The sequence below is a fragment of the Schistocerca serialis genome, unplaced genomic scaffold (assembly GCF_023864345.2).
Source record: "Schistocerca serialis cubense isolate TAMUIC-IGC-003099 unplaced genomic scaffold, iqSchSeri2.2 HiC_scaffold_863, whole genome shotgun sequence".
Taxonomy (NCBI): domain Eukaryota; kingdom Metazoa; phylum Arthropoda; class Insecta; order Orthoptera; family Acrididae; genus Schistocerca; species Schistocerca serialis.
In genome coordinates, this window is record NW_026048478.1 from 198,034 (window position 1) to 725,239 (window position 527,206).

Consider the following 527,206-nt stretch of genomic DNA (forward strand, 5'->3'; position numbering starts at 1 on the left):
GTTTATGGGGTGCGCGGGCAGGATTTGCCGCGTCTCGTCCCGCAGGAAGATAGTGTTTGTGAAGTGATGGAAAGTTCTGGCCCAAACCGGCAGACTTTACCAGAAATAGTTGATGTTAATGGGGAGCACGAGCAAGATTCGTTGTGTTTCGCCCCGCGGGAGTTAGAAGTTGAAGTAGTAACGGAAAGTTCTCGCCCTGAGCGGCAGACTTTACCGAAAGTTATAGTGGTAGAAGTGGCCGACCCATCCGACGCAAAACTCCAGTTTAAACATTGCGAAAGTATTAAGGAGAAAGATTACGAAAATTTTAGTGATAGCCGGACACGAAAGGCAGAAAAGCACGTAGATTACAGCGTGTATGAGGTCAGAGCTGACGTTATACGGTCGGACGGTAGCAGTGTGGGTTGCGCAGATCCAGAGGAAGTAATTGCAGATACTACTGGGCACATTCCTCCAGGTAGATTGGCAGATGAGATCAGTATGGCCAAAGAGGAATCAACGAAGGTGACAATTAGTGAACTGATAGCAAAGCAACACTCACTAGTTGACGAGTTACAGGAAAAGGTTTCGGTATTTGAGGCGAAGCCACAGACTAAGCCTTAGGACAAACGTGTTGAAATTAAAACTGTATGTGAACAGAGGCTGAAAAAGCCGCCAGATAAGTCGGATTTAGGATCAAAGCCGGATGGTTTTTTCTGGAATGACCTGGATATAGACGAGGATTTATTGTGGGAAAATAAAGAAACAGTCGGGGACGAGTGTAGACAGATAGTAGTGTCTGTTAATATGCACGGCCTACAACTAAACGTGTTGATTGACACCGGTTCAGAATTGAGTGCTGTATCTCGAAAAATATTTCAGTTACTGAAAGACAGACCTGGTGTCGTAGTTATGCCAGTAACAGGAATGAAAATTATCGGTGCTACTGGGAAGGCCAGTAAACCGGTCACAAAACAGATTTTTGTCGACTTTGAGATATGTGGGGCACGATTTGAACAAGAGTTTGTCGTCGTGCCAGACTTAACTACGGAAGTAATTATCGGGTTAGATTGGCTATTAAAGTACAATGCAGTGATTAAATGCGAAAGCAAAACTTTGACATGTACGTCACAAGATAAAACAATAGTAGTTAGTTTTGACGAGGCAGGAGATGGTGTGCATAGGCAATACCAGCCTATGCACATTGTTAACGGGCCGGATGCAACTGACGTAGGTATGAATTTGAACTGCTGTAACGTGAGGAATCTCGGCATTGACAATAGTGTAGAAAGTGTATTGGAAAGTATTGTAGACGGTGCGTCAAACGTAACACACGAACAAAGACGAGGCCTGTATGAAGTAATAATGAGGAATAAGAGTGTGTTTTCAGACAAACCGGGAGTTGTGGAAGGATATAAATGCAAGTTGCATGTAATTCCGCACGAACCATTCTTCGTGAGACCGTATGCTATACCGCTGTCCAAAAAGGAAGCAGTGCAACGGGAGATAGATAAGATGATCGAACGGGGAGTGATTGAAAGAAGTACGAGTCCATACAATAACGGTTTGGTCATTGTAGCATAACGGGATGGTAGTGTGCGTATTGTGATTGACGCACGCACGTTGAATAGAGTCGTTCAATGCGAGACAGACAGATCAGAGAGTATGGAGGAGATTTTGTAACGTTTTCATGACGTTAAGTTCATGACTAGCCTCGATCTGACGGCTAGTTACTGGCAAATAGAACTTGAAGAAGAATCTAGGCCATACACCGCCTTCTTGTTTGCGGGCAGGTGTTATCAGTATAGAGTACTGCCGTTTGGATTTAATATATCTGTGTCCGTATTCATCAGGGCCCTAGATAAAGTGCTAGGCCCAATTTTGAGTTTAAGATCGACCGTATATGTTGACGACCTATTGTTGGCCAATGCCACTTGGCATGACCATTGTGACCTGTTAGATGAAGTTTTTAGAGCATTGCGCCGTGGCGGAATGACTCTAAAGCTAAAGAAATGCGAATTTGTGAAGCAGGAACTGAAATTTTTAGGGGATGTAATTACCACTGCTGGTATTACGAAAGACCCAGAGAAACTAGAGGCAATAAGGAATTGTCCTCTACCCAAGTGTAGGAAACAGTTAAAAAGTTTTCCAGGACTCACAGGATTTTACCGTAAATTTGTAAAAGGACAGGTGTTTAATGATGAAAATTTGAATAACCTCTTACCCAAAAATGTTCTGTTTGTGTGGACTGACGGGTGTCAGGCCGCTTTCGAGAGATTAAAAGACGAGTTGTTAAGATCTAACATACTATTTCATCCTGATTTATCGCTACCCTTCCATCTGGGAACGGATTCGTCGAATTACGGGTGGGGGTAGAACTGTTCCAAGAAGTTGGTAAAGGAGAGGATAAGGAACACCGGACGATAGCGTTCGCGAGTCGAATTTTTGTCAAAAAGTGAGCGAAACTACATGATTTCTGAGAAGGAGTGTCTCGCTATCGTGTGGGGATTCAAGACGTTCAAGGGTTACCTATGGGACCGTAAGGTGATTGTTCATACGGACCATAAGGCGCTCACTTATCTGAAGGATTGTAAACTACTTCACGAAAGACTGACTAGGTGGTCGCTGTATTTACAGCAATTTAACTATGACATCTGTTACGTAAAAGGGACCGACAATTGCGTAGTGGATGCGCTGTCGCAGTTGCCCGAGTCTAATCAAGATGTATTGAAAGATGAGTCATATGGAGTGGTAAAATTATACAATTTTAAAGAAGTTGAGGGACGCAAATTAATAGTGAACATCTGTAAGAATCTACGTCGTCATCAGAACGAGGACGGTTGTTTAAATATGGTGAAAACCCAATATGACGAAAGGAGTGCAGAAGGAGAGAAGTTAAGGAAGTATTACAAGATATACGATCATATCTTGTACATACGTAAGGGTGAAGATAGTAATGTTTGGCGGGTATGCTGGCTCACCAAATACGTCACGGAAATAATAGACTACTACCATTTGGCGTATGGTCACTGTGGACCAAAGAAATGTACGGAAAAGCTGAGTGAAGTAGTGCATTTTAACAACATGTTCAAAGGCGTTACTGACAGAGTGAAAACTTGCGATTTATGTCAGAAGGTGAAGGTCACCAACTGCACGAGTCGTGGTCCTATGCAAAGTATAAGGCCTAACGACACCTTTGAATTACTGTGCGTGAACTTGTACAGACCTTTGCCCAAGTCATCAGGAAACTTTGCCTACATTTTAGTAGTGCTAGAAGCTTTTTCCAAGTTCATCAAACTATACCCGATTAGGAAAGCTACAGCCAAAGCGGTCTATAGCAAGCTTGTGAACGATTATTTTGTTCATATTGGTAAGCCCAGGGCGATTCTATCAGACAATGGGGCACAATTTACTTCTAAGTTGTGGAATGGAGGCATGGCAAGTAGTGGGGTCGAAGTGATCCATATTTCAGCTTACTGTCCGGCTGGAAATCCCGCTGAGAGGTATATGCGCGAGCTAGGCCGACTTTGCCGTACCTATTGCCACCACAACCAAAGGGCATGGGGCAAATATGTAGCAGAATTTGAGAGACTTATGAACACTGTTGTGGACTGGCAAGACAGCCAACCCGGGTTTGAGAGGAAGCCGAAAGGCACGCGTTTTAGCTCACGCAGGCTGGCGTGAGGTCTGGAACAGGACAAGGAAATTAGACTGTCGTAAAAAAGGACGTAGCTGTGGAATACTTAACTTTAATCCATAAATGGTGAACATCGCTCTTGACGGTACATGTTTTACAGCATCAATAGTAACTGGTAATGGCGCCTTGCTAGGTCGTAGCAAATGACGTAGCTGAAGGCTATGCCAACTATCGTCTCGGCAAATGAGAGCGTATATTGTCAGTGAACCATCGCTAGCAAAGTCGGCTGTACAACTGGGGCGACTGCTAGGAAGTCTCTCTAGACCTGCCGTGTGGCGGCGCTCGGTCTGCAGTCACTGATAGTGGCGACACGCGGGTCCGACGTATACTAACGGACCGCGGCCGATTTAAAGGCTACAACCTAGCAAGTGTGGTGTCTGGCGGTGACACCACATTCCTCCCCCGCAAATCGGCGGACGGTTGTGGCATAAGGCTTCCGCCTGCCGTGGGGAGGACCCCATGTTGACGTATGCGACGAGGTGGGGAGCCTAACAACAGGCGAGGCTGTGCCACCCGCACCCTCCCATTCGGACCGAGGGGAGCTAGGAAACGCCTGAAAACCTGCTCCAGGGTGCACGCCAACATGCGGTGTATGCGCCCGTAGATAGACAGGAGGGGCCGAAGGGTCGACCTCCATCGGGCCGGGGCACCCGACGGGAGAAGACGACATATGGTCCGGAGCGGGCAAGAGTTCCATGGCGGAGGACAACTGGTCACGGGAAGCGATTGGCGGCGCGTGACCCAGGGAGGCGACCGGCGGTTGCAGCGACGTGTCCACTGCGGGCTTCGCCGGCGGGAGAACAGGCGGCGGCGGCGGCGGTGGCGGCGGCGGCGGCACCATGGGGCAAAATGGAAGGCAGCGTCGGCAACACCTGGGGCTGAGGCGAGCCGGTAGATGGGTCCCCAGGGCGCTGACCGGATGGCACCGTCGCTGAAAGCAGACGGGGAGCGGCAGATCCCGTGCGACGACAGAGGCGCAGCTGATTGAGATGCCGACGCACCTCACCAGAGGCCCCCAAAACCAGATACATAGCGCGGCCGAGGCAGCGAAGAATGCGCCCTTCGAGCCAACGCCGTGAACCTCGATAGTTGCGGTAGTAGACAACGTCGCTTGGGGCAAAAGCAGGTGTCTGCCGCTGCACAGGAACCTGATGCGGCGGATGTAGCAAAGACATCAAGGTGCAATGAGGGCGGCCGTGGAGCAACTCAGCCGGCGAGCTACCATCTCGGGGCCGAGAGCGATACGAGGACAAAAAGAGCAGTAACGCGTCCTCCCGAGAATGCGACTCTTTCAACTTCAACATCTGACTTGAAAGTCCTGACCAATCGTTCAGCGGCACCGTTTGACTGTGGCGAAAACGGCGCGGACGTCAGATGTTGAATACCATTGGCCTTGCAGAATGACTGAATTTCTGCGGACATGAATTGTGGGCCATTGTCGGAAACAATAGTCTGTGGAAGACCTTCAATGCAAAAGATAGCAGATAACGCTTGGATGGTGGCAGATGACGTCGTGGAAGACATTCGGACAACAAAAGGAAAATTACTGAATGAATCTATCACAACCAACCATCGAGCATTCCAGAATGGAAAAGCAAAATCGATGTGTAAGCGTTACCCTGGGGAAGTGGCTTTTGGCCATGCAAAGAATTTCCGCGGTGGTGCTGATTGTTGTTCGGCACATACCATGCAAAAAGAGCACATATTCGTAATCGCGGCATCGATTCCGAACCAAGCACAGTGCTGACGAGCAAGTTGTTTCGTTCTCACTATACCCCAATGTCCTTGGTGGAGGAGCCGTAAGACAGAGGACTGTAACGAACGTGGGACCACGACCCTGGACTGATCATTATCAGAACGCAACAGCAAAACACCATGTCGTACAAAAAGTCTCTCCTTGTGAGCAAAAAATCGGCGAACCAACAGATCCCCGATCCGTGACTTTGACAAGGGCCATTGCGTAGCAACAAAACGCAGAACAGTATCAACGACAGGGTCGGCAGCTGTGGCTGTAGCTACACGACGAAAATCAATCGGAAACGATTCGACCACGTCATAGAAAAGCAACTGGAATCACTCAATAGAGGAAAGTCCACTGGACCTGACGGGATACCAATTCGATTCTACACAGAGTACGCGAAAGAACTTGCCCCCCTTCTAACAGCCGTGTACCGCAAGTCTCTAGAGGAACGGAGGGTTCCAAATGATTGGAAAAGAGCACAGATAGTCCCAGTCTTCAAGAAGGGTCGTCGAGCAGATGCGCAAAACTATAGACCTATATCTCTTACGTCGATCTCTTGTAGAATTTTAGAACATGTTTTTTGCTCGCGTATCATGTCATTTCTGGAAACCCAGAATCTACTATGTAGGAATCAACATGGATTCCGGAAACAGCGATCGTGTGAGACCCAACTCGCCTTATTTGTTCATGAGACCCAGAAAATATTAGATACAGGCTCCCAGGTAGATGCTATTTTTCTTGACTTCCGGAAGGCGTTCGATACAGTTCCGCACTGTCGCCTGATAAACAAAGTAAGAGCCTACGGAATATCAGACCAGCTGTGTGGCTGGATTGAAGAGTTTTTAGCAAACAGAACACAGCATGTTGTTATCAATGGAGAGACGTCTACAGACGTTAAAGTAACCTCTGGCGTCCCACAGGGGAGTGTTATGGGACCATTGCTTTTCACAATATATATAAATGACTTAGTAGATAGTGTCGGAAGTTCCATGCGGCTTTTCGCGGATGATGCTGTAGTATACAGAGAAGTTGCTGCATTAGAAAATTGTAGCGAAATACAGGAAGATCTGCAGCGGATAGGCACTTGGTGCAGGGAGTGGCAACTGACCCTTAACATAGACAAATGTAATGTATTGCGAATACATAGAAAGAAGGATCCTTTATTGTATGATTATATGATAGCGGAACAAACACTGGTAGCAGTTACTTCTGTAAAATATCTGGGAGTATGCGTACGGAACGATTTGAAGTGGAATGATCATATAAAACTAATTGTTGGTAAGGCGGGTACCAGGTTGAGATTCATTGGGAGAGTGCTTAGAAAATGTAGTCCATCAACAAAGGAGGTGGCTTACAAAACACTCGTTCGACCTATACTTGAGTATTGCTCATCAGTGTGGGATCCGTACCAGGTCGGGTTGACGGAGGAGATAGAGAAGATCCAAAGAAGAGCGGCGCGTTTCGTCACTGGGTTATTTGGTAACCGTGATAGCGTTACGGAGATGTTTAATAAACTCAAGTGGCAGACTCTGCAAGAGAGGCGCTCTGCATCGCGGTGTAGCTTGCTCGCCAGGTTTCGAGAGGGTGCGTTTCTGGATGAGGTATCGAATATATTGCTTCCCCCTACTTATACTTCCCGAGGAGATCACGAATGTAAAATTAGAGAGATTAGAGCGCGCACGGAGGCTTTCAGACAGTCGTTCTTCCCGCGAACCATACGCGACTGGAACAGGAAAGGGAGGTAATGACAGTGGCACGTAAAGTGCCCTCCGCCACACACCGTTGGGTGGCTTGCGGAGTATCAATGTAGATGTAGATGTAGATCGGTTTCCGAATCATTGAACATGCAAGCAAGTTCGGAGGAATCGAATGCTCTATCCTCAGCAACAGGCAAACGGGACAACGCATCGGCGTTTCCGTGCTTAGCAGTGGACCGATACAAGATATCGTAGCGGTACTGCGAGAGGAAAATAGACCAGCGAATGAATTTCTGCACTGTACGTGGAGGTACAGGCTTGGTCGGATGAAAAAGCGATGTCAAAGGTTTGTGGTCTGTGATGATGGTAAAGTGACAACCATACAAGAAATCATGAAACTTGGTAACACCAAATACGAGAGCCAATGCTTCTTTCTTGATCTGTGAAGAATTTCTTCGCGCAGACGAGAGCAATTCGGACGCAAAGGCAATAGGGCGATCGTGCGAACCATCTTTGTGCGCAAGCACAGCACCGATCCCGAAATCCGATGCATCCACCATCAACAAAAGGGGCTTCCGGGGATCGAATGGCGTTAGGCAAGTGTTGGAAATCAACGCCGATTTCAAGTGGCGAAAGCCGCGATCGCATTCCGTCGTCCAGACGAACGGAACACCGTTACGGCGTAAGCGATGAAGCGGAGCTGAAGTGGAAGAGGCGTGTGGGATATAACGGTTATAATAATTAATTTTTCCAAGCACACTCTGTAGATGCTTCAAATTCTGCGGCGAAGGCAAGTCTTGAATGGCACGGAGGTGCTCTGGACTGGGATGTATGCCTTGGGCACTGAGTACATGTCCCAGATAGGGTAAGTCACGAGCAAAAAACACACATTTGTCCTTCCACAAGCGAAGACCATTTTCTCGCAAGACTTGAAATAATGTTCTGAGATTGGCTAAATGTTCTTCTTCCGACTGTCCAGAGATCACAATATCGTCCAGATAGTTTGCTGCAGTAGGGACCGATGCACGAACAGTTTGTAGATATTGCTGAAACAATGCAGGGGCGGATGCACACCCCAATGGCAGTCGTTTGAATCGATACAAACCAAGATGCGTGTTAACCACCAAAACGCGCTGGGATTCTTCGTCCACCGGTATTTGCAAGTACGCATCTGCGAGCTCCAACTTCGAAAAATATTTACCTGGGCACAGTTTGTCAAAAAGATCTTCCGGGCGGGGTAAAGGAAAAGTTGCAGTCACTAGTTGTGGATTCACTGTTGCCTTGAAGTCCACACAAAGTCTCAATTTTCCGGAAGGTTTTTGCAAAATTACTAAAGGTGATGCCCAGAGAGAATCCTGCACACGTTCAATTACACCTTGTGATTCCAAAACGTGTAACGTTTTTCGACCTCATCATGCAGTTGCGTACTCTGAAAAATTTCGGTTGCGCGTTTACTTTCAGTTGCAAATGTGCTTTATAGTTCTTAGCACAACCGAGGCCCGGTGCAAAAATGTCTGCAAATTCTTCACATAGATGAGAAACACTGTCTGAAGGCACAGTCTGGTTCACTGATAGGACCTGATTTACTATAGACAAGTTAAACAGCTGAAATAAATAGAAACCAAACAAGTTCACTGCAGCAGAAGAACGAAGGACGTAAAATGATACAAGTTTTATTTGTCCCTTGTATGTTGCAAGAAGGCTGCACTGTCCTAACACAGGGATATGCTGACCGGAATAGCTAGTAAGCTTAACATTTGCGGCACGCAACGGAGGTGTGCCCAGCTGTTTGTACGTGACTTGATTGATCAGTGAAACTACAGCTCCGGTATCGAGCTGGAATGGTATCACTGTGCCGTTAATGTCCAAGTCCACAAAAAGTTTATTGTCCTGCTGACGACAAGAGCGACTGTCTCGTCAACGTGAACTGACACTGGTACAAAATCACTTGCGACTTGACTAGAGTTCCGGCGATGTCGACGCACACTATTTGTGGGACGAACACAGTCACTGTTAGAGAGAGTGGCACTGGGCGGAGTGGCATGAACTATATGAATTTCCATGGGCGAAGTGTCGCGGGCCTGAGTATCTTTGGTTCGATTCCGATTCCGGCGTGAAGCAAAGGGCCTGGAATGGTTTTGAGCTTCCGATCTGTTGCTTTTTCTGACAAACACTTTGAACATGTTCTTTTTTATTACAGAAAAAGCAAAGAGCTTGGCGTGATGGGCAATTCTCACGCGAATGTCTAGTAGCACACCTCAGGCATGATTTTAGCACTGCATTTGCTTGCCGGCGCAGTACACGTGGCTGAGAGCCAGGCAGCTTTGGCGCGGCTGGGCGCGAGGACTGTTCACTGTTCCGTGCAGCTCGCTCGGCGGGCCGGTTAACTTGACACACGGGTGGTGAAGTTTCAAATGATTCCTGAGCAAAGTCAAGTGTGTCCTGCTGATCCAATATGTCCATCACTTGTTGAAGGGAGGGATTGACTTGTTTCAAAATCTGTTCCCTTATACGAACATCAGAAACGTTCTGTGCAATTGCATCACGTACCATAGTATCTGAATAAGGGAGTCCACATTGACACTCAAAAGCACAATCCCTAGTAAGGCCTTGCAAAGTTGCAACCCACTCTCGATTAGTCTGACGGGCCGTACGTTTTGTACGAAAGAAGGTATACCGTTTGGCAACTACATTGACTGATTCTTTGAAATATGCATCTAATGCAGACAAAATTTCGTCGTAGGACAGAGTTGCGACGTCGCGTCAGGGAAATAATTTGACTATCACACGGTACGTTTGTATCCCGATGGAGGAAAGGAGAAAAGGCTGCCGCTCATTACCTTGAATTCTGTAGGCGGCGAGATGGAATCCAAACTCGGGTGACCACTCCGTCCAGCTTTCCAGTGCAGCATCAAAAGGACGAAAAGGTGGTGCAACTGCGTTTTGTGGCTGCTTTAGCGGTGGAGCGGCAGCTGCCGCATCGTTTTGCATTGCACGTTGACCCTGGACGAGCTGTCCAAGGGCATCCAGTAAGGCATGCGTCTGCTGATTCTGTAAGCAATAAAATTCGGACAGTACATCTGGAGATGGTGGCGAAGCCATTTCACAAGTAAATCAGGGCAGTATAGTTACGAACGCGGTGTGGCCTCGTCGCCAAATGTTGTGGATTGGCAAGAGAGCCAACCCGGGATTGAGAGGAAGCCGAAAGGCACGCGTTTTAGCTCACGTAGGCTGGCGTGAGGTCTGGAACAGGACAAGGAAATTAGACTGTCGCAAAAAAGGACGTAGCTGTGGAATACTTAACTTTAATCCATAAATGGTGAACATCGCTCTCGACGGTACATGTTTTACAGCATCAATAGTAACTGGTAATGGCGCCTTGCTAGGTCGTAGCAAATGACGTAGCTGAAGGCTATGCTAACTATCGGCTGGGCAAATGAGAGCGTATTTTGTCAGTTAACCATCTCTAGCAAAGTCGGCTGTACAACTGGGGCGAGTGCTAGGAAGTCTCTCTAGACCTGCCGTGTGGCGGCGGTCGGTCTGCAATCACTGATAGTGGCGACACGCGGGTCCGACGTATACTAACGGACCGCGGACGATTTAAAGGCTACCACCTAGCAAGTGTGGTGTCTGGCGGTGACACCACAAACACCTTGAGACATGAGTCTACGGGATTTTCTCCAGAGGAAATCCTGTTAGATGACAGAAGTATACATTTAGTGGAAGAGATAAACAAATTTCCTCCATGGATTGACATTAGTATTGGTGTGAAAAGAGATCGTTTGCGAGAAGTAATGAAGGTAAAAGCTTACGTCGTCATGACGCTTCCTCTACAATTTTTGCCCTCGACAGCTCCCTCTAGTACCATAGAAGTCGTTCCCTCATGTCTTAGCAGATGTCCTATCATCCTGTCCCTTCTCCTTATCAGTGTTTTCCACATATTCCTTTCCTCTCCGATTCTGCGTAGAACCTCCTCATTCCTTACCTTATCGGTCCACCTAATTTTCAACATTCGTCTATAGCACCACATCTCAAATGCTTCGATTCTCTTCTGTTCCGATTTTCCCACAGTCCATGTTTCTCTACCATACAATGCTGTACTCCAGACGTACATCCTCAGAAATTTCTCCCTCAAATTAAGGCCGATATTTGATATTAGTAGGCTTCTCTTGGCCAGAAATGCCTTTTTTGCCATAGCGAGTCTACTTTTGATGTCCTCCTTGCTCCGTCCGTCATTGGTTATTTTACTGTCTAGGTAGCAGAATTCCTTAACTTCATTGACTTCGTGACCATCAATCCTGATGTTAAGTTTCTCGCTGTGCTCATTACTACTACTTCTCATTACCTTCGTCTTTCTCCGATTTACTCTCAAACCATACTGTGTACTCGTTAAACTGTTCATTCCGTTCAGCAGATCATTTAATTCTTCTTCACTTTCACTCAGGATAGCAATGTCATCAGCCAATCGTATGATTGATATCCTTTCACCTTGTATTTTAATTCCACTCCTGAACCTTTCTTTTATTTCCATCATTGCTTCCTCGATGTACAGATTGAAGAGTAGGGGCGAAAGGCTACAGCCTTGTCTTACACCCTTCTTAATACGAGCCCTTCGTTCTTGATCGTCCACTCTTATTATTCCCTCTTGGTTGTTGTACATATTGTATATGACCCGTCTCTCCCTATAGCTTACCCCTACTTTTTTCAGAATCTCGAACAGCTTGCACCATTTTATATTATCGAACGCTTTTTCCAGGTCGACAAATCCTGTGAAAGTGTCTTGATTTTTCTTTAGCCTTGCTTCCATCATTAGCCGTAACGTCAGAATTGCCTCTCTCGTTCCTTTTCTTTTCCTAAAGCCAAACTGATCGTCACCTAGCGCATTGTCAATTTTCTTTTCCATTCTTCTGTATATTATTCTTGTAAGCAGCTTCGATGCATGAGCTGTTAAGCTGATTGTGCGATAATTCTCGCACATGTCAGCTCTTGCCGTCTTCGGAATTGTGTGGATGATGCTTTTCAGGAAGTCAGATGGTATATCGCCAGACTCATATATTCTACACACCAACGTGAATAGTCGTTTTGTTGCCACTTCCCCCAATGATTTTAGAAATTCTGATGGAATGTTATCTATCCCTTCTCCCTTATTTGACCGTAAGTCCTCCAAAACTCTTTTAAATTCCGATTCTAATGCTGGATCCCCTATCTCTTCTAAATCGACTCCTGTTTCTTCTTCTATCACATCAGGCAAATTTTCACCCTCATAGAGGCTTTCAATGTATTCTTTCCACCTATCTGCTCTCTCCTCTGCATTTAACAGTGGAATTCCCGTTGCTCTCCTAATGTTACCACCGTTGCTTTTAATGTCACCAAAGGTTGTTTTGACTTTCCTGTGTGCTGAGTCTGTCCTTCCGACAATCATATCCTTTTCGATGTCTTCACATTTTTCCTGCAGCCATTTCGTCTTAGCTTCCCTGCACTTCCTATTTATTTCATTCCTCAGCGACTTGTATTTCTGTATTCCTGATTTTCCCGGAACATGTTTGTACTTCCTCCTTTCATCAATCAACTGAAGTATTTCTTCTGTTACCCATGGTTTCTTCGCAGCTACCTTCTTTGTACCTATGTTTTCCTTCCCAACTTCTGTGATGGCCCTTTTTAGAGATGTCCATTCCTCTTCAACTGTACTGCCTACTGCGCTATTCCTTATTGCTGTATCTATAGCGTTAGAGAACTTCAAACGTATCTCTTCATTCCTTAGTACTTCCGTATCCCACTTATTTGCGTATTGATTCTTCCTGACTAATGTCTTGAACTTCAGCCTACTCTTCATCACTACTATATTGTGATCTGAGTCTATATCTGCTCCTGGGTACGCCTTACAATCCAGTATCTGATTTCGTAATCTCTGTCTGACCATGATGTAATCTAATTGAAATCTTCCCGTATCTCCCGGCCTTTTCCAAGTATACCTCCTCCTCTTGTGGTTCTTGAACAGGGTATTCGCTATTACTAGCTAAAACTTGTTAAAGAACTCAATTAGTCTTTCTCCTCTTTCATTCCTTATCCCAAGCTCATATTCTCCTGTAACCTTTTCTTCTAGTCCTTCCCCTACAACTGCATTCCAGTCGCCCATGACTATTAGATTTTACATACTGCATTACCCTTTCAATATCCTCATACACTTTCTCTATCTGTTCATCTTCAGCTTGCGACGTCGGTATGTGTACCTGAACTGTCGTTGTCGGTGTTGGTCTGCTGTCGATTCTGATTAGAACAACCCGGTCACTGAACTGTTCACAGTAACACACCCTCTGCCACACCTTCCTATTCATAACGGATCCTACATCTGTTATACCATTTTCTTCTGCTGTTGATATTACTCGATACTCATCTGACCAGAAATCCTTGTCTTCCTTCCACTTCACTTCACTGACCCCTACTATATCTAGACTGAGCCTTTGCATTTCCCTTTTCATATTTTCTAGTTTCCCTACCACGTTCAAGCTTCTGACATTCCACGTCCCGACTCGTAGAACGTTATCCTTTCGTAGATTATTCAATCTTTTTCTCATGGTAACCTCCCCCTTGGCTGTCCCCTCCCGGAGATCCGAATGTGGGACTATTCCGGAATCTTTTGCCAATGGAGAGATCATCATGACACTTCTTCAATTACAGGCCACATGTCATCAGTAGACTGATGACAAAAAAAAACTCTGATTAATTTTGTAAATAGTATTCCATTTCTTGATACTGTTAGGAATATTGACGATTTTAGAATAGCTAAACCATTTTCTATGTTTTCTATGAATTTTAATATGTTGTCAGCCTGTTTTCTTTTGTGTAAGATGACAGAGTGGAATGAGATTAGGAGTGTCTCCACTCAATTGTTATGGCCTAAAAATTGGTTTATGGTTAATCAGCCTAATGCTTGATGTTTTGAGCATATGCATTTCCACTGTTTTTTTTTTTTTTTTTTTTGGGACATTTTCTGAGTCTGTTTATGTTACACGAACATCCTCAGACAATGTGGGGCACGTGTAACGCTGAAAATGCGTATCCTCCTATTTCCATCTATTGCACTATAAATTTTTTTCCTTATTTTGTTACCTGAAGATATGACGTTTCTGTGTCTTTGTATATTGTAATTGTTTTACTATTTGTATACATATGCATTTATGTCATGTATAATTGGTTTGTTTTGTAAATATTATTTGTATTTTTACGCTGGGTCTGGTCTAGGGAAAACTATGCTATCGAACGACTGCATCGATAGGTTGTGTGGAGAACTAAAGTGTTTAGGATCTTTGGTAGTGTTAACTCTGCCGCGTGGAGCGCGGGCAGAGCGTGAGTGTGGCTGGAGTAGGGCGGTGGAGAAAGTGTGTTGTGTGACGCTCCCGCGAGTTGCCGCGCTTTCGGGGTTTGGCAGCATGTAATTGCGCTCGGCTTGCTATGATAGTTTCTGACACGGTGTCGTGGACGGGAAGCATTAGCTGGCGCACATCAAGAGCCCGTTTCGCCTGGTGACCGTGTCGAGAAGAAGGCGCGCCAACATCCAGCTTCTGCAACAGCGACGGCCGACAATGAGTGACTGTCGCCACCTCCCCGATCGACGACTGCAAACCTTCAATCAACCAACAAGGAAGAGCAAAAGCACGTAAAGTTTTAGAACTGTATGGCAGACCTCAGCTTTTCAAACTATTCCATTAGCAAAATACAGCAACTTAGCATGAACCTTTGTTGCTCATTGTCCCAATTGCATTACCAAGCAGGGTCCCTTTCTTTTCCGAAATGAACTCGAGTGTCGTTGAAATTCAAACACCAGCGTTAAAGAAATATCATTCGATTTCGCTGTTTAAGTTTCAAAGTTCAGTTAAGGTATTCATAGCTGGATACAATATTTAGATTACTCAAGCACAAATTAAGAATGCGAGTTTTGTTACCATATTTTACCTTACCTGTGACTGCAGCTCAGCTTGGTACGTACTAAATTTTACTATTATTAATTGTTCAGAATCATTTAATTCAAGTTCTAAGTTAAATCTCTTATTTCTAAATTGCGTAGATTCAAGTAGCTTTTGAAATGATTGTTGAGGTAGCCCAAGACTAATCTTATTTTATTGAAATTCGTAGTGCTTCAGAAACAAAGTTCACTATTAATTTCAGCCACTAAATTAACTTTCAATTTTGCGGTTTTATTAATTCTTTTGCTAAATTAAGTCAGAGTGCAGCGAAATTTATTACTTCTGACAAACATTCAGCATTCACACAGCACATGTCATCCTTCAGTTGCCACGCTTTTAGTGCTAATTATATGTGCATTAATCTTTCATTTTCAGTTATTATAGTACTTGTCCATAGGACTGGTGACCGTAATTTTCCCCAAATCTCAAATATCTAATTAACGCCAATTAATTGTTAATGTAACGACCGTTAATTTTTTCTTTATTAATTTTACCTTTTTCTCAAAATTAATTTTCACCAATTTCATTTGCATTTTTCCTTTCAATGAGATGTAACCCTTTCCTCCCTCTTTACCGACAAATTAACTTTGGTGACGATTGCTTTTCCCAAATTTCCATTAGGTGCACGCGGTTTAATTTTTCACTGTCATTAAGGTCGATAAGTTAGGGGGAGGTTACATCCTTTCAACATAATTTTTTTCACATTCTATAACCTTCCTTTTATCTCTGTAATTGCTTCTTCGATATATGGGGGGAACAATAGTAGCAAAAGACCACATCCCTCTCTTACACCCTTTTTAATCCAAGCACTTCCTTCTTGTTCTTGCAGTCTTATTGTTCCCGTTTGGATCTTATACTTATTGTGCATTACGCGTCATTCCCTACAAAAAAATGGCTCTGAGCACTATGGAACTCAACTGCTGAGGTCATTAGTCCCCTAGAACATAGAACTAGTTAAACCTAACTAACCTAAGGACATCACAAACATCCATGCCCGAGGCAGGATTCGAACCTGCGACCGTAGCGGTCTTGCGGTTCCAGACTGCAGCGCCTTTAACCGCACGGCCACTTCGGCCAGCCATTCCCTACAGCTTAACTGCTATTTTCCTCAGAATTTCAAAGATCTTGCACCATTTTACATTGTCGAACGCTTTTTGCAGGTCAACAAGTCTCATGAAGGTCTCTTGGTTTTTCTTCAGTCTTGCTTAAGTTTTCAACCGCAATGTCAGAACTGCCTCCCTGGTGTCTCTACCTTTCCTAAAGCCAAACTGATCGTCATCTGACAGGTCCTCAATTTTCTTTTCCATTTTTCTGTGTATTATTCTTGTCAGCAACTTATGTGCAAGAGCTGCTAAACCGATTGTGCTATAATTCTTGCACTTTTCGGCCCTTGCAGTCTTCGGAATTGTGTGGATGATGTTTTTTCGAAGGTCTGATAATGTATCGTTAAACTCGTATATTCTACACACCATAGTGAATCATCGTTTTCTTGCCACTTCCCCCATTGCTTTTGGAAATTCTGATAGAATGGTATATATCCCTTTTGCCTCATTTGATCTTAAGTCCTCCATAGCTCTTTTAAATTTTGATTCTAATAATGGGTCCCCTATCTCTTCCTTATCGACTTTTGTTTCTTCGCCTATCGCATCATCAGTCGAGTTCCCTCTCTCATAGAGGTCTTCAGTGTACTTATTCCACCTATCTGCTCCCTCTCCTGCATTTAACAGTGGAATTCCCGTCGTATTCTTAATGTTACCGCCCTTGCTTTTATTTCATTGAGAGCTATTTTTTTGTTTTCTTATGCTGAGTCACTCCTTCCGACAGTCATTCCTTTTCGATTTCTTCACATTTCTCATGCAGCCATTTCGCCTTAGCGTCCCTGCAGTTCCTGTTCATTTCGTTTCTTACTGACTCCTGTATTCCTGAATTTCACTGCACGGTTATGTATTTCTTCCTTTCGTCGTTCAACTGAAGTATTTCTTCCGTTGCCTATGGTTTCTACAGTGTTACCCTCTTTGTACCAATGTTTTCCTTCCAGCTTCTCTGACTGGCCCTTTTAGCGATGTCTATTCCTCTTCAGCTGAACTGCCCACTGGGCCATTCATTATCACAGTACATATAGCCTCAGAGAACTTCAAGTGTATCTCTTCATTGCTTAGTACTTGTGTATCAGACTAGAATACTTGCACTAATAAGACAAATGGCGGTTTGGTGAGACTATGTTTATCTCAACACACCAGAGCCATTGTAGTAGACCCTGATGGACACTCACGACTGTGATAATTTCCAAGTACCCTGATATATCTATGGACCCAAACTGCATCAGAGAGGAGGGAGGGAAGTATGGAATTTTAAGAACTTTGTTATCTACCCAAAGCCATCACAATGCTTTATTAGGCATGGTCCTGTTGGAGGTGGTATGCCCTTGCCTTCCCTCGCCCTTTAACTGACTTACCCAGCCAGTTATACATAAAAACTGCAGAATTCTGACCCTCGTTCCAACTCGATAGGTTTCAAATTAAAAATACCGTCTAAGGTAGAAACAGTGACAAATGACAGATAGAAATCCTGGGACCTATCAGGATTTGAATCCCAGACATTTACGTAGGTCAGGAAGATGTCCTCACAAGATGTTGGTAACTTCTCGATCCTTACAGAGTGCAACACAGTTACAGAACTAAAAATTCTGCAGTTTAGTTGACACGCCTTTTCATGAAGGCACTGCTGGAAAACAATTATTACAACCTTGCAGAGGTTTCCGATTCCCTCATAATTTATTGCTGCAGCAGTGCTTATAGAAAATATGAAACTAATACATCTACAGATCAATAGGACAAGCGGTTATGACGTATCAGTATCGACCAATGATGAAGCACCCATGTTAGGTCGATGTGTAGCCTCCACAGGTGGCAATGCGACGCTGGCTCTGGCATACAGTCGATCGTAGAGATGGCAACTAATGTCCTGGTACACGTTATACCACTCCTGCTCAACCTGTTCACTTAGTTCTGTAGGAATCGTTGGTTGACGAGCCGCATAAATCACTTCTCGTCCCATGGTAGCTCACTTATGCTCGACTGAGGACAAGCCTGGTAATCGTGGTGGACACGTAATTTGGTGCACCTCTTATAGAGAACTTCGAGTTTCACAGGCCGTGTGTGGACTAGCATTATCCGGTGGGGCTAACATATCACCTTCCTGCTGCAAGAATGGCAAAAGAACGGGGTAACAACTTTCTGCAGATACCGAGCGCTGTTTAACGTTCCCTCTAGAAATACCAAAAATGAACAAGAGTTGTGGCTTATCTCATCCCAGATCCTAAGGCCTGGGGTAGCGTCGGCGTATCTTGAACGTATGTACTCGAAGAGACAGTGCTCAGCAGGTCTATGTTGTACGCTCAAACGACCATCATTTGCGCGAAGGTAAAATCTGATTGCCGCGTGGGATTAGCCGAGCAGTCTAAGGCGCTGCAGTCGTGGACTGTGCGGCTGATCCCGGTGGAGGTTCGAGTCCGCCCTCGGGCATAGGTTAAGTAGTGTGTAAGCTTAGGGACTGATGACCTTAGCAGTTAAATCCCAAAAGATTTCACACACACACATAACATCTGATTTCAACGCTAAAGACCACAGCGTGTCATTCCATCTTCCAAGTGATCCTTTCACAGCACCAGTTGAACTGTGCATGTTGATACTATGGCGTGGGTGGAGGATGGGCTAGAGTTGTGCGTGCCCGTAGTCCCGCTGGTAATAACCGGTTCGCAATAGTTTGTGTTGACACACCTGGACTCACAACCACTCTTATCTGTGCTGCGGTAGCTGTACGATCTGTAATTGTTGCCCTTACAATTCAGAGGCGTTTGTGCTCCATGGACGTCTAGGACCTCATATACAACTGTGAGAGTGTTCACGTGACCACTGATACCACCATCGTTGCACAACTGACGCAGCACGTCCAACTTATTTGACATTTCCATGAAAGAACCATAATAAGACGCCTTTCAAACTCGCTCAGTTCCCCTTATGAGGCACGAGGGCTCTTTGTGGCACAGTCGCCTGCTTGCTTCACACGTTTGCACCACACTGAGCCTTCTGCTACGGCTGCGGCTACGGCTGGAACATAACGAGTAACTAAAGCTCATGTTGAGCAGGATAAGCGAAACTGAGTCGCTGTGCCTGCAGATCTTGAGGTAGATGGGAAAACGTGGGACTCATTGGTTGGATGAATCTGGTGGATGCCAGGCGTCGAGGAAGGGTTGAGAATTCCTAATAAATTCTAAGATCGACCCAGAAGCCTGGGGACTGACTGGGTCTGGTGGTAAGTCAAGTGGCAGAGATCGCCGTGGACAGGAATTGGACTCCCCTGCCGACACGCACCTGGCTGAGACCACAAAAATGTGTTCCCAGTCAGAGGGCGTGGAGACAGGGTGGCGATTTATCAGATTTAGGTCCTTTCTCGGCACTAGTGAGCACAGAATCGGGTTGTGTCTAACGGGATCGTATAACTCGTGAGGAGGAAGGGGTTTATCTGTGAGCAGTCCCTCTTATCGGGTAGACACAGATGGCGCTCTGGTAACTATGCCGCTATGCTATCTGTTGGAGGACGGCGTTGAAACTATTATCAGTACATCTGTTATCTCTCAGGTTGCATATGCTGCCATCAGATCAGAACCGACGTCTTCTTTCCAGGTGTACACTTTTTTTTCCGGCGCTGTAACTTGCAGCAACTGGTGAAAGATATTTATGTTCGTTTCTGAACAACACTACTTCTGCACTCCCCTAGCAACTTAAAGATGAAATATGTGATTATGTTATTAATTAACGTAGTCTGCACCAAAGTATCTAAATAGCTCACAGGTGAATGGCTGGATGTAGTGGCCAACAGTCACAATATTTCAGCAAGCAACCACTTTGCCATCATCAGGTGGAGGTGAAGTACGTGCTGTGCTCTGGGCCGAGCCACTCTGCATACATTCTTCCACTGATGCTCGTCCTACATCTTGCATGTACTCCACTGTCAAGTTTTTTGACGGCTGCGGCTTTACACTATGATCAGCATGGGGTCAGAGGGCAGCTGTGTTTTATTGAAGGACGGCTTACATATCTAAAAAAAGGTCAATTTTTTGGTACCTGAACATGTGACTTTATAGTCACGGTACTAGTTGTGAATCAGTAGGAAGTCAATAAATCTTTTTACGACAGCTGTTACGGTTATTTATTTATTCAAATGTATCTCTACAGCTGCGGCTACCCCACTCGCCAACTGATCATGAGATGCGCTGATGAACAGACTGCTTAGGCGACAGCTTGGTGCTTCTGTCTTTTACCGCCTTCCTCCGCCTTTCTGCGCTCCGTCCGTGCCCTACATCTCCTCCCTCACTTTGCCACATACAGGTTGCTCCGTCGTCGGTTCGTGCACAGATATAAGAACTGAGGTACCTCTCCTGTTCCTCCACTTACGCTAAAGTAAGTTTGTTGTGGGATGTAGCCTTCCTCCTTTCAATCACATCAATGGTCGGTTCCCGTGCATTACTTAGACAGTAGCCACTACCATTATTTATCATCAGTTCCCTTATTCGAATCTCTGTAAATTCTATAATTACAGAGTCTCAGAAGTTATACATCTGTGTCAGAACCTTGGTCTGGTCGTAATCATTCCATGTAATTACTATAGGCCATTTTCTGCGACTGCCGGTTTGTTAGGCTGCTTCAATCTGGCATGCCGTTAGTGTGCTCGGCAATGATCTTCGACTGTATGCCCCGTCTGCCTTATGCCATTTTTTTTTGGGGGGGGGGGGGTGTCATCAGTCTTCTGACTAATCTGATGCGACCCGACACGAATTCCTCTCTTATGGCGACATGTTCATCTCAGAGCAGCACTTGTAATCTCAGTGCGCAGTTATTTGCTGGATGCTTCAATATCTCTGTCTTCCTCTACAATTTTCACCTTCTACAGCTCTTTCTAGTACCATGGAGGTTAATCCCCGTTGTCGTAACAGACGTCCCTTCTTCTTATAAGTGTTTCTGATACAGTCCTTTCCTCGCCGATTCTCCGGATAACGTCCTCAGTCCTTACTTTATCAGTCCACCTAATTTTCAACGTTATTCTGTAGCACCTCATCTCGAATGCTTCTAGTCTCTTTTGTTCGAGTTCTCCCATAGTCCATGTCTCACTACCATCCAATGCTGTGCTCTAAACGTACTTTCTTAGAAATTTAGTCCTCAAATTAAGGCCTGTGTTTGACACTAGTAGATTTCTCTTGTACAGTAATGTCCTTTTTGCCAGAGCTATTCTCCTTTTCATGTCCTCCTTGCTCCGACCGTCACCGGCTATTTTGCTGCCCAGCCAGCACAATTCCTTAACTTCCTCTACTTCGTGATCATCAACCCTGACGTTAACTTTCTCGCTATTTGCATTTCTGCTACTTCCCACTACTTTCGTCTTTCTTCGATTTACTCTCAATACATATTCTGTACTCGTCAGGCAGATCCTGTAATTCTTCTTCTCTTTCACAGAAGGTGGTAATGTCATCAGCAAATCTTATCACTGATATCCTTTCAACATAAACTTTATCCCATTCTAGAAACTTCCTTTTATTTCTGTAATTGTCTCTTCAATGTATGGCTTGAACAACAGCAGCGAAAGACTACGTCCCTGTCTTACACCCTTTTTAATCAGAGCACTTCCTTCTTGTTATTGCAGTCTTATTGTTCCACTTTGGTTGTTATGTATATTGTGTATTACCCGTCTTTCCCTACAGCTTACCCCTATTTTCCTCAGAATTTCGATCATCTTGAACCACTTTACATTGTCGAACGCTTTTTCCAGGTCGACAAATCCTATGAACGTTTCTTGGTTTTCCTTCAGTCTTGCTTCCGTTTTCAACCGCCACGTCATACCTGCCCCTCTGGTGCCTTTACCCTCCATACTGATCGTCATCTGACAGTTCCTCAATTTTCGTTTCCGTTATTCTGTACATTATTCTTGTCAGGAACTTGTATACAACTAATTATGCGAGAATATGCTGAACGTCGATGGTGGACAGAGCGACTCGCCGGTTGGCGGGTGAGGTACGAGAGAAAAACGCCACGCCAGCTTCTGTCAGTCAGTTCGTCAGTGTACCTCATGATGGCAGCACTGTCGCTATCCGAACTATTCTAGCTTCTGGACACTGACTTTCGATGTGCTCGAAATATGTATATAACCTCTTTGCATAGGTATAGGACGCTGTCTGGTATACTTTGGTGTATATGGTCGTATGGACGTACTGCACAGTTATCTAGTTGCATCCGCAATCTAGCGTATGGGACTTGCAAAGTAGTGGAGGGGTGATTTAGCAGTGATGCAGAAACTGGGAATTGTTCTACCGTGTCATTGACTGACATTGAAATTACGGAACAACATGTAAAATTGCTAAAATTAATCAAGCTATCAACTATGGTCTGTATTACAGAACATCGTCTCATATCAACGATGTCTTTCTCACCCCGTTCGTCCTCTGGGTACCGCATAATGATTGACTAACAACACTCGGTTGAGATGGAGGGAGCCTTAGCAGAACCCTGAATGTCTGCTACGTGTCGCTGTGCAGCATACAATTGTTTGGAAGCGTTTCTCGACGCTGCAGACTCGTCCTGTTTTCATAAGGTGCGATGCCTTCCACATGTCTTTACTTTTATTTTTTTCGCCAACATGATAACAGTACTACTTCTTATTTGTACCACCTCACACGTGTTGTGAACAGCACCTTCCGGCGATGGTCAACACTGAAACAGTAATCATGTACATTATTGCAGAATAAGGGAGCAATGCTCTTCCAAATGGAACACTGAGACATTCGCTACCCTGTCGCTGGAGAAGATGAGATTCACTGTACAGCTGTTGGAAGCTCTCTACAATACGACAAGCTCTTCCAGTTTCCATATGTTGCAATGTCTTCCACATTTTTGTCAATGAGAAACATCGCCACTGTGTTTTATTTCTACCAGCCCATGTCTGTGGTAGCGGTATAGTTTACGGCATGTGATGTTCAGCTTCCTGTGAGAGCCAAAGGATCGAAACGCATTAATGTCAGTTTATTAGCAGGTAACACAGACCTCCAAGTCATTCTAGAAAAAAGCAAAGTGTATGGCGGTGTACACAGACTGGATGTGTGACAAACGAATGTATTACAGTGCTTATGAAGGAACAATAGACGAATCCTCTCGTGTGATTGATAGTCTGTCGGATAAGGTCCTCCTACAGTACAGATGACGAACGTTTACAAAAAATTGTCAAATGTGTGTGAAATCTTATGGGACTTAACTACTAATGTCATCAGTCCCTAACCTTACACACTACTGAACCTAAATTATCCTAAGGACAAACATACACACCCATGCCCGAGGGAGGACTCGAACCTCCGCCGGGACCAGCCGCACAGTCCATGACTGTAGCGCTCGGCTAATCCTGCGCGGCACGAACGTTTACATTGGTCTTTAGAAGCCACTTAGATCACGAGCAACCTTCCCCAATGAACCGATAAGTATATATTTAATAGGGTCGCCACATATGGTCAACGGCGGAAAGTACACTGTATTTGTTTCGGATTTATCAGAAGACGAAGTTAGAGGAGATATTATATTTCGTAAGTTTTCTTTGTTGGATGGTAAAAAATACTGAGGTGGGACAGCATATTTGTGTTGTAATTTTTACAACACAACGTTTATTTACGTGAGTCTACATGGAAATGACTGAATAGCAACGAAAAGTCACAATCACAAAGCCAGTAAGAATTTCCTACTAGAGGCAACAAAAGATAACTTCTAAGTTTCCCGCAAGAGTCAGAGGTAACACACATACACTTAATTCCAAGTCCTATTTCGATGGCGAAGACGTACTCTTCCGTGGAGACGTCCTTGAGGTCGGTATTCGGCGTGAACTGACGTCCGGTGCTGGTTCTAGCCTTTAAATAGTATTGGTCAGCCAATCAGATGTTGCTGTAGCATTACTTCCTGCAGGCCATCTCGAACTCCCTCTGAATAAAGTAGTAAGCGGAATGTCTGTTTCCAAAACAGCCGATCTTTGTCATTGCTTATCCCTTTGGGCATAGGCAAACTCAATCCTGTGTCGTGTTAGATGTGTTGCCGGTCCGTAGGGGCTACCTTGGCGACGGCGTAACAATTTGGATGACGGATATGAATGCACCCTGAGAGACGCAGATCTCCTTTGGATGCAGTACCTGTATGTAGTTTGAGATGTAGCGCAGTGCAGCAGCAAAATCCCTATCCTTCTTCCATGCCCTGAATGATGTGGAGTCTTCCTAATTTTCCCAACAAGAAACACCAACAAAACTGCTCTTACCATATTTTCTACCAATTCGTGTTGCAAGGGAAAGCTTCGCTTGGCGCTGGCCTTACACACTGTACACACTGACGGAGCTATATGTTCTCATTTCCACCGAGGGGTCAAAGCGCCGTCCTGTTGCGTTAACTCAGCTCATCTTGTTTCTCCAAGAATACAGAAGGTCTTAGAATAGCGCTCTCTGACTTACACTCAGGTCCGACTGAAATTGGGACGATCACATGGACGTAACTGCAGGGAGGGCAGGGCAGAAACTGAGGAACTGTTACAAGATGCAGAGGGCCTGTCTAAGAAAACAGCGCTTGAGATTTTACTAAATGGGATATTTACCATACAGGTTCGAAAAAGGTGACTTGTGCAGTGTTACGTGGCTTTATGCTTAATTACAGACTTACTATTATATCAGTTGATTTGTTTTCACCACGTAACGCCTGCTGTTTACGTCCTTCTTCGCTGCTGAGCGATGTATCACTTTTCGTTCTGACGCCGCAACTCTTCCTTTCCTATATCTTTACTACTTTTTATCTATATAAATGTGAACTATTGGTTTTGCCGTTTAACATCTTTTTAATAAGTGTGGAAGTGTTACAGGCATCGGGTCCCACCTAATGTGTCACCCGCCTATAAGTTTTGCATGAACCTTTCAAGACTCGATCGATCTGTTTACAAAGAGAAAGCAGAATATCTCTTCTTTTGACGTTGTCCAACAACGACCTTGGAAGCTCGACGCCGTCGCGGCCCAGGCTCTTCCATGGCTCGCGGTAGTTTGCAGCATTCGTTTTATTCCTTGTCCACTTGCCGCTACGTCGAACTTTCGTGGTGATCGTTGGGCAACGTCTTCCACGTTATCTGCAACATAAGTAAACTTTCTTCCCACAGTATTTCTGAAAACCCAAAAACAAACTTAAAGAACATAATAATAAGAACTGTTCTTACAATTATTCGTATAAGTCTTGGTCGATTTAATGAGGGTGGGACAGGCCTAAGCTTTGTGACACCACACTTGATTGGAGATATGAGAGTGGCATGAATATGATTCGCCATTGGTTGTAATCATTAACAGACGTCTCTACAGGATCCAACACGAGTACGTGGTTGAATGGATAGACTTGATACCAAATCCCAGACAAAATTTCTACCAGAAAGCAGAAAGCTATCAGCGACCTGTGTGTTCCTGTAGACTCAAGACTGCATTTTATTTTATAGTCGTTACGATCGTTTTTTAATAGCGCGGTCATTACTCGACGTGTATGTTGTGGGCTGTAGAATCCCTCTGTGGTCAGCTTTAAATGTCGTTTCTTAACAGTGTTCCTCAAAAAGAACATCGTGGTCCCTTCACAGATTCCCATATGGCCTACCTGGTGAGTGTAATCCGACTGCAAAAAAAATTACGCACCATGCAAAGTGACACTTCGATCAATTTAATTAATTGTTTTAGCAATTTGGTAACTATAATGTGCCACCTAGTGGGTGGAAGAGATGGTTAGGGCACCACAGAATGATTCTTGACAGGCGTATCTCTTTTCTTTCGTTGCGGCGGTATCTTCTAACGAAATATCAAACTCCCACCTACACAGGGCGAGACAGTCTCTCACGGTTTCTTTCGTAAATGCTAGTATGGTGTAGCATTGCGTTGGTAAAGCGAGACATGCTATAGTGTACAAAATACACATGTGCTTGTCACTTTATTTACAGACACTGATCTGAAGGCAAGAGATGGTCTCAGATCGTGTAATTTGTCCATAAAACTGAAAGAAATTGCTTAACATAGATGTTTTTTCTTTAGAGTTTAAATTCTCACTTTTTCTTCACCCTGATGAAGGTTTTGAAATAACAAGGACATTCTGCGGTGATTGGTAATTTTGGCACCAAAATAGTGGAATTCATGTGTGGTCAGCGGCGGTGCACCTCTCTGGCTGTCGCAAAGTAGTGTGTTGCGAAAAGGGGTGTGTTTATTTTCGTGGGAAGAGGACATTTATTATCGTCGTGATAGTGTTTTCGTTTTTTAATAGGTGCTTTATTATAGGAGACGTTTTGTTGCTAAATGCAAATGTTACAGTCCAATGCTCAGAACGGCTTGGTGGCCGAGTTCCGTAAGAGGTCGAGCTGTCCCTTTACACAAATAACCCACAGTCAGCATAGCCCTCATTTAGCAGGTTTTGTTCTGAGGAATGAAGGAATCGTACATTATTGTATGTGTAGCTTTTGTCGGTGGCGATAATGCTCATCACCCAGCAACGTGCTTGCGGGGGCGCATTGTACTGAAGACATTGCGATGTGAGGCTGAGGTAGCTTTAGGCGGAAGGCTTACTGTTTCCCAAGCAGATGATTTTTGAAAAAGCCATCAGGAGCATTCTCCAGAATTTCGTTGTTGTTCTAGAGGGGTCCAGTCTTTCTGAGAAATACGTTTAACAGATTGCAAGAAAGAGTTGTGTTGACGTTAAAGAAAATTATTCTCCATTGTAGAACGCCGGGCTGATGGAGACACAGGCGAACATGTCTACTGTGGGTGGTCGCTGCCCACAGCCACACCCTGACCAACGGATGGCATGTGGGGGCTGTGTCGCTATACTTTACACGAACAACTTGCCCATGGGCCGGCTGTCGTTTTACCTGATATTGTTTAGTTAACCATAGCTGCTTTTGCGTTGGTGAATGACCATCGCCTCCAGGCGGACAGCGTCCACAGGGTTGTGGTGAAAGGCACAGTGCGGGCAGCGCCGGTGAGGCGCTCTGCTGTAGCAGTTGACTGTTTGAAAAAGCTTGTCTTGTCCCCATAGGTGGATGGATGGATGGGTGGAGGGAGGGAGAGGAGGGATGAGGGGGTGTAAGACGGCCTTGATTTCGGCTGTTTGTGAGCTGAACACACGTAAAACTACCACCCCCTGTGCATTATGTCCCATTCATTACAAGTTAGGTTTTTTCACTACAATTTCCTAGTGTAATTAGAACACTGATGCATTTTGTCCATCAGGTGCGGTAGCGTGTATTGGCTTCTATTACGTGTGTTGCGGGCGTCTGTAGCGAACTCTGACATCAAACAATGACAGACATTGTCCTCAGCTGTATGTTAACAGGTAACATATTTATTGAACTCTTCTTTGTCCAACACCAGAATCTCCTCAGTTGAACATGTTTCTCGCCAAAACGAATAGAGGTAGTACCTGACACCTCAGCCTTTATTTTCCCGCCAGCTTGCAGGTGAAGGGTAGAGTTTGAGTATGTCTGTCACTAGTTTCGAGTGGTATTGTGAAGGTTTTTCCCAGCGGGGAAACACCAGTTGTACGGTAGCGTCAATTTTTGAGCTGTATTGCGATTTCAGGCAGTGCTTGTGTAGCGCGATGCACATAGTTGTGTAATTAGGCCCGATCTTTGTGATTAATTATGTAATTAGGACCGATCCTTACTTCGAGTTTCCCATCCAAAATAAATAAAGTTCACTAACATAACCTTCCTCTCCTTCATCTGGACAGTTTCCATGAGTTGGAGGGGGGGGGGGAGGAGGACTTGGGCTTGCCACCCAGTAGGACTAGGGTTCGAGTCCCGAAAAGGACACGGCTGTTTGTTATTCCCCGCCTATTCCAAGTGCCTCTGGTAGTATAATTGTGTTAGGGGATTGCAATTGGGTTTTCCATCCAGGATGACCAGCGTTCATGTCCTGGAAAGAGTACCGCCATTTTTAATTTCCCACCAATTCCCAGATTGGGGGTGGGGTGGGATGTCAGCACAGTCTTTGGAAGAAGTAATTCCCACCAAAATTCGAAATTCTCGCCAATAGGGTAGGTGGGAGGGGGGGGGGGGGGGGGAGGCGGCTGGGGCTCACGTGCAGGCTGAGAAACACACGACGTCACCCGGGGATGAGGGTGGGCGTGGTCTGGGTGGAGGTGGGCATGGTTGGGGGGGGGGGGTATTAATTGATAAATGTAATTAAATTGCGTATCAATTTGATATCAAAATTGTACCTGTTCCCCCATCTTCCTACCACTGTCGTTGCTTAGTTTCTGGGTCATATTCATTACACTACGTCGGGTCATTTGTAATTTTATTGGTAAAAAGCCCTCTTGGGATGTTGTTCCGTCATATTAGCAGCTGCAAAATCCGCGAACACGTGAAACATCATTTACGTGGAAAAGCACTCGGACTTAACTGACCCTTCTGCACAAAATACAACTTTCATTGGATTAGATTGCGTTTTCAGTGTTGCAAATCTCATTTTTGAAACGATTACTTCTTTAGATACATTGGTATTTACGATATTTCAAAACTGACCCTAAATTTAAGTGCTGACAACTTCAGTGCTTCAAACGACAATTTCTGCTGAAGTAATTTAAACCTCAATACCTCAACTAAAAAGGACACGGCGCTTTCATTATGTTCTCAGCTTAAAAATGATCTATGAAAAGTTTCTACCAGCCACGCTCCTACATTAATGGCAATCGGATGTCAACAACTGAGTGCAAAGTGGACCCTCGATGTTCGACTCTGTGAGTTCGCTATAAATAGGATCATATTGCCAGACGCAACGCCGTATAAGCGTGGCGTAGCGGTTAGTGTCCCTTCTTGGCGTGTTGAACGTAATAGGTCAAAGCCACCAAGCAGGGGTTAGATGTTACGAAGTATTTATAATTTTCTGAAAGGTTCTGGAAATTTTTTATCTTTGCAATAGTCATGTATTATCGAATACTCGATGTTTTTCTGAGTAACACCACTCACTCTCCAGTAATGAAATATTTTTATGTTCTGGCTGTATGTTAATTTCCGTAATAAACGTGTTTTCAGTAATAAGAGTCATACTTAAACTACGTCACTGCTTTCGAATTTGCAGTTGATTCAGTTTGCAACGTGACAGTATCACAGATAGCAATTTCTTAATTATTTATTTGGCGTTCATGTAGATATCAATTATCCAATGCGAATGGTCCAAGTTCTATGGTGAAAACGATTGTTTTCGTTACAACTTATCCGGTGCTCCAAGTACGTATCACAAAAAGATATGAAGCTCAAAATTTGAAAAAGTTTGAAAATGACCCTACTTTCCTCCAAGTTCGCGAGATATTTGGAAAAAGTACAACCAGAATTCCAAATATCATACACGAATATATAGTGCACAAAATTCCAAAGGGAATTACTTCAAAAAACGGTACGCTACACCACAAAACCAACACGCTGCTTTACGACAAATATAGACAACTCGTAGACAGGCGGTGGTATCCTAAATTACGTATCAAAACGTCTTCGGTCACAGGTTCGAACCCCGGCACCGTTTAAATTTTGAATAAAAATCAACAGCAATGGCGGCCGAAGACGTTCGGGACAAGAAGTCACCCTCATTCTGCCAACGGCCTTGTCACAGAGCATGGAGCATCGGACAGGAGAGGTTCAGGGCACTCTCTTCCTTTTGAGGTGGAAAACAGTCCCTTTTAAGACGGAAGAATCAGGAATGATCAACGACGTGAGGATGCAGAAGGCTATGGAACCTTCTGCATTAAAGACACACAATGTGTATCTACAGGACATGTGGCCTGTAATTGAAAAACTGTCATTGTGATTAATCTCTCCGTTGGCAAAAGAATCTGGGATAGTTCTCCAATTCGGATCTCCGGGAGGGGCTGCATAGGAAGAGACGAACGTGAGAAAGAGATTGAATAACCAAGGAAAGGATGATGTTCTACGTGGTGGGGCGTAGAATGTCAGAAGTTTGAATGTGCTAGGAAAACTAGAAAATTAGAGAAGGGATATGCTAAGGCTCAGTTTAGATACAGCGGGAATCAGTGAAGTGAAATGGGAAGAAGACAAGGATTTTTGGTCGAATGACTACAGGGTAATATCAAATGCAGCAGAAGACAGTATAACGGAGATAAGATTCGTTATGAATAGAGATGTAGGACAGAGAGTATGCTACTGTGAACAGTTCAGTGATAGGGTTGTTCTCATCAGAAACGACAGCAAACCAACATCGACAGCGATAGTTCAGGTATATTTGCTGACGTTGCAAACTGAAGATGAAGAGATAGAGGAAGTATGTAAAGCTATTGAACGCGTAATTCAGTACGTATAGGGAGATAAAAATCTAATAGCCATGGGTGATTGGAATGTGGTTGTAGGGCAAGTAGGGCTTGGTACTAGAAATGAGAGAGGAGAAAGTCTAGTTGAGTTCTGTATTAAATTTCGACTTGTAATAGCAAATACTCTATTCAAGGATCACACGTGGAAAAGGCCGGGAGATGCTGGAAGATTTCAGTTAGATTACGTCATGGTCAGGCACAGATTCCGAAATCAGTACTCGGTTGTAAGGCGTACCCAGGAGGAGATGTAGACTCAAATCACAATTAGTAGTGATGAAAGGTTGGCTGAAGTTTACAAGATTAGTAAGGGAAAAAAACGCGCAAAGAAGTGGGCTACGGAAACACTAAGGAATGAGGAGATACTCTTGAAGTTCTCTGAGGCTATAGATACTGCCACAAGCAATAGCTCAAAACACAGTTAAGTTGAAGAGGAATGGACGTCTCAAAAAAGGGCAATTACAGAAGTTGGAAAGGAAAACATAGGTACAAAGAAGATAACTGCGAAGAAACCATTGGTAACACAAGAAATACTTCAGTTGATCGATGAAAGAAGGCAGTAGAAATATGTTAAGGAACTTCAGTAATAGAGAAACAAAAGTGTCACATAAGAATGAAATATATAGAACGTGCAGGGGAACAAATGCGGAAGTCAAAAAAACCTTTGGTGAAATTAAAAGCAAGGGTGGCAGCATTAAGAGTGCAATGGGAAATCCACTGTTAAATGCAAAGGAGAGAGTAGATAGGTGGAAAGAGTACATTGAAGGTCTCTATGAGGGAGAAGGCTTGTTTGATGGCGTTGTAGAAGAAGAAACAGGAGTCGATACAGAAGGGATAGTGAATCCACTATTAGAAACAGAATTTAAAAGGGCTTTGGAAGACTTACGGTCGATTAAGGCAGGAGTGATAGACAACATTCCATCAGAATTTCTAAAATAATTGGGGGAAGTGGCAACAAAACGATTATTACGCTGGTGTGTAGAATGTATGAGTAAGTCGATATATCAGCAGACTTTCGGAGAAACATCAGCCACACATTTCCGACTGTTGCAAAAGCCCACAAGTGCGAGAATTATCGGACAATCAGTTTAACAACTTATGCATACGAGCTGCTGACCAGGAGAATACACAGTAGAATGTAAAAGAAAACTGAGGATATGTTAGACGACAATCAGTGTGGCTTTAGAAAAATAGAGGCATTAGAGAGGCAACTCTGACGCGGTTGATAATGGAAGCAAGACTAAAGAAAAGTTAAGAGAAGTTTATAGGATTTGTCGACTTGGAAAAATAAGGGTAAGCATAGGGAAAGACGAGTAATATACAATGTGTACAAGAATCACGAAGGAATAATAAGAGTGGAAGACGAGGACCGAAGTGCTCGGATTACAAAGGACGTAAGACAGGGATGTGGTCTTTCGCTCCGACAGTTCAATCGACACATCGAAGAAGCAATTACAGGAATAAAAGAAAGTTACAAGAGCTGAATTAAAATTCAAGATGAAAGGATATGACTGATAATATTCGCTGATGACATTACTATCCTTATTGGAAGTGAAGAAGAATTACATGATCTGCTGAATGGAATTTATATGCCAATGGGTACAGAATATGGACTGACAGTAAATCGAGGACAGACGAAACTAATTAGAAGTAGCTGGAATGAGAAAAGTGAGAGACTTAACATCACGACTGGTGGTGACGAAGTAGATGAAGTTAAGGAATTCTGACACCTAGGCAGCAAAATAATCCGCGACGGTCGGAGCAAGGAGGACATCAAACGCAGACTAGCAAAGTCAAAAAGGGCATTTCTGGACAAGAGAAATCTACTAGTATCAAACATAGGTCTTTATTTGAGGACGAAATTTCTGAGTATGTACGTTTCGAGAACAGCATTTTATGGTAGTTAAACATGGGCTGTTGGATAACCAGAATAGAAAAGAATCGAAGCAGATGAGATGTGGCGTTACAGGAGAATATTGAAAATTAGGTGGACTGATAAGGTAAGAAATAAGGAGGTTCTGCGAAGTTTCAGCAAGGAAAGGAATACGTGGAAAACACTGGCAAGAAGGGCGGATAGGATGGTAGGACATCTATTAAGCAATCATGGATTAACTTCCACGATACTAGAGGGAGCTGTAGAGGATAAAAACTGCAGACGAAGACTGAGATTGGAATACACAAGGCGTATATTTGAGGACGTAGGATGCAAGCGCTTCCCTGAAATGAAGAGGCTAGCACAAAAGAGGAATTCATGGATCGCTTCAAACCAGTCAGTAGATTGATAGATTGATGACTCAAAAAGAAAAAGAAAAAAAGAAAAGAAAAGGCAACGTAATCCCGCATTGGAAATCCGGTTGACATTTCAAACAAACGGAACCCTCATCGCATTTCCAATATGGCAGCGGGGAATTTAACATTGCACTTAACTGGATATAAGTAAGATTTCTAATACGGTATACTGTGTACAGTGGGCGTTTTCACGTGAATAGCTGCGGCAGAGTTAAAATTGAGTACATTTTGTACTCTAAATACACTACTTGTACACTTAACATGACCACTCATGTGAGTTGATACAAACTGGACTCCCTCTGGAGATCCAGTGCCCAAATATCTCACTGTTTCTCTAAAATATTTCAGGTGAATTCTAGGACGATACCTTCGGACAGGTACCGCCAGTTACTTCGCACATGCTTAGCCGGTCGACGCTTGTGCTCCGTATCTAATGACATGAAAGGAGCGTTCAACTTCAGTTGACCTTTCTTTAATGTAATTACAGAGCACGTTTCTCCTTTGGGCAGCTTACATATTGTTTCCTGTCAAAACTAGCTCACTTGCTACTCGACACTGCAGTGGAACTTAACCTATAGCTGTACTATAGACCAAAAACCTTGGAAACAATTTTGGATGTACCCTGAGCGATGTCACGTTAGATACACAATTAGACAGCATGATCCACTACTTTCCCATCACAAAATTTCAAGAATGGAAGTTGGTTGAGTGATCGAAAGTGACATGATTAGAGACGTACACAAGGTCAGGAATGTTTTGAGCACCAAGGTCAGGCATGTTGTCAGAGGTGACCAGATCCATGTTATTATGAAGTAGATTCCTCCGAAGAGCGTTGAACAAAATCATCTCTTTGAGAAGCATAAGAAATTGTCAGTGACAGCTTAACTCAAAAAATTAAGAAAATTATACGAACCAGACGTCATTAACCCGTGTCAGCTACTGCAAAAATCTTTCGCTCCAGCTCATGTGCAATGATCAGCGACAGAACAGTCCCTCTGAACCAGTTAAAATCTCCATTGCTTCATTACAGGATCCCTCTGCAGGATGCCCGCCACCTAGGACAGCTAGGCTTGAGCAACCATCTACGGCTATACAGAACAGCCATCGAAATACTGTATATTAATATTGGTGTAATTTAACAGAAAAGAAACAGGCATGAGACTCATCTTGAGCGATATTTGGCCAAAGGCTCTAAGGAGCCGATGGGTAAATTTATCTTTGACAGACGACAGTCGTTAATTGAATTTTATCCATGGAAGTAAAAAGAGAAGGGACGTCTCATTAAAAAAAATGGTTCAAATGGCTCTGAGCACTATGGGACTCAACTGCTGTGGTCATTAGTCCCCTAGAACTTAGAACTACTTAAACCTAACTAACCTAAGGACATCACACACACCTATGCCCGAGGCAGGATTCGAACCTGCGACCGTAGCAGCAGCGCGGCTCCGGGCTGAAGCGCCTAGAACCGCACGGCCACCGCGGCCAGCGACGTCTCATTACGTCACACACTTGAAGTCGATGTCTGCCATCTTAACTAGCTCAAAACCTTAGGAAAGACGCGACTACTGAAGTCACACGTAGGACCATAGATCTTCTCACCAACTCGGAACGAGACAGGAACACGATCAGAAGGCTTTACCGCTGGGAACCGGCGTCTCCGCGACTATATGGCCCCCGAAGATCCATAGGAGAGGGTTCCACTAAGTCCGATACTAAATATTATAAACTCACCAACATGTGGGATAGCCAAACATCTAGCACAACTACTAAAACCACATGTGGGTCACTGCCCACACCACGTCAAGAACTCGACAGAATTTGTGAAGGTACTCCAAGAGCTGTGCAAAGATGAGAAGAACCTACTAGTCAGCTTTGATGTTACGTCGCTTTTCTCCCGCGTGCCACTGGACGATTCCTTAGCGCTTCTCGATGGATACTTCGGTGAAGATACAATCAAATTCTTCCGACATGTGCTAACAACCACCTATTTCAGATGTGTTGGGAAATTCTATGAACAAATATACGGGGTTGCCATTGGCTCACCCATAGCTCCGAGTATTGCCAACCTCTACATGGAGCACTTTGAAGATGTAGCACTGGATACCGCCCGCCTTAAGCCAAATGCATTCTATAGATACGCTGACGACACATTTATGGTGCGGCCACATGGCAAGAAAAACGTACAGGAGTTTCTACGTCATCTCAGTGGCATACATGAAAATATCAAGTTCACCATGGAAGTAGAAGAGAACGGATGCTTACCATTTCTGGACATTTTAATCAACAGAAATCCGGACGGTACGTTGGGGTACTCGATCTACAGGGAAAAAGACGCATACTTACCTTTATCTTAATGCTCGGAGTTGCCACCATCCGGCACAACGCTACTCGTTACGAAAGACGTTGGCACAAAGAGCCAGTTTCATCTACGACAGAGGGAGTTTGCCACTGGAATTGCAGTACCCGCGGGAAACTTTCCGAAAAAACGGCTACAGCGAGACGCGCGTTACGGACAGGCAAGAGGCGGGAGGACAAGCCAGAAGAAAGCGAAGCAAATCGTGTAACGTTCCTGCTCTATGCTGGCTCCCCAACAGCCAAAATGGCCAGAATACTGAAAAAGTACGGCATAAAAGCCATTTTCCACACAACGCGAAAAGTAAAGGACATACTAGGTCAGACTAAAGACCCTTTAGGATTACAGACGCCGGGCAGCTGCAGTATCGAGTGCGAATTTCGAAGGCAGTACGTCGGACAAACACAACGGTGTATATCACAGAGCTGTATGGAGCACAACAGAAACGTGCGATTAGGACAAGTAGGCAAGTCCTCAGTAGCAGACCATAGCGTTAACCAGGGGCACACCTTCAACTTTGAAGAAACGAAGAAGATGTGCAGTGCCAACGCATTCTGGGACTCCGTCTTCAAGGAGGCAATGAAAACGTCTCCACAGCAATCTGGTCAAACGCGATAGAGGATTTCATCTTAGCGCAACGTGGGACTCCGCAATTGAGAAGATACGTCAGGAACGCTCCGTTCTGGAGGTGGCGGCGTCCGCGGACAGAATGGACAGCGACCAGGACTCGTCGGCCGCACCAGAGCCGCACCGTGAACTCACACCACGGGCCGCGCCGCTCGGTACCCGTTTCCGAAGGCTCCTGAAGTCCCGCCTGCAGAAGAGGACAGCGGTCAAGTCACTGAATAGATACGTGCAGTACAGCATCCCGACACCTTGCTCGAGGATGATGGGTTTGAAATTAATCGAAATGTTGCGACAAGACGACGCCACCACACGGCTGATCACCCGATGAGAGTTCATAAACGTTTCTTTTTGATAACTCCTATTCCGCAGAAGATTATCTATTACCGTAACGTGTAAACGATGATGGTTAGGAATTACTGACTAACATCTGTCTGTCTTTAATTGAAAAACGTAAAAACTAAGAAATGATCAGCATGGGCGCAGATTTACAAAAAAAAAAAAAAACTGGTTCAATATACAATGGTTCGTTCCATATCATTAAATTTTATCATGCAAATGATAAATGGGACACGAAACTAAGTAACTATCTACTACTGCATCACAAAGCGTGGCACAGAGTTATATACTTAGAAAATCTCAAAATGAAATTCAAAAGGAAAATCCAGCAGATGATCAAAGTAGACATATAGGGTGATAAAAAAGTCAGTATAAATTTGAAAACTTAATAAACCACGGAATAATGTAGAAAGAGAGGTAAAAATTGACACACATGCTTGGAATGACATGAGGTTTTATTAGAACAAAAAAAAAAAAAAAAAGAAAAGTTCACAAAATGTCCGACAGATGGCGCGTGAAAGATCTCTTGCGCGCGTCGTTTGGTGATGACCGTGTGCTCAGCTGCCACTTTCGTCATGCTTGGCCTCCCAGGTCCCCTGACCTCAGTCCGTGCGATTATTGGCTTTGGGGTTACCTGAAGTCGCAAGTATATCGTGATCGACCGACATCTCTAGGGATGCTGAAAGACAACATCCGACGCCAATGCCTCACCATAACTCCGGACATGCTTTACAGTGCTGTTTACAGCATTATTCCTTGACTACAGCTATTGTTGAGGAATGACGGTGGACATCTTGAGCATTTCCTGTAAAGAACATCATCTTTGCTTTGTCCTACTTTCTTATGCTAATAATTGCTATTCAAATCAGATGAAGCGCCATGTGTCGGACATTTTTTGAACTTTTGTATTTTTTTTGGTTCTAATAAAACCCCATGCCATTCCAAACATGAGTGTCAATTTCTACCCCTCTACATTATTCCGTGATTTATTGTTTTCAAATTTATACTGACTTTTTCACCACCCGGTACATTCCAATTGTCCTACGTTTGGTTGCTCCTGAAAAACTGACAGAGTTACTGGCGAGAAATATTCTGGGAAAAGAAACAAATAGGGTACTGTTGGAAAGGTAGGCCTCCATCTTACACAGGTTAAGCAATCATTAATAAAAAAAATACTTATAAACATATTAAAGCAGATGTCCATTTTATGAGGTCTTAAGCGTTTGAGAGCATTCCCTTAATCACATTTATAACATTCCGCAACGGCGGAAGTTGTTTAAAAATTATACCTTTTTTGCCGGCCACTGTGGCCGAGCGGTTCTAGGCGCTTTAGTCTGGAACCGCGCGACGGATACGATCGCACTTTCGAATCCTGCCACGGGCATGGACGTGTGTGATGTCCTTAGGTCAGCTAGGTTTCAGTAGTTTTAAGTTCAAGGAGACTGATGACCTCAGATGTTAAGTCCCACAGTGGTCAGAGCCATTTTGAATTTTATATGATTTTTTCTTACCCTGTAATTGCTATTATTGGCCACACACTGAATGACACGTCATAGCTAAGATTTCAAAGCGAGAATGTGTGTAAACTACAATAGGACTAATGCTCTGACAATCTAATGAGACAAGAAATCTTAGAGGTACTTAGAGGTATACCTCTATGCAGTTCTGTTTCTTTGACATTTCGATAGTCGTTCGCTTTGTTCAAATGCACAATATGCAACAGCATGCTTTGCGTCTTTCCTTATTGCACACGTTTATGAGCTAACAAAAGAACACTTAGGTAAGGTTCTTGCACAAGTGAACAATAAAAATGTTGTGTTTATGAGTTGAAAGTTGAAAATGAAACAAAGAAGAAGAAGTACCAGTAAGAAAACAAACATTAGTTTCGGAGTTTGTAATCTCCCCACGGAAAATTACCCTCTACCACGCAATAATTAATAATTATCAATCAAATCATCCACATTTATTCACTTTTGGAAAGTATCTGATCGGATTTTCTAGTAATATATGCGCCGATAGCTCGTCGACGCCAAGGTATTTTTCTAGTACGTTTATTCTTTGGAAGAACAGAGATACATATATGTATTCTCCATGGTTGTTAGGGACGGATAACTAGGACAGCTTCGGAAGTATCTGTTGGAAGATTGTCGGGTTGCTAAAAGAGACATATTTGCTCTTCTTCTCGCTAAAGCGAGCTATTAACGTTTGTGCCACTAGCGGGTTATTTGAACAGAGAGAAAAACTGTAAACGCAAATTAAGTAAGACTTGGAATCAACAGAAAACGGAACACGTAATGGAGATGGACTGAATATACAATTTTCCTCAGAAATAAGGTTTGTGACCCTTTTATTCTAGAGTGAGTGACGAATGAGTTCTCTGTCTGAATCATTGATGATTGTCTTGGCCCTGTAATTAGTGGGGAAGTTTCAGTTGTGACGAAGAGAGCCTGCAATCACCGAGATTTTATAAAATCGTCCAAAAAGGCTTCGGAGACATCTGAAATTCTAAATCTGTCGTAAAATGAACGAATTGTTCAAACGATCGATTTTCCCAACTGAATGCAGCGCTTAACAATAATAATAGATATAAAGATCTTTTACAGCAAGCCAGCCGCTGAATATTGAGACGAAGGGCTCCACCAGAGATTCTATTGGGCTGAGTTCACGTAATCAAATATTATATTTAAAACTGTATATAGAGAAAGGACAGAGAGAGAGAGAGAGCGAATGAAATTAGAGAAAATACGCAGAATCCTCCATTAGTATAATTGTTTCCCTGTCTTATCACGGATCAGCCTAAAGATAAAACAGGAGGCCCTTACTTTACTGTACAGGTTTATGTGTGAGAGACATTACACCAAGTTAGCGGCAAGCTGCATTCACATACTTTCATCATTTACAGTATAATCCATTATAAGTTCCAGCTTCATTTGCTATAGGAAAAAATACAGTAAAACTGGAATAAAATGCATTACGAAAGCATCCTTTTCACATGAAATACTTTTCTCGATTATTAGAATCATATCCACAAAAACAAGTTATATTAACGAGGCCAGCAAAAACTCATTCAAGATCAGAAAAAGGAGTGAAATTCCTTCCTGGCACTATGCTGTTAGTGTAAGAACTATAATTTTTTGTATTTAAAGCAGCTGTTGCATGCAGATAGGCCCCACCCACTCTTGCTACAAAACAAAGCATAACGCCTATATCGCCATGACCCTTTTTTTTACCTCCATGGTCACGACAATTCTGCTTCATTTTCGTTACAATCTGTGACAGCAGCTCTCCAAGTGAACAGTAAGCTACACTTCTCAATACGATATCGGATGAGTGCGAATAGTATTGTTGATATTGGCATATAACACAGTTTTTACAATATCAGTTGTACGTAGTAGCATGAAAATAGGCATTAGCTAAAGAATGACATCCATTTGTCTTTCTGTAGTTTCCAAAGGACTCTGGTAGGTTTGCAAGGCAGTTTATTTACGATTTTCATATAACCTGCATATATTTACTGAAGAAAGTCATTTTCTCTTAAGACAAAAATGGCAAGTGAACAGCAAAAGCCTTGACCTTATCGAGAAAGATGCTGTGTATCTACTCAAAAATGTGAAGTTTTGTTCACTAACATTCCAGTCAAGTTAGCGAATGTGGAAGGTAGGAAAACTGTATAGAATGTATTGAATACTTTATTTAACGTATCAAGTAAGCCACAACAACTGTAGCTGAAGGGAGAATCAAACAGACATGATAATATGAGGGTTATTCGGAAAGTAAGGAACGATCGGTCGTGAAATGGAAAATGAAGTGAAAATCTAATGAAGCTATGCTCAGATGCGTTGGGCACTGTGTCTATCACGCCCGCCGATTGCATCATGTCGCTCTTGCCAGTTCTGAGCTCACAGTGAGAACGTATACATAGCTAGAAATTAGCGTATCCCACCAAGTATGAGGGCCTGGCGAAAGATTTCGCCTGAAGCTATGTTCTCCATATAACATAACTGTCATGCGGTTGGTTCTACACGACAATTCTTGGCCACAATCTGCAGGGGCAATGAAGATGCTCCTAAAGCGTTTTCAATATCGCCCGCAATATACACTCCTGGAAATTGAAATAAGAACACCGTGAATTCATTGTCCCAGGAAGGGGAAACTTTATTGACACATTCCTGGGGTCAGATACATCACATGATCACACTGACAGAACCACAGGCACATAGACACAGGCAACAGAGCATGCACAATGTCGGCACTAGTACAGTGTATATCCACCTTTCGCAGCAATGCGGGCTGCTATTCTCCCATGGAGACGATCGTAGAGATGCTGGATGTAGTCCTGTGGAACGGCTTGCCATGCCATTTCCACCTGGCGCCTCAGTTGGACCAGGGTTCGTGCTGGACGTGCAGACCGCGTGAGACGACGCTTCGTCCAGTCCCAAACATGCTCAATGGGGGACAGATCCGGAGATCTTGCTGGCCAGGGTAGTTGACTTACACCTTCTAGAGCACGTTGGGTGGCACGGGATACATGCGGACGTGCATTGTCCTGTTGGAACAGCAAGTTCCCTTGGCGGTCTAGGAATGGTAGAACCATGGGTTCGATGACGGTTTGGATGTACCGTGCACTATTCAGTGTCCCCTCGACGATCACCAGTGGTGTACGGCCAGTGTAGGAGATCGCTCCCCACACCATGATGCCGGGTGTTGGCCCTGTGTGCCTCGGTCGTATGCAGTCCTGATTGTGGCGCTCACCTGCACGGCGCCAAACACGCATACGACCATCATTGGCACCAAGGCAGAAGCGACTCTCATCGCTGAAGACGACACGACTCCATTCGTCCCTCCATTCACGCCTGTCGCGACACCACTGGAGGCGGGCTGCACGATGTTGGGGCGTGAGCGGAAGACGGCCTAACTGTGTGCGGGACCGTAGCCTAGCTTCATGGAGACGGTTGCGAATGGTCCTCGCCGATACCCCAGGAGCAACAGTGTCCCTAATTTGCTGGGAAGTGGCGGTGCGGTCCCCTACGGCACTGCGTAGGATCCTACGGTCTTGGAGTGCATCCGTGCGTCGCTGCGGTCCGGTCCCAGGTCGACGGGCACGTGCACCTTCCGCCGACCACTGGCGACAACATCGATGTACTGTGGAGACCTCACGCCCCACGTGTTGAGCAATTCGGCAGTACGTCCACCCGGCCTCCCGCATGCCCACTATACGCCCTCGCTCAAAGTCCGTCAACTGCACATACGGTTCACGTCCACGCTGTCGCGGCGTGCTACCAGTGTTAAAGACTGCGATGGAGCTCCGTATGCCACGGCAAACTGGCTGACACTGACGACGGCGGTGCACAAATGCTGCGCAGCTAGAGCCATTCGACGGCCAACACCGCGGTTCCTGGTGTGTCCGCTGTGCCGTGCGTGTGATCATTGCTTGTACAGCCCTCTCGCAGTGTCCGGAGCAAGTATGGTGGGTCTGACACACCGGTGTCAATGTGTTCTTTTTTCCATTTCCAGGAGTGTAGTTGGTAATTAGCTACCCCTGAGGTTCATCTCTGCTCAAATGAACCGCTGGCTATGAAGACAATATTTTGACACAGACAACGAGCTACAGTCCAGAGTAGAAAGTTGTCGAAAAGCACTTGCCGCTGTCATCTATAACGAGGGAATTGAAAAGTTGGTACAACGCTACGACAGATGTCTAAGTCTGAGCGGCGACTGTGTGCAGAAGTAGCTGGAAGGTGTAGCCAACCGCTGCAAATAAAACAGTTTTGATTTTCACTGTGGTTTCAATTTTGCGACCTATCGTTCCTTTCTTTCCGAATAGCCCTCGTAATATGTTAAAACTAATAAAACTGTTTCCCAGCACAGAAGAAACCAGTTTCATAAATGGCAAGATTCTTCAACACAGTCGCTTTTTAAGAAAAAGTAATTACATTTACAAAAAAAATCGTGTATTAGAAAGTCAACTGAAGTATAAGAATATGGGAATCATTAGACGCCGTACAAAATCGGCACGTGTCAAGGGAAGTGCCTGCGACAATTTGAACAGACAACAACAAAAATATATGTTTCTCACGCGTGAAAAACGTGTTTATGTTCTCTTGCTTTTTTCGTCTGAGTAAGATGCCGTTATACACATACTCGAAAATATTTCATTAATCTCACGGCTGGCTTTCTCGCCGTAAGGGGTGCTGACGTGGTTCTATCAGACGGTAACAACTATTACATTAGCGAGTGTCGCGACAGTAATGTGTTAGACTGCGACGCTACTGCATGTAATCCTCGACTACGAACTTTCCCACAGTATTTATGTCGCTCTTCTATATCTGATTCGTCTATTGGAAAGACACAGCAGAACGAGGAGCACCTCAGGAGATGTGCAGTGCATCTCTGGACTTCTATAAAAGCCGTATGATTCAGCAGCAGCTAAGACCCTAGCCGTGATAGCCTTTATTGAATGACAGCGGGAACATCTCGAACAGTGATGAATTCAAGAGGTGGTACAAGGAGGGAAAATACCCCTAGAAGATAAAAATTCCCCTTGAGAAACTCGTATCTATTTGTGTATAACATTAAAAGTCAAAATAACGTATGAACTTAAGCTATCGTCTGGGCTGGAGTAATGTAACAAGTAATGAGCTAGCATTGTTTTGACAAAATTCAACTGCGCCGGCAGGGTGTTAAATCTGCATGTGCTGACACGCGCAAAAAGGCTCCATTTAAATGCAAAAGCTGCTGCCTGCTACAGACTCGGCGCTACTCAGCTTCCATTGTTGTAATGAATTTCAACTTCTTGTATGCAGCTATTTTAACAGTAACTCAGTGAACAGCCTACTATGGGAAAGTGACATGATTATTCAATGTGTATGCGGTCTTCGTCAATTTCTCGTATAAAAAAAGCGTGAGTGGCGAAAAGCGATTTGGAAAAAACAGACTTTATTTGCTTTCTTTTCTAATAAAAGACAGTGCACTGCAGAAGACATAGATGAGTGTGTGCCTATTGAAAGAATTGCTAGTGAATGTGAAGGTGAACTGCATACTGAATCTTCACTTATTCTTCCTCAGTTTTCGAACGAAAATTATACTATTTCTGACTCATCCTCAGTTATAAACCTAAAAAGAGTGTTGAACGCCAGATTAAGTACCGGCAAAAAATGGGAATGTATGTACAGTCGGCTGTACTTTGACCACTATCGGGGCGCAAATTGTGTTATGTGGATTTGAAAACGGTGTCGAAACTCTGCAAAAAGCACGGTGAGTAGTAAGTACCTTTTACTAAAATTAGAAAAGCTACTGGAAGCACCGAAAAGCTGTAAAAGAACGCCACTTCAGAGATCCGCGCTAAAGCCTGTGCACTTTAATACTGAAAATTACAGTGATTAAACGCTCCAAAAGTTAATCGCGAAGTAATGTCTTCTTCATTTCGAGGTTGTGTTTCCTTAGTATTGAAGAACACCCCCACACAACAAAATAGGAATCTCTAATTCGTAAGGTAGTATTAAGAAGCTACATTAATCTTGAAAACTGGGTTAATTTCAGAGTGAAAGGTCCATATACACTGATGAGCAAAACATTATGAATACTGCCCATTACGAGGTCGTGTGCTGCCTGGTCGCGCAGAAGGCACTTGACACGGTAAGACAAATATGTGAGTGGGGCAGAGAAAAATGGGGAATCACTCAAGCGACGATAAGTCGCGCAAATGTGCAAACTAGCCGACTTAAGCGACTGACAAAAGCCAGATGTTGCGGCCCAGTGCCTGGAAACGGCGAAGCTGTTCGCGTGCTGTTGGGGTGAGCGACTATGGAAAGAGATTGAAGAATGCTGAAACCACGAGTAGGCGACGATAAGTTGGACGTCCAAACTTCATCATCCATACCTCATCACAGAATATAGGGATCGTGGGCTTGCCCACTCTCTAAAGCAGGATATGCGGTGGTCTGTGGCAGCTCTGATGACAGAGGACAGCGCTGGCGCAGGCACGAGTGGTTTGGAGCACACCGTTCAGTGAACAGCCCTGAGCATGGTGTTCCGCAGCAGAGGACCCATACGTGTTCCCACGTTGGCCTAACAACATTGTCAGACATGATTACAGTATGCACAGGATCATCAAGTAGGACCGGGGATAAATGGAATCGTGTCACCTGATCGGATGAGTCCCATTTATTTTTAAACCAGGTCGATGTTCGAGCTCAGATACGCTGTCATCCAGGGGAATGGCTGCTCGAAACATACAGTGCGCCACGGACGCAGGCCTTTGAAAGCAGTATTATGTTATGAGAACGTTCATCTGGGATTCCGTGGAAGCTGCGGTAGTAATCGAAGGCACCATGTTACCTGTGAACTAAGGGAACATTATTAGGGACCACCTTAACCCGTTATCCTTGACGTCTTCTCTAACAGCTATGGGATCTTCCAGCAGGATAACTATCCGTGTCACAAATCCATAATCGTGCTGCTGTGGTTTCAAGAACATGATAGTGAATTCACGTTGATGTCTGGGTCATCAAATTCGACTTATCTGAATCCGATGAAACCCAAATGGAACGCTATCGGGCGTCAGCTCCACGCCCTCGAACCAACGGCATGTAAATTACGGCAAGTGTGTGGCCTGTGAGTAATATCTGCTGCTGTAAACTTCTAGAAACCTGTCAAGTATAGAAACCTATCAAGTGCTTCTATAACGCAAGGGACGCAGAATCAGTGCTGAATTTCGTTACAGAAGTGGACCAACGTGCTTTAAAGTAGGTGGACATAACGTGTTGGTTCATCAGTGTATCTTATCAGATATACTGGGGATGAGAAACCTACAGAAATTTTCATTGATAACGACAGATATACTGTAAAGAACACTCGACTTTTTGGTAAACGTAGGCCTACGTTATTCCGTACAATAATATTGTTTTACTGATTCTCATAATTTTATACTTTAAGATAAATAATTAATTTTGCTACACCTACCTAGTGTTTACACTATATAATTATCACAGATGAAGGGAAATTTTTACATATTAGTAACATTGCTATTTATTTAGTATGTTATCAATAAAATCTGAAGCCTGTAAGCTTTTCCCCCTCCCTCCCCCGTGAACTTAATATCCCCTCCCCTCCAGCCCCTCCCTTGAGGAAAACGGCTGTATTCATCAATGGTCTCGAGAGGTTGGTTGATAACGTACCAAAATAGATCAGAGCATATTGCAATACATTGTATGAAGCAGTACGGTAGCCTACTGAGTGTTACCCAGAAGTAGATTTTGATTTCGCAGATTTGCAAAGAAGATGATCACTTTCAACCAGTCTAACTTTCCTTTGTTTTTGTGACTGTTCTGATTTTATTAAGCGGTAAAGTTATTTGGGTTATTTTCATGTGTTGTTGCTTCACTCCCTGCTTCCCTTGAATCAATCCAACACATATTAATGAGTATGCAGGAAGCGAAAAACCTATTTGAGTAGTGCTTTCTTTGTTTCCAGAAAGCCAGCTCCTCATGCTGTTTTACGACATGTTTACTGCTGGTGCAGAAATGACAAGCAACTCTCTTCGATTTGCTTTCCTTGTGATGTTACGGCATCCTGACGTCCAGGAACGAGTGCACAAAGAGACAAAAGAAGCAGTTGGTACTGACAGACTTCCAACTCACGAGGACAAAGACAGGTACTTAGATCAACTTTATACTGATGAACTTATGGGAGAAAATTGTTAAAACTTGACAGCTAGATGATGTTTGTAATTTAGTGATACATCTAACCAACTAATCTTAATATTCATAAACAGTTTACGAGACACTGATATTAAAACTCATTCCAAGACAAAAGAAAGGAACAATGACCCACGAAGGATTTACCCAAATGTGACAGGAATTGGTACATGTGATGTACTTATGCGGATCAACAGATGACAACAATTTCAGAAGGAAATGGGTCATAAATTGAGCAAGGCAATATCCCGTTGGTCCACCCCTGACCCTTATATCCTCCTGATGCATATTATGGCAAATTATGTCCAATTGGCGAGTTAGATCGCCAAAAACACGAGATGGTTAGAAAAACCTGCCAAAAAAGCTCCAACCATTCTCAATTGGAGAGATATCCAGAGACCTTGCTGGCCACGGCAGAGTTTGTCAAGCACGAAGACAAGTAGTAGAAACTCTCGCCGTGTGTGGGCAGGCATTGTCTTGCTGAAATGTAAGCCAGGATGGCTTTCCATGAAGGGCAACAAAATGGGTGGGTAATATAGTCGATGCACCGCCATACTTTGAAGGTGCAGCAGATGACAACCAAAGGGGTCGTCCTATGAGAAGAAACGGTACTTCCAGACCATCACTCCTCCTTGTCGGACATTGGTGGATGACAGTCAGGTTGGTATCTCATCGTTGTCTGGGTTGTCCCCAGACACTTCTTTGCTGGTCATCGGGGCTCAGATCGAAGCGGGACTCGCCACTGAAGACAATTCTAGTCCAGCCAATGAGACTGTCTGCAGACGTGTTGCCAGCCAAATGGCCCTACAACTGGGAGTGATAGTCTGGGGTACCATTTCATTTCATAGCAGGACTTCTTCGGTAATCACCCATGGCACCATTACTGCACAGCGGTATGTCCAAAATATTCTATACCCCATTTTTTTCACTTGCTGCTATGTTTTCTGACCCACCCTCTGGTTGCTTATGGTGGATCGTTATATGCCACTTGGCCGCTGTGACTGGGTTCAGGGCCCAGAGTGGCTATTAAGACACCACCCCGTTTCCCGACCTCACTCACATCGTTGCCCGTGTCCCGCAACGTAGAGGCGGACTCTATATTCTTCGTGTATGTACAATTATTATTTCTTGTGGTGCATCATTTTAAAACCATTACAAATAATATAATGGAATAGGGAAGCGAAGTACAAATGAATTTTGTGTTTAAGAATAATTAAAAAGAAGATTCGTGGCAAATCATCCTGGTCTTACATTTCAGCAAAATAATGCCCGCTCGCACATGACGAGAGTTTCTACTGCTTGTCTTGTGCTTGCCAAATCTTACCTTGACCAGCGCGGTCACCGGATCCCTCCCTAACTGAGTAAGTTTGGAGCATTTTTGGCAGGGCCCTCCAACCAGCTCGGAATTTTGAGTATCTAAAGCACCAATTGGATAGAATTCGGCACAATAACCCTTAGGATGATATCCAGCAACTTTATCATTCACTGCCAAGCCGAATAACTGCTTACATGATGGCCAGAGGTGGACCAGCGCGTTACTGACTTGCTCAATTTGTGAATTTTTATGTCTTGAATAAATCAACCAATTTTTCTGACACTGTAATCATTTGTTTGTCTTTACAAGTACATCACAGCTACCTATCTCCGTCCCATTTGAATAATTCGTACGTGGTGCGTCGTTTGTTTTTTTTTTTTTCGTTAGAATGTTTTGTTTTAACTATACAGGTAACTAGCCAGCAACAGTTGTTTACAAAATTAATTTTTTAAAGGCGTCTCGCTGCTCGGTTTTCTGTTTCCATGTCCACAATATCACTTTTGCACAGTTATCTACGAAATTTATTTCCATGCATACTCTCAATTTTCTGTTTTCTGTTACCAATAGCGTGATCCTCCATTTTTTCATTATAATCTGTTTATCTTTACCTCTCTTCTTGCAAATCTTACAATGCTATGATTCCTCTATTGAACTTATTCTGTATAAGAAATTACTTGAATTCTTATTTGGGTTGTCATTAGTCCATTCTTTCTTGATCGTTCATCTTAGGCACTTGGGGAGCATAAAAATAGTTGCGACTTATTAATATTTGTTTCTTATTGTTGAGTGGTACTTAAGATAGGTAAATAAATTAGTGAAATCAATGTGAAGTGAAGTAGAAAATAAATGAATTTAGTTTAGTTTTGAAGAATTACTCACTGGCAAACAGCGGGCAGAGCAGCAGTGACAGATGAGCCAATGACCATGAAGTCAGCACGTTCAGGAGAAGCCATCAGCCTCCCCACATAAGCGGAAGCTGTCGATTCAGCTGTCAGGGCGTCGCCCAACCGGCTCACGGGTTTCTCAATTGCCACATGTGATCAATGGCCCTCGCCTACATTCCAAGAGCCAATGACCGCCGCTAAGAAGATTCTTCGAGAAGCTTTTCAACGTGACAGAAGAGGCAATGACCGTGAATCGTTCACCTCCAGTGAACTGAAGTGAATAAATACGCGAGACACAGTGGGCCCGAGAGGAGCAGTAGTTTTCAGTTCAGTTTCGGTGCTGAAGACCGCCATGCACGAAGAGACTACATTGTACACGGAAGCACCAAGTCCGCCGCTGTAATGGAATAGCAAGCAGCAGCCTCGCCGCCAGAAGACAGAAGTTAGAAGGTATTCGAAGACTGATTTTTACGTACCCAGGTGACTTGTGAGGACGGGAAGGAGACGGCCTCACATCAGCAGTCACCTGTGAGCTGGGATGAAGACCTGACAGCCGAAGACTGGCAAGCGGGAGTCCGTTGTTCGAGTCCGGGACACTGGCCTTCCCCCGCCGCGCCGCTCCGCTGGCCGACCCACAACACGGACAGACGCGGCCGCTTAGAGAAGAGAAACACTGGGAAGCCACATCCAAGGTATCACCATCCGTTTCACGACTTCGTTGTCAATAATTAAACGGGCCATATCACAATGCGCGTCTCCAGTCAACTGGGCATAAAATTTAAGTAATAGTAATAATTTTCCAGAATTTCAGGAGCTGAGACCTATGGTGTCACAAAAGGCGAAGTCACTCGGCTTCAAAATCACTTTGATTATTTAACCCAATATTTGTCAGTAAGAAATGGCACAACACGTCTTAACACTAGGACAGGATAACAGCGAAAGGTAACTTATTCTAAAACTAATAAACAAAGAGCGTAAAGCTTCTTTTTTTCAGCAAATGCTTTACGCATTAATCTCTGGTAGTTGAACTAGTGTCTATATATTCATAAAAAAATTATATTATTGCTTTACATTGCCCCCTTGGGCGAATTGCCCGAGGAAATGTCAAATTCCGGGCAATGAGCCCAACCACTTTACACACTGGTAGTTCCTGACTCCTCTACACACGTACTTAAATGGCATTGTTCATTTCTTTAATGGAGTTCTCTTCATCACTTAGTTTATATAGTTCTGGTGCTGACACTGGTACTTTGCAAGGAAAACAAAACGTACACGTTAGGGCACACAAAATACTTACATACTAGATACAAAAGTTACTACATCGTCCATTACATTAAATACATGGATATTGCATTACATCGTCTTTTAGATCAAATTTATAGTTCAGTTCTTTACGACGATTCACAGTGTCATTGTTCCTATTTACAAAAACATCTTCAATCGCACGTTGACAATAACATTACATTTCACAAGTCTTTTCTATGATTCTGCAGTTACATTTTTGCTGAAAACAAGAAAGTTTTACAAGAACGTCGTATATTTTAGTGTATCGATCCAGGCTGTATGGCTGCAAGGGCATTTGGAGTAGTAAGTGGGAGAAATTCTTCCTTATAGTTGCGTATGCTCTCCACTTCCTCCCTCTTTTATACTACGGTCTATTTGATAATGTCCTTTCTGGGTTTCATAGTTGTCTCATCATGGGCAAGATAAACATGGAACAAATGAAATTCACATAGATTAGTACTTGTTCTAGCTTAACACTAACATATACACAAACATGGGTACTGTTAAATGAACATGGCTGTCGTTTTTTATGTTTTGTCTTGTAACGTGGGACGTAAATCATGAGCTGTAGTGGTAAGACTTTATTTAGTAGGTCAGGACACTGAGTCACTACGCCTCTTTGCAATATGGTGAGCGTCCATTTGAACGCAGATTTTTGCTTCCTATTCAAATTGTCCTCCAGCTTCACGCTGTCAGTCAATAATGTGTCAGTTACAAGCAACCGCACGCACAACAATGAGTTTGGCGACACGCTACGCGCCGTTTGGAGTCCAGATGTCGTGCAGACACCGCCGGATAGCGATGTAGCGCGCGCCGATCAATACATTTCCGTGAAGTGTTTTGTGCAGCGTTCGTAGTGTTTACGAAACTACTGCATCTGCTTCCACTATTCGTACACTTTGGTTGTGAGAAGGGACCACAGGGCACCTCCTACGGTCACTGCACGAAGGTAAGTACTGCACTTTATTATTTAGCTTGCCAACGGCACACTGTCCTATACTTTGTACAAACACCCGTGCCGTAACAGGCTTTCTCGATTTACGAAGTCTTTTTTATTTCGAAGGAGAAAGCTTGTGGTATAATAGTATTCTCCCTGGTTCCTATGAGTGTATTTCACATGTCACTGACACTGAATTACTCACTGTCATTGGGTAACTATGCACCGTCCCGTTGATTTTCTTTGCCCCCCCCCCTCCCCCCCAAAAAAAAGAAATTGTAGCTCATGAGACCGCTGGCTGGTTTTTAGTAGTTTATGCCCATGTTCATTATTTGCTCCTGTATTCTCTCTCCTAACTTTATCGGGATACATATTGCTCAAAATATTTCATTATAGATGTTGTTAGGTGAATGTGTTCACAGAACATACGTGCCTCTAGTACTACAGTTCGCAATCGCGATACTATCTGACTTCCCACAGGGCATAAGAGAACACGTTTTCGTGAACAACAGCACTTCCCTAACTTTGGATCGTACTATAGACGAACTTACACATCGAAATGGCACTACAAAAAATGAATGCACAAAACGTGCATATAGAAATTGTCTCCAAATGAGGCAAATCTGTTCATTTACTACCCGCGAGTTACTGTGGGGAGAAGAATTTCATCTTTATGTCACCCAAGATTGTATCAACGCATGGTACACATCAAGAACAAGTAGAAAGAAATAGAGAGCACATATAAATAAATAAATCACTATACTAAAATTCATACATAAATAGAAAAATTAAAATGTTAGGCAGTACGAACAACAGATTGATAATGAAGATTGGCCGCTATACGCTATACTGCTTTCTGAGTCTGTGTTCGTTCATGTTTACTTGTGTGCGTCATTGTATCACTATTTATTTATCGAACGTGACCTAAGTCCTTTCTTACTCTAATTCTTCACAAAACGTTTCCAACTCTGATTGGACAAAATATTGTAAACAAGAGAAAATCAGTGCATATATTGCTCTAAAGTCAGCATAGATTCTTGGTACTCTCATGTCGAAGATAAGAGCAATTATTAAAACTTTCTGGTGTTACTGAGTGTCAAGTAGTGTACTTCTAAGTGATGTTGGTAATAGGCCTATTCTGTAACGTAGATCGTAAGTTGTAGTGACGTAAGAGTAATATAGTTGCTTCTCTTCGCCGATTGAAGTCTCGTAGCATCTCGATGAACGCCGCTTGTAAAGAATTAAGGTTGTTTCGGCATTGTCCAATTTCTCTGCCCATCAGTTTCCTGTAACTTACCTCGTACATATTTCTTTTACTTTATTCTAGAAGAGACGGTATTAAGTATGCCTCATATCAGGTTGACAAATCGTACCAAAGCAGTGTACTTGCACTCAAACGTGTGTATAAAGTTGAAAAATTATTTTTATTTGAGCAAGATGACACTACTTTTCTTTCTTTTTTGTGCTTGGATCAGGTTGTCGTGCGTATGGTGTATAACACGCTAAACTTTCATTAGCAGCCAGAAATCATATCATCATCACAGCATAAAAAAATTTAAGATCGTTTTGCTCGATATATTCATAACTAAAGCCTAGTGATGTGGACACGTCAAAAAAAAAAAAAGTATATATATATATTCTCTCTGTAACATGGGGTGTGCTTGCGTGACCGTATACTTATGTACCTTACCCTGTACCTTATAATCTGGAAACACAAGTGGAAAAAAAAAAAAACTTATGTCTACTTTGTTCCGAGGTCTCTGCTAATTGTTCGCTCCAGAATCCTTTGTACACAAACTTAAAACCAAAATACCACTGTGATCAGAAGCTATTCAGTCAACCTTCCAAGTACATTCTATGTTATCATTGCTAGTCATCAACTGACGTTTGTGTCCTAGCTTGTTTGTGTATTGATTCCACAATCACTGACAAATGTAAACAGAAGTAGTGAAATGCTCTGATTCACGTAGCTGCATAGGAAGATATACCTGCTTTAACCTAATCGTATTTCTTCTTTTTACCATAGTTTACTTATTTCATTCGTGTGCATAGATAGATATAAAGTGTGATACTTAAACATGGTGGAATTTCCTCAAGTCTCTGTGTGAATAGTCCTTTGATTTTACCATTGTGAGGATACGCAAGTAAATAACATCCGTCATGCGGGATATATGCAATAATATACGGACCAGTATATCCTATTTGCCACTTTGCGTTTTTCTTGGCTGACAGAGATGATTTCACATGGGTCTTAAGTAATACTTTTACTCTAATCACAAATCTGGTAACACTATGTAGCTGTTTGTCAAAATGTTTCTTACGGCGTTGAACTTGTTCTGCAATAGAGATCAATAACTGTCTCAACATTGGGGAGCATAATGAGGCCACGTTTAGTTTAACGTCCCATTATTACTGTTTGTATGTGTTTCGTTCGTCACTTCTATAATATTCACCCCCGAAGTGTTGTTACTCTATTGCACATTGCGATCATGATTTCGCCCTGAGGTTTCAGGCGTAATGTTACTTTGAGCTTGGGACTGATAGTGTTGATTGCTAATCGGGTACTGCCACTGCACATTTCGTGGGTTAGTCGTGTTGTTGCTAAATTGAGGCTGAAAATTACTGTGAGCGTTACCCCACTGATTTCCGTTATCGTTCCTATTCCAGTTTCGCTTCCGCTTACTGGAATAGCCAGAGCAGTTTCTGTCCCCATTTTTTCTTTTAAATCCCGGATTAAAATTTTGATTATAGTTGTTATTTAAATTGCCTCCCGAATTCGGGCCTGGCATATGCCCTGCCTCGGCGGAATCGACAAAAGCCGGTCGTGACTCAGCCGCGCCCAGTTTATTGTTGACGCCGTAATGCGGCTGGCGCTGCGGAGGCTGGTTGCCACCGCTGCTACGGAAATTATTTTGACTGGTATGGCTTTGTCTTGCGTCTTCATTAATTAAGTCAATAGAGTCCAAGACAGACAGAAAATACTCCAAATTGCTTTCGGGTACTTGTACTAGCTTTTCCCGACTATTTAGCGGTAGTTAAGCTATCAGAATGCGTAGGACGTCCGTGTGTGTCACTGGTTCATCCCAGAATCTTGTGTTATTTAAATATTTCTCGAAGTACTTCCTGAGTGATCCAAATTTTGGATTATACTGTTCTGGGTTGAATAAGGCTTTTCTTAATCTCCCTTGCAAGCCATGTGACCAATAATTTGAAAGAAACGCGTTTTCAAACTGTTCTAATGTCTGACAAGCTTCTGACATTTCCATCGCCCATAACATTCCATCGCCTTGGATATAGCCCGTAACGTATTGTATCTTTCGCTGTTCCGACTACGTTTTAGGCAATACATTTTTGAATGACTTTACAAAAATTACCGGATGCACGATTTTTTTTCCGGGATAAACACTTGAATTTGTTATAAGACTCTTCTACCAAATCTGATGACAAAGGGGTTCAGCTATCTGCTGTTCCCTTCTTTCGTCACGGTGTCGTTGGTTACCGTACACCTCATAGTTTGGTGAATACACATGTACATTCGGGTCAGGATATTCTCTGACCACACTATCGCTCTTACTTGTGGGTATGTTGTCAAGTTCTCCTGCTGCATGTTGGCTTCGTTCTTTCATTGTACCAAGTTTCCTGTTTAGTTGCTCGACTGTTTGATTCTGCCAACCTGGTAAGTCCTGTGTCAAAGTTTTCTGTATGTGGCCTATGTCAGTTTCCAGTTTAACTACAGATGTGTTTTGTGTAGTGTATACTTGCTCCATTGTGTTACTTATTGCTTTTTGTAGCTCTGTTTCTAGAGTAGGGTTTATGTGTGTGTGTGTGTGTCTTTTTCTTCTAAAAAGACTGTTTTGTCAAGTCCTCAACTTGATTTACAGCTTCCTGCATTTTTGTATTGAACTCGGTTTGCTGTACGCTCACGGCATTGAAATTTTGAGTTAACTTACTTATCTGATTTGACACATCCTCAACTGTGGTTTTCAAATTATCAATATCCCGATTCATACAGTTTAGATATTCAAGCACCACTTCTATTACCTGATACGCTACCTCTCTTTTTAGTTGTGTTGTCAGTTGTGTCGTCAGGTTATTGTGCATTTCAGTAAGGGTTTTTAAATCACTGTCTAGCTTGTTTATTTGGTCTGTTACATTCCCTATCTGTGCTCTGACATTTTCTATCTGTGTATTCATTTGGAGTGTTACATTTCCTATCTGTGTTGTTATTATTCTTAACATTTGCATAATGCCTGGCTCTGCTGGACCTGGTACATCTGCGGAATCCGGAACAGTTTCTAGAGTTGACACATTTTCGACTGTCGCTTGCGACTGAGTACCACTAGTCGCTGCGACTGCGGTATCTGTATCTGCAATGTTTTCTATCTCTGTGTCAAGTATAGGTTGAGCAACTGAGGAGCTCTTGATACGATTTAGAAAAGGAGCAATGATTAGAAATTTCTTTAGACGTTCATCGATGTAAAATTTTGTTCTTCACTGAACGTAGAAACGTAGTATCTACTAACTACACCATCAATGAGTCACAATTGCAGCCACCTCATACCTGGGTATAAAAATTTGTCAGGACATTACATGAATTGCCCACATACTCTCAGTTGCATGTAATGCAGGTGGCGTGCTTCGATTTATTGGTAATATACTGGAATATTCAGTCACATTATGTAAATTGAAGGTGGAAACGGAAGGGGGGGGGGGTGGCGCAAGGAATGGTACTGATGATATGAGCTGCCTGAGGACTTAATGCCGAATCAGTGACGACGAGGTAAAACGTTTGCCAGACTGGAACTCGAACCCAGGATCTCCAGCTAACTAAGAAATAGCGTTAACCACAGTGCTACCGAGACACACTGCTTATTCGCCAACCAGCGAAGTGTCTCGCCAACCTCCTCGTCCGACCTACACTCCCACTTAGCGCCACTACTTATCCGCAGTCACCGTGCATGTCCTCCGTGCTCCGTAATTTCAGATTCCTGCTGGAAATCTAACGTACCGGGTGTAGAAGTATGAAAACTGAATTTGGTCGCAATAATCACAGGTGTGTTGTTTGAAACTGATAAACAATATTTTATTCAAAATAATCTCCATTTCTATTTATACATTTCTCCCACTTCTCCGGCAGAGTATGAATACCAAGTAAAAAAAGAACTTGTTCTTTTGAAGCGAACCAGTCAGCGGGCAATTTTCGTACATTTTCATACGAATTGAAGCGTTGTTCAGCGAGAGCGTGCTCCAGTGATGCAAATACATTATAATCGGACGGAGCCAAGTCTAGAGAATAAGCCGCATGCCCTAGTATTTCCCAACTGATCGCCTCTATCGTTTCCCTGACCCGTTTTGCTGTGTGTGTGATGGGACGCTTTCAGGGAGAATACGACTTTGTGTTGCCTTTTTCCATATTGCGGTCGTTTTTCACGTAATGCTCGATTTCAACCTGTCATTTTCTCCCTGTAGCGATCAGTGTTAACTGTTTCACCAGGTTTTAGCAGCTTATAATATAATATATGACACCCTTCTGATCCCACCAAACACGGAGCATTGTCTTCTTTCCAAAGCGATTCGATCTTGCAGTAGATGTCGATGATTTGCCTGGAATCACCCATGATTTATGAGCTTAGGATTCTCAAAATACATCCATTTTTTATCACCTGTCACTATTCGATGGAGAAACGACTTTGTTTTGTATCTGGCGAGCAGCATTTCGCAAGCGGTCTTTCGATTTGCTTGCTGTCTTTCATTCAGTTCGTGCGGAACCCATTTTCCTATTTTCTGCACCTTTGCCGTAGCAGTCAACCGAAGAGAGACTGCTTTCTGCGTCACATTCAATTGTTCCGCGAGTTCCTCTTGAGTTTGAGTATAATCTTCATCCAATAAGGCCTGCAATTCGTTGTCTTCGAACCTTTTCTGTGGTTTCCCGCACTCGTTGTTTCTCACGTCAAAATCACCGCTTTTGAATTTTTTAAACCTCTCGAAACACTGTTTTTTCCCAAGAGCATTTCCACCGAAAGCTTCGACAAGAATTCGATGCGATTCTGCAGCTGTTTTCTTCGAACGATAATTAAAAACCAATGCTGTTAGCAAAAATCGTAGTTCGTAGGCACAAAACTCGACACAGATACAAACAGTAGCTTGAGTTACTGTGTGTTGATATTCGTCGTCAGCCGTTACAGGAAGCAGATGGCGCAGCAGACACGGTGTCACGGGGCCCTACTCTGAATACTAGCACCATCTGTAGGGAAATTCCGGTTTCATACTTCTACACTTGGTAAATGTGCATCTGAACTGACGGTTGTGTACTCGTAGCCCATTGAAGCGTATCAGTTACATACATGCGTTGTGTCCTTTCTTTCGGACATGTCCCTTACAAAATATTTTTGCGACATATCCCAGAATATTTCTCAGGTGTGGGGGATCTATACGAATTATGACTTTCGAACTTTATTCAAAGAGGGGCAGCAAATACCGTCACAGGCTTGAATGGTCCGTGACAGAGTTTCACTGAGATGCTAAAGAGACATGAACTGATAAAAGATATACGTCAGCTAGTTCGCGAACATCTACTTAAAAAGTTTCAAGGACCAGTTTTGAGTGAATAAGCCAGGAATACATTACAAACCTCTACGTATTGCTCCCGTAGCGACTACAAAGGCAAGATTAGACTAACCACAGTATGCACAGACGCATTCATTTTCCTCGCGCTCCGTAGGCGAAAGGTATGAGAAGAAGCTGTAATAAGTTATAAAATGGCAATAACCTTCGCCTCGCACTACATTTATGTCCCTGATCCTAAAATTAGTGAGCCTGTCTATTTCTGAGAGCGGGAAATGCACCACAGGATGAACACAAGGGCGAACTGCTGTGAGCTTGTGATGATCAGTTGGTCGAGAAATTACAGCTCATGAGACAACTGTGAACCTTGCAGGCATTTGTATTGCTTACATTCCAGGTTTTTATCGTGCATTTAAGGCCAGATACCAGGCCTCTTCTGAAGTGCGCATTTCCGGTCGATCTGGTACTGGCCGAAGATGATCATTGCCAAACTGCTGACCTGAGTCTCTGAGGCGCTTCCAGTGCTGCTGAGATGTCGTCTGTCTCCAGAAATGTTCGAATGTTGTATTCTGCAAAATAATGTCCATATGGCATCGTTTAGGCGTTATGTTGTAGACGTTATCAAGAGACTACACACTGTTCACAACGCAAGCGCAAACGTGAGTGAGACTTTGTCACTCTAACATAGTGCCCTTAGTTATCTTTGAATCGTACGCCTACTGGAAGTAAGGAGTAGGCCTACTGCTTTGCTATAGATGTAGCTTAATTTTGCTTTGTGCGGAAATCTTGACGGTCATTTACTGCAGTTCCTGTTTCTTTCATCTCATTTCATGCTTAGCTTCCAAATATCATTGAAGATAATTTTCTACAGCGGTCTGAAATTAGTAGGGCATTAAAAGGTGTAAAGACAGTTCAGACAGCTATAGTCGCTGAAAAACCTCTCGCCATATCGTGATCCGTGAAAGAAGTGTTATTGCTGAAGTTCGTGCTATCAGAAACACGTAAGCAATATTGCTAGTTACGTTCGGCATTCCACGCTTCCAGAATCCGTTAATATACGTGGCAACAGAAAGAGAGACTTGAAATACATTGAAGCGCCAAAGAAACTGGCATAGTCCTGCTCATTCAAATTAAAATTTATGTAAATAGCATACGGCGCTGCAGTCGGCAACGCCTACATAAGACAACAAATGGCTGGCGCACTTGTTAGATCGGTTACTGCTGCTATGAACGTGGTATTATACTCGGCGCATGAGTGATGGGACACAGCATCTCCGAGGTAGCGATCAATTGGAGATTTCACGAGTGTACCATGATTATCAGGAATGCGGTAAAACATCAAATCTCCAACATCGCTGCAGCAGGAAAAACATGCAAGAACGGGGCAAACGACGAATAAAGAGAATCGTTCAACGTGACAGAAGTGCAACCCTTCCTCAGATTGCTGTATATTTCAAGGCTGCGCCGTGAACAAGCGTCAGCATGAGAACCATTCAACGAAACATCATCGATATGGGCTTTCGGAGCCCTTAATGGCTGGACGACACAAAGCTTTACGCCTCACAAATGGTTCAAATGCCTCTGAGCACTATGCGACTTAACTTCTGAGGTCATCAGTCGCCTAGAACTTAGAACTAATTAAACCTAACTAACCTAAGGACATCACACACATCCATGCCCGACGCAGGTTTCGAACCTGCGACCGTAGCGGTCGCTCGGCTACAAACTGTAGCGCCTAGAACCGCACGGCCACTCCGGCCGGCTTTACGCCTCACCTGCGCCCGTCAACACTGACATTGGACTGTTGATGACTGGAAACACGTCCCCTGGTCGTACGAGTCTCGTTTCAAATTGTATCGAGCGGATGGACGTGTACGTGTATGGAGACAGCCTCATGAACCTACAGGCCCTGCATGTGATCAGAGTCTGTTAAAGCTGGTCGAGGCTCTGTAATTTTGTGGGGCGTGTGCACTTCGTGTGATATGGGAGGCCTGATATGTCTAGTTACGATTCTGACAGGTGACAGATACGTAAGCATGCTGTCTGATCACCTGCATCCATTCACGTCCATTGTGCATTCCGACGGACTTGCGGAATTCCAGCAGGACAATGCGACATCCCACACATCCAGAATTGGGACAGGGTGGCTGCAGGAACACTCTCCTGACCACTAGACTCCCCATTATTGAGCATATCTGGTTGCCTTGCAACGTGCTTTTCGGAAGAGATTTCCACCCCATCGTACTATAATAGGTTATGGACAGACCTGCAGGACTCATGATGTCAATTCCCTCCAGCATTAATTCAGGCAATAGTCGAGTCCATGCCACGTCGTGTTGTGGCACTTCTGTGTGCTCGTAAGCGCCCTACACGATATTAGGCAAGGATACCAGTTTTTTTGACTCTTCAGTGTATATCATTACGCATTATAAAAAGAGTTATGTACACGAAAAATGCGAGGTGCGTTCAATAAATAACGCAACAATTTTCTGTTCTCCACCGATTTCGGTTGAACGTAGCCTTCAAAATAGCATCTGTACCCCTTTCCACCCCGAACATCTTTTTTTTTTTTTTTTTTTTTTTTTTTTAAATGGTGAATAAAGTTGAATTCTCTGTATACTTGGGCATAATAGACACTGGGAAAAATAATAAAAAACTCTTCCACAAAAAATGTAGCGGGGAAACAACTAGCACAATCGTGAGGGTCAGGTTTTATTTCACCAAAATTATTCTCTGACTTCCTGCTATTTGTTCGATATTATAAGTTACCTGAGAAACAGCTATGAATAAAATATTATTCTTTCATTACTTTTATTTATTAGTTATTATAAAAAATGTTACATAGATTGCAAATCATATTCTGTGGCAAAAAAATTAATAATAATTTTTTATTTATTTATTTTGTATTAGAAAGTCATGGTTCAGACTGCTTCACTTTTCGTGAAATAATTTGAAACAATCCTTTCCTTTTGCAAGACATAAGTACTGATTGCATTTTATGCACTTTGTCTTTGCACTGGAACTGCAGCGCTCATACTGACTTGTTCGTGGTGACAAAATATCATCCACTGTCGGCCATATCGCTTGTCCAAACCTGGTTTCGGATGGGGTTTGTAAACTTTTGCCTTTGTGGAGGTACTTAACGTGTCATCTAACGGTGTTTCAAACTCTTCAGCTCTCCTCTTTCTGTCTGGAAATGACAGAAGAGCCTCAGCTAGAGACATTCTAAATTTCAACAGATCCATAATGTTCTTTTTGGTTGTCTGGTTTTCACGACAGTGCTGTCGGTAGAGAAACCAGCAGTTGACCACTGAAAGGTCTATGAAATGCAGCAAGCACTTGAGTTTCCATTTTCTGGTTCTGAACCACGTTCGGTAACACTCATCCTGCTGGTCATGAATGTCTACGCCACCCATATTGGCATTGTACTGCTGAATTACAAAAGGGCAATCTACATCGAGATAGTGACCCTCCTGCTTACACCATCTTTGAACTTTACATTTTGGCTCAATGCCAGCACAGGTGGATGCTATCACGACCCTCTGACTGTCCTGCCACTCAGTAATTACTGCAGCTTCATCTGATCCAACATATGAATGTCACTCTCCTCTTTTCATTCTTCCCTCTTTCAAATTAACATTCGTAATTCTGTTTACCATTATTGTGCCGGTAGCCTCAATTCCTTTCGCCTTAAGCTTTGCTAAGAGAGGAATTGTGGTAAAGTACCTATCAAAATAAACAAAACTTCCTTGTGGGAGAGTCTGTGTTCGTCGTAAAATAACAGAAGATCCTAATCCTAATGACTTATCACCCAGAGGTGTAGTAGCCCCCTGATAAATTTTGAAATCCAACACTATACCTGATGCTGAGGTCATGATAAAGTTTTTAAGACCTACAGGCCTTGGTTTTCCTTTAACATATTGCTTCAGTTTGCAACGCCCAGTAAAAGGGATCATTTGCTCATCAATACTGTAGTAGTTAAAGCTATGAGGCAAACTGTGACATCTTCATCTTACTGTGTCAATCACTGGCTGAACTTTCCACAGTCTATTAGTTTTAGCTCCTTCATGTGGTTTTATAGTATCAACAAAGTGCACATTACTCCTGAGTGCAAGGAACCGGTCTCTAGACATAGTGTCACTAATAGCTGATAAAGAAATAGATTTCTTCCAGTACATGTGTAGCCTAGGATACCTTATGCACCCTATCATTAAATTTATCCCAAAAAACACCTTCAGTTCATGGCCTGTAGTCCCTAGGGATTACCCTGTCTTTGCAACACTATACATATTTGTATATTTCGCTGCCTCTTCAAAAAACGTTTCAGTGAAATAGGCACAGAAATATTCAGCAGGAGTTCCAATTGGTGAAGGATTCTAGAATTAAAAAGAAGATATTTTAGTAAGGAAATGGGAATGATACACGAAACAGGTAACTCAGATCGCTCCTCTTTGTCACTGACCCTAACAGCACTGTAATTAATGCTTGGTGGATGAAACTTCGGAACAAAATTTTATCTCCGAGAAAGCAGTGGTCTGACACCTTCTGTGACACTGTGTGAACTCCTGCGCTCTTCAGGAACTTCAGGAACTTCTTCGGCACTCAAATCATCATCAGACGAGTCGTCTGCCTGCTGAATATTTGAAGGAGAAGGAACAAACTCGTCGTCTTCATCTGACGAAATGCCACTCAAATCCGAATCCTCTAATAGAGAACGGATTTGACTGTCTGATAAACCTGCATACAACAACGGGAATGTGCATAAAAACTTTCCTATTCAAAACTGCCTGAAAAGCAGTAATATAAGGAGGCTAATGGCACAATCAACAACACACACTCGAGGATGAAGTTACACAGTCAACACCTAACCCGCAAAATCGTGCCAGTACAAATTTAGCGTACAATTACTGTGCAGAGATATGAAGTTAATAATAATAATCAATATCACAACGTTGTACACACTATTACAAATAACCAGATCCAGCAAATCGCCGAAACAATTCAATTTAACTTAATTACGGCTACTAACCAGGCGCCTGCATAATGCTCACTTCTCGATCAACTTAAACAACATGGGCTGCAATCTGTTGGCGCCGAATGGCAACATAAGCATGAGAAACGCGTAGCTCACAACCTGCAGATCGTTGCAGGTCGGTTGGAAGCAAGGCAAGAAAATTCAGTTTGTCGTAAAAAAATGAAAACCGAACCCGCATGATCGTGTGGGTTCGGGTGGAAACGGGTAACAGAGGTGTGTTGGGAAACCAGAGTAAGCAGATTGTGTGTATTGACCTAGAAACAACGAAGAAGCTTCGTCCCCGCCGTAGCCCTCAGTGGTTCACAACCCCACAAGAGGCTACAGCAGTCCACTCACCTCGCCGCCGCCCCACACCGAACCCAGGGTTACTGTGCGGTTCGGCTTCCGCCCCCCCCCCCCCCTCGGGAACGTCACACACCAGACCAGTGTAGCCCCAAATGTTTGCGTGGTAGAGTAACTATGGTTCTTGCTGGACTGCCCATGGCCTTAGAAACTATATTCCACGACCAGCTAATAAGCTGTCTAACTACAAACAACTTATTAGACGAATACCAATCAGGTTCATGAGCTCACTCAAAGCGTAAGTGTTTGCGAAAGTATACTTGACCTCTTAGCAACAAATAATCCTGTACAAATAGGGAGTATGATGACAAATACAGGATTAGCGACCACAGTGCTGTTGCTGCTAGGCTGAATACCGTAACACCCACAACCATCAAAACGAAACGCAAGGTACATCTGTTTAAAAAAGCTAATAAAATGCTCTTACTGTTTTTTTAAAAGACAGTCTTCACTCCTTCCGATCTGATCACGTAAGCGAAGAAATGATGTGGAATGATTTCAAAGAGATAGTATCGACGGCAGTTGACAGATATATACCACATAAATTAATAAGTGATGGTACTGATTTCCCACGGTACACAAAACGGGTCAGATCGCTGATGCAGAAGCAACGAAAAGAGCATGCCAAATTTAAAAAAAAACTCAAAATCCCCATGATTGGAAAAGTTTTGCAGAAGTTCGAAAGATAGAGCGTAATTCAATGAAAGATGCTCTTGATAATTTTCACAACGAATTCTGTGTCTAAGAATCTCGCAGAAAACCCAATCAGATTCTGGTCATATATAAAGCACACCAGTGGCAGGAGGCAATCAATACCTTCACTGCGCGGTAACAGCGGTGAAGTCACTAATGACAGTGCCACTAAAGCAGAGTTATTAAACACGGTTTTCCAAAATTCCTTCACCAAAGACGCCGACGTAAATATTTCTGAATTCCAATTAAGAACAACTGCCATGATGAGAAACATTGAAGTAGATATCCTCGGTGTAGCAAAGCAGCTTAAATCACTTAATAAAGGCAAGGCCTCCGGTTCAGACTGTATACCAGTCAAGTTCATTTCAGAGTATGCTGATATAATAGCCCAATATTTAGCAACTATATACAACCGCTAGCTAATAGAACGATCCGTACCTAATGACTGAAAAATTGCTCATGTCACACCAATACCCAAAAAGGAAAATAGAAGTAATCCGCCCGTATCACTAACGTCGATTTGCAGTAGGGTTTTGGAACAAATATTGTGTTCGGACATTATGAATTACCTCGAAGAATATGATTTATTGACACATAGCGCAGATTGAGAAAATATCGTTCTTGTGAAACACAACTAGCTCCGTAAACTCATGAAATAATGAGTGCTATCGACAGGGGATGTCAAATTGATTCCATATTTTGAAATTTCCAGAAGGCTTTAGACACCGTCCCTCACAAGCGTCTTCTAACCAAACTGCATGCCTATGAAATATCGCCTCAGTTGTGCGACTGGATTCATTATTTCCTGTCAGAAAGATCACAGCTAGTAGTAACAGACGGAAAGTCATCGAGTAAAACACAAGTAATATCCGGCGTTCCACAAGAAAGTGTTATAGTAGCCCTCTTAGATTGCTTTCGGATGATGCTGTCTTTTACTGTCTTGTCATCAGATGACCAAAACTAATTGCAAAATGATTTAGATAAGATATCTGCATGGTGCGAAAAGTGGCAATTGACCCTGAACAAAGAAAAGTGTGAAGTTATTCACATGAGTACTAAGAAAAACGGCAAATTCCTATTACGCGATAAGTCACACAAATCTGAAGGCTGTAAATTCAACTAAATACTTAGGGATTACAATAACAAATAATCTAAATTTGAACGATCACATAGATAATGTTGCGGGTAGAGCAAACCAAAGACTGCGATTCATTGGCAGAACACTTGGAAGATGCAACAGGTCTACTAAAGAGACGGCTTACACCACACTTGTCCGCCCAATTCTGGAGTATTGCTGTACAGTGTGGGTTCCGGATCAGGTGGGACTGACGGATGACATCGAAAAAGTTAAAAGTAGGGCAGCTAGTTTCGTATTATCGTGAAGAAGGGGAGATAGTACCACAGATATGGTACGTGAGTTGGCGTGGTGACCATTAAAACAATGGCGTTTTTCGTTGCGACGGGATCTTCTCATGAAATTTCAATCACCAGTTTTCTCCTCCGATTGCGAAAACATTCGATTGGCACCCACCTACATAGGTAGAAATGATCATCACGATAAAATAAGAGAAATCAGGGCTCGCACAGAAAAATTTAAGTGATAGTTTTTCCCGCGCGCCGTTCGAGAGTGGAACGGTTGAGTGTCAGAATGAAGATGGTTCATTGAAACCTCTGCCAGGCACTGTATTGTGGATAGCAGAGTAATCACACAGATGTAGAGGTTTCTGTAAACATCACAGCACACACCCGCCTTAATAAAAGTAACAGATGACCTGAAGCTTGCCATGGATTCATAAGAGGCAGCTATCATGTGCTTCTCAGTCTTCACCAAAGCCTTTGACACCATCGACTGTGACATCTTAATTTCCAAACTTTGCAGCCTAAATTACTCGCCAAGTGCAGTGAAATGATTTCGCTCATACCCGAGGTCTCACCAGCTATGCTTCATGTCCGGCACCATAAAGTCACGATGGACACTCTCGCGTCCGTCGGCCGTCGTAATTTAATATATACATTATTGTTATTATTATTTTTTGATTGTTGCCGACTTACGTGGTGGGCCTTAATAAAAATGATATTTAAGTTGAACAATGTAATAAACTTTTCATATAAATTTCCTCGGCTAGTCAGTTCACTTTAAAGCAAAAGATCTTTAGTTATTAATTACAACTGCGGCCCACACACGCGCGAGAGTATTTTCTTACCTCCGTTAACCATTGTATTGTTTGTGCCTTGATTCTGTTGCCGGTGCTCTTGCCTATTCCCGTTACCATTTGGTACTAAGTTACTACCGTTACTGTGGCTGCTATTGTAATCGGCTTTTTGTTGATTATAGCCTGCATGGTTCCACTTGTTTTCTGTTTTCATCTCTTCGATCAATAAGTCAACAGAATCCACTATTTCCATGAATTGTTCTATATCGTATTCCGGCACATTGATGAAATGTCTTTTAATTTCACTGGGCAACTTCATTTTTATTAATCTGATTATGTCACGTTCGGACATTGGCTCGTCCCAGTACCTGGTTTTGTTTATATACTTTTCGAAATATTTGCGTAACGTTCCCATCTTAGGATTGTACATTTCTGGACTGTACAACTCCTTTCGTAGTCTTTCTTGGACGCTATCGGACCAGAATTTTTGCAAGAATGCACCTTCAAACTGTTGCATCGTTAGACATTTTTCGGACACGTCGGTGGCCCACAATGCCGCGTCACCTTGAATAAAGGAGACCACGAACTGTATTCTTTGTCTTTCCGTCCATGTCCTGGGAAACACATTCCTAAAGCTCTTAATAAATACAACAGGGTGGACATTTCGTTTTTCGCTATTGAAGGGTTGGAATGTCCTGTGTTTTATTACATTGTCCTCCTTTTTGCACGTCTGATTGCTACATTCTGGGACATTCATCACTTCGTGATGTGCGCTGCACGGTATCGCATGTTGTTCGTGCTCATAATTCGCATTAGGTTGCGGTTGCGCACTCGCACCCTGCCTACCGTCAGCGTTATTATAGTAATCAGTACGCGGAGTCGGATTCATGATCTGTCCGCCACTGTTTACATTGCTTTCCAACGCAGACAGTCTCCGCGCGACCTCCTGTTGCCAATTTGGCAACTCCGCTGTCACACGGGATTTGATCTCTGTTAATTCGGCATGTAGTGCAGCAGCGCTAGCGTCAATATTTACACTCGCGGCCGCAGTCGCTTGTTCTACAGCTGTTTTTACGTCGCTTTCAATCTTTGCAGATATCTCGCGATCCTTTACTTCTAGCCATTCATTTAATTCTTTTTCTACTTTTTGAGCTTGCACTTCCGAATATGCGTCAATACTTTTCCGTGCACCTATCTCCACATTATCCACGCGGTTGGTTAAAGTCTGGACATTGTCTTCAAGCCTAGCCTGCGATATCTGTAATTTTTGCATTTCGCCGGCTAAGCTTTGCACGAGATCGGGATTTTCTTTGCAAGCGTCCCGCATCTCGGCAAGTTCGCTTTGGATCCTATCTAGTTTCGCTTCATTGCGCTGCTCTTGCTCACGTAGCATCTGAGCCAGTTTCTGATCTCTTTCCCTATCTCTTTCTTCTAACCTGCGCAGAAATTCTGCAAATGGGTCTGCAATCGGTGAGCATACTGGTGCCCCGCTTAATCTAGCACTCGATTGGCCCCCCTGCCCAGGCAGTGGAGTTGTTACTCTATTCCCATTCTGCCGTGGAGCGTCATTCACCGTCCACAGATCCTCGCCCCCCGCTCCGGAAATTATGTTATCCGAGGCGGTGGCTTGGGATTCGTTTACGTTTTGCAAATTATCCTCACTTTCCATATTAACCGAATTTTGTTCTTCTGGTACGGATGCTTTAGGTTGTCCTATCTTACCCATACTAAATTCACTTTAAGCCACTGACAAATCTTTAACACTGATACACACACGAATAATTATCCCCTCCAAAAATAAACATATAAATAAACAAAACGAATAATTATCCCCTCCAAAAATAAACATATAAATACACAAAACACCGAAGGTATCTCATGTGCACATGGGTTCGATATTCCGCACAGAGCTACACAGGATGCTTGCACAATAGGCCTTACCTTACTTATTTTTCTTTCTCGCAATCCTCTTTCTTTTCTACACTTTTTCCTCTCCAGATCTCCTCAGGGTGTGGTTTTGTTGTTGAACATGTAAAAGAATTCATACAAGCATTAATATTTTACAACAATTAGACACATACATAATTACATTCAGTACAGTAGAATCATATTAATCGGGCCCCAAAGTTGCGGCGCCAATCTCGCGTCCGTCGGCCGTCGTAATTTAATATATATATTATTATTGTTATTATTATTTTTTGGTTGTTGCCGACTTATGTGGTGGGCCTTAATAAAAATGATATTTAAGTTGAACAATGTAATAAACTTTTCATATTACTTTCCTCGGCTAGTCAGTTCACTTTAAAGCAAGAAATCTTTAGTTATTAATTAAAATTGCGGCCCACACACGCGCGAGAGTATTTTTCTTACCTCCGTTGACCATTGTATTGTAGTCGGAGTCCTGGCTCTGGCTCTCAGCTATGGTACTGAAAATAAAAATCTTAAAGCTAAGTATTTCTGCAACTTCGTGCGGCTGTGGAGAAAAATTGATATTATGCTAATAGCGGGCGAGTTTTCAGCTTCCGTTAAATTTTCATAAGTTAATATCGCCACGTAATGGCGTCGTTGGCTGCATCGGCCGCTGCGATTGTTGAGCTGTAAATTACTTGAATGCAGGTTAATTCAAGGAAGGCAGACATGAAATCGGGATCACCTCTTACAAATTAAAAGTGCACAATAATATTAAATCAGTATGTTATATGCTTAACTCATACAAATATGCTTACATTCGTCAGCACACGCAAGATGTCCCTCTAGACACATTCAAGACAAAAGAGGAAGTGAAGTCGACTAAAAAAATTAACAAAAGAGTGTAACTTGTCGTCTCTTTAGATCATTCTGTCATAAATTATTTCTTTGCAATCTAAACCTACACAGAGAAATTATTATTTTACGGCTACATGATAAAAATTTGGCACTGGGGACGCTATAACACAGGTACCATCAGGCACCCCCAGGGTTCTGTATTAGGTTGTATCTCTTGATGTGTTACCAGTCTTGTCCTATTTCAAATACCTCAGGTATGCTGATGACCTCCATCTGTATCTAAGTGCAAAACCTATAAATCTGAAGACACCTATCGAGAATCTCAGTACCGACCTGTGTGTACTATCAAAATTGGCACAGGATATAGGATTACACTTGAACCAATCCAAAATCCAAGCAGTACTGATTTGTCATTTTACGCTCGTTAGTCCAAAATATCGGGAATCCTACCACCTTTAACCCAAAATGGGACAAATAATAACTTCTCTTCTTCAGCAAATAGTCTAGGAGTAATAATAGATGAAACTCTAAATTGGACTGAAGATGGAACTGTAATGCGGAAGAACGCATTAGCGTCTTTCCGTGACCCGCACGAGCTATGGGACACAGCATCTCTGACGTAGCGAGGAAGTGGAGATTTTCTCCTTGACCATTTCACGTGTACACCGTAAATATCAGAATCCGGTAAAGCATTAAATCTCCTACATCGCAGCTGCCGGAAAAAAATCATGCAAGAACGGGACCAACGACGATTGAAGAGAATCATTCAACGTGACAGAAGAGTAACGCTCCAGCAAATTACTGCAGATTTCAATGCTGGGCCACCAACAAGTGTCAGAGTGAGAACCATTCAAGGAAGCATCATCGATATGAGCTTTCGGAGCCGAAGGCCCACTCGTGTACCCTTGATGACAGCACGATACAAAGCTTTATGCCTCGCTTGCTCCCATCAATACCGATGTTGGACTGTTGATGACTGGAAAAATGTTGCCATGTCGGACGAGTCTCGTTTCAAATTGTATCGAGCGGATGGACGCACACATGTGTGGACACAACCTCATGAATCGATGGACCCAGCATGTCAGCAGGGGACTGTTCGAGCTGGTGGAGGCTCTGTAATGGTATGGGCGTGTGCAGTTGGAGTGATATGAGACCCCTGATAATTCTACATACGACTCTGACAGGTGACACGTACGTAAGCATCCTGTCTGATCGCCTGCACCAATTCATGTTAATTTTGCATTCCGACGGACTTTGGCAATTCCAGCAGGACAATGAGACACTCCTCACGTCCCGAATTGCTGCAGCATGGCTCCAGGAACACTCTTTCGAGTTCAAACACCTTCTCTGGCCACCACACTCCCCAGACATGAACATTATTGAGCATATTTGGGATGCCTTGCAACATGCTGTTCAGAAGATATCTCCATCCCCTCGTACTCTTATGGATTTTTGGCAGGCCCGTACGATTCATGGTGTCAGTTCGCTCCAGCACTACATCAGATATTGTAGAGTCCATGCCATGTCGTGTTGCGGCACTTCTGCGTGCTCTGCACGATATTAAACAGGTGTACCAGTTTCTTTGGATCTTCGGTGTATCCCTCCTCGATCTTAACACTCTTGTCTGAACTACACGGCGGAAACACTCGTTCGAATTTGAGAAAATCCTTTCTGTCTCACCATCATTCAGACACGTTCTAGAAGTCATTCTCAGCAACAGGAATCGAACTCTGAAACAACCTCCCCCCCCCCATTATTACTGGGAACTAAATAACATCTCCAGCTTCAAAAGACAGGTAATGACATATCTATTAAAGCAACAAGAAGACTTCCATTGCACCTGTATACACTTGTAACCCTTGTTCATCCCTTTTTTCAGCCTGATCTTCCTCATTTCCCAGTATTCTTACCCGAAGTAGTCACCCTAAATTTCCTTTCTGCAGAACTCACTACGTCAGAAAACATGTATTTTGTAGACCTATAAATTCTTCTTATATCTGCCATTATCATTATTGTTATTAATGTCACAATTATTGTTATGACTATTATTATTATTATTATTATTATTATTATTATTATTATTATCACTATTAGTGGCTGCAGCAGCAGTAATACAGGTAATGCCAGTATCTACATCTACATCTACATCCGTACTCCGCAAGCCACCTGACGGTGTGTGGCGGAGGGTACCTTTAGTACCTCTACCGGTTCTCCCTTCTATTCCAGTCCCGTATTGTTCGTGGAAAGAAGGATTGTCGGTATGCTTCTGTGTGGGCTCTAATCTCTCTTATTTTATCCTCATGGTCTCTTCGCGAGATATTCGTAGGAGGGAGCAATATACTGCTTGACTCTTCGGTGAAGGTATCTTCTCGAAACTTCAACAAAAGCCCATACCGATCTACTGAGCGTCTCTCCTGCAGAGTTTTCCACTCGAGTTTATCTATCATCTCCGTAACGCTTTCGCGATTACTAAATGATCCTGTAAGGAAGCGCGCTGCTCTCCGTTGGATCTTCTCTATCTCTTCTACCAACCCTATCTGGTACGGATCCCACACTGCTCAGCAGTATTCAAGCAGTGGGCGAATAAGCGTACTGTAACCTACTTCCTTTGTTTTCCGATTGCATTTCCTTAGGATTCTTCCAGTGAATCTCAGTCTGGCATCTCCTTTACCAACGATCAACTTTGTATGATCATTCCATTTTAAATCACTTCTAATGCGTACTCCCAGATTACTTATGGAATAACTGCTTCCAGTTGCTTACCTGCTATTTTGTAGCTAAATGATAAGGGATCTATCTTTCTATGTATTCGCAGCGCATTACACTTGTCTACATTGAGATTCAATTGCCATTCCCTGCACCACGCATCAATTCGCAGCAGATCCTCCTGCATTTCAGTACAATTTTCCATTGTTACAACCTTTCGATATACCACAGCATCATCCGCAAAGAGCCTCAGTGAACTTCCGGTGTCATCCACAAGGTCATTTATGTATATTGTGAATAGCAACGGTCCTACGACACTACCCTTCGACACTCTTACTTCGGAAGACTTCTCTCCATTGAGAATGACATGCTGCGTTCTGTTATCTAGGAATTCTTCAATCCAATCACACAACTGGTCTGATAGTCCATATGCTCGTACTTTGTTCATTAAGCGACTGTGGGGAACTGTATCGAACGCCTTGCGGAAGTCAAGAAACACGGGCATCTACCTGGGAACCCGTGTCTATGGCCCTCTGAGTCTCGTGGACGAATAGCGCGAGCTGGGTTTTACACGACCGTCTTTTTCGAAACCCATGCTGATACCTACAGAGTAGATTTCAAGTCTCCAGAAAAGTCATTATACTCGAACATAATACGTATTCCAAAATTCTACAACTGATGGACGTTAGAGATATACGTCAATAGTTCTGCACATCTGTTCGACGTCCCTTCTTGAAAACGGGGATGACCTGTGCCCTTTTCCAATCCCTTGTAACGCTACGCTCTTCTAGAGACCTACGGTACACCGCTGTAAGAAGGAGGGCAAGTTCTTTCGCGTACTCTGTGTGAAAACGAACTGGTATCCCGTGAGGTCCAGTGGCCTTTCGTCTTTTGAGCGATTTTAATTGTTTCTCTATCCGTCTGTCGTCTATTTCGATATCTACCATTTTGTCATCTGTGCAACAATCTAGAGAAGTGCAGTTTTCCTGTGTGAAACAGCTTTGGAAAAAGACATTTAGTATTTCGGCCTTTAGTCTGTCATCCTCTGTTTCAGTACCATTTTGGTCACAGAGTGTCTGGACATTTTGTTTTGATCCACCTACTGGTTTGACATAAGACCAAAATTTCTTAGGATTTTCTGCCAAGTCAGTACATAGAACTTTACTTTCGAATTCATTGAACGCCTCCCGCATAGCCCTCCTTACACTACATTTCGCTTCGCGCAATTTTTGTTTGTCTGCAAGGCTTTGGCTATGTTTGTGTTTGCTGTGAAGTTCCCTTTACTTCCGCAGCAGTTTTCTAACTCGGTTGTTGTACCACGGTGGCTCTTTTCCATCTCTTACGATCTTGCTTGGCACATACTCATCTAACGCATATTGTACGATGGTTTTGAACTTTGTCAACTGATCCTCAACACTATCTGTAGTTGAGACAAAACTTTTGTGTTGAGCCGTCAGGTACTCTGTAATCTGCTTTTTGTCACTTTTGCTAAACAGAAAAAGCTTCCTACCTTTTTTAATATTTCTATTTACGGCTGAAACCATCGATGCAGTAATCGGTTTATGATCGCTGATTCCCTGTTCTGCGTTAACTGTTTCAAAGAGTTCGGGTCTGTTTGTCACCAGAAGGTCTAATATGTTATCACCACGAGTCGGTTCTCTGTTTAACAGCTCAAGGTAGTTTTCAGATATAGTACTTATAAAAATTTCACTGGCTTCTTTGTCCCTGCCACCCGTTATGAACGTTCGAGTCTCCCAGTCTATATCCGGCAAATTAAAATCTCCACCCAGAACTATAACATGGTGACGAAATCTACTCGAAATATTTTCCAAATTATCCTTCAGGTGCTCAGCCACAACAGCTGCTGAGCCAGGGGGCCTATAGAGACATCCTATTACCATGTCTGAGCCTGCTTTAACCGTGACCTTCACCCAAATTATTTCACATTTCGGATTTCCGTCAATTTCCTTCGATACTATTGCACTTCTTATCGCTATAAACACGCCTCCCCCTTAACTTTGTTAGTTCCTAGTCAGTATAATTTACTCACACTGTCACTTCAAACACTCAAATCATTTTAAAACTAATTTTCACATTTAAAATTGTTAATTCTTAGGTAACTATGATTTAATAGATACTGAATGTGTGCAAACGTAGTCTGATGTAAGGGAAGCCGTGACGGCCCTAATCAGATCAGGTTAAATAACTGAAAATAAACACATACCTTTCATTACACAACCAGGTATCGGAAATGATTATTAAGTTATTACGGAATAACCATCAGGTCTTTGGTGTGACTGACAATAAACCAATGTTAAATGTGTTTTAGTCCCTTATCGGTCTGATCACTGTAACAACAAATGTTAAAAGTGAGCAGGATTAACTTCAGCGCATTGCCGGTATCGACGTAGCAGGGCATCCCTTGTTCAATGGAAAATGTGTAGCGTTTTCTGCATGTGTGTGGCAGCTGAAAAAATTGCAACTAATTCCTTCTGAGCCCATAGTGGTGGAACATACGTCGCTTTTCATGAAGCCCCAGAGAAAGAAGTGAAATGACATGATGTCCAGGAATCTTGTAAGCCAATGTACAGGTCTTCACCGTCCAATAAACCGATTGCCGAAAGTACGAGTTAATCGTGCACCTGCCGGTTTGGCACACAGATCCTCTTGCATGAACAGTCTGTACATTGGCCACTTGTGTCGAGGAAGCAACATGTAGGGCCCAAGAAAGTAATCGCCTGCCATACTGTCCCAAAGTTCACTGCAAACAGTCTCTGATGACCTCGCGTAACTGTACGTGCGTTATCAGAGGCCCTTACATGCGAGCTATGACAGCTGCACATACCTTTCCGAGTAAACTGAGTTTTATTCGTAAACAGAACATCATGTCACTGTGAGTCTTCGTTAGCCTGTTACAGAGCCAGCGTACAAACTCAATATGAGATAGATCCTTGTCTGGTTCTAGGGCCGTTCATCCGATAGTACGAAATGGGTGATAAAGCTGTCCACGCAACTGCTTCCATACTTTACTGTAGTGAACACCAAACTCAGCGTTAGTTGCTCGGGTACTTGCATGTTCTAAAAGCGTAACGGCAGATCTTCCACAAAATCAGGTATGCACCCCTTCTGTGGCCTGCATGCATTGGGCCTGCGCTCCGTCAGTATTTTGGTAGTACCCGGTAAATATGCGATAATGCTGACATCTTCTCGAAAAAAAAAAAAAGAAAAAAAGCGTTGGCGTTATATTCTCTGCGCTCTTCCATCAATGATTTCAGCTGCACCGTAAACAAAATGCATGTCACGCAGTTCTATCCGTGTTTAACGCTCCATGTTATGTACTGCGAGCGTCCTCCAAACACCACCGAGCTGTGTTATGTTTATTGGTTCGATGCGAACGTCAGGACGTCACTGCACTAAATGAAAATTTGGTGTAACAATATTTGAAGAAGGTACACCATGTACGAATGAGTAGTGTGTGTCTTTTGGACATGTCCGAATGAACAGACACTACGCATTCATATAACTGATTCGTATATTAAAATACTAAAAACCCGCCTCGATTGCGAAACAAGGACGTAGTGTTAACCTAGGTTTCGGCGTAGATAACTACACCTTCTTCAGAACAATAAAACCCACAAGTGCCCAAGAAGACCCTTCTCAATGATTAAAAGAACACCATAGCTATACATTTATAAACGAAAAACAGGGAAAACACAAACAGTACATATGTACAAAGTCTAAACCGTTACTTAACTTAATGGTGTAACCTCCACCTCACACCTGCTTATGTTCGATGGGCCATGACCCGCCATAAACTGCAGCTACAAATGGTCGCTCACTTACACGCCCGACCCGCTACCTATGTACATGCGCAAGACAAGGGAAGTTACTTGAATGCGCATGCGCATACGAATACGTGAAAGCTTATACATGGGTCGTGGCTAAATAGCCCTTATATTCCCAACCGTGGGTCAACGTATATCAAAAAATAGAATGGATAGAATAAGTGACGAGCTAAATAGGAGATGAAGCTTAAAAATAACCGCACACGGTTGCTTATGCTAGGAAAGAAACATATATGAAGCTATCTATGACAACAGGAGGAACTCTTAAAAACTATTCCTAAAGCCAATAGTTAGCCGGGGGGGGGGGGGGGAGTGGCTGAGGGGACATAATCTAAAGACGTGGTAATAAAAATATATATGGATAAAACATGAGGTGTTCAACGGGCTAAAATCACCTTCATCCTAAAGGAAATGAGGAAAAAAGAAAAATGAACAGCTTGACCAACCGCGCTCGCCAATCAGCGCACGCATGTGAAAATCCCCAGATCATGAGATTTACAAGTATGAAGAACAAATTAAAGGTGCGAAACCTTCAAAAAAATTTCTGTTTATTAGTAGGAGTTGGTCGTTAAGGATATTGTCTTTATCATGTTGCAGATGCTTAAAGATCTGCATTTCTTCCAAACATCCAGTTTTAAGCCCTTAACCTCGGCATGAAGTAACTCGATATTAACTGGAGGGCTCGGCGCATGAGCCGTTTGCACAAGGTGTTCCGCATAAGTAGAGCCCTTAGCACCGTCACCACTTCTAGTAGGAATATGCTCTTTATACCTGAGACCCAGAGCTCGTCCAGTTTGCTCGATGTAAAATATTGGACAATCCCCGCATGTAATTTTATATACTCCTGATTGGGAAAGTTTATCGCTCTTATTGTGCAAGGAGTGGATTAAATTCCTATGTAAACTATTATTAGTAGAATAGGCGACTCTGAAATTATGGGCTCTGAGTAAACGCCCCAATTTGTAACTTATATTGCCTATGTAACGGATAGATTTCGTTACCACTTGTTTGTCATCTAACGCATCCCCTAGGGTGGAAGACGTAATATTATTTTTATTTATTTTCTTGTTATACATCTCCTTGCACAATAAGAGCGATAAACTTTCCCAATCAGGAGTAAATAAAATTACATGCGGGGAGTGTCCAAAATTTTACATCGGGCAAACGGGACGAGCTCTGGGTCTCAGGTATAAAGAGCATATTCCTACTAGAAGTGGTGACGGTGCTAAGGGCTCTACTTATGCGGAACACCTTGTGCAAACGGCTCATGCGCCGAGCCCTCCAGTTAATATCGAGTTACTTCATGCCGAGGTTAAGGGCTTAAAACTGGATGTTTTGGAAGAAATGCAGATCTTTAAGCATCTGCAACATGATAAAGACAATATCCTTAATGACCAACTCCTACTAACAAGGGAACCTCCCCATCGCACCCCCCTCAGATTTAGATATAAGTTGGCAGACTGGATAGGCCTTGAAAAACTGAACACAGATCAATCGAGAAAACAGGAAGAAGTTGTTTGGAACTATGAAAAAATAAGCAAAATACACAAACTGGGTAGTCCATGCGTAAGATAGGCAACATCAAGGATAGTATGAGCTCAGGAGCCCCGTGGTCCCGTGGTTAGCGTGAGCACCTGCGGAGTGAGAGGTCCTTGGTTCAAGTCTTCCCTCCAGTGAACAGTTTAATTTCTTTATTTTCGCAAAGTTATGATGTGTCCGTTCGTTCATTGACGTCTCTGTTCACTGTAATAAGTTTAGTGTCTGTGTTTTGCGACCGCACCGGTAAACCGTGCGATTAGTAGACGAAAGGACGTGCCTCTCCAATGGGAACCGAAAACATTTGATCGGAAGGTCATAGGTCAACCGATTCCTCCACAGGAAAACGCGTCTGATATATTCTATACAACACTGGTGACGGCATGTGCGTCACATGACAGGAATATGTTGTCGACCCACCTAATTTGTACGCTTGGCGAATGGGTAAAAAGATTCTTCTACCTTACCCGATTTCGGTTTTCTTGTGGATGTGATAATCACTCCCAAAAAAGTGATGAAAACATAAGAGTTTGTCACATAAACTGAAAATAAAAAATTAAACTTTTCACTGGAGGGAAGACTTGAACCAAGGACCTCTCGTTCCACACTTGTCCACGCTAACCACGGGATCACAACGCTCGTGAGCTCACAGCAGCCTTGATGTTGCCTATCTTGCGCATGGACTAGTCAGTTTGTATATTTTGCTTATTTTTTCGTAGTTCCACACAACTTCTTCCTGTTTTTTCGATTGATCTGTGTTCAGTTTTTCATGGCCTATCCAGTGTGCCAACTTATAACTAAATCTGAGGGGGGTGCGATGGGGAGGTTCCCTTGTAAGAAGCAGAAATTTTTTTGAAGGTTTCGCACCTTCAATTCGTTCTTCATACTTGTAAATCTGATGATCTGGGGATTTTCACATCTGTGCGCTGATTGGCGAGCGCGGTTGGTCAAGCTGTTCATTTTTTTTTCCCTTATTTCCTTTGGGATGAAGGTGATTTTAGCCCGTTGAACACCCCATGTTTTATCCCTATATATTTATTACCACGACGACGACGTCTTTAGATTACGTCCCCTCAGCCACCCCCCCCCCCCCCCCCCCAGGCTAACTATTGGCTTTAGGAATAGTTTTTAAGAGTTTCTCCTGTTGTCATAGGTAGCTTCATATACGTTTCTTTCCTAGCATAAGCAACCGTGTGCGGTTATTTTTAAGCTTCATCTCCTATTTAGCTCGTCACTTATTCTATCCATTCTATTTTTTGATATACGTTGATCCACGGTTGGGAATATAAGGGCTATTTAGCCACGACCCATGTATAAACTTTCACGTATCCGTATGCGCATGCGCATTCAAGTAACTTCCCTTGTCTTGCGCATGTGCATAGGTAGCGGGTCGGGCGTGTAAGTGAGCGACCATTTGTAGCTGCAGTTTATAGCGGGTCATGGCCCATCGAACATAAGCCGGTGTGAGGTGGAGGTTACACCATTAAGTTAAATAACGGTTTAGATGTTGTACGTATGTACTGTTCGTGTTTTCCCTGTTTTTCGTTTATAAATGTACAGCTATGGTGTTCTTTTAATCATTGAGAAGGGTCTTCTTGGGCACTTGTGGGTTTTATTGTTCTGAAGAAGGTCCTTGTTTCGCAATCGAGGCGGGTTTCTAGTTTTTTAATATATTAACCAATGACTGCTGACGCGCTGCGATGTTGAATGTTCATAACTGATTCGTCTAGACGGGCAACGAATCCACCCTCTTCAGTTCGGATGCACAAGTACTCCGACCTCCTGCGAGAATGTAGTAGCGAGAATGGCGGAAATGGACAGGGACAGCGGACAGGTGGCGCTCGATGGGAATGTGGGTCGGCCGTGAGGCGTGCTGAGGCGGTCCAAATGGTTCAAATGGCTCTGGGCACTATGGGACTTAACATCTGAGGTCATCAGTCCCCTAGAACCTAGAACTACTTAAACCTAAATAACCTAAGGACATCACACACATCCATGCCCGAGGCAGGACTCGAACCTGCGACCGTAGCGGTCGCGCGCTTCGAGACTGAAGCGCCTAGAACAGTTCCACCACACTGGCCGGCTCGAGATAGTCCGCGCAGTTGCAATAACACTGTGTCTTGGATGATGCAGTGGTTAACGCACCTGCCTCGTGTAACATCATAGATTAAGGGTCGACCTGCGACAGCAATCGCACAACTTGCGTACGGGTCGGTAGACGCTGCCGCGAGCTCTAAGAGTGCATTGCGATCGCAGGCGCGCGTGTTGCGTACGGGCCGCGAGGTGCTGCCACGAGCGCAACCGTATGTAAGTGCCGACGGAGTTCGGCCAGCTCTCATTTTGTTGGCATCTCATTTTTGCCTATTCTCTTATTTGCTTAGTTGCTTAGCTGTTATTCGTTTATGGCTCATGTGATTGTTCTCTCTTTCAGCCATTCTGATTGTTTTGATTTACTCCCAATTGAGAAGTGCTCATTTTGGCATTTCACTTTTGCATATTTCTCATTTTGCTAATAATATGCTCCGTGGCTTTTTACAGTTGAATTAATTAACATAGTCTCATATACTGTTTGTTCATTTCAGCCTGTTCATATTTTGATGTTCTTTAAATACTGTAATAATTATCGGAAGCATTTCTTCCCTTAAACTTGCGTAAAGTATTCTCGATGTAGAATTTGTTCTGTGACACAGGTGTAAGGTTTTGAATATAAACTACACTCCTGGAAATGGAAAAAAGAACACATTGACACCGGTGTGTCAGACCCACCATACTTGCTCCGGACACTGCGAGAGGGCTGTACAAGCAATGATCACACGCACGGCACAGCGGACACACCAGGAACCGCGGTGTTGGCCGTCGAATGGCGCTAGCTGCGCAGCATTTGTGCACCGCCGCCGTCAGTGTCAGCCAGTTTGCCGTGGCATACGGAGCTCCATCGCAGTCTTTAACACTGGTAGCATGCCGCGACAGCGTGGACGTGAACCGTATGTGCAGTTGACGGACTTTGAGCGAGGGCGTATAGTGGGCATGCGGGAGGCAGGGTGGACGTACCGCCGAATTGCTCAACACGTGGGGCGTGAGGTCTCCACAGTACACCGATGTTGTCGCCAGTGGTCGGCGGAAGGTGCACGTGCCCGTCGACCTGGGACCGGACCGCAGCGACGCACGGATGCACGCCAAGACCGTAGGATCCTACGCAGTGCCGTAGGGGACCGCACCGCCACTTCCCAGCAAATTAGGGACACTGTTGCTCCTGGGGTATCGGCGAGGACCATTCGCAACCGTCTCCATGAAGCTGGGCTACGGTCCCGCACACCGTTAGGCCGCCTTCCGCTCACGCCCCAACATCGTGCAGCAGGCCTCCAGTGGTGTCGCGACAGGCGTGAATGGAGGGACGAATGGAGACGTGTCGTCTTCAGCGATGAGAGTCGCTTCTGCCTTGGTGCCAATGATGGTCGTATGCGTGTTTGGCGCCGTGCAGGTGAGCGCCACAATCAGGACTGCATACGACCGAGGCACACAGGGCCAACACCCGGCATCATGGTGTGGGGAGCGATCTCCTACACTGGCCGTACACCACTGGTGATCGTCGAGGGGACACTGAATAGTGCACGGTACATCCAAACCGTCATCGAACCCATCGTTCTACCATTCCTAGACCGGCAAGGGCACTTGCTGTTCCAACAGGACAATGCACGTCCGCATGTATCCCGTGCCACCCAGTGTGCTCTAGAAGGTGTAAGTCAACTACCCTGGCCAGCAAGATCTCCGGATCTGTCCCCCATTGAGCATGTTTGGGACTGGATGAAGCGTCGTCTGACGCGGTCTGCACGTCCAGCACGAACGCTGGTCCAACTGAGGCGCCAGGTGGAAATGGCATGGCAAGCCGTTCCACAGGACTACATCCAGCATCTCTACGATCGTCTCCATGGGAGAATAGCAGCCTGCATTGCTGCGAAAGGTGGATATACACTGTACTAGTGCCGACATTGTGCATGCTCTGTTGCCTGTGTCTATGTGCCTGTGGTTCTGTCAGTGTGATCATGTGATGTATCTGACCCCAGGAATGTGTCAATAAAGTTTCCCCTTTCTGGGACAATGAATTCACGGTGTTCTTATTTCAATCTCCAGGAGTGTATATACGAAACTGTGATTTAAAAGGAATTTATTTTTTCATTTTTTACTACATCAGACGACAATTTTGTGATATGAGGGAGAAATTTAAGGGGCGAACCCACGGAAATAGTCTTAAGTGATCCGCTTTAAAAATAAAAATTTGTGTGAAACTGAAAGACGTGACACTGTAGGCACATATATATATATACACTCCTGGAAATGGAAAAAAGAACACATTGACACCGGTGTGTCAGACCCACCATACTTGCTCCGGACACTGCGAGAGGGCTGTACAAGCAATGATCACACGCACGGCACAGCGGACACACCAGGAACCGCGGTGTTGGCCGTCGAATGGCGCTAGCTGCGCAGCATTTGTGCACCGTCGCCGTCAGTGTCAGCCAGTTTGCCGTGGCATACGGAGCTCCATCGCAGTCTTTAACACTGGTAGCATGCCGCGACAGCGTGGACGTGAACCGTATGTGCAGTTGACGGACTTTGAGCGAGGGCGTATAGTGGGCATGCGGGAGGCCGGGTGGACGTACCGCCGAATTGCTCAACACGTGGGGCGTGAGGTCTCCACAGTACATCGATGTTGTCGCCAGTGGTCGGCGGAAGGTGCACGTGCCTGTCGACCTGGGACCGGACCGCAGCGACGCACGGATGCACGCCAAGACCGTAGGATCCTACGCAGTGCCGTAGGGGACCGCACCGCCACTTCCCAGGAAATTAGGGACACTGTTGCTCCTGGGGTATCGGCGAGGACCATTCGCAACCGTCTCCATGAAGCTGGGCTACGGTCCCGCACACCGTTAGGCCGTCTTCCGCTCACGCCCCAACATCGTGCAGCCCGCCTCCAGTGGTGTCGCGACAGGCGTGAATGGAGGGACGAATGGAGACGTGTCGTCTTCAGCGATGAGAGTCGCTTCTGCCTTGGTGCCAATGATGGTCGTATGCGTGTTTGGCGCCGTGCAGGTGAGCGCCACAATCAGGACTGCATACGACCGAGGCACACAGGGCCAACACCCGGCATTATGGTGTGGGGAGCGATCTCCTACACTGGCCGTACACCACTGGTGATCGTCGAGGGGACACTGAATAGTGCACGGTACATCCAAACCGTCATCGAACCCATCGTTCTACCATTCCTAGACCGGCAAGGGAACTTGCTGTTCCAACAGGACAATGCACGTTCACATGTATCCCGTGCCACCCAACGTGCTCTAGAAGGTGTACGTCAACTACCCTGGCCAGCAAGATCTCCGGATCTGTCCCCCATTGAGCATGTTTGGGACTGGATGAAGCGTCGTCTCACGCGGTCTGCACGTCCAGCACGAACGCTGGTCCAACTGAGGCGCCAGGTGGAAATGGCATGGCAAGCCGTTCCACAGGACTACATCCAGCATCTCTACGATCGTCTCCATGGGAGAATAGCAGCCTGCATTGCTACGAAAGGTGGATATACACTGTACTAGTGCCGACATTGTGCATGCTCTGTTGCCTGTGTCTATGTGCCTGTGGTTCTGTCAGTGTGATCATGTGATATATCTGACCCCAGGAATGTGTCAATAAAGTTTCCCCTTCCTGGGACAATGAATTCACGGTGTTCTTATTTCAATTTCCAGGAGTGTATATATATATATATATATATATATATATATATATATATATATATATATATAATAAAAGTATACATCACACTCGTAAGCAGAGATCCCAGGTTCGAATCCTGGTCCGGTGCATATTTTCACTATTCGCCTCTGATTCTGCGTAATGTCCCGATGCAGCTGACGTCAGTAACCCCTTCCATTTCCTTTCTCCTCCCCTTCAACTTCAATTTACATGTAAGGTACACTTTGTTCATCTAGTTCCAGTGGGCGTACTTACGGATACACGGTGCTCACTTGATATGCATTTCCGACACCTCACTGCTGAAGTAATACACTCACTGATCAGAACTGTGTGGACACCTATTAATGGACATTAATATGGGGTGTGTGCATCTTTTCCCTTTATGATACCATTAACTATGTTGAAGACACTTTCAGTGTCTGAAGTGTCTGAATGTCTGTGGAGGAATGGCAGCCGATTCTTCTTGAAGCAGCCGAAACCAGAGAACTTAGAGATGTTGGAAGCTGAGGTCTGGAGTGAAGTTGACGTTGTAGCTCATTCCAAAGAAATTCTGTTTGGTTCAGGTGGGAACTCTGGGCAGGCCAGTACATCTCAGGAACTCTATTGTCCACAAACGGTTGTTGCTTCACAGATGCTGCTTTATGAGAGAGATGCCGATGCAGTCAGTCGTAGACTCTGAAATGCTCCTCTACTCTACGCAATGAATAATAGTGTAAAATGTGTTCATATCCTTGCGCATTTGTCGTTTTCTTAAGCTCTATAAGAGGACCACAATGTAACCACAAAAAAAAACCTCTCCTACCGCTACACCACCTCCTCCGTACTTCACTGTTGGCAGGTAACGTCCTCCAGTCGTGAGCCAAACCTAAGCTCTTCCGTCGGATTGCCACAGGGCCGAGATTTATCACTGCAAATAACATGTTTCCACTCATCAACTGTCCTGTGACGCCGCTCTTTACACCATCACAAGCATAATTTAACATTGGTTACAGAGATGTGTGGAGTGTGAACAGTGCTCGACGATTCTACCCAATTTCTTTCAACTCCATACGCGCACAGTCATTGTACTAGCTAGACTTCTGGTAGCACTCTGGAACTCACTAGCAGCTGCTCCTGTTGATTTCATGCGATTTTTTCACCATCACCTTCCGCATTTCTCCGTGGATCCTGTCCATCACTACATAATGTCTGCCTGGTCCTCGTCTAGCTAGTGATTGTTCCTTCACGTTTCGACATCACTATCACGTCACTGATAATCGACTTGGGCAGCTGTAGGAGGGTTTAAATGTTTCTAATGGATTTGTTACTCAGTTGACATCCAGTGACTAGTCCACGTTCGAATTTCGGAGCCGCGAATTGAGGAGTCTTATCGACATTGACAAGATAATCCGGTCGTGTTTGAATTAATTCGTAGCTAATTGCAGAGGTGACTGGGAAGTACTCATAAAATGCGAGTTCAACTCGCATAAAGGTCCAGATCGTCCGCTCATATTAACATCTCAAAACTCTGTGATTTCTCTCCCCACATCCATCACTCCTGGCGGCTCACCTACAACTGCCCAACGCTACGGGCTGTTCACATCCAACTGCCCAACACTACACTGGTGAATAACTTCCAACAACGTGTCCTACCAGCCATAGACTGCACACAGCGCAGTCAGCGGTTTTAATACAGAGCGCTACGTGGTGTTGGCAACATAAAAACCTAAACAGCCTACTTACAGTATTGCTTTTCTTGTTAAGCCAGGACATGGGTGAAACTTGAGCCCAATCAGACGGGGACTTAATCGCAAAGTTTACGTTTCAAATACATTTCGACTAAACTAAACTCCACCCGAAGAGACCTCAGAAGACCCAGCGGTATAGACCGACCGCCGCGTCGTAGTGAGCCGACACATGTACTGGATATGGATATGGAGGGAAATGAGGTCAGCATACCGCTCTCCCGGCCGTTATCAGTTTTCGTGACTGGTCATTTCTACTAACTAGGGCAATATTTCATACCGAAAACGGTGGCGGCTCGTAACACATATTTGCATATACAGGGTGACAATTAATGGACTACATGAATTAAAATCGTCATAACTTCTGAACGGTTTGCGTTAGAACTATCACACTGCACTGTTGGCCGCAGGACAGGATGGGAATTAGTATGCGGATGGTTTAGCAACAAAGCCCACTTTCATTTGGATGGGTTCGTCAGTAAGCAAAATTGGCACATTTGGGGGACTCAGAATCCGTATTTCGCGATCGAGAAGTCTCTTCAACCTCAGAGCATGACTGTGTGGTGAGCAATGTCCAGTCACGGAATAATCGGTGTGATATTCCTTGATGGCACGGTGACTACCGAACGGTTCGTGAAGGTTTTGGAGGATGGTTTCATTCCCATTTTCCAAAGTGACCCTGATTTCGGCAAGATGAGGTTCATGAAAGACGGAGCTCGACCCCATCGAAGCTGGAGAGTGTTTGATGTTCTGGAGGAGCACTTTGGGGACCGCATTCACGCTCTGGGATACCCAGAGGCCACTGGCATGAGCCTCGATTGGCTGCCGTATTTTCCGGATCTCAAAAAATGCGACTCCTTTTTATGGGGCTATATTAAAGACAAGGCATACAGCAATAGCCCCAAAACCATTGCTGAGCTGAAAACAGCCACTCACGAGGTGATCGGCAGCATCGATGGTTCTACAATTCAGCGGGCCACGCAGAAATCCACTTTCCGTCTGCGCCACATCATCGCCAATGATGGTAGGCACATCGAACATGTCATAACCTAAATCCGAGCATGTGTACTGACGTTTACATGTTGAGTAAAGTGTGTGCACGCCGTAGTTTTCAATTAATTTACGTTTTTTCGATACAGTTCAATAATTGTCACCCTGTATCTCGCAGTCGGTTCGTATACAGTCGCATGTTTACTTGTCCTCCTTTTTTGCCTGTATTATCACATACTTTTTTTCTTTAGTTTTCGTTATTAATTGCGATGTTCCGTCTGCTCCGATGTAGAGTGAATTAACGCCTTCTTCTCAAAGGCTGTTAGTACAGGTTTTTTCTAACTGAGACAAAAGCTTTGTTGAACTTAGAGTATTAACTAACATTTATTAATCCGTTACATCCCATATATCTCGTAATTCGCCACGGCAAGAACAGTGTCGCTTCAGCACTGTTACTGGTAGGTGTACCTGGGTCATCCAAGAAGAGCGGCACATTCTGAGTTGCGACACTTTTCATTCATAAGGTAAGATGAACGAAATTTTTAAGGTGAGTGATTATCATAACGTCCGTATTTACACACTGTCTGTACCTTACATTACAATGTCCTTCAGACATGTATGCATGTCCGAAGAAACAGACACTGTTTTGCTGTTTTGACTATTACAGTTGTTGTAAATATTACTAAATTTCGTGCGTTGCAGCTTACAAAAAAAAAAAAAAAAAAAAAAAAAAAAAAAAAGGCATAGAATTCCTTTTCTCGGCGAAAAGTGTTCTTATAATATATAAGCCCATTTATGATTCTATGTTTTCGTAAATTATGTTCCTTAAATTGTACCTAATCGATGTCCCTTATTAAACCGCATTAATTTTTATAAATTATAATTTTATATTTTCCTATCAAAATATTTTAAATTGTTTTCATTTTTTATTCTAACTTAAGTACTAATTAATTTGGCCTGATATAAGTTCGAATATTGTAGTATATTACGTATACTGCCGTAAAAGGGGCAAATGTGTTACGTGGGCGGTCATAACAAAAACAAAAGAGTTTTTAGAAAACAAGAAAAGCAAACATAAGTTCATAGTGTTTGTGGATTGAGGGGTAACTTTTCAAAATGTTCAGTGGTATATACTCTTTGATATCCTGAAGGTAGCTGGTGTAAAATGCAGGAGGCGAAAGGTTATTTACAATCAGTACAAAAAGCAGACGTCAGTTATAAGAGTCACAGAACGTGAGAGATAGGCTGTAATATCGGCAGGGTTGTGACCTGCCTACGACGCTCCACAATCTGTACATTGAGCAAACAGTAAAGGAAACCAGGAAGAAATTTAGAGAGAAATTTAAAGTTCACATTGAAGAAATTAAAGTGACGTTTGCCATTGTCATTGCCATTTTGCCACAGATGACAAAGGCTATGGAAGATCAGTTAGACAAAATTTTGGAAATAGATTATGAGATAAAATCAACAAAAGATAAAAAAAGTGGAATGGCATATGGTCGAATTAAATGAGGCGATGCTGAGTAAATTAGATTAGGAGACTTGATGCTAGAAGCAATAGATGTATGAGTTTTACTAGTTAGATAACAAAATAACTAGTGATGACCGAAATAGAGAGAATGTAAAATACATACTGGCAGTCGGAACATAATTTGATACATCTAATATAAATTGAAGTGTCTGAAAGTCATTTTTGAAGATATTTTTCTAGGCTGTATGGAGATGGAAAATGGAAGATGAACAGTTCAGACTAGAAAGGAATAGAAACTTTTGAAATGTGGTGAAACAGATGAAAGGCGAAGATTAGGTAGGTAGATTATGTTAGTAATGAGGAGCTACCTGAATCGAAATGGGAAAAAAGAGATTTGTGGCACAATATGACTAAGATATCTTCCAAACAGAAACAAAATAAAGCTGATGCTACATTTGAAGTACAACTACTTCAAGAAGAGATTACCCAGTTACTATATTAAAAAGGCTTGAAGAATATGTAAGTTTAAATATAAAGGCCAATAAAATTAACCAGGAATGAAACAATGTAAAGGAAGCAGTAATAAAAGCAGAAAGAGAAGCACTTGGCACAAGAAGGGAAAGTTTTTTCAAAAGGGCCTGCTGTATTGGGATGAGGAAATACATAGTGTAATTGAAAATAGGAAACGTGCCTATTTAAAAGTGTTTAATTCCCTATACGATCAAGATCTGAGTCTAGATTATAAAACTAAATCAGCTGAAGTCAAAAGGAAAGTCACAAAAGTTAAAAACATTAACTGGGAAAAATGAAGTCGGAGGAGAACAAAACAAAGCATACACAATAATGAAACATTTAAACAAAGGGAATAAGGGCAATCTACAAACAAACACAGCATCTGATCCTAATTTGTTACAATATTATAAATCAGTGTGGACAGATGTGCTAGATATACAGGTCATTCTGTCTGATTCTGAACCACATAAGAATGTAGAGTTATTAACTCTGGAGGAGCTACAGGATGCAGTAACGCCTAGCAAGAAGAGGGAGACTCCAGGATGTGAAAAAAATCAACACAGAACTGATAAAATGCGCGCAAAATATTGCAGAAATAAGAACATACGATTTTATGAATATTTTCTGGCGAAGTGGTTATATACCTTTGGGGTGTTATATATAGCCCAGATATGCCCAATTGATAAGAAAGGAAACAGACATGAATGTCAGAAATGCAGAGGTATTAGCCTTCTGAATTTAAGTTATAAATTATATGCTAGAATTTTCCGAAAGCAAAATAGCCAATCGCTGACTGTGCTACATGATGCCCAACGTGGTTTTCGAAAATGCAGAGCATGTTTGGGCTGAATCTTCACCTCGATATAACTAACAGAAGAACATGTGAATTCAATTAACCAACGTTTCTTGCCTTCATTGACTACGAAAAGGCGTTTGATAAAGTAAATTGAAACAAATTGCGGGAAATTTTAAGAAACAGAGAGATTGGATATCATATGAGCTGCATATGAAAAACAAAATACAAATGAAAATGGCAAGCAGCAGACATAATATGACTGAAATAAAACAAGGAGGTAGACAAAAGTGTCCATTCGCACCCACTCAATTAGTACTCTATTTTTTGCTGATGGCCAAGAAAATATTAGGCAAAATGAAAATGACTTACAAGAAGGTGCATTTGATCTAATTAAAATAGCCAGAGAATACAATCTGAAAGTCTCCATCAGAAAGATAAAATCAGTGGCATTTTTAGGACATCTTCCCATCCGAGTTAAGATTGAAATTGATAAGTAGCTCATAGAGATAATTAATAAATTTCAACATTTAGGGCGCTGTATTACATACAGTGCGAACAATGAAATACAAAAAAGTTATACCTGTTTAACTATTTGTATGGAATTTTTCGCAGAATATTGGGAAAGAAAGTTCACATAGATACTCTACTGAAGTCCAGTAAGGTTCTGGCTACCAGCACTGCTCAATTGATGCGATAACTGGACTCTTTGAAGAGAGATGAAAAGAGAACAGAAGGATATGAAATGAATTACCTTAGACACGTGGCTGGGTATACCTTGATGAATAAAAAGAGAAATGATGACATCCGAGCTGAATCTGAACATGCAAAACATAAATAACATAATTAAAAAATATCAGTTCAGATGGGAAGAATATATAGACAGTATTCCAGATGGAAGTATCACTAAAACAATAAAACAATACAAAATAAGAAGCAAAAGATCTTTAGGAAGACCAATAAAGAGATGTCACGAACAATTTTGAGGGTGACAGAACAGACCAAAACGTCCAACCCTTAATGTAGATGTACATGTATGACTAAAAGAAGGAATGGTTAATAGGAGACATTCTGAGGCATTAAGGAATCCTCAGTTTGGCAGTAGAAGGAAATGGGAAGGGAGGGGTGGGGGTGGGGGAGGGTTATAGAGGGAGAGTAAGGTTTGATAACAGTAAGCAGATTCGACTGAAACACGCTCGCGTCTTGTACTTGCGGTGTATAAACGTAGATGTAGAAATGGAAGTAGAAACTGTAAGGCAGAAAGTGCGTAAATGGAAGTTTTCCACCTGTATTGGAAGTGGTCAGAGTGACATGCAAACTAGGCGTTGTTTTGGAGCTGACAGATATGGATAACACGAGGGAAAGAGCCATCTGTCCTCGCTAGCGTGGAAGAGTGCGCCCGGAAGTGTCGGCAAGCCGTGCAGCAGCGGGATTGGGTGAGCTGAGCTCCACTCCCCTCCCTGCCGCGCCCGCCACGGCGGCTCTGGGCTTACTGGCTGTCGGTCGCTGGACGCGGCGTCAGTCCAGTGCTCGTCGGGCGATGGGAAGAGACGACATGCTTTCTCTGGTGCTGCCCCTGCTGCTCGCCTCAGTCGCCCTGGTCGTGTGGCTGTGGTGGCAGCTGAGGCGCCCTCCGCGATTCCCGCCAGGTAAGGCGCCACCTGCTGATGTGGAGCGTGATTCTTATTGAAGACCCCTACACACATACGAACCCTTCGTCCGATAGACCTCCCGACCAATTTCATGCCAGCCTACACACGTCCCGACCGCTGCACTCAGCGATTACAGTGCCGCAGCCGCTATTGTTGTGACTTGTTAATCTTAAATTCATTGTTTATATTTTATGAAATCCCGCTTGGTTTTACACAGAAACAAAAACGGGTGGTTTCCCCTGGCTATATTAGAGGTAACAAGGTCAAACAAAAAACAGGCTGAGAGAAAGCTGTGGGCACGTAAGTGGCTAATGCAATGAATGAAATTTATCTATGTTATATTATTAACCCTTTCAGTGCCTCTGGCTACAATTGTGTATCTTAACTTTTACTGTGACATAATTTCAACAGAAGTATTTTTCCCCATAGAAACCTCAGGTATACATTTGTGAATGTTTAACCTTTTCATCATGTGCAAGTGCTGCCAACTGTTGAGCATCACTATGAAAATATCAGCAAGTCAATATAGCAATGCACAGCAACTCATAACCACCAGAGAACATGAAAGCGGTTGGTTCACTATATTCCACTGTATAATTTAATATTGTTATTATTATTTTGCAGGATAACTATTGAATGATCGATTTATTATTTATCACAATAGACAATATTTCGTCATCATTTTCTTGGGCCCTTGTCCCACTTCAACGCGGGGTCGGCCATGTTACTATGTATGTGGCAATGTTCGTGTCAGAGGAGGGTCGGATGTCCTTCCTGTCGCCACCCTGTACCCCCTGGGATGGAGGTAGTGTATCCCCAGCTGTCTGCGTCTAGTGTAAGCCATCAAATAGGGCGAACGTTTTGAAATGTCTGAGAGTCGTGTACCTGAGGGGGGACATGGGGACCAGCTCAGTATTTACCCAGTGGGATGTGGAAAACCTCCTAAAAACTAAACCGAGGCTGGCCGGCACACCGGCCCTCGTCGTTAATGTGCTAAGCGGATTCGATTCGGGGCCGGCGCGCTTACCTGAATCCAGGAAGCAGCGCATTAGCGATCTCGGCTAACCTGGCGGGTCACAATAGAGAATATTTCTTAATTAGTTATTTCACTCCATAAAATTAAGCCAAACACACAAAGTATGTTTTGAAAACGGGTATGTATTTTTGTTTAATCTTGCACAAAAATCATTAAAAAATCACCTAAGAGCATAGCTAAATAAAGAAAAATTTTCCTTCCTCCAGAAAAAATTCAGGTCTTGAAGGGTTAAGGAGCTGGAAGCCAATGATTTTCGTAATTATCTAACAATGGATGAAACATCCATTTCGGCGCTGCTGAGCATCATCAAACCATTCTTAACGATAAACAGTACAGTCGTGAGAGAGGCTGTAAGCTGCAAGGAGAGGTTGCTAGCTACATTACGATTTCTGTTTAATAGCAGAAGATAAGAGGATTCAGTGATGTTACATTCCCACAATTATCTACTAAAATGATTCCTGAAACCTGCAGTGTGGTTTTTCATTGACTGAAGAAACACATCGTGGTAAAGGAAGATAGATAAAACAAAAGATGTTCACGTAAACGTTATTAATTTATTTATATACGTAGCCTAAAGGATAACCCTTAAGTTAGAGAAATTCATTTCACATTCGAACAAGAAAAAGTAAACATGGTGCCAGCGCACATCGTCTTGTGGCATTTGGCAACAGTTAGAAATGGAAAATTAGCGCATTTTGCTCTTCGTAGCACTGGGATTGGATATAGACTTTGCCTGCTGTAACACACGAATGAAGCAAGGGTGTTTATTGAATTAACGTCCATTAAATGTCGATACGTCGGGTTTTAGATTTTGTTTCCGACAAGCATCGGCAATAAAACCTAAAACAGAAATGCAAAAGGTGGACTGACATTTATTCTCGCTATATGCCACACGAAACCATTATGAATTCATTAAAAGAGAAAAAAATTGCTTCATTTCTTGTATCTATATTGCTACAGTTTTCGCATGACGTTTGCCACAAACGTCTCCAGTCATTAAATTTCTTCAGAAACTCTGTCACAGTTTAGTCTGCTTCGCACTCGGTAGCAGCATTGAACACCGCGCACTGTGACAAAAGATGAAGTTTATTCGGGTGGTTGGCACGACAGCACTACACAAGGCATAATTCGTTAGGTGAAGTGGTGGGAGGCTTCGGCTGTCGTGTGGTCCGACTTGCGTGACATCCCGACAAAGTTAGTTCGTAGGTCGGTCTGTCAAAACACGCACACACGGCTGTTGATGTAGATGACGCTCAGGAAAGAAATTTAATATAAGACATACGGGGCTGCAAATGTCGCGAAATACCCCAAAACTGGATGACAAATCTTGAATATGTGACATCACAACCAAAATACGGAGGGTATTCTCAAGCGCATGTGCGAAGGGGTGATTGAGCTACTCAATAATTCCATTCAAGCAGAAGGTGCAAATTTCGAACATCTGCTGTAAATGTGATCTGTTGTAACGTAGATATTACATAATTTTCCTTGCTGTACCAAGCAAAAGCTGTTCTTATCTTGTGTTCCTTTACTTCCTCCCTTCTTTTCTTGTTCACAGACATTATGTAGTAAAGAAAACGCAGTTCAGTTAGTGGTAATGAAGCAGTCCGGACGCTAATACTCATTTACTTGCGACACAACACGGTAGCTTTTTGTTGTGCTGTATTTTTCGATAAACCAGCGGAGACCGCGAGACCGGTAAATAAATTAATACCTCAATGTAAAAACGCAATTGTCTCAGGCAATGAAAAGAATACTTTCTGCAAGTCTTGGGTTGGGATGACCAGGTGCGGCAGACCGATATGCTCAACCGCTGCAAGTGCGGCGAGTTACGTCATCTTTTGACGTCACATGTTCAACATTTGTCACGCACTTTTGTGATATTTCCTGTCATTTGCGACCCCATGTATCTTATCTTACATTACATGTCTGAGCGTCGACTAAGTCGCTTCGGAGGCTTTTAAACGCTAATTATACTCATGCTCATAAATTAAGGATAATTGCAGAATGTGGTGCCACTCCATTCGCTGATATCTTCTGTTTCAAGGTACTCCTCCACGATGGCAGCTCGGTGGCGCCGTGCGTTATCATCCATCAGGAGGAAGGTGTGACCCAGTGCACCCCTGAAAAGGCGGACATACTGGTGCAAAATGACGTCCCGATATACTTGACCTGTTACAGTTTCTCTGTCAAAGACATGCAGGGGTGCACGTGCACCAATCATAATCCCACCCCACAGCATCAAACCACGACCTCCGTACAGGTCCCTTTCAAGGACATTAAGGGGTTGGTATCTGGTTCCTCGTTCACGCCAAATGAAAACCCGGCGAACATAACCTGGGACCACTGTTCCAATGCCCATGTACTGTGTTCTTGACACCAGGCTTTGCGGGCTCTCCTGTGACGAGGGGTCAGTGGAATGCACCTTGCGGGTCTCCGAGCGAATAAACCATGTCTGTTCAGTCGTCTATAGACTGTGTGTCTGGAGACAACTGCTCCTGGCTGCAGTAAGGTCCCGAGCAAGGCTACCTGCAGTACTCCTTGGCCGTCTGCGGGCATTGATAGTCAGATATCGGTCTTCTTGCGGTGTTGTGCACTGTGGACGTCCCTTACTGTAGCGCCTAAACACGTTTCCTATCTGCTGGAATCGTTGCCATAATCTTGAGATCACACTTTGTGGCACACGAAGGGCCTGTGCTACGACCTGCTGTGTTTGACCAGCCTCTAGTCACCCTGGTATTCTACCCCTCATAACGTCATCAGTGTGTGTTCTTTGGGCCATTTTCAACACAGTCGCCATTAGCACGTCTGAAGAAGTCTGCACACCTACTCGCTGCACCGTACTCTGACATGCACCAACATACCTCTGCCACCGTGCGACGACCGCAGGTCAAATGCACCACATGGTCATACCCCGAGGTGATTTAAATCCGCAGACCGCCCACAAGAGCGTTGTTTCCCCATATATCAGCATTATCCTTAATTTATGAGCATGAGTGTAGAATTACCCTATATAGTGGCGCCGGGAGGTACGCCCTACACATCTTCTGTGTATCAGTTGCTGACGGCGGATAACACTTGTTGCTGCGCTAACTCCTGCTGTATAACGTGTGCAGTTGCAAATCGGGAGCAAGAGTCTAGAAATTGCATATTTCGGTACGACTGATTCGCTGAGTCTGAAGATGTGTCGGGCTGCAGGTTTACAATTAATAGTATCTCAAGAGACTGACAACAAAATACGTCACTGATGTTTGAAAGCAAAATTTTCCGTTTTTATAATCAAATAGAAGATAGGAAATGATTCTATGAACACTTAAAAGTGAAACATAGTACCACCGACGACGAACAAGTGCTCGACACTGGTTTGGTACATTAAAAGACATATAAAAACCACGCACCATTGTCATTATAAGGGGGTGTTTCACATTAACGTTTAAAAACCCCCGAAACGACGCATATGACGCGGAGAAAAGTAAATTAATATGAGACACATGGAGCCTAGCACGTGTGAGAGGTACGTCATCTGCTGACGTCACATGTTCTACATTTGTCATCCACTTTTGGGGTATTTCCTGACATCTGCGGCCCCATGCGTCTTGTCTCAGCGTTATCTATGTCACTTAAGAGGTTTTTAAACGTTCATAGGAATCACCCTGTATATACAATAAAAAGTTTTTCATCAATGATCGTCATCAATCTGAAGATTGTTTTGGACATCACAGTGTTTTACGAGGCATGGTCCTGTTGGAGGGTGTATGTCGTTGCCTGCCTCCGACCTACAGTTTAAAGTGAATTCCAAACCACGGCATTTTTCACAGCAATAAACACAGCCAAAGATGAAAGAAGCGGTAAGTGGCAGACAAAAATCTTAGGTTTGACCAGGACCGAACCCAAGATTTGTGGACTTGTAATCTGGCATTTTTAACACTTAGACTCTTTCTTTTCCTTTTTTTTCTCCCATATTCCCGTATACCCCCTCGTTTCTCTCTCCAAAAATACCTTCTTCTCACGCTATATTCTGTAAAGTGCTTTTTTGCCGTTTTCTCCTCTCCTTTCTCGTCATTTAATCCTTAAGTCTACCACCAATTCAATTCAAAAAATGGTAATACACCCAATATACTTCTGCAGGTAAATTGCTTTGATATTTAAAAGCTAACAACATCGAATTAGTATACACAAAATGTCCCACCGATGTTGCGTGGCGTATGGTGCTCAGTGAAATGTTGCTGGTAGAGGATGCTTCCTACCAGTGTTAGGTGGGAGGGGGTGCTTCGTATGAATGTCCCGTAGCGGAGAGTGCTTGGTACCAATGTTATCAAGATTATTATGGAGGTCACTTTCTTAGTTAATCTTCTGGAACTCATGTGAGTAAATCTAGTGTTTCCAACAAGTTAAGAAATATTTCTTAAGATTAGAAAATTTTCATTAAAATATTTTTACTTTACGTCAATAACTTTATCTTACGCAAAAATTTAAAACTCTAAAAATAAGTTTCTGAGTAGGAGCGAAAATCATGTTGCATATCAACGATAATAACAAGAATAGAATTTAATTTCTTCAAAGGCGGTGGAGCGGGATATAAACTTAGGAAAAAAAACCACTTTTACACCTTTGATATCTACAAGAAATCGTTTGGTACTTAAACTTCATTTTCTAAGTGCTTTGTATGATTTTCAGATTTTCTTTCTTTGCTATTTTGACTGGATTAATTTAAGCTATATGAATGTGTTTACGAAGATGGATATTATAAGCTTTTCGTGATAAATGTAACCAATGCTCAGCACTAGACTACATGCGCGTGGGCGAAGGCCTAAACTTCACTCAACCTGGCCTGTAGAAGTGACGTAACAGCGTCGGAATGGACCAAGATGTTTCTTGTGTCCCCAGTTTCACATTTTTCTATACAGCCATGTTAACTGAACTGCAGAATTTGTAACTGTACTGCTCGATATTGCGCTGTATAGTCCCGTTGAAACAGAGAGGGTATCAACTTCTGGGAAAAGACCTGTTGTCGATCTTGAAATCTCAGTTTTCTGCCTCACCTGTATCACAGAAAATAATATTTTCTTTACCAAATAGTAGATGGACACATGTGCATAATAACATGTCCATATTCTTCAGAGACTATTTCAGCGGCTCTACCGTCTGAAACTGAATATACCTTCAGAAAGCCGCCTAAGGTTTTGTATGTGCGTGAACAAAATGTAATATCTGCTCTAAGGTATCTTTCTGGGATCGTGGAAGATACTGGACGAGTGTACTATAGTTTTGATTGTACAGGGTGTTTCAAAAAGTACTTTACAACTTTCAAAATTCATGTAAATTAATTCATAGTACCTATAGAGGTAATTTTAGTGTCGGTTTGAAGAGAAATACATCAAGTTTTGTTTCGCTTAATTCGATAGAGCCGAATAGCACCCTAAGCAGCGGTAGTGGCAATTGGGTTAAAGATGGCACCCTTCACTGGACCTGAGCGTGCTAGCTGTTTGTTTTGTTTTGAATAATCGAAGTCAACGACAACAGTTCAGCGTAATTTCCGTACCAAGTACGCTAAAGATCCTCCTAGTCGGCCTACATTTTATGAGTGGCATAATTGTTTTGTAGAAACGGGATGCTCCGTGAGAGAATCATCAACTTGATAGTGTACCTGGATATGTTACAACAATTTTTGATACCACAGATTGATGAGGATGACCAAGAACGAAATGTTTACTTCATGCAAGATGGTGCACCACCCCACTACCTGGCTGATGTACGAGATTTTCTCAGTGACCGCTTCCCAGGTCAATGGATAGGCCGTGATGCTCCAATTGAATCGCCGCCCCGTTCGCCAGACCTGTCACCACTCATTTTTTTTTATGGGGTTCATAAAGGATACCGTGTTTGTACCTTCTGTGCCCCGACTTCTCTACCTGAATTTAGAGCAAGAATTTACGCCGCCACTGAGCAAGTTACATCTGCAATGCTACAGCGAGATTGGGAAGAATTGACTTCCGATGGGATGTGTGCAGGGTAACCAACGGAAACCACATACATCTTTAGTCGAAGGTCAAAAAACTTGATAACACTACACCTAGCTATATATCGTCTTCTAACAAAATTATGTGAATTTTTAAAGTTGTGAAGTACTTTTTGAAACACCCCATATAGTGCTGGTGAGGAAGGAAAGTGGTGTCCAGGAACACGGCGTTGACCTTCGCACGACACAGTGTGGGACTGGTCCTATTTCTGCAACGCGGCAAGGGTAGGTACGAGGAAGCGAGGAGAAAATGTTGGGGAATCCAGTTCGATGCTGTACTCTAAAGCTTCGCATCCGTCTTAGCTGCAAAAGGGCGCAGAAACCGCAGCCACGCCAACAAAACGTGGAAAGCGTGGCACTACACAAACGAAAGATGCAATAGTTCCCGTCGCACTCGGCAACGTGTAATATGTTTTTTAGTAGAATCGCAGATCATTGATTTCTAGAAATGGGTGATAATCCTGTACTGAATGAAAACTCTATAGCACAGAAGTCTATAGCCTGATAACGGCAATGAAAGTGTCTTGCACTTTGTATCACATGTCAAAAAAGGAATAGTCCAGAACGGTAACATACAGATACACAACATAACAAACCAATGTTGTTAGAGTATAGCTGTTGAAGAATTCTTGAACATACTCGACGCTCGAACATTGTTACACACGTAGAGGAAACAAAGTTTCTCACAATGAAGCAATATCGGTTCAAGAAATACCAGTCTAGAGAAAAACAACTATTTTTTTTCACACATTATTTTCCGAGTAGAAGACGCAGGTCAAGAGGTTGATTGCCTCTCCCTTAACTCCAAAACCCACGTTCTACACTGTGGCACATTGCCATCGAACGAAATGATGAGGTGTAGACAAAATCGGGGCGGTATTGTCTTGTTTCTGCTCGGTGTCAACATTAATCAGCAACAGTTCTAACTAGCAGTGTTTTATAATTTGTGGGAAGAATATTTCAGTTTCGACTATATAAAGACACTTAGGCAACTGATATCTCTGTGCATTACCTCTGCTTTCGCAGTGTGGTAAGCGCCTGTTTGTTTTGTATGCTGTCTGGCTTCTGCCAATGGCCATTATGCCAAAACGGGGTCTTTTACATCCGCTCCTAGAACGCCTCAGTGGCAATGACAAGTTACATTACACATAAAGTACAGTATTGTACTGGACAAAAGCTATGCATGCCAATCATGTTTTCGAGGAATTTTGGGTTTGATACCATGTACGTGACACAACATCTTAAGAAAATCACGGAAAACTCAGACGATTAGAACCACCGTCCTGCAGAATGCGTGTCTAGTGTGCCAGTCTAAAAAGATCTCCACAGCCCAGTAAAGAGCAATTCTAATCATGAGCGGACGTCGTCCTTGAACTTTTCAATTCATTGTCAAATATTATCAAATATACAAGAAATAATATATCTTTACTATCTAATACCTGCGGCTGTGCACCCTTGTCAATAGTTTTGTTATGGTGAGTGACTGTGAGTAAGTAAGGTATTGCTTAGGCAATAACGTCAGCTCTCCTCATGAGACCGCCTGAAGTAGCTGTACGTTATCCAACGTGTGCATTATGCAACAAATTTTAGAATTTCTTAACATGGCTTATCTTTAATGAAGCAAAAAAATATGTTGCATTCCCTACTTCACCCTCTTAGGAGACAATTTTCTTTTATTTTCTAATGTAGCCTATGTTCTTCCTCGGGGATCAAGCTATCTCCATTCCAAACTTCATCGAAATCGGTTCAGCGGTTTAGTATTGGAAACTTCTCGTACAGAAGTACTTTCGCATTTTGTCAGCATGGATAAAACTTTAAATTGCAATATCTTTCTTTTCGTTATCAGATTTTGATGAAGTAAAGCTTAAGTCTTACCCCAAGCCACTCTCAAGTTACCTGTGTGAAACCCATAAAAATATGCCTAGTAGTTTTGGAGACTAGCGTGTTCGAAGAGACTGACTGAGAGACGCTACCATTTTACTGTTTTATTATTAGTAATGATTTAAAACTAATGTAAAAAGTATCTGCTTGAACCCTATTTTAAACAATGAAATAATTCTTTTGTAGTAAGAAACAGAAGCTTTTGTTTGAAACTATCATGTAACACATACAATTGCAAATTCCTGTTAACTGTAGGTGACAATATGTATTTTGATGTAAGGTGGCAAAGAAAAAATACTCTGCGCTACGAGACTATTTGTAATGGTCAGTTCTACAAATACGTTGTATGCACTGATATTCATATTCGATAAATTGGTACATTCTACATCCATGCGACTTTCTCGCACATACTGCCCTACGTAACACATATATCAAAAACAGAATTAAAAGATAAAAAGAAAGACACCTCATCATTTCGTTCGATGGCAATGTGCCACAGTGTAGAACGTGGGTTTTGGAGTTAAGGGAGAGGCAATCAACCTCTTGACCTGCGTCTTCTACTCGGAAAATAATGTGTGAAAAAAAATAGTTGTTTTTCTCTAGACTGGTATTTCTTGAACCGATATTGCTTCATTGTGAGAAACTTTGTTTCCTCTACGTGTGTAACAATGTTCGAGCGTCGAGTATGTTCAAGAATTCTTCAACAGCTATACTCTAACAACATTGGTTTGTTATGTTGTGTATCTGTATGTTACCGTTCTGGACTATTCCTTTTTTGACATGTGATACAAAGTGCAAGACACTTTCATTGCCGTTATCAGGCTATAGACTTCTGTGCTATAGAGTTTTCATTCAGTACAGGATTATCACCCATTTCTAGAAATCAATGATCTGCGATTCTACTAAAAAACATATTACACGTTGCCGAGTGCGACGGGAACTATTGCATCTTTCGTTTGTGTAGTGCCACGCTTTCCACGTTTTGTTGGCGTGGCTGCGGTTTCTGCGCCCTTTTGCAGCTAAGACGGATGCGAAGCTTTAGAGTACAGCATCGAACTGGATTCCCCAACATTTTCTCCTCGCTTCCTCGTACCTACCCTTGCCGCGTTGCAGAAATAGGACCAGTCCCACACTGTGTCGTGCGAAGGTCAACGCCGTGTTCCTGGACACCACTTTCCTTCCTCACCAGCACTATATGGGGTGTTTCAAAAAGTACTTCACAACTTTAAAAATTCACATAATTTTGTTAGAAGACGATATATAGCTAGGTGTAGTGTTATCAAGTTTTTTGACCTTCGACTAAAGATGTATGTGGTTTCCGTTGGTTACCCTGCACACATCCCATCGGAAGTCAATTCTTCCCAATCTCGCTGTAGCATTGCAGATGTAACTTGCTCAGTGGCGGCGTAAATTCTTGCTCTAAATTCAGGTAGAGAAGTCGGGGCACAGAAGGTACAAACACGGTATCCTTTATGAACCCCATAAAAAAAATGAGTGGTGACAGGTCTGGCGAACGGGGCGGCGATTCAATTGGAGCATCACGGCCTATCCATTGACCTGGGAAGCGGTCACTGAGAAAATCTCGTACATCAGCCAGGTAGTGGGGTGGTGCACCATCTTGCATGAAGTAAACATTTCGTTCTTGGTCATCCTCATCAATCTGTGGTATCAAAAATTGTTGTAACATATCCAGGTACACTATCAAGTTGATGATTCTCTCACGGAGCATCCCGTTTCTACAAAACAATTATGCCACTCATAAAATGTAGGCCGACTAGGAGGATCTTTAGCGTACTTGGTACGGAAATTACGCTGAACTGTTGTCGTTGACTTCGATTATTCAAAACAAAACAAACAGCTAGCACGCTCAGGTCCAGTGAAGGGTGCCATCTTTAACCCAATTGCCACTACCGCTGCTTAGGGTGCTATTCGGCTCTATCGAATTAAGCGAAACAAAACTTGATGTATTTCTCTTCAAACCGACACTAAAATTACCTCTATAGGTACTATGAATTAATTTATATGAATTTTGAAAGTTGTAAAGTACTTTTTGAAACACCCTGTACAATCAAAACTATAGTACACTCGTCCAGTATCTTCCACGATCCCAGAAAGATACCTTAGAGCAGATATTACATTTTGTTCACGCACATACAAAACCTTAGGCGGCTTTCTGAAGGTATATTCAGTTTCAGACGGTAGAGCCGCTGAAATAGTCTCTGAAGAATATGGACATGTTATTATGCAGATGTGTCCATCTACTATTTGGTAAAGAAAATATTATTTTCTGTGATACAGGTGAGGCAGAAAACTGAGATTTCAAGATCGACAACAGGTCTTTTCCCAGAAGTTGATACCCTCTCTGTTTCAACGGGACTATACAGCGCAATATCGAGCAGTACAGTTACAAATTCTGCAGTTCAGTTAACATGGCTGTATAGAAAAATGTGAAACTGGGGACACAAGAAACATCTTGGTCCATTCCGACGCTGTTACGTCACTTCTACAGGCCAGGTTGAGTGAAGTTTAGGCCTTCGCCCACGCGCATGTAGTCTAGTGCTGAGCATTGGTTACATTTATCACGAAAAGCTTATAATATCCATCTTCGTAAACACATTCATATAGCTTAAATTAATCCAGTCAAAATAGCAAAGAAAGAAAATCTGAAAATCATACAAAGCACTTAGAAAATGAAGTTTAAGTACCAAACGATTTCTTGTAGATATCAAAGGTGTAAAAGTGGTTTTTTTTCCTAAGTTTATATCCTGCTCCACCGCCTTTGAAGAAATTAAATTCTATTCTTGTTATTATCGTTGATATGCAACATGATTTTCGCTCCTACTCAGAAACTTATTTTTAGAGTTTTAAATTTTTGCGTAAGATAAAGTTATTGACGTAAAGTAAAAATATTTTAATGAAAATTTTCTAATCTTAAGAAATATTTCTTAACTTGTTGGAAACACTAGATTTACTCACATGAGTTCCAGAAGATTAACTAAGAAAGTGACCTCCATAATAATCTTGATAACATTGGTACCAAGCACTCTCCGCTACGGGACATTCATACGAAGCACCCCCTCCCACCTAACACTGGTAGGAAGCATCCTCTACCAGCAACATTTCACTGAGCACCATACGCCACGCAACATCGGTGGGACATTTTGTGTATACTAATTCGATGTTGTTAGCTTTTAAATATCAAAGCAATTTACCTGCAGAAGTATATTGGGTGTATTACCATTTTTTGAATTGAATTGGTGGTAGACTTAAGGATTAAATGACGAGAAAGGAGAGGAGAAAACGGCAAAAAAGCACTTTACAGAATATAGCGTGAGAAGAAGGTATTTTTGGAGAGAGAAACGAGGGGGTATACGGGAATATGGGAGAAAAAAAAGGAAAAGAAAGAGTCTAAGTGTTAAAAATGCCAGATTACAAGTCCACAAATCTTGGGTTCGGTCCTGGTCAAACCTAAGATTTTTGTCTGCCACTTACCGCTTCTTTCATCTTTGGCTGTGTTTATTGCTGTGAAAAATGCCGTGGTTTGGAATTCACTTTAAACTGTAGGTCGGAGGCAGGCAACGACATACACCCTCCAACAGGACCATGCCTCGTAAAACACTGTGATGTCCAAAACAATCTTCAGATTGATGACGATCATTGATGAAAAACTTTTTATTGTATATACAGGGTGATTCCTATGAACGTTTAAAAACCTCTTAAGTGACATAGATAACGCTGAGACAAGACGCATGGGGCCGCAGATGTCAGGAAATACCCCAAAAGTGGATGACAAATGTAGAACATGTGACGTCAGCAGATGACGTACCTCTCACACGTGCTAGGCTCCATGTGTCTCATATTAATTTACTTTTCTCCGCGTCATATGCGTCGTTTCGGGGGTTTTTAAACGTTAATGTGAAACACCCCCTTATAATGACAATGGTGCGTGGTTTTTATATGTCTTTTAATGTACCAAACCAGTGTCGAGCACTTGTTCGTCGTCGGTGGTACTATGTTTCACTTTTAAGTGTTCATAGAATCATTTCCTATCTTCTATTTGATTATAAAAACGGAAAATTTTGCTTTCAAACATCAGTGACGTATTTTGTTGTCAGTCTCTTGAGATACTATTAATTGTAAACCTGCAGCCCGACACATCTTCAGACTCAGCGAATCAGTCGTACCGAAATATGCAATTTCTAGACTCTTGCTCCCGATTTGCAACTGCACACGTTATACAGCAGGAGTTAGCGCAGCAACAAGTGTTATCCGCCGTCAGCAACTGATACACAGAAGATGTGTAGGGCGTACCTCCCGGCGCCACTATATAGGGTAATTCTACACTCATGCTCATAAATTAAGGATAATGCTGATATATGGGGAAACAACGCTCTTGTGGGCGGTCTGCGGATTTAAATCACCTCGGGGTATGACCATGTGGTGCATTTGACCTGCGGTCGTCGCACGGTGGCAGAGGTATGTTGGTGCATGTCAGAGTACGGTGCAGCGAGTAGGTGTGCAGACTTCTTCAGACGTGCTAATGGCGACTGTGTTGAAAATGGCCCAAAGAACACACACTGATGACGTTATGAGGGGTAGAATACCAGGGTGACTAGAGGCTGGTCAAACACAGCAGGTCGTAGCACAGGCCCTTCGTGTGCCACAAAGTGTGATCTCAAGATTATGGCAACGATTCCAGCAGATAGGAAACGTGTTTAGGCGCTACAGTAAGGGACGTCCACAGTGCACAACACCGCAAGAAGACCGATATCTGACCATCAATGCCCGCAGACGGCCAAGGAGTACTGCAGGTAGCCTTGCTCGGGACCTTACTGCAGCCAGGAGCAGTTGTCTCCAGACACACAGTCTATAGACGACTGAACAGACATGGTTTATTCGCTCGGAGACCCGCAAGGTGCATTCCACTGACCCCTCGTCACAGGAGAGCCCGCAAAGCCTGGTGTCAAGAACACAGTACATGGGCATTGGAACAGTGGTCCCAGGTTATGTTCGCCGGGTTTTCATTTGGCGTGAACGAGGAACCAGATACCAACCCCTTAATGTCCTTGAAAGGGACCTGTACGGAGGTCGTGGTTTGATGCTGTGGGGTGGGATTATGATTGGTGCACGTGCACCCCTGCATGTCTTTGACAGAGAAACTGTAACAGGTCAAGTATATCGGGACGTCATTTTGCACCAGTATGTCCGCCTTTTCAGGGGTGCACTGGGTCACACCTTCCTCCTGATGGATGATAACGCACGGCGCCACCGAGCTGCCATCGTGGAGGAGTACCTTGAAACAGAAGATATCAGCGAATGGAGTGGCACCACATTCTGCAATTATCCTTAATTTATGAGCATGAGTATAATTAGCGTTTAAAAGCCTCCGAAGCGACTTAGTCGACGCTCAGACATGTAATGTAAGATAAGATACATGGGGTCGCAAATGACAGGAAATATCACAAAAGTGCGTGACAAATGTTGAACATGTGACGTCAAAAGATGACGTAACTCGCCGCACTTGCAGCGGTTGAGCATATCGGTCTGCCGCACCTGGTCATCCCAACCCAAGACTTGCAGAAAGTATTCTTTTCATTGCCTGAGACAATTGCGTTTTTACATTGAGGTATTAATTTATTTACCGGTCTCGCGGTCTCCGCTGGTTTATCGAAAAATACAGCACAACAAAAAGCTACCGTGTTGTGTCGCAAGTAAATGAGTATTAGCGTCCGGACTGCTTCATTACCACTAACTGAACTGCGTTTTCTTTACTACATAATGTCTGTGAACAAGAAAAGAAGGGAGGAAGTAAAGGAACACAAGATAAGAACAGCTTTTGCTTGGTACAGCAAGGAAAATTATGTAATATCTACGTTACAACAGATCACATTCACAGCAGATGTTCGAAATTTGCACCTTCTGCTTGAATGGAATTATTGAGTAGCTCAATCACCCCTTCGCACATGCGCTTGAGAATACCCTCCGTATTTTGGTTGTGATGTCACATATTCAAGATTTGTCATCCAGTTTTGGGGTATTTCGCGACATTTGCAGCCCCGTATGTCTTATATTAAATTTCTTTCCTGAGCGTCATCTACATCAACAGCCGTGTGTGCGTGTTTTGACAGACCGACCTACGAACTAACTTTGTCGGGATGTCACGCAAGTCGGACCACACGACAGCCGAAGCCTCCCACCACTTCACCTAACGAATTATGCCTTGTGTAGTGCTGTCGTGCCAACCACCCGAATAAACTTCATCTTTTGTCACAGTGCGCGGTGTTCAATGCTGCTACCGAGTGCGAAGCAGACTAAACTGTGACAGAGTTTCTGAAGAAATTTAATGACTGGAGACGTTTGTGGCAAACGTCATGCGAAAACTGTAGCAATATAGATACAAGAAATGAAGCAATTTTTTTCTCTTTTAATGAATTCATAATGGTTTCGTGTGGCATATAGCGAGAATAAATGTCAGTCCACCTTTTGCATTTCTGTTTTAGGTTTTATTGCCGATGCTTGTCGGAAACAAAATCTAAAACCCGACGTATCGACATTTAATGGACGTTAATTCAATAAACACCCTTGCTTCATTCGTGTGTTACAGCAGGCAAAGTCTATATCCAATCCCAGTGCTACGAAGAGCAAAATGCGCTAATTTTCCATTTCTAACTGTTGCCAAATGCCACAAGACGATGTGCGCTGGCACCATGTTTACTTTTTCTTGTTCGAATGTGAAATGAATTTCTCTAACTTAAGGGTTATCCTTTAGGCTACGTATATAAATAAATTAATAACGTTTACGTGAACATCTTTTGTTTTATCTATCTTCCTTTACCACGATGTGTTTCTTCAGTCAATGAAAAACCACACTGCAGGTTTCAGGAATCATTTTAGTAGATAATTGTGGGAATGCAACATCACTGAATCCTCTTATCTTCTGCTATTAAACAGAAATCGTAATGTAGCTAGCAACCTCTCCTTGCAGCTTACAGCCTCTCTCACGACTGTACTGTTTATCGTTAAGAATGGTTTGATGATGCTCAGCAGCGCCGAAATGGATGTTTCATCCATTGTTAGATAATTACGAAAATCATTGGCTTCCAGCTCCTTAACCCTTCAAGACCTGAATTTTTTCTGGAGGAAGGAAAATTTTTCTTTATTTAGCTATGCTCTTAGGTGATTTTTTAATGATTTTTGTGCAAGATTAAACAAAAATACATACCCGTTTTCAAAACATACTTTGTGTGTTTGGCTTAATTTTATGGAGTGTAATAACTAATTAAGAAATATTCTCTATTGTGACCCGCCAGGTTAGCCGAGATCGCTAATGCGCTGCTTCCTGGATTCAGGTAAGCGCGCCGGCCCCGAATCGAATCCGCTTAGCACATTAACGACGAGGGCCGGTGTGCCGGCCAGCCTCGGTTTAGTTTTTAGGAGGTTTTCCACATCCCACTGGGTAAATACTGAGCTGGTCCCCATGTCCCCCCTCAGTTACACGACTCTCAGACATTTCAAAACGTTCGCCCTATTTGATGGCTTACACTAGACGCAGACAGCTGGGGATACACTACCTCCATCCCAGGGGGTACAGGGTGGCGACAGGAAGGACATCCGACCCTCCTCTGACACGAACATTGCCACATACATAGTAACATGGCCGACCCCGCGTTGAAGTGGGACAAGGGCCCAAGAAAATGATGACGAAATATTGTCTATTGTGATAAATAATAAATCGATCATTCAATAGTTATCCTGCAAAATAATAATAACAATATTAAATTATACAGTGGAATATAGTGAACCAACCGCTTTCATGTTCTCTGGTGGTTATGAGTTGCTGTGCATTGCTATATTGACTTGCTGATATTTTCATAGTGATGCTCAACAGTTGGCAGCACTTGCACATGATGAAAAGGTTAAACATTCACAAATGTATACCTGAGGTTTCTATGGGGAAAAATACTTCTGTTGAAATTATGTCACAGTAAAAGTTAAGATACACAATTGTAGCCAGAGGCACTGAAAGGGTTAATAATATAACATAGATAAATTTCATTCATTGCATTAGCCACTTACGTGCCCACAGCTTTCTCTCAGCCTGTTTTTTGTTTGACCTTGTTACCTCTAATATAGCCAGGGGAAACCACCCGTTTTTGTTTCTGTGTAAAACCAAGCGGGATTTCATAAAATATAAACAATGAATTTAAGATTAACAAGTCACAACAATAGCGGCTGCGGCACTGTAATCGCTGAGTGCAGCGGTCGGGACGTGTGTAGGCTGGCCCATTGTATTAACGGCCAAGTTACATAGTGGTTATAGCACATTTTACTGAACTAAACGAATAGAGTGTACCCCAAGGACGGGTAGATTAGATTAGATTAGTACTTGTTCCATAGATCATGAATACGACACTTCGTAATGATGCTGAACGTGTCAGGTTAATAAAAGGTGTCTATACATGATATTGCACTATACAAAATACTACATGACACTTAATATTTTTAATTTTTTGTGGGGGGTTGGGGAAATTACCCATTTACTATATCCAAAAATTCATCTAATGAGTAGAAGGAGTTGCCATTAAGAAATTCTATTAATATCCTTATAAGTGCTATATGGCTATCTGTCAGACTTTTGATGCTATTAGATAAGTGACCAAAGACTTTTGTGGCAGCATAATTTACCCCATTCTGAGCCAAAGTTAGATTTAACCTTGAGTAGTGAAGATCATCCTTTCTCCTATAGTTGTAGCCATGTACACTGCTATTACTTTTGAATTCGTTCGGATTGTTAATAACAAATTTCATAAATCAATATATATATTGTGAGGTACAGTGAAGATCCCTAGCTCTTTAAATAAGTGTCTGCAGGATGATCTTGGATGAGCTCCAGCAATTATTCTGATTACACGCTTTTGTGCAATGAACACTCTTTTACTCAATGATGAGTTACCCCAGAATATGATGCCATACGAAAGCAGAGAATGAAAATAGGCGTGGTAAGCTAATTTACTGAGATGTATATCACCAAAATTTTCAATGACCCTGATAGCATAAGTAGCTGAACTCTAACGTTTCAGCAGATCCTCAGTGTGTTTTTTTCCTGTTCAACCCCTCATCAATGCATACACCTAGAAATTTTTGAATATTCTACCTTATCTACCGATTTCTGATCGAAGTCTATATTTCTTAGTGGTGTCATTCCATTTACTGGTGGAACTGTATATACTGTGTTTTGTCAAAGTTTAATGAGAGCCCATTTGCAGAGATCCACTTAATGATTTTCTGAAAAACATCGTTTACAATTTCACCAGTTAATTCTTGTCTGTTGGGTGTGATAGCTATACTCGTATCATCGGCAAAAAGTACCAGCTTTGCATCTTCGTGAATATAGAATGGCAAGTCATTAATATACCGGGTGATCAAAAAGTCAGTATAAATTTGAAAACTTAATAAACCACGGAATAATGTAGATAGAGAGGTGAAAATTGACACACTTGCTTGGAACGACATGGGGTTTTATTAGAACCGAAAACAAAACAAAGTTCACAAAATATCCGACAGATGGCGCTGGACAGCAAAATGTCAGTGACTGCGAATGACAATCGTGTATAAAAGGAGATGTAATGAGAGAGAGAATCAGATGCGCCAGCAGTCGCAGCATGATGACGTTACCTGAAAAGGGGCTTTGAGTGAAGCTGTATTATCAGAATGGGGAATGTGCTAGTTCAGAGTTACGATCTTATCGCCATAGGAAGGGGATTCGAATGGGTAAACGTGCGTTGACAAATGCAGCTGTGGCGAGAATGATTTCGAAGTTAGAACCCGTAGTGGCCAACCGAGTAAAAGGCGTAATGCTGCTGAGACAGTTCAGGAAGAAATGGAGACTGTTGCGGGTTCGTCTATGCAAGGGAAGTCAGCGCTCGTACAGTCGCACGGCGCACCGGCATTCCATACATTACTATTGGGTTGGCACTTAGACGTACCCTCCGATGCTACCCGTACAAAATCCATCAGCATCATGAACTGTTACCTGGCTATTTAGTGAAGCGGAGGGCATTTGCGGTGTGGGCGTTTCAAAAGATGGCGGAAGATGGCGATTTGTTGAGTAACGTGTTGTGGACCGACGAAACTCATTTCATGCTCCGAGGGTCTGTCAACTGCAGAATTTTGGCTACCGAAAATCCTAGAACTGTCGTGGAAACTCCATTGCACTTCGAGAAAGTCACAGTATGGGTTTGATTTACCACATCTACCGTTATCGGGCCTTTTTTCTTCGAGGAAATGCGTGATTCTTGTTTTGTAACTGCTACCATGACAGGTGGGAGTGTGGGGCAGCGGGTGGTATAATTGTTATATGTTCCTATTATTTATTTAATGCTGTTTGCCGTTCTCAACACTGGCTATCTAACTACAATATTGGCAACCAGAAAGTGATTAGCAAAACGTGAAGCCTGTAATTAGAATTCCTAGTGCCCACTTCATCTGAGAAATACATTTATAGCTACAGCTTATAGCTCTGAGGAATTAGGAGATTGTTTGGGATTCATAATCAAAAACCATTCTCTCTAAAATGTTCACTATATTCTGAAAGTCACAGACCAAAAAGAATCCACACAGTTCAACTACCAGAGCAGTTCAGAGTCTAATGCGCTGATGCAACTATAACTGTTCAAATTAAATGTTCAAGTGAATGCTCGCCATAATTTGATGATAATGTTCATCAAACACCACGCTAATAATGGTAGAATGTCTGTCCTGTGGCGGCACGTGAAATACGACATACGCAAACTAAAGATAGGTCATTAACGTCATACCAAAATTAACACTTCACTCGAAAACAATTTCATGGTTACGCGTATCCTGAGTAACTTATTACTGCATCCGAGGCTGTTTATATCAACGATACCGATGCGACGCGACTTCCGGCACAGGTGGTGCGCTAATCAGCGTCTGGAGAGAACTGGGGCCTTCCGCCTTCTTCACGCAGCTTTCTTACATTTAAGCCACGGTGCGGACGGCTAAGGGAACGACTGATCAAATCTGCTCTCCCGACTAGCTGCTGGGCTAGTAATGCAACACTTTAAGTTATCGAATAAATCATAGCTTCCTTTGATGATGGCCGATGAAGCTCTCAATTTAAATGCGCAATCAGCACACAGGTAAGTAATCATAATAAAAGTCTCACGTCGCTAAGTCAAATATTTTGGGCGAGATAATTAATTTAATTACAGTACACGCAGTAGACAAGCTCTGAACTTGCTCTTTGGAGATACGCTATCGCTATAGTTTTATAGGTATTCAGTTGAAACTTCTCACATCTTTATGATTATAGCGGATCTCCCTTCTACTTAAATTTAAGAATCCTAGCTTTATTTACTCGCCTACGTAATCTATCTTGCTTCCTTAATTTTTAAGATAAAAACCAGAAAATCGTGAATTTTAACTAAAATTTTAATTTGTGAGATCCAGAATACTGTTTCTACTAAATTATTATGCAAAAGGAATCTAAATATAAATTTTTAAGTTTCTAGCTCTTTTCTGTTGCGCCAATGATTTTTACAGAAAAACGTCCAAATTTCGAAAATGGTTAAAGTTATTGAACTGATATTCAACACATATTGATTTAGTATTACTCCTGACATGCTAGAAACGTTTCAGGTTATTTACTTGATTTTTAAAGTATTGCGCAACATTTATGACGTCAGAGCTAGTTACAGCAGACTGGCTGGCACAAAATGGAAAGACTGATGTGAATTTTATAAGGCGTGAGTAGGCTGTTTCCCTACATTACCCTCTACTTAATTTTTTTGAATGTAAATGAATAAAAGTTAATTACAAAAAGGGAAGCAAGAGTACAGCTTAACTCCCTATGAAAAATTAAAATTGAAATGCAAACATATAGAAATATTAAAAGAAAACTTATTACCTACTTCAATTATTTAAATTGCTGGGATGTTCACTGCCTCTTAAGCAACATTATCACTCAAAATTTAAGCAAAAATCAATGAAACAGTTTGGTGTACATATTGCCTTAGACAGAGAAACACATAAAATATGTAAAATTATGAAAATCTTAAATTCATTAAATTTGTCTGTAAATATTTTTTTAACATACATAATTCAAAGAAAATACGAGGGTCAGTCAAAAAGTAATGCCTCCTATTTTTTTTTCTACGTTTAATTGTCAGGAAATTTAAATGCAATTACATAGGTTGAAAACCACAACATTGAGGATCATTTTGTCATTTTTCAATGTAATCTCCGCCCATCTCTACAGTTTTGGTCCATCTTTGAACAAGGGCATGTATCCCAGCACGGTAAAAATCACAGCTCTGCTTCCTAAGCCATTGACGCACGGATGTTTTGACGGCCTCCTCATCTTCAAAATGAATCCCACGATGAGCTTCTTTTAGTGGCCCGAACAGATGGAAGTCTGATGGTGCCAGGTCAGGGCTGTATGGGGGATGAGGCAAAACTTCCCATCCAATTTTGACAATCTCGTCAGAGGTGTGACGACTGGTGTGTGGTCTTGCATTGTCATGCAAAAGAAGAACATCTGCCATTGATTTTGTTGGGCGAACTCGCTGAAGACGTGCTTTAAGTTTGTTGAGGGTTGTGACGTATTGAACAGAATTTATTGTGCATCCCTGCTCCAAAAAATCAACCGGAATCACACCCTCTGTATCCCAGAAAACTGTTGCCATAACTTTCCCTGCCGATCGCACAGTTTTGAATTTTTTCTTCCTCGGCGAGCTTGTGTGACGCCACTCCATTGACTGCCTCTTTGATTCGGGTTCAAAAAAATGCACCCATGTTTCGTCCCTGGTCACAATTTTTTTCAGAAACTCATCTCCCTCCAAACGGAAGCGCTGCAAGTGTTGGGAGGCTATTGTTTTCCTTGCCTCTTTATTCTGATCGGTTAACATTCTTGGAACCCACCGTGCACAAACTTTTGAGTACCCCAATTGTTTAATAATCGTGATCACACTGCCTTTACTAAGAGAAATAATGCGACACACTTCATCTGCAGTCACCCGACGGTCACCACGAATGATGTCATCAACTTGCTGAATGTTGTGTGGAGTCACTGCACTCACCGGCCTGCCGCTCCGCTTTTCGTCAGTCAACGGTGTTTGCCCTTCAGCTTCCTTACAACGACGAACCCATCGTCTAACAGTGCTGACATCCACTGTCACAACACCATACACCTTCTTCAGTCTTTCATGAATGCGTATGGGCGTTTCACCTTCTGCATTCAAGAATTCAATCACACAACGCTGTCTCAAACGAACATCGATGTCGGTCATCTTACAAACTTCTGCTGTGCTGCCACCTGTTGACACAGAAAGTTACTACTGCAGTGGATTGCAGAAGAAGGTTTGAGGAATGGCGCCAAATTCAAATTTTTCACGTAACTTAATTTCTTTAAGTAGAAAAAAAATGGGAGGCATTACTTTTTGACTGACCCTCGTAACATGGTTATTCAAGATATATAAACAGATAATTATATCTTAGCAGTCTTTTCTAAACCTAAAAGGAAATTTCACAAATCATGACAATTTCATTTTTCCACACGTGGCTGTAGCCGCTTTGGCTGGCGTTCTACACTTCCATTCACAAGGGTAGAGGGGGGGGGGGGTAAGTTGCTATGGTGTGCGTCCTTCACGTCCACTCTAACTTACATGGGGAAAGGGGAGGGGTCACTATGAGTGGTGTCCAAGTCACTCCACACTTTCACACAACTACCAGGCTGCCATTATCTGATTTGTCCTGTAGAACAAACAAAAAGAGTGCCTCAGACTCTGTTCATTTAAAATCTAAGGGTGGGTCACAATGAAATGGGGATATATATACATTTTATCTTTCAATATGTTGCTGGAACAAAGTTAACAGAACTTTTTCAATTTTACTCTCACAGTTACTTAACTGTAATAAAATCGGTAAACAAATGGCTCAAAACGCCGTTAGTCATGTACTAGAGAAAATGTATGCTCAAGGCATACAATCATGAATCCTATTTAAACTCAAGTTATTATTTCTGGGCCAGAACACTGAACCAATGCTCGGTACATTCTTGATACATTTGTATTTTATTTACTTAGCTGACTCATCTTCGATTACCTTATTCTTAGAGATAGTATGAGTATATTTAATTAGTAGTTGTCTTCTCAGCTTCTTTGTACATGTGAGTAACTTGTGGTAGTAGTACAGTTCTGAGTGTTCAAAACACACTACGTTTAGTTGACTACTAAATCCACTTAGTGGTCTTCTGCTGCTGTGTCAGTTCCACATCTGCAATTATGTACTTACTTACTTTGCTAGTGTATAAACTTAAGTAATACTCACTCCATTAAAATTTAAAGCATAGGATAGCACATTGTCCGCAGCTCATGGTCGTGCGGTAGCGTTCTCACTTCCCGTGCCCGGGTTCGATTCCTGGCGGGGTCAGGGATTTTCTCTGCCTCGTGATGACTGGGTGTTGTGTGATGTCCTTATGTTAGTTAGGTTTAAGTAGTTCTAAGTTCTAGGGGACTGATGACCATAGATGTTAATTCCCATAGTGCTCAGAGCCATTTGAACCATTTGATAGCACATTTATTTCATATCTATAGTGTATTGCAGCTGATCAGTTTGCTCACGTGGCAATCCATATCCACTAGATCGGACGCTGGAACCACAGGTAGTCTCTCTCGACCTTCCATTAATGTGCATTAAGTAATTAAGGACGAGCGTAATGTTAAATTCCTTAAACCTATAGGACACCATGAGCTGCTCTGTCTCATCTAACATAAGGGTATCTATGGTCGCATTCACGCCTCCAACTCATAACCTCAATACATGTAGGTGTGTCACTGCACACCCAACACCAAAATAATGGCCAGCTCCAACCTTATAAATACTTCAGGGACGTGTCCTTCACGTCTCAACCACAAACACTACTCATTTCTATTACACTGTCATTCCTTGCTACACAAGGTGAGTTCATTTTTGCAACGTATCTGTCTATTTTTCATAACACTAAGCACTCTCTTTTACTATTTATTAGTTAGTTCTAATGCTTACACTGGGTCTCATTGCCACTTCAGATCCTGCTTATAAACGAACTTGTATATCTTTTTTAAATATTATTGTGGGACCATTTCCAATAAAACAACACTTTGTACTTGCAATATTACCAGGGTTCTATACATACTTGTTACTCAAATACATTTGTATCTTAATTACGTCTTACTTCTCTATTGTTTATGTCACTGTTAGGTTTGTCACATTAGGTATTTTTTTCACTAATCGGTCGATAGAATGGTTACAGAACTCATGGCTTGATAGCCGTGACAGAAAATTTTATTATTGCAAAGAAAGAGTCGAAACTTTGGTTGATAGGAAAGATGAAGAATGAGTGAGACCTGAAAAGGAAAGAAGATCTCACACAGCTGGGACTGCACAGCTGCCACACTGTGTAAAGGTTACAGAACAACCTCCTCCCTACAGAATTCATTAGCTTAATGCTGGCTTGATAGTCATACCGGAAGATTTCAGTATTTGAGAGTAAGAGCCGAAACTTTGGTGGATAGGAAAGATGAAGATAGAGTGAGGTCCGAAGTGGGAAAGAAGATCTCACACAGCTGGGACAGCACAACTGCCACACTGTGTAGTGGTTACAGAACAACCTCCTCACTACATCTACATCGACATCTACATCTATACTCCGCGAGCCACCTTACGGTGTGTGGCGGAGGGTACTTATTGTACCACTATCTGATCCCCCCTTCCCTGTTCCATTCACGAATTGTGCGTGGGAAGAACGACTGCTTGTAAGTCTCCGTATTTGCTCTAATTTCTCGGATCTTTTCGTTGTGATCATTACGCGAGATATATGTGGGCGGTAGTAATATGTTGCCCATCTCTTCCCGGAATGTGCTCTCTCGTAATTTCGATAATAAACCTCTCCGTATTGCGTAACGCCTTTCTTGAAGTGTCCGCCACTGGAGCTTGTTCAGCATCTCCGTAACGCTCTCGCGCTGACTAATTAATTCACTACCTATGAACTTCTTTAGGTCGATCACGTTCCTGAGACCTAATAGCTTTTTACTCTTAGGGTACTCTAGCCTATATGCATTGGCATGTGGTTTTCCTATGATCCTGAAAGGTCCTTGGTATACGAACATGAATTTCTTTCTTTCTGCATTTATTTTCTTTAATTTTCCTTGGTTTTGACAAGGACTAACTGACCTATTTCAAAACTGGTGGATACAGCTTTTGCGTCATGACGCTTCTACCTTTCCAATGCTCTTTTTCTTATATTTGCCCTAGCCTTTAACTTCTTCACGTCTGTGGATATTTGCGTTAGAATAGGGAATTCTACCATATTTGCAATCACATTGTGCGGTTCTTGGCCAAACGTCAATTCGCAAGGCGCAAAACCAGTTGCATCATGCCTTAAGTTGTTAATTACATTCTCAAAATACTTCATGTGCTCTGCCCAACTTGAGTGTTTCTGAGCGCAATAAGTCCTGCAAAGCCAATTCAGTTCTCTCATAATACGTTCACTCATATTTCCTTGGGGGAAACACGCAGATATTTTCAGATGTTTCACTCCGGCCTTATCCAGACATTCTTTAAATCTATCAGAAGTAAATTGAGGCCCATTGTCTGACAGCAAACTCTTCGGAACGCCAACGTTCATGAAGAAATCTTGTTCCAACTTTTCTACCAACGTTTTTGCATTTGCTCTTTTAATTGGGTATAGCTTAACATATTTACTAAATCCATCCACAACAACAAAAACATGGGTGCACCCACCTCTCGAAGCAGGAAGAGGGCCAAACAAATCACAAGCCAGTAATTCTAGGGTTTCAGTTGGCTCTACTGAATGCATATCCCCTTGTATTCTGGTGTTAGCAGCACGGGCTTTCTGGCACACTACACGAGATGCTAGACGCTTGGCAACACGGCGGTACATGTTGTCAAACACAACTTTCTCTTTTAATTTTGCAATGCACTTCTTTGCACCATAGTGCCCATACCTCAGGTGTACATAGTCGATAAGTAAGTCTACATGTTGTGAGGGAAAGCACAGCTTCCACTCAGAAACACCTACCTTTTTCCTCCTAAACATAATACCTTTATGCAGACAGTAGTATTGCGAAACCTGATAGTTCGCATTTCCTAAATAGCTCTTTACTAACTTCAGCTGGTCATCTGCATTCTGCTCACGTCTCAAGTTCTTAATCACCCTCTTTAATGCACTTTCTTCCTTTACTTCGTGCAACGCAAACATTCGTACTTTACTTAGGTCTGTTGCTGTAATTCCCGCGTCATCACAGAGCTCCGCACTTCTAGAAAACCCATCAGCTACCAAATTATCTTTCCCCTGAATACATCTAACCTCAAGGTCAAACTGCTGGAGATACAATGACCATATTACCAAACGAGCATTCCTGAACTTACAGGTCTTTAAAAAGGTCAACGCCTTATGGTCACTGTAAACAATTATCTTCGTGACCTAATAGATGCTGCTCAAATTTCTGTACCCCAAATACAATTGCCAATGCTTCCAGTTCTGAGATGCCATAATTTCTCTCTGCTGCCTGTAAAGGTCGACTTGCGAAAGCTATAGTCTTGTGCACTTCTTGTTCGTTCTCTATTTCTACTTGGAATATCTCCACAGCTATACCATAGCCACTAGCAGCAACAGACATACAGAATGGTTTTTCAAAATCAGGATAATGTAAAATATGACTAATAATTAAAGATTGTTTAAGCACCTCGAACGCCTGTTGGCATTCTGCTGTGCAAACCCAAGGGGTATTCTTTTTCTGCAGGAGGTGAAGACAGGGCGCATTAAAAGCCTGATCACTAACAAAACGCCTATAGATGCCGAAAAGACCGCACATCGATCTCAACTGCTTCTTGTTTCTGGGAGCCTCAAATTTTTTAATGACTGCTAGCTTGCCTTGGTCAGGCAGAATACCTTTTCCACTTATCGTATATCCCAAGAAACCTATTTACTCTTTAACGCACCCTGTCTTTTCAATCTTTAGTTTCATGCCACCTCTCTCAATAGCCTCTAACGATTCCTCTAATAAAACTGTGTGTTCTTCCCAGATAGGAGTTGCTATTAACAGATCATCTACGTAGGCTGTGATTTTATTAATTAAGGCTGGTCCTATAGCATGGCACATCACACGTACGAAGGCACAAACAGAGATATTAAGTCCGAAAGGTACCACACGGTATTGGTAACGAACCCCTTCGTACAAGAAAGCTGTGTACTTCCTTGAACTTTCCGCCAGTGGCAAATTCCAATATCCACACGTGATGTCCATAGAAGTTAAGAATTTTACTCCCCGGAACTTTTGCAATAACTCGTCCATGTTCTGCAGGTCTATCACTTTCCCTAATCACTATTTCATTCAACCAACGTGCGTCCAAGACCAATCTGACACTCCCGTATCTTTTTGGTACAACAAGAGGATTATTGTACTCACTGACCGCTTTTTCAATCACACCCCACTCTAGCATTCTCTGTAACTCCTTTCGAACCGCCTCCTTCCTAGCTACATGTATTTGGTATGACTTCCTGAAAAACACTTGGCCAGGTTTCATCTTTAATTGACATTCATAACCTTTGACCACGCCAGGTCGATTTGAAAATACCTTATGATGCCTTTTTAAAACCTGTTTCAGTTCTTCCTTCTGATAAGCTGAAATTTTATCGATTTCCTGTAATTTAGCTTCTATCTTGTCCAAAATAATTGTTTCTTCTTCTTCTGTGTTTAGCTTACTTTTACTAAGATTAACACCTTCGTCCCAATATCTCCTATTTTTCAGAACTCGTATAGGCAGCTCCCAAGTTTCATCATTAGTTACTACATGTTTATCAATAAAAGGTACCGTAATTACTCCGGTTATTGGCAAGACCATTTTCAACTGGCTTCTTTCAAAGTCAACAACACTCTGATATTTTGACAAGAAATCTATGCCAATTGAAACCTCAATACTGAGATTATTTAGAATTAAGCATGGATGATCAATTAAATTACCATTAATGTTAAAGGGCAGCAAAGCTTCTTGTTTTACCGTTTTTGACACCTTGCCAGTAGCACCAATTATTCTTAGTCCTGATACCCTCATTACGGTAAGCTTGTCTTTACTAGGTAATGCATCAAAGAAGGACTGAGATATCGCACTCACCTCACTTCCACTGTCTAAGAGGCAACGTACATTGATACCCAACATTTTCACTATTATTATAGGGTAGCTTATTCTTGGTTGTACAAGTGGTTCCTCAAACTCATCCAATAGTTCCTATTGGATTTGTCTCCAACTAAAGTGATCGACATCTGTCTTCATTACATTTAGGTCAAAGTGTGTAGGGGTTTCCTGAATTACATTTTCAGCTGCCTTTTCCAGTCGGTCTATTAATTTTAAATCTAAACACCGCACGACTTCATTACATGTAGTTTGCTTAACATGACCCAAATTACTGTAGTCTGAGCGATTCTGCGCCTCCAGACCGGGCATAACACTAGTTACAGCTAAACCACTTTCACTAGTATCGTCGGGTTCCTTCTCAAGTGACAACTAGTCACAGCTACTGGGTTCATCAACCCACAACAGGCTATCCTCTACATTCTCACTTACCTCCTGTCCTAAAGCTATTAGTACAGTATCAACATCCTGCACAGGCACTTTAGATAAAAGCACATCATCCTTATCGTAAATATAAGCACGAATTTCTTCTGCTTCTTCACCTGACAATTTAGTATTTTGTAGCTCTTCCCTACCATTACACTGCTGCGCCTTCTCTTTCTCTTCCCACTTAGAAAGCGTCTCTAACATGGTATCTATTAAATACTGTGAGTGATCTAATATTTCTGCTGTATCCTTAGAAGCTACCGACCCCCCATCCACATGTTCAGTCTGAGTATTCTGATCTGTCTTACCAGTTACTGTAATTACTGGCTTAGGAAAAGTAACTGCCTGGTGAGTGCCAGTGTCCTCATAGAGGGGAAGTAGTTTTCCTGCCTCGGCCTTCTACTGTTTCCTTTATTTCCATTATAGTTAACTGGCACAGCATTGCTTTCCACACTGTTGTTTACCTGCATAATTTTGTTCGGAACAAAATTACTATCATTTGGATGCCATTGTTGGTTCTGATAATTATTTCTCCCATTCCTACCTCTCTTAGGATGGCGAACACCTACTGTTCTGATGTTTACATTGCCATTCTGCTCGTTCTTAAAATTACTACTAGTGTTATTACCATTTCTGTTATTACGTGCTTGCTCCTCATTGGCAGCAACACGCTTTACACGTTCCAAATACTAAATGAAACGATCAAGATTGTCTCTAGGGGCAGATGTAATTCTAGTTTGCCAATACCATGGCAGTTTGGCTTCAAGACCTAGTATTATCATTTCAGGTTTCAGCTTTTCCGCCAAATGTGACAATCGTGAAATCCTTGACCTTGCAAACTCTTTAATAGATTCCTTGCCTGCATTGAAGCGTTTTCCACTCCAAAATTCTCTCAACACTTCATTTTGCTTATTGCTAGACCAATACTCATTAATGAAAGCTGTTTTAAATTCCGCTAATGTTTTACACTTCAACATAACATCAACTGACCAACGCATGGCGTCACATGCTAAATAGCTTCTAATAAATGAGATTTTCTCTCGTTCAGACCAAGTTGGTGGAATCACATCTTCAAAATCGTTCCAGAAATCTAGCAGGTGGATATTTTTATCTGGATCGAACCGCAAGAACTGCCGACATCCGATAAATGCGGCGTTTGCAGCTACAACTTGTTGTGTACTACCATTACCAGAAGTTACTGACGCTACTTTACTCTCAATGTTAGCAATGTTAGTACTGATATTTTCTACTCTCATTTCAACATTATCTACTCTTTGCACAATATGAGTAGTATCAGTTTTGATTGCATCTACTTCTGCTTGACATATGTTTACTTTTATATTAACATCTTTAAACCCATCTGAGTACAGTTCAGATTCTGCCTCGATCTTTTCTGATTGTAATCAATTTTATAATTCAAACTTTCCAGATCCTCTTTCAACTTATTACAACCAGCCTTGAAGGTACAGTCCATTACCTCCAATCTTTTATTAAAATTAGTTTGGCTGCCCACAATCTCATACTTTAATTCAGCATTACTGCTTTTGACCTCAGTTATTTCAGACTTTAATTCAGCTGTCATTTTAGCATTACTGGTAGCTATTGCTTGTAATATAACATTTAAATCAATAGCCCCAGTATCTTTGGGTTGCTCACTAGCTGCTTTTTTATCACACTCAGGTGACGAAAAGCTAGCTCCAATACCAGAATCATCAAAACGAAATGAAACATCTGATTGATCAGTCATATCTAACGTATCCTTTTTAAACTCTACCACCTCTGATGACTGTTCCGTTTTTAACTCATCAGATAAACTATCATCCAATAAATTAACAATTTGTGATTTCTGCTTTACTACAGGGGTCTCTATTATTGAATCATTGCCCCTTTTCACACTACTGTCAGGAGCAATACTTCATATTTCACTTTAACATTACTATTTCCATGTATATTTACACTTGAACCGTTGTCTGGATTTACAGTTCCCTGAACAGACATAGGTTCTGATTTAAGTTTAACCTCAGTTTCTTCTGGCGGTTCCATCGCCGACAGTCTTTTAGTGCAGGTTAGTAAAAATTTTAACAGCTTTTCACTTAGTTCCTTCTGCATGACGTATGGCGTTGCCGGCGCAGCGTACCAGGATTACTGATGTGACGGGGTGCATTGAACTGCAGAGGGCACTTCGACGGCTGCTGTGTGTTTGCGTGGCCTGCAACTGCAGGCGCAGCTCCGGTTGCTCCGGCGGATGACTGCGGTGAGGCGAAACTGGCTTCTCGCGATGCCGGCAGCGCCGCTAGACTCAGTGCCAGCTCCATCAATCCAGATGCGTTGTTAATCCAATTGCGTCGTCCGCATGCACCCGTAACACTATCACTGTTCTATTACTCAGTTGCGTGTCGCGTTTCACTCCCGAATCCGAATATAAAAAATCACTTTCACTTTTACTCGGTTTCTTTCCCGGCAGATGCACCATATGTGGGGCGGCGGGTGGTATAATGGTTATATGTTCCTATTATTTATTTAATGCTGTTGTTTGCCGTTCTCAACACTGGCTCCCTAACTACAATATTGGCAACCAGAAAGTGATTAGCAAAATGTGAAGCCTGTAATTAGAATTCCTAGTGCACACTTCATCTGAGAAATACATTTATAGCTACAGCTTATAGCTCTGAGGAATTAGGAGATTGTCTGGGATTCATAATCAAAAACCATTCTCTCTAAAATGTTCACTATATTCTGAAAGTCACAGACCAAAAAGAATCCACACAATTCAACTACCAGAGCAGTTCAGAGTCTAATGCGCTGATGCAACTATAACTGTTCAAATTAAATGATTAAGTGAATGCTCGCCATATTTGATGATAATGTTCATCAAACGCCACGCTAATAATGGTAGAATGTCTGCCCTACGGCGGCACGTGAAAATACGACATACGCAAACTAAAGATAGATCATTAACGTCATCCCAAAATTAACTCTTCACTCGAAAACAATTTCATGGTTCCGCGTATCCCGAGTAACTTATTACTGCATCCGAGGCTGTTTATATCAACGATACCGATGCGATGTGACTCCCGGCACAGGTGGTGCGCTAATCAGCGTCTGGAGAGAACTGGGGCCTTCCGGCTTCTTCACGCAGCTTTCTTACATTTAAGCCACGGTGCGGACGGCTACGGGAACGACTGATCAAATCTGCTCTCCCGACTATCCGTTGGGCTAGTAATGCAACACTTTAAGTTATCTAATAAATCATTGCTTCCTTTGCTGATGGCCGATGAAGCTCTCAATTTAAATGTGGAATCAACACACAGGTAAGTAATCATAATAAAAGCCTGATGTGGCTAAGTCAAATATTTTGGGCGAGATAATTAATTTAATTACACTACACGCATTAGACGAGCTCTGAACTTGCCCTTTGGAGATACGCTATCGCTATAGTTTTATAGGTATTCAGTTGAAACTTCTCACATCTTTATGATTATAGCGGATCTCCCTTCTACTTAAATTTAAACATCCTAGCATTATTTACTCGCCTACGTAATCTATCTTGCTTCCTTAATTTTTAAGATAAAACTAGAAAATCATGAATTTCAACTAAAATTTTAATTTGTGATATCCAGAATACTATTTCTACTAAATTATTATGCAAAAGGAATCTAAACATAAATTTTTAAGTTTCTAGCTCTTTTCTGTTGCGCCAATGATTTTTACAGAAAAACGTCCAAATTTCGAAAATGGTTAAAGTTATTGAACTAATATTCAACACATATTGATTTAGTATTACTCCTGACATGCTAGAAACGTTTCAGGTTATTTACTTGAATCTTAAAGCATTGCGCAACATTTATGATGTCAGAGCTAGTTACAGCGGACTGACTGGCACACAATGGAAAGACTGATGTGAATTTTATAAGGCGTGAGTAGGCTGCTTCCCTACAAGAGTTACGCCGATATGTTACAGAGTCGCATCATCCCCACCCTGGCTGATAAACACCTGCTGAAACGTATGATGTTTATGCAGGATGGCGCTCCACCCCATATTGCTAGACGCGTGAAAGTCTCATGTGTTTGTCATTTGGTGATGATCGTGTGCTCAGCCGCCACTTTCGTCACACTTAGCCTCCCAGGTCCCCAGTCCTCAGTCTGTGCGATTATTGGTTTAGGGGTTACCTGAAGTCGCAAGTTTATCGTGATCAACCGACATCTCTAGGGATGCTGAAAGACAACATCCGACGCCAATGCGTCACCATAACTCCGGACATGCTTTACAGTGCTGTTCACAACATTATTCCTCGACTACAGATATTGTTGAGGATTGATGGTGGACATATTGAGCATTTTCTGTAAAGAACATCATCTTTGCTTTGTCTTACTTTGTTATGCTAGTTATTGCTATTCTGATCAGATGAAGCGCCGTCTGTCAGACATTTTTTGAATCTTTGTAATTTTTTTGGTTCTAATAAAACCCCATGTTATTCCAAGCATGTGTGTCAATTTCTACCTCTCTATCTACATTATTGCGTGAATTATTCAGTTTTCAAATTTATACTGACTTTTTGATCACTCAGTATATTAAGAACAGCAAAGGACCGAAGATCGAACCTTGCGGCACCCCATTCTTGATTGTTCCCCAGTTTGAGAAATCACCAATTTTTTTGCATGTTATGTGAACTGCTTATTTCAACTTTCTGCACTCTTCCAGGTAGGTATGATTTAAACAATTTGAGCACTGTCCCATTCATACCACAGTACTTGAGCTTATCTAGAAGTATTTCATGATTTACACAATCAAATGCCTTTGATAGATCACAAAAAATCCCAATGGGTGACTTCCGGTTACTCAGAGCACTTAATATTTCATTAGTGAATGTATATATAGCATTTTCCGTCGAAAAACACTTCTGGAAACCAAACTGACATTTTGTTAAAACTTTATTTTTACAAAGGTGTGAAGCTACTGTACAATACATTACTTTTTCAAGAATTTTGGATAAGGCAGTCAGCAGAGAGATTGGGCGACAGTTGTTGACATCAGACGAATACCCTGTTTTATGCAGTAGTTTAACAATGACATACTTTAGTCTATCTGGGAAAATACCCTGCTCCAGAGAGATATTACGTATGTGGCTAAGAATCCCACTTATTTCTTGGGAACAAGCTTTTATTATCCTGCTGAAAATGCATGAATTCCACGTGAGCTTTTATTCTTGAGAGAGTTTGTTATCTTCCAAATTTCAGAAGGAGAGGTGGGTGGAATTTCAGTTGTATCAAATGGTGTGTGTAATGCCTCTTTCATTAACTGTCTTGCTTCTTCTAATGAACATATAGATCCTATTTTCTCTACAACGTATAAAAAATGATTATTCAAAATGTTTTCGACTTCCGACTTGTTGTTTATCAAGTTTCCGTTCACTTTGATGGTGATGCTGTCATCCTGTATTCTTGGTTGCCTTGTCTCCCTTGTAATAATATTCTAAATTCTTTTGATTTTGTTATCAGAGGTATTAATCTTAGACATGATGCACATGTTTCTGGATTTTTTAATAACCTTTCTTAATGTAGCACAGTAGTTTTTATAATATTTGGCTGTTTCTGGGTCATTACACTTTCTTGTTGTTAGATACAGTTCCCTTTTGTGGTTACAAGATATTTTTATTCCTTTAGTAAGCCACGGTTTTTTGCATGGTTTCCTATAATCAGATTTAACTGCTTTATTGGGAGAAACAGTTTTCAAATTCTGTTACAAGTGTATCATTAAACAAGTTATATTTTAATTTAGCATCAGATTCCTTGTACACCTCATCCCAGTCTAACTGCTGAAGATTTTCCCCGAAATTTCTAATTGTCATTAATTGAACACACAACTTTGGAGGGTGGTTTTGAATTACTGAATGGAGATATGTAATATACTGTATTTAGTTGAGCATCATGATCAGAAAGGCCATTCTCAACAGGACAAGAAATTGTGTTTTTAAACCTATCTTGGTCTGTAAAAGTGTTATTTATCAATGTGCTGCTGTCGTTTACTACCCGAGTAGGAAAATTGATGACAAATGTCAAATTGAAAGAACCAGGCAAGACTTCCAGGTCGTTCTTCCTATTACACTCTTTCAGTGAATCAACATTGAAGTCCCCACAAATAATAATTTGCTTTCCTCTATCTGACAGATAGCACAACAAGGCATCCAAGTTTTCTAGGAATAAATGAAAGTTTCCTGAATGGGACCGATATACTGTTACAATTATAAAAGAGCCCTCCTTCAGTTTAAGTTGACAGGCACATGCTCTAGACAAAACTTTTTGTATCTAAGTTTTTTACACAGTGATAACTTTTGACATATGTGGCAACTCCTCCTCTCACCTTATTCTCTCTACTCATATGTGCAGCTAGTTTATAACCACTGATATTTACCTTTTCCAATGTGATGCCGAGAAAGGCATAGTACATCCACTACATTGTAAGATTCAATGTTATCTAAACAAACCAGGAACTCATATATTTTATTCTTCAGCCCCCAGGATATTTTGGTGAAAAATGGTGACATTATTTTTTACTTTACTTTTGTGAGAATCTACTTTTTTCTTTAATCCACCAATATTTTGGTTCAGTGTGGCAACATTACTATTTACTTTCCGGTTGTGAGAATTTGATGTGTTTTGGACCACTTTAGCAGCTGCCTGCCTGAACTTCTCATTGGACACTGATATTAGTGTAAAAAAGAGGTACATCCATGAGTACTAGTGTCCATCCTTATGGATTTCGCTAACCATCCTACCAGTTTACCCTTTCCTATTGAGGTGTAGGCCATGCCTTGTGAAATGCCCTCTATCAATAGCCTCGACAGGAACCAATCCAATGTCTGACATAGTGGCCGCCCTATGCAACTGATCCAACTCCAGACAGAGTGGTTCAACTGGGGTTGATCGTGCCACACGAAAGGAGGCACCAGACCAACATTGGTATGAGTCATTGTCGAGGCTATGAGGGTTAATGTTCTCACTGACGAAAATGGAAAGTGGAAATGGGACGCTTTGTGGAGATTTTCATCATATAAGAAGCGTTAATGATTAAACTTCTATTCGAAACTAATGTCAGTCATCAACAAGAGATGTGATCTCCATAGGCACAGTTACGCTCTTGTATACGAAGTGGCATGGAACCAAACAGGCTCTGATTGTTGTCTTGAGAAATTTGTTAACGTGCCTGAGACACAGGCTGTATCAGTTCATGAATATTGTTGGCGAGGCGCTGGTATGAAAGTTTAGGTCTCCCTGTCGCATCCCAGACAAGGACTATGAGCGAAAAATCAGGAGACCAAGATAGCCGACAAACGATTCTTACGTTACTCAGACATTTGTGGTGTGCGGTCCATTGTGTGATCTAGCATTGTTCTGCTGGAATATGCCATTTGGTATTCTGATCACAAAGGATATGACAACAGGGTTTGGCATTCTTTCCATATACAGGTGAGCATTCATCCACCCTTCAACAACTACCAAATTAGTCCTCTTATCAAGACCATTAGCTTCCAACACAATGATTCTAGGACTTGGAGGGTATAAGTCTGGAGAGTCGCTGCTTCCTGTGACCTTTCAGCAGGTCGTCTGTAGACACACTGGCCTCGATCTGGGCACCACAAACAGAAGTGAGACTCGCTGATCACCACAGGTTACCAATCAGTGTCCTAGTCGACTCTAACTCTACATCATCTACGTCTTTCTTATTTGTGATATGATGTCACCTCGAAACGACGCATGGCAACTCAAGATTTCAACCCATCTGTCCGACAGCTCGTAGTGGCACTCAGGCCAGCAAAATCTGCCCGGATTTCAGCTGTTATCATAAGTCTACTGGTGAGAGCCTGTCGAACAATCCAATGACATTCTAGTAATCCTTGTGGAAGGACGTATGCCTAATCACCTCTCTGTACTGTTGTCGTGTGTCCATCTTGTCACGAATCGTTCTGCAATACTTGTACCACAGCTGTCTGTGCGATATGTTGGTATGATGATCCATGGCAATGATTCAATCTTTCCCAAAGTCGGAAAGATGACAATAATCTGCTCGTGTACGTCATCTAGGCAAGCTGTATATCGATCTCCATCTGAAAAGTTCCACTACCGTTAGACTCACCCAACAGCCGATAGACCTACTCACACCGTTCTTTATACGTGGAAACGGCTTTTCTCTATACTGCTGATAATATCGCGCAACAGTGAAATTTTAATCAGCATATCACACAGGCAAAGAAATACTCTTGAAGGTTTTCATGGTATATCACGTTCCGTAACCGTATGCCATTGCATCGGAATAGCCGGGGAGAGCAGCCGTAACGAAACTATGAGACAGGTGAAATACCCTCAGACTTAAAGAAAACTGTAATAATTCCAGTTCCAAAAAAAGGCAGGTGCTGACAGGCGTTAATATTGTCGAACTATCAGTTTAATAATAGCCTAGTAAACTTTCATCTGACAAAGGGGTTGGGTTGCGAAAGGTGGAATACTTTTGATTTTAGGTATGCTGTATGTACTGTCCCTCTTGTGAAAAATCTACGTTTTAAATCTTCCCCCTTATGCGTTATCCACCATCTTGAAAAAAACGCTAAAGAATGGCACTTTTTTCAGGTTCTCTTCAGTAATTCGCTTTCAGTGCATTTAAGGCAAAAATTTGAAGTTATCAGTTTTAAAGAGCGTTGAACTTCATGCAAGTTTCATACATAATATATTGGAAAATTCGGAACAACTACTGAGATAAGGCGCTGTAAAAACCTGCAAAAAGTCAAGAAATCGCAATAAGTTAGATATTTCGGTGGTTTCTCCTTAATAATTTACTTTAGTGCAAATTTTTGCATTAACAATTTGAGTGAAAGTGAAAAAAACTAAGAAAAGTACTATTTCACAGCAATTTGTTCAAGGTGGTGGGTAGGGCACCAGGGGGAGGACATCTAAAAATTGGATTTTTCACGAGAGGGATAATACATACAACACATCATAAAATCAAAATTTGTTCACGTTTTGCAATCCAAAATGCTGTCTCTACTGGGTTGTAAGTAATGGTTGCAAAATACTAACACAAATCATATACAGAAGAGTGGAAAACCTGATAGAAACCGACCACGGGGAATATCAGTTTGGATTCGGAACTAGAGTGTAGAGCTCATCAAACCAAGCCTCTGACTGAATACCTCAACAAAAACATGTACATGATTTGTCATATAAGATCAGAAGCAACTTCAAATGGTTCACAAACATTGCTGTTATCTACAGAAAAGCTTCGTCGCTGAAAGGTGACAGTGAAGTACAGAACAATTTATTCAACTTGATGTTCTGCATGCCAATTCTCTTTAAACATCGATAAAAGCAAGATGTTGCGTTCAACAGAGAGAAGGATCCCGACAGCATCCAATAACAAGTTGTGGTAAACCTCTGGAGCGTGTCGCATCGTTTAAAGAACGTAATGAATCGAGAAGATGGACGTTTGGGCACATATTACGACATGAATGTCGCGAACTTGCAACGATCATGGAGGCAATTATGACAGGGACAGGTGTAGCTATGGCTGTTATAAAGCAGGGTGTAGCTATGGCTGTTGTAAAGCAGATGGTTAATGACGCAAGATTCAGCACTTATACTGAAATGAAGACGGCAACTGTCAAGCGGCAGGTCTGGAGAACTGCATGAAACCAAACTTCGCACGGATGTGCGAAAGAACAATAATCACTGGATAATGCTAATATCGGTGGTCTGTTATTTTTGTCTCCATTACTCAAGACTTGAAATGGTAAGTAAGTGTGAAATTCGTTTTCCTTGGCAGCATTTACAATCACTGGGTAATGCAGTATTACTGTTTCTGCCTACAGTGATCTTTCAATTGAGGAATCGAAACTACAGTCAAGGACCAATTCAATGCATTAACTGGTCACTGGCTCCACAAACTTGCTTCCAGTGGCAGGCTGAAACATTCAATCGTCCCAGAAGATTCAGTCGGCCCCGAGGTTGTTACTGAATCGGAAGATCACTCTTTGTCTATAGATTAGAATCCTGAGCCAGCACACGGCCTTGACCTCTGAAAAAAAAACAGAAAGCAAAAAGAGAATACTAATATCGATCACCCAATATTTTCGTCTATGTTACTGCAGACCTGACATTCGTGTTCCCATGGCAGTATTTATAAACATTGGATTAGAGAAGTATTACTACACTCCTGGAAATTGAAATAAGAACACCGTGAATTCATTGTCCCAGGAAGGGGAAACTTTATTGACACATTCCTGGGGTCAGATACATCACATGATCACACTGACAGAACCACAGGCACATAGACACAGGCAACAGAGCATGCACAATGTCGGCACTAGTACAGTGTATATCCATCTTTCGCAGCAATGCAGGCTGCTATTCTCCCATGGAGACGATCGTAGAGATGCTGCATGTAGTCCTGTGGAACGGCTTGCCATGCCATTTCCACCTGGCGGCTTAGTTGGACCAGCGTTCGTGCTGGACGTGCAGACCGCGTGAGACGACGCTTCATCCAGTCCCAAACATGCTCAATGGAGGACAGATCCGGAGATCTTGCTGGCCAGGGTAGTTGACTTACACCTTCTAGAGCACGTTGGGTGGCACGGGATACATGCGGACGTGCATTGTCCTGTTGGAACAGCAAGTTCCCTTGCCGGTCTAGGAATGGTAGAACGATGGGTTCGATGACGGTTTGGATGTACCGTACACTATTCAGTGTCCCCTGGACGATCACCAGTGGTGTACGGCCAGTGTAGGAGATCGCTCCCCACACCATGATGCCGGGTGTTGGCCCTGTGTGCCTCGGTCGTATGCAGTCCTGATTGTGGCGCTCACCTGCACGGCGCCAAACACGCATACGACCATCATTGGCACCAAGGCAGAAGCGACTCTCATCGCTGAAGACGACACGTCTCCATTCGTCCCTCCATTCACGCCTGTCGCGACACCACTGGAGGCGGGCTGCACGATGTTGGGGCGTGAGCGGAAGACGGCCTAACAGTGTGCGGGACCGTAGCCCAGCTTCATGGAGACGGTTGCGAATGGTCCTCGTCGATACCCCAGGAGCAACAGTGTCCCTAATTTGCTGGGAAGTGGCGGTGCGGTCCCCTACGGCACTGCGTAGGATCCTACGGTCTTGGCGTGCATCCGTGCGTCGCTGCGGTCCGGTCCCAGGTCGACGGGCACGTGCACCTTCCGCCGACCACTAGCGACAACATCGATGTACTGTGGAGACCTCACGCCCCACGTGTTGAGCAATTCGGCGGTTCGTCCACCCGGCCTCCCGCATGCCCACTATACGCCCTCGCTCAAAGTCCGTCAACTGCACATACGGTTCACGTCCACGCTGTCGCGGCATGCTACCAGTGTTAAAGACTGCGATGGAGCTCCGTATGCCACGGCAAACTGGCTGACACTGACGGCGGCGGTGCACAAATGCTGCGCAGCTAGCGCCATTCGACGGCCAACACCGCGGTTCCTGGTGTGTCCGCTGTGCCGTGCGTGTGATCATTGCTTGTACAGCCCTCTCGCAGTGTCCGGAGCAAGTATGGTGGGTCTCACACACCGGTGTCAATGTGTTCTTTTTTCCATTTCCAGGAGTGTACATTTGCCTATGGTAATCTTTGAATTACGTAATAGAAACAGTTGTCCCGTTACGATTCAGTGCTTCAGCTTGCAACAGCTCCTCTCCCTTGAATGCAGTAGAAGGTTGAATTCAGTCCTTCTCGGAGTTGGGCTTTGTTGATGGATCGGAAAAGCACTGTCTTTCTGTAGATTTGAGCACTGCGATGACTTTAAAAAAATGATAATAGAAGGAGAATCTATGTGGAACTTCTCAGAAACATACGAAGCAACTCTCACTGCTGTCGCCTAACAGCAGATTTGACAGCTGGGAACCACAAATTCTGCTTATTAACCGCGTGTGATGGATCCAGAATGATTATTGGCGGCCGGCCGCGGTGGTCTCGCGGTTCTAGGCGCGCAGTCCGGAACCGCGCGACTGCTACGGTCGCAGGTTCGAATCCTGCCTCGGGCATGGATGTGTGTGATGTCCTTAGGTTAGTTAGGTTTAACTAGTTCTAAGTTCTAGGGGACTGATGACCTAAGATGTTAAGTCCCATAGTGCTCAGAGCCATTTTGATTATTGGCGAAATACCGAGAAAAATTTCGCCCATCTTGAATGGGGGTGTTTCTAGTCACGGAACCACCATGTACTGTTCTGAACAATCTCAATACACCTCCCACGCTAATCTTAGATATTCCGTTAGGATCCATGTCCTGCCCACAGCATTCGCATAATGGGCTCTCTCTATCTCTACTGAAAGTTCTAGTGGTTTCTCTTCTTTTTATGAGGTTGTTTCTGTCTTCGTGACTCTTTTTTTTTTTGTTGCCTCCTGTCTTATTTGCAGATCACTATCCCATTGCTCGGTCCAACATGTCTGTGTTTCTTTCGTCTTTTTTTTTTATGATGCCGTTTTGACTGCTGCTTTGATCAGGCCATTTTTGTGATTGTCTCACGTTTGAAAGTCTTGGTTTTGAAATTATGCTTTTAATTTTTCCAGCTAAAGCTTAGCATTCTCATATTTCGGGATCTTTGTTTGTCTACACACTTGGCAAATTCGATATTTGCGGTTCAAATGGCTCTGATATTTACGGACTTTATGGCAAAACATTCGTTATTTCTTTTGCTGACTGTTTGCTTGTTGCTCATGGTCTGGTTGTTTTCTCTTAAATTACGTAAGTATCGCAATACCAGTGGCACACACAACTTAAGTATTAACGTAGAACCAGTTTCAATAGTCTGTGCATCCGTCCGTCCTGTGAACAAGAGGTGACGATTATCTCTGGTTACAATTAGTGGGGAACGAAACGATTTGTGTCACCTAAAACTGTGGACGGGTTCATGATTTTTCGAAGGCTTTATGTTTCGCAAACAATTCTCTTTCAGTTAAGTAATCCCATAGCAAGTAACACAAACGACAACAAGTGCACCGGTGAAAGCAGGAAACCAGTTGGGTTGTCCTCTCACTTGTTAGGATGAATGTACTATCGGGAATAGTTTGTAATACAACTACTCAGTGTAGTGAAATGATGAAAAGATAGTTTTCATCACTTCAGCTTAGTTTATGTGTGGTACTAGACTTCGCCGCTAAAAATTCATTTGTATTCTGTGGCAATTCGATGTATTTAAAGGTTTTGCAATGTTCCAGCAGTGTGACTTACCTGAATCTGTGTGCAGGCGTACTGCTGGCTAGACGGATTAATGAAGTAGATCGTCTCTTCGAATATATCTCGTTGTTTGTATGCGAGTCCTCATTCGCTAAATGGCCTTTCTTGGGCACGCTAACGGCATTTGCTATGCCACGCTATCCCAGTCCTGCTCATGCATACGTTTCGTCAAGTGCAAGAATGATCGTAAAGGAAAGATAATCGCAAAGATGTCTGAAAGCTCGGTCAAATACTTATAGACAGGCTATGAACGACATAGCAGAACTGAATTAATTCACACGATTTTAAATAAAATAGAAGTAGAATAAAGTGCAAAATAATAGTTTGCGGCATTTTGCAACTGCACTATACTTGCAACAAACCATAGACATCGATGTCAGATGAAAACATATTTTGCGCCAATTTGAAAAAGAAAACAACATACGAAATTGTTTCTTGGATTATCATATCGAAGTCTACTTAATATGCCGTCTAGATTGCTTACCCATGGCGACCTTACACAGACTTACATATTGGTGTTTCTAAAGTTACCGAGTCATTATAACTGACCCAAATCAGAAAGCTTGAATTTAATACACATATGATAATGTCACTACGTACGTTGAGATCTGTAAGTTGACGCTCAATGATTTCTCGCAGACCAAACTATAAGAGACACGTGAAACTTACCGATAAAAACTTTTCTAAGAACCGTAGAAACCTAATACTTGTCTCAGAACGTATGTTTCTTTATAGTTAAATCGCTAGGAAAACAAGAGAAATGTACACGTAAGTGGCTTATATGCAGCTATTTAGTTCTCTCTCACTATTGCATGCGTAAATGAAAAGAAGGTGGAGCAGATGTTGATATGCAGAGATTTCGATCATTTATGGTCACTGTAGGAGCACAGCTGTATATGCCGCGTTTCGTTCGTTAGAACATGCTGTTTCGTACACGGCCTGTGATAGGAGTGGTTATTCTTGTCACACAGAATTGGCAGCAGAGGTCATTGCCAACTGTCCGACATTTCGCGTAACTACCACTAACCTACTTATCTGAGCGATAAAAACCAAGCTCTCGATGTCATGTATTGGCAACGTTTCTTATAGCACACAATGTCACTTCTGTATTGTTTTCTCTTCCCTCAAATGACCTTGCCTATATTCACCTCAATCTTGAACCCAAATTGTACGCGGTAATTGATTATTGTCGAACACAATGCCTATGTGAACTACGAAAATACTGTTTCGGCAGTGGATAATCGACTTACAGGTCATCGTATCTAACGGCTTCTTAAAGACTCACCTCTCTGCTTCCTTCACACAGTAAGAGAGCAGAGATTCGTACTGATTGTGGCATACAATATTGAATGGTAGCGTTAACCAATCAAAATTCGTGTAAGATCTTAGTTGTAAATGTTCAGCGTCTTTTTCTCTTCTTATAATTACATCAATGAGCAGCTGAATTGTTAAATGCAGCACTGCCCTTTAGCCATGAAGACGATGGCTTTTCGTCGTACCGCGGATTCCTGAAGACACCCATAGGAATGAAAACAGATGGTCTTGGGGAACAGTACAGTGGACTCTTTGTTCGAACTATCCTGAGAAAGTTCGGAAGCAGCGGGGCGGTTTTCTGTCTTTCTAGTTGGATATGTATCCAGCAGAGCTCTGTGAGCAAGCTGAAAAGATGTCCACATAACATGTCCCCTTCGGCCATTCGCCCGTGAGGGACAATTGTAGTGATGCTAAGGTTGTTATTTCTCGCACTGAAGCAGTCCTTAATTGAAGAAGCTACCACTAGCACGAACTGTTCCCAACTGTCGAAGGAACTTGATTTTCTTATGTATGCCTCATCGACGTGTACTTAAACGTAAAACAACAAATCAGTTAAACCTATCTTCTTTTCAAACACTGAACGTCTGATGAATATATTTCAACGACCATGCTGACGGCTGTACTTTGCAACGAGTAGCTATATCACTTGCTATTAGGGAAAAACAGCTTTCATACCCCAAAATAACGGGACATTCCTATATTTTTGACAGTTCAATTCGCCCGATGTCGGTTTGAAGAACGATTTTCGACACTTCGACACTATAATCCGATATCCACACTGCAACCCGACGTAATCAACGACAGTTGTGTCATCTTGTTGTACGTGGATATTTACCATAGTGTTGGCACATAAAACATTCCCAGCAAGAATGGTGTGCCGTGAGAGAGCATAAACACCCCTGCCTCCATCCCCCTCCCCCGCCACAGCCAAGAGTACTCGGAAGCTAGTACTCCCTATCAAGCTTCCCTTAGAGACAGAAACTCTCCAGTGCTAATGAACGCTTTTATAATTGTAAAACGATGAGAGGTTCATTCCATAAAGTATTTCCATTCTATACTAGAAATGTTTGAGAGGAGATGGCTGGGGCACTGAAGTCTCTTAAGAGAAAAGAAAGGTGGCCTAATTTTTCGAAACGACAACCGTTTATCATATAGTTAATGAATACTAAAAGTCTTGGAGTATAATGAATTAAAGTTTCGGCATGCTAGAATGTAACGCATATTGGATCACGAACCTTGTCATGGTGAGATGTTAACGTGCTTCGAAGATATAGACAGCTGTACCCTAGGTGCAACCACAACAGAGAAGCATCTGTTGGTAGGCCAGATAAAACTAGAGGTTACTACAGAGGGCCAGCAGCCTTTTCAGTAACTGCACGCGCAACAGTCTGGGTGATTGACTGATCTGGCCTTGTAACACTAAACGCCTGAATGGAAGGAGAATCTACAGGTGTTATATTTCCCAAGAACCTGTAACTCTACTGTATGGCTTAATAATTATGGCATCCTCCTGGGTAAAATATTCCGAAGGTAAAATGGTCTTCCATTTGGATCTCTGGTCGGAAAATACTCAGGAGAAAGTCGTCATCAGAAAAAAAAAAACTATTCAGGTGCTCTACGTGTCGCAGTGTGAAATGTTAACTCTCTTAAACGGACAGAAACATTAGAAAACTGAAAAATAAAAATAGTTAGGTTGAAGTTATGGTGGGAATTAGTGAGGTGCATGCAAGGAATAACAGAATCTTTGGCCAAATAAGTGCAGAGTACAGGGAATAAAGGCATGAATACTGTAAGCGGGTTCATTTGGATTTGGGTCGCAGTAATTATGTAGAGAAGATGGACCGAGTAGCAGTCTTCGGACTGAAGATCACTACCACCACCGTCACTACAACAGCAACAGCGACAACAACAACAACAACAACAACCGATTTGCAGAAAGAGTAAGAATTAGAATGTGTCACAGAAGCATGTGATATACATGAAAGAATACAGGTTGTATGGTGGAAAAAACTGCTACGTTTGCTATAATATTAATACTCCTGTGTTACCTGGTTCTCTTAAGACAAACTACATTAGACTCAAAGTGAGACGATTATTCGAAATCCCCTATAATGTTACAGTGGCCACAGGCTTCCCATACTATATTGTGATAAAAAGACCTCGCAAGCAGCGGAAGATCATGTCAAATAGTCCTTAAAACCAGACACCATATACTTGCCCCACCACATTGCGTGAACAGCACACAGCCATGGTGGAATCGGATATTCCCAAAGTTCAATGAAGGACAAAAATGCATAGGAAATTCAAGCAGCAAGACCCAGATCGCATTTTTAGTTAGAAAGGTATTCAAGGTGGATCTACGCCACTATAGGGCGTCTTCTGCGCCTACACTCTTGAATTCAACAATGAATGCCCACGCGTCATAACTAACAGGAACTATAAACGCTGAAACTAATATCTGCACGTGCAGATGCACATGTCAATTTGTATCCGTTGGGAAATGGGGCTCCTTTATGGGTTCAAAGCTCATTCAGGCAACTAAACATGGCCATAAATCAATAATCGCCAAACAAGGAAGGACTCCAGTTATCTACATCACCATATCTTAGAAAGGCGAAGGCTTGACTTTGCTGGCATTACAACCTGCCCTATCGTACGTTAAATACGTGCCTGCAAGTTCTTGTAGTGAACCATTTTCGACAATCACTCAAGAACAAATAAAAACCGTTAACTCCACAGTGGGCACGTCACCGATAAATGAATCTTATTTTTCTTGGTACCGCGGCCAAAGTCAGTATGGCAGGCAGCTGCTTGTTATTAAACATAGGTATTACACTGTAATCTTTCAAGATATCGTATTGCATGAAATATTCCATTCGGACGGTTGATTCCGAGTGTAAAAATACTGTGTATTATCCTCTACCTTTTATATACTTTTAATCCTAAATTTTTGGGTCACCCTGTAGATGACGTATCTGTAGAAGTAGAAATATTAGTAACGGAATCATCTTCTCCAGGTCCTCCTCCCTTTTCGTTGAGCTACAGTGACGAAGAAGAGAATATGGGAAGATTTCTGAAAGATGACACCCTTATTTTAGTGAAATTTTAACATAAGAGGACTCACGCAGAGGAGCTCTAGATCCAACCAGAAGACAAAACTCTCTGTATTGTTCTGCAAGAAATATACGTCAAACCGTCTGATTTGCATGTGGAAAAGGCTGTAAACTCTAAAGGGAGGAAGACATCGGTGGTGAAAGGCAAAGGTTGGAATCGTAGTGTATGTCACTGTCTCTTCTCACTCTTCACCTGTTTCGCTAATCACGCAGACACAACCAATAGTGTCAGTGTGTGTCCCACTAACAATGACAGTGTGTTGTGTCTGTTTGGCTCTCTGAAAACATGTCGACAGACAATTCTTACACATCTCATTCAAGAAGTCCCTCCCAGTCAAACATGCTCCTTCCAACCATCTTTACACTTCTGATCCCTGACTTATAATGATTTGTTTCACATTAGATTAGGAAATGAGACACTTAAAGTAGTAAAGGAATTTTGCTATTTGGGGAGAAAAATAACTGATGATGGTCGAAGTAGAGAGGATATAAAATGTAGACTGGCAATGGCAAGGAAAGCCTTTCTGAAGAAGAGAAATTTGTTAACATCGAGTATAGCTTTAAGTGTCAGGAAGCCGTTTCTGAAAGTGTTTCCATTTAGACAAGAAGAGAATAGAAGCTTTCGAAATGTGATGCTACAGAAGAATGCTGAAGATTAGATGGGTAGATCATATAACTAATGAGGAGGTATTGAATAGGATTGGGGAGATGAGAAGTTTGTGGCATAACTTGACTAGAAGAAGGGATCGGCTGGTAGGACATGTTCTGAGGCATCAAGGGATTACCAAGTTAGTATTGAAGGGCAGCGTGGAGGGTAAAAATCGTAGCGGGAGACCAAGAGATGAATACACTAAACAGATTCAGAAGGATGTAGGTTGCAGTAGGTACTTCGAGATGAAGAAGCTTGCACAGGATAGAGTAGCATGGAGAGGCGCATCAAACCAGTCTCTGGACTGAAGACGACAACAGCAACAACATCAGAGAGTAAACTTTCCCTTCTGCAACAAAGCGTCATAACACACAACATTCACATACAATTACACTTACAGAGTAATATAACTGACTCATACAACATGTCTGACAATAACAAGTATACGATGTGTCACGACCCTTTTGTGGCAGATGTGTGTTCTTATAGTCTATTTAGGTGCTAGTAGTTACGGTTCCTACAGAGAGGTATCACTGTTGAACAGGTAATGAAACCTTAAGCTGTCCAAACAACGTATTTTTCGCAAAAACGTTTATCTTCTGCTAATATTTCTTATGTTAATTATTGCGAATTTCACGTGTTTGATTATTAGAGTGAAAGAAGAATGTGAAATATGCGATATGTGCATGTTCGCATTTCTGTTAACTGAGTATATGATAACTTGAGGATTCGTAACTGCATAATGTGAGTTAGTTATATACACCAACGGAAATTGGTAATGTGAAATTCGCCAGCTTTATGGTATTGGGGAACGATAAACATACTCCGATAATTCAGTTATGTAATGAATGTAAAGAACGAATTATTCAGCTGTTTGTGGGTTTATTGAAATTCTTTGTTTATAAATCGATTTTAAAATGTACATGGGATAGCAAGGTCAAGAACTGCAACCTGATTGGCTATGGTAACTCACAGCCCGTCAGAAGTGAGAGCATTCACGTGCATTTTGTGGGAAAGAGAACTGCTTTGTGGAGTCTAGATTAAATTCACGACACAGACATCGTGACGATCGGCTAAGTTTACATTGAACGCTGGAAAGATGTTTTAATTTTAAGGAATTAAAGTCTTAAAAAGATCGTGGAGTGACGAAAAGCAAAAGCCGAATTTGCAAATTATGGGTTTTCTGTATGAACTGTGACCTTTTGAATAACTTAAATCCGCATGGCTTATTATTTCTTTTCACGCCCTCTGGTGTGCATCTCTAGAATGTTAATCACTCCACATCAAATTTTCCTACCCATTTAGCATTACAGTGAGCCTGTGTCATGCTACACATCTTCGTCTGTATGATTACTCTGCAATTCACAATGAAGTGCCTGGCAGAGGGTTCATCGTACATCTATAAACTACTTCTCTACCGCTCCCCTTCGAACAGCGCGCGAGAGAAACGAACGCTTAAATCTTTCATCGCGAGCTCTGATTTCTCTTATTTTATTATGATGATTATTTCTCCCTTTGTTGGTTGGCGCCAACAAAATATTGTCATACTCTGAGGAGAAAGTCTGTGGTCGAAATTTCATGAGAAGCCTCTGTCGCAGCGGAAAACGCCTTTGTATTCGTGGCTGCAACCCGAATTTGTTTATCTATCCCTGGACACTCTCTTTATTTCGTGATAACAGAAAACGAGCTACCCTCCTTTGAACTTTCTCGATGTTCTCCTTCAATCCTTTCTTATGAGGATCCCACAAAGCAAAGCAGTACTCCAGATTATGGCGGACAAGCGTAGCGTAAGCAATCTCTTTAGTAGACATGTTATATTTTTAAGTTTTATGCCAATAAATCGCAATCTCCGATTTGCTTTCCTCACAACATTATCTACGTGATCGTTGCAGCTTAAGGTACTCGTAATTGTAATCCCTAAGTATTTAGTTGGATTTCAGTTCTTAGATTTTTTTGATTCATCGAGTAACTGAAATTTAACAGATTCTTTTTTAGTGCTCATCTGGATTTCACGTTTCTCATCATTTAGAGTCAATTGTCTCTTTTAGTACCATACATATATCTTGTGTAAATTATTTTGCAATTCGTTTTGATCATCTGCTGCCTTTACATGACGGTAAATAATAGCATCATCTGCAAACAGTCTAAGGGGGCTGCTCAGGTTGTCTTTTAAACCGCTTATGTAGATCAGGAGCAACAGAGGGCCTATAACACTTCCTTGGAAAACGCCAGATATTACTTCTGTTTTATTCGATAATTTTCCGTCAATTATTACCTTTCTGTCAGGAAATCACGAATACAGGCAGACAACTGAGACGATATTCATTAGGTACCCAATTTAATTAGAAATTCCTTGTGAGGAACAGTGTCAAACAAAGAGCTTCTGGAAGTCTAAAAATATGGAAAAAATTTTACGTCCACTATAGATAGAACTCAGTATTTTGTGACAATAAAGTACTAGTTGTGTTTCACAAGAACAATATTTCCTGAATCTGTGTTCGCTACTTGTCAATAAATCCACATTCATAATTTTCGAGCCAAGTATATGTTCCAATATCCTACTGTTAATAAACGTTACTGATATGGGTCTGTAATTAAGCGGATTACTCCTATTTTCTTTTTTGGGTGTTTTGTGCAATTTTCTAGTTTTTGAGTACGGATCTTTATTCGATTGAGCGGCTGTATATGATTGCTAAATATGGAGCTATTTTATCAACATACTCTGAAAAGAATCTGACTGGTATACAATCTGGACCAGAAACTTGCCTTTCGTAATTGTTTCAAACTGCTTCGCTACACCGAGGATATCTACTTCTAAATTACTCATCTTGGCAGTTGTTCTTGATTTCAATGCTGCAATATTTACTTCTATCGAAAAACTGTGTTTAATAACTCTGCTTTAGTTACCATCGGCATTTTTACCATTGGTATCGCGCGTTGTAGGTAATGATTGCGTCTTGCTGCTGGTGTACTTTACATACGACCAAAATCTCTTTGGGTTTTCTGCCAGATTTCGAGACAGAGTTTCGTTATTGAAACTGTTAAAAGCATCTTGCATTGAAGTTCGTGCTAAATTTCGAGCTTCTATAAAACTACGCCAATCTTGGGGATTTTGTGTTACTTTAAATCCGGCATGCTGATTTCGTTTCTTCTGCAATAATGCTCTGAACTGTATTGTGAACCATGTTGGGCCAGTACCATTATATTAATTTTTTTGTTATATACCTCTCAACTTCCGTCGACACTATTTCTTTGAATTTAAACTATATCTGCTCTACTCTTACATAGCCAGATTTGAAGGAGTGGAGACTTAGGAAAACGAATTTTTATCCGCTTTTTTAAATAGATGTATTTTGCGTTTATTTTTGTTGGGTTTGGATGTTACAGTATTCAGTCTAGCTACAACCACGTTGTAGTCACTAATCGCTCTCTCTGTCATGATTCTTCCTATTTAATCAGGATTATTTGTTATTAACCACCAACTATAATTGTATGAGTCGTGTACTCACTTGCGATGAAACTCTAGTTTTCTTTGAACTCTTCAGATACTGCAACATATGAGTTGGAGGGTCGGTAAATGGAACTATTTATTAATTTTTTCCGGTTGTCAAGTATAACAGCTACCCACAGGAGCTCATAGAAACTACCTACTTCAATTTCACTACAAAGTAAACTATTTCTGACGGCAATAAATACTTCGGTACATATTGTAGATAACCTGTCCCTTCTGAACACTGTTAGATCCTCTCTAAAAAGTTGGGCTGAATTTATTTTCGGCCTTAGCCAGCTTTCCGTACCTGTAACGATTTGAGATTCAATGATTTCTATTATTGGAAATCTGGTTCTTTTCCAACAATGCTACGACAGTTTACAACTATATAATTGATTATTCCTGAGTCTACTCTCTTCCTGTGTTCGTCACGCACCCTTTGAAACTATAGCTCTTTCTGCATAAATGAATTCATGTTTTACCTTTTTTAGCATCTTCTTATACTTGGACTCTTTTTCTTGTTTTTCACATCAGTATGTCACCTTAGTTTTCCAAAACACTCCACCTTCATATTAAATACAGTCCATGATTCAGTTACATGTCGACTTTTCCTTTAATCATAGTTTCGTCTGAGACTTTAATTTACATAGTACCTTCGTGAAAGATAAATATTAGTACATATTCTTTCTCTTTATCTTTACCCTGAGAGTATTCATTACAATTTTAAACATTTTAGTCACTCTCCTCAATGAATACAAATTAATAGAGGATTTTCTGTAACTAGTTCTCTGAAACCCCCCATGAACCATGGAACTTGCCGTTGGAGGGGAGGCTTGCGTGCCTCAGCGATACAGATGGCCATACCGTAGGTGCAACCACAACGGAGGGGTATCTGTTGAGAGGCCAGACAAACGTGTGGTTCCTGACGAGGGGCAGCAGCCTTTTCAGTAGTTGTAGGGGCAACAGTCTGGATGATTGACTGATCTGGCCTTGTAACACTAACCAAAACAGGCTTGCTGTCCTGGTACTGCGAACGGCTGAAAGCAAGGGGATACTACAGCCATAGTTTTTCCCGAGAGCATTCAGCTTTACTGTATGGTTAAATGATGATGGCGTCCTCTTCGGTAAAATATTCCGGAGGTAAAATAGTCCCCCATTCGGATCTCCTGGCGGGGACTACTCAAGAGGTCGCCGTTATCAGGAGAAAGAAAACTGGCGTTCTACGGATCGGAGAGTGGAATGTCAGATCCCTTAATCGGGCAGGTAGGTTAGAAAATTTAAAAAGGGAAATGGATAGGTTAAAGTTGTATATAGTTGGAATTAGTGAAGTTCGGTGGCAGGAGGAACAAGGCTTTTGATCAGGTGAATACAGAGTTACAAATACAACATCCAATAGGGGTAATCCAGGATAGGTTTAATAATGAATAAAAAAATAGGATTACATGTAAGCTACTACAAACAGCATGGTGAACGCATTATTGTGGCCAAGATAGACTCGAAGCCCATACCTACTACAGAAGTACAAGTATATATGCCAACTAGCTCTGCAGATGGTGATGAAATTGATTAAATGTATGATGAGGTAAAACAAATTATTCAGATAGCGAGGGAGACGAAAATTTAATAGTCATGAATGACTGGAATTCGAGAATAGGAAAAGGGAGAGAAGGAAACATAGTAGGTGAATATGGATTGGGGGTAAGAAATGAAACAGGAAGCCGTCTGGTAGAATTTTGCACAGAGCATAACTTAATCATAGCTAACACTTGGTTCGAGAATCATAAAAAAAAGGTTGTACACATGGAAGAATCCTGCATATACTAGAAGGTATCAGATAGAATGTGTAATGGTAAGACAGAGATTTAGGAACCAGGTACTAAATTGTAAGACATTTCCAGGGGCAGATGTGGACTCTAACCACAATCTATTATTTATGAACTGTAGATTAAAACTCAAGAAACTGAAGAAAAGTGGGAATTTGAGATGGGACCTGAATAAACTGAAAGTATCAGAGGTTGTACAGAGTTTCAGGGAGAGCATAAAGGAACGATTGACAGGAATGGGGGAAAGAAATACAGTAGAAGAAGAATGGGTAGCTCTGAGGGATGAAGTAGTGAAGGCAGCAGAGGATCAAGTAGGTAAAAAGACGAGGGGTAGTAGAAATCCTTGGGTAACAGAAGAAATATTAAATTTAATTGATGAAAGGCTAAAACATAAAAATGCAGTAAATAAAGTGGGCAAAAAGGAATACAAACGTCTCAAAAATGAGATCGACAGGAAGTGCAAAATGGCTAAGCACGAATGGCTAGAGGACAAATGTAAGGATGTAGAGGCTTATCTCACTAGGGGCAAGATAGATACTGCCTACAGGAAAATTAAAGAGACCTTTGGAGAAAAGTGAGGCACTTGTATATATATCAAGTGCTGAGATGGAAACCCAGTTCTAAGCAAAGAAGGGAAAGCAGAAAGATGGAAGGAGTATATAGAGGGTCTACAAAAGGGCGATGTGCTCGAGAACAATATTATAGAAATGGAAGAGGATGCAGATGAAAATGAAATGTGAGATACGATAATGTGTGAAGAGTTTGACAGAACACTGAAAGATCCGAGTCGCAACAAGGCCCCGGGAGTAGACAATATTCCATTAGAACTACTGACGGCCTTCGGAGAGCCAGTCCTCACAAAACTCTACCATCTGGTGAGCAAGATGTATGAGACAGGCGAAGTTCCCTCAGACTTCAAGAAGAATATAATACTCCAATCCCAAAGAAAGCAGGTGTTGACAGATGTGAGAATTACCGAACTATCAGTTTAATAAGTCACAGCTGCAAAATACTAACGCCAATTCTTTACAGACGAATGGAAAAACTAGTAGAAGCCGACCTCGGGGAAGATCAGTTTGGATTCCGTAGAAACGTCAGAACACGTGAGGCAATACTGACCTTATCTTAGACGAAAGATTAAGGAAAGGCAAACCTACGTTTCTAGCATTTGTAGACTTAGAGAAAGCTTTTGACAGTGTTGACTGGAATACTCTCTTTCAAATTCTAAAGGTGGCAGGGGTAAAATACAGGGAACGAAAGGCTATTTACAATTTGTACAGAAACCGGATGGCAGTTATAAGAGTCGAGGGGCACGAAAGGGAAGCAGTGGTTGGGAAGGGAGTGAGACAGGGTTGTAGCCTCTCCCCAATGTTATTCAATCTGTATATTGAGCAAGCAGTAAAGGAAACAAAAGAAAAATTCGGAGAAGGTATTATAATTTATGGAGAAGAAATTAAAACTTTGAGGTTCGCCAATGACATTGTAATTCTGTCAGAGACAGCAAAGGACTTGGAAGAGCAGTTGAACGGAATGGACAGTGTCTTGAAAGGAGGATATAAGATGAACATCAACAAAAGCAAAACGAGGATAATGGAATGTAGTCGAATTAAGTCGGGTGATGCTGAGGGAATTATATTAGGAAATGAGACACTTACAGTAATCAAGGAGTTTTGCTATTTGGGGAGCAAAATAGCTGATGATGGTCGAAGTAGAGAGGATATAAAATGTAGAATGGCAATGGCAACAGAAACGTTTCTGAAGAAGAGAAATTTGTTAACATCGAGTATAGATTTAAGTTTAACGAAGTCGTTTCTGAAAGTATTTGTATGGAGCGTAGCCATGTATGGAAGTGAAACGTGGACGTTAAATAGTTTACACAAATGAGAACAGAAACTTTCGAAATGTGGCGCTACAGAAGAACGTTGAAGGTTAGATGGGTATATCACGTAACTAATGAGGAGGTATTGAATAGAATTGGAGAGAAGAAGAGTTTGTGGCACAGCTTGACAAAAAGTATGGACCGGTTAGTAGGACATGTTCTGAGACATCAGGGGATCACAAATTTAGCATTGGAGGGCAGCATGGAGGGTAAAAATCGTAGAGGGAGACCAAGAGATGAATACTCTAAGCAGATTCAGAAGGATGTTGGTTGCAGTAGGTACTGGGAGATGAAGAAGCTTGCACAGGATAGAGTAGCATGGAGAGCTGCATCAAACCAGTCTCTGGACTGAAGACCACAACAACAACAACAGTTCTCTGAAATGGCACAAAACAGAAGTTACTTATAAATGCTATTTCTCTCAAAGTGAGGAATAAAATCAATAACCTAAGGAATAATTGGGTTGTTGAAGCCAGCATTTTCTATACGTACTAAAGTAATTCAGAATATTATTTATACTAGTTTTTCAACATTATCGAAGGAACTTAAATCTAGCACAAATCACTGTTTTGCAAAATTTACAACATGTCATGGTTACCATTATTTTTAACAGTTTCTTCTTCATATTTTGTACACAGCTATGTATATTGTAGGTAAGCCACAGTGCTTCTCAGAGGCTTTATAGTAATAGTTTTACTTAATACAAGAATGGATTACATACTAAATCGTGAAATTATCCTATAAAAATGTTCTTATCACATTCTTTTGTTCTTACTCTCTCGCACATCTAGGTTGAACATATCATCATTAAAATGTCTATTCCACTTTCCCACTAAAACCCTTAAATTACCATGTGCTTTTATAAATGCAGTCTTCCCTAACTATGAAGCAAATTACTGTCTTCCTGCACCACTACATTTTTTCCTCAAATTCTGGTTGCTATCTCTTATCTGGTCACGTTCTATTCCTGCAACACATCTTATCTCAGTTCTCAGAGTCACTGTCAGTTTCCACATATTAATAAGATTCTTTACAGGTCACATATGGTATTCTTTATGTCACATCTTCAAAATTCAGTACCTACTTTTCCATTCGACAACACACCTCTCATGAAAAGTTACTTTATTTCATCATTAATTTCTTGTTTCACAGACTACTTCCTTTATTTACATACTTCGAAGTTCATTAACACTTTCTTCATTCCTCTGTTCATTGCCATCAACAGTTAGCTTTCAATATGACAGTGCAATCTGACATATTTACTAATTTCCGACAGCAAAGGAGGCTAAAAATGATGGATACAGTTCAGAATAACAAAAGAGGAAGATTGACTTTATGAAAGGAATTTAAGTAATATTGCCAATAACTTGCGTGCCAAGTGATGCCTGTCACCTAGCACTGCAAAGACTGCAATGCTCTCTGAAGTCTTTATCGCAAGCTCCTACCTAATTCAAAAAGTTGTTTCGATTTTCAATCTATTTTATTTTGCACTGCCAGAAATTTCTTTGGATCCATTCCCACTTCATCACCGTACTCAGCATACACTTCCAACTTTTCCTTTATCCTACAGTACCTAGCAGGAATGTTTTCCCTTTCCCCTGTGTCAGTTTTCTTTTCCTAGAAAATAGTACACTCACATTTCTCCCATTTATTTCCAACATTACAATCCAACTGGGTTTTTTATTTGCTGAGAAAGTCCGTACCAGTTAATATGTCAACACTCAAGCCAGAAATCATGAGGAAGTTCTGATACAACTACATACAATTTATTTTAATAGACAACATCATTTCACGTTCCCGGACTTCTTTACCTTTGTTGTGACAGCAATTACTTGAATACCCATAACAGACATTATTACTACTGCTTCCTTATCAGGTAAAGCATCCACCTATGTCTGACAAACAGCACGAAGATCGCATGTTACGCTTGTTTCTCTCAAACGGATAAGACAAACGCCCCCACCTGCTGTGGCACTGTAGCTGCTACTGGCATCGTGGCTTGACAATATTTTAGAAGACAGAGAACAAGAGGAGCTGCCGACAGTGACAATTTGCATAAAACATTTGATGGAGGGTTAAGATAAATGACATTGTTTTCAATTCTGAGATTCAATTGTGTTCCGTTTGAAGACTCTCTTCAGAGATGTTGATGTGAGTAATAAAAGATGTGTTCACCCAACGTCGTAACTGTTACATAAGAGCTACAGAATAGAGAAGACATATTTAAAAAATAGTTACGTAACTTAAATACTACAAAGTTTCCTTCTTCCAGTTTCCGAGCCTGTGCAAGAGGTGACGAAGTAACGTGGCAATAATTGGTGGCACTGCATAGCAGGTCCACTACATCAAGAAACTTCAAGTAAGGTGACCGTATAAGAAAATAATTAAGGTAAAACGTTGCATCCGTGAATGGTGGAACAACAAACAACGGAAGGTGTAAGTGATCAACAACGTTTATCAGTGAAGACAGAAAACACAATAAACAACACGTTAGTGACGAGGCTAGTGCTGCCACCGGAATGGCGATAAGAAAGGTCCGTGAATGAATCTGATGTGTGGAGTGCCAAGCAGTAAAAATCCAAGCGTAGTCGATCTCCTTATTAGCGCGAATCGAATGGTGTAGCGTCAAGGTATCAGCAGTAGTGAAGTCCGGGAAAGACGAGGCTGCCAGCGTGAGGTGCCACGTGTGCTTATAAAGCCCTGGCGGCATAGGAATATGTTCGCCATCGACAAGTTTACGACAGTATAGCACAACGTGATTGGTGCGGTATCATCATGCAGGTACATGACGTGGGTTGCTACATTAACACGGAGGTGGCTATGTGGATGGGGCGTGGCTGCGCTGTCCAGCTAAGCGGAGCTGTGCATGAGCCGGGAACGTGTGACGTGTGAAGTACGGCTGCGTGGTGCAAGCGCCATGGTTTAAGCATTGATGATGGCACAGTACCACCGAGAGCATCACGGTGACAGATCGTTTGGGCGGCAACACGTCTTCTTGGCTCAGTCCAGCAACTAGCACTAAGCAGTCATAGTCCATCTGATACTGCCAGCAAAACACTGCCCTTCTTCATACTTTACCATCGAATTAATAACTAGATGTCCTGGTTTTTTCTTCACTCTTATCGAATTCAGATTCTTCTAGAAAATCTCGCACAATTTCCCTTCTCTGTGTCTACAGATTACACACATATTTTTAGGATTGCTCTTTCTGTTCACTTTCTTAACATCAGTTAATCTGTCCACTAACAACAGATCAAAACATTTCAACAAATCACGCTTATCTCTTTTGAAAGTAATCAGTGTGTCCACTAACTCCTACAATTCACTTTCAACTTCATCCTCCTTCTCATTTCCATTAACTGATTGTCCTCCATTATGATCATCCTCCCTTTTGCTACCAATAAATCCCTCTTAACTGTCTCCAATAGATTTTCCTTCTTTTCTTCGTCTACATCTTGTAATCTCCTTCATTACATTTATTCTCTTTTTCTTCAAGCAAGTTTTCTCAGGTGGTCCATTGTACACATTTCCTGTTTATGAGATTCTTCATCATTTCCAATTAAACTATCTAACAAAGTATCTATACTAAAGTACTTACTTAGCCCACTTCTTTTCAAAACCTCTCCCAAGCCATCGTTAATCATGCATATCCTAACTTTATTAATTTCATTTGCCTGAGTTGCATTCCTCCGTCATTATTTCTAGATTCCGACATTTGGTTGTTATTAAACCGAAAGTTCAAATTATGCGTTCTGCAAATGCTATCCACTTCACAGACGGGATCTACAAGCGTTGAACAAATATATGGAAACAATACGAGAAATACACATATGAAGATGGTACCTGTTCTTTCGGACATGTACTCTGTGTCCTCGGTGGCTGAGATGGATAGAGCGTGAGCTATGTAAGCAAGAAATCCCGTGTTCGAGTCTTGGTCGGGGCACATGTTTTCAGTTGTCCCCGTTGACTTATATCAACGCCTGTATACAACTAGGGGTATTTATTTCATTGTAATTTCATTCTAACGAGCTGCATGGTCACCGATACCATCTTCATATATAAATATATAAGTTACTGCTCACCGGCCATTTGATCATCTTCCTCTGTGCGGATGCACAAACACTGACGGAACTCTTACGGGAATCGGCAAAAAGCCGCGGTTAATGAGTATAATGGGCAGGGGCACTATGAATATAGTGCGGGACCATAAGTTTAGAATATGGGTCTCACGGAAGGCGTGCCAGAGACAAGTCCCTGCTGTTGCACTATCCTCTGTGTCCTCGGTGGCGCAGATGGATAGTGCGCCTGCCATGTAAGTAGGCGATCCCGGGTACGAGTCCCGGGTGGTGCACACATTTTCAGCTGTCCCTGTCAAGTCCTGTATGAAGCTAGGGGTATTCATTTTATTGCAGTACGAGAAATGCCTACTTGAACAAGAATGCAGATGATAGTCGATCCTGCAAGTTCCATTGTTGTAGACGATGAATGACCCTATGCATTGTTGTCATAACCTTGCAAGTGTCAATCGCCGTCAGGACAGTGTTCCATGTAGCTGTGAGTGCATCATTTCGAAGCTAATTGGATTCGAACGTGGGCAAATTGTTGGTGCTCATATAGTGGGTGCTTCCATAACCAAGGAACCCAAAGTCTTTGGTGTTTCAAGAGGCACCATATCCAAGATGTGTATCACGTACAGAGAAAGCAGAAAAACTTCACCAGCTAAGACACAACGCGGACGAGAGTGTATGTTGAGTCATCGTGAGAGACGGCCATTGATGTGGATTGCGACGAAAAACAGGTGGACACCATCTGCAAAAGTCACTGCAGAACTGAATTTCGCATTGATGAACACTGTCACCACCAAAACAGCAGGAAGGGAGCTCCCTAAGCAGGGAATTTCACGGCGAGATGGAATTCCAAAGTCACTCATCACTGATGCAACTGCCTGAAAAGATAGCGTAGTGTTGAAGCCATAAAAACTGGACTACAGGGCAATGGAAGACACACATTGTTTCAAGCTGTTTTCAACTTCTGGACGAGGTTTCGTCCCAAGTGTGAAACATGGTGGGGGTTCGGTGATGATTTGGGCAGCCATATCGTGGTTACTTTGCAAGGTCGCATCACTGCCAAGGATCATGTTACCATTTTGTACCCATGGTACAACGTTTGTTCTCAATGGTGATGCTGCGTTCCAAAACGACATGACTTCCGTTCACACAGCTCACATCATCCAGGACTGTTTTTGTGACCACTAGGACATTTTCCTTGGCCACTACAGTCACCAGATCTCAATATTTTTGTAGTACGCTGAGGAGAGAAGGGTGCATGATCGCTATTCACCTTAATCGTTTCCTAAACTTGCCACTACTTTGCAGGAAAAATGGTATAATATTCCCTTGAAAACCAAACAGGACCTGTATTTATCCATGCGGAGATGACTGGAATCCGTTTTGAATGCCAACGAGTTTCCTACATCTTATTAGGCGTGGTAACGTCTTCTGATTCTGTTGTTTCATTATTTTTGTCCAGCATCTGCAGTTTCCCGTATTCTGTGATTCTACATCATTCCCTACTCGCTTCCCACCTGCCGTCTATTTTGAAAGTCATCATCGCCACGCATTAGAGAACGTGATCTATAAACAGGCCCTTGCTCTATATTAGTTGGCCTATTTGCCGCAGCATGGTGCCATCAGCTTGCTTCTCTACCGCTATGTTTCGAGAATCCACGCATTCTGTTTTCATAAACCGTTTGATGAGTTTCTACAGTTCCCCCCTGTGGCCTTAAATTTCTGTTAGCTTGCTCCTCTTCCTGCACAACTTATCTATCCTTTCCAGATAATTGATAAATGCGAATGTCATCTCCGAGCAAAAAAACTTTTTCAAAATCTTTCAAAAATTCCTTCCGATGTACATTTCCTGGCGGATCAAAACGTTAGAATTATCTGCAGTATACGAAAATCCAGTTGATTCAATAATAAGATTACATTCCACGCTGTTAGTGCCTATTCTAATGTTATTAGTGCCTATTCTAATGTTGTGCTCTTCCACAGACAGTCTGTTGTCATGCTTATGCAGTTTATTTTCTACAGTCTCAGCTCGGTTACTTACCTGATCTACATTAGACTCTACCACTTCCTTACGATCAGATACAACGTGTACACAGATTTTAAACAATTTTCGGGTGCAGAATTAATTTTATTATCCAAAGCTTTCTGGCTATTTTCACAAATTCCGCAGCAGCTTCTGACTTCAGTGACAGTGTGCTCCACCGGTAACTAACTGAAAAATTTGCCGCTACCTCTTCCACACTTCTATGATGTGTCTCCCATCGTATGGGTGATGGTTGGGTTGCCTTCGCAAAGATCCAAATCTGGTTCCATCTATCTTGGTTTTCACTTTCTCATACACTGCAATATGCTGTCTCTCACCCACTGTGCTGCACTGTCCCCTTTCAGTATCACTCTCGATCGAGCTTTCGAGCTACTACAGCTTTTGTATTGCCCGGACGAAAATGCTGAGCGTGCATCGTCTCGCCTACAGAAATGGTCCACTCCTCTGTCAGCGATTTCTTCTTCTGCAGCCTACGCCTGTTAGAAAATATGTAGTGTTCCCTTGGCTAGAGTAGCTGTGGCCGAAACTAGCTGCACTAAATGTATCTAAAGGATATGATATATGTACTAGCAGTACATTGATGAGGAAATACTATATGAAAACAACCTTGTTGCGCATATTTTAATTTATTATGGAGGTGAAAGTTTATATTTGACTGACACATTTTGACTATATTTTAACCAACCTCTACCGCAACATGTAATCCAGTTGTCAGTATCTCCTTCTGAATAAGACGTTTTTATAAACGCTGAGATCATGGTAAAGGGGTTTTAACAAATCTTCCATTTTGCAACAGCTTGGCTGTTTATTATTTATACACGATGTTTTCAGAGCTAAGATCGACATTTCTTTTAAGGTGTTGTACCTAATATATTGTTCCTCTTCGTAATATGTAAAGTGTAGCTCTGTAGCTGTGTATAAGTTTAATAGTTTTTGGAGTTTACTAGTCACGCTGGCTTCTCCATTACTGGAGATTTTATGCACCATTATTATGTAGGTTACCGTACATGTGGTGCTGCACTATCTGCATTCATAGCCTTGCACTATTAATATGAAGTATTCTGCAGATTCACATAGCTTCCACTATTATGTTTAATTTGTGGTTTGTCAGTTTGGGCATTTTAATATTATTCTGCAGTTTTATTAATTTTATATTTCGTACCATGGTTTTATTTCTTGACAATTTCATTATATATTTTATTACTTTCTTTCTTGAGTGCTGCATTATACATTTCATGTTTTACTTTTATTGTTTGCTCTGTCACAGGCATTTCTTAGTAATGCCATGCATACATAAGCTGGTTTTAGCGCTGTTATTAGTGGATGGCGTTCAGGAGAAAACGTGGGAATGTGGACATGTTGTCAGCTAAGATTTCTTCGGTGGTCCCTCCCGCCCTCGGCATTAGCTCCGGAGGTGGCATATATAACCACTGAGGTTCACAAATTGGCGTTTCACAGCTCTTATACGTCCCATTTAATTTCTTAAGCCCATGTCACGTGTCTGATCGTTCACAGTCGGTTTATTGGTTACGTTAGGTTGGCAATGTGTGCTTGTTTGTTGTTACCTTCATGGTTTTTCTTGATTAGGCCTCGTTTACCCGGTGTGGTAGTGGTTGACTCAGACAACCTTTTCATACCTTTCTGCGTGGTATCTCATAAACTACTTGACTAATACGATTTTCTCGTACGCAACGATGGTATGACATGATGTTCACATTTCTATGGGCCCTTTCACTGATAGTTAATTTGTATAGACTCCCTCTTAGTTCTCCTTGCTTTTTGAAGAGCCTGAAGATGGGATTTACTCCGTGAAACCAGGTCTTGTGTACGATTTTATTCAAATAAAGGATTTGTCACGTACAACTCGAACGGCTTTATTCATCATGAGAAATTTTAGCAACAGTTCTGAAAATCCTACAGAGTGTATTAATTGTACACGGGTCCAGTCCCAGACTCCTACAGCTGTCAGGAGAGAGCCGGGCCGGATGTTGTGGTGAGATCCTAGTTATGCTACAGAGCGCCAAGAAAACTTCATTGACAATAATATATTTATTTTGAAGTAATAAAGGGTAGTCTTTCCAAGTGCAGCACTGCAGCCGGGCTGGCGGAGCAGGGCCTTGTCAGTGACAGAAGGCCGTCTTGCTCTTGTCTTGCAGTACTGAACAACACACTGATGTGTCACGTGGCAGCTGCTACATCACAGGCGGCCATCGACCACGGGATCCGCCGGCCTCCAGTTCTGTGTGCACTCATGGACGTCGAAGATTTGCACCCGGGAGTTACGACCCAGGTCCACCAGAAGTACTTGCTGGCACAAAGGGGTCAACTCTCTGCCGCCATTTAGGAAATAAGAGCCGGCAGCGTTGGTGTCTGCCACAGGAACGGGATGAGCTGCAGCAGCACACACGCACTCGAAGGCGGATGACGGACAGCATCCAGTACACGCAGGTCAAGCCTCTTGAGCAGGCCTGCAGCGTTACGGCGGCGTCTGTGCCCCATTAGTGTGGTCTTGGAAGTTGGCAGTGCAATGGATAGCAGCAGCGTCCTTCTAGCCGGACTCGTTGTTCCATAGAAGACTGCTAGGCATACTGAAGGTGGACCTCCATAGCTTCCCCTCACACTGAGTAGCTGCAGCTGACGCAAGGGCAATCGGCAGTCGTCTCTCAGCAATCAGGAATGACATTTGTTAAGAAGGATGAGGTATTTATGTTGGTGTTTCCAGTGCGTTCTGCGGTGGTGGGGATTCATGTGGCATCATATGCCCTGGCAGAATGAGATTTTCACTCTGCAGCGGAGTGTGCGCTGATATGAAACTTCGTGGCAGATTAAAACTGTGTGCCGGACCGAGACTCGAACTCGGGACTTTTGCCTTTCGCGGTCAAGTGCTCTTCAAACAGTTCTGTAGCGTCTGGAGCTTATAGAAACGATAATGTATTACTGCCCTCCATCCTTTTACTTTTACTGCTGTTCTCCTCTTCAATCTTCCTTCCTTCCACATCACAAACATCACAAATAGTGTGGATGTTAAATATTGTGTGGAAAGTCTCCTAGCCATTCAGCAGCTTCAATTTAGCAGTTCTTTTCCATTTCCACACATTTAAGCATTGGAATTTGCAGAAATTTTCTCAAGAGGGGGCAAAATTTTTAATTTGAATATGGATACCCCTTTTTTTGATTCAACAGCGTGAAATTACACGCTCCCATGATTAAATCCAGGATGTCCTACGAGTTATGAAATAAAACTTCCGAGCGAGGTTGCACAGTGGTTGCCACACTGGACTCGTAGTCGGTAGTTAACTCTTCATGTTAATGGATTTATTCTATTCCACCTCTTCTTGATCCTGGCCTGCATCGCTTATCGTCACGGGGTCGCCATATTAACTACTGCATTTGGCAATGTCAGTGGTAGAGAGTTGCAGGATGCCCCTCCTGTCACCATCTCTCCCCTTCCCCCGCCCCTCCCTCCCCTTCCAAGTCAACCCCCGCGATGGAATTTGTGTACCCCAGCTGACCGCGCCTTGTGTCATCCCACGTGAAATTTCGTGAACGTTAACTAAATGTTTTTGCGAATCGCGTAAATCAGGTAGGGTACGAGCGGGGTACCAGCCGAGTATTCACCTAGTCAGATGTAAGAAACCGCCTAAAACCATGTGCAGACTGGCCGTGTCAATGGATTTATTGCATTACGTTCGAGATTTCTAGTGTCGGCTGACGTAACTGCAGTTGAATAAAACAATGTGTCCGGAAAGCTATATTTCTTAGGTTGAGTAGGCAAAGAGTAGCTCAGAATCAATTTCCGACTACATCAATGTAGGAAACCTCCAAAATCACCCTCAGACTGGCCTGCAGAATGAGCTTTTAACAACCTACAATAGGCTCATCTTTGAAGTTCATCACAATAGCGTCCAACATGCTGACTGGAATGCGAAATTCGTAGCTCTGGGACTGCAGGAGGCGTTCCGTCCCAATCCTGGAGTCCACGTTTTCCGACCTTTAAATGTCACACTTTTTCCTCTTTGATCTAACACACAAAATGGTATTCGCCTTTTTCGACTATTGTGTTCAGATTTGTATCTGCCTGGCCCACTGGTGTACACTTGATGACTCCACGACACAAAGCTTTACGCCTCGCTCGCCTCGGCCCATCAACACCAAATTTGGACTGTTGATGACTGGAAATATGTTGCCTGATCGGACGAGTCTCGTTTCAAATTGTTTCGAGCGGATGGACGTGTACGGGTATGGATACAACCTCATGAATCCACGGACTCTGCATGTCAGTGGGTGACTGTTCAAGCTGATGGGGGCTCTGTAACGGTGTGAGACGTGTCCAGTTGGACTGATATTGAACCAATGATACGTCTAGATACGACCCTGACAGGTGACACGGATATAAGTATCTTGTCTGATCACCTACGTTCATTCATGTCCATTGTGCATTCACCTGGGCAATTCCAGCAGGACAATACGACACCCCACATTTGCAGAATACCTACACAGTGGCTCTGGGAACATTCTCCTGAGTTTAAACACTTCCGCTGGTCACCAGAGTTCCCAGACATGAACATTACTGAGCATATCTGGGATGCCCTGCAACGTGCTGTTCAAAAGTGGTCTCCACCCCCTCGTCTTCTTACTGATTTACGGACAGCCCTGCAGAAGTCATGGTGTCGGTTCCCTGCAGCACTACTTCAGACTTCAGTCGGTTCCATGCCACGTCGCGTTGCAGCACTTCTACGTGCCCGCGGGAGCTGTCCACGATATTAGGCAGATGTACCAGTTTCTTTGGCTCTTCAGTGTATAATTAAGTACAGATGTACACATCTACACCATAGCATGGTTGTGTTGTTGCAGCTGTGCCACAATAAGTAGCTGTGTCGTGTAAAACTGGATACAGAATCAGCAAAATAACATGTGTTTTCCTTGTCCACAAAGAAACGGTACTGTGGTGACTCGACTGCGAAGCAAGCGTGGCCTTACGGGAATCGGGGATGGATGACTTGCACATAAGCGGGTCTCACGTTTATGATGTGTCGGAAACGTACGACGGAATCCATGCGCCTGTGTATTGGACTGGTTTCTTTCGTCAAGTCCGTAACGACTGAACCAGAAAGCGACAGAAAAAGACAAAAGACGTTTTTTCAAGACTTGACGAGGGACGGGAGACTGCGGGATGAAGGTGTTCAGGACTGGATAATCTGAGGGAATGTTAAAGTAGAACAAATGAATGAGTTTCAAAATCTGGCTGGTGTACCAGATTCATTCCAGAGGGCGTACTGCCCGAAAGAAGAATGCGGAAGGCATGTCTGGATGGACCAAAAGGTGACTACGAAAAGAGCGTCAGGTCGATCCAGGATGACTCTCGTCAGCCAGCTCTGTGGCCTCTACGTGGCCATTCACTGCCCTCTGACTGGCTGGTAGAGGGTATGTTGGAAGCGTACAGTCGTCAGCAACGCTTCACCTAAACATCACGTCGTCAGCGATACTCGCTTTGAGAATGGTATGCACGTGAAGAAGGTGTGTGCCGGCGACGATATCCAGCGGTACCCGGTACCGAACCAGGCCATGTACACCAATAGCTCTGCAGTGAAACGCAGATCCCCGTCATAACTACAAATTTTGATTAAAAAGAAAGCTTTTACCACTCAGTCTGCCAATCAACCGTGCAGACGCTATTACCGACACTGATCTGTAAAGGTTTTCATCCATTTTCACAGTAATAAAACGCCGAAATGGCAGCCGCATCAACGAATCGGCCAGGAGGTGAAAAGTGCCCCCTCTTGCCTCTCCGCCGCGGACATCTATGCCCCTGAGTGGAAAGTGGATGTTACATGTGCTGTTATCTGTTAAGTGTACATGCACCTGTAGAGTACCGTGTTTTGCGCTTGGGATAGTAGTGACGCTGAACGAAGGGAAACAGTGAGCCCAGTGTCAACGTAAGGCCTACAGCAACATAGTTGACATTGGACATAAAATTCTGTTCGATGAACGAACCAACATAAATAATTTCACACGCTCTCTTTCACTCCATGAAACTTTGCAGAATGGTTTGGCATTTAACCTAACGCAAAGGCACAAAGTTTGGTGATCAAAAAATAATTTCAGTGATGAAACTTTCTTCCAAAACCAATCTCTAGCAAAGTATTTCTAGACTGATCACTATATCTAGCGATCTAGATTTTGAAGACTAGTAGCTTCAAATTCATAGTCTGATTACACATTTTAATAACTCAGCATACAGTGTTTTTAGCCCTAACGTCAAAGACTGATGTAGCCGACATGGGAGACGATCCGGGTGCTTTTTATTACACTGTTTCTAGTTTTAGCTATAGACACACACTGCCCAGTAACATTAGTGTACCACCTGCCAAAAGTCTAAATAACAACCTTCTTGCAGGCAGGGAGTCAGGGAGATTCTGAAAGGTATCGACAATGATGTGGAACCAAAAAGTGTCGTGGCCAACTGCACGGTGTTTTTCAGTTGAGGAGCCAGGACTAGAGCAGCCCAATCGAGATGGTCCCATAAATTCTCGATTGGGTTTGAATCCGGAGAGCCTGGTGGCCACGAGAGTACGGTAAACTCACCTTGGCGCTCTTCAAACCACACACATACACTGCGAGTGGTGTGAGATGTTGCATTGTCCTGCTGGTAGATACTATCGAGACGAAAGCATGAACATAGTTCCCAAGGGTAGGGGAATACTTGTGTTGATGCATTGTACCTTCCAGAATGACGATATCGCACAGGGAATGCCACCAAGATATTCCCCAGACCACAATGCTCCCTCCTCTGGCCCAGATCCCTCCGATGACTGTAGGGTAGGGGAATACTTGTGTTGATGCAGTGTGCCTTCCAGAATGACGATATCGTACAGGGAATGCCACCAAGATATTTCCCAGACCACAACGCTCCCTCCTCTGGCCCGGATCCCTCCGATGACTGTAGGGTGGGGGAATACTTGTGTTGATGCATTGTGCCTTCCAGAATGACGATTTCGCACGGGGAATGCCACCAAGATAGCCCCAGACCACAACGCTCCCTTCTCCAGCCCAGATCCCTCAAATGACTGTAGGGTAGGGGAATACTTGTGTTGATGCAGTGTGCCTTCCAGAATGACGATATCGTACAGGGAATGCCACCGAGATATTCCCCAGACCACAACGCTCCCTCCTCCGTCCAGGATCCCTCCGATGACTGTTGCAGGGCGTCTGCTTTCAGACTTTCACACCGATGGAGCACAGAACATGATTAATCTGAAAATGCCTGTTGATTCATACGAACCTGCTCAAGAAAACTGCGATATTACATGCTCTTTTACTGTTTGTAATTGCAGAGTCTGCTTCTTTGAAACGAACTCCTGCTCGTCTTTTGCTAGACACACAATATAGATTTAATGAGCAATATGTTTTACTTTTAATGCACTTATAGCGTCTCAGTTTGCCATAGAAACCATTGTAAACTTCTTCTATGGAAATAAAAATGATTTGCTGTATGTATGAAAGGTCATCACCTGACAACTGCTTGACCACTTTCGTTGATTTTGTTTTTGTGTTCGTTTCTGTGAAGGGAGATTTTTGTAAAATCCCACGGAAAAGTCGAAAATTAAAATCAATTATGAAAAGCCATTATTTGGCAACGGTTTGAACCATGTGATTCGTTTTTTATGTGTGTTCTTAATTCTGGATTGTAATGGTATTTTTGGTATGAAAAAGCAAACAAAAAAAATTCTCTCAGTTTGACAGTTATACTGTTACGTATTTACATAACAAAAAATCTTTGACAGTTATGTGTATAATATATAAATACATATGTAATGTATAAAGAGGAAACGTTGTTACCGAAAATGTCTAAAAGTTCTTAACCGATTTACTACGAACTTTTACACGACATTCTAATGAACGTTTGGACGGACATAGGATATATATTTTTGTAAGATGTTGTAAAAGTCTATCAAAGAGTTCATTAGAGTATCCTGTAAAAATATAAAAGTTTGAAGTAAATCGGCTAATAACTGGCACTAGCACCAGCTCTTTGCGTTTGTGGTGCTTTTGCCCTGGATCAAAAGTTTTGCATTACCCCGGTTCCCAGAAATCGTGAAGCAAAACGTTGATTGTGGATATTGTATCACAGACACAGTCCCTTTGACTGTTCAGAAATGTTATTAAACCCGCATGCATGAGCAGCGTCTGTAGTTTAACCATGCCTAGACTGTCACTACCGCAGTTCGATCGCGTCCGCGTTACTTTGTTCCAGGAAGGGCTCTCAACAAGGGAAGTGTCCAGGCGTCTCGGAGTGAACCAAAGCGATGTTGTTCGGACATGGAGGAGATACACAGAGACAGGAACTGTCGACGACATCCTCGCTCAGGCAACCCAAGGCCTACTATTGCAGTGGCTGACAGCTACCTACGGGTTATGGCTCGGAGTAACCCTGACAACAACGACACCATGTTGAATAATACTTTCGTGCAGCCACAGGACGTCATGTTACGACTCAAACTGTGCACTCCCGACGTCCATGGCGAGGTCCATCTTTGCAACCACGACGCTATGCAGCGCAGTACAGATGGGCCCAACAGCCTGCCAAAGGACCGCTCAGGATTGGCATCACGTTCTCTTCACCGATGAGCGTCGTATATGCCTTCAACCAGACAATCGTCCGAGACATCTTTGGAGGCAATCTGATCAGGCTGAACGCCTTAGACAAACTGTCCAGCGAGTGCAGCAAGGTGGAGGGAGGTTCCCTGCTGTTTTGGCGTGGCATTATATGGGACCAGCGTACGCCGCTGGCGGTCATGTATGGCGCCGTAACGGCTGTATGATACGTGAATGACGACCGATGGTGAAATCTTTTTTCTTTTCATCAGTCTTCTGACTGGTTTGATGCGACCGGCCACGAATTCCATGTCGCAGCATATTGGCGGGGCATTCGTCTTCACGGACGACAATTCGCGTCCTCATCGTGCACGTCTTGTGAATGACCTTCTTCAAGATAACAACATGGCTCGACTAGAGTGGCGAGCATGTTCTCCAGACGTGGACCCTATGTAACATGCCTGGAATAGACTGAAAAGGGCTGTTAATGGATGACATGACCCACCAACCACTCGGAAGTATCTACGCCGAATCGCCGTTGGGGAGTGGGGCAATCTGGACCATCAGTACCTTGATGAAATTGCAAATAGTATGCCACGACGAATACAGGCATGCATAAATGCAAGAGGGCGTGCTGCTGGGTATAAGAGGTACCGGTGTGTACAGCAGTTTGGACCACCACCTCTGAAAGTCTCGCTGTATTGTGGTACAACATGAAATGTGTGATTTTCATGAGCAACAAAAAGGGCGGAAATGATGTTAATTTTGATCTCTATTGCAATTTTCTGTACAGGTTCCGGAACTCTCGTAACCGAGGTGATGCAAAACTTTTATATATGAGTTACTGACCAATTTACTTTATTTGCTTTTACGCGATACTCTGATGAACAATGGGATAGACATAGGCTATATATTTTTGTAATATATTAATTATGTAATATATAAAGGGAAAAGACTATTACCAAAAAACTAGAAATGATCTTGACGTATTTACTTCAAATTTTTACGAGATACCCTATTGAACATTCACACGGAAATGGACATAGAGAGGACGGAGGAGGAAATGGACAGAGAGAGAGGGGAGGAGGTTATGCATAGAGAGAAGGCGGGACAAGGACATCCACGGAGCTACTGAACATGCACACGGAAATGGGCATAGACAGGGAAGAAATGAAGTGGCTAGAGTGAAGGGGTTGGGACAAGGAATTTAGGATGTACATGCAATTCCCATACATATTTAGCAGTTGCAATGCATTGCCGGAATAGCTAGTAGTCTTTATAAATGTTACGAAGTACGCTGTCATCAGTATCTTCTGGCATTCAACTTTTCTGGTGGAGATAATTCCTACTCACTTTGACTGAGCTGGTCTTGTTGCTCTGGAGATGAACGTCGTGTACTGCTTGGACAGCCGCCTTTAGGTTCAGATTCTTCCTATTCTTCAAAATCAGTGTATCTCTTCAACGTAACATCGTGTATTTCTGTGTCTTCCCCATTGTATTACTGAGATATTATGTTGTATAACATATCAGCGAACTCGCTATCCTCTACACCGATTTTAATTCAATATTCAGTACGTCGCATCTTTGTCACCAATATTTGGACCGCATTCGTACGATTAATTCTCTTCATATCGCAGTACACAGTTTACATAGTAGCCCACATGGGAATACTCTAAAAGATACATTCGTGCTGCAGCTATACCATTCACGCAACCTCTAGCACATGCTCGTGCTGGTTCAACATGTCGCCGTCTGGTGGCTTCGCAGAAAAGTGCTGGGTTTTGCATGGCAATGACATAGGTCAATGTTGTTTTTATGATCGAATGTTATTCTAAGCATGGTTTCGTGCGGTGCCGAGTGTTAGAGATAAAAATGGTCCCTTGAGAGTGAGTTCAGCCTGCACTGTAGCACATAAGTAGTTGTTAGCCCAGCAGGCCGATGGGCCAGCCCGGTAAATGTCAGCCGACGTAGAGCGCGATCTGGTGCACCAGGCTGGACTGAGCCTGCCCGCGCTATAGTCTGATTAAATTACTTGATAGCTGACACTTCACATGTTGGAGGTGTCTTCCTCCAATTAGAGTATTCAACGCTGTTGCCAAACTGCCCCAACAAATCATCAGTTCACTTTCGTTTCCTTGTCTGGCTTTCTTACTTGTTGTGTTTTGATTCCGAATCCTGTGCCCAGCCTTTTTATTTCGCATTTCATCACACATAATGAAAGCCCCCAAAACAAAACACACACGCTAAACGTTGGTAACGAAATACGCACATTTCGTACGTACCGCTAACCACAGACTACTGGATTCTTTTGCACAAGACACCATTCGGCTTCACATATTCGACCATCGCAGGGATCAGCCTACATTAGGTAAAGTTCATATGACATACTGTAAAACTGAACTTTTTGAAAGCAGAAAATTATGTTGTTAGCAGTTTTACAGATAAATTAATATGACGCTATAATCTTAGGTCTTCCACTGCGCAGTGGTAACGTCACAGTCTGTGGTGCAAAAGATAAGTGTTCTGATGTCATCAGGTGGTAACACTTCTTTTCTTTTTAAATCTGGTTATTTTTACTCTCAATTAATCAGTTTTAATCTATTTATTATTTTTAATATTTGGTTGTATCATTTTCATCGTCGTACTAACTTTTTTTTTTTTTGCTTTTATTTTCTTCCTATCATTCTCCTTTTATTCGAAATCTGCCAGTGTCCCTATAATCTGCAAATGGCTTTCAACCAGGATCGAGAAATTACAGTTTGCTTTGGTCTCTGAAGCTTAATTTTTTCTGTCTTGGATTTGCCTCTACAGGTCAGCTTTAATAACCATGAGCAAAGCGAGCGTGATTAAGAGTTCTGCTGCAGGTTGCTGACCGTCGTTTTCTCAGATAGATTGCACATCAAGAGGTTGTGAAACGATAATTAAACCAAGACCCTAAGCTGCCGACAGGCGTTGATGTACATCAACGGGGACAGTTGAAAATGTGTGCACTGGCCGGGACTCCAACCCGGAATCTCCTGCTTACATGGCAGACGCTCTATCCATCTGAGTCACCGAGGGCACAGAAGGTAGTGCGACTGCAGTAACTTATGCCTTGCACGCTCCCCATTTTAATCTAATAATTATCGTTTCATTCAAGAGAGCTACACTGTCACCGATGGTATCTGTTCTTTCGGACACGTCCGAAAGAACAGATACCATCTTCATATAGTTAAGGCTGACCGGCGATTGACCTTCTTCTGTGCGGATGCACACGCATTGCCCTAACTCTTACGGGACTCGGTCAAATTGTCTGCCGCGAGTAATGAGTATAATGGGCAGGGGCACTACGAATATAGTGTGTGGACATACAAGGTGAGAATGTGGATCTCGCGAGAGGCGTGCGCGAGATAGTCCCTGCAGTCACACTATCCTCTGTGCCCTCGGTGGTTCAGATGGATAGAGCGTCTGCCATGTAAGCAGGAGATCCCGGTCGGGGCACACATTTTCAGCTGTCCCCGTTGATGTATATCAACGCCTTTTCGAAGCTTAGGGTCTTGATTTAATTATCGTTATATTCTAAAGAGCTGCACGGTCACCGATGGTATCTGTTCAGTCGGACATGTCCGAATGGACAGATATCTTCATATCAAGAGGTTGTGGTTAAGTTAGGATATGAGTGTAAACTGAAGGCTACAAAATGCTTTGTCTGCCGCAGTTCAGTCACTGGCCATTTAAAATCACCTGTGGACAGAGCATCTCGCGTTCCCGACGTTCATGAGGGCAGCAGCTTCCAACACCAGTCTGCGTTACTTGAACAGCATTTTGGCACCTGCTAAGTGACCGGCAGTGTTTGCATGTCGCCTTTAACCGAGCGACATGTGACAACACTGTAGCGCCAAGCGACAGACGTCAGCTATCAAGTAACTTTAAACAGATTATAAGTAATCCAGCCCACCTTCAGTAAGCTACCACAGGCTGACAGTGTACGATACACGTAGAACTATTCTGTGTTCCTTGGTGTGATGCGCATCTCTGGTCGCATTTCAGTTATCATATTAGTTTGTTCAGAGCTTATGCAGCGATACAGTTTTCTTAAGGCAAGATGAGAAATGGTCGACGACACTTCACTTCTTCATTTATGTTTAATTTGCACACAAATATCATTACTTTCATGATTCACAGATTCTAAAAGTCTGCTATAAATTAAACATTGCTTACCATTTCACCTTACAAATACAACTTGCTATTACCCCAGTTTTAACATGCCACAAATGTGCAGGATCTCCATGATAATAATAATAATAATAATAATAATACATAAAATCTATACTAATAATAAATCTGTAAAACTGCTGTGTCCATTTGTTTGTCTCTTTGAACACACTAATCTCTTTCATGGGAATTTCACAGGTGACTTGAGCACAGCTTGGGGCACTGTATTGGCTTTATTTCATCAAAATCGGGTCACAAAAAGAAAGAAGTCGTAACTGAAAGTTTTATCACACTAATAGTAGAAAAGCCAAAGTAGCTCTGTCTTTACGTTTCCACAACCAACCCGATGAGCCGAATTCAATAAATTTGGTATGGGGAAGCTTGAACCCTGGAGAAGAACAAAGGCTACTTTAGAAAGGGTGTAGTACAGACACCTATTTATTTGAAGAATATTACACGAACTAGGGGAAAATATTTACTTATGTGAAAGGTGTATATTCCTCGACTTTTGAACTTTGTCATATTTCTGAAAGTGCTTTCATTTGTCGATGTGGGCTACGTGATACGATACAAACTAATGAATACAATGCTTTTACAGTCTTTATTATGTTTAATCAGTACTTCCGCACTATTTGTCGTATAACGGTCACATTGTATAATGTATATTAATAGCGTGATACATAGATGCGTGCTCCTGCCTATATCCCTCTCTACGCACTGCTCTGCAGCGACGCTGCACATGCCAGCGCATTGTGCGTTGGGACAGCCTGGGAGGGGGAGAGCGGATGCTTACCTGAACACGCAGACACGTGAGGGCAGGTAATGTTACTGCACAATCAGTAGCTTGCTTACCCGCCATCACTCATCATAAAAAAGCTACTGACATGTGAGCACAGCTTCGGATAACCGATAACGTTGTAATGTAATAATATTATTTTGTTTGAATCAATGCTTAATGCATTGATGTAGCGTGACATCATAGAAATTGCGTTTAAGAGTACCCGAATTGAAAATATCCCTCCGCAAAACTTAGTAACAAACACGCAGTTGATGTAAGAATAACACTGAAGCGCCAAATAACTGGTATGCGCATGCGTATTCAAATACATAGATACGTAAACAGTCAGAATGGGTTGCTGCGATCGGTAACGCCTGTATGAGACAACCAGTCTCTGGCGCAGTTGTTAGATGGGTTGCTGCTGCTACAGTGGCAGGTTATCAAGATTTAAGTGGTTTTGAACGTGGTGTTATAGTGGGCGTACTAGCGGTGGGACAAAGCATCTCTGAGGTAGCACTGAAGTGAGGATTTTCCGGTATGACCATTTCACGAATGTACCGTGAATATCAGGAGTCCGGTAAAACATAAAATCTCCGAGATCGCTGCGACCGGGAAAAGATCCAGCAAGAACGGGACCAACGATGGCTGAAGAGAATCGTTCGATATGACAGAAGCGCAACCGTTCCGCAAATCGCTGCAGATTTCAATGCTTGGCCATCAACAAGTCTCAGCGTGCGAACCATTCAACGAAACATCATCGATATGGTCTTTCGGAGCCGACGCAAAACTACGCCTCTCCTCGGCCCGTCAACACCGACACTGGACTGTTGATGACTGGATACATTTTGCCTGGTCGGACGAGTATCGTTTCAAATTGTATCGAGCGGATGGACGTGTACGGGTATGGAGACAACCTCATGAATCCATGGACCCAGCATGTCAGCAGGCGACTGTTCAAGCTGGTGGTGGGTCTGTAATGGTGTGGGGCGTGTCGAGTTGGAGTGATACAGGACCCCTGATACAGCTAGATACGACTCTGACAGGTGACACGTACGTAAGCATCCTGTCTGATCATCTGCATCCATTCATGTTCATTGTGCATTCAGACGAACATCGGGAATTCAAGCAGGACAATGCGACACCCTGCATGACCAGAATTGTTACAGAGTGGCTCCAGAACATTCTTCTGAGTTTAAACACTTCCGATGCCCACCATACTCCCCAGACATTAACATTACTGAGCATATCTGGGATGCCTTGCAATATGCTGTTCAGAAGAGATCTCCACCCCCCTTACTATTATAGATTTATGAACAGTCCTACAGGATTCATGGTGTCAGTTCCCTCCAGCACTGCTTCAGTCATTATTCAAGTCCACGCTAAATCGTGTTGCGGCACTTCTGCATGCTCATAGGAGAGCTAATGTTCTGTCATCGTCTTTCACGGGCGAACGATACAAGAACCTACTTTACGATCACGTGAAATTACCGTTAAAAATTATTCTTTCCCATTAACGCTCTATTCAATTAGTCCGAGACACGCTTTCCAGTGTGACGGGCTAACTATCATACACTCCTGGAAATGGAAAAAAGAACACATTGACACCGGTGTGTCAGACCCACCATACTTGCTCCGGACACTGCGAGAGGGCTGTACAAGCAATGATCACACGCACGGCACAGCGGACACACCAGGAACCGCGGTGTTGGCCGTCGAATGGCGCTAGCTGCGCAGCATTTGTGCACCGCCGCCGTCAGTGTCAGCCAGTTTGCCGTGGCATACGGAGCTCCATCGCAGTCTTTAACACTGGTAGCATGCCGCGACAGCGTGGACGTGAACCGTATGTGCAGTTGACGGACTTTGAGCGAGGGCGTATAGTGGGCATGCGGGAGGCCGGGTGGGCGTACCGCCGAATTGCTCAACACGTGGGGCGTGAGGTCTCCACAGTATATCGATGTTGTCGCCAGTGGTCGGCGGAAGGTGCACGTGCCCGTCGACCAGGGACCGGACCGCAGCGACGCACGGATGCACGCCAAGACCGTAGGATCCTACGCAGTGCCGTAGGAGACCGCACCGCCACTTCCCAGCAAATTAGGGACACTGTTGCTCCTGGGGTATCGGCGAGGACCATTCGCAACCGTCTCCATGAAGCTGGGCTACGGTCCCGCACACCGTTAGGCCGTCTTCCGCTCACGCCCCAACATCGTGCAGCCCGCCTCCAGTGGCGTCGCGACAGGCGTGAATGGAGGGACGAATGGAGACGTGTCGTCTTCAGCGATGAGAGTCGCTTCTGCCTTGGTGCCAATGATGGTCGTATGCGTGTTTGGCGCCGTGCAGGTGAGCGCCACAATCAGGACTGCATACGACCGAGGCACACAGGGCCAACACCCGGCATCATGGTGTGGGGAGCGATCTCCTACACTGGCCGTACACCACTGGTGATCGTCGAGGGGACACTGAATAGTGCACGGTACATCCAAACCGTCATCGAACCCATCGTTCTACCATTCCTAGACCGGCAAGGGAACTTGCTGTTCCAACAGGACAATGCACGTCCGCATGTATCCCGTGCCACCCAACGTGCTCTAGAAGGTGTAAGTCAACTACCCTGGCCAGCAAGATCTCCGGATCTGTCCCCCATTGAGCATGTTTGGGACTGGATGAAGCGTCGTCTCACGCGGTCTACACGTCCAGCACGAACGCTGGTCCAACTGAGGCGCCAGGTGGAAATGGCATGGCAAGCCGTTCCACAGGACTACATCCAGCATCTCTACGATCGTCTCCATGGGAGAATAGCAGCCTGCATTGCTGCAAAAGGTGGATATACACTGTACTAGTGCCGACATTGTGCATGCTCTGTTGCCTGTGTCTATGTGCCTGTGGTTCTGTCAGTGTGATCATGTGATGTATCTGACCCCAGGAATGTGTCAATAAAGTTTCCCCTTCCTGGGACAATGAATTCACGGTGTTCTTATTTCAATTTCCAGGAGTGTATGTTTGCCAAACCACATTTCCCAGTACCCGGATGCTATTTTACTTCTAGGAGAAATATATTCTTTCTAATCACACTGGAAAAATATAAGTTGAATCCGGCCACAACCTAGACTTCAACTGCCTATACAGGGTGTTACAAAAAGGTACGGCCAAACTTTCAGGAAACATTCCTCACACACAAAGAAAGAAAATATGTTACGTGGACATGTGTCTGTAAACGCTTACTTTCCATGTTAGAGCTCATTTTATTACTTCTCTTCAAATCACATTAATCATGGAATGGAAACACACAGCAACAGAACGTACCAGCGTGATTTCAAACACTTTGTTGCAGGAAATGTTCAAAATGTCCTCCGTTAGCAAGGATACATGCATCCACCCTCCGTCGCTTGGAATCCCTGATGCGCTAATGCAGTCCTGGAGAATGGCGTATTGTATCACAGTCGTCCACAATACGAACACGAAGAGTCTCTACATTTGGTACCGGGGTTGCGTAGACAAGAGCTTTCAAATGCCCCCATAAATGAAAGTCAAGAGGGTTGAGGTCAGGAGAGCGTGGAGGCCATGGAATTGGTCCGCCTCTACCAATCCATCGGTCGCCGAATCTGTTGTTGAGAAGCGTACGAACACTTCGGCTGAAATGTGCAGGAGCTCCATCGTGCATGAACCACATGTTGTGTCATACTTCTAAAGGCACATGTTCTAGCAGCACAGGTAGAGTATCCAGTATGAAATCATGATAACGTGCTCCATTGAGCGTAGGTGGAAGAACATGGGGCCCAATCAAGACATCATCAACAATGCCTGCCCAAACGTTCACAGAAAATCTGTGTTGATGACATGATTGCACAATTACGTGCGGATTCTCGTCAGCCCACACATGTTGATTGTGAAAATTTACAATTTGATCACTTTGGAATGAAACCTCATCCGTAAAGAGAACATTTGTACTGAAATGAGGATTGACACAATGTTGGATGAACCATTCGCAGAAGTGTACCCGTGGAGGCCAATCAGCTGATGATAGTGCCTACACACGCTCTACATGGTACGGAGACAACTGGTTCTCCCGTAGCACTCTCCATACAGTGAGGTGGTCAACGTTACCTTGTACAGCAGCAACTTCTCTGACGCTGACATTAGGGTTATCGTCAACTGCACGAAGAATTGCCTAGTCCATTGCAGGTGTCCTCGTCGTTCTAGGTCTTCCCCAGTCGCGAGTCATAGGCTGGAATGTTCCGTGCTCCCTAAGACGCTGGACGCTGATCAATTGCTTCGAACGTCTTCCTGTCGGGACACCTTCGTTCTGGAAATCTGTCTCGATACAAACGTACCGCGGGACGGCTATTGCCCCGTGCTAATGCATGCATCAAATGGGCATCTGCCAACTCCGCATTTGTACCATTGCACTGACTGCAAAACCACGTTCGTGATGAACACTAACCTGTTGATGCTACGTACTGATGTGTTTGATGCTAGTACTGTAGAGCAATGAGTCGCGTGTCAACACAAACACCGAAGTCAACATTACCTTCCTTCAGTTGGGCCAACTGGCGGTGAATCGAGGAAGTACAGTACATACTGACGAAACTAAAATGAGCTCTAACATGGAAATTAAGGGTTTCCGGACACATGTCCACATAACATCTTTTCTTTATTTGTGTGTGAGGAATGTTTCCTGAAAGTTTCGCCGTACCTTTTTGTAGCACCGTGTATAGCGTTAGTAGTCTCCAATCAAACACCAAGCGAGATAATTCCCAATACTCACTTGGATGACAGCTCCAAGGCAACTCAGAATCAACTGAACTTCGACTATCCTTTACCAACTGAAGTACGGTTATTCGTTCTTGTGTAAGAACTATAGACAAGCAAAAGAGCAGCGTTGTACTTCCTTATAAACAATGGGATATGGTAACAAAACTGGCTGTCATGTAGCTCTTGCTGCGCCAGCTTCACTGAAGTGGACGATCTTGTTTGATGAGGCCATTTCTTTGGCGCCTAGGCGAGTACTGCAGATCGCCTCCACTTGTTAAACGAAGGCGTTTCTTTCCCTTCAGCAAATTTCTGCAATACTTTGACAAAATTTACATATAAATACACAATATATACAGATCAAGAGGACGTCGTTATCAGGAGCAAGAAAACTGGCGTTCTACGGATCAGAGCGTGGAATGTCGGATCCCTTAATCGGGCAGGTAGGTTAGAAAATTTAAAAAGGGAAATGGATAGGTTAAAGTTAGATATAGTGGGAATTAGTGAAGTTCGGTGGCAGGAGGAACAAGACTTTTGGTCAGGTGATTACAGGGTTATAAATACAAAATCAAATATGGGTAATGCAGGAGTAGGTTTAATAATGAATAAAAAAATAGGAGTGCGGGTTAGCTACTACAAACAGCACAGTGAACGCATTATTGTGGCCAAGATAGACACAAAGCCCATGCCTACTACAGTAGTACAAGTTTATATGCCAACTAGCTCTGCAGATGATGAAGAAATTGATGAAATGTATGACAAGATAAAAGAAATTATTCAGGTAGTGAAGGGAGACGAAAATTTAATAGTCATGGGTGACTGGAATTCGTCAGTAGGAAAAGGGAGAGAAGGAAACATAGTAGGTGAATATGGATTGGGGGGAAGAAATGAAAGAGGAAGCCGCCTTGTAGAATTTTGCACAGAGCATAACTTAATCATAGCTAACACTTGGTTCAAGAATCATAAAAGAAGGTTGTATACATGGAAGAATCCTGGAGATACTAAAAGGTATCAAATAGATTATATAATGGTAAGACAGAGATTTAAGAACCAGGTTTTAAACTGTAAGACATTTCCAGGGGCAGATGTGGATTCTGACCACAATCTATTGGTTATGAACTGCATATTGAAACTGAAGAAACTGCAAAAAGGTGGGAATTTAAGGAGATGGGACCTGAATAAACTGAAAGAAGCAGAGGTTGTAGAGAGTTTCAGAGAGAGCATAAGGGAACAATTGACAGGAATGGGGGAAAGAAATACAGTAGAAGAAGTATGGGTAGCTCTGAGGGATGAAGTAGCGAAGGCAGCAGACGATCAAGTAGGTAAAAAGACGAGGGCTAATAGAAATCCTTGGGTAACAGAAGAAATATTGAATTTAATTGATGAAAGGAGAAAATATAAAAATGCAGTAAATGAGGCAGGCAAAAAGGAATGCAAACGTCTCAGAAATGAGATCGACAGGAAGTGCAAAACGGCTAAGCAGGGATGGCTAGAGGACAAATGTAAGGATGTAGAGGCTTGTAAGGGGTAAGATAGATACTGCCTACAGGAAAATTAAAGAGACCTTTGGAGAAAAGAGAGCCAGAAAGGTGGATGGAGTATATAGAGGGTTTATACAAGGGCGATGTACTTGAGGACAATATTATGGAAATGGAAGAGGATGTAGATGAAGACGAAATGGGAGATAAGATACTGCGCGATGAGTTTGACAGAGCACTGAAAGACCTGAGTCAAAACAAGGCCTCGGGAGTAGACAACATTCCATTAGAACTACTGATGGCCTTGGGAGAGCCAGTCATGACAAAACTCTACCGTCTGGTGAGAAAGATGTATGAGACAGGCGAAATACACTCAGACTTCAAGAAGAATATAATATTCCAATCCCAAAGAAAGCAGGTGTTGACAGATGTGAAAATTACCGAACTATCAGTTTAATAAGTCACAGCTGCAAAATACTAACGCGAATTCTTTACAGACGAATGGAAAAACTGGTAGAAGCGGACCTCGGGGAAGATCAATTTGGATTCCGTAGAAATGTTGGAACACGTGAGGTAATACTAACCTTACGACTTATCTTAGAAGAAAGATTAAGAAAAGCAAACCTACGTTTCTACCATTTGTAGACTTAGAGAAAGCTTTTGACAATGTTAACTGAAATACTCTCTTTCAAACTCTGAAGGTGGCAGGGGTAAAATACAGGGAGCGAAAGGCTATTTACAATTTGTACAGAAACCAGATGGCACTTATAAGAGTCGAGGTGCATGAAAGGGAAGCAGTGGTTGGAAAGGAGTGAGACAGGGTTGTAGCCTCTCACCGATGTTATTCAATCTGTATATTGAACAAGCAGTAAAGGAAACAGAAGAAAATTTCGGAGTAGGTATTAAAATCCATGGAGAAGAGATAAAAACTTTGAGGTTCGCCTATGACATTGTAATTCTGTCAGAGACAGCAAAGGACTTGGAAACGCAGTTGAACGGAATGGATAGTGTCTTGAAAGGACGATATAAGATGAGCATCAACAAAAGCAAAATGAGGATAATGGAATATAGTCAAATTAAATCGGGTGATGCTGAGGAAATTAGATTAGGAAATGAGACACTTAAAGTAGTAAAGGGGTTTTGATATTTAGGGAGTAAAATAAGTGATGATGTTCGAAGTAGAGAGGATATGAAATGTAGACTGGCAATGGCAAGGAAACCGTTTCTGAAGAAGAGAAATTTGTTAACATCGAGTATAGATTTAAGTGTCAGGAAGCCGTTTCTGAAAGTATTTGTATGGAGTGCAGCCATGTATGGAAGTGAAACATGGACGATAACTAGTTTGGACAAGAAGAGAATAGAAGCTTTCGAAATGTGGTGCTACAGAAGAATGCTGAAGATAAGGTGGGTAGATCACGTAACTAACGAGGAGGTATTGAATAGGATTGGGGAGAAGAGAAGTTTGTGGCACAACTTGACTAGAAGAAGGGATCGGTTGGTAGGACATGTTTTGAGGCATCAAGGGATCACAAATTTAGCATTGGAGGGCAGCGTGGAGGGTAAAAATCGTAGAGGGAGACCAAGAGATGAATACACCAAGCAGATTCAGAAGGATGTAGGTTGCAGTAGGTACTGGGAGATGGAGAAGCTTGCACAGGGTAGAGTAGCATGGAGAGCTGCATCAAACCAGTCTCAGGACTGAAGACCACAACAACAACAATATATACAGATCACAATTAACATAAACAAATATTAGAAATGCGGTATTGTACATCCATTTGAGCTAGTGCATAAAGTAAGGCGACACTTTTGCTACGTTTGTCTCTGTATGCAAATTGGTTGGTTGATTTGGAGGAAAGAACCAAACAATGAGGTCATAGGTCCCAACGGATTAGGGAAGGATATATATATATATATATATATATATATATATATATATATATATATATATATATATATATATATATATATATATATATATATATATATATAGGAAGTTACATTAACGAGATGAAGCGCGTCATATTACTGGATCAAAAACGCCTTTAGGAGCAGGAAAAAGACCGAAAAGGACTCACGAAATCACTGTAACAGTTTCTACTTAAAGTACCTGTTGCGTGCACACGAGAGAAATTGAGAACAATAACAATCGTAAACTGTAGTCAGCTAATGTTTTGAGGGATCTAACATGGCGGCGCTGGCTTCAGAGCAACGGACAGCGTAAGTCTGTCCCCTCACTCTACCTCCATGTGCAAGACTGACATTTTACTTATAGTTGTTATTAAAAGCTAATACCTATGGGCACGTTTTTAGGTGACGTGGATATCTTTAAAACCCTGCAGCTTACCAAATTGTCAAAGTAAATTTGGTGCTGTTTGTGAAAATAAAAATACCAGTTCAGTCTTTGTAACCAACATTAAAATCTGAGTCAATTATGAAAATCGTTAGTAGGCATCAAGAAGAGAACTTAATCTATGCATTGTGTTTAACTGTGAAAAAAAATGGCATATCTAAAACTGCTGGACTGTTCGGCAGTTCTACTGTCGCAGTTCACATTTCATTATTTGATGTTTGTTATATATTACTCTCATGTATATTTAAGATACGGTTCGCGACAATTTGTGAAACATTGAAAATTTTACAAAGCGAAAAGTAATTATCATATATTGTTTCCAGGTGTAAATGTTCTTTATCGACTGATTTTTAATCTTGCTATTGCTTCCATTTGATGCTCTTAACTGATCCCTGTGTAGTTACAGGTGAGTCCACCTCTGTATCTGACGGGCCTGCGTGGCTGATATCCTTATGGACAGCCCGGATTCGTTTTTCGGTTCTGCCACTGAGTGATCTGTCCTTGGTGGGATGATTGGAATAGCGTGCCCTCAGTCTTGTGAAGCCAATTGAGGAGTTACTTGAACGAGAACTAACGACTGAAAGATCTCGACAGCTGACAACGGCTTGGAGAGCAGTATGCAGGCTCCATGCAACTCCGTACTGAACTCAAATGAAGCCATAAGGCGCAGGATGATACGCTGGCCACTCAGCATAGCTGTATTCCTGTCGGACTGATCGCAGAGTCGCTTTATACTAAAGGGGTACGATCGAGTTAGCTCTAAGTAATTGTTGTGTGAGTACATTATGTGATACCCAAACACCCTGTTTTGTTCCTATGGTGTGATATATTTATCGACTTCTTGCTACTGTCGTAGCGCATTAAAATTATGACGGACAAGAGCTAATACAAACTCCTATCCCATAAGATACTCCTGGTGAGGTGTTGTACGCAACACTAAATCCTATTCAGTAATTCTCCAAATGCTCCAATTGAATGCTCGTACCATTGAAAAGATGAGTGAGATGGATACTAGTATCAGTGGTGTTAAGAAAGAACTGAAATTGTTAAACTGAACAAACTCAGGGCCGATGACATCCCTATCAGATTCTTCTCCCAGTTTCTGGATGAGTTATCATTCCTGTTAACTATAATGTACAGTAGATCCCTCGAGGAAACAACCCGTTCTTAGTAGCTGGAAGAAAGGACAGGTCACCCTTCTACAAAAAGGGTGGTAGAAGTGGCCCACTAAACTACCGTCCAGTATACTTTACATCCATTTCTTTTATAATCTCAAAACATGTTCTGACATCAAACATAATGAAGTATGTCGTACACAGTGACCTCCTCCATACCAACCTGCACGGATTTCGTAAACAATGATCATGTGAAACACAACTAGCACATTTCTCACATGATATACTGAAAGCCATGGATCAAGGCAGCCAGGTAAATGTAGTACTTCTCGATTTCCGAAAAGCATTTGACTCACCTACACCAGTTATCAAAAAACAAAATATGTATCTGGATTAAAAATTTATTAGTAGCAAGGATGCAACATGTTTCTTGGATGGAGAGTCATCGACAGATATAGAGGTAACTTAGGGTGGACCCGAGGGAAGTGTGTTGGGACCCTCGCTGTCCATGTTATACATTAATGATCTTGCGGACATAATAGTAACCCAGACTTTTCGCAGATGATGCACTTATCTGTAATGAAGTACTCCCTGGTTAAAGCTGCACAAAATATTACGTCACATCTTGATAAGATTTCAAAAGGGTGGCAAAGCTTGTCAGTTTGCTCTAAATGTTCATAAACGTAAAACTGCTCACTTCACAAAATGAGAAAACGTAATATCTTATGACAGCACTATCAAGGGTTCCTAGTTGGAATCGATCAGTTCACAAAAATACATGGGTACAACACTTCATACTGACATTAAGTGGAACAGCCCCGTGGGCTAAGTCGTGGGTAAGACCAGCGGGTTTTTGGTAGAATACTAGGGAAATGCAATCAGTCTGCAAGCGACATTGCTTACAAATCACTCGTGCGACCCATCCTAAAATATCACTTAAGTGTGTAGGATCCGTTCCAAATAGGACGTTAACTACACCGAAAAGGTCTACTGACAAAGCTTCGATAACTGGCTTTAACTGGTGACTCTGGCAATATACTACAACTCCGTACATATCACTCCCACAGGGATCGTGAGGATAAAAATAGATTAATTATAGCACTCACAGAGACATTTAAACAAATATTTTCCCCATGCTCCATACTTGAATAGAATGGGAAAAAGCCCTAATAACTGGGGCAATGGGACGTACTTCTGCTATGCATTTCACAGTGGTTTGCTGAGTATAGATGTCTATGAGTGGAACACAACGCCACATGCAGCCACAGAGCTACGAATTATGCATTCCAGTTGGCATACTGCACACTAATGTGATGAACTGCATAGACAAGGCTAACCTTGGGGCAGCGCTAGGCTGCTTCCAGACCAGCTTGATGGTGGTTTTGGGAGGTTTTCCACATTGATGTAGTCGGATATTGACCCTGGGCAACTCTTTTTCTAACCACCCCAAAAAATTAAGCTTTCTGAACATATTTTGTTCAATTTCAGTGTCCCCAGCCGACACTACAAATAGAAATTATGAAAGTTGTGGAATAAATCAATTGTGATAGCCAGGCTATATGTGGTTTTTAAGCGGGTTCCCACATTTAGAAAACGTTCGTGCACTTTCGCATGCGTTGACGCTGGACACAGACGGTAGGGTACACAGATTCCATTCCAGGGGTTGAGTGGGAGGCGTTGGGGAGATTGGGGGTGGGGGTGGGAGGGGGAGTGAATTCTGGCGACAGGAAGGGCACCCCGCCACTCATTACCACTAACATTGCCAAAAGCAATAATCAGCATGACGACCCCGTGTCGATAACCCTGCGACGATACGGGGTATAGGCCAAGAAAAAGAAAAAGAATGCATTAAATCAATTAACGTGAACAGATGTGAAGCTTTATAAGCAAACGGGTGTTGTAAGTATTAACGTGGCATTTTTATTGATATCCAGCGTTTTCATCTCAGTCGTTACAATTTTTTTTTGCTATTTCAGATTTTTAATTTCAGCTTAAACCTAACATTACGGTAATACGGTAAAAGGTTCCTACGTTAGATGTAAAAGGTTGCACATCTGTGTGATCGCTGGTGCTTCCGCTAAATCGCGTACTTCGCGGAAATTTGCTCATTTAAAGATTACGTCTGCGATATAAATTGTCTGTGCTCAGGTTTGGTAATTCAAAGCCGTGCATTTAGGAACACAAAATCAAACCTACATAACCATGGGCTAATTTAAATAATTCATAATTCATGAAAAACAATCGCCTGTATTCTATTATTGCTTGAGAAAATGCTGTAGGATGCGCCCTGGATCAGAGTATTATCGTATAGCATATCAGGAGACTTTTTATGATTGGATTGGTAGGGAGGGAACAAAGCTATCTCGGATGGAGAGACATGGACAGATGTAGAAGTAACTGCGGGAGTAACCCAGGTAAGAGTGTTGTATATCTTGAAATTCATGTTGTATATTAATAACCTTGCGGACGATTTTAATAGCGGCCTCAGTGTTTCCGTAGATGAAACAGTTATCTGTAATGAAGTAGAGTCTGAAAGAAGTAGCACAAGTATTCACTCATATCTTAATAAGATTTCAAAGTAGTATAAAGCTTGGAAACTTCCTTTAAATGTTCAGAAAATTGAAGTTGTGCACATTACAAAACGAAACAAGTGTAGTATCCGTAGTATCCTATGACTATAATATCCTTGAGTCAGAGTTGGAATCTAAACTCATACAGATACCTGGGTGTAACACTTTTTACGAGGTGCGTTCAAGTTCTAAGGCCTCCGATTTTTTTTCTCCGGACTGGAAAGAGATAGAAACATGCGCATTGTTTTAAAATGAGGCCGCGTTCATTGTCAATATGTCCCAGAGATGGCAGCACCGTACGGCAGATGGAATTTTACCGCCAGCGGCGAGAATGAGAACTGTTTTAAATACTTAAAATGGCGACGTTTTCCTTACTTGAACAGCGTGCAATCATTCGTTTTCTGAATTTGCGTGGTGTGAAACCAATTGAAATTCATTGACAGTTGAAGGAGACATGTGGTGATGGAGTTATGGATGTGTCGAAAGTGTGTTCGTGGGTGCGACCGTTCAATGAAGGCAGAACATCGTGTGACAACAAACCGAAACAACCTCGGGCTCGCACAAGCCGGTCTGACGACATGATCGAGAAAATGGAGAAAATTGTTTTGGGGGATCGCCGAATGACTGTTGAACAGATCGCCTCCAGAGTTGGCATTTCTGTGGTTTCTGTGCACACAATCCTGCATGACGACCTGAAAATGCGAAAAGTGTCATCCAGGTGGGTGCCACGAATGCTGATGGACGACCACATGGCTGCTCGTGTGGCATGTTGCCAAGCAATGTTGACGCGCAACGACAGCATGAATGGGACTTTCTTTTCGTCGGTTGTGACAATGGATGAGACGTGGAAGCCATTTTTCAATCCAGAAACAAAGGGACAGTCAGCTCAATGGAAGCACACAGATTCACCACCACCAAAAAAATTTCGGGTAACTGCCAGTGCTGAAAAAATGATGGTGTCCATGTTCTGGGACAGCGAGGGCGTAATCATTACCCATTGCGTTCCAAAGGGCACTACGGTAACAGGTGCATCCTACGAAAACGTTTTGAAGAACAAATTCCTTCCTGCACTGCAACAAAAACGTCCGTGAAGGGCTGCACGTGTGCTGTTTCACCAAGACAACGCACCCGCACATCGAGCTAACGTTACGCAACAGTTTCTTCGTGATAACAACTTTGAAGTGATTCCTCATGCTCCCTACTCACCTGACCTGGCTCCTAGTGACTTTTGGCTTTTTCCAACAATCAAAGACACTCTCCGTGGCCGCACATTCACCAGCCGTGCTGCTATTGCCTCATTGATTTTCCAGTGGTCAAAACAAACTCCTAAAGAAGCATTCGCCGCTGCCATGGAATCATGGCGTCAGCGTTGTGAAAAATGTGTACGTCTGCAGGGCAATTACGTCGAGAAGTAACGCCAGTTTCATCAATTTCGGGTGAGTAGTTAATCAGAAGAAAAATCGGAGGCCTTAGAACTTGAATGCAATTCATATGAACATAAAATGGAACGATCACATAGGCTCGGCCATGGGTAAGGCTTGTAGCAGACCGCGGTTTATTCGTGTGCTACTAGAGAAAAGCAATCAGTCTATAATGAAGACTGCTAGTAAATCACTCGTGCGACCACTCATAGAGTACTCGTATTGCTGAAATTTGTTAGAAGCATACCAAAGAGGACTAACAGGGGATATTGAACGTACACAGAGAATGACGGCACGAATGGTCACAGACTTGTCTGACCCGCAGCAGAGTGTCACTGAGATGTTGAAAGAACTGAACAGGCAGTCTTTTGAAGACAGACGTAAACTGCCCGAAAAAAGTTTGCTCACAAAGAACCACCTACCCCCATGAACCATGGACCTTACCGTTGGTGGGGAGGCTTGCGTGCCTCAGCGATACAGATGGCCGTACCGTAGGTGCAACCACAACGGAGGAGTATCTGTTGAGAGGCCAGACAAACGTGTGGTTCCTGAAGAGGGGCAGCAGCCTTTTCAGTAGTTGCAGGGGCAACAGTCTGGATGATTGACTGATCTGGCCTTGCAACACTAACCAAAACGGCCATCCTGTGCTGGTACTGCGAACGGCTAAAAGCAAGGGGAAACTACAGCCATAATTTTTCCTGAGGGCATGCAGCTTTACTGTATGGTTAAATGATGATGGCATCCTCTTGGGTAAAACATTCTGGAGGTAAAATAGTCCCCCATTCGGATCTCCGGGCGGGGACTACTCAAGAGGATACCATTATCAGGAGAAAAAAAACGGGCGTTCTACGGATCGGAGCGTGGAATGTCAGATCCCTTAATCGGGCAGGAATGTTAGAAAATTTAAAAAGGGAAATGGATAGGTTGAAGTTTGATACAGTGGAAATTAGTGAAGTTCGGTGGCAGGAGGAACAAGACTTTTGGTCAGGTGAATACAGGGTTATAAATACAAAATCAAATAGGGGTAATGCAGGAGTAGGTTCAATAATGAATAAAAAATAGGACTGCGGGTAAGCTACTACCAACAGCGTAGTGAACGTATTATTGTGGCCAAGATAGACACGAAGCCCATGCCTAATACAGTAGTACAAGTTTATATGCCAACTAGCTCTGCAGATGGTGATGAAATTGATGAATGTATGATGAGATAAAAGAAATTATTCAGGTAGTGAAGGGAGACGAAAATTTAATAGTCATGGGTGATTGAAACTCTAGGGCAGGAAAAGGGAGAGAAGGAAACATAGTGGGTGAATATGGATTGGGGGAGAGAAATGAAAGAGGAAACCGTCTGGTAGAATTTTGCACAGAGCATAACTTATTCATAGCTGACACTTGGTTCAAGAATCATAAAAGAAGGTTGTACACATGGAAGAATCCCGCAGATACTAGAATGTATCAGATAGAATGTGTAATGGTAAGACAGAGATTTAGGAACCAGGTACTAACTTGTAAGACATTTCCAGGGGCAGATCTGGACTCTGACCACAATCTATTGGTTATGAACTGTAGATTAAAACTGAAGAAACTGCAAAAAGGTGGGAATTTGAGATGGGACCTGAATAAACTGAAAGAATAAGAGGTTGTACAGAGTTTCAGGGAGAGCATAAGGGAACAATTGACAGAAATGGGGGAAAGAAATACAGTAGAAGAAGAATGGGTAGGTCTGAGGGATGACGTAGTGAAGGCAGCAGAGGATCAAGTAGGTAAAAAGACGAGGGGTAGTAGAAATCCTTGGGTAACAGAAGAAATATTAAATTTAATTGATGAAAGGAGAAAATATAAAAACGCAGTAAATGAAGCAGGCAAAAAGGAAAGGAAAAGTCTCAAAAATGAGATCGACAGGAAGTGCAAAATGGCTAAGCAGGGATGGCTAGAGGACAAATGTAAGGATGTAGAGGCTTATCTCACTAGGGGCAAGGTAGATACTGCCTACAGGAAAGCTGGTCGGTGTGGCCGTGCGGTTAAAGGCGCTTCAGTCTGGAACCGCGTGACCGCTACGGTCGCAGGTTCGAATCCTGCCTCGGGCATGGATGTGTGTGATGTCCTTAGGTTTAATTAGTTCTAAGTTCTAGGCGACTGATGACCTCAGAAGTTAAGTCGCATAGTGCTCAGAGCCATTTGAACCATTTGAACCTACAGGAAAATTAAAGAGAAATTTGGAGAAAAGAGAGCCACTTGTATGAATATCAAGAGCTCAGATGGAAAGCCAGTTCTAAGCAAAGAAGGGAAAGCAGAAAGGTGGAAGGAGTATGTAGAGGGTCAATACAAGGGCGATGTACTTGAGGACAATATTATGGAAATGGAAGAGGATGTAGATGAAGATGAAATGCGAGATACGATACAGTGTGAAGAGTTTGACAGAGCACTGAAAGACGTGAGTCGAAACAAAGCCCCGGGAATAGACAACATTCCATTGGAACTACTGATGGTCTTGGGAGAGCCGGTCCTACTGACCCTACGACTTATCTTAGAAAATAGATTAAGGAAAGGGAAACATACATTTCTAGCACTTGTGGACTTAGAGAAAGCTTTTGACAATGTTGACTGGAATACTCTCTTTCAAATTCAAAAGGTGGCAGGGGTAAATTACAGGGAGCGAAAGGCTATTTACAATTTCTACAGAAACCAGATGGCAGTTATAAGAGGCGAGGGGCATGAAAGGGAAGCAGTGGTTGGGAAAGGAGTGAGAAATGGTTGTAGCCTCTCCCCGACGTTATTCAACCTGTATGTTGAGCAAGCAGTAAAGGAAACAAAAGAAAAATTCTGAGTAGTTATTAAAGTCCATGGAGAAGAAATAAAAACGTTGAGATTCGCCGATGACATAGTTATTCTGTCAGAGAAAGCAAAGGACTTGGAAGAGCAGTTGAACGGAATGGACAGTGTCTTGAAAGGAGGATATAAGATGAACATCAACAAAAGCAAAACGAGGATAATGGAATGTAGTCGAATTAAGTCAGATGATGCTGAGGGAATCAGATTAGGAAATGAGACACTTAAAGTAGTCAAGGAGTTTTGCTGTTTGGGGAGCAAAATAACTGATGATGGTCGAAGTAGAGAGGATATAAAATGTAGACCGGCAATGGGAAGAAAAGCATTTCTGAAGAAGAGAAATTTGTTAACATCGAGTATTGATTTAAGTGTCAGAAAGTCGTTTCTGAAAGTATTTGTATGGAGTGTAGCCATGCATGGAAGTGAAACATGGACGATAAATAGTTTGGACAAGAAGAGAATAGAAGCTTTCGAAATGTGGTGCTACAGAAGAATGCCGAAGTTTAGATGGGTAGATCACGTAACTAATGACGACGTATTGAATAGAATTGGGGAGAAGAGGAGTTTGTGGCACAACTTGACAAGAAGAAGGGACCAGTTGGTAGGAGATGTTCTGAGGCAGACTGCAATAAACACTGACGATATGACTTCGCATTAATGGAAAAAATATCGGATAAATCTATATGTAAAGACAGAAACAGTCTATGATCATTTTTAGATTCATCATAACGGAGGAAACCGGTCCTTGAATAAAACAATATTTGTAATCATAAACTGTTTTAGTATTTACATATTGTCAATCTTTGCATCGGTATTATCTTCAAGGTGACCATGTCATCCCTCATCGATAATCTATTCTTATTCGTCGTGTGGATAACTGCCACACTGTTTTTATTGCTGTATGACGCAATATTTCTTTCTGCGTAAGGTAAAGCGATATATCCTTGACGCAACATGCTTACAACAAACAGAAACGAGCAACCATGGCCGTCGCTGCCCCTGTTTTCCACAACACAAATGACAGACCAATAACTTGTTTTTATGCTGCTGCTCCACTTATTTCTGTCTTTAGGTGTGGCTGACACCCACAGAAACGTTCTTAGTAAACTCCGACGTCACCGTATTCGGGATGCTTTAGTTATAGTTTCAAGTACGGTTCGGTGTATGTTTCCAAGTGCACTCATTTAGGCATTTGCTCTTTGTAGGTATATTTGAGCACGGGTGAGATTTCTGATTTTCACCAGTAATGACTCATTGCAGTATCAAAACGAAGGGACTGGTTGGTGGGGCACATCGGGTGTACTAAAGAATAGTTCAAAAAATGGTTCAAATGGCTCTTAACTTCTGAGGTCATCAGTCCCCCAGTACTTAGAACTACTTAAATCTAACTAACCTATGGACATCACACACATCCATGCCCGAGGCAGGATTCGAACCTGCGACCGTTGCAGTCGTGCGGTTCCAGACTGTAGCGCCTAGAACCGCTCGGCCACCCCGGACGGCACTTCGTCTTCAATATCGATAACTTCCAAAGACTATCATTAACATTAAGTAACGTAATTATCTCTCAACTAACTAATAATGCAACTAATAGCTGGTATGCCGTAAATAGTTGAGCTCACAAAACAAGACGACTGTCTGATTCCATCAGTAAAAATTTTTGATATATTTGAATCAATTCCAAAGGTTATACTGTCCACTGTTCTTCACAATATTCCCCTCAAACGTTTCTCAACTCCGTTAATATCAATTATTGCTCGATATTAGTTCCCAAATAGAACAGTTATTTCAGCGTCACTCTATTCGCATCTAATAAGACATACGTAATGGTACGTGTAACACACAGAAAGAGACAACATTCACAACACCACATAATACTTAAAAAGTAAATAGCTCCGGCTTATCTAACTTCGCTCAGGCGGGGAAAGACGACGACATTTCAATTATAAAATTTGAAAGTTTACAAATTTTAACACATTTACTAGGACGTAGTCAAAAGTAATGTCCGAATGTCTGAAAACTCTTACAACATTTTACACAAAGTAAACTTTATCACCATTCGACACCTGTATTCTTTATATCGAAAAATTTACTTCTCAACATAGTTATCCTGGCGACGAACATATTTCTCCCAACGAGAGACCAGTTTGTTGACACCTTCACTGTTTAATGTTTGACTTTATTGACGAGGCAACAACGTCACCTCTGCTTACACCACTTCCTCATTATCAAAGCGAAGTCCTCGAAGATGTGTGTACGTTTTAGAAACAGATGAAAGCCGGATGGGACCATGTCGGCTCTGTATGGAGAACGATCGATGATAATGGATCCAAGGCGTCGGACTGTTGCAGATGTCGGAGCGTATGTCTGTGGTCTGGCATTGTCATGCTGAAGAAGGTGGTGCTCCATGTGTAGAACGAACTTCTCTGCAGTTAGGAACTCGGTTATAGAACGCTATTTCTCACGCGCCGACGTAGTTACGTTGAACACCGCCATGTTACACGCTAGCGCAGTGGTTCCCAACTTGGGGTAATTACCCCCTGAGGGGCCAAATGAAATTTTCTGAAGGGTAAAAACTTAAACGATTCGATTCTATGTAGGTCACAAAACTAAAATATTTTCAAATATCATTACTGTTATAGCAATTTTGTAAGACTGGTTTTGAATAGGTATGTTATCAGTAATTACTTTTTCTCAGTTAGTACAATTAATGCGGTGGAGATCCATCCACAACGCACATGTATTGTGCTTTGTCGAGTACATCAGCCGGCCATTCTAGCCGAGCGGTTCTAGGCGCTTCAGTCCGGAACCGCGCTGCTGCTACGGTTGCAGGTTCGATCCTGCCTCGGACATGGATGTGTGTGATGTCCTTAGGTTAGTTAGGTTTAAGTAATTCTAAGTCTAGGGAACTGATGACCTCAGATGTCAAGTTCAAATGGTTCAAATGGCTCTGAGCACTATGGGACTTGACATCTGAGGTCATCAGTCCCCTAGAACTTAGAACTACTTAAACCTAACTAACCTAAGGAGATTCTCCAACAGAAAGAGGTTCCTACTCAATGGTCTGAAGATGACCACAGCAGTGGTCGAAACCGGTCACCTTGATAAATAAATCGTGATCAAGACTGTTTTTAATGTATTCAAAAGTAATATATTTGGAAGCTTGGGCATGTGTCTGAACTGCTTTCACCACTCGACCATTTCGCTAGCTGATAGTGGGTACCCCCTGGTTGATTTGGGATCTGAGATATAGCTCTGCAGCAGATCGGATGGACTTCACGCGCCGTCTTAGTTGCGTCCACATCGGCATCAGTGGCAGATGGAATTCTGCAGTCTCCACAGCTATTATTCCCAGTACTATCATAAATTCACTCACAATATATTTTCACCATAGAGCTTGTGAACAAAGAAAAAATTTCGCTGTTTGAGAAGCACCACACATAGTGAAATGGATCATCTCTTTGCCGTATAAGACCATGATAGCAGTGAGTTAAATATGTACAAGGAAGGAAGGAACAAAGATTGGGTTTAACGTCCCATCGACATCGAGGTCATTAGAGACGGAGAACAAGCTCGCATTGTGTCAAAGATGGTGAAGGATATCGGCCGTACCCTTTCAAAGAAACCATCCCGACGATTGCCTAGAGTAATTTAGGGAAGTCACGGAAGATGTAATCTGGATGGCCGGACGCGGGTTTGAACCGTCGTCTTCTCGATTGATAGTCTAGTGTGCTAAACGGTTCGCCACTGCTCTTGGTAAAATATATACAGATCGCCAGTTAGTACCATTACTTTACTAATTCACATTCCATAACACTGTTGCACCACAGAAAAATATCCTAGCTGAATGTAAAATTTGTTGAAGCGTTTCCCTGGCCACCTCCACGCCAAGCTAAGGCAGACACTTAAGCAACGTCTGCATTGGAATGTCAAATAGATAGGGGATCTGATACTGGAAACAGCATGACATACAACCGAGGCCATTGATACACATCGCTCGAGCGAGGTATCTGATTCACCAGCTCGGCAGTATGACCTCACTGTGAAGGGAGCATAATATTCTGCCAAGTTCGAGCCTTCTATTAGCTGCCCTCTGGAGGCCAAACTGAGTTTGGTGCCCTGTTGAACTGTAACTGTTCGGGGGAGGTGCGCTAGCTGCTACAACACGACTTGCATCTGTAAACCTAGACAAGTGTCCATCGCCTTCCTCTGGTGGAGACGCCATGACGTAACTCTGCACAACCACTACCGTTCCATACAGAGCTCCGGGGAGCTTCCTTGAGTGCGTCCTAGTAAACCGAGTCATCACGCTGTTGAGCGTCACTGCCATCAACTGAACTGGCTACCTAGCTTCACGCCGCTTATACTGTGCTGGCAGCCCTGACCATGCTGACAACCTCGAGACCTCTGAGATGGACGCATCAGCGCATCCCGATCCCACATGCCACTTCTACTGTGTCCACTGCTGCCACGGAGAACATGATTCAAATGCGAAACTAAAAACAGTAAACGTGCAAATCGCTAATACAGTTTCATTAGCACCCCAGCGTGAACAACAGGCCTTTACCACTGCACTCCACACTTCGCCATCATGCAACACTGGGAGTCCAATCCCACCAACACCTGCAAGACTTTATTATTAATCCTCTGCGGACGTCGTGAGAAATGCGACTCGATAATTTGAGAGAACATTTACAAAACTTGGGCCAAACATTCAACAGATATAAGTACATATGTACTAACAAAGGCAGTTTCTCCTACTGAAGATAGTATTGGATTGTAACTACAAATTTACAAATAATTTGCAAACAATGGACCATTGCTTTTTTTTTAAAAAAAACTCTTTATTCATTTATTGTACTTATACATGTTAACCCACTACCTAAATACATTGATGGGCCCTGATTTCATATTTTACATTTTTGCAGCTATTGTTTCTACGCTACGGTAAGTACTTATAATTGCTCTACCACTACAGGGATCTCTAGCCTTCCATTGTTTAGTTTTTACCTATGTCTAAGTATTAATTATTATATATTTTTCTCTGGAATCTGTTATTAAGATACATCTAATTTACCCTACTAGCCTATGCTACCTGCAGCGTTACAGGTGTGCCAGTGATCTATAAACCTGATTGTTGTTGGCTTTGCCCACCGAGCTAACCCCAGTGAACGTGCCCCTTGCACTGGGCTGGCCGACGACTTCGTTTCGCTGCAGTGCTATACTAAGAAGTTTTATCCTATCTTTCTACATATTAACCTAATTCTTATATCTGATGCCTCAATTGGTGCGTGAATTGATCAGTGGTGATGCACACCCTCCCCCCTAATCTAAGGCAAGGCGGATCCCAGCCGTGAAGCGGCTGGCCAAGTCCAGGCCAGGCGGAACAGGGAAGTTGCACGGAGTCTAAATCGGTATGATTGTTACTGGTTGTCTCTCGTCCTTCGCCGCTTGCTAGCCCGAGCTTCCAACTCTCGGCCAAGGACCCACTCCTACTCAGGTTGTGGGCCGGTCACCCTGACGTTCGGCGGTCTGGACCCAGCTAACCTGGCCCAGGTGATGTCACCACCTCCTGGGTTTGGCAGAACACGTCCAGGTTACCCACGGGCTCGGCGAAGCACACTTGTCGACTCGCGCCGTGATCCCACGCCGACAAAGGAGGTCGCCGGCATGCAGAGCACCTGCTGGTCTGTGCCCTATGAACGTAGAGACTGATGTTCGGTCCCTTGACACAGCTTCCCCTGTGCCACGCACCCATCGCTTTCACATCGGGTTGGGTCGCAGTTCTCCCTTTTGTCGCAAGGCAGCGTTCGGGTGGGCCCGAGAAATGCCGACCTTAACGTCTGCCACCATGGGAAGGCGGAAAGAGCCGCTTGGGAAGGAGAGGCTATGTGAAACCCATCACTTCGCCTTGTGAGGCACGCCCGACTAGAAGCGATACGACCTAGTGCGAGCCTCTGTGCCTTACGTCGCGCTGGCAACGGGCGCGGCCGCACCAAGCGCACCGTCAAGCAACCGACTTCACACCAGACGTGGACCATTGTTTACTGGAACGGTTTTGCTTTATTATAGGATATTTTCACCCGCGTCAGTTTCCGCTGATAATTATAATACGCCCTGTATATACGCCTCCTGCACCCAAGATCAACAATGGACAGAATAAGATACGAGCAATGTTTTTGGAAGTGCAGTGCCTTCGAAATTCGAGGACCGGTGTCCGACATCTCCCCTGGGCGTGTAGCTGTAGCCCCCTGCAAATATTCGAAACTCTATTTCATTCTTCAAACTGTCGTTTCGTGTGGAAAGGAAAGCAATGTCGTTGAAGCTCGCGTAAATCGTGTGTGAGGAAAGGGCTGGTTAAGAGCTGCATTTGGAGTGTAGCACTTTACGGCTGTGAAATATGAAATTAAAAATACTTTGTGATCAAAAGTAGCAGGATACCTGGCTGAAAATGACTTACAAGTTCGTGGCGCTATCCATCAGTAATGCAGGAATTCAATATGGTGTTGGTCCACCCTTAGCCTTGATGACAGCTTCCACTCTCGCAGGCATACGTTCAATCAGGTGCTGGAATGTTTCTTGGGGAATGGCAGCCCATACTTCATAGAGTGCTACACTGAGGAGAGGTGTCGATGTCGGTCGGTGAGGGCAGGTACAAAGTCGGCGTTCGAAAACATCCCACAGGTGTTCTATAGGATTCAGATCAGGACTCTGTGCAGGTCAGTCCATTACAGAGATGTTATTGTCATGTAACCACTCCGCCACAGGCAGTGTATAATGAACAAGTCCTCGATCGTCTTGAAAGATGCAATCACCATCCCCGAATTGCTCTCCAATACCGGGAAGCAAGAAGGTGCTTAAAACATCAATGTAGGTCTGTGTTGTGACTACGCCATGCAAAACAACAAGAGGTGCAAGCCCCCTCCATGGAAAACACGACCACACCATAATTCCACCATCTCGGAATTTTACTGCTGGCACTACACATGCTGGTAGATGACGTTCACCGGGCATTCGCCATACCCACACCCTGCCATCGGATCGCCACATTGTGTACCGTGATTTGTCACTACACATAATGTTTTTCCACTGTTGAATCGTCCAATGTTTACGCTCCTTGCATCAAGCGAGGCGTCGTTTGGAACTTACCGGCGTGATATGTAGCTCATGAGCAGACGCTCGACCATGAAATCCAAGTTTTCTCACCTCCTACTTAACTGTCATAGTTCTTGCAGTGGATCCTGACGCAGTTTGGAATTCCTGTGTGACGGCCTGGATAGATGTCTGCCTATTACACATTACAACCCTCTTCAACTGTCTGTCTCGCGTACAGACATATGACACAAGTGACACCCGATCACCTGACCACGTCCCGCGGAGCGCCCCATTCTGCTCTCTAACGATGTCTAATGACTACAGAGGTCGCTGATATGGAGTACCTGACATTAAGTGGCAGCACAATGCACATAATATGAAAAACGTTTGTTTTTGGGGGTGTCCGGATACATTTGATCACATAGTGTATATCGAAGCATTTGAGCTATGGTGTTGCAGATGGCTGTTAAAGTAGACCGATAAACAGTAGCGGCCGGTGATCATGTGCTAATGCGCTAAAGTATACCGCAAACATCGCACTTAAATTATGCCATTTCTCTTCCAAAGCTAGCCGGATATCGCATAAATAAAACGTATGCCATTTCTCTTTGAATGCGAGCGGGAAATTTCATTAAAAGTATGCCATTTTCCTTTGAATGCGCAGTGGTGTGCAAATAAAACGGACGTAAACATGTTTTATAGCGGTCTCTCCACGGTAACTGTAAACCAGTGCCTCCCCGCGCACGAGTATCTGCTGCTCCTTGCCTGACAAATTTCATCGCCTCCGCGCCGTTATCATCAGTCGCGTTTCGCAGCAGTGACAACAGAAACTCTCACAACCTGAAGACGTCGAACAGTTGAATCGCTGGAGCATTGTGAGATTTGCACAATACTGTCAGGCGGCAAACCCGACAAATGTCTCTGCATTAATTATTTTATATACAGGGAATACTTACCATAGTATCATACATTTGTCCGCCAGTCAAACAGTTGAATGGTTGTAGCAGACTCATTCGTGAATACGTACTTGATTGCAGCATTTGCGCCTAGAATGTGCATGAACTCACCCTGCTTTCAAGGAATTAAATGTATAACGTAGAAGACACGTTAGTTGGAAAATATCGCTAAAGCACTAATAATGAACGACTCTAAATACGACTTATTGTTTACTTCCGCAGGTCCGACTTGGCTTCCCTTGGTGGGCAACTACCAGGACATCTGCCGGCTGAGCAAGAAGCTGGGATCGCAGCACGAGGCTTTCACGTACTTGGCCCAGAAATACGGATCACCCGTGATTGGTTTACATCTGGGCGGCGAGCTGACCGTCATCGTTTCCACGAGGAGCCTCATACGCGAGGTGCTCACGCGACCCGAATTTGAAGGACGGCCTCAGAACTTCTTCGCGCAGCTCCGCAGCCTGGGGCTGCGGAAAGGTGAGTGGCACTGCTGTTAACGTAATATAGCACGTCTGCAGGAAGTTATATGTGAACCGATCAGTTTCATGTTCGGCTTCACTACAACTACGACTACACACCGCCCAAATGGCAAACTGTAAGACATAAAAAAAACGCGTGGAAGTTCATCCGAGTGATTGGAGGGGGGGGGGGGTATAAAAGTTAAACACAAAATAAAGTGACTCCGTGGGTAAGTGCCTCACGGAAAATACAACGATCTTGGGTCCTACGCCTACACATATTCCACAAACCACGGTAGGGCCCTTATGCGAAATGTACGTTTGCCGCAGTAGAATAGTCCTGCAGTCAGTCGCAAATGCCGGTTGTCTAAATTTTCTCAACAGTGTTTCACGAAAAGAATGCCGTCTTCCCCACGAGGATTCCCTTTCGAGTTCAAAGAACACTTCAGTAATGCTCACATGCTGATCGAACTTACCGGTAACAAATCTAGCCGCACCCGCCTGCTTCGATAACTTCCATTAATCTGACCTGGTGGGCTCCCAAACATTCGGACGGTACTCAAGAATGTGTCGCACTAGTGTTCGATAAGCGTTCTCCTTTTCTAGATGTGCTACACTTTCCTAGAACTCTCCCAATAAACCGTTTTAGGCTGTTCGCCTTCCCTACAACTGAATTTACTCGCTAGTTCTATTTCATATCGCTCTGTAACGTCATACCTACACACGTGATCACGTGACTGTGCTAATCTGCACACTAATAGTAATGTATTCGAATATAACAGGAGTGTTTTTCCAATTCATCTGCATTTACTTACATTTTTATACATTCGAATCACCACGCCAAAATAGAAATTTTGTTTAAGTCTTTTTGTCACCTTCTACAGACACTGAACGACGATACTTTCCCGTACACCACAGCGTCATCAGCCAACAGCCGTAAACTGCTGCTCACATTGTCCGTCAGATAGTTTTTTCTGCATATAGAAAATAATAGCGCTTGCTGGGACAGCCCTGGTGGTACCCTTACTGTGATGAACACTCGCCGTCGAGGGCTGGGTTCTATTGCTCAACAAGTCTTCGAGCCACTCACGTATGTGAGAACCTATTCCGTGTGCTTGAACTTCGTTAACATTCTACAGTAGGTCGCTGTGTCAAACGCTTTCCAGAAATCTAGTAATATGGAAGCTGCCTATTGCCATTCACCAACAGCTCGTAGGGCACCGTGCACGAGCGATGCTTTCTCAATCCGTGCTGATTTTTGAACTGAAGCTTTTCTCTGTCAAGGAAATTTACTATATTCGAACGCAGACTATGCTCAAGAATCCTGCAAGCAAACCGATGTTAAGGATATTTGCCTGTAATACTGCGTGTCCGTTGTCCTGTCCTCTTTAAATACTGCAATGGTCTGTGATTTTTTCCGTCGTTTGCGGCTTTACGCTCGATAAGAGATTCACGATAAATCCAAGCTAATTCTCTGTAAAATCCAAGTGGGGTTTTAAAATGAAGGGCTGCCTACACTTGATTGTTCCGTTCACTGACGGAACGTTAGTCCAGGACTAAGGTTCGCCTCACTAAGTCACTGACCTAGTTCGAAGTGACGCGTGCACATTGGCTTGCAAAAAATTATTCTCCGACCACTATTGTGCCTCATTCAAGGAAGATTGTTCATTTGTTTCCAGCAGCACATTTTTAAGCATAGGTGCAATTCGTGCAGGCCTACATGCTCGTGTAGCATGTGGAATGCTCTCCGTTTCTCGGAGGCGTTTATGCACTCTTGCAAACATTCAACTCGCGTGATACCTTCGTGCAGGGTATGCTTCTTGGTACGAGCATGGAGCCCTCCCGTGAACTGCCGTTAGCCATGCCATGTATGAAATGCGTGTCCGCACAATCCTCGTTTCTGTAATGTTCCATGTTACCATCAACATTTCTATGACACAACTGATGTTCCGTAGACTGTGCTCTGTACTGTCGCATTCATTCTGTTTACAACTCGTCTCGAAAATGTAAACAAAGACCACGCCACGGACTGTCATGTGGTGTTTACACAGAATCACATCGCTAGTGGCTGGTAACCACAAAATCACAATTATTTCGCAAGTAGTTCGTTTGCGAACCTGTGTTTACTTGGAGTGTAGTGTACTTTCAACTTCATGCTTTTATGCCATTAATTATGATATGCCTTGTTGTTGTTGTTGTTGTTGTGTTGTTGTAGTCTTCTGTCCAGAATCCGGTTTGATGCAGCTCTCCATGCTACTCTATCCTGTGCAAGCTTCTTCATCTCCGTATAACAACTGCAACATACATCCTTCTGTATCTGCTTACTGTGTTCATCTGTTGGTCTCCCTCTACGATTTTTACCCTCCACGCTTCTTTCCAGGACTAAATTGATGATCCCTTGATCCCTCACAATGTGTCCTACCAACCGATCCCTTCTTCTAGTCAGTTGTGCCACAAATTCCTCTTCTCCCCATTTCTATTCAGTACCTCCTCATTAATTATGTGATTTACCCATCTAATCTTCAGCATTATTCTGCACCACCACATTTCGAAAGCTTCTGTTCTCTTCTTGTCTAAGCTATTTATCGTGCACGTTTCACTTCCATACATGGCTACACTTCATAGAAATACTTTCAGAAAAGACTTCCTGACACTTAAATGTATACTCGATGTTAACAAATTTCTCTACGTCAGAAACGTTTTTCTTGCCATACACAGTCTACAATTTATATCCTCTCCACTCCGATCATCAGGTATTTTGCTCCCCAAACAACAAAACTCATTTACTACTTTAAGAGTCTCATTCCCTAATCTAATTCTCTCAGCATCGCCTGATTTAATTCGACTTCATTCCATTATCATTGTTTTACTTTTGTTGATATTAATCTTACGTCCTCCATTTAAGACACTGTCCCTTCCGTTCAGCTGTTCTTCCAAGTCCTTTGCTGTCTCTGACAGAATTAAAATATCGTCAGCAAACCTCAGAGTTTTTATTTCTTCACCAAGGATCTTAAATTCTACTCCAAATTTTTCTTTTCTTTTCTTTCCTTTCTGCTTGCTCAACATACAGATTGAATAACGTCGGGCCGGCCAGTGTGGCCGAGCGGTTCTAGGCGCTTCAGTCTGGAACCACGCGACCGCTACGGTCGCAGGTTCGAATGGATGTGTGTGATGTCCTTAGGTTAGTTAGGTTTAAGTAGTTCTAAGTTCTAGGGGACTGATGACCTCAGATGATAAGTCCCATAGTGCTCAGAGCCATTTGAACCATTTTTTGAATAACGTCGGGGATAGCCTACAACCCTGTCTCACTTTCCCACCACTGCTTCCCTTTCATACCCCTAGATTCTTATATGTACCATCTGGTTTCTGTACACATTGTAAGTAGCCTTTCGTTCCTGTATTTTACCCCTGACACCTTCAGGATTTGAAGGAGAGTGTTTCAGTCAACAATTTTAAAAGCTTTCTCTAAGTCTACAAATGCTACAAACGTATATTTGCCTTTCCTTAATCTATCTTCCAAGATCAATCGTAGGGTCAGTATCGCCTCGTGTGTCCCAATATTTCTGCGGAATCCAAACTGATCTTCCCCGAGGTCGGATTCTACTAGTTTTTCCATTCGTCTGTAAAGAATTCGCGTTAGTATTTTGCAGCCGTGATTTATTAAACTGATAGTTCGGTAATTTTCACACCTGTCAACACCTGTTTTCTTTGGGATTGGAATTACTATAATCTTCTTGAAGTCTGAGGGTATTTCGCCTGTGTCATACATCTTGCTCACTAGATGGTAGAGTTTTGTTAGGCCTGGCTCTCCCAAGGCTGTCAGTAGTTCTAATGGAATGTTGTCTACTTCCGAGGCCTTGTTCCGACTTAGGTCTTTCAGTGCTCTGTCAAATTCTTCACGCAGTGTCATATCTCCCAGTTCATCTTCATCTAAGTCCTCTTCCATTTCCATAATAATGCCTTCAGGTACATCGCCCTTGTATAGACCTTCTATATACTTCTTTCACCTTTCTGCTTTCCCTTCTTTGCTTAGGACTTGTTCCATCTGAGCTCTTAATATTCATACAGGTGGTTCTCTTTTCTCCAAAGATCTTTTTAATTTTCCTGTAGGCAGTATCTACCTTACTCTTAGTGATACATGCCTCTACACTCTAACATTTGTCCTCTAGGTATCCCGCTTAGCCATGTGCACTTCCTGCAGATCTCATTATTGAGACGTTTGTACTCCTTTCGCCTGTTTCATTTGCTGCAGTTTTATGTTTTTTTCCTTTCATCAGATTCAATATCTCTTCTGTTACCCAAGGATTTCTACTACCCCTCGTCTTTTTACCTACTTGATCCTCTACTACCTTCACTATTTCATCTCTCAAAGCTACCCATTCTTCTTCTACTGCATTTCTTTCCCCCGTTCTTGCCATCGCTCCCTAACGCTCCCACTGAAACATTCTACAACCTCTGGTTCTTCCAGATTATCCAGGCCCCATCTCCTTAAATTCCTAACCTTTTGCAGTTTCTTTTTCTTTAATCTACAGTTCATAACCAATAAACTGTGATCGGAGTCCACATCTGCCCCTGGAAATGTCTTACAATTTAATATGTGGTTACTAAATCTCTGTCTTACCATTATATAATCAACTTGAAACCTTCCAGTGTTTCCAGGCCTCCTCCACGTATACAACCATATATCATGATTCTTAAGCCAAGTGTTAGCTATGATTAGTTATGCTCTGAGGAAATTTTCTACCAGGCGGCTTCCTCGTTCATTCCTTACCCCCCAGTCCATATTCACCTACTAATTTTCCTTCTCTTCCTTTTCCTACTATCAAATTCCAGTCCCCATGACTACTAAATTTCGTCTCCCTTATCTATCTGAATAATTTCCTTTATCTCATCATACATTTCTGCGGAGCTAGTTGGCATATAAACTTACTACTGTGGTAGGCGTTGGCTTCGTGCCAATCTTGACTACAATCACGCGTACACTTCGCTGTTCGTTGTAGGTTATCCAAGTTCTTATTTTTTTTATTCATTATTAAACCTATTCCTGAGTTACCCTTATTTGATTTTGTATTTATAACCCTGTATTCACCTGACCAGAAGTCTCGTTCCTCCTGCCACCGAACTTCGCTAATTCCCACTATATCTAACTTCAACTTATCCATTTCCCTTTTTAAATTTTCTAACCTGCCTTCCCAATTAAGCGACCTGACATTCCACGCTCCGATCCGTAGAACACCAGTTTTCTTTCTCCTGATAGCGGCGTCCTCAGCAGTCCCGAATGGGGAATTATTTTATCTCCGGAATATTTTACCCAAGAGGACGTCATCATCATTTAATCATATAATAAAGCTGCATGCCCTCGGGAGAAATATGCGGCTGTAGTTTCCCCTTGCTTTCAGCCTTTCGCAGTACCAGCACGGCAAGGCCGTTTTGGTTAGTGTTACAAGGCCAGATCAGTCAATCATCTAGACTGTTGCCGCTGCAACTACTGAAAAGGCTTTTGCCCTTCTTCAGGAACCACGCGTTTGTCTGGCCTTTCAGCAGATACCTCTCGTTGTGGCTACACCTACGGTGATGAGGCACGAAAGCCTCCCCACCAGCGACAAGGTCCACGGTCCATGGACGCCTTAGATACCATAACAATACGACAACGCAGTCTCATATCGGGAAAGATTTAATGAAGAGAATGCTGTTGCTTTTAATTTTCTGTGTCGCTGGACATTAAACATATATTTACACATGACGTTACGTTTGAGTAAACGAAATATGCGCTTCCAGTGCTATATTTTGCTCTCATACCGTCATACTAACAGTTAGCTATTTACAGCACGGTGACTCGGTTTATAAGACCGTGGATTCGCCTTCTGGAAGAATGGGGCTCAACATCGCTTCCGGATATCCTGATTTACGTTTTCTATATGGTTTTCCTAAATCGCGTAAGGCGTAAGGCTGAAAGCGAGACTGTTGCTTCCTATGAGGACTATGAGATCAGTTTCTACGGAAAATTTACAAAATATCGAAACTATGACATACAAAAATCGATAACATAAGGAGAGGAAGTTCTGAACAAATACACAACAATATGCTACAGAAATACTGTTCAATAAATACACAAAGACGCTTCCTCAACGAAATTAGTATAACAAACATCCTCGATAACCTAAAAATACCTGCTTCTCAACTCTTCTCTCTCTGTCTCTCGCTCTCTCTCTCTCTCTTTCTCTCTGTCTCATGCACACACCCACACGCGCGCGCACACACACACACACACACACACACACACACACACACACACATATTAAATCAAACAGGATGACGCACATTTACTTCAAAATTAGCGCCACACTGGACAAAAACAATAGTATATACTAGCGAGCGGTGACAATAACGTAGTGTTTCCCGATGGGTGTAGCGACATTAGTTTGCTCCCAAATCTCGTGCGTTACAAGTTTAGAATGAAGTGTGAAAGGTACGAAAACAGTGTATGTAATTAAAATCTAAAAGAAAGCACACCAGTGTTGGTACCACAGGCCCGAAAATTAAGTACAGGGCACACACCACTATTATTCTCTAAAAAAAGTATTTGAAAATCGATAACTCTTTAAGCAAATTCTTCCGACTAGCATGCCTATGACATGCTTTCAAGTCATAAAACAACATAAAAGCAAAGCGACATTACAAATGCACTTTAAGAACTAAGGTAGTTTCAGGTGAGTAATCAAAGTAAAATTAAAAATGCACATTATCTCTTGTGAAGCTATCTTACAACTGTCTCATGAAGCGGTATTGAGAATATCACTAATGGCGACAGTCTGTGTGTTTATGCAGCAACTGCAAATGCCCGCCAGACATGTATGCATACCCCGCGGGATTAGCCGAGGGGTCTATGGTGCTGCAGTCATGGACTGTGCGGCTGGTCCCGGCGGAGATTCGAGTCCTCCCTCGTGCACCGGTGTGTGTTTGTCCTTAGGATAATCTAAGTTAAGTAGTGTGTAAGCTTAGGGACTGATGACCTTAGCAGTTAAGTCCCATAACATTTCACACACATTTTAACGTTTTTTTTGAACATGTATGCATGTCTGAAGAAACAGACATTGTCTTTCACAATTTGCAATTATGAAAGTCTTTAAATGGATTCATGCATTGTGAATACATATTAGCGTCAGGTACTTGTGACACTAAATCTCCATATGTCACGCAGTCACAATCCAAATGATCACACTTTCGTGAAACTAAGAACAGGAAGAGATCTGTTATTATTCTGTATCGTCATTTCAGACCCACGAGACCTGATTAATGGTGACAGTGTCTGTGTTGATAAAGTAACTGCATTTATTATAATACAATGTCCTTCAGACTTGCATTCATGTCCTTTGTATAGGGACCGAGCGGGGTGGCGCAGTGGTTAGACACTGGACTCGCATTCGGGAGGACGATGGTTCAATCCCGCGTCCGGCCATCCTGATTTAGGTTTTCCGTGATTTCCCTAAATCACTCCAGGCAAATGCCGGGATGGTTCCTCTGAAAGGGCACGGCCGACTTCCTTCCCAATCCTTCCCTAATCCGATGAGACCGATGACCACGCTGTCTGGTCTCCTTCCCCAAACCAACCAACCAACCTTTGTATAGGTTGTATGTTTTCTGTTGGCCATTCTATATAGACGCACATCACGCAACACATGTGTAGTGTTGGTTTTTAGATTTTACTATGACCCTATATATACTCTCAGGTGACAGAGGAAATCTCCTAATGCCGTGTCGGACCTCCTTTTGCTTGGCATAGTGTAGCAACCATGACATGGCACGGAATCAACAAGTCGTTGGATGTCTCCTGCATAAATATTGAGCAGTGCCGTCTCTATAGCTGTCTCTAATTGCAAAGGTGTTACGAAGCAGGATCTTGTGCATGAACTGAGCTCTCCACTAGGTCCCATAAATGTCCAATTGGAATCATGTCAGGTGATCTGGGTGGTCAAATCATTCTTTCGTATTGTCCAGACTGGTCTTCAAACCAATCGTGAGCAATTGCTGCCCGATGACATGGCGCGTTGTCATTCATAAAAATTCGATCGTCGTTTGGGAACATGAAGTCAATGGATGGCTGCTAATGGCCTACAAGTAGCCAAATATAAACTGGACCCACCCGCTTCCATGTAAACATACCACACAATATGGTAGAGGTATGAACAGTTTGCACAGTGCCTTGCTGACAACTTGGGTCCATGGCTTTGTGGGGTCTGCGTCGTACTCGAACCCTACCATCAGCTCTTACCATTTGAAATCGGGATACATCTGACTTGGTCACGGTTTTTCAGTGGTCTAAAGCCCAGTGGTCACGAGACCAGAGAGGCTTGCAGGTGATGTCTTGCTGTTAGCAAAGGCTCTCGCATCAGTCATCTGCTACCATAGCCCATTAATGCCAAATTTCACCTCACTGTCCTAACAGATACATTCGTCGTACATCACACATTGATTTCTGCGGTTATTTCACGCAGTGCTGCTTGTCAGTTATCACTGACAACTCTATGCACATGCCACTGCTCTCAGTTGTTAAGTATAGGTCATTTGCGAGCATTGTTCATGGTGAGAGATAATGACTGAAATTTTGTATTCTTGGCACACTCTTGACACTGTGGATCCCAGAATATTGAATTCCCTAATGATTTCCGAAATGGAATGTCCCATGAACCTGGCTCCAACTACCATTCTGCATTCAAAGTCTGTTAATTCGTTTCGTGCAGCAGTAACCACCTTGGAAAGCTTTTCACATAAATCACCTACGTGTAAATAATAGTTGTGCCAATGTATGTTCTTTTACACCTCGTGTACACGATACCACCGCCATCTGTATATGTGCATATTGCTATACTATGAAGTTTGTCACCCTAGTGTAATTTCTGTTACACCCCAGAATAGAAAAGGGGAAGGAATTAAATTTTTCTTAAGATCACACTAGCACAGCCACAGGTGATGCCAGACAGAGGTGTTGGCATAGCTGTGCAGCAGAAAGGGACAATAAGCACTGTAAGTCGGTCATGTACATAAGCACACACTGCTACATTGTTGCCAACCACCAAGCACAAGTTACACATTCAGCAAAATGTGCGCTGAGACAAATGGACAGAGACATCAATATTTGTTAGCTCTTGTGATGTGAAGAAACAAGCGTTACCTCAGATGCAATAACGCATTTCAGAGACCTAACACTGCAGTTAAGCACGTGTAACAACTTTTACTGTGGAACAAGGACTGCTGACTTCTGGTAAAGAAATGGGCCACATTCACTCATAATGAACAGAGCTTCACATCTTACCTCAAGCCATAAATACCTCAGTTCCCCAGATCTGAATGCAGTTGGTCATTAGCGGTGAGGCGTTCATACCAATAGCATTCAATTCAGTGATGTTATGGTTTAGTGACATTTATGTTTTACATATTTCAGCAATTCTCATAAACATGCTGCTTACCATTTCTGAGAAGGCAACATTCAGGTAACCATGACCTCTCACTCATCGGCCTTACCATTGGTAGCCATCTATCACTTTGATGATATGGAGGCTGAGGGTCTTCCAACACCAGAACATCTCATGGTGCTTATCACATTAACATATCGTCACTGCAGGGTCAAAGAGCCATCCAGTGCCTCAGTTTTTAATCATCATGGTAGGCACCTTGCCGGTGCTACAGCCTACATGTCCAATGGGGCCAGGATTGTCCAACTACATGACTTCCAGCAGCATGGTACATCTCAATAGGTCAACATAGATCATTGTCATCTTCCAGAGTGGGATTGAGGGTGCCCTAAACAGTGTAGGAACACTCTCACACTATAGCTCCACCTGCAGAAAGGCAGGCAGCAGCTCACAAGACATCAGCTGAACTGCTGGAGAAGTGGCACTGGTGACTGCCAAGCCAGGCCAACAACAGGAGTCACTGGAATTCCAGAACGTCCCTGGTATGAAATGTCAGCTGCTGGTGATGAGGAGAAACTCAATAGTAAATCTGAACCAATAAATGTTAACATGCCAAACATGTTTTATTAGCGCCAAAAGATATTCTACAGGCCCATATTCTGACAATATTGACGTGTCTCCACCTGGCACCGCTACAGTTCATAGATTGTATGATAGAGTTACATCGTTGGGGGCTGTATCTATGCATCCCAGGAAAGTACTATCTTTGGCAGGTGAAAGCGGCTACCTTTAGTTTACAACTGTGATTTGAGATGTTTTAAAATGTTTTAAGAAGAGTTTTATGTTTGAAAAAACTTGTCTGTTACTGGGTTTTTACTTTTGATGGTGTCTAATGGCACAGAAGCTTATGTGTTATACTACAGGACGATATAAATATTTTATATAACAGCAAGTACATGTTGTGTTGCCATTTATTGATTGGTTTCCTTGTTTTATAGCATTTGTAATGGTAGTACACTGTCTCAAAACATATTCTGCTAAAAATTTCACGCAGAAGACAACTGGTGGCTTAACATTCTCAGTACCAAACATTCACGTGCTAAAATTTTTAGGCCTAACATTACCATGAGCTACGGTTGTTGTAAAAAATGGTTCAAATGGCTCTGAGCACTATGGGACTCAACTGCTGTGGTCATAAGTCCCCTAGAACATAGAACTACTTAAACCTAACTAACCTAAGGACATCACACACATCCATGCCCGAGGCAGGATTCGAACCTGCGGCCGTAGTGGTCGTGCGATTCCAGACTGTAGCGCCTTTAATCGCTCGGCCACTGCGGCCGGCCCAGGTTGTTGTATAATACATTCATAGAAATGAAGCGACATCTACAGAATATGGTCCATAGACGTCCGAATATGCTCGGATAAGTAGAAAAAGAAATACGTTGTGTTTTTCAGAACACAAAGTTTAAAAAACCAAATTTAATTGATGAAAAAGAATTCAACTGAAGGTTCCAACCCCAAAAAGATGATTAGCAACGATGCCTACTTTGAAAATGACAAGTCGAAACGCTTTTACCAGTCACAACTTGTGCTTTGTCTCCAATGACCTCAATGTCGACGAGAAGTTATGCCCTGATATTTCTTTTTTTCTTTGTACTTCTGACTTGATACTGAATATCTGGTTGGGTAGAGCGTGAAACATTGAGCTGATTGGCAGGTGTTTTGGTTGTGCAGGAGTAACGTTGGTGGATGGCAAGTTGTGGCAGGAGCAGCGCGCCTTCGTGATGCGCCACTTGCGCTCTCTGGGCTTCAGCGGGGCTGCTATGCAGGCGTTGGTGGGTGAGGAGGTGCGCGCCCTGCTGGAAGAACTGAGTGACAGCCGTGGGAGGCCGACACAGCTCAAGCAGCTGCTGCCGGCCTCGGTGCTCAACGTCATTTTCCACTTCTGCGCTGGTGAGTGTGCCCAACCTTCCATCGACTGCTAACCAGTGTATAATTTGTGGTTCTTCCTCTTCTTCTCACTTAATTAATCCAGTCACATAAAATACGGAGCTGCAGTTGCATGTTGCTGTGGCATTCAAATTGTAAGACAAGCTCAGCTTACCAATGCGTTCTCAAGCTGTGAATTACTGCTCCCAGGACCATCGCGGCCTTTCAGTAGGGGTGTCGAAGGGGTTTTATAAAAACAATACTTTCGTTCATTTGCTTCATGAGTAAAGGAACAAGTGTGCGCTAGTATTGATATCTAGCAGGCTGGCAATGAAGTGCTTTTACTGTGGCAGTTAAATCCTACTATATAGCTCATTTGTTTGTATTTAGAAAAGAAATTTTGAAGGCAACTTTTGTCGAATACAGATCGTTTTAAATTGTTGTTTGCATTTGTGATTTGTTTTTTTCTGTCAGCATGGACAAATCATTAAATGCAAGTACAAAACCTGATATCTCAAATGTATCAAGCGATTGAAAAGAGACGAACAGACGGAAATGTAGGAAATGGGACGACAGATTCTTGAATCCCGGTTTTAAATGTTGGAAATGAAGATCGACCTCGGGATGTCATTTCTTTAAGCATGTTTCCTAATAAAATGAAACAATGATTGCATTCAAATCACGGTAGTGTGGTCAACAATCCATGAGAATACTCTTCCGCAAGTAAAAAAAAAAACTTACACCAAAGATGTTACGATTCCTATAAAAGCTCTTCATTCATCTAAGACAGTTGCCTACTTTGTGGCAAAGAGAAAGAAAGATCTTATTCTACTAGATGCTCTGCACATGGTACCTATTATGATAAGTTACATAGGTGACAAGCCACTGGTAACGGTACCTTTATAAGACCATAGTACTAGCCATCGAATGCTGAATGAAGCTGACGACTGTGATGTTCAACTGCCTGAAAAACTCACAGGTAGTTGTGTTTCTCTGTTCTCTTTGATAAAGCTACAAACAACCACAATGATGTGCATCTAACTTATTACGTGTGGTTTAAAAATGACAAAAAGTTTCATGAAGATCATCTTTGTGGCAGGAAAATAACTTTTCAAGCAAAAGCAGTCTTTTATGTCTGAAAGAACAGACACCAAGCAGATTCCGCAGCTGTGATATGTATTATGTAAATTGAAGGTGGAGGGGGAGAGGAAGAAAAGGAAAGGGATGGGACTGAAGGTATCAGCTGCATCGGGACTTTCTGGGTAGTGAGCGGCGACGAATGAAGATGTATGCCGGACCGAGACTCGAACCCGGGATTTCCTGCCAATTAGACAGTTGCATTAGCCGCTATGCCACCCAGACACACACAGTGTTAATGGTAAAGTGCGCGGGCTATCTCGGTACGCGCCTCAGCTGACTCAACCTCCCACCTGGCGCCACCACTTTTCCATAGTCCCTGTCCATGTCCTCCATGCTCACTAATTTTGGATTCTCATTGGAGATCGAATGTAAATGTGCACCCGCACTCGTGGTAATGCATTTATAGCCCGCTGAGGTGTAGAAATTATATGAATGTGTAGTGTCTGTTGTTTCGGACATATCACTTTGCAATTATAACAGTATAACTCAAAATATTTTGTTTTGTTATTCCTTTCGCACACAACACTCTTCCCTAAAAATATCTACACTCAGCCACTCTTGTTTAACAGTTATCTTTGTTTAACATTCACACTGCAGCAACCATTGCTACATTACGTTTCCTCATTAATTAATCAGGTAATCACTGATCATGAAGGCCTTTCCATTTTCGTTCTACTATCAATATGCTTCTCCACGACAGTCACTGATTCTCAGACATGGTCTGTATCAAACATAAATCTCTTGATTAATCCCAAGCAGCTTTCTGCTAAATAACTAAAATATTTTCCGATCTACAAACCGAAGTAATTTCACTTTCTACCAAGTTCTACACGTTACTCACATGGGCATAGCAGCGCATGACCACTCCATAAGGAAGCTCAACATTGACTCTCCTTCTAATGCAAAGACCGTGCATTACCACTAGCGCTGGGGCGTTGTCATTATACAGCAAGGCACTGTTTTTCAGAGAAACAGGTGCGAGCAGTTAAGGAAGGTGTGCAGTATCAGTGCGCTGTGACATCAAAGCTGTCAGTGTTCATTTATATTCCCCATACACATTTTTTTTCAAAAATGTGGGAAAGCAGGTTTTTTAATAACCAATAGAGAATAAAATAGAAATCCCGCAAGCAAACAAATAATCGATGAACAACCCAGCAATGTCTCCTTCCTGAGTTATCACATTGCAATCCAGCAGAAACATCATGTACATTCGCATTCTCTCGTCCCTATGCTGAAAGTTATGAACTTTACATTCTGTTTATGTATCTAATTAGATGCTAATCAACATACAAAGAAATCAACTTTGTCTTATTGCGAGAATGATTAGAGGAAAATATAAAAATTCCTTTCCGGCATGTACTACATCCTAATCATACTATTGTTAATGATTAGTAATGTAAATCTATGTAAATTACGTGCAATGGTTTTACACAAAAGAAGTCCCATTACCAAATCGTTAAGTTACTGAAAATACTTCTTACCACAGTATAACGTACTTCAATACTACATTTCTATAACATCAGAAATTATGACATCAATGGTACTTTGTATTCCACTTCTGATCAGCCTAAGCAAACGAATATTATTGCTTCTCAGCATTTTATAAGGAATCAAGAATAATAATTACCGCGTATTGCCACATATATAGTAAGAGAGGCAAAAGTGGAAAATTTTTATATCTCAAGAGCAAACAACATGCTGTCACCATATATACTACAAATAATTGTTTAAGTATATTTGTTATCTTAAAACACAGAAATAAAGGTTTATTTTTGTGTAAGTAATGAAACACAGGCAGAAAATGTGGTATCTGCGGTTGAAAAAATAAAAAAATATAATTAATACAAATTTTAGGACATTTTTGTGGAACAATACACTCACAAAATGAACGTATTTGGCTATTAGTTAACCACGCAACACTTTTAGCAATACAAACACTCAATGACAGATGGACACATTAGCTGATTCATAACGCCAGACGGCAGACGCCAGATGGGTGCGTTGAAAGTCGATTGTAGCCACAGAGGATAGAAGTAAATAGGCTGCTCAAGATGTGTCAAGCTTCGCCCTCCATCTGTGTACCCACGACCACTGAGGTACTGGTCGCCCCACGCAAAACTTAGTTTTCACATAAAAATATAAATACACTATTTTCGGATTCGCTCTTGTTCTCAACTGTGCTGTCTTTCTCATGCGATTTTGAGGAAACTATTACGTAAAAAATACACTACTGGCCATTAAAATTGCTACACCACGAAGATGACGTGCTACAGACGCGAAATTTAACCGACAGGAAGAAGATGCTGTCATATGCAAATGATTAGCTTTTCAGGGCTTTCACACAAGGTTGGCGCCGGTGGCGACACCCACAACGTGCTGACATGACGAAAGTTTCCAACCGATTTCTGATACACAAACAGCAGTTGAACGGCGTTGCCTGGTGAGATGTTGTTGTGATGCCTCGTCTAAGGAGGATAAAGGTCGGATTAGAGCCTATCGCGATTACGGTTTATCGTATCGCGACATTGCTGCTCGCGTTGGTCGAGATCCAATGACTGTTAGCAGAATATGGAATCGGTGGGTTCAGGAGGGTGATACGGAACGCCGTGCTGGATCCCAACGGCCTCGTATCATTAGCAGTCGAGATGACAGGCATCTTATCCGCATGGCTGTAACGGATCGTGCAGCCACGTCTCGATCCCTGAGTCAACAGATGGGGACGTTTGTAAGACAACAACCATCTGCACGAACAGTTCGACGACGTTTGCAGCAGCATGGACTTTCAGCTCGGAGACCATGGCTGCTGTTACCCTTGACGCTGCATCACAGGCAGGAGTGCCTGCGATTGTGTACTCAACAATGAACCTGGGTGCACGAATGGCAAAACGTCATTTTTTCCGATGAATCCAGGTTCTGTTTACAGCATCATGATGGTCGCATCCGTGTTTGGTGACATCGCGGTGAACTCACATTGGAAACGTGTATTCGTCATCGCCATACTGGCGTATCACCCGGCGTGATGGTATGGGGTGCCATTGGTTACACATCTCGGTCACCTCTTGTTCCCATTGACGGCACTTTGAACAGTGGACGTTACATTTCAGATGTGTTACGACCCGTGGCTGTACCCTTCATTCGATCCCTGCGAAACCCTACATTTCAGCAGTATAATGCACGACCGCATGTTGCAGTTCCTGTACGGGGCTTTCTGGATACCGAAAATGCTCGACTGCTGCCCTGGCCAGCACATTCTCCAGATCTCTCACGAATTGAAAACGTCTGGTCAATGGTGGCCGAGCAACTGGCTCGTCACAATACGCCAGTCACTACTCTTGATGGACTGTGGTATCGTGTTAAGCTGCATGAGCAGCTGTACCAGCCGGCCGGAGTGGCTGTGCGGTTCTAGGCGCTACAGTCTGGAACCGAGCGACCGCTACGGACGCAGGTTCGAATCCTGCCTCGGGCATGGATGTGTGTTATGTCCTTAGGTTAGTTAGGTTTAATTAGTTCTAAGTACTAGGCGACTGATGACCTCAGAAGCTAAGTCGCATAGCGCTCAGAGCCATTTGAACCATTTTTTGTATCAAATCTGAAGGTCACCAACCTGCATGCAGCTCATCTGCACACACGTCGTAATGGAGACAGCACGGGATTGCACTGCAGAAGCACAGCTGTGCTGGCCCTGCGCTCCACCCTCGCCTAGTTACAGCGGAACTGGCCAGGTGGGAGTGGGAACTGCGCTGCATTGTAGCCCCTGCACTGTCTTCCGGCAACTCCTCAGACGTATAAAAAACAAGAGCCTCAGTCTCCATATGCCCAACAACAGATCAAAATATGTGCTAGATGTAACACTGCTACTTTTGTTAATGTTGCAATTACGCAGTGCCAAAACAAAGAAAATTTCACGGTTAATTATGACATTCATCATTGCTGCTAGCCCAACACAAATGTAGTATTTTAACACAAACAGTACAAATTCTTGAATGAATCACTGTTTATAAATATTTCATAGTCCTTTTAATTGCAAGTGCCACTCATGCGTCTTTGTGCCCGTACGAAATGCAAAATGCACACTGTCGACCTCCCATACCTCTTATTTCTTCTCCTCTTGCACTGCATATTATTTACAACATCGTGAGTGATTAACTGACAATGTATCATTTCAGCTCTGCTTGTTCCATTTCACACCGATTCACGCCTACTTGTTTCACTTGACCGATCCCACTCCTGTCACTGCACTTCTTTCTAAGCTTCTTTCCGTAAGGTGTCGAGTCGTAAAAAGTCCACACAGGACACGGTGGCCGATGCGCAAAGCGCTGGACGAGTTCATTTGTTGGTTGGGAAGGGGAGTGAGACACTGTCTTGTCACCTATGGCCAGTCTGTGATTACAGAATCGAGGCGCACGCCCTGCAATCCCTCTTAAGCGATTTTACAGGAACTATTCGGTAAAAAATTTCATTTTTGCTTTACTTGTAGCTTTATATGTCGGGCTGATTATGATGTGGCCATAGTTATTGCGATATTTCCTTGGGTGTAAGGCAGTGCGCAAAATTCGAAAAAGTTTGCAATGAAAATCGGGGTAGGGGACGCTATGATTTTGTGTTTGGTGCACATTACATAATATGTTGCTGCATATGAAATTTAGCAGCATTATTGAACTTTTCTTCAGATTTGGATGGATGTATCCGTCTGTCACCTCTCCCGAGAAAATTGATCTGACGTAGCACACTCATTTGCGATCGCGCTGTGCCAGCAACAGCGCCAGAGACAAATATCCACAATATTCCTTGTATCTCATAGACGGGTTGAGATATCGAAATGAGATTTTGGCTGAAATGGTTCAAGTGGCTCTAAGCACTATAAGACTTAACATCTGAGGTCATCAGTCCCCTGGATTTAGAACTACATAAACCTAACTAACCTAAGGACATCACACACATCCATGTCCGAGGCAGGATACGAACCTGCGACCGTAGCAGCAGCGTGGTTCCGGACTGAAGCGCCTAGAACCTCTCGGCCACAACGGCCGGCCAATGTTTTAAAAGCAAGCCACTGTGTTCTGGGCAGAAGGCCTTACACGCCAGGAATGACAGCAAATTAAGAACTGTTTAAAACTCGCTGCAACTTGCAAATTACAGGTACTGAAATATTAAAGGCAAGTCGCCAAAAACACAGCAGACGGGATCAGACGCCAGGAATGGCAGTAAATAAGGTTTTAAGGCTTACTGCTAAAATACAAACATCAAATTAGAATTTTAAGGCAAATGACCACAATCACGGCCGAAGGCCTTACACGCCAGGAACGGCAATAATATAAAAAAAATTTGAAACCTGCTGTAAAACAGCAAATATAATATCAAAGGTTAATTAAAAAAACAAGCAACTGATCCAGATGGTGCTCCAGGAACTGACCTCTCAGAAGGTCTGGTAACAAACACTTCCGCGACCGATGAGATAGGCAGCTAAGAGTTGCATTCACTTCACAAGATGGTAACTCACCAGAGAAGAGGAATCACCAGCCGGCCTACAATCAAGAAAGCTGTCAAAATTACACTCCTTACCGGACAGCAGCGGCAAGGCGAGGAAACGTACACTGCCGTGACATACACTAACTCCGCAGGAGAGGTAACTCGGGCATTAGTGGCCACCAGGCAAGAAAAATTACCGCTGGTTGAATTTAACAAATCGTAACAAGTTTAACACAGTAAATAGTAACAAGAAGTGGAGGAGAGCTAATCAGATAGGCCTTCCCAAACCACTCCACTCGCTGCTCTTCGCCTCTGCAGCACTAGGAGAGGCAACACGGACCAAAGTCACTGGAGAATCACGGGATATCACAATGGTGGAGGTTTCTCCACTTGGATTGAAATGCACTTATCTTAAAGCTTGCTGGGTCCGGTTTACGACGAAAGTCGTCCACCCTCGTGACCACAGCCCTTCCATCCGGCAGTCCATGCGTACCGGCAGCGGTCCCGGCGTGTTTCCACACTGCGCGGTCCTGGTTTCTCCTCCATACCCAACCGAACTGGCCCTCTCACACGACCCGGGAAACAACGACGTCGCCCAAAAGATAGGGCAATAGTTACTACATATCGATAACCGCCGCTGCTGCCACTAGAGGACAGGCAACGCTTGCAAAACCGAGTGGCGCCAGTCAACACGAGAAGAAGACAAACAACCGCAACCATGCCAACTGAACGATACCGTCTGACCTCCAGCAGAGGGCGGAAACCTACATACAGCACCAACGCGAGCCGCAGCACGGCTCAACTTCCACATCTCAAGGAAAAACCCAAGGACAAACCCAACTAGCGACCTAACCAAACTTAATTTGATTAAGGTGAACTCGGTACTGCTTACCGTTATGGTTGTCCTTAACCAGAAGATTAACTGGGCTTAAAATCCGCATAATCGTACACGGACCCAGAAAATGGGGGGTAAACTTACCAAGGTTGCCAACACGCACCTCCCTCCCGGGAAAATTACGGGCATACACCTGATCTCCCGGGTTACACCTGAAGGCCCATCGATTATGGTTATAACGACCAGCTTGTCTGTTTTGGGCCCTGAGAATATTGCACCTCGCACGATTCCAGTTTTCTTTGACGACCTGAGGTAAACTGAATATTTAAGCTCGGCGTTGGTTAACCGACGAGACTCATATGCTAGTGGTTGCCTTTGACCCTCGAAATTCTGGAGGTGGACTGCCAAATTCCCGCAATAGATGCGTCGGTTTGGACAATAAATTTCTTATTAAAATCAGGCAGCAGAAGATTTGCTATGGCCGCCTTAATGTGGTCAAACGCGGCTCTTGAGCAGGTCCCCACTCAAAATGCACCCCTTTTCGGCGCAGTTCATTTAAAGGAGCCGCCAGCTGGGCAAAATTGGGAACAAAACGCTAAAATAATTCTCCATTCCCATGAACTTGGCAATCCCTCGCTTATCAGTCGGCGGCGGAAGGGCTCTCAGAGCCTTAGTCCGTTCCAGATCAATGCGAATACTCTCGCCTGGTGACCTAAGGAGAATACCTGCTGCCTGGCTAACGTCACCTTATTGGGTTTAACAGTCAAACCAGGCCCCTGAAATCTAGCAAACTCTTGCTGGATATGTTCCAAATGCTCTTGAAACGAACAACTATAAATTACCATATCGTCCATGTAATTGAAAACACAGACTAATTTCAAGTGTCCAAGAATATTATCCAGCCATCGGGTAAGGACGGCCGCGCCAGTAGCCAAACCAAAGGGGACCCTATTAAACTCAAACAGATTCCAATCAGTACAGAATGCTGTAACGTGTTTACATTCTTCGGATAAGGGGATCTGATAACAGGCTTGATTCAGGTCGAGCACAGTAAACCAATTACCCCAGCAAACCAAGTAAAAAAGTTATGAAGATTAGGTAAAGGAACCGATTCGAGGGCATCCTTCTTATTTAGGTGACAGTAGTCAACAACAGGCCGAATGTCCCGCCCCTGATCCTTAGGGATGAGGAATGTAGGGAAGGCATAAGTGGATGTAGAAGGCCTAATAACTCCCTGCTCAAGCATTTTGGAGATCTTTCCCCTTAGTATCTTCATCTTAGGCGGTGAGAGACAATATGGGTACTGCCTGACGAGAGTATGGTCAGACAGACGAATGTGGTAGTCAAGAACATTATTAACCCCCAGTCTATCACAGAGAATCTCTGGGAACCTCTCCAACAAACCCCCTAGTTCAGAGGCCTGCTGGGAAGAAAGATGGGTGAGATCAAACTCACTAACCTTAGCATCAACAGCCAGCATTCCCGCATCTCGATGCACCTTACGTTTAATACACTTACAGAACACAAATTTCTGACCAGAAGCGAACTTAAAGAAAAAGGTGTACCCCGAATAATCAAAGACAAGACCAGTTCTACCGATAAAATCACATCCCCAAATCAAATCGACCGGCAGCTCCTTAACCAAGGCCAAAGACAAGAGCCACAACAAATCCCCAACCGAGATACTCCCTCAAACCAAACCATGCAGAGGCAACACCTGTCCATTGGCAACCCGTCCGGGAGCGGCAACGCGGATATCGCTACAATGGCGAAGTTCTTCCCAAGAGGAGGGACGACCACGAAAAACAAAATGTGACATATCCGGCCCTCACATTCCTCTCAGGACAATTGAAACTGACTCCCATTCTGGCAAGTCGACTAACAAGGCCAAACAGACCGTCTTAACTCTTTCCTTCATATATTGCTGCATCTTCCAAATATAGCGACACTCGAGTTGTTTACGTACTCCCGTGGTCAATCTTTCGCTGATCACAAGTTCCCTCAACTGCTGCAATGAAAACCCTCCTGCCATAGCCCTGCATACCAGAGTCCTCAATTCGCCTCTACAAAATTACCTGATGCAAAACTTCAAACGCATCAGCGTCTTCCTAAAAGCGAACAAACTTGTCAATTTGCTCGAGTCGGTCTATAGCTAATTCCGTCATGTCTCTAAACAGATGCACCAGGGGATTAGGCAATTTAGCAAACACCCCGGCTAACCCGTCGGAGGACATAACGCCATTATTCCCGGGCTCGCTAGAGCACCGCCCGGAAGATAACGAATCCTGCTCCCCCGTCCTCTTCCCATCAAGATCTACACATGTGACCTTAAGCTGCAATTTATTAACCAAGGACCCTAATTCAGCGGCTGAATCCTTATCACGATCCTTTAACTTTAATGCCCTTAAATGAGATATCCGGCTGGTTAAATATATCAACTGTGCTCGCACCCTGTCTAACTGACTGCCAATACGCTGAGTGACCTCTAAAAAGCCGATGTTGTCCTCAACACTCCTAACAGCTTTAAACAAAAACTCAGTGCCTGTCTTTGTCTCACCCACAACATCCAGCGGTGCGTCAACCGGCTGGAAACAGAACACAATACAAAAGGCAGAAATCGTACAACATTAACAGACTTTAACAAACCAATCCAATAGTAACTGAAATGACGATATTAACAAGCGTAAGCACACTCTGCTACCAGCTGAAATCTGGTGGTAGTCAACGGAAGACAGGATTCCGTTACGATTGTGGACGGGTCCGTAATCAGTTACTGTTGGTTGCCTTTTACAATTAGACACAATTTATTTTAAACCAGCAATTCCAGACTCAACAACAAATAAAAAATACCACACGTTATTAACGAAGGAATAAACAAAAGTGTAAATACACTACACCACGAAGATGACGTGCTACAGACGCGAAATTTAACCGACAGGAAGAAGATGCTGTGATATTCAAATGATAAGCTTTTCAGAGCTTACACACAAGGTTGGCGCCGGTGGCGACACCCACAACGCGCTGACATGACGAAAATTTCCAACCGATTTCTCATACACAAACAGCAGTTGACCGGCGTTGCCTGGTGAAACGTTGTTGTGATGTCTCGTGTAAGGAAGAGTAATGCCTACCGTCACATTTCCGACTTTGATAAAGGTCGGATTAGAGCCTATCGCGATTACGGTTTATCATATCGCGACATTGCTGCTCGCGTTGGTCGAGATCCAATGACTGTTAGCAGAATATGGAATCGGTGGGTTCAGGAGGGTAATACGGAACGCCGTGCTGGATCCCAACGGCCTCGTATCATTAGCAGTCCAAATGACAGTTGTCTTATCCGCATGGCTCTAACGGATCGTACAGACATATCTCGATACCTGAGTCAACAGATGGGAACGTTTGCAAGACAACAACCATCTGCACGAACAGTTCGACGACGTTTGCAGTAGCATGGACTATCAGCTCGGAGACCATGGCTGCGGTTACCCTTGACGCTGCATCACACACAGGAGTGCCTGCGATTGTGTACTCAACGATGAACCTGGATGCACGAATGGCAAAACATCATTTTTTTCGATAAACCCAGGTTCTGTTTACAGCATCATGATGGCCGCATCCGTGTTTGGCGACATCGCGGTGAAAGCACATTGGAAGCGTGTATTCGTCATCGCCATACTGGCGTATCACCCGGCGTGATGGTAGGGGGTGCCATTGGTTACACGTCTCGGACACCTCTTGTTCCCAATGACGGCACTCTGAACAGTGGACGTTACGTTTCATATGTATTACGACCCGTGCCTCCACCCTTCATTCGATCCCTGCGACACCCTATATTTCAGCATTATAATGCACGACCGCATGTTGCAGTTCCTGTACGGGGCTTTCTGGATACCGAAAATTTTCGACTGCTGCCCCTGGCCAGCACATTCTCCAGATCTCTCACGAATTGAAAACGTCTGGTCAATCGTCGCCGAGCAACTGGCTCGTCACAATACGCCAATCACTACTCTTGCTGAACTGTGGTATCGCGTTGAAGCTGCATGGGCAGCTGTACCTGTACACGCCATCCAAGCTCAGTTTGACTCAATGCCCATGCGTATCAAGGCCGTTATTACGACCAGAGGTGGTTGTTGAGGGTTCTGATTTCTCAGGGTTTATGTACCGAAACTGAGTGAAAATGTAATCACATGTCAGTTCTAGTATAATATATTCGTCCAATGAATACCCGTTTATCATCTGCATTTCTTCTTGGTGCAGCAATTTTAATGGCTAGTAGTGCAATAGCGTTTTCAGCGAGTTACAATTTGCCAAATCATCATTAAAAACAGATACAACAGATAATGTTTTATAAGCAAGCCACTTGCTTCTGGGCAGAATGCCTTACACGCCAGGAATGGCAGCAAATTAAGAACTGTTTAAAACTTGCAAATTACAGGTATTGAAATATTAAAGACAAGTCGCAATAAACACAGCAGACGGCGTCAGACGCCAGGAATGGCAGTAAATAAGGTTTTGAGGCTTACTGCTAAAATGTTTAGTGTATTCATCTCTTGGCCTTCTTCTACGATTTTTAGCCTCCACGCTGCCCTCCAATGCTAAATTGGTGATCCCTTGATGCCTCAAAATATGCCCTACCAACCGACCCCTTCTCCTAGGCAAATTGTTCCACAAATTTCTCTTCTCTGCAATTCAATACCTCCCCATTTGTTATGTGATCTACCCATCTACTCTACAGTATTCTTCGGTAGCACCACATTTCGGAAACTCCTATTGTCTTCTTGTCCAAACTATTTATCGTCCATGTTTCACAAAAAATGGTTCAAATGGCTCTGACCACTATGGGACTTAACTTCTAAGGTCATCAGTCCCCTAGAACTTAGAACTACTTAAACCTATCTAACCTAAGGACATCACACACATCCATGCCCGAGGAAGGATTCGAACCTGCGACCGTAGCGGTCGCGCGGTTCCAGACTGTAGCGCCTTTAACCGCTTGGCCACCACGGCCGGCCATGTTTCACACCATACAAATACTTTCAGAAACGACATCCTGACACTTAAATCTATACTCGATGTTAAACAGATTTCTCTCACTGAGAAATACTTTCCTTGCCATTGCCAGTCTACACCTTATATCCTCTCTACTTCGACTATCATCAGTTATTTTGCTCCCAAAATAGAAAAACTCATTAAGCGTCTCATTTCCTAATCTAATTCGCGCAGCATCACCCGATTTAATTCGACTACATTCCATGATCTCCGTTTTGCTTTTGCTGATGTGCATCATATACCCTCCTTTTAAGACACTGCCCATTCCGTTCGGCTGCCCTTCCAGGTCCTTTGCTGTCTCTGACACAATTAAAATGTCATTGGCAAACCTCAAAGTTTTTATTTGTTCTCCAAGGAATTATAATTCCTATTCCAAATTTTTCTTTGTTTCCTTTACTGCTTGCTCAATATACAGATTGAATAACATCGGGGAGAGGCTACAACCCTTTCTCACTCCCTTCCCAACCACTGCTTCTCTTTTATGTCCCTCGACTCTTATAACTGCCATCTAGTTTCTGTACAAACTGATAATAGCCCTTCGCTCCCTGTATTTTACCCCTGCCACCTTGAGAATTTGAAAGAGAGTATTCCAGTCAACATTGTCAAAAGCTTTCTCTAAGTCTACAAATGATAGAAATGTATGTTTCCCTTTCCTTAATCTATTTTCTAAGATAAGTCGTAGGATCAGTATTGCCTCAAGTGTTCCAACATTTCTACGGAATCCGAACTGATCTTCGCCGAGGTTGGCTTCTACCAGTTTTTTCCATTCGTCCGTAAATAATTCGTGTTAGTATTTTGCAGCCGTGGCTTATTAAACTGATAGTTCGGTAATTTTCGCATCTGTCAACACCTGCTTTCTTTGGGATTGGAATTATTATATTCTTCTTGAAGTCTGCGGTATTTCGCCAGTCTCTTACATCTCGCTCACTAGATGGTAGAGTTTTGTTAGGCCTGGCTCTGCCAAGGCCGTCAGTAGTTCTAATGGAATGTTGTCTGCTCCCTGGGTCTTGTTTCGACTTAGGTCTTTCAGTGCTCTGTCAAACTCTTCACACATTATCGTATCTCGCATTTCATTTTCATCTGCATCCTCTTCCATTTCTATAATATTGTTCTCGAGCACATCGCCCTTTTATAGACCCTCTATATACTCCTTCCACCTTTCTGCTTTCCCTTCTTTGCTTAGAACTGGCTTTCCATCTGAGCTCTTGATATTCATACAAGTGGCTCTCTTTTCTCCATAGGTCTCTTTAATTTTCCTGTAGGCAGCATCTATCTTACCCCTAGTGAAATAAGCCTCTAGATCCTTACATTTGTCCTCTGGCCATCCCTGCCTAGCCATTTTGCACTTCCTGTCGATCTCATTTTTGAGACGTTGGTATTCCTTTTTGCCTGCTTCATTTACTGCGTTTTATATTTTCTCCTTTCATCAATTAAATTCAATATTTCTTCTGTTACCCAAGGATTTCTACCATCTCTCGTCTTTTTACCTACTTGATCCTCTACTGCCTTCACTACTTCATCCCTCAAAGCTACCCATTCTTCTTCTACTGTATTTCTTTCCCCCATTCCTGTCAATTGTTTCCTTATGGTCTCCCTGAAACTCTGTACAACTTCTGATTCTTTCAGTTTATCCAGGTCCCATCTCCTTAAATTCCCACCTTTTTTCAGTTTCTTCAGTTTTAATCTACAGTTCATAACCAATAGATTGTGGTCAGAGTCCACATCTGCCCCTGGAAGTGTCTTACAGTTTAAAACGTGGTTCCTGAATCTCTGTCTTACCATTATATAATCTATCTGATACCTTTTAGTATCTCCAGGCTTCTTCCATGTATACAACCTTCTTTCATGATTCTTGAACCAATTGTTACCTATGATTAAGTTATGCTGTGTGCAAAATTCTACCAGACGGCTTCCTCTTTCATTTCTCTCCCCCAATCCATATTCACCCACTATGTTTCCTTCTCTCCCTTTTCCTACTCTAGAATTCCAGTCACCCATGACTATTAAATTTTTGCCTCCCTTCACTACCTGAATAATTTCTTTTATCTCATGATACATTTGATCAATCTCTATGTCATCTGCAGAGCTAGTAGGCATATAAACTTGTACTACTGTGGTAGGGGTTTGTTTCTTATCTATCTTGGCCACAATAATGCTTTCACCACGCTGTTTGTAGTAGCTTACCCGCATTCCTATTTTCCTGTTCATTATTAAACCTATTCCTGCATTACTCCTATTTGATTTTGTATTTATAACCCTATATTCAACTGACCAAAAGTATTGTTCCTCCTGCCACCGAACTTCACTAATTCCCACTACATCTGACTTCAACCTATCCATTTCCCTTTTTAAATTTTCTAACCTACCTGCCCGACTAAGGGATCTGACATTCCACACTCCGATCCGTAGAACGCCAGTTTTCTTTCTCCTGATAACGACGTCCTCCTGAGTAGTCCCCGCACGGAGATCCGATTGGGGGACTATTTTACCTCCGGAATGTTTTACCCAAGAGGACACCATTATCATTTAACCATACAGTAAAGCTGCATGCCCTCGGGAAAAATTACGGCTGTAGTTTCCCCTTGCTTTCAGCCGTTCACAGTACCAGTACAGCACGGCCGTTTTGGTTAGTGTTGCAATGCCAGATTAGCCAATCATCCAGACTGTTGCCCCTGCAACTACTGAAAAGGGTGCTGCCCCTCTTCAGGAACCACACGTTTGTCTGGCCTCTCAACAGATACCCATCCGTTGTGGTTGCACCTACGGTACGGCTATCTGTATCGCTGAGGCACGCAAGCCTCCCCACCAACGGCACGGTCCATGGTTCATGGGGGGGCGGGGGGGGGGCGGAATACAGTAGCAAAAGTTAATTGAAAAAACAAGCAACTGATCCAGACGATGCTCCAGGAATTGGCCTCTGAGAAGGTCCAGCAACAAACACTTTCGCAAGAGAGATAAGAGATGCATTCACTTCACAAGATGGTAACTCGGACAAGTGGCAGTCTAACGAATGACTAATGATAATCTTGCTGAAGCTACCTGATGTCCGATAAACCAAATGCAACGATGGAACGATCGCACTGCGCGGTCCTGGCTTCTCCTCCGTACCCAACCGAACTGGCCCTCTCACACGACCCGGAAAACAACGACGTCCGACGTCGCCCCAAATATAAGGCCAAAATGGTTCAAATGGCTCTGAGCACTATGGGACTTAACATCTATGGTCATCAGTCCCCTAGAAATTAGAACTACTTAAACCTAACTGACCTAAGGACAGCACACAACACCCAGTCATCACGAGGGAGAGAAAATCTCTGACCCCGCCGGGAATCAAACCCGGGATCCCGGGCGTGGGAAGCGAGAACGCTACCGCACAACCACGAGCTGCGGACCACATAGGCCACAGTTACTACATATCGATAACCGCCGCTGCCGCCACTGTAGGACAGGCAACGCTTGCGAAACCGAGTGGCGTCCAGTCAACACGAGAAGAAGACAAACAACCACAACCATGTCAACTAAACGATACCGTCGGGCCTCAACAGAAGGCGGAAACCTACAACAGCACCAGCGCGAGCCACAGCATGACTCTCTTACCTATGGTTTTTTAAAGTCAATAGGCATTTTTCCATTTAAAAAAGTATACATTTTCACAAAAAATGCACTTTCTAAGTGTCATTACAATCTGTTTATTCGCTAACAATACGACCCCCTGACTACCAACCCACAGTGTGAAAACTGCACCATAAATAGCAATTTCTGTTTCACAATAGTTGCTGCGCAGCTTTTATGTGTTTCAGCCTGTATATTATATCTGATTTCACAGCCGCCTATTGGGTATTTAAATATGGTGTTATTGGGTTAAGCAAAATCTCCTCTGTAAAAGTCAATATTGATTTCACAAACAACAAGCGTGTGAAACCAGATTCCTCTGTTCACGAGACCCAGAAAACAGTTAGATACCGACCCCTAGGACGGTAAATTGTTCCTTGACTTTCGGAAGGTATTCTAGGCAGTTATTTGCTCTCGTGTACTGGGAAAATACGTAGGTACAGAAAATCATACCAGCTTTTTTTATTGGACTGAACAGTGCCTAGCAGAATCTCCAGATGTGAAAGCAACTTTGGGTGCACCCCAAGGAAGTGTTACAGGCCCATTACTGTTCACAATATGTACATGGTTATTCATAAGTACCTCTGCTGTTCCAAAAGGTGACAGCAAGAAAACAAAAAGACACAGAAAAATGACACAGATCAGTGTATAGCGCATCCCTACGAGTTTCGATTCGTAATACGTGCCATGGTGTCGTTACAGAGCTCGCAACTACGTCGTCGCAGGCGTTTCACAACATGTATACAATCAACCACTCTGTATTGTTGCATGGAATTGGTCTGTGCCTACAGACAGGTAACCAGTGTACAGGTTTGAAGGGCAACATGATGTCTTTGCACATTCCTAGGTAGCAGCATCAGTGACTTCAGTTAAATGCATGCACATGTTGCCGTTTGACATGTTGCAAATGGCATCTATATTAAACATTTCAAATATGAGTTAAGAACTTAGAGAGATGCTATGTCCACTGATAGGTGTCTGTTTTTTGTATGTTTTCTGGTTTCTATACAGTCTTCTTGTGAAATTCAGGAGGTAAAGTACGCACAGGATATGGTGGCCGGTGCACAGCGACGAATATTCGTCCGAAGAGCCAGGTAAGTTCCTTCGTTCGTTCTGGACGGAAGGCCGCCACTGTTTGCCTGCACTCGGACAGTTGGCGACACGCTGCACTGACGTAATCGAAGCACATGCCCTGCAATCTTTCTGAAACGATTTTACAGAAACTAATCTGTAAAAGAATTCATTTTTGTGTCATGTCACTTAAAGCTTAATATGTCAGCTTCTTGATGAAGTGCACATCATTTTGTTATTGGTCATAGTTATTGTAATATATGCATTTAAATAAGACACTGCACGAAATTCCAAAAAGTTTGCAGTTAAAAATAGGAATCCGTATTTATTTGCGGTTGGTGCATATTACACCATATGTTGCTGGTTATGAAATATAGCTAATATATTCAATATTTATTTAGAATTGAGTGGAGGTCTCCATCTGTCACTAATCTAGAGAAAATTGATATTATGTAGCACACTTGTTTGTGACCTCCTGCACCAGCCACAACGCCAGAATGAAATATTTATAACATTCCTCATAACACTTAAATAGTTTGAGATCTCAAAACGAGATATTGGCAAATGATAGTACACAAAAAGGAAAGTATTTTGTCATATGGTTAATATGTGAGACTTCATTACTAACTATGTTATTCAACTAACTACAGACTGTTTCGACGAGACAGTTTAAGTTTTAAGTGCCATCGGTAGCTGGTGAAATGAGAATTGCTATGGGTTTGGAACAACATAAGTGAAGACGTTACACGTTTAGTTTTGTACCAAGGATGCGCTTTTTCATTAGCTATTGACGATCCTTGTCCTTAGTTCCTCAATAAACTTAATAAATCATTGTTTAACGGTTCTGATGCAGCTGCATCTGCGCAGCACTTTACTGAACTGACGTTTGTAAACTCCGCTGTGTTTTGGCGAAAGAAGCAAATTTTAAAATGGCAAAAAGAGAAATGTTGGCTTACTGAAATTTTGCCACTCACGGTGCTTCTCTTAAAGTTACAAATGGTTGACATGGAAGGTGAAAATAAATCGCTGCTTTCGCTGCGTATTAAGCCGAATTCTCTTTCGTTGTTAACTAAGCCAGAGGTGACAGTAGATATTTTTGGATGGTCACCATGCAAGACTAGGTGTGGTAGGGCTTAACACAATATTTACTAAAATACAAGTGGAGGTTTCAGTTTAGAATGAATTTCCCCTTCAGCACACAACATTTCCCCTACAGTGCATTGATGGCCAACCCACAAGCCCCACTCTTTGCCCAGCTGACTGCGCGTCTACCAGCCACGTTATTCTGAATGAACTCTACTTATGAATAACACTGTGTAAACGACCTAGTGGTACTATAAGAAGACTGTGCTGTTGTACAAATAGAAGTTTCAATCTTAGAAAATTGTAGCGCAGTTGTGGAAGAACTACAAAAGATCGGCATTTGTTGCACAGAATCAGAATGATTCCTTGAAAGGGCACAGTTGATTTTCCCCCCGACCTTATTCACTATTCAAGCTTGTGCTCTGGCTCTAATGACGTCATCGATGGTACATCAAACTCAAATCGACCTTCTCACAATCTAAAATGATTTTATGTCCCACTTGTTTTACTACATCTTGAATTTTGTTGATGTTATAATCTGTTTCAGTACTTTAAGCCAATTTGCATCAGAATTTCGTTTTCATTATTCCACTTTACAATCTTGTATTTCTCCAAAGTACAAAATTCTATATAGGTATTTGTTTGCTTCCATTAAAAAACAGATAGTCAAAATTGCTTCCCTCCAACCTTTTTTTGCAGCGAAACGGATATTTGAGCTATATCTCTTCCTTTCTTTTTCTTTCTGTTCGTCCATATTCTGTTGTAGTTAACAAGTTTAGAGAATTATACGTCATTTTTTTGCGTGTAGAAATTCCATTTACCTTTTTTTATTTGAGGCTGTTCCCTTACCTCCAAAAAATAGCTTCAGCGCCCACACTTGTCCTGAATATGAACCTCTACCGATCTCTCGCACTGACACACTTATGGGTACCATTTCAACATCCATCCCGTGTCCACACATTACTGTAACACATCAATCTCTCCTTCCACACCTCAGTATAACATATAATCGCCTCCCCTGACCTCATCGTGGAAACGATTGTTTAGTAACTCCACTTCAATGACGTTGTTGTCGGTAACATTATCATTCCTATTACGCAGTGAAGGTAATGACTGTCTCTTGCCGATGATATATTGTACATACGACTAGAAACTAAATAAAGTTTTGCTGTGGAAGCTGTTAAAAGCATCTCGCACTGAAAGTTGGATCTAGTATTTGAGCTCTGCAAACAGTTGCCAATCTTGGAGACTGTGCGTTCTTTAAAATCAGGCATACTTTTTAAGTTGTTTCTACAACAGTGCCTTGACGTTTTTTGTGTACCACAAGGGATCTGTTCCATATCTTATTAATTTACTTGATATAAAATTCTCAACTGTCGTCAATAATATTTCTTTGAAGTTAAATCATATTTGGTTGACACATACATAGTATGGAAAGAGTGGCGACTGTCTGTGCCTAAGGCCTCAAGCGAATTTTATCTTTCTTTAATAGATATATTTTGCTCTTATTTTTGGTAGTTTTGTATGGTTCAATATTCAGTCTCGCTACCTTGACCTTGTGTCAAAACTCACAAATGTGAAAATATATGACAACAGAAGCCAAAACGTTTCAGTAAACCTTCTGTGATATACTTGTGCATGTGTTGTTACATGCCACCACAGACTTTAATAAGTGATTTTATCCTAGTTAGAACAAACGTATTTGAAATGTAAACTATTTTATTGAGTCCCGTTTGTAACTGGGCTGAAACTCCGACTTGAGTAATACTTGAGACCGAATTCAGTGGTGGCTTAGCTCATAAAAATACATTCGCAAAAATGCTGCAAATGGCACGTTTATGGATCCATGTTTTTGCTTCGATTATTAAACTCTTCAATAAACCATTATACGAAAGATAGCCCATATGAAAAGCACCTTCATTGAAATGGTTTCAGTAATAACACTTATATAAACTAACAGTATATTTTCGCAGTACCATTGTTCATTAAGTATTAGCCTATAAACAAATGATCGTAGTTGATGTTAATGATAGCGATCAAAGATACCTGTACTTTTCCACAGGAATCACCAAAGTTTAGAGCTTGTACCTTCCCTTAATAGACATTCACTGAAAGGGAACACAGACTTTTAATGTCTGCAGCTTTCCTTTTCCTCAGTTTGTTCACAGTATTAAATTAAAACAACTGAATTCAGCTTCTTCTGATTCTCACTTACTGTAGTAGAAACTGATGCAAGAACTCCGTTTCCTTTTTTTAAATGGAATGATGTTATCCTACAAGATGCAAACTCAAGTAAATTAGTTCACATTCCCTAAATGATTGGACTTGCTTCACTCTCGTCTCCTACATACATTTTCTCCGCTTGTAAGGAACGCAAAGGAGCATAACACAGAGCTGTAAACTTAGCACCGTATCAGCGTTCCAAACAAATCATTCTAGTCCCGATCATTTTTGGGGTACCCATGACTGAAATGTGAGGTGAGATGAAAGGTTTCCAAAGATATGGTCACCTTACACGCAGCTCGTTGTAGAGTGAGAGGGACCTATAGTTAAGGTACACTCTAAAACACAGTGTAGCTTGGCATTTCTCTCTCTCTCTCTCTCTCTCTCTCTCTCTCACGCACGCACACACACACACACACACACACACACACACACACACACACACACACACATCATTGTCAAAGGTGAAATAAACAAAAGAAAAGTGAGTAGAAAATGCTATGGACAGCAATGGATTGAAACCCAGACCAGCTAATTTTCAATTGCAATCTGACATTTATCCTCTGAGTCAAAGAACCACATCCAGAATTGGGTCTCTGTAAGTCAATTTTTGTAAAAGGTGATTGAGGAACAGCTGCTGTTCAACATATAACGTAAAATTAAAAACACCTTCCGCTGTCTATAATTTGAATATAATTTATTTATGTGATCAGTTATGCCCCTGACCAACGGGGCGGAGGAATCCAGCGTCTTGTCAGTTGAAATGGGGCCCACGTTAAGTAAATGATATCCTGGTGTGACGCCCTCAATGTGCGTTTAAGTAATGATAAATTATGATATTTTATCCATTTTGGATCTTATGAACTCCATGACTGTTAACGATAGACGGTAAATGGCGCAACCAGTCACAAATACTTTTTGAATGTTTTATTTTACTGTCATAACCGGTTTCGGCCATCATGTCCATCTTCCAATGGCTAACATTTTTTGTTAAATAGATGCATTGTTCAACAGCATGTCGTATGCTCCACAATACGTTCCAGTAGATGGCGGTTCGTTTTGTTGTGGTTCACGTCGTTTTCTAATTCGATACTCAACAGGCATTTTAAGAATATTACGAAGTGTTGCCACAGTATCTTATTTACAATATGTGTGCTGTAGTGGAATTCAAGAACGTATACATCGAGCTAGAAAACCACATGGACCACAACGAAACGAACAGCCATCGGCTGAAACGTATTGTGGAGCAGACAACATGTTGAATAAAACATCTATTTAACGAGAAATATTAGCCATCTGAAGGCGAGCATGGTACTATAAAACAGGTTATGTCAGTAAAATAAAACATTCAAAAAATACTTGTGGTTGACTGTGTCATTCACCGACTACAAGATAAATTACTTTTATTCTTTGGTTGTAGTGGGCTCAAATCTGTTGAATGCATACAGAAATCTTTAATCAATTCACTGTAAGTTATTCATAATAAAGATTAAATAATTGTTGTGGTTGGCAAGAGAGCCAACACCATTTTACTAAAGGAGGCCGAAATGCACGCGTTTTAGCTCACGCAGGGTGGCGTGAGGTCTGGAACAGAACAAGGAAATTAGAATTTAGAAAAACAGACGTAGCTGGTAGAATACTTAACTTTAATCCATTAATGATGAACGTCGGTTTTGACGGTACATGATTCACAACATCAATAGTAACTGATAATGGCGCCTTGCTAGGTCGTAGCAAATGACGTAGCTGAAGGCTCTGCTAAACTATCATCTCGGCAAATGAGAACGTAAGTAGGCAGTGAACCATCGCTAGCAAAGTCGGCTGTACAACTGGGGACAGTGCTAGGAAGTCTCTCTAGACCTGCCGTGTGGCGGCGCTCGGTCTGCAATCACTGATAGTGGCGACACGCGGGTCCGACGCGTACTGCCGGACCGCGGCCGATTCAAAGGCCACCACCTAGCAAGTGTGGTGTCTGGCGGTGTCACCACATTACTCTCCCGCAAATCGGCCTACGGTTGTGGTATAAGGCTTCCGCCCGGCGTGGGGAGGACCCCATGTTGACGTATGCGACGAGGTGGGGAGCCTAACAACAGGCGAGGCTGTGCCACCCGAACCCTGCCATTCGGACCACGGGGAGCTAGGAAAGGCCTGAAAACCTGCTCCAGGGGCGCGCCAACATGCGGTGTATGCGCCCGTAGAGAGACAGGAGGGGCCGAAGGGTCGACCTCCATCGGGCCAGGGCACCCGACGGGCGAAGACACGTGGTCCGGAGCGGGCAAGAGTTCCATGTCGGAGGACAACTGGTCCCAGGAAGCGATCGGCGGCACGTGACCCACGGAGGCGCCCGGCGGCTGCAGCAAAGCGTCCACTGCGGGCGTCGCCGGCGGGAGAAGAGGCGGCGGCGGCGGCGCGTCGCCATGGGGCAAAATGGGAGGCAGCGTCGGTAACACCTGGGGCTGAGGCGAGCCAGTAGATCGGTCCCCAGGGCGCTGACTGGACGGCACCGTCGCTGAAAGCAGACGGGGAGCGGCAGATCTTGTGCGACGACAGAGGCGCAGCTGGTTGAGATGCCGGCGCACCTCACCAGAGGCCCCAAAACCAGCTACATAGCGCGTCCGAGGCAGCGAAGAATGCGCCGTGAACCTCGGTAGTGGCGGTAGTAGACAACGTCGCCTGGGGCAAAAGCAGGTGTCTGGCGCTGCACAGGAACCTGATGCGGCGGATGTAGCAAAGACATCAAGGTTCGATGAGGGCGACCGTGGAGAAACTCAGCCAGCGAGCGACCATCTCGGGGCTGAGAGCGATACGAGGACAAAAAGAGCAATAGCGCGTCCTCCCGAGAATGCGACTCTTTCAACTTCAACATCTGTGACTTGAAAGTCCTGACCAATCGTTAAGCGGCACCGTTTGACTGTGGCGAAAACGGCGAGGACGTCAGATGTTGAATACCATTGGCCTTGCAGAATGACTGAAATTCTGCAGACATGAATTGTGGGCCATTGTCGGAAGCAATAGTCTGTGGAAGACCTTCAATGCAAAAGATAGCAGATAACGCTTGGATGGTGGCAGATGACGTCGTAGAAGACATCCGGACAACAAAAGGAAATATACTGAATGAATCTATCATAACCAACCATCGAGCATTCCAGAATGGACAAGCAAAATCGATGTGTAAGCGTTGCCAAGGGGAAGTGGCTTTTGGCCATGCAAAGAATTTCCGCGGTGGTGCGGATTGTTGTTTGGCACACATCATGCAAGAAGAGCACATATTCGTAATCGTGGCATCGATTCCGAACCAAGTACAGTGCTGACAATCAAGTTGTTTAGTTCTCACTACACCCCAATGTCCTTGGTGGAGAAGCTGTAAGACAGAGGACTGTAACGAACGTGGGACCACGACCCTGGACTGATCATTATCAGAACTCAACAGCAAAACACCACGTCGTACAAAAAGTCTCTCCTTGTGAGCAAAAAATCGGCGAACCAACGGGTCCCCGATCCGTGACTTTGACAAGGGCCATTGCGTAGCAACAAAACGCAGAACGGTAGCTACACGACGAAAATCAATCGGAAACGATTCGACCACGTCATCTGTTTCCGCATCAATGAACATGCAAGCAAGTTCGGAGGAATCGAATGCCCTATCCTCAGCAACAGGCAAGCGGGACAATGCATGGGCGTTTCCGTGCTTAGCAGTGGACCGATACAAGATATCTTAGCGGTACTTTGAGAGGAGTATAGACCAGCGAATGAATTTCTGCGCTGTACGTGGAGGTACAGGCTTGGTCGGATGAAAAAGCGATGTCAAAGGTTTGTGGTCTGTGATTATGGTAAAGTGACGACCATACAAGAAATCATGAAACTTTGTAACACCAAATACCAGAGCCAATGCTTCTTTCTCGATCTGTGAATAATTTCTTTGCGCAGACGAGAGCAATTTGGACTCAAAGGCAATAGGGCGATCGTGCGATCCATCTTTGTGCGCAAGCACAGCACCGATCCCGAAATCCGATGCATCCACCATCAACAAAAGGGGCTTCTGGGGGTCGAATGGCGTAAGGCAAGTATTGGAAAGCAACGCCGATTTCAACTGGCGAAAGGCGCGTTCGCATTCCGTCGTCCAGACGAACGGAACACCTTTACGGCGTAAGCGATGAAGCGGAGCTGAAATGGAAGAGGCATGTGGCACATATCTGTTATAGTAATTAATTTTTCCCAGCACACTCTGCAGCTGCTTCAAATTCTGCGGCGAAGGCAAGTCTTGTATGGCATGAAGGTGCATGGGACTGGGATGTGTATGCCTTGGGCATTGAGTACATGGCCCAGGTATGGCAAATCATGAGCAAAAATCACACATTTGTCCTTCCGCAGGCGAAGGCCATTTTATCGCAAGACCTGAAATAATGTTCTGAGATTGGCTAAATGTTCTTCTTCCGTCTTTCCGGAGATCACAATATCGTCCAGATAGTTTCCTGCAGTAGGGACCGACGCACAAACAGTTTGTAGGTATTGCTGAAACAATGCAGGGGCAGATGCCCACCCGAATGGCAGTCGTTTGAATCGATACAAACCAAGATGTGTGTTAACCACCAAAACGCGCTGGGATTCTTCGTCCACTGGTATTTGCAAGTATGCATCTGCTAGGTCCAACTTCGAAAAATATTTCCCCGGGCACAGTTTGTCAAAAAGATCTTCCGGGCGGGGTAAAGGAAAAGTTGCAGTCACTAGTTGTGGATTCACTGTTGCCTTGAAGTCCACACAAAGTCTCAATTTTCCGGAAGGTTTTGGCAAAATTACTAAGGGTGATGCCCAGAGAGAAGCCTGCACACGTTCAATTACACCTTGTGATTCCAAATCATGTAATGTTTTTGTGACCTCATCATGCAATGCGGGGGGGGGGGGGGGGGGAGGAACATTGCGCACTCTGAAAAATTTCGGTTGCGAATTTACTTTCAGTTCCAAATGTACTTTATAGTTCTTAGCGCAACCGAGGCCCGGTGCAAAAATGTCTGCAAATTCTTCACATAGGCGAGAAACACTGTCTGAAGGCACAGTCTGGTTCACTGATAGGACCTGATTTACTGTAGACAATGTAAACAACTGCAATAAATCGAAACAAAACAAGTTCACTGCAGAAGAAGAACGAAGGATGTAAAGTGACAAGTTTTGTTTGTCCTTTTTATGTTGCAAGAAGGCTGCACTGTCCTAACACAGGGATATCTTGACCTGAATAACTAGTTAACTTAACATTTGCGGCACGCAACGGAGGTGTGCCCAGCTGTTTGTGCATGTCTTGATTGATCAGTGAAACTGCAGCCCCGGTATCAAGCTGGAATGGTATCACTTTGCCGTTAATGTCCAAGTCCAAAAAAAGTTTATTGTCCTGCTGACGACAAGAGCGACTGTCTCGTGCAACGTGAACTGACTCTGGTACAAAATCACTTGCGACTTGACGGGAGTTCTGGCGATGTCGACGCACACTATTTGTGGGACGAACACAGTCACTGTTAGAGAGAGTGACACTGAGCGGACTGGAATGAACTACATGAATTTCCATGGGCGAAGTTTCACGAGCCTGAGTATCCTTGGTTCGAATCCGGCGTGAAACAAAGGGCCTGGAATGGTTGTGAGTTTCCGATCTGAGCTTTTTCTGGCAAACACTCTGAACATGTCCTTTTTTATTACAGAAAAAGCAAATAGCTTGGCGTGACGGGCAATTCTCACGCGAATGTCTAGTAGCGCACTGCGGGCATGATTTTAGCACTGCATTTGCTTGCCAGCGTGGCACATGTGGCTGAGAGCCTGGCGGCAGCGGCGTGGCTGGGCGTGAGGGCTGTTTACTGCTCCGTGCAGCTCACCCGGCGGGCTGGTTAACCTGACACACGGGTGGCGAAGTTTCAAATGATTCCTGAGCAAAGTCAAGTGTTTCCTGCCGATCCAATATGTCCATCACTTGTTGAAGGGAGGCATTGACTAGTTTCAAAATCTGTTCCCTTATACGAACATCAGAAACGTTCTGTGCAATTGCATCATGGAGCATAGTATCTGAATAAGGGAGTCCACATTGACACTCAAAGCACAATCCCTAGTAAGGCCTTGCAAAGTTGCAACCCACTCCCAATTAGTCTGACCTGCCGTATGTTTTGTACGAAAGAAGGTATACCTTTTCGCAACTGCATTGACTGATTCATTGAAATATGCATCTAATGCAGACAAAATCTCTTCGTAGGACATAGTTGCTACGTCGTGTCGGGGAAATAATTTGACTATCACACAGATGATAACAAAAAAGTGTGCCGCTCGTTACCTTGAATTCTGTAGGCGGCAAGATGGAATACAAATTGGCGTGACCACTCCGTCCAGCTTTCCAGTGCAGCATCAGAAGGTCGAAAAGTTGGTGCAACTGTGTGTTGTGGCTGCGTTAGCGTTGGAGCGGCTGCTGCCGCATCGTTTTGCATCAAACGTTGACCCTGGACGAGCTGTGCAAGGGCATCCAGTAAGGCCTGCATCTGCTGATTCTGTAAGCGATAAAATTCGGACAGTACATCTGGAGATTGTGGCGAAGCCATTTCACAAGTAAATCAGGGCAATATCGATAAGAACGCGGTTTTGCCTCGTCGCTAACGTTGTGGTTGGCAAGAGAGCCAACACCGTTTTACTAAAGGAGGCCGAAATGCACGCGTTTTAGCTCACGCAGGGTGGCGTGAGGTCTGGAACAGGACAAGGAAATTAGAATTTAGAAAAACGAACGTAGCTGGTAGAATACTTAACTTTAATCCATTAATGATGAACGTCGGTTCTGACGGTACATGATTCACAATATCAATAGTAACTGATAATGGCGCCTTGTTAGGTCGTAGCAAATGACGTAGCTGATGGCTATGCTAAACTATCGTCTCGGCAAATGAGAACGTATGTAGGCACTGAGCCACCGCTAGCAAAGTCTGCTGTACAACTGGGGCGAGTGCTAGGAAGTCTCTCTAGACCTGCCGTGCGGCGGCGCTCGGTCTGCAATCACTGATAGTGGCGACACGGGGGTCCGACGCGTACTGCCGGACCGCGGCCGATTCAAAGGCCACCACCTAGCAAGTGTGGTGTCTGGCGGTGACACGACAGTAATGATGATTTCGACTGACGTTTGTAAATTATTTGTAATCTGATGTAGGGCGTGAAACTATTTTTACATCTGCTATCACAAATCTAGACCATGATCTGATACATATTCATAGACCAGAGTTCGTTAAACTATGTAGGTACAAAAAAACTCCATTGAAGTAATTACTCACGAAATATTTCTGAAATAATAAAACAGAGGTGATTTGTTTTCAGCTTGCTACGTAATGATGTACTCGCTTATGTGCCCCGATGCGGACACACAGAATGAAAATTATTAAAATCTTTGCAACTTATGCAGAGTTTTACCATGTTTCGAATATCCAATGTTAATCTTTAGAAGAACTCGACTCCCTGGGCTGTGTTTAATAAAAATCTTATTATACGCCTTAATGGCAAACAAGAATCAAATTAGTTTAAACACTGTTATTAGTCCGATATTTGGTTTACGATACTATTTCTATAACATTGGTCATGGGGCCTGAAGATGGCGTAGTGAAACGCCGAAACACGTGCATTATATTCAAATCATAGACGGCCAAAAGCATTTCTAATTTTGCATTTTACACCCATAATTAGTGAACACTAGTAATAAATTACAAGTACGACTAGAAAATGACATATTAAGCTATGAGAGAACTAGCAATACAGGAGCACATGCTCTGTTCAGCTCTGCAAACAAAACGTGAACACAGTATTGTTTTAAATGTGAATGTATGCTTTCCCGGCGTATACAGCTGGCGAAGAGTTCTCGGGCTTCCAGCCGGGTGGCGGTGTCTTCAAACTGCGACGAAAAAAAATGGTTCAAATGGCTCTGAGCACTATGGGACTCAACTGCTGAGGTCATAAGTCCCCTAGAACTTACAACTAATTAAACCTAACTAACCTAAGGACATCACACACATCCATGCCCGAGGCAGGATTCGAACCTGCGACCGTGGCGGTCGCGCGGTTCCGGACTGTAGCGCCTAGAACCGCTCGGCCACTCTGGCCGAAACTGCGACGTTTCGACGAGTGACATACTCGTCATCCTCTGGCGAAGTGCCGAGACTTTGCTGATGCCGGTCCCTTTATACCTGCGGCGTGCCCCCACCACCTGGCCACGGGAGGCTGGGTCCAGAGGAGCCGGCGAGCGGGGTGGAGGGGGAAGCGGGTGCGCCGTTCGTGTCTCCGTGAGAGCATTCCGGTCGCGTCTCGTGAGCTGGACGGTTGTTGGTGCATTCCTGGCGTATTGCGGCTAATGCTGGATTCCAGGCCGCGCTCAGTTGATATCCTTCGTCCCTGTTCACAAGATTCTCGTGGACCCGTATTTCTATTGATTCTTTAATGACGCTGTCCCAATAGCTCCCGGCTCGGCACAGCACTCTGGTATTCTCGAAATCAAAGGTGTGGTTTTCTTTGATGCTATGTTCAGCTATAGCAGATTTATCTGTCCAAGTTGGACATGCCTGGTGTGTTCCTCGCACCTTTTCGAGATGCAGCTCTGCGTTTGTCCAATGTACCGTACACCACATTCGCAGGCAATGCTGTATATACCAGGTGTGTTGAGTTCGAGTGGGTCTTTAGCTGAGCCCAGCAGCTCTTTCATCTTTGGCGGTGGTCGGAAGACGGTATTTATGATTGATTTTCTCAGTAGCCCCCCCCCCCCCCCGATTTTGGCTGATATGGGCCCCAAATATGGAAGAAAGGCGAGTCTCTTGTTAACTTCCTCTTCTTCCTCTTCCTGAAAATTGTCAGCCTGTCTCCTCTTGAAGGCCCTACCAATCTGTGTTTCACTGTACCCGTTTTTCCGAAATACCTCTCTTAGGTGGTGTAATTCGTCTGAGAGGCTTTCTTTGTCACAAATGACGCGCGCCCTATGTACCAAAGTGGTCAGTACTGACTGGCGTTGCGCCGGATGGTGGCAGCTGGTTGCATGGAGGTACAGGTCTGTGTGCGTCTTCTTTCTACATACTGAATGGCCCAGCGTGCCATCCGCTTTCTTCCTGATCAGTATGTCCAGGAATGGAATACAGCCATTCTCTTCTACTTCCATCGTGAAGGTGATATTCTCATGTATGCCGTTTAGGTGGTCCATAAACTCCTCCAGTGCCTGCCTGCCATGCTGCCAAATCACGAAAGTGTCGTACACATAGCGGAAGAAGTGCCTGGGTTTACGGTGAGCAGTTTGTAGTGCCACCTCCTCAAAGCGTTCCATATAAAGATTCGCGATCCCTGGAGCAAGGGGAGATCCCATGGTCACTTCATCCACTTGTTCATAATGTTTTCCATAGCACTTGAAGTAGGTGGTCGTAAGTGCATATTCAAAGAGCTTCACTGTTTCAGGCTCGAAGTGCTGGTTAAGGAGTGCCAAGGCGTCTTGTAGAGGTACTTTCGTGAACAAGGAGTTGACGTCGAAGCTCACGAGTAGGTCATCTCTCTGAATTCGGATGTCCTTCAGTATTCTTACGAAATCTGCGGAGTTTTTCACGTGATGACTGCTGTGTCCCACCAGTGGTTTTAATAGTGTCGCCAGGTATTTGGTCAGTTCATAACTGTGCGAGTTGATGGTGTCCAGAATCTTGGGCAATCCATACAGGCGCGGTGTCGTTGGCGCTCTGTGATACAGCCGTTTCTGCACTGCCTCTGGTAGATCTGAGTCCTTCAGTAGCGCCACGGTTTTCCTGGTCATTGTCGATGTAGGGTCCTTGTTGAGTTTCCTGTGTGCTGGGTCTTGCACCAGAGAGCCGATTTTCTGTTGGTAGAATCAGCACCGTCGCATTTCCCTTGTCTGCTGGGAGAACCATGATGTCAGCATCATCCCTCAGTGCGCGGATAGCCTCTCGCTCCGGCGCAGTAATGTTGGCTTTCGGGAGTCGTGTCTTGTCGATGATCCTGCAGGTCTCCCTTCGGACCTGCTCAACTTCCTCCTTGGGTAGGCCCCAGACTGCTTCCTCTATGCTGCTGATGATGTCTCGTTTCGGTGTGGTCCTTGGTACAGGTGCAAAGTTCAACCCTATCGAGAACACCAGGGTGCTGTGCCGAGCCAGGAGCCATTGGGACAGCGTCATTAAAGAATCAATAGAAATACGGGTCGACGAGAATCTTGTGAACAGGGACGAAGGTTATCAACTGAGCGCGGCCTGGAATCCAGCGTTAACCGCAATATGCCGGGAACGCACCAAGAACCGTCCAGCTCACGAGACGCGACCGGAATGCTCTGACGGGGATACGAACGGCGCACCCGCTTCCCCCTCCACCCCGCCCGCCGGCTCCTCTGGACCCAGCCTCCCGCGGCCAGGTGGTGGGGGCACGCCGCAGGTATAAAGGGATCGGCATCCGCATAGTTTCGGCACTTCGCCAGAAGATGACGAGTATGTCACTCGTCGAAACGTCGCAGTTTGAAGACACCGCCACCCGGCTGGAAGCCTGAGAACTCTTCGCCAACAGTATTGTTTGTTATCGGTGGTGAGTACACCGTACACTGAGGTCTGGCCGTGGTTTCTGAGCAGGCTACCGCTTCCCGCGCGGCGACCAGCTGCTGCAGACGCTGTTGGACCTGCAGGACGTACGTTCGCGCGCCTTCGACATGACTGGAGGCAAACTCAGCGCCATGCCGTGGCTGCGCTTCATCCAGCCCGAGGCAACGGGCTACAACGCGATCACCAAGTTCAACGAGTTAACAAGCGCCTTTTGTATGGTAAGTACTGGTAGTCAAGTCGTGAATCATGCGCTCAGTGTATAAGGATAAAACTTTGTAGTTAACTGGGATAAAGAAACGGAAGCGCTTGAAAATTTGCCTGGTGGCGAGGTAAAGCTAGCCGCCTGACTTGAATAAAACCCGTATCTCAATGCTGTGAAAATACACACACCCCCAGGAATTGTCACTCTCCGCATCACTCGCAAGGATGGCAGAATGCATAAGAAACTATTTGGCACTGCCTCTCATGACAATTCATGGGTTGACCCACTTTGCATAATTTACAGTATATTGAATAATCTCTCCCAACAATGTGGTTAAGTACGGGAAAACATGTTCTATAAATTACTGAAATGAAAGTGAAATTTAGTATAACAATGGGATTTATTGATTTAATGCACAAATGAATCGAATTCTCAGATACTATGATAATGCATGACCAGTGAAGTGCATAACAAGTGCAACTAGTTTCCATGAATAATTAGGTGGCAAAGTTGAAATGGGCGGATGTCAAATGTTTGTAGGTCCCTTTCCCCCACTGTGAGTGGGCTGACTATCCTAACATATTGCCAATTCCTTAGCACGTGGTACAGTGACTAAGTAACAATGTTCAGCTACAAAATCCCACATGCAATTTAGATCTGCTGTGTACACTATGCGTGCAGAAGCGGTACTGAGGGGTGTAGTGTCTTGCGGTCGGCAGATAAGAACTAAATCAAATTTGAACACACACATTAATTTACCAAAAATATGCCTTCTTGGCATGCACTCATTTCCAAACGTAAGAACAACAAGAATCACAACAATTCTTGAGATAGTACAAGCCAGATAAGAGTTTAAGATAACGAAAAGAGCCACACAGAGTGGCTGCGTGGTTTGAGGCGCCCGCAGGAGGTTTGGGTCCTCCCTCAGGCATGGGTGTGTGTGTTGTTCTTAGTTTAAGTAGCGTATAAATCTAGGGACCGATGACCTCAGCAGTTTCGTCCCTTAGGAATGCACATACATTTAAACAATTGAATAACGGAAAGAAAATACCAACCAAAATACTACTCTACACAGTTACACAGATACAACTTTCTACTGCAAGCTACGGCGAATGTCAATTATGCTGGAGCTGTCATAAGTATTGGCTTGAGCTGTCCTAGCCGGTCTGACTGCTGGCGTGCTTACAACGCCGATTCGGCGGAGAGCTACATGTAGTCACATTAGTTCCAATTGGTGGCTCTCTGTCACATGGCTTTTCACAAAGTAGCTCCGTGTTTATGCGGAAAGATTGTTGGTGTTTACATCCACTGTCGATGTTTTGGTCTGAGCTCTGGAAGGGAGGTCAGCCGTCCACCTTGCTTATCTGTTGTGTGGGCCATCTAACTGATAAGGGGTCACTATGACATTTCTACCCCTGGAAAAAGAATGCACAGCACCACAAACGTCCAGAGGAGTAGGGGCATCCAGATCGACATCCATAGGTTTGTGGCCATCAGGGGCAAGAGGCGGCAATGCAGCAGTGGCAGCTGGCAGCTGAGGCAGCAGCTGAGCCAGAGGCGGAGGCAGAAGCGGATGTTTCATCACAGAATGGCCGGCGACAGGCAATGGCAGCTCCCTGGGGCGTCATGGTCCACCAGACGGGGGCAGAGCTGGTTGAGGTGCCAGCGGGCAGCAGAACCGTTAGCCCATTGTAGAAACACCATCCACAGAGCTTGGTGATGACAGCAGGCTCCCAGAGCGCCTGTGGATAAGATCCACTTCCAGATCTCCTACCTGACGTGAAAAGAATGCGCCGAAGTGCGAGCGAGAGGCTGAGAAGTCTCAGGAACAAGGGCAGATAAGGGAGAGTGGAATGGTGGACCGTGAAGTATGTCTGCTGGACTTTTAATGACATGGGGGGCAGCATGGTATGTAGCCAAAAACAGAAGCATGCCCTCCTCCAGTGGGTGATGGCTCAGCAGCTTATCAAGCTGGTTCTTCAACGCCTACACAAAGCATTTTGCATGGCTGTTTGGCACAGGGTGAAATGGGGACGTGTAGACGAGGGAAATCCCATTGGCAGCACAGAATTGCTAAAACTCGGTCGAAGTAAAGTGTGGACCATTACCCATAACGATCGTTTTTCGGAGTCCCTTGACAGTAGAGACGCACCAGATAATTTTGATAGTCTTAGCGGAAGTGGTGTTCATCATGCAGGATATGAAAGGGTATCCCAACCTGTAGTCAATCAGGATGAGACACTGGGAACAATGAAACGGGCTTGCAAAATCCAAGTTGAGACATTCCCACGGAGCAGCTGATCAGGCCACGAAAAATACTGGGGTGTGGATGCTGCCTAATAGGTATGGCACATAGTGCAGACCGACACGAGGGAGGCAATGTCTTTATCCAATCTGGGCCAATAAAGGTGGCGGCAGGCCAGCTGTTTGGTGAGGACGATTCCCCACTGACCAGGGTGGAGGAGGTCGAGGACACGGCGGCCCAGTGCATGCAGTACGACCACCCTGGGAACGTCTGAGTCACTATTCAAAAGTATGACGCTACTGCGGAAAAAGACTGTGCCAATGATCCCAAAAATGCTGGACTTCCCCATCACAGATGCCACTCAGAGGTGCGAAAGACAACATCAAAGTCGAACATCGCCAGGAAGAGCGCCCAACGCTGAAGGCATGTGCTGTCCGGGTGGGCACTGTGGCACTAGGGTGAAACAAAGAAACCAAAGGTTTGTGATCGGTCTGCAGAGTGAAATGATGACCATACACGAAATAGTAGAATTTCGTCAGTGTGAAGACCAGCTCCAAAGCTTCCTTTTCAATTTAACTATGTTTGGTTTGAGTGTTGGTCAATGTTTTGGATGTGAAAGCTACCGGCCTCTCAATGTCATTGAGTACTTGAAAGGGGACAGCACCCAGGCCATCGGTAGCGACGATGAGGGGCAGGGAAGGGTCGTAAATGGCCAGACATGGAGGGTGGGAGAGAGCTGACTTGACACTTCTGAAAGCCTGCTCTCATGCTGCATCCCAAATCCAACGCACACCCTTGTGCAACAATCCGGACAGGGGTGCCGATATCTGGGCGGTGATGGGTATAAAACGCCGATAATAGTTAATTTGACCTAGGACACATTGCAGTTGCTTCACGTTGGTGGGAAGTGGCACGTTTTGAATCATCTCGACATACTCCTTAGAGGCATGTAGGCCACAGGCATCAATCGTGAACCCGAGATAACTGACCTCGCACACAAAAAAGTCACACTTCTCTTTATGGCAATGCGGGTTAGCCTAGGAAAAAGTCTGGAACAGCCTACCCAGGTTATCCACGAGGTCCAATGCGGACGAGCCACCGACAATGACATCGTCCAGATAATTTGCTGCACCGGGCACCTGACTTTTGAGGTGTTCCAAATAACGCTGGAAAATGGCGGGGACACTGGCAGTGCCAAACGGGAGGCGGTTGTACCAGAAATGGCCACACTGATATTGATGGCTAGAGTCTGCTGTGATTCTTGCATCGCGCAAATGAGTTTTGACGTAAACGGTGGAGCCCACAAGACATGCGAGTATGTCATCCACCGATCTGACTGGATATGAATCGATGACTAACTGAGAATTTACCGTGACCTTAAAATCGCCACAAATGCGTAAAGCACCATTCAGCTTCTCGATTAACACGATAGGCGTCGCCCAGCGGCTGTGCTTGACGGGAGAAAGAGTGCCATCGTCGTGTAAGCAGCGAAGATTCACCTGGAGCCTGTCTCGGAGAGGAAATGGAACCAGATAGACCTTAAAACGAGGCACAGCAGAGGGAAGAAGTTGAACACGTGCAGTGAAACCCTTAACCCCTGGTGTGGAGGATGAAAACAACGTTTCGTATTTGCTGAGCAATGGGCAAGGAGGGTATCCAAGGAGGGTATTCCAACCGCCTGTACCTCATGCTTCACTGACAAACGCAGACAAGCAAAATTTTCCACACCCAGAAGGATAGTAGCGGCGGAGGAGCCGACCACCAAAAACTGAGCGGTGAAGGAACGACCATTGTAGGAGGTTTGTGTCGAAAAAACGACGTCGGCTGATATATAGTGATTCCTGAAACTACGCAAGGCGCAAGTGTACGGAGATTAAGCTGGCGAGCCCAAGCATTGGTATGGGGCACCACCCACAACAGAAACAAAAGATGCCATGTGAATCTGGAAGACCACAGGAATATGCGCTGTCTCCAAGGTAAGGAGGAAACGAGCTCCCGGCTGGGGAATGATGGGGAATACTTGTCCGTCAATGGAATGCAAGGCTTCCAGGTCCAGCGCTGATGATTCGTGACGAGCCTGTGGGTCCGCGGGAACCGTGGTATCGACGCGAAGTTTCTGCGAAGCCTGACACACAACGGCGATGGGGCCTGTTCGGCTGCAAACCGTGCACCTTGCTCACTGGTGGGGGCATTCCGACCGCTGGTGAGCTCGGAAACAGTCCGGACATGATGGAAAACAGGCGAAAGACTTTCTGTCACCGGATGTACCAACAGACTGACGAAACTCCTGCTCAGCGCTAAGCAACTGGCTAGCCGCAAAAATAATCCGAATAAGACGCGGCGGTTGTAGCCAGAGAGACAGTTCAAACGCACGAATGATCGGCAGACAGGTGTTGAGGAACAGGTCCTGTAACTTCATAATATGTGCCCAAAGACCCTCGTCTGGTGCGTGAAACACCACCATATCACGAATCAACGAAGAGGCATAAGACTGCTTGCATTCAAAGTTGGCGCACTGGAATTTGCAATCGCGGGAGAGACCCTGGAGCTACCTAATCCATTCCCAATATGTCTGATCTGGGAACTTTCGACAAGAAAAGAAAGACTAACGGGCGGAAAACGTGTATTTGTGCGTCAAAGTACTCAAACAGGCAGCCCTTATACGGGTAAAGGAGAGATCTCGAGGGGAGTGCCCAGGGTTCAGTTGTTGAATTAAACAATACATCTGTGGACAGATGGTGCTAAATAAAAAAGCTCAACTTCGATTTTCGTCGTGGATTCCATGTACCAGTAAATGTTGTTCCAACGGTTCGAAATAAGTTGACCATGGTTCGACAGACCTATCGAAAGCTGGAAACGTCGGTGGAGCCTCACGCAAAGTGTTCATATTACCCGTGTCGGAATCAACTCTATAAGCTACTTCTTGCAACGCTGGGGAATGTGGGCGGTGGTCTGACCTTGTGAGCGCTGCCTGAATCTCTCGTAGAGTTTCCATCAAGGACTGAAGAAATTCCTCTAAGGAAGTCAATTCTTCCGAAAATGAAAGTTTTATCCCCGTCGCCAATAATTGTAGTGTCCTTTGGTAGGCAGGAAAGAACTAAAGATCAAATCTGAACACACTTTATTTTAAGAAAAATACGCGTTCTTGGCGTGCACTAATTTTCAAACGCAAGCACAACAATTCTTGTGGTGGCACAAGCCAGATAATAGTGTAAGATAATAATAACCAAAATACTACTCTACACAATTACAAAGACACAACTTTCTACTGCAGGCTATAGCGAACGTCTACTATGCTAGACCCGGCGTAGGTACTAGCCTGAGCTGTCCTAGCTGTAGCTACATACTGCCAATCTGACTCTGCTGGCGTCCTTATAACGCCGATTCAGCAGAGTGCTACACGTAGTAACATTAGTTCCAATTGGTGGATCTCTTGTCACATGGCTTTTCACGAAGTAGTTCCGTGTTTATGCGGAACGTCTGTTGGTGTTTACAACCACTACCGATGTTTTGATCTGAGCTCTGGAAGGCAGGGCTTGTCTGTTGTGTGGGCCCTCTGACATAAGGGGCCGCTATGACAGGGGGGCATCAAATTAACTGTCTGAGTTCCTACTTTGCCAGAGCTGCAAAACACTTTACCAGACCCCGTCCTCGATTTGTGTGGAGTCGACTATCAGCGATGCACTGCACTGCTGGCTGCATTCAGGAGTGCAGAACACACCAAATAGTTGAGGGCATGCCCGATGTTCTGATAAGTCGTGACGCCGGGACCTGACTGGCAATCGGTTCCCGGGTTCGATTCCCGGCGGGGTCAGGGATTTTCTCTGCCTCGTAATGACTGGGTGTTGTGTGCTGTCCTTAGGTTAGTTAGGTTTAAGTAGTTTTAAGTTCTAGGGGACTGATGACCATAGATGTTAAGTCCCATAGTGCTCAGAGCCATTTTTTGAACCTGACTGGCAATCCCGATCAGCACCTATTAAAACTGTCTGGGCTACCGAACAGTGAATACTGTTAATTCTACTGTCACTGGTCTCTACTTCACGTCTTCTCTGTCTGCCGGTCTGTAACAGAGCCCGTAGAAAAACGTTTCTCTCTACAAAATCCGAAAAAATTAAAAACGCGCTGACCCCACCAAGCTGCCAAACACAAGCGCACAAATCACTGCATATAACCCCTCCAAAACACCACGAAAATCTAATAGAATTGAGCGTCTTGCCGACAAAAATTAGCGTGGCCTTGTTATGTCAGCAAGAGTCACCCACTGTCCACCAGCTAGCCTGCCCCATTAATGTGTAATGTGTATATGGGGAGATTGCGGCATGAGAAACATAAATGACATATCAGAATACAGTGCGTACATGTCGTGCCAGCTTGGCGGCCATCCTGCCGTCACCGAGCCGCAATGACAAGAACACCATCACACAAAGCCCGTCAGCTGTGACCCAGGTGCCACTAAGTCGTGCTGGCAGGTTCCACGCAATCCTCACCGCCTTCCCTCAGGTAGAGAGAGCGCCCCTGGGGCCCGATATTCCTGGAAGCCAGCCGACTTGGCCTAACACAACACCCCTGTCTCACTCTCTTCTCCCACCCTGAATGTCCACCATCAGATCTTGGAAAATAGCCAATGTAGAAGAGGAAAGTCAAAACAATATTCGGTGAAAGTAAAAGCAAGTGTGATAACATTAAGAGTGAAACGGGAATTCCGTTGTTAAATGCAGAGGAGGGAGTGGATAGGTGGGAAGAGTACTATAAGTGGGTATAAGAAGAAACAGAAGTCGATTTAGAAGCAATGGGGGATCAGGTATTAGAATCAGAATTTAAGAGAGCTTTGGAGGACTGAAGATTAAACAAGGCAGAAGGGATAAACAACATCCCACCAGAATTTCGCAAATCATTGGGGAAAATGGCAACAAACCGACCATTCAATTTGGTGTGTAGAATGTATGAGTCTGTCGACATAGCATCTGACTTTTGAAAAAATATCATCCATACAGTTCCGAAGAGCACCAGAGCTTACATGTGCGACAATTATCGCACAATCAGCTTAATAGTTCATGCTTTCAAGTTGCAGACAAGAATAACATGAAGAAGAATGGAAAAGAAAGTTGAAGATTTGTTAGATGACAATCACTTTGACTTTAGGAAAGATAAAGGCACCATAGAGGCAATTCTGACACTGCGGCCGATAACAGAAGCAAGACTAAAGAAAAATCAAGACACTTTCATAGGATTTGTCGACCTGGAAAAGGTGTTCGACAACGTAAAATGGTGCAAGATGATCGAAATTCTGAGAAAAATAGGGGTAAACTGTAGGGAGAGACGAGTAATATGCAATATGTAGAAGAGCCAAGAGGCAATATTAGGGGTGTAGGACCAAGATTTAAAAGGGTATAAGACAGGGAGGTAGTCTTTCGCCCTGATGAGAAGTAACAGAAATGAGAACGGCGAAAATTTAACATCAGAAATGACGGTCACGACGAAGATGAAGTTAAGGAATTCTGCTACCTAAACAGCAAAATAACCAGTGATGGACGGAACAAGGAGGATATCAAAAGCAGACTAGCACTGGCAAAGATGACATTCGTGGCCAAGAGAAGTCAAGTAATATCTAACATAGGGCGTAATTTGTAGAGGAAATTTCTGGGAATGTAGTTTGGAGCACAGCATTGTATGGCAGTGAAACATGGACTGTGGGAAAACCGGAACAGAAGAGAATCGAAGCATTTGAGATATGGTGCTACAGACGAGTGTTGAAAATTAGGTGGACCGTTAAGGTAAGTAATGAGGAGATTCTGTGCAGAATAGGAGAGGTAAGGATTATGTGGTAAACACTGGCAAGGAGAAGGAACAGGATAATAGGACATCTGTTAAGACATCAGTAAATAACATCGTGGTACTAGAGAGAGCTGTAGAGGTTAAAAACTGTAGATGAAAACAGAGATCGGAATACATCTAGAAAATAATTGAAGATGTAGGATGCAAATGTTGTCTAAGAATGAAGAGGTTGATACAGGAGAGGAATTCGTGGCGGGCCGCATCATACCAGCCAGAAGACTGATGGTTCAAAATAAAAAAAGTAATACTGGTCACCTGGTTTAATTCAAGCAACGGGTAATTACAGCCCTTGCTACGCGATCACCTTCATAACGAAAAACTAATTGAAGAAAACAGCCAGCCGATGTGGCCGAGCGGTTCTAGGTGGTTCAGTCCGGAACCGCGCTGTTGCTACGGTCGCAGGTTCGAATCCAGCCTCGGGCATGGATGTGTGTGATGTCCTTACGTTAGTCAGCTTTAAGTAGTTCTAAGTCTAGAGGACTGATGAGCTCAGATGTTAAGTCCCATAGTGCTTAGAGCCATGTGAACCATTTTGAAGAAAACAAATGAGACAGAACATGTCAAAAGAGTTTGGTGTCTCTCATACTTGTGGTTAAAAATCAATTTATAAACTTCAGTAAATAAGTAGGTAATGCTGGTACGTAAGTATAGAGATATTTTCCCTGATTCTTGTGAGTTGATACCTAGATTCATTTAAAAGTTACCAATAACCTCCATTGTGGTGGTTTCCGTTAAAACTAACTTGAACGCTGCATACGGCGAGAGCTTCTACTGCTTCTCTTCGTGCTTGCCAAACCCTACCTTGGCCAGCAGGGTCGCTGGATCCTCCCCACTTGTGAACGTTTGGAGCGCTATGGGCAAGGCTCTCCGACCATCTCTGGGTTTTGACGATCTGATGCTCCAATTCGACAGAATTTGGAACGGTATTCCCCAGGAGGAAAGCCAGAAACTCTCTCAATCAACGCCAAGCCGAATAACTGCTTGTGTAAGGAACTGAGGTGGACAAATGCGTTATTGACTTGCTTAATTTGTGAAGCTCTTTCTCTTGAATAAGTCATCTAGTTGCTTTCTGAAATTGTAATCATTTGTTTGTCTGTACGTGGAATTCGCGTCTACCAATTTCTGTCCCATTCGGATAATTTCTTCATGGTGCGTCGCTTTCCTTTGTTCCTTTTCTTTTCTTTTTCGAGTGTATAATGATGAACTAAAATATTCTTGGAATGCAGAGACATAGCAGCAGCAAGAGCGAAGATTTTGCGTACAATGCACTTATTGCGAACTGAGGAGAAAATGTTTGTAGAGCACTGTGCAAAGAAATATATTTTGCTCCTATTCGACGGAACATCGGACTTAGTTTCGGCTCCTACAGTTACTTTTTTACAGCATACATCGGTGTTTAGAGTGATGGCTGTAGTGATCAAGCGTCTGTAGCAGCTGCAAATAAAAAAAATTTCTGGAGTTACGGAAGATTCTCGGCCCTATTAGGGCGATCCTTCGGAACAACAATCGCAATGAAGGCAAACTGGTATATGCGCGCTGCCGCGCATCGGCTCTCTCGTAAATAAATCTGCGACCATATGTGAGACGGTTCAGTAGTGATGTCTTACATGTTACCAAAATTAATTTAGCAGTTTTCTTAACAACTGTCTCGCTGGGATTTTATACGAAATCCAAAAAAACGCATATTCATCAGCGACTACATTTTTGTATTACATAGGCGAAATAGTTTCACACCTCTTATGTTATTTTGTTTTTTATCTCGGAATACTTTTATATTTTCACGATAAAATTTGTATGACATGTATCCATAAACTTCGAGAATGTTCATAACTTTTTTCATTCCAGGTTAGTGCTTCTGTTTATTTTCCACAGGTTGAATTAAAAACTTTTCTTGAATCGTTTTGCAGCGTGAGGTTTATTCGGAATTTTTACTAACCCTAGAAATTACCACCAACTGACAATGCTGTAAGACGGTGAGATAACCTTGATCTCCCTGATCTCGTGACGGCCACGGCCGTATTACGGTGATAGCTTAAATGTACGACCGGAACGTAACATCTGTAATCTGTGTTGCCGCTCAGGTAAGTTTAAACGTTCCACTGTTTCTTAACATTTGTCAGAATCTCTCTCACACTCGCATTAATTTTTTCGTGTATTACTACAATTATTGTATGTGGTTTTCTTTTGTCGTCCGAGCGGTAACTGCTGGACCAATAACCAAAAAAATTTGAACAGTTTAAGCATGTTTTGCCACACATTCATTGTTTTCAAATGACGTGTTTCGTGAACATGAATATGTACCTGAAAGGGTTTCATTTAATATACATGTTTATGTGAGTCCTATTTACATAGGTTTCTAATCTCCCCATCTATCCTTAATTTAAGTCAGTAATTTGATCAGAATCACAGAGGCCGTGGTTGAATACGCCTGCAAATAGGAGAGGTAGCTGATGGCTGGGTCTCAGTCTGGACAGGGAGCTGCAAGGCGGTTGCTCGTTATAACAAGAGCAGGCTGCACTAGCAGAGTCTATTACAAAGTCTCACTACGTTGCTGTTCGTGGCCAATAAACTTGGTCGTGTAATGTTCTAATCATCACAGGGTGAGTCAAAAAGGACGTTAGAAATTTATTGACATAACGTACAGAATCGGTAGATGTGTCATTTTGGTACGATGTGACTACCATTTGTGATGTGGGAAACATCCCAACAGTAATCAGTTTCTTCCCACACTCGTTGCAGCATGTAGGGCGTAACTTGTGCAATGGCAGCATAGACTCGATTTTTCAGGTCGGCTGTATTGTTTGGTAGGGAAGGAGCATACGTAACCCAGAGAAAGAGATCCAGTGGTATCAGGCACGGGGAGTCAGGTGGCCATGCGATTCACCCTTCAGTCAGTCCACCAACCTGCGAAGCGATTATCGAGGAAACCACGAACATCCCTGAGGAAATGAAGTGGTGCACCGTCTTGCTGATAGTAAAACACCCCATCTCGTTCATCTTCATCGATCTGTGGAATGAAAAAGTTTTCTTGCATATTCAAATACACAACATCAGTGACAGTTTTCTCATAATTGTGAACACGCGGGCAACCTGGTGATTTATCATGTCGCATTGAAAAACTCATCTCAACAAAGTTCTTGTTGCAAGAGTAAACTATGGGCCTGCATGGAGGTTCTTTAGCATGTTCGATGCAAAATTTATGCCGAACAGTGTTTCATGAAACCAAAACACACAGCGAGCATGCTCCACATAGGTGAAAGTACCAATATAACTGTGCGGTATCAGACGCTCCTGGTGGCAGAATGGAGTACTGATGCTCTATATGAGTCAAATCTGAGGTCGTTAGCTACAAAATGACACATCTACTGATTCTGCAAGTTATCTCAATAAATTTATATATCATTCAACAGTTGTAAAGTCCTTTTTGACTCACAATGTACACACCATCTCTGAACATCTAGAAAATACCTGTATACATCTACATTAGCCTTTAATTTGAATTAAGGCCATTCTCAGCCAAATTTCTTTAGTTGTACGAGTAGGACGCAGCAGAGAGCGCTAACTGATCAGAAGAGCACAATAAGTACTTCGAATCGTTCAGTTTTCCCACTGTCGAAACATCTTTGCTTATAGGTTCAATGACATTGTGATTTTTCGTGTAAGCTTCCTACACTTCATACGATAGGACAAGTACCTGTCTGTTGACAGCATTCTGTTGTGAAACGCCGTCCGGGGTGGCCGAGCTGTTCTAGGCACTACGGTCTGGAACCGCGCGACCGCTACGGTCGCAGGTTCGAATCCTGCCTCGGGCATGGATGTGTTTGCTGCCCTTAGGTTAGTTAGGTTTAAGTAGTTATAAGTTCTAGGGGACTGATGACCTCGGAAGTTGAGTCCCGTAGTGCTCAGAGCCATTTGAACCATTTGTTGTGAAACGCAAAGGTTGCCGGTAGTACCGAAGCTAGACGATTGTTGACAATCCTTGCGCCAGCAGTGTTTTTCGCTCTTGGAGCACGCGTACTCTGGTATCCAGCCTGACGAGTTTGAAAGCCCGCTGTAGCGCTATCTGTGGAGATAACGGTCGTCCTGCCGGCCTATCAGCGCTTGCGGCTGCCCTTAAACGATTTCATTGTGTTACAGTACAACGTTATAATGAACGACTGAAGCGATTAGAGAGATTTGCTGTAGCTATATTATTTAACATATTGTCCAGCTATACTATTACTATTTTAAATATTGTTGCAGGGCTTTGCAGACACGTAGATAAACTCATCCTTTTTTTTGTTACTAGTGCTCCATATGTGCCCTCCCCCTATTGATTCCACAGACATGAAGTTGATAACCAAGATTTCCCACTTTTGCCGCGGCATGTCCCTGTTAGTGTGTTCAAAGGCATTGTTGATGCAAGCACGCAGTTCTGATGGGCTGGTGGCAGCGAAGACGTAAACACTGGGTCTTTCACATAACCCCACACAAAAAAATCGCAAGGGGTTAGGTCGGTAGAGCGTCTATGCCATGGCATGAATTACTGATGATCATCCCCCACCCCCAAGGCCGACCTATCATGTCCCCCCCCCCCCCTCCCCCAAGTCCGATCCATCAGGTTCTCATTTCCTGTATGAGAATTCACGAACATCGTGATGGAACGGGTATGGAGCACTATCCTGGTGGTAGGTGAAGCCCACACTGTCAGCATCCTGTTGCGACATGAGCCAGTGTTCCAGCAAATCTAGATATGTTCTGTAACGGTCATTTCGCAGAAGAAAAATGGACCGTAGTTTTTTAACAGTGAGACTGCACGGAACACATTAACTTTTTGTGAATTCGAATGTGGTGCACTACAGAAGGGGGATTCTCTGTCTCTCAGATTTGCACATTGTGCCTATTCACTGTGCCATTCACAAACAATGTTGTTTCACCACTGGATATGAGTTTCGCTCAAAATCCATCCTCTACCACAAGCTGTGCCACTGAGCTGAAAATTCAGTGTTGGACATTGTCATCGGGAATCAGGGCTCGTGGCCATTGCAGGTGGTAAGGCTTCAGGTTAAGCTGTTTCCTCAAGATCTTCCAAATGTTCTCTTGTGGTAGGTTCAGCTCTTCGTTAGTTCTGTTCTTCGACTTCTCTGTGCTACATGTAGAACTCGGCCGCAGGCAGTCAACCATTTCTTCATTCACTTCAGGCCTACACATCGAGTTCCCCTTGCAGGGGCATCTTGAAGGTTTAAACTAAGCGCACCACCGTCGAACGGAGTTGTCAGTTGGTGTATCTTTGCTGAACTTCATTCTGGAATGTCGTTGCACTATTACGAGAGACTGATGTGAGTGCATTTCAAGCGCAACATACGCTTTTTCGGCGCCTGTGGTCATGTTGCCTCATTGCTCTTTGCTGCACTCTCATGGCACAAATCCGAAGTGCTGCTCAACGGTACAAAACTTTTGAGTTTTTCTATGTCAATTAATGTAGCTACAGTGAATTTATGAAATTGTTATAATCGTTTATAGTGACCATGTACTTATCTCGCTACAAGTCATTGTCTGATTCTGGATTTTCAGCACCTTTGCGTTTTATCTTGATGTATTCGCTGAACTTGTTCTTCCGCCGTATCATCATCGTTGTTTCTCCTCTGCTGTAGTCCACCTATTTACTTTCGTCGCCTCACTGTCGGCGCCCTTGGCTGCTCGGCCAGACCCTGCAGATTCCCGATCTACTACTACTACTACTACTACACACACATACACACACACATACACACATGCACATACTCATACACACGCGCGTACACAAAAACAAAATTATGTATATGCAGCTCGGACCTGCGTTGTAGATATTTCGTAGAAAAGTTAGGATGAAATCATGACAAGTTTCTCGTATCTATATGTAAGTTAAATCAAGCTCTAATATCATGAAAAGATATACTCACCATATAGAGAGGAGACCTTGAATCGCAGACAGGCACAACAAAAAGACTGCTATGCATTTGACCTTACGGCCAAAAGACATTTTTCTAAGCTAGAAAGCTCACCCACATGGCCGCTTTCTCTGGCCACGATTCCCAGGCACCAGATCATTACGGCACTCAGGTTGATACCGTGTTCCTTGACTTCAGGATGGCATTTCATACCTTTCCACACTGCCTTCCGGTGAAAAAAATACGAGCTTAGTATCATGGCAAATTTGCGACTGGATTCAACACTTCCTTGCAGACAGAACTCAACACGTCGATCTTAACGAAGCAAAATCGACAGGTGTAATTTAAAGAGAACCTCAGGCTAGCGTGATAGGACCGTTACCGTATACAATATATGTAAATGACCTAGTTGAAAGCAACGAAACCTCTTTAAGACTGTTTGCAGATGAGGCAGTGGCCTACAAGAAAGAGCAATGCCAGAGGACAGTATCGATTTGCAAATTGATCCGCAGAGTATCATAAATGGTGCAGAATCTGGCAGCTGACCCTGAACGTAAATAAATGTAACGTATTGCGCATTAATAGAAAAACAAACCCCATATAATAAGTCTACATTATTGATGACAAATTGCTGGTTGGTTGACTCGGGGGAGGGGACCAAACAGTGACATCATCGGTGCCACTGGATTAGGGAAGGATGGGGAAGGAAATCGGCAGTGCCCTTTCACAAGAACCATCCCGGCATTTACCTCAAGCGATTTAGAGAAATCACGGAAAACCTAAATCAAGATGGGCAGACGCGGGTTTAAATCATAGTTCTCCCGAATGCCATTCATGTGTGCTCCACCTCGCTCGATGACAAATTGCTGGAAAGTATCTAGGAGTAACTATCCATAGCGACTTTAAATAGAATGAACACATAAAAGAAATAGTAGAGGAGAAGCAGATGCCAGACTGAGGTTCATAGGGAGAGTCATAAGGAAATGTAACTCATCCACGAAGGAAGTGGCTTGCAAGGCGCTTGTTCGACTGATTCTTCAGTATTGCTCAACAGGTGATCCTTACCTGGAAGGACTGATAGAAGACGCAGAGAAGACCCGTCTTAGAATGGAGCATTCAATCACGGGTTCGTTTAGTCAGCACGACATGCTCAACAAACTTCAGTGGCACACATTACAAGAGATGCGCTGTGCAACACGATGAGGTTTACTACTGCAATTTGCACTGAACACTTTCCGGAAAGGCCGGCCGCGGTGGCCGTGCGGTTCTAGGCGCTGCAGTCCGGAACCGCGGGACTGCTACGGTCGTAGGTTCGAATCCTGCCTCGGGCATGGATGTGTGTGATGTCCTTAGGTTAGTTAGGTTTAAGTAGTTCTAAGTTCTAGGGGACTGATGACCTAAGTTGTCAAGTCCCATAGTGCTCAGAGCCATTTGAACCAACTTTCCGGAAAGAGCCAGACTACATATTACATCATCTCACACTCACCTCACGGTGTGACCACGACGAGAAAATTCAAAAAATTAGAGCTAATGCAGAGCCTTACCAACAACAGGAAAGTGGGGATCGGTTAGTGATACCAGACGTAACCTCCGCCACACACCGTTAGGCGGCTTGCGGAGTATGATATACATAACAATTTGCCCATTGGCATGGACGCTGATATCAGAGTACCTCAGCATTTGTGACCCATATCGTCGCTAGAATGGTCCCCCGTTAGTCCCTGCTCTGCTTATACAGTTTCCTTACCGTGTCAAGTAGCCACAACGCCACCAAGAAGCGTTCAGCCTCGCGATGTTCAGTGGTCATAATGTTTTGGCTCAACGATGTATTCTCTTTGTATTCAGTGCTAAAGTCTGGATAAGGAGAAACTGCGATACTAGCAGTCAGCTTTGACTGGTGGCGTAGTACACATGTGACAGACGATATAGGCAACATGACGACTATAACGTCATATCATTGGCGATGTTTTGAAACATGAACAACACAGACAGTTTTCATGGTGAGATTTAAGTACACCGGTGAAAGGTATTTTGATTTGCAGCAGTTATTGTCATTCGCATACAAATAAGACAAAAATTTCTTAGAAAGAAAAAGAGGAGAGTACCACAAAAACAACTATCCAGCGATAATGCGTGTTGGAGCGTACAATACGAACAAAAGAATTACTCATCGCCAGTAAATTTTGACCAGTATCGGAAAATGCACTTTAGCTATATAGCTCAAGTGGATACAGCGATGCAAATTTCGAACATAGACGTTCTTTTCAGTAGTAAGTAGTAAAAGGATTTGACATGAAAAACTTGAGCTATTTGTCGGAAAGAAACCAAATCGAATATCGTAGAAATGGCTCTACAGCAGGAGTGAAGATCACAATGCCCAGTCTGACCTAAATATGAGACATTCCGTGGCGGCCGGTTATCGTGTGCTAATGTGCTACATTAGACTGTAACTATCGCACTAGAATTATGTTATTTCTCTTCGAATGTGAGTTGGAAATCGCACTAAAACTTTGCTACTGCACTTCGAATGCGTGCTGGTATACAAATAAAATGGATGGAAACATGTTTTGTAGTGCTCTCCCCGTTATATTTAGAAATCATTGATGACTGCTGAAATGATGGTCAGCTGCGCTACAATTAACTCAGACTTCGACTGCACATGCTATGATGTGACGTCATCCCTTCTGGCTCCGTGAGTGCTACGTCACTCACAGCAACGGGTCAATAATTTCTCTGAAAGTGCATGTAACGTATTGTGTGAGCGTAGAGTATGAGAGAGGCTTAAAGAATAGTTGAGCAACAGGAGCATGGCCAAGTGGTCATGTGCACTGGCTGACAATTCACTGGCTCGGGTTTGATTCCCGCTGCTTCCATATTTTTTCATTTTATTTTATCCCTCTCAATATTACACGATTAACTATAAAAAAACTAAATGTATTTAAACAGTACAATTCATTACGTTGGTTCGAAAGTTCATTGCATTTTTCCATAGGTTTAATGAACACAACATGTAACGGTACCACCGACCACCTTAATCGGCAATCGATGCTAACGTTATACCCCTACGAGGAATTTCTGAAAGTTGTGACAGTGAGATAACCTAATGGAAACAGAACAGTCAAACTGGGATTCTTTTCCGAAACACACCAGCAAAGTATAACCAACAGTAAACGGTGGGGCAGGAGCAGACGTTCTCCCAGCACAAAAGTAAGTTGTAACATTATATATTAAAACTGGTCGCCATCCTAATTAGCCTTTCTTGTGTCAAGCAAAATGATAAAGCAGAAGGCACTGCTAAGGTTAATCTATCCTTCCTTGACACACATACACTAAACTCTTTCCTCATATCTGTTCATATTACAACACAGTAACCTAAACTTGCAGATAGATGTGAAATTAACGAACAAATGGCCAATGAGACAGTAAAAGTAACATTTGCCTCTCTACAACAAGTATTTTAAACGAACTAGGTGTAACAATTTATAAAACCAAATACCGACACACAGGAACTAGTAGCAATACTGAACACAGAAGGGCTTGAAATGATTCTGAATTTAAATCAGGGGTTCTGCTAATGATCATAATCTACAGTTTCATTGTTTAGTACAGGGTCTCTATGCTTGTGCATTAACCATCGTGCATTAGAATAGATAACACAATAAATAGTTCTTTCTTAAACTCGGCTTGAAGCAACTAAACAGAATGCAGATCTAACTACACTGGTTCTGAAGGAGCCTTTGCATTTCTTCCATTAACTAACTAGCCTAGTACATGAGGACCCTTAAACTTCGAAGAACCATGCTCATTAAGAAAACTACACTAGTTTGTATGAGGAATGACAAGTATTCTAATCGTTAATTATTAATTAAGTAAAGCACAAAAAACTATAAAATTTTAATTATCAAATGTGCTTTGATAAGCAGTCTTTTCACCTGCTGAAAAGTATAATTGGCTGTACAAATGAGAACACAACATTAAATTCAAGCTCAACCACTCTCTCATAACAACCAGGATTTGTGATTTGGGATAAACACGGGTGTAAGAAAGAGTTTTTAGCAACATCACGATTATTATTAAAATCAACCAAATTTCACAAATACCTGGTCTATTTACGCAGTGCCAAATATAAACAATTTAGTGGAAGGCTGGTGGCACTGGCGGCGCAATTTACAGTGGCTGTTAACATGGCGGCGATGCAATCACAGCAATACTGTTGGCCATGCCCTGTTACATATTTTCTTGGCGTTGAAATTACATTTTCATAGGGCCAAAAACCACGCCATGATAATGGTGTCAAGAAATGCACCATCCGAGGCCCATAAATACTACCCTTAAGATCTTCTGGCCTCAAGACTCCAAAAATATGAGCTACAATCATCCGCTATTGCTAACGAGCTGTTAACCACAGCACTGCTCAGCCCAGACTCCTTACCCGTCACAACGGACGATTTGCCACTTGCGTGCCAACCACACCTTCTCCACTCTACCAGGCTACCTCCGTGAGTGCGGGGCTTCCCCTCATCTTTTACATTCAACGCTATGTTTCCTAGCTATGGACCAAGCCATTTACAGTACATTACGTAACAATCATTCCATTAGTTATTTAAATTCACAAGCATAATTTAAACAACATTGTTCAAAAGTTACACATAACTGAAACATGTATACGTAGTCTAAGAGTTTCCATGACAGATACAACATTATACATAAGCAATAATACAAATTGACATAGAAATATCGATACAAATACAAAATAGGTCAAAAATGGTTTTTACAAACAGATATATGTAATAGAGACTTTAGTCATCAATAGTATACTCTACTTCACTATTTGCAACAGTCTGCCAGTGCTCAGATAAGAAACTTCCTGGCAGATTAAAACTGTGTGCCGGACCGAAACTCGAACTCGAGACCTATCCCTAGGTCCCGAATTCGAGTTTCGGTCCGGCATACAGTTTTAATCTGCCAGGAAGTTTCATATCAGAGCACCTCCGCTGCAGAGTGAAAATTTCATTCTGGATACATCCCCCAGGCTGTGGCTAAGCCATGACTCCGCAGTATCCTTTCTTCCAGGAGTGGCTAGTTCTGCAAGGTCTGCAAGTGAGATTCTGTGAAGTTTGGAAGGTAGTAGACGAGGTACTGGCCGAATTAAATCTCTGAGTACGGGTTGTCAGTCGTGGTTGGGTAGCTCAGATGGTAGAGCAGTTGCCCGCGCAAGGCAAAGGTCCAGAGTTCGAGTCTCGGTCCGGCGCATAGTTTTAACGCACCAGCGAGTTTCATATCAGCGCACACTCCGCAGCAGAGTGGAAATTTCATTCTGGAAACGTGGGATAACTTTTCGATTCCGTAACTGTAGAAACCCTGTGTTTTTGAGGAAAAGAACTTACCGAGTCATGTTCGGCGCGCATTTTCATCCTGAATGGAAGTTTCTTGGAGGTTCTTCGACAAAGAGCCGAAAAGATGAAAATCCGAGGGGGCAAGATCAGGTGAGTGAGGTGGGTGCTGGATGATTTCCTAACCCAACGCCTGTATAGTGTTTTTTGACAGTCTAGCAGAATGCGGGCGAGCGTTATCGAAGAGCAGTATAACTTCACGCAGTGTTTGGTCGTTGTTCTTGGTATCCGTCTACAGCACGTCCCACTTGTTGATAATCGATGCCAGCAGTGACGGTTACACCTCAAGGAAGTAATTCGTAGTACACCACTCCGTCTCTGTACCACCAAATGCATCACATTATCTTTTGTGGATGCGCGCAGTTCTTTGCACGGGGAGTTGTTGCTTTGGACTCAGCCATTCCTTTCTTTTCCTTATGTAAGATAAAGACACCATTTATCATCCCCAATAACGATACAGTATAGGAATGGTTGGTGCTTTTTTACGAACCAATTAATGACGAGGAAGCAGAGATTCACTTATGGCCAGCTGTTAATTTTTGTGATTTTGGTTTAGCGTAAGCGGTACCCATACACTCAATTTTTGTACCTTCCGCCTTGCATGCAAATGTCGCACAATGGTGAAATGATCACAGTTCATCACATTTGACAGTTTTCGCGTACACTAACGCGGACCTTTGCAGATTAATGAATTTAAACGATCTTCATTAAACCACGATGGTCTTCCCGAACGTGAAGAGTCACTACTGTCGAAACGATCATCCTTAAAACGAGAAAACGAATTTGTTGCCGTGCTCTGTCCAAGGCCATAGTCTCGATACATGGCGCAAATATTGCTGGCTGCTTTCGCTGCTGTCACGCCTCAATGGAACTCAAATAGAACAATAACTAGGAAATGTTCCCATGTCTCCACCTGACACTCCCTTTTATAGCGTCAACAGTTCCACGCACTATCTCCAAACGACAAAACGACAATATATAAACTCAAATAGCAACAGTGAACTACAAATAAAAAAAGACAATCGATAAACAAACTCCGAACAGATCCTGGAAGACCATACGGTACTGACCGACCACCGTGTCATCCTCAGCTTATAGGCGTCACTGAATGCGAATATGGAGAGGCGTGTGGTCAGTACAACGCTCTCCGGGCCGTTGTCAGCTTTCGTGACCGGAGCCGCTACTTCTTGATGAAGTTGCTCCCCAACTTGCCTCTCAAGAGCTGACTGAGTGCATCCCGCTTGCCAACAGCGTACTACAGACCGGACGGTCACCCACCCAAGTTCTAGCCAAGCCCCACAGCACTTAATTTCGGTGGTCTGACGGGAACGGGTGTTATCACTGCTGCAAGGCCATTGTTCCAGTTACGATGGCTGCCCCTGCGATTCAAAAGGTTATAGACCACCACACTGCAGCACATTGCGAAATCTATTCCCGTGTCGCCACTAAAGATATATATCGTACAGTAATCAAATCTAGTATCGGAAAATAGCCTTTAACTTGAAAGCTTATCGTTCTATCTTTGCTAAACATCCAATCAGAAAAGTTAACTGAAAGTGCGTAACGTTTTCAATATAGCTTCCAGTGGGGTAGGCTAAATGGAATATTGAAGTTCTGTCTTCACTCCCATTCCATCTTCGTTACCTGCCACTTCAGAAATTACGATTAGCGATGTAATCGCGGGCTAGGTAGTAATCATCGAACGTTCTGCAACGGAAACGAACTCAAGTACCCAGGCGCCGAAAGGTGGCTTGGAGAAGTCTGGCAGTTTGCTTTAGTATCAGTGAATGGAGCTTCACCTATGCCACAAATCATCTTTATTTCGTAAGAAATGATCAACTAGCCGCAGACAAATGAATAACTCCAAGGCAAGATCGCAAAAATAAATGATTACTATGATATTGCACGTTAAAGTATGCTCCCCTCAACGCAATAACTCTGGAAAGACTTGAGAAATACACTGACTTGGCGAGAAAAGTAAGAAACTGTCACGTACAAGGAGGTAAGAATATTAGCCTCTCGAATATCTGGCAGACACAATTGAGAAACATGCCCCTTTGCTAATTATGGAGCCCTTGTTGCAAACACTGGTGACTAAGTGGGGAAACAATACGGAGCGGCAGGGAACTGACGCCCAGTGATATCTTTCGTTGACTCCAGAGTCGTTATAAGTCGATAAGTATTACTCCTAACGTTTCACTGACATGACTGATTCAAGTGAGAAAAAGCGGAAGCGCCAGAAGCGCAACCTAACGTGGCCTAAATTCCAACCTCGTTAGAACAGCAGAAGGCTTCGTGCAATCGCGATCGACGGCCCACCAACCGCAGTGACCCAATGTCGTCTGCCCAGCACTCGCGCGCCACTCCACTCACTCCGCCTCGAGAAGCACTCAGACAAGTGAAGTCATACCGTGATCCGTAGAAGCGGGAAAGAGAAAATGCGTTAAATTTTAAAGTGACGAATCGTGCCCCCTCCCCCCCCCCCCTGTCGTAATGTTCCCATCCTCGTCCGAAAATGTACTTTATCGTCTACTGGCCTCACTCCCTCGCGAGTACTACTCTCAAATCCACAGGGAGAGGGCAAAAGCTCGTTTCTTTTAAAAATGTCCAATCATTATAATGCTTACAACTCTGCGTCCCTCTGCCTCTCTCTCGCCCTAGCCTGTCTCTGTCTCTTCCAAAATGGTTCTTGGTTGCAGGTACAGGGGGTAAGCCGACCATTGAATTTATAACATTCCAATCGTGGACCACGCATTTTTCTGTCCCCCTTCCGTCCTGCACTTCCTCCTCGTACACAAAACTGGCCACCTGCCTCACACAAGGACCTCCTACTCACTTCCAAAATAACATTGTTTCATGTGGTGGGGAGAGATTTTGGTTGAAGTTTGACGTCTTCATCGCGCAAGGCACGTTTTTTCACCCTTGATGTAACATCCTCTTTCAGTGCGGGGAAAGTTTTCCTTAACATCTGAAAGAGCCAAATAGACATTACCGCCCATGCTGGGCCTTTCCTTCCTCTTCTACGACGATGCCTTAAATCTCATCTACCCACATAATCACCCAGCTGCAGTCGCACATGGGATGAGGAGTAAGGGAATTTAAAATGAAGTAACAATACCTAACATGTCCCATCTTCCTTCAAGAAGTCTTGCGTGTAGTCTCCCCACGGTAAAACTGGCATGGCAGACTCTATATGGCACCACCGGCATGACGCACAGATCAGACATTTCGTCAGTATGTATGAAACTGGGACCAACAGTCACCTTTCAAATGGAGACTGTGATTTGCAATTATGAATAATTATATGTACTCTTCAGTAAACTTTCCTTTTAATTAATTTTTCTGCACTAATCGGTTGTTCTGTTTCACAGTAAAACGTAGTGATGTTATCTGTGCAACTATTAGACAAATTCAGTGATTGTTGTGCCTCAAGCGGAAAGAGAAAATGCAGATAAGACACTTCCTCATCCTCCTTTGTTAACCATCCTTGAAATTTAAGCCCAACTAGCATTTGATTTACTCGTAACATGACTTCAGCATTACAAAAGTTTAACATAGCTTTATATTCACGTAGGAATTCCACACCCAAAATCATTTCTGTTGATAAAAGAGGGGCTACTAAGAAATTTGCAGAAAACTCGTGTCCTTGACACCTGAAAACTAAAGAAGTCTGATTGCATACGTCTACACTCTTTCCTTGAATGACTCCCTTTAATTTGGTCATTAATAATGGCAAGGTTGGACTAACAGATGCCTGTTCACACTTCTTAAACATTGTCTCACTAATTACATTCACAGGGCTACCAGAATCAAGTACAGCTGAAAGTAGAATATTTCCTACCGAGATTTTTATAATTGGACGAGCATACACAGTTTCGCTGTTATCATTTTCTTGTAATAATGTGTCTCTAATGTCCTCCAGTCCAACAAAGTTAACATAATTTGTATGTCGGCTTTCCGCCGCTACAAACGGTTCGTTTGTAGTCTTTGTTGCTAGTCATTGTTGTGCCGGCTCGTATTGCCGCGAATTATTGCTTGGGTTGGGTGGTCTGATTTCTACATTGTCCCCACGCTCTAAATTGGAATTTCTGCGATCCTGCCAATTTTCATTTGTCCCTTCATCATAACTGTTTTGGTTCTCATAATTGTTATGACCATAATTTTCACGTGGGCTCGATGCTCTGTATTCTGCATGAGCACCGCGTTCCGAATTGTAATTTGCGTGTCCGCGCCAATTTCGGTTGGCCCTACCGCGACCATTCCTTCTAAAATAATTTTCATTTCCATAACGCCTTTGCTCTCGCGGTCCGCGATCTCTATTACTGTACCGAGAGTTCCTATGATCATAAAATCATTTCTCTGCCGATGATGTGTGTTTTACGGTTGATGCCGCATTCGCGCCAATCTTCTTCCGCCCTGTACGCGTGAGGTTCGTCCGAGTTCCATACGCGTTTACGGTCACGCCGCGGATTATTATTTTCCCAATACTGATTACTATTATCTCTTTGTGTGTTTTCGTAGTTGTCAAATTCTAATTCTTGCAAAAGAGCTTGGAATGCCTCCAAGTCATCTTTGCACCTACCTGCCAAAATTATGTGGCGTAATCTGATCGGCAGTTTTGTCAAACAGATACGAATTAATTCCGACTGACTGTACGGATTTGTTAAATATCTGTTCATGCGCATCATGTTTTCAAAATATTGCACTGGAGTTGAAAATTTCGACTGCTCATAACTTTGCATCATAATGATGTAATGTTTTACACGATCTTGTGTAGTCTCTGACCAGTAAGCAGATAAGAATGCGTGATAAAAATCACCATATGTGTGACATTCACGTACTATTGAGCGCATTCTTGTTGCAGGCTCTCCTTCAAGATAACTGCAAATGAATTCCAGTTTGTGGCCAATTGGCCATGTTGGTGGTAAAGAATAGCCAAATTGTTGTAACCACTCTCTAGGGTGGATTTCGTGACTAGCATTCCGAGAAATTTTTAATTTCCTAACTGTGTGAAAACTGTCAAACTCGTCATTTTTCTTAGCGGATGAGTTTTCTTTTACAGCATGACTCACGTTTCCTTCATTACGTCCCGCAAACTTGTCATATCCACGAGAAAAGTGGTCGGCATTTCCATAATTAACGCGCTCATTGTCGTTACCAATTTGGTAATTATCGGATCTACCCGTGTCATTGCTGCGATCGATCTTTTCTTCGATGCTGGCCAGCTGTTTCTGTATTTTTTTTACATCAGGTTTGTTTTGCTGACTAATTGTCATCTGCTCTTGTTTAAAACTTTGCAGAGACGAAATTCTTCGGTATCCGCGATCGGTACCGGCTGAGTGTCATCTGACCTCGTATCTAACCCGCTACTCAGTTCCGTCACTTTCATGGATAATTCATCTACCTGTTTAGCTACTGTCGTTAATTGAGTTTCTATCTTTGAAATTTCATTGGTGGTCTGTAATTGCAATGACTCAACATTTTTCGCTAATTCCTCTACTTGCAGTTCTTGTTGTGACGTCTGTCGTTTCACTTCAACAATATCAACATTTTGTACGTGATCAAGTCGGGATACAAGATAATTAATATCTGATTTGAATTCTTCACGTAGCTGACTTTGCAACTGACTGGTCATTTCTTCAAATTTACTATTTATATTGTCATTCACCTCACCCTGAAACAATGTGAGATTCTCGTTAATTTCGTTCTGAAGCGATTTGAAATTCTTTGCATTATTGTCATCAAATTCAGTGAGTTTAATCTTAAATTCAGTGAGTTTACTCTCCTGTCTGTTATCAAATTCAGTGAGTTTACTCTCCTGTCTGTCATTAAATTCAGTGAGCTTACTCTCCTGTCTATCATTAAATTCAGTGAGTTTACTCTTAAATTCAGTGAGTTTACTCTCCTGTCTGTCATTAAATTCAGTGAGTTTACTCAGTAATAATTGTAAAACATCATTACTGGGGGCGGGGAGTACAAGGTTACTCTTCTCTGTTACAGCAGAAGCAGTGCCTGCATTTCCACTAACAGAAGGAAAGGCAAAATTACTCCGCTCTATCGGAGTGGCAACCAGACCTGAATTTCCACCGAAAGTGGGGAAAACAAAATTACTGTGCACTTTTGAGGCGGAAGCAACGCTGGAATTTCTCATCTAAGTTGCGTGTAACACACAGTTGTTCATCACGTATTGTTGGCAAATGATCGCCTACATTCCAATTCTCCGCAGTATTGTTCGAAAATTCCCGGATCTCAATATTCTCAAAAGAATTTTCTACTCTCTGTTCCGAATTTTCGGAAACTGCGTTTGAAACCGCTCCTACATTCATGTTTGCAACCGTATCTACGTTCGAGTTTGCAGTAGCATCTGCATTATTTTCCATTTTATTTTGTGCTCGCGTCGTCATTGTTGCAATACGAACGAGAACATGTCACTAAAATACACCGCTATCTTAAAAATTCCACTGTTCAATTTTTGTTAGTACGAAGCAGTGCGCAAGCGATCAAAATGCTGTGCCTCCACTAATGATTACTGTTGCGTAAGCTTGCAGTTGGCAGTAGAAAGACGAAGCATATCTAACTACGACTCATCCAAAAACAACGTATCCTGGCAGGCATGTCGACAGGTGAAAGTCGCGAGCTCTATCTTCTTATCTCGAGTTTTCTACTGAAAATCTCGTCCTTGTACTCTTGTTAACTTTACTATTACACAGATCGCCAAAACTTTATTCTTTTTTATTGGTCCTGTGCGCAACAAATAACTTACTTTGTCTTTCTGCTGCCACTGCTGGATCTGCTGCATTCCTTATCTAACAAAAACATAAAAAAACCTATTATTCATGCTGAGTGCAATGCATGTTCTGTATGGCGGCTCCTGCTGTTGCTGCGGCTGCTGCTGCTTACTACAACTACATATAATTTAAGAGAAAGGGTTTGGTCAAATCTAAACTCGATAAATGATAACCCAAACAAAAAACTATATTCTGAAAGCGATTCTTTCTCATTCAATTAACAAAACGCTAGATGCTCTGTGAACAATCGCTTCGTTTGTAAATCTGCCTCCAGTGAGATTAAAGCAATATTACAAATTAATCAAACCCTTGAGACAGACTGAAATACTTCTCAATTGAATACATAGTGAAACAATTCCCTGACAATTACAAAAGAAATCAATGACAAAAACCAATACTTAATCTAACAATGGTTTCCCCTTAAGAATTCAACTCCTATAATTATCAAAATTACCGTCTGCTGCTATGCACATACACAAACCCTTTTCTTCAAATTAATAAGCGCGCTGCAAATTATAAAAAATATCAGCTAAATACCAAATCCTGTGTCGCTGCTGGCGGACACGGCAGTACGGCAGCACGGCAGCTCGGCGACGACCCCCTCGCCCAACACACGTGCGCACCACAGCAGGCGGGCTCCTACACTGGCCTCCAAATTGCTACTAATTAATCCGTGCGCTGCGAGGCGCGACAACAATATCTTAGATTCCAGAGCTTGTGTATGCGCGCTGTAGCCAACCTTTAAATCCTAAGAGAGTATTGCCAACTCTCATCTTGATGAATTGCAAATTGATGCACAATAGGTTAAACCGGTGGTCGTTAATGCTTCAGCAATACAGTTTTGGGATTCAGTACATACCAGGAAAGCAGAACGTCGTACCGGATGCGCTGCCAAGGCTATCAGAAGGACAAGATTCAGTTAATGTTGCGCATCCACGCCAGAAAGACATAAGGATTCATTTTATGCGAGGTGTCGAAGGCGAGCGTCATATATCCAAGATTCTGCGGAACATCAAACAGAAACAGGACGCAGACGAAATATTGAGGATGGTTAAAGAAAAATATGATGATCCTAATGCCGAGAGTAGTGGCAAGATACGTCAATATTATTTAAAACAAGATGGTATCCTTTACCGGCGAAGCAACTTGAATTCTGATCATTGGAGGCTATGTATACCCAAACATGTAGTGGATGAATTAATAAGATACGTTCACGTGAGCTATGCTCATTTTGGGCCACGTAAATGTATACTAAAATTGCAAGAGAACGTCATCTTCGATAACATGGCACGAAAAGTACGACCAATTCTAAAATCTTACAATCTCTGTCAAAAAACTCAAGTGTCTACGATTCAGCACAAAGGTTTCATGCATTGCATTATACCTCAAAATCCTGGTGAAATTTCAGCTCTCCATCTCTATGGACCGCTACCCAGATCAAAAGGGAATTTTACTCAAATTTTGGTTGTGATGGATGTCTTTTCGAAATTTGTACGCCTTTACCCACTCAGGAAAACCAACAGTAAGATCATAATCAAGAAACTCAGGAAAGAATACTTATTAAATACTGTCAAGCCAGAGTGCAGTTTATCGGACAATGGTCGACGATTTTGGTCACACTTATGGAAAGATTTTATTAATGATGAAGACCCGCGTCCAACCCGACTGAACGTCAAATGCGTGAACTCGGACGTTTATTTCGTGCACATGGTGGGAAGAAACATAAAAGATGGATAGAACGATTGATCGATTTCGAAACAGTAATTAATAGTTTGTCGCATGATTCAACGGGATTGCCGCCATGTACAGTTCTCTTTGGAAAGAAACCTGGTAGTATCTTTCATGAATACATTTCCTTTCCGCAATAGAAGGGAATTACGCAAGAGGAGCGCTTTAAAATCGCGTTGGAGACGATGAAGAAACGAGCAGTAGAGCAGAAGCTGGCACATGACAAGATAGTGAAGCCCATTACGTACAAAGTCGGTGATTTACTACTTATTCGAACTCATGCAAAATCATCAAGTGCAAATGGAGAGATACTAAAGTTTCATCACTGCTACAGAGGACCATTCAAAATTAGAAAACTTGTTCACCCTAATTCGGTTGAAATTGAAATGGTGCAGTCCGGTCAGTATCATAGCTACAACATGTAGAAAACATTAAACCGTATCATCTATAAGAAGTGTTGCAAGACAAGAGATGCTCTGAAACTTCCTGGCAGATTAAAACTGTGTGCCCGACCGAGACTCGAACCCGAGTCGGGCACACAGTTTCATATCAGCACACACTCCGCTGCAGAGTAAATGGAGTGTTAATTTATGTGGGGTAGTAATAGAATATTTTCCTGTGAATATTGTGTAGTAGTTACAGTTGTCTGTTTATTATTTTGTTTATTTTTTGATCACATTCATTCAGTTAGGTCTATGTTTCTATTAATTCAATACAGTGACTATCTGATCATTAGTATTTAATTCATTTCCAAAAAAATATTCATGATCAAGCTAATAGACACTTGTTATTCGTGTATCACAGTTAGCCATGCTATTTATTTGGGACGTTACAGCATTATGTTTCATGTTGCTATGTTAATTCAATGACATTATGCAGTGTGGACAAGCATTTGCGATTAACCTGACTTATCTTGTTGCTAATTAGTGAGTGATTTAATGATATAATTTGATTAATGTACTGTGATTAAGGGATACTTGAATTTCTTAAACACCATTTTCCTTACACAAATGAGAATTATTTTTAATGACTTGAGGTTCTCCATTAACAAGCAAACAGTTTTACTAAATAATGTAATTTTACAATTTTTTTCCTTTTTTGTCTTTCTATATATTTTTCTACGTTAATATTCAAATCTAATATCACTATTACATTTTTTCATATTAAAGTATTATTTTGGTGGGGATATGTAAGGATACAGTACCCTTGTGTAGTATCGGTTATGCACTATGCAGATATCACACATGGTTTAAGCAAAGACTGGAGTGCAGTCAACAATGTGCGAGTGCGTAGCAGTAGTTGAGTGTTGGAGTTCGTGGGTGGAAGTCAGGTGTGAGAGGCTAGAGAGAGAGGTTGCTTGGTAGCAAGCCCAGAGATGAGTGGATGAATGGCACACAGTGTTTGATGTTCATAAATGTTAATAAATTGAGTGCTTTAATTAATAAATTCCAGCATTTAAGAAAGGAGATGTTATCATTTAGTAGTTTTCACAATAACGGAAGTGGACAACAATGAGTCTCATGACAAGGAGGAAAGATATATATTATGCTAAAATAATTAAAATATAACTTCACCTACAGCATATGCAAATAATTTAGTTCGGTGCAAAACTGGGGGGAGGTTACAAGGGGGTTCGCTGGGAAGCATTCTTGCTGGGGGAATGGGGATACGGAAGGTTGGTGAACTATCTCCTGCAAACTGACTAAATAAAAAATATGCAAACTGAATTTTATATATCAACAATATGTGCTCTATAATATAATGTACTCTGATCTGAATTTATTGTCATGTGATCCTTCTTTCTAGCAGCACAGCACAGACTGAGTCTTTTCTCCTGCTAACTCTCAAGTGGAAGAAGGGGAGGGGAAGTGGGGGTAGGGAGGGAGAAGTGGAGGAGTGGAGGGGAGGGTTGGGAGTTTCTCTCATGATGGGGAAAAGTGGCCCAGAACTGAACTGAAAAGGGGTGACAAAAAAGTGCCCCAGTACAGGCTTCTCTTTTCCCAGAGAGATGGGATGAGGAAGGGGATGGGTTGGCTGTTATAAATGAATTAGCATAACAATAGGTTAAGGGGAAGGGGATAGTTTACCCCTGAATGTATTCTTGCTCCTGAATGTATGCAACCCATACAAACAAAGTGCACTTCATCAGATTTGCTTCACTACTATCTTGTAATGATGATAAATGGGTTCCCAATTCGAATTATTCTCAGGAAATTTCAGGTCCGGCATTCACACAACAACAAAGGAACACTACCTAAATATCTTAGCCACAAAGGGTTTTCGCACTTACATAAACACGTACATACACACACACAACACATCTGCTATTTAGTACTATTAGATAGAATAGCTCAAAAACAATATTGTGTTTTTACTGATAATACTGCGCGTAGTTTTAAGTTCACTCCTTAACAACTCAACCCTTCTTAAACCAGGTCATCACGTTACTTCTGTTATTTTCTGGCAGCAGACTACGAATTGTGTGAAGTTGTAAAAGATCGTGAGCAGGTCTTCCTCCAAAAGTGCATAGCTGTGCCGCAAAACACATACTGTACATCATAGCTCTAGTCAAAAATCTGCGCTCTGTCGAATATATGACGGTGTTTGTATCACATTGGTTTTCATGCATAACAAACAACACTGCCGTCTCCACTAGCATTGTCAGTAGTATCGCCATCTCCGAAACAACACAGAACCTCACCATCACCGCATGCAGATTGCAAAATAAATGAATGTAAGTTAAACATACGCAAGAAACGGCACAGTACTTATATTAAACAACCATCTGTTGTTTACTTCTTCTGCTATTGTTACAGGTTGCAAAGCACGACTTTCAAGCCACTAAGTTAGCTTGAGGCTTCTGCAATACACCTTCTGTTCACTTCCTTCTTTCCTCTCTTGCGTTGTCCATTTTCTACCCAGAATTTTTGGAACAGATTTGGCTTGGATACTGTCCCATCTATTACTATTTTTCTATATTTTGTTCTGTGTTCAGCTTCGTGCATATTTAAGCCAATTTCCACTTTGCTAAGCCGTTTGGATTTGCATTTTAATTTCTCAGACTACTCTACTTTCTTGTCTATCTTCTACGACTCATTCTGTGGCTATGCCGATATAAGACTACTTGTTTTTTACTAATTTCGTCTATTTTTTTCTTCACGGTTATATACTTCTATATTACTTATTAATTTAAATGTTACTACCATCTTTATGCCAGACCACCTCCACTAGGATATTGCCACGAACAGAAATGCAAGTTTCCTGAATCTCCTCCCCCTACACTTATTCCCTGAGTATGGGACTATTTCTGTCCTGTCGGTCTACTTCCTAAAATCTTCTCTACAATCTATATTTCTTTATTTCCTTTCACTAACTTAAAATGAGTGTTTGCCATGCTTATGTGAATTCTGGTCCATTAACTGTCTGGTAAATATAAATTTTTAGGGAACGACTTTTTATTACAGACATTTATTTTTTAGTGAAATACTAAGAACAGTTTCCGTTATTTTGCCGAGATGGGTCCTTTCTCCCCTGTTTTAAGCTGAATCACTTCTCCTACCCGCTTTATTTAATTCTTTAATGTTGTAATCTCTTCTAATTAAATTGCAATCCTATGCCTAGAAAGTTGAAACAGCCATTGCCAGACTGCCCCTAAAGGAGAATGAAATAATAATAAAGAAAAAGGGACTGTAGTAATAATAATTCTTTCCATGCTCTCTGTCTGAGTGTATAGCGATAAAAGAAACTGTCTTTCATGCCCCTGACAGTGTTTTGCAGAGTATACAAGCAGATGCAGGTGAAAGGGAAGGAATGTTAGGTTTCATGTTCCCCACACAATGGGATAAGTGAGACTGGCCACTAGACGTACTGGAGAAGGATGATGTAATACATTGATTGTGGACTTGTCCCTTAATCATCCTGCCAACTGCATGAAATAATTTAGAAAATCTGATGGAAAGTCCAAACAAAACTGACCGCTCGAGGCATGTAAGCCCACCTCTCTGAATTCGGATCCAGTGTCACAACCAATGCCCTCATTCTTTATCACACGTTAAAATCAAATTCCCACCATTGCTTCGTATTAAATACGAGAGACTTTCTGGTATAATAACATAGCGTCGTCATCAAAACGAAACAGTTTGTTGGTGAACAAAAGATGTTGAAGGTGATTGCTCATGTACATTGGGTTACAAAACTCGCAGATGTTCCTGGCAAGGCCGTATAATTATAAGTAAAAGGAAAAAATTCTTCCATTACATTTCTGAAAGATATTTTCATCTTTCTCGTATTGGTATCAATACCATACACCCAGAGACACGTATTTATTCACTGTTGACACAAAAGTTTTCTGAGTATCGTACCACGTCATAATGTAAACAAAGGAAAAGAAAACGGTTGTCCTGGAGAAACCAAGGTTTCGGACACGGTTGCAGTGGCATTCTTTTGGTTTCTCCAGCATAGTTTGTTCACATTATGAAGCGGTGGTGGTGGTTAGTGTTTAATGTCCCGTCGACAACGAGGTCATTAGAAACGGAGCTCATGCTCGGGTTAGGGAAGGATTGGGAAGGAAATCGGCCGTGCCCTTTCAAAGGAACCATCCCGGCATTTGCCTAAAGTGATTTAGGGAAATCACGGAAAACCTAAATCAGGATGGCTGGAGACGGGATTGAACCGTCGTCCTCCCGAATGCGAGTCCAGTGTGCTAACCACTGCGCCACCTCGCTCGGTTTATGTTAAGTGACTCAAGTCGTAAAAACCTACACAATTATATTTAACAAAAATCCTTTACTCTTTTCCAGAAACGTATCGAAGACCACAAGGCCACATATGTTCCAGGGAAGAAGAGGGATCTCATAGATGCATATTTGTGTGAAATTGCGAAAGCTGAAGAAGCCCAAAATGATAACACAACATTTACGGGTAAGTAATGCGCAATAAACTTTATAACACGCTTCTATTTTAAATATGATTGATCGGGTGTGTTGGATGTTACACATCCCTGTCGGATTTTGCGCCTGCATCTACGATAAGTCTCTTCAGAGTCTTTAACCATCTCCAAAGTTCCCTCCTCTATGCGGATACTGACAATTACAATTATCGCAATTTTCTAAAATGGGGATTATCGCAATTAGATAAAAACATTCCTTTATTGAGGGCGAATGATGCATAAAAGAAACATACAGAAGTTTTTCTAGGACGGTAAAAATGTTATACTTACAACTCTGTTTTCATCAAAAGGTTTACATGACAAACTCACGGCGGCCGCGGTGGCCGAGCGGCTCTAGGCGCTTCAGTCCGGAACCGCGTGACCGCTACGGTCGCAGGTTCGAATCCTGCCTTGGGCATGGATGTGTGTGATGTCCTTAGGTTAGTTAGGTTTCAGTAGTTCTAAGTTCTAGGGGACTGAAGACCTCAGATGTTAAATCCCATAGCGCTCAGAGCCATTTGAACCATTTGAACGAACTCACGTTTGTCAGGCGTCCTCGAGTGGCTCGATGAATCATTGAACGTAATCGTATGGCAAATGTCTGTGACCATTTGGAACAGTGGGTGTAACGTAGCAACCAACCTCACCGTCATTTGGTAGCTCTACGGAATCTTGTATGTTTAGTAAGTCAAAACTCTGCTATATTCAAAGACTTTTTATTGCGAAGTTATTTCTTACAACTGTTAGCTTATTCCATGGCCATTATGAAGCTCAGAAACATATGGAGTTGGTGGTGCATGTATCTTGGTTTTTTGTAGTATATATATATATATATATATATATATATATATATATATATATATATATATATATATATATATATATATATATATATATACTGCTGGATCGTAGGTGTAGCACACACGAATTTATAAAGATGTAATATTGTAATATCTACGATGTGAAATTTGTTGCTACGCAATATTCATTAAGATGTGCTTAATATTCTTTGTAAGTTTGACAGCTTTATTCTACAACTAAGTCAACGATTTTATGTGGTTGCATAATGAGCTTGTTCATCTATGGAGTTATGTACGGTAGTAATAAATCTTTGCTAATGTTCGTTGCTTTTGTCTTTCCCTGTTTTATGCGTTATTGCGTTTTGTGATTTCAGTAAGGTTGTATCATTTTTAAATTAGTCAGTTTGTTCGTCAAAAATTTTGTCTCGATATTTACGCGTGTTTATGCAGATTTCTATTTATTCCATATAATTCATTATTGGGTCCTTTGTTGTTATGTGGAGGATTTTCATCGAATTTTCGATCTGCTTCACATTGTAATTATTGTCAAAAATTCTACATAAGCCAAACAGGCAGAATTTTCAAAATTACATACCTAGATCATACCGTAAACAGTGCCACAAACCTATTCACAGAATTCAAATACATAGGAACAGAAAGCCACAGTGTAAACCAAATCGAAAATGCGATGCAAATTTTGCACATAGCACCAAAGGGCTCAATAAAGGGTTGTTTAGAAGAAATAGAAATCAGTATACACAGGCACAAACAGCTAGACAAAATTTTTAACGAAGATACCGACTTAAAACATAAAAATTATATTCACAACTTTACTGAAACTACAGAACACGACAATGGATAAAACATTAGCAAAGAATTTGCTACAACCACGCAAAACTCCATAGGTGAAAAATCTAATTATGTAACCATATAAAACCGTTGACTTCGATGTCAAATCAAGCTGTTAAACGTACGGAAAATATTAAATACCTGTTAACGAATATTGCTCAGCAACGAATTCCTGCTGAGACATTACACATCTTCAATTTTGTCTGCGCTATACCTACGATTCGGAGTAGTACAAGGTATTAGATAGTGAAAGCGTTAACGATGTGTCAGGAAGAAAGTACCACGAAACATATGCATAAAACAGTTATTAGTTACAAATGAATACAGATATAAGCACTAACAACTGCATATGTTTCTGAGCCTCATAATGGCCATGAAGCCGAAATAAGCTTACAGCAGTAAAACTAATAGCGTAATAAAAAGTTTTTGTCTAGCAGCATTTTGGGTTAGTAAATATATAATGTCCTCACACGAGATCTATAACTCTGCAGGCCCAGAAGAATTCAGAAACTCTACGGGATCTAATCAACACTTCCAGCTGGAATCACGAAAGATGGAGGTGGAGTTAAGGCTTGTTGGCACTCTTCGACAGCCAATGACCGTTCACCAGTGTTCTGAACGCTCTGAATTGAATCTCGTAGCTGTTTGTTGCAAATTATCAACTCTCGTGTTAGTGGTTAAGCAAAAAATTCCATTTAAGCAAGCGAGAGACATAATATACAGGATAAAAGCTTTCTTCAAACGCATAGCACGTGTATGCGAGCACCGCAACTGTCGCTTGGAGCCGGCAATAAATCAAACTCCGTCGAAGCCCCGACCTGCACGACCGAGTGGGGTAGCGCAGTGGTTACCCTACTAGACTCGTATTCGGCAGGACGACGGTTCAAACACGCATCCGGCCATCCTGTTTTAGAGTAAATTTATGTATTTCACGTCTATGTTCACAAATATTGTAGCTCCCCAGAGTACCGGTTTGGGTCAGCAATGACGATCTTCGAATTTGCGGCAAAACACAAATATAACTAGTGGATGTCTACAGCTTAAAACAATAAAATAGATCATGACGAAAAGTATTACTGAAATACATGTGAAACTTATGCACTTTAAATATGACGAGGCATACCTGTTTTATAGAAAAGCATGTCGTAATGTACTGGAGCCATGGTGATATCGTCAAATGTTAAACACAAAATCAGCACCAGCATCGTCATGCATGTATAAAATATGGTATATGCTACAGTCATCTTGTCAGCAGTGCTACTGTTAAAAACAAACTGCCGTGTAGCAGCCACAAGATGTTTGTCTCGCAAGCTCACCAGATGTCACTACTGTATGCATATACATATTCTTCAGTGTTGTAATTATACGATATACCATAAAAAGAAGAAACAATTAGTAACGTCTGAAGTTCACTTGTCAGGTGTAAAAGCCATTACAGTAATGAAATCCAATAAATTAAGACACGATCAAATTTAGGTTGCTAGAAACGAAATAGATAAGCGAAAATAATTCTGATACTCTCCAGCGGCAAATTATGGACGAATATATAAAGGCGTAAGTAATAACCAGCTTACAGAGTACACAGAATAATTTAAAAGTGACAGAAACAAAGAGTGAAATAAGCCCATTGAATGAAAACATGTTGTAGCAAATAACATAGGCCAACGATGGAAGAACTTTTTTGCTGAAAATACCTTATTCTTATGTTTTTTTGGGTGGGAAATCCAAATATGATACTTAGAAAACAGTATTAACCGCCATATCTTCACATTTTACAGTTAAATATATTAAGTTAAGCGATTTTTTAAATAATTTAACAGCTTTTATACAGGGTGATTCAAAAAGAATACCACAACTTTAGGAATTTAAAACTCTGCAACGACAAAAGGCAGAGCTAAGCACTATCTGTCGGCGAAATAAGGGAGCTATAAAGTTTCATTTAGTTGTACATTTGTTCGCTTGAGGCGCTGTTGACTAAGCGTCAGCGTCAGTTGATGCTAAGATGGCGACCACTCAACAGAAAGCTTTTTGTGTTATTGAGTACGGCAGAAGTGAATCGACGACAGTTGTTCAGCGTGCATTTCGAACGAAGTATGGTGTTAAACCTCCTGATAGGTGGTGTATTAAACGTTGGTATAAACAGTTTACAGAGAATGGGTGTTTGTGCAAAGGGAAAAGTTCTGGACGGCCGAGAACGAGTGATGAAAATGTGATGGAGATGTTAGAGAATTGGCTGTTCCCTCAGCTCGAACAAGAAGCACAACAATTCATATTTCAGCAGGATGGAGCGCCACCACATTGGCACTTATCTGTCCGTAACTACCTGAACGTCAACTACCCGAGGCGATGGATCGGCCGCCAGGCAGCCCGTGACAGACCACTTCATCACTGGCCTCCAAGAAGCCCTGATCTTACCCCCTGCGATTTTTTCTTGTGGGGGTATGTTAAGGATATAGTGTTTCGGCCACCTCTCCCAGCCACCATTGATGATTTGATACGAGAAATAACAGCAGCTATCCAAACTGTTACGCCTGATATGCTACAGAGAGTGTGGAACGAGTCGGAGTATCGGGTTGATATTGCTCGACTGTCTGGAGGGGGCCATATTGAACATCTTTGAACTTGTTTTTGAGTGAAAAAAAACCTTTTTAAATACTCTTTGTAATGATGTATAACAGAAGGTTATATTATGTTTCTTTCATTAAATACACATTTTTAAAGTTGTGGTATTCTTTTTGAATCACCCTGTATAGTTAAAATAATTTAAAAAGGCGGTGTAATGAATGTAGATGACGTTGTTAGCACTGCTGAAAAACATTTGCTGTTGTGGTGAATTTGTGATTACAAAACACCAGAGAAACATTACAGACTATGTGAAAAAGTTTTATCTGTCATACTTTGGGTCTAAACTTGGTGATCAAGACAAATCTTGGGTTCCACATAAGGTATGTTATGTGTGTGTTGAAGATCTTACAAAATGGTTCAAAAAGGAGAAAAAAAGCCTTTGGATTTTATGTTCCTATAATATGGAGGGAGCCAAGAAATAATTCCAATGATTGCTACTTTTGCAGTGTTGATATTACTGGTCATAATTCGAAAAACAAGAAGGTAATAATCTACCCTAACCTTCCGTCTGCCACCCGACCAGTAGGGCCTGGTGCAGACTTGCCAGTTCCTGAATCACCAGATGATTTAAATTCTGTTCCAACGGAAGTATTTTCTGATGTACAGTCTGATTTACATGAACCAGATGATGAATTCCATTGTAATTCAGAAAGTCTAAAGCCCACATTGTTTACTCAGACCGAGCTTAACGATTTGGTTCGGGATCTGGGCTTAACGAAAGAAAAAGCTGAATTGCTTGGCTCTAAATTAATAGAAAAGAACTTATTGGCAGTTGGAACCACATATACATGTATAGAAAGAGAGAGCAGGAGTTTTCCAAGTTCTTTCAACAAGAAGGTGATTTTGTGTACTGCTCAGACAAAAAAAATGGTTCAAATGGCTCTGAGCACTATGCGACTCAACTGCTGAGGTCATCAGTCGCCTAGAACTTAGAACTAGGTAAACCTAACTAACATAATGACAGCACACAACACCCAGCCACCACGAGGCAGAGAAAATCCCTGACCCCGCCGGGAATCGAACCCGGGAACCCGGGCGTGGGAAGCGAGAACGCTACCGCACGACCACGAGATGCGGGCACTGCTCAGACATTCCCGGTCTGATGAATGAGTTTGGTCTTGAATACAAAAAGGAAGACTGGAGGCTGTTTATTGATTCACCCAAAACTAGTTTCAAGGCTGTTTTTTTTACACAATGGTAATATGTATGCTTCTACACCTGTTGGACATTCTGTAAGTATGAAAGAAAGCTATGAAAACCTAGAAATAGTGCTAAATAAAATAGGCTATTCAGCTCATGGTTGGATGATATGTGGCAATCTAAAAGTAACATGCATGCTCCTTGGTCAGCAAGGTGGCTTTACCAAATGTCCATGTTTCTTGTGTGAGGGGGTCTTTAAACCATTTACGCAAAAACCTTGTAGGTCCTGCCACTTCTACATATAAAGCAATGAAACAGTTTGTAAAGGCTTTGCCTAAATATAGACCATGTTTTAAGTATCTCTGCCAAAAGTTTCCACACCTTTCAGAAGCTAAACTAAAAAAAGGCGTCTTTGTCGGATCTGACATTAGAAAATTGATGTTTGATGTTAACATTGAATCCACAATCACCTTTAATGAGAAAGAAACATGGGTATCATTCAAGCAAATCGTTAGAAAGTTCTTAGGACATGAAAAAGACCCATAATGTGTTTCTATTATAGCTACAATGTTAAAGAAGTTTAAAACTTCAGGATATTTAATGAGCTTGAAAGTTCACTTTTTGAACAGTCACCGTGAGTACTTACCGGACAATATGGGAGATGCTAGTGAGGGGCAAGGAGAGCTTTTTCACCAGGACATTAAAGTGATGGAAAAACGCTACCAACATGATGGGGCACCACTGTTGGTCACTTCACCGAGAAGTTCAGCAAGCGACCTATCGTAGAAAAAGCTACAAAAGAAGCTTCAAAGAAAAAAGAGACAGAAAATACAAACCAGTTCCAACTGACAAGTGAAACCTCTATTAACACATATCATTGTTTTAGGTAGCTTACTGTAAATGCTTATGTTGTAACAAAGCGTTTCATTAATTTCCCCGTTTACCGTATAGCATAAGATTTTTATACTATATAATAAAAAAGCATATTGCTCGAAAACTATGGGTGGTACAAAACAGCTAAGGCAAGGTTTGGATTCAACTCGTAAAAATCTATAAAGATCAGCTGCAAAAGTAAAAAAGCTTTTTAAAAAAAAATTCGTTGGCCTTTGCAATCAACGGGCTCTGTTGACACTACCGACAGAATTAAGCCAGAAGTGGTTGGGCGAACGTAACCGCCAGGGGGCCCCTCGTACCCTGCGACAAGCCGTTCCAAGAAAAGAATGATAAATCCCAGTACCAGTTCATTAACAAGATTATTTAGCTAGTGAAACATGTTACATAAACAGAGAAGGGACAAGAAAACACTCGAGGTACATGCGGAACGCAAGAGAAACGACATAGTATAGAGTGCTTTACAAACTCGTTTCGTTTTTCTCACGTTGAGCGTGTAAGACAAGTGTTTTCATCTCCCTTCTCGGTTTGTATAACATGTTTCACTAACTAGATAATCCTGTTAATGGACTGGTACTGGGATTTATCATTCTTTTCTTGGAACGGCGCGTCGCAGAGTACGAGGGCCGTGCTGGCGGTTGCGTTCCTCTAACCACGCCTCGCCTATGCGGCATTCTGTCAGTAGCGTCAACAGAGAGCGCTGATTATTTGCTACAGTATGTTTTCATTCATTGGACTTCTTTCGATCTTTGTTTTTGTCTTTTTATATTATTATACTTACGCCTTTATATTTTCATCCATAATTTGCCACCGGAGCGTATCAGAATTATTATCGCTTAACTTTCTCGTTGTAAACAATCTAACTTTTGTCATGTCTTAAGTTACTGGATTTTATTACTAAAATGACTTTTACATCTGGTAAGCATACTACAGTCTTTACTAATTGTATTCATCTTTTTACTTATATCGCATAGTTACATCATTGAAGAACATGTGCACGCATACAGTAGCGACATCTGATGAGCTTGCGAGACAAACATTTTGTGGCTTCTGTACGGCAGTTTGTTTTGAACAGTCCCACTGCTGCCAAGAAGACTATAGTATATACCATATTTTATACACGTATGACGATGCTGGTGCTGATTTTGTGTTTAACATTTGACGATGCCACTATGGAAATTTGTGGTAAGTTCTATGGGACCAAACTGCTGAGGTCATCCGCACCCAAGCTTACACACTACTTAATCTAACTTAAACTAACATATGCTAAGGACAACACACACACACACACCCATGCCCGACGGAGGACTCGAACCTCTGACGGGGGGAAGGGGGGGGGAGGGGGGGGGGGGCTGGAGGCGTGCGAGCCGTGACAAGTCGCCTAAGACCACGCGACTACCCTGTGCGACCATGCCGCTACGTCTCCAGTACATTAGGACATTCTTTTTTATAAATAAGTATTCCTCGTCATATTGAAAGCGCATAATTTTCACATATATTTCAGTAACTCTTTTCGTCATGGACTATTTTATTATTTTAAGTTGTAGCACATCCACTAGTTGTATTTGTGTTTTGCTGCAGATCTGAAGATGGTATTTCCTGACCGAAACCGGTAGTCTGAGGCCCTGCAATATTTCTGATCATAAACGTGAAATAAATTTATTCTTCATTTTCGGATTACTATTCTGTTCACGTTCATGTCGCAGCTTTTGAATCGTGATTTAGGTTTTCTGTGATTCCCTGAATCGCTTAAGACATTGTTCCTTTGAAAGGGCACTGCCGCTTTCCTCCTCCATCCTTCCTTAATCCGAGCTTGTGCTCTGTCGGTAATGACCTTGTTGTCGACGGGAGGGTTAATACTAATCTCCTCCTCCTCCTCGACCTACGCGAACCGTCGTCGTAGGTGAATCGGACTAGAGTGCCTTCAGATGAATATAACATATTTGAAGAGACTTGGAGACACTCTTTCTCGCTGAATTGAGGCTATTATCAGGGCCAAGTAGAGGTGCATTACACGGAATGAGCGAGGTATCTCCAGGCGGTGGTTAGTACTTTGTACGGTGCGTTTATTCACAAAGCGCTGTAAAAGAGATCTGCTGTCCATAAGCAAAGTAAATGTTCCAGCTGTTCTCAAGAGAGGGTCTAAAAATTTGTAGAAAACCAAACAATATCATCTAAAACAGTTGCGTCAGTGTTACTTATGCAAACGACTACTTTTTTGTACCGGGTCAGTACATTTTGTAATTTAATTGAGTAACAATTTGAAACAGTTTCTATGGATATTCTGTGTCAGTTCTGTGTGAATGTGTGGTCCTCAACTCTCTGCGTTTATGATACGTTATTGACTGAAGAACAGTGGAGTGATTCGGTGAAAGAAAGAGAGGAAAGGAAAGTAAGGAGCTATAACATGATACAGTGACCAACTTCCTCACATTAGCCTGAGATGGATTTGCTCCATGCGTGCTCAGATGTTGATCACACCTCGATAAAATGGTTCAAATGGCTCTGAGCACTATGGGACTTAACATCTGCGGTCATCAGTCCATTAGAACTTAGAACTACGTAAACCTAACTAACCAAAGGACAACACACACACACACACACACACACACATGCCCGAGGCAGGATTCGGACCTGCGACCGTAGCGGTCACGCGGTTCCAGACTGAAGTGCCTAGAACCTCTCGGCCACTCCGGCCGGCATACCTCGATCCTTGCGTTCTTCGTTTTCTGTTCGCCAACACATTTCGTCCTGAGCCACAAACGAACAAATCATGCTCAGAATCCAGTGACTCGTAGGTGTGAGCCTAATGCAGTTTCATTTTGGAGCACTCCGTGTCTTTCGACTGGAGACGTAGTAGTGTATTGCAACAAGTCTAGTTCAAGGGGAGATAGATCGAATACTACAACAAGGTAACAAATTACTAGTAATTTCTTAAAACTTGAACGTGGTAAATACTTAAATTTGAAGACGAGCAGTGTTCACACAGATGACACGAAACTGATGCTGCCTCTGACACTTAGGACATTTGGCACTTTATTACAGAGTGATAGTTTGACATCAGAGTCCAATTATTTGTCTCTGACATGACATAATATTCAGTATATATGTTCTAGTCGCACGTGGTCAAATCTGTGTTATGAGAACAATGTCGTCGTAAGCGATGATTACATTTCATCACTGATTACATAGACAACGGTCAGAGTGGCACTGCTCTCGGACGTACATTGACGGAAAAAAAGTCGCAACACCAAGAAGAAGATGTCAGACATAACCGAAAATTGATAAGCGTATTTCTACAACTGAAAAGTGTCGTCTATTCAAATTTCTCACCAGTCGCATAAGAGTGGCGGTAGTTCCGCCGCTAAGAGGATGCAAATCAGGTTTGCTTTTAATACGCGCTATAACAGTCGTGAGCGTTAGTTACTTTTGAGACTGAACTTTGTGAGTTGCTGTTAGTTGAAAACGTCTTCAAGGCAACAAAGATGCCGTTTTCAACACTCACTGAATTTAACGAGGTCGTGTAATAGGGCTACAAGAAACTAGATGTTCCTTCCGCGATATTGCAGAAAGACTTGGCGGGAATGTAGCCACTGCACATGACTGGCGCCAGGAGTGGCCACGAGAAGATCGGGCTCCGGATAGTTATGTGCCACCACCGAGAGGGAAGACCATTGGGTTTGCCTGTGGCTCTGGCGCATCGCACTGCGTCTGCAGCAGCAATCTGAGCAGCAACTGGCACCACAGTGACCCAACGAACTGTTGCAAATCAGTTACTTCAAGGATAGCTCCGAGCCAGACGCCCTGTTCGTGCATTCCGCTGACCCCAAACCGCCCCCATTTCCCACTTCAGTGGCCTCTAGCGAGAGCTCACTGGCGGGCAGAATGGAGGTCTCTTGTGTTTTTTGATGAAAACTGGTTCTACCTCCACGCCAGTGATGCCTGCGTGTTGGTTAGGAGGCGGCCAGCTGAGGGTGTGCAACCAACCTGTCCGCGTGCAAGACACACTGTATACACACCTGGAGTTATGGTCTGATGTTTTAGTGTGACAGCAGAAGCACTCTCCTGGTTATCCCACACACCCTGACTGCAAATCTGTACGTCAATCTGTTGATTCGACCTGTTGTACTGCCATTCATGGAACGCGTTCTGCCGGCCGCGGTGGTCTCGCGGTTCTAGGCGCGCAGTCCGGAACTGTGTGACTGCTACGGTCGCAGGTTCGAATCCTGCCTCGGGCATGGATGTGTGTGATGTCCTTAGGTTAGTTGGGTTTAAGTAGTTCTAAGTTCTAGGGGACTGATGACCACAGCAGTTGAGTCCCATAGTGCTCAGAGCCATTTGAACCATTTGAACGCGTTCCCAACAGGATTACATTCGCCCACATACCGTTGTTGTAACATCTGTTTCCAGTCGAGCACATATAGGACATCATCGGACGACAACTCCAGTGTCTCTGTATTAACTGATCAAGTGCAACAGGCATGGAACTCCATCCCACAATCTTAACATCCAGCACCCATACTTGCATTCAACATTCTGGTAGTTACACCTGTTATCAATGTGACAGCATTTCACATTTCCAATGGCTTATCGCGTTCTCACATCAACCTGTGATCTTGCAGTGTTACCTAGACAAATGTATTTCCGACATTTCATTCTCTATATTGATTATTTTTGGTGTTGCAATTTTTTTCCATTCGTGCAAATAGCTTTCACACTGCAACGACGTAAGGAAGCACCAGGAGACGTGTCTACGGTGATGCCTCCGATTCGTTGCTGCGTTTGGCAAGGTGTGTCTTTACTTGTGGTGCCATCTTGAGGTACCAACTTTTGCATCATGCCTCGTTCTGCAGACAACACCAGTCATCAATTCTAAATTATTGTGCAGTGTTTCTCGTATCCCAAGAGGTTTCTAGTAATGTCTCATTAACAAATTTTTAAATAGTTTGCAACTCACCTACTCAAGGAAAACCAAAAATATTATAATACTATACTTTTTAAGGTAGAAAATAAAGCGGTTTTCGGCATAATCGCAGTCCTTTTAGAGCAGCGGTCGGCAAGTTGTGGCCAGTGATGCGCATGGGAGTCCCCGTGCCTTCTCCCTGCAGCCCGCGACATTTTTTTTTATTTTTTATAAAGGAAGACGTTATCATCCAGAATTATTTTAATTTCGAATCAAAACTGAAATCCGAGTAACAATGATGTGATCCGAGTAACGGAACTTCGGCCGCGACGACAATTATTGTCGCCCGCGCTCCTATAGTGCCGGTCGATCGACGGAAAGAATTGTGGTTCCATGGCGCTGTATGATAATAACAACTATTTTGTTTCTAATTTCGGTAAGGCTACGTTAGTTTCCGTCGTGTTTGTGAGCCTCATCGTACATACAATGGTGTTTCACCTTCTTCCAAAACCAGATTCACTTATGTTTTTAATGTTATTGCGCTGTTTTTAGGTACAAATGGTGCAGTACATTTACATTTTCTTTCGTCCACCAATTGTTACCAATGGAAGGCTACTACTCGACAAGTGGAGTGACGTATATGATATTCTGTTATGGTTTAGCTACGAGAACTTTACACCTACGCTGAAAATTTCCACAGGACAGAGTGCCCTCTGATAAGCTGGTCGGCTGACGTTTTCAGTGTATGAGGGGCACAGGTACCCTTGCATCTCGGAAAACTGACACTGGAAGGTCCCGCACGGTCCACACGCCTGACGGAGGATCGTGTGCTATGTTCGGTGCAAGAAACTCCTGAGAACAGTATGCGACGATTAGAAGCAGCAGCAGAAGGCATATCTCACTCTCTTATCTGGGGAGTACTTCCTGAACAATTGCTGCACCCATATCATCCGCAGCGCGTTCAGGCCCTAAGGCCACAGGATCATCATGGCAGTTGGCGGTTTTGCCAATGGCTGTTGTAGAATCGTGCCGCAGATCCACTGCTCACGTCCAGATTTTATTTACCTATGAAGCAAGGTGCACAAGATATAGTGCTGTGAATTTCTATTGCCAGCATGTATGGGTAGATGTAAATCACCAAGCAATTCAGGTATGAATGCATCAACACCGATTTTCCATTAACATATGGGCAAGCGTACTTGGCGACAGATTAATAGGGCCATACATGGTACCACAAAGATTAATTGGGGTGCAGTATGTGGACTTCCTCATTAAAATATTGCTTACCTTGCTGGAGACTGCGTCACTGTAGCAACGAATAGAAATGTTGTTCATACGTGATGGCGTACGTGCGAACGTTGTTCACAAGGTGTTCCGTGAACACCCGACACAGACGTTTTAGGACCCCTGGTTTGATCGGGGTGGGGGTCTGAGAGTGGGGGGGGGGGGGGGGGGAGAGAGCTACTTTAACATTAATGTGAATGGGTAGTGTGTTAATGTTACAAGCAACTGTTGTCCTATGATTGTTTCCCCATCTCCAACCTCATAAGTTGTATGTTAGGTTCACCAGCCTAAGTTCACTTTCAGAGCCACGTGAGACAAAGGCCGTCAACCTACTAGACTTACGTGTTTCGACTAATTCAGTCTCAAATATCTGAAATTCGTTCTGAAAGTTTCCTTTAATGCAATTGTTTTTATTTACTTTCAGATTTCGTACTGGCTTGGTTGATTGGTTGTAACTTGTCTGTTGTTTACCGTTTAGTGACTTTGTGCATTTCCATCTGCGAGAGAAAGCAAATATATCTGCCTGCGAGAATATAGCATGAATTTGGCCGTGTTTTATAATCTTTATAAAAAAGCTGCAAACTGATTAAATCCCGAATATTACTATTCATCTCTTTAATTAAACAAAGTGTCCGTGTGCGTTAGTGATATGTCTAATAATGCTGTTCATGAAATGGTCCCTGTGCGTTGATAATTTTCGTAGCAAACTGATCGTGAAGTGAAAATATCTTACCTCATAATGTAATTGCTTGGAAACGCGGCGCTTGCTGCTCTCTGTGCGCCGGCTGAAAATCTCTAACAACAGTCGCTGAGAGCTTAGTGCAATGCTCCAGACAATAAATAAATTATTTTATACACGTCATTGCCTGAGACATTCCCTTAAATAAAAATGAGAGGATGTGGACAAAGGTCTTAGATGAAATGTTCTTTCAACAAACTGTTTTTAAACTATCTGATACATTATTACTTGCACGAAATTTATGTTACAACACTCATTAACATTGACAATAGGCAATATTGTATCAAACTCTTACTCTTACAAATGTTAGACAAATTATTAATAAACACGAAAGATACCTTAAGTGAAAATTACTCAATCTTTAATGAAATATCTAAACGTCCCTGACATGGATATCTCATTCAACAATGAATCTAACTACTTGCAAAAGTACTGCCAATATTAGCCTCATTCCTCTTCATAGTCTTTTCATTCTAAATCGCTAATCAAATATTCCTCCTCCATCTCACAACATTCAAATACAAATCATTTTACTTAAACATAGGTGCACTTCACTTTACATCTACATTGCCACGAGTCCTCTGCTCGGCGTCTGTCTGGCTACTACTCAAACGATGGAACAAATTATTAATAAACACGAAAGATACCTTAAGTGAAAATTACTCGATCTTTAATGAAATATCTAAACGTCCCTGATATGGATATCTCAGTCAGCAATGAATCTAACTACTTGCAAAAGTACTGCCAATATTAGCCTCATTCCTCTTCATAGTCTTTTCATTCTAAATCGCTAATCAGATATTTATCCTCCATCTCACAACATTCAAATACAAATCATTTTACTTAAACATAGATGCACTTCACTTTACATCTACATTGCCACGAGTCCTCTGCTCGGCGTCTGTCTGGCTACTGCTCAAACGATGGAACTCCCGCGCTTCTCGCTGCCAAGCAGCGATGACAAAACCAACACATCTTCCAGTGACAAAACTACTCTGACCAAGGATTGCGCGTGAATAATAAGCGACTCAAAATCGTCGCTTAGCGTTTGAGACATCCAAAGAATGCAAAAATTCGAGAAATAACAAATAACAAACTCCAAATAGACCTTTTTCAGTTCGGTGAGTCGGAGAAACGCTGGGAAATTTTCAGCATACCAGAAGGTTGACAATGAAATGTATGAAAACTCTTAAGGGAACTGAGAATATTGACTAGCTACAGTGACGAAAACACATTTCAAAATGGACAAAATAACCTTTACTGGTTTCCGCGTTAGAAAAATCAGTATTTCGCCTCGTATAAGAACGTCCCAGTACTGAGATCTTTCAATGAAAAGCTAAAACTTAGGACCTTTTGTTTAGTGACTTGTTGGTTCATATTTGGAATGCAATAGAACAGCGATTTGCGTGGCATGTCTTCTACAAATCTTTGATAGGATTTCCGGAGGTATTTGGTACGTACAGGTCACACACTTGCCGTAAATTACGGGGTGGTGGGTGGTGGGCGCAGAGCTGTCGGCCGGTAGCTTCCCACTGTCGCACGGTCTTGGCCTCGTTTTACGGACAGCCATCGTGGAAGAAGGTGCCATCGACTCAAGGAAGACATCAAGCATGAAAGGATGCCGATGGCCCGCAATAATGTTCGCACAGTCCAAAGCTGTCATGGTGCCATCGATTAGTGCGACAGATCCCATAAAATATCAGGTGAATGTCTCGCATGGCAAAATACGGGCTGCCCCCCGTCGACCTGCATCCGCGCTGTGGTGCATGTTCCGAGCAGCCGTCCACCCGGATGACGGCTTGTCCGGATACGACCACACATCTATTGGAAGAAGAAACGTGATTCACCTGACCAGCCAACACGTTTTCATTGATCCACCGGCCAGTCTCGATGATCCTGTGTCCATTGTAATCGTCGTGCACTGAACAGTGACCACCGAAGCACTTTTACCTGTACCACCATATGGCCCTGTCGTCAGATCTGCCACAGACTGCCGCATATCTTTACAGAGCGGGAAGCGAGACCGCGCTCCCCACTCGCACAAAGCAACATGCCAGATCGTTTTCCTGGAGTGCGTACAACGCAGTGCCGCTGTAGTCTCCACCTACGAAAAATGCTTGCGTGCTTCTGGAGGAGTTGTGCCACACGTCGCAGTGATTTGCTTGGTTGGTGGAGGGGGTAAGTAGGACAGAGCGGGATCCAACTACTAGATGGCACCTGCAGTATTTGTTTTCTGCACACAGGCACCATCGGAGAAGCTAATTGTTCCGATCTAACTATTGAAACATTCATCAGAAATGTTGGCCGACCGCTTCTCTGCCTCAGAGGATGAGCAGCTTTCGAGTTGGTATCTGAATAGCATATTTTGTGGAACATTCCTGATGCTGAGTTGAGACACCAAACGGAAAACGAGTACATTTGGGCACAAATCGTAAGAAAAATGAATGAAACAAGTAATTAGGTTTATAAATATATTTGTTCTGAGTCTTTAATCATTGTTATGACGAGTTAGATGTTGTCATTGTGATCAGTACTATGAACGTATTCGTTGAAGTAAATAGTGGAGCCACACCTCACATTTTACCCCTCTGCTTTGGTGTAATCACGTACATCTACAAAGGGTATCATGCTGTGCTTAGGCACTTCATTAAGTACTGATAATTCTGCGTTATAAGGCAGTGGGACGAGGCATTCCTCCGCGTAGTCGGGCAAATGTTTTGTTAGTAAAATGTTATACGCTCCTTCTTCACGATGGAAGAACATTTGTCTGACTGCTTTACGCTTCTACAGTGCCCTTCCAAATATCATACAGTCTTTCGCGTCTTCCCTAAATTCCATGTAGTTTTTTGAGTGCCAGATTTACAGCATTTTAGATCGTGCGTGCGCTGCACGTTCGGCCTTCGCTGCCTCCGCTAGTACTGTAGCGCCGCACTGCCCTGCGCCTAGCACAATGTTCCTCGTAGAATGATAGAACTCGCGTCGCGCCATTGAACCACACAATACTGCTCTCATATTGGAGAAAGTGTAGCACCCACCGATCTCCAACTAATAGTAACAGTAAATTAAAACCTTTCTGAAACTTTTTCTCTCTTTCACCTCCTCCCCCCCCCCTCCCACACAAGCACACACATACACACAAGCCGGCCGTGGTGACCAAGTGGTTAAAGGCGCTACAGTCTGGAACCGCGCGTCCGCTACGGTCGCAGGTACGAATCCTGCCTCGGGCATGGATGTGTGTGATGTCCTTAGGTTAGTTAGGTTTAAGTAGTTCTAAGTTCTAGGGGACTGATGACCTTAGAAGTTAAGTCCCATAGTGCTCAGAGCCATTTGAACCATTTTTTGAACACACACACACACACACACACACACACACACACACACACACAATGTAAACTGAAATAATTTGTCACTTACTACATATCGGATGGTGCTTTGCTAAAAATTCCGCATTACACGTAAGATATCAATTTATAACTTAACTGTTACTAACTAGTTCAAATGTTTGTGAAGTCTTATGGGACTTAACTGCTAAGGTCATCAGTCACTAAGCTTACACAGTACTTAACCTAAATTATCCTAAGGACAAACAAACACACACACACACACACACACACACACACACACACACATGCCCGAGGGAGGATTCGAACCACCGCCAGGACCTGCCGGACAGTCCATAACTGCAGCGCCTGAGACCGCTCGGCTAATCCAGCGCTGCTGAGTGTTACTAACTAGTTTATTGACCAGAAAGCTTGTACACGTTATCGACATATGTTACTAAAGGCAACTACAAATTTATGTTACTGTACAACACATAGTTTAGGAGATGTGGCGTAATAAATATATAGTAGTGTGAAAAACCAACTTTTCTTAAAAACTTAAACATATCTCTATTTCAGTGGCACAACATTTCCATTGAATTAAAAAAAGATGATGTCAGAGGTAGTTCTCGTATCACTCTATCATGCATGCGTGTCAAATTATAAAAGAACATCACTTTAATTAATTATCTTTTGACAGGCACCGCCCGTACCTAGGAAAACGTTTCACGCAGCGTTCCGCGACCTGTTTCGGAAAATGAAAGATACAGCCGTATTCTGCAGCGCGCTGCGATAAATTTCCACGCGTAGGAAAACGTACGACTTAGGCCTCATATCACAGCGTTCTGTTATGAGCCGTACACTACCAATGCCTCGTCGCCTACTCGTTGTTTCACCGTCCTTCAATTACTTTCCATAATTGATGATGACAGGAGCCCGAAATGCAACTGAGCAGCTATGCCTTTTCCAAGATGCCCGGTCCGAGATTCAGACTCATAACAATCTGCCCTTTGTCAAAGTCGCTTATATCAATGGTTTTCCCATTTGCGGCCTGTGTCGGCATTAGAATGATTTCCCAATAGTTTCTGTTCTGGGTACACATACCACATTTTACGGACTATTAGACGCAACTTAATATTTAACCAATTTTTTAAAAATATTTTTACAATTTTTATTATTACATTGCAAAGATAGACTAAAAACATTCATAATTTATAGAACCCAACTAACCTTTAAAATCCCTGAAAATCGTCATGTGAACTTTCCTCTTCTTCTTCTTTTTCTTCTTCTTCTTCTTCTTTTTCTTTCTCTTCGTCGTCATCATTGTCCTTTTCGTGTATAATATAGTCTTCAATGCTATCGAGAATCTTGACAGATTTAACAATAATGTCTTCTCTCACTAAAGATCACGACTATTTCATCCACTGACACACTTGTTTGATTACAAGTCTTTTTAAAGGTCCCTTCAGCTTGAATTCGTGTTGAGTTTCGTTCATCATCCAATTGTTCCATTTCTCTCTGACATACGATTTAAACTTTTTTTTTCTTTTGTCGAGGTATCAAGAGGTTGAAATCGTGAAGCAAGTCCTCCCCGAATAACAGCAACTTCTGTACTTCTTTGTATCAATTTCTCTTCCACAGAATTTTGCAAATGCCGGCTAAACTGATCTGGCACAAGAAGAGAACCATTCTTAAAGCACCTTTCCTTCTCTCCCACACTTTATTGATCCATGATTTCATACTAATCTCGTCATGGACATGAACAACACCTGACGATGTTTCAGGAGATTTTGGCATTGTTTTGCACTTGAAAATGATCATTGGATTAAGTTTAGTACCGTCAGTACAACAACAGCGTAGCGCATTTTTTCATGTCTACTTGTTTTTATAGTTACAGTGTTAGCACCTTTCATGGCAACAGTTCTGTTACTCAGCACATCAAATGTCAGAGAAATTTCGTCCATATTCGCTGTCTGGCTTATTTCCATACTGGTTTTCTTTCGATGTTGAATAATGATGCGATAGAAATACAATATTTTCTCTTCATACTCTTGTGGCATTTTCTGATATATTTTGGCTTTGGTTCGCATGCTAAGTTCATGACGCTTCATAAACCTGTATCACCAACCAACTCCACCCTTAAAGTCTGAAGTTCCACTGTAGCGCTAACTTACGAGTGTGCATCTAAATCATTTTTGTACTCCACTGCCATTTTGACAGTCTCTTTGAATCCATTTCAATACGCCATCTTCTAGTTCTCGTCATTTTGCATTCAGTCATGTGTTTGCACATTTAGTCTTCCTCTTGTCTTCAGTTCTTCTTTACTAGCCCGCCAGTCGCTAATGGTTTTTCCTGTTGATGGAGAGCCGAAATGCCGCTTAGCTGCTCTGTTTTCATGTTCTTCTACATATGCTATTCCTTTCAATTGATGGCCCACTTCATACGAATACCTTTTATTTTTTTCGGTTGCGAAGCTAGCCACTAACAAAAATATTGTACTGTTACCAATAACACAAATTACTTTCAATTCTCAAGTTCACTGGCACCGTAGACTGCAATGACGCGTCATAAGCTAGACAGTGTTCTGCGTTTGTGACGGCGAGGCGGCAGGGAGACAGTGCTAACAAGCTTGTGAATCGCCGCAACTTAGGTTCATCGCATGGGTGCACTCCTGCTGCCTAATTGAATACAACGCTGCCAGATAGAGACAGGTTTCCCACGGCATCGAATATTTGGCCATTTATAAGATTGGTAAGAATTTTAAACCAAACAATGGACATCTTATATTAATTTTGACTACAAGACGCTCCTGAATTTTGGAGGTAATTTTTCGAAAATAAGTGCTTCTCGTAGGCCGTAAAATACGGTATACACTCCTCATAGCGTCACGTTCCCGCAACGCCACCAGGTGAAATTAAACCTTGCATTGAACAGTGGTCATAATGTTCTGGCTCATTACGTTGCAGAGTGTCCCTCACCAGTCTCCAATCGAAAACTATGTTCTCCAGTTCTCTATTACTACATCCTTCTCTTCGCAAAACTTTCTCAGTATTTTCCACCTATTCACACTCATCTAATAGAGTAGAAGTGATTCAGTATTTTACCTCTGTGTCAGTTGAACTTCTGCTTCCTGTCCAAGCCTGCACTTGTTCACCACCTCTCCAGAGCCGTTGTTCTCGCTCAACTTTCTCAACTACCCAGTGTCCAGCACCCGTCGCCAGGCTCCACGGAGATTACATCCCCGTCCCTAGTAAATGTGCTGGTGGACGTGTGAAATTGTAGTGATTATTTGGCTGTAGAACCCCATGAAGACGAAGCATGAGACACGAATTTAGTGTCTTCAGAACTGATCTTACGCGTCTTCGTAAGGTTACGGCCCGCTGTGTGAACTTTACAGACAAGAACTTAATGTGTCGGCTACAATGAGGTGGAAAAGTCATGGGATAGCGATATGCACACATACAGATGGCGGTAATACAGTCTGCACAAGGTGTAAAAGGGCAGTGCACTGTAGGAGCCATCATTTGTATTCAGGTGATCCATGTGAAAAGGTTTCTGATTTGATTATGGCCGCTCGATGGGTATTAACAGGCTTTCATCACGGAATGGTAGTTGGAGTTAGCTGCATAAGCTATTCCATTACAGAAATAGTTAGGGAATTTTAGTTGGTGAGAGCTGATGGTACGGTTCGAGTGTGGTGCAGACCCCACAAAGCCTGACCCAAGTCGTCAACAAGACATTGTTCAAGTTGGTGGTGGCTTCATAATGGTGTGGGCTGTGTTTATGTGGATCATTGACTGTAAATAGTTATGTTCGGCTACTTGGACACCATTTTCAGCCATTAATGGACGTCACAATCCCAGACAACGACGGAATTTTTGTAGATGACAATACGCCATGTCACCAGGACACCACTGTTGGCGACTTGTTTGAAGACCATTCTGGACAATCTGAGTGAATGGTTTGACAACCCAAATTGCCTGACATGAATCCCATCGATCATTTATGGGACGTAAGCGAAGATGAGTTTGTGCACAAAATCCTACACCAGTAACACTTTCGTAATTATAGACGGCTATTGAGGCTGCATGATGCAATATTTCTGCAGGGCTCTTCCAACGACTTGTTAACTCCATACCACGACGAGTTCCTGCACTAAGCTGAGCAGAAGGAGTTCCGACACGATATTAGGATGTATCCTATGACTTTTGTCAAATCAGTACATGTTCAGTGCAGTGTTCGTGCACTGTGGATTGTGTACCCTAAGTACATTTCACCACATTCGCGTGGCACTTCGAATACACTGGGCACTCTCAAATTAAGGTCGTCTTTCGCTGACTGCAGCACTTTTCTAATTGCAGCTGTTTGCGAGACATTTCCGTAACCCTACATCGTACATTCGAATAGTTCAAATGGCTCTAAGCACTATGGGACTTAACATCTGAGGTCATCAGTCCCCTAGAATTAGAACTACTTAAACCTAACCAACCTAAGGACATCACACACATCCATACCCGAGGCAGGATTCGAACCTGCGACCGTAGCAGCAGTGCGGTTACGATCTGAAGCGCCTAGGACCGCTAGGTGACAGCGGCCGGCTACATCGTACATGCTAGGCAAATTTTATGCAAGGATGTTGTCATGAAAAACACCGGGAACAAACCAACATTGTTTCCACAGTGCCTCTGACCTATTTCGCTTTTTTCAGTTGTGGTGGTAAAGTAGTATTCTAGTGGCTGAGTCGTTGCTTAGTTTCTAGGTCAGATTCACAAGACCACGTCTGGTCACCTTTAATTTTTTGATAAAATCCGTCTTGTGGCCTGGTTACGTCGTACTGCCAACTGCGAAAAGGGCGGACGCGTGAGAGAATGTGAATGCGAACAGGCACTTTGACCAAACTGACTCTTCTGCACATAGGACGATTATCATTCTATTCGATTGCATTTAGAGTGTTACACATGACATTTGTGAAATAATTACTTGTTTTGTTACACTGATGTTTGCCACTTATAAAAGCCAGTGTTTAATTTAAGTGGTGTTGACATCATTGGTGCAGGTAATGCTACGGATACACTGTCCAGTCACATTAATGTGACCACTTGTCAAAAGCCTCAACGACCGCCTTTTGCAGCGGGAGCCATGCAGGAAGGGAGTAAATCAAGTTCTTGGAGGTACTGACAGGGGTGTGGAGCCACGCAGACTCCAATGCCGCGGCCAGATGCGCTAGAATTTTCGGTTCATTATCCATGGTACAAACAGCCCGTTCGAGATGCTCCCACAGATTCTCGGCTGGAATTATATTAGGGATGTTTGGTGGCCAGAAGAGTACGATAAAATCATCTTGCATATTTACGGACCACAAATGTGCACTGCGAGCTGCGTGGCATGTTACATTGTCCTGCTGATAGATGTCATAGTGAGAAGGAAAAACAAACTGCATGTAGAGTGGACAAATTCCCCAAGGAGAGATGCGTACTTGTGTTCATCCATCGTTGTTTCCAGAAAGTCGAGATAACCCGGGGAATGCCATGAAAACATGCTGATAAGGGGGTGGGTTTCTCTGGGAAGTGGTGGCTGCAAGAAATAATCATATTCAACAGGAATATCAGCGTTTATTGATAATTGCCTTGTGCTTACAAATTAAGACTTTAGCCCCAAGGGCCGGCCGAAGTGGCCGTGCGGTTCCTAGGCGCTACAGTCTGGAACCGCGAGACCGCTACGGTCGCAGGTTCGAATCCTGCCTCGGGCATGGATGTGTGTGATGTCCTTAGGCTAGTTGGGTTTAAGTAGTGATAAGTTATAGGGGACTGATGACTTCAGCAGTTAAGTCCCATAGTGCTCAGAGCCATTTGAACCATTTTAGCCCCAAGAAATTAATAAAATCTAAAAGAATAAAGACAATTGATGATTATAGCCACAAAATTACAATAACAGCTTTCAAGAAAATTTCTTTAAGTGGAAATTGAACAACACTTCAACATCATCAGTGACATATCAGCTTAAATACTAATGAGCAGTCACCGTTTAGCTAAACTATGAAATACAACATGGCAGCAAAATGACAAAATAATTCTTATAAACTTTTCCTTAAAGCAGGGTAAATACTGCGTCAGCAACCTCAGCAGTGACTTACCAGCTCACATAATAACACGTAGTCACCGTAAAACTAAACTGCGTAATACAACACAGCAGCAAAATGAAATAATAACTTTTAATTGAATTCTCCTTAAGACAGTTTAAACAGTACTTCGGCAATCTCAGCACTGACTTACAACGAGTTATCACTGATAAATTACCATAGCAGACACAGTAACAACAATTTTTAAAGAATTTTTAAGTGGGTTGTCATTAATTGCAGAATCAGCTGATTTCAGGAGTAATTTATCACATAACATAATGCTGAGCTCCACCACTCAATGTGACACGGCACCAAAATGCCAATAACAGATTTTAATAATTACTTTTTCGAAAACTTCGTTAGATATCGATCATGAAATGACCTTAGGACCTGGAGTTCCGTACAACCAAATGTTGGCTAGATAATGCTTTATCTACTTAGTCTCAAAATTAAGATGAGCCAACACATAAATACCAACCAACAGCACCTCATGGGTTTACACACCCTTATTGCATCTGGCCGAGGGAGACTTCCACGCCGCACGGGATTAGCCGAGCGGTCTAGGGCGCAGCAGTCATGGACTGTGCGGCTGGTCCCTGCAGAGGTTCGAGTCCTCCCTCGGGCATGGGTGTGTTTGTCCATAATTTAGGTTAAGTAGCGTGTAAGCTTAGTGACTGATGACCTTAGCAGTTAAGTCCCATAAGATTTCACACACATTTGAACATTTCATGAGACTTTCATGGCGGCTCAACCAGCCCCTCGCAAAACAACTGCAATCCTAAGTTAGGTTTAACACTGGCCACTACTACAACAGACAAATCTACCATCAGATATCGGGCAAATATCCAGTCTTAAACAGTACTACAACCGAAACCTTTAGCGATCATGTGGATGCAGCTAGCGAACGGTGAATGAGAAAAGGAGTTACGTAGATAGTGCAAATACGGTTATATTCTTTTGCAATGTTGTAGCTCGTCCATTGACAAAGGACTATGAACGTTCGTCATGACAGAGCGCTATACACTGAAGCGCCAAAGAAACTGGTAGAGGCATGCGTATTCAAATACAGAGGTTTGTAAACTGGCAGAATAACGACACAGCAGTCGGCAACGCCTATATGAGACAAGTGTCTGACGCAGTTGCTAGATTGGTTACTGCTTCTACAATAGCAGGTTATCAATATTTAAGTGACTTTGAACGATGTGTTACAGTCGGCGCACGAATGATGAGACATAACATCTCCGAGGTAGCGATCAAGAGGGGATTTTCCCGTACGACCATTTCACGAGTCTACAGTGAATATCAAGAATCCGGCAAAACATCAAATTTCCAACATGGCTGCGGCCGGAAAAATATCCTGCAAGAACGAGTCCAACGACGACTGAAGAGAACCTCCTACGTGCTGTAGATTTCAGTGTTGAACCATCTATAAGTGTCAGAGTGTGAAACATTTAATGAAACATCATCGATATGGGCTTTCGGAGCCAAAGGCCCACTCGTGTACCCTTGATGACTGCACGACACAAAGCTTTACGCATCGCCTGCCCCCGTCAGCACCGACACTGAATTGTTAAAGACTGGGAAAACATGTTGCCTGATCGGACGAGTCTCGTTTCATATTGTATCGAGCGGATGGACGTGTACGGGTATAGAGACAACTTGATGAACACATGAACGGTGCATGTCAGTAGGTAACTATTCAAGGTAATGGAGACTCTGTAATGGAGTGTGGTGCGTGCAGTTGGAGTGATACGGGACACTTGATACTTCTAGATACGACTCTGACAGGTGACACGTACGTAAGCATTCTGTCTGGGCGCCTGCATCCTTCATGTCCGTTGTTCATTCCGACGGACTTAAACAATTCTAGCAGGAGAATGCGACACCCCACACTTCATCTGGCCAAAAGACTCCCCATACATGAACATTGACCATGTCTGGGATACCTTGCAACGTGCCGTTGACAGATCTTCACTCCCTCGTAGTCTTATGGATTTATTGACTGCCCTGCAGGATTCATAGTGTCAGTTCCCTCCAGCACTGCTTCAGACATTAGCCGAGTCCATGCAATGTCGTGTTGTGGAACATCTACGCTCTTGCGGTGGCGCTACACGATATTAGGCAGGTGTACCAGTTTCTTTGGCTCTTCAGTGTAATTCAAAGGCAACAGTCACCTCGAGCTCCGCAACAAGTGTTGGAACTTTCCGGCAACCGAGAAAATATTCGCATCCGAGAACATGTCACGTATTCAGCTTTTGTTCACATTAAGTCTGCTCTCTGTGCCACAGATTCCGTGTGAGCAACGAAGGTCATCCACTATAAATTAGCTTAGGATCCATGCTCGCTGAAGTACAGATCCCTCCGTTTCTGCAGTAGGTACTCTAACACTCCACATCCACAGCCGTCATGTGGCCCTTGCTTCCTTCTTCACACCACGACAGCACGCGGCAAGAGGCCCAACCCGCTGTAGCACCCTCGTTCAAGCTCTCTTGCGGCAGCCCACGTTTCCGAAACTACTCGGCCATCGCCCTTTTGACAGACCATAAAAATTCCCTATATCAATCGGCAAACATAATCGAGCTTTAACAGATCGACGTACAGACTCGCATGACTCAGATACCTTTGTTTTTTTTTCAGTTTCTTTAGAAAATCTCTTTAAAGTAGACGATGGACAAGTAGAAAATGGAGGCATGGAGAATAGTTAGAGGACAACGGCATCGAGACATACTGTACGCTTTTGTCTCCTCACATTCATTTTCGTCTCTAAACGTCCGTTATGATTAGTAGTACATACGCCTCAGCAATATGTGCTCGATTAAGTTGGGCAAAGGACAACTTGGAATTGAATGCGTATCAACGACTCAGGTTCTCTTCACCAATCACTGCAGGGTGTTTCTTACGCCTGAAGGTCTTCGTAGAAGAGTGAGAAGGCTCCAAGGTACCAATGCGTGTAGTCACAGGGATTAAGCGTGGGGCTGCGTCAGTTATGTTTTCGACCGGTACCTATTGAATAGAGTTGGGGGGAAGAGAAATTTGTGGCACAACTTGACTAGAAAAGGGATTGGCTGGTAGAACATATTCTGAGCATCAAGGGATCACCAATTTAGTATTGGAGGGCAGCGTGGAGGGTAAAAATCGTAGAGGGAGACCAAGAGATGAATACACTAAACAGATTCAGAAGGATGTAGGTTGCAGTAGGTACTGGAAGACGAAGAAGCTTGCACAGGATAGAGTAGCATGGAGAGCTGCATCAAACCAGTCTCTGGACCGAAGACCACAACAACAACATCCAGGTACAAATTTCGGACGCTTCTCGTCGCAATCGAGGGTAATTTTGAGGCTGTGTTGTATCGAGACAGCCCCACAGTTTCGTTTTTCACGACGGCAGTGCGCCGCTATACAGCACCCATCTCATACCCACAGTCCTTTAGGACCAGGAATCAACTGAATGGGATGGTCTGCGGCATGCCAAACATCACGCGTGCATCTTGTGAGGGTCGTGTGCTGCCCAGCTTGTCACTCGGCTTTCTCGGTCCTTCTCGGAAGTAACTGACTGACCTGCAAGGTAATTCTAGTCTTAATTACAGATCTTCTTACGTTAAAACTAGGTCCAGGACGTCTACATGGCTTTTCTCTGGTAGATTTTCCGAGTCTTCATAATGAGATTGCAAGAATGCTGCAACATTTCGATCGACATATTTGTGTGAAAATAATAATAATAAAAATTAAATTATGTCTTCAGAGAGCCAAAAATAATTAATTCACACTGAAAACTTGTTTTGTTTGTAATCTGTGTTGTCGAGAAATGTGAATCATAATACCAATTCATATGCAGTACGAGTGTACTACCATTTCAAAGGGACGCGGTTACTGCTTCCACTGTTTCTCGTCCTCCTGCACGGCGCCGCGTCGAGGGGGGGGGGGGGGGGGGGGGGGAGACAGTGACGCGAGGCTGAGCGCTTTGGCACTCGGGTCCGGGCATTGCCTGCAAGCTGATGCCTTGGCCGCACCTGTTCTACGGTATTTGCTGACATGAATCCTACAATGCATGTTTGGAACAAGTTGAAACTATCAGTGTATAGTCGTGGGAATCTTACTCGGGAGGCCGCCATCGAAAATTGAAACAGGCTTCGGCTCAACTATCGTGGACAGTGAGTCACAGTGGATCAAACCATGTTGTAATGTGTGGTGAACAGCAACATGCTATTGAATGCTATCCTGATGCAGATTTTGATTTCACATATGTGCAATTTCCAAGGGATTGCCTTTACTTTTGTTACTAATTGGTTTTTATTTGTGTTATTTTCATAAAGCTTGTTCTTTCATTCCCTGCCCCCTTGAATCTAATCCCAAATATTTTCACAGGTACACCGGTGCTGCAAGACTTTTCTTGGGAATTTTAATTAGATAAGCTCTTCGCGACCAGTTTGCTGTATTGTTCTTTGTTTTCCAGAGGATCAGCTTCTCATGGTGTTATACGACATGATTGTTGCTGGCTTGGAAGAAACAAGCAACGCTCTTCGATTTGCATTTCTTATGATGTTACGGCATCCCGATGTCCAGGGACGAGTTCACAATGAGATAAAAGAAGCAGTTGGTACTGACAGATTTCCAACACTCGAGGACAAAGACAGGTATTTAGATAAACGTTATACCGTTACACGTAAAGGAGAAAATTGATGAGAATCGACATCTAGAATTCGTAATTTTGTGACATATGTAACCCACCAATCTTAATTTCGAGCCGGCCGAAGTGGCCGTGCGGTTAAAGGCGCTGCAGTCTGGAACCGCAAGGCCGCTACGGTCGCAGGTTCGAATCCTGCCTCGGGCATGGATGTTTGTGATGTCCTTAGGTTAGTTAGGTTTAACTAGTTCTAAGTTCTAGGGGACTAATGACCTCAGCAGTTGAGTCCCATAGTGCTCAGAGCCATTTGAACCATTTTTTAATTTCGAAAAATGACTTGAAGTTTACCATTATCTTTACAGCACTGACCATTTACAATATTAATTTTAAAAAAATCGTGTCGCTTTTCAGTTCTCTAGAATTTCAATATTGTATATTTTGCATTATCTGTACAGTTATTTATTTTAAAAATATTATTCTCATACTCGTATGTCATCTCAGTTTTCTGTTATCTACCATCAGTACCAAGCTTGACCTCTTTGTTTACTATTATACAAGTGACATTTGATAGGTTTTTTCAATTTCGGTAACAAGCCGAAGTCTGCTGGACTCGTGTCCGGGCTGTAGGGGGGATGCGGCAAAACTTCCCGCCCGTATTCGCGCAGTTTTTGGGCTGCATCATTGCCCATATGCGGGCGAGCATTGTCGTGGAGAATGGGTGACCGAGGCTCGAGCAACTGGGGTTGAGTTGCTACATTTTTCTGCACAGGTTTTGTATGAAGTTACGATAATACACTGCTGTAACGCTTGTTCCACATGGGATTCTATCTGTCATGATGAGTCCTTGGTGATCATAAGCAAAAATCTTCACTTGCTTGAGCTTTGATTGAGTGCGTCGAAATTTTTTTTGGACACGAGGAAGATGAGGCTCTCTACTCACTGGACAGCGATTTCAACTCTGGTTCAAAGTCTCTAATCTGGGTTTCATCAATATATACAACTGGACAGGAGAATCCTTGACACTCACGGACGAATCGTTGCTTGAGCAAGGTTGCAATGTCCAGACGTTTCTGCTTCTCTTCAGCGGTAAAACAGTGTGGGATACATCTGGCATAAATTTTTCTCTTCTTCAGATCATTCGTCATCATACGGAATACTGATGCTGGGGGAATTGCCGTGGCTTCAGAGAGTTCCTTACAAATCGCACTGCAATCTCTTTCCTGAACATGTCGCATAAGTTTCTCACTTCGTTCAGCTGTTGACGTTATTGATCTTCCGGATCATGGATTATCATCTATGCTTATACGACTACCACGAAAGCTATTAACCCAACGTGAAACTGTGCTACGGTCCCCTGTAAACTCACCACAAGCTTCACTTAACGCACTGTGGTTTTCTGTTGGGTTCTTGCCGCATAAAGTTTCTGTCTTGATGTACGACCTCTGGTTTTCAACAGTCACAGTACCAGATAACCCTGCAGGGTCTGTTTCTAACTCTAGCCAATTTTATAATAGAATACACAGCGAAAAAACAAACACACATGCTTCTTCCTCAAACTCCCGACTATATGTGACGTAATTTTCATTGTTGTTACATCAAAGAGTCCACAGTAATTCCAACGTGTGCATTACTTATGAAATGTCCCTAGTAATTACTTACTTCACCGTCTTCTTGCATACTCGTATGTTACGAAGAAGTACTTCTATTCTGATCATCTTCTGAAAATCAAATAACTAGAGTTCTTATTTTTCTTCTTGATTCTTCATCTTACAGTGTTGGGGATCAATAAAATTGCTGACAACTAATTGTATATCTAATTAAAATATTTATTCGAGGAAGGTACGTTTCTCGCAGAAACTTAGCCTTGTGTCATAAAAGAACGACTAATACAGAAGAGATACACTAAGTTAAAAAAATCGCTATCGTGAGGAATATTTCCTGATGTGAGTTACGGAAGTAAAGCATGAAATTCTGTATTAAAACTGTACGATGGAGCGGCACTCGAACCTGGAACGTTTGTCTTTCGCGGGCGAGTGCGCTGCCAACTTTCTATTTGTTCTTTTTTTCATATGGGTCGCCCATCTCCCCTTTTAGCCCATACATTCACTGGCCAGCCGGAGTGGCCGAGCGATTCTAGGCGCTATAGTCTGGAACCGCGCGACCGTTACGGTCGCAGGTTCGAATCCTGCCTCTGGCATGGATGTGTGTGATGTCCTTAGGTTAGGTTAGGTTTAAAAATGGTTCAAATGGCTCTGAGCACTATGGGACTTAACATCTATGGTCACCAGTCCCCTAGAACTTAGAACTATTTAAACCTAACTAACCTAAGGACATCACACAACACCCAGTCATCACGAGGCAGAGAAAATCCCTGACCCCGCCGGTAATCTAACCCGGGAATCCGGGCGTGGGAAGCGAGAACGCTACAGCACGACCACGAGCTGCGGACAGGTTAGGTTCAAGTAGTTCGAAGTTCTAGGGACTGATGACCACAGCAGTTAAGTCCCATAGTGCTCAGAGCCATTTGAACCATTCACTCACCTTCTTTGCCTTCTCCGCTTCTTCGTTGTTTTGTTGTTTCTTCTTTAACATCGTAAAACATGGAAATGTAATTGCTATTCTTAAAAAGTATATTCTACTTGAAATTAAAATTCGTTTCGTATGAACAAATGTATCCTGACTTCTCTGCAGTTGAGGGTTGCTGTTCACCAAGGCTGGTGAAATTCTTCTTTCTAGAAAATTGCGAAAACGTCTAAAAACTTCTTCTTGAAGGTGAAGGTTTTGTATTCCGTAAACGCAACTTGCTATAGGAAAATTAAATAGTTTGTTCCAAAGCGGAAAGGTTCTGCTCGACGAAAGAATGATCATGTTCACTACCTAAGGAGCCAAAATTTTTTTATTTTTTGTTTTATGTAAATGAAACCTGTGTTCAGTCGCGTCGGTCAGTATGGCAGTACAGGGGTCAAAAATGGGGCAAAATTATCTTTGTGTTTCGTGCAATGTAGCAGTTTGTGTGCATCACTGTCAGGTAATACCAATATTTTCTTCTTCTTATGTCTTCAGTCATCAGGTTGGTTAGCAGCAGTTTTCCATGCATTTTTGTCTTCGGCTTCTCCCTTGAGAGCTGTATGGGTAGTGGAGCTGGTATCTTCATGATCTGGTTGATGCATTCTAGTCTTGGTCTGCTTCTTGTATTTCTCCCGTCTACTGTCTCTTCAATGATGCTTTTAATGATACCATCACGTCTCAACAGATGACCGACCCGTGTGTTCCTTCTGTGTCTGATGAACTTCAGGAGACAAGGCTTCTGTTCCTTTGCTCTGTGGAGACCCTCTTCGCTTGATGTCTTGTCTACGCAGGAAATCTTGAGCATTCTACAGTAGCACCTCATCTCGAAGGCTGTTATTTTATATTTTGTCTGCTTCTCTTGTGTCCCTGTTTCACCTCCGTACAGCAGCACACTCGAAATAAATGTCTTAATGAAGTTTTTCCTGAGACGTTCGTCTATGCTGCTGGATGTGAAAAGGTTTCTTCCCTTGTTAAAAGCAGCATTTGCCAGATGGATCTGGCTTGCAGTATCGTTCCTTGACCTTCCGTCTGATTTAATTTCACTCCCTCTTTGTTCCACCATGTTTTCCTTTTATTCTTAGCCAGTCCTAAAGTTTTCTCTGCTTTTATAATAATTTGTACATGGAGTTCATGCGAACACTTTTTTTGTTGTCTCAGTTCCTTCTCTAAATTTTTCTTTATTTTGTATTGCAATATTAGCTGTAATGGAGTTGTATCTGATTAAGTTCTTGGTTGTACTTTTTGGTTTAGATGGGAGAGATCGAATTTTAATTTTAGAGTGACAATTATGTGAATAAAATTCCCAAGTTCTGATTACTTTAATATTCATAATTTCCGTGATATTCCTTTTAGATATGGCTGTGTGATCCAGTTGAAATTCTCTTAGGTTTGGTGTTGGAGGTGTCCAACTGTTGGCTTTCTCGTCAGTTTGCAAAAATGTGTGGACATCAGTTTTAACTGGAACATGTTACACATGATGATCGGTTTCTCACCGTTTCTGTTTGTTCTTAAGTGTGCTAGATATTCGCCTATAACTATCTTAAATTTCTTTTCCCTCCCAACTTGCACATTGAAGTCGCTGAGAAGTATTTTAACATTGTTTTCAGGTATGTTGGAGATTTCAGATTCCAAAGACCTGTAAACTGATTTACTTTGTGCAGATCTCTTCTTTTATCATAATTAATAGGTGCATGGCAATTTATAAGGGTATAGCTTCTATTCTTGCACTTCATTGTTAATATGGACATTCTTTCTGATTTCAACGTAAACTGTTATACTGTCTCCGATCATTTTGCTGGTCCCTTACTTTATAACAGATTATCATCACTGAGATAGATCTACAAACAATCTAACGCGTCATTTCTGCATCCATGTAACGATCGAAACTACAAACTGTGTTGTGATCGTCTTTGGTTCAAAATGGCTCTGAGCACTATGGGACTCAACTGCTGAGGTCATTAGTCCCCTAGAACTTAGAACTAGTTAAACCTAACTAACCTAATAACATCACAAACATCCATGCCCGAGGCAGGATTCGAACCTGCGACCGTAGCGGTCTTGCGGTTCCAGACAGCAGCGCCTTTAACCGCACGGCCACTTCGGCCGGCGATCGTCTTTGGTGAAGCTGTTAATTGAATACTGTAGGCTCCGTTTTGGCATCTTTCGTTTTGATGCCATGATCAGTAAACATCTTGACAACACTTTATTCATCCAAGGCGTAGCGCTCAAATGGTTATACGAAATGCGATATTTAGTCATCCTGAGTTTGAAATATTTTTATTTGCTTGTTTTGAAAGTACTATTCTACCAAGGCATTCTTTTGCAATGGTTTAGTTGAATATGATTGATTGATAAATAACTAAGGCCTTGACCTTTATCACATGGTTTGATGCACCTCCCATAAAAATGAAGTCTGAGAATTCATATCAGTAAAATAATGGCAAAAACTTTTATTATTTGTAGGTTGGTTTACACCATGGCTGCCCTAATGGAGTCAAAGAGAATGTGTTACGTGTTACCAATACGTGGATTTCGGCGGTTACTCGAAGACACCACGCTACACGGCTATAGACTCCCAGTGGTTTGTACATTTATTGCGTCACTAAGACCAAAACCTACACTATGTGATAAAAAGTATCCGGACACCCCCAAAAACATACGTCATCCATATTAGGTGCATTATGCTGCCATCTACTGCCAGGTACTTCATATCAGCGACCTCAGTAGTCGTTACATATCGTGAGAGAGCAGAATGGGACGCTCTGCAGAACTCATGGATTTCGAACATGATCAGGTGATTGGGTTTCACTTGTATCATACGTCTGAGCACGATATTTCCACGGTCCTAAACTTCCCTAGGTCCGCTGTTCGCGATGTGATAGTGAAGTAGAAACGTAAAGGGACACGTACAGCACAAAAGCGTGCAGGGCGACCTCGTCTGTTGAAGGACAGAGACCGCCGACAGTTGAAGAGGGTCGTAATGTGTAATAGGCAGACATCTATCCAGACCATCACACAGGAATTCCAAACTGCATCAGAATCCACTGCAAGTACTATGGCAGTTAGGCGGGAGGTGGGAAAACTTGGATATCATGGTCGAGCGGCTGCTCAAAAGCCACACATCAATCACACTGGTAAATGCCGAACGACGCCTCGGTTGGTGTAACGAGCGTAAGCATTGGACAACTGAACAGCGGAGAAACGTAGTGTGGAGTGACGAATCACGGTACACAATGTGGCGATTCGATGGCAGGGTGTGGGTGTGGCGAATGCCCGGTGAATGTCATCTGCCAGTGTGTGTAGCGCCAGCAGTAAAATTCGGAGGCTGTGATGTTATGGTGCGGTCGTGATTTACGTGGAGGGGGCTAGCACCTCTTATTGTTTTGAGTGATCCTGTTACAGCACAGGCCTATATTGATGTTGTAAGCACCTTCTTGCTTCCCACTATTGAAGAGAAATTTGGGGATGGCAATTTCATCTTTCAACACGATCGAGCACCTGTTGATAATACACGGCCTGTGGCGGACTGGTTACACGACAATAACATCCCTGTAATGGACTGGCCTGCAGGGTGTCCTGACCTGAATCCTTTAGAGCACTTTTGGGATGTTTTGGAACGTCGACTTCGTGCCAGGCCTCACCTAACGACATCGATACTTCTCCTCAGTGCAGCACTCCATGAATAATGGGCTGCCATTCTCCAAGAAACCTTCCAGCAGCTGAATTAACGTAATCCTGAGAGAGTGGGCCAACACGATATTGAAATCCAGCATTACCGATGGTGGGCTTCACGAACTTGTAAGTCATTTTCAGCCAGGTGTCCGGATACTTCTGATCACATAGTGTACATCAGCCACTAATCAGAAACTTACTTTGTCTCATTATCAGTTCTTACCAAATGGAATCTTTAGTTGATATACTAACCTTGAAAGGAAAATCAGTAGTTTTTGTGCCAGCATTGTTCATTTTTTTACGTATATAGTACTATAGTACAGCGTGAGCCAACTTATGAGGGTACAGATTATCAAGCTCGATTTTTTAAAAAAGTCTCCGTTGATGATTATCCCCCCCCCCCCCCCCCCACCTTGCCATACGTACCAACTTCGATTCCAGAACTGTTACTTCATGATCACTCTGTTTTTGCATCTATCTGAAATCCACACTGTCAAGTTCCCCTGGGGCGTTCTGGTAACTGATCAAAAATAAAAACTGCCCTGGAGGAGAAATTCTATCTAACCAAATTACTATATTTACAGGACGGTGCTGATCCGGATATACATACACTCCTGGAAATGGAAAAAAGAATACATTGACACCGGTGTTTCAGACCCACCATACTTGCTCCGGACACTGCGAGAGGGCTGTACAAGCAATGATCACACGCACGGCACAGCGGACACACCAGGAACCGCGGTGTTGGCCGTCGAATGGCGCTAGCTGCGCAGCATTTGTGCACCGCCGCCGTCAGTGTCAGCCAGTTTGCCGTGGCATACGGAGCTCCATCGCAGTCTTTAACACTGGTAGCATGCCGCGACAGCGTGGACGTGAACCGTATGTGCAGTTGACGGACTTTGAGCGAGGGCGTATAGTGGGCATGCGGGAGGCCGGGTGGACGTACCGCCGAATTGCTCAACACGTGGGGCGTGAGGTCTCCACAGTACATCGATGTTGTCGCCAGTGGTCGGCGGAAGGTGCATGTGCCCGTCGACCTGGGACCGGACCGCAGCGACGCACGGCACGGATGCACGCCAAGACCATAGGATCCTACGCAGTGCCGTAGGGGACCGCACCGCCACTTCCCAGCAAGTTAGGGACACTGTTGCTCCTGGGGTATCGGTGAGGACCATTCGCAACCGTCTCCATGAAGCTGGGCTACGGTCCCGCACACCGTTAGGCCGTCTTCCACTCACGCCCCAACATCGTGCAGCCCGCCTCCAGTGGTGTCGCGACAGACGTGAATGGAGGGACGAATGGAGACGTGTCGTCTTCAGCGATGAGAGTCGCTTCTGCCTTGGTGCCAATGATGGTCGTATGCGTGTTTGGCGCCGTGCAGGTGAGCGCCACAATCAGGACTGCATACGACCGAGGCACACAGGGCCAACACCCGGCATCATGGTGTGGGGAGCGATCTCCTACACTGGCCATACACCACTGGTGATCGTCGAGGGGACACTGAATAGTGCACGGTACATCCAAACCGTCATCGAACCCATCGTTCTACCATTCCTAGACCGGCAAGGGAACTTGCTGTTCCAACAGGGCAATGCACGTCCGCATGTATCCCGTGCCACCCAACGTGCTCTAGAAGGTGTAAGTCAACTACCCTGGCCAGCAAGATCTCCGGATCTGTCCCCCATTGAGCATGTTTGGGACTGGATGAAGCGTCGTCTCACGCGGTCTGCACGTCCAGCACGAACGCTGGTCCAACTGAGGCGCCAGGTGGAAATGGCATGGCAAGCCGTTCCACAGGACTACATCCAGCATCTCTACGATCGTCTCCATGGGAGAATAGCAGCCTGCATTGCTGCGAAAGGTGGATATACACTGTACTAGTGCCGACATTGTGCATGCTCTGTTGCCTGTGTCTATGTGCCTGTGGTTCTGTCAGTGTGATCATGTGATGTATGTGACCCAAGGAATGTGTCAATAAAGTTTCCCCTTCCTGGGACAATGAATTCACGGTGTTCTTATTTCAATTTCCAGGAGTGTAGAAATAATTACTTTGCCGATAAAATACCTCAGCGATGCCGATATCAATGTGTATATCAGCGAGTATCTGCTATTATAATTGATTTAAAGGACAAGCTACAAGTTCGAGAAGCTGTCATCCATTGAAACAGAAACTAGGCCAGTGAGACTCACTTCATCTGTTGGGAAAACGCTGTAACCTGAGTCAAGGGGAGGTAAACGTAAAAGGATAGAGCTCTATTTATTATCGGCAGTTAAAACATGTGGCACATAATGCTACCACTTAGAGAACTCTCAGCAAGCGATGGGAAAGAACATCATGTGCACTCAGTGTGTCTACCTGTGGATCTTATTCGAAATGCTGAAGAGTTTATTTCGGCAGTCATTCAAGGAACAAGTTGTACCAACTGCAGATAGTGGCGTTCGTTGGGAGAAACGATGCCTGTCGTTCTGTCTGATGTCATACTTACATCATTCCAGAAACCAGCAGAGAAGGTTAGTATGCAACATTCTTCCCAGAACTGATAACGGCCCCCACGTTCTGTGGTGCGTTGAAGGATTAAAGGAAGGTTTAAACCAGAGCCTGTGAAGGTTATGTACAAGCTAGGCAGTTACTTCCTAGACTTGCGCTGCACTGTCCCGAAACGTAAGCCCCCCCCCCCCCCCCCCCAAGTGTCTCGGGTATCCTCTACACATCAGAGGCTGCTACCCAGGTAACTGAATCAGTGTACCTGAATATGTGTTGAATGAACGTGAGGTTTTTTTGAGAAAATGACTCTCCATGCAGTCCACATAATACACCGAAGAGGCAAGGAAACAGATGTAGGCATGCATATTCAAATACAGACATACGTAAAAAGGCCAGAATACGGCGCTGCGGTCGGCAAAGCCTATATATAAGACAAGGGTCTGGCCCAGTTGTTAGATCGGTTACTGCGCTACAATGGCAGGTTATCAAGATTTAAGTGAGTTTAAACGTGGTGTTATAGTCGGTGCACGAGCGATGGGACACGGCACCACCGAGACAGCGAACAAGTGGGGATTTTCCCCTACGACCATTTCTCGAGTGCGCCGCGAATGTCAGGAATCCTATAAAACATCAAATCGCCGACATTGCTGCGCCCGGAAAAAGATTCTGCAAGGACAGGACGAACGACGACTAAAGGGAATCGTTCAACGTCACAGGATTGCAACCCTTCCGTAAATTGCTGTAGATTTGAACACTGGGCCCTCAACAAGTGTCAGCGTATGAACCATTCAACGAAACATCATCGATATGTGCTTTTGGAGCCGTAGGACCGCTCATGTACCTTTGATGACTGCATGACACAAAGCTTGACGCCTCACCTGGGCCCGCCAGTACCGACATTGGACAGTTGATGACTGGAAACATGTTGCCTGGTCGGACGAATCTCGTTTCAAATTTTATAGAGTGGATGGACGTGTACGGGTATGGGGACATCCTCATGAAACCATGGACCCTGCATGTCAGCAGGGGACTGTTCATTCTGGTGGAGGCTCTGTAATGGTGTGGCGCGCGCGCAGTTGGAGTGATATGGGACCTCTGATACATCTAGATACGACTGACAGGTGACGCGTATGTAAGTATCCTGTCTGATCACCTGCATCCTCTCATGTCCACTGTGCATTCCGATGGACATGGACATTTGCATTCTGAAAGTGACCCCAGACACATTCTGATCTGCTGTGGAACATGCTTTTTCCGTATTTCATCTTATGGCTGAAAATGGTGAAAAGAATATCGAAAATGTCTTGTGCCAGTCTGACGACAGTTAGAAACCGTTGTTATCTTCCTTTAAAATCCAACGTCATTTTCCTTTTTATGCAGTTTTTTGCCTCAGGACAATTAAAAACTGATTTTTCGTATCCGATATAATACGACCGCCGATAAGCTGACCTGACTAGCGCTGCCACAACTGTTGGCTGCTGAACTTGTGTAGTCATGCACATTGAACAATAAAGATAGTGTAATGTGCAACTCCAACCATAGCCATCATATTGCGAGTCATCTGTCTTATGCAATGTTTACAGCTTCACTGGGGAATTTAGGTACTAACGAACTGCCTGCCTACAGTTCAGTTCTATTCATACATGGAGCACTGGAGACAACATGTTTCAGTTGATCCTGCAGCTAGAAATCACATGGATTAATATGAGGTGAGTAGTAGGGCAAGATCAGCATTACACCAACCTGCATTTTTGCCAAATTTATTCTAGATGGCGGGTCCAAGACGGCAGCAACACACTTTGTCGTCATTGTGGGAAGTTCAAATTTTGGTGGTAAGCTCAAATTTTGGCGGGAAAAATGGTCATTTGGGCTACCTCCACTAACCTAACCCCCCTCCCAACCCCCTCCCCCCTACCCCTCCTCCAACTGGAAATTGACAGGAGAAGGACACCCGTCTGTGCTGTGCTGTTGGATATGGTGGATGTAAGTCTTTATTTTGTATGCATTGAACCCTCCCCTTCGCTCGCCAAACTGGAAATTCGTAGGCAAAAATTTGGAAATTTTTGGTAAGGTCTTATGGCACCAAACTGCTTAGGTCATCGATCCCCAAGCTTAAGCACTATTTAATCTAACTTAAAATAACGACTACACACACTTCCATGCCGTAAGGAAGACTCGATCCTCTGATGGTGGGGAGCCATGCAGACCGTGGCAAGACGCCTCAGACCACATGGCTGTACCATGCAACTGGACGGGAAAAGAACTCAGTGTTGGCCTGCTGAATAGGATGGACGTAAGTATGCATTGTTTATTCAAACAATTTTGATTGTCATGGACAGTAGCTCAGTGTTCACCATGAGGTCCGGAGACCAGCTGACCTAGTTCACAATATCATCCCCTGAGGGCACTGTCGGCCCTCCTTCTCTGTCCTACCGTGACATAACCCAAGTTGGCGGTTTGGGGAAAAATGGCTGAAAAAGGCTCAGTCTGTGTCTAGCTGCTGGGCTGGGATGACGGATGTAATTGTTTACTGTGTCCAATTGATGTGATGTATGTGCTGAAAAAGAAGGAGTATGTTAGCTGTAAGCATGCATCTGAGGGATGTGTCGATAGCAGTAATATTTGATGAAGATGTTCATCCCAGAGTCTCTGCACCCCGCTGGAATAGAAGCAACGCGCCAGGCTCCCTACCCCAATTGTCTCTGCGCCGGTTTACAGCACGGCCCTGTGGTAGCAGCAGGACCACGCACTAAGCACTTCCTGTCGCATTGAAAACACCCGCAGTTTTCCTCCTTCCTCATCCCCAGTGCGCAGATGCCCTTGGTCACTGAACATAATCTGCTTCAGGAGCTATTATACGAGGTGTTGCAGAATATTGCCACATACATATCTTGAGGATGTTACAGGAAAAAAATGTACCACTGTATAAAGAGAGAGAGAGAGAGCATCCAAACGATACGAGAATATTTAAACAATTCCAAGATTTACCACCAGAGCCACACTTGAACACAGACTCTAAAAAATCGTAGCACACTTTTGAAACCACCCCAGAGGTACTTAGGACGCTTTTGTGAAAAATACCCTTGTCTTTGAGCATGAGATGCTTCAGGATTTACTAAATCCCACTGAATGTCTGTAGATACACTTTCAAGAAAGATCTCGGCACAGTGGTTTGCCACAATTTTGTGATGTATATTGCCACACTCGAGCACAGGCTCTAAAAAGATCCCTGTACACTTGAGAAACCACCCTGAGACACTTCACACATCTTCGTGGGAAACAGATCCTGAAACCCATATCAGCCACAATATCTGATTTTACACGCCAAAACGATGGTTTTTGGAAGTCAAAATACATATCTCTGAAACTCTAAACAGGACGCTCAACACTTTTAGAGCTCTGTCTGCTTGTTGCAGGCACTGCCAGAGAGAGAGAGAGAGAGAGAGAAAGAGAGAGAGAGAGAGAGAGGGAGAGAGAGAGAGGGGCTGCTGTGGAATTCATCACTTTCGGAAACAGTGAGTGGGCTTCGTTTTTTAAATTTGCTGCAGGAGTTAGGAACGTTATTTTCCTCACTTCTCGAAGTGCGCACTGTTGTGTTAGCACAAACAATAGGATCAGAACAATTACACTAATGGAATTCGAAGTACTGCCCTACAGACGAGAAAAATGGCTCCTATTTTCGGCGAATGTTCGATGTCCTACAGCTGCTGGTCTGAAGATGCTCTGAAGCCACAATGGCAAATGCGGGACAGTAACCCTCCAAATCTGGATGGTCTGCTTGGACATGTCTCTGAATACTCAAACAAAGAAGACATCGCGTTACTCTCAGACGCCACTGACCTTTCCGTAGATACGTTTCCCCCGTCTTGTTTGAACGAGTCTGTAGAGACTCCTAAGACCTGTAGAAATGAAGTCTTGTGAGTGGAGCATTCTGAGAGGAGAATTCTGACTGGCTCTTACTTAATTTACCTGCCAAACTGCTGCCAGTGTGGGAGCACTGTCCACCATTATCTGAAGACGAGACTTTTAGCGGGAAAAGTATTTTTTACAGATCGAGAAAAACATACAGCAGTCATTTTGCACTGACAGTTAAACCCTTCAAAAATGGTCTACACCACATGAAATGCAGAACGACAAATCCTCAATCACACTAATCTGCTACTGTCGAGGAAAGCTTGAAGTTTTCGGTTTGAAACCCGCCAAACTGCTGCTGCCAGCACGAGTCTTTCAGCGTCATAACTATTCCATACAGACCTAAAAAAAAAGCAACCATATTGTACTGACAGTTAAACCATGCAAAAGTGGTCCATAGATCATGAAATACAGAAGAAAAGACATTTCAGCAATTGCACTGCACTGCTCTGCTGTTGACGAGGAAAGCTTCAAACTTTTTCAGCATGAAACCCATCTCCAACCGGATTATATCACCATATGCTATAGCGATTTAGTAAACATACAATATGTATCTTGCACCATAAAAAATCACAACTTCTGCAGCCTGCATATAGGTATCAACCACCAGACTCTCGTACATACATAAACCTAGGTGGCGTTGCTTCCTTCGATAGTCGGCGGAATACCCTTTGTCGCCTGTGCTATTACTATTTCCGTAACTATCCCGCGCAGTGCAAGGTTTAACTCATGTGTCACAACGCATCCTTATAGCGACGACTATAATTATAATCTAATAGACTTCGCGAGTTAGACTTGACTGCAGTAGGAAGTGGTTCCTGATTACTGACAAACATCAAGCCTGCAGTGGTCCGTCAACTGGCAGAGGGGAAGGACAATCAGTGGTGAAGAAAGTCCGCAGTGTGTAGTTTGTTTAACGATTTTAGCTGCTGACGGCATGAAACCTAACAAGTTAAAGAGATGTCTTGAAACCAAATATCCTGAATTAACAGGAAAACCAAAAGATTTTTTTTATCAGGAAACTAAATGTTTTATTATCTACCCAGAAGAACTTTGCTAGAACTACGAATGTGATGTCTAAGGGCCTTTTAGCCTTTTACCAGATTTCTCATACAATTGCTAAATGCAAGAACCCACACACGGTTGCAGAAACTCTGGTTTTACCAGCAGCGATTGATGTAGTCAACAATGTTTGGCGACTCATTCGCTCAACAGTTGAAAAGTATTCCTGACCCTAATGTCACGGTGCATAGAAGAATTTTAGACACATCTGACGATTTACTAGAGCAGTTAATCGATAAATTACGCAACAACTATTTTGCACTTCAGGTGGACGAAGCAACTGATACTCACAAAGATGCTCATTTGATTGCTTATGTTCCTTTCTTTGATGAATTTAACATTTGGGAGGGGTTTCTTTTCTGTGAGCCGATACTGAAAACAGCTACAGCTGAAAGCCTTTTTGATATGCTCAATACCTTTTTTTTGAATCAAAACGGTATTTCATGGAATAGGTGCATTGGAGCATGCACAGACGGAGCTCGCTCAGTGTCAGTACTCATGATGTATTGCAAGCGAAAGTTAAAGCTGTAGCTCCTGATTCTCTATGGACTCACTGCACGATACATCAGGAAGCTCTAGTCGCTAAATGACTTCGTCCATTACTTCATGAAGTTCTGCAAACGGTTATACAAACATTTGACATTATTAAAGCAAAATCTATAAATTCGAGGTTTTTTAAAGTGCTGCGTGAGGAGATGGCTTTTCTGTACACACTCAGTTGCTCTGTTTTTAGTAATGTTCGATGACATTCAAGGGGTAAAGTATTGAAAAGAATCTTTGAACTGAGGGATGAGGTATTCTGTTTTTGAACAGAGAGAAGTCACTCTTTGGCAGACTGTTTCAACAACTGAGATGTTTATTTAAAAAGGCTTACCTCACTGATATTTTTGAGAAACTAAATATTCTTAACACTTCACTTTAAGGTAATCAGGCTACTGTACTATCTTGAAACGAGAAGGTGAAGACGTTTATAAAGAAATTAGAGCTGCAGCAAAACCGAATGGAGGGTGGCATACTAGATATGATCCGTACTATGGTGTCACTGTTAGAGGATACAGGTAATATGATACTTCTAAAGTGATAAAAGCTTACTTTCTTTATCATCTTGCAACATTAAAAGTTCAATTCGAGAAATATTCCTGCAATGATTTCGATACATTTAATTAGATTAAAATCCATTCATAAATGATCCTCGACCATCATCTGTAAACATAAAAGAGCAAGAACAAGTTATTGAACTCACTTGTGATACTTCAGTGACGAGTAAATTTAATGAAGTGTCTTTGTTCGAATTTTGAATACACTTTAGCAAGGACTTCCCAACGCTAAGCCAAAATCCAACAAAGATCCTGATTCATGTCGCAACAACGTACTACACGAGTCTGGGTTTTCAGCTGTGTCATCTTTGGAGTTGAACTATTGTTGAAAGCTAAATGTAAACAAAAAACTTCGATCGACTCTTTCTGCTATTCCTCCAAGTCTTGAGAAACATTGTTCTCAAAATCAACCTCACCCATCACACTGAACTTTTTAATTTAAATTTTTATTGCTCGTGTTATTCTTGTTTGCTGAATTTTAAATAATGTTCATGTCGTTGTTTCTAAATAAATGAAAATGTGGTCAAGGTAAAAAATTTGTTCCATATTTTCATTATAATAAGTCCTGTTAATTTTGCTTTCTGCTACGTAAAATCCTTTTAAATCGACTTTGCGAAACGTAATAAGGAAAAAATTTAAAATATGACTATTTTAATAACAAAGGGCTGGGGACCTGATACTATTTTCCTTGTGAGTGTGTGTGTGTGTGGGGGGGGGGGGGGGGGCAGAGGTTGAAAGTTTGAGAACCTCTGATAAGATGGTGATCGCTGGGGTGTGTATCAACAGCTTAAAAGTGCAGGTGCACGTTGCCTGCGGTGTAAGCTAATAAAATCACTGGATTTAGAAAGTGATTTGGTTTAGGAACCTGGTATGAAGCCGGTATTTGCAACTCCTTCATTCCGCCGCCACATATTTCTCCAGTATTTGTAACACATTCTATCTCAATATCATGACAGAGAATCATTTAAAAAAAGAATGCAGCGCTGGGTTGTGGTCGTAAGAAATGTACAAAATAGTGATACGCTTTCTAGTAGAAATGCTGTCTGCGATTTGGAATCAAGCCTTTCCATTCAACCCCATACCTGCATTGGATCATATGAAAAATTCTTCTAATGGTTACAGCCACTAGTGAATCATATTCATGGCATCCTCAAATCTCGAAACATGTCACCTTTTCTGAACCTACCTGCCACAGTAAAACTTCAAAGGTAGCCCCTATGCATCTTGTATCTGTTCCTTAGTCTCTGTAGCTTTGTCCATGTGATCGTTCCAGTTTAAATCAGAATGAACAGAAGTCAGAGAGTGTAATATCTACCACCTTCTGCAACTTGGGTAGTAAAGAGTGAACTGACTTAGCACAACAGGACCATGTTTAGAAGTTTCGGTGGAAATAGGAACATGTTGTCGTAGTTCGCCCAATAGTGCATGATGTGTAATGCCAAAGCCAAACGAAACTTCCTCCCACAACACACACACACTAGATGATTGTAAATAGAAGACAGTCACTACATACAGAAAGTGGAAGAGCTTTGCAGCACTGTGGAACGCTTCCAAAGGATGAGGATTTTGCTACCACATTGTGGTGTGGCTCCAACCTACACTACTGGCCATTAAATTTGCTACACCAAGAAGAAATGCAGGTGGTAAACGGGTATTCGTTGGACAAATATATTATACTAGAACTGACATGTGCTTACATTTTCACGCAATTTGGGTGCATAGATCCTGAGAAATCAGTACCCAGAACAACCACCTCTGGCCGTAATAACGGCCTTGATACGCCTGGGCATTGAGTCAAACAAAGCTTGGATGGCGTGTGCAGGTACAGCTGCCCATGCAGCTTCAACACTATACCACAGTTCATCAAGAGTAGTGACTGGCATATTGTGACGAGCCAGTTGCTCGGCCACCATTGACCAAACGTTTTCAATTGCTGAGAGATCTGGAGAATGTGCTGGCCAGGGCAGTAGTGGAACATTTTCTGTATCCAGAAAGCCCCGTACAGGACCTGCAACATGCGGTCGTGCATTGTACTGCTGAAATGTAGGGTTTCGCAGGGATCGAATGAATGGTAGAGCCATGGGTCGTAACACATCTGAAATGTAACGTCCGCTGTTCAAAGTGCGGTCCATGCGAACAAGAGGTTACCGAGAGGGGTAACCAATGGAACCCCAAACCATCACGCCGGGTGATACGCCAGTATGACGATGACGAATACAAGCTTCCAATGTGCGTTCACCGCGATGTCGCCAAACACGGATGCGACCATCATGATGCTGTAAACAGAACCTGGATTCATCGGAAAAAGTGACGTTTTGCGATACGTGCACCCAGGTTCGTCGTTGAGTACACCACCGCAGGCGCTCCTGTCTGTGATGCAGCGTCAAGGGTAACTGCAGCCATGGTCTCCGAGCTGATAGTCCATGCTGCTGCAAACGTCGTCGAACTGTTCGTGCAGATGGTTGTTGTCTTGCAAACGTCCCCATCTGTTGACTCAGGGATCGAGGCGTGGCTGCACTATCCGTTACAGCCATGCGGATAAGATACCTGTCATCGCGACTGCTAGTGATACGAGGCCGTTGGGATCCAGCACGGCGTTCCGTATTACCCTCCTGAATCCACCGATTCCATATTCTGCTAACAGTTATTGGATATCGACCAACGCGAGCAGCAATGTCGTGATACGATAAACCGCAATCGCGATAGGCTACAATCCAACCTTTTCAAAGTCGGAAACGTGATGGTACGCATTGCTCCTCCTTACACGAGGCATCACAACAACGTTTTACCAGGCAATGCCGGTCAAGTGCTGTTTGTGTATGAGAAATCAGTTGGAACCTTTTTTTTATGTCAGCACGTTGTAGGTGTCGTCACCGGCGCCAACCTTGTATGAATGCTCTGAAAAGCTAATCATTTGCATATCACAGCATCTTTTTCCTGTCGGTTAAATTTCCCGTCTGCAGCACGTCATCTTCGTGGTGTAGCAATTTTAATGGCAAGTAGTGTACATACAGGTACTGCAGTCCAAAGGTGATCTGCATCCCTCAGGGTGCGTTCAGGACTGTCACCAAAGCATTCTCTCTACCATCGTTATTTTGTACCTGTAACAGAGAATGAAAAACAATGAACTATAAAAACTCCACTAACATCATCCAGTAGATGATGTGCTGGCATCAAGCAGATATGCTGACCCTCCATTAAATATACAGGTATTTATGCCCTCAGTCACTTGCACCGACCGGTATACAGTGTCATCACCTGTACTGTAGGGGGAGGACCATACTCCACAAACTATATTCTCAGTTGCAAGAGAGGGCCCCTGTGTTTTTATTTGATATATTGTTATCTCTCTCTCTCTCTCTCTCTCTCTCTCTCTCTCTCTCTCTCTCTCTCTCTCTGCTGTAACCTGTAACACATCCAAGCAATGTATGACACAGCTTTGCACACAGCCATACATTTTTTTTCTCCTCCTTGACTTCAAGGTTCTAAACTGCATTAACACATTTTGATCCATTGGCTCTCATAGAAAAGTAGACATCGCATGGTGTAAATTATTTTGTCGTTGCTCCCACAGTACACACATGGGGTGATTTTAAATAAAAGACAGTCACAACATGTGGAAACAGGAAGAGTTTTGAGGCATTGTGGAGCATCCCCAAACAACTGACTGAAGGTGGTTGTTGGTCTATCCATTTAAAATCGTCTTTCACATTGATGATGTAGCTACTGGCTCAGTGTTCCGTTTCGATTGGTTCTTCTTATTGTAGTCATATATGCAGTCTTTGTTTCAATCCTAACCATCCACGAAAGGTGTTACCAGTAGTGGCACAAAGGCGGCACAACCCCATGTTTCGTTGTTGCCAAATTTATTCAAGGTGGCAGATCGAAGATGGCAGCCATAGATGTGGCAATATCACATTAATGTCATGGTGGAAGTTCAAACATTGGCTGGAGAATGGGTCAACTGGGCTACCTCCACTAGCGTAACCCTCTCTCCTACCTACTCCCCTCCTCCTCCCCTTCTCAATCAGGGAATTGGCAGGAAAAGGACGCTGTGTGATGGGCTCTGCATCGCTTATTTAAACAATTTGAGTTATCATAGACAGTAGCTCCATCAAGTGTGTTTACCATGAGGTCCATACTGCTACTGACCTAGTTCACAGCAATGTGCTGTCACCCAAGATGGCGATCTGGGGAAAAATCGTGGGAAAAGAACTCAGTCTGTGTCTAGCTGTTGGACTATGGGGACAGACATAACTGTTTACTGTGTTCAACAGACGAGATGTCTGTGCTGGAGACAAAATGGTATATTAGCATCTGAGGATTGTGTCCATTGCAATGATATTTGGTGAAGATGAATACAGTTCATGAAATAATGTAGATGTGGCTAAGTTATGCTTCACAACTCATGCTGATAAATTCGCGTACTGTAACCATAGATAATTCCATAAAAGACGAGATAGTCAGACTTCTGAAGTACAAGATTCAAGATCTTCACTCCAGAGTCTCTGCAACAAGCTGGAAGAGAGACAACGTACTGCCAGGCAGCGCACCTGCTTACATCACAGTCATGCGTTAGTCGCAGGTCCATCCACTAAGCACTTGCAGCCATGTTGGAAATATCTGCGGCGTTCTTCCTTCCCTTACCGGCGCACGGATACCCTTTGTCATTGAACATGAACTGCTTCGGGAGTTGTTACATCTGGTGTTGCGGAATATTGCCACCGAGCGAGGAGGCGCAGTGGTTAGCACACTGGACTCGCATTCGGGAGGACGACGGTTCAATCCCGTCTCCGGCCATCCTGATTTAGGTTTTCCGTGATTTCCCTAAATCGTTTCAGGCAAATGCCGGGATGGTTCCTTTGAACGGGCACGGCCGATTTCCTTCCCCATCCTTCCCTAACCCGAGCTTGCGCTCCGTCTCTAATGACCTCGTTGTCGACAGGACGTTAAACACCACTAACCTAACCTAACCGGAATATTGCCATATACATAACTTGATTATATCACAAGAACTAAATGTACCACACCGCAGAGAGAGAGAGAGAGAGAGAGAGAGAGAGAGAGATAGTGAGCTTTGCAGATGACATGAGAACATTTAAACAATTACCAGTTTTATTCCGAGGAATACCACTACCGCCACAATTGAACACAGACTCCAAAAGAAGATCGCGACATACTTGTGTAACCGTCCCTGAGACATTTCGCGCGCTTTTGTGGGAAATACCCTTGTCTCTGAGCCCACGCTGATTCAGGAGTTACTAAATCCAACTGAATACATCTGTAAATATTTTCGACGAACTTAGCTGCGCAGTTGTTTGCCTCAATTTTGCGTGGATACCGCCACACTGAAATACTAATTCTAAAAACAGATTGTTGCACACTAGTAAAACCTCACTGAAATTCTTTTATGGGAAACAGATCCTGAAACCGATATCATATAACTATGGTATCTGGAAGCCAAAATAAATATCTGTAAATTTAAAAACAAGACGCTGACCACATTTCAAGTTTTAGCTGCTTGTTTCAAAGCAGAGAAAAATTTCTATGTCCTACAGCTGCTGTGGTGTTCACCAATTTTCTGAAATAGTGAGTGGGCATACTTTCTATCTGCTGCTGCTGGACTCAGGGAGATTATTTTTCCCTCACTTTTCGAAGCACACACTGGTGTTTAATCACAGACAGAAAGTCATAACAATTACACAAACAGAATTCGAAGCACTGTCCTACACACGAGAAAAACAGCAAGATTTTCGGTGTCCTACAACAGCTGGTCTGAAGATGCTCTAAAGCCAAAGTGGCGGATGACAGACAGCAACCCGCTAGAGGAGGATGGTCTGCTTAGATGTGCCTCTGGGCACTCGAACAAACAAAGAAGACATCACTTTACTCTCAGGCGCCACGGAACTTTCATAGGCACTTTACCCCGACTTCTTCAAACCAGACTGTAGCGGCTCCTATGTCCCACACAGAGGTTGTATTGTGAATGGGGTATTCTGATTGAGTCTTACTGAATTTACCTACCAAACTACTGCTGCTGCCAGTGTGGTAGCAGTGGCTGCATGTTTTTGCAGACAAACAAATTACCAGATTTTCAGTGGCAAAACTATTTCGAGCAGACAAAAAAATCATACGGCAGTCATACTGAACTGACAGTTAAATCCTGCAAAAGTGGGGAATAGATCATGAAATATGGAAATTATCACCAAAGACACTTTCTCAGTTACATTGCTCCGCTACTGTTGAGGGAAGCTTGTATTTTTCAGTGTGAAACCGGTCTGCAACTGGGTTGTATGGCCACATACCATATCGATGCACTAAAGTGCGCGTCATATATCTTGGCGGCCGAGTTTAGGTTCGTTCTGCGCATCTGACGTCACAAAACACAGTCAGCCAATGAACAGAGAACGACGTTGCCAGATCTCGACTGCAGTCATAAATAAAGTAATAGAACAAAAGCAATGTCTTGATAGCAGACTTTCTTTTATAGAAAGTTTGGAAAAAGCATTCTTTATACCAATTGCTTCATATTCTATTAATTAAACCAAACAAGCAATAAGACTCCTAATTCAGGCGATAGCAAGGAAAGGTGTTTGTTTCAATCTCACGAACTGCTTTTTCGCAATAAAGAACAGCGGTAATTGTTTATTTCCTATTGTACTTCGATGAAGCGTGTGTAATTCATAGTCATACCAACAGTGTTTATAAGTACTTGCGTACGGTGTTAGACTCCTTATGGACTCAACCTATTAGATGAGCTGAGGTAGCGGAACGGTTGAGGTGTTGGGCTGCCAAGTAAAAGGTTATGAGTTCAAACCTAGTGCGGTGCGTAAAATATTCTTTATTTAAAAACGATATTGGAGTGCCTTACTTCACGAATTTTATTCGTTTGAATGAAATTTCTAGTGCTTTGCCTCTTCATTAACTTTTTCGCTGCTGCAGACACGTGCTCCTCGCATTCCGCGCTGTGCGCGATTTTGTCATCACTGCACTTCTCGCCTGTGCAGACACATGGTGTTCCCACTGCTTTGACACACTTATAATTCGCTTTCACAAAAACTATTTGGCCAAAAAATTTGATTTTTACACGTCTTCTTGACTGATACCTTCCCCCCATAAATGACTTAATTTTGTTTTGATGTGCAGCATTAAATGTAGTAAACCATTGCACGAAATTCTGAAGAGTTTGCAGAGGTAAAAGTCCATAGCGTATACTTTCCGTATGGTCGATTTTAGTTGCCACAATGTTGAGAATGAAATGTGGACAAGATACCTAAATTTCATATAATATTTACTGTATAACAATATCTCATTTAATTTAAGTACCACATAGGTGTCGTATGTAATATTGAGAAATATTCCGTCTTTCGCGACTGTAATAAAAGTTTTATTTACACACGGCGCGTTTGGCTTTATTTTAAAGCACTTCCATCGGTGAAAGGTATAGCACATACACAATGGTATTCATGTTCTATTTCTTGTTTTTGTTCCACAGTCGCAGTTTTGCCAATGGTATTGAAATATATCCCTGTTCTGCAACTGTAATAAGCGACTTATTTAGACCAGACGCGCGTCTCTCTTTTGAAGCATCATAAGAGGACTGTATTTTGTGTCCTCCATTGCCAAGTCACCTTTCGTAGTTTTGTGCTGCGGCAGCACAATATTCAACGTTTGTGTTGGCTCATCAGTGTTTTAGCAAATAAATGCTGTTTGTGTGTGCCACACACTAAATTATATTTGACATAGCTCTGAGCACTTCACTGACAGACGGTATATTCAAGTCCTAATGTTTTTGTAAGTCCACAGTTTTGTTTAATGTATTTTGTCTACTTCCTTTTGATTGACTGAAGTGCTTTAAAATAAAGCCAAACGTGCCCAGTGTAAGTAAAACTTTTGTTACAGTCGCGAAAGGTGGAATATTTCTCAATATTACATACAACACTTATGTGGTACTTAAATTAAATGAAATATATAGGTATCTTGTCCACATTTCATTCTCAACATTGTGGCAACTAAAATCGACCATCCGGATAGTATATCCTATGGACTTTACCTCTGCAAACTCTTCCAAATTTCGTGCAATGGTTTACTATATTTAACGCTGCATAATAACTGCGTTGAACATCGAAACAAAATTAAGTCATTTATGGGAGGAAGGTATCAGTCAAGAAGATAGGTAAAAATCTAATTTTTGAGCCAAATAGTTTTTGTGGAATCGAATGATAAAGAGTGTCAAAGCAGTCGGAACACAATGTGTCTGCACAGGCGAGCAGTGCAGTGACAAAATCGCCCACAGCGCGGAATGCAGGGAGCACGTCTTTGTAGCAGCGAAAGGGTTAATGCGGCCGTGGTGGCTTTACTTCATGAACTGCGCGCTCCCCCCTAAACGTAAGCTTGCGAACTATGCTATACTATGGCGCTGCTTCTCTTGGCTCGTGCGTCGTGTGCAACTGGCAACGCAGCAATCTCCCGCGTCTAGGCGGGCATGCGCGAGCCGCCAATATAAAAGAATTGAACTATAGTAAACACAATTTGTATCCTGCACCATACAAAATCATCACTTCTACATCCTGCATATAGCAATCGACCACAAAACACTAGTACATATTCCGCGAAAATAGATAGCATAAACAAATGCACTGTATACAGGGTGAGTCACCTAATATTACCGTTGGATATATTTCGTAAACCACATCAAATACTGACGAATCGATTCCACAGACCGAAAGTGAGGAGAGGGGCTGGTGTAATTGGTTAATACAGACCATAAAAAATTACACGGAAGTATGTTTTTAACACAAACCTAGGTTTTTTAAATGGAACCCCGCTAGTTTTGTTAGCACATCTGAACATGTAAACAAATACGTAATCAGTGCCGTTTGTTGCATTGTAAAATGTTAATTACATCCGGAGATATTGTAACCTAAAGTTGACGCTTGAGTACCACTCCTCCGCTGTTCGATCGTGTGTATCGGAGAGCACCGAATTACGTAGGGATCCAAAGGGAACGGTGATGGACCTTAGGTACAGAAGAGACTGGAAAAGCACATTACATCCACATGCTAACACCTTTTTATTGGTCTTTTTCACTGACGCACATGTACATTACCATGAGGGGTGAGGTACACGTACACACGTGGTTTCCGTTTTCCATTACGGAGTGCAATAGAGTGTGTCCCGACATGTCAGGCGAATAGATGTTCAATGTGGTGGCCATCATTTGCTGCACACAATTGCAATCTCTGGCGTAATGAATGTCGTACACGCCGCAGTACATCTGGTGTAATGTCGCCGCAGGGTGCCACAATACGTTGTTTCATATCCTCTGGGGTTGTAGGCACATCACGGTACACATTCTCCTTTAACGTACCCCACAGAAAGAAGTCCAGAGGTGTAAGATCAGGAGAACGGGCTGGCCAATTTATGCGTCCTCCACGTCCTATGAAACGCCCGTCGAACATCCTGTCAAGGGTCAGCCTAGTGTTAATTGCGGAATGTGCAGGTGCACCATCGTGCTGATACCACATACGTCGACGCGTTTACAGTGGGACATTTTCGAGCAACGTTGACATCTCATTCTGTAGAAACGCGATGTATGTTGCAGCTGTTTGGGCCCCTGCAATGAAGTGAGGACCAATGAGGTGGTCGCCAATGATTCCGCACCATACATTTACAGTCCACGGTCGCTGTCGCTCTACCTGTCTGAGCCAGCGAGGATTGTCCACGGACCAGTAATGCATGTTCCGTAGATTCACTGCCCCGTGGTTTGTGAAACCCGCTTCATCGGTAAACAGGGAGAACTGCAACGCGTTCTCCGTTAATGCCCATTGACAGAATTGCACTCAATGATTAAAGTCATCACCATGTAATTGCTGATGTAGTGAGACATGAAACGGGTGAAAGCGGTGACGATGCAGTATACGCATGACACTACTTTGACTCAGTCCACCGTCTCTCGCAGTCTCCCGTGTACTCATGTGTGAGTTCATGGCAACAGCAACTAACACATCAACTGCATCCGCGTGTCCTGTGACGGGCCTGTTACGAACCCGTTTGCGTGCTACGACCATACCTGTTGCATACAGCTGGCGGTAGATGTTTTGCAATGTGCGGCACGTTGGATGCTCTCTGTCCGGGTACCGTTCTGCATACACCCTGCAGGCTTCAGCTGCATTTCGTCGACACTCGCCATAGATGAGTATCATCTCCGCCTTTTCAGAGTTCGAATACACCATGGTCACAGTTCCTACAACACTACACTACTACACTATCACAGACGTCTGGTAACACGGTGTACTACAGTTGGTCTGCGTGCGGAGACGAATGCAGAATAACAATAGCAGCAAGCGTTACATGCGGACACTGCGACAGCTACCAAACCACAACAGTGCACTACAGCCACACTCGTAAACACGGTCGTCACCGTAAACATGTCCCTGCAGATGCTGCTCGCCGACCGTGGCCCGTGTTTGTTACAACACGCAACTGAACGTCGGAGGTTTCAAGCGTCAACTTTAGGTTACAATATCTCCGGATGTAGTTAACATTTTACAATGCAACAAACGGCACTGATTACGTATTTGTTTATATGTTCAGATGTGCTAACAAAACTAACGCGGTTCCATTTAAAAAAACGTAGGTTTGTGTTAAAAAACATACTTCCGTGCATTTTTGTATGGTTTTGTATTAAACAATTACACTAGCCCCTCTCCTCAAGTTCGGTCTGTGGAATCGGTTCGTCAGTATTTGATGTGGTTTACGAAATATATCCAGCGGTAACGTTAGGTGACTCACCCTGTATAGTCCTCGCAGTGCTATATATTTCCCACGAGATCAGTCGGTCATCCACCGTGGTCACCCATCACAAGGCAACTGCCCCCATACACGCTTGCCTGATATGCGATCAGAGCACCCTCAGTGGACTGTTATCACTCACCAAACTGTTGCACAAAGGCTGCATCGGTTCCACTCGGCGCAAAGGCATTACCGTTTACAATGGCTGCATCGGTCCCACTCGGGACAAAGGCATTACCGTTTCTGGGCCTGACCTGCTTGCTTGCTTGGTTTCTACACCCATCTCCATACTTTGGATTTACAACAACACACGTATTTTCATATGTTTTACCAGAATACAGTGTGCGATTTGCAGGGGGGGATTGGGGGGGGGGGGTATTTCCCCCCCCCTCTGCATCAGACCATCCCTTCCTCTGGTTTTAGTTTATGCATCCCAACCTGGGATGTTTATTTCCCACGCACTGGAGTAAAACTTTACATATAATTTAAATTTGTGGAGCCACACTCTGAAGGTTTTTAATACAGTCTTACTATTAATACTATTAATGTGTTTGCTTATTAATTTTGAAAAAGTGTTATAGTAGTTAAGCATTTCAAAACATTTAGAACTAAATCATCGTTCTCATGTTGTCATTGTTGCTTTCGTCTAAGGTGCGTCATCCGTTTACTTGCGAACTTGCGAGGGAAGTAGTGTGTCAGTCATACCGCAGCAGTCGTACCGCAGAGTTGGGTGAGCTGGGGGCTGAAAGTCCCACCCCGGGCCCTGACACAGGGTGGTGACTGGCCTGGTACCTGTGCGAACATTTACCGTTAGGCCACCTTTTGGCAACGGTATGGCGCGGAGCAACGCTCCTGGGACGAAAGCACACATTACTAAATAACGCACCATCGTCTGCTTCTAGTTCCTAGGATACTACTTCGTGGACCTTCTTTAAATACTCTTCTCCTCTGCCATCGTTTCCTTCTCCTTTGGTTTTCATTTCCGTTGTTAGCTGCATATGCAAGTACCAAGTAGGCCGCCGCTGCGATACTTTACGATCCTTTATACTGCAAGACCGACACGCGTGTGGCACAAATCCTGTTGCTTTGGTATAAATTAACCTGCCGCATGCAACATACGCCGCAAGATGTTGCCTGTTGCGGCATGCTACAAGACGACGCACACCACATTTCCGTAGCATGCCACAATATTGCAAGATGTCTCCCCAGCGTAAACGTGACTTTAGAGCCAGGTCTGTATTGTATGGTGGATGTGATGTGTTGCATACGAAACTAAAACCTGCCATCAGATCCAAACGTCGTGGAAAACTGTGAAGAGGTGTCATCCTCCAACAAGATAACGCTCATCCACATTCTGCCAAACGGACAGCCGACGCAATAAAGGAGTTGAGATTCGAGGTGCTGGCTCCAAGCGATTTTCACATGTTTGGACCCTTAACGGAAGCACTATAGGGAAGAAGATTTGAATATGATGAAGACGTCATTCATGCGGTGCAAAATTGTTTACAGATTCAACCGAAAAACGTATTTTCTGATGAAATAAAAAAAAACTCGTAAAACGTCGGGAAAACTGCATTGAAGTCCAGGCAGGTTACGTAGAAAAATAAAGCACGTTTCAGTTTTCTATCATCAGAATAAGTACAGCTTTTCACAAATGTGCCTTTACTTTTTGAATTCCCGTCGTATACCTGTACGTAGATGATTTTGTAAATAAGCTTTACCTATAATGCACTTTTAAAGATATTACAAGGGATGGCTTTTCTGATAGTGCATCTGCGTGAATAGTGAGTTTCAGCATTAACATCTATTTATAAATAACTGTTTAACCATGGATAACGCCACGGTCCAAGCTAGTAACATATGTAATTATACTAACCCCCTAAGATATACTCCCCCCCCACTGGTAAAAGCACAAATCGCACACTGCCAGAATATCATTCCATTTATATGGTAGTTGTCGATATCAAGCACATAGCAGTAAGGTAACGATCGCTTGCACAGTATAATTCCGAAGATAAAGAGTGAAAATTAGTTCTCTACAAACCCGAAACTTTAGCGAGGTGCAGCGAGGTGGAGCGTGCTGCAAGCCACCGGATAACTAGGAACGTATCTCGTCTGCGAAGATCTTTATGTGACAACTCGAAAAAATTAAGCAAAATTATAGTTCTACGCACAAATACCGATGTAAGTGATTTAACAGATTCCAAATCATCCTTCTGCTTTACAAAGTCAACTAAGATATCTCTCCTGTCTAGGGAGCCAGCAAACGTGTGTTCTACCGGTCTTTCACCATCTAGGAGCACAGAAGACGCACCACAATCGATGTTTTCTCAACCAAATAATGATGGGGGAATGTTTAAAAGTGGTCAACTGGACTATATTCATGGGAGGGCATAATGGTTCAGCGCAAACACATGTGTATATTGAATCTTCTCAAATTTGCATGGAGAACACAAGCGATCACGAAGGCTCTCCAACACATACTGAGTGATAGTTCGCTATTCAGCCGCCTAGAGGGTGACACGGTCGGGTCAGCTACATTCCTGTACCACAGCCAGCTGCTCCAGCTTGGACAGCTCACACTCTAAGCTGTAAACGTCAATCGTTCCAGCGACATGCTACTGCTGCGTCCCAGACAGGATCGTGCTAGGGAGCCAGCCACATACATTTTATCACTCTACTTACAATTGGATATTTCGATTGCAGCCCCAATCTGACGACACTCGACAATGAGAGAAGAACTGCAAATACCCCCTCCTGACGTCGATGGCTCTGGAGATAGAAATATCTGTACCATTCTTATAACTGAACTTAATTTTCTAAGTAAAAAAATCTTCACTCCCCTTACGACTATAGCAGTTTTCCACGTCAAATCCGTACCTTCCGTATGGCAGGACATAGTCATTTTCTTTGCACATGTTGGTACACACACATGTTTTATAAGCACAGTGAATCTGTCATGAACCCCTTACGATTCAGTGTAATACGAGGGATATTCGAAAAGCAAGGAACGATAGGACGCGAAATGGAAACCACAGTGAAAACCAAAACTGTTTTATTTGCAATGGTTAGCTAGACCTTCGAGCTACTTCTCTACACAGTCGCCGCTCAGACTTAGACATTTGTCTTAGCGTTGTGCGTAATTTTCAATTCCCTCTTTATAGAAGACAGCCGCCAGTGCTATTCGACAATTTCCTACTCTGGACTGCAGCTCGTTGTCTGTGTCAAAATGTTGTCTTCATAGCCAGCGCTTCATTTGGGCAGAGATGAACCTCAGGGATAGCTAATTACGGGCTGTATTGTGGGTGATCACACACTTCTCATCAAAAACGCTGCAGGAGCATCTTCATTGACCCTGCAGAGTGCGGCCTATAATTGTGGTGCAGAACGAACTGAATGACAGTTATGTTATGTGGATTGCATTGCTTCAGGCGAAATCTGTCGCCAGGCCCTTATACTTGGCGGGAGACGCTAATTTCAAGCCATCTGTACGTTTTCGCTGTGAGCTCCGAACTGAAAAGAGCGACACGATGCCATCGACGTGCATACTAGACACAGTGCTCAACGCATCTGTGCAAAGCTTCATCAGATTTTCACTGTATTTTCCATTTCGTGACCGATCGTTCCTTACTTTCCGAATAACCCTCTTACATCGCCAATAACTTAATGCTGGCGATACCAAACAATACTGAGCGAAAATCCGCGGTGGATGGACATGTCTCATAAGGTTTTTTTTTTTTTTTTTTTTTTTTTTTTTTTTTTTTGCGAATGACACCATTGTCTTAGAAAGAAAGATTTAATCATCTTACAAGCCACCACATGTTAAAAACAGGATTGCATCGGCTATGTTACTGTCTCAAGCAGTTTTTATTCTTCCAGCCCTGTTAAAAACTGTAGTGGCCTTATAAATGGAGATATGGTATTGCTTCCAAATGAAGTGGTCTTCTACAAAAATACTGCAGCATTGAATATAGATGGTGATCGCTGCAGTGTATATTAACAGACCAAAAGTGGGGGTGCACGTCCCCTGCGGAGCAAGCTACTTATAAAATCACTGAATGCAGAAAGTGATTCGGCTATGGAATGTGATATGAAGCCAGTATTTGCAACTCCCTCATGCTGCTTCTACATACTTCTGCAGTATTTATAACATATTCTATCTCGATGCCATGTCAGAGGTTTTGTGAGATATCCACTGGGTTATAGGCGATGGCTGATTGAGAACAGTTACATACAGTAGATGCTGCGTTATGCAACAAATCACTTTAAAAAAAATTCAACGCTAGATTGAGTTCGTAGGAAATGTACATGTAAATCTTTCTGGTAGAAAAGCTGTCTGCGATTTGGAATAAAGTCTTTCTATCGAACCATATACCTGGGTTGAGCCTGTGGAGATGTCATTTAATGGTTCAGCCACTACTGGATCATATTTTTGGCACTCTCATATCTCGAAACGAGTAACTATTTTAGAACCTATTTGCTACAGTAAAGCAACATGGGTTTAGAATGTTTCTATGCACCCTGTAACTGTTTGTCAGTCTCTGCCCCGCCATCCCTCTATCTTTGTACATGTGATCGTTCCAATCTAAGTCTGAACTGAGCAGAAGTCAGAGAGCGCTATATCTGTCACCTTCTGCTACCCCTGTAGAAACAGGGTAAGGTGAGTTAATGACAGGACAGTGTTTCGACCATTCGGTGGAAATGGGAACATGTCGTACCTCCACCAACCATATACAATGTTTAAGGCCAGCACCAAACGGAGCTTTCTCCTGCAACACGAGGCTGTGGTTTCAAAAGACTGTATGGGAACTGAGAGAAGAACGAGGGTTTTGCTACTGCATTGCGGAACGTCTCCAAACTACATACAGTTACTGCAGTCCATAGCATATCTGCATCCCTCAGAGTCCATTCACATCTGTCACGCAAACATTCTCTCTATCATGCACCATCCAACAGAGAATAAAAAAATGCAAAATATAAAAACTCCGCTAAATTCATCAGACAGAGGACCATGTCCCTGTCTTCTGATATATATATATATATATATATATATATATATATATATATATATATATATACAAATACCGTCTGTGTGCTGGTGTCGAGCATACGTGCCGACCCCATTAAACATACAGGTATTGAACTTCTCAGTGGTCGAAGTCGTTTCCACAGACCGGTGTAAAGTGTCATGACCTGTACTGTAGGAGGACCATGCCCACAGACGTTCAGTTGCAAGAGACGTTTCCCGTTTTGTTGTCTGATACATTGTTTTTTTCTGCTGTAACATTTTTAAGCAGCGTATGACAAGCTTTTACACTGCCATAAATTTTGTTTTTTCCACCATGACTTCGACGCTTTTGTCAGGTTCTCAACTGACATTGACATGTTTCGATCCATTGGAACTGACTGAAAGGATGATATTAAGTAAAAAAAAAAAGTAACAACATACAGAAAATGGAAGACTTTTGTGGCGTTGGGGAGCGTTTCCAAACAGCTATCTGAAGGCAACTGATGACCTCTACATTTAAACTTATCTTTCACAGTGACGGGATAGATGATGGCTCGATGTTCCATTTTGATTCATTCTTAATACTGCAGTCAGGCATGCGCTTACTGTTTCAGTGCTAACCATGACCGGAAGGTGTTGCCCCTCCACCAGGACTCTTTCTGCATCTCAAACAAGCGATGTCAGTCAGTCATTATGTCGTAATCAATGGTGTACCAGTGGACGGAAGGGGTGGAAAAGACACCGTTGATGTACTGTAGTTGATGTACAGTTGGTAATACGATCAATTTTAGCAATTTTACCATAATTTCAACACTGCCCAATTATGCGGCAGCACGCTTCCCAGTTTCTGTATCATCGCTAAACGCCATTCCACTACTTTGCAAGTACCATATACTAGACTGCGAATGTATACCAGACAGCGTACTACATATTTCTAGCACTTCGATCATAGTGTGTGATTTATGCTCTTACTCTATGCCAATTGAAGTATAGTGCATTCTTAGGGTAAAGTTAGAGACTGAAAAACCTCCTAGCATTGTCTTTGACCAACTCTCCCTGCAACCCTGTCACTGATTAAATTTACAGCTGACCAGAAGTAGACTGCAACATTCCACGTCTCGTGAAGGAGCAGAGCGAGCCTAGTCTGTAACTGCTGTTCCACATCAATCTCACTCATGGTACCTATCCAAGAGCCCAAGATTGCGCGCACGTCGAGGGAGTTGGCACCCTTTACCGGTGTATAGTACATATGAAAGTGTTGTGATGATATAACAGACGGTTAAGAAGAAGAAACAAGTGGTTTTTATGAATGATGGAGCTCCTGACAGACGGAGTTTGAAGCATTTTACGTAAATCAACTGCGCTATCTATTCTGAAGTATTCATCTAGTGTCTGAGGTCCGTACAGAGAAGGTATTGGTAAGAGAGAACATAAACACTTGCACTCCTAAGGCTACACGGTCCTGCACATAATACATGCTGTAATGTTATATCATTGCGGTTGCCGACCTATCAGTTGTGCGGAGTGCAACGCTGTTAAAATTCCAATGTAAGAAACACATTTCCAGCACATTACATACATTCTCCTTGCAAGTTTGTCTACGATAAACCATGATGACAAACTGTAAAATGAAAAAAAAAAAACTACTTCCTGAAAACATTGTCTTTGTGATACTTGGACAATGTAGCTTTCCAGAAATGTTCACATCTGATCACGGATCAGAAATTATACTATGGTCGCATCACTCCCATAAAATGAACGTTAGTAATGGAGAATATTTCTTACAAGGAAACAGACAATGCATAGCAGCAGTCATATCGACAGTAACCCCACAAACATGACATCTGTCAAGCAGATGTATACATGGGGATCGCAGTACCTCACAAACTGAAGACTCGATTTTATGAGGCAGGAGAATGGCGTACATAACATAAATTTTCGTTCGTTTAGAGGAAAATGCCGATACAAGATGGACATGTTGTACCATCATCACACATGAGATGGCTCAAATGGCTCTGACCACTATGCGACTTAACTTCTGAGGTCATCAGTCGCCTAGAACTTAAAACTAATTAAACCTAACTAACCTAAGGACATCACACACATCCATGCCCGAGGCAGGATTCGAATCTGCGACCGTAGCGGTCGCTCGGTTTCAGACTGTAGCGCCTAGAACCGCACGGCCACTCCGGCCGGCCCACATGAGATGGAAGTACTCTAATGACTGAGTGGTTTGCTGTTAACGATCACAAGTGGATAGTGCTCTAAGTCACACACAGAACACGCAGTTGTTTACGAGTCGAACGAGGTTATGCCATACAAATGAAGCACCCCAGCAGAACAATGAAAAAATAAATTGTTAAACGACCTGCAGCACCATCTCCCTCTCTCTCTAGAATGCATCATCAGTCTACCATTAAACCATACTTCATCACAACTCCGTCTAGACCGACCAGTACATCCACTTTCTGTCATCCTTCAACGCAGATGCAAATAAGTTTAGAGGCAGATGGTTCTCTTTTGTCCAGAAAAGCATTAAAGACAGCAGTCAACTCGCGTGTATCACTATAACCTCAATATAAATACAATAGAATGTTGCCATAAAGCAACTGTTTGTAAGATGATTGGCAAAGATTACAGAAAACCAAATTGTAAATACTTTTTGCTTTTTGTTACGGTTTAAAACATCTAATCAGTCCTGCACTGTGTTAAACACACGATCCATTCTGTAGCTGTATACTGAAGTCACCGCAGCTCGTATTAAAAAGCTCCTTAGCTATGGACAGATAGCGTCGCGCCATCTGCCAACCTGCAACACGTGTCTTTTTCGACACCGGTCAGGGCGTGCGCTTGGGCAGGTGCTGATCCTAGGTATACTTCCTGTCTCTCAGAAAATACCGCAGCCTTCTTTCTTCGTGAGCACGTGAAGCAGGCAGCAGACATGAAGCCACTCTGCCTCCCCCCTCCCCACCCCCCTCCGAACCACCTACGATACACAGAAATACAGAAATCAGAGCAAGTGCACTGCAACTGTGTTCGAGTACAGTGTTATACTATACTGTCTGACCAGAAAAATAGTGCATTCGATCTGGGTATTGACGACTGTTCAAAATAGTTCAAATGGCTCTAAGCACTATGGGACTTAATATCTGAGGTCATCAGTCCCCTAGACTTAGAACTACTTAAACCTAACTAACCTAAGGACATCACACACATCCATGCCCGAGGCTGGATTCGAACCTGCGACCGTAGCAGCAGCGCGGTTCCGGACTGAAGCGCCTAGAAACGCTCGGCCGCAGCGGACGGCATTTACGACTATACTACCTACCACATTTACAAGCAATTTTAGAATATGCGGCACGAAGTGATGTCATGACGGCGTCAGCATAGGCGACATAAAATCATGAAAAAATGGACGGAAAAAATGCATAAAGTGAGGGAGAAATACGCCGAAAGCGGGAATTCATGAATGTCTTCTGCTTGGTACTCGGCAAGTCTTGTATGTGGCAACAAGATAAAGATGTGCAAGTATTCCCGCATTTCGACGTATTTCTCCCTCAATTTATACGTGTTTTCCGTCAAGATTTACGAGTGTCTGGTTGTCTATAGTTATATGCAGAATGTAGAAGTGATGATTGGGTGTGGTACAGGATACGACTTCTGTTTGCTATTAAATCGATATGGTATGGGGTTGGAGATCGGTTTCATGCTGAAATATCCCAGCCTTCCTCTACAGTAGCACAGCAGTTTAATTGAGGAAGTGTCTTTGGCGATAATTTCCATATTTCCTGATCTGTAGACGACTTTTGCAGGATTTAACTGTCAGTGCAATATGGCTGCTGTATGTTTTTTTCGGTCTGTACTAAATAGTTTTGACGCTGAAAGTCTCGTTGTTTGTCTGTCTACAGAAATAAATGGGGAACAGTGTTCCCACACCTGCAGCAGCAGCAATTTAGCAGGTAAATTAAGTAAGTTCCAATCAGAATACTCCATTCACAAGACATTCCTTGTGCAGGGCATAGGAGCCTGTACAGACTGGTTCGAACAAGACGGGCGTAAGGTGTCTACTGAAGGTTCCATGACGTCTGAGAGTAACATGTAGCCTTCTTTGTGCGAGTGTTCAGGGACACGTCCGAGCAAACCATCCTCCTCTGCCGGCCGCGGTGGCCGAGCGGTTCTAGGCGCATCAGTTTCGGACCGCGCGACCGCTACGGTCGCAGGTTTGAATCCTGCCTCGGGCATGGATGTGCGTGACGTCCTTAAGTTAGTTATGTTTAAGTAGTTCTACGTTCTAGGGGACTAATGACCTCAGATGTTAAGCCCCGCAGTGCTCAGAGCCTTTTGAACCATTTGAACCATCCTCCTCTAGCGGGATGCTGCCTGTTATCCGCCATCGCCAGTGTGGCTTTAGAGCATCCGCAGACCAGCAGCTGTAGGACACCGACAATTCCAGGCATTTTTCTCGTGTGTAGGATAGTGCTTCGAATTCTGTTTGTGCTATTGTTTTGATTTTCCCTTCTGTCTTAGATACCAGTGTGCGCTTCGAGAAGTGATTAAAAAATAACGTCTCTGACTCCAGCAGCAGCAAATATAAGTATGCCCACACAATGTTTCAGGAAAGTGATGAACACCATAGGCTACTGCAGTATTTAGAAATTTTTCTCTCTCTCGCAGCTAGGGTTAGGTTGGGTTGCTTGGGTTAGGTTGTTTGGGGGAGGAGACGAAACAGCGAGGTCATCGGTCTCATCGGATTAGGGAAGGAGGGGGAAGGAAGTCGGCCGTGCCCTTTCAAAGGAACCATCCCGGCATTTGCCTGGAGCGATTTAGGGAAACCTAAATCAGGATGGCCGGACGCGGGATTGAACCGTCGTCCTTTGGAATGAGTCCAGTGTGCTAGCAGCTATGGTAGCTAGGCGTGTGGTTTAAGCTGGAAGAATAAGGAATTTTCCTGTTTTGTTCCATGTACTGTAGAAACCTTCGACTGTATTCCAAATGTTCCGATTTTGTACACGAGGCATAATCACTTATATTTTTTAATCTTCCAGTACCTAATTTTACAGTGCAGACAACGTTTCTCATGCTGGGGCGCACATCTGATGGCACCTGAGACTTAGAGTGAGACGGATGTGATGTCTGATGGAGAACTGCGTTGTGTGCAGTCTATTAACAAGGTGATCAACTAGGTTTGCCTAGTTCTGGCCCGGTAGAAGTTGGTCGACTTTGGCCTGATCATGTTTTATGTCGGTCGCTGCCAACCTTAGCGATTCAACACAGAACTTGACATTGTAGCAATTGCGAAATCATTGTTTTGGTTTGTTGCTTTTATACCCAAAATTTAAGTTTTATTACTAGCTCTTTTTAATTCCGAATTGCCTATGATGCTGGATTAGGAACAAGAAAACACCATCATTTAACATGAAACTATCAACTCCAATTGGAGCCTTGCTTGGGTACAAACTGATACCGGTTTCTAAGAGAGAGTGTAGTACTGGCAGTGCGTGACGGACTTGCGTCTTATTCTCCCAACACCACACTCCCTCAGAATTTTTTTCTTTTTGTGAACAAGTTGCACTTCCACTCCATGCTACAAGGCAAATTGATTTGTTCATTTACGGAGCAGATTCAACACTATCGCAAGACATCGTATGTTTTACGTCTTAGAACTTATTTCTTTGTGGGAGTAGTGTGTTCAAAATGTATGGGAGTATGACAAATTCCTCGAAGAGAAGAAAGATCTTGAAAAGGATTCCAAAACTAGAGTTGAATTTGTCCCAGGTTTCAGGTTTTACTGCAGACTATACAAGTGCAAACTATGGGAAGAAAAACTCAGTTTTCGTTCACTTAAAAAATAAGAATCATGATATAGTGAAATCAAACTGCTGCGCACATAGTCCACAATTGCTGTAAATTTAGTATGAACGCTAAGTGAACAGACATTGAAATGATAGTAATTAAGACTGAACTTTTTCTGAAATTCAGTGAAAAAGGTATCTCAGCTGAGAGATTTCTTTCAATTTTTTGATATAGAATACAAAGCTTTGTTGAGACATGTACTTACAAGGTGGTTAAGCCTAAAGCCTGCCATAGAAAGACTGCTGAAAACTCTTCCTGCAATTATATCATACTTCTCTAGTCTAGATGATTTTCCCAGCTTCGTTAAAAACAACCGGACAGGTGGGTCTGCTTCAGGAAAACAACTTATCTTAGTGAGATTACATATGCAATTTTCCTTGCACTTAACTGACATTTTTTCGAAGGCTGTACCGAAAAAAGTGAACTGACGATCTGTGAAGTATATCGCATAATGAAGAAAATAAAAATGGATTTAGAACATAGGATAAGTGATCTGTTTGTTTGGTTATAAGATGCAACGGTTGCTAAATAAATTGGAGGACCTGATTCCAGGTGAAAAACAAACACAACAGGAAGAATATATATATATATATATATATATATATATATATATATATATATATATATATATATATATATGAAGCTTGCTTGAAAATTTTAAATAAATGGTTTGACTTTGATGAGAGTAACATGTTATCCTTAATGGATTGCGTATCACCTGGAAAAAACCTGAGTTTCAAAATATTTTGAAATTACCCAAATCGCTTTGTATAGTTGATTTCCTTAGTATAGAAAATATGTATTCAGAGGTCGCTATGGTGTGTGTTGTTTTATTTTTTTTGGTGGGGGTGGGGGAGAGGAGGAAGAATATGAGCATTTGAAAGCAAAGTTAGCTACTATGACAATACCACAAAGATGGGTCTACAATATAGAAATGAAGGGCGCATCAAAGTTGTGAAGTGCTTTAGTTACATTTGTTTTGAGATACTTCCTTCAAATGCATTCGCAAAGAAAGTTTTCTCCATTATGAACATTAAATGGAGGTGTGAGCAAATCAGGTGTTCAGTTGATCTAATAAAAATAAAAAATGAATTGTACACTTATTTTAATTGCGACGAAAGTTGCATTGACTTTTATGAGACAATACTGTCTAATGAAAAAATGTTGAGAATTGCATGCTCAACTGAAAAGTACTCCTGTTCATTGTGTTGAGTGTATTATGAAGAAAATGTGCAGTAAATATAATTATTTTAAAAAAATGTTAGTGTCGATAAATAAGTTCTCATTTTCTCCTCACTGAAATCTGGTAACCCTACTCGCAGCGCCTTCAAACTAGCAGCTAAAACTCGAACAGTGGTGAGGGTCCTGTTTTTAGAGCTACAGAAATACTTATTTCGACTTCCAAATATCATCGTTTTGGCGTGTCAAATCAGATATTGCAGATGATATCGCTTTCAGGATCTGTTTCCCACATAGGCGTGTTAAGTGTCTCAGGGAGGTTTTATAAGTGTGCAGCAATATTTTTTTAGAGTCAGTGTTCTTGTGTGACGGTATACCTCGTAAAATTGAGGCAAACTATCGTGCAGCGATCTCTTTTGAAAGTATATTTAGAGACGTATTCAGTTGGATATAGTAGCTCCTGAAGCAGCTCGTGCTCGAAGACAAGTGAATTTCCCACGAAAATGCGCGAAGTATCTCAGGCATGGTTTCACAAGTGTGCCACGATCAGTTTGTAGAGTCTGTGTTCAAGTGTGGCAGTGGTGGAATTCCTGAGAATAAAACGTGTTAATTGTTTACATGTTCTCACGTCATCTGCAAAGCTCTCTCTCTCTCTCTCTCTCTCTCTCTCTCTCTCTCTCTCTCTCTCTCTTTGCGCTGTGGTAGATTTAGTTCTTGTCATATCATCAAGTTATTATGAGACAATATTCCGCAACACCAGGTGTAGTAACTCCTGAAGCAGTTCGTGTTCAATGACAAAGGGTATCCGTGCACCGGGGATGGGAAGGAGGAAGGCCACGGGTACTTCTAAAGCGACAGGAAGTGCTTAGCGTGCGGCCCTTCAGCTACCGTGTAACCATGATGTAAGCCAGTGCGGTCCATGGCCGTGTCGTAAGCCAGCGCGTTGCCTCTATTACAGCAGGGTGCAGACTGGGGGTGAGCGTCTTGCCTCTTGCACTTTGGAAAACTGACTGAATCGACTTTTAACGAATGATCTACAGTTACAGCACATGCATTTATCAGCACGAGTTGTGAAGCGTAGCTTAGCCCCGTCTTCATTATTTCATGAAGCGTATTTGTCTTCACTAAATATCATTGTTATTCACACATTCCTCAGATGCCAATACACTCCTCCTTCACCAGTACAGACATCTCGTCCGTTGTACACAGTAAACAATTATGTCTATCTTCCCAGTCCAGCAGCTAGACAGAGACTGAGTCCTTTTCCTGTCTTTTTTTTCCCAGAGGGCTGTCCCGGGTTATATCACGGGAGATGAGAGGGGGAGGGACCACAGCACCCTTCAGTGGCAGTGCTGTGGACTAAATCTCTGGCTGCAGACCTCGTGGTGAACACACTGGATTGAGCTACTGCCTATGACAATTCAAATTGTTTAAATAAACAATGCATATACACTTCCAACCTGTCCGGCAGCCCAGCACAGTGTGAGACCTTTTCCTGCCAATTTCCTGTTAGGGGTGGAAGGGGATGGGAGCAATGCATGCAAATTAAAGACTTACGTCCGCCCTATCCAGCAGCCCAGCACATACTGTGTCCTTTTACTGCCAATTTCCAGATGGGGGAGGGAGGGGTAGGTTAGAGGAAGTAGCCCAGTTGACCTATTTCTCGCCAGAAATTTAAATTCCCACCATGACGTCACTGCAACATTTCCACATCTATACCCGCCATCCTGGATCAGCTATCTTGAATAAATTTGGCAACAATGCAGAGTGGGGTGTTGCCCCCTTTCCATATTACATAGGTGATCTGCACATCCCGGCTGCAGGGTAATGATGGCTGATAATCTAGAATTTTCGAAATGCCTCTACAGCAGCCGCTTCACTGGTTGTGCAATGTGTAGAGGAGCGCCGTCTTGCGTAAATATGTTCCTACCCACACACCCACACCGCTGAAGAGCTGGAATGATATTGGTTGCAAAAGACTCTCATAACATTTACCCAACACAGTACACGTAACAGGACGTGCAGGACTCAGTTCCTCGAAAAAACACGACCCTACGATAAACGATGCAGTTAATCAGAACCAAACAGTCACCGTTTCAGAATTCAGTGGTACAGGATGATCTGATTGCAGATTTTCCATTGGCCTTATTCTGAATTTCTGCACATTGACATGTTGCTAGAGATGGAAGTGGACTTCGTTTGTCCACAGAATATTTCATGGCCATTCATTGTTCTTTTCCAAGTGAGCTAGAAATTCCAGAGTGAGTGTTTGTCCTGCTGGCAGCTCAGCAGGAAGCAGCTGCTGAAAATGAGTGATTTTGTATGGATAGGAATACAGAATGTTTCGTAGGATTTTATGCACCGTGCTCGCTGTCATGTCCAACGTTTGTTCAATTCCCCATGCACTACATGTTTGCACACCACCTTTCGACCCCACCTACAGTCCTGCGGCCACATCTTTGACAGCCGTCGCACAAATGCTTTCCAACTTCTGCCACACTGCATTTTAAAATAATCTGTCTTTTCGAATTTTGTAATCAGTTTCTCCAGACCCTCAGCAGACATCCGGTCACAGCCTTCTTTCATACCACTTAGTGTCTGGAACATCTGCAGGGCTACTGCCGCACAGCCCCCATCCATTCTTGTAAAAGAGCTGCAGCAGCAGCACACGATCCTTCATGGAGACAGTCATGTTAGGCGTCTCAGGCGTAAAATGAGCAACAGATATGATGTGTGTATTCTGATGCTTACAGCTTACAGTGCCATTTATTGGTCAAATTTTGTTTGTTGCATGGCGTTTACCCCTGTGTCAAAAATATGCTGTCCAGATGTGACGTCATTCTGTGCGATGGTTCTTGTTCTATAGCGTTTTGAAACAGGGACTCTAAATATGGGCGCCCTGTAGATTGGACCTAATGTCTACAAGTAGATCTGACTCATGTACAGAAGACCACATTGAAATTGGTATCAGTGATCACGAAGCAGTTATAGCAACTATGATTACCAAAGCACAAAGGCCAACTAAAACAAGTTGAAAGATTTATATTTTCAACAAACTAAATAAAGAGGCAGTAGCATCATGTCTCTACAAGGAACTTGAAACATTAAGCTCAGGACAGATGCATACAGATGAACTATAGCTCAAACTTAAAACAATATATGTACGTGCATGGAGGCATCCAAAAGAACAAAATATATTTTGATTATGCAGCCACTATCAATCAAGACACAAAAGAATTAAAGACATTAGCAGCCAGTGGTCATTGGGTTACTTCAGTGGGGAAAGTTGAAAATTGGTGCCAGACCAGGATTCGATCCCAGGCCTCCTGTTTAACTTATTTTATTTTATTTTTGGTATCATGAACCCTGTTACACAGCTCTGTTTTCTTTTTTTATTTTCTTCAGCTCAAAAGTAGAAGAAGCTTTTGAAAAGAGAATAACTCAAATTTAATTTAGGAATGATTTTTTTTCCTTCACAAGGTGTTTCCATGCACTCCAGTGAATGACACCACATGAAGTCATTGTTTGAATGGCTAACTGCAATCTTAATTAAAGAAATAAATTCACAAACAGAAAATAATATCATGAACCCTGTTTCACAGATCCACTAATTTTTAACGGAAAAGTAGAAGAGAAATCAAAACACTTTCGAAAATGAAACAACTCAGATTAAGCAAAATGCACCAGTTGATTTTTTTAATCATCCACCAGGTGCTCTTCACTAAGGAAATTAGACATGCTCTCGAATAACTAAGGAAAAGATAGAAGGAAAGAAAATCTCTGCTGGTGGGTTAGTATAAGAGCAGTACTCTCATGTGCATCTACCTCTGGCCACATCATCCCATAGAACTGGACTGGAGGAAGTAACAGTTTCATCATGATCACCATATGCCTCTTCATCATGGTCAACATCAGCTTCTCACATCTGGGTCGTTCCAACTGTGTGGAGGACCTTGTAGCGCACTTCCCAGGAATTAAGAAAAAAATATTGTTGGTATTTCGGGTTACACACAACTGTCATTTGACATCTGTGCAGCTGCGTGGGGTAGCCACATGGTCTGAGGCTTCTTGTCATGGTCCGTGGAGTTCCCTCCACCTGAGGTTCTAGTCCTCCCTCGAGCATGGGTATGTGTGTTGTTCAAATTGTGAGTTTGTTTAAGTTAGATTAAGTAGTGCATAAGCTTAGGGACCGATGACCTCAGCAGTTTGGTCCCATAAGACCTTACCACAAATTTACAAAAAAAAAAAAACATCTGTACACGTGCTTGCAGAAGTCCAGCACATACTTCAGGCCATCTCAAAGCAGATAATGCACTGCTTGAGCTCATAGCTTTGTCATTGCATTCATTTTGGTGCATGGCTAGTAGGTTCTGTTCAGAAAAAAGAATAATCATAGGATCAAAGGCTTGTTGTCCTGTGCTGAGAAGAAAGGCAGACATGTTAGTCACTAGATGCCACACTTCAGCAGGTCTGCCACACATAAGACTGTGACTGTTTTGATCTCCAGCCGGACTTAACTGCTATAATAAGGAGCTCAGCATATTGATGGCGTGGAGGTGGCATCTGGTGACTTGTTTATCATTAATTGCCAGGTACAGCATTGTTCATGTCTCCATGTCAAGTGTTGTGTGGTGAATTGTCCACCGTATCACCAGCCAGCGGATTAACAAGTTCCATGTTTCCACACGGTTTGCAAAGTGCCTGCTTGTGTGTATGCAGTAAATGTTATGTGCTGTCGCTGGTCTGTTGGCCAGCAGATCTGCCATAAAATACCTACATTCAAGGAAAAAATCTCTGATATGATGAAATAGTTGAGAAATGTTCTTCACTATCAATGGGACAAGTAGGGAAGCTGGTGCCATTTCATCTGGAAACAGTTCCGACAGATTTACTGTTGTGTACCCCATGTCTTCAACATCTGACTGATATTAAGTGCCGCCATGTGATGATGAATGTGTAAAAGTTTGAGGCCTCCTCTTCCAGTGGGTATGGTCAGGGCACTGTAATCAGTCTTGAAGAGTAATCCTGTACTAGCGAAATGCACTAAGGCTATCAGTATGCATTGCGTGATGTCTGCACCATCAGAAGAATCTGTGCATAGGGAGTTATGTGATGTAAAATAGGTATTCATGTAGGCAACCCGCTAAATATTCTCTAAGGCACACAAGCCATTCGCTCTGACACCATTCTGATCAGCTAGCAGCAACATGTTGAATCTGATCACCACCATGTGTCTTATGTCATTCATGAACACAATCCCCAGACACTTACACTGTCCCGTATCTCCAAGGCTGCGTCGGTATCGCAGGTAGTCCAGCAACAACATTCAGGTGACCAATTTATCAATGTCCATACCCCAATCTGTAGCGGTACTGCACTGTTAATTCCATTCAATGCAGAAAATGTTTGGTTGCCAGTCTCACTACTCCTTACACTGAGAAACGTGTCCCCATATCGTTAAGTCCTGTCAAGAGTTGGCAAAGGCCGCTAAGAAGTGGTTTCAGGGCCAGTGCACATATCATCGTGGATAAGGGACATTCTTGTCAGATTAATCTCATAGTAGTATGGTACACAGCCCACTGGCCTTTAACAAGCACTTTAGAGGTCACTCCATGTGGTAGCCGCATCACCATGGCAATTTAGGACTGCAGGAACTTCATTTATGTCAACACTTCTTTATGTCAACACTTCCATAATGGATGAATGGCTGAATCTGTCAAAGGCTTGAAATAATTCTGTGGATATCAGAGCTCTGTGTAGTTGACATGCTTTCACCAATCTGATCAAACTGCATGACCGAGTGAGGTGATGCAGTGGTTATCACAGTGGACTCCCATTCAAGAGGTCAGCCTTGACACAATTTGGGCTTGTGCTGTTTCTAATGACCTCAAGTCAATGGGACATTAAACCCATTCTTCATTTGAATTGCACTATTCGATGAGTGCTATCTGGACGTTGCTATCACCACTGAGGAATGACTGGTCAAGTGACGTTATGTGATGCAGTATTCTTGTAAATCATGCTGCCAACAATCTGCTAAAAATCTTAAGATCACAATTACGTAGTGTTTGGAGTCGGGTGCCACCTGAAGGTTTATGTATTGGGATCCTCAGCCCCTCTATGAGAGCATGTGGAAGAGAAACGTTAAGAGATGGCCAATTTCAGTCCAACAGGAAGCCATCAATTGTTGAAACGTCCAATAAAACTCCAAGGGAATTTTGTCTAGCCCTGGCGACTTATTGAGTGCCCCTTTATCTATAGCTTCTAACACTTCGTCCTTGTTAATTTCTTCCAGTAGTATAGCCACTGCCTCTTAACTGAGCATCCTGAAAAGCATCTGAGTACTGTCTTGTAAGGCCATCCTCTCATATTCTTCTTCAGTGTGTAAACAGATATACTAGACAATGAAGGTGTCTGCTATGTCATTTTGTGTTGTCAGATGTATGCCATCCTCTGTGTCAAAGGTATGTATTAGGGCTCTTCAGCGCTGCTTATGTTCACGAATGATAAGGTGCATCAATGAGCGTTCACCCTGAACTCAGCCTAGTGTCCTTGTGCAGGCCACTGCTCCTCCCAGATGAGAATGCATAATAGCAATAATTTTTGCCTTTGCTCATTGTACTACAACTGTCATTAAAGAGAGGGGCCCTGATTGGTAAATTCCAATAAATCGTGAAACAGAGGTTTAAATTCTATTATTTCCACTGTGAATATTCATACCCCAACGAAATCAGTGCGCACCTTACCACCGGTTTGATACATCCCAAGCACCAACAAGGTGTAGTAGGGTATATCCATCGATGCTCTTCCCAGGATTGCCAGACTTCTCCAGTAATTTGGTGACACTTTGGAGCTCTAAAGTGGACCACATTCATTTTCCTTAGACCACAGCTTCACCACACATGCTATCTACTGGGCAAGGTGGCGCAGTGATTAGCACACTGGACTCACATTCGGGATGATGATGGTTTGGACCCAGGCCTGGCCATCCTGATTTAGCTTTCCTTTGGTTTCCATATCACTTCGGGTAAAGGCTGTGATGGTTCCTGTGAAAGGGCACAGCTGACTTCCTTCCCCCTCGTTCCCTAATCCGATGGGACTCATGACCTGGCTGTTTGGTCCTCTCCCCCAAATCAACAAACCAACCAACCAATCTGCTGTCTTTGGAGTGCAATCAAGCAGATATCCGTAGTCAGTGAAGGCCACTCGCCTCAGTTCTGCATCATGGACAACAGGTTGGAGGCAGCATATGATGTAGACATGATCAATGTGACCAGCGAAGTGGCTAGTTATATTTCTACAGGGTGTACATAAATGTTTACCCTGATAACAAAATGATGTAACTCTTCACTGGATGTAGTAAATGAAACATGCATTATACCTCATACGCCTGTACTCATTGAGGTTTGAATCTTATATACACATACAACACTGGTAATACCGTTCAAAATTTAAATCATTCAATATGTGCATCCATAGTAACACAGAAAATATCAAGCCAGTATTCAATTTCTTGCCACACACTCTGTAAATAAATGATGTGCATTGTTGGAACTGCTGTTTTGTACACAATATCTTTCACCTAGCGCCAAACAAATAAATCTAGGCTAATTCAGATGATCTCGAGAGCCATGGAATTGGGCCATCTCTGCCAGTCCACCTGTTGGTCAAGGATTCATTAAGAAAATTGTTGACTTCTAGAGCCAATGATGGGGAGCACCATCTATCTGAAATATTGCGTCTTGCATGTTCTGTGGTTGTGGAATGGCATAATTCACCAAGATGTCTAGATAAATATATCCACATATATTGCTTTCAAGCAAGAGAAATGGGCCAATCACTCAATCACACATTAACCCACACTAGACATTAACCTTTGGACTGTACCATATGTTCTTGTATGACGTGGGGACATTCTTATCCACAGATCCAGACATTACGGAGGTTAACTGAGCCATGAACATGAAATGTAACCTCATTAGAAAAAATAAACACTTCAAGAAATCATGTTTTACTATGTAGCTCATACAGTGCTTCTTGTGATGTAAGTGTTGAAAGAGACACAGCTGTGCTGAAACTTCATGGATTCCCTAGTAGACCTGTAACAAAAAACAATATAATTAATATTTAATCTTGAAATCAGAGTAAACATTCAAGGACACTCTACAACTCCTACACAGATTCCACGTACTGCACATCTCATACCAATGTTCTCAATTCTGGGCACAGTTTATAAGGTGGTAACTGGTCCTTAGGTGCCTGCACACAGAATCGTCACTGAGGATGTAATGAGCATACCATCATAAAAAAAGTGAGGCTATTTCCTCCACAAAGTAGCGTGCTCGTTCTCTTCGTCCATCCTTACCTGGAGGAGCATAGGTGTTGATAAGCCTCACTCCAAGTACTTTTACAGCCACTCTGTGTGCTGGTAGTAGGTAAGTGACATTCTCCACTATGATGCCATCCTTAAGGATTATCGGCCTTGACACTACCAGTTTCTGAAGTTAAAAATTTTCTTATCCTCAAAGAGACGGAAGGTCGTTGATGTATACTTCCTGTAAAAGACCAATATCTATATGTTCCTCAGTAGCGAATCTTCGAATATGTTTGTCTTGATCGGTGGTAGTATGGTATTTGTATTAATGGATGTGATGTGGACCACCTGTTGACGTCCTATATATTGAGGGGTGTGCATGTTAGGCTGACATTATCGTTGGCAGTGTAGGGGGGGGAGGGGAGAGGGGAGACGGGGGTTGGGGGTTGGAACATGTGGCAATGTCACCTCAACCACAATACCCACCGCTGCTGGTGGCTGGAATTCCTCACTCAACTGCCCAGTTCTGCCAAGATGAATCCTGTGGCCAGACCTCCTCAGGCTCAGCTGTTATGGCCATGTCTTCCTCTACTATGCCAAGTTATGAAACTTCCTTTGGATCTGTCTTAAGGGTCTCACCAGTGTAGGGAAGGCCATTACATTCGCTGGTCAGTCGTTGTTGCAGACCCCAGCACTTTCTACTGTGGCATTGTCATTGTCTGCCTGTTCATCTTCTCCTGTATGAAGAAAGCAATGATCTCAGGGTATGCTACATCTTTTCTTTCGCCATTTTGGTGACCTCTATTTGTGCTGTCATGCACCATATACAAATCCGAAAGCTGTTTGGAAGCCACATTGTCTTGAAAGTTGGGGACAAAAGCGGCTGTTGGTACCACCAGCCAGCTGATCTTCAGCTTTGTCTCCATTCCTGTGACATCACACTTCTGTTGCAGCTTCTCATCAGGGTGTTCTTCGTTTGACATCTTGGACACATTGTCATCCGCCTGTGTCAACTGTGCCATGGGATCATCTGTCATTTGGTATTGGGGTACGTCGAAGGGGGAATCCTTCTGGAAGATGGCAGTGTACATAGGAGGCATGGATTCTGTCATGTGTGTAGGTACAGCTTTTTTCATTGATACTTCAATTAGACTCCAAGTCTATGTGACCCTCCTTGCCACAACTGGAGCTGGTGTTTGTCTGCCCATCATAAACAATTGTTGCTCTACAACCACCAGTAAGGAGATAGTTGGGACATGCAGTGTAAACTCAGTCTGAACTCGCCTCATGCCACTGATAGTAGGGTATGTCTTAAAAGTGGTCCATTTTTTTGGTGACATGGCTGAGTATGCGTCCACATGCTTGTAAAGTATTAATTGCAGTGTCATCTGGAACCTCAAAGAGAAGTTCAAAAATTCTAATGATGCAGAATCTGGGATCCACGTGAATGATCGACACCGTCCTCACGTCGCCATCAGAATGTTTGAATTTTAGCCCATTCTTATGGTCACATACAATTTTATCACATTCTCTGTTGCTGATCATTTAAAGGTAAACCACACTATTCGTAATAGAGAGGTGGATACCTGTCAGGTTCTGTGGATCTACTTTGATCTCTTTCCATACAAATTGTTCAATTGTGAAAGCTTTGGGTTGTGTGAATCTAGTACTGAAGCTGATCTGAATGGTTGACTTTCTGTATGAGTGAGCCATGTTGTGCCTACAGTGTAGCTCTTCACGAGAAATACCAGAGGCATACAACCTCACAAGTGCAGTCATCTGTGGCATAAATATAAACAGCTGTCCATGCCAAGCTGACATTGGCAGTGAACTGACTTACTAGGCAATTGCGCTGTCCAATGCGCCATCTGGACACAGTTGTCACAACTGATGCACGAACTACTCCAATACACCTCCCATCAACCCCAAATTCTGAACTTACACCACACACTACTGATGCAGTGCTCCTGCTCGTTCGTCTCATTACTCATCGTACCTTTCATTTCCTGTAAGATTTCGAGCTTGGTATGCATCTGCACTAAAGGCATCATTGCTTGTCATTGCCATAATTATATTTTTGTGGTGTTTGTTCTTCCAGACAGATTTTATACTAAATTTGTGTCTGAGTTAGCTCCTGCTCCTCTTTTAACCATAATACAGTGATGATTCCTGCAACAAAAAGACGTATGCAGTGGATGGAAGAAAGTCCAAGTCACACATATCTACAGGAAAGGCAGCAGAAGTCAACCACAAAACTTCCATACAGTATCCTTAACATCCATTTGTTATAAAATCTTAGAATGTACTCAGATCTTAAATCTTAAATCGTAAATAAAACCTCCAGTGACATAAAAGCGATTTCAAACAAAATATTAAAGTTAATGAAAAATGAAATGGCTTGTTCTTGAAAAAACTTATTCCTTAGCTGATGTCCCGATAATCGTGATATAACCCATAATTTTGCATGACATAAACAAAAAATTCTATTCAAGTGTTCTTGATAGTGAAAAATTCGTTTAAAAAAGGCAGGTACTAGTTTCATCAGTGTCTATTGTCGCAATAAAAGTGTAATTAAGCGTTTCTAAATCGTATTTAACTAACACATTTCGTATTGTTTGCTAGTTAGGTAGACACGATCTAGGCCTAAATCTCCCGAGTTATAAACGTTTAAAAACCTGACCAAACACGCCCGATAACGCAAATTCTCTAAAGGCACATTAATTACAAATTCATTCTTCTGTCATTGTATCTCTAAATCAGTACAAAAACAATAACCACCGCATGTAAGACCTTTGTGCCTTTTTTTGTTTTTGTTTTTACACACAGACAATCTCGCATCCTTGACAAATTTAAAACATTCTTTAAACTTAATCATTCTTTCGAAACTGACCATGAGTGTGAAATATGGGAGCTGTTATTGGGTAGTGAGTAGAGGGATTTGTTGCCAATGTTGCAGGAAATATTTTCAGTGAGGGGGATGCAGTGGCGAGAATGTTCTGAGAACAGAAGAGGCTCTCTCCTGGAACTGCAGAGTATGCAGTAGGAACATTTTCATTGAGGAACAAGAAAGGAAAATCTGTTCCCTTCAGGCACAGCTGGAGGAAGCAAGGAAGAAACTCATAAGAATCAGGGGAGATAGGAGGGAGGAGGATGGTTGGGAACTGGCAGCTGGTAGGATGATAGGAAGAAAGAGAACGCGATCTGACAGTTTTATCATCAACACCAAAAACAGGTATCTACAACTACCAGAGTTAAGTGGAGAAGAGCCTCAGGTAGAATGAGAAGCAGGAAATGTGCAGCACGTTTCAACCGAGGCCAAGAAGCCTAGGAACGTACAAACTCTTAGGAAGAAGAAAGTGCTGCTGCTAGGTAGTAGCCATTAGCGATGTGTAGGCTCTCAGTTACAGGAAAGTTTAGGGGCAGTATACCAGGTCACCAGTATCTTCAAGCCAAATGCAGTGCTAAGTCACGTGATAGAAGACCTAGGGTCTTTATGTAAGGACTTTACAAAAGAGGACCATGTAGTGATGGTGGGTGGGACAGGAAACGGTTTGGACAGGGATGGGGCACATGACATAGTTGGTGACCTGGACAAGATAGCTTCCCTGACTCATGGCACCAATGTAGACTTTGTTGAGCTGTTCCGGCTTAGTGATAGACCACACCCTGATAGAGCTGTGAGGCAAATCAATGTGGGGTTAGGGATGGCTTTGAGGACAGCCAACTTTTCTCATGTTTCTCTGGTGTCCATCAAGACCATCAACAGATGGGATTTCAGTACGCATGGCCTACATCTAAACAGGGCTGGGAAGGGAAGATTGGTACAAATGATTCATAAAAGTATAGGGGGTGGATCTTGGGCCACACATGGTCAAATACCTGTTGTCATAGGTAGGAAAAGTAGTTCCTTTTTAGGTTAAATCCAGACAACAGGTTCCCCTGCCTGAAGAGTATCTCCAGCACTTTAAAAAAATACTGGAACAATCACTCACAAGACAGATTTTATCATCTCAAATATCACATACACCAGATGTCACAAAGAAAAACAAACCATTGGACAGAGTAACATGGGGCATTTCACGGACTTAACAATCCTCCATCAAAGCATGCAATCAATAAAAAATAAAATACAACTATTACGACTTGAGTTCCAATCTTTGAACTGAACAGTAGTTTGTATTACTGAGCACTGATGTAGAGACACAGAAATCCAACATGTAGAATTATCATTGTATGAAAAGGCAAACTCTTACTGAAGAACTACTTCAAGTGGTGGAGGATCATGCATTTATATCAGAAAAGGAACTCAGTTCAAACCAAGACATGACCTCAGTACTGTAAGTGAGGACAAATACTTTGAAATATCAGAAGCTATTGAATTAACAGGGCTTGATGTCACCAAGAAATTAATCATTTTGTGTGTGTATATACCTCCCAGTGGTAGTGTGGACACTTTTTTAATAAGTTAACAGAAGTTCTAGATAAAATCTCAAGTAGAAAGGTCAACATAATTCTCTGTGGGGACATTAACATCAACACTAATAACATAAATGAATCCAGCAGCACCTTCATGAACATCCTTCAAAGTTTTGGCATTTCCCTACTGGTCAAGAGTGAAACAAGGGTTACTACAACGACTTCATCAGGAACTGATCATGTGGCCACAAATATGGACAGGGAAAAATGTGATGTAACTATAACAACAGTAAAGTCAGGCATCGAATAATTTCCTAAACTACAAGCCTACAAACAACATCTGTCACAAATCTAAAAAAAAGATTTTTCAAAAGAACTAGAAAAACAAATCTGGGATGAACTGTATAAGGAAACCAATATGAATATGAAATTCTCTAAATTCTCCACATGGTTTAAATTGAACTTTGAAAAAGCGTTTCCATGCATATCTGTATCAACATATCACAAAAACAGATGGATTACAGCAGGTATTAAGAAGTCTTCCCAAACACTTAAATACCTCAGTTCCATGAAGAAGATTCACAATGATCCAGAATTATTAAATTTCTGTCATAGATGCAAATAGATCTATAGGAAGGTATTGATTGCTGCAAAAAAGTCATTTAATGACAAAATAATATATAAGGAAAAGAATAAAAGCAAAGCAGTCTTGGATGTTGTAAAAAAGGAAACAAGGAGAGGCCAACAAACCCAGAATAACATACAGCTAAGGGAGAGGGATAAAGCAATAAATGATCCACAGCACTTAGCAAACTATATAATTGAGCATTTCTCAAGTAATGCAGAGGAAAAAATTCCCTAAAACAAATAATATAACACCTTTAAATAATGTTGCAATAAATACAATGATGTTACTTCCAACCACAGAGAATGAAGTCAATAAAACTGTTCAAGAACTAAAAAATAAAATGTCAGTAGGCTTAGATGAAGTACCAATGTGTGTACTGAAACAATGCATAGGAATTATACAATGCCCCTTAACAAATAAAATAAATCAATCATTCACACCAGCATTTCCAGAGCAGTTAAAACAGGCAAGAGTTGTACCTTTGCTTAAGAAAGGTAATGCTGAAGACATAGAAAATTACCAGCCTAGTTCCCTGCTGTCACCATTTTCTAAAATAATAGAATCAATTATGAAAGACAGATTAATGAATTACCTGAATAAATACAATCTTTTAAGTGAATCACAGTTTGGTTTCCGAAGTGGCAAAAATACAGAATCAGACATAGTGGAATTCATAAAAGGTGTACTTGATGCTCTTGATGAAGATGAGTGTGAGCAGGTACATTTTTGGATCTTTCTAAGGCGTTTGATACAGTCTAGCACAAGATTCTATGAAATAAATTAGAAACATTAGGAATAAGAGAGGTAGCAAATGACTGGTTTCGATCATACCTAACAGGTAGGGTACAAAGAGTACAGATTACACATACTTCAAATATATCTATACAATTAGTGAAATACTTATCAAATCCAAAATACATTAATATACGGGTTCCACAGGGTAGCATATTAGGACCAATACTGTTCCTGATGTACATCAATGACTTTCCCAGTAGTGTTACTCGTGGTGAAAAAATTCTCTTTGCTGATCACAGCAATATTATAGTCACTGAGAAAACAAGAGAACTCCTTGCTGAGAAAGCAAATGAAACTCTCAAGGAAGTTTATGATTGGTCAATAAGCGATAAAGTGACATTGAACATAAAGAAAACTAATGCCATGAATTTCAGTTTGAAGAGAAAAATGACAATGTTAAATTAACTGTAGATGGCACCTCTATAGACCATGTAACAAATGCAAAATTTCTAGGAATGAATATTGATTCTCATTTGAAGTGGTGTGAACACACAAAGGTACTTGCAAACAGAATGTCATCAGCATGTTATGCCCTTACAATCCTATCATCAGTGTGTAACACGCAGTGTCTTTTAGTTACATATTATACATATGTACACTCAATTCTTAGCTATGGCATTCTTTTTTGGGTAACAAATGCACAAATTATGTACACAATTTTCAAACGCCAGAAAAGAGCCAAAGAACAATAAGCAAAAATGCTAGTCGAGCTCTTTGTAAAGATCTGTTCAAAACACTGGAGATTTTAACTGCTCTGTGTGAATACATTTATCAGTCAGTTGTACACATCAAAAATAACATTGATAATTTCTGCACAAACAGCTGAATCCATGACAGTGCAACAAGAGATAAACTAAACTTACATTCCCGAAGAGAAAATAAATATATAACTCAAAATAACATTTTCTACCAAGGAATAAAACTGTACAATAAATTCCCAAACGAGGTTAAGTAAATTTCAGAAATACACTTATTTAAAAAGGCAGCTCTGAAGTACGTGTTATGCAATACGTTTTATACATTGAAGGATTATTTAGCTAAAAGAGAGTGGGGGTTTGATAAAAAGTGTTATACAAATAAACAGTAATAATAATAATGATTATACAATATCCAACGTTCCACATAACACCTTCACCTTATGTTTTTCGTTCTTTTTTCCTTTCTAGAAATTATTACCCCCAAGCTATGCGTAGCACAATACTAACAACTCTTCCTCTTTCTGAGCTCAACATTTCACTCATTATGGAGGGAGGCTGACTCACTTTTTGAGGATAGCAAATGGGAAGTTGCGGTACAGAAAATGGCCCAGAGATCACCAGTGTGCGTATGTGTGTGTGTGTGTGTGTGTGTGTGTGTGTGTGTGTGTGTTTGTGTGTGTGTGTAGTGTTATGAAACAATGTGTGTATAGTGTGTGCAGTGACTGATAGTGAGATATGAGTGAACAGTATGGCATTACATTATTTAATAAGTTATTTGTAAGAATAATTGTTGTGTACCGGAAGTAAATCTAATGAAACTTCCTGGCAGATTAAAACTGTGTGCCCGACCGAGACTCGAACTCGAGACCTTTGCCTTTCGCGGGCAAGTGCTCTGCCAACTGAGCTACCGAAGCACGACTCACGCCCAGTACCCACAGCTTTACTTCTGCCAGTACCTCGTCTTCTACCTTCTAAACTTTACAGAAGCTCTCCTTTCAGGAGTGTTAGTTCTGCAAGGTTCGCAGGAGAGCTTCTGTAAAGTTTGGAAGGTAGGAGATGAGGTACTGGCAGAAGTAAAGCTGTGGGTACCGGACGTGAGTCATGCTTCGGTAGCTCAGTTGGTAGAGCACTTGCCTGCGAAATGCAAAGGTTCCGAGTTCGAGTCTCGGTCGGGCACACGGTTTTAATCTGCCAGGAAGTTTCATATCAATGCACACTCCGCTGCAGAGTGAAAATCTCATTCTGGAGTAAATCTAATGATTGTCTCTAACTAGAAGTCTGTAAATATATGTGTATACGAAGTAGCTTATTTTAGATTGAGCTAAATTTGTAAATACTTTGACATGTCCTATATCCTTGTAAAGAGAGATCGACAGATGAATAAAGCTACTACTATCACTACTAAAACAGGACTGGGCAAATACCGTTTCACGAGTGCGGGCACTTGCACACACCTCCAAGGCCTGCCAGCGGCTCTCGCCCACTCTGCAGCCAGCAGTACCCTCACCATCTGCTCTCCTAGCCACACATGTCACTGCACCGTACAGAGCCACACGGTCCATTTACTTCCGTCGTTTCTATTGTCTGTGTAGACATCGCATTCGGTGTTAGTGATAAAACAGAACTAGTTGGTGGAAAATGGCTGAGGAGGAGTTAAAATCGTTGTAACGAAAGTCCTTTGAACCCATACTCTTTAATCCACAGTGGGGAGAAGATGTCTTTTTTTTTTTTTGTTTTGGAACGCAAAGCAAATCTCAGTGTTTTATTTGCAGTACAACATTGTCTTCATGCAATAAGTACAATGTGAAGCTACATTATCAACTGCTTCACGAGAAGGATATAGTCGGTTTCAATAACGAAGAAAGAAAAGCCAAACTTATCGAACTGAAGCAGAAAAAGAAGCGTACGTGTACTATTAGATAATTATGTCATTGATTCACGTTATTACTGTTATTAATGATATGTTAATTTCATTTTCCATCACTTTTACCTTCTCCTGTACGTATTTACAGGACGAAAACCTCATCATCCACAATGATGCAGCAATGACAGTAAGCTATCATGTAACTCTTAAAATAGCTAAAACAACACGACCCTTCCACGATGGAGAATTTGGGAAAAACTTTTGTTGCTTCCGCAGCAATTTTGTTCCCAACAAGTCTTCCTGTTTTAGAAACTGTTCCTCTTTCACGGAGAGTGGTTTGCAGGCGCACTGAAGAAATGGCACACAATGTGGAAGCTCAACTGAGAAACAGGATCAAAGATTTGGTTTTCTTTTCATTAGCATTGTACGATAGCACTGAAGCACTGATGTACATAATGTTGCCTAACTTGCAGTCTTTTTGCGAGGAGTTGATTTTCAGTTTAATGTGACCGATGAACTCCTCGATGTAGTGTCAATCCATTACACAATGCCAGCCAACGATATATTTTCGTGCATAGAACATGTAATACAGAAATGCCAGCTATTTTGGGAAAAACTTTCATCGATTGCAAAAGATGGGGTTCCTGCAATGATTGGTCTAAGTCTGGTGTCGTTGCTTTGATAACGAAAAAAGTTGAAAATCGTCAGTGTCCAGCAGGAACTACCAGCAATACATTGCATTCTTCGCTGTGTTAATTTGCTAACAAAATATGTGGCGTCGTGGACGTGCTTATACAAACAGTTAACATTCTCAAATCGCACAGTTTTGAAAACAGACAATTCATATCGTTCCTGGCAGATCTCGAGTGTGGGATACGGCGATGTTCCATATTTTTGTGAAATACGCCGGTTGAGTCGAGGTGTTATTTTAGAACGATTTTTTAAATTTACGTCAACATTTAGCGTTTTTCATGGATGCGAAAGGGAAATTGGCGAAAAAACTGAACGACCCACAGTGGATTTTAGACCTTACGTTTTTAACTGACGTAACAAAGCATCTGAATAGCTTAAATGTAGTTTCACAAGTTAGAAGTAATGTTATTAGCGATGTTTTTGACACTGTTTTGGCACTCAAGAGAAAACTGCTTTTGTCGGCCAAGCAACTATCAGAAATGTCATGTGTATACTTCCCGAGCGTTGCACTAATTGTTAGTGAAAACAATTTGGAACAGGAGAGGCTGAAAGAACATTTTGATGGGTTCGGAACAGTGCTACAGTCTCTCGAAGGCAGTTTTGGTAGTAAATTTCAGGACTTAAATCGTCAGGAATGCGATCTCAACCTTTTTACGACTCCTTTTGCAGTTAATCTTGAAAATGTGCCTTCTGAAATTCAGTTGGAACTCATTGACTTTCATGCAATTGTGTGCTGAAGAAGTTTCGCACTGCAGAAACCTTGGAAAGCTTGTACAAATATTTCCCACGTGAACAGTTTCCATTGTTGTTTAATTAGAACTGCTCGTCTGTATAGGCTTTTTGGAACAACATAGGCCTACCTGTGTAAAAGTGTTTTTCCATAATGAAGCTGACAAAATCGAAGCTTAGGAGTAGTGTTACTGATGTTCATCTGACTGGTGCAGTGCGCCTAATGACCACTAATTCCACACCAAATATCGAGTTGCTAGTTCAGAATCATTGTAAAAACATCCAGGATTGTGTAAATCAGTACCTATGTCCTATTTCTATGTAGTACACCTCCTCTGAACTACACACTCCTGTGTAAATATAATGCAACATTTACAATACAAATGTCTTCGTTTCTAAATCCTTTATGTCTGCATCCTATTGGTGGCCATGAAAGTAGACTGTGTTGCAATGGTTCGAAACTGTGTTTCATCCTTACATGGCCAACTGTTGCATGGCACAGGATACACACACTTTGGGTAAGCACATTTTACACTTATGTCCCACACACTCATGTTGTGCCACATATGATTGGCCTCCCAATAACTGTGTACTGGTGTCGTGTTCACAGACACCGCATACGAATGAAACATTAAATGATCTCTGACGTATGTGTGTTCCACCTGCACTACGTACATTACCTTGTTCATACTCAGCAATTTGCCTCCCCCCCACCCCCATGCAGTGCAGCTGCTCACGTTGCCCTGCAGATCACAGTGCTTGCAGCAGCTGTGCAGGCAGATCTTGTGCCCACCCCTGGGCTAAACCACTTGGCTACCTTATGTGGTGCAACGTAGTTTTCCAGATAAAATGAAAATAGCCAGAATTTTACCACTACAGAAAACTGGAGATCCATTGCTCTCCAGCAATTGCAGGCCAGTTAACCTACTGTCCATTTTCTCAAAAGTTATTGAAAAAAATAATATACATCAGATTTATGTCATATTTTGAAAGACATGGCATCATAAATGACATACAATTTGGATCCAAGAAAAGAAAATCTACAGTTCCAGCAGAATTTGACAGTATAAATATAATCTCAGAGGGATTAGATCAAGGCCACAATTCTCATGGTATATTTTGTGAATTATTGAAAGCTTTCAGCCTAGCTGCCCATGATATCTTCATAAGGAAACTTGATCACTAAAGGATCAGAGGAACAACTCTCAGTATCATTAAAACAGATGTGCAAAATAAGCAACATGCACTGGAAATAAAATTCGAATGAAAGAAATATTTATCAGAATTTCAACAAATAACTCATAGTGTACCACAAGGCGTCATATTACGAGCCCTGTTGTTTTCACCTCTGAGCTCTGAAACTGAAATGATGTTTCTTGCAGTTGATACCATCAGCATAGCCATTGCTATAAATTTACACAATACCATAACAAAAAGAAAATCTACAGTTCTAGCAGAATTTGACAGTATAAATATAATCTCAGAGGGATTAGATCAAGGCCACAATTCTCATGGTATAACCATTCGTATAAATTTACACAATACCATAACAAAAAGCGAATCGATACTTGAGTCTATCATTTAGTATCTAGGAACCAATAGGCTAATTCTCAACAAAGAGAAAACTAACACAGATCTATTTAGTAACAACAATAGAAGGAGAATAGAGGAATCACCATACTTACAAGAACTGGATATGAATATAGTTCAAAACATAAAGTGCTTGATGCTAATTGTAGATAACTGTTTACAAAGAAAAGACCATACTGCTACCCTAACAAGTAAACTAAGTTCAGTTACATTTACTTTCAGAAATATTAAACCACTAGCAACAGATGATGCTATGTGAATAGTGTATTTCTTATATTTTAATACTGTCATGACCTATGGGATAGAAATATGGGGTCAATCGAGTGCTGCAAAAAAATTTACAAACTGCAAAAAGTAACCATCAGAATAATGGATAATGCAAGGAGAACAGATAACTGTAGGCCATCAAACACTATAAGTTAAGAGTTCCATGACACAACACAACTATACTAGAAAGAACTACTGTTTATATGGCAGTAAAACTTAACAACTGTTTAGGGAAGGTGGGGACATTTGACTAATGGCTGGTTTGACCCTCCCTAGTTTCAGCATCATCAGTAAAGAGAAATATGGTGCTTTCTAGTGGTAAATATTGAGATTACCTTTGAAGAGAAACTATTTTGTGGAACAGTACAGCAACAGCTAATGTTTATTCATTTACCATGAACAATCTGGATATTTCTCATTTCACTTGGAAACCTATAGGTACCTGTAAGCCAAACTAATATTAATCAGGATGGGATTAAATGCAACCTATTTTTTGATTATTTCTCTGTAGTTTGATATAGTAATTTTGTAAAAATTTCAAAATATATTATTGCTTATATTACAATGTTATCCAGAGGTAATGTCAGGGAGGTTTGACCCAGAATTTTAAGGAAAGCTTGACCCAACAAATAATTCCACTTTACTCTAGTAATGATATTCTTTTTCTTTTCCTCGGAATGTTTTTTATATGGAACACTGGCAGAAATGCCAGGCAGAACGTTTCCCCCAAAAGAATGAAAAGACCTGTTACATAGTTTATTGAAAAATGCGAAAATATCAGAAAGGCAGCAAAAGTTTCAGTTTGGACAGAAAGACATTGGAAAGATATGTTGAGGAAATAGGATATGACAAGGAAACTACCTTAAATGCTAACAATGTATCTGACCAAATATTTACAATGTACCAGGAAATCGCCCCTCAAACCAAAATGTACCAGGAAGCCAGCTGGTGAGATAATAAATCAGCATTTTATGGCTAACTCTATGGTTTTATGCTACAGAATATGAAACTGTTGTTGTGAACTCCATAAGCTACAAGCCTAGGAAGAGCACCTGCTTTTAGTAAAATAAAAGTGCTTTTAGTAAAATAAAAGTGATGGAGTCCATCCATAATTTAAGTACAGTTTTTGACAAACATGACTTTGATCCTGAAAGCATTTATATTGTTGATGACACTGGAGTTGTGATGAAGCAAGCTGGGATAATTTTACTTCCCCTCTTGTTTTGCCATCTACCTCCTTAAAATTCATTTTTTTTCATTTTGAACTAATTACCATTAACATTCATAAATATAATCTGCATTTTCATAAAAGACAAAGGTTGGCCCACAGTCTTAAAGAATGTAACACCAGATACAATTTTGTTCTTAGTTTTGTGTATGTAATTGGTTTTCTAATTTATTTAGCTATTCCTAGTTAGTATCTTTCACTATAGGGTGGAAGCAGTAATTGTGTTGTAACTTCAGTTCTGTTGTTGACTTATAAACAAATATAAATTCTGTAATAATTGTAAACATTTGGAAGATGAAATGCTAGTAATCTTAAAGTATCTATATTGCTCTATTCGAAAACATGTTAGCAAAGCCAGCCTTTAATTAATCAAAAGTAATTAACAGTTTTGTCAAAAGTATTATTTATGTAACTACACATGTTAATTTCATGATTTAAACAAATAATTTGGCTTAACCGTTACAGTAAAAGAAACTGTTAAAAAGAACGATTTTTTTCAATGCATTCAGATAATCATATGAACTTAATTGTAATATCTGTAAATTTAATTTCAAACAACTTGTAAGTTCAGTACACATTATTGTGAGGACACGAGGTGGTCAGTCCACGGCTGAGTTTCAGATGAGGAACCTGTGTTGGTTAGAATAACAACAATGCATATCCTAACAGTGTAATAAGTGTTACACAATTAGGCCATGTGTTAAAACAGTGACCTTTCTATTCTTCAAAAACTGTGAACTTTGTGGCTAGGTTTCCACTGCTCGTAGATGTTCAACAGTAAACTGTTGTAGCAGTATGTGTATTTTCGCCTGTTAACTATTAATTATGGGAAGTTAGAACAATAGTGTACAGGCTACATATATAACTTTGTATTATTGGGGATTGTGGAAAGTGAAAGTAAAAGACAGGGAAACTCAACTGTGCATCTGTCAGCTTCATCATTTACAGTAGATAGTACTGTATGTCCACCTCCTATTTTTTCAGGCAGTATGTTGACACTGAAGACAACAAGTGAAGAAACAAAGTAGGTGAACTGCTACAGCACAGTCCAGAATCCAGAGAAGAAAATTATTAAGAGTGGAGAGAAACATGTTTCAAAGGTCATTTTGACAGAAAGGGAATATTAGTTTCACTTCATTGTGTTATTAGTGTTCTCTAGAAAAAGAGTACATGAATTAATGGAAGTTGGTGCTCCTCCAGGATCAGACATCTGCTGTCATGACAGTGGTTGGATAACTGGTGAGAATGTGGCACAAAAGAATAACTGTAATTGAGAAGAGTACTGATGACCAACCAGGGCATTTTAGATGAAAAATGATAATGAGTTCAAGCCCCGATACAGAGGAATCATGTGCAACTGAAGATACCCATGACATATTGTTGGAACTTGCTGAAAATGATGAAGAGAAATTGAACTCTGTTGAAGATTAATTGGAGAACATATAGTGGAAAGAATTCACTAACAGGCGTCATTTTCATTCACCAGAAATGGTGTGCGCTTTTGATGTGTTTTCCATCTGATATTACCACAAGTGAAGTGCTTTCACTGTTCTTAGCTGACAAACTAATAAGCCTTTTAGTCACAGACACTAATTGATATGCAGAGCAAAAATTGCATCATCGTGAAATGTTTGAACATGCTCAACTGAAAAAATGAAAACCTACCTCACGTGAGGAAATTATAAACTTTTACCAGACTTAAGATTTGGATGGGTCTAGTACAGACACTGCTTGTTAGGTGTTGCTCGACAGACGTTTACGACTTTTCATTTCTATGTAGCAGGCTTGGGGTTGGGTTGTTTGGGGGAGGAGATCAGACAGTGAGGTCATCAGTCTCATCGGATTAGGGAAGGACGGGGAAGGAAATCGGCAGTGTCCTGTCAAAGGAACCATCCCGCGATTTGCCTTGAGCGATTTAGGGAAATCACGAAAAACCTAAATCAGGATGGCCGGATGCGGGATTGAACCGTCGTCCTCCTGAATGCGTGTCCAGTGTGCTAGCCACTGCGCCAGCTCGCTTGGTACTCTATGTAGCAGGATTTCCCATAATCATATTGAATTACTGTTACCAAACTGTATTTTGCAAAAAACAAAATAATAGATGAGAGTAGCGGACTTGAAAAGTTTTACTGTTACTTAAGACATTGACAGACAATTATCAAAGCAACTTTTCACCAGGTAAAGATACTGTAGTTGACAAGACAATGGTTCCTTGGAAGGGTGACTAAGTTTTAAGCAATACATACCAACAAAATCATGTAAGTATGGTTCAAAACTTTTAAACTGTGCTCCACTAAATTGTGATCTGCCAAAGGGTATTCTGGATGAGTTACTAGTGGAAGGAATCCAGCTGGAATAGCCAAAAACCTCTGCATTGAACCTGCAGCTAAATTGCTAAATGACGGGCAAATGTTGTATGTTGATAACTTTTCCATGAGCAATGAATTAGCAAACGCATGTCATTGAAACTGTATGGTACAACAAAAGATTATGTTACATTTTGATTATCGTACCCACTGAAGAGAGGTGATATGATAGCACTTGAAGGTGGCAATGGTACTGTGGTGCCAGAATATAGGTATATTCACAACGTTTGGATATTACCAACAAAACATGCACCTATTACAAATCAAGCTTAGATTCTACACATCATGGATGTCCTCTGAAACAGAAGCCTGTGGTGATACTGACGTATAATAATGGAAAAACTGGCATCAGAAGAAGTGTCCAGATGCTGTCTTATGCGACCATGATACAGAAGGGTATCAAGTGGCATCAGAAAATAGCACTACATTTGCTTTTACAGGGTGTAAAAGTGGACAAGAAAAAAAATTCCCGGATTTCCTGGTTAAAATACACTTTCTCCCGGTTGAAAACACAGTTTTCCATGTTAAGTGACATTATATTTTCCGAGCGAAACTTATCAATCTTTTGAATGGCTATGATTTTATACACGGGCTTTGAATTTCCGGCGCTTTGGAGAACGAAACTCAGAGAAAAAGACACTCTTTGGAAATATCTTTGATGTGCCACAACATGTACGCTGCTTATTTTCGTATTACGAAAGTATACATTGGAATTCCACCAAACACCGCATGTTACTTTCTGAATAATTGAAATCGAGATTACGGTGCGCTTCTGTAAGCCAGTTATAGCTCATGTCACGTGATCTCGCCATCCGATGACAGCGGGTATTCAGAGCATAAGACACTTGATGTAGTCAGCCAACAATAACATTACTGTTAAGTAGCACAAACAAACAAACAGGGAAAGTTAATAGTTTAAATTAGTATACTTAGTGTTGCTACAATAAAAGCAAAGCGTTCACATATAATATTGGTCTCTAAGGTTAATAAGCTGCAAGAGAAGCTAAGCTTTTGCGTATAATGTTGACCTTTTTTGCGTGTGTTAAATTTTAAGATATCTCACACAAATGTGCCAGTAAAACTTTTAATGGTGACATAAGTGTATGATCTTCAGGGTTCTAAATTCTTCTAAATGGCTCGTCATCAAAGAGTTGATTTTTAAATGAGAGTCAAACGCTCTGTGATTTAAGAAATTCATGGTACATTCTCGCACATAGTTCAACTTACGTAAAAGGATATTTACTTTGAAAGTAACGCTTTTCAAACCATCATTCGCAATATTTTCCCGCGACCTGTTAGAAATAGGTTCGTTTCAACAGTTGCTAGAGAGCGCAGATAACAGGCAACACCGAGCTTGCGCAGCTACCATGACGTAGGAAGCCCGTATGTACGCACATGTAAAACATTGAAAGATCATACATTATGTCATAAAAGAAACAAGACATCAGAGGATACTCCAAGAGCATCGGAATTTCGTGAACCATGCTCAAATGCGCACATTTAAAGTGCATACTTAAAATGCACATTCATATGTCCAGATTCCCAATGAAGTAGACCTCGACCTGATATTAAGCTTGTCATTGTAGTTTTCGGGATTTAAATTTTCTTGGAGCACTGGTACTGTATTACATCATTTTTGGTTCTTTATTATGGGGTATGGTATACGTGCTAGAAGATGAAAACGTGCACTTTAAATGCAGCGAACAGTTGAAACTAGCCAATACTGTGGAATTAAACATTTCGTTTCGAATATATTGACTACCTCTGCAGAAAAGGTTAATAAAAGTCAAATTTCTTTCACAAGCAGACAAAAATAACGTCAGGAAAGGTGGAAGTAAAATAAAATCGGAAACTAATAAGATATTTTATCCTTCCATAATTATTTAATTCACTTGATAGCTCCTGGCCACAGATATCTTCTTGTTTTCATTTGACGTGAGAGTAAACAAAGGAGAAACAGCAAAATCACTAAATGTAAACATGGTTCAGGTGGAGACTACCCACTATAACTCAGACTGCTCTGCGCAACAGCCCCAGATCTACAATATTTGCTAACCGGGTCAGTACTATAAAACAATCCAATTTTCAAAAATATGTTCGCCTTAAAGCGCACATCTTTCTGAAAAGTCTGAAATATAAGACATATGTGTTTGAGGAAATGTAAGACATGTTGTTTGGTTGTAAGTGTGCCAAGTGCAGTGCCACGTCTCTTCAGACAGCATTCTTCTATCGTACGTCACTGTGATATTGAAACGTGTATTTTTGTAATGGATGCCATCAAAATATATTCAGGACAGTGGAAATTGATATGTTCTGTGGTGCCTCTCCTGTTCTCATTCAGCCATTTTACAGCCTGCCCATATAAAAAAAATCTCGCAATTAATAAAGAATGGGATTATTTGTAATCAGGAGATCAAGAACGCTTCAGAAAATTTACACTCTTTATTGCTTATTAGCTGACAACTTGCTGTTTTATGTGATATAAAATTAAATGTAGGATACTTAAAACCAATAAAGACAAGAGCCAAGCAAGAAAGAACACATTTCTTCAATTCTTAGTTCCTAGCATTTTTTTCTCTCTAACCTTGCTACAGATTTACATGGTGTGCTATCCTTTCTGCGCAAGAATCTATTACCTCATCAAAGTTCATCAAACGTTTTGCTACATGAAAAATTTAAATGTCGTTATCTAATATTGAAAAAGCTGTTAATACTAATGGTACACTAGACAGGTGTGGTTTCTCGATCTGATTACGTCTATTTTGTAACTGTCTGCTTGATAAACAAAATAGGCCTTTCTAATATTGCAGCGATTTTGTAACGGACACAAAATATACGAGACTGTTTGGCACAAATGGCCATTTTTATAAAACGACAGAATATAATTCACGAAGTACCAATATCAAATGCCTAATAGGCCTATTACAAGCAAAAAGATTCATGATAGGAAATAATTTCAAATTTCATTCATACGCACCAGTGTCTCAAGCATGAGATCGAAAAGTAGTATTACGAAATTTTCATATAAATTTGGAATTGTCTTATTTTCCATAATGTGTGATATCCCCATTTCTTCTCCTTCCTCATTCTAACAAACAATCTTGTCATCACCAATTCTGTAGCTATTCCTGCCATTGTCAAAATTTGTTCGCCGATCAACTTCACTAATCCTGGTAGAATCTGAGGTTTAGTTATCCCGTGATTGTTTTCCGGTTAGGCGTTGTTACTTGTTCGTACAACACGTTTTCCGCGTTACTTCCAGAATATAACTTAAGTGGCTGCTAGCCAAGAACTGTAGAACTGGTCCTTACTAGTGTAGCGATCTGACCAAAAATTTTCTGTCAAAATTTCAAGTTCTTGGATACTCCGAGAGGATAATACATAGTCTCTCTCACTTGTTATTCCTGTTAGTCGTTTATATCCAATCTATGGATTTCACTAGCAATTATAACAACGCTGATCATTCACAAACCCAATCAACCACATAATCAGACAGTGATTGGCCTTATCCATTCGGCTTTACCCCGCTCAGCTCGTATAGTCCCTATCTCCTATTGTCTGCAGAAAGTTTATTTCTAGATGCGACGAGGATTATCCTGACAGAGACATCATGTACACTATGCACGCATTCAAAAATCAACTTATGATTCATTCAGAAATGAACTGAAAATGTGTTCAAAAATGTTCAAAAACCAACAGGGGTGCGTTTCAAAATCATATGCATAATCAATAGACAAACGTGCACTGGCTGTCAGGTGCTTTGAGAAACAAGGTTTTTTTTCCCCTCAAGAATATGAAATTGGCACCCCCTTTCCCTGGTAGCATCTAGCTGCTAGCTACTTCCTGCGACTGCTTGCACGCTCAAGTCACATTCCTGTAGTCAGAAGTGGGAGAATCTACTGCTCAAACGCGACTCAACTGCGCATGTGCATGAGCCCACTTATAACTGCTAAAACGAATCTAGTGCAAATAGTTGTGACTTCAAGCTCATAGGAGATAATTTGTTGTTATGAAGCACTGCGTAGTCTTCCTAAAGCCTTTGACACGTTTTGCTGATGGCACACGCTTGCATGAGCACTGTGTGTTGTCGTATATGGCGCATTTCCTTTCCGTTTTTTTCTCTCCATGTTTTACTGTTGAAGTGTTATACTGCAGTAGTGGGATACAGTAATATCTTCTGTTAGAGCATCGGTTCTTACCAGTCAAAATTACAAAAATTTAATGGAAAACTAAAACAATGAAAAATTCCCAGAATTCTAAAAAATTCCCAGATTTTTCCTGGTTTTCTCCCGGATGAAAAAATTCCAGGGTTTTTCCAGGATCTCCCGGTTGTCCCGGGTCGTATACAACCTGTTTTAGAAACAAGTATAGTAAATGCTTGTACTGTGTACCAGACAGACATAAATACAAAAACCAAAATAAGAAACTTTTGGAAACATCTCATTACTGAATGGTTGTCCACAGAAAATGCTATCCCTGTTAGTAATAGAAATAAAACAAGGAATGTGACTCACCATTCAGAAATTTGTAAGAATTGGCGGGGAATGCTTATGTGAAATATGTATGTCCTATGTTATCAGAAGAAAGGGCAAATGCTAAATGACAAGAAGTAAAGACAAAATTTAAAAAAGTCTGTGACCTATTGTTACAACTGTCCAAAACAACCTCAAAAGTGTTTAGCATGTTTTATTGGACACCATGTGAGGTAGTGTAATGTAATATGTTATCCTAAATATAAGTGAATAAAATGAAGTATTTTGTTTGTACATCAATAATAATAATAATAATAATAATAATAATAATAATAATAGCTTTATTCAACGTCGATTGGTACACTGCACATGTACAAAGAAACCATAATGATTAAAATTATTTGTATAATATGCAAGACACATTTTTCTGAATACGTCATTAATTTACAATAAAATTACAATAAGATTTTTACTGAATTCTATTCACATAATTTCACAAAGCATTTGTTGTTCTTCATGCAAGAATGGTACTCTTCTAATGTGTAGAAAGGGTGTTTTACTAAAAATTTCTTAAGCTGATGTTTCAGTTCAATTGTAGGAACAGCCATTACTGCACTAGGCAGTGCATTAGCTCATTTTATACCTGCGTACTGAGGCCCCTTTTCGTAAAGTGCTGTTCTGTGACTGCCAATGTAAAATCTTTCTTTATTTCTAGTATTGTACTGGTGGAAATCTGAATAAGTGTTTGGGTGCAGTCTTTTCACAAGCAATATGGCTTTTAGAATGTATGCGTTTATAACAGTTAACACCTCTGTTTTTGGAAACAAGTTACAACAAGATTCCCTATATTTTGCTCCACAGATTATTCTCACACCCCTTTTTTGAAGAAGGAGTAGCTTATCTAGATTAGCTTTGGTTCCTGCCCCCCAAATTTCAATACCGTAGTTCCAGTGAGAGGAGAAAATAGCATGGTATGCAGTCTTTAGGACTACAGTGTCTCTACAGAACTTGCTAATAGTACTGATTGGAAATATATTTTTTGACAACTTAGTTGCTAGTGAGTCAATATGTGTGTCCCACTTCAGGTTGCTTTGGATTTCTACGCCAAGGAATTTTACACTAGACTCTTTCTTTACCAATTCGTTGCCAATGTATAATTTAACTTATTCAAAGTACTTTTGTTAAACTCCATCAAACATGTTTTACTGGTGCTTACATTTAAGTGGCTTTCGTTAAAAAACTGGACAATTTCTTTTGTCACATTATTACACTCAGCCTCTAGTTCATTACATGATTCCTTTTTACACACAATGGACTTGTCTTCGCCATACAGAACAATTTTGGAATTTATAGTACAGTATTTAATATCATTTACAAAGAACAAGAACAGAAGTGGGCCCAACACCGATCCCTGGGGCACGTCATATTTTCTGCAAGTGATCTCTGAATTATAGACACCACTTTCTGTTTTAAGTAGAACAAATTGTTTTCTATTGCTCATATAACACTTTATTAGGTCATAAGCAGCGCCTCTAATGCCCATGTTCCATAGCTTGTCTAATAGGATGTCAACATTAACACAATCAAAGGCTTTTTCCAGGTCGAGGTATACACCTTCCACATGTTCTTTGCCTTCACTACCTCCTAACACCTCTTCAATTAGTTGAGAAGCTGCAGTGCTAGTTGATTTGCCTTTTAGGAATCCATTCTGATTTCCAAACATCAGGTTGTGGTTGTTAAGAAAGTTTATAATCCTGTTGTATATAACTTTCTCAACTATTTTGGAAAAGACAGGAAGGATTGAGACTGGTCTGTAGTTTTCTATTTTGTTGTTGTCAGCTTTCTTAAAAATGGGTGTTACCTGTGCTATTTTTAATCTGTCTGGAAAGGTGCCTGATTCTATTATATTGTTCACTGTTACAGACAGAGGTACAGAGACACTTCGGCTGCAGGTTTTTAAAACATTAATATTTAGGCCATCATGCCCAGCTGAATTAGAGGGTTTTAGAGAGCTAATGATGCCCATTATTTCTGCACAGTTTGTGGGGGCAAGATATATACTTTGGTCATACGTATTACCTTTAAACCTTTAGTGCATGTTTTTATGTTTGTCATTTATGGCTTCTCCTATGGAAGAAAAATATTCATTAAAAATATTTACAATTTACAATTGGTCTTTTATGGGCATACCATTGTGGTTAATAGTAAAGTCCATACAGGATTTGTCGTTGCAGGTTTGTGACTGCCCAGATGCCAGCAGTTACCTTGTGTGAGTTTTGAAGCTTATTTACAACATAGTTGCTCCTGGTCTGGGTGAGTCCTTATAGTGTGCTTGATATATTTTGAAGGATTCCTTTAGCTCAGGAATCTCTCAATTATTCAGCATTGCACTGTGGAGTAGTTTTCAATTTTTCCCTCGATTCAGTGACATTACTATTTACCCAAATATTGTTGGTTCAAATGGCTCTGAGCACTATGGGACTTAAGATCTGTGGTCATCAGTCCCATAGAACTTAGAACTACTTAAACCTAACTAACCTAAGGACATCACACACATCCATGCCCGAGGCAGGATTCGAACCTGCGACCGTAGCAGTCGCGCGGTTCCGGACTGAGCACCTAGAAACGCTAAACCACCGAGGCCGGCTAAATATTGTTGTTTATATTTTTTATTAGTTTCTTTTTTGTGATTACAACTGGGCTTGTGGTATCAAATCAGTAATAAAAGTCAGCAGCAAAGCTATCATAAGAAAAGCTATTATTTTAAAACTGTTTTATTTGTGCTAGCATGCAGTTTAGTCTATTTATGTTGTCATTATACATTATTCTTTTAGTTACAAACTGTTGCTTTGTGGTGACAGTCGGGGCCGCTTGGAGCACCAATTTAAGCTGTACTGCATGGTGATCTGAAATGGCTAGTTTTAAAACCAATGCACTGTGGGATAGGTGGGTCATGTTCGTTATTATGTTGTCAAGACATGTATTACTATTGCCAGTTTCTCTAGTGGGTTCCCGAATGAGTGGGGTCAGGTTAAATTCATCATTACAGGCGATGTAACTTTTTGGTGCTGACATCATTTGTTAATGAATCTATATTTATATCACCTGTAACTATAATATTTACATGACCATTTGGCCCAGAAAATGTTGTGTCTATATATACAACGAAGTCAGAAATATTTACAAAAAAGGTATCTGTACTTGCTGCAGGTGGCCTTTAAACACTAATAACTGTTATGTTATCTCTACCCCATTTTAGGTTTATTGCAACAACTTCTGAGACTCCTTCCAAGCAGAAGGCACTCACATCAATAACATTGAAATTGCTTTCATTTACAGAGAAAATTGCTACACGTCCCCCAGTCTTGTCTTTTCTACTGAAGGCTGTGCAAAATTTCATACACAGTGCTTGACTAATGCTAATCAGAGCTTCATTGTACCAATGTTCAGTTACAACTAATATATCAGGTTGGTCAATCTGTGAAATTACATCTAGATCATTATTCTTTTTTCTAAGACTACCAAGGTTCTGTGTATGATTTTAAGGCTGAGTTCTTCCTGCTGGACCTTAGAGGATAATTTTGGACTAGCAATGAGGCCAGCAGGCCTTACAAGATTTCCTGGCTTGCCAATGGTGGCTGGTGTTGTGGCAGATTTTGTTGAGGTGGGTTGTACCACCCCATGGCAATGGACTTCTTTTCATCACTTTGTGAACAATGTCACCTGACTTCCTCAATAATTTTGCCACTACAATCTTTTTGCCTCTTTTGTTCATGTGCAAACCATGAGATGTGTGCAGCTCCCTATCTAGATAGCTGACACCTACTAAAGACACATTCTGAAATTTGCTACATTGAGCTTTAATCCTATCATTTGTTTTATGAACTTCCCAGTTCACAATAGACTGTTTCATAAGATCATGCCTATGTGGAATGTTGACAACAATTGTTTTGGTGTCATTTAATTTACCCAGTACCATTTTCATATGTCTCATTGCATCATTTGCTTGATTTCTTGCTACATCGTATGAACCTCCCATAACAACGACACAGTCATTGGATGAGAAGGAGTCACAATCCTGCATGCACAACTTCACCACAGCAGAAAGAGGAGCTCCAGGCTGGATGTGGTCTACAGCTGCAAAGTTGTTTTGCATATTTGCGATGCTTTGCGCTATTTCACGTCCTTGGCTGCCCCATATATGGAATCTGGCCCTGTTTGTGTTTCTGATTGTCGTCGTTTCTTCTGTTTTTCTCTAGGTATGATTTCTTGAATTTACTTTCACAGATTCCATTTCCTTGGACGGTTTGTTTACGTTCAGTTTCACGGTTTGCACACGAGATTGGTACTTAGTGTTTTCTGAACATATCACTGACAGTTTTCTTGCTGCTTGAAGGATTACTTCTAGTTTTCATGGACTGAACTTGTTCTTGTTCCACTATTTCGTTGAGAATTTGAAACCTGGTTTGAGCAATGATGGCAGGAAAGCTTTCCTTGGTTTTCAGTTTAGGCCTACAGTCGTTCATCAGGCGCTATTGTTCAGATTCTTACATCTTCTTATTTAGGAGAGTAACTTCAGCCTTTAGGCTCCGGATTTCACTTACCATATCGCTGACTAGTACAGATAATTCACACCTACAGTCACAAATATTTTCTTTATGATAGTTATCTGAGTTCTTAACGCAGCACTGACTACAGTTCCAGCATGTTATAAATTCATTATTTTCTTTCACAGATAAGTCAACTTTATTTTGTATATCCCATAGTTATAAGTCAGTGTTTATTCCATTAATTTATTTTCAAAATTCCAACTGCACATCCTAAGAAGAGAGTAACCCATATGTGGGTAAGGGAGCCCCCATGGAAGCTACCCATCACCCAGACATGGAAGACACAATAACAAACATGTGAGTTCCATAAAGGTTTTGCTTGCATTGGTATTTAGCCATTCAACATCAACACTTTCACTGGGGATGATTTTTTAGGGTCATATGTTACAGATGGACCATATCTAGATGTAGACACCGCTTCCATAGAAGAGGTGCCAGGGCCATCAAGTTCTAAGGAGATTTGTGCAAACACATTCACAAGCTGCCGCTTCTATGCAGAATCAACCAGTAGCGTAACTTCTATGGAGGACATTGCAGTAACATCCACTTCCATGGATAATAATACGCCTTTGTTAACATCTTTGGAATATCATGCAGTAGCTTTTGCATCTAAGGCTTGTGTTGAAACTGCTGGCAAATGTAGCCAGAGTGCTGAAGAAATCTCTTCTCGTACTATGTATAAAGTAGTCTACATGTCTCTGAAGGCAGTCAGGCCATTTCCTAAAGGAGAGCAAAGAAAGATTGTTAAAGCTGGTAGGAGAAGATGTGTCAGTAGAATTCTGACTGATACAGCCATCAAAATTCACTGAAGAGCAGCATGGTGAATGGCTAAGTAAAAGATGTAAGAAAAGCATTGCAAAAACAGTGAAATGAACTCTCCTAACATCCAAATACATAGAGAATTTCCAAGAGTTTCCAGATTTAAGTGATCTGCCTCAACAAGAGTACATCAAGCTTTGGGCTATGTTCTTGTGAAATTTGATTTGACAGGTAATTTTATGCTGGAGAAATATTAAAATATATAAACAGCAATGGAATCAAAGTCAAATTATTGAGAAGGGCAGCACACAAATCATTTTATTTTCCTACCATTGAAGACAATAGTGTAGTTGTATTTAAAGATGTTAGAAAATTACCCGACCCAGTTGCAACTGGGGGAAAACAATATCTTGTCTCTAAGATAACGCTTTCTGTCACTTTTTCAGCACTGGATGTATGTTACAATTATGCACATGTATGTTTTATACTCAGTAGTTTTGCCTCATGTAACTAATATAATATGCACCAGTTATTATTTGTTTCTTTATGTATATGGAGCCTATTTTCCCATTTCTTCATCACTCAGTTAAACGTCCTTTACCATGGGTCAAATCTCCCGTGGTTGAAGGGCTCTGACCCATATCAACCGTCAGACAAAACTTATCTAACGTTATTTCTGTAAGATGGTGAACATTTTTATAAATGAGATAGGCACTGTAGTTTCATGAATTAGTATCTAATATTGGACAAAAATCAGCCCAAACCAAATAGATTTACAATATGTATTTTAAAAGCTTGGTCAAACCTCCACAGGTTTCACTACCATTTCATATTTCAAATAGTAACTAGAGAGAGAAATTTAAGCAAGCAATAAAACTATTACTTATAGAAAGTCGTTTCCAATCAGTCAATGATTACACATTATATGCAAAAGAATTGGAAACAGGCATACAGTGTAACTGAATTAAAGTATGTATAGATATGTACATAGTAAATTTAAGATGTGTTCTTATACATAGTAGAATGGAAATAAAATGTTTGTAAGCAGGCTGTACAGTAGATACAAAGTGTGCAATTATGTGCAATTCAATTGTATTTAAAGTTAAGTGGTGCAGGAGGGGTACCCAAAAAAACAGATCTAATTTCTTGGTTGGCAGAGCTTTTGCAGAAGATTTGGTAATGGGAATGGAGCCTGCCAAATTCAAGCCATGACTGCTGAAAAAAAGCAAGGTCATGTGGAAGCATGTTGTACTTTAAAAGAAGAATCCCTAAATGATCAGAACTCTTTTTCAAAAATTATCACAGGTGATGAAACTGGGTGCTAAGCTCATGATGTGGGAGACCTCAAGTTCATCTGTCCCCAAGAAAGATCATCATGTGAAATCAAACATTAAGACAGTGCTGATTTGTTACTTCTGTGTGAGAGGAGTTGTCCATTCAGACCTCGTTCTGCAGGGTCTGACAGTTAACCTCGCTTTCTACTTGCAACTTTTGAAAAACTTGTACAACAGTGTGGAGCAAAAATGGCCTGGTTTGAGACAGTTGGGTGACTGGTTTTTCTATCATGACAATGCCCCTGTTCACACAGCCTTGTCAGTGTGATCCCTGTTCCTCACACCCCTTGCCCAACTGACCTTGCCCCATGTGACTTTTTTGTTCCCTAGAATGAATAGAGACATGAAAGAAAAGCATTTTGCTGATGTTGCTAAGGTGAAGAAGAAAACTACAGAATCAGTGTTAAGCATCATGAAAAATGAATTTAAATATTCTTTTGAAAAATGGAATAAAATCATAGACAAGTGTATTAGTGCAAGTAGAGAGTAGTGCAAATTTCTATTGTATCTGATGATTGTATGTACATCCAAGACTGCTAAACTAATAAAAAATAGATAACTTATCATATAGGCTCAGTCGTAGGTAAAGCAGGAGGCAAACCGTGGTACACAGATAGGATGTTAGGGAAATGCTGTCAGTCTACATATGAGACTGCACACAAAACACTCATGTTAACCATTCTAGAATATTGCCTAAGTTTGTGGGACACATAGCAAGTGTGACTAACATGGATATTGAATGAACAGAAAGAACAGCAGCACAAATGGTCACAGGTTTTCTTAACTTATGGAAGAGTGTCCTGAACATGCTGAATGAACCGAACTTGAAGATAGTTGCAGACTATCCTGTGGAAAAGTAATTGCAAAGTTTCTAGGACCAACTTGAATTGCTATACCTAAGAGTGTACTAGACCCTACCCCCTCCCCCAACATGTTCCTTCCATAGGGACCATGAAAATGAGGTTAGAATAATAGCAACTCACACAAAGGCGTTTAAGGAATTATTCTTCCTGCACTCCATACATGAATGGAATGGGAAGAAGTCCTAATAGCTGGTACAATGACAAGTACTATTTGCTTTGCACTTCAAAAATAGTTTGACGAGTACTATAAAATCAGTGGATCTATCACAATTTCTCTCAAATATTTTTACAAATACACATTGCAACACTTATTCCTTTGAGAATTGTAGCACATTAATATCATTTTGCCTATATTTTGATGAATTAATAGAAATTTTGCAAATGAACTATATTACTAACATTCAGTAGCATGCAAGATATAATGACAACTTGTACATGATGTCATCTGACTCCCAATGTTTCGGAAAATGATCAACAATATTTAAAAGAGACCTGTTTATTAATTATGACAGCAAACTGTAAATTACAGAATATATCAGGAAAGTGATGGTTTACGTTATATTAAAAGATGATTGTGATTGGCCTATACCTGCTTGTTTCTTGCAATGTAAATGGCAAGTTATGACTTCACTGGATGAAAGTTCAGGTCAAACGGAAGCCTACTATAAGAGCTCTGGCCTACTGAGCAGGTTAAAGCCATTTACAAAATTTCAGTATCAACAGATCTGGATAAAAGCCTGGCAATGTGGGTTAGGAACTTGTGAATGCAGCATGGATGTGAACAGCATATGTCTTATTACTGCAGACCTGTCTACCTATTTTCCCTCTTCAAGACATGTTAAGAATCTTTCCCATACATGTTACTAGTCTCATAGCAGAGGCATAATCACACAGTATAACAAATCAAAGCTCTTTTGAAAACTCTTAATAAGAGAAAATGCCATCCTAGAAGTGAAACTCTTCTGTTTTTTAATTTTGGCTGGAGGCACAAATTGCCATAAAATAGAACTGGCACATGAGCAGAAACCAAAGATAATATCGGTGAAATATTAAAGTAGCATATAATGGAACAAAGAAGATATCTAATGTCAGTGATATATTAAAGTAGCAAATAATGGAACAAAGAATATTTTTTGGAGACGAGTGTAAGGGAAACACAGTTGCGGAATTGGCCATTAGATCCTAGTGGACTCACCAATATAAAAGGTGGAAGGGAGTATAGTGTTGTCATTAAAGACCAATAATACCAGAATGGGTTAGTCACGAGCACTCAGTGACTTCGAAGGCAGAATAGTCATTGGATATAACCTGAGTAACAATTTCATCAAGGATGTTTCAATCATTCAATTGCTGCTAAGTCAACTGATGGTGATGGAATTGGGAAGTGGAAATGCAAAGGAACAACTACAGTTAAACTAAGATTAGGGCAGACCTATTGTGCTGACAGACATTAACTGTTGAACATTTCAGAGTCATCAAAAAATATTACATGAAATCAGCAGGAAGAATGACAGTGCTACTGGTAGTTTACCTACAACAGTAACTCTGCATAGGGAGTTAAAAAGTTGGGTTTAACTCTGGAGCAGCTCTTCATAAGCCACGCATTTCTGTAGTCAGTTCTAAACAAAATTTGAGGAGATTGAAGAGTGACACCATTAGACAGTGGATGGCTGGAAACTAGTGATTTATAGTGATGAATCATGCAATAGGACTACCATATGGAAAACCAGTGGGTTTGGATTTGGCAAATGCCTGGAGAACATTACCTGCATTCATGTGTAGTGGCAACAGTGATGTGCGTAGGAGACAGTGTTAAACTGTGGGAGTGTTTTGTGGTTAGGGTGTGCCCACGTATTGTGCTTAAGGAAATGTTAAATGTGGAAGAATGTTAGTATATTTTACAGAATTGTGCACTGTGTACAGCAGAAGAGCAGTTTGAAGCCAATGACTGATTGTATCACCATGACAGTGCACCCTGTCATAGACCAATGTGCATGCGGCAATGGTTCATGGACAACAGTATTCCAGAAAAGGACTGACATGCCCAGAGTCTTGACCTGAATTCAGTGGAACACCTTTGAGGTGAGTTGGATTGTTGACTTCATTCCAGACCCCAGGATAAAATTAACTTCTCTAGTTTTGGCTCTGGAGGGAGAATGGGCTGCCATTTCTCCAAAGACACCCAGACTCCTCATTAAAAAGTGTCCCCAGCAGAATTCAAGCTTTCATATAGGCAAGGGGTGGACACACCCCATATTAGTGTCCACTAATATATGTCCAACTATTTTTGATCAGATAATGTACATTGTGACTGTGGATGGGGAAACTACATAACTCTTTTGACTTACTGAATTTATTATGTATTTATCCTTCCTGTGCACAGCCTGATTCAACAACATTTTTTTGCACAAACAATTTGTCATTTGCTGTCCCTCCTCCCAATTTTCCCTTGTACACTGAGTCAGTTTCCACAAATAATTGTGTTACATACTGTATACATCTCTTGCAATATTGGATCTCCTTGATGCCCCTATCAGCTTGTGACCCCAAGAGGGCATTACTAATTCTTGTATGTCATGTTCAGGACTCTTACAACTGTGGCACCTCTCATGCCCATCTTATCTTGGGCCCCAACTGATGGCTTGTGCTGCTTGGGCTTAAAGCATCCCATATCACATGGAAACTTAGTGTGTCATGCCATTCCTGAGTGTCTTTTCAATGGAAACAGTTCCAGTACACATCACATCTTCAGGTGAACTTTTACATTTGAATAGTAAATCATTGAAGGTTATGACAAATGCATTCACTGCAGGAACAAGCAGTCGACATGACCACATTTGAACAAGGAATGAGAACTTCTTTCTGCCTTTGAAACTATGGTACCTCAATTGCAAAAAGTAATCGCTAATAGGGTCTGAATTATTGGTAGATCTCAATTTCGTGTGTTTATTTTTATGTGAACATGTTTCACCATTTTATTTGTTCTTGATTTTAGACAAACTGAATAACTTGTTCATCCATAACACTTATCAGACAGCAAAAGGGAATGATATCTGTTGATAGCCTTTAAACGGACTTAATTTACTTGTTGTACGAATGCTGCATAAAAACTGCATAATCTCTTACAATTTCATGGCAGTATTAACTTAACATAACACTTGATCGTTTTCAGTAAGAGATGAATTTTGCTATTTGGGCTGCAAAATAAGTGACAATTCTTGGAGTAGAGAGGATATAAACTGTCAACTAGCACTAGCAAAGAAGCATTTCTGAAAAAAGAATTGTTTTAAATCAAATGTAAATCTAAATATTGGAGTGCCATTTCTACAGAATTTATCTTGAATGTAATTCTGCATGAAAGTGAAACGTTAATGAATACATCACAGCAAATTTTCTAAGACATAAAGAAATTATCAATTTGATACTGAAGGTACATGTTGGGGGGAGGGGTTAAAAACTGTAGATGATGACCAAGGCTTCACTGCAGTAAATATGTCCAAAAGTATATAGTCTGCATTTTTAAGCAGAGATAAAGAGCCTTGAGCAGGGTAGGCTACCTTGGAGAACCACATCAAACCATTCTTTAGTCTGACTTCCACAACAACAACAATAACAATAGTATTGTCAAACCACATAAATATTCCCAACTCATTGTAAATTATAACTATTCCTTCATTATTATTCTTATTTATTTATTTCTTCCAAATTCCAGTGATTATTGTATCCATGTTGTGAATATTTCACAGCATATGGACTATGTCAGTTCTACAAATTTGTTAGGATATTATGTAAAAGTACTAATCAGTTTCACATTACAGTATCTACAGCTTAGGTTCTATTACATAAGAATAGATATTATCAAAAAATTATATCATAGAAAAATATATACCTTTACAATAATAAATAGACAGGATCACAAATAAAGATCAGGAAATGAATGTAAGTGTTACAGGTATAGAAGTAATGTTCATTATGGTTCAGGAGCTCTTCCATAGTGTTAACTGACACTTGGAATTGGGTTAAGGTTTATTTATTTATTTATTTTACAAGAGCTCATTATCTACTAAACACTCCATTTTGGAAGGGATGGTATTAAAAATCTTACACCCAGCTCCAAAGAGGACCCTGTTCTGTATCATACTCAGGTTTGCATGCTCTAGGTGATATTGTCTTTCTTCTAATGTCTTGACTATAATGCACACAGTTAGATTTGAAAAACTTTTTTGTTCACTTATGAAACACAGCAGAGAGACTATGTATTGTGCAAAGGATTTGAAGATTTCAAGTTCCTTAAAAATATTTCTGCATGTGGCTCTACGATGGACTCCATCATGATTCTTATCGTTCTTTCTGTGCACATAGCACTTTTATAGCAAGTGGCTTATTTCCCCAAAATATGATTGCATATGCCATAATGGCATAAAAATAGAAACAATAAGCTGATATAATGGTTCCCATATTTCTGTAAGAGCAGACAATGTGCAAAGCACACATTGCAGAATACAGTCTTTTGCACAGATCCATGATATGGTTTGACAAGTTTAGTTTGCTATTAGTATGTAAGCCCTAGATATCTGCTGATCACTTAGTGTTTCTCCAATTTCATCTTCTTTAGAGGTTGTATGAAATTGAATATAGTTTTTTTTTTATAATTAACGGAAAGACAATGTATGTTAAACTGGTTCACAATACCCCTGAAAACCTTATTAGCTGACATCTCAAGTATGTGTATTGAATTACCAATAAATAGTGTAGTGTCATTTGCAAAGGCAGTGAATTTACAATGTTCTATACAAAGATGTCGATTATTAATAATATAATAAAAAGTAGGAGGCCCAGAACAGTGCCCTGAGGCACTCCACATTTGATTATACTCCATTCCAATACTGCTGAGACAATTTCAAAAGTATCCAGTATAACTTGCTGTTTTCTGTTTGAATGATGCAAATCATCAGTGTGGAGCATTACAAAGCTCGTCTTTCATAACTGTTGTGGGTACCGTTATACAATATATTGTGTTGGAGCATAAGTTCATGGCATTTTTCCATACATGTAATAAAAATAACAGATACACATAACAGAGATTTGAGTCATTAACAGCTGGCCGGTGTGGCCGAGCGGTTCTAGCCACTTCAGTCTGGAACCGCGTGACCACTACGGTTGCAGGTTCGAATCCTGCCTTGGGCATGGATGTGTGTGATGTCCTTAGGTTATTTATGTTTAAGTAGTTCTAAGTCTAGGGGGCTGATGATCTCAGATGGTAAGTCCCATAGTGCTTAGAGCCATTTGAACCATTAATAATGCAGTCTCCTTCAATATTGCCATTGCTGGGGTAAATTTTTGATTCCGTTACTGTATAAATCACATGGTTTTGAGGTTTTATTTGACAGGGAGTGAAAAAGGTGAAAACCTAAGGATGCAAGATCAGGTGAACCTCCCCCATTGTGGAATGACACCCCAAAGCAGCTACTCTGTACAACTTTTGTCAGTCTACCAGAATGCACAATTGAACAACATCACTTCCCTGCAGTCTTCCTGGTCATTCTTCTTAGATTGTTTCTGCAAGACACCTCAGTTGTTGACAATAAATTTCAGCAGTGATGGTTACACCACAGGGAAGTAATTCATAGTTCACCACACCACTGCTGTTCCACCAGGTACATAACATTATTTTTGCTATGGAGAGTTTTTTGGACTCAACGAATCATTTCCTTTCCTTATGTTAGCATAAAGACAACACTTCCCATCACCAGTAATGATACAGAATAGGATGTTGTTCATGAGCCAATTGATGACGAGCAAGCAGAGATGCAAATATTGCCACCCGCTGATTTTCTGTGGTTTTGGCTTAGAGCATGCAGTATCCATACACCCAATATTTGAACCTTCCCCACTGTATGCAAATGTCACACCATGGTGGAAAGATCACAGTTCATCACATCTGTCAATTCTTGATTACACTGACGTAGGGAATGGTGGAAAATGTGTTCAAATGATTTTCAACAAACTCCAAATGTGATCCTGAACATAGAGTCACTAATATCAGAATGATCCTCCTCGAAATGTAAAAACCATTTTTTCCCATGCTCTGTCCAGTGGTATTATCCCCAAGCATGGTGCCAATGTTTCTGGCTGCTCAGTTGCTGTACCAAACAAAAGGAAATGTCAGAAAAGTACAAATATCTCCATTTGGCACTCCATTTTCTAGCGTCCACAGCGCCACTCACTGAGTCAAACAGACGAAATGGCAACGTGTAAACTCAAATAGGAATAGTGAACTCCAAATAAAAAATTGCAGTTGATAAATTAACCTATAGCAACTAGAATACTAACATGTAAAACAAAAGTTCTATGAACTACTACACCAACCTAATACATGAAAATGGTTATGCTTATATCAGGGATCCAGGGTAGCTCAATACTACTGGGCCGTATTTTACTAATAGCTGTGCTAAGTCTTGTATGCCTGATAGTCTCCATACTTGTACTGTTGGAAACAGAATAGTAACATCATCAGGATATGTCACTGTAAACTTTAACGATTTGGCTGCACTTTGCATGCAAATGATATGAGACAAAGCAGGAATTTTGAGGTGCTTTATTAAATTTCAGATGTCTTGACCCTCACTTTTTATTATTTTCAAAATCGTCTTATGCATTTAGATACTCCATTATTTTCAAAGGCTATAAAATACAATATAGAACTGGTATCAAAATATGAAAATGTGTTACGTTTCACCGTTGATCAGATGCATAGTATAGTGAGTAAAATATAGTTTTTTTAGCTTACCAGTGTTATATCAGTCATGTAGAATTGTTCAATAGATACATTGGCTCTCATCAACAATCTTAGCCAAGAGACAAGTGCAAACTGCTACTAAGCTACAAATCAGATACCAAGTGGATTAAATAGCTGGGCAGTGCTGTATACATAATACACAATGCATTTGTTTCTTGATAACTGCCTTTTTTTCATTACATCATATAAAAATATAAATATTTTGAACATAGCTGCACAACAGCAATGGTTCCACGTAATAAAATTATAACCAGCCAACCAGTTGCAATGGATAAAGAAATTATTTACCTAGGTTTCGACAAATACAAATTTGTCTTCTTCAGAAGGTAGTCTAAGGACAATGAACATCATAGCTTACATTAGAAAAGTGTGAAAGTCCCTTTGGGTTTGCTGCCGGATCCTAAAATCAACTTGACTCGATATTTTGGCGAACAGTTGGATCACCGAAATATCGAGTCAAGTTGATTTTAGGATCCGGCAGCAAACCCGAAGAGACTTCCAAGACTTAATACGCCAGGAAAGCCTACATAGTCACAGAAAAGTACGAAACTTGAGCCAAGAATAAATTTTGACACAAATTAGAGAACTCTTGCATTACAGAAATACGATAACAACGACTGGTACTTACAATTTTACATTAGTAAGGACTAATGTACCATCGCCGTTTTTACAATTGTCGGCATAGATCCATTTGTCAAAAATGAAAGATAGCCCTAGGAATAGGGTTTGTCATGTAAATACAAAATAGTTCATGGATCTTGCAGAGCTCACAACCGACTGAGTGTAATCGGCAAGCATAGTTACTCTGAAACAAGGGCAGGTGGCGCTCGTGCCGAGAAACATGTGCCAATTGGTGTACAAAGACAACGTGTAAATTACCAGTGTTAATAACGTCCTTAGGTAAAGTGACAATAAAAAAGAAGGAAATTAACACTCCCATTATAACAGTATGGGAGCACTGGTACAAATAATGCAGATATTCATCAAAAAGGCAGGTGGTGCTTAGGCCGAGAAACTTACACCCAATGGCATATACAGCTAAAATAAAAAAATTACATTACTATATTAGTGAAGCCCACAAATGGTATATAGGTCAGAACTTTAAAATTGCCCATAATGGCTCTTCTCAAGAAAGAATTACGGGCACTTGTACACGATCCTGTTAATACACATTCACAGGGAAAACCAATTTTTTTTTTTTTGGACCAGGTAAAATCACATAACGGCCGACGTAGTAGCAACATAGATCGTGAGAAAACCACCATTACATAAGGGGTAGTGAGCTTGAAGCATTGAAGGTGCAGCATAGCTTCCTGAGAAAATAAACCACTAAGGTTACCAGCATTAATGTTATACCATAAACAGTACAAGTTTAAAGCCTTCGAAAAATTCTCTACAAGCGAGGTTGAACTGGACGTTCAGTAGATTACTGTCCTTGAGCTCAAGATGTATGAAAATTTTCAACTCTTCCCACAGATGTAATCTACGCCCTTTGACTTCTCTGTGTGGGATAACAGTGTCTTCTAAATGTTTAAGCGTATGACTGGCTATCAGGAGGTGTTCAGCAAAAGTAGAACTGTGTATATTCGCTCCTTTTTTACGTAATAGGTGTTCTTTATATCTTGTTTTCCCAGCTCTGCCTGTTTGACCAGCATAGTATGAAGGACAGTTATTACAGGTTAGTTTGTAAACCCCTGAATTGGAAAACCAATCGCCGGCGATCTTTACTGCTGAATGTACAAGATTTCTCTTTAAACTGTTATCTGTAGAGAAGAAGACGTTGCAGTTATATTTTTTCATTAGAAGAAGTTTTATCCTCTACGATATATTACCCAAGAAAGGAATAGAAATAAATTTTTTAGCTTCTTTGCTATCAGTGGGAAGGTAATTGTTCAAAGTCGAACAGTTTTGGGAAGTTTTCTTACTGAACATGTAATCAGTCATATTCTGATTGTACCCATTATTAACCGCAATCGCTTTGATGACACAATTCTTTTTATTGATCGGCAGGTGATAAAGGCGTAGTTACCATACAGTGAATGGCAGAATGAAAAAATGCCAGTTTATGAGTTTTTGGATGAGTTGAGTCAGTATGGGTGACATTATCTGAATACATTTCTTTCTGGAAGATGTTGAAACTGAATGAACTATTCTGTATAGAAATTGTTAAATCAAGAAAGTTAAGTTCACCTTTTTCATCCTATAGTTCTTTTATGAAAGCAATTTTTCTTGTAAACTACTGAAAGTATTGAAGAGAAGCTCTAACTCATGATCAGTACCGTCAAAAGCAATAATAATGTCCTCAACATAACGTGTATAATAACGGATTTTGTGGCGTAATTCTGAACTTGAATTGAAGAACGTTATTTCCAGAGCGTTGATAAAAACATCTGCCAAAATACCAGCGAGGAGACTACCCATTGCTAAAGCATCTGGTTGTGCATGCATTATCCTATTGAACGTGAAATAACTGTATTTCCAATCGACTTTAAGCAAATTAATCAGTTCCGCAATCTGAATTTCACTTAGTTTTTTATGTTTTAGTAGATTCTTTTTTACAAGGGCTATGGTTACATCGACAGGGACATCTGTATAAAGACTAACGATGTGAAAGGAAACCACTCTAGTGTCAGGTGTACATATTACAGTTTGAATATTGTTGATCAATTCCTAGCTGTTTTTAACCGAAAAATTATTTTCAAATGTGAAAGCATCTTTAATTTTAAAATGGAGGCACCTAGCGAGTATGTGATGTGGACTACCTATTCCATTCACTGCAGGGCGAATGGGGTGATTTTGTTAATGCAGTTTAAACTGACTTCTGCGCACGGGTGGTTTCGGGTTCGTATTTATAAGGCATTTCTTTTGGAAGTTATTGATCAAGCTGACAGAACTAGCTAATGTACATGGAATTTCTTTTTGCAATTCCGCAGTTGGATCTACGGTAATCTGAGTGATGCCATTTTCCTCAAAAAACTTTAGTCTTATCAATATATTCATTTTTATAAGCCACGACAGCAGTGTTTCCTTTGTCAATTTTAGTGACTAAAGTGTCGCGTTCTCTCAGTTTACTATTAATGCTTTTTATTATACTATATTCGCCCGACTGAACATTAGGTAGTAGTTTAATTTTTTTCTATTATGTTATTACATTCATAGGCACATTTGACTTGCTCGGTTTTCTCTGATTTAAAGGATTCCAAACCGAGTTTTAGATCTACAATAAGATTACAGATAACTAGATCTTTATCGAGTTGAGCAGGCCAATTATATTTAAGGCCTTCACATAACAAGTCATTTTCAGCCTGCGTAAAAGTAATATTGGTTTTATTCAGTATTCTTTCGTAAAACTGATGATTGACACTATTGTCTGCTATATCAACATTTTGCTTGTGGCCATATTACTAAACTTTAACTACTTTCTTTCACATCTGGCCCTAATTTCTTCTTTACGATTAAAAAGCCATTCATTAGTACCATTCCACAGGTGGTCAATTTGGAAATTAAAAAGATCTTTAAAAGCTTTTGTTAAAAAAAGGTGTATACAGTAAGCTTCACTATTAAGATCATTTTTTTTGTTGTACAAATTAACTGTGCTATCAGAAATGACTAAATGTACCAATTTCTTTTTAACAGGAGGCACTTTGTTACACTCTTTCAAATTTAAGTACGCCTTCACATAATCAGGGGTAATGTCTTTATCTAGGCATTGTTGATTAAAGTCAATAGCTGCACCTGCTTTCACAACTTTTAATTTGATGTCCATATACCTGGATGCAGCTTTTGATACCTTGGCAGGCACAACAGCAACGGTTCCATGTAATAAAATTATAGCCAGCCGACCAGTTGCAATGGATAAAGAAATTCTTTACCTAGGTTTCGACAAATATAAATTTGTCTTCTTCAGAAGGTAGCCTGAGAACAATGGACATAATAGCTTACATTAGAAAAGTATGAAACTTAAGCCAAGAATAAATTTTAACACAACCTAGAAGATCCCTGCTTTACAGAAATATGATAACAATTACTGGTACTTACAATTTTACATTAGTAAGGACTAATGTACCATGGCTGTTTGTACAATTGTCGGCATAGATCCATTTGTCAAAAATGAAATATAGAACTAGAATTAGAGTTTGTCATGTAAATACAAAATAGTTCATGGATCTTGCAGAGCTCACAACCGACTGAGTGTAATCGGCAAGCGTAGTTACTCTGAAACCAAGGCAGGTGGCGCTCGTGCCAAGAAACATGTGCCAATTGGTGTACAAAGACAACGTGTAAATTACCAGTATTAATAATATCCTTAGGTAAAGTGACAAAAAAAATGAAGGAAATTAACACTCCCGCTATAACAGTATGGGAGCATTGGTACAAATAATGTAGTTATACATTTTCTGGACTACTAGACCAATCTTATAAAAAATAAAAAATTACTCGTTAACACTTGCAATTTTTGTTTTCCATAAGATTGATCTAATGATCCAGAACACACAAAAACATTCTACTTTCCCTTTTACCTAGTAATAATATAATATAATAAAATAATACAAAAATAACTATAATAAAATCATTTATTTTACATACATTCCCCATAGGTGAATGTAACGCAATTAAGTATATTAGAGATTTAAGTATTGTTTTTTAAATTATATTGAAGAACAAGTACATAAATTTATTTACTTTCTGCTTTCACAGAAATAAGATTATTATGAGTTGTTTGAAAATGATGTTTGAGATAAGACTTAGTTACAGTTTTAGCACAATCAGAAGTAACTTTAATTTTCTTACAGTATTTACGTATATAACAATGTCCACCTGTTTGATAGTTATCTTTATAAAATTCGTCAATAGTTTTTTTAATCCTACACTTACTACACTGTTTTAATTGTGGCTTGGCATAACAAAAGTAAATTACATTAAAATTTTCAGTCTTTATTTTTTTTATCTTTCTTAAAATGTTTCAGAAATGTATATAAGCAAGAAGTTAACACTTTTATAAATTTTTTAAGTTTCTCATACATTTATATAGAAAAATAATGTTGAAAAAAATTTTCAGTAAGTAATCCGTGTTGTACATCATATGTAAGATTCTATTTGCCATACATAATTACGTAAGCTAGTGCATCATTTGGAATTTTGTCATTAAAAGTTGCACGAAGTTTCGTAGTAGTTTTCTGTGTAGTTAGAACATTATTTCTGCATGTCATATTGATTATATAAATTGAATAATTATTCACAAAACTAAATGGTGTAATATCATTATCTGATTTTACTGAAGTAATTCTTTTAAAATCAAGAAATGCATTATATGCTTCAAGAAAATTATTTAACGGATTAATATTCCACATTTCTTAAGGATAAACATCGTTTCTACCATTTTTAAATAAGTGTTCTGTAGTTTAACATGATCAAATAATGAGGAATCAACTAATTGATTATTTTTAAGATTTGTTTGAAATGTAACAAATACGAAGTATGAATATCAAATTCTGTAGAGTTATAATAATTTGTTAAATCTAGTTCAAAATTGTTTTTACCAGATAAACCAGCAACTTCTTGTGTTTGACGTTCATAAAAAGAAATAGCAACTTTCGGATGTTTAAGAATAATTTCACGTTGGTCAAGTTCATAATTTGGCTCATATTTAACAACTGGTACACGAATTTCCATAGATTCTATAACTATTTTTCCTTCTTTAAGAAGTGTATCTTTTATTTCAATTCCAGCATCATTTATATCAGCCCATCAAAGAATTACGACTCCAGAAGATGAACTATGTGTAAAAATTACAGTTAAATCTCTTTCCCACATTATTTCTTGATAATCTTTAAAAAATCCACCAAGTAATGATAATGGATAAAGTACTTCATTTCTTTTACTATTTATTCTTCCTGTATTAGTTATATGTCCTTCTAAACTTATTTATTCAGTAACAGATGAAGTTAGATGTAATAAAACTGATGAAGAAATAAAAGAATGTTCAATTCTTGATAAAATTTATTTCCTTTCTTTATCCTTATAAAATCAAACAGTTTTGCTACGTAATTATCAATTAATTTTTTATTTGATTTTCCATCATAAATTGGATGATGTGTGCCATCATTTCCAATAATACTAACATTTATGTACAACTGTGCATGATTTGGATGATGCCATCCATCACCAACATTTATTTCAATTTCAATATCTTTGTTAGGAACACTTAAATTATTTTTAGTTTTCTCATTCATAGGGAGTGAGTAGAATTGATAACTTTCAATTTTATTCATGACACAGTCGAAGATTGTTTTTGCAGTTACTTATTTATTAAGGAAAAAATTTATTAGTGTCAGCAAAGCAGACGTTAATCTGTGCCTAAGGTATTAAGATATTTCTAAAACAACTGTTACAGTAGCACCATTAAAGTCAATTAAATTTTCATTTTCATCAGTTATAGTAACTTCTAAATCTTGAACTGTATCAAAAATATGAACATTTACAGGATATTTTGGTTCATAAATTATTGCCCCACCAAATTCTGCATTATGTCTAAATGAAGCAATAATATTAGTTTCTTTATGAAAATGATCATTGTGTTTTACATACATTCCATCAGCAAGATTAAAATTTATATTTATTAATTCAGAAGGAATTATTTTAGGAACATAGTTACCTACAGCTTTTTCATTAGGTAAAATAATTTGATTACTAAAACCAAGTAAACTTCCAATACTATCTGCTACATTCATATACAATTTTACATGACTTTCAACATTTAAAATTTCATCTGCTTTAATATGTATATTAGGTTTTTCTGAATGAAAAAATTTTTCTAAATTTTTCAGACTATATTGACCTATAGGAATTTCTGTCGTTTCTTCATCACAATAAAGTTTATTATTTCCTGTTGTAATATTTGATGTTAAGAATGTTGAATTAAAACCAACTAGTGAATATTGGAATATTGAAACAGTTAATCTTTTGTTTAAGTATAGAAATTTTATCACTAAGTTGAAATAATCTACTTATTTACTACTGAAAAAATTATTAAATAGATGAATAAAGCAGATTGGGAACCTAAAGTAAGAATTCCAGAAAATAAGTTAAAAAACAAACATTGTAAACTTTTACCAAATTCTGTTAGATGCCCCATAATTGGACAAAGTGAATGTGGAAAAACAACATTAATGACTGATAATTATAATTTAGCTCCAGGATGGTTAAAGTGGCATAAAATGTATCATTGATATGCTTATTTGGAAAGCTTAGATGAGCCAAAGTATCAAGAATTTATAAATCAATACAAAAAAATTAAAGAAAAAATTAATGAAAATGTTAGTTTTATTGAAAATAACGAAGAAATTATTCCTTTAGTTGATTTTGAATATAATTCAGTTGTTGTATTCTATGATTTCATTTTACAAAATTAAGATATTGTAAGAGAATGTTTTACTAGAGGCAGACACAAAGGTATAGATTGCTTTTATTTAGCTCAAAGTAATTCGAAAATACCTAAACAGTTAGTCAGAGACAATCTAAATTTTTTAAATGTCTTTAGACAAGATGATACAAATTTGAATCAAATTTATCATGAATTTGTTGGTAGAGATTTAAACTTCGATAATTTAAAGAAATGTGTAGCAAATGTTGGAATGAAGGTAAGTTCAGAAATAAAATACAACATTTCATAACAATGTAAACATTACATAAAAACATGAACTTTAACATTTACTTAAACTTTAACTTTAACATTAAACGAAAAACATAATCACAAACATCAACATTAATGTCAAATATAAATCTTAAACATAAACATTAAACATAAACATAAACATAAACATTAAACATAAACACAAATATAATTAATGTTCTTTCTTCCTTAATAAATGTTCGCAAAGTATGATTAAAATGTTGTTAAACAAGCTAAACAAAATAAAAAGAGCGCTGAAAAATTAAAAGAACAATTTAAGCTTTGTAAAAAGCAACCAAGATCAGAATAGGAAAAATATAAAAAGGAAGATCAACCTTTTATTGACTTAATTGAACAAGTTAAACAAGGAATCGAAGGATTCTGATGATATTCCTGGAAAATATTATTATATATTAAGTGAATCAGAAATTCAAGATGTATCAAGTAAATATAAAGAAGAAAAAGAATCAAGTAATCATCAATATGAAAATATAAAGATAAGTTAAACTAAAAAGATAAATGTCAGTGAATGAATGTTAAAGTACGTTAATCATAGTGAAGATCCAGTTTTTGGTTTAAAACCTGTTGGCATGTTTAAATATGTTGGTTATTTAGCAGTTGAACTCAATGGAGATACATTAAAAATTTGTGAAAAATCATATGGAGGTACAGATGGGTTGATGAGACTTGTAACTGAAAAACAAATTACTATAGATGATATGAATGAAAAATTCGATGGTGTAGATTTATCAAAATATGCAGATATATTATATAATTCAGGTGCATTGTATTCTGATAATAATCCAAACAAAATTAGATCAAGTAAAGATAATAAATATTACCATTTAAAAAATCAAATTGTGGATGATTATCTTCCAAACTTAGGAATAAATTAGCAATAGACTCTTCAGATTTTAGTTCTCCAGAACGAAAAGGTAAAGGTTGTATTTAAAAACTATTCAGGTAAATCAATTGAATATGTTTGGATGAATGATGTTAGACAATTAATTGATAGATTAGCTGTTACTCACAGTGAAGAACTAGCTGGAAATAAGAATTATCATAATAATAAAGTTAGTATTGCACAAACGTTAACAAATAAATTTAGTGATTTTATAATAGACAATTGAAAAGGAATTCCATATTTTATTAGATTTTTAAATAATCTTCCACATTCATTTTGGAAAAGTGATTAATATGGAAAAGGATTATTATATACTTTAATTAACAAAATGCCATTTGAAATGCATCTTCCTGGTGATAATTATTGTGGTCCAGATTCAAAATTAAAAGAAAGATTAACTAAAGGTGATAAAGGAATAAATCCATTAGACGAAGTTTGTAAAAACGTGATATTTCTTACAGAGATAATAAAGATTTAGAAAAAAGACATATAGCTGATAAAGAACTTCTATTAGCTGCAAAAGAAAGAATGTATGCAAATGATGCTTCATTTGGTGAAAAAGTTGCAGCAACAGCAGGTAGAGGAATAATGTATGGAAAACGAAAATTAGGTATGGGAATTAATATTGATGAAAATGGTTGGGGATTATTAATTTTTAAACTGTATAAGAAATCATTATTAAATTTTTAACTACATAAATGAATAACTTTACAATTCATTATACTTTGCTACCTAGTGGGAAAACAAAACCAAAGGAAATTAAATTAAAATTACATAATGAACATTTTAATGAAATTGAACGATATTTAAAAGACGTTCAAAAAAGGAAAAAAGAAAAGAAAGTTATTGGGAATTTGCTTGTTACATTAGCTATTCCTGTTGTTAAGAAATAATTGAATAACTGACAAAAAAGAAAGATGGTAAAAGATTTAAACAACATGAAAGCGGATTTTTACCATTAGAATTAGCTGCATTAGCATATTAGCAACAACTGGTTTCCTTAGCTGGTGGATCTACAGCGGTTGCAAATGCAGTTTTAAACAAGAAGAAAGCAGATGAAGAATTAGAAGAACAAAAAAGATATGGAAAAGTAAACTTGTACTGGAATAAGTAAATCAAAATAAAATTCCAAAAAAGGATTAATTAATAAAGATCCTAATGCAGTAAGTAATTATGAGATAGAAGAATTTACTAAACAATTAAAAATTAAACACTTTCGTGGAGTATATATGATTGATGAATTAGTAAACAAACCATTTAAAACTGAATATGACATAGTAAATTTAGACACATCTGTTAATCCTGGTACACATTGGATTTGTTATTATAAAAATAGAGGTAATAAGTTGTTTTCTACTCATTTGGTGGTAATATACCAAAACAATTAGTTAACTATTTACAAAAAAAAACTATATTACAATACAGAAAGAATACAAAATTTTAATGAAGTAATATGTTGTCATTATGTGAGAATTATAAATTTAATGATATTTTAGATTTAGTAAATTGACATTTTTGCAATAATATACATTTATTTAAACAAAGTGAACATGTAGTTAATACATCTACTTTTGAGCTAGAAAAATTGAAAACATGATTAAACAATTAGATGCAAAGATAACTAATGAAATTAAACAATTTCAAAAAGAATTTAATGCTGTTTCTAAAGTTACTAAACGATGTAATGGCTTTAAAAATAGAAGACTCGCTAATGTAAATGATCCATATGACGCAAAAGATGTAGTTACAAACAATACTTAGACAAAGATTTTGTTACAAAAACTGAATACACAAGCATTTTAACACAATTTAATAACTATGTTACCAATACACAGTTTAATGAAAAAATTAATCAAATTCATCAGGATAATTACAAAACTTTCAGGAATTTTTTTTTCAAAAAAGGAAATAGAAGAAGCTTTTTCAGATTATTTCTCAAAAACAGATCTAACACTGTATTTAGAACAATTACATAATCCTAAAGAAAAAGTATATGATGAACAAATAATTGAATATTCTTTTATGATAGGTGGTGAACAAAAAATGTATAATTTTGAATATGATTTCATACTTAAAAGGATTATTATTATTGGTAAAAACATAAAATGAGATTTAATCTTCGATGATCTTGATATAACAGTCAGTGTAGCTGACAAGCTATATAAAATAATCAATTTTGTTCAATCAATAATGCTAAATAAATCAAGTTTTATAACTGTAACATTGAAATATTCTGTTAAAACTGTTCCTGTAGATGTAAATATAATTGTATTTGGTGAAATAATTTGTAATTTAAACTTTAATAAATTTTTTATCTTTGTAAATGGAAAATAATGCTACACATGATCATCATATTTTTTGTCTAAAGTTTAAAAAGTTTACTGATACACATAATACACAATGAGTAACAACTAAAAATGATAGACAAAGAATTGAATGAATTTGTACAGTTTCTAATTCTGAAAAGAGTAAATTTGTTAAAAATATTTTTTAAGTGCTGATGAAGGCTTCAATAATTTTCGTGAAAATATAATTAATGAATTACATAAACCATGAGAAAGACTTTTAAAAGAAGAAATGTTGTTTCTTTTAGTATAGATGATTTATGGCTAACTGATATAGTTGAAACTGATTCTGGTAATTTAAAAGGAATATCTAACATAAACAAAGGATATAAATATTTATTGACTGTTACTGATGTCTTTTCAAAATATGCTTGGGCTATTCCGGTTGAGAATAAAACAGCTAAAAATATAGTAAATGCTGTTCAAAAAAATTTTCTAGGTGGAAAGCCGAATAATTTACAAACAGATAATGGTAACGAATTCTAGAACAAAGAATTTAAAGAACTAATGGAGAAATATAACACTAATCTTTATTCAACTTTTTCAGAATTAAAAGCATCTGTTGTTGAACAATTGATCAGAACACTTAAAGAAAAAATGTGGAAGACATTTGCTTTACAAGGAAATTGCAAGTGGGTCAATCTAGTTAAAGATGTAAGTGATGAACATAATAATACAAAACATTCTCCAATAAGAATGATACCAATAGAAGTAAATGAAAAAAAATTGAAAATAACTAATATTGTCTGTAATGAAGCCGACACTAAATTTTAAAAAGGTGATAAAGTGAGAATTAGTAAAATTAAGAGCCTTTTTGAAAAAGGAAATATTTGAAATTGAAGATGTTATTTATTCTAATCCATTTACATATAAATTAGCAGATCTGAAAGGAAATTTATATGAACAAGAACTACAAAAAACGAAATATCCAGATGTATACTTAGTTGAAAAGTTTTAAAAAAGAAAGATAATATAGTTTACGTAAAATTGTTAGGTTTTGATAATTGGCATAACAGTTGGGTAAATAAAGATACAGTTATTTTATGAAACTTCAGTTTGATGATGGTGCAGACTAGTTATATCATTAATCAATTGTTCTTGTGTATAGTTATTCAAAGTATTGATATAGTTCAGAAGACAGACAATATTTAAATTTTCTTTCATTCGTTGATACAGATTTATTGAATTAGGAATACACTCAATCTTAACATTTCTTCACAATTTGGATGTCTACCTTCGATTATATTTAGTTGTTTCTGTAAATTTTTTTGTTGTGTTCTAATGACATTTTATTTTTATTCACATTCATCATCAAATTATTTTTAAAAGAATGAATGTTGGTTCTAAACTGTCACCAATTGTTTTAGGAACAACATGTGCTAATGAATTATTTATTTATTAATTTCTTTTACCTATTATATCTGAAGCAATGGTAACTGTTTCTCTCAAATTTTGAATATGATCGTCTTTCAATTTAATTGTATCATCTGTTATTTGAATTAATTCTATATTTAATTTATTCAATTCTTGTACATGTTGTATACAGTTATCATTGCGTTATACATGATATTTATTGTCATAAATCATCTCTTTTCTGATCTTATATTTACCATGTTTTCTAATTGATTTTCAAAACTTTATGTGAAATCCATCTTTTAAATTGTTACGTTCTTCTTTTTTAGAAGATAGAATTAATGTGTGTAATCCTGGTTCATTGATAACTATAATATTTTTCGTTTATTTAAATGTGTGCTATTCGATAGCAGGCATTGTTCAAATAGATTTTCTAATGTAATTCGATCATCAACATCAATATTTACTCTAATAGCATGTTAAGGATTAAAATCTTAGCATCATATTTAGCTTTAAACTATGGATTACTTTCTTCATCAATAACCAGAAAAACGTGTTCATTGTTGTATGTAAGCTTGTTGATGAACAAAACTAATATCGATTCCATTTAAGAGAAATATTTTTTATTCGATTTGGAAAAAAATAGTGCCTGAAATTCGTAGTTTGTATTTATGATTAAATGAAATTGTAAAATGACAATAACTTTATGTATTATATAATTTTTTAATTCTATTTAAATGAAGATACTTCTGTTATTACTGTTTGTGAAAATAAGAGTAGCTGCAACAGGCTTAGAACTGCGAAAGAACAAGGTAGTTAAAAATTTAAAAGATTTTGGTTACTTAGATAGTTCACCAAAAACTGAAATAACCCAAGTTAGTGATAAATTATTAACAGAATCACTAATGTTATTTCAACTAACACACAATCTTGAGGTTAATGGTGAATTAAACGAAGAAACGTTACTTTTTATGAACACATCAAGATGTGGCGTAAATTTTTCATTTGATAGTGGTAGAACTAGTTTGTATAAATGGAATAAAAATAAATAAAATAGAATTATAAAGGTGCAAATAAAAGAGTATTAGAATTAACAAATGTGGCTTTTAGTTTATGTCAGAAATATGCATTAGGTTTAGAACATTCGAAAGTATTTTAATCAATAATGTATCCTAAATATTATTGTTCACTTTTAGAATTATCTCAAAATGATATTGATGCTGTTAAAAATTTATATGGAACACAAAAAACAACAATAACAACAAAAACTTCTCCTACTACTACTACTATGTCGTCTTAATCAATTGAACCAATTGAAGCAATTGAATCATTTTTGAACTTCAGCAATTTGATCGCCTAATATTTGCAAATGGAATTTTGTATATTTTTAATAATAAGTGGTTTTCGATTAATGAGAATAAAATGCAATTAATAACTATTTGGTTATCATTTTCATCTCAAGATTTACAAAAACTAGATAGAATATATCAAAGACAAAGTGATGAAATAGTAATTTTTGTTGACTATATGTTTTATATGGTAAATGTACACACATTACAATTAATTATTCATTTATATCATCTGTAGTATTTTGTTTTTCAGTTTGAAGTCTCATTAATCCATCTGTACCTTCATCTGTTTTTCACCAATTTTTAATTTATCTCCACTGAATACAACAGGTAAATTACCAACATATTTAAGCATGCCAACAGGATTAAACCAAAAACTTCATCTTCACTATGGTTAATGTACTTTAACATTCTTTCACTAACATCTATCTTTTTAGTATCAATTATCTTTTTATTTTCATTTTGATGATTACTTGATTCTTTTTCTTCTTGATATTTGTAAATACATCTTGAATTCCTCATTTACTTAATATATAATCATATTTTCCATGAATATCATCAGACCAATCTTTTAATGGTTTTATTGGTGAAGAATCTCCAACTTCATCTATATGATGACGATATGGAATCATTTTTTTCAATTGCTTTCAGAACATTACTTCCTAATCATTCGATTCCTTGTTTAACTTGTTTAATTGCGTAAATGACAGGTAGACCTTTCTTATTATATTTTTCATTTTCTCTTCTTGGTTGCTTTTTCCAAAGTTTAAATTGTTCTTTTAATTCTTCAGCTTTCTTATTTTGTTTATCTTGTTTAACAACTTTTTCATCGCACTTTGCGAATATTTAATAAGGAAGGAAAACATTAGTTATGTTTATGTTTATGTTTAATGTTTATGTTGAAGTTAACATTTACACTTATGTTTATTTTTAATGTTTATGTTTATATTTATATTTAATGTTTACATTTATATTTGTGTAAATCTTTATGTTTATCTTTACGATTAACGTTTCTGTTTAATGTTTGTGTTTATGAAAATTAATAAGGTAACCTGTTTTTATTATACATTTTTCATAATAATAACAACCACTTGTGTCCGGTCCACATGTATCATTATTGTTGGACCATGAACAATTTGTATAATGTTGTCCATTAATTGATTCTTTTTTTTCTGATTTTTCATATTGTTTTATGTAATCAAGAGCTTCTTTTAATTCATTTATATGTTCAGGTTAAAGACAATCATTATGATCTAATTCATATGTAATATCATTTTTTAAAGTGTCCATTTATTAGAGACAATAATAATTAAAGATATATAAAATATTGTATTTTATTTCTTTACTTAATTTCATTTGGTTTTCTAGATACATCTATTGTGAAAAATCCAAATCCATCATTCCAACATTTACTACACATTTCTCTAAAATTATCAAACTTTAAATCTCCACCAACAAACTCATGATAAATATGATTTAAATTTGTATCATCTTGTCTAAATATATTTAAAAAGTTTAAATTATCTCTAACTAATTGTTTTGGAATTTTTGAATAAGACTGAGCAAAATAAAAACAATCTATGCCTTTGTGTGTGCCTCTAGTAAAATATTCTCTTACAATATCTTGATTTTCTAGATTAAAGTCATCACATACAACAACAGAATTTTCTTCTTATTCATCTAATGGAATAATTTCTTCATTACTTTCAATAAAACTACCAATATTTTCATTAATTTTATCTTCAATTTTTTTTTTACATTGTTTTATAAATTCTTGATACTTTGCCTGATGTAAGCTTTTTGAGTAAACATATCAATGATTAATTTTAATCCATTTTAACCATCCTGGAGCTAAAATATAATTATCAATCATTAATGTTGTTTTTCCCTAACCACTTGATCCAATTATAACACATCTTTTAGAACTTGATAAAAGTTTACAATTTTTGTTTTTTAACTTATTTTCTGGAATTTCTTCTTTAGGTTCGCAATCTGGTTTATTCATGTATTTGATAATTTCTTCAGTAGTAAATGAGTAGATTATTTCAACTTAGTGATAAAACTTCTGTACTTGGAAAAAGATTTAGTGTTCCACTGCTCCAATGTTTCACTGGTTGGTTTTTAATCAACTTTCTTAACGTCAAATAATAAACTTTATTGCGATGGAGTAACGATAGAAATTCCTATAGGTCAATATAGTCTGAAAAATTTAGAAAAATTTATTCATTCAGGAAAACCTAATATACATATTAAAACTGCTGAAATTTTAAACAGAATAAGTATTGAAAGTGATGTAAAATTGTATATGGATGTAGCAGATGGTATTGGAAATATACTTGTTTTTAATATTCAAATTATTTTACCTAATGAAAAATCTGTAGCTAAAGATGTTCCTAAAATAATTCCTTTTGAATTAATAAATATCAATTTTAATATTGCTGATGGAATGTATGTAAAACAATGATCATTTTCATAAAGAAACTAAGTTTATTGCATCATTTAAACATATTGCACAATTTGGTGGACCAATAATTTATGAACCAAAATATCCTGTAAATGTTCCTATTTTTGAAACTGCTAAAACAATCTTAGATTTTGCCATGAATAAAATTGAAAGTAATCAATCCTACTCATTTCTTGTTAATGAGAAAACAAAAAATATTTTAAATGTTCCTAAAACGATACAGAAATTGAAATAAATATTGGTGATAGTTGGCTGCATTCCAATCATGCGCAATTGTACATGAGTTTTAGTATTATTGGAAATGATGGCACACATCATCCAACTTACGATGGAAAATCAAACGAAAATTAATTGATAATTATGTAGCGAAATTGTTTGATTTTATAATGATAAAGAAAGGAAATAATATATTATCTAGAATCGAACATCCTTTTATTTCTTCATCAGTTTTATTACATCTAACTTCATCTGTTACTGATAAAATAAGTTTAGAAGGACATATAATTAATACAGGAAAAATAAATAGTAAAAGAAATGTACTTTATCCATTGTCGTTACTTGGTGGATTTTTTAAAGATTAACAAGAAATTACGTGGGAAAGAGATTTAACAGTAGTTTTTGCACGAAGTTCATCATCTGGAGACGTAATTCTTCGTTGGGCTGATAAAAATGATGCTGGAATTGAAGTAAAAGGTACACTTCCTAAAGAAGGAAAAATAGTTATAGAATCTATGGAAATTCATGTACCAGTTGTTAAATATGAGCCAAATTATGAACTTGAACAACGTGAAATTATTCTTAAATATATCATTAAATTACAGAATATTTATTTAAAAATGGTGGAAATGAAGTTTTTCCTCAAGAAATGTGGAATATTAATTCGCCAAACAATTTTCTTGAAGCATATGATGCATTTCTTGATTTTAAAGAGAATTACTTTACTAAAATCAGATATTGATATTTGTCCATTTAGTTTTATAAATAATTACCAATTTATGTAATCAATATGACGCATAGAAAGAATGTTCTAACTACACAGCAAACTACTATGAAACTTTGAGCAACTTTTAATGATAAAATTTCAAATGATGCACTTGCTTGTGTATTTATGTATGGCAAAAAGAATCTTACATACGATGCACAACATAGATTACTTACTGGAAATTTATATTGATTAACATTTGCTTCTATATAAATGAATGAGAAACTTAAAAAAATTATAGAAGAGTTAACTTCTTGCTTATATACATTTATGATACATTTTAAGAAAGATAAAAACTAATAAATACTGAAAATTTTAATATAATTTACTTTCGTTGTGCCAAGCCACAGTTAAGACAGTGTAGTGATTGTATGATTGATAAAAATATTGACGAACTTTATAAAGATAAATATCAAACATATGGACATTGTTATGTATGTAAAGACTGTAAGAAAATTAAAGTTACTTGCGAATGTGCTAAAACTGTAACTAAGTCTTATCTCAAAAAGCATTTACAAATAACAACTCATAATAATCTTATCTCTATGAAAGCAGAAAGTAAATAATTTCGTATACTTATTCTTTAATATAATTTAAAAAACAATACTTAATTCTCTAATATATTTAATTACGTTACATTCACCTGTGGGGAATGTATGTAAAATAGATGATTGTCATTATAGTTATGTATGTAAAGACTGTAAGAAAATTAAAGTTACTTGCGAATGTGCTAAAACTGTAACTAAGTCTTATCTCAAAAAGCATTTACAAATAATAACTCATAATATCCTTATCTCTATGAAAGCAGAAAGTAAATAATTTCGTATACTTATTCTTTAATATAATTTAAAAAACAATACTTAATTCTCTAATATATTTAATTACGTTACATTCACCTGTGGGGAATGTATGTATAATAGATGATTGTCATTATAGTTATTATTATATTATTTTATTATATTATATTATTATCAGGAAAAGGGAAAGTATATTGTTTTTGTATGTTCTGGATCATTAGATGAATCTTATGTAAAATAAAAGTTTCGAGTCTTCTGGACCACTAGACCAATGTCATAAAAAATTAAAAATTACTCATTAACACTCGCAATTTTTATTTTCCATGAGATTAATACAATGATCCATAACATACATTTATTCTCTACTATCCCTCTTACCAAATAATAATAAAATAATTTAATAATAGCTATAAAAAAATCATTTATTTTACATACATGCTCCATAGGTGAATGTAACATAATTAAATATATTAGTGAATTAAGTATTGTTTTTTTAATTATATTAAAGAATAAATATATAAAATTATTTACTTTCTGCTTGAGCAGCCATAAGATTATTATGAGTTGCTGATTGTAAATGCTTTTTTGAAGCAAGATTTGCTTACAGATACACCACATTTACAAGTAACAATTATTTAAAATGCATTAGTTAACAAAAGTATATTTTAGTCCATTAAATGAATTACTTAACATAGTTAAATTGCATTGTAAATGTAAGTAAAATGTATTTGTTAACAAAAGTAAATTATAGTGAATTATAAATGGACAACAAAAAATGGACAACAATAAGAAAGTAAAAAATGAATTAGTTAACAAAGGGAAGTTGTATTGTTAACGTAAGTGAAATGTATTAGTTAACAAAAGTAAATTTTAGTAAATTGTACATGGACCACCAAATATGGACAACAATAATAAAATAAGTAAAATTATTTAATTAACAAGTGTGAATTATATTAAAAGCTTACATTATTAATGTAAGTAAATTAATTAAAACATATCAGTTAACAAAAGTTAATTATATTAAGAATTGAATGGACAACGAAAAATGGACAACAATAAGTAAAGAAAGAAATGAATTAGTTTACGAAAGTGCATTATTTTAAAAATTTTACATTGTGAATGTATGTAAATTATATTAAAATATATTAGTTAACAAAAGTAAATTTTACTAAAGATTAAATGGGCAACAATAAATGGATAACACTATTGTTTTTTATATCTATTAAATGGAGAACATAGAGCAAAAGATATGTGCTAAATGCTGTAGAGTTAAAGACATTGCAGAATATGGAACAAAGTTACATAAACCAAGATCAATTTGTAAAAAGTGTATAAATAATGATCAACTTTATAGATATTATTCAAATAAAATAATTAAGGATGACAACACATTGAAAAGTACAAATGATGAAAAAAAATGTACTAAATGTGACACAGTAAAAAGTGTAATAGAATATGGGAAAAAATTAGTTAAAGCTAGATCAATTTGTAAAAAATGTATAAATAATGATAATATTAGCAGATATTCTAGTAAAAGGGCTAATAGGCAGATTAGTATGGAAGAAATGCAGGACAGAAAACAACAATATGAACAAAATTGTATGGACAACAAAGAACAAAATAAACAAAATTTAATGTTAAACAACGTACAAAATTTACATAATTGACCAACAAATGTTTAAAAATATTCAATTTCTGTATTATTGAAAAGAATTCAGTTTGTTTTGCAAGAAATCATGGAAAGATATTATAAATTGTGTAGATTGTAGAAAGTTCAAAACGTAAAAAAAAGATTAGCCAAATCTAAGTTTTTTGTTATGTTATAACTCCCAGTTGTCTAACAGAAAATGTAAAAATCCAATGTAAAGATATGAAAATTGAAATTTTATGAAATTCATTGTTGAGATTTTAGAATGTTATCAAACACATAAACATTTTTAACATTTTGACGAAGATAATAAAAAAAATTAGAAAATTTAAATCATCCAATTTAAAGTTATTAAAAAGGCAAGAAAACACTATATTGTAAATAAATAGATCTGTTTCCTTAATTTGTATACCAATACATCTGTATTCTTAGTTATGTAAATAAATAAGTAATTTACTTAGTTATATAAACAAATACATCTGTTTACTTAGTTATGTAAAATATACATCATTAGGAATAATTAGTTTACTTAGTTTTATCAACAAATACATCTTTTTCCTTAGTTATGTAAACCAGAAGGATAATTTATACTTTAACAATAATTAGACACAGAAAATATATCAGATTGTTATAATATAGATCTAAATTATAAGATTAAAGTTAAACTAGATAAAATTAAAACAACACCAAATAAGAATAAAGGAAAACTTGTGTTTGTTGTCTAATTTTTATGTTCATATTACAAATCGTCGGTGATTGAAGACAGTTAATTTGCTATATATAAGAAAATAAATAAAATGAATTTTCTAACATAGTTAAATTGTATTGACAATGTAAGTAAAATGTATTAGTTAACAAAAGTAAATTTTAGTAAATTATAAATGGACAACAAAAAATGGTCAACAATAAGAAAATAAAAAATTAATTAGTTAACATAGGTAAGTTGTTATCAGTAAACTCTTCCGGGCTAAGTTGCCGTGGTCGATCTGTAGAACTTCTTCTCCCTGACGTTTCGTTCTCAACTGCGGAGAACATCTTCCGAGGTGAGTCGACGACTGGCTGCTAGGAGCTGGGCCGCCGCTTATATAGAGATCGTAGGGGGCGCCACCACACGTCACATGGCGTCGATGTGCAGCTATCTCTGGCTATCGTCTGTTCTCTCGATTGCAGGCAATCGATTGTCACGTGATTGATGCAACGTCGACCGCCATATCTTATCCAATTTTAATCCTTCTTCTTTACGATTAAAATTGTATTGATGTTTGTGGATTTCAATTGCCTCTCTATACATACGTGTATAATAGTGCGACGTCCTCGCTAGCACGCTTGTTTCACCAAATTTTATGTCGTGATCTCCATCCTTAAAAACATGTTCCGCTACTGCCGATTTGTCGATATGTCCCAAGCGACAGTTTCTTTTGTGCTCCGTCAACCGTGTATTGATGCTTCTTTTGGTAGTTCCTATGTAAACCCTGCCGCAACTACACGGAATTTTATATACCCCTGGGGTGGCTAGGGGGTGACGAGCATCTTTTGTTGATCTTAGGCATTCACTAATTTTCTTAGTAGGCCTAAAAATGGTCTCTACCTGAAACTTGGCTAGTACTTTTCCAATGCGATCCGTGATATTATGGATGAACGGAAGAAATACTTTTCCAGCTGATGGTTGTTGCTGTCTCTCATTTTTAGGCATTTTTCTATTTGGGTGAAGTGCTCGATTAATCTCGTTTTTTGTATAACCATTTTTCGCAAAGGCCATTCGTAAATGATTTAGTTCTTCTTGTAAGTAGCCTGGTTCACAAATATTATTGGCCCTATCCACTAGTGTTTTTATGACCCCCCTCTTTTGCCTAGGGTGGTGGTTTGAGTTCTTATGGAGGTAGCGATCGGTATGTGTACCTTTCCTGTAGACCTTATGGCCTAAGGTCCCATCCGCCCGTTTGATAACTGATACATCCAAGAAGTTAAGTTGTCCATTCTTCTCCTTCTCCATAGTAAATTTAATCTTTGGGTTGATGCTATTTAAGTGTACCAGAAAATCATTCAAGTCTTCTTCCTCATGATTCCATATTACAAAGGTATCATCCACATACCGATACCACTTCGAGGGGCTTTTTTTGGCCGACTGCAATGCTTGATGTTCAAAATATTCCATGAATAAATTCGCAATTGCGGGACTTAGGGGGCTTCCCATGGCTACCCCATCGATCTGTTCATAAAATTCACCATTATACTGAAAATAGGTTGAGGATAGACAGTGTTGGAACAAGGCTACTATATCAGTAGGGAACATATTGGCTATATGGGAGAGAGCTTCATCAACTGGAACCATCGTGAACAAAGACACTATATCAAAACTGACAAGTATGTCATTAGGACCGACAGTAATTTCCCTCAATTTCTCAATGAAGTGTAGAGAGTTTTTAATATGACTCTCAGTTTTGCCTATGTGAGGTTGTAACAAAGAGGCAAGGTGTCTGGCTAGTTCTTGGGTAGGAGCTCCAATTGCGCTGACTATTGGTCTCAAAGGAACATCAGGTTTATGTATCTTTGGTAATCCATATAATCTCGGAGGATAAGCCTCCGTTTCACAAAGATACTTTTTAACTTCTGTAGGAATTGAAGACTGTTTTATCAGACGCTTGGTGGCATTCAGCACATTCGTTGTGGGATCCTTTTTCAACTTCTTGTATGTGCTGGGTTCCAGGAGATCACTGATCTTCTTGTGATAATCCTCAGTATTCATTAAAACAGTAACATTTCCCTTGTCAGCGGCAACTATAATAACATTCTTGTCTGCATTGATCTCCCGCAATGCCTTCCTTTCCCCTTGAGACAGATTGCTGCTGGGTGGCTTAGCTTTGCGTAATATCCTGGAGGTTTCCATTCTAATTTCATCAGCAGAATATGATGGTAACTGACGAATTCCTGCCTCTATATTAGCAATAATGTCCTCCACAGGAATCTTGGATGGAGTTATTGCAAAATTCCCTCCTTTAGACAGAACAGAAAGTTCTTCCTTAGACAATTCTTTTTCCGATAAATTAATAACCGTTTGGGAATTGTTTGGAATCGCTGTTTCCTGTCGACCCTCTTGTAGACGATCAAACTTGTCCTTCTGCCTATTGGAAGACACTTCTGCACTAATCTCCATAGATCTAAATGTTAAACTGTCCACTTTGTTCCAATGACAAAACTGCATAGTACTGCTAATAAGTAAATGAAGATTTAGCAGTTGGCCATCACATACCGCCAGTCCTCGTCGTGTCTGATGTATCCGCTCACGTAGTAATGCCAGTTCCATACGAGAATAAATACGGTTAGCTTGTGGCGAATGAAACATTCTTCTCACTTTTAAAAACTTGGGAACTATACCGGTATCACGACAGCGTAGCAGAAAAGTGAGTGAGCAAAGTTGTTGACCTTTCTTCTTGCGTAGGTTCTCCAGTCGTCGTACCCTAGTTGACATTTCCTCCCCGTAGAGGCGTCGAATCATTCCATGTAGGCTTTCACGGCCGGCGTCTTTATCAGTAAACTCTTCCGGGCTAAGTTGCCGTGGTCGATCTGTAGAACTTCTTCTCCCTGACGTTTCGTTCTCAACTGCGGAGAACATCTTCCGAGGTGAGTCGACGACTGGCTGCTAGGAGCTGGGCCGCCGCTTATATAGAGATCGTAGGGGGCGCCACCACACGTCACATGGCGTCGATGTGCAGCTATCTCTGGCTATCGTCGATTCTCTCGATTGCAGGCAATCGATTGTCACGTGATTGATGCAACGTCGACCGCCATATCTTATCCAATTTTAATCCTTCTTCTTTACGATTAAAATTGTATTGATGTTTGTGGATTTCAATTGCCTCTCTATACATACGTGTATAATAGTGCGACGTCCTCGCTAGCACGCTTGTTTCACCAAATTTTATGTCGTGATCTCCATCCTTAAAAACATGTTCCGCTACTGCCGATTTGTCGATATGTCCCAAGCGACAGTTTCTTTTGTGCTCCGTCAACCGTGTATTGATGCTTCTTTTGGTAGTTCCTATGTAAACCCTGCCGCAACTACACGGAACAGTAGCGGAACATGTTTTTAAGGATGGAGATCACGACATAAAATTTGGTGAAACAAGCGTGCTAGCGAGGACGTCGCACTATTATACACGTATGTATAGAGAGGCAATTGAAATCCACAAACATCAATACAATTTTAATCGTAAAGAAGAAGGATTAAAATTGGATAAGATATGGCGGTCGACGTTGCATCAATCACGTGACAATCGATTGCCTGCAATCGAGAGAACAGACGATAGCCAGAGATAGCTGCACATCGACGCCATGTGACGTGTGGTGGCGCCCCCTACGATCTCTATATAAGCGGCGGCCCAGCTCCTAGCAGCCAGTCGTCGACTCACCTCGGAAGATGTTCTCCGCAGTTGAGAACGAAACGTCAGGGAGAAGAAGTTCTACAGATCGACCACGGCAACTTAGCCCGGAAGAGTTTACTGATAAAGACGCCGGCCGTGAAAGCCTACATGGAATGATTCGACGCCTCTACGGGGAGGAAATGTCAACTAGGGTACGACGACTGGAGAACCTACGCAAGAAGAAAGGTCAACAACTTTGCTCACTCACTTTTCTGCTACGCTGTCGTGATACCGGTATAGTTCCCAAGTTTTTAAAAGTGAGAAGAATGTTTCATTCGCCACAAGCTAACCGTATTTATTCTCGTATGGAACTGGCATTACTACGTGAGCGGATACATCAGACACGACGAGGACTGGCGGTATGTGATGGCCAACTGCTAAATCTTCATTTACTTATTAGCAGTACTATGCAGTTTTGTCATTGGAACAAAGTGGACAGTTTAACATTTAGATCTATGGAGATTAGTGCAGAAGTGTCTTCCAATAGGCAGAAGGACAAGTTTGATCGTCTACAAGAGGGTCGACAGGAAACAGCGATTCCAAACAATTCCCAAACGGTTATTAATTTATCGGAAAAAGAATTGTCTAAGGAAGAACTTTCTGTTCTGTCTAAAGGAGGGAATTTTGCAATAACTCCATCCAAGATTCCTGTGGAGGACATTATTGCTAATATAGAGGCAGGAATTCGTCAGTTACCATCATATTCTGCTGATGAAATTAGAATGGAAACCTCCAGGATATTACGCAAAGCTAAGCCACCCAGCAGCAATCTGTCTCAAGGGGAAAGGAAGGCATTGCGGGAGATCAATGCAGACAAGAATGTTATTATAGTTGCCGCTGACAAGGGAAATGTTACTGTTTTAATGAATACTGAGGATTATCACAAGAAGATCAGTGATCTCCTGGAACCCAGCACATACAAGAAGTTGAAAAAGGATCCCACAACGAATGTGCTGAATGCCACCAAGCGTCTGATAAAACAGTCTTCAATTCCTACAGAAGTTAAAAAGTATCTTTGTGAAACGGAGGCTTATCCTCCGAGATTATATGGATTACCAAAGATACATAAACCTGATGTTCCTTTGAGACCAATAGTCAGCGCAATTGGAGCTCCTACCCAAGAACTAGCCAGACACCTTGCCTCTTTGTTACAACCTCACATAGGCAAAACTGAGAGTCATATTAAAAAAACTCTACACTTCATTGAGAAATTGAGGGAAATTACTGTCGGTCCTAATGACATACTTGTCAGTTTTGATATAGTGTCTTTGTTCACGATGGTTCCAGTTGATGAAGCTCTCTCCCATATAGCCAATATGTTCCCTACTGATATAGTAGCCTTGTTCCAACACTGTCTATCCTCAACCTATTTTCAGTATAATGGTGAATTTTATGAACAGATCGATGGGGTAGCCATGGGAAGCCCCCTAAGTCCCGCAATTGCGAATTTATTCATGGAATATTTTGAACATCAAGCATTGCAGTCGGCCAAAAAAAGCCCCTCGAAGTGGTATTGGTATGTGGATGATACCTTTGTAATATGGAATCATGAGGAAGAAGACTTGAATGATTTTCTGGTACACTTAAATAGCATCAACCCAAAGATTAAATTTACTATGGAGAAGGAGAAGAATGGACAACTTAACTTCTTGGATGTATCAGTTATCAAACGGGCGGATGGGACCTTAGGCCATAAGGTCTACAGGAAAGGTACACATACCGATCGCTACCTCCATAAGAACTCAAACCACCACCCTAGGCAAAAGAGGGGGGTCATAAAAACACTAGTGGATAGGGCCAATAATATTTGTGAACCAGGCTACTTACAAGAAGAACTAAATCATTTACGAATGGCCTTTGCGAAAAATGGTTATACAAAAAACGAGATTAATCGAGCACTTCACCCAAATAGAAAAATGCCTAAAAATGGGAGACAGCAACAACCATCAGCTGGAAAAGTATTTCTTCCGTTCATCCATAATATCACGGATCGCATTGGAAAAGTACTAGCCAAGTTTCAGGTAGAGACCATTTTTAGGCCTACTAAGAAAATTAGTGAATGTCTAAGATCAACAAAAGATGCTCGTCACCCCCTAGCCACCCCAGGGGTATATAAAATTCCGTGTAGTTGCGGCAGGGTTTACATAGGAACTACCAAAAGAAGCATCAATACACGGTTGACGGAGCACAAAAGAAACTGTCGCTTGGGACATATCGACAAATCGGCAGTAGCGGAACATGTTTTTAAGGATGGAGATCACGACATAAAATTTGGTGAAACAAGCGTGCTAGCGAGGACGTCGCACTATTATACACGTATGTATAGAGAGGCAATTGAAATCCACAAACATCAATACAATTTTAATCGTAAAGAAGAAGGATTAAAATTGGATAAGATATGGCGGTCGACGTTGCATCAATCACGTGACAATCGATTGCCTGCAATCGAGAGAACAGACGATAGCCAGAGATAGCTGCACATCGACGCCATGTGACGTGTGGTGGCGCCCCCTACGATCTCTATATAAGCGGCGGCCCAGCTCCTAGCAGCCAGTCGTCGACTCACCTCGGAAGATGTTCTCCGCGGTTGAGAACGAAACGTCAGGGAGAAGAAGTTCTACAGATCGACCACGGCAACTTAGCCCGGAAGAGTTTACTGATAAAGACGCCGGCCGTGAAAGCCTACATGGAATGATAGGTAAGTTGTATTGTTAATGTAAGTAAAATGTATTAGTTAACAAAAGTAAATTTTAGTAAATTATAAATGGACAACAAAAAATGGACATAGAAATATATAGCAAATTAACTGTCGTCAATCACGGACGATTTGTAATATGTACATAAAAATTAGACAACAAACACAAGTCTTTCTTTATTATTTGGTGTTGTTTTAATTTTATCTAGTTTAACTTTAATTTTGTAATTTAATTCTATTCTTTTATTTTTAATTTCTTTTTCTTTATATGTGTTAAAGCCGGCTGGCAGACAGGTCTCAAATTTTTAACTAAACAACAAACACAAGTCTTTCTTTATGCTTGTTTGGTGTTGTTTTAATTTCATCTAGTTTAACTTAAATCTTATAATTTAGATCTATATTTTTATTTTTAATTTCTTCTTCCAACCAATAACAATTTGGTGTATTTTCTGTGTTTAATGTGCATTTGTACCAATGCTCCCATACTGTTATAACGGGTATGTTAATTTCCTTCTTTTTTATTGTCACTTTACCTAAGGACGTTATTAATACTGATAATTTATACGTTGTCTTTGTACCCCAATTGGCAAATGTTTCTCGGCACGAGCGCCTCCTGCCCTGGTTTCAGAGTAACTACGCTTGCCAATTACACTCAGTCGGTTGTGAGCTCTGCAAGATCCATGAACTATTTTGTATTTACGTGACAAACCCTAATTCTAGGGCTATCTTTCATTTTTGAGATTAGTCCTTACCAATGTAAAATTGTAAGTACCAGTCATCGTTATCATATTTCAGTAATGCAAGAGTTCTCTAATTTGTGTTAAAATTTATTCTTGGCTTAAGTTTCATACTTTTCTAATGTAAGCTATTATGTTCATTGTCCTTAGGCTACCTTCTGAAGAAGACAAATTTATATTTATCAAAACCTAGGTAAAGAATTTATTTATCCATTGCAACTGGTCGGCTGGTTATAATTTTATAAAAAATTTAAAATGATATAGTGAAAGAGACCACTGGGTGAGGCAAACAGTCTGTTACAAGCATAATTTTTTACAACTTACAGTGTATGAAATAATAACGCCAGTAAAAGTTCGTAAATATTATATAATAATCTCAAAATAGGGAAATATTAGTTGGGGCATATAGCATGTAATTCTGAAGAACAGGTGGCGCCCATGCATTGAACTTTCAACCAATGAGAGCAAATGCATAAGCACCATACAGAAAATTCAAACAATCTGAGGAGGCACATCCTGGAAACGCCATACACCAGTGTCATCACTAGCATATGACAACCATCCAGGCTGCCTTGTCTAATGAAATCTTCTTAACCATCAAACATCAGTCTAAACAAAACGCCATCCAGAATTACAAACATATAAATACTAGTGTAATATTAATGCTATCAATACACAGGCAGTAGTGCAACATTCCAAAACTTGTTCCCATTTTCTCATATTACATATTACAATATTTTCCAGAAATTCAAACTAATTCTCAGAGAAATAACTATAGCTATATAACACAACATAAGCTGTAATTGTGATGACGTACCAAACTGTGGTGCCACATTAAATTCTAAAGTTTTGTGAGTCCCACAGTCTGCCTAAGCAGATTACTGAGCCTTGCATATACACCTAGATGTTCTCCAAAGCATCTGAGCCCCCTTTTTTGTGTACCAGTGCTCCTATTTGTGAACCAGTGCTACCATTTGTGAACTAGTGCTTCCATTTGCAAACCAGTGCTTCTGTTTGTGAACTAGTGCTTTCTGTTTTGGACCAGCACTTTCTAGGAGGACCCAAGGACCTCTGCATGATGACTGTTTGAGGACAAATCCAGTGAGATGGCATAGTGCATTGCTTCAGGAAGGTAGATTGGAAGTTCCATAGTTTCCTGAGTAGGACCAGCTGGAATTCGGCAGCATTTGATTTCTGGAAGACGTTAATTCCACATGCAGTGACACATGTAAATATGGGGATCTTGCCATTCAATCATCACACAGTTCTGTTACTTCTTTCACATGCAATGACAGCTTGCCATGGTGTTCCCTTTACTTTCATTCATCATTATGTGCACCCTATGCTAGTAGTGAACTTTTGGTGTTTATACTGAACTTTTGAACTAATGTAAATCATAGTGAAGGCTTCTGCAAATGCACATTAGACACTCCTGTCATGGTGAGTGTAAGATGTTTATGCACAGTGACCTCACATCATGCATTTATGTAATGCTAAATATCAACACCTGCCGGCCCCACTATGTTTACAATACTCAGATACTCACCTCATTTTACAAGGACATGATGAAATATTTAGCATCTGCTTCCACAGTACCCCTTCAGTTTTGTCCATTGACAGGTTAAAGCCAGCTTCCATGCTCACCCTCGACAATGCCCGTATGCTGCTGACAGTTGAGGTCTCCCTGTCCTCCATTGATGCCACCACCTCACCTATCTCTTGCCAACATCACCACCACTAATGCTCATTGCCGTAGCACCCACACGAGCACCTGGCGTCCCAGAGCTGCATTCAGTGATGTTATCCCAATGACCTCCTCTCATAGTGAGAGGGGGGGCAGGGGGTAGGGGAAGGAGTGGAGAGGCTCTCTGTGTCACCTTCCTAAATTCTCACATTTGCTAAGTCCCACAGTCTCCCCAGTGGACAACTTCCATCAGAGTTGCCCCTAGATGCTCTCCAAAGCACCTGCACCACAGTGGACACCTATCGACAGGAATGTCTTTCCCTCCCACTACTTCAATCTGCCCACTGGTGCTTTCAGTCAGATTTCTCATCTGCCTGTGAGGCAGTCATCTTTCAACAAGCATGAGTGATGAATAGTTAATGCAGCATCTGTGTGAATGCACCTTCTTTTGTTTGTGTACCAATGCTACCGTTTGTGAACCAGTGCTTCTGTTTGTGAGCTAGTGCTTTTGTTTTGGACCAACGCTTTCAATGAGGACCTGAGGACCACCACACAATGAATATTTCAGGACAAATCCAGTGGGTCAGCTCTGTGCATGTTTCAGGTAGATAGTTTATCAGTTCTATAGCTTCCCAAGCAGGGCCAGTCACAGTCCAACAGTTTGTAGCTTGTACACCATTTCTCCTTTTGTTTTCCCAAGTCACTTTGGACAGTCACCTTCTGATTACTGAAGGCCATTAATTCCATGTGCATCATCACACATAAATACCCTGTACTTTGTGCTGCTTTATCCCAGTACCAAGCACCCATTCAGATCTTCCTGTTCAATTACCACACAGTTTTCTACATTGTTTCACATGTGAAGGCAGCATACAACAGTGTCTTCTTTACTTTTACTCATCATTATGCATGGTCTCTGCTAGGGACAAACTTTTAGTGTTTTTATTGAACCATCAAACTCATGTCATTCTTAGTGATGGCTCAAGCCTATGAATTTTAAACATGTGTTTCTCCTGTACTGGAAATGATAAACAGAAATTTCAAGTGTCAGTCATACCTAAACCATGTACAGACACATATTACCTTTTTGTTTTTGTTTAACAAAATATAGTAGTCTGCTGAACTTAGCAAATACCTCATGTTGGCAAAAGTTTCCCCTCGCTTTTTCATTTCCTCACTGGAACATATCTTCCACATCATTTCCCACATTCTCCTTCCGTTTCCCTTAATTTCCCTCACTTAACAGCTATGATGTGCATTGTGCAGTGAAACATTTATGATGCTGCCAGCATTAACACAAACCTATGGAACTTTTCATGAGTAGTAATATGAGATTAAATGTAAACCTGTGCAAAAATTTACTGCAGCCTTGAAATGAAATTACAGATGAGTTGTTTTCTGCGTATCCAGCAGACAGAGATAGGATTAGAGTAACAATAATGAATCCAATCACAGGTGAACATGGATGAAGAACCGTTGTGCTGCACCTGCACATCAGAAGCGTAGGGATCTTCATAAAAAAGCTTAGAGAATCTTACATGTTGGAGAGGTGCTTTTCCTTGAGGAGCTCATACCATTTTGTGGAAAAAACAAAAGATTTAGTCCTACTAGGAAATGCTTAACTAGCCTCCTTAGATGTTGTTAACCTATACACTAGGATACCAATTTCAGATACCATTGATATTACCAAGCATAATTTATCAAAACACTAAAAACTTTGCCAAGGTGGGGCTACAGAATTGGTCACTATGTTACAGTTCACTTTATCTTTCAGTCCTTTCTCTTTTAATGGTAAATATCATAATCAACCAGCGGGCGCGTGGCGGCATACAGTGCCGCCAATTGTTTTTGTTCAATAATTACGTCAGCGCGCCGAGCACACAACAATAGTGCTAGATATGCCTGCGCCGTCATTATACCCACCATAACAGCTGCGACTTACCTGTGAAGTGGACGACTGCACCGACACGGCACTGTGTACCGCACGCGCCCGGTAATGTATGTACACGTAGCTGTACCACTGTCGAATGTTTCGATGATTAGAAGCTTTGTTTTACAACTCTGTGGGTGAATGATGATTTAGTTATTAACATTGCTTTGGTATTAGAATTATTTTATTGTCTCCCAGGTCCGCACAAAGGAAAGGACTAACACCAGAAGAAATTGAACGTCTTCTTTTGCAATCATCTGACGAAGAACATTAAGCAGATTTCTCTGACAGCGATGAGGAATCAGAAATAATTGAAACTGCAGATCATTCAAGCGAATCTGAGCAGCCATGTGCTGAAGGAAATGAAGTGAAATGAATGCCACATGATGACTGCCATTTTTATATTGGTACAGACCAAGAAACTTTGTGGATAAATAACCCGTTAGCACTACCAGGGAAACCAAAATGTAAGAATATAATGAATGTCCTACCTGGCCTGAAACGCAATGGTAGAGAAGCTAAAACTGAAATTAAAAGTTTTCTCTAATTGTTTGATCCTGAGAGAATTGATTACATTGTTGTAAATACAAACAAGTACATAAATAACAAGAGATCATCTGTGAATTACTCAAGGGCTAGAGATTGCAAAACTACTTCTCCTTCTGAAAAAACGGCTCTTTTAGGAGCACTGTTTCTCATTGCCATACAAAAAGGGGGATGCACAAATGTATTAGAACTGTGGGCATCAAATGGAGCAGGAATGATTATTCAAAGGGCAACATTTAGCTACAAGCGCTTTCTGTTCTTGCTCTGGTCACTCAGGTTTGGTGATACTTCTACAAGAAAAGAACGACTAGCAACTGATAAACTTGCTGCCACCCGCAATCTACACTCAGCATTTCTGAACAACTGCAGAAATAACTACAGTCTAGGGGAGTTCACAACCACAGACGAAATGCTTGTCCCATTTCGCGGACGTTGTGGTTTTGTTCAGTACATGACCAATAACCTGTTAAGCATGGATTGAAGTTGTATGCATTGTGCGATATCAAGACATTTTATACTTCCAATTTTGATGTATACTGTGGCAGACAGAATCCTGGACCATATGTTGCATCTAACCAGCCAATAGATATTGTGAAGAGATCATTGGAACATTGAAAAAGAAGAAGAAGGAAATTCCTCCAGGATTTTTGCCCAACAGATCGCGAGAAATTGGAAATTGTCTTTTCGGATTTCAAGATGACTTCTGTCTTGTTTCGTGCCAAACAAAAAGAAACAAGTCTGTGCTTTTCCTGTGGTCAATGCATGAAACTGCTGAAATCGACACCACTACATGCAAATCTGTTGTAAATTTGGACTAAAATGCAACAAAAGGTGGTGTCGATACTGTGGATTATGTGTGTACGTCCTACTCTACACAGAGGACCAGAAGAAGATGGCCCTTAGCATTGTTTTTTCGTTATCTGGATATTGCTGGGATAAATTCCCAGGTCTTGTTTTTTGCAAACAATCCAGAAAAAAGATTCAGAAGAAGAACCTACTTAACAAACCTGGCCTTGGCTCTGATGGACTACCACTTGAAAGAAAGGGCTCAGCTCTCTACTTTACCACGAAATATTCAAGGATTTCTGTCACCTCATCAATCAGTTCCCGCCAATCACAATGAGACTATAAGAAGGCGTGGGAGGTGCTATCTTTGTGGTGGTAAAAAAATAATAAAACTACTGTCACTTGCAATAGCTGCAAAAGATTCATTTGCAAGCATCGTTGCCACAATGTTGTCACATATAATGATTGCAGAGCTTCTCCGGAGGAAGAAAGTGTGTGATTCTTGATATGTATTTACAGACTGCCTTATTCTTCATTATTGCTACAAAGTTTTTATACATATTACACGTTTCTGTAAAACTTGCTTTAACAATGGTAAACAATCGAATCATACCTGTGGTTATAATTTATTTAGAATTTGTTATTAAAGTAGCACTTAGGAAACATCCTGGAAACGTATGTCAGATATTCTGTAACAATTTTAATTTTCCCATGCACATTGGATATGTGTATACAGATCATATTAAAAGTTGCTGTTAAGAATGATGTTATAAACAAGAAAAATTAATTCCACCAAAAAATTTAAAAAAAAGCTGCTGTGTTATGTATTTAAATGTAGGCGGCACTGAGTGCCGCATGCGCCTGCTAATACAACAATCTTAAGTGCGCCTGCCACAGGGTTAAATCATTTGGGAAACAGTATTATTACCAAATACCCCAAAATCTGGAGTAATAATGTTGCTTATAGCAGATATATGGTTGAAACATTTATAGTAATAAAAGGCAATGAGGAAATGATCAAATATGTAGCTGTAAAATTTAACAGTGTGGTTAACAACATAAATTTACAGCTGAACACAAAGTTGGTTAAGCTTCAGATTTTATGGTTTAACTATGAACAGCTCTGCAGACAAAGTGACATTAGGGATTTTTAGGAAGCCAATGTTTACAGAAGCCATTGTAGCAGCAGACGCATGCCACCCAAAAGAGCACAAATGTGCCTACTTTTGTGCTTTGCTAAATAGGCAAATAAAGCTGCCTGTAAATGAGAGTGACACTGAAAAAGAATTGAATAGTTTAGAACAGGAAAGACAGCAAGGTCTAATTGTTATAATGGTAAGGAAATTAGGTGTCTGTAAAATTTGCTTATAAATAGCACAAGCAACAAACAATAAGGATTAGTATGACATGTGAAGAAACATTCACTGAACATGTAGTAAACAGATTCAGGAGGCATAATAATGCTTAGGGGTTAAAGACTAATAGTAAATTAGGAAACATTATTACACTTGATTGAGGCCATGTGTCACAGGTATTAGGGTGCAGATGTTTATGGTATTATGAGTTGTAATTGCAAAAAAATTTGTATAGGACAGACTACTAGGTCCTTAAAAAATCATTTTAGGGGCCAACCACATGACAGCAATAAAGGCTGCATAAAAAAGCATCTTTTACAAAGCAGCCACATGTTCAGTGAAATTTAAGGTTATCTTAAAATTCTGCACAACACACCTAAAAGGCTATTGTTAGATACACTTGAGAACTTGGAATTTTCAACAGAAATACTAAATGAACAAATAGATTTCACCAAGAACTGGTTTTGAGTCTATTTATGGAACACTTATAGATACATTTCTACCATCAACCTAGGGTCTTGGTAGTTGGTAATGCAATAAAGTTTGCCACTACACAATATTCTTTTTGTGATGAATGCTACACTATTCTATGTTACCCCCAAGGCTGTGCACCTATGTGTCACTTCCCCCTCCCCCACCCCCCATGTTTTTCTTTTTACATTAGATGAGTAAAAGCCTAATTGTTTACTGCACATGCACATATTGGTCATTGGCCAATAAAATATTCATAAGTTATTGCCTAGTTCTTGACAATAGATAGTAAAAACTGAAAACTCCCAACAACAGCATTACTGTGGCTGTTCTATAATGTTTTCACATTATTTTAATGAAAAATAGTCATTTTATAGAACATTTGTAGTCACAGGATTACAAAAAGTTTAAAAATATTTTTAAAGATATCAAGATAATCCTATTTAACAATTCACCTCCCTCTCCCCTCCCTCCTCAATCCACCTTTCTCCCTCCTCTTCGCTATTTTAATTTCTTCATGGCATTTTACAGTTCTTGTTATTTACAGAAAAACAATTTCATTGTAATAGAACCATATAAGATCATACATACATTGTTTTAAATATGCTAATTCTGAACCTGTTCTCCTTCCCTCTTATAATTTTAATTTTTTTTCTAATTTATAGTTTGCACAATTACAGCTTATGCTTTATTATATAGTTATGTTATTTCTGTAAGTGTTTCCTAGGAAACAGTTGTAACATGTAATTGGCCAAATAGGAACAAGTTATGTAGGCCCTGTTTTTTATATGACTGCAATTCTGGGTAGTGTTCTGGTGAAACTGATGTTCGGGGGTTAAAGAGTTTTAATTAGATAAGGCAATCTGAATGGTTTCCATATACTGTTACGGCACTGATATATGGTGTTTTAAGATTGTGCCTCCTCAAATTGTTTGAATTTCCAGTATAACGCTCAAGCATTTGCTCCTGTTTGTGGAAATGGCAATGCATAGGCTCCACCTGTTCTTCAAAAGTAAGTGCTGGATGTTTCGATTGATATTTCTATATTTTGTAAATATTATATAATGCTATTTATGAACTTTTATTGATGCTATTATTTTTATGTTGTAAGATGTCAAAACTTAGGTTTATTAACAGAAAATTCACCTCCTGTCACTAGTGTCACCCAACAGGCTCTTCTACAGCATTATTTTCAACCATTCCAAAAAACTGTTATGCATTGTTTTCTAAAAAAACCACTTTTTGTGAAACAATGAAAACTGATTGCCATGAATTCTTTACTGATGAAATTGTTTTATATAATGAAATGATGAAAGAGGGTAATTGTGAGCAAACAACTGCATTGTGTGCCATATATTTAGCATCACCAAGTGATTAAGTCCACCTAATTTCTGAATTGTTTCTTAGTAACAGGTTAGACTTCGATCTTGGTTATGAATGTTGATAAAATATTGCATATCTATTGAACAATTTTGTGTCAAAATAAGGTAACTGGACAAGTAAAAAAATCGACTCACCAAATGGCAGCAGAATACACATATAAAAGATTATAAATAGGCAAGCTTTTTGATCCAGTGGCACCTTCTTCAGTAGAAGTGTTGAAGGGGATGGAAGAGGGTGAAGGATAAGAACTGGAGAGATCTAGGAAAAGGGGTAGATTTTGAGAAAGTCACCCAGAACTGGGATCAGAGCAGACTTACTGGACAGGATGAGAAGGAAAGACTGATTGTTGGAGCTGCACCAGATGAGATTTGAAAACCTGAGAGCTAGACAGGGTAATATGCAAGACAGAGATTACTGCTTAAACATTGTGCCTGAGTCAGTAAGAGTGAAAAGCTAAGCGCAATGCATGTAATAGAAAAGGGAGGGGGTTGGCAAAAAATAGACAGGTAAGAAAATGAAAGATGTAGAAAACCAAAACAGAGTGATGAATGGAGTAGTTACTGTGAAGAAACGCTGAGGCAGGAAAAATTAATGTAAATTATGGCCAGGTGGATGGCGAGAACTAAGGACATGTTGTAATGCTGGTTCCCACATACGGAGTTATGAGGTGTGTGGGGGAGAATCCAGATGGTGTGTGTGGTGAAACATGCACTAAGGTCATGATTGGTATGTTGTAGAGAATGCTCTGCCATGGGATACTGCATGTTGCCAGTGTACACCCTCTGCCTACACCATTCATCCTAATGATAATTTGAGGGTAGTGCTGCTGATGTAAAAAGCTGAACAGTGTTTACATAACAGTTGCTATAGGACATGTGTCATTTCATCATTTCATAGGTTGCTCTCCCTTTGATAGTATATGTTTTGCCAGTGACACGAATGGTATAGGTAGTCACAGGATGGTGCGTAGGGCAAGTCTTGCAGTGGGAACGGTCACAGGGATAGGAGCCGTAAGGTTGGGAGATAGGTGCAGGAGTGTAGGGTCTGACAGTATACAGTGGATTTCAGGGTATGATTGTAGGAAGTCATGGCCTTGTTGAAGTAACTGATTGATACATTCCAGACCACGATTATACTGAGTGACCAGTGATGTGCTCTAAAGTTGTTTTTTGGAGGGAAAAGCAGTACCAGGATTGGATGTGATTGCCCTGGAAATCTGCTTTTAAACTAGGCTGGTGGGGTAATTATGACCTGTGAAGGCTGATGTGAGAATGGTGGTGTATTGCTGTAAGGAGTCTGCATCTGAACAAATATGTTTGCCTTGCATGCCAAGGCTATATGAGAGGGAATGTTTGACATGGAACAGATGGCAAATGTCAAAATGTAAGTATGCTGTTTGTTAGTAGATATTATGTGGACAGTAGTGTGTAGCTGGCCTTCGATGAGGGTGAGATCAGCATCAAGGGAAGTGGCACAGGATTCAGAATATGATTACATGAAATTTAATTGGGTGAAGGTATTCAGAGATTCCAGGAATTTTAACAGGTCAGCCTCACCATGAGTCCATATGGTAAAGACATCATCAATATATATAAACCAAACCAGGATCTGAAGACTTATGGATCCCAGGAAAGCTCCCTCCAAGTGACTGGTGAAAAGATTGGCATGGGAAGGAGATATCCTGGTTCCTATGATTGTACCCCGATCTGTTTGTATGTTTGCCCCTCGAAGGTGAAGTAGTTGTTGATAAGCATAAAGATCAATAAGGGGAGTAGGAAGGTAGTCATAGGTTTGGAATCAGGTGAGCTCTGATTGAGGAAATATTCAGCAGCTTGTGGGGTTTTATGGCTATAGTGAGGGTTCACGCAGCAAAAATTCCAACTTATTACGATAATGCACTTTTATTGCGATTCATATATTTACAGAAACACAAGAAAAACAATGCACAATTTCACGACACGTGTATCACTCGTCAACACGCAGACGGGACTGTCCAAAGAAGCTCGAGTCCCCAAAAACCTTTTACTCTGCGCTTCGCCGGTGAAGTTACTGGCAGTCGACTGTCGCCACAGAGCCCCCCCCCCCCCCCCCCCCAGGAGTGCAGAGCACTGGGGGACGGACGTGGGTGTCTTCCTGTGTAGTGGCATTGTGGGATCCTCACTGGTTGATAGCGTGTGCTAAGTGTCCATACTGTCTGTGCAGGGTGGACTAGCGCTCGTATAGTCCGCCATCCAGTGGGGGGGGGGGGGGGGGGCGGACTGGTCGACCTGCGCACGTGAACTGGACGGGCACAGGAGATGTTGTTGAGCATCCCGTCGGCGCTGAACGTTGCGGTTATGGCAGCCGTATCCACCCCATTTGGGATAGGGACTGTGCGCAGGATGGTGATGTGTGACGTGGGTGTGGACCCACGTGAAGTGTCCCCTATGTGGAGGACGAAGATGGATCCCTCGTGGAGCTGCAAGGAAAGCTCGTCGCGTTGGCACTCAGAGGCGTTGATTGCGATGCAAATTTCGTCGACAGTGGATGTAGGATGCACTAGGGGGGGTGGGGGCGAAAAGTAACGTAGTTCAGGAGAAACATTGGAACAGTCTGTGGAGGTATTGGGTACCAACACTTGGGACAGTGTAATATCACACGCAACATGAGGTTGAGCCTGAGGTTGTGGATTGTCACACGCAGTGCCTGTTTGGAACGAGGGTAGCATATCACCATATGCAACTGCTGAGTTGCCCTCGGGTGTAGGCTCAGTGCACATACAGTCATGGTGGGACGCAGGAGGGTGGGTGGTCTGTGTGGGATTGCGGTCGTCACCATCTGATGGAAGAACACTCGACTCGGGAGGGGTGTGTTACAGATTCTTCGATTGGCCAGGCTGGTTTCACGCGTTGGAGGGAAACTGTCTGCCGGCGACCACTGACGAGAATGTCCATAGTATTGTCCCTGCGAGACACTACTCGATGTGGGCCAGAGTAGGGTGGTTGTAATGCCGGTTTGACTGTGTCATCCCGTAACATAACGAACTCACAAGAGTCCAGTGCCGCATGCCTGAACACGCGAGGGCGGGTATGTGGCCGTGGAGGAGGCGTGCGATCGCGGCTATGTGTGTCCGGACCCGTTCAACTAGCATGGGCAGGTTGGACAGGTCGGCGATTGCTTTGTCGTTGACGAACTCTGCGGGGAGGACTAGGGTCTCACCATACAGGAGCTCTGCAAGTGAAGCCTGGAGGTCTGTCTTGTAAGCCGTGCGTATTCCTAGCATAACCCAGGGAAGGGCATCGCACCACTCACCACCGTGGCACATGAGTGCCGCTTTCAGCATTCTGTGCCACCGCTCGACCAGTCCATTGCTCTGGGGGTGGTAAGCCGTAGTGTGGAATCTATCCACCCCACAGAGGACGCAGAGTTTGTTAAACAGCAGGGATTCAAACTGTCTTCCCTAGTCGGTGGTGATGGATGTAGGACAGCCAAATCGAGCTATCCAGGAGGATACAAATGCGCGTGCTACGGAATCTGCTGTGATGTCCTGCAGGGGGATTGCCTCCACACAATGTGTAACGCGAGCCAGCCGAAGTGGCCGTGCGGTTAAAGGCGCTGCAGTCTGGAACCGCAAGACCGCTACGGTCGCAGGTTCGAATCCTGCCTCGGGCATGGATGTTTGTGATGTCCTTAGGTTAGTTAGGTTTAACTAGTTCTAAGTTCTAGGGGACTAATGACCTCAGCAGTTGAGTCCCATAGTGCTCAGAGCCATTTGAACCAATGTGTAACGCGATCAATGCCAGACAGGATATACCTGAAACCATCTGACACGGGTAATGGTCCTACGAGATCCACATGTACGTGACGGAAGCGGCCTTTCGTGATGTCGAATTTACCTGGACTGGGTTGTGTGTGCCTGCCAACTTTGCTGCGCTGGCACTGTAGACAAGCACGAGCCCAAGTACGACAATCCCTCTTCACACCTGGCCACACAAAGCGTTCTGTAACCAGGCGCATAGTAGCCTTAGCACCAGGATGTGCCAGGTTATGTAAAGTACTGAAAACCTGGCGACGCAGCGCAGGGGGAACAATAGGCCGAGCGGTGCCCATGGATGTATCACACCACAGTGGCTTGGCCGAGCCCGGTAGGTTTCATGAAACGATCTGAAGGGAAGTATCTGGGTCCTGTCGGAGGTTGTGCAATTCTGTGTCACTGTCCTCTAAGTGGGCCAATTCATCGAAATTAATGGGGGATGAAATTGCAGTGATACGTGATAGGTAGTCAGCCACCACATTTTCTGACCCTCGAATGTGACGGATGTCTGTTGTGTATTGGCAAATTAAGTCCATTTGCCGGAACCTACGTGGGGGAAGGTCAGTAGCAGGGTTACGGGTAGCCTCCGCGAGAGGGCGGTGGTCCGTGAAGATTGTTATATTCCTTCCTTCAATGTATGTGCAGAAATATTTTACAGCTTCGTAAACTGCAAGCAATTCTCTGGCGAATGCTGACCATTTACGTTGAGCTGTAGATAATTTTTTGGAAAAAAACGGAGTGGTTGAGTTGTGTCATTGGCATGCTGTTGTAGGACTGCACTGATTGCGAAATCACTTGCATCCGCTGTAATCGAGATGCAGGCATCTGGCAAAGGATGGGCGAGAGTGACACCAAGTGCTAACGCTGATTTAAGATCTTCAAAAGCTCTCACCATGCTGTCAGACCACGGTACTCGGCGACTGTCTGAGGTTTGTTTTCCGGCCAATGCATCAGTCAAAGGGGCTTGAATTGCTGCCGCCATCGGCAGGTTACGGCGGTAGAAATTGACAGTTCCTAAAAACCGGCGTAATTCGCGAAATGACACTGGGAGGGGTAGCTCATGAATGCGGTCAACCCGCTCCTGCGGGGGGCATATACCATCCGAGGAGACTGTGTACCCCAGGAAAGTGACAGCAGTGCAGCGGAGTTGTGACTTGTCATTATTGATCTCGACTCCGTTACGTGTCAATAAGTCCTGTATCAGGGCCAGGTGGGGTTCATGTTCCCTGTCAGAGGGGGAGAAAATGAGTATGTCATCGGGGTATGTGTAGCAATATGTGCAGTTAAAAAGAAGTGAGTCTATAAAACGCTGCCAAGTTTGGGCCGCGTTTTTGAGACCATAAGACATGTAACAAAATTCGTACAGGCCAAAAGGTGTGATTACTGCTGTCTTTGGGATGTCACTCTGTTCCATTGGTATCTGTAAATATGCCTTGCGGCAGTCCAAGACACTGAAGATGCGTGCTCCGCTAAGTACTTGCGCAAAGTCTTGTATGTGAGGTTTCGGGTAATTGTCTAATACCGTCCGCGTGTTGAGGCGACGATAGTCGCCGCACAGGCGCACAGTGCCGCCCTTTTTGGGAACTAAATGTATGGGGGAGGACCAGTTACTGTCCGATGGGCGAACAATGCCTGTCCTTAGAAGTTCCTCCACTGCGGCTTTAGCAAGGCGTAGTTTATGTGGTGGCAGTCGGCGCGCTTTATGGCGCACTGGAGGCCCATCTGTCGTGACAATTTTGTGTGTCGTGCCATTCATAATAGCGTTCAGCTTGGCTGGCGAACTCATTTGGGGGCCGTCGTGAACGGGAATCGATAGCACACAAGAGTCACTAACCTGATGTGTCAGGGAAGCAGTCTGCTTCGGTGTTGACAAAGTTCCACGAGGTGCATCTCCGGTGTCAGGTGGTGGCGACGTTGGCAGGCGTTGTACGAGGCGTCGTGCTCCGGTGAGGGCTTGCGTAGCCGATGATCTGGCACGGTTCCATTCGACATTGTGAGGACGGAGATCGTCGACTGCAGGGCGTTCAGGCTGGAGATGGGCGGTGGAAATCGTGAGGCTGTCTGCCGATGAAGAGCACTTGATGCGAGCTGTGCCCAGGTCGTCAGGTGGCCGAGGGGGAGGGGGGGCCGAAGAAGCGACTGAACATGCAATGTGCGTGGACGAGGCGTGGTGCAATAATGCGACTGACTGAAGATCTGGAGACAGTCCAAAGTGGAAAAGGAAGTCGATGCCTAATACTGGATCTTCGACATCAGCCACGTAGAAGGACCAAGTGAACTGTTTACCAGGTACGAGTTCAATAGGTAACTTGGCCAAACCCTCGACACAAAGTGTCGACTTATTTGCTGCTCGAAGGGACAGTTTGGTTGGTGTCGTGTCCTTTACAGAAAATGTGGGAGGTACGACACTAACGTCTGCTCCGGTATCGACGAGAAAATACCAGCGCGAACCTACATCCAAGATGTACAGACGTCCTCATGGGGTAAGGGATCTGACAGAATGCAATGTCTGTGGGCGCCCCTGCCTGTATCCGCGGACCGTGGCGTCTACTGCGGCCCGCGTGCGGCGTTTGGGAATGCGCAGGGCAGACGGCAGTTGCGAGCGGCGTCCCTGAAGGTGGTGTGAAACCAGCATATGCGTGAATCGGCTATACTCGTTCCGCCAGCCGAAGCGTCAGGCGGGGGGAAGGCGGGGCGGGCAGCGCTAGCCCGGTTGGGGTGGGGAGCGGCTGTTGTCAACCCGCTGGCGGTTCCCGGTCTTGGGCGCTAGGTGGCTGCTGTTCCGTGAGCTGTCCGCGATACGCACGCGCCTGGCCTCTACCGCCCGACGGTGGAAGTATACACACAGGGTTACCAACCTCGGCGGTGTTAGACACTGTGCTGTGTCGAATAATGGCATGTGTCTGATCCGCCAGCCGTTGTTTATCCTCGAGTGACGCTGCGGTATGTGGAAGCAAATGTAACTGTAGTTCTTGCGGCAGCTTCGCCAACCACAATGCCCAGAGCGCTAAGTTCGGCAGGATCTCGGTACCGACTTGTGCATGCAAGCGTCGCCACAGCTGTGAGGGTGTTCTGTCGCCTAAAGTCTCGTCGTAAATTATGTTGAGAATAGTATCGGCCGGCGGACGAGAGAGGCATTCGATAAGTAATGCACGAGCAGAGGCATATTTGTTGCTCTTAGGAGGGTTCAGCAATAAGTCACTGATGAGATCAGGGTGGTCGTGCAGGTGGTTCACTAAACACACGAGACGGGTGCTGTCGTCCGCAATACCGTGTACGTCCAACATATTGTCCACCAAGGTAAACCACGTCACTGGGTTGTCCGGTTGTAATGGCGGCAGCTTCGGAAAACGGCCGGGGGCCAGTATTTGCGGGGCTGTAGGAGGGGCATGAAACGCACAGGGATTCTGCACTGTGTTCACTGGTGCGAAATGTGCCCCAGTGGCAGGCGATGTGTTGCGTTGAACGAGACGTGGTATCCAGTCCGTCTAGGCACGGAATCTGTGCGGCCACACGACAAGCACGGCGCGGCAGGCACAAGATCGCGATTGAGCACTGAGTGACGGGGCGGAACCATGGCAGGTGTGTCGCCCGAGGTGTGCGTGGGGCGGCAGAACGGGTAGGCGTATAAATGGTCCGGCGCGGTTGGCGCGAGTGTCCCTTCGACCGGCGCAAAGGGGGGCACGTTAAACGGCAGCCGTGCATGTGGACCCAGAAACTGGCCAGCCGCGTGGTCCATGCTGTGTGGTAGGAACTTGGGGTTTCCGGGGTCCTGTGCTGAAGGGGCATTCTGTTGAGCGTAGAATGCCATAGAAGGTGTCTGCGACGATGTGTACAGCGCCCGGTGTGGTATGCCGGCAGAGGTTAGAGTCGGCCGGCCAGGCGAGGGAAACATGGGAGATACGAATATTCCCGGTGTATTAGTGGCACACGGGTTGAAGCGTTGCACTTCACAGTCGAATGTCCATTCTGCGGTCGCGGCGTCATGCACTGCCATAAAAACTGGAGGCTGCGACATTGTCTATTGGCGTGAAACCGGTGATACACAGCGAGCGACTGCAACGTATTTTCGCGACCAATGTGGGGTTTTATGGCTATAGTGAGGGTCCACGCACCAAAAATTTCAACTTATTACAATAATGCACTTTTATTGCGGTTCGTATATTTACAGAAACATAAGAAAAACAATGCATAATTTCACGACACGTGTATCACTCGTCAACACGCAGACGGGACTGTCCAAAGAAGCTCGAGTCCCCAAAAACCTTTTACTCTGCGCTTCGCCGGTGAAGTTACTGGCAGTCGACTGTCGCCACAAGCTGACAGACCATGTACTTGGGGGACCTTGGTACACAGGGAGGTTGTATTTATTATCCAAGTTTTTGAAACAAATTAAAGATAAGAAACTATATTGTAATTGACTGCATCCATACAATGTATATTGTTAATGGATGAATAAAGAGATTGATTGATTGATTGATTGACAAGCAAGCTACATGGTGGGACTGGGACAGGAACTGATTTAAGACCATTTCTGTTCCTCCCAAAGATAGAGTGTTCTTACTTTCATTCCATAATGTCATACAGGATTATTGTCTGGGGTAACTCATCAAGCCAAGTTAAGTTTTCTGAATTCAAAAACGTGTAATAAAAGTTATTTGTGGTGTAAACTCAAGAACATCCTTTGGAGGCATGCTTAGGGAAATACTGATGTCAATATTGCTTCCCAATAAATTTATTCCTTAATGAAATTAATCTTTCAAATATATCTCTTTTTCAAACCATTGGAATCAATCCTACAAATAGGAATAATCTTCAAAAAGATATAAAGTCACTTACTTTGGCCCAGAAAGGTGTCTATTATTCACAAACATACATTTTCAATAACCTGCCAGAAGTTATATAATGTTTAATTAGGGTACTAATAAAGTTCTATTTTAAAGTAGCATAAAGGATTTATTGCTTGCCAGCTCCTACTCTATTGATGAATTGCTTAGCAGACTAATAGCTGTGTATGTGTTACAAATAATATAAAATAGGGCAAGTATTTGTACAACCTGACTTCTGCACAAGTTCAGTGCAGAAAAGTAATTGCTGTAAATAAGATGTGCTGTAAATTGATTTTTCTATCGAATGATCTATGGTTATTATAATCTAAGAATTACCATATGCACTTCTTTATACTGAACATTTCCATGTTTTGTCATAAGTTATTTATTGCCTTTTAAGCAATTGAGATCTGTGGAAAGTACATTAGAATATTAGTTTTTATTTGTAAATATTTATTGCATATTTCTGTTTTTCTGGCATCATGTACATCCTAGAGGATCTCCTCACTAAAGGTGTATTGAAACATAAAGTACATCTAATCCAATCTTAGGCTATGTACAGACTGAAACACCTTATTCAGTCGATGTCCTATACTCTCTGGGCATGGATGCTGCATCTGCCACAGTTCATCTTTTAGGCAGCAGGTAGCATATTTTTCACAATAGACTCGTAGCTATATACTACAATAAGACAGAATCTTCTCAGAAGATGTGGGAAAGACCCAAATGCTCAACTTCTCCTGAAGATATGTCAAGATCATTCCACAGCATTCACATTTAAAAGCATGTTAGCATTGCATATGCTGATATAGAGATTATGGTCTCTGAGAGGTAGGCCTATGCAGGGTGCTCATTTTAACTGAAGACATTGAAATATCTCAAACACCACACATCTGGTCAAAAAAATTTGTTTGTCTTGGAGAGGGATATACCACATTCAATATCCCATCCCACCCATGAGTGGGTGGTGGGGGCAACTTCGAAATCTTCAATGGGAATCATAATTTTTTATTGCAGATTATGATTCTATGGTAAAATTTACAAACATTTTGTCTGAAGCATTTTCTTGTTTCTCCACAGATGATGCTGTAATTGGAGGAATATAAGTGGGTACACAATTGTAATTTATAATATGTTTCTCAATGGCTTTTGAAAATCCAATGGCACTTGAGACCCCACCTCCATGCTGCAAGGATAGGACAGACTAGTATTTAGTAACTTGTAATTGGAAATCCCATTCACAATGTTGTATTCCTCCTACATCATATCAAACAGGGCACTGCTCTGTGTGCCACTGTGACCATGGCTTGAGGTGATTGCTACTCAACTTTTCCAAGTACAGTAAGTGTTCAAACATAGTACCACCAACTGCAATGCATTTAGTGATCTGCTTTTCAAATAACCATACACAGGACAGAAGTGCATCTGCCAAAATATCAGCACAGGTGTTTCTGATTCAGTCAACCATGTCTTCACGGTGTGTTTGCACTTGCTGGTATGCCTTAAGTCTTAGATGCCCCTATAGAAACAAATTCAGCAACTTTAAATCCAGCGACCTAGGAGGTGAGTTAGTAGGGCTACCACTGCCAATCCACCACCCAGTGTAACCATGGTCTAATAACTCCTGTGTTTCAATTGTGTGATGTTCATACACTGTTGAACAACCAGGGCAACATCCTCAGTAGAACCAGTAGTTTCTGTTCCAAAACCGTTTGGCATTTCCATCCAATGAATGTGCCATTGACAAAATATAGACCAATGAATTTGTTACTCATCATGCCACACCATATGTTAACTGACAAGGGACATTGATGGTCAGCTTTCCATAACCAGAGGGAACTGTCTGCACTTCAGTAACGCATGTTATGCCCGGTAATGCTACCATGGTTTGTGAATGTAGACTCACTGGAAAATAGCACCTAGGCTGAGAATGTGGGTGTTGTTTGGATTTTGTCCTCATGCCCATTCACAAAACACTACCCAATTATTGAAACTGGTGGCATGAAGTTCCTGATACAGCGACATGGTGTGGATGATACTTTTGATGATGCAGTATTGTGAAAATGCTACCTACGAACATAAAGGAATTGTAATGTAATTGCTGGGTGCTTATCTGGGAGTTCACTGCCACTAGTACAGCTATTTCATTGCCTTCTCCTGTAACACATTTGCTTAACTTTCTTCAGCTCGTCTGCACACTGCCATCAGACATACGTCTGTCCACAGACTTGCAAAAGAATGAGTGAGTGTGAGCTTTCTCTGGAAAGCACTTGTCATCTAGGGCAACAGCAGCCTCAACATTCCTCCTACATTCTTTGTAAATTAGGATCATTTCAATATTTTTTTCCATGTTGCAACACTCATCGTCCACCTGCACATCGGTTCTCCAGATGATATGTAGGTGTGCAGGCAATAAACACTGTGTAAGTATTTAATGTTTACAGCTGATATCTGTTCCATGTCTGCACAATACGTGAGGTCTGGTCTCAGTGTACTGCCTGTTTTGATGTGTCAAGTTCTGTACATAGACATAGTGGAACATTCAGTAGACCTCTCATCAAAATTTTGGAGGAATAGAATGTTGTCAATGGGGTTTCCAATTAGAAGGTATAAAACAATGGTCTGTCCTATTCTCGCAGCATGGAGACGGGGCCACACATGCCAGTGGATATTCAAGAGTTGTTGAATAGCAAGGCATAAATTGCAATTGTGTTCTCATTTCTATTTCTCCAATTACAGTGTCATCTGTGGAAAAATGAAAGAATTACTTCAGACAATACATATGTCGTTTTTACACAGAATTGTAATCTGCAATAAAAACAATGGTTCCCATTGAAGATTACAAAGTTGCCCCAGCCACCCACTCATGGGGTGAGGAGATAGGTTGAGTGTGGTATCATTGGATGTCACCCTCCAAGACACACAAATTGGAACTTTAACTTTTTTTTGATGCAATGCGTAGTTTTCGAGATAGTTCAATGACTTCTGTTAAAATGAACACACTGTATATGTGATCGAGTTATCAATAGCTCAATGTGGCAAATCAACCATTTTGTCAGCAACAGTGCAATTCTTATTTTTTATTATTATTGTACACAAACAATTTTATTACATCTCATAGTAACTTTGGTAACTGACATACTTTTCTCTTCGTGTTGTGGCTTCACTGCTCAAGGTACAAAGAATATTTTCTGTGCAAGTATGACTATTGTGTAGGTATATTCTCTGTGTTTTATTTCTTTTCTAATAATGTATGTTATACATGGAATTTTCTAAACTCAAAACATTTTAATGACACTGTTATTTATAACCTGAAAAATAAGATCAATACTACTATCTGCAAAGTGTACATAAACAGAGACATTTCTTATGCTTTCTAACCTTAAGCAGTTGCTAACATAAAGTAAATGATGCATTCTGATGCAGAATACAACTGTGCTGGTAAACAACTGGTCACTGCATATGGATAAAGAACACTGGGGTGATCCTGAAGTTTATCGACCAGAACGTTTCATTACTGAAACTGGACTACTTAGAGAGGATGACACATTCTTGCCTTTTGGTCTTGGTGAGTTACTGCTACTAGAAAGAGTTATGGTAAAATAAGTTGTGGCTCATATCTGAGAGTTTTAATTTGCCTTTCAGGTCGACGTCGGTGTTTGGGGGAGCAGTTTGCAAAACGTTTTTTATTCCAAATTTTTGCTGGAATCTTGCAAAAATTTCAACTTGTTCCTGCTGATGGTACTGACCTGAAGTCTACTGCTTTTGGGGGCTTTAATATTGCACCAAAAACTTATGACATCATTTTCAAATCTCGATAACACTGCAAAAACAATACAAATGTACTTGTTTTCATTATTGTTGTAACAACTGAAATGTAATAGATGAATATATTTTAATGAACTTATTACAGAGCTAATAACTTTTAAATAAATTTTATTAAATTCTCATCTCCATACTGCCAAAGCATTAATTCCAAAAATTTTATTTAAATTTGTGAGAGGAAAGAAAATGGTGAAAAGTAGAGGTGAAGTTTATAAAAAATTGTTTTCATATTGACAGTTGTTGATATATAGACCATTAACAAACAATTAAATTCTAATTTAATTTCAATACTATACTTCGCAGTTTGTTTATGTCTATCTCATTATTAACAACTGAATGATACAATAATCTGTTAGGGAAATAATCATGTAGTGAGGCCTGATCTATTCTCCACTGTGCTGTTCTTGTTTATCGCAAGTTAATAAACAATTTATATAGGTTAATAGAAAACAATAGTTAGTACACTTCATAAGCTGCAAACTGAAACATGTTTCTAGTGAACCACTTGACTGACTAATTTGCAAATACATATACAGAATCAAATCAAATGGCAACAGCAACTAAGACAATGGCTGTAGAGTACATGGCTAAAAGCTGTTGTTCTGGAACATGCAACATTAAGTAATCTGTAACAGAGGCAGTTATCCAGGGGGCAGCAGCTAAAATTGACTTAAGCAATATTTTTGTCTCATCAAACTGTAAAAAATTGTATTTAACTTACCATGTATGCTGGTTCTTACTCCAAATTTATTTCCCTGTTCTGCACTGCATGGAATTCTCTTATAGCAGCAGTGTATGATTCTGACCAGGAGTAGTGAAGTATCTTGCCTTTCTCACTGTTCTGCCTCATGGAACGAGCCACAGACTGAGCATGTTTAGCTGCTATAGCAACCATGATATCACCTGCTCAAATTTGTCTGTGGAGGGGGCAAGTTGTAAAGTAGATTGAAATTTTATTCCCAGCCACTTCCATTGTAGTGCTAACCCTGTGGACAGCCTGGTAGCTCTAAATCTGCCTGTATGGTTGAGCAGGAGGACCTCAGTCCTAATATCATACGCTGGAACTTTTGTAGTCCTAAAAACCAGTGTTCAACAATCCAAACTCACATTCCAATTAATTCAGCAGAACTTTCAAAGTCTTATCAATAAGCACAATAAAGTTGGATACCTCTGCAGCAATTGATAACTCTGATGTTTTAGCTATAAGTGAAAACTGATACACAGATGAGCTAAATAGTGTATGTAAGCCACTCTCCATAATCTATTGCTTTGCCTTCAGTAGAAACGAGAAACATGGTTGTGGGGTAGCCATCCTTGCATGAGTGGTAGTAACTATGATGTAACAGATGTAAGTACTTTCAATGTTGGGGGTGTAATAGAATAATAACAAATGGGGAAAAGAGAATTTAATTATTATAGGCCTTAACAGACGTCCACCGGGTTGCCTAGATACTTTCTTTGATGTTATTAGTGACCTGCTTGTACATAGACAGTAAACACTGCCATAAAAATGGTTGGGTTAACATCACACTAACTGTAGATGTGAACATTGATTTGTTGTCCAATGACTCTAGATCTAAAAAACTAATACTAATACTAGCTCAATTCAAATTAATGTTTCTGATATTTTACATACAATGAATTAATGCTGAAGCTTGCCATTTCTTGCCACCATGCTGTACAGGTACTGAAAGAAGGTGAAAAAGTTCCTGTCAACTGCAAAAAGAAACAATATGTGACAAAAAGAACTACACCTAATGGCAAATAAAATGTTGCTGAATGTCACCTTTGGAGTCCACTAGTCTCACAACACTAGAGCACTGCAACTTGTCTAAAACTTCTGTTGCTTCATCCACAATTACAGGCATGAAATGAAGGTCAATCCAAAGTTGAATGAATATCTTCAAAAATTCTTCACATATACATTCAATCAGTTCATTTTGTACAGTTTTTGAAAATCCATGGAAATAGCCCATTTTCCTCTAGTTTGCTCTCAGATCTTCATTTCTGTTTAGCTAGAACAATAATTTTCCTTCTGTAGAGTTAACATGTATCTACTTATGCTGCTCCTACCACGAACTCTGCAGTGCACATGTTCTGAACTTGTCTTTCTGCAGATGGTGTAAAGAAAGTGTCGAATGATTTTTCTTCAAAGCTTTGTGTCATTCAGTTACATATCTCCTTGAAAACAAAAACTCCTACAAGGAAACAATGATGACCTCACTCAAAAGCGTTACATCAGTGCCTGTAGAAGGTACAAGGTTAGGCTTCATCCACATTAACTGCACAAGGGACAAGAAATGTAAGGGAAGGTAGAGAGTCAGCGCCATACTGCTGGCCTCCCATGCCATGGAAGAACACAGAAACAGCGCTACGACAGCATGCATCACCTCTTCTGTTCCTAACAGTGACATCATGTTATATGTCAACGAAACACTTTCAGGTGGCCTGGCATGCATCTGACATCCTCATTATATGCTTCACACCTCTGGTTACTTTAGGTTATCACTACGACTTTGCACTTTCTTTCAGGAGTGCTAGTTCTGCAAGGTTCGCAGGAGAGCTTCTGTAAAGTTTGGAAGGTAGGAGACGAGATACTGGCAGAAATAAAGCTGTGAGACCGGGCATGAGTCGTGCTTTGGTAGCTCAGATGGTAGAGCACTTGCCCGCGAATGGCAAAGGTCCCGAGTTCGAGTCTCGGTCTGGCACACAGTTTTAATCTGCCAGGAAGTTTCATATCAGCGCACACTCCGCTGCAGAGTGAAAATCCCATTCTGGAAACATCCCCCAGGCTGTGGCTAAGCCATGTCTCCGCAATAGCCTATCTTTCAGCAGTGCTAGTTCTGCAAGGTTCGCAGGAGAGCTTCTGTAAAGTTTAGAAGGTAGGAGACGAGATACTGGCAGAAGTAAAGCTGTGAGACAGGGCGTGAGTCGTGCTTTGGTAGCTCAGATGGTAGAGCACTTGCCCGCGAAAGGCAAAGGTCCCTAGTTCGAGTCTCGGTCGGGCACACAGTTTTAATCTGCCAGGAAGTTTCATATCAGCGCACACTCCGCTGCAGAGTGAAAATCCCATTCTGGAAACATCCCCCAGGCTGTGGCTAAGCCATGTCTCCACAATATCCTTTCTTTCAGGAGTGCTAGTTCTGCAAGGTTCGCCGGAGAGCTTCTGTAAAGTTTGGAAGGTAGGAGACAAGATAAGGAGACAAGATACTGGCAGAAGTAAAGCTGTGAGACTGGGCATGAATTGCGGTTCAGTAGCTCAGATGGTAGAGCACTTGCCCGCGAAAGGCAAAGGTCCCGAGTTCGAGTCTCGGTCGGGCACACAGTTTTAATCTGCCAGGAAGTTTCACCTTCTAGGTGTTTCATTTTGCATCTCTCATATTCATCCTGCTGATGTTATGAGCATGTTAATCATGTGACTTTTCTGGCTTGGGTGGTGGTTTGATAGTTTGTGCAGGTATCGGTCCACACGTGTCAGTTTTGGATACATGCTGTGTCCCAGGTTCTCACCATCCCTTGTGACCAGTACATCTAGACATGGTAGTTTTGTGTCTTTTCTACTTCCGTGGTAAATTTTAGGTTGGCACAGAGGCTGTTCAAGTGTCTTAGGAAGTCCTTGAGCTGTTCTTCATGATGGCTCCATATAACAAAAGTATCATAGACATATCTGCACCACACCTTAGTTTTAGAAATTGCCAGCTTCTCAATGAAATGTCAGATGAGAAGCTGAAGAAACTAAAACTTGCACCAAATGACATCCTGATCACCTTCAACGTTGATTCTTTGTTTCCAAAAGCGCCACTCACTGACTATCTGGAGCACATCAGTTCCATTTTCCTGCAATACGTCACAAAGTTCTTTCAAGCATGTCCCACCATGCGCTATTTCATGTTTAATGGCAATCTCTATGACCAGCTGCAAGATGTTGCCATGGGTACAGTGGTGGCCAACTTCATCATGGAACATTTCGAAGCACAGGCACTGGACTTGGCAACTTGTAAACATAAGGTGTAGTACAGATACATCGATAATACTTTTTTTGTGTGGAGCCATTGTGAAGAACAGCTCAGTGACTTCCTAAGACACTTGGACAGCCTCTGTGCCAATATAAAATTTACAATGGACGTAGAAAAGACAAAAAACTACCATTTCTAGATGTGCCAATCACAAGAGATGGTGAAAACCTGGGACAGAGGGTGTATTGAAGACCAGCACACAAGACTGATACCAGCACTAACTACGAAACCTCCACCTGAGGCAGAAAAGACACATGATTAATATGTTCATAATGTGAGCAGGATGAATATGTGAGCTGCGTCACCTCAGATGCAAAATGCAACACCTGGAAAGTGTTTTGAGAAGCAATGGATACTTCACAAGTTATATTAGAAGTGTAACTGAGCCAAACACTCAGAAAAGTGACAAATCAGAAAAAGAAATGTCGGGTATGGCCTTTCTGATATACAACCCAAAAGTGACAGACAGAATCAGCCATATATTGTGCAAACATGGTGTAAAGACTATTTTCAAACTGTCAAATAAGGTCAAAGAGTGTCTTAGATCAGCAAAGTAGATAAGGGCTCCACTTGCAATGTCAGGAATGTACCACAGCCATGCACATGTGTCAGAATGACTGGACAATCAATCAACACCAGGATCAAACAACATTAGAACATTGCAAGTTAGGGCAGATGAAGAAATTGGCTGTAGCAGAGCACGCACTGTGTAAGACCGACATAGAAGTTCTGGATGTAGATAAGCACTATCACACCTGCTTGTTCAGAGAAGCTATAGAAATACAAAACACGGGAATAGCTTCAACAAGAAATAAGAAAGCTGAAGGTAAACAGATATTGGCTTGATTGAAATTTTCACTCTACAGTGGAGTGAGTGCTGATATAAAACTTCGTGGCAGATTAAAACTGTATGCCGCACCAAGACTCGAACTCGGGACCTTTGCCTTTCACGGGCAATGCTCTACCAACTGAGCTACCCAAGCACGACTCACACTCCATCTTCACAGCTTTAATTCCGCCAGTACCACGTCTCCTACCTTCCAAACTTCACAGCTCTCCTGCGAACCTTGCAGAACTAGCACTCCTGGAAGAAATGATATTGCGGAGACATGGCTTGGCCACAGCCTTGGAGCTGTTTCTAGAATGAAACTTTAACTCTACAGTGGAGTGAGCGCTGATATGAAACTTCCTGGAAGATTAAAACTGTGTGCCCGACCGGGACTCGAACTCGGGACCTTTGCCTTTCGCAGGCAAGTACTCTACCAACTGAGCTACCCAAGCACAACTCACGCTCCGTCCTCACAGCTTTAATTCCGCCAGTAGCTCGTCTCCTACCTTCCAAACTTCACAGAAGCTGTAGAGTGAAACTTTCATTCTAGAAACAACCCCCAGGCTGTGGCTAAGCCACGTGTCCGCAATATCCTTTCTTCCAGGAGTGTTAGTTCTGCATGGTTCGCAGGAGAGCATCTGTGAAGTTTGGAAGGTAGGAATTAAAGCTGTGAGGATGGAGCTTTATTCATGCTTGCGTAGCTCAGGTGGTAGAGCACTTGCCCATGAAAGGCAAAGGTCCCAAGTTCAAGTCTTGGTCTGGCACACAGTTTTAATCTCCCAGGAAGTTTCAGATCCTGGCTTCCCATGCTGCGGCGAACAACTGTTGCAGGTATCAAGAGGAGAACCAAAGTGGAAATGACTGTGGAGGAGCCCTAGGACGATGGCGTGACTGGTACATATAGTCTGCAGCTTTGAGCTTGGCTCCAGTTCACCACCAGCAATGGAGGGCGCAAAACTGACAATGCCAGCCACTCATTCTGGTGAAATGTCTGAAAACATCAGATGAACATCGGCCGAAGAACTCGAGGCAGAAGCCAATAAGCTAATTTTAATACTTCTTCAGTAATCTCAAAATGATTGAGATTCAAAAATATGATTATGCTACATGTACATTCATTACCTGTAGATGTTTTCTGTCAGTATTCAGTTCCCTGCTGCTACTAAACTATCCATGTGTAACATGAGTGTTGGAACTTTATTTACAGCTCATACAAAATGGATACATGTTTCAAAGTTCTGTAGTCACCAGCATTGTGTGTAATCCATTGCCAGCGATGTGGAAGTCATAGATACTCTTAGCAGAGTCAATTGTGTTGACAGCTCGAGTGGTGCGGTCCATTGCCCAACGAATTTGTAGCAGTTCTGAAGTGAATGCTGTGAAGTGTTTCCTTCAGTTTAGAAATCAAGTCAAACTTACAAGGGCTTACGTCAGGGGAGTGCAGTAGGTGGTATAGCACTTAGAAGCCCCATCAGTCAAACAAATCAGTAACAGCTTGCACTGTATGTGCTTAAGTAGTGTCCCGCAGAATGATGGTCAGGTCCTGCAGAAAGTGTCATCACTTCTGTCTCTAAGCTGGTCGTAGGTTGTGGTCCAAAAATGAACAGCATAGAGACGGAAGTGATGACACTTCCTGCAGGACCTGACCATCATTTTGCTGGACATTGCTCAAGCACGTACAGTGCAAGCTGTTACTGATTTATTTGACTGATGGGGCTCCTAAGTGCTATACCACCTACTGCAGTCCCCTGACTTAAGCCCTTGTAGCTTCAACTCGATTTCTAAACTGAAGGAAACGCTTCACGGCATTCACTTCAGAATTGCTACAAATTCGTTGGGCAATACACCGCTATGCTCGAACTGTCAATACAACTGGCACTGCTAAAAGTATCCTATGACTTCCACATCACTGGCAATGGGTTATACACAATGCTGGTGACTACTTTGAAGATCAGTAAAACTTTGAAACACATATCTATTTTGTACGAGCTGTAAATAAATTGTTGCCACTATTAAAGTTCCAACCCTTGTATTATTTGGTCATTTGTTATATTAGAAAATGAATCTTAAAAATTATGTATAGCAAGTATTTCAAGTACTTCAAAAGATGAAGCAATACAGAAAGCCGAAAATTGGGGAACCAGAAAGGTCATTCTTATGGAAATAATTTTTGTGGTGTCCTATAGTCTAGTCATTATGTTTTAATGTGCCTTATCTTATGAGGGAAATAATTTCCTAAAAACTTGTTATTACTCTTTTCTGAAACAATGTAGGATTCAGTGGAATCATCAGTCCTGATTGTTACCTGTTAACTGTATGAGCATTTGACTTTTTCCCAATGTAATGAACTGAAAACACCACTGTTAGTTGAAACAGGAAGTATAAAGTTGTTTATATTATATTCAATTTTTAAATTTCCAACAGAAAATGCCTTTATAAATTGTTTATAAAATATATATTGATCAAAATTTTCTGATTTCTTTTGCTTAAATCACTTGAAAAATGGTACATAATGAACCTATTGTAACATTTTCTTTTTATGTAACCAGTAGAGTGAAATGCCTCTACTACCCTTTTCATTTCATTATTATTCATTTCAATTTAGGGTGTATAACTTTTGTTGCATAGCAGAGTGAAAATTTGAGTACTGGGTACCTCTTCCTCAGTTAACAAAAATGGAGTCATATGCACAATATATGACTGGAATTTATGGAAATTTCACTTTTGTGCCTATGTTTTTAAATGTACATTTCAAATAGATTAATTATATATGCTCTGTTCATATTTTCTGACTGTAAAAACTATATTTTATTTCTCTAAGAGTATGTTTCATGTAACTGAAACCCACAGCTGTCATATATTTATTAACCAGTATTACAGAAGCAAAAACTGTTGCTGCTGCATGGGCGTGTAACATAACTTTGAGAGAAGGACGGAGATGCCAACAGATTTGAAAATCAATGAAAATGTATGAGACCTAAAGCCATATATGTGACATGAATGGAATAGTTACTAAGAGAAATTGACGTGGAGGGGTAGGATGGTGGGTGGTGGTGGTGGTGGGTGGTGGGGGGGAGGAAGGGGGGGGGAGGGAGGGAGGAGGAGCAAACATGGGAAAAAATCAATCTTATGTTAAAAAGAGTAGGAATAAACTTTATAAAAAATCTTTAAAATGTTCATAAGATAATATTTTTTTTATTTTGATTACTGTTATCATAATACTATTTGTTGATTTACTTGGAACACAGAAATGTAATTTAAGTTTAAGATTGATTCTTACAGAGAAGATAACAGCAATTAGCCACTTTTCACAAAGCTATTTATTTATTTATTTAAATAGTGCCGGTACTGGTTTCAAACTGACAGGTTCATCTTTAGACAACTAGTTCCCATTTAGGTACATTTTACATTAGCTTACCCCTTTTGTTTTCCCAAATGATGAAATTTCGTAGGGGTGAGAGTGCCCTATAACCAAACCAAGGTGTGAGACAATGTCTTTTTAACTTTATTTGTGCCTCACAATGATTTTAAATGACACAAACAAATTATTTATATAAATAAATAGCACTGAAACAAGTGGTTGGTTGCTGTTATCTCCTCTGTATGAGTGAAACTATATTCTGTACACAGCCACAGGCTCAGAATGTCAGTTGTTGACAAATAGTATTTTAAGTTGATGCTAATATGATATACTTACTTCTATTTGCAATTTTGCCTCACATCTGTATACTGGTATTAATATTATCAGTTTACTATCAATATGTCATGTGGCTTGTAAAGTGTATAAAACATACTTGAAAAATTTACTTCACTAATGAGCATGTGGTGACTTTCAACCAAGTCGTGTATAGCATCTTTATTTTTCAAGATGTTTGAGTGCCTCTCTGTGATCGCCTGCATATTGGTGAACATGTGTGTATGGAGAATCAACAGGATATACAGGGTGGTCCATCTGAAGTTTTGGATGAGTTATCTTGAAAACTACACATCATGTAGAAATAGTGGGTAAGACAAGTTTGTAAGCTCAAAAGGAGACATGAAATGATACTACATGTGACCCCCAGCCCCAGCCACTTTTAAATCTTAAATGGAAATCCCCATTTTTTATTGCAGATTCGGATCATGCATAAAAAGTAATCAAGTTTTTTAACCATTGACAGATGGCCCTGAAATTGAGAAAAACGTAAAATTAGGGAAGAACTCCGATTTATTTAGAATGGTCCAAGAAGGACGCATGAAATCAATACAAAATGTGCACCAATTCTTTCATTGCGCCGAATTAAGCTATTTTTTTGCAAAATGTATCCTACCTGTCACAGTTTTTGATGGAGTGAGGCAGAATGGTGTTAAAATCTCATTAGGGAACTCTTCACAACTGCATTACTTATCCGATTGTGGCACTACCATGGCCAAACTGCGAAGTATGGCTCAGTATAAAGGTTAGTGCAATACGATCAGATGTCATTAACTATCTGATTGTGAACCATAAACATCAACTGATGAAAGTAAATCATTCTTTAATGAAACAAGGCTTACTATCCTCCTACAGAGTTTGTTGATATGATGATAATTTTAGGTGAATGCCACAACAATTACACTGCAGCTGCACAATTGTATGCGGATCGTTTGCCAAACAGATGATATCCAAGTAAAAACATTATTCGAAATTGCACTCAATGAGCTCGAAATGGATACATGCACTGTTCACCTCGTCATCGCGAATACAATGAAAATGTTCCTTGTACCCTTATCGCTCTCGCCTGTGTTCAACTGGATCCTGAAATTAGTAGTCATGCAATTCAGAGACAAACTGGATTACCGAAATCAACTGTTTTGTGGATTTTGAAGGCACATAAATATCATCTGTATCATATCACACTGACACAGGCATTAACACCAAAAGATATGCAACTCCTTGGAAATGATAAGAGGTGTCAATGATTTTTTTAGATAGTTATGTTCACCGATGAAGCCACATTCAAAAACAATGGTGATTAAATCATCATGATTGTCATTATTGGTCCCCAGTCAATCCACGCTGGCACAGGCCCGTTGACAATGAACACAAATGGTTGTTAATGGTCTGGTGTGGAATTTTAAACAGTTACTTGATAGAACCGTATTTTTTTGACCAAAATGTTACTGGGGAATATTATTTACAACTTCTCCACAATGATTTGTTGGATCTATGGGAGATGTTGATTTAGAAACTAGGCAACGAATGTGGTTCCAACAGGATGGAGCAGCTCCCTATTATGCTAACAATGTGTGTAATGTTTTAAATTTACGGTACCCTGGTCAGTGGATAGGACACAGCCGACCAGTTCAGTGGCCTCCACGTTTACCAGACCTAACATCGCCAGATTTTTTCTGGTGGGGTTATTTAAAAAATATTGTTGATGAAAGACAGCCTACGATCAGAAATGATATGGAGCAATGCATCTGAAGAGTGTGTGCAGTCATACCATAGGATGTGCTGTTCAAAACTGTGGACAACTTTCGCAGACGATTGACTTTATGGATTGGAGCAAATGGGGATAATTTTGAACAATTTCTTCGAGGCTAATTTCATTAATTAAGCACCACAAATTGTGAGAGGCAAGGGGACTCACACTAATGAAGCATACCATGAGAACATCATTCTACTACATCCATGTCGTTGTTCCTGGGTTACGCTAAAACTAGGATACACTACATTTTGTACAAAAATAGTTTAATTTGGCCTAACAAAAGACTGGGTGCAAATTTTTTATCGATTTGATGCGTCTTTCTCGGGTAATTCTAAATAAATCAGAGTTCTTCCCCAAGTTTACGTTTTTCTTGACTTCAATGCCATCTGTCAATGGTTTAGAAAAAGCTTCAGACAAAACTTGATTACTTTTATACGGAGAATCCGAATTTGCAATAAAAAATGGGGGTTCCCATTTACGATTTAACAGTTGCCCCCCACCCCACCCAAGGGGGTGGGCACTGGAGGTCATGTGTAGTATCATTTAGTGTCCCCCTTTGAGCTTACAAACTTGTCTTAGCCACTATTTTTGACCAATGTATAGTTTTCTTGAAAATCCCACCCAAAACTTTATACAGGGTGCTCCATTGATAGTGACCGGGCCAAACATCTCACAAAATAAGCATCAAACAAAAAAACTACAAAGAATGAAACTCATCTAGCTTGAAGGGGGAAACCAGATGGCGCTATGGTTGGCCTGCTAGATGGTGCTGCCATAGGTCAAATGGATATCAACTGCATTTTTTAAAAATAAGAACCCCTCATTTTTATTAGATATTCGAGTAGTATGTAAACAAATACGAACTTGGACTGCTTTGTGGTAGATGGTGCTGTAATAGTCAGAAACATATAAGTACATGGTATCACGTAACATTCTGCTAGTGCGAACGGTATTTGCTTCGTGATACATTACCTGTATTAAAATGGACCATTTACCAATTGTGGAAAAGATCAATATCGTGTTGATGTGTGGCTAATGTGATCAAAATGTTCAATGGGCGTGTGTTATGTATCCTGCTCGGTATCCTGGAAGACATCATCGAAGTGACCGGACTGTTCGCTGGATGGTTATGTTATTTAACGAAACGGGAAATGTTCAGCCACATGTGAAACGTCAACCACGACCTGCAACAAATGATGATGTCCAAGTAGGTGTTTTAGCTCTTGTTGCAGCTAATCCGCACATCAGCAGCAGACAAACTACGTGAGAATCGGGAACCTCAAAAACGTCGGTGTTGAGGGTGCTACTTCAACATCGATTGCACCCATACCATATTCCTATGCACCAGGAATTGCATGGCAACGACTTTGAACATCATGTACAGTTCTTATCCTAAGGTAAGTCTTTCCACTCCTGGGATTGGAATGACTCCTTACCCTCTCCCTTAAAACCCACATCCTTTCGTCTTTCCCTCTCCTTCCCTCTTTCCTGATGAAGCAACCGTTGGTTGCGAAAGCTAGAATTTTGTGTGTATGATTGTGTTTGTTTGTGTGTCTATGCCAGCATCAAGTATGAATAATAACTTTTTGTTATTGTACATGAATCAGCAGTCATTTGGCAGTGTTCTATACCAACATAACGTTTTTCGATCACGAAACTTCTCATGTGATCATTTTACGTCGAATGTGAACTTCCCATGTGTTCCAAGTGCTCAACAACAGCCGGCACAATGTACTCAAACACCAGTGACAATGTTTACAAATTTCTCAAGTGCCAGTGTGAACTTTCCCCCTAGGTCAGTGGAGATACAAATCAAGCCAGATGCTCAGGACAGGAAATTTCATTTTTACCCTGGAACTCCGGATTTTGCACCAGCCACCCCCCCCCCTCCAAATCCCCCCCCCCCCCCCCCACAGTATCATCATCCATTTTATGAGTGTTTCTCATGGCACATGCCATTCCTGCCACATCTGCTGTGTGTGTACCACAACCATTAGGTGATTTTAACAATTTTAATGCACATGTAGGGGAGGGGCCTAGAAAATGTACTCCATCATATTCCGCACATCGGTCAACTACTGTCAACTCTTCCATGCTGGTCCATTCCATGCCTGTTGGCGTTACTCTGTCAAACACCCAATTCATTGATTTCTTGACCACAGTGGAGCCAGCTGCACCTTCCATGCCGTGTGCTACTGACAGTGTTAGTTCAACTGTCTTGCATTACGTGTTCTGATGTTTGCCCACAACGTTTTTTCTCAGTGTTGCTCCTTCCTCTCCTCGTCCAAGCCTTCCCTGTTTTCAGTTTCGGCTTTTCTTGGAAACCCTGCCACACCATAAGTTTCTCCTTGAGTGAGACATGCTCCAAGATGTCATCATGGATGATTCCCATTTCTTTAAGATCTTTCTCCACCTCTGTGAACCAGGCCCATTTTGTTTTCCTTTCCTGTCGGTGGGTGATCATATGATTGATAACTCTTCCAGGGCTCATTTGGGTCTTATGTCCATAAAACGTAATCCTCCTTTTCTGGATGGTGTCAGTTATCTTCTCTATGTGGGAACATAGTTCATGATTATGATGTCTTCTATATTCACCATTCTCTTTGACGGGACCTAAGATCTTTCTCAAAGTCTTCCTTTCCTTGGCCTCCAGCTTTTTGATTAGGCCTTTTTTGTTCATTGCTAGGCATTCAGAAGTGCACAAGACCTCTAGACGGATAGCACTGCAGTAATGCCTTAACTTTTCATTGAACGATACTGATCTTTCGTTGTGAATGTTTTTGAATAAATGGAATGCCATTTCCATGTCTGGAGTATGCATTGTTGTAAATACCACCACACAAACTGTACCTGTTATGGGTACTCTCTGTCTCATAATGCCTGGACTTGCTGCAGTTGGTATGAATGGAGCCAGTGATCATGAACAAGATGCCACATGACACTTCAACCAGTGGGCAGCACCTGTGTCACCTGCAGAGTGCTGGTGGCTGGATCCTATTCCAGCATTATCTGGGTGTAACATTGTAAAGTGATATGGAATAGAAAGCATGTAAGAAATGTGGTAGGGAAGGCGAATGATCGACTTCTGTATATTGGGAGAATTTTAGAAAAGAGTGGTTCAGTGAGACATATTCTTGAGTACTGCTTGAGGATCTGCGATACATACCAGGTCAGATTGAAGGAAGACATCAAAACATTTCAGAGGTGGGCTGCTAGATTTGTTACCAGTATGATTTTACAACATGTAAATGTTATGGAGATGCTTCGGGAGTTCAAATGAGATCCCTGGAGGGAAGGCGGTGTACTTTTTGAGAAGCATTATTGAGGAAACTTAGAGAATTGCCATTTGAAGCTAAATGCTGAATTATTCTACTGCATACATTGCACGTAAGGACCATGAACATATGATTTGAGAAATCAGAGCTCATACAGGGGCATATAGATGGCTGTTTTTCTCTCCCGCTGTTTGTGAGTGGAATAGGAAAGGAAATGACTAGTAGTGGTACAGGGTAACCACGCACTGTTTGGTGGCTTGCGGAGTATCTATTTAGATGTAGATTGTAGCAGTCCTTCAACTGTAGTGTTCAAGATGAGTGTTGATGACTTGCATTACATTTCAGGACCTACCAGAGGACAAACAATAGACTGGGGCTAGTATTTGCATGTACCAAGCACAAAATATTACTTCTTTGCTGTACAATGCTGAACACCTTGGACAGAAAATACCTATATGCATCTATCTGGCTTCTCCAAGTGTCTTTCAATGGGTGTGAATGTGGAATCATGTGGGACACATCTGTTTGGATAATATTCTACATACAATTGTGTAGCAGTTCAATCATTGCAATCCACTGTGCTGTATGCAAGCACCGTTTTGGTTATTTCCACAGCCTACTATGAAAGAGACAGTTCTTTTACAAGCTGAGCAAACAAGAAAAGCCAATGGAGAATCCTGAAGAACAATCTTCCTTAAGGCAGTGTGCTGACAGCACTGCTAACCACCCTGTCAGAACAAACACAAGATATTTCATTTATGCTGATGACACAGCCGTTGCAGCCTAAGGAAGAACATTTGAAGAGACAGAAATTTGTGCTTCAATAACTGGCAGAATACTATGACAATAGCCACCTAAAGCCAAAACACAGGTCTGTACATTTCACTTGATAAATAGACAAGCCAGGAAAAACTGGAAGTAACTTGGAGGGGAAAGAAACTACAGTACTGGGACATGCCTACATACCTCAGAGTAAAGCTTGACCATACACTTATTTTCAAAGACCACTGCAAGAACATGAAACTCGAAGTCTGCACCCAAAATAATATTGTATGCAAGCTCTCTAACAGCACATGTGGAGCTCAACTAAAGGTTCTATGTATCTCTGCCCTAGTCTATATTTCCCTACGGCAAAATATGTGACACCATTCAGGCAGAACTCTGCACACACTAGGCTTGTTGACATCGCTCTTAACGAGACCGACCACATTATAACTGGTTGCGTATAACCATCTCTAATTAACGTAATCTACTATCTTATAGGCATAGCACCCTTGCTTATTAGTTAAATAATAGCAGCAGAGGTTGAGAAGAAAGAAAACAGCACAACAATTCCCAGCATTTCATGTTCACAAGCAATGCATCACGTCCTGAACTAAAATTAAGAATGAGCTTTCTTTGAACAAATGAAGCAATTACATCATCACCATCTGTTTGCTGAATAGAACTGTTGTGAAATAAGGCAGCTGGAAGTTATAGCTCAAACCTAAAAGAAGAGCCTGCTACTGTTTTCCAACTACTCTATCAGATGTGGAAGACTTTGAACAGACTGTGAATTGGAGTGACATGGTGCAAACAAAGGAGATGCAACCTGTGAATGTGGAAAACTTCAAGATGCTGAACACCTTTTGGTCTTCCCTGAGTTGCCTGAAGACTGCTCCCTGGATGAACTGATTTCAGCAAATGTTGTAGCAATCAAGACTCAGTATTCAGGGTACAGCAGAAAAAAACTTAATAGTCAACGAATTTTCAAATGAAAACATGGTAGATATTCTATGTTTAAGTGAACATTGCTGTAAATAGAATGAGCTTGGGTACAAAGTAATGGATGATTACACTCTACTTAGTTGCTTTTGCAGAAAATAGCACTTACATGGTGGGGTACCAATATATGCAAAAACACCTCTTGACTGAGGCAGGGTAGATCTCAATACCCTTTGTGATGAAATGCATTTTGCAATATCAGGTCTAGTAATTGAGAGCCTTAAGCTAATGGTGGTAGTAGTGTACAGGGCACCTAGTGGTGACTCCCATATCTTTCTGGAGAAACTTGAGGAACTCTTAATGTAAATACATATACCGAAATGGGAAAAAATACAATATTGTCATTGGAGCGGATATCAGTTCAAGTTTTGATGTCCTGCAGGACAGAAAAACTGTGACAGAGCTCAAAAATGTGCTTTGGCAATTTAACCTGTACTATGTTAACTGCAAACCTACCAGAGGCTCATTCTGTCTAGACAATATATTTACAAATATTAAGAGAACTTGTATGTCCACTGATGTAATTAGTTTCCCTTACTCAGACCGTGATGCAATATATTTTAGTCTTAATCATGTAACTTCAGACTGCACCAAACCAGAATCTAAATTTGTGATTACTAGACCAGTGAGCAGAGAGAGGATGGATAGGTTTAACATGCCCTCACCTGTTTCAGTTGGGACACACGTATTATTAGGCTTCAACACTGTTCAGCTGATATTGTCGTCACCAAGTTTTTCTCCATATTTTTAAATATATTTGGAAATAACATCCCTCTGAAAAAATTTACAGTGAATATTAGTAGTAATTACAAGAAAAGGAAAACGAAGGGCTGGTCTACTCCACAGTTAGGGCAACTGAAAAATACTGTCATTCTTTATTCTAGTCTGTACAAAACCAGTAAATCAGAACTGCATGCTAAAGCTAAACACAATTATAGGAAAGTAATAAATGAAGCAAAGAATCTGCATAACACAGTAAACATTGAACAATCTAACAATAAATTAAAAAAGGCCTGGAGTGTAACGAAATCCATTGCAAACACTAAACAAAAAGAGGAAATTGCCATTACCCCAGAAGAATTGAATAAATATTGCATTCAGTCCATTGAAGAAATTAGTAGTTCAATAAACAAACCCCTGGAAATGCACTTAGTATTATGGACAGCTGCTTTGAAAAGCTTCCCCGAAGCACCTTCACTTTCACAGAAGTGAGCCCAAATGATATCCTAAAAATAGTGAAAAATTTCAAACCTTCAGTTAGTGCTGATTACTATGATATGTCATGTAATTTGTTAAAATATGTTATTGATTGTGTGATTTATCCTGTACCTTTTTGTGTTAACAAATGCCTAGTTGAAAGTAAGTTCCCTGACATACTAGAAATTTCTAGAGTTGTGCCCATATACAAAAAATGGGAAAAGAACTGTCCCACTAGTTACAGACCTATATCCAAAACTCCAGTTTTTTCAAAAATTTTAGAAACAATTATGTATGAGCAAGTTAATGTCCACTTGGGTAAACTAAATATAATTAGTGATAAACAGTTTGGATTTAGAAAAGGTAATTCCACAGTGGATGCAGTGGACTCCCTCATAAAATTAGTCCTAGATGTATTTGAGGCTAAGGACTATGCCCAGGCTACATTTTGTGACACAAGCAGAGCCTTTGACTGTACAGAGCATGACACTGTGCTGAATAAGCTAGTTTACTATGGTTTTCACAACAGTATAAATATGTTCAGGTCTTTTCTAGAGAACCGCCAACAAGTTGCGTGTATTGGTAGGGAGAAATCAAATTTGGTTAATGTTATGTATGGAGAGCCTCAAGGGCCGGTGCTTGGGCCTTTACTGTTTATACTAATGATTAATGACCTGCTGTCATTCATAAATTCTCACACAATATTGTTTGCTGATGACACAACTTTTCCACATAAAAGCTCTGATCTAGGTACACTGAAAACACTGACCAAAAATTCCCTTGCTCAGTCCTCATTATGGTTATGAAAACAAAACTCTGACACTTTACTTAAGGCCTCAAAGAGATTCCTAACTATTAAGAATTAGAAACTGTAAAATTTTTAGGTGTTACTATTGACAAAAAATTGACACGGGAACCACACATTAAAAATATATTGGCTAGGCTTTCAAGAGTTATTTATCTAATTAGAAATTTAAAAAGACATGTTCCCTATGACTATGTGAGATCAGCATATTTTGCCTTCTTCCAAAGCATCATCTCTTATGGAATCTTACTGTGGGGTAGCAGCTGTCATGTAAATGACATTTTACTTTTACAGAAGAAAGTAATAAATATAATAACGGATTCTGATAAAACAGAACATTGTAAACCTCTGTTTATTAAATTGCAGTGTCTTACAGTAGTAAATTTATTCATATACAATGTTTTATTGTACATTAGAAACAATGTCTCTAATTTTGTATTGAGAAGTGGTATTCATAGCCATAATACTATGAACAGAACATCTATAGACGTGCCATATCATAGATTATCAAAATTGCAGAACTCCTACTTAGTTCTTGGACTAAGGATGTTTAATAGACTAAGTACTGACTTTAAAGAACTGCCTGTAAATATTTTTAAAGCTAAATTATATAAGCTACTAGTGAACAATCCGTTTTACACCATTGACAAATTTTTTGAAGATGAAAATACTGTATTCTAATGTGTACCTATTTTATGTAAACCAGTTTACATCAATATAGTAGTTAATGTAGAAATATATGCTCTTGTCTTTGTCTATTGCTGTAATCAGCTGAATTCAATAAAATTATTATTATTATTATTGTTGTTACTGGTGAATTGTGGGCCTCAAAATCAATTTTTCATACACAAAATCTTGTCTGTTTATTGCAGTTATATTTTGGTTGTGTTAATAACTGTACTGCACTATCCTGGATACAAAAGTAATAATAATAATTATAATAATATAATATAATATAATATAATATAATATAATATAATATAATATAATATAATATAATATAATATAATATAATATAATATAATATAATAATAATATTGGCAGATGTCTTGGACTTTTTTTCAGTTGTATATTTGATGTGGAATAGGTTTTGTACTTTTCATATGAGTTTCGATATCGATGTTGTGTAATTTCCTCTGTTACTGACAATTTTCCAATAACTCAGTTGCTGATCACAACAATTACTGCCTTACAACTAATTGTGTGTCAAATAATGCTTCACAACTGTCCAGGCTCATCCTAACAGCAGGCCTTATATACACTATCAGAAAAATATGGAAGCACCATCAAGGAGTTGTGTGACATGAACAAAAGTCATCAGGTGTGTTTACACACCTGAAAGGTGATGCTTTACAAGTTTTTCACCAGTCATATAAGAATGGAGCTAGCAGTGCCACTGTGAGGATGCAAATTAGGTTTGCTATCAACATATGCTCTAACACTCATGAGCATTTGTCACCTTTGAGTTTGGACATGGTGAATTGATATTAGCCAAGAACACCTTTAAAATGACAAAGACACCATTATCAACACCTCACTGAGTTTGAACAAGATTATGTAATAGGGCTACAAGAACATGGGTATTCCTTCTGTGATATTGCAGAAAATCTTGGCAGGAATGTAACCACTTTACATGACTGTTGGCAGCAGTGGTCACAAGAATGTATGGTCGCAAGATGGCTGGGCTCCTGACATCCACATGGCACTACCGAGAAGTAAGACCATTGTGCTCAGCAAATGGATCTGGTGCATAATACTACATCTGCAGCAGCAATCTGAGCAGCAGTTGCATCACAATGACGCAATGAACTGTTACATATAAGTTACTTCAAGAACAACTGTGTGCCAGATGTCTTGTAGTGTGCATTACACTGACCCCGAACCATCGTGATTTGTGACTTTAGTGGTGTCAAGTGACAGCTCATATGAGGGCAAGGTGGAGATGTGTTTTCTGGTGAAAATTGGTTCTGCATTGGTGCCAGTGTGTTCCTTAGAAGGAGGCCAGTTGATTGCCTGCAACCAGCCCGTCTGCATGATAGACACATTGTCCATACACCAGGAGCTATGGTCTGGGATGTGATTTCAAATGACAGCAGGAACACTTAGTGATTATCCCATGGAACCTGATTGTAAGTTTTTACATCAGTCTGGTGATCTAACCTGTAGTGCTGCCATTCATGAACAGCATTCCAGGGGTCTTTTCAAACAGGACAATATTCACCCAGACACCTCTGTATAATCCTACAAAATTTTCAATAATTTCATTACCCTACATTAATTATTTTTTGGTATTGTGACTTTTTTCTCATCAGTGTAGATTTATGACAGCACACAGTCATTTTTGTATTGATAACATTCCAGTTTTTCACAATTTACAGTGAAAACGATAGTTCAAATTAATTTAAATGTGACAACATATTCAGCAGGAATATGTAACAGATTTAAAATAAATTGGTGTGTGAAACACAAAGCTTTTCTGTGATAAATTTTGTAAAATAATTTCCTATAACAATTAATTTACAAATATGTCAGTTTTCATCAGAAACACACTGGCATTCTACAATACAATGGTACTAACTGCTATCCCAAATGTTTATCATATTACACAAATGATGATATCATATTGAACTGGTGCACATGATTAGATACAATTAGTGTGTATTACTGTAGGGATATAAGGGAGGGGGAGGGACTATATGTAAGAAAACACTCAGGTGATATACATCAATAGGTACAGCATTGCACAGCTCTGTAAATGCTGTGCTTTGGTAGTATTTAAAAAATATGACACAGTTTCCAACAGTGTACAAATTCCCAATAGGGGCCAACTTCGTAAGGCTGGTAGAGATATTAATAATAAAACTTACAGTTAGTAGAGCAAGCAGTAAAGGAAACAAAAGAAAAATATGGAATAGGAATTAAAACCCTTGGAGGAAAAATAAAAACTTTGAGGTTGCTGATGACATTCTAATTCTGTCAGAGACGGCGAAGGATCTGGAAGAGCAGTAAAATGGAATGGACAGTGTCTTGAAAGGAGGATATAAGATGAACATCAACAAAAGAGAAATGGGGATAATGGAATGTAGTTGAATTAAATCAGGTGATGCTGAGGGAATTAGATTAGGGAATGAGACACTTTAAGTTGTAGATGAGTTTTGCTATTTGGGGAGCAAACTAACTGATGATGGTTGAAGTAGAGAGGATATAAAACGTAGACTAGCAATGGCAAGGAAAGCTTTTCTGAAATTTGTTAGTATAGAGTATAGATTTAAGTTCCAGGAAGTCTTTTCTGAAAGTATTTGTATGGTGTGTAGCCATGTATGGAAGTGAAACATGGACAATAAATAGTTTAGGTAAGAGGAGAATAGAAGCTTTTGAAATGTGGTGCTACAGAAGAATGCTGATGGTTAGGTGGGTAAATCACATAACTAATGAGGAGGTACTGAATAGAATTGGGGGGAAGAGAGGAATTTGTGGCACAATTTGACTAGAAGAAGGGATTGGTTGGTAGGACATGTTCTGAGGCATTAAGGGATCATCAATTTAGTATTGAAGGGCAGCATGGAGGGTAAAAATCATATAGGGCAACCAAGACATGAATGCATTAAGTAGATTCAGAAGGATTTAGGTTTCAGTAGTTACTTGGAGATGAAGAAGCTTGTACAGGATAGAGAAGCATGGAGAGCTGCATAACTGAAGACCACAACAACAACAATAGTTAGTAGAAACAATAGGGAATTCACTGAATGATGTGTTTTAAATATTGATTTCTTCTTGGATGGTACTGCTCAAGGGCACTAGAAGATTTCTAAGTTTAGATTTTTATCCTGCAGTAATATTCCCAACAAATATAGAGACGCATAACAGTATATAATTTAGCATTAAATTAATCCCCCTTGCATGGATGGATTTATATCTCATGGTTAAGAAATGGTGGATCACATTGAAAAGCGAGACTATGGGGGAAAAAACTAAATTGGGAAGAGGGAATCATTACATTTTGTGTCCTACAAGGTTCAGTACCTGTCCCATTCCTATTCTTTATCAAAACGAAATGACCGATATAAAACAGTGACATTTTCTGAGGGTATAAGTGTGCTATAATGAGGCACAAATACATTAACGCCTTGACCATGCTGTTTGTTGTACCGAAGAGTGCCCAGTGGCAGGCTATTGTCAGGTGCTGGAATGCTGCTTAGGTGCGGAGTTTTGACACCTAGAACTGTTCCCTTGCGTGTAATTCTTTCCACACCTCTAGTGCTTATTATAGCGGTGCACATTTGACATGCTTATGAGCAATTGTTGTGAGGTCAAGTAATTATCTAACAACTGAATAGCTAACAATTTGAAGGTTTTCACAGTAGTAATGCTGCTGCAGAAATAAAAATTATTTATTATTCATTTTTATATTCTGAGGAAGGGTTTTAGTGGTAGAGCTAAAGGAAACACAGTTTCTTGAAGGATATTTATCAGAAATTACTCTTTGTATGGTATAGCTCAAAGCATGGTATTACACGCAATTCAACATCACACTCTTCACAATACACATGCATTTCTCCTCTTATTTTATTCCCGTTGTCATGCCGTTTGCTACAACACACTCGGAATTTTCATTTTGGCACCTTGAATTCATTAGCTGGAATGTGTTTGGGAAAGTGCCAGCCTACCAAATGTGTTGGGGCTGGAACTTGGCAGGGCCATCCAACCTTACTGTGCTGAGAGGACGAAACAACATGTGCACTGTATTTTTCCAGTAAACTTTCGATTAAACAGAATTGAAAATCAAATTATCCCAGTTTTCCACCAAGTTTATTATATACAAGGTAGGAATTGAGAGCTGTTACTTGCATGAAATGGCAAAACTGCTTCATATAATATTTAAGCAGGCGGTTTCTTGTGGCAGTATAATTTGTCATGTACTAGTCAGCCAAATCAACACCGCCCATTCTGTCATTGTATTTCAGAATAACTTCAGGTTTTGTTTTTACTGTTCTCCTCTTCTCAGTTTGTTTCAGTTCATTACTATAGACACTCGATAGTGTACACATCTTTTTTATCTTTCCATCACATCGCCATCAACTTTCCTCTATAAAAGGTCTTAACTTGACCCTTTTCGAGTTTTCCCTCCCTCAAAGATGCTAACATTTCTTTTCTGTTCACCATAAGTGTTCCAATATAGTCAGTGCTTTTAGATACAAGAAAATCTAACAGCTGGGGACTTGAATAGAATCGATCAGTAAAAACCATATATCCTGTGTCCAAATACCCTTTAAGTAACAACAAAACAACTTTCGATGCTAAAGGATATTCCATATATTGTGGCTCTAACACTGTGTCTTTTCCAGTGCAAATGATAAAGCGACACAAATAGCCACTATTTGCTTCACAAAGACAAAATGACTTAATTCCAAAACGAGCACGTTTCAATGGAATATAGTGCTTTATAGAAAGCCGCCCTTTCAACAGTAGGAGGGATTCATCAATTGGCAATTCTTGTTCTGGAGTATAAGCCTCTTCAATATTTTTTTTTTTTTTTTTTTTTTTTTTTTTTTTTTTTTTTTTTTTTTTTTTTTTTGTAAATGGTCAATGGCAGGTTTCAGTTTGAACAGTTTGGGAGGAATTCCACAGTCTTGCAAATACAAAGTATTGTCATTGAAATGAAGGAACTTCAAGAGAAGACTAAATCTGCTTTCAGACATAATTTTTCAGAAAATTGGAGTTTCAGCAACTTCTTTTCTCGAATAATATGTTTCGAATTCTGGTTTTTGCACAACTCCTTGGAGAAATAGCAAAGCAAACAGTGAACAGAGCTCTCCATTATTTGGAGGTACCCACTTGTGTACATGAGATCATTGTTCCAATTTGTCTGCATATGAACTTTTAAATTGTTCAGCACATTTGTTTGTTTACCTTGATATAATTGTTAACAAGCTGTCAACAAAACAGAAGGTAAAAATATTTAATGGATCTGGAGGATTGTTGTAACTAATTTTTACTCCTATAGTGCCCGTGAAAGGAAACTTACTTTTGTCAGCTCTACATTTAAATGAGCAAAATCTTGAAGAACTAGTGTCAGCAGTCAACACTTCTTTTGCAATGTCCTCTTCCACACTTGACATTTCGGTATCACTGTTGCTGAAATTGTCATCACTGTCATCACCACCACTTGAAAAACTGTCACTAGATCATTTATTATCACTTTGGTTTAATAATACTTCAATGTGACCACTGGTATAGAACTTTTAAGTGTTACAGGGTTTAGGTTAGCATCTCACTTTTGTAGATCAGAAATGGAGAAAAGAGGAGTTGCCACATTCATCAGGAACTGTCATAAATTTAAGAACATAGACATTCATAAATTTTGCCTAGAACAGCATATGGAAGCATGTGCAACAGAATTAGAATTTCACAAAAAAATCCTTCATAATATTAAGTGTATATCGAGCACCTGCAGGTAACTTTAATCTGTTTGTGAACCACCTTGAAGCTATACTGGCCCATTTAACAACCAACAACAAAGAAATAGTGGTTGCTGGAGATTTCAATGTAGATTTCCTTAAAGACTCTCCCAATAAGAACTTATTTGAGTTAGTAACACTATCATTCAACTTAATTCACACTGTAAAGTTCCCCACTAGGATAGCCACTTGCTCACAAACAGCTATTAATAATATCTTTATAGAAAAGTCCAACGAACAAAATTATATTACAAAACCAATAGTCAATGGCCTCTCAGACCATGACATGCAGTTCCTTCTGTTAAATGTTAATACTGAACAGGATATAAAATCTGTTAAATCTAAGATCAAGAGGGTAATCAGTAAGCCAAAAATTGATTATTTTAGGACACTCCTCAGAGACATTCACTGGACTGATGCTTACAGTGCTCATGGCATGAATGAAAAATATAACATTTTTGCTAATAAAGCACTTACCTTATTCGAACACTGCTTTCCCCCAAAACTTACCAAGGTTAGAGCAAAGTCTACAAAGAAGCCATGGATTACTCGAGGAATAGGGGTATCTTGTAAAACAAAAAGAAAACTGTATCTGTCAATCCGAAACATTTTCAATGTTGATGCTATAGCACATTATAAGAAATACTACAAAATATTAAAGACTGTAATACGGATGTCAAAGAAAATATATTACAAGGAAAAGATAGTCATATCACATAACAAAATAAAGACAATATGGGATATAGTGAAGGAGGAGACCCATAGAACCAGACATGAAGAGGAACAAATAGCATTAAGAGTAAATGATACATTGGTGACAGATGTGTATAGTGTTGCAGAACTTTTTAACAAACATTTTATAACTGTTACTGAAAAGATGGGGTTGTCAGGTTCGGTAGATGCTGCTATGGATTACCTTAGACCAGACATTTCAATTAACTTCCATAATATGAATTTGACCCTCACTACCCCAACAGAAATAATGTCCATCATAAAATCTTTAAAATCAAAAACATCTAGTGGGTATGATGAGATATCAACAAAGTTAATTAAAGAATGTGATTCTGAGCTAAGTAACATATTAAGCTATCTGTGTAACCAGTCGTTTATCAGTGGAATATTTCCTGAATGGCTGAAATATGCTGAAGTTAAGCCACTGTTTAAGAAGGGAGATAAAAAAATAACATCAAATTTCCATCCAATTTCACTGTTGCCAGCATTCTCAAAAATTTTCGAAAAAGTAATGTACAGTCGTCTTTATAACCATCTTATCTCAAATAACATACTGTCAAAGTCACAGTTTGGATTTCTAAAAGGTTCTGATATTGAGAAGGCTATCTACACTTACAGTGAAAATGTGCTTAATTCATTAGACAAAAAATTGCAGGCAACTGGTATATTTTGTGATCTGTCAAAGGCATTTGACTGTGTAAATCACAATATCCTTTTAAGTAAACTAGAATATTATAGTGTAACAGGAAATGAAGCAAAATGGTTCAAATCTTATGTCTCTGGCAGGAAACAAAGGGTGTTATTATGAAAGAGACATGTATCAAGCTATCAGGCATCATTCAACTGGGAACTAATTACATGTGGGGTCCCACAAGGTTCCATTTTGGGGCCCTTACTTTTTCTTGTGTATATCACTGACCTTGCATCAGTAACATTACCAGATGCCAAGTTTGTTTTGTTTGCCGATGATACAAACATTGCAATAAATAGCAAATGAAGTGTAGTCTTAGAAAGATCAGCCAATAAAATATTTGTGGACATTAATCACTGGTCCCTAGCCAATTCTTTGTCATTAAACTTTGAAAAAACACACTACATGCAGTTCAGAACTTGTAAGGGGTGTCCCAAGAGTATATGTCTAACATACAATGACAAGAAGATAGAAGAAGTGGACAGTGTTAAATTCTTGGGATTAAAGCTTGATAATAAATTCAACTGGGAGGAGGACACCACAGAACTGCTGAAGCGTCTTAACAAATCTCTGTTTGCAATGCGAATTTTGCCAGACATAGGGGATATAAAAATGAAAAAGCTGGCATACTGTGCTTACTTTCATTCCATAATGTCATATGGGATTATTTTTTGGGGTAATTCATCAAGCCAAGCTAAAGTTTTCCAGGCACGAAAACGTGCAGTAAAAGTTATATGTGGTGTGAACTCAAGAACATCCTGCAGAAGCCTGTTTAGGGAACTAGGGATACTAACTACTGCTTCCCAATATATTTATTCCTTAATGAAATTTGTCATTAAAAATATATCACTTTCTCAAACCAACAGCGCAATTCATGGAATCAATACTAGAAATAAGAATAATCTTCACAAGGATTTAAAGTCACTTAGTGTTGTACAAAAAGGTGTGCATTATTCAGGAACACACATTTTCAATAACTTGCCAGCAGCCATAAAAAGCTTAACAACCAATGAAATTCAGTTTAAGAGAAGCCTAAAGGATTTATTGGTGGCCAACTCCTTCTACTCCATTGGTGAATTTCTTAGTAAAACCAACTGATTTGTATATAAGTACAACATAACTTCTGCACCATTTCAGTGCAGTAAATAAGTATTACAGTAGTTGTATTACATGTTTATTACCTTATAAATAAATAAAAAACTTTTTTATTTTAAATTCAGTGCATTAGTATTTGTAAAATGACTCTTAGTGTTCATTAAAAATGACGATCATTCCACTTGGGACCTGTGGAATGGCACATTAGCTTATTTGTTTTAGTTGTAAATATTTGTCATGTATTGTTGTTTTTCTGACATGTTCCACATCCTGGAGGACCTCCTCACTACAGATCAATTGGAGTGAAAGTAAATCTAATCTAATCTAATCTAATATCCTCATCACGCAAACATGAAGAAGGTGTGCACTTTGACATGTTTGCACTTGGAAGATTCTACTGTCTCACTAAACAGGTGGCAGAACTCAATTCGACAAGCATGCCAGGCAAGAGAGCATGGCTGGACACACTCAGTTTGTTGAGCATGATGACAGTGCAGCAATGGCTCCCAGGCCCAGTTCGTCGAGCACAGTCAAGTGATTAATATCAGGCACAACCATGAGAAAGCAAAACAGGCTAACAACATGTTCACAGCTAACTGATGAACTCCAATCTTACAAAACTCCATAATATGCAGTTTAGGTAAGGAAAACTGAGTTGAGGTTACTAGAAGTAGAGATAAATTGGCAGACCATAAATGGAACTCAATGCATGGATAAACTGATCAGAAAACTCCCTTTGCTAACTTCCAGACATAACTAGTATGAATTTATGGTGAACTTTACAATCAACAACCACATTAATGGAAGTAAAAAGAGTTTTCATATTAGCAACACATTTTTCTGTAGGGCTTAGAATTGAGTTTTGCACTTTGGTGCAAAATCTATAACAGGTTGCTGGTAAATATTAGTAGAAAACTGCAAATTCCCAACATTCAAAAACAAAGTGAAATTATATCTCTAATAATGAGTGAATGAATAAATAAAGATTGGTTGAAGATATGGATGAATGCAGTTTGTGTGATGTGAGGGACTCCTACGAGTATAAGATGATACCAAATTTATGTTCTAGCCAATCCAGTATATTTCTTATCAAAACTGCATAAAATTGATTTAGTTTTATTTCCACCAAAAATGCAACTCATTAGGCCTATGGTAGATGATGTAGGCATTTGGATTTCAGTGATATAATGAATACCATATGGTAGCGTAAATTTTTATGTCAGACAGGCTACATATACCACTTAACTTCATCATACATTATATAAAAGGTGTTTCAGACTATGGTAGCCTAAGAAATCAGTGACAGAAGACATACTCTGGATAATGGACAGTGAATTACATTCACTGAGACACCTGTTATTAAAAGAACAATTGTTTTCTGGGACAGATTTATAAAAGTAAATGACCGAGCTAAAATTTTCTGACAACACTCACCATAAATACAGTTGCCTACAGCTAAACACTGCTTGAAACTCACTGTTGAAAATGTGGAGTGAGTGTGGAAGATGTGTGAAAAAACATGTATATGGTGCTGGAGTGAGCACCTGTGATGTCACAGAAGGTAATGTGGCTACACAAGGATGACACAGCACTTCCACTACAGTCACCAATTGATGATGGTCGAGGAACACCCAGCCACAAGCTCATGGAGATTTAACCAATTGACATGGAAGGAAGATAACTATAATTTTATCAGTACATATCATCATGAAATATCACATTCATACTCAAGCCCAATTGTAGTACATTGAGATGTGAGTATCGGAATAGGCAACCAGCAAAACACTATCAGAGAAAGGGTGTGTTATAGATACTGCCATTGTGTGAGGCACAACTGTACTGATGATCAAGATAGAGAAATGCATAAAGTGAAGGAGTTGATAATGTTATTGTTCTGAGTCAATGACATTTTTCTGTCAGTGATAATTGTAGATAAGAGGTATTCTTTTAACTGGGAAGGCACCATGACTACTATAACATTCATCAGAAGAATGTAGGATGCGTAGTCATTCTTCAGTATAAGTGCTTTCACAAGAAAGAAACAATTGACCTAGTACTTTTTAGTCTGAGATAGTGCTGGTAAAGTGAGAGAAACTATTACTGTCTGAGTTCAGAAACATAATTGGAGGGGTGAGGTGAATATGGTTCTATTTTGTGGAAGCCTTATTAGGATTTTAATAAGCAACAATTTGGTGATTATGTATGACTCCAAAAGAAGGTGGAGTGTTCATTGATTAAGAACTATAGTGTGAGGGGTTGTATGCAAAGAAACAGTCTTTGTCATGGTAGTGTATGATATGTTGTTGTTGTGGTCTTCAGTCCTGAGACTGGTTTGATACTGCTCTCCATGCTACTCTATCCTGTGCAAGCTTCTTCATCTCCCAGTACCTACTGCAGCCTACATCCTTCTGAATCTGCTTAGTTTACTCATCTCTTGGTCTCTCTCTACGATTTTTACCCTCCATGCTGCCCTCCAGTACTAAATTGGTGATCCCTTGATGCCTTAGAACATGTCCTACCAACCAATCCCTTCTTCTAGTCAAGTGCTTTTATTTCCTGAAATGTTATTGCACAAATTCTAATAAAAATAATGATAAATTTAAGTGACGAGTTTCTCTCTCTTTATTCTGAGGCCAGTGCCACAAACTCCTCTTCTCCCCAATTCTATTCAATACCTCCTCATTAGTTATGTGATCTACCCATCTAATCTTCAGCATTCTTCTGTTGCAATACATTTCAAAAGCTTCTTTTCTCTTCTTGTCTAAACTATTTATCGCCAACTTTTCACTTCCATACATGGCTACACTACATACAAATACTTTCAGAAACGGCTTCCTGACGCTTAAATCAACACTCAATGTTAACGAATTTCTCTTCCTCAGAAACGCTTTCCTTGCCATTGCCAGTCTACATTTTATATCCTCTCTACTTTGACCATCGTCAGTTATTTTGCTCCCCAAATAGCAAAACTCCTTTACTACTTTAAGTGTCTCATTTCCTAATCTAATTCCTTCAGCATCACCCGACTTAATTCGACTGCATTCCATTATCCTCGTTTTGCTTTTGTTGATGTTCGTCTTATACCCTCCTTTCAAGGCACTGTCCATTCTGTTCAACTGCTCTTCCAAATCCTTTGCTGTCTCTGACAGAATTACAATGTCATCGACGAACCTCAAAGTTTTTATTTCTTCTCCATGGATTTTAATACCTACTCCGAACTTTTCTTTTGTTTCCTTTACTGCTTGCTCAATATACAGATTGAATAGCATTGGGGAGAGGCTACAACCCTGTCTCACTACCTTCCCAACCACTGCTTCCCTTTCATGTCCCTCGACTCTTATAACTGCCATCTGGTTTCTGTACAAATTGTAAATAGCCTTTCGCTCCCTGTAGTTTACACCTGCCACCTTCAGAATTTGATAGAGAGTATTCCAGTCAACATTGTCATAAGCTTTCTCTAAGTCTACAAATGCTAGAAACGTAGGTTTGCCTTTCCTTAATCTTTCTTCTAAGATAAGTCGTAGGGTCAGTATTGCCTCACATATTCCAACATTTCTACGGAATCCAAACTGATCTTCCCCGAGGTCCACTTCTACCAGTTTTTCCATTCGTCTATAAAGAATTTGCGTAAGTATTTTGCAGCTGTGACTTATTAAAGTGATAGTTCGGTAATTTTCACATCTGTCAACATCTGTTTTCTTTGTGATTGGAATTATTATATTCTTCTTGAAGTCTGAGGGTATTTCGCCTGTCTCATACATCTTGCTCACCAGATGGTAGAGTTTTGTCAGGACTGGCTCTCCCAAGGCTGTCAGTAGTTCTAATGGAACATTGTCTACTTCCAGGGCCTGGTTTCGACTTAAGTCTTTCAGTGCTCTGTGAAACTCTTCATGCAGTATCATATCTCCCATTTCATCTTCATCTACATCCTCTTCTGTTTCCATGATATTGTCCTCAAGAACATCGCCCCTGTGTATGATGGACAGGTGTAAATTCTGTTATAATTTGAGGGGTAACATGCAGGCCCCTTTCCAAACAACTACAAATACTCACTGTATAAATTTAAAAGCCTTCTGTGTACAAGAGCACATATGAAAAATCTACATACAAATGAGGACTGCCACAATTATAATACAAGAAGTCATAAGAATTTGTATGTAGAAAGTGTAAGGACAACATAAACCCAAAAGCATATAAGTTATTTTGGAATAAAGCTTTACAATGCTCTGGCAGCGTACATGAAGGAAATAATAGATGAAGTAAAATTTAAGAATGAGCTAAAAATTATCGTTTGAGCAAAACTTTCTATGACATAGATAAGTACTCTGATTGTGTGTAAATTTATTGCCAAAAATTTTAATTTATTACTCTAAATTCATACTTTTAAAAATGCCTTTAAAGTGATATTACATTATTATGTTTCTAGTACTTGTACTTGTATGATAACTTTGTTGTGACAATTCCTACATCATGTAAATGATTTACGGGAAGATAATAAAATGATACGAAATTGCAAATGGTTATAGACAGGTGGAAAAATGTTCAACTATGTGTGAATTGCTAAGGGACCAAACTGCTTAGGTCATTGGTCCCTAGACTTACACACTACTTAAACTAACTTAAACTAACTTATGCTAATAACAACACACACACACCCATGCCCGAGGGAGGACTTGAACCTCTGATGGGAGACAGGTGGAAATCCTGGATATAATCATTGTACTGGCTCATCAGTATCATGAGTTTAGAGTCATGATTAGATTAGATTCGATTTACTTTCATTCCAATTGATCCATAATGAGGAGGTCCTCCAGGATGTGGAACATGTCAGAAAAACAACAATACATGACAAAATACTTTGAATCAACAGAACGGTTTTATCATATGAAATGCAGTGGAAAGCATGCACTCTCAGATTTAGTTAGCTGGTAGGAAATATGTTAATAAAGAAGGGACAACTTTGTTAGACTATCCTACATAGTGTATTATTCTTGTACTAAATGTTCATATATGATATGATGTCATTTGGAGGATAGGGCTGAGAAGCCTATACATCAAACCTTTCTCTTGACCATGTACCAGTACACTACTGTAGAAATAATCAACATGGCTTTGTATACAGCAAAGTGGATTGGAGTGGTTGAACTGCTACAAGATTTATTACCAGAAGTAAGGATTACTGGTGATAAGAAACAAGAGGAATTAAAAATCAGTGACTGAAGGAAATTAGTATCCTTTCTCTACTCACAAAAATTACTAGAAGAGTATCAAGTGTTTTCTCTAAAGTAGTGCTGAAAAGAAGTTAAGAAAAGAAAACATATTCTCTATAAATATGAATTATATATTTATAAGAAAATAAATTCTGCAAAAAGACGGTGCAAGGAGGGGGAAGCTGTAAGATGGTCCAAAAAACATTCTAGAGCTTGCACTGGGTCTATGAATCACACTGTCTCACATAAATAATGAGGATCAGTACACTACCTGCACATGATTTATTGTATTGTAATATTTTGTTGGTAATTGTATTTTTCTCTATGTGAATGTGTGGGAGGAAGGACATGTCATTTGAAATATCAGCAACATGCATAAAAGTAAATTCAACACTTGATTCCACAGTTAACGGGCACTGGCCTCAGAATAAAGAGAGAGAAACTCGTCACTTAAATTTATCATTATTTTTATTAGAATTTGTGCAATAACATTTCAGGAAATAAAAGCACTATTTATTTTTCAGGAATGGGGTTTTAGTTAGTTGATGTCAGGAGCTCATCTGGAGAAATCTAAAATATAGCAATGAAAGATATTTCAGACATGTAGTTTCAGTGAGTGAATTCAATGGTGGCAGGTTACAATTTATGCCAGACCAGTAGTTGAAAAGGGATTTCCTACTTTATGTGAGCAGTTGACTTAACCACCTTGGCTATCCAAACATGTCCCCCTTCCAATCCAAATCTCCATATGCTACCTGCCACATAGTAGTGCCTCCTATCCATTAATCCACTTGCTCCCAGACTAACTATATTCCCACATGGGTTTGGGTATTGTTGTGCATCCATCACATTGAAACACTACAACACAATCTGATGAACGTACATATTATAGGAATGGTGTCTGTCCTGTCAGACATGGTTTCAGAGTTTTGAAATGGTTTAATGTCATTCATTAATAGATGGACTGTTAATGATCAGTTGATTCAAAACTCTGCAGTCACTGAATTACCACATAATCAGAAAACTTTATTTCACAAGAAAAAAGGTGATAAGTGAAATTGCTTTCCACACTTGGCTTGAACACTACAGTTGAAGGACTATGTGCTCTCTTTGTTGCCCTCCAGAAATTATGTATTTGTATATAACTTATGGAGAGCAATGTAGAGAGACAGGAAGAGAGAGATGGCGTGACCCAAAACAAACACTGACAGTACTTAGTATGTTGTGCAGGAAGGTAAAATTGATCAATTTTCAATATCTGGAATCACATTGCTTGGGTGCTGGATACTGTTGAAGTCTGAGAACAAACAGTTGTGATATATTATTCCAATTCATGTTACTGAGTGAGATGCACAGTGACTAGCACAGTAGACTTGCATTCGGGAGGACAATGGCTCATTCAGGTTTAGGTTTTCTGCAAGTGACCCAAATCGCTTCAGGCAAATTCTGGGATGGTTCCTTTGAAAGGGCACAGCCATTTTCTTTCCCTGTCCCTCCCTAATCTGAGCTTGTTCTCCATCTCTAATGAGCTCATTGTCTATGGGATGTTAAACATTAATCTCATTCCTCCTCCTCCTATTCATTTTGGTGTCTGAATACAGAAGATATGCAACCCTTTAGGAATTTTTGTACTCAGGATGGATGACCTGAACCTGTTAACATTTCTGCACACTTGCTACATTCCACCACACAGCCCTTGTACAGATCCTTCTGCGTACCTTGTGTGATCTGCCAGTGCAGTAACACTTTCGACAGCTGAGTGACATTTACCAGTACACTACTGTGGAAATAATCACCATGGCATTGTATACAGCAAAGTAGATTGAAACGGTTGAATTGCTACAAGATTTATTACCAGAAGTAAGAACTACTGGTGATATGCTAAGAAACAAGAGGAATTAAAAATGTTCCAATATATGAAGCCATGTAGTACAAAATTTTGAGTCATGTTTTGATGGAAATGGTTGAGAGATTTCACAGTTGTGAAAGAAAGCAGTTCATTTTTCTTGTCAATGCACAAAATTTGATGAATACCACCCATTTTCCTTCTAATGTACTTGAAAACTAGCAAAATTTATTTGTGCCTATATTCTCCAGGAGACAATGTTTATAAAACAAACTCTCTTTTTTGTATGCTGATGAAAAGTATAGTAAGACTTCCATCAAAAGATGTTAGAAATGCTTAATGAAGATAAAGACATTTTTTTAGGTAATTATAAACTAGTGTCAAACTACAATGTCTGTGGAATGAAGTTTTTGTTGCTCGAAGCATATAAAAATGCACCTGACAGATGCTATTTCAAAATAGACTCTTTTTCTGCAGTGAATATTTAAATTCATAAAGTACTTCTAGTACATTTACTATAAACACAGCCATTCTATGAAGACATCACCAACAAGTTTGCAGCCTTACAGGACCACATGCCTTATTTGGTATACAAGAAATAAGTAAGTTCAATTATTAAGATAAGCTTGTGTAAATGAAGGTATATTTTTCTTTTCTGCTGGCTTTACTGAACTTATCCAGCCACAAGCTTCCACTAATCTGCAGTTTCTTTTCTAACAAGGCTTTGCTAGTGGACTAAAAAGATCATTTATAAGAAACACTCTAAATAACTGAATGGATTTTCAACCATCTGCAGTGATGGCTAAAATGGTGAATCATTTCATAATGTGGTGAAACTTACACCCAGAAGACTTATATTGAACTACAACAAATCAATCATCCATTATTTAATACTGCTTTCACTGTACTATTCAATACTAATTCAGTTTTGTGAGTGCAGTGCACATTGACAATTATTCTTATTGGAGCATTATTCAGGAAGCCCACTTCATAAATCATTTATATTTTTTCACATATTCTGTAGTGGAATGAAAGATGCCAATTGCAAGACCTACAGGTAAGTGTGCAATAATTTCATCTTTTATCATGTAGATCTACAGTAGAACCCTGTTAATCTGAACCTCCCAAATCAAAAATTTTGGATAATCGAAACAATACCTGAGAGAGAAGAAACAATAAATAAAATGCTTATTTTTAGTGTAAGGAAAGGTACTGTAGAACTGAACAACTCATGGTTGAAGCACACTCTAGCGGGACAAAATGTTTATTGCACTGCTAGCTACAGTACTGGATCACATGTCTACGAAGCAGTACTATAATTTTCCCTTACAGTAACTTGCAAAATCAGTGATCTCCTTTTACGATAAAGAACTCAACTTGTTGATGTGAAGGTGTGCCAGCATCACATGAAAATCATGTCATTTGGTAAGGCAACAGTGTGCTGTTTTACATAGTGTAATGCCAATTCAAGAGCATCTGCAGCATTAGAGTGTGACACAGTATGTTTAGGGGTTTCCTGTCCTTCACTATTTTCATCTTCAAAGTTGCCACCAGTTTGATTCTGGACTTCAGAGACAATGGCTTCATCATTGACTTCTTGATAATCATTATCATTGACTGATATCCATTCCTGAAGGCAATTTTTCCCTGCATCATTGCATCCTGGAATTTCTCAAAAAAGCTGAAGGATATCATTAATGTCCAATGCTGTAATGATTGAGGTTTCTTCAGAAGCAAAATTTGGCTTCAGTTTCTTCTCTTCCACGATTTTTGTATTACATTTTGTTCGCATTGTCTCAAGCTAGCAAGTAGATGACATACTTTATTATTATGTTTTTATTTTTCAAATAAAAATTGTAGGAGCATTTTTTCATTGTTCAACTTTTTTCTGTAATTCAACTGTAGATTTTGTAAAGCCTTCATTCCTTGGTTGCAAGATAGAGGTTACATCTGGTGGGGGAAAAATGGTTTGTCATCTCCATTGACAGTTGCATTTCAGAAGGATGAGACAGAGCATTTTCAACCAAAGGTAGAGCTTGTGGTGGCCATCCATTATCTGTGTTGAATCTTCTAATAAAGGAAACAAATTAACAAACATGGAGAATGTTCATAGGCATGTCTTTTATAGCTCATGATTTTACAGACTTTCTGATCACCATGAATGGTAATTTGTTTGTACAGTGTTGCTACAGGTTAAAACAGAACCGCTGTTTATTTGTTTTAAAGCCTAGTGCAAATGACTCTTCTTTCAGAGCAAGGCTTTTTGTACTGAGTGCTTTCAAATTCAGTCCGGTTTTGTCACCAAGCTGTGGTGAGTAATTTTCGATGCTATCAAGTCTGGAAACCCATCAAAGAATGTGTCTGTTGTGGCAACATCAGCTGATAATTTTCCTCTTCTTCTCATTGATTCCCTGTTTCTTCCTCTAATGATCCAACAAACCTTTGCTGGCAGTAAACATAAAATTACCATTTATAAGTTTGTTCTGTTGTAATGCCTTTTCTTGGATCAATGTACCACTAATGAGAACAAAATCTTGTATTTCATGAGTAAACCACAAGAAAGCCATTTCATCAATTATATCATATGATGACATGATGGAGTTGGGGCAAAAGTTTTTTCGCTAGTGGAATTGCAGAAGCTCTCAATTTTCCTGCAATATATTTTCCAGTCACTGATAGTGTCTTTCCTGACACCAAACTCAACAGCCAATTTCATAGCACTTTGCCCACTGTCAAGCTGCTTAAGCACATCCAGTTTTTCTTTTGCTGTATGGGAACTATGTTTCCATTTGCTTGACATTGTACTGTGTGGTATAGCACTTGTTTTATACGTATAGTATTAATTTATGAACCAGAGGCATGAACACAGTAACCCAAGTAAGTCAACCCAATTTTTTTCAGTGTATTGCACGGGCATTGTTCAGTCGCGTTAATGTAACATCCTATCAAAAGCCTAAATAACACCTTGTGTAGCCTGGACCACTGATGTGCAGGAAGAGAGTCAGTGAGATCCTGGAAGGTACCAGCAGGATGAGGAGCCATGCCAACTCCAGTTCCATGGCCAGTTACACTAGGTTTCTCGGTTGAGGATTGATGGCATGAACAACCCAATCAAGGTGTTCCCACAGGTTCTTGACAGGGTTTAAATCTGGGGAGTTTAGTGGCCAGGGGAGTATGGTAAACTCATCCTGATGGTCTTTGATCAAGCACATATACTCTGAGCTGTGTGACACATCACATTGTCGTGCTGGTAGATGCCATTATGCCAAGACAAACAAAATGCACGTAGGGGTGGACATGCTCCCCAATGATAGACGCATACATGTGTTGGTCCAATGTGCTTTCCAGAATGATGAGATCACCCAGGGAATGGTGTAAAACTTTCCCCACGCCATAATGCTTCCCCTCCAACCTGTACACTTTGATAATTGCTGTGGTGTGTTTGCTTTCAGACATTTCACATGTCTGATGGATCATAATATGTGATTCATCTGAAAAAGCCACCTGTCATTTCTCAGTGGATGTCCAGTTGCAGTATTGATGCACAAATTGCAGCCTTCATTACTGCTGAAGAGCAGTTGGCATGGGTATGTGAACTACAAGCCTGCTGTAGAGCCCCATAACCAGCAATATTCATTGACTGGTCATTGAGGAGACACTGTTGATAGCTTCTTGGTTCATCTAGGCAGTCAGTTGCTCAATAGCTGCACATTCTGTTTACCCATACACATCTCTGCAGCTGACATTCACTGCTGTCATCTATGACTCAAGGTGCATTATGGTTGCCTCGATGCCAGTTTTCTGTAGCACCATTCTGCCATTAGTTGTTGGTGGGTGCACATGTTGAAGATAATGTCATTGAGGTTCGTACAAATGAGGAAAGTGAAAAAGATAGTTATATTGGAGTTCCTGATGATTAGACTGAGATTAATGTTGAGATAAATGAGGAAGAGGTAGTACAGTATGCTGATGAAGATGAAGTTCCATGTGAAAATAGCATCACTGGTGAATGCATATCTGATAAACCGTTTGTAGTGGTTCCACCTGCTTTTGTTTCTTTGGTTGTTTATTGTCCTCGGAGTTGACGTACTGCATTGCTACACTGGCTGAAAAATGGGGTTTGTAATTTGGACACTGGCTACAGTATATAATGTAGCTGCCAGATGCACAGTTACAATTCATAGTCTTTTACTTCTGCTGTTCACAACCCCCCAATAATACACAGTGATATGGCCAGTGCACTATTGTTTAACCTTCGATAAGACTCACCTCTACATACACCTACAATAGTTTTTTGCTGAGCATCTACAAGCAGTAAAAACCTAATCACAAAGTTCACAGTTCTTGAAGAATAATCAGGTATGTATGGTTTATACATATGGCCTAATTGTTTAATACTTACTACATTGTTAAGTTGAAGCAATGTTGTTGTTCTAAAGAGCACAAGTTACTTGTCTGAAATTTGGCTGTGGACTGGTTGTCTTGTGACCAAAAACAGGGCCCTTAAATATCATCACAATAACAGGTACTAAAACTACACATTGTTTGAAGTTAAATTTACAGAAATTACAATTAAAACTTAACTCATTAAATTAACTGAATACATAAAAAAAAATGCCATCTTTTTAACAGTTTCTTCTTCTGCAAGAGTTAGGACAAATTATTTGTTTAAATCATGAAATTAACAAATATAGTTACACAAACAATACTTTTGACAAAACTGTTAGTTACTTTGGAATCAATTAAGGGCTGGCTTTGCTACCATGTTTTTGAAGAGAGCTAAATAGATACTTTAAGATTACTAGCATTTCATCTTCCAAATATTTATAATTATTACAGAATTTAAATTTGTTTATACATCAACAATAGAATTTAAGTTATGGAACAATTACTGATTTCGCCCTATAATGAAAGATACTAACTAGGAATACTCAAAATAAATTACAGAATCAATTACATACATAAAACTAGGCACAAAATTAGATCTGGTGTTATAGTGTTCAGATCTAAGGGCCAACCATTCTCTTTTATGAAAAATGCAGATTACACTCACTTATGTTAATGACAACTAGTTAAAAGTGAAAGAATGAATTTTAAGGAGGCAGATGGCAAGACAAGAGGGGAAGACAAATTATCCCAGCTTGCTTTGTCGTGTCACCCCCTCATTGGATTGATCAGATAGATATTGCAAATAGCTAACTGGACAATTCAATGACCACAAGTGTCTCCAGAAATTGGGTTTAAAATCTACACACACACAAAAAAATATTACATAAGAAATCTTATCAAGGGCTACAGGAAATACGTTTTTTTCAAATTTATACTTTGTGAACTGGCCATATGAAAATCCCCATACAAAATAGTTACATACATTGTATTGTATATTTACTTAAAATATCAACCAGTTATACATTTAACAAAAAATTTGGCCTCTTCATTATAATTGATGTCCTTTTTGGGTAAGCTAAGATTACATTTAAAGCTACATATCATCTGATACAAGTCTTGTCTTGCAAACAAAGTAAATACTCTTGGGTTGCAAAAGTTTCAAAAGCATTTTCACACTTTTATTGATCTTTAACACACTTTCTCACCCAGCTGTCCATGCCTTCAACAGATCCAAGTGGCAGTTAGCAAGGAAATGCACTGCTGTCAGTTCCCTTGGAGGTGGTTCTCCTCTGCCACAGTACATGAATAAATGAGACAAAATACCCAACTTTAGTACGATTATACTTCTAAATTAAGTCTAAGAAAGAGAGTGTTTAACACTAATAGCAAATGATAGTCATTACATCATAAATAAATATATAGTTCTCCTAACCTTACCATAACTAACACTAAATTAGACTATTGTATGAAAGTTGGTGCCTAGGAAAAACTTTAAAGTCAAGTGCGCATTACACTAACAAAACATTACTCAAAGTCATACCTGTATGAAACTAGTTAAACTTGAAAGACTTTTGTTTCTTTCCCACTTGCAAAATATCACCTTAGTGTCCAAAATATGTACATTACCTTTAGTAAAAACTCAAGGTGTGCAGTAGCATAGCTTTAATATTCATTACATTATGAAAACAAAATTTGTCACCATTAAAAAACTCAATTACTACTCAAATCAAAATTGAGGGATGGAAGTTGTGCTAAATCATTGCCCAGTTTCTTTATTCAACTCTGAGCACTATTCTCATTCAACCAGAAAATTAAATCCTCACAAAATCACTAAATGTTACCAAATAGTTGACCTGTCAGAATATTCACATTAGATTAGCACCACAGTTATCAGTTAATCAGAAAAATTATTGTTTTTCTTTCCAGTATTACCACTTTAAGCTCATAATTCCTCAGAAGACATACAAAAGTTTTCAGATAACTTATAGATCCAATGATGCAGCATCATATGGCTTGACACTTCCTGGCAGATTAAAACTGTATGCTGGACCGAGACTTGTTAATATTGCTCTTTCTGTTACACTCTCAGTCTGTTGCCTAGTTCACAATTAGATCAATACAGTTACCCCACATTTGTTTGTACACAATTATCTTTACTTACATTTCCCACTTAGTTAACTAGTGAATTACATTCTCAAAAAATGTCCCTACTGCAGAGACAGGCTCCTTAACCTTTAAGACCCAAACACTATTCATTACTTTATTATTTCATTATTGCTTCATTATCCAAGAAACAAACACCTGCTCTGCTTATCTGATGCAAAATTGACTCTACAGAAAAACACTCCACAGTAATAGATCCTTAATCTAAGGCAAACTTAACTCTCATTACTGATCAGACAAAATTATCACAAAGAAAAACTATTTTTACAGTTTGGTACAGTTTGGTACTGTATGTCAGTATCAATAAATGTGTATGTGAAGACAGTCTGTTGGTTGTTTGTGTTTATTATCATCTCATTATACATATAGACTTTCTCACAGCTGCATGTTCTCCACTACACAGGACCCTGTCCAACTCCCCTTGAAGCAGGAGTATGCCCTGATGCACTCCTCAGCTATTCCTACGGTGTTGCCAGCAACTGTTCTACCACACCAGGAAATGAACTGTTATGCTCATATCATGTCAACAACTTTTATTTGTCTGAGTGATTTGACCCCTGCACTCACACAGTACTGCTAGCCAATGACCAATGTCATCCCTTTTGTGCTGGTTTCATCACATCCGTGGGTACCATATCATGCACAACTGCAGCCACTGCTTTTTTAAAGCTCCAACAACCTTGGGCAATGTGTCACATCATTATAACCCATCACCCATCTTGCTCAACTGAGATTTCATGGAAAAACCCTTATCTGCTGTGCTTCAGTCTGCGATTCGAACCTGACTCATGCAGCCTACTATGATGCAGTATGTCTCACCAGGCAAGTTTCCAATATTATCTCAACTTCGGAGAGACAATCCCAGAACTTGGTTTGCAATTGTGGGCAACCTCTTGGACTTTCATTGGATAATGAACGAAGTCACCAGATTCATCTGTCCGGTGTGCGACCACCATGATTACATAGACCTTGTAAGTGACTTACTCCTGGGACCTCTGATACACTGCAAGTGCACCAAGGCTAAGTCAACTATTATCAAATGGCTGCCACACTCTCAGACTGAGATGACACATCATATAATCGGTGAAGACCAGTGAGACTGCCTTCACAGCTCCTGCATCATGGGCATTAGTAGTCAGGAGGTTATGCCAGACATTGCTGTGTGGACTCTGTGGTTGTTCGAGCTGCCACAGGAGCTTCAAGTACAGCTCCTATCCCACTCAGCTGATACGCTGGGCTCTAAACTCTGTCTTGCTGACCGAACTAAAAAGATAATTCACAACAGCCAATTACTACCTACATCAAGCACACTGGCAGCACTGTGACTTCTATTGTGGCTGGCAGATAATGCACACAGCACTTCATAGTGCCTGTTGAACAAGTGTGTATTACACCCCACAGACAGTAGTGATCATCTCCGTACACCTGGTACCTTGGAAATTCGGCTCTTTCCATTTATGCAGAGACTGTCGGAAACTGAACACATGCACCATCATTGTCAGTTACCCTGTAACCAATATTCAGGACTTTGCTCAAATTCTCAGTGATGCACATGTGATTACTGTCCTGGAGACGTTGCTAAATAGGCTGTTATTACTCCTTTCAGCCTTTTAAATTTTGATTTTTTTCTTATGACCTTAAAAATGCTGCCCAGTGGTTGGAACAATTTAATGGCTCTGTATTGTTTACCTTTCCCTTCTGCTACACATATCTTGATCTTCTCCTACTCGGACGAGGTACATGAACATCAAAAGTTCAAGAAGCTCTTAGAAATAATGGTGTCATAAACAATGATGAAAAGCCTCAACTACATCTCCCAAGTGTTTCATTCCTAGGCCACACCATTCCTGGTGACAGAATCTGGCCAACCTCCAACCACATCACTTTCAGTCATGACCTTCCTCTTCCAGAGCACTACCATGAGTTATGCTGTTAATTGGCATGGTGGACTTTTATCACTGGCACCTTCTCCATGCTGCTGAGATTCAGGCTCCTCTCACAGATGCCTTGGCTGGAAAGAACACAGTTGGGAGGCCTAAGTTAATGTGAGCTATGATGTGATTCAGTCACCTCAAGACTGCTCTCACTAAGGCTGTTACACTCACTCAACTGCTCATCAGATGTGGGTATTTCCATTACTGCCAATGAAAGTGACACGACCATTGGTGCACTTCTACAGCAGCACATGAGTGATACTTAACAATCACTTTGCTTCTTTTCCAGGAAAATTAACATGCCACAATGCAAGTGGTCTGCATTTGACTGATAATTAGTCCTGATGTATGAGGGGTTGAGACTGTTCTGTGAGGATGTCAAGGTCCATGCATTCACAATTTTCATTGATCACTAGTCACTTGCAAATGCTTTCCACCATTTTGCTCAGGACCTCCACCTTAGGAGATTCCAACACATGGACCAGTCACCCAATACACCATAGATGTGCAATACATCTGGGGGACAGCCAACATGGTGGCACATTACGTTTTGTGAACATCATTTCTTACTCATCAGATGTCAAGAGTTAGCATGATTACACAGGGAGGACCCAGAGCTTCTAATCCTACAGCGGACCCCAGCTCATTGCTTATACTGAGGCACGAACCTTCCCAGTGCATCCATTCCAGCTTTGTGTGACACATCTACTGGTAGCCTCTGGCCCCTCATTCCATCTCTCCTCCACCAAAAGATATTTTTCAACACTCCATGATGTTGCACACCCATATATTAGGGGCACCATGTGCCATGTCACAGAGTGCTGTATTTGGCCCATTATCATAAGGGCTGCCACATGTGGTCTCGAATCTGCATTCCTTGTCAATGTAGCAAGTTAGGACACCACACATAAGCCCCACTGGGCACCTTCAACACACCAAAAGGGAGACTCTGACACTTGCACCTTGGCATTGTGGGGCCTCTACCACTTTATGACTGGTAATACTGTATACTTCCAGCTGTTGACCATGCAGTAAGATGGGTTGAGGCCCTGCCATTGGTGGATATCACAGTTGATTCTATCTTTGACACCTTCATTGCCACTCCATTTGAGTGCTTATCTTCAGTAACAACAGGTCAGGGACAGCAGTTTCAGTCTCCCTCTTTCTGACTTTGTGTTGCATGGCAGTATAGGTAAGTTCCATACCACTCCTAACCACCTGCAAAGCAACAGGCTCATGGAGATATAGCACTGCACACTCAAAATGGCATTGATGTGCCACAGCTGTTGGTGCTCCAAGGCCTCACCATAGGTCTTACTTGGCATCTGCTCCATGCACAAGGAGGATATGAAAGCTTCACTTGTGGAGATCCTGTATGGCAAGCCATTAGTTTTACCAGCAGAATTCATCAAAGATACGAAACTCCCTTGTGAGGATGAGCTCCTTGCTCTCAAACTTGTGCACCCCTCCTCCATGACCACACATGCTACCATGTGTGTTTATCTACAAAGATTGGGTGTCTTGCAGCCGAGTGACATTGTGAGATGAAATGGTCCAGCTGTCTCTTCAGCCTTTCTACTCGGGCCCTCACAGGATAATCTTGTGGAGTGATAACACCATCAACATACTCCTTAATGGTAAGAAACAGACAGTTTCACTCAATAGGGTTAAACCAGCCTAGATGCTTGACATTGCATCCCTCCTGGCTGCGGACAGAAACTCTGCACACTGTGTCTCTTTCCCATGTGACAGTGATCCTCCTCTCTCATCTAGGGTGTGCCATGATGCTCCCTCAGTAAACATTCATTTGCCAGTGGTGGATCAGCCAAGTTTTCATAAATACTCAACATCTTCTCCTCCCTCTACAGACATCAAAAACATTTTGCTCATGGTTGACATTCTGGTTTCTATCCTGAAGACTGCTCTCTGCAACTCCCATGACAAGACTTTTTTGTGCTCATGCCCACAGCCCTCACAGGACAACTCAATAATCATCCATATCACCTTCCTTTGCTCTTTTGAGCTGCCACCCAACTCGGATAACATTTCAGTCACACTGTCAGCCAGTGGCCATATACGGATCACAATGCGATGCCTTGCTCCAGCACTGAACCAAGGAGCACCCCATGCCACACCTTTCTCTGTACTTTACACTTTGTAGGACTTAGTTCTTTGACTTGACCATTTCTGTTCCAATGTTTCTTTGGTGTGTAGCTTGTGTGTCATTCTCAATAAAAGTGTGTGTTGAGATGTTCTGTTGGATTTCTGAGTTTATCATCATCATATTAGGAGCAATAACCAACATACTTGTTGTCTTGTCATAAATATGACTGTGTTGTACATTTACCTTGCAACTGCTCTGTTATGATATTATTTATTGTTACTGTCATTTATTTAATTGTGTACTGTACATAGTGAAGTACTTTTTTATTATTATTTGATTTTTATCTCAGCTATTGCATGGCAAGATGTTCAAAAGGGACTAAAGCATTTGTATTTCTGTAAATTTGTCCATGACTAATCCCAGACATCTGAAGCATTCCATTTCTTTTAGATTTGTGTTTTCAGTGTTAACAATTAATCCTGTGTTGATGATTCTGCTTGTTTAAGATTTTGTTTAAGTTGTTTATTTTCTATTATATTTTCCTCTGTAGAACTTTCTTGCTCTGTGAACACCCATCTAAGCTTTCCTTATTAGGCCTTACTGAGTTTCTGCATGCAGCCGTGTGTCTTTTTTTTTGTTGAGTAATTGAGACATCTTTCATGAAATGACATAATTACATAAATTTACTTCCACTTATTTAAAAAATATATATATAATGTTGCTTGTAAGTAGTCTGCCACAAATTCAAACCAAGTTTTGGGATTGTCTCTCTGAAATATAAGTAACTTTGGTAACTTGCCTGGTGAGATATCCTGCATCATAGTAGGCTGCATGAGTCATGTCTGAATCATAGACTGAGGCATAACAAGGGCCTTGTCCATGAAATCTTGATTGTGCAAGATGGGTGTTGGGTTGTAATGATGTGACACATTGCCTAAGGTCATTGGAGCCTCAACAAAGCAGTGTTTGCAGTTGGTGCATGATATAGTACCCACAGATTTGGTGGAACCAGCACAAAAGTGATGACATTGGTCATTGGGTAGCACTACTGTCTGAGTGCAGGGGCCGAATTGGTCAGTCAAACGAAAGTTGTTGAGATGATCTGAGTATAACAGTCCATTTCTTGGTGTGGCCATATAGCCACTAGCAGTACAGTAGGAATAACTGAGGAGTGCATCAGAGCATACACCTGCTTCGAAGGGAGTGGGATACAGTCATGTGTAGCAGAGAAGATGCAGCTATCAGAACGTCTATGTGTATAATGTGATGACAATAAACACAGACAATTAGCAGAATGTTTCAGCACACACATTTATTGATACTGACAGATAGTATCAAGCTATACACCAAGTAAGCAACAGAACAGAACTGGTCAGGTCAAAGAACTGAATCTCGCAAAGCAATAAGTTCACTTTCCTCTGGATCAGTAGTCACCACAGTAATTAAACAGGTATGTGACAATTAATTCAAGGCACTAATAAAATACTTACATGGTGTGGCATGTCATCAGATCAAATCTGTTGTTTATTTCCAGTTCATTCTCATAGAAAATGTAGGTTAGTTGCCACTCACTGATGGAACTCTAAACAAGGGAAAAAGCCTTTATTTTCCATTCATTTCACAATATTAATTTTACATTTATTTACTGACATTAAGTTAGGTATTTTCTGGTAATCTGAGGTAGACAAGACCAAGATATTTGTAACTGTTGTGGGTCTTTGCCAACCTACCATTTGTCACATTCAGTGAATGACCTGGATAGATCATAAAAATAAATTTTGCTCAGTATTAGCTACAGATATGGTTCTAATAAAGAAATATCTCCTACAGTGTACAAAAAATGTTCTGTGGACTTATTTTCCTATTATACAGAGTGGTAAAATGAACACAGAAACCAGGATGTACATTCAAAGAATTTTAGCATTAGAAAAGAGTCATATAAGCATAAAGAAACTTACAAAAAATAAATATAAGGAATTGAAAATATTAATAGAACTTGCAAGGTAAATATATGAAACAAAGCTCATTTCACCAGTCATGTGAATAGTTCTGTCAAAATAGATCTCATGAACCTAGAGAAAATCATTGTATTTACAGTAAAAGGCCTAAAATAACTATCAGCGATTGAAATGCACCCAGCTCCCACAGTGATATTATTAAAAAAAGATCTATTTTGTATTTCAAATAAATTTAGAGCAGAGTACATTCAGTAAATGATTGTGGATACTTAACTTTGGCTTCATTGTCGTGAGGTTTGTTTCTTCTGTTAACCTAGTGTTAATAATGGTCCACATTTTTATTGCTTCTATTGAATAAAATACAAGTTTCCATTCTGCCTGTTGAGTCAAACCAATAAAAATCTCATCATATACTTTTTACACAGACAATACATTCCATTCTCACAACAATATTAGGAAACTCAAACTAGTTATAATCAAACTAATTCTATAGAATCTAACAACTGTCCACAACTGAAACTCAGCTAGTCACATCTCACAAACATCCTAACACCTAATGAAGAACTTCCAAACTTCTGAATCAAAAGATACACTGGTGCCAAAGCAGGGCTTCCAACAAGTTACAGTGGTGTAAGAACAGGAACCATTTTGTGAACTAGAAAACAGAGTTTCACATATTATTGTAAAATATAACATCTATTGTGTTTAAAATTATTTTTATCAGCTTTCATTTTTTCTTGAAAATTAAAAAATACCTGTATGACTACTTTTTACAATGCAAATAAAATTGGATAAAATGCATACAAAATATTCTCATATCTATCCAGTAGGATGAGGAAATGTAAATGATAAATAAGTACAATAAAAAGTGGTACTGCTATGAACAGCTATGAAATACTATATGTTGATGAAAAGTTATGTCGAGTAATTCAATAATAGTGAGATCAATATCCATAGAGTCATTTCAATTTGGAAGAGAGAAAATAACCCAGGGGTTGTTGCAGTTACCACCCCCCTCTTCCTCCTCTTCCCCCCCCCCCTCCCAGACACGCACAAATGTACACAATGTAATGGAACACTGTTTTGTGACCTAAAGGGACCTGCTACTCCCAAGAATACAAAAACATAGTCATCTGGTACATGCAAATATCATCTGATACCATGACATGGGATAACAGTATACATGTTAATTAACTGTGTTATAGCAAAATTGAACCATACATTTTTTATATACAGTAGATGTTGCTTAATTAGCTAGTACATCATGAAGTGCAAATAAAGTGTAAAACATGCTTTTAATACAAGTTTTGAAGTTTTTAGAAGTCATAATAAATTTTCAATAAACAAAAGAATTTTCTTCTAATGAATACATAATATAATAATAATGAAAGGTGCATTCACTTGAAAGTTACAAACTAATAATGTTTGTGCCCATTAGTGAAGTAAGTTTTTCGAATATGGTTTTATACACTTTACAAGGCACAGAACATATTGTCAGTAAACACTTACAATACTTGTACTTGTATACAAATATATGGAAAAATAGCAAATACAAGTAAATATAACATATTATCATCAACTTAAAATACTACTTGTCAACAACTGACTTTCTGAGCGTGTGGCTGTGTACAGAATATTGGTTGACTCATACAGAGGAGATAACAGCAGCCAGCCACTTTCTATAATGCTATTTATTTGTATAAATAATTTGTTTACATGATTTAAAATCATTTTGAGGCATAATTAAAGTTAAAAAGACATTGTCTCACACCTTGGTTTGTTTGTAGGGCACCACCACTCCTAGGAAATTTCATAATTTGAGAAATCAAAAAGTGTAAGCTGATTTAAACTGTACCTTAACATGAACTAGCTGTCTAAAGATGAACCTGTCAGTTTAAAATGGTAACAGCACTATTTAAATAAATAAATAGCTTTGTAAAAAGTGACTGGTTTGAATTCCAAGTAAATCAACAAATAGTTTTATGATAACGGTAATCAAAATAAAAAATATTATCTTTTGAACACTTCAAATATATTTTATAAAGTTTATTCCTACTCTTTTATCATAAGATTGAGTTTTTACCACATTAGCTCCTCCCCCCACCCCCACCCCACCCATCCCCTCCCCACAATCTCAATTTCTCGTAGTAGCTATTCTATTCATCACTTGTATATATGGCTTCAGGTCACATTTGTTTTCATTGATTTTCAAATCTGTTTGGATCTAAGTCCTTCTCTTAAAGTTACAGTGCACTCTCATACAGCAGCAACAGTTTTTTCTTCAGTAATACTGGTTCAAGACTGGTCTATACAATTAAATAGAAGTTATATGGCAGTTTTGATTTCCAGTTACATGAGAGGTGCACTTAGAGAAATTAAACATAGTTTTTATAGTCAGAAAATATGATCAGGGCATAGATAATTAATCTATTTGAAATACACATTTAAAAACATAGGCACAAGAGTGAAACTTGTATAAACTCCGGTAATATACTTGCATATGACTCGTTTTTTGTTAACTGAGACAGAGGTACCCAATACTAAAATTTTCACCCTGCTGTGCAACAAATGTCATACATCTTAAATTGCAATGAAATAATAATGAAATGATAGGATTATAGAGGCATTTCACTCCACTGGTTACACAAAAAAAATTTTACAATAGATTCATTATGTACAATTTCTCAAGCAATTTCAGTCAAGGAACTTCAGAAAATTTTTGTCAACATAGATTTTATAAATAGTTTCCAAAGGCAGCTTTCTTTGGAAATTTAAAAATGACTATAATATAAACAACCCTATACTTCCTATTTGAACTAACAGTAGTGTTTTCAGTTCACTTAATTGGGTAAAAGTCAAATGCTCAAACAGTTAGTAGGCAACAATCAGGACTGGCAATTCCACTGATTACTACATTGTTTCAGAAAACAGTAATAACAAGTTTTTACAAAATTATTTCCCTCATAAGATAAAGCACATTAAAACGTAATGGCAAAACTATATAGAACACTGTAATAATTATTTCCACAAGCATGACCTTTCTGGTCCCCCCATTTTCAGCTTTCTTTTTTGGTTAATCTTTTGAAGTACCTCAAATACTTACTACACATAATATTTAAAATTCAATTTCTATTATAACAAATGAAAAAATAATATTACAAATGGACAGTTTAGTAGCAGCATGAAACTTAATATTGACAGAAAACGTCTACAAGTAATGAAAGTACCGTATGTGTAGCATAATCAGATTCTTTAATCTCAAACATTTTGAGATTGCTGAAGACGTATTAAAATTACCCTATTGGCTTCTGTCACAGGTTCTTTGACTGATGTTCATGTGATGTTTTTCTGATGTTTCACCAGTATGAGTGGCTGTCATTGTCATAGTTTCACTCTCCATTGCTGGTGGTGAACTGGAGCCAAGCTCGAAGCTGCAGACTATATGTACCTGGCACGCCATCATCTGAGGGCTCCTCCATGGTCATTTCCCATGCGGTTCTCCTCTAGCTACCTGTGACAGTTGTTCACCGTGGCACGGGAAGCCAGGATCTGTTTACCTTGAGGCTTTCTTATTTCTTGTTGAAGCTATTCCCATGATTTTGTATTTCTATAGCTTCTATGAACAAGTGGGTGTGATAGCACTTCTCTACAGCCAGAACTTCCATGTAGATGAATTTTACTATGTCGTCAGTCTCGAACAGTGCATGCTTCGCCACAGCCAATTTCTTCATCTGCTCCAACTTGCAATGTCACTTATGTTCTTTGGTCCTTTTGTTGATTGATCATCCAATCATTCTAACATAAATCTTTCTGCATGTGCATGGAGGTGGTATATTCCTGACATTGCAAGTGGGTCCCTTTTCTACTTTGCTGATCTAAGATACTCTTTGATCTTCTTTGTCAGTTTGAAAATAATCTTTACACCATGTCTTCTCGATACATGGCTGATTCTGTCTGTCAGTCTGGGATTGTATGGCAGAAAGGCCGTACCTGACATTTCTTTTTCTGATTTTTCACTTTGCTGAGTGTTTGGCTATGTTACACTTCTAATATAAGTTGTGGAGTACCCATTGCTTCTCAAAACACTTTCCAGGCATTGCATTTCAAAACTGAGGTGGCGTGGCTCACATATTCATTCTGTTCATGTTACAAGTGTATTAATCATGTGCCTTTCTGGCTTGGGTGGTGGTTTGATAGTTTGTGCAGGTATAAATCTCTGTGTGTTGGTTTTTGATACACACTGTGTCCCAGTTTTTTACCATCCCTTGTGATCAGCACATGTAGAAATGGTAGTTTTTTTGTCTTTTCTACTTCCATGGTCAATTTTATGTTGGCAAAGAGGCTGTTAAAGTGTCTTAGGATGTCACTGAGCTGTTCTCCACCATGGCTTCACACAAAGAAGTATCATCAACATATCTGTACCACACCTTAGGTTTGCAAGTTGCCAATTCCAGTGCCTGTGCTTCGAAATGTTCCATGAAGAAGTTCGCCTCTACTGGACTAAGAGGACCACCCATGGCAACACCTGTTCATATAAATTGCCATTCCATGTGAAATAGCTTGTGGTGTGACATGCATGAAAGAACTTTGTGATGTCTTGCAGGAAAATGGAACTGATGTGCTCCAGAGAGTCAGTGAGTGGCACTTTTGTAAACAAAGAAACAACATCAAAGCTGACCAGGATGTCATTTGGTGCAAGTTTTAGTTTCTTTAGCTTCTCAGTGAAATGTCATGGCTCCTTTATGTATGTGTCAGCCTTCTCCATGTGTGGCTGGAGCATAGAGGCTAAGTGTTTTACCAGTTTATACGTTTGTGAGCCAGAAGCACCAACAATTGGTCTAATTGGAATGTTCTCCTTATGGATCTTAGGTAATCCATACAGCCAAGGTGGTAGGGATTCTGTGTTGTGCATGATCCTCTGTATGTCCGCTGGCAGAGAAGACACCTTGATTAACCAATTCACATTTTGTATGATAAGTTGTGTTGTACCTGCACTTAGTTTTTGGTACTTCGTTGGATCTAATAGGTCCTGGAACTTCTGCTCATAATCTTCAATCTTCATTATGATGGTTGCATTTCCCTTATTGGCAGGCAGTAGCAATATACTCTTGTGAACATTAATATTCTTAAAAGTTTGTACCTCTTCCTTCTTCAGATTGCAAGCTGGTGGTTTTGCTTGGCACAATATCCTGACTGTTTCAGTGCGTATTCCTTCTCCTCTTTCTCAAGGAAGGGTCTGAATGGCCACTTTGTTATTAGCAGTGATATCCTTGATAGATATAGTTCTCCCTCTTTTTGAAGAACACACGCTTCCTCTTCAGTCGTTCAGCGAGGTTGACCACTGTGTGTGACTTGTCAGGGAATTGCCTTGTCGGTCTGCTTCGAGCATCTTTCAAATTTTTTCTTCTGTCACTCAGTGCAGTGCTCAAGTTCAGTCTGCATACCATTGTCTTGGTTGCTGTTGCCATTTAATTTTATTCTGTATATATCTTTGCAAATTAGTCAGTCAAGTGGTTCACTAGCAACATGATTCAATTTTCAGCTCATGAAATGCGTTAACTATTGTTTTATATTAACCTATATAAATTGTTTATTAACTTGTGCTAAACAAGAACAGTGCCATAATTTGGTACATGATCACAATTACAGCTTATTTTATGCTATAGAGTTATAGATATTTCTCTGAGAATTAGTTTGAATTTCTGGAAAAAAAATTTAATATATAATATGAGAAAATGGAAACAAGTTATGGAAGGTTGCACTACTGCCAGTGTATTGTTAGCATTATATTGCACTATTATTTATATATTTGTAATTCTGGATGGCATTTTGGTTAAACTGATGTTTGATGGTTAAAGATTTTTTAATAGATAAAGCAGACTGGATGGTTCTCATACGCTATTAATGACACTGATATATGGTGTTTCCAGATTGTGCATTCTCAGATTGTTTGAATTTCCTGTATGGTGCTTATGCATTTGCTCCCATTGGTTAAAAGTGCAATGCATGGGTGCCACCTGTTCTTCAAAAGTAAATGTTACATGCTTCAACTGATAGTTCCATATTTTGTAATTATTATATAATATTTATGAACGTTTACTGACATTATTATTTTATATGCTGTAAGTTGTCAAAAATTATGCTTATAACAGACTGTTTGTATCAAGTAGGTTAGCACCACCCAGTGACCCCTTCTGCTGTATCATTTTATATTTTTATACGATGTAATGATGATAAAAGATAGTTATGAAGAAACAGATACATTATGTACCATGTATCCAGCACTACCTAGCTGTTTAATCCACTTGGTTTCTGATTTATTGCTTAGTAGCATTTTACACTTGTCTCTTGGTAATGAATGTTGATGAGAGCCAATGCATCTATTGAACAATTTTTACTTGACTGACATAACACGGGTAGGCTAAAAAACCTATTTTACTCACTATACTAAGCATCTGATAACTGGTGAAATGTAACACATTTTCATATTTTGATTCCCACCTTTGAAAATGATGGACTATCTAAATGCGTAAGACAATTTTGGAAATAATAAAATGTGTGGTTGAGACATCTGAAATTTATTGAAGTGCATCAAAATTCCCACTTTGTCTCATAGCATTTTCATGCAAATTGCAGCCAAAGCATTAAAGTTTACAGTGACATGTCCTGATGTTACTATTCTGTTTCCAACACAGCTGATGTTGACAAGAACTCCTCTTAAATAAAAATACAATTATGGAGACTATCAGGTGTACAAGACTTCGCAGGTCTATTAGTAAAACATAGCCCAATAGCATTGAGCTACCCTGAATCCCTGATATAAGCACAAACAACTTCATGTATTAGGTTGGTGTAGTAGTTCATAGAATTTTTGTTTTACATGTTAGTATTCTAGTTGTTATGGGTTTATTTATCAATTGCAATATTTTGAGTTCACTATTGCTATTTGAGTTTACACATTGTCATTTTGTCCATTTGAGCTAATGAGTGTTGGTGTGGATGCTATATCATGGAGTGCCAAGTGGAGAAATTTGAACGTTTCTGACATTTTCTTTTCTTTGTGACAGCAACGGAGCAGCCAGAGACATTTGCACCATGGATGGGGATAGTGCCACTGGACAGAGCATGGGAAGAAAATGGTTTTTACATTTCAAGGAACATCATTCTGACAGCAACGTCTCTCTACGTTCAGGATGAGCTCTGGAGTTTGTCGAAAATCACATGAACACATTTTCCACCATGCTCCACATCAGTGTACTCAAGAATTGACAGAAGTGATGAACTGTGATCATTCCACTATGGTGTGACACTTGCATGCAATGGGAAAGGTTCTAATATTGGGTGTATGGGTACTGCATGCTCTAAGCCAAAATCACAAAAATCAGCAGGTGGCAATATTTGCATCTCTGCTTGCTCATCATCAATTGGCTCATGAACAACATCAATCATTCCTATTCTGTATCATTACTGGTATTGAGAAAGGGTGTCTTTATGCTAATGTAAGGGAAAGAAATAAATGGTTGAGCCTAAAAAAACTCCCCATACCAAAAATAATGTTATGCACATGGTGGTATAGCGATGGTGTCATGTACTGTGAATTACTTCCCTAAGGTGTAACCAGTGCTGGTGACATTTATTGTCAACAACTGAGGTGTCTTGCAGACACAATCCAAGAACAATGACCAGGAAGACTTCATGGAAGTGATGTTGTTCAATAATAACACCTGTCTGCGTTCTGCTAGACTGACAAAAGTGTTACACAGGAGCTGATTTGGGAAGTCCTTCCAAAATGGGGAAGGTTTGCCTGATCTTGCATCCTTAGATTTTTACTTTTCCCACTCTCTGCCAAATAACACCCCAAAACTGTTTGATCAGTCCCGGAATCAGAAAGTTACCCCAGCATTGGTAGACTGATGTAAACTGAAGAATAAAATATTATTGAGGACTCAAATCTCTGTTATGTGTATCTGTTATTTTTATCATATGTATGGAAAATTGCTCTGAACTTTTGCGTCAACACAATATATCAAATAACAGTATCCACAACAGCTGTGAAAGATGAGCAATGTAATGCTCCATGCTATTGATTCACATATTTCAAACAGAAAACTACATGTTATACTGGATAGCCTTGAAATTGTCTCAGCAGTATTGGAATGGTGTGTCATCATATGTGCAGTGCCTCAGGGCTCTGTTCTGGGCCTCCTACTTTTTATTATTTTTGTTAATAATCTACATCTTGTTCAGAATATTATAAATTCACCATCTTTACTAATGACACTACACTGTTTATTGGTAATTCAATAGACAAACTTGAGATATTAGCTAGTAATGTTTTCTGGGATATTGTAAACTGGTTTAACATAAATGGTCTTTCTATTAAGTATATTAAAACAAACTATATTCAGTTTCATACAACCTCTAAAGAAGACAAAATTGGAGAAAAACTAGGTGACCTGCACATACCTAGGGCTTACATACTGATAGCAAACTAAACTTTTCAAACCACATCCTGAATCTGTGCAAAAGACTGAATTCTGCAATGTAAGGTTTTCAGTACTGTCCCTATTGAGGAGGTCCTGAACCATAATGAACATTAATTCTGTACCTGTAACATTGTCTGCTGTTACAGAAATATGAGAACCATTATATCGATGTACTGTGGCTATTTTTATGCCATTATGGCATATTCAATCATATTTTGGAGAAATTAGCCACTTGCTAGAAAAGTGCTATGAGAACAGAAAAGAAGCATAAGAATGATGAGTGGAGTCCATCGTAGAGCCACATGCAGAAATCTTTTTAAGGAACTTGAAATATTCAAATCCACTGCACAATAGATTATATTCTCTCTGCTGTGTTTCATAACAGAAAAAAAAAATTCAAATCTAACAGTGCGTCTCATAGTCATGATAATAAAAGAAAAGATGAGCATGCAAACCTGAGTATGATACAGAACAGGATCCACTTAACTGAGTTTTTTTAGTATTGTGCCTATAGAGGAGATCCTGAACCATAATGAACATTGGTTCTGTATCTGTAACACTTAGGTTCATTTCCTGATCTTTATTTGTGATCCTGTATGTTTATTTTTGTAAAGGTATACATTTTTCTATGACATATTTTTTATAATATTTATTTTTATACAATATTTATTAAACTGCAAAAATTTTTCTGTAATAGAACCTAAGCTGCAGGGATTTTAATACGAAACCGGTTAGTACTTTACATAATATCCTGACAAATTTGTAAAATTGGCATATTCCATATGCTGTGAAATATTCACAACATGGATACAATGATCACTGCAATTTGCAATGAATAAATACATAAATAAATAAGAAAGCCAAAACAATCAATTATAAAACCATTATACAAAAAGGGGGTCATTATGATGCAAAAAACTACAGGGCTTTATCAATGTTATCTTGTTTTTCAAAAATTATAGAAAGAATAATGTATGGAAGACTCTCTACTTTCCTAAAAAGAAGTGGAATATTGGTCAATGAACAAAATGGCTTTCAAAAGAATAGATCAACTGAAACAGCTATATACAACTTTCTAAAACTTGTCCTAAATCCCATTCATAATAATAAAGTAAATTGTGGGGTCTTTTTAGATTTATCAATGGCCTTTGACATTATTGATCATAAACTACTACTCGAAAAACTTAGTTGGTATGGTGTCCGTGGTACTGCTCATGCATGGTTTAAGTCATACTTATCTGGCAGATGCCAGAAAGTAGAAATAGTTCATTATGAAAAGTCATACTTTTCTGGTTGTAAGGAAGTTAGTTATGGGGTGCCCCAAGGTTCGGTGTTGGGATCCCTGTTGTTCTTCATCTTTATAAATGACTTGCCAAACTATTTAACACAAGCTGATTGTGTACTCTTTGCTGATTATACAAGTCTCTTTATTAAAGCTCACAATGAGACTGGCCTTAACAGGAAAATTGAAACAACAACAGTTGAAGCAAGTAAATGGTTCAGGGACAACAGTTTATTTGTGAATGAGAAAAAAACATTATGGATGAATTACAGACATGTTTCAAATAATGTGAAGCCCAACATTATGGCTAGGCCAACAGAATATCCTACAATTGCCAAATACAAAATTCTTAGGAATTTGGTTAGATGGGCATCTAAAGTGGGACAAGCATGTACATGTGCTCAATAAAAAATTAAGTAAATGTTGCTATGTATTTAGAATCCTCAAAAATTGCTGCAGTGATCAAACAGTATTGTGTACATATTATGCATTTATGCATAGTCTTTTGCGATATAGTGTCATATTTTGGGGCAATTCAAGTCAGGCAAAACAATCTTTCATTATTCAAAAACGAGTGATAAGGATCATAAAAGGAGCTGCACCTAGAGATCCATGTAGGGAATTTTTCAAGGAATATAAAATCATGACTCTTTCATCATTTTACATCTATGAATGTATATGCTTTCTGAAGTCTCACCCCCAGTTTTCTTCTTTAAACAGTGAGTACCATGACTATACAACAAGACAGAGTAATGACTTTCACAGAGAAGTGCATAAGAAAGCCCAGTACAACAAGAGTGCAATATACCACCCAAAATTTCTCTATAGTGCTCTTCCCTTAAAAATTAAAAGGATTCAGAAGCTGAGCAGTTTTAAAAGTGAACTCAAAAGAATGTTAATCAGTAATAGTTTTTACAGTGTTATTGAATACATGAATTCTTCAGAAAGATAGCGTGCCTTCACCTATCTTATAAGTAACTCATATACAAACTTGTGTCATGGGGTAGACTCTTTTATGTACACACAAAAATTAATTAGTCAATATAGAGTGTTATAATCATTGTTTCTTGTTGCTGTCCATTATACACAGAAAATATGTAACTTGTTTGTGTCCTATATTGTTAAAAATTTATATCATGTAAGCTATAATTGTTTTTGCCTATATATTTAATTCAGACTGTTCACTGATATTTTTTACATAATATGTTGTTATTCATATTTTTTCTGTATGTAACATATGACAAACCCCATATCATTGTACATGATAAAATGGGTGCTCAATAAATCAAGTCAGATCAGAATAAGAATAAAGGAATATTTATATTCTACAATGAATTGGGATCATTTATGTGGTTTGACAATACTACTGTTATTGTTGATGTGGTATTCAGGCCAAAGGATGGTTTGATGCAGTTCTCCAAGGTAGCCTATCCTGTGCAAGGCTCTTTATCTCTGCATAAAAATGCAGACTACATACTTTTGGACTTGTTTACTGCAGTGAAGCCTTAGTCATCATCTACAGTTTTTATCCCCCACCCCAAAAAATGTCAATTTAATATCAAATTGGTAATTTATTTATGTCTTAGGAAATTTCCTGTAATATAGTCTCCCCATTAATCGAGTGGTGATGTAAACTTCTTTACTTCCCAGTTTCTTTCAGTACTTCATTAGTTATCCAATCTACCCATAAAATTTTCAGCACTCTTCTGTAACCTCACATTCTAAACACTCCTTTCTTGGCTGAACTGTTTAATATCCATGTTTCGCTTCCATTCTGGACTACACTCTAGATAAATACTGTTGAAATGACACCCCAATACTTAGATTTATATTTGACTTTAAAAAATATTTTTTCAGAAATGCTTCCTTGCTAGTGCTAGTTGACAGTTTATGTCCTCTCTACTTCTGGAATTGTCACTTATTTTGCTGCCCAAACAGCAAAGCTCATCTCTTACTGAAACAATCAAGTGTTGTGTTGAATAAATACTGGAGTGAAATTGTGAGAGATTTTGCAATTTTCATGCTGCATTTCTACTTTAAAGACATAAAAGTAAATTAAGTTTGTATAAAGGCTATCAACAAATTTCATTCCCTTTTACTGTTTGATAAATTAACTAACTGATTCTTGGGCATTCAGTTTATCTAAAAAGAAAAACAAATACAATAGTGAAACATGTTCACACAAAAGCAAACATATGAAATTGAGATCTACCAATAATTCAGACCCTATTAATGATTACTTTCTGCAAGTGTAGTATCGTAGTTTCAAACCGATAAAAAAGTTATCATGCCCTGTTTGAATGTAGCCATGTTGATTGCTTGTTCCTGCAGTGAATGTAGTTGTCATATCCTTCAATTATTTACTATTCAAATGTAAAACTTCACCTGAAGATGGCTAAAAAATCATGTGATGTGTACTGGTACTATTCCCAGTGAAAAAACACACAAGAACTGCATGACACCCTAAGTTTCCAGGGGATAAGGACTGATTTAAGGCCTAAGTGACACAGGCCATCAGTTGGGGCCCAAGATAAGATGGGCACCAGAGGCGCCACAGTTATAAGACTCCTACACATGACATACAACAATTAGTAGTGACCTCTTGGGCTGCCAAGCTGAAGGAGCATCAAGGAAATCCAACATTGCAAGATTTATATATAGGGTGTAACACAATTAGTAGTGAAAACTGACACAGCTGAATGTGTACAAAGGAAAATTGGGAGGAGGAACACCAAATGACAAGTTGTTTCTGTGAAAAAATGTTCTTTAATCAGCCCTGCATGGAAAGAATAAATATGTGAAAAATTCAGTAAGTAAAAAAGTTTATTTAGTTTTCCCATGTTCGAATCCACAGTCACAATGAACATTATCTGATCAAAAATAGCTGGACATCTATTAGTGGATATTAATATGGGGTGTGTCCACCCTTTGCCTATATTTAGACTTGAATTCTGCTGGGGATACTTTTAATGAGGAGTCTGTGAGTCTTTGAAGAAATGGCAGTGCATTCTCCCTTGAGAGCAAAAACCAGAGAAGGTTGGTGGATGCTGGGATCTGGAATGAAGTCAACAATCTAACTCATGTCAAAGGTGTTCCACTGAAATCAGGTCAGGACTCGGGCATGTTAGTTCATTTCTGTAATACTGCTGTCCATAAGCCATTGTCTCATGCATGCTGGTCTATGACTAGGGTGCACTGTCATATTGATACAAACCATCATTGGCTTCAAACTGCTCTTCTGCTGTACACTGTGCACAATGCTGTAAAATATATTCGTATTCTTCCAAATTTAGCGTTTTCTGAAGCACATTAAGGGGGTACAACCTAACCACAAAACACCCCCACACCTTAACACTATATTTTCCCGACTTCACTGTTGCCACTACACATGAATGCAGGCAATATTCTCCAGCCATTTACCAAATCCAAACCCACTGAATTGCCACATGGTAGGCCTGTAGCATGATTAATCATAACAAATCACTTGTTTCCAGTCATCCACTGTCTAGTGGTGTCACTCTTCAATTTCCTCGAGTGTTGTTTAGTACTGACTACAGAAATGAGTTACACCCAACTTTTTAACTCCCGATGCAGAGTTATTGTTCCAGCTAAACTACTGGTAGCACTTTGGAACTCACAAATCATTCTTACTGCTGATTTTATGTAATGTTTTTGATGACTCTGAAATGTTCAACAGTCCATGTCTGCCAGTACAGTAGGTCTGCCCTGGTCTTGGTTTGGCTGTAGTTGTTCCTTTGCATTTCCACTTCACAATTACTTCACCAACAGTCGACTTACACAGCAACAGAAGGGTTGAAACATCCTTGATGAAATTGTTACTCAGGTGATATCCAAAGATTAGTCTGCCTTCGAAGTCACTGAGCACTCCTGACCAATCCATTCTGTTGTTACTGCCTGTTTACTGATGACACAATACTCCCTTCCATCTCTGGTTGTATCTATGGCCAATTCTACACACTTTTCATCAGCTAGTGTATTTTTTGAAGGCCAAAACCATCTTGTCCATTATAGGCTAATTAAATTCCTGGAACAAGTAGAATATTTTTATTTCAACATTTGTGTTACAGTCAGCTTTGACTTGTGATTGTTTTCCAACTGTAACATCCAACATCAACAAACATCAAAGCTGGATATTATTTCTGCATATCAAAGTGGACACAGACTGAAACTACCTTTATGCTAAATATATTTTGAAGTAAGATTTCAGCTTTTTCTAATAAATGAAACTGCATATGTTGGACAACAATGTTTTGACCCTGATATCAGTCATCTTATATTTTACATGTGCAGAATACAAATCCGATTGTGAAATACTGTGATTTCTCAAATGATATACTTCTATCCCTCTAAACTCTACACCTGTGTTTCCCATGCGCTCTTTTCCAAAATATATTCTTTGTTCCATTTTTTGCTACTTTGATATATCACTGGCATCAATGATGTTCTTTGTTCCATTACATGCTACTTTAATATTTCGCTGATATTATCTTTGGTTTGTGTTCATGCACCAGTTCTGTTTTATGGCAATTTGTGCCTTCGGCCAAAGTTAGAAAATAAAAGAAAAGAGGTTCATTTCTGGGACGGCATTTTTTTTATTAACAGTTTTCAAAAGAGCCCTGATTTGTTATGCTGTGTGATTATGCCTCTGCTCTGAGACTAGTAACATGTATGGCAAATATGCTTGACATGTCTTGGAGAGGGAAAATGGGTAGACAGGTCTGCGGGGATAAGACATATGCTGTTCATATCCATGCTGCATTCACAAGTTCCTAACCCACGTCTGCAAGTCTTTTATCCAGATATGTTCATACTGAAATTCTGTAAATGGTTTTAACCCAATCAGTAGGCCAGAGCTCTGATGGTAGGTTGCATTTGACCTGAACTTTCATCCAGTGAAGTCAGACTTTGCAATTTACATTGCATGAAGTGAGCAGGCATAGGCCAATCATGATGATCTTTTCTTCTTCTTGGTTCAAATGGGCCTACTTTGGACCATGCTTGTTCCACTGTTGGGTTTTGAACTTTGCCCAGTACTGTCGCATCCTTTGTCAGTGTAACTCCTTCCTTTCTTCTGTCGAGGGGCATCTTTTCTTTGGGGCTCTTGCTGAAATCCTCGGACTTCCTTCAGGGTGTGTCTCACAGACTGTCTGTTCTGGAGATCAGTTATTCTCAGTTATTTAATGTCCTTCTCAGTTTCTGTCAGCCAAGTGGTGTAAACCTTCTTGTTTCGCAAGAAGGTGAACAGACGGTTGGTCAATCTGTTTGGAGCCAATCTTGCGACGTGGAAAGAAAGCTACCCTTCTTTTTCTTGCACAGTCAGAGAGCCTCTCGATATGTTCATAGAGCTCTGAGTTATGCTGACTTCTGAATTCCCCAGCTTCTTCTACTGGGCCTAGGATCTTCCTGAGGATTCTCCTCTCTCTGACTTCGTATTTCTCCATCAGACTTCTCCGGCTCATAGAAAGACATTCCATGACATACAGGGCTTCTGGTCGAATGACTGATGTGTAGTGCTTCAGTTTCAGGTTGCACGACAGGCATTTCTTGTTGTAGGTGTTCATTGTCAGTTGATAGGCTAGTTCCAACTTGTTGACTATCGTGAATAATGACGTTTTTTCTGATAAGCTGGGTTCAATCCATTCACCGAGATACTTAAATTTCTCAGTCCTTTTGATCTTTCCTTGGTCTAGTAACATCTCTTTGTTAGCTTCTTTGAGGTTGGTGAAGAACTCTGTTTCCTCCAGCAACATTTGAACACCCTCTTTAGCTGCCTGTTTTCTGAGGCAGTTTACCTGCACTGTTGCCATTTCAAGAGAATCAGCAATCAGTGTGCCATGTCGTTTGCAGAAGCCAGACAATCAACAATCAGTCCTTCATTTTTACAGCCCAGGTAGTCACCACTCTGGACACCCAAATTGGTCAGTTCTTTGTGTCATTCTCTCACAACCTTTTCTAGGACGCAGTTGAAGAGAAGAGAGGAGAGTCTATCCCTTGTCTCACTCCAGTTTTTATCTCAGAGCTTTTTGAGACCTCGCCTCTAAATTTGACCTTTGAATGGGTGTTTGTCAAGGTTTCTAGAATGAGTCTGTGGGTTTTGTTGACTAGTCCTAATTCCTGGAGTATTTTGTTAAATGTTTCTCTATCAGCGGAGTTGTAGGCCTTCTTGAAATCAACAAAGGTGACAACCACTTTCTGGTTTCTCATCTTGGAGGGTGCCAGTAACATTCTAAGGTTGAGGATCTATTCAGCACAGGATCTGGTTTTCCTGAAACCTCCCTGATATTCTCCCAGTTGACTCTCCAGTTGATTTTCTGCCCTTGTTAGTAATGCCTTGGAGAGAATCTTGCATGTTACCAAGACATGAGAAATTGCATGGTAGTTGTTCAGATCAGTAACATCTCCCTTTTTGTGAAGAGGATGGATCAGAGTTGTGTTCCAATCAGGTGGTAATTTCTCTGTTTTCCAGATGTTCTGGATGATCTTGGTGAGCTTACCCATGGCATTATTTCCAGCACATTTCCAGAGTTTCAGCTGCTTCTTATTCTTGAGAAGTTGAATGATTTTTCCAACTTCTTCCAATGAAGGAGGCAGTGAGTCTAAGGTTTGGTGTGGGTTGTTTGTAGTTGAAGTCTTCACTGGGTGGAGCACAGTTGAATAGGTTTTTAGAGTACTGAGCTAAGAGGTGGCAGTTGTCCTTTTCATTAAAAACCAGTTTGTCCTGTGAGTCACTGAAGTGGAGGCTTGGTGGAATATATTTTTTAAGTGTCTGCTTGAAGGTACTATAGAAATCTCTGGAGTTATTCTTAGCAAAGTTCTCTGATTTGGGTCAGTTGGTTTTGTGTGAAGGTCCATTTGGTTTCCTGAATTGTCTTAGCTGTTAGCCTTCTTTGTTACAAAACGTTCTTCCAATTTATCTTCATTTTCTTACAATTCCACTTCTCCCAGAGTGTCTGTCTTTGGGCTATTGCATTGTCACAGTCTTAATTCCTCCATGGATGCTTCCTTCTTCTTGTGAGGGGGGCAAGTTCATTCGCTGTCTTCACAAGAGTCTCCTTCAGTTGGTCCCAGCTGTTGAAATCTGTACTGTTCAGTCTCTGGCATAATTCTTGACTATTCGTAAGTCACTCTACATCAAATCTCACCAGCGTGGGGGTTTTGTGTACTCTAGTGTTTCTAGGCTGAAGTCTCATTTTGATATTTGAGAGATAGTGGTCTGAGTCCACATTGGCACTTTTCAATATCTTCACATTTTGTATTTCCTTTTGAGATTTTCTTGAAATGGCCACATGCTCTATCTGGAATTCACCCAAGTTGGTGTTAGGTGAAATCCAAGTCTCCTGTTTCCTTGGCAGGTGTTTGAAGGCTGACAACCAAAAAGTCCTACACAGATCCACCAATCGTTCACCATTGCACTTAGTTCTCATATGTGCTGGATAGTTGCCCACTATATTTCTGTACTTTTTCTCTCTTCCCAAATGGGTATTGAAGCCACCAAGCAGTATGACAGTGTGTGTCTCTGGAATTTAAGAGATAACATCCTCTAAGTCTTCCCAGAATTTCTCCGTTCTATCTGGATTGCGTCTGTTGTCCTGGTTGGTTGGGGCATGTACATTGACTACATATAGCCCTTGTTAGCACATTTGAGGGACAGGATGGATACATGACTGCTTTGGGAGGTGAAGTCAGTGATTGACTCCAGTATCTTGTGACTGATTATAAATTTTATACCTAAGTGGGGTATGTTCTTCATTACTCGCTGACCCACTTTTCCTTTGAGGATTCTGTATCCTTGGGACTCGAAGGCACGATAATCTGTGAAACTGGTTCCCTGTACTGCTGTCAGTACTACATTGTGCTGTGTAAGTGAATTGGTCAGAAGTTTCAATTTACCCACTTTGAGCACTGAATTAGCATTAATCGTTGTGAAGAAGCTTTGCTGTCTTGGTCTGAGTTTAGGTCCGGCGATTTCAGGATGCTCCAACTCATCCTTAAGGCATGTTGGTGCAGACTCCCCAGAATCCGAAGGTCCACTAATGTCACATAGGGTGATGGTGGATTGATTACCACCTGGGGTAGCGCATACAGCAAAATTTTCCTCAAAACTCAGTTGAAGATTATTCTTTGTGGGACAGTGGCAAGCCACTCTCCAAGATACTACCCAGGTTGTTAGCTTGAGAGGGTTATTATTTGGGGTTGTGACCCCTAGACAGATTTCCTTCACTATGGCTTAGGAGCCCTGTCTACCCCAACCTTTACTTATGACAAAGGATGGTAGGAAAATGGACATGGTAAGGACAAGATGAGAATAGGAAGATGGTGATATATAGGACGTTGTGAGACACACTTTGCCTGGCTCCTCCCCTTCAGCCTGTCCTGCTTGGGTGACACTTCTGGTAGCTGAGCTACCGCTGGCATAGTCCTCCGGATCCAGAGCGTGCAAACCTCCTTGCCCGCATGGACAGTGTTTCATTAAGGCGGTGCCTCCTGAGGAGGCATGATGATCTTTTACTATAACATAACCCATAACTTTCTTCATACATTCTGTAATTTGCAGTTTGTTGTCATAATAACTGAACAGGTTTTTTTGAAATATTGTTGGAAGTTTACTGAAACATAGGGAGTCAGATGACATCGTGTTACATGTTGTCATCATATCTTGCATGCTATTGAATGTTAGTAATATAGTTCATTTGCAAAATTTGTATTAATTCATTATAATATAGCTAAAATGATGTTAATGTGCTACAATTTTCAAAGTAATAAGTGTTACAATGTGTATTTGTAAACATATTTGAGAGGAATGGTGATAAATTCACTGATTTTACATTACTGTGCAAACTACTGTGAAGTGTGTGGCAAATGGTATGCCATGTTGTACCAGCTATTAGGACTTCTTCCCATTCCATTCACATATGGAGTGTAGGAAGAATCATTCCTTAAATGCCTTTGTGTTTGCTGTCATTAGTCTAACCTCATCTTCATGGTCCCTATGGGGGATGTAGTACACTCCTAGATATATCACTTAAATATGGTCCCAGAAATTTTGTAATTAGTTTTTTACAGGATAGTTTGTAACTATCTTCAAATGCCTACAAGCTCAGTTCTTGCAGCATGTTCATGGCACTCTCTCATAAATCAAAAAAACCTATGACCATTTGTACTGCTGTTCTTTCTATTTATTCAATATCCCCATTAGTCATACTTGCTATGGGTCCCACACAATTCAGAAATATTCTAGGATGGTTAACGTGAGCGTTTAGTTTGCAGTCTCATTTGTAGACTGATTGCATTCCTTAACATTGTATCTGTTGATCACAGTCTGCCTCCTGAGCCTATATGATTATTTTTTTAAAATTAATTTAGCAGCTTTGGATGTATATACAATGATCAGATCTAAGTAGATATTTGCATTGTCAGTTTAATACAATAATGGTAACACACAAAGAGGTACCCAAAAGAAACTGAACTGCTTTTTTTTAAACTTATTTATTGACATTTTGAGCACAAACCTTCAATTCCCTTCAAAGTGCTTTCTACTTGCTCTAACATAACACTCTAGTCTTTTATTCCATTCTTCAAAAGATTGTTTAAATCATCTTTTCTATGCTTAACAGTGTTTCTGTGGTTTTCTTCTTCACCTCAGTAACATCAGCAAAATACTTTTCTTTCATGTCTCTATTCATTCTAGGAAACAAAAAAAGTCACACAGGGCAAGGTCAACTGAGCAATGGGTGTGAGGAACAGGGATCACACCATTTTTGGTCAAGAATGGTCAAACAGACAGGGCTGTGTGAATAGAGGCATCATCAGGATGGAAAAAATAGTCATCAAACTGTGCTAAGTTAGGCCACTTCTGCCATACACTGTTGTGCAAATTTTTCAAAAGTTGCCAGCAGAAAGCAAGGTTAACTGTCTGACACTGCAGAATGAACTCTGAATGGACAACTCCTCTCACCCTGAACAAACAAGTCAGCATTGTCTTAATGTTTGATTTCACATGATGAGCTATCTTGGAGTGAGATGAACTTGAAGTCTTCCACTGGCTTGACTGCTGCTTTGATTTAGGAACATGAGCATAGCTCCCAGTTTCATCACCTGCGATAATTTTTGAAAAAGCATTCAGATTACTTTGCGACTCAACAACTTATTTCCACCTGATCTTGCTTTTGTTCAGCAGTCAGCAGTTGTGGCATGAATTTGGCAGCTGCCCTTTTCATTATCAAATTTTCTGTCACAATTTGCTGCTCTGGACTCCAAGTCACTCCCGATGACTCCACAATTTCTTGAATGATCTGCTGTCTATCTTCATTGATGATTTCACAAATTTTTTAAAGATTTTCATATGTTTGGGCCTTGGAAGGATGACCAGAATGAGGTTTGCCATCAACTGAGATTTCAGAATTTTTGGAACTGGAACACCTCTCAATAACATGTGTTTTCGCCATAGCATTGTCCTTGTATGCCATTTTTTACGTTTCAGGAGTTTCTGTTCCATTTTTTCTTAGCAAAAGGCAGAATTTCACTGCCACATGTTGTTCACAAAAATTAGCCATTGCAAAACTTACAATCACACAAAACAGTTGTCACTATAAACTCTGCTGAAACCAGTCCTGATCTTCTTCAGTGATGCCACTGAGCTTATTGACTCTGGAATGTTTGCTCTTTGTGCTCCTAGTGGCATAATGCAGTACTGCAAAAGCTCTGACAACCAAAAAACTAGCTCTGTTTCTTTTGGGTACCCCTCCTGCACCACTTAACTTTAAATACAATTACATTGCACATAATTACACACTTTTATCTACTGTCCAGCCTACTTAAACACATTTTATTTCCATTCTACTATATATAAGAACACATCTGGAATTTACTATGTACCTATCTATACATGCTTTAATTCAGTTACACTGTATGCCTGTTTCCAATTTTTTGCATATAGAGTGTATTCATTGACTGATTAGAAAGGACTTTCTATAAGTAATAGTTTTATTGTTTGCTTAAATTTCTTGCTCAAGCTATTATTTGAAATATGAAATGCTAGGGAAACCTAGTAAGTTTTTAAAATACATATTGTACATCTATTTGGTATTGGCTGATTTTTGTCTAATATTGCATACTAATTCTTGAAAGTACAGTACCTACCTCATTTATAAAAATGTTCTCCATCTTACAGAAATAACATTAGATCAGTTTTGTCTGATGGTTGATATGGGTCAGAGCTCTTCAACCATGGGAGATTTGACCCATGGTTAAGGATGTTTGACCGAGTGATGAAGAAATGGGAAAATAGGCTACACACACATAAAGAAAATAACTGGAGCACACTATATTAGTCATATCAGGCTAAACTACTACATATAAAACATACATGAGCATAATTGTAACATACATCCAATACTGAAAAAATGACAGAAAACATTATGTTAGAGACAAGATATTGTGTTCCCTAGTTACAGCTGGGATGAGTAATTTTCTATCTCTAAATACAACTACATTAGTGTCTTGAATGGTAGGAAAATGAAATGATTTGGGTACTACTCTTCTCAAAAACTTGAGTTTGATTTCATTGCTGTTTATATATTTTAATATTTCCCTAGTATAAAAGTATCTGTCAGATCAAATTTCACAAGAACATAGCCCCAATCTGATGGACTCTTGTTGTGGCAGATCATTTAAGTCTGCAACCTCTTTGACATTCTCTACGTCATCAGATCTTAGGAGTGTTCATTTCACTGATTTTGCAATGTTTTTCTTACATCTTTTACTTAGCCATTAAGCAAGCTCCTCTTCAGTGGCTTTTTGTTGGCTGTATCAGTCAGAATACTAATGACACATCTTTTCCTACCAGCTTTAACAATCTTTATTTGCTCCCCTGTAGGAAATGGCCTGACTGCCTATGGACACTACTTTTGAGCTACTACGAGCAGAGATTTCTGCAGCACTCTGGCTGCATTTGCCAAGAGTTTCAACAAAAGCCTTAGATGCAAAAGCTACTGCATGATCCTCCAAATATGTTTACAAAAGTTAAATTCTCCATGGAAGTTGATGTTACTGCAATGCCCTTTATAGAAGTGATGCTACTGGATGATCTTCCAAAGAAGCGGCCACTGTTGAATGACCTTCTATAGAAGTGGATGTGTTTTTGCACAAATCTCCCTAGAATTTGATGGCTGTGGCACCTCTTCTATAGAAGGGGAGTCTACATTTAGATATGGTCCATCTGTAACATATGACCTTAAAAAATCATCCTCAGTAGTAATAGTGTTGATGTTAAATGGATAAATATCAGTGCAGGCAAAACCTTTGTGGATATCACATGTTTGTAATTGTGTCTTCCATATATGGGTGATGGGCAAGCTTCCGTGGGGGCTCCCTTACCCACATATGGGTTACTCTCTTATTAGGATTTGCAGTGGGAATTTTGAAAAGAATTTAATGGAATAAGCACTGACGTTTAGCTATAGGATATACAAAATAAGTATATAAAAATACACATAATACTGTATTATTGATTGGAATGACTCCTTACCCTCTCCCTTAAAACCCACATCCTTTCATCTTTCCCTCTCCTTCCCTCTTTCCTGACGAGGCAACCATTGGTTGCGAAAGCTAGAATTTTGTGTGTATGTTTGTGTTTGTTTGTGTGTTTGTCGACCTGCCAGCACTTTCATTGGATAATATATTACGTTACACTATCTCACATGGTCTCCTATAAAACACACTGAACACATTTGAGATGATTTTGGATGGTTGTACCAATAGGTCATAGTCTTTTTTACATTTTTTCTTCACTTCTTGCCATGTAGTAATTGCCTTTTTGTCTGGTAACATTGGACATACATCTTTCATAGGGGCGTTCCCTGCTGATTCTTACAAATCTCTGAATGATGGGTCACATTCCTTGTTTTATTTATGTTACTATCAGGCATAGCATTTTCTGTCGACAACCAATCAGTAATGAGACCTTTCTTATTTGTATTTTTGTATTTGTGTCCATCTGGTACACAATGTGACCATTTACCATACTTGTTTCTAAAAGCAAATGTAGTACTATCATCTGATGACACTTGATACCCTTCTGTATCACTGTGGCATAAGACAGCATCTGGCCACTTCTGTTGATGCCAGTTTTTCTGTTATTATATGTCAGTGTCACCACATGTTTTTGTTTCAGAGGACAACCATGATCTGTAGAATCTGAGCATGATGTTGTAATAGGTGTGTGGTTTTTCGGTAACATCCTAACATTGTGAACATCAGTATATTCTAGCACCACAGTACCACTGTCATCTTCACGTGCTATCATTTCACCTCTCTTCAGTGGTACAATATAGAAAATGCAACATAATCTTTATATTGTACTGTACAGTTTCAATGACATGCATTTGCTAATTCATTGCTCATGGGAAAGTTGTCAACATACTACATTCATCGTTCATTTAACACTATAGCTGTAAGTTCAATGCAGAGGTTTTTGGCTATTCAGGCTGGCTTTCTTTCACTAGTACCTCATCCAGAATAACCTTTAGCAGATCATACACACCCTTCAGTGGAGCACAGTTTAAAAATTTTAAACCATACTTACATGATTTTATTGGTATGTATTGCTTAAAACTTAGTCACCCTTCCAAGGAACCATTGTCTTGTCAACTATGGTATCTTTACCTGGTGAAAAGCTGTTTTGATAATTGTCTGTCAATATCTTTAGTAACAATAAAACTTTTGTAGTCTGCTACTCTCATCTATTATTTTGTTATTTGCAAAATGCAGGTTGGTAACAGTAATTCAATATGATTATGGGAAATCCTGCTACACAGAAATGCAAAGTTGTAAATGTCTGTTGACCAACACCTAACAAGCAGTGTCTGTACTAGACCCATCCAAATCATCAGTCTGATATAAGTTTGTAGTTTCCTCAGGTGAGGTGGGTTGCATCTGTTCAGTTAAGCATGTTCAATCAATTAATGTTGATGCAATTTTTACTCTGCATATCTATTAGTGTCTGTGACTAAAATGCTTATTAGTTTGTCATCTAAGAATATTGAAAGCACTTCACTTGTGCAAATATCAGATGGAAAATTCATCAAAAGCACACCCTTTCTGGTGAATGGAAATGACTGTTGCCTGTTAGTGAATTTGTTCCACTGTATGTTGTCCAATGAATCTTCAACAGAGTTCAATTTATCTTCTTCATCTGCAGCAAGTTCTTCCAGCATGTCATCAGGATCCTCACTTGCACATGATTCCTCTGTATCGGGCTTGAACTCAACGAAATTCTATTTATCATTTTTTTGTCTAAAATGCATTGCTTGATCATCACTATTCTTCTCACTTACAGTTATTCTTTTATGCCTAATTCTCACCAGTTATCCAACCACTGTCATGATAGCAGAACACTGATCCTGAAGGAGCACCAACTTCCAGTAACTCATGCACTCTTTTTCTAGAGAACACTAATAACACAACAAAGCACCACTGATATTCTCTTTCTGTCAATGTGACCTCTGAAACTTGTTTCTCTCCATTACTAGTAATTTTCTTCTCTGGTTCTTGGACTGTTCTCACACCAGTGTCATCAACATTACAAATGATTTCAGGACAAAAGGCATGCTTGTCAAAAACTTCACTTAAATAACCAAAGAACTCCTTCACTGTTATTTTGTTAAAAGCAGTTGCTCTTCCTAGGATTTAGCTTATGGAGTTCACACCAGTAATTTCTTCTTCTGTACCATGAAACCATAGAGCTAGTCATAACTTGCTGCTTTATTATCTTACCAGCTGGCTTCCTGATACATTGTAAATATTTGATTGGATACATTGTTACCTTCAATGTAGTTTCCTTATCACATCTTACTTTCGTAATATATCTATCCAATGTCTTTCTGTCCAAATTCAAATTTTTGTTGCCTTACTGATACTTTCGTCATTTTCAATAACCCATATAACAGCTCCTTTCATTCATTCAGGGAAAACATTCTGCCTGGCATTTCTGCCAGGTTTCCATATAAAAAGCATTTACAGGAAAAGAAACAGAATATAATTAAAACTATAGTAAAGGGGAACTTTTTGTTGGGTCAAGCCTCCCTTAAAATTCTGGGTCAAACCTCCCTGACATACCGGTAACCTCTGAATAAAACTCCAATATAAGCAATATTATATTTTGAAATTTTTACAAAATTATCATATGAAACTACAGAGAAATAACCAATAAATAAATAGCATTTAATCTCATTCTGATTAACATAAGTTTGACTAACAGGTACCTGCAGGTTTCCAAGTCAAATGGAAATTTCCAGTTTGTTCACAGTAAATGAATAAACATTAGCTGTTGCTGTACCATTCCACAAAATAATTTTGCTTCAAAAGTAATCTCAATATTTACCACAGGAAAGCACCATATTTCTCTGTTCTGAAGATGCTTAAACCAAGGAGGGTCAAACCTGCCACTGGTCAAACGTCCCTACCTTCCCTAAGCAGTTGTAAAGTTATACTGCCATATAAGCAGTACTTCTTTCTAGTATACTTGTGCTGTGTCATGGAACTTTTAACTTATACTGTTTGATGGCCTTCAGCTATTTGTTCTTCCTACATTAGCCATTATTTAGATGGTTACTTTTTGCAGTTTGAAATTTTTTTCCATCTCTCAACTGACCCCATATTTCTATTTCATAGGTCATGACAGTATTAAAATATAAGAAATACACTATTTACATAGCATCATGTGTTACTAGTGGTTTAATGTTTCTTAAAGCAAGCGTAGTTAAACTTAGTTTGCTTGTTAGGGTAGCAGTGTGGTCTTTCCATTGTAATCAGTTACGTACAATGAGTCTTAAGCACTTTATGCTTTGAACTACCTTCATACCAAGGTCTTGTAAGTGTGGTGATTCCTCTATTCTCCTTCTATTGTTGTTACTAAATAGTGCTGTGTTAGTTTTCTCTTTATTGAGAATTACCCTATTGGTTCCTAGGAACTCAAGTATTGATTTGCTTTTTGTTATGGTATTGTGTAAATTTATACCAATCATTACACTGATGGTATCAACTGCAAGAAACATCATTTCAGTGTTCAGAGGTGAAAACAGCAGGGGCCTTGTGGTACACTATGACTTATTTGTTGAAATTCTGATAAATATTTCTGTCATTCAAATTGTATTTCCAGTGCTTGTTTCTTATTTTGCACATATTTTTCAATGATGGCCAATGATCTCTTCAGTGCAGATGCATACCAAGCTCAAACTCTCACAGGAATTGAAAGATACTGTGAGTAATGAGATTATCGAGCAGGTGCATTACATCAGCAGTGTGTAGTGTAAGTTGAAAATGTGTGGTTGATGGAAGGTGTGTTAGAGTAATTCGTGCTTCTATTGTGACCACTGTGTCCAGATGGCACACTGGACAGAGCATCTGCCTAGTAAGTCACTTCATCAACAGTAACTGCTTGGAATGGACAGCTGTTTACATTTATGCCACAGAGCTTTGCACTTGTAAGGTTGTTTACAGCTTGTATTTCTCATGAATAGCTGCACTGTAGACACAAAATGGTTCACTCATACAGAAAGTCAACCATTCAGATCAACTTCAATACTGGATTCACACAATCCAAAACTTTGAAAATCGAACAGTTTGTATGGAAAGAGATCAAAATAGGTCCTCAGGACCTGACAGACATTCACTTTTCTATTACAAACAGTGTGGTTTATCTTGAAATGATCAACAACAGAGTATATGATAAAATTGTACATGACCGTAAGAATGGGCTAAAATTCAAACATTCTGATTTGATGTGGGGGCAGTGTCAATCAACCACGTGGGTCCCAGATTCTGCATCATTAGAGTTTTTGAACTTCTCTTGAAGGTTCCAGGTATACTGCAATCAATGCTTTACAACCATGTGGATGCATACTCAACCGTGTCACCAAAAAATTGACCACTTTTAAGACATACCCCACGATCAGTGGCTTGAAGCAAGTTCTGACTGCGCTTACACGGCATGTTCCCTCTTATCTCCTTATTGATAGTTGTAGAGCAACAATTTTTTATGATGGGCAGCCAAAGACATGCTCAGGTTGTGGCAAGGAAGGTCTTGTAGACTTGGAGTGTATCCAAAGGAGGATAATTCAAGTTCCAATGGACAAAGCTGTACCTATTCCCATGATAGAATCCATGCCTCTTACATACACAGCCATCTTCCAGAAGGATTCCCCCTTGCACGTACCCCAATACCAAATGACAGATGATCCCTTGGCACAGTCGACACAGGTGGCTGAAAATAAATGTCTCCAAGATGTCAGATGAAGAACCTCCTACTGAGCAGCTGCAACAGAAGTGTGATGTCACAGGAATGGAGACAAAGATGGAAATCAGCTGACTGGTGATACCAATAGCCACTTTGATCACCGGCTTTCAAGACAATGAGGCTTCCAAACGTCATTCAGATTTGGATATGATGCATGACAACACAAACAGAGGTTACCAAAATGGTGAAAGATAAGATGAAGCATACCCTCGGAAGATTGCTTTCTTCATACAGAAGATGAACAAGCAGACAATGACAGTGCCACAGTAGAACGTGCAAGGGTTTCCAAAAATGACTGACATTACACCAGCAAATATGATGGCCTCCTCTACACTGGTGAGACCTTTAAGGCAGATCCAAAGGAATTTTCATAACTCGGCATAGTAGAGGAAGTCATGGCCATAACAGCTAAGGCTAAGGAGGTCCAGTCACAGGATTCATCTTGGCAGAACTGGGCAGATGACAGTGAGGAAATCCAGCCACCTGCAGCTGCAGGTGTCTTGGTTGAGCAAAACCACCACATGTCACAACCTTCACCCCCCCCCCCCTCCCCCCCCAGCCTCCACCCCTAACCTGCCAAGGATAATGTGCGGTGTGCCTAACATGCACACACCCTCAACATATAGGACTTCAACAGATGTTTCACATCACATCCATTAATACTAATACCATACTATCACAGATCAAGACAACCGTAGTCAAAGATTAACTACTGAGTCAGATATAGATATTAGTCTTCCACAGGAGGTTTACATCAACGAACTTCCGTCCCTCTGAGATTATGACAATTTTCTGACACCAGCTTCAGAAACTGGTAGTGGGTTGGCAATACTCCATAAGGATGGCACCATAGTGGAGGATGTCACTTGCCTACCACCAGCACATGAAGTGGCTGTAACTGTACTTGGAATGAGGTTTATCAACACCTATGCTCCGTCAGGGAAGGGCAGACAAAGAGAGCAAGTGTCCTTCTTTGCGGAAGAAATAGCTTCACTCTTTCTAGGATGGCATGCTTATTACATCCTCTGTGACAACTGTAATTGTGTGCTGGCACTTAAGGATGAGTTACCACCTCATAACCAGTGCCCATATTTGAGAACATTGGTATGAGATCTGCAGTCCGTGGAAACTGAATAGGGAGATATAGGGTGTCCTTGAATGTTTACTCTTATTTCAAGATTAAATATTAATTATATTTATGATGGTAATGTTTTTTTTGTTACAGGTCTACTAGTGAACCAATGAATTTTCAGTACAGCTGTGTCTCTTTCAACACTTCCACCACAAGAAGTGCTGTGTGAGCTATATAGCAAAAAATGATACCTTGAAGTGTGTATTCTTTTACGATGACATTATATTTCATGTTTGTGGCTCAGTTAGATGCCATAATGTCTGGATCTGTGGATAAGAATGTCCTCATGTCATACAAGAACATATCTGGGACAGTCCAAAGGTTAATGTCTAGTGTGGGTTAATGTGTGATTAAGTGACTGGCCCATTTCTATTCCTTGAATGTAATATATGTGGATATGTTTATCTAGACATGTTGGTGAATTATGCCATTCCCCAGATACAGAACATGCAAGACACTAGCTTTCAGCTAGATGTTGCTCCCCCTCATTGGCAAGTCAACAATTTTCTTAATGAAACCTTCCCCAACAGGTGGACTGCCATAGATGGTCCAATTCCATGGCTCCCAAGGTCATCTGAAAAACCATAGATTTCCTTCTTTGGGGCTATGTGAAAGATATTGTGTACAAAACTGCATTTCCTGATATTGTGACATTGCAACAATATATCAGAGATACAATTGGCAGAACCACACCCATAATTTACAGAGTGTGTGGCAAGAGTTTAAATACTGGCTTGATATTTTCCATGTTACTAAGGGTGGACATATTGAAGTGATTTAAATTTTGAAGTGTATTACCTGTGTTGAATGGTATGTGGAATTCAAACCTTAGTGAGTATAGGCATATGTGTTATAATGCATGTTTCATTTACTATATCCAGTAAAGAGTTACATTATTTTGTGATCAGGGTAAACATTTATGTACACCCTGTACATACCTAACTAGCCAGTCTGCCAGCTGCATCCATCACGTCTACATCATACGCTGCCTCCAACCTGGTGTCCATGACACGGAACTATGGTGAGCGGCCTTCACTGACCACATGGTACATATCTTAATGATCACCCTCCAGAGACAGCAGGTTTGTTGATTGGTTTATTGATTTGAGGTAGAGGACTAAACAGTGAGGTTATCAGTTCCATCAGATTAGAGAATGATGGGGAAGGAAGTCAGCTGTGCCCTATAACAGAAAACATCCCAGCCTTTACCTGAAGTGATTTATGTAAACTACAGAAAAGCTAAATCGGGATGGCCAGAACTGGGTTTGAACCATCATCCTCCCAAATGTGAGTCCAGTGTGCTAACTACTGTGCCATCTTGCCCAGTAGACAGCAGGTGTGGCGAAGCTATGGTCTATGGAAAATGAATGTGGTCCACTTTAGAGCTTCAGAGAGTCACCATGTTATTGAAGAAGTCTGGCAATCTTGTGAATAGTATTGACAGATATACTCTACCACATTATGTTGGTGGTTGTGATGTACCAAACCAGTGATAAGGTGTGCACTGATTGCATTGGGGTAAGAATATTCACAGTGGAAATAGCAGACTTTAAACCTCTGTTTCACTATTTATGGGAATGTACCAATCAGGGCCCCTCTCCTTAATGACAGGTTGTGGTACAATGAGCCATGGCAAAAATTATTGCTATATGCACTCTCATCTGGGAGGAGCAGTGATCTGCACAAGGACACTAGAATGATTCACGGGTGAACGCCCATCGATGCACCTTATCATTCACGAATATAAACAGCACTGAAGAGCCCTAATACATGACTGCATACATCTGCCTACACAAAATCACATAGCAGACACCTTCATTGTCTACTATATCTGATTATACACTGAAGAAGATGGCCCTACAAGACAGTGCTCAGATGCTTTTTAGGATGTTCAATCAAGAGGAGTGGCCATACTACTGGAGGAAATAAATGAGGACAAAGTGTTAGAAGCTGTAGATAAATGGGCACTCAGTGAGTCGCCAAGGATCGACAATACCCTTGGAGTCTTATCAGATGTTTCAACACTTGATGCCTTCCTGTTGGATTGAAATCAGCCACGAATTAATATCTCTTGATGTGTCTCTTCCACTTGCCCTCGTAAATGGGCTGATAGTCCCAATATCTTAACCTTCATGTGACACATGACTCCAATTCTACCTCCCATTAACACTCCTTAACTGTCATTTTGAGAATTTTTACCAGACTGTTGGTAGCATGACTTACAAGAATAGTGCATCGCGTGATGTCACTTGACCAAACATTCCTCAGCGGCGATAACAACATTCAGATGGCACTCACTGAATACTGCAATTCAAGTGGAGGAAGGAGGACTGGGTTAAATCTCCTATCAACTTAGGTTATTGGAGACAGAGTACAAGCCCAGATTGGCTGTCCTCTTGAATGTGACTCATTGTGCTAACCACTGCATTATCTCACTCAGTCATGCAATTCGATCATATTGGTGAAAGCACAATGCTCTGATATCCACAGAATTTTATCAGCCCTTTGACAGGATCAGCCATACCTCCATTATGGAAGTGTTGACATAAATTAAGTTCCTGCAGCCCTATAAATTGCCATGGGGATGCAGTTACCACACGGAGCCACCTCTAAAGTGCCTGTTAAAGGCCAGTGGACCGGGCACCGTACTATTATGAGATTGATCTGACGAGGATGTCCCTTATCCACGATGATATATGTACTGACCCTCAAACCACTCCTCAGCGGCCTTTGCCAACTCTTGGCAGGACTTAACGATATGGGGACACACTTCTCAGTGCTACTCCTTGCAGATGACCTATTACTGGTGATGTGGATGGGCAACAAAATATTTTCTGTGTTGGATTGTATCTATAGATGTGGTACTGCTACAGATTGGGGTATGGACGTTGACAAATCGGTGGCCCTGAATACTGGTGCTGGACTACCTGTGACTGTGATGCAGCCTTCCAGATACGGGACAGTGCAAAGTGTCTGGGGATCGTGTTCAGGAATGACATAAGACACATGGTGGTGCTCAGCTTTAACATGTTGCTCCTAGCTGTTCAGAGTGGCGTCAGAGCGAATGGCTTGTGCGCCTTAGACAGTATTTAGTGGGTCGCCTACATGATTACCTATTTTGCATCACATACCCCCATATGCACAGATTCTTCCGATGCTGCAGACATTGCTCGATGCATACTGGTAGCCATTGTATACTTCGTCAGTACAGGATTACTCTTGAGGATTGAATACAATGCCCTGACCATACCCACTGGAAGAGGTGGCCTCGAACTTTTACACATTCATCTTCATGTGGTGGCACTTTATATCAATCCGATGTTGAAGACATTGGGCAAAAAATTGCCGAGTATGTCGGAATTCTCGACAGACGAACTGGCACCAGCTTCTCTACTTGTTCCATTGATAGTGAAGAGCATTTCTCAACCATTTCAGCACGTCAGAGATTTTTTCCTTGAATGTAGCTGTGTTATGGCAGATCTGCTGGCCAATAGACCAGTGATGGCACATGCATGACATTTACTACATACTCATAAGCAGGCACCTCGCAAACCCTGTTCCTCGAAACCGACGTCCAGATCGAAATAGCACAGTTACGGTACCGGTACATCTCCTGCTGCAGCAAGATGCTAATTGGCCAGATACATCAGACAAGCTAGAATTATTTTAAGAAAGTAGGTATGTTAACAAGGGAGACAGGTTTCCGACTTCTTGTCTAAAACATTTGTAAATATCACGGCAGACAACAAATAATTAGATACCGAGTACACATCACTGAAATCTTTTCCTCTGGTCAGATTATTTTCCTTAAAGCAGTGATCTTTCCCGTCGGTTAAACTCGGGAGATCTTCACCGCCTCTCAAATGAATAGAATGTCATTCTCAGGACACTCGAAATTTTATCACTGCAACTTCTTAAATCATTATAAAGCGTGTAAAATAACGCGTTAATGTCACGATTAGCAATGAAGGGATGTGCACAGAACTTCTTTTTCTGCATTACCTTTTTATTTCGGACTTGCGCACAAAGCTTGTAGCTCTTCCACTGAGCATAGACTGAAGGCATTCATCTAGCGTCTCAGCTGGCGTGTCGTACCGCCAGACCTGAGCGCAGCTAACAGAGCGGCCGGCAGGCTTGCCTTGGTGTCCCGATGCGGCAGGGCCGTTGGACATACTATTTGTGGAAAATTTTAACATAAAAGAAACTTTTAACTATCATAGGCGAAAGGGCATCGTGGATGCCCAACTTCATACCTACCGGTACATTTTACGAAGCGAAGTTAATAATTACGAACAAGAGAATCCCTTTACATATTATCTTATTACAGATACCTTTTCTTTAAACTACTGATTAACTGACTAATAGCTATACAGCATTGTGACAGATAATAACCGTGACCACTGCGGTGGTTCAGTATCACTGCCCGTCGTACAAGCTGACTTTTCTGAATGCATGTAGATTCCGAAAAGGCAAATATATTTTTCATTATGGCCTTCAATTGCGATTTACCTATTGCTATTACGGCCTAACGTGCTTACGTAAAGTACAAAGCGCAATTAAACTCACAAAAAGCAGTTAGACCTTATTGTGGCCTTGGTGATATACCTGGTAAGGAGCGAAGACCACGTTCTAACCTATGCGTCTTGCGTTTATTTAATTGTTTGTATTTTATATTCGTGTTTCTCATTTAACTTCTCTTCGTCAACAAGTAAATCTAAATATTTCGATCGAAATTTAAGAATTATAAGCAATAATGCAAGGAAGTACATTGACCAGGATGTATCACCAATTCATGATTATTATTTCACGTCGTTCGGTTCATTTTTAAATATGTACCGTCTGCATTCTCACAGCTACCCTTACCCCAACACTACACTTATTCCAAATAATGTTATTCTTTAAAATTATAAAAGTGCGAAACTTGCGCACGAGTTCCCTGATGAATTAATAAAAGGGGAAGAAAATTTTGGGATATTCTAAAATTAAAAACTCAAGAACAATTCGTTGATAGTATACAATAAAAATAGAAAGTATCTGATATGCTTTCTGTGTCTACATAATATGTGTTTATCTGCTTGTAGCCCTTGGCTATGGACAAATTAACGTGAAAAACAAAGTTTTTCAACCTTAGTTTTCATCCTTTATCACTGACTATTCGTAATGCCGAAGTAGTGACATGATCCCTAATTACAACATGATTGCTGAGCAAAGTTTAAAAGAGTTAGTGTCAGTAGGGGGATACTGGTGATTTTTTGTAGTATTCAACCACTAACCACTTTTCCAGAAAAGAAGTGAACGGTGGGTGCACTAAATTTTCTTTTATTTGCCTGCTTAATTTAATATTTTGCTTCCATGTGTCTGGAAACCAAGAGAGCCAAAATTTTTCGATTTTTGTTCGATTTCTGCGTTTATTAAAGTATATAACAGGAATAAAAAAACCGAAAATTAGTTATTTCAGAAACAGATTATTTTGATTGGTGTTAAGTCAGCTGAAACTGCTGTGGAAATAAACAGATATAACAGAAAACCGCTTGCTTCAGCGATATCTTAAGGCAAATTCACACCTGAACAATTATCCTCCACACTCAGAAGCAACTGATGATATGCTTCGGGCGAAGGAACAAATTTCGCCCTGTTTGTTTCGGAAACTGGTAAAAGCCCTTCTCTGAAAAATCTGCGCTATAATGGTAGTAAAAGGTGTCCAACACACTATTAGTTACACGTCTGTCCTCCTTGAAATAAGAAACAATTGGCGCCAGAGCTTATGGGAAACATAATTTACGAGGGCGATTCAAAAAAGTACGGCAAAACCTTCTCTGCAAGTATAGGTTTTTTCAGGGAATGAAAGAGATACGCAGAGTTACCGAGGTATAGAAATGATGCGTATTACTTTTCCACATAGCAACCGTGGTTGCCTAAGCATTAGTTCAATCAGTAAACCTATCTCTCGAAAGCGGCATAAACGAAATCAAGGTACTTGTCAATAGCGACCAGAACGTCGACGTCGTTTCTGAAGTGGCGGCCGATAGTGAAAGGCCCGAAGCGAGGAAAATCACTTAGTGTGAGATCCAGACTGTGTGGAGGGTGTTCAATACAGTCCACTGGAAAAGTCAGTTCAAATCACGCTAGCCGACGTGGTACACAGTCAGGCGTTCCCTTATAACAAGACGTCACCTTGTGATAGCAATACCGGTCAATCGCTGTTTGAAATCGTCCCAGTGTGCAGCAGTAACTAACAGCATTCACTATCTCACCATGAGTGAGGATATCAATCAGTACACACCCTGCGTGTCCCAAAGTTGTGGCCATAACTTTCTTCCCCTGCTTGAATTCTCGTGGCGGAAAGGGGGAGGGGGTGACGAATGGAATCTTCATGAGACTGATGACAGCTATGTCTCAGGTGTCGCAAATTTCACCCATGATTCGTTCCTTGCAACGATATACGCTGAGATGACAAAAGTCGTGGATGGGGCACCATCTAATATCTTGTTGGACCTCCTTCCGGCCGGCGTAGTGCAGCAGCTCGACGTGGCATGAACTCAACAAGTCGTTGGAAATTCTCTGCAGAAGTACTGAGTCATGCTGCTTCTGTGGCCGTCCATAGCGGTGAAAGCGTTGCCGGTACAGCTTTCTGTGCACGAACTGACCTCACAGTTATGTCCCATATATGTTAGATGGGTGACCATGTCATTCGCTCAAACTGTCCAGAATTTTCTTCAGACCAGTCGCAAACAGTTGTAGTCCGGTGACATGGCACATTGTGACCAATAAAAATTCCACCGTTATTTGGAAACATAAAGTCCATGAATGGCTGAAAACGGTTTCCAAGTAGTTGAACATAAACATTTCCAGTCAATGATCGGTTCAGTTGGACCAGAGAACCCAGGCCATCCCCTGTAAGCACAGTCCACACCATAATAGAGGTACTACCAGCTTGCACAGTGCCTTTCTGACAACTTGGGTCCATGGTTTCGTGGAATCTGGGCCACACTCGAACCCTGCCTCAGCTCTTAGCAACTGACATTGGCACTCATCTGACTAGACCACGATTTTCTGGTCGTCTAGGGTCCAACAGATATGGTCACGAACCCAGAAGGTGCTGCAGGTGATGCCGTGCTGTCAACAAAGGCACTCGTGCCAGTCGTCTGTTGCCATAGCCCATTAGCACCAGATTTCGCCGCCCTGTCCTAGTGGGAATGTTCATCGTACGTGCCACATTGATTTCTCCTGTTATTTCACGCAGTGTTGCTTGTCTGTTAGCACTGACAACCATTAGTGAAGACAGTCAGACACTGTGTTAACAATGGTGAGAGCCAACGCCTGAAATTTGTTATTTTCGGCACACTCTTGATACTGTAGGTCTCGGGGTATTGAATCCCCTAACGATTTCCGAAATGGAATGTCCCATGCGTCTAGCTCCAACTACCATTCCCCGTTCAAACTCTGTTAATTCGCCTTGTGCGGCCACAATCACGTTGCAGAATCTTTCGCATGGATCACCTGTGTAAAAATGATAGCTCCACCATTGCACTGCCCGTTTATATTTTGTGAACGAGATGCTGCCACCATCTACATATGTGCAAATTGCTGTCCCATGACCTTTGCCACCTCATTGCAGTGCAGGATTGAAGCACCGCCCGGCTGAAGCATTAGAGACGCAACCCCATCCGCTTGGTTTCGTTCTCGTGTAAGAGTTCCCGTGATACCAAGCGTGCACACGATTTTCGGAAGGCCATTTGGTTGCTTGTGGTATCCATCACACTGCCAACAGAGGTGTTAGTTTGGAGTGCAGTCTGCCTCACATGAATGCACTCACAGGCTTGACTCAGTCTTTCGAGTCTTCCGATATGACACACGTTGTCATCGCAGGTGGACAATATTGGTCACCCTGGCCTTCGCACGTCTCGTCAACCGCGGTCGACTAGAACCACACCTGTTTTCGTGACATTATAATCACTCTGTAAATTTCCACTTGTTGACTACGAAATGCATGTAGAGACATTTTCCTTAAACGAAAAACCACACTAAATTTCGCACCTCAGTCGCCGACAGTGTATCCCTTACTGAACCACTCTCACATTTACAAATGCAAAAAGGGAAACAAAAAGCGAAAATCCTTTAAAAATTGATAACTTAAACTAGAAATTTGTGCCAACTGATGTCGTTGGTTCTTAAATGGGTGACGAGAGATAATCAACACATTTTTTTAAATTTAGTTTGTCATCCACATTTTTCATAGTCCTCAAATTTTAACAACATTTAATTGTAACGGAATAAGAAATTTCAGAAAAGTTGTGCTACCTTAAAGGGAAATAATGAATAAAATGTAATATTTGTCAAATAGATCTTCGGCCGTTCCGTTACTCGAGTAGTTAATGTGAGCGCGACTCTTGATACTCACTAAGTAGAGAACAACGTCAGTGAAGTTAATCGCTCAGTAATGAGTTATCTTTCAGTTATTAGAGGTGCACGTGATGCTAATATGTGTGAAATACGAGGGATGGAAATTTAATAGTGGCGATTATTTATTTACAGCTCATACAAAACAGATACATGTTTCAAAGTTTTACTGACCTTCAAAGTATTGTCACCAGCATTGTGTATAACCTGTTGCCAGCGATGTGGAAGTCGTAGGATACTCTCAGCAATGCCAGTTGTGTTGACAGTTCGAGCGGCGCGGTCTATTGCCCGACGAATTTGTAGCAGTTCTGAAGCGAATGCTGTGAAGTATTTCCTTCCGTTAAGAAATCGAGTTGAACTCACGAGGCCGCCAACTCGAAAGTTCGTCGTGTTTATCCGCGGAAAACAGCTAATTCTATCGGTAAAAAGAAAGCGTGTGCAAATTGCAAGGACGAAATAACAAAGTTAAAGGAACGTGTGTCTAGGCTACAATTTATAATCAGTGCTGTGAAAGAAGATATATCGAAATTTCAGCTCGGAAAAAGTGAACCGAATTCTCTAAAAGTTCCGAAAAACATGGCTACTGCCAGTGAAAAGTGGACTAAAATCACATACAAGAAAAACACTCAAGAACTGCAAAATCGTGTGAATAGTAAATGTAACGACAACGCAAGCATTATGCACGAAAGCGCTTCTGAAGTGCTCTCAATTATAGACAGTGATAATACAACGAAATTTGTCGATCGGCATGGGAAAAATAGACGACGGAAACAAAGCACAACAAAAAGGTTTAAACATCAACGAAAATACAATTCCACCGTGAGTGTGGTCGCCGACATTGTTTCAAATGCAAGAACTTCTCAAGATGGATTATCGACTACTGTGGACAAAAGACAAGAAACAAACTGTGTCAACACGCAACACAAAAGTTCAGGTAGACCAAATCACCATCCAACAAATTCTGGGAAAATAAACCTGTTTGCAGACAGTCAGGGGAGGAATATAGCAGCTGAATTTCATTGTAGAAGCATTCACAGTGTTACTAGTACGGTGAAACCTGGCGCAACATTTCAAGCTGTGACTTCTACAATTCATGTTGAGAAAACAGCATCAACAAACGAAGACTTTTTCGTGTTCTTAGCGGGAACGAACGATGTAGCAAGAAATGAAACGAAAGGCCTAATGATCTCACTCGAAAGGAAGCTACATCAACTTAGAAATTCAAATGTTATCATCTTCTCGGTTCCACATCGACACGAGTTACCAAATTGGTCATGTGTAAAGGAAGAAGTGCGGCGAGCAAATAAGGAAATACAAAATATATGCTCGAGATTCGAAAACGTAACATTTGTGGACATAAGCAGCAAAGAAAGAGGATTCCACACAACCCATGGTCTACACCTCAAAAAACTAGGAAAAGACTTGGCTATAACACGGATCGAAGAAATAGTAAACAACAAACTGAATGCGGAGTATAATGCTGCAGTGGCCATCCCTATCAAGGACAAAAATCACGAATTCACGGATGAATCAACCAAGAAATATCAGGTCAGTGATACAATGCATCAGCAGGACAAAAGTGACGTTTTTTAGGACAATAAAACTTTCCGCCAGTGCAACGCCAGATGCGAGTGTACGTGATCACATATGCCTCAAGCAGACCTCAGTTCAAACGAGTGCAATTTATCGTTTCTGCATTATAATGTACAGGTTTTAGGAAACAAAGTAGATGCATTTGAATCATTCATCACAGAGCTAGCTCCACATGTACTAATAGTCACAGAACACCAAAAAACAGTAGACAACATTCATTATTTCAAATTAGAAGACTATAACCTAGCAACATTCTACTGTAGAACACAGAATAAAGGCGGTGGCGTAGCCATTTACGTGAGAAAATATAAGTTAATAACAGCCACAGAAAAAGTGTTATGGACAAAAAAAAATCAATGCTGACAAAGATTTCGAAATTACAGCTCTTAAACTCACACTCTGTACTGTTTCGTTCACTGTTATATATACCGAGCGGGGTGGCGCAGTGGTTAGACACTGGACTCGCATTCGGGAGGACGACGGTTCAATCCCGCGTCCGGCCATCCTGATTTAGGTTTTCCGTGATTTCCCTAAAATCGCTCCAGGCAAATGCCGGGATGGTTCCTCTGAAAGGGCACGGCCGACTTCCTTCCCCATCCTTCCCTAATCCGATGAGACCGATGACCACGCTGTCTGGTCTCCTTCCCCAAACCAACCAACCAACCAACTTCGCTGTTATAGGCGTGGAAACTTTGACGCTTTCCTGAAATCACTTGATGGAATTGTAAGTAAATCAATTTCAGGTTGCTGAAATGTAAATGTTATCATACTGGAAGATCTGAACATAAACACCTTACTCGACAACCAGGAAAGCAAGCGTTTTGCAGATTGTATCTTCTCCTATGGGGCCAAAGACGTTCTTGGACTAATACCCACTAGAATGTCTTACACACACACATCAATTGATCATATCATTACAAATTATGACCATATCATCTCAGCAGACATCATAAATGGTCATCTTTCAGGTCATTTAGGCCAAACACTAGTACTAAAATGTAATACCAAGTTCAAACCAAGAAAAATGTATGAGCACAAGCGAATACTATCTGCAAACAACATTGACAAGCTAAGACTTAGTTTAAGTCAGGAATCATGGGAATCAGTTATTACTACCAATGGGGTAAACAATAAATGGAACGAATTTGTAGAAATCCGGACTGGGCACCTAAATAGGACCACGCCAAAAACAAAAATAAATATTCACAAAAACCAACCTTTAACATGAAAACCTGTGCCATTAGACTGTAAAACAAAAGATCTAAAAGAAAAAATGGAAAACATGTATCGCTTACACAGACTGACTCAAAGGTACATAAAGAAACCTACAAGCAGTAGAAATACAAGTACCGCAATGAAGTCAGAAAATTAAAAGCAGAAAGAATCAGCCAAGAGATATGAAACTCACATAATGTGCTGGTCACTTTTAAATAAAATACGAAATAAGGAAACAGACACCAAAATTAATAATGTAGAATTAACTGCAAACAATAATGTCATTTCTGATCCCTTTCTGGTCAGCAATATTTTCAATAATTAGTTCATAGATATTGTCGAAAATGATGTCTGTATGAAACAGGATAAATAGCACATATTCAAGACTACTGACAAACAGAACTGAAGTAGTACACTACCCACAGTAAGTGCTTATGATATTTTGCACCACATTGATAGCCCCAAAAACAAAAAATCTACAGGAATAGATGAAATTTCACCACATCTAATGCAGAAATGCAAACATGAACTGTTCAAACCACTACTCCATCTTATAAACTGTACACTCGAAGAAGTTGTGTTCCCTGACAGGTTGAAACTGTTTGTAATTAAACCATTACACAAAAATGGGGAAAGAAAGCATGCACAGAACTACAGGCCCATAGCCCTTAACATTTAGCAAACTGATAGAAAAAATAATATTAAAAAGAATCCTGGAACACTACAATAACGCTGACGTACTAGGGGATTTCCAACATGGTTTCAGGAAGGGTCGAAGTACCATGTCAGTAGCCATACAATTTGTTCACCACTTACTTGGAAACATAAATGAAAAGTCTCAAATGGCAGGAGTATTCTTGGACCTCTCAAAAGCTTTTGACAGAGTACATCATGATGTACTCTTGTCAAAACTTGCAAACAGTGGTGTCACTGGATAATTCATGCAATTGCTTGAGATATATTTAAAGGGCAGGCAACAGTGCACAGAAACCCAATATTACAACAGAGAAATACTAGAGCAGAAAAGGTCAAGTAAAAGAAAAATAGATTTTGGGGTTCTCCAGGCCTCCATATATTACGTAAATGATTTCACAAGTTCTCTAGATAGTAAGCAATTGGTCACTATGTATGCCAATGACACATCTGGTGTCTGTTGTTCAGACAGTGAGACCAGCCTAGTCGAAGAAATTCGTAGCTTTATTGAAGAGGCAAGAGAACACTTCGAAAATACAACTTGAAAGTAAACATGGAAAAAACAAATATTCATTTTAAACCCAGTGGTATAAATAGGCACAACATTGAGACTAAAGAAACTCTGTCGAATAGCTGTTCAGATTGTAAATTCTTGGGACTATACATAGACGACAGACTCTCATGGAAGCAGCAAGTTGACCATGTCTGCAAAAAAATAACATCCAGTCTTTACGTACTAAGTAGACTATCACCATATCTCAATTCAGAAACTCTAAGGACTATATATTATGGGTTAGTATACCCTTTCTTGTCATATGGGATAGTACTGTGGGGCAGCACATGCCAAACAAATATGAAAAGAGTCTTCATACTGCAAAAGTGAGCTTTAAGGAGTGTAGCAAAAGTAAAACAAAGAACCTCTTGTAAAACACTGTTCACTAGACACAATATTCTTACAGTTTATGCGATGTATATACTAGAAACCATAATGCTAGTGAAAGAAGACACTAAGATCACAAAAAGAAATATGGACGTCCACCACCATGAAACGAGGAATAAAGAAGACTTTCGTATGGACAGAGCTGTCTTCCTCAATTCATTACCGGATTAAATCAAAACAGTGATGGACCATACTTTGAAAAAGTAAGTCAAGCAGTGGCTTACTAAAAAATGCACATATAATGTGGACCTAAATGAATTATAATGTAATAAGAAAGCAGATGTAATAAGAAATAATGTAAAAAGAAAATTCTAATTGAAAAAGTTAAATTTTATTTTTTATATACTTTATATACATATATCATGTAATAAATTAATTTTTATTGTTTTATACACTTTATATACATTTATAATGTAATAAGAAATAATGTAAAATGAAAACTCTAATTGTAAAAATTTCACTTTTATTCTTTATACACTTTCTTTAAAAAGGCACATGCTTGTAAAAATTACGTGTTACGAGCAAAATTAAAAGTGAGGGGAGTGCAGTAGGTGGTATAGCACTTAGCATCCCCATCTGTCAAACAAATCAGTAACAAATGGCACTGTATGTGCCTGAGCATTGTCCTGCAAAATGATGGTCAGGTCCTGCAGAAAGTGTCATCACTTCTGTCTCTAAGCTGGTCGTAGGTTGTGTCCCGAAAATGAACAGCATAGAGACAGAAGTAATGACACTTTCTGCAGGACCTGTCCATCATTGTGCAGGACAATTTTCAAGCATGTACAATGCAAGCTGTTACTGATTTGAGTGATGGGGCTGCTAAGTGCTATACCACATACTGCACTTCCCTGACTTACGCCCTTGTGAGTTCAACTCGATTTCTAAAGTGAAGGAAACACTTCACGGCATTCACTTCAGGATTGCTACAAATTCATCGGGCAATAGACCTCGCCGCTCGAACTGTCTACACAACTGGCACTGCTAAGAGTATCCTACAACTTCCACATCGCTGGCAGCGGGTTATACATAATGCTGGTGATTACTTTGAAGGTCAGTAAAACTTGGAAACACGTATCTATTTTTTCCGGGCTGTAAATAAATAGTTGCCACTGTTAAAGTTCCAACCCTCGTAATAGTTTAACCAATTTCAGTACCTAAGTCTCCATCTGTACAGGTGATGTACTGTCTGAAACGGGATTTCGTTACTTTACGTGTCATTAAAATACATGGAAGGATACAGACAAATAGTAGGATGGCCATTCACACGCTATCGTCGTATCGATTGTTAATGGCCTCCAAAGGTTATAGGTTCTGAAGAAGACATAACATCAACTAATGGAGTGGCAGCCGTTCTGTGGAAGAAGCACATTAGCGTGTAGCGATAGAAAACCTCAAACTAGCGCGAGATACCTTCATGGGAAACAGCAATTAAGGAATTATTTTTCACGTCTCACAAGGTGCTTTTACAGAAGATACTGTTAGTACTTCTCTTACTCCCAAACCAACAGCGTGTGGGTCGTTACCGTACTGAGCATCATTCTATTGTCTTCTATTACTTTAAAAATGACTATTATATATTTTCACGAAGTCAGTCTACATTTGCACACTTTGTTGTGAAACAATGGGAACTTAACGGAAATTTTGGCTTCAGTATTCAGAAATCCATCGACATCTCTAAATAACCAGCAAAAACCACAAAATATGTATATTTATACTTTTAATGTTTTTTCTGCACTATTTTTAGTGGAAATTCCAACCAATTTGTCGGCAACGCTGTCCATTTATGGGAGATTCAGTGTAACAGTAGGTGAGAAACACGCGTCTGCAACAGCTGTTCATTTGGAATTAACGAAATTGAAATTTAAAGAAAGTAAAGGAGTGAAAAAGTACATAGTACCACTAAATGCATATGCTGCCACTGATTATACGTAGCATTTTATGCCATTCTAAAATGTGTGACAGGTGTAATGAGCATAAGATGCACGATGATTTATACTTAAAAGTACTACAGATCGATTTCATTTTTCTACTGAAATTATCGTATTCTTAAACGTTTTTTTTACGAAGTCGTCAAGCACCAAACACTGTTTTTATCTTCTATTAGATAAACATATTTCGGTATCCATGCTGTTTTTTTTTTTTTTTTTTTTTTTTTTTTTAGTCAGACGTGTTTCGGTGCTGCATGCCATCCATGGTAGTATTCGTTTTATTTCCATAAAATATGGTACATGTTTCGCTAGAGTTCTGTATTATTATTTTAGATCAAAAAACTTAATATTTGTGCATTCATTTAAACTCATTACTCATTTTAAGGTACAGCATTTAAGACTTGAATTTAACAGTGGGATGTGCTATGCACATTTTATGTTCTAACAACATATCATCTGCAGTGCAGCTAGAAATAGTTGTTTTCATATTACTGGAGAGATTTTTCAAGAACAGCAACAGTGGATATGTTGAACTCATGAATTTGGCCATACTGTACTTTTTTAGGGTATAATGTTTGATGCCTTCTTAAACAACGGTTTCACCACATCTTTAACCATTTGTCTGTGTGCTTATTTACAGTTGTGGAAGTGTAAGACGAATATATATTACTTTCGTAATAATGAATTTGATTGAAATGGATTAAACAGGGCGAATCACGTAAAACTTGCACTGCAAGTACTGAAGAAATGGGAAGTGGTAGTGATGTGTGGTTTTCACAGAATGGGCTGGTAGTCATCTGCTCGTATTGTCAGCCAATCAGCAGATTGTAGTAATATTTAGAAAGTGTACTGTTTGTGCAAACATACGCTTTTGCAAATGGGATAGTGCCTAAAAATAGGGTAAATTAGAATGTCAGTGCTATTTGTTGGAGGATTCTAGTGCGAGTCGTTTACGAGGTATCGTATTTTCAAAATTTCCCACTCGGACACTTCTGCAATACCTGTGATGGCATACACTAAAGAACAACACAAGTGCATACACCGGTTACGTGCATTCCGTCCAGTGACGACACAATTAACCATCGCAGGTTGTGTTCAAAATGACTACCAACAGGGGCAATACACGCTTCCAGTCTGGTATGGAACGACTGCTGCACACGTGCTAGCATTTCAGTGGGGATGCCCATGCACGCTGCTCTAATAAATTGTTGCATACCATCGGGTGTAATTGGTATGTCCTTGTAGACAGCGTCTTTCAACTTTCCCCACAAAAAGAACGTCTACAGGGGCCAAATCCGGGAACGTTCCGACCAATGTGCAGGTCCTCTACGTCCAATCCAGCGATTTGGAAACTCTTCGTGAAGACATGCTGTGGTAATTCGCGCACTATGGGCTGCAGAGCCATCATGTTGGTACCACAGGTTCCTCCTAACCATCATAGGAACGTCTTCTAGCGTCCATGGAAGATGGCCTGTTCGGAGGCTGCAATACACAGTTATTACAAATGATTAGAGCGATTTCACAGCTCTACAATAACTTTATTATTTGAGATATTTTCACAATGCTTTGCACGCACATACAAAAACTCAAAAAAGTTTTTTTAGGCATTCACAAATGTTCGATATGTGCCCCTTTAGTGATTCGGCAGACATCAAGCCGATAATCAAGTTCCTCCCACACTCGGCGCAGCATGTCCCCATCAATGAGTTCGAAAGCATCGTTGATGCGAGCTCGCAGTTCTGGCACATTGTTGGTAGAGGAGGTTTAAACACTGAATCTTTCACATAACCCCACAGAAAGAAATCGTATGGGGTTAAGTCGGGAGAGCGTGGAGGCCATGGCATGAATTGCTGATCATGATCTCCACCACGACCGATCCCTCGGTTTTCCACTCTCTTGTTTAAGAAATGCCGAACATCGTAACGGAAGTGCGGTGGAGCACCATCCTGTTTTGAAAGATGAAGTCGGCGCTGTCGGTCTCCAGTTGTGGCATGAGCCAATTTTCCAGCATGTCCAGATACACGTGTCCTGTAACGTTTTTTTCGCAGAAGAAAAAGGGGCCGTAAACTTTAAACCGTGAGATTGCACAAAACACGTTAACTTTTAGTGAATTGCAAATTTGCTGCACGAATGCGTGAGGATTCTCCACCTCCCAGATTCACACATTGTGTCTGTTCACTTCACCATTAAGAAAAAATGTTGCTTGATCACTGAAAACAAGTTTCGCACTGAACGCATCCTCTTCCATGAGCTGTTGCAACCGTGCCGAAAATTCAAAGCCTTTGACTTTGTCATCGGGTGTCAGGGCTTGTAGCAATTGTAAACGGTAAGGCTTCTGCTTTAGCCTTTTCCGTAAGATTTTCCAAATCGTCGGCTGTGGTACGATTAGCTCCCTGCTTGCTTTATTCGTCGACTTCCGCGGGCTACGCGTGAAATTTGCCCGCACGCGTTCAACCGTTTCTTCGCTCACTGCAGGCCGACCCGTTGATTTCCCCTTACGGAGGCATCCAGAAGCTTTAAACTGCGCATACCATCGCCGAATGGAGTTAGCAGTTGGTGGATCTTTGTTGACTTCGTCCTGAAGTGTCGTTGCACTGTTATGACTGACTGATGTGAGTGCATTTCAAGCACGACATACGCTTGCTCGGCTCCTGTCGCCATTTTGTCTCACTGCGCTCTCGAGCGCTCTGGCGGCAGATACCTGAAGTGCGGCTTCAGCCGAACAAAACTTTGTGAGTTTTTCTACGTATCTGTAGTGTGTCGTGACCATATGTCAATGAATGGAGCTACAGTGAATTTATGAAATCGCTTCAATCATTTGTAATAGCCCTGTACTTGGGCGCGTTCAGTGTTCCGCCTATGAAAAACCGGCCTGTGATCTGATGGTTCACTATCCAATACCACACGTTTACATTCCATGGACGCTGACGTTCCACCTGACGAAGCCAACGGGGTTTGTCAACTGACCAAGAGTGCAAGTTTCGATGGTTTATCCGGCCACGATTGGTAAATGTGGCTTCATCACTAAACAAGACACATGATATATCTGAAGTGTTCTGTCGTAATGCTCATATGCAGAAGTTAACACCATTCTTGTAACCGTTTCCATGCAGCTCTTAATAGAGAAAGAGGTGACAGGGATGGAACCTACGCCGATGGAGAATGCATAGCACCTTGCCTGACACATACACACACCACTGCCTCGTGCGATTGTGCGGAAGCTAACGTTATAATCAACTGTAACACTAACAAGAAGAGTAACTTCCCCCTCATCTGTCGTTACTTGTTTCCTGCTGTTACGTTGTCTAGTTGTTACACTACCACTTTCACGCAACTAACGTGGATTATCACACATTAACTGTATAGCAAGTCGCAATGAACATGTATTCACACTGTAAGCAAACATAACAAAGTCATAGCTAGCAACTATGCAGGTTGAATGGCACAAAGAAATCTCTACGTGGAAACTTTTCAAAATACGGTATCTCGTAAACGACTCTCAATATAATTCTGCAACAATCACCACTGACATTCTAATTTACCCTACTTTTATTTTGTCAATGACAATAGGCATTGTTCCATTCAAAAAGCGTACGTTTGCACAAAAAATACTCTTTTTAAGTATTATTACCATCTGTTTATTGGATAACAATACGATCTCCTAACTATCAATCCATTGTGCGAAAACCGCACATCAACAGCACTTTCCATTTCCGCAATATTTGTGGAGCAATTTTTGGGTGATTCTCCCTGTATATCTAATGTTACCAGTGTGCAAAATTTCGAAGCTGCGAATGTTGATGAAATAGAATCTCTGCTCCAACGCAAAGTTTTTGACCATTAACTGCTCTCATCACTCCACTTGCGTTAGTAAATATGTGCCCCACTGTCTATATGTAATAGCCAAGCCAGACGTACATATGAGAATTTTGTTTGGAGACGTGCAGATCTGTCACACCTCACCAGGATTATCTATAGGGGTCTCCTGTGTGGCGTCCTCTACAGATGACGTCCATTTTGCAGCAGGTGATAGCACCAGGTAATTGACTCATTGACTCAGTGAGACGTCGGAGTACTGTTATGTGAAAATCGTAGGGTAGTGTGGAGCATGACTTTAGAAATGAATACTTCAAGTAAATTTTACGAATGTCAGCTTCAATAATTGTCTACTATTTCTGCTGCACCACAGTATGAAAACAATTATAATCATTGATATCCTCTTATGGTTAGTTTGTTGGTTGATTTGGGAGAGGGGACCAAACAGCGAGGTCATCGGTCCTGTCATATTAGGACGGGAAAAGGAGGCGGCCGTGCCTTTTGAAAGGAACCATCCGGCAATTGCCCCAAGCGATTTAGGGAAATCACGGAAAACCTAAATCAAGTCGGGCAGACGCGGGTTTGGACCGTCGTTCTCTCTCTAATGGCTCTAAGCACTATGAGACTTTACATTGAGGTCATCAGTCCCCTAGAACTTAGACCTACTTAAACCTATCTAACCTAAGGACATCACACACATCCATGTCCAAGGCAGGATTCAAACCTGCGACAGTAGCAGCAGCGCAGTTCCGGATTGAAGCGCCTCGGTCACAGCGGCCGGCTCGCCGTTCTCCGGAACGCGAGTCCAGTGTGCTAACCACTGCGCCACCTCGCTCAATCATTGATGTCACATGACACTTTAATACAGTGGTGGCTAACTTACAGTTGTCACTCAACTCTGTGATCCAATATGCCCAATATGCAATGATCCGCAATCATCACACTCACGTCCAATCTACTAACTGCGATTGTCAACACTCTCGTGACCATTTCTGTTGCCATTTGATTATGATTTTGACATTAAGTGATGAAAATTAAGCCATTCTGCAACAGCTTGTGCGACCCATGACCGACACGCTTGGGCAGACACCGCGAGGCTCCTAGAGTAGTGACAACAGCGTTCCTGGCCTCAAACTGTTCGGCCAATCAGGGGGTTGGATTTTTATATTTCAGCTGTTTTCAGCCAATAGCTAGTGAGCAGGTGGGTGACATTGTGCCTCATAGCTAACTCCACGCAGGAACCACTGCCTCATCAGAACGCCATATTTACTTTCTTCCCAGACTAAAGGCCTTGTGCAGTATTGCACCACCTTACGAAACACCGTTTGACTTGTGTTACAATCACACTCTTTGGTTTGTTTACATCTACATCTACGTTTACATAGATGCTCTGGAAGCCACAGCACGGTGCGTGGCGGAGGGCACCACGCACCACCGCTAGTATTCCCTCCCCTGCTCCAGTCGCAAATAGAGCGAGGGAAAAACGACTGCCTATATGCCTCCGTATGAGCCATAATTTCTCGTATCTTACCTTCGCGGTTCTTACGCGCAACGTATGTCGGCGGCAGTAGAATCGTTCGGCAGTCAGCTTCAAATGTCGGTTCTCTAAATTTTCTCAATGGTGTTCCTCGAAAAGAACGTCGCCTTCCCTCCAGGGACTCCCATTTGAACTCCTGAAGCATCTCCGTAACACTTACTTGTTGTTCGAACCTACCGATAATAAATCTAGCAGCGTGCCTCTGAAGTGCTTCGATGTGTTCCTTCCGACCTGGTACGGATCCCAAACACTCGGCTGTACTCAAGAATAGGTCACACCAGCGTCCTGAATGCGGCCTCCTTTCCATGTGAATCACACTTTCCTAAAATTCTCCCAATGAATCGAATTGTATCATTTGTTTTCCCTGCCCCAGTTCTCACATGTTCCTTCCATTTCACATTGCTTTGCAACGTTAGGCCCAGATATTTAAACGACTTCACTGTCTCGAGGAGGACACTGCTAATACTGAGTCCGAACATTACAGGTTTGTTCTTCTTACCCATCCGCATTAAATTACATTTTTCCACATTTAGCACTGGCGGCCATTCATCATACCAACTAAAAATTTTATCTAAGTCGTCTTGTATCTTCCTACAGTCACTCAACTTCGACACCTGACGATACTCCACGCTATCATCAGCAAACAACCGCAGATTGCTGCCCACCCTGTCCACCAAATCATTTATATATACAGAGAACAACAGTGGTCCTATCACACTTCCTTGGGGCATTCTTGACGACACCCTTGTGTCTGATTAAAACTCGCCGTCGAGGACAACATACTGGGTTCTATTACTTAAGAAGTCTTTGAGCCACTCAGATGTCTGTGAACTCACTCCATATGCTCGTCCCTTCGTTAACAACCTGCAATAGGGCATCGAGTCAGATGCTTTCCGGAAATCTAGAAATATGGACTCAGGATATTGCACTTCATCTATAATTCGAAGTATATCATTCGAGAAAAGGCAAGATGAGTTTCTAACTCCATGGTTTCTAAAACCATGCTCTTTCGTAGACATAAGCTATTCAGTCTCAAGAGAGTTTATTATATTCGAACTGAGAATATGTTCCAGAATTCTGCAGTAAACCAAAGTTAGGAACATCGGTCTGTAATATTGTTGGTCCGTTCTTTTACTCACCTGCGCTTTTTTCCAGTCACTTGGAACTTTGTGCTGGGAGACAGATTCACGATAAATGCGAGCTAGATAAGGGGCCAATGCCGTAGAGTACTCTTTGTGAAACCGAATTGGCATTCCATCCGGACCTTGTGATTTATTTGCATTCAAATCTTTCAGCCGTTTCTCTGCGCGAGGGATGCTTATTTCTATAAGCATGTCGCCCATACTTGACGGTCCCATCCGATGGTCAAATGGCGGTATGTTTGTACGATTGTATTTTGTGCACGATTTCTTGAACGTGAAATTTAAAACTTCGGCTTTCGCTTTCCTGTCTTCAACTGCCACACCAGACTGATGAGCAAGGGACTGAATGAAAGCCTTAGGCCCGATTAGCGATTTTACATACGTCCAAAATTTTCCCAGATTTTCTGCCTGATCTTTTGCTAAGGTATGACGGTGGTAATTATATCTTTTAAAGCACATGGGACTGTTTCCCAAAGTGATTTGTGCACCAGGATTAAACCGACAGATGTTAATAACGGTAAGTAATGCCTTCAAGTCAACCTTATTATGTGACTAACCTCTGATAATTGTCCCCCATTCGGATCTCCGGGCGGGGACTACTCAGGAGGACGTTGTTATCAGGAGAAAGAAAATTGGCTTTCTACGGGTCGGAGCGTGAAATGTCAGATCCCATAATCGGGCAGGTAGGTTAGACAATTTAAAAAGGGAAATGGATAGGTTAAAGTTAGATATAGTGGGAATTAGTGAAGTTCGGTGGCGGGATGAACAAGACTTCTGGTCAGGTGAATACAGGGTTATAAATACAAAATCAAAGAGGGGTAATGCAGGAGTAGGTTTAATAATGAATAGGAAGATAGGAATGTGGGTAAGCTACTACAAACAGCATGGTGAACGCATTATTGTGGCCAAGATAGATGCCTACCACAGTAGTACAAGTTTATATGCCAACTAGCTCTGCAGATGACGAAGATATTGATGAAATGTATGATGAAATAAAAGAAATTATTCAGATAGTGAAGGGAGACGAAAATTTAATAGTCATGAGTGACTGGAATTCGATAGTAGGAAAAGGAAGAGAAGGGAACATAGTATGTGAGTATGGAATGGGGTTAAGGAATGAAAGAGGAAGCCACCTGGTATAATTTTGCACAGAGCATAACTTAATCATAGCTAACACTTGGTTCAAGAATCATAAAAGACGGTTGTATACAAGGAAGAAGTCTGGAGATACTGGGAGGTGTCAGATAGATTATATAATCGAAAGACAGAGATGTAGGAACCAGGTTTTAAATTGTAAGACATTTCCAGGGGCATATGTGGACTCTGACCACAACCTATTGGTTATGAACTGTAGATTAAAACGGAAGAAACTGCAAAGAGGTGGGAATTTAAGGAGACGGGACCTAGATATATTGAACGAAACCAGAGGTTGCAGAGAGTTTCAGGGACAGCTTTAGGGAACGATTGACAAGAATGGGGGAAAGAAATACAGTAGAAGAAGAATGGGTAGCTTTGAGAGATGAAACAGTGAAAGCAGCAGAGGATCAAGTAGGTAAAAAGACGAGGGCTAATAGAAATCCTTGGGTAACAGAAGAGATCTAGAATTTAATTGACGAAAGGAGAAAATACAAAAATGCAGTAAACGAAGCAGACAAATAGGAATACAAACGTCTCAAAAATGAGATCGACAGGATGTGCAAAGTGGCTAAGCAGGGATGGCTAGAGGACAAATGTAAGGATGTACAAGCATGTATCACTAGGGGTAAGATAGATACTGCCTACAGGAAAATTAAAGAGACCTTTGGAGAAAAGAGAACCACTTGCATGAATATCAAGAGCTCAGATGGAAACCCAGTTCTAAGCAAAGAAGGGAAAGCAGAAAGGTGGAAGGAGTATACAGAGGGTCTATACAAGGGCGATGTTCTTGAGGACAATATTATGGAAATGGAAGAGGATGTAGATGAAGATGAAATGGGAGATATGATACTGCGTGAAGGGTTTGACAGAGCACTGAAAGACCTGAGTCGAAACAAGGCCCCGGGAGTAGACAACATTCCATTAGAACTACTGATAGCCTTGGGAGAGCCAGCGCTGACAAAACTCTACCGTCTGGTGAGGAAGATGTATGAGACAGGCGAAATTCCCTCAGACTTCAAGAAGAATATAATAATTCCAATCCCAAAGAAAGCAGATGCTGACAGATGTTAAAATTACCGAACTATCAGTTTAATAAGCCGCGGCTGCAAAATGCTAACACGAATTCTTTACAGACGGATGGAAAAACTGGTAGAAGCCTACCTCGGGGTAGATCAGTTTGGATTCCGTAGAAACATTGGAACACGTGAGGCAATAGTGACCCTACGACTTATCTTAGAGAACAGATTAAGGAAAGGGAAGCCTACGTTTCTAAAATTTGTAGACTTAGAGAAAGCATTTCTCAATGTTGACTGGAATACTCTCTTTCATATTCTGAAGGTGGCAGCGGTAAAACACAGGGAGCGAAAGGCTATTTACAATTTGTACAGAAACCAGATGGCAGTTATAAGAGTCGAGGGGCATAAAAGGGAAGCAGCGGTCGGGAAGGGAGTGCACAGGGTTGTAGCCTCTCCCCGATGTTATTCAATCTGTATATTGAGCAAGCAGTAAAGGAAACAAAAGAAAAATTCGGAGTAGGTATTGAAATCCATGGAGAAGAAATAAAAACTTTGATGTTCGCCGATGATATTGTTTTTCTGTCAGAGACAGCAAAGGACTTAGAAGAGCAGTAGAACGGAATGGATAGTGTCTTGAAAGGAGGATATAAGATGAACATCAACAAAAGCAAAACGAGGATAATGGAATGTAGTCGAATTAAGTTGGGTGATGCTGTGGGAATTAGATTAGGAAGTGAGACACTTGAAGTAGTAAAGGAGTTTTGCTATTTGGGGAGCAAAATAACTGATGATGGTCGAAGTAGAGGGGATATCAAATGCAGACTGGCAAGGGCAAGGAAAGCGTTTCTGAAGAAGAGAAATTTGTTAACATCGAGTACAGATTTAAGTGTCAGTAAGTCGTTTCTGAAAGTATTTGTATGGAGTGTAGCCATGTATGGAAGTGAAACGTGGACGATAAATAGTTTAGACAAGAAGAGAATAGAAGCTTTCGAAATTTGGTGCTACAGAAGAATGCTGAAGATTAGATGGGTAGATCACGTAACTAATGAGGAGGTATTGAACAGAATTGGGGAGAAGAGAAATTTGTGGCACAACTTGCCTAGAAGAAGGGATCTGTTGGTAGAACATATTCTGAGGAATCAAGGGATCACCAATTTAGTATTGGAGGGCCGCGTTCGGGGTAAAAATCGTAGAGGGTGACCAAGAGATGAATACATTAAACAGATTCAGAAGGATGTAGCTTGCAGTACGTACTGGGAGAGGAAGAAGCTTGCACAGGATAGAATAGCATGGAGAGCTGCATTAAACCTGTCTCTGGACTGAAGACCAAAACAACATCAACAATCCCTGATACCTCTGCACATTGTTTTTACGTAGTCTAACACAAAAAAAATCGCTACAGCAAACAATAATTAATGTACAGTTATGAAATGTAGGGAATACATTTGCGTAGGTAACATATTTGAGTGATTAACAATGCAAGATCACAGGTTAACGTAAACGTGAGGTAAGGCACTGCAAATGTGTAAACCTGGTACATTAACAAACTGTTTAACGACCAGAATGTTAAATGCAAGCATGCAAACCTGCGTTCATTGTGCTGTACTGGTGCTGGAAGTCAGTTTGTGGGATGGAGTCACATACCCATTGCACTTGGTCGGTCATTACTGTGACGCTTAATGGTGTCTGTGGACGACGTTGGAGTTGTCCAATGATGTCCTACGTGTGCTCGAATGGAGACGGACCTGGTAATCAAGCAGGCCAAAGCAACATGTCGACACTCTGTAGAGCATGTTGGGTTACAACAGCGGTATGTGGGCGAGCGTCATCCTGCTGGAAAACAAACCCTGGGGGAGCGCTGTTCATGGATGACAGCGCGACAGATGAAATCATCAGACTGACGTACAAAACTGCACTCAGTTGCGTGGGATAACTATGAGAGTGCTCCTGCCGTCATAAGAAATCGCACCCTAGACCATAACTCCAGGTGTAGGTGCAGTGGGTCTACCATACAGACAGGTTGATTGCAGGCCCTCAACTGGCCGCCTCCTAACTATCACACGGCCATCACTGGTATAGAGGAAGAACCTGCTTTGACCAGGAAACACAAAAGCCTTCCACTCCGCTCCGGGACGAGCTCTCGCTAGACACCTCTGAAGTGACAAATGGCGGTGGTTTGGTGTCACTAGAATCCACACTACAGAGTATCTGGTTCTGAGCTGTCCTTGAAGTAACCGATTTTTAACCGTTTATTGCGTCACTGTAGTGCCAACTTCTGCTCAAATTGCTGCCACAGATGCAGTAAAATGCTCCAAGTGGCCGTCCAGAGTCGATCTTCTTGACACTGTACATTCTCGTGACCATCGCCATCAGCAGTCATGTATAGTAGCGCCATTCCTGCCAAGTTTTTATGCTGTACCGCAGAAGGAACATCCAGCTTCTCATAGCCCTGTCACATGACTTCGTTTAAATTCAGTGAGTGTTGATATTGACGTCTTTGTCACCTTTCATTCTTGACCAACATCAACTCACCACGTCCAATATCAAAGGTAACTAAAGACGAAGACCGCTACAGCGTGTATTTAAACCAAACTTGATTTTTAGACTCGTAATGGCGCTATTAGCTCCACGCTATGCGACTAGTGCGAAATTTGAATAGACATCATCTTTCAGATGTAGAAACACGCCTACCAGCTTTCGTTCGTGTCGCAAAACTCCTTCTTGGTTCCCATCAGTTGCCACAGCTACACATCGCTCCCCACATTATCTAGAAACAACCACTAAATATTATGCATGTGTTTCTTTCTTGCCACAGCTATACATTGGTCCCCAAATTACCTAGAAGCAACCACTAAAAACCGTGCACCGTTTGATGATATGTCGCTAGGCGATTTGAAATCGGTCTTTTCAAAACAAAAATGGAACCATCAGAAAGGAGACTGATTGCAGTTATATAACCTGACAAAAAAAGTGAAGCACCCGAAGATATGGTCTGATATCAATGTAACATTGTAGAGGCACACAGCATCAGTGGGCATGCAATTCTCTGTGACAGGTGTAACGGCCACCAGAGTGCACTAATGTTGTCCATGATTTGTATTGTTACCAGGCGTGGTAGAGTATATAAGGATCGTGAACAGCGTCAGATGTTTGGTGGTCACTGAGAAGGAGATGAAGATGCAGCATACTCATGTGATTCAGGATTATCAGTACCTGACAGAGTGTTGAAGGAGCCTCCTTGTGGGTTTCCATTTGGCCATTTGATTGACTCATGCAATATCCAAATCTGTGAGGAATTCCAGTAAGACAATAGCCTACTGTTGGACTGCATGGGAACATCAGGTTCAGCTTACTCGTCGTCAAGGTTTCAGCCGACCACGTCTGACCACCACAGGGGAGCATCGCCAAATTGTGCACAAAGCACAACGTAACCCCTTCACATTTGCATTGGCCATCCGAGAACAAGTAATGGACTTCCAGAAAGATTCTGTGTAATGTCGCACCATTAGCTAGAGACCAGCAGCAGGTGGACTAGGGAATTATTGTTCCATGTATGGGCTGCCATTAACATCACAATACAAACGGCTGTGTTTTGAATCGTGCCGCGACTGGGAATCATTGGCTGCTGATGAATAGCGTCGCATTGTGTTCAGCGATAAATCACGATTCTGCACCACCCTAGATGTCCTCCTTTTGGTTGGTATGGCGGCGCCCTTTGAGAGCTCTCATTCAACCACTGTTTTGGAGAGGCACTGTGGTGGTACTCCTGACGTCCTGGTGTGGGGATCCATTAGGTCTGACTTAGGTCAGGGTTGGTAGTGATTGATACACCTCTGATGGTACAGTGGTAAGTCACAGACACTCAGTGTCCCCCTGTGTTACCTCTCACGTGACAGTATCACGGTGTGGGCAATGCTCGTCTGCATATGGCACTAGCTTCTATAAACTTTCTGGGTGATGTTGAGGTACTTGCATGGCAATCAAGATGCCCTCATCTGTCTCCAGTAGAACATGCGTAGAATCGTGCTACAACTCTGTCCTCATATCAATGTCCTCATATCAAGGACCAGTTACAACACCACCCTAGATGTCCTCCTTTTGGTTGGTATGGCGGCGCCCTTTGAGAGCTCTCATTCAACCACTGTTTTGGAGAGGCACTGTGGTGGTACTCCTGACGTCCTGGTGTGGGGATCCATTAGGTCTGACTTAGGTCAGGGTTGGTAGTGATTGATACACCTCTGATGGTACAGTGGTAAGTCACAGACACTCAGTGTCCCCCTGTGTTACCTCTCACGTGACAGTATCACGGTGTGGGCAATGCTCGTCTGCATATGGCACTAGCTTCTATAAACTTTCTGGGTGATGTTGAGGTACTTGCATGGCAATCAAGATGCCCTCATCTGTCTCCAGTAGAACATGCGTAGAATCGTGCTACAACTCTGTCCTCATATCAATGTCCTCATGTCAAGGACCAGTTACAACAGGTGTGGGTCGACCCACCTCAGGAGAGGATATAAACGCTTTATGAAACCTTCCGCAACCGAAACAGTGCTTGCATCCATGGCAAAGGGGGGGGGGGATGCACCATGATACTGATAAGTGAGCTTACACTGCCAAATTCTTTATAAATTTGACTCGATACTGAAATCAGAAAAATAACATGACATACCTTCTCTACACGTGAAGTTTCATTTCTTTGCCTCCTCTCCTTCTGGGCTCCTCACTTTTTTGTGGGGCAGTGTATTTCTGAAAACCTTTTCTGAGCTGTTCTTATGAGGCTGTCAAGTATGCAACACACTACATGTTTAGCAGAGAAGAGTCGGAACAAGCTGAACACACTTTCTGGTGATTAGAGGTTGTAAATCAGATGAGGCCAACCTTCTCGGTAGGCGGGGCAAATTTTTGAGAGGGGATTCATCCGCGGACCGCATTACGAATTTTTGTTTTGTGAACCAAAACAACCAAGATATATTAATCTATTTTTTAAGGATAGTAAAACAAGTCTGAGGTAAGAGCATTTATTATACAATTTAATGCAATACAATGTTAGTGAGATGTCTGGCTGTGTTTGACTGAACTGAGTGAGTCAGTGTTGATGTCATCTGAAGTTGTTGCTACACGCAAAGAGTTTGCGATTTGATATAATTCATCCAACTAAAAAGTTTTTCACACACGTTAGTATTTCCAAATAATGAAATCAATTTAAAGCATGTTTGTAAAACAAGGGATATTTCTTCTTGTCTAAATATGTCTTATAGAACTCTTTTAAACCAACCTGATTACGAGTATATTTTCCTTTTAACTGTGCATCACACTGAATTTCACAAATTGCATTTGTAACTGTCCCGCATGTGAACTTGTGTCTACCGAGAATGGCGTAGTAAATACAGGAACGATGTTTCTTAAAATCTTGAAATCGGCTTCCGAATTCATGTTTCAAGTCAGATATCAATGAAAAGAATTTAACAACTGCCGCCTATGTGACGTCCGATTGCTTTGACAGTTTAGGAAAATGTGTGAAGTTTTTTATTCGTAACTGTTCTTGCCATTGCCGATGTTTCATTTGGAATGAGGGAATAAGATCATGCATGATATTAATCAGCTAATCTTTTCCTTGGAGTCGAGGTATTAACATAATTTAGGTGACTAGTTATATCGACCAAGAAAGCAAAGTCGGGAAGCATTTCTTTATCTTCAAATTCCGGGAGTCTGTTTGACTTGATTTTAAAGAATGATTGCATTTCTTGCTCCAAATCGAACACTCTTCTCGACATTTTCACACGGGTTAGCCACCTTACTTCTGTATAATACGAAATGTTATCATGTTCTGAATCCAAAGACTTCAGAAATTCTTGGAACTGACGGTGATTCAATCCTTTTGGCTTAATAAAGTTTCTGCTAAACAGCAGATATTGACAAGGGCGAATGTTTAAAAAAACGACCTAATTTGGAATCGTACCCTGGTCCTCAAGAAGGAAGGCTAGCCTAGTACCACAAAGCTATTCTGGATCGGTCTATAATTTGAGTATTATACGCAACTGGGAAACTTCATAGTCTGTTCTCTCGAGAATTTTTGTCTTATATTAAAATTTCGATTCCAATTTCGACTTTCTTTTGTTATTATTATTTCTTAAAACTATTCTACATTTCAAGTCGCTAACATTATTAGTTATTCTAAATAAGAGAGAAAGACAGTGGATGAAATTGCACTAGAAGGATCCCATTTCTACCTTTGTAATGTGGAATACTTATACGTCATCAGTAAAAACATATTGTTACAGTTAAGTGTTTATTTATTTTGTACTACTAAAATTAAAAGAAGGTGCTGAGTCAGAAGCCATTACTAATATCGGCTGGTATACCTACTCACCCTAGCTGAATACATAAAATAAATTCTAGCTTGTTAAAATTAAAGACAAGCACCACAGATCAATAGTAGAAAGATAAAGCTGTCTTCGCATGCTTGAAGTTACGATAGGTCTATCGCGGTCGAATGTGAACAATGTACACACATGAAGGGTCGTAACTTTACTGCCGACAGTGTTGTGCATTTGCTGTAAAGTTAAATATGTCTGGCACTCGCCTTACTCGCGAAGCGCAACAAACGTAACCCGTTGCGCAATCCATACTACAGCTGATTGTTGGTTGCACATCGCCAAGGAGAAATATATTTTCTTGAAGATGGCGCACGGGCTTTCCAAAATATATCCAACACAGTGTTTTTCTTTCAAGCAGGAAAATAGTTGAAAATCAAACTATAGTTGAACCAATGAACTGAGATTTTCATATAATAATTGGATATGATACGAAAGAAACTTGATGGAATATCCTTTTGTGGGTTTTACGAGATATAAAAATTAAATTTTAATTTCATATGAAACTGCTACGCGGGCCGCGGGTTGGTCACCCCTGTTTACGTCATTTTTCACTTGGGTCGTGTCAACAGCAATTGATAAGACCTTGGTCTTGTGTGCCGATGCAAAACTTTTCATCTGAAAGGGAAGGTCGTCATAAGCATTTTTCTGGATAACTTCGAGTTCTAACAATTCAGTGACTTAATATGAGGCAACGCATGCAAGTAACTTAATCGTGACATTTCCAGGTGCACACAGGCAGCCATTCATCTAGCGAACTTAGGGCATAGAAAAAGTAGGGGATTTAAAATTTAACAGCGTTGGTGTTGTGAGGCGTAACCTAGGATCTGCAGTTGCTGAGCACACTTATGGAGATAAATGATGCTGAGTTAGGGAGTATAGCACCAATACAGAAGTGTTCATACATTATACAAGAATGTAAGCACATCTCAGGTCCATATTTCTAAATAAAGCCACACATACCTTCACTAATTAAAAGTATTTCTGACAAAATATCGTCCACGAAATCTGTTTATAACTTTCCGGAAAAAATATCGTTCATTTCTAAAATGCTTAGAAATGAATTCAGTTTTACGCAGTTTTACAAGGAGGTTAAATCACTAAAAAATTAACAAGAGATTGCAGTACATGGTAAATTTTTAATTTATTGTGTAACATGTGACTCAGTGTTAGTGCGAAAGTCAGTGTTCTCGTTAAATCTCACGAACAAGTTTGGAGGCCTTTGAATTGTGGTTTGGCGCCCCTTAAACTCAACAGCATTACGCAAGGTCTTTTGCACGTAATTAAGAGGATGCTCTAGCCGTCCGTAGAAGTATCGCAGAGAAGTACAAGGATATTAGTGTAATTTCACTACGACACATTAATATATTAATTCAGTGGGGTAGACTACAAAAAATACAAATGCTGAGATTTGAGATCGCCGATAGGTAAGTACTGTGGCAAGTGTTTAAAAGTTTCTTTCGCCACGGTTCAGTCGTACACCCGACTGAAACAACCAAGCAAATTAGTTTTCGCCGAGCACCGCCTCGAATGTAATCATGAAATGAAATACGATGAGACCACTATTGTGGCGCAAAAGCCAAGTTTCGGGACAGCATGACTAAAGAGAGTATCGAAATGAAGAAGTCAGAAAAACTAATAAATAGCGATGGAGGTTTCAGTTTAAATAACACTTGCTGCCCAGAGCTCAATTTAAGAGGGTCATCAAAAAGTTCCGTCTGAGTGCGTTGCTGCAGCGAATAGTGCGATTCGGATGCGAAACACCGACATGTAGACAAGGGATGTGTGTGGCATTCGTTTCTTTCCAATGTGCGTGCGTGAATGTGGCATCGTGAAGTATGGCGACGTTATTGCCAAACGCGTCCAAACGGGATTAACGTGCTGTTATTCTTTTCTTGGCTGCCGAAGAACAAACACCGGTAGACATCCATCGGAGAAGACAGGGGGTGCTGCTGCTTCATAATAACGCACGTAGCCATATCGTAAATGTCGCAATGCAGAAGTTAATGCCAACTCAAATGGGAGACACTCGAACACTCGCCCTACAGACCTGATACCTCCCCATGCTGTTATTATGCCTTCCGTCTCGTAAAAAAAGGTTTCAAAGGTCGACGACTCCTGTCAGACGGGGATGTGCAACAGGAAGTTATGGGCTTCTTTACACATCTACATCTACATCCATACTCCGCAAGCCACCTGACGGTGTGTGGCGGAGGGTACCCTGAGTACCTCTATCGGTTCTCCCTTCGATTCCAGTCTTGTATTGTTCGTGGAAAGGAGTGTCGGTATGCTTCTTTGTGGGCTCTAATCTCTCTGATTTTATCCTCATGGTCTCTTCGCGAGATATACGTAGGAGGGAGCAATATACTGCTTGACTCTTCGGTGTAGGTATGTTCTCGAAACTTTAACAAAAGCCCGTACCGAGCTACTGAGCGTCTCCCCTGCAGAGTCTTCCACTGGAGTTTCTCATCTCCGTAACGCTTTCGCGATTACTAAATGATCCTGTAACGAAGCGTGCTGCTCTCCGTTGGATCTTCTCTATCTCTTCTATCAACCCTATCTGGTACGGATCCCACACTGCTGAGCAGTATTCAAGCAGTGGCCGAACAAGCATACTGTAACCCACTTCCTTTGTTTTCGGGTTGCATTTCCTTAGGATTCTTCCAATGAATCTCAGTCTGGCATCTGCTTTACCAACGATCAACTTTACATAATCATTCCATTTTAAATCACTCCTAATGCATACTCCCAGATAATTTATGGAATTAACTGCTTCCAGTTGCTGACCTGCTATTTTGTAGCTAAATGATAAGGGATCTATCTTTCTATGTATTCGCAGCGCATTACACTTGTCTACATTGAGATTCAATTGCCATTCCCTGCACCATGCGTCAATTCGCTGCAGATCCTCCTGCATTTCAGTACAATTTTCCATTGTTACAACCTCTCGATATACCACAGCATCATCCGCATAAAGCCTCAGTGAACTTCCGATGTCATCCACAAGGTCATTTATGTATATTATGAATAGCAACGGTCCTACGACACTTCCCTGCGGTACACCTGAAATCACTCTTACTTCGGAAGACTTCTCTCCATTGAGAATGACGTGCTGCGTTCTGTTATCTAGGAACTCTTCAATCCAATCACACAATTGGTCTGATAGTCCATATGCTCTTACTTTGTTCATTAAACGACTGTGGGGAACTGTATCGAACGCCTTGCGGAAGTCAAGAAACATGGCATCTACCTGGTAACCCGTGTCTATGGCCCTCTGAGTCTCGTGGACGAATAGCACGAGCTGGGTTTCACACGACCGTCTTTTTCGAAACCCATGCTGATTCCTACAGAGATTTATAGTCTCCACAAAAGTCATTATACTCGAACTTAATACGTGTTCCAAAATTCTACAACTGATCGACGTTAGAGATATAGATCTATAGTTCTGCACATCTGTTCGACGTCCCTTCTTGAAAACGGGGATGACCTGTGCCCTTTTCCAACCCTTTGGAACGCTACGCTCTTCTAGAGACCTACGGTACACAGCTGCAAGAAGGGGGGCAAGTTCCTTCGCGTACTCTGTGTAAAATAGAACTGGTACCCCATCAGGTCCAGCGGCCTTTCCTCTTTTGAGTGATTTTAATTGTTTCTCTATCCCTCTGTCGTCTATTTCGATATCTACCATTTTGTCATCTGTGCGACAATCTAGAGAAGGAACTACAGTGCAGTGTTCCTATGTGAAACAGCTTTGGAAAAATACATTTAGTATTTCGGCCTTTAGTCTGTCATCCTCTGTTTCAGTACCATTTTGGTCACAGAGTCTCTGGACATTTTGTTTTGATCCACCTACCGCTTTGACATAAGACCAAAATTTCTTAGGATTTTCTGCCAAGTCAGTACATAGAACTTTACTTTCGAATTCATTGAACGCCTCTCGCATAGCCCTCCTCACACTACATTTTGCTTCGCGTAATTTTTGTTTGTTTGCAAGGCTTTGGCTATGTTTATGTTTGCTGCGAAGTTCCCTTTGCTTCCGCAGCAGTTTTCTAACTCGGTTGTTGTACCACGGTGGCTCTTTTCCATCTCTTACGATCTTGCTTGGGACATACTCATCTAACGCATATTGTACGATGGTTTTGAACTTTGTCCACTGATCCTCAACGCTATCTGTACTTGAGACAAAACTTTTGTGTTGAGCCATCAGGTACTCTGTAATCTGCTTTTTGTCATTTTTGCTAAACAGAAAAGCCTTCCTTCCTTTCTTAATATCTCTATTTACGGCTGAAATCATCGATGCAGTAACCGCTTTATGATCGCTGATTCCCTGTTCTGCGTTAACTGTTTCAAATAGTTCGGGTCTGTTTGTCACCAGGAGGTCTAATATGTTATTGCCACGAGTCGGTTCTCTGTTTAACTGCTCAAGGTAGTTTTCAGATAAAGCACTTAAATAAATTTCACTGGACTCTTTGTCCCTGCCACCCGTTATGAACGTTTGAGTCTCCCAGTCTATATTCGGGAAATTAAAATCTCCACCCAGAACTATAACATGGTGGGGCAACCTACTCGAATTATTTTCTTATGTGCGTGCGTGAATGTGGCATCGTGAAGACTATGATTTACCAAACGGGATGATTATGTCGATACTCATGGCTATTTTGCCTGATTGGCGTACCGATTCTCGACTATACGGCCAACGAATGGAAACTTTTTGATCACCCATCATATCGACCAGAGCAGATAACACCGAGAGAATTTGCGTTTGAGAGAATACCAGTGTGAACTCTGAAAAGCAAAAGAGCATCAAAGGACGTAGGGAACGTTACAACTCGGTTATACGGGGTGAACGTTAATGAGACCGCCAAACTGTAGGGGCGGATTCGTGACTGGAAATGGAGGAAAAAAGGCCCTATGAACATGTGTCGGAAATGCACGGTAGATGGCGCTGACAAATGAAAATTCCTCTGACCATGTGCCGTATCTGTAGCCCACAGATGACGATTATTCAGAATGAAGATGCT

The 527,206-nt window shown here is 41.1% G+C and overlaps 1 protein-coding gene across 1 annotated transcript; it reads left to right on the forward strand.

Moving 5' to 3' along the window:
• Nucleotides 1–88,612: 88,612 nt before the first annotated feature.
• Nucleotides 88,613–418,323, forward strand: LOC126452442 (methyl farnesoate epoxidase-like). Its single transcript, XM_050091072.1, has 9 exons — nucleotides 88,613–88,727; nucleotides 187,287–187,541; nucleotides 198,673–198,891; nucleotides 229,954–230,141; nucleotides 262,823–262,943; nucleotides 290,073–290,253; nucleotides 295,275–295,392; nucleotides 417,869–418,010; nucleotides 418,088–418,323. Exons 1-9 carry the CDS (start codon nucleotides 88,619–88,621, stop codon nucleotides 418,261–418,263), a joined length of 1,509 nt encoding a protein of 502 aa, XP_049947029.1. The 5' UTR covers nucleotides 88,613–88,618; the 3' UTR covers nucleotides 418,264–418,323.
• Nucleotides 418,324–527,206: the final 108,883 nt, after the last annotated feature.

Coding starts and splice junctions, on each gene's coding strand:
- LOC126452442 (XM_050091072.1), top strand. CDS start 88,619: ATGGGAAGAGACGACATGCTTTCTCTGGTGCTGCCCCTGCTGCTCGCC. Junction 230,142..262,822: donor TAACAAGCGCCTTTTGTATG/GTAAGTACTGGT, acceptor ACTCTTTTCCAG/AAACGTATCGAAGACCACAA. Junction 295,393..417,868: donor ACGGCTATAGACTCCCAGTG/GTTTGTACATTT, acceptor ATTCTGATGCAG/AATACAACTGTGCTGGTAAA.